This window comes from Mobula birostris, chromosome 27 (assembly GCF_030028105.1).
Source record: "Mobula birostris isolate sMobBir1 chromosome 27, sMobBir1.hap1, whole genome shotgun sequence".
Classification (NCBI taxonomy): domain Eukaryota; kingdom Metazoa; phylum Chordata; class Chondrichthyes; order Myliobatiformes; family Myliobatidae; genus Mobula; species Mobula birostris.
In genome coordinates this window covers 15,045,397-15,476,521 of record NC_092396.1, presented here as the reverse complement: position 1 = coordinate 15,476,521, position 431,125 = coordinate 15,045,397, and the positions used below count along the sequence as shown (strand labels likewise).

General features: G+C 42.6%; 3 protein-coding genes and 1 long non-coding RNA gene across 13 annotated transcripts; 3 read left to right on the top strand and 1 right to left on the bottom strand.

The window, feature by feature from the left end:
- Nucleotides 1-17,302: 17,302 nt before the first annotated feature.
- On the top strand, nucleotides 17,303-37,506 carry pex10 (peroxisomal biogenesis factor 10). 4 transcript variants are annotated; one of them, XM_072245110.1, is made up of 7 exons: nucleotides 17,303-17,692; nucleotides 19,446-19,565; nucleotides 20,906-20,986; nucleotides 22,813-23,210; nucleotides 26,251-26,426; nucleotides 29,062-29,194; nucleotides 36,567-37,506. In XM_072245110.1, the coding sequence occupies exons 2-7, from the start codon at nucleotides 19,454-19,456 to the stop codon at nucleotides 36,633-36,635; spliced, it is 969 nt and encodes a 322-aa protein (XP_072101211.1). In that variant the 5' UTR covers nucleotides 17,303-17,692; nucleotides 19,446-19,453; the 3' UTR covers nucleotides 36,636-37,506. The 4 variants fall into 4 exon arrangements, with proteins under 4 accessions (XP_072101211.1, XP_072101210.1, XP_072101209.1 ...); XM_072245109.1 differs by having other exon boundaries at nucleotides 17,303-17,873; XM_072245108.1 differs by lacking the exons at nucleotides 17,303-17,692; nucleotides 36,567-37,506 and adding exons at nucleotides 17,886-18,262; nucleotides 30,269-30,359.
- A 796-nt stretch (nucleotides 37,507-38,302) lies between these two features.
- rer1 (retention in endoplasmic reticulum sorting receptor 1) lies at nucleotides 38,303-86,745 on the bottom strand. Its single transcript, XM_072245111.1, has 7 exons — nucleotides 86,651-86,745; nucleotides 61,209-61,290; nucleotides 59,759-59,863; nucleotides 54,165-54,264; nucleotides 48,318-48,396; nucleotides 41,545-41,680; nucleotides 38,303-40,501 (listed from the first exon to the last, which is right to left on the bottom strand). Exons 2-7 carry the CDS (start codon nucleotides 61,287-61,289, stop codon nucleotides 40,412-40,414), a joined length of 591 nt encoding a protein of 196 aa, XP_072101212.1. The 5' UTR covers nucleotide 61,290; nucleotides 86,651-86,745; the 3' UTR covers nucleotides 38,303-40,411.
- Nucleotides 86,746-104,439: 17,694 nt separating this feature from the next.
- LOC140188639 (MORN repeat-containing protein 1-like) lies at nucleotides 104,440-347,439 on the top strand. 7 transcript variants are annotated; one of them, XM_072245099.1, is made up of 16 exons: nucleotides 104,440-104,739; nucleotides 105,545-105,657; nucleotides 108,253-108,324; nucleotides 109,070-109,168; nucleotides 114,320-114,430; nucleotides 114,575-114,665; nucleotides 132,275-132,362; nucleotides 148,486-148,582; nucleotides 150,019-150,129; nucleotides 155,221-155,344; nucleotides 160,247-160,422; nucleotides 204,807-204,875; nucleotides 290,078-290,229; nucleotides 298,584-298,660; nucleotides 336,651-336,727; nucleotides 341,738-344,640. In XM_072245099.1, the coding sequence occupies exons 1-16, from the start codon at nucleotides 104,675-104,677 to the stop codon at nucleotides 341,884-341,886; spliced, it is 1,671 nt and encodes a 556-aa protein (XP_072101200.1). In that variant the 5' UTR covers nucleotides 104,440-104,674; the 3' UTR covers nucleotides 341,887-344,640. The 7 variants fall into 7 exon arrangements, with proteins under 7 accessions (XP_072101200.1, XP_072101201.1, XP_072101206.1 ...); XM_072245100.1 differs by lacking the exon at nucleotides 109,070-109,168; XM_072245102.1 differs by lacking the exons at nucleotides 336,651-336,727; nucleotides 341,738-344,640 and adding an exon at nucleotides 347,020-347,439 and having other exon boundaries at nucleotides 104,442-104,739.
- Nucleotides 347,440-406,883: 59,444 nt separating this feature from the next.
- Nucleotides 406,884-412,470, top strand: LOC140188583 (uncharacterized). Its single transcript, XR_011883331.1, has 3 exons — nucleotides 406,884-407,147; nucleotides 410,442-410,561; nucleotides 410,646-412,470. It is a non-coding gene; the product is annotated as an uncharacterized lncRNA (long non-coding RNA).
- Nucleotides 412,471-431,125: the final 18,655 nt, after the last annotated feature.

Genomic DNA, 431,125 nt, shown 5'->3' with positions numbered 1-431,125 from the left:
AATACTGGTTTGGCAGGATGAGAGCAGTTAAGCAGAAACCTCGGACTCTCACTGTGCATTTTCATGGTGTTTTTGCCTTCAGTCTTTCCTCCATCTCTCTCCATTCCACAAGCCTCCACTATTGCTTTCTAGGTCTTTCCTTCCTCTGCAGTTGGTACAAAGGGCACTTTGGTTAATAATTGCTCACGGTATGTGTGAAGCTGACACGTCTTTTATACTTTTGACTTCTTTAAAAAAGGAATATCAGATGAGCTTTTAGAAAGACGGAGCAGAGCAGGAAATCAAAGGGAGACTTATGTTTCTAGCACCTCAGGATATTCAAGTACAGCCAATGTGATTTTGAATTGTTCCGATTATAACGTGTGTGCAGGAAGCTTCCGTGGGCAGCACTGTGATAGTGACCAGCAGATGTGCTTGAAAATAAAAACGGAAAATGCTGGACAAACTCTGCAGGTTAAAGAGTCAACCATATAACGCTACTGACTCTTCATTATGTGATGAGATCTGGGCGGTGGCAGGGAATCCAGTGGTCTTACAGGCCGGGAAATGAAGCTGTTTCCCATCCTGGTGGTTTTTGTCCTGATGCTATGGCAGCTCTGCCTGATGGCAGGGGGTCAAAGAGATAGTTGGGCAGACGGGAGGGTTCACTGACGATGCTAAGGGCGCTGGAATGTAGGGTTCCCAATAAATATCTCTGATGGGTGGAAGAGAATCCACAATAATCCGCTCAGTCCTTTGTAGGGACTTGTGGTCAGATGCCTTGCAATTCTCGTACCAGACAGTGATGCAGCTGGTCAGCACACTCTGTAAAAATTGGTTAGAATTGGGGGTTGGGGCGGGAGGAGCCTCACTCACCTCGACCTCCTCAGGAAGTGGCGATGCTGCTGTGCTTTCTTGACCAAAGAGGAGTTGTTGAGGGACCAGGTGAGATCATCTGTTATATGCACTCCCAGAAACTTTCTCCGCGGAGGAACACTTCATGTGCAGTGGGGAGTAGTCAGCCTGCTCCGTCCTAAAGTCCACAGTCATCTCGTTGGTCTTGTCCTCTTTGAGACTCGGGTACCCGTGCTCGCACCATTCTACCAGCCGCCCTACCTCCTCTCTGTGTGGAGTCTTGTCGTCATTGTTGATGAGGCCAACCACTGTTGTGTCATCAGCAAACTTGGATAGTTCAGTTTGAGCTGGATGTAGCAGTGCAGTTATACAGCATGAACAGAAGCAGGCTGAGTCTGCAGCCTGGGGGGAGAGTGGGGGGGGGGTGACGGTGCTCAACATGATGGAGCTAGAGATGTTTCCATCAACACAGACTGAAGAAGTTCAACACAGTCAGAGAGAATTCCTGGAAAAGGAAATGTGAGCCCAGGTTCAGACCCGGCAGCCTCCGTTTCACTGACTCGAAACTCAACATCCTGTCTTAAAAATCAGTGCCCCAATATCCAAGGATGCCTCATCATTCCTCTCGACAACACAAGGATAGCAAGGAGGAAGCAATGGGAGAATATGTCCAGAGAGGTTAACGCAAACAGCAAAACCAGTGACAAAGGATCTTGATAACTGTACTGTTAATCCATGTCAATATAAGCAGTAACAAAGCTTATTTGTCAACAAATGCACCTCCGCACTCACACACTGGTGCATACAGCTCATCTACTTAACTCAGCTTCCCCCAGCAATCAGTACTCCTACCTAATGCCTTTATGCCTGAACACACATAAACATGCAACTTACATAACATTGCAATTATTGAACCAGGGTAGGCACTGCAGCACACTCATTAACACTACATGGTACACCTTAAGGTTTCTCCTGCTGTTGGGACTAATATCCTAGCGGTAATGTTTGTTAGTGCTGCACGGGGGTGGGGGGGGGGGGAGGGATGTGTGTAGGGGGTGGTGGTTAAACCAGAGTTGCGAGGGGGATGGGAACCAGAGTGCCAGGACAAATAGTGGAGAGATTGTGGAGACAGATGTTGGTGAGACCTCAGGCAAAGTCAGGAATCAAAAGGTTGAGCATAGTGCGACTACTGTCCTGAGCTGCTTACATTTCAATGCAAGAAGTATCTTAGGAAAGGCAGATGAGCTCAGGGCATGGATCAACACATGGAATCATGATATTGTAGCCTTCAGTGAGACTTGGTTGCAAGAGGGGCAGGACTAGCAGCTCAGTTGTGAGTTGTTGCATTTCGGTAGAACGAGCCAGGGTAGGATAACACCAACCATTATGAAATGCTTTCTGCAGCTGGAGTGCATTAAAGCCCTACTCCCAGCTACATTGGATCCTTTCTAGTTTGCTTATCGCTCAAATCGATCCACTGACAATGCAGTAGCTTTCTGACCTCCACTCTGTTCAGCTCCACCTCAAAAAATGGGGTCACATATGCCAAGTTGCTGTTTATAGACTTCAGCTTGGTGTTTATCACCATAATTCCCCACAGAATGGTGGGGAAAATGTCCTCGCTGGCTCTCAACACCTCCCTCTGCAAATGGACCCAGGACTTCTTAACAGAAAGGCCACAGTCAATCCTTGTGGGCAGCAACGTTTCGTCCCATCATGCTGAGAACTGGTGCTCCCCCAGGCTGCGCATGCGCCGGTCGTGCATGCAGCCTGTTACAGCCGTTCCGATTGGATTCTTACTTTTTTCTTCTTTTTAACTTACGTTATTTTTTGTATTTTTTTTCACAGTAACACGTCGAAGCTGCACCCTCTCTAACATGCTGGTACAGAGAATTTTATTTGGGTTTTTAGCGCTGGAAACACGGGACAGAAGCATGGTCGCATTGTTCATTCCAGGGACCAGCTGCTTGTGCTAATGCCGGCCGGTTTAGCGAGCAGAGTGGTGGACACCCCTGCTGAAATCTGGAGGAAAACACACAGAGGATGCAGAGGGGGATCACAAAGTCGAGGAAAGAGGACCAGGTCGAGACAACAGAGGCTTATGGAGAAAAGGAGTTCGGTGGGTAATAAAATGGACGAGTTCACGACGCTAGCCAGGCGTCAGAGAACATTTCGGGAGTGCAGTGTTATGTGTTTCACTGGAACGGGGCTGCACGAGGACATACCCAATCAAAACTTCTCCATGGACAGCTTCCAGATGGTTCCGGCTGACTGGAAGTGCACTGAGAGCGGTAAGCGTAAAGGAGTTGGGTGCTTACTGTTCTGGTTAACAACAGATGGTGCAATCCAGGTCATATTACGATCGAGGAACGTGTTTGTAGACTGGATATTGAACTTTTTACTGCTGGACTTCAGCCACATTCCACCGAGATTCAACACTAGGCGGCACGGGAGGTCGTTCCTGCCTGTGGCCATCGAACTTGCAGCTCCTCCCGTGGAGGGTCAGACACCCTGAGCCAGTAGACTGGTCCTGGACTTTTTTTCCATCTGGCATAGTTCGCATTTTGTTGTTTGATTGTTTGTGGTTTTTGTATTGCTATATTTATGCTCTATTCTTGGTTGGTGTGGCTGTAACGAAACCCAATTTCCCTCAGGATCAATAAAGTATATCTAACTATCTATCTATCTATCTGTGTGCTCAGCCCGCTGCTGTTCACACTGCTGACGCATGACTGTGTCGCAGGATCCAGCTCAAACCGTGTCATCAAGTTCGCAGATGACACAACAGTGGTTAGCCTCATCAACAATGACGGGTTTGAGTCCAGAGAGAGGGAGAGGAGCGGCTGGTGGACTAGTGTGAGATAAACGTGGATGAGACCAAGGAAATCATTGTGGACTTCAGGAAGGTGCAGACGAACCATCTGCCTCTGCGCATACCTGGCTCCTACATAGAAAGTTAAGTGCACCGAGTTCCTGCGAGTTCACATCATGGACGACATCACCTGACCCCTTAATATCACCTCCCTGAACAAGCAGATGCAGCAGCACCTCCACTTCCCAAGGAGATTGAGGCGAGCGAGCTCCTCCACCCCTATTCTTAACTGGATTTTATAGGAGCGCCATTGAGAGCGTCCTGACAAGCTGCATCTCCAGCTAGTTTGGGAGCTGCCGAGCATCGGACAGGAGTCCTTACAAAGGTCTGTGAGAACAGCTGAGAGGATCATAGGGGTCGCTCTACCATTCATCGGGGACATTTATCAGGAGCGCTGCTTACGCCGGGCCCTTAGTAATATCAACGAACCCACCCATCCATCCAGCATCCTCCTTGACTTGCTACCATCAGGCAGGAGACTCTGATGCATTAAAACAAGAACGGTCAGGATGGCAAACAATTTCTTCCCTAAGGCCATTAAGCTTCTGAACTCCCTGCCACATCTCCATCAAAGTGTCACCGGTCAATCAGTTCTGTACCTTACAATATTAATTGATGCACTTTTACTTTGTTTATGCGTGAGCATCTGTAGATTTTATCTGGAGATACATTATCTCGTTTGATGGTATACATGAATACAGTTAAATGACAATAAACTTGACTTACACAGTAAGTAAGTAAGACTTACACAGTAGGGCACTGAGGAGTGCGATAGAACAGAGGAATCTGGAAATAAAGCCATAATTCATTGAAAGTGGCAGCACAGGTAGATAGGGTCGTAAAGAAAACTTTTGACACTATCGCCTTTATAAGTCAAGGTATTGAATACAGGAGTGGGGATGCTATATTGAAGTTGTACAAGATGTTGGTGAGGTCTAATTTGGAGTATTGAGTGCAGATTTGATCACCTACCTACAGGAAAGATGTAAATAAGGTTGAAAAAGTACAGAGAAAATTAACTAGGGTGTTGCCGAGTCTGGAGGACCCGAGTTATAAGGAAAGATTGAATAGGTTAGGATTTTATTCCTCGGAACGTAGAAGATTGAGGGAAGATGTGATAGAGGTCTACAAAATTGTAAGGGGTATAGACAGGGTAAATGCAAGCAGACTTTTTCCACTGAGTTTGGATGGGACTACAAGTAAAGGTCATGTATTAAGGGTGAAAGGTGAAAAGTTTAAGGGGAACATGAGGGGAAAGCTCTTCGCTCGGAGGGCTGTGAGAGTGTGGAATGAGCTGCCAGCACAACTAGTGCATGTAAGCTCGATTTCAATGTTTTAGAGAAGTTTGGGTAGGTACTATACTTGGATGATAGGGGTATGGAGGGCTATGGTACAGGTTAATGGGAGTGGGCAGTTTAAATGATTTGGCATGGACTAGATGTGGCAAAGAGCCTGTTTCTGTGCTGGATTTTTATACGAGTCGATGACTCTAATGTTTAATGAGCTGTTGTATCTATTTATTCCTGAGGCACACTGCAGGCATTGTGCTGATGTTGAACTGCAGTGAAAGCTCAAGATTATTAAAGGGCTGGCAATGCAGGAGGACTGCTTTGTGTTGAATGAAGTAAAAATACTCATCAGCTTTTGGACCTCCATTCAGGGAGACAAGTGGAGGGATTCTTCGCTAGGCTTAGAAATAAAGAACTCGCCCCAGAAACTGACTTTGAGATGGTGCCGAGGATTCACAAATATAAGACCTGAATTCTCTGAAGTGTAGATACAGCCGCAATGATCATGCCCTAGTCCAAATCTCCAAAAAGGTGCTGATGTAATCATGGACAATGATAATGATGTCAAGCAGGCTGCCATTCTGATAGGAGGAACTTGTCAATTATCACTTACAATGTAACCATTGCCAAAGTCTTGATATATTTAGGCACAGAAGGCCTCTCTAATTTAGCTAAACCCTCTTATAACATCAAGATTATTGAGGAGCCACTCAAGAGTGGTGCTCCCACAACATAGCCTTCTTTCTCCTTCACCTCCTGTCTCCGCCCTTCCCCCCGCTGTACAGTAGACAAGGTGACTATGGTGGGACTGTAGAGGATACAGCAAGTGACAACAAGGGGGGGGGGGTGTTAGAATGTCTTTCAAGATCTTTCCCAAGTAGTCTAAAGAACAGAACTGGATCTTGAGAAGCCCAGCGACAGCCTCCAGTAAACTTCTCATGGTTCTGTGCTGGGTTATGATTGGGTTTGCCACTCTGGGCTGGAGTGAGAAGCCATGGATCAAGGAGAATATTCTTTGACCCCTCCCCAAAGGATTGATTTGTCTGGCATGATGTCTGAAAGGCAGTGAGCACACAGCAGTCTGCACAGGGGGTTAGAGGCAAATTTCTGGAGCACAACAATGACCATAAGCAGGAAGCTGCAGTGGTGGTATGTGATCTACACATCCTGGAAATTATGGATTTTGATCCATAAGAAGCATAGCGTCCAGAACATCACAAGCATGCACTCAATTACTCCCTGAATCCTCAGGAAGCCCTGCATTATGGAAATCTCCTGATCTGCTGATACACATTGTAAATCCAGTGGTACTACTTGAGATCTCCCATATGCACAAGGACAGTATTCGTTCAAGAATCAGACTGAAATTTATTTATCACGGACAGATTGAAACATATGCTGCATTCACAACCAACACACCTGAGGGTGTGCTGGGGGCAGCCCACAAGTGTCGTAAAGCTCATTCTGGCACCAACACAGCATGCCCACAAACCTTGGCAGAACAGCAAAGAACACAGCAAGCAACAACAGCAAAACAACCCCTCCTTCTCTCACGACCACCAGTTCTGCGGCAATCAGCGAGATTGCCGTGAGATTAGGACTGGCAGTGTGATTAGGCTTTTCAACAACTGTCACCTGGAGTGATCCAGAGGACTGGGAGGTTCTGGGCAGCAGCAGTGTGGTTAAACATCGTCCACAGAATATGGTAGGTCTTGGTGACAGCTGCCTCTTCATATGGAGGAAGCATTGCAGGAAAGTCAAGTCTATTGTCACTTACAGTACTGTGCAAAAGTCTTGGGTATATATATGCAAAGGATGTTGGGAACGGCGAGGGTGGAGAGCTGTGGGAGGAGTGAGGGGACAGGTGCCAGAGGAGTGCCAAGGAGTGGTGTAGGTGCACACACACCCAGCCTGAGACACCAGCCAAGGTCATTTGATTCCAAACAAATGGCTTATTGATCATTACATAATGTCTCTCTGATGCTTCCTGCTCCCTCCCCTCTCCTTTCACCTTTTCCCAACCATGATACCCCTCTCCCTGCCCCCTTCCCACTCTCAGTCCACAATAGTGACTCATATCCGAATCAGGTGTATCATCACTCACATGTTTTTTTTTGCAGCAGCAGTACAGTGCAATACATAAAATTACTACAGTACTGTGCAAAAGTCTTAAGCGCACTAGCTACAGTACGTGTGCCTAAAAACTTTTGCAGAGTACAGTACATGAGTGTGTTCCTCCTGACCAGAGTCATTCTGCTCTTTCTACTCCTGGCTCCTTTACAGAGGAGATCTTTCCTGTGACCATACGCCTTGAGAGCCAGCGGGACCATATTAAACTGTTCTTGAAAGTAGAAGCACTCAGTGGGTCAAATGGTCCAATTCTGCTCCCATGCCTTCATCCAAAGGACACAGCTGCAGGGCTCGTTCCTACTGTTCAAACGTTATTCAGTCTGGGGCCCATTACTGTGCATCTGTGACTCAATTTGACAGGATAACCTTCAAATATGCATCAGGCAAGGCGTGCCCCTACGTGCTGCGTGCATGTGTGCACAAGCTACTAAAGAAAACATAACTAAATCTTTCAATGTGTATCAGGATCACTGCTGTCATTCACAATTGATTTTATATAGATTCAGTCCCATGTGACATAAAACTATTTGCTGCAGGGTTGAGTTTCTTTCCCAGCTTTTAAGCAATGGTCGAAGGTTACATTTCCAGGAATCCAGGGAGAACTCCCCTGCTCGTCTACAACACACTGATCCTGGGATTATTTCACATCCACTGGGAGTGTGGGTGGGACCTCAGTCGACACCAACAGCATAGCTGCCTCCCTGTAGCACACTGTGTGTGTCAGTCCCCACCATGTGCTCAGGCCTATCAGGTGTATGCATTCATGGTCTGTAGAGGTGAGAGAAGGTTATTCACTGAGTACTAAAGCAAACACTCGTTTGAATGTAGAGCCATAACTAACACATTATCATAAGACATTCTTATGCCCTGACAGTATTTACTCCTGTCATCTCTGGAATGCAATGGACAGAGGGGTTTGGTCTTCAGTCATCAGTCTGCACTGGGTACAGGTGGAAATGGGAGACAAAGTTGGCCTGTTTTTACCCCAAGCGTTATCCATGGAGCCTCTCTCTCTTCTGCACACATGCATTGCATCCAGCTGAAATTTGTACAAAGGTTCATTTATTATCAAAGTATGTATTCATATACAACTGTGAGATTCATCTCCTCCAGATAGTCATGAAACAAAAAAGGACATGAAAGTTGTTCAGAGAGAAAGATCAAACCCCTCCCATCGCACAGAAAAGAATGGTATTCTGATCATCAATCCCCAAACCTCCCTCCCCCGCACAAAACAAAACAAGAACACTGACACCCAAACGCCTCCCCACTGCACAGAAAAGAACGGTATTCTGATCATCAACCCCCATCCCCCTCCCCTGCACAAAATGGAACAAGAATATTGACATCCAAACCCCTACCCTCACACAACAAAATGGAAAGAAATGGGCGAAAAACACAAAATATAAAAATGATAAGTCTGAGAAAGTCCACAGTCCAAAAACACAATAGTCCAATCCATAACACAGAACCATGGTAACATCTTCCTTCATCTACAAAGAGACACACCACATAAGTGCAGAGGCCTACCCACCTGCAACAGCGAGCCACACGGCGAATAGACCGTTCACAGACTCCTTGGCAGTGACCAAGAGGAAGGCTTTTTTGTGTGCTTGTAAATCTCAGCTGAGATTGAAAAGTCCTGAAAAAGGGTCTCGGCCCGAAACGTCGACTATCTATTCATTTCCATAGATACTGCCTGATCTGCTGAGTTCCTCCAGCATTTTCCCTATGTTCCTTTAATGTTGAGTTGGACTCAGTTTTGAAATTCTCATCGGAGTGTTTGGATTTCTCAATGCTTCCTATATTTGTCCCTCTTCCACCCCTAAATTCAACCATGATGTCTACATTTCATCATGTAGACATGCCTATTATTCATCCCCAAATTTTACTTGCTCTCCACTGTGCCATCATCCCTCCAGCTGACTAGACCTCAGGATATTTGATTCCCTCCCTACACCACACAACATCTGTTCCTTCCTTTGAGTTTTTCACTAAGGCCTATTTCTATCCTGTTATCCCTTTACTTATTATTCTGAGGTGCCTTCAGAGGATTTTACTTAGTTGTTGTTGTTCTGAGCTGAAAACTGATTGAGGTCTGTGGTCATGGCAACCAAACTCTCTCACAAGGATCAATACCACTGAGCGTTAGTCCTGATGCAGGGTTTCAACCTGAAACATCAACAGTTCCTTTCTTCCCACAGATTCTGCTTGACCAGCTGAGCTCCTCCAGTAGATTGTGTGCTGATCAACACAACTAGTGGATTCCTGTGCTGTTCCTTAGGCCTGCGGTTAGGCCTGTGGAGGGGAGCACACTGGTCACATATTTGACTGTGTTTTGTATTTAATATTTCAGTAATATTTGAGCATATTGTTTGATCAAGCATTCTTTGCTGTTTACATAATTCATTATGGGTTTTATGTAATTATGCCACCACGTCATATGTGCACACCTCGCTAAATTAAAATGAAATAGTCACATTTTCCCAGCTCTCGTGTTTTTCTTTTGATTAGTTTTTGGAGTTAAAAAATATAACACTGGTGATGAGGAAGTTTTAAAAAGCACCCAAGACAGCTGCAGAGAAAAATTACACACAGCTTGACAGAGAGGCCCTGAGTCTGGTTTGGGGTATAAAACATTTCAACCAGTACTTGTATGGGATAGAGTTTACCCTCATTACTGATCATCAACCACGAAGGGTCTTGGCCCAAACCGTCAACTGTACCTCTTCCTAGAGATGCTGCCTGGCCTGCTGCGTTCACCAGCAACTTTTATGTGTGTTGCTTGAAATTCCAGCATCTGCAGATTTCCTTGCGTCAACCACTAGTGTTCATTTTCAATCCACAGAAAGGTATTCCACTAACAGCAGCAACACAAATGCAGAGATGGGCTCAGTTTCTTGAATGACACAATTATAAGGTCAAATACAAGAGAACGACTAAACATGGGAATGCTGGTGGATTATTCCATTTACCCTTGGAAAAGGAAATACTTGAAAATTACAAAAGAGAAGGCTCCTCTGGACACATTCTCCCTAATGTAAATCAGCAGAGATAATCCAAAGAGAAACCAGAAAAGACACCAAACTGTCTCGGGTCTACATGGCCACCCAAAATGGCCGGAATGTGCAGCAGAAATTCCAGTTTCCCCCATTTTTACCAGCGCTAGGATAAACTTCCCCTTGATAGGGATTGAGAGTTGTTGTACCATATAAGCTGAGAGCTCAAGTGTTGGAGGAACTACATGCCAGCCATCTTGGCATGGTCAAAATGAAAGCATCTGCTTGAAGCTTTGTCTACTGGCCTGGGAGCAGATTGCCAAGCATTGTTTGGGATGTCAACACATCCAGATGTTAAGAGCAGCGCCTCTCCATCTCTAGGAATAGCCCGCATTGCCCTGGCAGAGGATTCAAGTGGATTTTGCCGGATCATTCATGGGCACGGACAACAACCCACCAGTCATGCTATTCCTGGGTCATCCCTTGCACTCATGTTTGGATCTCCTCAAATCCAATCTCGGATAAACAGCTGACACAAATTGAGAGCTCCCCCAACAAGGTGGTTTGTGTCTCACTCCTGGACAAGCTGTCCTGGGGAGAGACTTCAGAGATGATCAAAAATGGGCACATGGAAAAAATTAAGGACAGAATGAGACCACTCTCCTGCATTGTGAAGATTGTTTCTGATGTCATCAGGAGGAGGCACATCAATTGGTTGAGGAGAGTAGAGTCAATTGTTAGAGAAGAAAAGTGTCCAGAGTTGTCAGAATCACTTCCTGCAGTGCCAGAGTCAACTTCCACAACCACCACGGAGAACCTGAGATTGTTTCACAGTCACAAGTCTCACCTGTCAAGCAGTGACCCCCTTTGTCAGGAAAAACATTATCCTGTAAGAGTAAGAAATCCTCCACAGAGACTAAAGTTTTAGGCCTGTGATATATGTTATTACAGATTGAGATGCATTCTACGTTGAGTTGGAGTTTATAGCTCAAAGTTCAAATTAAATTTGTTATCAAAGTCCATATATTCTATATACAACCCTGTGATTCATTTTCTTGCAGGCATACTCAACAAGTCCAATAACCATAATAGAATCAATGAAAGACCGCACTCAACAGGGTGGACAACCAGTCCAACACAACTGTGCAAAAATGCAGGAAAAACAAGAAATAATAAACAAACAAACAAATAAATAAACAAATAAGCAATAAATATCAAGAACATGAGATGAAGAATCCTTGAAAATGAGTACTTAGGTTATGGGAACAGTTCAGTGATGGGGCAAGTGAAGTTGAGAGAACTTCTAATTTAAGAGCCTGATGGTTGAGGGTAATAACTGTTCTTGAATCTAGTGGTGTGAATCCTGAGGATCTTGTACTTTCTTCCTGGTGGCAGCAACGACAAGAGAGCATAGCCTGGGTGGTGGGTAGCTAAGCAGGGAGGAGTGTTGTGTACTTAATATTTCAGTAATATTGTAAATATACTGTTTGATTAAGCATTCTTTGTTGTATCCATTGTTGTAATTCATTATGGGTTATACGTAAATGTACTTGAATGTCATATGTCACTATGCCACCACATCATACTGTATATGCACGCCTCATTAAAGTAAAATGAAGTAGAATATTTTACCAGCTCTCAAGCTTTTCTTTAGATTAGCTTTTGGAGTAACAAAACATAACAGACTGCTTCTTCTGGATGGACTGTTGCTTCCGTAGCCAGGGGTTATGTGAAGCTGTGTACTGATGCCTTAAAAAGAGCATGCTCATTTTGTCTCTCATTTAAAATCTTACTCATTTCTCTACTCGACATGTTAGCAATGTACAATGCTGCCATTGTAAACAGCTCATTTTCATGGCATTTATATTCTGTGAATGAATGCCAATGACAATAAATTTGAACTTAAACTTGACCCCATTAAGTCCGATTCTAAAGCCATGGTGCCACACTGCATTTCTTCAACTTACCGTCATGCAAGGGTTTGAGCAGCTATTTCTGGAGACACTCCAGAGAAAGTTGACTTGTCCTCTTCTCGTGGCTGACACTATCTGGAAGAATGGTGAGGAGGTTTCCCTGCTGACCCGGCCAACACTATTGAAGGAGATTATCAAATTATTCTGACATCGCTTCTTGTGGGAGTTTGCAGCCACATTTCTCTACGTGACAGCAGTGACTACACTTCAAAATAACTTCACTGGTATCCTAATGAAAGGTGTTATTCCATCTTTCTTTACAGTACTGCATCCCAATCCATTTGTCTCACCACATACCCCCAGGCAACAGACCGGTGCTGAGATTACACAGAATTCAAAGTTCAAAGTAAATTTATTATCAAAATGTGTATATGTCACCACATACTACTTTGACATTCATTCCATTTTACTTGCTGGCATTTACAGGAAAATAGAATTGATGAAAAATGATATCAAACAGAGACTGAAGAAATAACTAATGATAATGACAACACAGTTCCAATGTGGAACAGCAATTGAAACAAAACATTCAAGAGGGAATGTGCTGATAGAAGAAGGTAGGACAGGCAGAATGACAGGTGAACCAGAGGCCACATGGAACACAATTGTTATAAGGCAGTAAGTGAATTATAGGTACACACTTTGCACCAATAAACCTACAATCCCATGGTTATTTTTCACTTTTGGCCGTGCTAATTGATGTGCGTAATGACTCAACCGTCATTGGCACCAGCTTAGTGCCTATCTAACCAACCCGAACCTAATGGGCCATGATTGTATGTGTTGTCTTCCAGCTGGGTCAGGTAGCAAAATATTTATAAATCCTCGAGTTCCAGTTTGGATTGGCTGACTGGAGGCAGGGTCGGATGTATTAAAAGCAATCTACTCCATATACTTTTAAAAACACAAACACGAGGAGTCGGCTGGGGTGACATACTACATCCGGTGCTCCCGATGTGGCCTTCTATATATTGGCAAGGCCCCACGCAGACTGGGAGACCATTTTGCTGAACATCTACGCCCTGTCCGCCAGAGAAAGCAGGATCTCCCAGTGGCCACACATTTTAATTCCACGTCCCATTCCCATTCTGACATGTCTATCCACGGCCTCCTCTACTGTAAAGATGAAGCCACACTCAGGTCGGAGGAACAACACCTTATATTCCGTCTGGGTAGACTCCAACCTGATGGCATGAACATTGACTACTCTAACTTCCATTAATGCCCCACCTCCCCCTCGTACCCCATCTGTTATTTATATATATTCTTTTTCTCTCTCTCCTTTTTCTTCTGTCCCTCTCACTATACTCCTTGCCCATCCTCTGGGCTTCCCCCCTCCTCCTTTCTTTCTCGCTAGGCCTCCTGTCCCATGATCCTCTCATATCCCTTTTGCCAATCAACTGTCCAGCTCTTGGCTCCATCCCTCCCCCTCCTGTCTTCTTTTATCATTTTGGATCTCCCCCTCCCCCTCCCACTTTCAAATCTCTTACTAGCTCTTCTTTCAATTAGTCCTGATGAAGGGTCTTGGCCCGAAACGTCGACTGTACCACTTCCTAGAGATGCTGCTTGGCCTGCTGCGTTCACCAGCAACTTTTATGTGTGTTGCTCCATATACTTTCCCTAATTTCTGCTATTTTCTTCCTGCTTTGACTTTGCTGGAGCAGAAGTCAAATGGCAGTCAGTTCCTAGAAATCACCTTACATTCTCTTAATATTTAACAAAATGCCACTGACTCAAGCAATTCCCTCAAACCCATGCAATCCCAGATCTACTTGTTGATTCACAATATCCTCATTCAAGCCACTCATGATACAGAGCATCTTTCATAAGTCCGATTCCAGAGACTTGTACTCAACATGTGTCAATCTGATACAGTACTGGGGGTTGTTGTATTATCAGAGAGGCTATCTTACAGAAGAAGTATAAAACTGAGGTCCTGTCTACCCGCTTGAGCTGAGAAAAGATGTGCCATTATCATTCTGATATTGTTAGGGAGTTAGGGTATATCACAAATAATTAAGTTCAACAGCAGCCATTCTTCAGACATGAACATGAATTGTAAATTAAATTTAAAATGCAGCCCTGAACAACAGGTTTTTTTTGGAGCTATGGACACTCGTTAATTGAAAACCAGGCAAAGCTGATTAACATTCATTTTGGGTGTCTGGAGTGTGGGTGCAAAGAAGATGTGTGAAAATTATAAGTAACTCAAAGGAAGCATTGTAGATACATAGTAACTATAGAATTGTCCTGCTGATACCTTTGACCTCTAACATATAAAATGTCATGTAATATTGGGCCTAACAGGCCTCTTCCTCCAGAAGTGTCTCATTTTGTTGCATTAAACACTTCTATGTCCACTAGCTTCAGTGTCTCTCCAGTGATTTTGTTCATGTTACAACTATATCATAGCCAATACTTACTATGCAAAACCATAAAGTAGTTGAACTAGTCATTCATGTGGCTGTGTGTATGGTCACTTGCTCCGCACATTTTGAGCGCTCTGCTTTAAAGCAACAATTCTACAAATTATGTATGTATAAGCATAAAAAAATAGGAGAATGACATTTGCCCCCTCCAGTCTGCTTTGCCATTTGACAAGAACATGGCTGAACTTCTCCCTCAACACAATTTTTCTGCTCTGACCGCTCCCCCAGATGTAAATATTCAGAAATCTATTGATCTCTGTATTGGAAACAATCAAAGAAAATGCATCAACACTTCTCCAGGCTTGAGAATACCAAATGAGTTTGTTTCTGCACTTTCTGCATTTGTTCCTATATGATCGAAGTCCTTAGTCAGTCCCGCGAGAATGGAGAGGAAGAAGTAGAAGATAGCTTTACTCATACTTAAATTAGATTATGAAGACACACAGTCCTCTTTTATTGTCATTTAGTAATGCATGCATTAAGAAATGATACAATATTTCCTCCAGTGTGATATCACAAAACACAGGACAAACCAAGACTGAAAAAAACTAACAAAACCACATAATTATAACATATAGTTACAACAGTGCAACAATACCATAACTTGATGAAGAAGTCCATGAGCACAGTAAAGTTCAAAGTCTCTCAAATGTCCCACATCTCACGCAGACCGGAGAAGGGAGAAAAACTCTCCCTGCCATACCCGACCACGGTCCGACTCTGAGTCATCCGAAAACTTCGAGCTCTGATCAGCTGTCCAACACCGAGTACTGAACGCCATCTCTATCCAAACTATTCGACCTCCTTCTGGGTCGCCAACAGCAGGCAAAGCGGGGATTTTGAGGCCTTCCCTCCGAAAGATTCTCGACCGCGCAGTAACGACAGCAGCGAACGGGCGTTTCAGAAATTCTTCCAGATGTTCCTCTGTACTTTCACGTCCGTCTCCATCAAATCAGAATTGTCCACGGCCCCTACGTAATGGAAACGATATCATTTTTCACTGGAGGGCTGCGCACGCACGGCACGCTGCTATCGCCTCCTCCCGTCCATCAAGCAATGAATGGCAACATACCCTTTCTCTTTGTGATTATTTTTGCACCTACATATTAACTTTCAGTGACCTGTGTACAAAGAACCCAGGTCCATTTGAACATTTCTCAGTCTCACACTATTTTAAAAAATAACCTGCATTTCCTTTTTTCCACCAAAGAAAATAATCTGTTTTTCACAACTAGTAATGTTATTGCCCACTCAGTTAGCTTACCTATACCCCATAAAGCTGTTTTCATCCTCATCACCAGTTACTTGGTCTCATGACATCAAAAAAATTAGAAATATTACACTTGCTCTCCTCAACCAGATATAAATTGTGAATAGTTGGGGCCCAGCGACCATTCCCTGTGGTGGGCTCAGGAAACATTCCTAAATCTGGAAGATGATAACCAGAGCATTCAGAATCAACACGGTGACTGCTTTCAAAATTTCCGATGCAGTTAATCAGGTCTTCTGAATTTATCTAATTCCAGATCCCTTAACTCAGCTAGCAGCATTTATTTTCTCTTTTTTTTAACTTCCTCACTTGCATGAGACTTTAGGTTTTCTAGAACTTTTGGGAGATTTTTTAAATCTCCTTCAGTAAAGACAGAAAAAAATGTTTAATTCCACTGGCATTCCATAAATTTTATTATAAATTCTTCTCTTTGCCCTCACCAGTATTTCCCTTTAGAAGCTTTTACATTCATTTTTGTTATTGCATGCTGCATTTCTATTATATTTTCCTTTTCTTTAGCAATTCTTTGATGAATTCAAAAACACTCCTTGCTCACTGCAAGTAACTTTATAAGCAAGCCTTTCCCTTGGATTTAACGCTAACTTTAATTTCTTCTGCAGTCCATAGGTAGTCCACTTCTCGTGGTTTTATGCACAAGAATGTTTTGGAATTGTTATTCCTGAAATGCACATGAATATGTCATAAAGTCATACAGCACAGTTACAGGCCCCAACCATCAGGTATTTAAATACAATAACTCCAGTGACGAGTGCCCTTCTATCGCCAGGTACACTCACATATCCACAACAGGTGCTAAATAGACTCAAGTGAGAGTCACGGCGTAGAGGCACGGGCCATTCAGCCCACCTCATCCATGCTATCAAATACCTATCTCTATTACTGCTATTTACCAGCATTTGACCTTAAACCTTCTATGCTTTGGCGATTCAAGTGTGTAGATGTTTTATGTTGTGAGAGTACCTGCTTCCTCCGTGCACTCAGGACAATGCATTCCAGATCCCAACCACCATCCTCAGAATTTACCAAACCCCCTCACCCTAAACCTATGTCCTCTACTTCTAGAATACTCTGCTCTGGAGAGAAAAGTCCAATCTGTGCCTCTAATAATTCCGTGATTTTTTTTTGAAACAGATTTCCCCCTCCTCCTTCCTAGCTTACTTCTTCCTTTATTTCCACATCCTGATCTTCGGAGAACCGCCAAAACAACCGCGCTGCTTCAGTTTTTTTTTGCGCTGTTTGATTGGTTGGATTCCGCGCTGATTGATCGGTGGGTTTTCGCTTCAATTGGTTAGTTGAGTTCCACGTTGATTGGCCAGTTGGTTTCCGCTCTGGTTGGTTGGTTGGATCGCAAGAGCTTATTTACATACTGATTGGTTGTTTTTTTTTGAAGGGCTAATTTATTGGTTGGTTGGTGCGCAGGTGCTCATTTACGGACCGATTGGTTGTTTATTTTTTTCCGAGGTAATTGATTGGTTGGTTGGGATTGTACGGGAAGGACGCGGTGTTGGAACTCGGCGCTGAGACGAAGCTCTGGGGAAGCGGGACCGGGAGTCTGCTGTTGCGGCCCGGCCGGTGTTGAGCAGATCGGGGTGTTCGTTGTAGCGGCCCGGCCGGTGTTCGGCAGATCCGGGTGCCTGCTGTTGGGGCCGGACTTTCAGCAGATCCGGGTGCTTGGCGTTCAGTAGATCCGGGAGGCTGCTCCCCTGATGTAGGGCCAGGCTGGGAGTTCCTCAGTTCAGGAGGCTGGGGGACATTGTAGTTACAGCCATTGGCACCGGTGAGGCAGAAGGGGTCATTAGTATACCAGCTCCCGAGAAGACATCCCTTCAACATCCCACTCCCCTCATCCACCACCCTTGATGGAAGAGCCCTGAGGTAGGAGGTTCAATGGAGCCGAAGTCTCGCAGAAGCCTTGTCAGAGTATAAGTTAGACAAAATTTGACACTGAGTCCTCTGAAAGCTTAGCCAAACAATCTCCAAGAAGGAAAGTTTAAAAAGAAAGATCTCTGGCTTGGGTCCCACAGCTGAGAGTTCACCGCTAGTGTCTGAGCAACAGGTGAGGAGTTCATGAAATATTGTTTGCATATTTAGGAACAGTGAGGTTGCACAGCCCCTAGAGTTCATTCTATTTTTCATCGAACATCCTGATGGATCTCAGGCTTTCCCATGTCACCTCCGTAGTCTTTGACTCCCTTTGGGTTCTAAATGGCTGGAATGATGAAGCATCCATAGCGTGTTGGGGCAGTTAAAGTGCTTAAAATCAGGGGTCAAAGTAGGCGATGGGTGTACTTGGAGATGCAAGGAAGACTACAGATACTGGAAATATGCAAGACACTGCCACTCCTGATGGGAGCTTGGGGATGGTGCTGCTGCCTCACAGTTCCAGTGACCCAGGCTCAATCATGATGTCTGGTGCTGTCAGGATAAAGATTGCACATTCCCTGGGTAATCCATTTTCCTCCCACATCCAAAATCCGTTGCTAATTGGTCAGGAGAGTGTTGGTGTGGTGGGTGGTAGAAGAATCAGGATGGAGTTATGTTTAAGAGAACAGGCAATGGAATGGAGCAACACACATCAAAGTTGCTGGTGAACACAGGAGGCCAGGCAGCATCTCTAGGAAGAGGTACAGTCAACGTATCGGGCCGAGACCCTTCGTCAGGACTAACTGAAAGAAGAGCTAGTAAGAGATTTGAAAGTGGGAGGGGGAGGGGGAGATTCAAAATGATAGGAGAAGACAGGAGGGGGAGGGATGGAGCCAAGAGCTGGACAGTTGATTGGCAAAAGGGATATGAGAGGATCATGGGACAGGAGGCCTAGGGAGAAAGAAAAGGGGGAGGGGGGAAGCCCAGAGGATGGGCAAGGGGTATAGTGAGAGGGACAGAGGGAGAAAAAGGAGAGAGAGAGAGAGAAAGAATGTGTGTATATAAATAAATAATGGATGGGGTATGAGGGGAAGGGATAGCTTTGAGAGCCAGTATAGGCTCAGTGGGCCAAATGGTCTCCAATATTGTAAGAGAACATGATGAAAGAAAATTCACAACCTTAAAGAAAGTTTTCTTCATTTCTCACCTAGCTTTAAACTGCAGGCAATTTTTTAGTTTTGTACTCTGCAACTAGAGAAAATGGTTTCAGCAGGCGTCGATGCTTCTTGGAATCTTTCTTATCCCATTGTGGTCAACTCATGTTCATCTAAACTGCAGTCATAATACTTCACATGGCAACAATCTCATACTAAGGTTATTAGAAGGCTTGATAAGATTCGAGTGAAGATCATGGAAGGATTGTAAAATTGATAACTGGGTGCCACTGGAGAATAAGCACAGAGATGTTGGGTGGACAGATCTTCTGTGATTTAGGATATGGGTAACAAAGTTTGTGGAAGTAGTATGGGGGAGGTCATCCAAGAGGAAACTAGAATGGTCAAGTCTGGAGAGAATAAGGATGTGTATGAAGGTGTGAACAGTGAATAATGTAGGCTGAGAGATGGAGGCAAGCAGTGATGAATGTGGAAAAAGGTGATCTTAGCTGTGACTTGAAGCTCTGCACAGAATTAAACCAAAGCCCTGGCTTGTGTGTAGCCTGGTTCATTTTCAGGGTGATGCATGTTTGTAATGTTCTTTTCTGTAGGGTCTGGGATGCCTGTGCTGCCAGTGAACCAGCCGCATTTCATTCGTTCCAACCAGAAGGATGAGTACTACCTAAGCTCACTGCGGAGCTGTGCCAATGATGTTTTCCAGATCTTTGCTGGTGAGGTCACCTGTGGGGGCTGGGGCCAAGCGTTGGGGGAGGTGAAGAAGAAAACATAACCCACTGAAGCTCATTGCTTTAGATATGTGCAAGAACAAATTTGGGGAGATTCATTTTTTCCAACTAATTCTTTCACTTTCAGTATCCTGATTCAAGGTTGACCAACAATAAGGTCAGGCTTTTGCAATGATTTTGATTGGGTAGCCTGGGTACAGGGACAGATTGCAAAGTGAACCCCAAACTTGACAATGGTGGGAGAGGAAAAAAAAAACTATCCTGATTGGGCTGGTCTCAGATTCTGGAGCTTTTCAATGATTTGTCTAACTTTTAATTTTGCGAGTCTCCTGATTTATTTTGAGATGGTGTTGAGGCAGGATGCTTCTCATTCCAACATGGCTCTTCTCCACCACATTCAGAAAATGCTGAGAAGCAGGCTTCCTCCAGCATTTTCTGATTGTGGCCTCATTGTGGCATTTTGTGTGTGTTGCTTTGGATTTCCAGCATCTGCAGTTTTTCTTGTGTTTGTGAGGCCACGTTCAGGTTGTCCTCTCCTTAAAGAAAAAATTTCCTTCTTCAGCCTTTCTACTCTTTCATCTATCACCTCCCACCTTCGTACTTCATCCCTCCTCCACCACACACCTTCCCCCTGCCCTCACTTGGGTTCACCTATCACCTGCCAGCTTGTACTCCTTCCCTTCCCCTCCCCTCCCCTCCCCGTTTATTCTGGCTTCTGCCCTCTTCCTTTCTAGTCCTGATGAAGGCCCTGTGCCCAAAACATCAATTTATTCCCCTCCATAGATGCTGACTGACTGAGTTCCTCCAGCACTTTGTGTGTGTGTAGCTCAAGATTCCCAGCATCTCTAAAATCTCTTGTGTGCAATGGATAGTCTTTTTTTTCTCCCACCACTGTTAAAGTTAGGGTTCACTTTGCTTTGTCTTGTTGCTTGGAACTGAGCATCTCTTCTCCTCACAGCACTTTTAATTAAAATAACTGTTGGTGCCACAAATAATTCCCAACCCTGATGTATTTCGATGTGTGCACCAATAGCCAACTCCGATTCAATTCCCTTCTTTTTCTGCAATCTAATCCTGTTCCCACCTCATGTTCTGTTACATCACAATCTCATTGGTTTCCCTTTTGTTTTGGACATTATATCCAAATTTTTGAAGAACTTGTCCACACCCTGCATTTGAATGTGCTGCCCCACTCTTGAACCCAAGAATAATCAATTCCTGCACCCAGGAGTATGTGTCTTGCTCGCTGTGTATATTTTACCAACATGTCCTGTGTGCTTCAGATCAAGAAATTTGCGGTTAACTTTGCTGATTCCTTTGTACAGGTGCCAGGCGATGGTTGGAATGGAGAAAGGAGATAGAATTGCTGGCAGAGTTGACGTACTTTTCTCTAACAACATTAGCAGGTCAGTTTCAGTTACTGCTGGATATTGCTTGGAGTTTTGTTTTGAATTGACGTCTGGTGCATCATTGTTTCTGCTTAAAATAAAAATCACATGGACCTTTCTACTAAACAGGTGTATCTGCTCCTTATAATGCTCTTTTAAACCTTTTGATTTGCTGTCCCTTTTGTTTCCATGCTAGTGCGTTAATGTTAACTTGCATAGTTTTCCATGACTCCCGGATTTCAGCCGTGTGTCCATGTATGTTGTAGGCGCACTGCTTCATCTGGGTCATGCGGTCTTTTCACTGCCACTGGTGGGGAGGGGGTGTAGAAGGCTGAAGTCCCTCACTATCAGGTTCAAGAACAACTGCTTTCTTACACCTGTCAGCTTTGTGAATGGACCTCCACCACCCTAATCCTACCTCAGGATAGCAACACTACGAACCACCTCTTGCACTTGTAAAGGCCTTTGCCCCACTGACTCCCGTTGCCTAGGGTGAATAGCCGTCGACCCCGCCAAACAGTGCAAATGCTTTGGTGCGGATACGGTGTGAGTTGCCCAATGATCAGCCAGGACACAAATATGAAACAATATACAAAGTGCGAGTAAAGAATTGTACTTTATAGCAAATTTTTGGTAATGGGTTAGTAGCAACAACTAATAGAAAAGGCTCTACATAGGTAACTCAAACAACAGGAATTCTGCAGCTGCTGGAAATTCAAGCAACACACATAAAAGTTGCTGGTGAACGCAGCAGGCCAATCAGTCCTGACGAAGGGTCTCGGCCTGAAATGTCGACTGCACCTCTTCCTAGAGTTGCTGCCTGGCCTGCTGCGTTCACCAGCAACTTTTATGTGTGTTACATTGGTAACTTATCAGTCTCGTGCACATAATATTTTAATATGTTGGAGCTCACGCTTCCGATTCCATCCTCAACGTCCTTCCGAGACTCCGGCCGCCCTCTGAACCCCCGAGGTCCGGTATCCGCCATCCTGGAACCGCTGTCCGTTCCTCACACGTCCGTCCTCTCTGCTTGCCTCCCGAGAAAGCCCGCGCTCCTCAACTCAGCACACGTATACAAGATAACAGAACATGACTTCCATTGGCTAACAAATGAATACAGTTTCCATTATCACATTTGTATAACCCAAACATTGCTGTTACAGAGAACCCTTTGCTCAGCAGTTAACAGTACAAGAGGCCATTTTAATATAACACCTCAGGGAAGCCATTTTGGTAATAAGCGATTAACAGTTAATAGTCCGTCTAGTATTACTGAGAGCCCTACACACTCATCACTGAATGGTTTTTTTCTTGCACTATCTTGTTTTGCAGAGTTTTTCTTTCCTCTGTTCACTGTCAGGTATAATTTGTTTATAATTTTTATTTTGTGTGTTGTCTGTATCTATGTGCCCGTGATGCTGCTGCACACAAGTTATACACTGTACCTGTTCCTCGCTGTACTTGTGCACATGACAATAAACTTGCTGTGCCCAGCTCGGTGGCGAACTCTACTTAAAATCTGAAATGCATCTGGACCCTGCCAGTCCCCGTACCCTGGAGTTTAGGGTTGTCCTTCATGGCCTTGACAGCTGCTGATGTGGATCATTTTGCCCCCTCAGGTTTGATCTGTCATTCAGTTGCTGACAGTTGGTGGATTAAATACAACCCCATTTTGTTGGCTTGTGTGATTATAAAACATGGTGGTGTATGATTTTGGGTGTGTTTGGGTTTAACCTTTGAAATATCTTGCAATGTCTTTGTACATTTCAGATGCTATACAAATGCAAGTATTTGGTGTTGGTGATTACAAGTTTGTAGTTAATTGTTGTGCCCCCTCTGTACAGGTTATCAGACACTGGGTGAGGAGTATGTGAACATCATCCAGGTGGACTCCAGTGGGCGGCGGGTGCCTTCCCGAGTCAGACGGGCAGTTCTCATCATCCTTCACACCTGTGTTCCTTACCTGCTGGACCGGGGGCTAAACCGCCTGGAGTTGGACCTGCAAGCTGAGAGCGAGGGCGTACGCGCGCTGGAGAGCAGATGGGTGCTGGTACAGCCCAGGGTCTCGCAGTGGCTTCAGAGTAAAGTCGGTGCCCTGTCCGAGCAGCAGAGGAAAGTGCTGCTGCAGGCAATCTACGTTCTGCGACAGGTGATCTCCGTGCTGCACCGCTTGCACCTGGGCATCTTCTACCTCAATGGTGCTTTCTACCACATCGCCAAAAGACTTACCAACATCACCTATGTAAGTCGTTTCTGTGTCGGTCCACTAAGATCAGTAGGCAATATACCAGAAGGTGTAGAAAGTTCCAGTCACCTCATCACAGGAAGGATGTGGGAAGCTTTAGAGAAGGTGCAGAGGAGATTTATCAGGATGTTGCCTGGATTGAACACCATGCGTTATGAGGAAAGCTATGGTTTTACTCTTTGGAGCTTAGGAGGACGAAAGAAGACCATAATAGTGGTTGGTATACAAGATGATAAGAGGCATAGACTGAGAAAACTTTTCTCTATGGAAATACTATTTTTTTCAAGATACATATGCAGAACAGGTTCTTCCAGCCCAAGGAGCCACACCACCCAGCAACCCACCCGTTTAGCACCAGCCTAGTCACGAGACTGTTTACAATGACCAGTTAACCTAGTAACCAATCTGTCTTTGGACTATGGGGAGAACATACAAACGCCTTACAGAATTGAACTCCAAATTCCGGATGCCCCAAGCTGTAATAGCATCGCGCTGACTGCTGCACGGCCGTTGCTAAATGGCTAATACCAGGTGCCATGATTTTGAGGTGTTTACAGCAAAATGTAGGTGGGAATGTCAGAGGTAGCTTTCTACCGAGTGGTAAGTGTGTGGAACACACTGCCAGAGTTGGTAGAATAGGCAAATACATTAGCGACATTTGAGACTTGGATAGGCACGTGGATGAAAGAAAATTGTTGGGCTATGTAGGAGGGAAGCGTTAGATTGATCTTGGAGTAGGTTAAATGATAGGCACAACATCATGGGCCGAAGGGCCCGTACTGTGCTGTACTGTTCTGTGTTTTATGGCCCTACATTGTAGACAAGAAGGGTTCTTCTTCAAATTAAGTATTGCTTTTATTGGGGAGGTTCTGAGAATCATAGGCAAGGCCACTGTTTATTGCCATCCCTAACTGTGCAGGAGAAGGTGCTGATGAGCTATCTCAAACTTCAGCTGCTCTGGTGAATGTCTCCCCACAGTTCTGAAGGTCTGAAAATAAAGATGGACTGTGACTTGCAAGGGAAGCATACGGGTAGTGGTGCACCTGCTACCATTGTTCTTGGAGGAAGAGATTGCAGGTTTGGGAGGTGATGTCTTGGTAGCCTGAGTGAACTGCGGTGCGTTTGGTACCATTTCCCGGATGGTAGCAGTTGGAACACTTTATGCTTGGGGTGACTCGGGTCCCCAATAATCCTTCGGGCCCTTTTTATGCACCTGTCTGTGTAAATACCCTGAATCATGGAAAATTCACATCTACAGATGCACTGGGCTGTCCGCACCACTCTCTGCAGAGTCCTGCAATTGAGGGACCCATACCAGGCAGCGATACACCAGTCAGGATTGTGCCCCTGTAGAAAGCCCTTGGGATTTGGGGACTCGTACGAAATTTCTGTCTGAGGTGAAAGAGGCACTACTGTGCTTTTCTCACCACACAGCCGGTGTGTACAGTCCATGTGAGATCCTTGGTGATGTGGATGCCGAGGAACTTAAAGCTGTTCACCCTCTCAACCCCAGGTCCATTGATGTCAATAGGGGTTAGCCTGTCTGCATTTCTTCTGTAGTCCACAACCAGCTCCTTTGTTCTTGCAACGTTGAGGGATGGGTTGTTTTCTTGACACCACTATGTCAGGGTGATGACCGCTTCTCTGTAGACTGCCTCGTTATTATTTGAGATAAGGCTAATCAATGTAGTATCATCAGCAAATTTAATTAGCAGATTGGAGCTGTGGGTGGCGACGCAGTCATGGGTATACAGAGAGTAAAAGAGGGGCTTAATACACAACCCTGAAGGGCACCTGTGTTGAGAGTCAGAGGGACAGAGGTGAGGGAGCCCACTCTTACCTCCTACTGTCAAGGATCCAACTGCACAAGACAGGGTGAAGAGGTCTGAGCTTCTTGCAAAGCCTGGAGGGCGTTATGGTATTGAATGCTGAACTGTAGTCCAAGTAGGTGGTCCAGTGTGGGTGCAGCATGCTGCAGATGTTGTCCATGATCAGCTTCTCATTATCGTTGAGGTGACTGCGACAAGGCGCCAGTCGTTCAGACATGTTACCTTGGTCTTCTTAGGTACAGGGACAATGGTGGATGTTTTGAAGCAGAAGAGCACTCTACACTGGGAGAGGGAGAGATTAAAAATGTCTGTAAACACTCCTGCCAGTTGTGCTGTGCACATCCTGAGTACTCACCCTGGGATGCTGTCCGGTCCCGCAGCCTTGCGACTGTCCACTCGTTGGAAACACCTGCGTACTTCAGCCTCACAGATGACCAAGGTGCTGGTCGCTTCGGCAGCAGGGGCTCAGTGCTGCCGATATCGAACTGAGCGTAAAAAAAAGATTTAGCTCATCTGGGAGAGAGGCAGCGATGTTGGCAGCACCACTGCGCTTATCTTTGAAGTTTGCAATGGTGTGCAGGCCTTGCTTGTGTTGTTGGTGGAGAGTTGTGTCTGGATCTTGTCGCTGTATTGTCATTTTGTTGCCTTGATGACTTTGCTGGTGAGAGGGCTTTGGTGAGTTTCTGACAGATTGAATCATTTGCTACGGGATAACCAAACTCGAACTGCTGTTGTACCCCAGCACAAAGGGTCTTCAACCTGAAGCGTTAACTGATTCTCTTTCCACGGCTGTTGCTTGACCTGGGTGTTTCCATCAGTTTCGTTTTTATTTGTAATTTCTATAATGGTTTCTGTGATGGGAGGGATCTCGAGGATGTCTGAACATAGTTAAGAATTCTTCAGGCTTTTCTTCAGCACTCGCATACTAGTCCTGTCATTGTTGAGGATGAAAATGTTATTTTATCTCTGCCTCCTGTTAGCTGCTTAATTGCCCACCTCCTCTCAGTCCTATCACATGTAGTTATGAATTCTGATCTTTGGTTGTTAAATGTGCACTTGATGTGGCTGGGCATTCTTTACAGCTAAAGTGTGGTCCTGTATGTGTCTAATGGAATGTGTACACATAGTACCTGCAAGTGGCAATGACGTGCGGTTTGTTTATTTTAATTCTGCCACTTTACTGAAGAATTTCCATTGGTGTTTCGTAGCTGTGTGTGCGTGGTCTGTTCCGTGACAGTGTTGGAATCCGGTGGAGTTACGAGTTGCTCGGGAAGATCTCTTTGCTGCAGTTGGCCCTAATGGTTGTCATGCAGGTTAACAGCCACAGGCAGAGGCAGCGTGCCCGGCAAGAGTGGAAACTTCATCGCAATCTTCCATGCTCAAGGTATGGCCACGACTTCTCATTTCACTGCCGAGTAGTCAACGCTGTTCCAATCAATGCAATTATGCCAATTGCTGAGCGGCTGTGAGCAATTTTACTTTAAAATTAATGCCATATTCAAATATTCTGCTAGATATATACTGAGCATTGCCTCCAGACTACCCATATTTAACTTGTGTTTAGCACACTGTTATCTTGTTCAACAAAAGAAAATACTTGCATACAAGCAGCACCTGTAATGATCTCTGTTCTTTCCAAAGTGGTTTATAACCATAGAGATAATTTGAAGTATCACTGTTATAAGAAATTCAGAAGCCAATCGATTGTGACTGGTAACTGCCCGGATAATCAGGGTGGAACGCACACAACGCTGGAGGAACTCAGCAGGTCAGGCAGCATCTATGGAGGGGAATAAACAGTTGCCGTTTCAGGCTGAGACCCTTCATCAGGGCTAGCAAGGAAGAGGGCAAAAGCTGGAATAAGAAGGTGGGGGAGGGTAAGGAGTACAAGCTGGCAGGTGATAGGTGAGACCATTGGGGAGGAGGGGAGATAAAGTAGGGAGCTGGGAATGGATAGGTGGAAGGGGATAAAGGGCTGAAGAAGAAATCCCGTAAAAGAGGACAATTGACCGTGGGAAAAAGGGAAGGAGGAAGGCAGGTGAGGAGATGAAAAGGGATGAGTGGGTGACCGGAATGGGGAATGGAAGAAGAGAGAAGGGGGAGAGGGGAGAAGTTATTGTAAGTTATGGAATGTTCATACCATCGGGATTGGGCTATTCAGATGAAATATGAGGTGTTACTCCTTGAACCTCAGTTTGGCCTCATCATGGCAGTAGAGGAGGCCATGGACAGACATGTCAGAATGGGAATTCAAATTGAAATGGGTATCCATTGGGAATTCCTGCCTTTCATGTTAGACAGTGAAAGCAGCCAGGCATCCTGCCTTTTGGATTGGTTATGCAATAAATATTAATCACCACCTCAGGCAAGAGTTCCCTGCTTTATTTTATAGTCATGCAAAAGAATATTTTAAAGAGTTTTTGTTCAACACCTCATCTTTAATAGTGGAGGGATCCCTTCATACAACAGTGGAATCCAACCCAGTCCATGTGATCACCGAGTCTTGAAGTCACTACCTTTTCTTTTAGACACTGGTTTGCTTTCTCCCTGCCTGTCTTGCATGGTAGTTGTGCTTGAGAGTTCAGGGACAATGATGAGATATAGTGGAGAGTTGGGTGTTGCTGTGGAAGTTCAGCCATTCGTGTAAACTTGACGAGGTCGCTCTGTTAATAGAGGTGAAGTTCAAAAGTCAAGCGGTTAGGTTGCAATGTTATAAAGCTGTGGTTAGGCCACATCTGGAGTACTGCTTACAGTTCTAGTTGCCCTACTATAGGAAGGATGTTGAGACTTTGGGAAGGGTGCAGGAGAGGTTTACCAGGATGCTGCCTGGTTTAGAGAGCATGGTTCATGAGAGGCTGGATAAACTTGGATTGTTTTCTCTGAAGTGACAGGGGCTGAGGGGAAATCTGAAAGAGTTTTATAAGGTTGTAAGAGGCATATATAGAGTAGATAGGAAGCATCTTTTCCCCAGGGTAGAAATTTCTACTACCAGAGAGTAGAAATGTCTAATACCAAAGGGCATGCATTGAAAGTGAGAAGCGGTAGGATGTGAGAGGTAAGTTTTTTTTAGTCAAGAGTCATAGATGCCTGGAATGCGCTGTCTGATTTGGTGGTAGAGGTAAATGTATTAGCTTTTAAGAAATGTTTGGATGGGCACGTGGATGTAAGGAAGATGGAGGGGATATGGACATGGTGTAGTTAAGAGGGATTAGTATTTGGGTATTTGATTTCCTTTTTAGCTGGTTCAGCATGACATTGCGGGCTGAATGGCCTTTTCCTATGCTGTATTGTTCTAAGTATACACGTGAGAGATGATCCAAGCTTACAAAAGTCTATTTGGGTGGAGTTAAAACAAACAAAAATAAATAGGAGTAATCTATAAGCTGCCAGTCAGCAGCCATAGAGTAGCAGAGAGTATCAGACAAGCAATGAAGGCTCATAAAAAGAGTCATGCACTCATCATGGGTAATAGTAGTCTTCACGTAGATTGAGAGAAGCATATAAAGTGGATTCTTAATCAGTGAGATAATCAAGGGTAATGGATGTAGCTGGGAAAACTTAAATCAGATGTGATCGTAATGAATAGTGGAGTGGGCTCAGGAGGCAAAATGACCTACTACTCACTACTTCGTGTCCTACTCTCACATCCAGCCACGCACGAATCCTGCCAGTAAACCCAGTAATAGCTCATTTGGTAACTAACTCTTAATTGGACTGGAATTGAAGAAATTCACTGGAGATTTTTTGGACTACAAGTAAAAGTAGTCTTGCTTTGATATCAAACATTGGAAGTACTTTTAAAATATCAGTTCCTGTCTTTCAAAATTCAGCAACGTTTCCGGTAATGGAGCAGCACAGTGTATTTAATTTTATTGGGTATTATAAATGTGGAAATATAATTATATTGTAGAACAGAGAGGATGTAGTTTTATAAGTGCAGTTATTTTTAAGTTTTGAATGTTTTTTATTAACTGATGGAAGCTTTGCTTTGCCAAGAGGTTTACTACTTTCTCTTACAGAAATCCCTCCCAGGACCTCCCAGTCCGCAGTTCCCGGTGCATTCTGTGTTTGGAAGAACGAAGGCACTCGACAGCTACTCCATGTGGCCACCTCTTCTGCTGGGAGTGCATCACGGAATGGTGCAATACCAAGGTGGGCAGATACAGCAAACATTTGTATTTGCATAACGCCTTTAACTCATTAAAGCCCTAAGGTATGAGACACACAAGGAACATTTTAACAGTAGGTCAATGTAAACCATGGTATCCAGATACCACGTGAGGCGACAGTTCATCTGTGAGTCGGCTGGGGTGATGTACTGCATCCGGTGCTCCTGGTGCAGCCTTCTATATATTGATGAGAGCTGACACAGGCTGGGAGACCGTTTCGCTTAACACCTACGCTCTGTCCGCCAGAGAAAGGAGGATCTCCCAGTGGTCACACATTTTAATTCCATATCCCATTCCCATTCTGATATGTCTATCCACGGCATCCCCTACTGTCAAGATGAAGCCACACTCAGGTTGGAGGAACACCACCTTCTATTCCGTCTGGGTAGCCTCCAACCCGATGCCATGAACATTGACTTCTCTAACTTCCGTTAATGCCCCTTCTCCCATTCTTACCCTATCCCTTATTTATTTATTTATTTATTACTTTCCCCTTTTTTCTCTCTCTCTGTCCCTCTCACAATAACTCCTTGCCTGCTCTCCATCTTCCTCTGGTGCTCCTCTCCCCCGTCCCCCTTTCTTTCTCCCCAGGCCTCCCGTCCTATGATCCTCTCCCTTCTCCAGCCTTGCATCCCTTTTGCCAATCAACTTCCCAGCTCTTGGCTCCATCCCTCCCCCTCCTGTCTCCTCCTATCATTTTGGACCTCCTCCTCCCCCTCCCACTTTCAAATCTCTTACTAACTCTTCCTTCAGTTAGTCCTGACGAAGGGTCTCGGCCCGAAACGTCGACTGTACCTCTTCCTAGAGATGCTGCCTGGCCTGCTGCGTTCCACCAGCATTTTGTGTGTGCTGCTGAAATGTTCCAAGAACGGTTTCCTTCCCCCCCACTGTTAGATTTCTGAACAGTCCATGAACTCTCCGTCACTATTTTGCTCTCTTATTGCACTATTTATTTACGTTTTATATTTCTAATTGTAACAAAGTATTTTTATATTGCTTCTATAAAACAACAAATTTCATTTAGCAAACCTGATTCTGATTCTCCTGAATTCCAAAGATCTGTTAATCTCGGCCTTGTATCTGCATACCGACTGAACATCTACAGCCCTCTGGGATGGAGAATTTCCAAAAGTTAAGTTTTTTTTAGATGAGTACCCTTGTCTCAGTTCTAAATGTCCAATGAGGCCGAAGTGGCAATCACAGCCTCTTCCATAAATAGGATGGGATATAGAGGGGATGCAATATTGGATCTCCTGTTAGGTAACGAATTAGGGCAGGTGACAGAAGTCTGTGTAGGGAACCACTTTGGATCCAGTGATCATAACACCATTAGTTTAAATTTGATCATGGACAAGGATAGATCTGGTCCTAGGGTTGAGGTTCTGAACTGGAAGAAGGCCAAATTTGAAGAAATGAGAAAGGATTTGGGACAGGTTGTTCTCTGGCAAAGATGTGATTGGTAGGTGGGAAGCCTTCAAAGGGGAAATTTTGAGAGTGCAGAGTTTGTATGTTCCTGGCAGGATTAAAGGCAAATTGAATAGGAATAAGGAACCTTGGTTCTCAAGGGATATTGCAACTCTGATAAAGAAGAAGAGGGAGTTGTATGAAATGTATAGGAAACGGGGTAAATCAGGTGCTTGAGGAGTATAAGAAGTGCAAGAAAATACTTAAGAAAGAAATCAGGAGGGCTAAAAGAAGACATGAGGTTGTCTTGGCAGTCAAAGTGAAGGATAATCCAAAGAGCTTTTACAAGTATATTAAGAGCAAAAGGATTGTAAGGGATAAAATTGGTCCTCTTGAAGATCAGAGTGGTCGGCTTTGTGTGGAACCAAAAGAAATGGGGGAGATCTTAAATAGGTTTTTTGCGTCTGTATTTACTAAGGAAGCTGGCATGAAATCTATGGAATTGAGGGAATCAAGTAGTGAGATCATGGAAACTGTACAGATTGAAAAGGAGGAGGTACTTACTGTCTTGAGGAAAATTAAAGTGGATAAATCCCCGGGACCTGACAGAGTGTTCCCTCGGACCTTGAAGGAGACTAGTGTTGAAATTGCGGGGGCCCTAGCAGAAATACTTAAAATGTCGCTGTCTACGGGTGACGTGCCGGAGGATTGGAGAGTGGCTCATGTTGTTCCATTGTTTAAAAAAGGATCGAAAAGTAATCCGGGAAATTATAGGCCGGTGAGTTTAACGTCAGTAGTAGGTAAGTTATTGGAGGGAGTACCAAGAGACAGAATCTACAAGCATTTGGATAGACAGGGACTTATTAGGGAGAGTCAACATGGCTTTGTGCGTGGTAGGTCATGTTTGACCAATCTGTTGGAGTTTTTCGAGGAGGTTACCAGGAAATTGGATGAAGGGAAGGCAGTGGATACTGTCTACATGGACTTCAGTAAGGCCTTTGACAAGGTCCCGCATGGGAGGTTAGTTAGGAAAATTCAGTTGCTATGTATACATGGAGAGGTGGTAAATTGGATTAGACATTGGCTCAATGGAAGAAGCCAGAGAGTGGTGGTAGAGAATTACTTCTCTGAGTGGAGGCCTGTGACTAGTGGGGTGCCACAGGGATCAGTGCTGGGTCCATTGTTATTTGTCATCTATATCAATGATCTGGATGATAATGTGGTAAATTGGATCAGCAAGTTTGCTGATGATACAAAGATTGGAGGTGTAGTAGACAGTGAGGAAGGTTTTCAGAGCCTGCAGAGGGACTTGGACCATCTGGAAAAATGGGCTGAAAAATGGCAGATGGAGTTTAATACTGACAAGTGTGAGGTATTGCACGTTGGAAGGACAAACCAACATAGAACATACAGGGTTAATGGTAAGGCACTGAGGAGTGCAGTGGAACAGAGGGATCTGGGAATACAGATACAAAATTCCCTAAAAGTGTTGTCACAGGTAGATAGGGTCATAAAGAGAGCTTTTGGTACATTGGCCTTTATTAATCGAAATATTGAGTATAAGAGCTGGAGTGTTATGATGAGGTTGTATAAGGCATTGGTGAGGCCGAATCTGGAGTATTGTGTTCAGTTTTGGTCACCAAATTACAGGAAGGATATAAATAAGGTTGAAAGAGTGCAGAGAAGGTCTACAAGGATGTTGCCGGGACTTGAGAAACTCAGTTACAGAGAAAGGTTGAGTAGGTTAGGACTTTATTCCCTGGAGCGTAGAAGATTGAGGGGAGATTTGATAGAGGTATATAAAATTATGATGGGTATAGATAGAGTGAATGCAAGCAGGCTTTTTCCACTGAGGCAAGGGGAGAAAAAAACCAGAGGACATGGGTTAAGGGTGAGGGGGGAAAAGTTTAAAGGGAACATTAGGGGGGGCTTCTTCACACAGAGAGTGGTGGGAGTATGGAATGAGCTGCCAGACGAGGTGGTAAATGCGGGTTCTTTTTTAACATTTAAGAATAAATTGGACAGATACATGGATGGGAGGTGTATGGAGGGATATGGTCCGTGTGCAGGTCAGTGGGACTAGGCAGAAAATGGTTCGGCACAGCCAAGAAGGGCCAAAGGGCCTGTTTCTGTGCTGTAGTTTCTATGGTTCTATGGTATAATTTATGAAGAGGTCCACGTCTCTGCTGCTTCTGTGAACCACTGATGCAAGCCACTAAATATCATCCCTTCCTTCTCGACTTTGATCATGGGCCAGTAATTCTGAAAGTCAATGGGAATGTTAGATTTTTTTTTCAAGGAATTCATTTATGCTGATTGAAATAGCGAAGCTTTCAGCTCTAATCACTGAGCCACCCTGTTCCTTCTGCTTTTGTTCAATAACTGATCCTACATTCATACTTAAATTTGGTATCAAAGTTAGCTCTTGTGAGACTATTTTTGTACCTGGCACTTTATGTAATGCAGTTTGAAAATGCATGTATATTTTATTCACATTCTTTTATCCACTGCAAGATAATCCTCAAAACAACTCTATAAATGTATCAAGGTCAATTCACTTCCACGAAACCTTGTGACCTCACATTATACTTCTCTAAGTGCTCTTTTATCACTTCTTTAGTAATGAATTCCAGGATTTTCCTGACAGTAATTGTTGGAGTCACTGGCTGGTTGTCCCCTATGTTCACCATCCTTCCTTTTGTGAACAGAGCTGCTGCATTTGATGGCTCTGGTTCTCTGTTCACTGGAACCCAGAAGAGCGGTGACCTCATTGAAACCTATCGAATGTTAAAAGGTTCTTGATAGAGTGGATGTGGAGAGGCTGTTTCCTATGTTGGGGGAGTTTAAGACCAAAGGGAACAGCCTCAGAATAGAGTGACATCCATTTAGAATGAAAATGGGGAGGAATTTCTTTAGCCAGAGAGTGGTGAACCTGTGAAATTCATTGCCACAGGCAGTTGTGGTGGCCTCGTCATTGGGTATATTTAAGGCAGAGATTGACAGAATCTTGATTAGTCAGGGTATGAATGGAAAAAGGGAGAAGGCAAGAGATTGGGGCTGAGGGAAAATGGATCAGCCATGATGAAATGGCGGAGCAGACTCGATGGGCCAAATGGTTTAATTCCACTCCTCTATCTTATGGTCTTATTTGACTGTTGGTTCCAGAGTCTAGGAAATTTTAATAGATCACAACCAGATCACCTCTACGGGCATCTCTTTCAGCATGGGTTGTACAGTAAGTTATCAGGCTAGGGCATTTGTCACCTTTTAGAGCCATTAGATTTTCTTTGCTAGTATTAATAACTAATTATTAAGAGCTCCTTGGTTCACCAGTGAATCAGTGTTTTTGTGCCCACTCTTATGAAGCCAGATGGATTTAAAATCAGCCTTTTCATATTCCTTGTTATAATTTTTTTCTTAGAGCCTCTAAACAAATCTATCCCTACCCCCAATTTGCTTCATTACATTTATATTTATATGCTTGCATATTTTTCAGTCCAGTTTAGTTCTTATTAGTGTATGTAACTTTTCCATTTCTGACCTTTTTAAATAATTTTTATAATTTGCTGTTTTTGAAAGAGTCCATAATCCATGCAATATTTATATCTTCTATTACTGTCCTGATGAAAAGTTGTCGACCTTAAATGCTCATTATTGTTTCTCTCTCTTCACGCTGACTGACCTGTTAGGCATTTCTAGCATTTTCTGTGTTTATAGATTTCTAGCATCAGCTCTTTTTTTTCCAGCTATCCTTTACTTCCTTGGGTAATAAAGATGAAACACTTTTAGTTTATTTATTTTATTGAGATACAGCGTGGAATATGCCCTTCGAGCCACATATACCCCAATTTAATCTTGGCCTAATCACGGGACAGTTTACAATGTCCAATTAACCCACCAACTGGTATGTCTTTGGATTGTGGGAGGAAACCAAAGCACCCAGGGGAAACCCACAAGGTCACGGGGAGAAAAGGCAGCAGTTCTACTTCTCAGTGGAATGTGACCTGTTAAGAATTTTCAAATTTATTTAAATACATATCTGCCACTTTATTTTCCTGATCCACTTTGAAGATTGGCTCTCATGCCTTTGTAATTCTTCAGTCAAACTCATCACCCCTACTGGGGCACAGGCCGCCATCAGCAGCTCAAAGAGTACTCTGTCTTGTGGACCAGTCTTTCAGGTTGTCCCCAGAAGTAGCCCGTCTTTGAAGACCCTCCATCTCCCAGGGCTGTGATCTTTGGGACTTCTGCAGCTCTGGGTTTTTATGGGATGAGGTGGCTAGCCCTATGCCTAACTCTTCCCCTCCTTTCACAGCTGGGCTTGGGACTGTCCATGGCAGAGTTCCTTTGTAATCAGCCTTATTTAAAATTCTAGTTTTAGATTTAAGAATGTGGCTATCAAACTCTATTCTGTCATATTGAGTTATGATAATTTCCCCCAAAGATCTTTTGTTGTGTGATTACTAGTTAACTCTTGTATAAGATCTAAAATTGTCTCTACTCTGGCTCATTCCCCTACATACTGTTCTAGGAAGCTGTCTTAAATCCATTTTATAAACTCATTTCCAAGATTACGCTTGTCAACTTGATCTGTCCAATTTATATGAAAATTAAAGTCCTATCACAGTTATTGCATTGTCTTTTCCCTTGTCGTTTATTATCTCCTAATCCTCTAGGAGTAGATCATTCCTATGCTCCACATGATCCTTTACTACAGGGCTACTCCAGTCATTTTCCATACTCTTAAATGATATGTGGGAGTTCATAGTTCCCATCCTTGGAGGGGTCATTTTACTGTATTGGCAACTGACTTGACCATATATTTCCATTAACGCCGCATGTCTAAATTGCATTTAAATGGTTTGACCACTTTTTTGTTTGTTTTCATACTGTTAAACATTCGGTCCTTAAATATGAAAATCCCATACCCCATGTCTCTGCATTCTTCTGTTGCCTCATTCTAGTATTTTGAATTCATAATTATCCCCACAACTCTACAACCCTCCCCTCAATGTCCAGGTTACGTGCTGCATATCAATACACAGATTACAGCCCAGTTTAAGTAGGTCCTGTCCCAATATATCAATTACTTTTGCTAATATTGGTGCCAATGTCCCAAGAATCACCAATCCCTATCCTCTATACCACCGAGCCACATATTTAACTTGTAGAACTGACTATCCTCATGTAAATTTGCACATGGCTTCATTTTAAGCTCTTCCACCATCCCTCTCCCCCCCCCACCCCTTTCTCCATCCCCAATGAATAGATTTGTACGATGATCTGGTTGCGTATCCTGCTGTTTGTTCCTGATTTTATATCTTGTACTTGCTGAAGATCAATACTAATGACCTGCAACTTCTATGGATTTATTGAGTGTGCTTGCAAGAAAATGAATCTCGGGGTTGTATATGGTGACATATATGTACTTCGATAATAAATTCACTTTGAACACACGCTAGCCCCTATTGCTATGGACTCTCAGGCATGCCCTCCAATGGACCAAACCTAAAGGATTACCACTAACTTTGGTCACCCACAGTAGGAATCAAACAACACTGACTCTCCCTCTCCCGGCTCCACATATTGTTTTGTCTCCTGACTCAGGGTCTCAACCTGAAATATTGACTATCCTTTTCCCTCAGATGCTGAGTTCTTCCAGCAGTTTTTGCTCCATCTTTCGTCTCTTGTGTGCCAGCACTTAGTTTCCTATTGGATCCAAGTTCACCTCAGACTCCAGCTCAATCATTGAGCCACAATTTTAAGATGTCTCAGGGTTTAAAGCACAGACGTGGGAAAAAAGCATTGTATATTATTTATAGCCTATGATTTGTAATGTGTATTATTTTAGTCTGGTTTGTATCCCTATTATCCAATAATTCCTTCATCTGTCATTATTACAAAGTAACATTATTTTATGGTCATTTTAACAGTTTGCTTTTAATTTACAGGCAGAATGTCCTCTCTGCCGGGAGATATTCCAGCCGCACAAACTAATCTACTTGCGTCATTACATTTAGGAGGAAAGAACCTGCATTTATATGGCAATTGATGGAGGAAGTAGCTATTATTTTCCAGTCATGGAATTTCCATAACAAGATGTTTTCTGTCAGCACTTCAATTGAAGTGATGCTGATTCTCTTTATGACATTTTACCTGAATAGAATTAGTCTGGGCAATATCCACTCAAATCACATGAAATTGTAAATCCACTTGAACAAACGGACCTAATAATTATATTTCTTGGTAGCCATACCAAGAACACTGTAGTTCATGGCTGACATTGTCTTGGACAAAGAATATCATTTGTAAATGAGTTAATGCACCTTTTATTCCCTTATCTGTAACCTAGGAGGTTATTTGTTTCTCAGGAAGCAATGGGGGAAAGGGGCCATGTATTTGAAATTGCACTATTCAGTCTCTCATTGAGTGCAGCATTACCCTCATCTGCTTTAGGTCTAAGAACTGATGCGTATTTGGGTGTGTGCAAACTGACTTTTGTGATCTAGTAGGTTATGGGAATGGATGAAAAAAATATTTTTAAATGTTCACCATATTTCCTATTCCTTTAGGAAAATGCATAGTGATGTAAATAAATAAACACAGTTAAGTTATCAGGCCAGTTCTTTTATTTAATTAATTTAATTTTCACTTGTTTTCCCGGCATGAAGAGGGCTGAAGAAACAGCATTACAAATAAAAACAAATGTAACATTAATGTGTGATGCTAAATCATGAGTTTGTAAACCCTAACACAAGGTGCCGCTTTAATTGAAGAAAGGCATTTCTCCATGAATGGTGCTCAGGATCAATGCTAACAAGTTTGATGGAATGCAGCAAGTGTCCTACTTGCACAATGTCTGGTGATTTGGTTTCATATAAAATTGTACAAATGCACCATTGACTCCTTTCTCTTAATTTTAAAGCATTAACCTCACCTAGATCATCATGTAGGGATTACATCACTACAGGAATAAGCACCTCAATACATTTCCTATACATTTTTGGATTTGTAACCACCGCATAATCGATGTGAGTCCAAAGTTCAAACAGTGTTCAGAAACTTTACTGAAAAAACAGCAACCAAGACTCAAGTCTAACTAAAATGCTTCAGGGTCTTGTTACTGAAATAGAAGAAAATGGGCATTTTGTGTGATGCAGCAAGTAACCTGTACCAAAAGTGAATCTCAATTCCAGTTCCTGTTCAGCATAGTTGAAGCTGCTTCATCATGAAGGAATGCAAGGTGTTTCCAAGCACACTTACACAGCAATGCTGAGCTTATTCTTTCATTCGGAGTCTTATTTCAAGTTCTGAAGTTTGTGCAGTTTGAATACATATGGGACATAACAAATGGTTACTGGCATGGCACAGGGTAAAAAAAAGTTCAAGGACAACATTTCTGATACTGGTTACCTGTCGCCCATAGGTGGTTCAATCTTCTCGCTGTAGTGGGATATTAGAGATGGAGGAGGATACAATGTCCTGAAACAGCTCTTAGCAGAAATGCTTGACCACATTCCTCATCCATTAATTTCTGGCACACTTTCAAGCTTTAAAAAATACATAAGTGAATTCCAGGGGAATAATAAATAACTTGTTCAAAACAGGACTGTCTTTCTCCAAACTTTAAAGCACCAAATCCTAAAATGTGAGGTGTGGAGGTGAGAAAAGGAATGCCAGGCAAAAATGAGAATGTGGAAAAATTTAATGGTGGGATTTTAAATCTCCCAAAAGATTGTTGTCCTTTAAATACAACAAAAACACAACATTAAAACAATCCAAATCCATTGGTGACAAACGAGATTTGACATTTTAATAAGAAGTCAAGTTTAATAGTAACTTTGCAACTTCTGTATAAACACTCTGGGCACATTGTATTATTTTGCTCTCTCAACTTTGCAGTACACCCTTTAGACTAGCACATCTTAGACATGTGCAACATGCTGAACCTTCCTTCAACTATGGTAAATAAAATCTGAAAATATTAGGTTGTGGGTGACTTTGACATGTTTCACAGGTGCTAAGCAAGGTTCAACATGCACATTTTATATAGTTCACATAGACAATGAGAATTCTGAAAGGGTATGGGTTGAACTGTTTCTCATACTTTTAAATATAAACTCTAGAAATATTCTGCGATCTTAACCCTGCTTTAAATCAAATTATACACACTGAGGAGGGAATAACATGCATATCACCCTACACATACATAGACACACAAACCTATTTGTTCAGCAAGGTATAAATCAGGAAAACTCATCGATCCTGGGTCATGAGCTCAAGAATCATACAAGGTGATGGAACAATCAGCTGCGTTTTAAACTCTGATTTTCCTGAATGTGTTGAACTGAAGATGTTGGTCTACTAGATCACCAATGATCAAATGGATCAACTCAAGTTGCCAGGCATTACACACATGCCTCAACTGGCCATTTGGCCAAAAACAGCGCAAACTCGTGGGTACGTACTTCCCATCCAGCAATCACCAGAGTACAGGAGGCATCTCTGGCTGTTGTGTAGACCAGGAGCACCCCCTAGTGCTTCTTCAACCAACAGTGCAGCAACAGACTCCCAAAGAGAGCTGGAGTTTAATTTCAAATGCTTAATCCAATAATGGTCCTGACTTGCTGCTCATTCACAACCTATTTATATGTACTTATTGCCCTATTCCACCATCTTACTCAACTACTACCTCAGAGTCCCAGTGATTAGGCCAATTAAATGCCAAAGCTCAGGAACATTGATAGTTTGTTATTGCAGTCTTCTAACCCCTTAGGAGCATGTATTCAATGTTCTGCAATCCACTTGTCTCCTCATTTCCTGACAGCAAGCTTGTGAGTTGTTGTAAGCACAGCTGTCTCCAAGTATAATATTGGAACTTTGATGAAGCTTAAACCACCTCCTGCTGGTATATGTGAAAACTGATAGCTTTAGTAGCTTAAAGAACAGAACAAAGCCACATTCCAGGCACAAGGATCTTGCGAGTTGTTACAGATCCTAGTTCAAAGCTCAGAACCTTGAGTGCATATCATAAAACTTTAATAACATTTGATTTATTCTCAATCACTAATATCTGGCCTGATAGATTTAAAGTTCAATGATAGTATCTGGATGTCAATTTCTTTAAAATTGATTCTTGGATTTAAAATAGTAGGAGAAAGGGATCTTATATTGCTTGATTCCTACAATACAGCTTTCAAAGGCTGTGAGGTTTACTTCACCCATCTTGTAACTCGGATACTTAAAATCTCTGATTCACCAATGCCATCACCCTCTCTTCCAAACCCCACACCTCAATAATGAAAGCTTTCAATACCTTGTTAGGACCTGTAAATGAAGCAGAGAGCTGTGCCTTATCCAACTATTCAACATTGTATCATAATACTGCAACAGTATCTTGCCAAAAGCTTCTATAATTTGGGCAATCATATTTTTGAAATAAAATCTATTTTAGTAAAGAGCAGGGGGGTTGATATTTTAATTTTTTTCCCCAAATGACACAAGTGAAAGTACATTTGAAGCAACTGGCATATACAGTATACAATCAAAAGAGAGATTTCAATGAAGTCACCTATAAATTAAATCAAAATGGTCAGGAAAAAGTGTTTGTATTTTATAAAGACAAAGTCTCAGCGCCAAAAGATAATCTCAAAACTAAATCACCTTCTAAAATGTACCCTTCCGAGAGGTTGGACCAAACATGATAATAATAGTCACGTGACTTGCGATTATTGTCCAATATTTATATGTAAAGAGGCGGGAGAAAATAATCCTGGAGTGCCAAGTAGCATGTTCTCTAACTGGCAAATGCTTTTGAGGATTCCTCCTTCCCCTTGTATATCCTTTTCCCATGCGTGAATGGTAGATATCTGTACTTGATCATGTGCTGTTTAAAAGGGCAGAAGAGAAAATAAAACAAGACTGGCATCTCAGAACAATTTCCCACACAGAACCCCTTCCATTCCAGAGACTATGATCACATGATTATCAAATACCATTCAAAACCTCTTCAGACCAGTCCCTTCTAATGTTATCGAAGGTCAATTTTGTGACTTTCACAAAGCTTTTCAAAGACAAGCTAGTGAAGACTGAAAATCTACTTTGAAGATGCATCACACCTGAATCATTTTCTCCCTGTAGATGATATGTAATCTTCTGAAAAATTCCAGAATTTGTCATGCCATGTGCACATTTTCATTATCAGTCCCAGTGCAATACTCCCAAATGGTTGTTTTCATTTTTGATTTCCAACCTCCTCCACACAAAAGTCTCTATACCAGAGGCCCAGACTGTAGAATCAGCTTTGCACAGACAGAGGCTGTGACCAATGGGACTGAGCTGACATCCCCCATCTAATCCAACATTGTGGCTTGGTCCCAGTTGACCCAAGTTGGCAGTTTTAAGTTGCCAACACAGACGTACAGATGCTGTTAGTATCTGCACAGCTGTCAGGTTGTCGGATCATTTGATGAGGTGGAATTGAAACCAATCTCTTTGTGAAGAAACTGGCTCTTAATTCTCTACAAGTCACAAAGCACTAAAACATACAACTTGCAGAAAAGCAATTTTTTTTAGGCAGAATGTTCTAACAAGTCCAGTGCTACCTTGACAAATTGTTCTGCTAGAACTTGTTTATTGTCTTACAGCTGTAGTTTAGGACTCCTGTACATGAAATTTTTAATTGCCCCTGACGCAGATATATGACACATATCCCTGCAGGCTACACTACTAAGCAGCAAGTTTGTTCCCAGAACTAACCCCACACTATAAGTGTGAAGGTATGCAGTCAAAGCCACTGAGAATCTCCACAAAATAAAGATCTCACCCTTAGTCCCACAGGACTGAGTAAACAGCAGAGACTTTGTTGCAAGCTTGGTTCTGGAGGTATGCAATGTGTTTATAATGATGAATTAGAAATAAATGATTTACCTTAATTTGCCTCTTCATGGTAATACAGAAGAGCATAATGAAGTACATGACCAGAATTGGCCAGAAAACGGGCACATTGAAGGCATCAAAGAATGTGCAAACCATGGCTACTATAATTCCTTTTGTAGCAGAGTGCCTGAAAACAAAAACAAAATACCAGGATTTATCAGATGAATCTAAATGGCTGCAGCCTAGCTCATGTGAGGTAGGTTTTCAGGAGGAAGCTGACAGAGGTTGACAGGATTGCAGAGCTTTGATTTGTTGACAGTGATATTGCTTTGTTCCGCCTATCGCATTCTGTTTAACACATACGTACCCCTGTGTTGTAGCTTCACAACATTGGCACTTTAAGTTTCAGATATTCAGTTTATGATGGAATATGCTTCTGTTGCAGCTGATGGTGCACAGTGCCACACAGATGCCCAGTTAGAGCTGCCAGATCTGTTGCATTTAGCACAATGGCAGTACCACACTGTGTATGGAGGTTTCTCCCAGGTATGAAGATAAGACTTTGTCTCCACAAGACACATCTTTGGTTCATTTGCCAAAGGTAGACGAGAATGACATCCACTTGATTTATGCTGACTCATTTAGAATCTGTGCAGACCTAATCGTACAGCTGTATCCTTCAGAAACTGGGCAGCTCAATCAACAATAATGCTACCAAGCCACTGGAGTATGGAAACTGGAATCCCCAATCAAACTACTTCTGTTCTTATAAGTGCTTCATCCAAGTTTTATAGGAAGTGGAGATGTACTACTCATTAGCTGAGGGAAAATGACCTGATGCCATGAGACCTTGGGGTTTTGGAGTTGAAGGCTTTCTGAACTACACCTCCTGACCTGTATACTATTGTACCTCTTGTAAGTGGGTCTGTCTTATCAGTGGGGCAGGACATACCAATGATTATGATCAAGGAATACAAGTCACACTCACCCATGTCAGGCAGGCGTTCAACTTGTTAGAGAGCACTCCTAAATTTGTCATTACACAGATGTCTGTGAGGAGGATGTTACAACATTAACTGGGCTGACAGCAACTGTGCTGCGTCAGATATCAGCCAAATGGTGGGTGGTCTGTCCAGTTTTATCCTTTGACTGAATGGTTTCTACAAGGCAGTTAAAATGGGTTTACAGTCACATATCAACCTGACTAGGTAGGTCAACCTCCAAAAGGAATACGTGGACCAGATGTGTTTTTATAACACTTAGTATTGTGACCAGTACTGCTGAAACCGGTTTTTAAATTCCAAATTTATTAAAGAGTTTAAATTCCATAACTGCTATTGCAGCAGTTTCATGCAAAAATAGCATGCAAAATTATATCACAGGACTGTCTAAAACAGCAAACAACAGACAGAACAAGATGACCAATTCAATTGATCAAATGAAGTTCTGTCACATACAGTTGTGAATGGTAGTGGGTATCGATGGCAAAATAGTACAAAATACAAGGCTTAAACATTCAATTTCAGCCCACAAAAACAAATGCAGGAACCCAATCTCATCAAATTACTACCCGATAGTCTATTCACAATCAATAGTTACTCGATGGTTGGCGTCATTAATAATGCTGTAATGCCCATAAAAAGTATTCCCCCCTGGTTTTAAGTTTTCATGTTTTATTGTTTTACAACATTGAATCACAGTGGATTTAATTTGGCCTTTTTTGACACTGATCAACAGAAAAAAAGACTTCTTTGTGTCAAAGTGAAAACATATCTCTACAGAGTGACCTAAATTAATTACAAATATAAAGCACAAAATAATTGTGCATAAGTATTCACGCCCTTCAAGTCAGTATTTATATGCACTGTTGGCAGAAATTACAGCTTTAAGTCTGTGTGGATAGGTTTCTATCAGCTTTGTACATCTGGACACTGCAAATTATTCTTTACGAAACCACTCAAGCTCTGTCAGATTGCATGAGGATTGTGAGTGAACAGTCCTTTTCAAGTCCAACCACAAATTCTCAGTTGGATTAAGGTCTAGACTCTGACTTGGCCACTCCAGGACATTGACTTTGTTGGTTTTAGGCCATTCCTGTGTAGCTTTGGCTTTATGCTTGGGGTCATTGTCTTGCTGGGAAACAAATCTTCTCCCAAATTTTCCCTTGCGGACTGCATCAGGATTCCCCTGTATTTTGCTGCATTCATTTTACCCTTTACCTTCACAAGCCTGTCAGGGTCTGCTGCAGTGAAGCATCCCTACAGCATGATGCAGCCACCACCATGCTCCACAGTAGGGATAGTGTGTTTTTGATGATGTGGAGTGTTATTTAGTCTGATGACCAAAAAACCTCAATTTTGGTTTCATCAGACCATAGAACCTTCTTCCAGCTGACTTCAGAGTCTCCCACATGCCTTCTGGAAAAACCTAGCAGAGATTTCATGCGAGTTTTTTTCAACAGTGGCTCTCTCTTTACCACTCTCCCATAAAGCTGCGACTGGTAAAGCACCTGGGCAACAGTTGCTGTGTGTACAGTCCCATCTCAGCCACTGAAGCTTGTAATTCCTCCAGAATTGTCATAGGTTTCTTGGTGGCCTCCGTCACTAGACCCCTTCTTGCATAGTCACTCAGTTTTTGAGACTGGCCTGCTCTAGGCAGATTTACAGCGGTGCCATATTCTTTACATTTCTTGATAATTGACTTAACTGTACTCCAAGGGTATTCAGTGACTTGGAAATTTTCTTGCATCCGTCTCCTGACTTGTACCTTTCAATAACCTTTTCATGGATTTGCTTGGAATGTTCTTTTGTCTTCATGGTGTAGTTTTTGCCAGGATACTGACTCACCAACAGTTGGACCTTCCAGATACAGGCGTATTTTTACTATAATCAATAGATACACCTTGACTACACATGGTGATCTCCACTTAACTAATCACATGACTTCTAAAACCAATTGGCTGCACCAGTGATGATTTGGTGTGTCGTATTAAAAGGGGTGAATACTAATGCAATCAATTACTTTGTGTTTTATATTTGTAATTAATTTAGATCACTTTGTAGGGACCTATTTTCACACTGGCATGAAAGAGTATTTTTCTGTTGATCAGTATAAAAAAAAGATAAATCTACTGTGATTCAACATTGTAAAGCAATAAAACATGAAAACTTCCAAGAGGGGTGAATACTTCTTATAGGCACTGTATCATCCATCATACTAACCAATAATCTTCTCATTAATTCTTACTTTGTTTCATTTAGGCCACTCATTCAGATCTCAAATTCATAGTTCAAACATACAAAATAGTAAGAGCAATCTCCCTTGATATGAGAGCAGAATTTGACCAAACCTTGGTAAAGCTAAAGTCAGTGGAATCAACAGGATAGCCTCCATTGGTTACCATCACTCACACAATGGTGGACACAGTTGATGGAGGATAGCCATTTCTGCCCAGGATTTATCACAATAATTTTCCAAGCAGTGTCCTTGCCCCAACTACTTTCTTAATGACCTTCATTTCACAAGCTTAAACGAGTGGTTATTCACTGAATGTTCAACATTTAAATTTCATTGTACCTCCTTAGAAAATTAAGCATTTCCTCTCAATGTGTCAAACCCACCACGTTCAACATTCCGCAGCTCACTTCCGGCCAACCATGTAAAATGCAGTTAAGGACAAGAGCATGTTAGAGTCAGGTATTTCACACTAACTGACTGAAACGCTGAATTCCCCAAGTTTATTTAGCAACCACAGACCTTGAATCAGGGCAGTGATGGAATACTTTCCACTTGCCCAAGTACATGCAGCTTCAATATGAACCAAGAAAGTTGGTAACAGAGCAAAGCTGCTTGCTTTATCAGTAATTAAAATATTCCTTCCCTCCATAACTGGTGCATGATGCCTGAAGAACCATTCACAAAATGCACTGCAATTACTTTCCAAAGGTTACTTTGATAGCACCTTACAAACTCGTGACCTTCAGCTATGAGGAAAGATCAAGTAGGCTAGGATACTTTTTTTGGAACAAAGGAAGGAAGATATTTACTTGAAGGGGTGGTATTTACTTGGAGGGGAGGTATTGAACAGTATAGCATTATGAGGAGCTTAGAAAGAGTGAACAGGAAGAACCCATATCCCTTAGAGTCAGTAGAACAAATAGCACAAATTTAAAGTAACTGGTAAAAGGATTAGAAGAGAGAAAAGGACCCAAACAACTAAACAACTACAGGGATCTGGAACTCTTGGAAGGGTTATAGTGACAGAAACAATTACATTTAAACAGTACTTGGATGAGTAATTATATGAAGAGCCATGACCTGTTGGGCTAAATACCTCTATTAGAAGGCAAAATTATATCAGGCAGTTGTTCCTTCATAAACTGGAAAAGAATGTTTGGGGTGAAGATCTCTCGTGCATAAATTTAATGATCCAAATCATACCCTGAGTAATAAAATTCTCCTTGGCAATTTATTTACTTTTCCTACATTTTTATTTTACAGGATGTAAGCTTAACCAAGGTCAGCCTATTATTGCTGATTCCTATTAACTACTAAAGAAGCTGATCTTGAACAATTGCAGACCTTCTTGTGAAAGTACCACCCACAGAGGTGATGGGTAAATGAGGTCCAATGCTCAGATGATAAAAGAATGACAATATTTTTCCACATCAAGATATCCGACCTGGAAGAGAGCGTGTATGTGAAAGATTTCCCTCGTGTACTTCTACTTCCTGTCCTTATCTTTTCCATCCCTGCATTCCTGGCAACATCATCACAGGTCATATCTTTTCAATAATGTGGTAAGCTGTAGCCCAAAAGGAGTTGCATATAGTTCTGGTATAACGTCCCTGCCCTTGTGCTCTATGAGATGATTATTAAAGGATAGTATCATTTTGCCTTCTGGAGCTTATTACAAAACTGCACTGACACTTTTAAGGGTCTGTGCACACACACAGCTTAAACTCATTCTTCTTTCTGCATCATTCAACATCCTTCCATTTATTGTCCATTACTTCACACTTCACTGCAATGAATTCTATTTGCCACATTTCTAACCAATTAACAAACCAGACCACCCACACCTTCTAGCAATTTAAAGCCTTCCTCCTTATCAATCCCAGAGCCAATTTACACATTATTTACACATTTTTTTATAATATCCCCAATATTTAGATCTAAATCATTAATAGACATTACAACAATTGGGATATGATGTACTCGTTCCACGGAACCCAACTGCCTTGTCTCCAAAGCACGCAGCAACCATTACCTATTACGTCCACCAAATCAATCTGGGATCCAATTCGCCACTGTCCTTTGGTTCCTCTGAACCTTTCGTCCTTATTCCAATGTGTAATCTGTAGTGCTCAAGGCAAATAGCTTGGATGCCGCACGCAGGAAAAATTAAATAAGCACATGGAGAGATAGATATCCAGGAACTCACCCTTTTCACTGCCGACCTGAAGAGGACTGGTATATGTTCACCCAACTTCCCCTTCCTGAGGTTCACAATCAATTCCTTGGTCTTTCAAGAGTTCAGTACGAAGTTGTGGTTGCAACACCATTCAACCAACCAATCTATCTCACTCCTGTACACCTCCTCGTTGCCATCTCATATCTTACCAACAAGTGATATTTTGGACCAATGCCCTGTTCCAAGTTGCAAAGTGTATCCACTGACCTGCCCTACTGCTGGTAATTATTTTAATCTGCAAGGTACTATTTTTTCGCTGTCCAAAGTTATCACAATGCTTTTCCTGAAATATGGAAATGTCCCAGCACTTTTTCCTTCCTTGCCAATATCAACTCAGAAGCAGTTTAATACATTAATAACCTTAACTCACAATGCAAAGTATCTAACCTAGACTAACTTGACTACCAGATCCACTTCAGCTCTAGAAGTCCTCAATTATTTTGTTCCTCTATTCTCCTAGTAGATCAGGGGTCCACAACCTTTTTTGCACCACTGACCAGCTTAATATTGACAATATTCTTGCGGACCGACTGGGGGGTGGGGGGAGTGTTCAAGTAGGGTTAAGCTCACCTCAACATGTCTTTTACAGTTAGGGTTGCCAACTTTCTCACTCCCAAATCAGGGACAAAAGTAGCAGTCAAATCCTGGGGCACTTAACCCCAGGAAAGACTACCATGACCATGAAGCCTTGTGCGGGCACCTGTGTGCGCATGCGTGACGTGCGCATGTGATGTGCGCATGCGTGCACGTGCCGATTTTGTTTCCCCACAAATCGGTTTTTGCTTAATCTTCCCGACTATACTGTACATACACGATTTCTACTTTATATAGGCCGTGTATTTATCATATCATTCCTGCTTTTATTATATGTTAGTGTTATTTATTTTCAGTTTTATGTGTTATTTGGTATGATTTGTTAGGTTATTTTTTATATGGATCTGGGAACACTCAAAAATTTTTCCCATATCAATTAATGGTAATTGCTTCTTCGCTTCACGCCATTTCGGCACAAAAGGTTTCATAGGAACGCTCTACCTTAGCGGGGGAATAGCGGAAAAACCAATTTAGCCCAATATATGGTATGTCCCGGCAAACACTGGACAGTTGGCAACCCTATGTTCAAGTTCAACAGTGCGTGACAGGGAATGAGGAAAGGTGCAGCTGATTCATATCGTCTCCTTGTGGCCCGGTAGCACATGCTCTGCGGCCCGGTGGTTGGGGACCGCTGTACTAGATCACAGGAAGAGATAATCCAGATTACAGATAGCATGAAGCAGGGAAAAGCAATTACTTAGGTTTGGTACTGATGTCACTGTAGAGGAACACTTATTTTTGCCTACAAATCACTTACCAGAATTTGAATTCTGGTAGCCTTCTTATAAAAGGTCTAAACTCCTCATTCTGCTTCGTCGGTAGTGCAGGTCCATCATCTGGAGAGGGAAGAGAAAGTAAAGATATATTTATAGCAGCTGTGAAGCTAGAACTTCAAAATAAAATAAACCAATGTGAACATAAAGCCTTCCATGACTTCATTGCATCACAAAACCCTTAACAGCATGGGTTCCCAACCTGGGGTCCACTGACCCCTTCGTTAATGGTAGGGGTCCATGGCATAAAAGTGGTTGGGAACCTCTGCTTTACAGCAACTAGGTACTTTTGAATGGTAATGCATTCAGGAATCTCAACATCAAAATGCACACAGCAAGGTCCAGTAAAAAGCGTAATGACAACGACCAGAACATCAGCCTTCATTGGGCCGAGTCATGCTGCATGTGGACAACAGGTCTTAAGGAAACAACCCATGTTCCACTAGTTTTAGGAAAGAAAGTCCCAAATTTATGCAGGTGATCTGCAAAGTCAGGCCACTCTGACTGATAGATTTTGGCACACCACACACAAAATGCTGGGGCAACTCATCAGGTCAGGCAGCATCTATGGAAATGAATAAACAGTCAACGTTTTGGGTTGAGACCCTTCTTCAGGACTGAAAAGGAAGGTAGAAGAGCTAGAATAGAAAGGTAGGGGGAGGGGAAGGAGAATAACTTGAAGGTGATAGGTGAAGCCAGGTAGGTTGGATTTCCTCCAACATTTTGTGTGTGTTGCTTTGGGCTTCCAGCATCTGCAGACTTTCACGTTTAGATTTTGGCACATCACAAGAATCCAGACACTTTGGGGTCCCTCAGATAGTCAAGTGTGCCTTGACAATCTGGACCTTGCAGACAATTGCATTCCACATACATTTGACTGCATATCAGAGCTTGGTGCAGAGGATAAAAATAGTAAGGCATTTAAAAAAAATAATTTAAATAAAGAACTCCAGCGACATTTTAAAACTATTCGAAAGACTTTGTAAAAGACAAAACTCCTCCTTGACATTATCCTCTGTCAAAGGCTGTGATATTCTAAAGATCACATGAAGTACCCTTGCTGCTAATACTGAGATAGATAGCTGAAATAAGTCATCCTGACCAGGTAAGTGGCAAGGATTACAATGGCTGGCCAAATATGCTCACTGTGTTTTTGCTGATAAATAATTACTGGTCAGGACACTAGGATATACAATTCTTCCTTGTGCTTCTCAGTGTAGCACCATGGAATACTACATCCACCTGAAGCAACAGAAGGGACCCTGGTAACAACACTTTTATGAACACACACAAAGCGCTGGTGAAATGCAGCAGGCCAGGCAGTATCTATAGGAAGAAGTACAGTCGACGTTTCAGGCCAAGACCCTTCGTCAGGACTAACTGAAAGAAGAGATAGTAAGAGATTTGAAAATGGGACGGGGAGGGGGAGATCCGAAATCATAGGAGAAGACAGGAGGGGGAGGGAAGAAGCCAAGAGCTGGAAAATTGATTAGCAAAAGGGATACAGAGTTGGAGAAGGGGGAGGATCATGGGACAGGAGGCCTAGGGAGAAAAAAAGGGGGAGGGAAGCCCAGAGGAAGATGGAGAGCAGGCAAGGAGTGTTTGTGAGAGAGACAGAGAGAGAAGAAAAAAAAGGGGGGGAATACAAATAAATAAGGGATGGGGTAAGAAGGGCCCCTATAGATGCTACTTGGCCTGCTGCGTTCCACCAGCATTTTGCGTGTTGCTTGAATTTCCAGCATCTGCAGATTTTCTCGTGTTTACACTGTTACCAACTATATCCTTGTGACACTCCTGTTCTGCATAAATTTATAGTTGACAGTGTAGTGCTGTCTTATAACCAGTAGTTTTATCCTGGCTTATTTTCTTTTTAAATATTTAGTTACATACCCTTCTGGCCCAACAAGCCCATGCCACCTAATTAAACCCATATGGCATACTTATTGGTATGTGTCTCGGAATGTGGGAGAAAACCAGAGCACCTGGAGGAAACCTGTGGGGTCACAGAAAGGTGGTACAAACCTCGTACAGAGAACAGCAGAACTGAACCGCTACACTAACCACTATGCTACTGTGTCTTTTTGCAAGAGAAAACTCTGTTGTGGGTTTTATATTCTGAAATCACTGTAACCACTATTTTAGATATGCTAAGCACAATATCTTTTGAGATCAAATGTTTTCAAAACTACTTTAGGAATATCAGGTGGTTTAAAAGCAACCCTGAAACCAGCCCTGTGAAATCATGAGTGATGTTTATCAAATCAAACTGTAGGAGATATTCTTTTTAGAATCCTCAACAAATTTTCCCTTTCAATGATAATCTGATAGTTTTGTAGTTTCTACGATACAAGAAAAAAAATCCAATGTAAACAACATTTTATTCTCACTTGCATGCCTACTCATGACAGTTGTCTTCAAGTGGCAACTGTTCAATGAATAAAGTCTCCAGCTGACGTTATTGATGAATCTATCATCAGAGACAGGGACTGAGCATTTGCACTAGACTGAGCTAATCAAAGACAGCATGTATTTGCAATGGTAGGTTGCATATGACTGAGCAGATTTTTTGATAGCACGAGTGTCCATTTATCACTATCCTGTAGCCGGTGCTGAATGGAATTCAATGGTACAAGATGAGTCTTTGGCAAGGCTGTAATCAGTGATCACTTCTTGTGAATGCTGCTGCAGTAGGTCTTTCCATTGCACTTGTGCGTGTTTGACAATAACCTCAACTTAGTATTTTTATTTCTGAAAACAGATATTTCCTCCATTTTTCTAAGGCAGATGGACTGGCCACATCTCTTCAGTTCATTAAACCTGTTCTGTTGACTCATTTAATGAAACTCACCAATCTTTGTAATCCTCTCCTGAGAAATGCACTATGAAGACATTAGAATCTGTCTTTTTAAAAGTCAAAGAACTCTCCACCATACTGACCAATTTTCGTGTCTTGGACATTCCTTTCCTTAATACTTATCTATGGATAAGACATCTCAGGTATGTCACCTCTCCATTTAGTTTTAAAACTTCTACTCTAATTTTGCTATTTTTTAAAGAACATCTATTATCCTGTTGCTGTATCTATGGCAGGTGTAGCTTGATCCCTTGCTTAGATACACCCAAAAGCAACACTGCAGATAAATTTGTAATGCTGGTGATTGAAAGAACCCAGAACACTACTGAACAACACAATATGCTAGCATTGTGCCTGAGCAATATGACTTGAACACAATACAAAAGGTATGCAAAAAATTGTCCAGCATGAGGGACTTTCTCTGAAATACTTCCAATCTTCAAATTACTCAGGTTTATTACTTTTGTTTACTACTCCTACAATCACCAGGTTCTTGAACGAACCTGCAAAAACCTGTGCCTTCCTCAGCAAAGGTGCAACTCTATCATTGACTAGTCTCTGACTTTTCGTGCACTTAAATCCTTGTAATAGACACAGTCTTTTGTTTCCCTTTACCGTCTTGTATCACTTATATTGTGTTTTGCCTGTGATGCTGCTGCTCCATGTTTTACCATTGTACAGTTGCAAGAAAAAGTTTGAGAACCCTTTGCAATTACCTGATTTTCTGCATTAATTACTCATAAAATGTGGTCTGATCTTCATCTAAGTCACAATAATAGACAAACACAATCTGCCGAAACTAATTGCACATTATTGTACTTCTTCTCATCAATACTGAGTACACCATTTAAACAATTACAGACTAGCTTCAAACAAGTATGTGAACCTCTGAGATAATGCCTTCGACAAAAGCTATTTGGTGTCAGGTGTTCCAATCAATGAGATAAGATTGGAGGTATGGGTTGTAGAGATGGCCTGCCCTATAAAAAAAAGACACAAAGTCAGAGCCTGCTCTTCTCAAGAAAGATTTGTTTATGTGCACCATGACTCGATCAAAACAGCTTTCAGAGAACCTTAGAAGAATTATAGAGATGCATAAGGGTGGAAAAGGCCACAAAAGCATTTCTAAAGACCCGAGTGTTCATCATAGCAAGAGAAATTGTCTACAAATGGAGGAAATTCAGTACTGTTGCTACTCTCCTTAGGAGTGGGTGTATTGCAAAGATCACACCAACAGCACAATGTGCAATGCTGAAGGAGGAGAAAAAGAACCCAAGGGTAATAGTAAAAGACCTGCAGAAATCTCTAGTTGTGTCCACTACAAGAAAAACACTGAACAAGAATGGTGTTCATGGAAGGACACCATGGAGGAAATACTACTCTCCAAAACAAAAACATTACCGCACATTTGAAGTTTGCAAAAGACCACTTGGATGTTCCACTCCGCTTCTGGGCCAATGTCCCGTGGACAGATAAGACAAAAGTTGAACTTCTTGGCAGAAATGCACACCGCTTTGTTTGGAGGAGAAAGGGCACTGCACACCAACACCTCATCCCAACTGTGAAGCACGGTGGAAGAAGCATCACGGTTTGGACTGCTTTGCTGCCTCAGGACAGCTTGCAATCATTGAGGGAACAATGAATTCAAAATTGTATCAAGACATTTTACAGGAGAATGTCGGGATAGAGGTCCATCACTGGATGCTTAATAGAAGTTGGATGATGCAACAAGGCAATGATCCAAAATACAAGAGTAAATCAAAAGCAGAATGGTTTAAAAAGAAAATTTGTGTTTTGAAATGGCCAAGTCAGAGTCCATCCCTTAACCCAATTGAGATGCTGTGGCATGACCTGGAAGGTGGCTGGCTGGTATCCCAGAAATATTGATGGAATGAACATTTGTATGAAGGAATGGTCTAAAATTCAGCCTTGCCATTGTGCAAGTCTCATCAGCAGCTACAGGAAATGTTTGGTGGAGGTTATTGCTGCTAAAGGAGGTTCTACCAGTTATTAAATACAAGGGTTCACGTACTTTGTCCAGCCTGGACTGGAATGATTAAATGTGTTCAATAAAGACAGGAAAAGTATAATTGTTTGTGTATTATTGGTGTTGGCGCATGGCCAAGTGGTTAAGGTGTTCGTCTAGTGATTCGACGGTCGCTAGTTCGAGCCTTGGCTGAGGCAGCGTGTGTGTCCTTGAGCAAGGCACTTAACCACACATTGCTCTGCGATGACACCAGTGCCAAGCTGTATGAGTCCTAATGCCCTTCCCTTGGACAACATCGGTGCCGTGGAGGGGGAGACTTGCAGCATGGGCAACTGCTGGTCTTCCATACAACCTTGCCCAGGCCTGCACCCCGGAAACTTTCCAAGGTGCAAATCCATGGTCTCATGAGACTAATGAGTGCCTATTAGCTATTGTTAGTTTAAGCAGATTGTGTTTTATTATTGTGACTTAGATGAAGATAAGACATTTTATGACTAATTAATGCAGAAAACAAGGTAAATGCAAAAGAGTTCACCAACATTTTCTTGCAACAGTACCTGTACTTCACCATACTTGTGCAAATGACAAACTAAACTAATCATTGTCCACATAATAAATGCAATGAAAACTCACCTGGCACAAAGCATCATAGGAGCAGCATTCATATGAAAAACAAATTAAACACAAATTGTACACATTTTAAAAGAAAGAATGCAACTTGAACAAAAAACAACTCTTAAAGGAAGCCAGTGAAATACTTTGCACTCCAGTAAGAAATAGGACACTGGTTGGAGTGCACATGGAGCACTGTGTACAGTCTTGGCAATCAACTTACTAAAAGCTTGGAGACTCCAAAAGTCTATCATGTAATATATATTATTGCCTTTCTTTCCACAAAGTAAACTTGTTTTTACATGAGCATGCCATTCCAAAAATTACTGATAGATATATTCAATCCTCACTCTTATAAATCCACTAATGTCTCAGTACCTGAATCTTCCATTAGGGAAGGGTCAACCTTCGGAGACAGGAAAGCAATGAAGAGGTTCAGGTGGTAAATCCCCAATGCATATGTCACAATGTACCATCCCTGAACAAGAAAAATATCACATTAGTATCCCAAGAGACTTAGGCTTGCAAGTGCAAATGTCAGTGAACGTTACGAAAAGGTACATGAAATTGTCCATAGCCATTGGAATACTGGGTTTATATCTAAATCACAAGAGTCCAGACTTTATATTTTAGGGTAATGTAATTGCTGGAAACGTACATAATTCAACACTGAGTTGGCATTCAACATTGAGGCTGGCCTGATGTGATGATGTAATTATGTAAAGTGTGTTTTACCACAGTTTGTTTTCAGGTTTTGGAGTACAATAAATGAGCTGCTACAGTTGTTCTTAAAAATAAAACACCTCCACTGTTTTTATTTCTAGGTGTGGGTAAGCATATCCGACGAGGGTCACCAGTTGGAAAAAAAAAGATGGTACCTGCAATAGCACGTTAGTGTAATGGGTTGTATTTAGTGACAAGTGGAAAAAAAGCAAAAGTTGCCCAAAAGTTGTGAAGAAAAGAAGTACTTACAAATACACAAATGAAAACAAACATGTACAAAAATTTACAAATATTCAGAGGCTTTCTCCACGACACACTTTGTCATTAACCTTCCTATATAACTATTCACCAGCCATCAAATCCAAGCTCCACATCTCTCAGCAAAGCCGAACTGAAGGTTTAAAACTGCCTGCGTAGGGTGTAGTGTGCCTGCTCCCACTAACCCAGGCATTATTTTAGGATGCCCCAAACTGTCCCTCGGGTCTTTTGGGGCCGTTTTGCTGTCTAAAAACTGATGTAATGGTGTGAGTGAAAATAAATGAAACTGTTTGGAATACCTGTGTCTAGAATCCTTATTGTTACGAGTTATAAACCAGTGGAGCATGTTAGCTGAAGGGATTGTTTTGATTAGCCAAGCTAGTGATTGTTTTACTGTTGGGGTGTGTGAATGGTGAACTCCCAAGAATTGTACAACGGGAAGTCAAAGTGTGTGAACTACTGGGAAACTAGACTAGGGACAGAACGAGGAGGAGTGACTAACCAGGAAAGGGACTAGGTTAGCAGGGGAATTAGCATTGCCAACTTGTTCTGTCACACCTACAATATTACAGGTGCAAAGTCCTAGTGAACCAATACCTTGTATGTTCCTTCTAGGCAAACCTTGGGAAGGATACACTGACATTAATTTAAAGGGAGATTACACAAATTGTATTCTCTAGAACTTAAAAGGTTCAAATGGTAAATTAATCAATGTTTGACACTGTAAAGAGAACAAACTAAAATTTCTAGGTGTCTAGTAAAAGGAGACAATTCTTCAAAATCAGAAACTCATCTTTTAGGGGTGAAGTCACGAGAGTATTCTACACAGAAAATTGGAAAAACAAACCTGAAATTGTTGCTAGGTATATTAATTTTACATTTATTTTGACTGACTTATTAAAATTGGATATTAAGATCATGAGGCAAAGGCAGATGCTGAAAATCCAGAGTAACACACACAAAACTTTGGAGGAACTCAGCAGATCAGGCAGCATCCATGGAGAGGAATAAACAATTGACATTTAAGAGAGAGATCCTTCATAAGAACTGGAAAGGAAGTGGAAAGAAGCCAGAATAAAAAGATGGAGGGAGGGGAAGGAGTACAAGTTGGAAAGTGATAGAAGAAGCCAGATGAGGAGGAAGATAGGTGAATGGGGTAGGGAGGGTAAAATGAGAAGCTTGGAGGTGATAGGTGGGAAAGGTAAAGGGCTGCAGAAGTAGGAATCTGATAGGAGAGGAGACTGGACCATGGGAGAAGGGGAAGGAAGGGCACACAAAGAGGGATGGTTGGCAGGTGGGAAGGAGCAAGAGGGAAGCAGAATGGGGAATGGAAAAGGAGAGAAGGAGGAGGAAGGAGAAACCACCAGAAATTGGAGAAATCGATGTTCATACTGTCAATTTGGAGGCTACTCAAACTGAATATGAGGTGTTGCTCCTCTAAACTGCAAGTGTCAATGGCTTAAGTACTAAACAGGATGAAGATGGTCAATAGCCTTCTCATGATCTGATCCAATCCTGATACAGATATTAACTCAAGAGGTAGGCTGTCCATTGTTGTTGCATCCTATGGTGACCATCAGGATGCAACATGTTGACCACGAGGATTGGTGAAAATCAAATACAGAAGTTTTGATGTTGAACACTATCCACAGACGGTTTGCTACAGATGGGCTTCAAGTGAGTTTCACCATGGCACTACTGGTAGTAACTGTTTGCAGGCTTGTGAAATGTGACACTCAGAAAGGGTCTAAAATACAATTTATTAGGGACTCCACGTAGGAAGGGAAGGAGCAATCAGAATACATGCCAGCCACATAATTAGCTTCCACCTCCATTACTTTCACAACTTTTATTTAACATTTAAGAACTTACTGACCTTATTTAACCTTGTTGCACAGCTGCAGGTTAAAAGATATGACATTGTGGCCATCACCGAGTCATGGCTAAATGATGGATGTGATTGGGAGCTGAATATCCAAGGATACACAGTGTATAGGAAAGTTAGGAAGGTAGGTAAAGGGGGTGGTGTGGCCCTGATGGTAAGTAATGATATCAAATCAATAGAAAGAAGGGACATAGGATCAGAAGAGGTAGAATCCTTATGGGTAGAATTAAGAAATGGCAAGGGTAAAAAGACACTAATAGCAGTTATATACAGGCCTCCAAACAGCAGCCGAGATGTGGACTACAAGTTGCAGCTGGAAATTGAAAAGACGTGTCAGAAGGAAAATGTCAAGATAATTACGGGGGATTTTAATATGAAAGTGGATTGGGAAAGTCAGGAAGGTAATGGATCTCAGGAGAGGGAGTTTGTAGAATGCCTACAGGATGGCTTTTTGGAGCAGCTTGTCCAGAAGCCCACCAGGGGACCGGCTGTTTTGGATCGGGTGCTGTGTAACGAACCTGAGTCGATTAGGGAGCTGGAGGTAAAGGAACCCCTTGGAAGTCGTGATCATTCAGTTTTCAAATTTGAAAAGGAGAAGCTGTTATCAGGTGTATCGATATTTCAGTGGAACAGGGGAAATTACAGTGGTATGAGAGAGGAATGGGCCCAAGTCGATTGGAAAAGTAAGCTAGATGGAGGGACGGCAGAGCAGAATTGGATGAAATTCCTACAAGAAATAAGGAAAATGCAGGAAAAATATATTCCCAGAAAAAAGAAAATCATGAATGGAAAAATGGCACAAATGTGGCTAACAAGAGAGGTTAAGGCAAAAATAAAAGCAAAAGAAACGGCGTACAAGGAAGCAAAAATTAGTGGGAAAAATGAGGACTAGAAGACTTTTAAAAACTTACAGAAGGAAACTAAGAAAGTCATTAGGAAAGAAAAGATGCATTATGAAAGGAAGTTGGCGATTAACATAAAAAAGGATACTAAGAGTTTTTTTTAAATATATGAAGAGTAAAAGAGTGACAAGGGTAGATACAGGACCGACTGAAAATGCTGCTGGAGAAATTATAATGGATAACAAAGAGATGGCGGAGGAACTGAATGAGTATTTTGCATCAGTCTTCACAGTGGAAGACATTAGCAATATACCTGATAGCCAGAGGTATTAGGGAATAGAATTAGGTACAGTCAAGATTACTAGAGAGAAAGTACTTGGGAAGCTAAGTGGACTAAGAATAGATAAGTCTCCCGGTCCGGATGAGGTGCACCCAAGGGTTCTGAAGGAGGTGGTTTTGGAGATTGTGGAAGCATTGGAAATGATCTTCCAGGAATTAATAGACTCTAGCGTGGTTCCGGAGGACTGGAAGGTTGCAAGTGTAGTTCCGCTACTTAAGAAAGGAAGGAGGCAGCAAAAAGAAAATTACAGACCTATTAGTCTGACATTGGTAGTTGGAAAGATATTGCAGTCAATCCTCAAGGACGAGGTTATGAAATACCTCGAGGTGCATGAAAAGATAGGCTGAAGCCAGCAAGGTTTCATGAAGGGAAGATCCTGCCTCACCAACCCATTGGAATTTTTTGAGGTAATCTCGAATAAGATTGACAAGGGAGAGGCTGTGGATGTTGTGTATTTGGACTTTCAAAAGGCCTTCGATAAGGTGCCGAATATGAGGCTGCTTAATAAGATGAGAGCCTATGGAATTATAGGAAAGATATTGAAATGGGTGGAGCATTGGCTGATAGGCAGAAAGCAAAGGGTGGGAATAAAGGGATCCTATTCTGATTGGTTGCCGGTTACTAGTGGTGTTCCGCAGGGGTTGGTGTTGGGGCCGCTTCTTTTTACGATATACATCGATGATTTGGATTATGGATTAAATGGTTTTGTGGCTAAATTTGCGGATGATACCAAGATCGGTGGAGGAGCAGGAAATGTTGGAAGAAACAGAAAGGTTGCAGAGAGACTTAGTCAGTTTAGGAGAGTGGGCAAAGAAATGGCAGATGAGATACAACGTTGACAAATGTACGGTTGTACATTTTGGAAGAAGAAATAATCCGGCAGATTATTATTTAGATGGGGAGAAAATTCAAAAATCAGAACTGCAAAGGGGCTTGAGGGTCCTCGTGCAGGATACCCTAAAGGTTAACTACCAAGTTGGATCAGCGGTAAGGAAAGCGAATGCTACGTTGGCATTCATTTCAAGAGGAATAGTGTATAAGAGTAAGGAGGTGTTGATGAGGCTCTATGGGGCATTAGTGAGACCTCATTTGGAATACTGTGTGCAGTTTTGGGCCCCCTATCTTAGAAAGGATGTACTGATGTTGGAGACAGTTCAGAGAAGATTTACGAGGATGATTCCTGGAATGCAGGGGCTAACATATGAGGAGCGTTTGTCGGCTCTTGGACTATATTCATTAGAGTATAGAAGAATGAGAGGGGATCTCACAGAAACATTTTGAATGTTGAAAGGGTTGGACAGAGTAGATGTGGAAAGGTTGTTTCCGTTGGTGGGTGAGTCCAGGACAAGAGGCCATAGTCTTAGAATTAGAGGGTACCCAGTTAAAACAGAGATGAGGAGAAATTTTTTTAGCCAGAGGATCGTGGATTTGTGGAATTCGTTGCCACATACAGCTGTGGAGGCCCGATCATTGAGGGTGTTTAAGGAGGAGATTGACAGGTATCTAATTAGTCAGGATATCAAGAGATATGGGGAAAAAGCCGGAAGTTGGAACTAGATGGGTGAATAGTTTAGCTCATGGGGGAGCTGCGGAGCAGACTCGATGGGCTGAATGGCCTACTTCTGGTCCTTTGTCTTGTGATCTTGTGAACTCAGAGCCCTCTATTAAAATAGCAAGAGTAAATGGTTGGTTTCCAATGGCTCTCCCACCATTGCTTCTGTTAATGATGCACTCAGTTCAACAAATGTATGTACTGTATAGCAGACTGTGGAAATTTATCCCATCAAATCTGGCAAGTACTTGAATTCAGGTCACAGGGTGAAGAACTATATCCAACACACTATTCCACAGCATTCATACTTTTACAATGGGACTAATGGGTGTCAATGCACTGATACAGAATACACAAAATAAAAGAACTTACCTGCAAGATATAAACTCTAATCATGTAGATTGCACCAAAGACAAATGTTACAATCCACCGCATAATGCTATATGGCGTAGACTTGTCTAAAAGGGACTGGTAGATCTAAAAAGAAGATATTTAAGATTTAAGTATTATTTGCAAGTTGTTCTTTCCTTTAACAGTTTGGGTCATCCTCAAATTAATGTACTACCCCTTCGGGGAGAAATTTAAATCAAGAAGATCTGGCATTATTTGATCTCAACTAAGAGCTGCTCCTGACATGTTTCAACTGATTGGTGGATTGCTGAATTAACTGCAGCAAGCACAATGCACTGTGAATACACTCAGACCCCGCTTAACGCTGAGGATGCATTCCTCAGATGTGAAGCGCTATGTAAATCACCGCCATCCAGGGTCATTATAACATTACATAAATGGACATGTGTGCCTGATTTAAAAAAAAAACTCGAGACATATTATTTTATGTATACATAGTAATTCATGGAGTAACAAACATGCAAATAGGCCTAACTTGTACATCAGTGGAGCAGCAGTGGAGGGAAGCAGCTGTTGGTTACGTCTTAGAGGAAGGACCAGACTGTGGGCCCTCATCCAACTTTGGCTTCTTCTTCTAAGTAGGGGTCGAGATTTGACTGCCTCCTCTCATGAGCCAGGGAACACCTCTCTTTGCCTTATTACTTCTAGTCAGGGTCATTACCGATGAACATTGCAAACTTCAAAGAGCTGCCAGCATCAACCTGATGCTCACCAGCTTCCAAACACTGTATCATTTGCAGTTTCACATCCATGCTAATGCTTTTCCCAGACATTTTAGATATACTACCTTCACTGGAAGTTGCAGGCCGTTTTCCAGACATTATGGGTGAAAAAAATGGTATTAATTTGCGATGAAGCAAGATCGTTTACACATGCAGCAGAGGCAGAGTGTGAACTAATACATGATTGGCTGTGAGTGGCTCAGAGCGTATATAAAGTACTCCCATTGGCTGATGGAATGTTTGCAGTAATGGCGGCCACTCTTCAGCAGTTTTAAGTGTTGTTTAGAATGAATTTTTGTCATTATTAAAAATTTCAATGAAGAATTGAACAACTGCATTGTAACGAATCAGTGCTATGTAGGGTAGTGTTATGTGGGGTCTGAGTGTGTTACTCTGGATGTGCTGCTGCAAGCTGCCTACTTGGGATGTCATGTCAAGATTGGTGTTTTCTTTTAAGTCACTATTCACTTCTCCTCGACAATGTAAAATATCTGCAAACATAAGCACTATGGGCACAGCCTAGAAACTATAAACGTGATTTTCCCTCAACTGATAATCAACTATGATTTCCCAAAATAAATAGCAATAAAACAAACAAATAAAATTTTTGAGCTTAAATGAACTTTGACAACTCTAGTTGGTGGTGGGGATAGGAGGGAGGAATAAGGATATGTATAACATTCTCTTACCTGTCCAACCTGTGTGAAGAAACGGCTGACTGCTGATGGTTTCCCATGAATGGCATCTCCACTGCTGTCCCCTTCTGACATACTGTTTTTAAGCAGAAAGATATTTCTAGAGAGTCTGGACACAGCTTTTCATGAGCAGATTAGACAACATACTTTCAATCTCTCCTGGATCTTTACAATTTCCTCTGGTTACCCTTCCCTCCCTAGAATCTCCCATCAAGGATGAAATCTACATCTATTATTTCTTTAGCGTTAAAATCCTTCTCCAAAGTTACTCATGTTACGTTTATCCTCCACGTTCAACTACCTCCTTAAAGCCCTCATATAAGCAATGTTTTCAATTTCCCTGCCTTCCAATCTTATTATCGGAAAGCTTCACATCCTGTGTAACTGCACTATATGGTTAACAAAATCTAATTAAATGTCTTTTTCTAGTCACTGCGAAGAACCAGAAGTGACATGAGATAAGTGCAATAGACATTATAAATACATGACACGAAAGATGGACCACAGGGAGGTGAGAATTAAATACAGTAACTGAGGATCAGAATTAAATACTCCAGGAGTGAGAGAAAAACTAAAAACAGAAACTGAAATAATTATGACCACGTGACAAACAAAGTGGCACCAAAAAGCAGATTAGGTTCTGCATTAGCACTCAACCAAGAATACAGAACAATATCCAGAAGGTGAAGAGTAGAGAATGGAAGACGACCACTCGGCAAGAAACAAACATCAGCCTGTTCCCACCTAATGAGAAGGATTTAGTAAAGTAGTAGGACTGTATGGGAGGAAAAGAGAAGCAAGGAATAAAGTGAAGAGGGCGCAAAGAAACAAGAAAGGAGAAAACATATGCAAGTACATAATATTTTTAAAGCATGTAAGTAATATTTAGTTACTTCAGAATTAAATTTCTGCACATAACTTGAGCAAGGAAGACAGGGAACATTATCAGTAAATGGGAAACTATAGAAAAGGTATGCTAAAATAACAGCTACGATTCTGACTGAATAACTTTGGGTAAGTCTTAGATAATTAAAAAAAAATGTATCTATCAGAGCAACACAGCAGATGGAATACTCAACTCTGAAAACCTGAGAGTCAGATTTTACCCAAGCTGCTAAATTAACTGTGATTAAAAAACATTTTGCATAGAATTATTGCCAACATTGGCAATATTTTTACAAAGCTCATCCAAATCACAGCATAATATCTGCAAGTAAACTGCATTATGCATCCTCAGACTCACTGACACCAGTTATAGGGGTTAAGTTGTAATTATGCATTCCCAACAATAAAAAAATTAGGCATCTTACACTTAGGGGTACTTTATTAGGTACACCTGTTCATTAATGCAAATATCTAATCAGCCAATCATATGGCAACAACTCAATGCATAAAAGCATGCAGACATGGTCAAGAGGTTCAGTAGTTGTTCAGACTAAACAATTGAATGGGAAAGAAGCATGAACAAAGTGACCTTGACTGTGGAATGTTTGTTGGTACCCGATGAGGTGGTTTGAGTGTCTCAGAAACTCAAAGGTTCAAAGATCCAATTTAATATCAGAGAAATGTATGCAATATACATCCTGAAATGCTTTTTCTTCAGAAACTGCTGATCTCCTGGGATTTTCATGCACAACAGTCTCTGGAGTTTACAGAGAAAGATGCCAAAAACAAAGATCTGGGAATACAGGTCCATAATTCATTGAAAGTGGCATCACAGGTCGATAGCGTCATAAAGAAAGCACTTGGCACATTGGCCTTCATAAATCAAAGTACTGAGTACAGCAGGTGGGACGTTATGTTGAAGTTGTACAAGACATTGGTGAGACCCAATTTGGAGTATTTGTGCAGTTTTGGTCACCTGCCTACAGGAAGGAGTACAGAGAAATTTACAAGGATGTGGCCGGTTCTGGAGGGCCCAGTTATATAGAAAGATTGAGAGGAGATTTGATAGAGGCACACAAAACTATGAGGGGTCTAGGTAGGGTAAATGCTTTTTTCACTGAGGTTAGGTTGGACTACAACTAGAGGTCATGGGTTAAGGGTGAAAAGTTTAAGGGGGACATGAGGGGGAAACTTCTTCACTCAGAGGTTCGTGAAACTGTGGAATGAGCTGCCAGGGCAAGTGGTCCTTGCAAGCTCGATTTCAACATTTAAGCTCAGTGTGGATAGGTACATGGATGGTAGGGATATGGAGAACTATGGTCCCAGTGCAAGCTGAGGAGTGTAGGCAAATTACACAGGTCGAAGGCCCTGTTTTTGTGCTATACTTTTCTATGACTCTAACCAAATCAAAGCATCCAGTGAGCCGAAGTTCTGTGAGCAAAACCTCTTTGTTAATGAGAGGTCAGAGGAGAATGGCCAAACTGGGTCAAACTGACAGGAAGGTGACAGTAGCTCAAATAACCAAGCATTACAACAGTGGTGTGCAGAAGAACATCTCAGAACACAGAACAGATCTGTTGAAGTGGATGGGCTAAACATCAGAAGACCACACACACACACTGAATGTCCACTTTATTAGGTACAAGACTAAAATGATTTAGCAGGGTAGATGAAGATTAGTTATATAATCGGTCATTCAGGAAGAGATCAGGAGCATTTTTTGCACAATGGGAAGCAAAGCTTTGGACCCCACCCCCCAGAAAACCAAAACCACTTGAGAGGAGGAAGTGAAAATTGATACCTTGATGAAGATTTTTTAAAGTCAGGGCCAAGGTGAGTAAAGTTAATTCATAGATCAGTCATGATCTAAATGCATGGAGGAACAGGCCAATAAAGAAATGACAAAGGAAAAATACTTAAATGGTGATGTGTAGATGGCTGTAAGATACAGTCCATCCATTTAAACTCACATTACAATCACATTAAGAAAGCAAAGGAAGATAACTAGTGATTTCTTTTAATAAAACTAGAGACTAAAAAAATCTGTAAAGCATAAAAGACATTTTTTGATGTACATCCTTCACCAGGAAGATTTTTATTGAATGAGAAAGAAACTGAAACCAGTAGCATTCAAGTTACAAGTACAAAAGGCATTGAATACAGGAACGCAGGAAAAATAAAATACAAATGGCGTGGCTGAAAATTCTACAAAAGAAAAAAGCTTAAAGAATTTATTCTACAGACTCCATCTCATCAAACATTCCCATTGTGTGCACTAGGGAAATAGTTGCTAAATAACAAATTGATCTTTAAATATGTGGAAGGGAACGAAGATAATAAATATATGTGCACCATTTGACTGTCCTGGGAAGCATCACATTTGGAGCATTAAACTTTAAATTTGACAACTCACTTGCCTTTATTTGTCCCGCTAATATCCATGCTCTTCTTTTGATGCCTCTGTTACTGAGCTACAGTTACACTTGCATTTTACCTCCTGTCAACTCTCTGAACAACCATTCTTCAACTACAAATCTAAACAGTTAATACTGTTCAGTTATTTGCAATGCAAGGAACTACAGCCACAAAAGATCAAAATGTTAGCAGGGAAAGAAACTTTTATGCAGAGATTAGTGTCTAAGTCATCAAGATCACAAATTCTTTTCCACCTTCTAAGTGGATGAGCAGATGAACTGAAGACATGAAGCACCACCACTGAAATTAGCAGGGGCTGACCCCAAAAGTTCCTCACAGTTTTCTTCAGAAACACAAAAATTCTTTCAGTAACAAATCTCAGTAAGATGTAGAAGCTTCAATGCAAACTTTGACCATCTGTAAACCATGGTCACCATAAATAGCTTCAACACAAGATTATAAAAGTGAGGAATGTTGAATTTCTGTAACTGGCTTTTATCAATTGAAGTAATATACATTCTGGTACCAGTAAAGTTTCAAAGTTATGGAAGGAGGGAAGAATCACAAAAATAACAGCAGTAAAGAGTTATACATTAAGTCATCCTTGTAAAATTGAGCTTTCTTCATTGAAATTAATGAAGGTAGCAAAGAGAGCATCAAAATCAAAGTTTTCAAAAGTGCAAAAGAATTTAACCAGTGAACAACCTCATTTGACAACATAATTAAAAATGGACCCTTTTGTTATTGCAAAGTTTAATGCTCTCCCACAAAGGGAAAGAAACATAGCAGAGCTTGGTGATAATCAGATAAAATCCTGGGTAACCGCCAGAAAACTAATATAAAGAGCTACAGAACTGCCAGGAAAGTAGAATTAGAGAGCCTGTACTAAATCAACACACATAAAATGCTGGAGGAACTCATCAGGTCAGGCAGCATCCATGGAAATGGATGAGGCCCTTCTTCAGGACTAGCTAAATACTAGTGTGCCAGGGTAGAGAAAAGTGTCTACCTAAGGCTACGTCCACACTACGCCGGATAATTTTGCAAATGCCAGTTTCGAGTAAAAACGACAGGCGTCCACACTAAGTGTTTTTCAAAATATCTCTGTCCACATTAGACGGCTACTTGGGCGAATCTCCTCCTATTGGGCATGTGCAGGACATAGAGAAAATAAGCGAAGAGGAAACGGTATACTTGGTGCATGTTTGTCCAGTTACAGAATAGAAAAACTTAAAAGGAATTGCTCTTGGCTCTCGCGCAGGAGGACTTAAAACTAAAAAAAAAAAAAAAAAACAAAGATTGAAGCGTATGGAGGCAACCGACAGGGAATTCACGGACAATATGACCCGGTTGACGACGAACATTGAAAAACTGACTAACTCTGTTGCATTAATAAAGCACCTTGTTAAATGTATAAAACATAACTGCGTCAGTGTTATTTTGTACTTCCATACAACTTTACATTAGGCTGTTACACATCTATTGTCAGAGAAGTACTTGCATAAATAGGTAAACCTTCTTGGTTCTTGATCCTCCAAAATATTCCACATGGAATTTAAACTGGAGGTGGCGGAGGGTATTTTCTGTCCTTACCTTCATACAAGCAAGGACAGAAAACAGGGCAAAGTGAGTATACTTATTTATTCAGTAAGCTATGGGTCAAAGTATTTGGTGAGTACATTTCTAACTCTTATGGCTTCAGTCTCATTGCCGTCTGTTCTGAAGTTGTTAGGTTCTGCGAAGCGCAGAATCAAATATCGCTGTGATGATTGTACACTCTAAACAATAAAGTAGTAATAATAAGGATAAGAATAATAATAAGAAAACAATGAAATGCCGCGCTGCCGCCATCTGTTCCGGCACATCATGACAGCAGTTTTAAAAAGCTCAGGTTACCCTGTTTACACTGCAACGGATATTAGGCGTCTTCAGATTTATTCACGCTGGAGACTGTTTCTGAAAATCTCTGTTTTCGGGGGCTAAAAACGCCAGTTCAGTGTGGACGGAGGGTCAAAATGAAGAGAAAAAGCTTCGTTTTCAAAATTATCCTGCGTAGTGTGGACGTAGCCTAAGAAGGTGTAAGGTGCTCCTTCCCTCCACTAGACTGCAGGTCACCCTTGGGCAAGATGGAACACTAATTTAGCAACCCCCCCTCCCCCACCAAACCTCCAGTCAGGGTCATGTGAAGCCATGGAAGCAGCTGGTGCGTATCACAGGTCCTGGTTATGCGACCACTGAAGAGTATTGATAATGGCTAGAGTCACCCATCTTGTAAAGACACTGCCCAGAAAGCGGCAATGGCAAACCACTCTGAGAAAAATATACCAAGAACGTGAAAGACCATGATCACTCGTCATACGTCACAGCACATTACAAATAAATGGAATACACCTGTACATAAAGAGTAGTTTCAAAGGGTTCCTTTATGCCATAATTTCTGAGATTCTCTTTTCTAAATGCTACACTAGTGAAAAGGATCTGGTTCATGACACCAAATGTTTTCCTTCCAAATGATTGTAAACCCTTAATAGACATGCAAAAATATACCAGAATTAATTAGTTATATTTTAAAATGTTTCTGAAAGGTTTTTCAACAATGAGTTTCAATTCTGGACCTTCAAATTCCTGTTAATTATTCAGGCACTCTCAGATACCAGAGGTAATGCTGCATAGTGAAGTTTCACCACAACAGCAAGCTCAGCGCATAAAGTTACAAATTCTAAAACTAGGAGCTTTTCAAGTATAACCTTGGATAATTTAACGCATCTATAAAGTTGGTAAATATTTTGGTACAGTTTCAAGAAGTTAACAAGCCAAGCAATGCTAGTTTCCCCCACTAAAAGTTGTTAATTTAATATTTCACTTTCCTGGCATAATATACCCAACATCCTTCCCCTCTCCTCAGTCTACTAATCACCTATTCGCTCGTCTCATCCCTCCCACTCTCCTTTTAATAATGACCGCCTTCCATCTCCACACTCAGTACTGATGCAGGGTTTCGACCCAAATGTATTTCATCCCCACAGATGCTGCTCAACCCAGTTCCTCCATCAGATTATCTGTTTCTGTCCAATCATATTTGGGAAAAGGATCTAAATAAACGAAAATTCCACTCTTACTTTTCTGATCAAAATAAATAAGTCCCTGGCAAGAATCAGTTGTAATCCAACAAGATGTCTTGTTTTACTTCAAATAAACCCTCCTTACGGTAAGGAACTGTAGATTTCTACTGCAGTGATACAAATAGTGGGAAGCTTAAGTATAATACTGAATGAATGCTATTTTAATTTAGGAATCGTAAGCCATTCAACCCCTCAAGCCGAACTGACTGAGGTAAATGATCTGTTCCTGTTGAATACACAAATAATGATGTGCACTTTTTGTTAAATGGTCAGCTATTTTCAAAATTGTGCCCCTCAATCACATTTTCCAAGGGAATTCTAAAACATACGTAGAAAGTAGAACAATACAGCACAAACCCTTCGGCCCATGATGTTGTGCCGACCTTTTAACCTACTTTAAGATCAATCTAATCCTTCCCTTCTAACAGCCTTCTACTTTTGTATCGTCCTTGTGCTTGTATGTCCCTAATGTACCTGCCTATACCCCCAACCTTGGCAGGGCGTTCCACCCATTCACAAATCTGTGTAAGAAAGATACCTTTGACATCCTCTCTATATTTTCCTCTAATCACATTAAAATTATGCCCCCTTATATTATCCATTTCTGCCATGGGAAAAAGTCTCTGGCTGTTCACTCGATCTATGTTTTTTGTCATCTTGTACACCTTTATCAAGTCACATGTCATCTGTTGTGTATTTAATATTTCATTAATATCTGAGTAATCTTGTAAATATATTATTGAAACATAGAAAACCTACAGCACGATACCGGCCCTTCGGCCCACAAAGCTGTGCCAAACATGCCCTTACCTTAGAAATTACCTAGGGTTACCCACAGCCCTCTATTTTTCTGAGCTCTAGGTACCTGTCCAGGAGTCTCTTAAAAGACCCTATCGTATCCGCCTCCACCACCGTCGCCAGCAGCCCATTCCAAGCACTCACCACTCTCTGCATAAAAACCTACACCTGACATCTCCTCTGTACCTACTTCCAAGCACCTTAAAACTGTGCCCTCTTGTGCTAGCCATTTCAGCTCTGGGAAAAGCCTTCTCATCATCATTAGATTAAGCATTCTTTGTTGTTTATATAATTTAATATGGCTATATGTAAAAATATGTGAATTGTATACATCATGACATTACCATGCGATACAGGTACGCATCGCTTAAAGTAAAAAAAACACAAAATTATACCCATTTTCTTGGGTTCCCGTCTTTTTCTTCCTTTTTCAATCTTTTTATTAGTTTCATAATAATAAACATAACATAGTAATGGTACAAAGTTATTGGGAATACATTGTTATAATTGGCATAGTTAATTATAAAGCCAGTTGACTCTTAAATGATAAAACTCCCAATCATACAGGATACAGATGAACAATATAAAACAAAGAAAAATATCTAAAAGAAAATCATGAAAAAGGGAAAAAAATGAAACTACAACCCCCCCCAAAAAAAACTAATTAGATTTATTTAAAGCTAATTTTTTACCTTTAATTGATCAGATTAAACTTTTGTTTACTAAATGGTCACCAATGTCTTTGTCAGTGATCAGTCGGATCAATGCTATCAAGATGATTATTTTGCCTAAATTTTTTTATATGTATTTCAAACAGTACCAATTTTTATTCCAAAATCCTCTTTTGATAATGTCGATTCAAAAATTTCCTCATATATATGGCAGAACAAAAACCCTAGGTTAAGTAAAAGACATTTACGGAAATCTGAAAAAGAGCTGGGGTTAGCTCTCACGAATCTTAGATTTTACTATTGGGCAATTAACAGCCGATATTTAAAATTTTGGTTATCGGACTTGGATGTGATTTCAAGTCCACATTGGGTAAATCTTGAATGTAATTCTTTACGAGGGTTTTCACTGGGTTCTATTTTAGGGACTTCGCCTCCTTTTACTCTTTCTAAGTTATATAAACAAATGAAAAACCCCATAGTTAAACATACTTTACATATATGGTTTCAATTTCCAAAATTTTTTGGGTTGAACCAATTTATTTTAGCAAGTCCTATTACATCTAATTTCTTTTTTCAACCCTCCACTATGGATCAAGCATATTTAGATTGGAAAATCAAAGGTATAGTACAATTTTGTGATTTATTTTCAGATAATTGTTTTATGTCCTTTGAACAACTATCTAATAAATATGATCTGCCTAGATCTCACTTTTTTTTTAAAGATATTTACAGGTTAGAAATTTTTTAAATACTGTCTCTCCTAACTTCCCAAATTTACATTCAATGGATATTTCAGAAAAAATTTTAGATTAAAATCCTTTTCAGAAAGGTGTTATAGCAATTATTTATAATACAATTATGAATATATGCCCTGATGTATCTAATAAAATTAAGACTGATTGGGAAAAAGAACTTAAGATCACTGTACCAATTGAAAAATGGGAAAAAATTCTTCAATTAGTTAATTCATCGTCTATATGTGCTAAACATGCGTTGATACAGTTTAAAGTAGTGCACAGGGCTCATATGTCTAAAGATAAATTATCTCGTTATTACTCTTATATAAATCCTATATGTGATAGGTGTCATTCCGAGATAGCTTCTTTAACTCATATGTTTTGGTCATGTCCTTTGTTGAAAAAATATTGGAAAGATATTTTTCATATTATCTCAACTGTTTTGAATATTGACTTACAACTTCACCCAATTACTGCTATTTTTGGGTTACCAATGATAGAATCAAGTTTAACCTCTCCAGCTCGTCGGATGATTGCATTTCTTACATTAATGGCTAGAAGATCCATTTTGCTGAATTGGAAAGAGATTAATCCTCCTACCACATTTCACTGATTCTCTCAAACTATACTGTGTTTAAATTTGGAAAAAAATTAGAAGTGTTGTTTATGATCCCTCTATTAAATTCAAAAAGACCTGGAGGCCATTTATTCAACATTTTCATATGACGTAATTTGACCTTTTCCAAACTTATTTTATTTCATTGTAATATTGGTTGAGAGGAACGGAGTCGTTGACACTAAGGTTTCCTTTCTTTTCAATGGTGTTACATAACAGCCCATGTCTTTTTTTTTTAAGTTTAGTTGGTTCCTGTCTTTTTAATACAATTTTTTTTTATATTTTGAAGTTACAAAACATAACAATGTCAACAAGGTATTTTTAAAATGAACCCGAGATGACTCAGGTTCATTTTAAAAATATCTTGTTGACATTGAATGTCTTGCTGGTTGAAGTGCAGCAAGACATTCAAGTTTTAAAAAGCCAGTAAGAAACAGTTGAGTAAAAAAAAACAGTGCAGTACGTGCTCAAGTTAAAAAGAAAGACAGAAAACAGAAGAATTCACAGGTTCATACAGTGATTACTGAAAGATAATAATCATAAAAAAGCAGAAATAGCTGGCTACATCAGAAGGATTGATGCATTTGATTATACAGCAGATAACTGGATTGTGTATATGGAACAGATTGAGCAGTATTTTACAGCAAATGGAATAGCCAATAAGAAACAAGTACCAATTTTGCTGAGTGCATTGGATTTAAAGGTATACAGTTTGCTTTGAAGTTCAACTGCTCCAAACAAACCAGCCGAAATGAGCTTTGCTGATATTGTGAAAGTGAAACTGTAATATTTAGAACTGAAATCATTGTTGATTTTGGAACACTTTAGGTTTCATAAGTGGAATCAAAAGGAAGGGGAGTCCATTTCAGTATACACGCTGAATTGATGAATTTGTCTGAGCATTGTCAGTTCGGTAATAGGCTTAATGATGAGATCATTTAGTTTGTGGAATCTTACAAGAAAGCATTCAAAAATGGCTCCTAACTGAACCACAGCTTACATTTAAAAGAGCAGTTGAAATGCTGTTTCAATGGAGTCGCAATTGAGTTGCAGTCAGGAATGAAAGTGAGTACAGTCGGCCCTCCTTATCCGTGAGTTCCGCATGCACGAGTTCAACCAACCGCAAATCGAGAAAACCCGGAAGTGCTCTTCCAGCACTTGTTGTTCGAACATGTACAGACTTTTTTCCTTGTCATTATTCCCTAAACAATGCAGTATTACGACTATTTTACATAGCATTTACATTGTATTAGGTATTATAAGTAACCTAGAGATGATTTAAAGTATACGGGAGGATGTGCGTAGGTTATCATGGATCGGGATCGAAAAAAACCCGAAGTTCTCTTATTAAGTAAGTGAGAACAGGTACATCCTATATTACTTAGTGTCAGTTAGTCAAATGTTTGTCTTAGTATATAGTATATATTTTACCTTTCTATGCATATAAAATACTTAAGAAACATATGTTTCAGCACTGAGCTCAGGAATGGAAGTTCCCGAGTTTGCTCCCTTTGTTTTTCAATCTTTTTATTAGTTTCATAATAATAAACATAGCATAGTATTGATACAAAGTTATTGGGAATACATTGTTGTAATTGACATAGTTAAATACAAGCCCAGTTGACACTTAAATGTTAAATCTCCCAATCATACAGGATACAGATGAACAATATAAAACAAAGAAAAATATCTAAAAAAAAATCATGAAAGAGGAAAAAAAATATATAAAAATATAACCCCCCCCCCCAAAAAAAACTAACCTAAACAGTGTTAATCAACTAAACTAAAAAAGACATGGGCTGTTATGTAACATCATAAAAAAAAACCATTAGTGTCAACGACTCCGTTCCTCTCAACCAATATTACAATGAAATAAGTTTGGAAAAGGTCAAATTACATCATACTTATGTTGAATAAATGGCCAAGTCTTCTTGAATTTAATAGAGGGATCATAAACAACACTTCTAATTTTTTCCAAATTTAAACACAGCATAGTTTGAGAGAACCAATGAAATGTGGTGGGAGGATTAATCTCTTTCCAATTCAGCAAAATGAATCTTCTAGCCATTAATGTAAGAAATGCAATCATCCGACGAGCTGCAGAGGTTAAACTTGATTCTATCATTGGTAACCCAAAAATAGCAGTAATTGGGTGAAGTTGTAAGTCAATATTCAAAACAGTTGAGATAATATGAAAAATATCTTTCCACTATTTTTTCAAAGGACATGACCAAAACATATGAGTTAAAGCTATTTCAGAGGGACATCTATCACATATAGGATTTATATAAGAATAACGAGATAATTTATCTTTAGACATATGAACCCTGCGTGCTACTTTAAACTGTATCAACGCATGTTTAGCACATATAGAGGATGAATTAACTAATAGAACTTTTTTCCCATTTTTCAATCAGTACAGTGATCTTAAGTTCTCTTTCCCAATCAGTCTTAATTTTATTAGACACGACAGGACATATTTTCATTATGGTATTATAAATAATTGCTATAACACCTTTCTGAAAAGGATTTAAATCTAATTTTTTTTCCAAAATATCCATTGAATATAAATTCGGAAAGTTAGGAGAAACAGTATTTAAAAAATTTCTAACCTGTAAATATCTAAAAAAGTGAGATCTAGGCGGATTATATTTATTAGATAGTTGTTCAAAGGACATAAAACAATTATCCGAAAATAATCACAAAATCGTACGATACCTTTAATTTTCCAATCCAAATATGCTTGATCCATCGTAGAGGGTTGAAAAAAAATTAGATACAATAGGATTTGCTAAAATAAATTGATTCAACCCAAAAAATTTTTGAAATTGAAACCATATACGTAAAGTATGTTTAACTATTGGGTTATCCATTTGTTTGTACAATTTATAAAGAGTAAAGGGAAGCGAAGTCCCTAAAATAAAACCCTTGTAAAATGAAAACCCTTGTAAAATGAAAACCCTTGTAAAGAACTACATTCAAGATTTACCCAATGTGGACTTGAAGTTACGTCCAAGTCCCATAACCAAAATTTTAAATATCGATTGTTAACTGCCCAATAGTAAAATCTAAAATTCGGCAGAGCTAAACCCCCCTCCTTTTTAGATTTCTTTAAATGTCTTTTACCTAACCTAGGACTTTTATTCTGCCATATATATGAGGAAATTTTGGAATCAACATTATCAAAAAAGGATTTTGGAATAAAAATTGGCACCGTTTGAAATACATATAAAAATTTAGAAAAAATAATCATCCTGATAGCGTTGATCCGACCGATCAATGACAGAGACATTGGTGACCATTTAGTAAACAAAAGTTTAATCTGATCAATTAAAGGTAAAAAATTAGCTTTGAATAAACCTTTATGCTTTTCGTGATTTTAACTCCTAAATATGTAAAAGAATCAGTAACCAATTTAAAAGGTGAGCATCCATAAATAGGAACCTGCATATTTAGGGGAAACAGTTCACGCTTAAGGTTCAATTTATAACCAGAAAACTTACTAAATTGAGCCAGCAAAGACAAAATAACAGGAATCGATTTCCCTGGATTAGAGATATATAATAACAAATCATCTGCATATAATAATAATTTATGTATTTCATTTCCACAGGTAATACCAAAAATGTTAGGTGAGTCTCGGATGGCAATTGCTAAAGGTTCAAGGGCAATATCAAATAATGATGGACTAAGAGGGCATCCCTGCCTAGTACCCCGAGCTAAACAAAAAAAGGGAGATTTTTGATTATTAGTACAAATCGAAGCTACAGGGGTATGATATATCAATTTAACCCAAGATATAAATATCAGACTAAAATTAAATTTCTCGAACACACTAAATAAATATGGCCATTCAACTCTGTCGAAAGCTTTCTCAGCATCTAATGAAATAGTATATTCCGGAGTGCTAAGTGAAGGAGTATAAACAATATTCATTAACCTCCTGATATTAAAAGATGAATAACGGTTTTTAATAAATCCTGTTTGGTCCACAGAGATAATTTGAGGTAGTACCTCTTCTAACCTAGTTGCTAATATTTTAGAAAAAATTTTTGAATCTACATTCAAAAGAGATATTGGTCCGTATGATGCACAATCAGTAGGATCTTTATTGTTTTTAAGAATTAAAGAAATAGAAGCTCCATAAAACGATTGTGGTAATTTACCTAATCTGATTGCTTCTTTAAATATTCTAGACAACCAAGGAAAGAGAATAGAGGAAAAAGACTTTAAAAAAATTCCACTGTAAAACCATCAGGACCAGGTGCTTTGCTGGAATTCATTGAGAAAATAACAGCTGTTATTTCTTCATCCGTAATAGGAGTTTCTAATGTTAAACATTCTTCGGGTGATAATTTCAGAAAGTTCAATTTCCTTAAAAAGTCAAGCATGATGTTAGAATCATGAGGAGAATCAGAATGGTATAAAGGGGTATAAAATTCTTGAAAAGTTTTGTTTATCTCGTCATGATCAACTGTCAAAGTATCATGTTTACAAATCTAGATAATTTGATGTTTAACCAAAGTAATTTTCAGTTGATTAGCTAATAATTTACCCGATTTATCACTATGGATGTAGAACTCACTTCTAGTTTTCATTAATTGATTTTCAATCAAGGATGTTAATAATAAACTGTGTTCCATTTGAAGTTCAACTCTCTATTTATAAAGCTCCTTACTAGGAGCAATAGAATATTTCTTATCAATTTCTTTAATTTTGTCAACCAAAAAAAGTATTTCATTCGTAATACATTTTTTCAAACCAACTGAATAAGGAATAATCTGTCCACGGATATAAGCTTTAAAAGAGTCCCATACTGTCCCGTTGGAAATTTCTTCTGCGATTAATTGAAAAGAAGAAATCAATCTGTTCCTTCATAAACTTAACAAAGTCCGGGTCTTGAAGCAAATTAGAATTAAATCGCCATTGCCTATTAGTAGAAGAAGTACCATTAAAATGATAGAAAATTTCATTGGAGCATGGTCCGAAATGGCGATAATGTCATAATTGCAGTCAATTACAGATGGAATTAAACAAGAGTCAATAAAAAAGTAGTCAATTCGAGAGTCAATCATAAAAGAATTAATAAGACTTATTCGGTAAAGCCAGACTAGATATGGATCTATCCAACATGGGATTTAAACAGCAGTTAAAATCATCCCCCATTATCAACATATACTCGTTTAAATTAAGGAAGGAAGTGACTAAGTGCTTAAAAATTACAGGATAATCCACATTTGGAGCATAAACATTAACCATAGCAACTTTTTTATTAAAAAATAACCCAGTAATTAACAAAAATCTACCGCTAGGATCTGAAATAATGTCTTGATGAGTAAATATAATTGAGGGATCTATAAAAATTGAAACTCCTTTCACTTTGGCTTAGGAGTTCGAGTGGTACTGTTGTGCTATCTAAAACCTAAAGAAACATTGATTATCCTCTTTCCTCACATGAGTTTCTTGTGCAAAAATGTGAGTATTCAGCCTTTGGAATACTTCAAAAATCTTTCTCCATTTTATTGGATAGTTTAAACCATTTGTATTCCAAGAGACAAAATTAATAATGTGAGCCATAACTTAATGTTAACCCTTTGGTATATAAAGAGTTAACCATAATGTAAACTCATGAGATCAGGAGAGGAATAAATATTCAGAGTGGAACCAGAAATCATGACACTGCAGGACAGATCGCTCCCAAGTGCGCTGTCCACCCCTGCCGGGTTGATGTGAAGGATCAAAAACCCAAAACCCAATAATTAAACCACTGCGTTGCTGCGTAATAATTGTTGCTTTAATCGGGCAGGGCCTTCTCATTTTATCCTTTAAAATTGTTCCGATTGTTGACCGACTGTAGCCTAACGCTTTTCCAATGACCGATGGCACTTCATCTCTTTCTGATCACTTTATTATTTCCACTTTATTTTAAATCGCAATCGTGATTATTTTCGTGAACAGAAACACTGCGGATTCAGAGCTCCGCCGCCGGGTCCAAATGCCCACCGCACTGAGACAGGTTAAATAAGGTCCAGGGTTCTGCTGGGTCCTAAGGTCCACCGCATTGAGACAGGTTGAAAAAGGAATTTGAGCATCTGCGTTTTTTGGTATCAGCGAGGGGTCCCGGAACCAATCCCTCGCGGATAAGGAGGGCCAACTGTATAAACAAAATGACAATGTCTAAAGAGAAACTGGCCTGACCGAACAAACTGTGTTACTTTTGTAGCAGTGGCTCACAAAAACCAGGCCAATGCAGGTTTAAAGATGAAACTTGCAGAAAATGCAACAAAGTAGGACACATACAAATAGCATGTTGATCAGACAGAAGTAAATGGTCTGCAGAGGAAAGAGAAAAAGATAAAAAGTCATGTTACACTTTCAAGAAGAGCACTAATCTGCATGCTGTTGATGAAAAATCTGATAATGATGAATGACAGAAGTGGCTTGCCTTGAGATTTACAATATGAAAACTAATAATAGCTAAGCAATATGGCTTACATCAAAAGTGAACAGAAAATTAATTAAAATGGAATTGGACACTGGCTCGGCTGTTTCAGTCATTCCACAAAATGAGTTTGAATGGCATTTCAAAGATACTGAACTAAAGCCCGCAAATATCCAACTAAGAACTTATACTGGAGAAAAGATAACTCTTGTGGGAATGATATTCGTAACAGTGAAATACAACAACCAACAAGCCTCATTGTGTTATTACCACATACTGTTGTAAAAACAGGAGGGGCAGTATTGTGGGAACGCAAGTGGCTGAGACAACTTGACTGGAGATCCATCCATCATTTGCATGCCACATCCCCTGCAAAAGAGTCAACTGAAAGCAAATTAAGAAAAGTTCTGGATGATGCTACAACCATTTCCACGCTATACATCATGAACCATCACCCATCAGAAGGCAAATAGGTATTGGTACCAATCTTTGTGCCTCTGGTCGGAAAGCCAAGAAGGACCATGCTGCTCAGAGAAATTGTGAAAGTGACAAAAGCAGTAGTCTGACTACAATAGTTTTTGTAGGCAACATATCTGAGAAAGCCTCTGATATTTTAATCATGCAGTTACTTGTGAAATGTGGCTTGGTTTTGAGTTGGCTCAAGAGCTGCAGAAAACTTGCAAGCATTTGGGTTTTGTGAGTATAAAGAACCAGAATCTACTCTACGTGCATTAAGGATATTGCATCAACTTCAAGTGGGAGTCAAAAAGTGGCTTGTAAAAGTAGATGCAAAGTCCAAAGCCCAGCTGGATAAATAGAAGGCCAAAAAGAAAGGAATCAATGGAGATACGAACAGAGAGGATTCATCAGATGATGCGGTGGATGAGGAAACCAAGAGGAGCGATCAGATCATGAAGGGAGCAATAGAAGGATCAATAAGAGAATACTTCAATTAACTAAATGCACCTTCTCAAGATCAAGATGCACATCCTAGAAAGAAGAGAAAGAAAAGGAGCAGGATAAAGAGAGAGAAAGAAACCGGGACTGGGAGAGAAAAAGATCAAAGTTGATGACAGAAAATCCGAGAAAAGGAGAAGAAAGGAGTCCAGAGCACTCAGAACCACTTCCTATGGTGTCAAGAGTCAACTCCTCCAACAACCACAAAGGAGGCCCCAGAACCCTGAGATTGTTTCACCTGCCAAGCAGAGTGATCTCCTGGTCAGGAAAAACATTATCTCATAAGAAAGCCTGCAGAATCATTAAATTTTTAGATCTGAACAGGACCATTTAAAAATTTCCTATGCTGTAGATGTCTTCTAGTAGTTGTATTATATACCTACATTGCTAATGAGTTGAAATACATTCTTTATTGAGTTGGGAGTTTATAGCCAAGGAGGGAGGAGTGTTGTACATTTGATATTTCTGTAATATTTGAATAATCTTGTAAATATATTGTTTGATTAAACATTCTTTGTTATTTATATCTATCTATATACTACTAAAACTCTCATGCTCTGTCTGTCTGTTTGTGACCTAGAATTAGCGCAAACGGTGCATTACAGTGGCACTTTTTTTGGCTAAATCGAATTAAAATGCGCCAACTTACAGAACGCGGGCCAGGTTCAGTGTTATATATTCATATAAAATTGCTCATTCGCCAAAATAAACAGGCTCCCTTTTAACCCGAGACCCGATCAGCCATCATGGAAATCGGGACGCGACAGCCCAACGCATGCGCACGGCCAGTCTTAGCAGCGACACCTACCAGAGCAAAAGGGCAGGGCAGCTCTATTTCGAGGGGTCACGTTCTGCTAATTTCAACGTGTGCAGGATTGGGACAGATCTAACTGCCACCCATCAATAAGAGATAATTAAATCTTGTTGTAATGACATACGTTGAGACACCCATAAAACCCTTTGCTGCGGTCAAAAGACAGCGGTGACTATATCACGTCCGTTTAGGAGAGCGCCAACCACATCATCAAGAATAATCAGCGTTCTTAGGTGTTACTGCTTCGCATCTTCTAGCCAGCATTAGAGTAAAAAAAATGGTCAGCCTAATTATGCCGCATGGAAAGGGAAGGGGGACATTATGGTCAAGAGATGACACCAAACGTTGTTGGGAAGCGGCAAGGAGAGGGAGAGAACAAGAATCCGATGAGGCCAGGGCTGCAAGACTCCAGGATTAAAGAGACAGGACAAAAAAAGGTGAGAGAAGGAGAGGTATGCACATCTCCAGGATCAGACAAACAACAAACAGCAGAAGAACTGAAGAGATGGGGGATGAAAGGACTGCACGTCTCCAGAATGACAACGAGAGGCACAAGGGTGGCAGATAAACCAGAAATGATGCCATCAAAAGTGTCCTTCGTTAATTGAGGTGCAGCTATATTTGCTTTGCTATGCGTTGTTCTTCTTTAATAAACTGAGGTTTTCTCCTTCCGTTTCCAAAGCGATACCAATAGCATTCAGGAAAATTTAATGTTCATTCTGGTCACATCAGACTGCACTACCCTTCTCTCAAAGGGTGCCCCAACGGGTCACCCCGTGGTCTAGTAATTTATTATGATTATATATATAAAAATACTTGAACTGTATATGTCATTACACTACCATGTGATATGTGCATGCCTCGCTTAAGGTAAAAACCACAAAGTTAGACCAGTTCTCTTGGACTCCTAATATTTATTGCAATGAGTTATTACATCCTCCTTATGCCAGAGAAAAGCTCTAGCTCACTCAACCTATCATTATAACACATCCTTTCTAATCCAGACAGCATCTGTATTTGTTCAAGATAATTCTGTTCAATTTAAGAACTAGCCTCAGCGTGAGAAAGTTGATACTGGGGCAACATAGTCAAACTCCATGTTTAGGATACTACTTAGAAGGCAGGCCTTTTGACTTTGACCAACATCACTGACAACAAATGGATTGTGAATTCCACATTTATTCATAGTACTCTTCACACTTTCCTGCTAACCAGTTAAATACAGAGCACTGACCAATCTATTAGATTTCTTGACTTCAAGAAATCACAAATTATAGTACTTCAGATCTTTCTCACTATCCCTCCCTTTTTCCCTTTGCTTGTTACTGTCCCTTTCTGATCCAAAATGATTAGCTCTCAGCTTCGTGCCTCCATGTCCTCATCTCTGGAATCTAAGTTCGTCATGACAATGAACTTTTCTTTCACAAACTCCGGTTCTGTAGTAAGGATTCTTCAATCCCACACTGAAGACTCTTTCTCTTATACAGACAGTTTCCAATCCACCTAGATCTCACTACATCTCTACATCTATTCAATGAAAACTGTTCATTTGCTAAGGATAAATCTCAATGTTGTCATCAAGTCTGCAGAAAGAGTGACAGCACTATTAGTGCGTAAACTGATCTCTAGTTGGAAAGTCAGTTTTCTGACACTTCGTCAGTCACTCAGCACAATGAACTAACATATTAACATCAGTCCTTTGTGTCACAGAAAATTACTGACCCAACTTCCTCAGCAGATCTTCCTACAATAGCATCCTCATCTCAATTTCCCAACCAAACACACCCCTGCTTCTACCTCAACTTTTTATACCTTTGTCCAGTCTCATCCACTTACATCCTTGACACCATTGTTATCCACTGCAATTTTAATAGTTTCTTCAATCAATTAATTCCCCCCCAACTTTTCTTCAATAATTATTCCTTTAAATCCACTCATTTCCTTAAAATCAAAGACGTAGAAATGGAAACAGGCATGGGTATATGCTGTACGGGTCCTTTTGTGTGATACAAGGAAGAACCCTTCTTCCAGTCCTGGGCAGGTCCCCACCTTCAGCTCTTTCCAATTATTGATACACCTTCCTGTTCACATACAGAAATTTAGTTTTCAGCTCCTTTACTGCCAATTTCCCCCCTTATCTGCTGGATATTTTCAGCACTTTCTTTTGAAGTACCTTGGAGGCTAATAGATGCCAAGAAAATGAGAGCAACTTTGTGAGACAAAATAACAACCTGGACAATGAAAACAGCTATTTAGATCCTGCTGAGATCCACCCATCCCAAAAAGAGGAATATTTGACAAGCATCTTTACCAAGATGACTTATAATCAACCTCATTGCTAATTATTCCTTTAAAATCTGTTAGAAACTTTGCAAGACATGCTGAAATGTTTTGGTATATGCAAACTACTAATTAAAAGAAAAATAAACATGTTTCTGTATTGATATGTAACTTCTCACAACAAAAAGAATATACTCCTATGGAATCAATAAACTATGACATTGCCCGCTGTAATACAAAAATCTAACAATCTTATGTACAAGATACTGTTCCCTTCACAATTCCTGGACCGCTTTTCCTCCCTTATCAGCAAATCATTTTTACAGCATTTCCTGCACTGTTTCTTTTACCTCCTCCTTCCCATCATCAAGATACCCTAACAGTTGTTCCCAGTGAAGAAGCCATTTACAAATGTATTTGCACTTATCCCGATCGCTGCTGTCTTCTATGCCAGAGACACTTGGGTGACCTATCTGCGAAGCACTCGCATACAATCTGCACGTGCTATTTGTAGCTCCCTGTTGCCTGAAATTTTAATTCTCCATCCTACTCCCACCCATCTGCTTGTGGCCTCCTGCGGTGTTATAACAAGGCCAAGCACTTTACAGCCACCTGGATTTTATATCAAATTCTACAACTTCATGCAACTTATTTTCTTTCTGAGTCATTCATTTTTATTTAATTTTATATAGAGACACAGTATAACAGGCCCTTCCGGACCCATGCTGCCCAACCATACCCATGTGACCAAATAACCTACTGACTCATACATCTTTGGATGTAGGAAAATCTGGAGCACTCAGAGGAAACCCATGTAGTCACATGGAGAATGTACAAGCAGCTGTGGAATTTAACACAGGTTGCTGGCACTGCGGGAGCAGTGCGCTAACTGCTACGATACTGTGCCGTCCCAATATCATCTTTGATATTGGGTTTGTGTTTCTCACTCTTTTGTGATCTCACTGTCAAAGCTTTGAATTGTTTTCTCACTCGGTTTCCATTAATCTGTGACCAGATCATCTCTACAGCAACCTTGACTTCTTAATCAGAAATATTACCTTTGTCCTCAACTTCTCTGCAACTTTAAATGAACATGTTTTCTCTCTGTCATGCAGTAATGTTTCAGATTTTCACTTAATGCACAATCGTGTCTCGCAAATAGTAATGAGGTAAATAACCAGATAACCTAATACAATATTGGTTGCGAGGGACACCAGGAGGAACTCCCTGCCAGGATACCAGCACACTGATTGAGCAGGTGTCCTTTCTATAACACAAGTACAATGGGTGCACACCTGGGAGTGTCAGACTCCAAGACCAAAAACTGTTAACCAATCAGCAGTCTGTTGGGTTGTCCCAAGTGGAGTACCACTGTAGTTTCAAGGGTGTGGCTTCCTCAACATCCCAGCAACACTCTGTGCCAGCCAGGCAATACCAATGGAACACCACAAGTCGAAGACCTTTCCCTCTCTACATCTAAATATACAGGTATAGGCGGGATTCTAGTAGAGGTGCAAACAACAGGAATTCTGCAGACGCTAGAAATTCAAGCAACACACATCAAAGTTGCTGGTGAACGCAGCAGGCCAGGCAGCATCTCTAGGAAGAGGTACAGTCGACGTTTCAGGCCGAGACCCTTCGTCCTGCCTGGCCTGCTGCGTTCACCAGCAACTTTGATGTGTGTTGCTTCTAGTAGAGGTGGTCTGAATCAAGATCTGACCCACTATATCGGCATACTTTAAAGATTCAAGCCATCTTGTCTTCTGCCTCCTTGGCTTCAAATAAACTCATTCAACCGTGAAGCTGACTGTGGAACCCACCCTCCCATTTCTTATTCACGTTCAAGTCCGGTTTGTGTTATCATTTAATGAGATTTTGACCACTGGTGTCTCCTAGCACTACTGGAAAATCATACAGATCCATTCAATTATTCAGGATTTACTCTATCAATAACATAAAACAATATTTCACACGAAAACAGGGAAAACATGTTATATAAAACTTATTCTGTTTGTAGCCTATGTATTATGTAGTAAGGAGATATCTCAACTGAGAATGGTTCGCCAACTGAGTACGTACTGCAATTTCAAAGGCTAAAAGGGCCCATTCTGCGCTGTATCTCAATAAATAAATAAATGAGCTCTAGCTGAAAGATCATCGTTATTTACTATTGTAAAAAGGATCATTCAAGGCCATTACAGTAATGTCTTCTCATCAGTCCCATTCCTTGTTTTCACCTAGCTATGCAGCTCTCTCATTTTCATCAGCTCTCCATGGATACTTCTAGCACTTACCCACTCTAAGGGGCAATTTACAGTGGCCAATTAACCCATCAGTCCACCTTCAAAGTGTGGAAAGAAACTGTTAAACTCAGCAGAACCTTATGCAGTTCACAGGAATAATGTACAACTTCCACATGGACAGCACCAAGGTCAGGGGTACCTGGAACAATGAGGCAGCAATACTGACTTTTGAATCACTGTGCTGTCCATTAGCCCCAGGTCTCCAAGCAGGAGAACAGTGACCAACCTTGAGGCTACATATGGGAAAGAGGCTTGTAGAACCTCATGCGATGACACACTTGATCCACAAACTAGGCTAAATCACCACTGGACAATTGGAAGATGGCTGTGAAAGAGAAGGACAGTACTGCCATCAATTCTGATCTGTCATTCATAATTGATCTGTACATTAATATTGCCCAACGATCATGTCAGCGAATTATTAAAAGATGACAACAAATCCCTTTCTAATGAGCACAATGCAGCAAGGAGCACTCTCTCACACAGTCCAACAACGTTCTAACCTTACTGACATATTTCACCCACATAACACTGAGTTCAGACAAAAAGACCAAGTAAAATTTAAGGCAACTAGAAATTACCCATAATCAGCATTCAGCACCTCTCCCGACAAACTCCTTACCCAGGATAATTCTGTACTAGCCACTGAAGTTTTGATTGCCTGTCAGTGATAGTTTCCACCCAAGATACCTCTGGTACTGCCAGTTCAATCTTGATGGCAAATATTTTCCTTTTAGCAGATTAGAGTAAAGTACAAAATTAATCCTCACATGAACTATTATAATATTCTCACACTTTTCAATACAGAAACTCAGAAACACAATCTCAATAGCTGCAGCAATTGATTTATGCACAATGATCCAAAAAGGAGCAAATGGCATGTGACCAGTTGGTCTGTTACAGGTGTATTTCACCAGGCACAACACCAGGAAAATTTCCTTCCCTTCTTCTAATTCCACCACTGGATGTTTAAATAAAATTGACACCTCCACTGCAAAAAGTTTAGAAAATCTTTAGAATTTAAAAACAGAGTAGCAAAACATTATATACATTGACTCTCATGTTTCTGCAGAATACATTAGTGATAATGGCAAACATTATATTAACATTTAACAGATGAATAGCAAGATAGCAGAAGATTAAGAGACAAGGGCAATGGGAAAAGAACAGGTACTTAAGATTAGAAGTGCTGTTCATATGGAGGATAAAAGCCAACAGAGGCCGGATAGGGCAAATATTGTCTGTTTTCATGTTATTTCTTATATAATTACATATAATCATATTCTGTTCCAGATTCCTTCAACATAAGTAATTGTAATTAAAGAGAAAAAAATCAGAATGAAAGATATAATTTAGCTGTAATAATTTAGTCAGTGGACAAGAAAATGAAATTCCCTTTGAAACATCTTAAATTAAGTAAAATGCGTAATGCAGCAAGACAAGATATTTCTAATGGCCCAGGATTCCACCGCAAAACCCCACTGCATCCAAGATATGACAATGATCTCACAGTTTTCTGCACTGAACCATACACTTTAAATGTCAGTTCTGTCAGCTACCCAGATTGCTCCTACTTGCTTACCACTCAGAGCTGTTAAGAGACCACAAAAAGACCAACTAGGAGTTCAACACTGTCAAAGGGGTAAAGAATTTAGAAATTCCTTAGTACAAATTTAAGCCATACATGTATTTTTTAAAAATTGACCCCACTTTGCTGAAGGTACTGGCTCTTGCTTGTGAACGATTCCAACATAAAACAATGGATTATAACTCAAAGCTACATAAGCCATCCATCTCAGGCTTAAGTAGTTTTAATCTTCAAGAAGCTGCAGACTGCCAGAAATTCCTTACATCACACTGAATGCCCTAGATAGAATGGACATGGAAAGGATATTGCCAATAGTGGGGGAGTCAATGACTGGTAAGCTTGTTCACAGAATAGAAAGGTGCCCCTTTAGAACAAGGTGGAATTTCTTTAGCCAGAAGCTGGTGAGTTTGTAGAATTCATTGCCACAGATGGCTATGGATGCCAAGTCATGAGGTATCATTTAAAGTAGAGATTGATTAGTAAATGTGTCAAAGGTTACAGGAAAAAGGCAGGAGAATGGGATTGAGAGGGAAAACAAATCAGCCAAGATCAACTGGCGGAGCAGGTTTGATGGGCCAAATGGCCTATTTCTGCTCCTAGGACTTATAATCTTATAGTCACCAACAGATGTGCTCTGTCCATGCACAACAGTTTCACACCAAAGAAAAGACAAACGACTGCAACACACAATCAAGCATTCACAGACGACAGGAAACAAAGTGTTTAAACATTAACAGTATATATAAGTAAAACATCAGTTATTTAAAATGTTTTCAGGACAAATTTATATTTCTATTGAAGTTAAATTAACTAACAAAATTATGAACATATTAATCCTAAACATTACTACAGAATAATTGTCACATAAGCTAAGTTAACTGAAACTATTTTGATATCAAAAGAACGGGGTTTACACCTCATTGTCAAGTTTTCCATTATGTTGAGGAATTAGTAATAAGTGTACCTTCTCTCATAAAGTGGGGTAGTTAAGAGACAATGTTGTTTCAAAATTATGAGGTTTTACACTTAAATACCACATTGCAACAGACGTGGCTTTCTCCGATACTGAAACCCAAGAGTCATTACACCGCGAAAGGAAACACCTGCCATTTGCAAATATATCGCATAGTCCTATGGTTTTTATCTCCTAAGATGAAAGTTTATTGAGATAAATGTATACTGAGATACCCACTGGAAGTGATGTGGTTCGACTGACAGCCTTCGGAAGACAGGTAAGTGAAAAACCCATCCACGGCTCGCGGCGCATTGTGGTAATTGTAGTCTTCACAACATTACTTTAAATAAGTATTTCTACACACAGGAACTACAACACCACAATGCACCGTTCAAGAATTTACCCTCACTTTCCTTTAATTCCTATCGGTACTTAAAACCGATAAAACGATGCCTAAATCTGAAGAACTGGTACAAAGCTGCAACACGAAAACTCAACTTTTCATTCCTTGATATTGGCAAGCTAATGTTGGAGGTAATTTATCTGATCGTCCTGCAGGCACTCCAAAGCATACTGGGACTTGGTGTTCCACTGGACGTCAGCACCTACAGTGCCGATAGACAGCGGCCCAATTGAACTACACCTACCAGTATGCATTGCTCACGCCGGCAGTTTCCGATCTTTCGATCCGTCAAAGGCCATGGTCTTTCTCAGAGGCAAAAAAAAAACGCGCGGCGAGAGGACGAAGGGGAAAGAGACCAAGCTCTCTCAAAAGAGTGACCTGTTTTTCAATCACGTTCTCTGACTGCGATAACCTATCCCATTCTGCGCCCACATCCCCAGCCACTCTTACCTGAGTTACGGCTCGCTCGCCACGGCCTCCACTCCCCAACTGAACACGTCACTACGGCCTCGTTCCCGCTGCCGACCAGACTGACCCAGCTGCTGCCGGCAAACGTCGATCGATATATCCATCGTGCGAGGCTCCGACTTCTTCTCTTGCCAACCTCCTCCTCCGGCTGTTGCTACTCGGGAGTCGGGGCAGGGGGAGCGTGGTTCCAGTCCGGCCCGACGGTGAATCCAGAAGCCTACTGAAGGCAACATGTGTAGTACAAGGATGGGCCCCATTCATGACAAAATAAGAGCATGTATATGGGCTTTGTATTAACTGAAAAAGGCTTTCAGCAAGTCGTTGTGAAGGAAATTTATAGAGGAGACACGTTAGAAAGGTTGGCTGAAGTTCCAGTAGGCAAGTCATCATAAGTGGCTTTATGCATCTTACGATTTTGCAGACGATTGGGGGGATATCGTGGGGAGGAGGGGGTACTGACCATAGCTTTTGGTATTCTGTCAGAAGTCCCAGAGCACCGGAGAGTGGCCAGCAAGGCTCCCTTGTTTCAAAAAGAGAAGCTAACAACTACAGTTTAGTCCCATTGGTGAGGAAAATGTTTTTAAAAATTGATCTCTTTATGGATCTAGAGGCAAAGGAATCCATTTAGTTAGCCTCCATACAATTTTTTGAACATCTGTATTAATAATCTAAATTTGGGGTGCATTCCACAATCTGTACAGTTCTGGATGGCAAAAATCTTCATAGTATTGTGAACTGTTAAGAGAATAGCGATGGATTGTGGCAAGATATTAACCAGACTCTTGGAATGTGAGGGTGCATTGTTGATGAAGTTAATGCAGAGAAGTTTGAGGTGGTACATTTTGGGCAGGAGGAGTGAGAGATTGCAGAGGAGTAAAGGAGTTTTTAGAAAAAAGGGGTATGGGAGCAAGGTGTGCATAAATCATTGCTATCAGAATCAGGTTTAATATCATACATAGTGAAATTTGTTAACTTTGCAGCAGCAGTACAATACAATATATAAAAAAATTAGAGTAAGTAAATATGTAGATTAAATTGTTAAATTAAGATAAGTAATGTAAAAAAACAGAAATTGAAAAATGAAAACAACAGGAATTCTGCTGATGCTGGAAATTCAAGCAACACACATCAAAGTTGCTGGTGAACGCAGCAGGCCAGGCAGCATCTCTAGGAAGAGGTACAGTCGACGTTTCAGGCCGAGACCCTTCGTCAGGACTAACTGAAGGAAGAGAGTTAGTAAGAGATTTGAAAATTGAAAAATGAAGTAGTGCGGTAGTGTACATAGGTTCAATGTCCATTTAGAAATCGGACATTGGGAAGAAGCTGTTCCTGAGTTGCTGAGTGTGTGTCTTCAGACTTCTGTACCTCCTTCCTGATGGTAATAATGAGAAGAAGGCACGTCCTGGGTGGTGGGGGTCCTTAATGATGGAAAACGCTTTTCTGAGGCACAGCTTCTTGAAGATGTCTTGGATACTACAGAGGCTACTGCCCATGATGGAGCTGACTAATTTTACAACACTCTGCAGCTTTCTACGATCCTGTGCAGTAACCCCACCACCACACCAAACAGTGATGCAGCCAGTCAGAATGCTCTCCACGGTACATTTGTGAGAATGACAAATTGTAGCTTTTGGAATCTGGAGAACAAGAAGGAGTTCAGTGGGTCCACATTTACTGAAAATGGCAGAGCAGGTTTAGAAAGCAGTTAATAAGGCAATCAAAATTTTTGACTTTATCAATGGAAGAATTGAATAGAAAAGCAGGAAAGTAATGCTGAATCCTTATAAAATACTGGTCCAGCTTCAACTACAGTATTTTTTGGTTACTTCATTGTAGGAAAGATGTGAAGGCATGAGAGAAGATTCAGAAAAGAAGAGGAAGAGCAGTTACAAAAATAGATTGTGGGGGCAGGGGGGACTCTATTTTAAACAGAAAGCTGAGAGCCAGTCTGAAAGAAGTAAATAAAATGACGAGTGATCTCAACAGAGTGGATAGAAATTCAAGAAATAGTCACAGATATAAAATTTGGAAAAAAAAATGTTTCTGCAGTGTGAGTTTGAAATCTGGAATGCACGCCAGGGGAATTGATGGAGCAGATATCATTACAGCCTTTAAGGGGAATGTGAATTAATACTTGAAATTTGTAAGGCAGTGGAAAAGGGGCTGGTGGGTGGAACTAAAGAATTACTATGGTAGGGAGCCAACCCAGACACAAGGAGACAGAGGAGGTCCTTAATAAATGCTTTGCTCCATTGTTCTCCAGTGTGAAGGATCTGGATGTGAGGTCAGCATTGAACAGGCTAATTGGAGCACGTTGAGGTTAAGAAAGAGTCCATTTTAGAGCTTACAACAAACATTAGGATGGATAAGTCCCCGCAAACAGATGAAATATACCCCAGGTTAATATGGGAAGCGAAGAGGGAGATTGCTGGAGCATTGACGATGACCTTTGCATCTCCCTGGCCACACCACAGGAGAAGTGCCCAGAGCATTGGAGGATGGTAAACATTTCATTGCTTGAGAAAAGTGATGGGGGTAATCCTGGGAATTTTAGACCAGTGAGTTATGTCAACAGTGGGCAAAGTAATGGAAAGGATTCTTAGTGAGAGGATTTATGGGCATTTGGAGAAGCATATTGGGGATAGTCAGCATGGCTTTGTGAAGGGCAGGTTGTGCTTCACAAGCCTGGTGGAGTTTTTCAAGGAAGTGACAAAACAAGTAGATTAAGGTAGAGTGGTGTATATGGATTTTAATAAGGTGTTTGGTAAGGTTCCCACGGTAGGCTCATCCAAAAAGTCATGAATCCTGGGATCCAGAGAAACGTGGTTGAATGGGTTCAGACAGAGGATGGGAGTCGATGGAGTGTGTTTTGTCTGGAGGTCAGTGTCTAGTGGTGCTCCTCAGGGGTCTGTTCTGGGACCTCTGCTTTTTCTGATCTTTAGAAATGACTTGGATGAGGTGGGTTAGTACGTGTGCTAACAACACAGAGGTTGATGGTGGTGTGGATCATGTAGAAGATTTTTGCAGGTTACTTCGGGACATTTTTCTGAAAAGAATTATGGTAAATATCACCGCGAAGGTATGGTTGAGTCAAAGGTTGAGGTGTGCCTGTGCGGGGCAAAGTTGAGGCATATTTGAGATGGAGTCGGGGCAAGCACAGTAAGTTGGAGCAAAGGTAGTTTTGGGGCACATGCACCTAAACCGCGAGCGAGGTTTGATGGATCTAAGTGCCAGGCCGAAATGTGGTGGCAGGGTCCAGGCACAGAGCATATCGAAGCGACAGGGCCTGGGACTCAGAGCGAGGAACGACCGAACATTTGGACGATTTAAACGTCGGACCCAATGGATTGAAAAGGCAGGATGTCAGGACAAGGAGAGAAGTCCAGGCTGGTTCTGCGACGTTTACTCCACTCTTTGCCGTGCTGACGCTGTGGGCCTGCTCTGGGCTTTGTGTGTGAGGGCTCACTCTCATTCTAAATGCTATTTGCTTATTTCCATTGCTTGCATGATTTTGTTTTTCTCTCTGCACATTGGGTGTTAGTTGGTCTTTTCTTAAGTTTTTTTTTGTGGGGGGTGATTCTCATTTCGTGGCTGCCCGTTGTATAATGTATACATGGTTTGATAATAAATGTACTTTGAACATTGATAGGATGTAGAGCTGGACAGAGAAATGGCAAATGGCGTTCAGTCTGGAAAAGTGTGAAGTTTTATACTTTGGAAGATTAAACATGAAGACAAGGTAAAGCGTATTGACAGGATGCCTGGCATTGTGGAGGAACAGAGCATTCTTGAGGTTCAAGTCCATAGATCCCTCAAAGTTGCCGTGCAAGTTGATAGATTGGTTCAGGGGATTGAGTTCCAGAGCTGAAAACTAATGTTGCAGCTCTGTAAAGCTCTGGTTAGATAACACTTGAAATATTCTGTTCATTTCTAGTTACCTCATTACAGGAAGAAGCCGGCTGGTGGCGTAGTGGCATCAGCACCGGACTTCAGAGCGAAGACCCCTGAGTTCGAATCCAGCTGGCTCCCCTGGCAGGCTTTCCATCCGTGCTGGGTTGAGCGTCGAGCTAGCGATTTGACCTCGTAAAAAAGAAATTGCCTGCCACAGAGACATCAACAGCAAAAAGTTGATGGCCTATGCTCTTGTGAGTTTAAAAGGCAATTTCCTTTTTTTCCATTATAGGAAGGGTATAGAAGCTTTAGAGAGGGTCCAGAGGAGATTTGCCAGGATTAGAGAACGTGTCATATGAAGAAGGGTTGAGTGAACTAGGCCTTTTCTCTTTGGAGCAACTGAGGATGAAAGGCAACTCGATAAAGGTATATAAGATTATTTGGGGCATAAAACGTCGACAGCGCCTTTTTTCGAAGGCATCAATGATCAATACCTGAGGATAACCATTTGAGCTGAGTGGAGGAAAGTTTAGATGTCAGAGTTAGGTTTTTCTACCCAGTGGTGGGTTGCTGGAATACCCTGCCAGGGATGGTGGTAGAGAGTGATACAATAGGGGCATTTAAGAGATTCTTAGATCGGTACATAGATGTAAGAAAAATAGAGGGCTATGTGAGAGGGAAGAGTTGGATTGATCGTGGAGTAGCTTTATATAGGTTGGGACAACAGCATGGGGATTGCTGGTCTGTGGCTGCCTGTCATGGCTCAGCACTGCCCCCTACCTGCTCGGAAGGCACACCACATGCCAGTCAACATTTCACCCCTCCCAACTAATCAATGCACACTTAACCATTGGCCACCTTAATTGGATTAACCCATCTAGCACCAAGCCTTTGGCCCCCCGGTGAATCACCTGGGCTGGACCCTCTAGCCCCCTGACCTATAAAGGGTGCTACATGTGCTTGGCTCGCTGTCTTTTTTGCTATGTCCAAGGGACCACCCTGCTTCACTCCAGGCTGAAGATTGCAGAGCAGCGCTGGGGACACGTGGTGAGCTGTGCATTGATTAGGGTTTTGGGAGCGTTTATTGTTGTCCCTGTAGCAGGGAGCCATGCCTGCCCATAGTCAAGGGAGGCAGGTATCGTAGTTACTTTTCCTTTGCTTGTATATGTACCTGTACTCTGTCCCCACACTTTTCCCGTGTATTGTACTGCTGACCCAACTTTCCCACGCTCGTCTAAGCGCGTTTGTGCAAATATTGTAGCCACCTGTGTTGTCCCCAAGCTCTTCTCCCCTTGTAAATAAACTCCTTATTGTTAAAACTGTGTCCAGAATCCTTGCCTTGAGACCTGAAGAATCTGTCTCATTTCCATCACAACACTGTCCAAAGCAGAGAAGGAGCTGTTGGGAAGACACTGAGAACCTTGTCCATTTCAGTTGGCGAAGTCTTGACGTGATAGGATTTTCAGTAACAAGTGAGACAAGTTCAGTGAAAATGTAAAATCCTCCCCATACCCCTCTCTTTAGATATGCGTAGATTGGAAATGAAGTGTGATAGGGTGAAATCTGGAGGGGGAGGGATGAAGCAAAGGGCTAGAAAGTTGATTGGTGAAAGAGACAGAAGGCCTTGGAAGAAAGAATAGGGGGGAGGAGAACCAGAGGGAGGCGACAGGCAGGCGAGGAGATAAGGTGAGAGAGGGAAAAGGGAACGGGAAATGGTGAAGGAGAGAGGGTTAGGGATTCTTTCCCCAATTACTAACCTATTCTGTCCTATGCATCTATATCTACTCAATCATCCCTAACTGGTTATCTACAGGACAAAGCAGAGATGGCAATAAAACATTCCAGAAATTTGATCATATCCTCTTCTTGGATACTTTTGTCTGTTCAATGTCAACCAGTCTTCAAAATGCAGCTTTATCGTTCATGTGCTTGTTGCCTCCTTCCTTGCTAGCCCATTGCAGTTTACATACCCTTGTCTACGCCCCTTCAATGCCTGATAATTAAAACTCAGCAGTGGTTGGTGGTAGTTGCTGTGTGGCTATGGGCACAGCAAGGTAACTTTGTTTCAGGTTCACAGGCAGCAGTTCACATTCCATGCCATGACAGTGGATTGTCAGAATAATCTGACAGCAAGTCTTTGTCCCTTTGATTGATCTGCAGGTCTTTATTGGAGTGGCTGCAAGGGCTGTCCTTTTGGTCGCTGGCCCAGCCACTGAAAGAGCCCAGCTCATTTGTATCCACTCCCATTCCAGGCTAGCATGGCTGCCTTCAGATGCTGTGTGCAATTTCTTTCTCAGTCTGCCTTGCCATCAAAGTTGTGGAACTTGATGTCCCTGCTGTAACTCTGATCCCTTCGCATCTATTTTCCCAATATTCTATTCTGATCTACCTTGCAGAACCAGCCTTCATCACAAAGAACCATTACCGTTATAGTTTAACACTTTATTCACGGCTTGCTGACACGCTGTCTTGTGTCTTCTGCATTCGTGTTTCTGTTCTCTTTCATCCACGTGTCTGCTTTCATTAGGAGTGTCCAGATCTGAAGCAACAAGCTAGTGTTCACCACGTAATTCTCTGCAGTGACACGGTTACAAGGTGGACTTCATCCCTTGTTCTGTCTGTGAGGGCAGCAAGCGTCTGAGTCCAGTGTTGCTACTGACTGCCTTGCCAGGTCTGTGCACAAACACAGGTTACATTTGCCCAGAGCAACACCTGTGGTCCTATCCACCTGGGAGTGAACCCTGCCTTTTCAGGCTGATCCCTTACCATAACCTGGTCACTTGAGAGGATTATCTTCTCTCCCTCTGGCTCTCTCTGATCAGCAGTGTGTTGCTGTTGTTTTGCTCTGTCCCTCAGTGTGTTACCTTGGTTACAATCATATCTCCATATAATCATACTAAATTGCTATTTGTAGTTTCTTTCTGTACACTTTAAATTTATGTCATCTCATGTTCCTTTTCTGATCTGTACCCTCATCCACCTCGCTCTCCCCTTTCTAGTGTGTCTTTAATTGCTGCTACCTCTGCAGGCAGCTGCACTGCCTCTTACAGGTCTTGACTATGTTTGGCCCCGACCCTTGGGACTTGCTGACATGAATCATGATCATTGTCCTGTCTTCCCTTCGAGCTTGGGCCTGCTGACTCTCTGTGGACCATATTAGCTGCTCTGCGGGTCCCACATGTTCACTGCCCCTGTTTTGTCCACGTTATTTCTCCTTTTCCTGAATCTATAATGACCTGCCTTACTCAGTGTGTCTCTCCCCAGGACAGGCTCTCATGGTTTAGGCGTATGCAAAAATCCACAGGAAGGTGTACTTCCTCAATCCTGAGGCTCACTTTTCTTTGCCCTCATTGTTTCCCCTCCTGCACTGGTAATATAAATCACCTCAGCAAAACACCCAAAATGCAGGAGGAACTCAGCAGGCCTGGCAGCATCTATTGAAACGAATAAACGGTTAATATTTCGTGTCCAGACCCATTATCGGGGCCGAAGGAAAAAAAATTGAGGTGGTGGGGAGGGGAGGAGAGGAAGGCAGTGGGTGATAGGTGAAACCAGGAGAGGGAGAGGGGTGAAGTAAAGAGCTGGGGTTGATTGGTGAAAAACATAAAGGGCTGGAGAAGGGGAAATCTGATAGAAGGCCATGGAAGAAAGGGAAGGAGATGATGAGAGGGAGGTGATGGGCAGGTAAGGAGATAAGATGAGAGAGGGAAATGGGAATGGGGAATAATGAATGGGGGGGGCGTTACCAGAAGTTAGAGAAGTCAATGTTCATGCCATCAGGTTGGAGGCTACCCAGACGGAATATAATGTGTTGTTCCTTCAACCCGAGTGTAGCCTCATCGCGACAGTCGAGGAGGCCATGGACTGACATATGGGAATGGGAAGCGGAATTAAAATGGGAGGCCACTGGGAAATCCCACTTTTTCTGGTGGATGGTACGTAGGTGCTCAATGAAGCAATCTCACAATCTGCATTGGGTCTCCCGGATATATAGGAAGCCGCACCAAGAGCACAGATACAGTATGACCCTAACAGATTCCCATGTGAAACGTCACTTCATCTGGAAGGACTGTTTGGAGCCCTGAATGGTAGTGAGGGAGGAGGTGTAGCTCTTGTTCTGCTTGCAAGGATAAGTGCCAGGTGGGAGATTGGTGGGAGGGACAAATAGAGAAGGGAGTTGCATAGGGAACGATCCTTGCAGAAAGTGGGGTGGGAAAGCACCAAGTTGAACCAGTGTCTGAGACAACAAACTACAAATACAAAAAGGAAAGAAATAATAAATGAATATTGAGAACATGAAAGGAAGAGTTTTTGAAAGTGAGTCCATAGGTTGTGGGGACATTTTAATGATGGGCGAGTGAAATTGAGTGAAGTTATCCCCTTTGGTTCAAGAGCCTGATGGTTATAACCTTTGCTGAACGTGGTGGTGTGAGTCCTGAGGCTCCTGTACCTTCTTCCTGATGGCAGCAGCGAGAAGTGAGCATGACCTGGGTGGTGGGTCCGATGATGGGTGCTGTTTTCCTGCCACAGTGCTTTGTGTAGATGTGCTGAATGGTGGGGGAAGCTGTACACGTGGTGGACAGGGCAGTATCCACTACTTTTTGTAGGATTTTCTGTTCAAGGGCATTGGTGTCTGTGATGCAACCAGTCAATATACTCCCCACCAGACATCTGTAGAAGTTTGTCACAGTTTGAGATGCCATGTTCTATCTTTGCAAACTCGTAAGGAATTTTAAGTTTTAGATGCCATGCTTTCTTCATAATTGCACTTTCATGCTGGGCGCAGGACAGATCCTCTGAAATGATAACACCAAGGAATTTAAAGCTGCTGATCCTCTCCACTGCTGATTCTCCAAAGACGACTGGTTCACGGATCTGTGGTTTTCTTCTGGTCAATAATCATTTCCTTGGTCTTGCTGACGCTGGGTAAGAGGTTGTTGCTGTGGCACCACCCTGCCTGATGTTCAATCTCCCTCCTATGCTCTTCATCACCACCTTTGATTCAGCCTGTGACACAGTTGTCACCAGCAAACTTGAATATGGCATTGGAACTGTGCGTAGCCACATAGACATGGGTAAAGCAAGTAGAGCAGGGGGCTAAGCACACGGCCTTGAGGTGCACCTGTGCCGATGGAGATTGTGGAGGAGAAGTTGTTGCCAATCCAAACTGACTGGGTCTGCAAGCCAATTAACTCAACCCCATTGTAGTAATGTTTGGCTGATGCATATGAAATCTCATAGTCTGTGGACCAGCCTGTGCTTTTAGCTTCAATTTACTGCTTGCAGTTTACAATAAAAACTGAAGATTAGTTCTTGCTTGAATTAATATTTGCTCTATTCATATGATTCTCAAATATTCCCGAACACCTCCTTACCTGCCCATCACCTCCCTCTGATGCTTCTCCTCCTTCCCTTTCTCCCATGGCCTTCTGTCCTCTCCTGTTTGGACTTTGGATTTGATGGAGATCCATCAAAAGCGGAACTTCCCCATAGCCAAACATTTTAATTCCCATTCCCATTCCCGTTCCAACATGTCGGTTCATGGCCTCACCTTGTGCCACGATGAGGCCGCTCTCAGGGTGGAAGAGCAACACCTTATGTTCTGTTTGGGTAGCCTCCAACCTGATGGCACGAAGAGTGACTTCTCATTCCAGTAGAAAAAGTTTCCATCCCCCTCTGCCCTTCCCTTCTATTCCCCATTCTGGCATCTTACCTTTTCTCACCTGCCCCTGTCCCCCCCTCCTTCCTTTCTTCTATGACCCACTCTTCCCTCCCAACAGATTCCTTCCTCTCCTTCCCTTTACCGTTCCTACCCACCTTTTTCTAGTGTCGTTTTCCCCTTCCCTTTCCAGTCCTGAAGAAAAGTCTCACCCCAAAACATGGACTGTTTATTCATTTCTATGAATGCTGCCTGACCTGCTGAGTTCCTCCAGCATTTTGTGTGTGTTGCTGTGGATTTCCAGCATCTGCAGATTTTCTTGTGTTTATAACACCTCCTTAGTTCAGATAATACCTGCCCTTTATAATTATACCCATGCTGACTCTTCATCGTTATATTGTCTCTGTCTAACTGAAATTTATAGTGTTCCTTAGAATGGATTCCAGTAATTTGCTCACTAGTGAAACTAAGTAAACTGGTCTGTAATTAATTATTTTATCCCTTCCTCTTTTTTCAAACAATGGAAGAATGTTAGCATTTCTCCATTCCTTTGGCACCAATCCTGGTACCGGAGAGGATTGAAAATTGATCCTCAGAGCCTCTACAACTTCCTCCTGCTCTGTGAACCTCACAATTAAGGATCAAGATCTTTATGGTGTTTGCACTGGCAGCCATACAGTATTTTAATAGTTTAAACTTGCAGCTCTCAAACTACCATGAATGCATATCATTAAAGTTTAACCATTTTAAAGCGGCTGTGCTTAAAAGGCAACCAGGGATGGGGAATGCTCGCTGACCGTTCTGATACTGCTACTGTCCCAGGAATAATTTCTGTGCAGAGTGGTGTGGACTCAGATTTGTGTTCAGTTGCTTGATCTCTATATGACTTGTGCATGGCTGCCTGTTATTCAGTGAGATAGTGAAATGTACCTGAATATGCTCCTCGAGGTGTTATCGCACAAACTCCAATGACCTCTCCCCTTGTAGCGAAAGGTACTTTGTGACTAGCGAAATGCCTTGCAGTGCCGGTGATCAGAAGGTTAGAGTTTAGTTCCTGCTGCTGTCTATGAGGAGTTTCTACGTTCCCCCCGTGACTGCGCGAGCTTCCTCCACGTGCTCCGATTTCCTGCAGCATTCCAGCGGCACGCAGGCAGGGTTTAGTAAGTCATGGGTATATTATGTTGGTGCTGGGAGCATGGCGACACTTGCGGGCTGCCCCCCAGCGCATATTCGAACTGTGTTGGTCGTTGACGCAAACCACTGCATGTTTTGATGTACGCTTGATAAATAAGGTGAATTTTAAAACCTTGCAGACCCGCCACCAGTCCGCAGTCATTTCCACCTTAAAAGACAAGCAGATCTATTAAGCTGACAGTAGATCAGACAATCTTTCCCATCTCAATTCTTCTTTAGTTATGAACTTTTTCCCATCCTCCTCTTGCAGCTGTGTCTTGGAGATTAATTTCTGATGACTTTAGTGCAATTTGGGAAGATTGGGAATTCAAGGTTCCAAGCAGAATGCTCATTTACAAAAAGACAAGGACATCAGAGGCTGTTTGCCTTAACACTTGTGTTGCCTGTCCATAGTTAGACAGGTTTTTGGTGTCACATGACTTGTTTACCTCTCAACTATGAACCTTCATCTAACCAGGGTTTGAATGCATTATTTACCAGTTCCATGGGTTACTAGTGGCTGCTCAGACTTTTGTTTTAATTTCTAAAGTTTCAGAGGTTGTCAGTTTGGTTAATTATTGTAATGACCCCAACATGCTTATATGTGATTAGGAAGGGTAAAGGGAAACTCCTTTTTATCAGTCACATATAATTTTATTTTAAAAAATACAGTGCTTTATTCATAAAAATATTGTATATCCTGGCGTACATGACAATCAATACATACCTCTCTTTCAATTCATTGTGCCCTGAAATCAATGTGACTTACTTACAGTTCATCAATTTGGGAAGCACAGTAGCATAGTGTAACATAATAGCAGCAGCAACCCTGGTTCAATTCCCACTGCCATTTGTGAGGAGGTTGTACATTCTTCTGATCATGTACGTTTCTGCTGGGTGCTCTGGTTTCCTCCTAGGTTCCAACGATATATGTGTTAGTAGGTTAATTGCTCATGTGGGTATAATTGGGCCATGTGGGCTCGTTAGGTAGGAAAGACCTGTTATCGTGCTGTATCTCTTTAAAAAAAAATAAAATAAATACCACACTCATTTCCTCTTTAAGCAGTACACGCCACAAGGTGTTTGGTCACCATCACCAGCAATAGAACCCCAAAGCAAACTTAAGAAATATCACAAACCAACTTACAATAACAAGGTATAAAAGCAACTGCACATTCTATTTGGGAAACTCAGAGCATATCTTGCCTGTTTTTTTTAAACAGAAACTCAGTGGAAACATCCTGGCTGCCTAAGAGGAAGAAAGAGTGGAATTTCTCAGGAAACAAGAACTTCTTGCTTTAACTGACCACAAGATGGCCTCCTTCCCAAAGTGAGGGGCGAGGAGCAGGGAGAGAAGGCACCACACTGGAATGAAAGGTTTCTGCTCCAGCTGCTGGAGAGCAAGCAGCCCACGGCCTGCTTAAAATGATGGAGGAACCCTCTTTAAAAGAAACAGTGAAATGCGTATCAAGCAAAGTATATGGTTTCATTTTTCATTGGTGTGCACAAACATAATTTAATTGGCCTGGTTCACGCAGGAAAATTAAAAAAAATACAAGTCTATTATGTGCTTATCTGTAACATAGCGCACCGTAGAGCGGGTATACTTTGTACTCTTGGTCACTGACAGCAGCATTCAGGATTTAACCTGAGCTATGAGCAACAGAGTGAGTTCCCAGTCACGCCCCAGACCTGGTGGGACCTTTAGCTGGCTGACTGCCAACCTACTCTGCTGCACTGATCCTAATGAGTATAGTGAGTAACACGCTCAGTCTTTTTTCTTTAAAGATACAGCTCGGTAACAAGTCCGCATCGCCCAGTTACATTGAAGTAAGCAATTAAAGTACTAACCCTTATGTCGTTGAAATCCTGGAGGAAACTAGAAGACGTGGAGGAAACCTACATGATCATGGGGAGAACGTACAAACTCCTTACAGGCAGTGGTGGGATTTGAACCCCAGTCACTGGTCCTGTAATAGCATGGTCCTGCACTACCATGCCTCCCAAAGACACAGTACTATGTCTTCCTCTGGGACCTGGACTACTGTTTTCCTTTCAGACACACCTCTGCTCCCAGAGCCGCTGACTCTTGCCATTCCACAACCACCTGCGGTCTTAAAACATCTATATTCTTTCAGTAAATTTATTACCAAAGTACATAAATATTACCAAAGGGTTAAAAAAAATCATGAAAACGTATATATTAACCAAGATTGACAAATATTCAATATGCAAAAGAAAATAAATTATGCAAATAAAAATAAACAATACCGACAACGAGTTGTAGAGTCTTTGAAAGTGAATCTGTAGGTCGTGGAATCAGTTCAGAGATGCGGTGAGTGAAGTTATCCACACCAGTTCAGGAGCATGATGGTTGAAGGGTAATAATTGTTCATGAACCTGGTGGTGAGGTACCTAAGGCTTTTGTACCTCTTGCCTGAAGGAAGTAGTGAGAAGAGAGCTTGGCTTGGATGTTGGGGGTCCTTGATGATGGATGCTGCTTTCTTGTGGCAGCACTCCCTGTAGATAAACTCGAAGGTGAGGAGGTTCAAAGGTTCACTTTATTGCCAACGTATGCATGTACAATACAACTCTGATATTTGTCTTCTCCAGATAGCCATCTTGACTGAGCTTTATCCATGATGTGCCCACCACTTACTGTAGACATTTTCATTCCTGGGCATTGGTGTTTCCATATTAGGCTGTGATGTAGCCAGTCAGGATACTCTCCACTGTGGATCAATAGAAGTTTAAGAAAGTTTTAGATAACATGCCAAAACTACACAAAAGTCGAGGAAAGTAGAGGCACTGTCATGCTGTCTTTGTGATGGCACTTGTGTGCAGGTCCCAGAACAAGTTCTCGGATATGATAAGGTATTGCACTATCTTCTAGTTTGTGCTCATCCCTGTGTTTATTGTGCTTGATTACCGGGTATAATATTCACTCTGTGAGCTTCACACAATCAAGATATATATGATCATAAACTAATCTGAATCTGAAAATCTCCCAGGGCTGACGTTAGAACAGAAATAAAAAAACAGGTTGAAGATTTTTCATCAGAACTAGTAATGTTGGAAAACAGGCTTGCATTAAACTGCAGTGAAGAGGGAAAGGGAGGAATGGAAAGGGAATGTCGGAAATGGGATGGAGGCCAAGAGGGACTGAGTGCCATGAAATGTGGTGTGGCTGGCCGAGCCAGGCTGCTGAAAGCCTGTTAGTTGCAGCTGAGCTGCCTGGAGGAGATGTAAACAGAACATGATGAATGAGGAGAGATTAACCAAATGCTGGAACTGAACGGCAACACCGCAGCGGCTGGAAATTGCAAATAAAACAGATTGCTGGAGGTACTCAGCATGCCAAGCAGCAGCTGTAAAGAGAGAAAACCCAAGCTAACATTACAGGTCGATATCTTACTGTTAAACAAGAGATCCTGTTGATGCTGAAAATCTTGGGCAACCCACACAAAATACTGAAGGACCCTCAGCAAGTCAGACAGCACCTATGAAAGGGAATAAACAGTCAATGTTTTGGGCTGAGACCCTTCATAAGTTTATTCCCTTCCATAGATGTTGCCTGACCTGCTAAGTTCCTCTGGCATCCTGTTTGTCTTACTCAATACAAAGGTAAATTGTCCCAAATGCTGTTATTTGCGCAGAGTGGATGTGAGGTCCTTTTCTTCAGGTTTATGATTCATCTCTGTGAAACAGTGTAAGAGAAATTGGAACTATTGTTATGGGTATCGAAATAAGTGAAAGTCTTGTCTTGCATACTGTTCAATTCATAGATAGTGCATTGAGCTAGAACAAAGTAAACAACAACAGATTGCAGAATAAAGTGTAACAGAGAAAGTGCAATGCAGGTAGGCAATAAGATAGATTGTGAGGTCAACAGTCCTCTTTACCATACTAGGGGACACTTTAATAGTCTAATCACAAACAAGAGAAAATCTGCAGCTGCTGCATACCCAAACAGCACAACACAAAATGCTGGAGGAACTCAGCAGGCCTGGCAGCATCGATGGAAAAGAGTACAGTTGATGTTTCGGGCCAAGACCCTTTGGCAGGACCGCAGGAAAGATGAGGGGTCAGAATAAGCAAGTGGGGGAAGAGGAGGAAGAACCACAAGGTGGTAGGTGAATCTAGGAGGGGGAGAGGTGTGAGGTAAAGAACTGGGAAGTTGATTGGTGAAAGAGATACAGGGCTGGAGAAGGGGGAATCTGACAGGAGAGGACAGAAGGCAGTGGAAGAAAGAAAAGGAGGAGCACCAGAGCGAGGTGATGGGCAGGCAAGGAGATAAGGTGAGAAAGGGAAATGGGAATGGGGAATGGTGAAGGGGAGGTGCCATTAGTGGAAGTTCAGGAAATCGATGTTCATGCCATCAGGTTGGAGGCTACCCAGATGGAATATAAGGTGTTGCTCCTCTATCCTGACTGTGGCCTCATCGTGACAGTAGAGGAGGCCATGGACTGACATGTCGGAATGGGAATGGGAAGTGGAATTAAAATGGGTGGCCACTGAGAGATCCAGCCTTTACCGAAAGTTCGAGAATTGATGTTCATGCCATCAGGTTGGAGTACCTACACTCCATCTGTCAGAAAATGCAATTGTGCACTTTTGCATAGATGCTGCCTGGCCTGCTGAGTCCCTCCAGCATGTTGTGTGTGTTACTTTAATAGTCTTATAACAGCAGGGGAGAAGCTGTCCTTGAGCCTGATGGCATGTGCTTTCAGGCTTTTGTATCTTCTGGATGGGAGAGGGGAGACGAGAGGATGTCCGGGGTGAGTGGGATCTTTGATTATGCTGGCTGATCTACTGAGGCAGAGAGAAGTACAGATAAAGTTCTTACAGGGGAGGCTGTTTCCATGCTGTGTTGAGCTGCGTCCACAACTCGCTGCAGTTTCTGTGGTCACGTGCAAAGTACTTGCTGTCATGTTGTGCGCTGGCAATATCAGAACCCGAGTGCAGAGGGAAGGCAGACTTTGATATAGCGATGGCGACCAGAGTTTATTCATTATAATTCTAAAAGAACTTCAGTGGCTTGGCCAAGCGACACCATTCTCAAAACTAGGACCTCACAATCAGTGCTAATCAGGAGTCCGTTTAGGAAACACAAGTACACGGAATCCCTGAGCCTATGAAAATAAACTTAACAAGCTTAAACAGAAAGCACCAGGACAGTGCATCACAAAAAGCAAACTGCTTGAGGAAAAACTTTAGTTAAACACCAATTAGCCAGTTCAGGTGCTGTGAAAACCCAAAGGGCTCATTACAATTGTCATACCAAGCCGTTATGCATCAAGACAGGATGCTTTCTATGGTGCTTGGATAAAGATTGGTAAGAATCGATGGGACATGCTACATTTATTTAGCCTCCTGAGGAAGTAGAGACGCTAGTATGCTTTCTTGTCCATGGTATCTACATAATATAATAACATATAGTTTATACAAAAATCAAAACACTGTAAGTGGTGGGAATCTGAAATAAAAATCAAAATGCTGGAAATACTCAGCAGGCCAGGCAGCACCTGTGATTTCAGGTCAGAAGTGCCTCATTGGAGCCGGGAGGGAAAAAGGGAAACAAGTTGTTAAGTTGCAGAGAGAGTGGGAGAGGGATAAACGGGACAAAAGGAATGTCTTGGAGATCGCGCTCATCCAGTCAACAGATCAATGAGAACACTGGGCTGGCACAGTAGCACACAACGTTTTACCCGGGCTCCACTCCCGACACCGGCTGTAAGGAGTTTGTACGTTCGCCGTGACCGCAAGGGTTTCATCCGGGTGCTCTGGTTTCCTCCCACAGTCCAAAGTCATACCGGTTGTTAAGATAATTGGTCATTGTAAATTGTCCTGTGACTAGGATAGGGCTAAATCAGTGCTGGGCAGCACAGCTGGAGAGTCCGGAAGGGCCTATTCCATGCTGTATCTCAATAAATAAATAACATGAACAAAGGGACATTAAAGTTGCAAACTGCAAGGCTGTGCAGATAGAGAGTTTATCTGGTTGTTTATCACACATTGGTTTGGATACTTTATGTAAAATGCCTACAATGCTTCCTATAATCCAACAGTGAGTACACCTCAGAGTACATTATTGGTTGAAAGCGCTACAGAGATCCGAGGCTTTCTTTAGTGTGTAATACGGAGAAAGGTTCAAATTCTAACGATCAATACATCAAGAACAGTCAAAAGTTCCATCTTAAAAATACAAATTCAAACTAAGTTCCCATCTTCTCTTTAAGACTGTACGTCACAGGAGCAGAATTAGGCCATTTCGCCCATCAAGTCTACACTGCTATTCAAAGATGGCTGATTTATTATCCCTCACAACCCCATTCTCTTCCCTCCTTCCCATAATCTTTGACACACTTACTAATAAGATCTATCAACCTCCACTTCAAATGTACCCAATGACTTGGCCTCCACAGCCATCAAGAAATGCCAGGGCATTATTTTGAGGGGGAAAAAAATTACAGCCCTCCACTAAATCTTGAAGAATGTGAATCTTGATGTTCTGCCCCTCTCTGGTGAGGTGTCTTCCCCCCTTTGCTTTCTTTGCCCTCTCTGCTTTCTGTTTCCCTTCTTGCCTGTGAAAAGGTGGTTGATCAAAAAATGCTTCCACAGACACTCCTTTTTCCTTAGCAAATCCCACACTTCTAATTCTGGATTTACCCAGGAAAATGGGTGTGTTCAAACAACCCGGTGTTTGTAGGGACAGTGTTGTTATCACATCCTGAGAACCAGGCTTAGTGTCCGGAGTCAGCAGCAGCTACAGCACCGATTCATTCTGTCTGAAAGCTGCCGTGATCATCAGTTCCACTTGTACTTCATGTATTCCAGATGGCAACAGAAGATGCCTCATTCTCCTTCGTGTCTAAGTCCTTTCTTTAATGTCAGTTCTACGTCTTTATAACTATTTGCCAAGTTTTAGTGTTATTACTATTGTTAGTAACATATTATGATTCCTTGTATTTTTATTAATTCCAAATTTATTTTATTACTTGAATCTAAATTCTACAGCTGCTCCAGGGACCATTCCAGGGTAATTTAAACATCATTCTCCAGTAAGCCAAATTAACGTTACTAGATATTTCCTACTCAGTCAGACAAAATGATGTCATCCTCATTTCCAGTATTTTAATAAATAATAACATTATTTATCGAAACTGAAGGAGAATTTTCTCCTGAATCTCTCCAGTATCCAAGAATACAACAGAGGAGCTCTTTCAGTAATAGACTAAGACAACTGGCTGCTCCAAAGAGTGCTATTCTTGCGCTCAACCTTTATGCTCTACAATGAGTCAACCTATAGCTGGAGTAGTGATGACCCTCTCCTGTTAGACTGTTTGAGGTAACTTTTTTTTTATTCTTTCTTACTTCTCTTCTATTATTTGTATATTTGTATATCTGTGCACTTGTAATGCTACTGTGACTCTGTAATTGCCTTTTGGATCAATGAAGTATCTACCCTATCTATTTACTGTTCCATTCCCGGATAATCTGGGGCCAGCTGGGAACCTTGCTTCCGTGGTCCAATTACATTGCCATAGAGATAGATATTCAAAACTGTCAGAAGACAATACATCTGAGGTGGACGGAGGCTTTTTACCAACAGTAAAGACGGTTATACTTATTTGTTGACACGCTCACTTATTTCTGACTCACATGTTTGTGGGTTTAAGTCCTATTCCAGAAAGCTAGGATAGTTTTACAAAGATGTGCTGAGAGAATGCCTGTCTTTTGGATGAGACTTTAAGGGAGGGCCTCTCTACCCTCTCAGTAGCCCATGACAGCCTCTGGATGAGAAGCAGCTGAAGTCATCCCTGTATCCTGGGCAGGTATTCATTCCCAAATCACCTGCATTAAAAGAGATTGCCTAGTCAAAATCAATTGCTTTTTGTGGGAGCTCACAGTGCATACTCTGGTTGCTGTGTTTGCAATAGAACAGGAAACACAAACATACATCTTTGGGGGCAAATGATGATTCAGGCGACCTGATTTTTGACAGGCATTATATAATTGCAATTAAAACCTGAGGAAAAGCCCAACTGTATCCTCGCTGAACATTTCCAGAATTGTGTGTGTCTTTCAGAATGTCAGCATCTGCGTTTTTACTGATGTTTATATACCACAGAAAGGCTCGCCTTTCGTTTTAGGACCACTGTGACCGCTGGGTGGCGCCGAATACTGGAGGAAGGAACTGAGACCATCGTGACCTCGCATCTCGCTCGCTGTCGTTTGTACCAGCGGAAAATACGAACTGCGGTTGGTGAGTTCGCCTTAGCAACGGTCATTCCACTCTGTCCAATGAGTGATAGCGTTGTTGATGCCAGGGCCTCAAAGTGATGGCGGCACCGGCTGCCACTGGCTGTTACATTGGGGAGGTGAAGCATCAACTGCGGGATGGTGAGAAAGAGGTGTGGGTGAGAGGGAGGGAGGGAAAGGGGAGATGGGAGTGTGGGGGAGAAAGAGGGCGGGGTGAGGGAGTGGAGGTAGAGGAAGGGGGAGTGGGGAGGGGAGGATGGGGCGTAGGCAGAAGGGGGAGGGGCTGGTGGTGGGTAGGGGAGGGGGATGGGGAAGGGATGATAGTGGGGATGGGGAAGGGAGGGTGGGTTGGGGAGGGGGAGGTAAGGGAGAGGTTGGTGGGAGGAGGAGTGGGAGTTTGGGGGGAGGCTTGAGTTTGCGAGAGGGAGAGGGAGGGGAGGGAGGGGTTTGTGGGGATAGGAGAGAGTGGGAGTGCAGGAGAGTGGAAAAAGGGAAAGAGAAGTGCAAATGTGTGACTATGGAGAGAGTAGAGGGAGGGGTATACGTGGAGGGATGGGAGGTGGATGTGAAGGTTGGAAGCCGTGGGGTGCAGGAGGGAGGTCGATGTAGAAGAAGTCTTTGTGGTGTGGGAGCGGACATGGAGGTGGTGGTAGTGTGGGCTGATCCACTAGTTCTAAGAAATCCACCTTCATAAAGTTCTTTGTGTGTAACTTGCAAACGTAGCAATCGGTCTGATTGCCCTCAGATGCCACAAACCAGGAATGAACTCAACATCCTGTTTGATTTGCTGTCAGTGGGTTTTGTTATGACTGGGTGGCTAGGTGGTTGGAATGACTATTTAAGTTGGAGTCTCTAAATCACTCTTCTAAAATTTAGCTATTTAAACAGATAAGATTGCAAAGGCTTAACGCAGTAGATATTGAATCCTGAGAGTAAAATGTTGCAGCAATAGGTTGAATATTTAGGATGAAGATAGAGAAATTTCTTTGCTTGGATTTCCCAGTCAATGCAATTCTCTGGTGCAGAGGCCTGTGGATACCTAGAAATGGACTGATATTAGGACAGAGAAATGGGAGCAGAAATGTGATACTCAATAAAGTCATGGTTGATCTGAATTTAGCCTCGGCCCCACTTTCCCTAATGTCCTCAATCATAAACTTCTTTTGTATCAGCTCTGAACATATCAATCCAGCAGCCAGAGCTGTTGGAATCTAAACTAAGGAAGTTCCTTTTCAACTCAGCCTTAAATCAGTCCCCTTTTATCCTGAGACCTGTTTGATATAGTACTGGACACTAAGGAAATTAAGGATCTGGGGGTAGATTGGTGAGGTGGAGTTAAAGGCAAGAGATCAGTTACAATATTAAATGATAAATAAGGTCAACAGTTCTCATGCCTTATTTAAGTCAATTCACAGTACTGTGTAAAAGTCAGGGACATATATAGCTGGGTGCCTAATGTGGATCGGAGAGCGAGTTTGTAAATCTGGCGGGAGCAAAGGATGCTGGGAATGATGTGGGTGGAGTGCTGTGGGAGAGGTGTGGGACAGGTCGCAGAAAAGGAGTGTCGGGGCAGGGGTTGGCTTGCATACAGACACAACCAGCCCAGAGACACCAGGCAAGGTCATTTGATTCCAAACAGTTGGTTTATTGATCATTACAGAACGTCTCTCTGGTGTTTCCTGCTCCCTTTTCACTCTCAGTCCACAATGGAGACCGGTATTAGAATCAGGTTTATCATCAATCACGTATGTCATGATTTTTTTGCTGTAGCAATACAGTGCAATACATAAAATTCCTACAGTACTGTGCAAAGATCCTGGACACCTATCTATATATATGTGCCTCAGACTTTTGCACAGTACTGTAACATCTGCCTGACTTTATTAGGACTTCAAATGAGACATTTTACTACATTTTCCAATTATTTGGATCATGGATGGTTTGCTTGTTATTGGCATTGTACCATCTTTCTCAGAGGAGGAAGCTGGCACTTAGGACATCTTTGCTGTCTTTTTAGAGTTGTGGTGGGAAAACCTTCATCAGAGAGATGGCAGGAGTTGTCTCTCTCTTTTGAACCTCATAATTGAGATCTTGCAGCCACTTCTGCAGGCAGGCAGGCAATGGTAGCAGGTCCATGTGAGTAAATCTAACTATCTTGATTGGTTCCAGCAAAAGACAATAGCAGTGAACAAGTTTGTTATAAATTTAAAGGAATTAAACATCTGGAGCAGATGTAGTGGTCTGATGCCCCCCAACAGGTGTAGATTAAGATTGTGAAGTGGAAGTGTAGCCTGTTCCTGTGTTAGATGTGGAGCTGCAGCCTCTCTCCATCTTCTGTTGTCATAGATCTTGATTTGTCTTCTCAAAGTTGCTATTTCATACCCCCAGGGTTTCTGGGTAAATTCACATTGCACCTTTGTAAAGATCAGGAAATTGCTTATACATTTCAAGCTGCAGCTTGAGTCTTTACTCTCAGATTGTTTCACATTTGTATTAAATTTGACAGACACAGACAGAGAGCAAAAGCTGTGAGTGTGCACACCTAGTAACTACAGAGGTTACTGCAGCTAATCAGGACATTTCGATTTTATTTCTCCAGGCTTTGGTCGATATGTTTATCCAAACAGTTTCTTTCAATATGAAGGAGAGTGGAAAGATGGGAAAAAGCATGGTAAGATTTCCATGTGTTGCTTACTTAGGTTTAGCATGTTTTGAAGGACTTGCATTCAAAGCTGTAAAATAAATAAATAATTTCATGTGTTCCAAGAGAGCATCCCATGTGTGCACAGCAAGATCCCACAACATATTACCTGATATTGACACACTGTCTATGTGGGTTGGGAGATAAATATCGATCAGGAAGAACATCCCCACACAATGCTTTGCCATCTTTAATGTCCATTTGAAACAGTATAATGCCTATTACGAAAGGCTGCACTTCCAACACTGCACACTCTTTGGTATTGCACTGTCATTTTGTCAGCTTAGATTCTTTTGGTCATCTCCATCTTGAGTCGTGTTTGAAATCATCACTGTCTGATTCCGAAATGAAGGTGCTACCACAAAGCTCCACCCAATAACCAGAAGTATTTTTAAATGACTTTCATCTTGCATACCTATTTTTTGATAGGTCTAATGAATGAATGTATATGCCCAACTCTCTTTCCAGTTGCTCTTTGAAAGAGATTACAATTTCTGTCTTTATATCTCACCTGGTTAACATTTGTTTCTAAAAAAAACTTTCACAAACAAAGCAGTTAAGTTTTGCTATTGCTTTCTGGCAACGTTTTGTAATTTATCCTCAACCTATGTAGGTCAAATTTGATCTGGCTTTGTAAGACACACAAGGTTGTAATTCTTTGTAGTTTTATTGAATATTGATATTGTGAATGTACTTGTACACTTGCCCACGTCAGGTCACGGGAAGTTTCTAATGAAGGATGGCAGCTACTACGAGGGAGAGTTTGTGAATGGAGAAATAGAAGGGAATGGGATCTGGTATTGGGCCTCCTCAGGTATAGTAACTCCGACACCAATACCTGTTATAACTAAACAAGAGTTTTCATATAGAAATGTGGAGCCTAGTAAACAAGAAAGGGGTCTGGGAAAGTCTGAGCAAAAGAGCTAACTTTGAGCTTTTTATACCTCAGTGATATTACACTATTAAGTTGTTTTGTATGGGCAGCAGAAAGTAAAGTTTGACTTTGTTCTTTAATCTTGGGCCTTTATTTGCTAATCCTATAATGTCCATTGTCTATTAAAAATGGGTGGTTATAAATTAATCTGGTTGATGAATCACAACATACCTTTGAATACCAATTTTAATATGACAATACATCCTGAGGCACTTTATGACCCTATATTGTGTAGATTTGACTGAGCTAATACATAAGATTTGAGACTGAGCTAATACTGTAGATGCTCTTATAATGAGGCCCTGCGTTGGTCAGGGTGAGCCGAGAATATTGCTTCCCAGCTGTCTACCTGATACACAAGCCAGGGCAGTACAATATGGAGAGCAAGCTATTGTCTTTGCAGCAGGGTCCCCCTCTCCCACACATCTGATAAATCCAAAGGAACAGTAGAGACCGACATAGTTTGGCACCAGTAGCATTGCAGGGGTTGCCAGTCAGCATTGAACTCAATGTAGGACTTCCTTAGGGACTCCAGCTCCTCGGGGTTTACTACCAAAGTCTTCCCCATGAGTGGATATAACTGCAAGGCAGTGGAGGTTTGAGATCAGTGTTTTCCTTCTAGATGGAGCTGTCAATTATGCTGACGAACCCCATCTGCTTGAAGTGACTGGTTCTAAAACACCAGTAACCTACGTTTGACCCTTCTGTCAGTAGTAACTGTTCCACCAGGCTTAGTAGCTAAGCCACATGTGAAGACCAGAAGTTGGACTTGGTTGTCAGAGGCCATTTGAGACATATGCCATTGGGAGCATCTAATAAGTAGTGTGAACTTATCCCCACTACCATCCCTGGCTGTAACAATCTTAAGGAACCTGGTATTAGATATAATATTATAAGAGCATCTTGTAACTAGTTGTGAGTATTCTAAGGGACCAGATATGTAAGTATTCGAGTTGATGGACTTATTTGGAATAATCAACATAGCTTTTTGCGTGGTAGGTTGTTTCTAACCAAATTTATGGAGATTTTTGAGGAAGTTACCCAGAAAGTTGATGAAGGAAAGGAAGTGGATGTTGTCTATGTGGACTTTAGCAGGACCTTTGATAAGATCCTGCTCCGGAGGTTTGTCAGGAAGGTTCAGTAGCTTGGCATTCAGGGTGAGGTAGTAAATTGGATTAGACATTGGGTTTGCGGGAGAAGCCTGAGACTGGTAGTAGATGGTTGCCTCTGAGACTGGAGGCCTGTGACTAGGGGTGTGATGCAGGGATTAGTGCTGGGTCTGTTGTTTGTCATCTACATGATTGGGGTGTAGTGGACAGCAAGGAAGGCTATCAAAGCTTGCAGTGGGATCTGGACTAGCAGAAAAATGGGTTAGAAAAACGGCAGATGGAATTTAATGTAGACAATTGTGATGTGTTGCACTTTGGGAGGACAAACCAGGGTCAGAAATGCATGGTGAGCGGTAGGACACAGTGGAGTATGGTAGAACAGAGGTATCTGGGATTACAGATACATAATTCCTTGAAAGTGGTGTCACAGGTAGATGGGGTCGTAAAGAGAGTTTTGACATATTCATCTTTATAAATCAATGTATTGAATACAAGTGTTTGGATGTTTTGTTTGAGGTTCTATAAGATGTAGGTAAAGCCTAATTTGGAGTATTGTGGCAGTTCTGGTCACCTACCTACAGGAAAGATATCAATAAGATTGAAAGAGTGCAGAGAAAATTTACAAGGATGTTGCCAGAACTTAAGGACCTGTGTTATAGGGAAAGATTGAATAAATTAGGACTTTATTCCCTGGAGCATAGAAGAATGAGGGGAGATTTGATAGAGATATACAAAATTATAAGGGTATAGATAGGATAAATGCAAGCAGGATTTTTCCACTGGGTTGGGTGAGATGAACTAGCGGTTAAGGGTGAAAGGGGAGCTTCTTCACTCAGGGTGGTGAGTGTGTGGAATGAAATGACAGCACAAGTGGTTGTGGGTTCGATTGCAACATTTAAGAGAAATTTAGATGGGTACAGGGATGAGAGGAGCGTGGACGGCTATGTTCTGGGTACAGGTCGATGGGACGATGTTCTGGGTGCAGATGGGGCTATGTTCTGGGTGCAGGTCGATGGGACTATGCAGAATAATAATTGACTAGATGGGCTGAAGGGACTGTTCCTGTGCTATAATTTTTTTAATACGCTATGACTCTATCTTAATGTAGAGAGTGGTTTATGGTGTGATTTCCAGAGCAACTGAGGGCATACCCAGTAACGGAGGGGTGATTAAAACTGGACTTGTACAGAAGGCCAGATCTGATGGAACTTGGAGATCTTGGAGGGTTGAAGGAATTTGTGAGGGCAGAGAGGGGTGCCTGGTAGAAGAGTATGAAAACAAGAACAAGACAATCATTTGTAAATAGAATGATTTAAGTTTTTGTTTGTGGAAGGTGAGAAGTGGAAGGCAACCAGCAATAGTTGGGGTTGAAGATAGTAAAAGTGCGGTTGGAGGTTTTAATGGTCGGGGGAGTGATGGTTGTGTAGAATAGATAATGTGAAATAATAGGGAGGTGAAAGTGGATTTTGTGTGTGGTCCAGTGGGCCTTGAAGTGAGTACCTGTATGTAAATGTGGTGACAGACCACAATGTCCAACATATTTGGTTTATTTTCTTATTGAAGCATAAATTGTAGTAGCGTGGTGAAGTACTGGGATAGTTGCAGGCGAAGACAGTTCATCACCAGAGCCCTTTGAAACATTTTATTGCAAAGTTCCAACATACTGAGGGAGCATCAGACTTGTAAATTGAACAGAATAGTGCATGAGGTCATTCATTCTATCAAATCAGTACTTGAGCTTTCACCAGCTCTTTTTTTTATGTGGTTCGACAAGTCCCTGACGCTTTCTCCAGTTCCCTGCCATATTTTAATGGATGAGAGATGAAGGATGAAGTTGAACTGCCCAGAATAGTTTTCTCACACACATAGTTGATGAGATTTCCCAGAGGGAGTGCAATCCAGATCTGATTCGATCCCTTACAGTGAGGCCTGTGCTTCAACTGGGTCTTCTGAAATGTGATAGGATCAAATGGGGTGGGGCATATGTGCTCAAGTTCCACCTACTTAAAATGCGGAAAATATCATAAGACATAGGAGCATAATTAGGCCATCTGGCCCATCGAGTCTGCTCCGCCGTTCAATCATGGCTGATCCTTTTTCTTCTCCTCCTCAACCTCAGTTCCTGGCCTTCTCCCCATAATGTTTGATGCCATGTCCAATCAAGAACCAATCAATCTCTGCCTTAAAAACACCAATGACCTGGCCCCCACAGCTGCATGTGGCAACAAATTCCACAAATCCACCACCCTTTGGCTAAAGAAATTTCTCCGCATCTCCGTTTTGAAAGGGCGCCCCTCTATCCTGAGGCTGTGCCCTCTTGTCCTAGATTCTCCCACCATGGGAAACATCCTTTCCACATCTACTCTGTCTAGGCCTTTCAACATTCAAAAGGTTTTGATAAGATCCCCCTCATCCTTCTGAATTCCAGCGAGTACAGACCCAGAGCCATCAAATGTTCCTCGTATGATAACCCTTTCATTCCTGGAATCATCCTTGTGAACTTCCTCTGGACCGTCTCCAATGCCAGCCATCTTTTCTAAGATGAGGGGCCCAAAACTGTTCACGATATTCAAAGTAAGCCCTCACCAGTGCCTTATAAAGCCTCAGCATCATATCACATCCTTGCTCTTGTATTCTAGACCTCTTGAAATGAATGCTAACATGGCATTTGCCTTCCTCACCACTGACTCGACCTGAAAGTCAACCTTTAGGATGTTCTGCACAGGGCTCCTAAGTCCCTTTACATCTCAAATTTTTGGATTTTCTCCCCATTTAGAAAATAGTTTGCACATTTATTTTGACTGCCAAAGTGCATGACCTTGCATTTTCCAACATTGTATTTCATTTGCCACTTTCTTGCCCATTCTCCAAATCTATCTGTCCTTCTGCATCCTACCCATTTCCTCAACACCACCTGCCCTTCCACCAATCTTTGTATCGTTTGCAAACTTGGCAACAAAGCCATCTATTCCATCATCTAAATCATTTATATACAGCATAAAAAGAAGTGGTCCCAACACCGACCCCTGCGGACCACCACTGGTCACTGGCAGCCAACCAGAAAATGATACTTTTATTCCCAATCGCTGTCCTCTATCAATCAGTCAATGCTCTAACTATCTTAGTAACTTTGCTGTAATACCATGGGCTCTTAGCAGCCTCATCTGTGGCACCTTGTCAAAGGCCTTCTGAAAGTCCAACAATACAACATCCACTGCATCCCCTTAATCTATCCTACTTGTAATCTCCTCAAAGTATTCCAACAGGTTCATCAGGCAGGATTTTCCCTGAAGGAAGCCATGCTGACTTTGTCCTATCTTGTCCTGTGTCACCAAGTACTCCATCACTTCTTCCTTAACAATTGACTCTAACATCTTCCCAACTACTGAGGTCAGGCTAACTGGTCTATAATTTCCTTTCTGCTGCCTTACCTCCTTTCTTAAAGAGTGGAGTGACGTTTGCAATTTTCCAATCCTCTGACACCATGCCAGAGTCCAATGCTTTTTGAAAGATCATTTCTAATGCCACCACAATCTCTAACGCTACCTCTTTCAGAGCCCTCGGGCGCAGTTCACTTGGTCCAGGTGACTTATGTACTTTTAGGTCTTTCAGCTTCTTTCTTGTAATAGTAACTGCACCCACTTCTCTTCCTTCACACACTACAACATCAGGCATACTGCTAGAGACTTCTAGAGTGCAGACTAATGGAAAATACTCATTTAGTTCATCAGCCAACTCCTTGTTTCCCATTATAATTTCTCCTGCCTCATTTTGTAGTGGTCTTATATCTACTCTCAACTATATCTATATCGGTCCCATATCTTTGCGAGCTGACTGAGCCATGTGCCTCAACTTAGTTTGAACGGTGAAAACTATAAAGTTTAGAAAAAGAATAAGAGAGGATACTTTTACATTTTTACAGGAAATGAATATTGTGGGCAGTTCAGCCAGGGAGAGATCCACGGACATGGAGTAATGAAGTACTCTGATGGTGCCCTGTATGAGGGTGAATTCTATTATGGTTTCCGAGCAGGTGAATAATTTTTGTTTGTCTGATTTTTGATTCCAATCTGCAGCTTAACTTTGTAGATTAGTATATTACTTTCTAATATAATTAAAAGATTAATCTCTGCTTATTGCTAGTAGAAATATAACTTGACTTTATTCCTCTATCTAGGACATGGAGTACTGACCGATAAGGAGGGTCAGATCTATCAAGGTTCCTTCCATAACCATATGAAACATGGAGAAGGAGAGATGTTCTACAAGTAAGTGAAGAGCAGTTGTGAGGTGCTCTAGTTTGTATAAGGAGCTCATCATACACATGCACACAGACATAGATATGTAATTGACATAAATGCAGGTAGATGCACACAAAAAAAAATCCAAAGGAGTTCGGGTACATACATGTACAAATACACATATACCATGTGCTACACGTGTGACATGTCTTCTGTTGCTGACAAACAGAATTCACTGAATGGTTACAGTATGATAGGACATTTGGCCCATCTAATCCATACCTGGTCTACATAAGAGCAATCCAGTTAGTGTCATTTCCCTACCCCGATCCCATAGACCTGCAGATTCTTTCTTTCCAGATACTTAACCAGCTTCGTTCAGTCAGAACCTCTTGGAACTTTTTCTGTCACAAGAAGAACCTCTGCTTTTTCAGTTTATCGAGTCCTACATTCTCAGAGACATTCTAATACACTCTTCTTCAATTTACATCTTTTTTTTTACTGAACAGAACACCATAGCCCAATTGTAGCCAAAGTAGTGTTTTTAGAATGTTTGTGTTATTTCTTTGCTCTTGTTCTCTAGGCTTTGCTAAGCTCAGGATCCTTTTTTGACCACTTTCTTGACCAGTCCTGGCATTCTCGATGAATGATGCACATGTCAGAAGAACACAGGCACACAAACATAAATACAGGTGAAATGGTGCTGTAGAGTTAGATGCACATCCCTGTTATCAGCCGGATTTTCATAAAGCCTTTTCCATGTCTACTTTTGTCTACTTTGCCCTTTTCCAATCTTAGAATACAGAGCCCTTCATCTGATAAATGAGACAAGGGAATTTGATTGTTATTGTTAAAGGGAATTCTCCCCACACCTCTAGTCTGTAGATCAATCTAACCTGAATCATGGCATTTGGGCATGATAGGTTTTATGAACCAAAGTTTCTGTGTGTCTTCAGAAAAAGACTGAAGGGAACTGAACTGTCAGAGAATAAATATTGCTTGAATATATAGTCCCTGCTCCCATTTTTTGCACAATATACGGAACAGAGCATGCTATAGACAATGAACTTTTTAAAGCGATTATGGATGAAAATGACTTTATCAGCTAGAACCAATGATTTCAATATTGCTGGTTTATGAAGTCTTTGTTGCTCCATCAATACAAATTCTAACTTGTAGAATCTGGAGTGTATTCTTCAGTGAAGAATTTTTTTAAAATATAGTTACTCATTTGCACATAGGCACATTTTAGTGATCTTGTGTCATTGCATTCCCTAAAGCCATTGCCTATCTGCTCTCAAGCAGCGTTCTCATAATTTTTCTCATATTTCTCTATTTCTATTTTTTCTGGTATTGATTATCTGACTTTGTTCTTATAATGATCTTCATTTGACAATGTTTGCTGACTTGGCTTAAGGAGGCTGGGAAACTAGTCCAGAGAGAAATAAATCAACTAGAGTTTCTACTCCATTCTTTCCAATATTGTGTTTGCAGATATTAGGTGAGGAAAGCAATAAGCTGAATTGAGACGCCCTCTACAGTTAAATCAATTGCAGCCATTCATTGGTTGGGTTTTCTTGCTGCAGAGATCAATTTGTTTTTACAGATTACAAAGGGATCTTGACAAGAACAGATGAATCTCAAGGTTGTATGTAGTATACATACAGTGATAATAGAATGTATTTTGAACTTCAAAGTAATGGGGTGAAGCAATAAAATATAGATTATATTGAGAGAATAGAAAGACTTGACCCTATCTCTAACTGCTTTATTTTACTTTATTCATGGAATATGAGCATCGCTGGCAAAGAAAGCATTTATCATTCATTACTAATTTTTCTTGAAATATTTGCAGTGATTATGAGCTTCAGTAATCTATATTATTAAGTTACTCCACCATACTATTTGATTGCAACAGCATTTGTGGGATTTTGATTTAGTGGATAAGGAGCCAATGTTTCTGACTGTTGCAGAGTCTAGAACTAGGGGTCACCTTTTAAGAATTGCCTATTTTAGGCAGAACTGAGGCAAAATATGTACGAGCTCTAAGAACACTCTTTGAAAGCCAGTGGAAACAAAGACTTTGAAAACTCTTACAGTAGAAGTAGGAAGATTTTGATATGCAAAGGAGTGAAAGATTACTACACATAGAGAAGAACATGGAGTTAAGGTTGCAACCAGAAATTATTAAATGTTAGACCAAGCTCTGGGAGATGTACTTCTGATGCTAATTTGTATGTTTATATGTTCATAAAGGGTTCTGGGGTTTTGATCCAGCAATGAGAATAAATACCATCTTTTTATGATAGGCTGTCACCTACTTTGCAGGGGAACTGAGATGGTTTGAAGTATTTGCCTTTGTTCTTTTGAATGATGAAGGTTGTGGGTTGTAGTTGCTCTTGAAACCTCTGCAGTTTGCTGCAATATATTTTGTAGATGGTGCCTGTTGGATCTATAGTATGCCTGTGTGGAGTGAATTAAGTGACTGATAGGTTGATGATCAACCAGGCTGCTTTGTCCTTGATGGTGTTAAGTTTTTTCAACATTGTCGGAATGCAAGGTATCTCCAACTGTAACATATTCCATAGCACTCCTTTAGTAATATTGAACAGGATTGGTGAGTTGGGTTTTGAGTCATTAGCTATAGCAGTGGTCCCCACTGGGTTCCGGCTACTGCTGCACCGCTGCATTCTTCGCGGCAATGCATCGGTCCGCGGGCCGGAGGTTGGGGACCACTGAGCTATAGGGTTCCCAATCTTTGACCACTTGCAGCCACTGTATTAATTTTACAGGTCTGCTTAAATATTTGGTCATATTAAGAATAGCTTTATTTGTCATATTTGGAACATACAGTGAAATACATAGTTTACATCAAGTCAAATCAGTGAAGATTGTGCACAATTGTTCCCATGCATCCAGAGCCAACATAGCAAGTCATAACTCACTAACTCTTACAATAATACTTTGGAATCTGGAGGAAGCTGGAGTGCCCACAGGAAGCCCACACAGTCATGGGAAGAAAGTACAAACTCCTTACAGATAATGGTGAGAATCGAACCTGGATTTGACAGCTGGAGCTCGAAAGTGTTGTGCTAACTGCTGTGTCACACGCAACCCCCATTAGTAACTCACAGAATGTTGACAGTAGTTCTCCACATCACATATTTTCTCCAGACACAGCAAAAGGTATAGAATATAAGAGCAGGGAAGTGATGTTGATGCTTTATAAGGCACTCGTGACACCACACGGAGTATTGTGTGCAGTTTTGGGTTCCTTATTTTAGAAAGGACGTGCTGACATTGGAGAGGGTTCAGAGAAGATTCACGAGAATGATTCCAGGAATGAAAGGGTTACTGTATGAGGAACGTCTGGCAGCTCTTGGGCTGTATTCCCTGGAGTTCAGGAGAATGAAGGGGGATCTCAAAGAAACGTTCCGAATGTTAAAAGGCCTGAACAGATTAGATATGGCAAAGTTATTTCCCATGGTAGGGCAGTCTAGAACAAGGGGGCACAACTTCAGGATTGAAGGACGTCCATTTAGAACAGAGATGCGAAGAAATTACTTTAAGTCAGAGGGTGGTAAATCTGTGGAATTTGTTGCCACAAGTGGCTGTAGAGACCAAGACATTGGGTGTATTTAAGGCAGAGATAGATAGGTTCTTGATTAGCCAGGGCAGCAAAAGGTATGGGGAGAAGACAGGAGAGTGGGGATGACTGGAATAATTGGATCAGCCATGAATGAATGGTAGAGCAGATTCGATGGGCCGAATAGCCTACTTCTGCTCCTATATCTTATGGTCTTAAAATCCTCTTGTCATTCTTTGTCATGCCATCACATCCCCTCCCTAACAGAACATAGTCTGTATTTGTGATTTATGCAGTTTTAGGATGACCTCCTGATATTTGTGCAAATAAAGAGAAATATCTTTGACATGCCTTTGATCATCTCTCTTCTCCACATCATGGTATAAATGTGGATTACATTACAATACTATTCCCTATTAGCATTTTCCAGGTCTTCCTCCATGCTGATGTGGAGTGCTTGTCATCAGGAAAATGTAGAACTGAACACTGCAACAATCAGCCAACATCCTCACTTCTGACCTTAGGTTGGAGGAGCTAAGTTTGATAAAGTAACAAAGGAGGACTGAGCCTAGGACACTGCCCTGCATTTATGTCCTGAATCTGAGATGATTGGTTTACAACAAGTTTAACCATCATCTTGGGTGGTAGATATGACTCCAATATTAGAGAGATTTACCTACATTCTGTTTGACCAGTTTTACTAGCACAGTTCTCTTTAAGCTACACACATTCGCAGCCAGGCAGTAAGTGAAATGCTCCCATGCGCATACTTTTTGTTGCTGTGCAGCTGGAATTTTCTTTTATAAAAAGTTTTATTAAAGTGCTGCGTAGTTTTCAGGCCATATAAAAATTTCTGCTCAGAACAATAGTTGGTCTGCGCAGCTGTGGAAAAAAAATAGGGGAATGTTGTTTACCAGGCTCCTTGAAGCCGCAGTTAATCAAATGTTGTCTTAATAAGAACATAACATAAACAACATGGAGTTTTGGCCCTTTATCTTCTGAGACTGTCCTGGTGTTTTTGATGTGTTTTACTTCAATTCCACCTTCCAGTGCTATCCCCATAGTCCTTCATTTGTTTGGTGTCCAAAGAGCTCTCGATCTCTATCTTAAATTTAACTGGTTCCAGCCTTCTTGGGTAGAGAATTCCACAAATTTTCATTCCTTTGAACAATATTTTTATTATTCCTATCCTAATTAGATAATATTCTAACTCAGGATTTGTTTTGGAAGATTTTAACCAGGTCAGTCTGAAAAAAATCACTAAGCAATTACCATCAACAGATCACTTGCAATACTAGAGAAAACAACCCACTGGACCATTGCTACACCACCATCAAGAATGCCTACCGTGCTATTCCATGCCCTCACTTTGGGAAGTCTGATCACCTGGCTGTACTTCTACTCCTGAGTGTAGGCAGAGACTGAAGACTGCAGCACTAGTAGTGAGGAGGTATGGGCAAAGGAAGTACAGGAGCTGTACAGGACTGCTTTGAATCAGTGGACTCGACTGTATTCAGGAATTCATCTTCAAACCTGGATGAGTATGCTGCAGTTGTTACTGACTTCATTAAAACCTGTGTGGATGAGTGTGTGCCTACAAAGACTTACCAAACCAAAAGCTGTGGATGAACCAGCAGGTACGTCATCTGCTGAAGGCTAGATCTGTGGCATTCAAGTCTGGTGACCCAGGCCTGTACCAGAAAACCAGATATGATTTGCGGAGGGCTATTTCAAGGGCAAAAAGACAATTTTGAATGAGGCTGGAGGCGACATCGGGTACACAACAACTCTGGCAGGGTTTGTAAGACATTACTTGAAACCCAATAGCATGAATGGCAGCAATGCTTCACTACCAGATGAACGCAACACCTTCTATGCCTGCTTTGAAAGGGAGAACACAACTACAGCTGTGAAGATCCCTGCTGCACCTGATGACCCTGTGATCTCTGTCTCGGAGGCTGATGTCAGGTTGTCTTTCAGGAGGGTGAACCCTTACAAGGCGGAAGGTCTCGATGGAGTACCGGGTAAGGCTCTGAAAACCTGTGCCAACCAACTGGCGGGAGTATTCAAGGACACTTTCAACCTTCACTGCTATGGGTGGAAGTTCCCACTTGCTTCAAAAAGGTAACAATTATACCAGTGTCTAAGAAGAATAATGTGAGCTGCCTTAATGACTATCACGCGGTAGCACTCACATCTACAGTGATGAAATGCTTTGAGTGTTTGGTAATGACTAGACTGAACTCCTGCCTCAGCAAGGACCTGGACCCACTGCAATTTGCCTATCGCCACAATAGGTCAACGGCAGACACAATCTCAATGGCTCTCCGCACGGCTTTAGACCACCGGGATAACACAAACACCTATATCAGGATGCTGCTCATAGACTATAGCTTAGCATTTAATACCATCATTCCCACAATCCTGATTGAGAAGTTGCAGAATCTGGGCCTCTGTACCTCCTTCTGCAATTGGATCCTCAACTTCCTAACCGGAAGACCACAATCTGTGCGGATTGGTGATTTCAGGATGTATATTGTATTCATTTCTCTGACATTAAATTGTATCTTTGAAACCTTTCAAACATCTCCTTCTTGCTGACAATCAACACTGGTGCACCTCACCTTTGCCCACAGCTCTATTCTCTATATACCCATGTCTGTGTGGCTAGGCATAGCTCAAATACCATCTATAAATTTGCTGACGATACAACCATTGTTGGTAGGATCTCGGGTGGTGACAAGAGGGCGTAGAGGAGTGAGATATGCCAACTAGTGGAGTGGTGCCGCAGCAACAATCTGGCACTCAACGTCAGTAAGACGAAAGAGCTGATAGTGGACTTTTGGAAGGGTAAGATGACGGAACACATTCCAATCCTCATAGAGGGGTCAGAAGTGGAGAGAGTGAGCAGTTACAAGTTCCTGGATGTCAAGATCTCAGAGGATCTAACCTGGTCCCAACATAACGATGCAGCTGTAAAGAAGGCAAGATAGCGGTTATACTTTATTAGGAGTTTGAAGAGATTTGGCATGTCAACAAATACACTCAAAAACTTCTATTGTTGACCGTGGAGAGCATTCTGCTAGGCTGCATCACTGTCTGGTATGGTGGGATTACTGCCACAGGACCGAAAGAAGCTGCAGAGGGTTGTAAATTTAGTCAACTCCATCTTGGGTACTAGCCTACAAAGTACCCAGAATATCTTCAAGGAGCAATGTCTCAGAAAGGCAGCGTCCATTATTAAGGACCTCCAGCACCCAGGGCATGCCCTTTTCTCACTGTTACCATCAGGGAGGAGATGCAGAAGCCTGAAGGCACACGCTCAGAGGTACAGGAACAGCTTCGTCTCCTCTGCCATCCGATTCCTAAATGACATTGAACCCTTGGACACAACCTCACTTTTTAAAATATGTAGTATTTCTGTTTTTTGCACAATTTTTAATCTATTCAATATACGTATACTGTAATTTATTTATTATTATTATTGTTTTTCTATATTATGTATTGCATTGAACTGCTGCTGCTAAGTTAACAAATTTCACATCACATGCCGGTGATAATAAACCTGATTCTGATTCCTTCCCATCCTAATTCTAGGTAATTTATCTATGGGAAACATTCTTCTAGTACAGGTTTCCCCCGCTGCCCGAAGGTAGAGCGTTCCTATGAAACAGTTTGTAAGCCGGAATGTCGTAAAGTGAATAAGCAATTACCACTTACTAATATGGGAAAAATTTTTGAGCATTCCCAGACTCAAAAAAACCTACAAAATCATGCCAAGTAACACATAAAACCTAAAATAATAGTAACATATAGTAAAAGCAGGAATGATATGATAAATACACAGCCTATATAAAGTAGAAATACTTTTCTTCAGCACTGTCTAGCGCAGCAAAAATCTCGCAGAAGCACTCTCGGCAGAAACACTCTGTCCAGTAACCTTTAAGCTATGAAGCTGGCAAATCATACCAAATAACACGTAAAAATACACAGCCTATATAAAATAGAAATAATGTATGTACAGTGTAGTTTCACTTACCGGAATCGGGAAGACTCCAATAAATTGCAGTTTCGTCAAGTTAAACACTTGCTTATACAAAAAACCACCTGACACAATCGGCATTGGCCTCTGATCTGGGCCGACATTTACGTGCCAGGCGGCACCTAATTAATTAGCTTGCTTATTTCGCTTTTTTCTTAAAGATGTACTGGGTGTGTTCTGACTACTGCTGCACCACAGCATTCTTCGCGGCAATGTATTGGTCCACAGCCCGGAGGTTAAGGACCACTGCTTAAACTATGAAGCTGCCCTTTAAATTCCACTTTCGCAACACTTCCATCACCATCATCCAGTACTTTCTGTTTCAGCTTATTAAAAAGACTGACTGATTTCTCCTTAAGTATAAGAAAACTTAACGGAGCACCACGCTTTGTACACCCATCAATCCACTCAAGCAATAGACTCTCCATTTTATCCATTATTGGATGCCGACTAAGAGACACCACTTTGCTACAAGCAGAACCAACAGTAACATCGGCAGCTTTCAAAATTCTTTCTCTCTGCGTATAAATAGTGCGAATGGTGGACGCAGGCAAGTTCAACGCATGGACAATGTCCTTCCTTCGTTCACCACCATCGAAACGCTTAATTATGTCTAGTTTTACGCTAAGTGTAATACCCTTACGAGCTCTTTTAGGCTTTTCTGATATGTTAGAACTCATCTTGCTAACGGATGCACAAAATAAATCGAGATAAAGCATGTGTTTAAGCAATGTCAGCTAGAATGCAGTTCCTGGGGAGGAGCTTGGCTGTTCGGGCACGCGCTGCCTTTTTTCGTAACAATGAAAACACCTGTTAGCGAAAACAGGTAACTAATGTAGGTCTTTCGTAACAGCGAAGTGTCGTAAAGTGAACATTTGGAAAACGGGGACCACCTGTACTTGAATTGACTATGAGAAGCAGGCATTGTCCACTGAGCCTCTTCCCACAATCACTTAATGGGCCTTGTTGTGATGTCTCTCAGGCAACTACATCTTCCTTTCGTTAAAGAGACCAAAATCATGTTTAGATAAACATTTGTAATGCCTTAGCAATGAAGGATATGGCTGAGAGCTAGAAAATAGGATTAGTAAAGATGGGCACTCAGTGATTAACTCTAACATAGTGGGCTGAAAGGCCTATGGTAACATTGTGTGACTCTTAAGATTTCAGAGCTAGATATGATTTCAAGTAAACTTTAATTATTGTTGACTCACTTTTAGAATTTAACGCTTTATAGTTAAGGCAGAACTGAATAGAACTACGAAAACAGCATTAGTGAGCAGATAGATGGTGTGTATTTTGTATCTCCACTTAGTAGGTTCTGACTCTCTCTTTGTACAATTTTCTGAAGGCATCAATTAATCCTGCAGCACATTTATAAAGGTAATAATAGAAGAGAGATTTTGTTCCAAAGATTGCATAATGCAGGAATATGATTAGTAACGCAGAAGTGCAGTTCTACAGACACAAGAATACTGAATACCGTAATACAGGGTGCAATCGTATAGACATTGACTAAGACAAGGTAAGGGTCCTATAGGCCCAGAATCGTGCAGGGCTACAGTTCTAAAGGCACAGTGATGGGGAACAAATCAACAGGCGTAAAGTAATGCAGGAATATAGATCAGTCAGTGGAGAATAAGGCATGGGTACATTTTTCTGTGTTTCACCCAGCTGCTCTGTTTGTGTGTTTTGGCAAGTTGATCAGCTAGGCTTCAACTGAAGAGTCAAAGATTTTCAGTGGGCGTCTGGAAATTCTGAAAATGTAAATCTGCTGCCAAAAGTCTTCTGTTTATAAAGAAGTTTACTTTCACTGAAATATAAGAGCATTATTTATTGTACATTGTTAGAGTTGTCAATAATCGTAATTATCATTATTTAACACTTACTCTTACTTGTCTCCAGGTTTGAACTTGGCTAAATGTGGGTAGCTGATGTTAAACCTGGTAAACCACAGTGGAAGCTGGTCTTGGCCACTCCTTGTGCCCACATGCTTACACTTTCCAACTAAGAGCACAGTATGGTGTTTAGGAACAAGAATTCCATTTGGTTTCTTCATCTCCCACTTTTTATAACCCAGGCATTAAGGCCAATTATTGAATTTTCCTCTTATTGCCAAGCAACATATCAATCCTGCCACTAACCAGTGATTAAGCAAGTTCTCACCTCAATGTAGGTTTGCTGCAATGGCCATTACCTCTAAGTAAGCAGCATTAGAGTTGCCAAGATCAATTCAACATCAATGATTTGGAGATAATATATTTGTCTCAGACAATACATTTTTTAGTTTTGAATGTCTTTGGTAGGTGAAATAAGTTGAAATACTAAGAGGAACATGAGGGGGAATTTCTTCACTTAGAGGATGGTGCGAGTGTGGAACAACCTTCTAGCAGAAGAGGTAGATATGGGTTCAATTTGAACGTTTAAGAGAAATGTGGATATTGTACATGGATGGGAGGGGTATGGAGGACTGTGGTTTAGGTGCAGGTCAAAGGGAGTGGGCAGAATCGGACTAGATGGGCCGATGGGCCTATTTCTGTGCTGCAGTGTTCTATGACTCTAAGGTGTATTGTCTGGATCATTTTAATAATACAATGCTGTGTAAAAGTCTCAGGCACCCTAGATTTTTTACATACATTTTGTTTTAATTTTTCTCATCTTCTGCATTAGTGTGTCTATAGAGAAGAGCAAATTTTAGGTTTCCAAGCATTCATTTTCCAAAAAATTAAATGTCGGAGATTTTTGTGTTCTGTTAAAGCAAGTAACATATTAAGTAATAGCAACACACACAAAATGCTGGAGGATCTCAGCAGGCCAAGCAGCATCTATGGAAAAGAGTACAGTCGATATTTCAGGCCAAGACCCTTCGGCAGGACTGGAGAAAAAAAGCTGAGGAGTTGTCCTCCTCCTTCAAAGAAAGGGGCTTCCCTTCCTCCACTATTAACGCTACTCTCAACAGCATGTCTTCCATTTCATGCACGTCTGCTATTGTCCCATCCTCCACCACCCTACCAGGGATAGGGTTCCTCTTGTCCTCGCCTACCACCCCTTCGCGTCTGGCACATAATTCTTCCGCCATCTCTAATGGGATCCCACCACCAAATACATCATTCCCTTCCCCCAACTTTCTGCTTTCTGCAGGAATCGCTCCCTACGCAACTCCCTGATCACCCTCCTGGCACTTACCCTTGCAAGTGGAACAAGTGCTATACCTGCCCCTGCACTTCCTCCCTTACTACCATTCAGGGCCCCAAACAGTGAGGTGACACTTCACCTGTGAGTCTGTTGGTGTCATGTACTATGTCCGGGGCTCCTGGTGTGGCCCCCTGTATATCGGTGAGACCAGACTGGGCGACTGCTTCGCCAAGCACCTATGCTCTGTCTGCCAGAAAAAGTGGAATTTCCCAGGGCCACCTATTTTAATTCCACTTCCCATTCCCATTCCAATATATCTATCTGTGGTCTCCTCCACCGACATGATGAGGCTACAAGTGGGTTGGAGGAACAACACCTTGTATTCTGTCTGGGTAGCCTCCAACCTGATGGCATGAACATCGATTTCTCAAACTTCAGGTAATAACCACCCCCCCCACACTTCACCATTCCTCATCCCATCCCCTTTTCCCTCTCTCACCTTATCTCCTTGCCTGCCTACAGCCTCCCTCTGGTGCCCTTCTTCCCTTTTCTTTCTTCCATGGCTTTCTGTCCTCTTCTATCAGACTCCTCCTTCTCCAGCCCAGTATCTCTTTCACCAATCAACTTCCCAGCTCTTTACTTCATCCATTCCCCTTCAGGTTTCACCCATCACCTTGTGTTTCTCTGTCCCCTCCCCCCACCTTTTAAATCTATTCCTCAGCTTCTTTTCTCCAGTTGTGCTGAAGGGTCTTGGCCTAAAACATTGACTGTACTATTTTCCACAGATGCTGCCTGGCCTGCTGAGTTCCTCCAGCATTTTGTGTGTGTGATACTTGGATTTCAAATCTGCCAGTTTTCTCTTGTTTGTGATTGGATATTAAGTAATAGACCACTTTTCAAATATAAACGTGATTAATTTGTAGGTATATGGCCCAGTGCACGATTAAGCAAAGAAGAACTGTGGCAACTTCTCTAAGATACTTGGAACAACCTACCAGCTGATTTTCTTATAAAACTGCATGACAGTGTACCTAAGAGAATTGACGCATTTAAAGGCAAATGGTGGTCACACAAAGTACTGATTTGATTTAGTTTTTTTACTGTTTACTGCTCATAGTAATATTTTTGATATTTCAAACCATTTCATTATTTTGAAAGCATCTTTGCTTTACAGAATTTTTTTACATGTGCCTAAGACTTTTGCAATGTATTGCATAATAATTAAGAACTAGAATAATGACTTCTACAATGGTAAGCCAATGAGAGTTCTGTGTGCCTCTGTCAAGTAATAAAAAGGGATAGATTCTACATTCAGTGACAAAGGCAGAGTTTATATTTACCACTAATGTCATTTAGTATACCCATAGTTTTGTGGGCTCTCCAGCCCTAGCTGTGTGTCCATCAAACTAGCTGTGGAGCCAATCAAAAGTAACAATTTGCATTTATTTAGAGCCTTTCACATCCATTTAAAGATACTCCTAAGTGTTTTATACAGTCTTCAATGATCTATATTTGACTTTAGAGGTTTTGTCATTGTTATTGTGAAGAATGTCATATTGAAGCGCTTGAGGGCCAGCAAATCAGAAAGTTAAAAGGTCTATTTGTTTCAAATTTTATTATGCATGTTACAATGAGTAAAGATCCAGAGTACAAGTGTATCGAGGTAGATGCTAAAATATCATAAATAAGATTTTAAAATTAAAAATAATTCATTTTTTAGAATTTTTTTTCCAGAGAACCTCATAGGATAAAAAATTTCTTTCTGGGTCCAGTGGTTTGGTTAAACAATAGTTATGACTTAATACAATGCTTGAAAACTTAGTTCCTTAATTCATCAAAGTACTATATTTTCAGTGCCTGAAGCAGCAAGAATATTTAGCCAAAGGAACCTGGAAGAGGCCTGACCAGCCTTGCATTTAGAGATGTGGATTTTGATGCAGAGATACAAGCAGACTTCCACTACAGCAGCGAGGGAGTTTAAAATTGATCTGGATTATAAAGCTAACTTTAGTAAAACTACAGGATTGTTGTAAAAATCCATCAGGTTTTCTATTACAGGGTGAGCTACCAAACAATACGAAATACCCTTGCCTCCTTCCCCTTGTATCCAGCTCAGTTCAGGGGCAATTAATGTTAGACAATAAATATTTGCATTGTCAGTAATACGCACATCTTGTGAAAGGATTAAAAAATGTTCTCTTCAATTTATTGATTCTGTGTTTGATTGCTCTAGAATATTGAATAGTACAGCACAGGAACAGACCCTTTGCCCCACAATGTTGCAAATTAAATTTGCTGACGATACTACATTGATTGGCCTTGTCTTAAATAATAATGAGGCAGCCTACAGAGAGGAAGTCATCACCCTGACACAGTGGTGTCAAGAGAACAACCTCTCCCTCAATGTCGTAAAAACGAAGGAGCTGGTTGTGGATTACAGGAGGAATGGAGACAGGCTAACCCCTATTGACATCAATGGATCTGGGATTGAGAGGGTGAACAGATTTAAGTTCCTCGGCATACATATCACTGGCGATCTCGCGTGATCTGTACATACTAGCTGTGGTGGTGACAAAAGCACAACAGTACCTCTTTCACCTCAGACGGTTGAAGAAGTTTGGCATGAATCCCAAGATCCTTACGACTTTCCACAGGGGCCCAACTGAGAGCGTCCTGACTGGCTGCATCACTGCCTGGTATGGGAACTGTACTTCCCTCAATCGCAGGACTCTGAAGAGAGTGGTGTGGACAGCCCAGCGCATCTGTAGGTGAGAACTTCTCACTATCCAGGACATTTACAGAGACGGGTGCATAAAAAGACCCCAAGAGGATCACTGGGGAGCCGAGTCACCCCAACCACAAATTGTTCCAGCTGCTACCATCTGGGAAATGGTATTGCAGGATTAAAGCCAGGACCAACAGGCTCCGGGACAGCTTCTTCCACCAGGCCATCAGACTGATTAATTCACGCTGATACAATTGTATTTCTATGCTATATTGACTGTCCTATTGTACATACTATTCATTGCAACTTACTATAAGTTGCACTTTGCTCATTTAGATGGAGATGTAAAGATTTTTACTACTCATATGTGAAGGATGTAAGAAATAAAGTTAATTGAATTCAATTCAAACTAATTAAATTAGTAATCAAATGCTTAACTAAACTGATCTGTTCTGCCTACACAATGTACATATACTTCAGTTTGTTGCCCATTTAGGTGCTTTTCTAATCTTCAGTTCAGTTGTAACATTCAAGTTGATTGTTGATACTTTCAAATTCTTTGTGGTTCGTAACTTGAAGTAGTGAAATCATTTCATTTCCACAGCAGTTGGTTTTAGCAGAGCTCCTTTTCATGTTATGTGTCAGTGATTTGGATGACAGAATTGATGGCTTTGTGGCCAAGTTTGCAGACAATGTGAACATAGGTGGAGGGCAGGTAATGTTGGAGGAAGCAGGCAGACCGCATAAGGGCTTAGACAAATTGGGATAATAGGCAAAAAAGTGGCAGATGGAATATAATGTAGGGAAGTGTATGGTTATGCATTTTGGTAGAAGGAATAAAAGCATAGATTATTTTCTAAATGGGGAGAAAATTCAAAAGCAGAAGTGCAAAGCGACTTGGGAGTCCTTGTGCAGGATTCTCTAAAGGTAAACTTGGAGTTTGATTGGGTAGTAAGGAAGGCAAGATGACTAAAATATACAATACTGTGCAAAAGTTTGAGGCACAAATAGGATGTCTAAGACCTTTGTGCAGTTCTATAGTAATTTTGTGTAATGCACTGAACTACTGCCGCAAAAAAATTCACCAAATTTCATGATGTGAATGATGATAAACCTGATTCTGATATGGATCTCTATTGTGGACTGCGAGTGGGAAGAGGGCAGGGAAAGGGGAATCACGGCTGGGCATATGGGAAGGGAGAAGGGAGGAAGTGGGAAGTACCAGAGACACGTTTCAATAAACCATTTTTTTGGAATCAAATGACCTTACCTGGTGTCTTAGAACAGGTGTGTCTGCAACTGCTCCAGACCCCTGCCCCTAACACTCCTCCTCTGCCACCTGTCCCACACTTCTCCCAGGGCACTCCACCCATCACCCTTTGCTCCTACCATATTTACAAACTTGCTTTCCATTCCACATGGACAAATACAGTACCGTGCAAAAGTCTTAGGCACTCCAGCTACAAGGGGTGATTGATAAGTTTGTGGCCTAAGGTAGAAGGAGTCAATTTTAGAAAACCTAGCACATTTATTTTTCAACATAGTTTCCTCCTACATGTACACACTTAGTCCAGCAGTCATGGAGCATACGGATCCCTTCTTGGTAGAAGTGGTCCACAGCAGGGGTGATTGATAAGTTTATGGCCTAAGGGAGAAGGAGATGAGTTATTAACTTCAAACCTTCTGCATTATCACTCAAAGAGTTGAACTGCACTTGCATATAACGAGAGCGTCTTAGACCTCCAGGTGGTCCACAGCAGGGGCGATTGATAAGTTCGTGGCCTAAGGTAGAAGGAGATGAGTTATACTGCTCTCGTTACATGCACATGCAGTTCAACTCTGAGTGAAAATGCAGAAAGTTTGAAGTTAAATCATTTCCTTCTACCTTAGGCCACGAACTTATCAATCACCCCTGCTGTGGACCACTTTCTGGAGGTCCAAGACTCCAACTTCTACAAAGAAGGGATCCGTATGCTCCACGACCGCTGGACTAAGTGTGTAAATGTAGGAAAAATAAATGTGCTAGGTTTTCTAAAATTGACTCCTTCTACCTTAGGCCACAAACTTATCAATCACCCCTCGTATATATTTGTGCTGAAGATTTTTGCACAGTACTATAAAAGCAAGGATGTAATGCTGCAGCCTTATAAGGCATTGGTCAGACTGCACTTGGAATATTGTGGGTAGTTTTGAGCCCCCTGCCTAAGAAAAGATGTGCTGGCATTGGAGAGGAATCCAGAGGAGGTTCATGATAATGATTCCAGGAATGAAAAGGTTAACGTATGAGGAGTGTTTGATGGTTCTACCCTGTACTCAATGGAGTTTAGAAGAATGGGGAGAGAAATCTTATTGAAACCTATCAAATATTGATAGGCCTAGATAGACTGAATGTGGAGAGGATGTTTCCTATAGTCTCGAACTAGAGGGCCTCAGAATAGAGGGATGCCCATTTAGAACAAATGATGAAGAATTTATTTAGCCAGAGGGTAGTGAATGTGTGGAATTCATTTCTACAGACAGCAAATCATTGGCATATTTAAAGTGGAGGTTGATAAGTTCTTAATTAGTCAGGACATCAACGGTTATGGGGAGAAGACAGGAGAATGAGATTGAGAGGGATAGTAAATCAACCATGATGGAATGGTGTAGCAGACTCAATAGCCTACTTCTGCTCCTATGTCTTATTATGGTCTTACGTGTTGGAGTATTGTATTATCTTGAATGATGTTTTATAATTAAAAGTTCCTTTTTGGTGTTTTTTTATTAACTTATTTGGAATTTGTTTAGTGTTTTTAGATATAAAACAGAAATTTCTTTAAATGCTCAGGTCAAGTAGCATCAGTGTCGAGAGTAGCAGAGTTAACATTTCAGAAACTACAGGGTAATTCAGCTAAACAGTGAACAAGGCAAAGCTGAGCTGCTGCCATCTTAGATTTGTTTACCAGAAGTATTGGACATCACAGTTTCTCCAAAACCTTTGCTTATTGGTGACCAATGACTATTCTCTGATTCCCTGAACAGAATAAAAATATATTTGTGAAAATTTAATGGAATGATTTTAAGCAATATCTTTGAATAATTGCTATTTAAAAAGAACTTTTAAAACTGAGTTTTTAAACAAGAAATTTGTACCTGGCAGTAAAGTGTGGCTTTTGCAGTGCTTGTAGATTTAAGCATGAAGTTGTGGCTGTTCACTAGATCTTATGGTACTTCCTCTGTCTCGCTTCACTTCAGGAAACTCCAGTAGACCGTCTGGAGCCTGGAGAGAGCAGATTTATTTATTTTTCTGGAGCTTGAGCATACCAACAACAGCAACAGCAGAAAACTTTCCAATAGTAAATTGGCAGCATTGCTGCAGAAGCAGAATTGATGTACTCTATCCTGTGCCTGCCCCTAGTACTTAGGCAGCAGTTTCATTGCCCTTTCTATTTTTTTAAAGGTTGCTGACTCATGCAGATTTGAGGTTCTATGGGCACTGCAACTCTCTGGTGTCCTGCCCAAGGAGAAATAAAGTATATTAGCTGGCTTGTCCATCACGGAGGAATTGCAGCAAAATTCAGTCTTCTCTTTATCCAGTGTAATTTTTTCAACAGTTGTCACTATGCAGTGACTGGGAGCAAAAGACCATGCTGCCTTTATTCTGCCTATTACTATCTCTCAACTTCCCCAATCTCTCCATCATTAAGATTCTTCATATGCTCTCCTCTCATTCCTCCCATTGGGGGGAGGTACTGTTTTAGGAACAGCTTCTTCCTCTTCGCTATCAGATTTCTTAAGACTATGAACGCTACCTCACTATTTGCTCTCTTTTTGCACTATTTTTATTTCTTAATGTAACTTGTAGTAATTATTTTCAGTATTGCTGTCACGAAACAAATTTTACAAAATGTCAGTGATGATAAACCCTCTTCTGATTCACTAGTCCAAGATTTCCAAGGTTAATTGTAAAAAAAAAATACCTTTCTTACTATTTCTCTTGAGGTCAGCCAGACCTAGTGCCAACAAAAAAGATCTTTGTACAGCTGAGTTACAAACTGTTTAGTGCTCTTGCATCTGTTTGGAGAGGTGTTTGTTAATTCAGTGTGTTGAGGGGAATCATTTATGATCTTTTTGCAATTTAAAACCTATGTTTTTTGCTTGTTGTACAGGAATGGTGATCATTACCAGGGGGATTGGGTCCTGGACCAGCATCAAGGCCATGGCGTGATGCAGTATGCAGATGGTTCGCTATATGAGGTATTCCCATTTGCCAGTAGATGTCAGCATGAGCATATTCTTCATCCAAAAGGCACCACTGAGGTTTAACACAAGTTTCCAGAGAATGAAACAATCTGAAACTGCTATGTTATTTCATAAAGTTTAGGGAAACACAAAAGGCATCTTGTAAGGTGTTCTCAGGATTTTTCTTTCTTTTCCTCCACACACTGATTATCATTTTGTTCTTGATTGACCGTGCTGACACTGTTCATCTTACCAGCAATATTATCAGATTTCTATATCTCAAGCAAGTGGGCATTCTTCATGTGAGAGCTATACAGTGAGCAGCAATGACCTGACCCTGATCTGGGGCTCAACCAAAACTTGGCATGTTGCTTCCACAAAAAATTGGAAAAAATGTTTCCAATAATTCCTAACAAATCTCAAGTTGCCTATGCTGTCAGACCTTTGGGAATCCAACTAATCAAATTTCTACCAATAAAACCACAGCCAGATAATGCCACGGCTGTGTAGCCGTTAGTGTGATGCTATATACAGCTTGGGGCATCAGGATTCAGAGTTCAATTCCAACGTCATCTGTAAGGAGTCTGTATGTCCTCCCTGTGGAATGCGTGGGCTTTCTCCAGCTGCTCCCATTTCCATTGACAGTCCAAAAATGTACCAATTAGCAGGTTAATTGCTCATTGTAAATTGTCTCATGATAGGTTAGGGTTAATCGGGGGTTGCTGGGTGGCGGGGTTTGAAGGGCTTATTCCAGGCTGTATCTCAATAAATAATAGATCTCAAACATTCATGCCCAGCACATTCAAATTCTTGAGGTGGATGTGCCCTTCCAGACGAGGTGTCAGGACATATTGTGAGACTAATGCTGTGTCTGCTGGGGATTGGTGATGACAGCTTCAGTGCCAGAGTATGACCCATTTCCCTCATTTATCTCTTTTGATCAGCGATGTGACACTCTTGATTAAAGCTCTTTCTAACAAGAACATAGCACAGTATAGCACATTACAGGCCCTATGGCCCATGATGCTGTGCTGACATTTTAACCTACTCTAAGCTCAATCCAACCCTTCCCTCTCACATAGCCCTCCATTTTTCTGGCATTCCTGTGCCTATCTAAAAGTCTCTTAAATGTCCCTGTTTTGTCTGCCTCTACCATCCGTTCCTGGCAATGCGTTCCAAGCACCTGCCACTATGTGTATATATAAAAAAAACTTACTTTTGACACCCCCCATATACTTTCCTCCCAAAACCTTAAAGTTATGCCCCTTTGTATTAGCCATTTCCAACCTGGGGAAAAGGTCTTTGCTGTCCACTCAATCTCCTATCTTGAACACCACCATCAAGTCAACTCTCTTCCTCAACAAGGAAGAAGTACTATGTTTCAAGCTAAAGTACAAATTTAGTAATAGACTTATTTAAAATGTTTAGACATTTGATTGCATGATGACTTTAATCCTGTGAGAACACAGGATGAGAATCCTGAGACAGATCAAGTTTAGCATGGGGAGGTTGTTGTGCAGTGATAAATGGGAAAGGGCTTGTGCTGTTGGAGTGTGGTACATAGTGAGTTTATATGCTGTGGTGCAATGATATAGAGTGGTAACTGAGGACAATCATGCTGCTTTGGAGTGGTAAGAAGGGTGGGGCTGTTGTGTTATATGGATGTAAATGGAGTCATTGCACTCCTGTAGAGAAGTAAATATGGAAGCACTGTGACCATGAGGTTATCCTACTACATAGCTATGAACAGGTAAGTTGGACTGCTGTGGTGATAAATGGAGAGGCAGGTTATGGGGCAGTAAAATGGTGGAGGGAACACTGCTGTTATAGAGTGGTAAATAGTGGGTGAATTATTTAGTGGGGAGGGAGGTGCATAGGGAAATATGTAGTTATGTTGTGGGGAAGAGATTTATCCTTTGTGATTATTCATGGGAGTAATGTGAAATCCCACAGAATGATGTGTAGAGTGAATTCTTCAGACTAAACTGTAATTGCCGGGAAAAGTCAGAGCTGGATTGTTCTATTAGGGTACTTCAGCTGGATTAGCAAGTGGCCAGCTCACAGTCTTAAAAAGGTGTTTTAGTTGAAAAAGTGCAGCCTTTAAATAAGGAGTCTTATAGAAATATGATTTTTCTCTTCCTTTTTTTGTTACCTATCTTTCATTTTAGCTTTATTTTTAGTTTTAGGTGTAAAATAGTTTTTAAAAGAATAGTAGCTGGAATCATCACATAGATGATGTTCTGTGGTGGAAAGAGTCAGTAATTCAAAACACCTGGCAGAAATTAGAACTTTGGCAGATAAATAGTTAAATCCTGTAGGACTGTGGATGCCTTTTGGCGTCATTGCCCACTGCAGGCTCCAGGCTCCCCAGACGTCAGTAGTGCAGCTGTGTAGAGTGCATGCAGGCAGGAACACGTTACCTCACCATGGCTCTGTGTATTCAATGAATGAATTCAGATTCAATGCCTGATAATATCACTTTCCCATAATGTAATCACTTTCTTTTCCCACCCTTCATCAGAACTGTGTGTTTGGGTGTATGTCTGCTTATGTGGTGTGGATGGTGTTGATAGTATGGAGCAGGGTGTGAAGTATTAGTTTTGCAAATCTTTGAATGTTCTGCATTTATGGAATGCTGATGAATTGAAACTTGTCTAGGGCCATAATGTGTGATAGCATAATATACTCCTATTTTTTTGTTGAGCCTTTCCTTTTCTCTGCTGTCTAATGTGTTCCTCCTGTTCACATACTTGTCCTCCATTCCATATCTGCTAATCCTTCAGCTTTGTGGGCATTACTTTCCAGTGCTTTTTGCTAATTCCCTGTTCTTTACTATTTCTCTTCCACATTTTAAAATGCTTTGTCTGTGCCTTCAGTATCATCTCCTAACTCCTGTATAGGTTAGGCATAGATCTGCTTGTGCCCTCTCAAATAAAAGGATTCTCCATTAGTTGTAAAAGTAGATCTACCTATAGGTTATAACTGTCATATCTCTACCCCATTTGTAACAATCCTATGAGGAAAGGAAGTTCAGGAGGAGAAAGGACTGTGGGGGCCAACTTCACGCTGGTATTTCATCTCTCCTCTTACTCTAAATCAGGTGTTACCCAACCTTTTTTATGCCATGGACCAATACCATTAAGCAATGAATCAGTGAACCCCAGGCTGGGAACCTCTGGTCTAGGTGAACCCTGAAATTTCTTAGCACTTTGAACAGAATGATTCCACCATTATTCTTCCCCAGCACCCTGCCGTAGTCCTCTCTATTCACCCTGTTATTATTTATATGTAGCCTGAGTACTTCTCTTCCAATTTTTTCAAAACTTGCAGTAAGTACAATTTCTTGCAGACAATCTTCCCCAGAGACTAATAATTAAAATATATGTAGGGTGATAGTTTATCTTGACAGGATCAACAATGAAAATTTTACTGTTAAATCACTGAATATCTGCATCATTCCATCATTTTTAAAGTCCTAGGACAAAGTCAGCATTGCACTGTTGGCCTAATGTTGTCTGCACTAATGTACTGGCGACTTCTAGTAGAACTGTGAAGATCTACCTTCATAACTGTATGGAAGTTTGGTCCCCTTACAAATGTAGAAGCATCAGTCTTCCATATAGCTGATCACTGGTGATTTACTGTTGAGGTCCGATGCAGTACTCCTGATAGAGTCTAGTGGAGGAGTACAAATTCACACCGATTTCTCTGCTATTACACTGGGTAATCGGACCATTGAATTTAGACCCTATTAGACTGTGCAAGATGAGTCAGACCTTCATTTGAATAGAGAAGAGAAGGTGTAGGAGAAAGATAATTACAGTGTAATATACAGTTGCAGGAAAGCCAGTAAATCAAGACCAAATACTAAAGCTAATTGGTGAAATAATGAAAGTGAGGAAAATATATGTCAATAGACACAAAATGTTGGAGGAACTCAGCAAATCAGACAGATCTATGGAGCGGAATAAACAGTTGAAGGCTGAGACCCTTCATCAGGATTGGAAAGGAATGTTTTTCTGGTTTTTACCTCTTTCCTTTATAGTTCTTGACGAAGGGTCTCAGTCCAAAACATTGACTGTTTGCACTCCTCCATGGAAACTGTCTGACTTTCTGAGTTTCTCCAGCATTCTGTGTGTGTGTTGCTCAAGATTTCCAGCATCTACAGAATCTCTTGTTTTTATGTTGTTGAAAATATTTTATGCATATTTTAATCTAAAAAGGGTGGTGAAAGTAGATTTAATAATCACTTTCAAAATGGAACCAAATAAGTATTTAAAAACAAAATAGTTGTGTGTTTTGGAGGAAAGATTGGTAGAGTGGGACCAATCTGATAACTTTCCCTAAGAACCCTTAAATCTGTTGTAGCTCCTTACCATTTCAATTCATTGAAATCCACTAAGTTGGCAGAGAATATGGAGCAAGTCTGTGACCTTGCTGATCTGTAAGGCACAGCTTAGAGGTGGAACTTGGCTTCCTATGTTCTAAATCACACAGAGTCTCAGTGATCCCACAGACCCAGTGCTTGCTAATTCACATAGGTGCTCAGAAAATTAGTGGCTCATATTTAACATTCTCAAACAAATCTTTCTATTCGCTTCTGTGTACCCTGTACTATTGTAATCTCTTTCAGCTTCTCAACACCAACAAATCAGTGTTCTTCCAATTGTGCTTTCATGCATTTTGATACTCTCATCCCTAAATAAAGGCACCTGTAAAATTTTGTATTGGCTTGCTCATTAGGGAGTTGTGTAGCCTGACAATGGAAGAGAACTGAATAAGCATTAGGAATTCAAAGTCAATTAGGCCATGTGCTTCAGTGACTGTGTCATTTCAACAGTGTGTGTGTGACTTTCAGCTGCTTTGCACTGTAATATGTAGCAACTCCTCCCAGCCAATTCCCTTGATAGTTTAGTCAGTGGAAAAATATTCAAACAAATCAGCAAAAAAGGAGACATTGAGGAAAGAGCACACAAATCCTATATCTGGTCTTACTTTACATCTCTTTACTTTAAGATGATAGGCTTGTCTACATTGCTGACTGTGGGCTTTGGAATTTTTTTTTGCAAAGCACTTAACAAAACAATTCTGTAATAATCCGACGACTGTGTAATGAATCATCCCGAATACTAACGGCTGGTGCTGTGAAGTTTTGCATAGGGAATTGCTATCCGCCTATGAGAATGAATGCTTGGATTTGCTGCAAATATGTCTCTGTGTTGGTTGCCGAAGACTAGTGCAAACAGCACTTAATCATTTGGAAACTCTTGGCTGCACTATGACAAATGTATGAGTGCAATGCAAATTTATGCTGATAGTTGGCCTCAGGTTTTTAGCAATAATTTCTGCTTTTTTCACACCTCCCTCTGAAGGTCAAAGAGATGGGGATTGATCTACATCTCTTGCCATTTATGCAAGCATAACTGACATTCTTGCCATGATTTTAATATTTGAACTAACTTCATATTCCTCCTCTCTATAACCATCGGCTTCCTGACAAAACTGAAAGTGTTGATATCTATCCCAGGTCTCCAGAGATTAACAGGCCAAGAACAATCAGAGAATATGAATCGTTGATGAGATATTTGGCCACTCTTAATCTCAATCATTGGATGTGAAACTTTTTGCAAGGTTGTGAAGGTGCAATGAAGTATAAACTTCTTCCATTCACAATTTTAGAACGGGCTATTGTTGATTTTAGTTGGGCTATTTCACCAAGGAAAGAATAAATTTTTTTGGAGAAAAACTTGGAAAATTCTATTGCTTAAAAATTGGAATTGACCTAGATTTGGTGCACTAAAAATTGCTAAATTCAGTCACACTTGAAATTTTGTGAAACTTATCAAAAGCAGGTTTGAAGCAGCTTTTAGAATAGTTCGCAACCTAAATGAAGCTTTAAAATGGAACTTGAGAGGCTTTCAGTAGGATCATTGAAACCTATATTGAAAAGCCTAGACAGAATAGACATTGAGAGGATGTTTCCAGTAATGTGGGATTCTAGGACTAGAGGACACAACCACAGGATACAAGGATTTCCCTTTAATACTTCTGGTAAGATGGTGGCACATTCAGACACAGTCAGGAGCCAACTAAAGGTGTTTTTGTCTTTTTAAACATCTTTCTTACGATCACAGGACAGTGCTGGACATTAAGAACTTCAGGTACTGCAGGTCTACCCCATCAATGAGCTGCTTTTGTGGAGGATTAAGACTTGGTACAGACCATGTTACTGCCTGCTACAGGAAGGCATCGGAGTCGGTGCATGAAGGCGGTGTGCAGTCTAACTACAAGTGATTATCTTGAATGTTTCTCTTGTGATTGCAAGACCCTGGTGGATATTGATAATGTAAAATGCTGCAAGCCTGTTTCCCTTGTTTAGTGGCAATGGAGGAGCTGTGTGGCCTTGGTTATAGCAATGGCTGGAACTCTAGTTGTGGGCTTACCTATTGCAGCAGTCCTGAAGAAGAGATGCTACAGACAGTGAAGCACGGTGACCATGTTGAGTTGGGGCTGGCCCCTCCTGTTGGTGTGCAGTCACTGTGGAGGCTGAGTCACTGGGTATATTTAAGATGGAGGTTGATGTGTTCTTGATTAGTAAGGGTATAAAGTTGTGGGTATAGTGTATTTAGTTCAGTAATATTGTAAATATATTGTTTAATTAAGCATTCTTTGTTTACATAATTCATTGTGGGTTATATGTAAAAGTATGTGAATGGCATACGTCATTACACCGCAATGTCATATGTGCACACCTCATTAAAAGTAAAACATTAAGTACACAGGTATTCCCGGGCTTCTGTGTTTTTCTTTAGATAGGTTTCTTGAGTTACAAAATATAACAATGGCGACAAAGATGTTTTAAAACAAGCCTGAGATGACTACCTACCCGTTGAAGTGCAACATATTTTTCTTCGGGAATGGGAGGAGGATATTTGAGGTCTTTTTTTAAAAAAAAGTGCAACATGTGTTTCTTCCAAAGAGGAGAGTTTAAGAAAAACAAGGTGGAAAATGGACAAAGTTCACAGGTTCATAAACAGTGACTACTGGGTGATAATAAATTATTAAAAAAGCAGAAATAGCTGGCTACATCAGAAAGGTAGACAAGTTCGATTGCACAACATATAATGGATAATGTATACTGAGTGAATTGAGCAGTATTTCAAAGCAAATTAAATGGCCAATGAAAAGCGAGTGCCAGCTTTGCTGAGTGTAACAGCTGTGAAAAGCATATATAAACCAGCTGAAATGAGCTTTGCTGGTATCATAATGTAATGCAAAAACATTTAGAACCAAAGCTATTTTTGATTGCAAAGTGCTTCAGACTTCATAAGTAGAATTAAAAGGAAGCGGAGTCCTTTTCAGTTTACATGGCTGAATTGAAGAAATTGTCCGAGCATTGTCAGTTCATTGATGGGCTCACTGATGAACTGCAAGGTTGTTTAGTTTGTGGAATTTTACCAGAAAGCTTTCAAAAACAGCTCCTAACTGAAGCACAACTCACATTTAAAAGAGCAGTTGAAATTGCTGGATCAATGGAAACAGCAGCTAGAGATGCAACTGATTTGCAGTCAGGAATGAAAGTGAGCAAGAATAAAATTGCAATGTCTAAGCAGAAACCTGTCTGGCTGAACAAATTGTGTTACTGTTGTGGCGGGGGCTCACGTACACCCATTCATTACAGGTTTAAAGGCAAAACTTGCAGAAAATGCAACAAAGTAGGCCACATACAAATAGCATGTTGGGCAGACAAAAATAAATGGACTGCACAGAAGAGAGAAGAAGGTAAAAACTCAAGATGCAGTTTCAAAAAGAGTGCTAATCTGCATGCTGTTGATGAAAAATCCGATAACAATCAGAGTGATACAGGACTGGGTAGCCTTGAGATTTACTTGTAAAAACTAACAATAGACAAGCAATATGGTTTACACCAGAAGTGAATGAAAAATTAATTAAATGAAATTGGACACTGGCTGAGCTGTTTCAGTCATTCCATAAAAAGAGTTTGAACAGCATTTCATAGATACTGAACTTAAGTCTGAAGATATCCAACAAAGAACTTGTACTGAAGAAAAAATAACTTCTGTGGGAATAATATCCGTAACAGTGAAATACAACAGCCAACAAGCATCATTGGGCTTGTATGTGGTTAAAAAACCAGGAGGGCCAGCATTGTGGGGATGTGATTGGCTAAGACATCTATACCTGAATTGGATATCCATCTACTATTTGCTTGCCACAAGCGAATTCAGAAAGGTACTGGATGATGCCACGGCAGTGTTCAAGGATGGCATTGGAAAACTCATCTATATCAAGGATACAACATATCAACTGTGAAAGGAAAACTTGTCTGCTTCCTTCTACCGTCCATGGTAAAGTAGCCAGTAAGCTAGATTGCATGGAAGCTGAAGTTATTCTTTCCAAGGTTAAATGGAGCCCAGGGGCAATGCCAATGGTCCCAGTAAACAAGAAGGATGAGTCTGTCAGGATCTATAATTTTAATGTCACCGTCAACCCAGTACTGAAAGTAGATCAATGCCCTCTGCCCAGGATAGAGGATATCTTTGCAAAACTTTCTGGAGGAAAGCACATCAAAGTGGACTTAGCAGAGGTCAACCTATAGATGGAGATGGAAGAAGAGTCCAAAGTGTTTCTCACTATAAACACTCATATTTATTGCTATAATAGGTTTATCTTTGGAGTAGCATCTGCACCTGCACACTCGCAGAAAGCTATGCACCAAGTGCTGCTAGGGTACCCAGGCACTCAGTGTTACCTGGATGACATTGTTATCTGTGAGGATGACAAGGAACATCTCCAAAATCTCAACACTATGTTAAAACGATTGGAAGACTATGGGCTCAGAGCATAATGTAACATGCATCACTTACTGTGGTTACACCATTGATGTACAAGATTTTACAATGGTGTGCCGAGAAAATTCAAGCATTTTTGAAGTCCCAGGGCCAAAGGACATGTCACAGTTGTATCCTTTTCAGGATTTATAAATTGTTATAACAGGTTCTTGCCAAACCTGGCTCCACCCCTTGAACTCATTATTACAGATGGGGAAGGAATAGCAATGGACAAAGCATTGGCTTCCCTAAAGACAAAAGAGGTGGTGACATCAGACACTGTGCTCACATCGTCCAGTAAAGCTTGCCTCACCTTATGGTATACATAGGTGCAGTTATGTCACATCTTATAAATGATGGTAGTAAATGCCTTTGCATAACATTCCCTTATCGCAGCACAGAAAATTTACGTACAGATTGATGGGCCTTGAGTCTGCTTTGAGATGTAAAACATTTCATCCAGTACTTGAATTGGGTTAAAGTTTATCCTCATTATTGATCACCATCTATTAATATCCATTTTCAATCCACACAAGGGTGTTCCACTAACAGCAGCAACACAAATGCAGAGATGGGCTCTGTTTCTTGGAGGGCACAATTACAAGATTGAATTCAAGAGGACAATGAATTGTGGAAATTCTGATGAATTGTCCTAGTTACCTTTGGAAAATGAAATATCTGAAAACTTTGCAAAAAGGACATTCCTCTTGACATGTTCTCTGTAATACAAATCAAAATGTAAGAGCTGATCCAAGAGGAAAATATAAAAGACTCCACATCGTCTCAGGCCTGCATGGCCACCCAAAAGGCTGGAATATGCAGCAGAAATTTCAGTTTCCCCATTTTTACCAGTGCCAGGATGAACTTGCCCTTTACAGGGGTTGCCTTATATGATGTTTGAGAGTTAAGTTCCATCCAAGCTGAGAGATAAAAGTGTTGGAGGAGCTACATGCCAATCATCTAGGTGTGGTCAAAATGGAAGTGTTGGCTTGAATCTTTGATGGTCTGGGATAGATCAGCAGGTCATGCACTGTTCGGGATGCCACCACATCCAGAAGGTGCTGTTCCTGAGTCATCCCTGTGGTTACGCTTGGATTTCGTCAAAACCCCATCTCAGGAGGAATATGCAGGCAAACAACTGAGACAAATTGAGAGCTCCTCAAACAAGGAGGTTCAATGTTTCACAACTGGATAAGCAGTCCTGGCAAGGGATGACAGAGGCTAAAAAATGAGGGAGATGGCATGGGGAGATGAAATATTGATGTTCATTCTCTATGATCCCCTGTGATGTTAGGGATTGAATGCTGCAAGAATCAGGTTGGAGAATGATGATCAGAAGTCTGGAGTTCAGAGTGAGAGGAGAAGGAGTTAATGGATGCTGCCATAAAACAAGACGTTCACAATCAAGAAATCCTACTTATGATTGACAACCAGCTGTACAGTGAGGGGAACCCTTTCTATTGATGAAAAAGCTTGGTTTATTGATGGAACCTTTCAGAAGAGAGCAGTCAATGCTGCTTGCACTTACTGGAAACCTGTGGGTCTGGTAAATCCCAGTGCTTAAGATGCATCTTCCCCTCTCTGAAGTCAAAGTAGATGAAGTCATACAGAGCGAGCCCAGGTAACTTCTCTGATTCTGTACTGAACAGAAAATTGTAGAATAGACAAGATCTGGTGCTGTCACCTGGAATGACCCAGGATACTGAGAGTCACTGTAATATTGACCGTCGTGGAGCAAGCAGTCCAGATTTGAGAGTGCCAAATTTCACCCAACAGGAGACACACAACCCTGCAGTGAATGGCTTAGAAAGTATGAGTGTCCAATTGCATTATGCATCACATACATTCAGGTAGGATGTGGTGGTTCTGAAGACTCACAAGGTCTCCCACCCTCCCTGAATACCCTGCTTCACCTATCCTGAAGTATTCAGTAACAGAGTCCTGCCATTACTGAAGCACTCGTTCAAGGAGCAACTCAACAGCTAAATGATGGAAACAAAAAAACAATTGTTTAAAATGCACTTTGTGGACTTCAGGGCAGTCAGCTGTGAAACTATCCAGTCAGGTCTCCTGATGAACAATGAGAACAAAGCACCTAATGAACAACGAGAAAGGCAAGGAATCAGTGCAATGTTCTTCAAGTCTGCTGTGCCAATTCCACAACAATCATTGTATGGAGCTCAGCCCTTCAATTGGTGAAATTGTGTATTTCACAAAATACAATGCTAATAGATTTGCACCTAATGCCAGAAAACAGTCAGGAGCACTAATATGGAGTGCAACCAGATGTTCCTAGTCTATTTCATGATTGGCACGAATTAGTTTTGGATCGCATAGTGTTTATAATGCCATTGTTATTTAATCAGATGTCCAAACATAATCTCCAAACTTATAATAAACCCTAGAGATTCTCCAGATATTGGAAATCCAGAGTAACACACACAAAATGTGTCTAATCTTATAGTAACACACACAAAATAGTGTTATGAGCTAGCTTCCTGTTCTACAGACTCAGATTAATTGAGTGAATGTGTTCCCTGTAATGCATGTGCATCCAACATAAATTAATTGCAACTGGTATCTTAGGGCAACCCATCTGAGAATTCTGTGATGAGGGGGCTATAAGAATGATTGAGAGGGATGGTCTGCTCGGACATCAAATAATATGTAGATAAAGCAGTGCATATAATTCTACATCTAACCTTTCTTATGTCCAACCTGGATGCTTGCATTCACACTGTGGAAAAAAGTTGTCCATTCTATCACACTCCCATCCCTAACTTTATCTGTTTGTATATTAGTACCTGAAGATAAGCATTCATTTTAATTGCTCTGTGAATAAGTTGGAGGTTTAGTGATCAAATCTGAGATATAATATATCACAGAATATCACTCAACTCAGACACGCAATTTTTGGATTTCTTATTAAGAGATGGCAAGGCCCACATTTAGTAACATTAACATTTCTCGTGGGCAATTATCTTAATTGCCCATGCGAACATGATGGCAAACTGCCTTCTTGAACTACTGCAGTCCATCTGGTATATCCAAAGCATCAAAGTCCCTGAATTTAAACCCAGAAATGATGTAGGAACAGCAAAATACTTTTTAAATCAGAATACTGTCCCAGAGGGGAGCCTACATTGGATTTTCTATGTGCTTGTTGCTCTTGTCTCAAGCAATAGAGGTTACAGATTTGGGAGTTACTGAAAAAACTTAGCAAGCAATTGTGTATTTTGCAGGTACATTTACTGCTCATAATGTACTTGTAGTGGTGGAGATGTTTGTTTAGAGTAATGTGCAAAAGTATCTTTATTAGTACTAGCACTCAACTGGATCTATCTACACCCATTAGTCTGAACTTTTCTTGAACTTTTTATATTCTTTTAAAATAATTATCCAGTTTCCCTTTAAATAATCTTAGTCTTCATCTCATAGCTGCTTGTGGCAAAGCATTCCATGTTCTAATAACCATCTGTGTGGGGAAAAGAAAACATTCTTCAAGCTTTCCTCTTCATTCTTCTAAAATTTTGGAGTGGATTCCTTTCAAAGCATTCGCTCTCAGACATCTGTTTCCTTGCATTTATGTTATTACAAATATTCCTGGGAGTGCATTTGCTTTGCTTAGTGTGCTGTTCCATGGACACAAGGGAATTTTAATATGTAGCAGAGAATGGAGAGAATATTGAAATATCGCTGTACTGATAGCTCAGTTTCTAAGTGTACTATTCATATATTGTATTCACTTTCCCTGCTTACAAGAGTTAAATGGTATCCAGTCTGTCTCACACCCAGTGTTAAGAAACCCTGCAGTACAGTATGTAACTAAAATCCTGACATCTCACTCTTAACGATTCCCAGTGTAGAGGTTTGGGATTGCAACTTGAACTCCAACCTCCAATCGTCTTTTGTCACTTGTTAAGTGGACTTTATCCGCATCTCCCTTTGGTGGAAATATCACTTTGCTTGTCTTCATCCTGTCTCCTTGTCCCTTCTCACAACTCTCACTGACTGCCTCCCCTATCCCTAAGAGATCCAGAGACTACATAATTCATTGTGTAACTTTCTCAGTGGCAAAGCTAATGAAGAAAGTGCATTTGTGCATAATAAGTATGAAATTCCCATCCTGTCAAACAGAAGTTGGGCTTCACTATCAACACAGATGAGTTGCTGAAGAGCCACAGTGGGTCTCCTGTGTATAGTTTTAAGAGATGTGCAGTTTTGTGCTCTAGATGTCTTGCTAAATTTATGTTGTAGGACTTTGGTGGACTACAACCTGGACCTTCAGTCAAAATAAACTTACTGAACAATATATTTGTCTTGGGAGTGTACTACCTAGTTTTAGTTGGAATTTCAAAGCAGACATTTTGTTGCTTGTTCCAAATGTTTGGAATATGGAGGGTTTTAAGATTGCTTGTGTTCTGCTATTTTTCCCAGAGGAGCCTTGCTTTTGTCTGCACCTAGGTAGTCAGCTGTGGCAGTGTAGTGCAGATGAAGAATGTTTGGGTCCTCTCACCTGTGAATTTTAGGGAATTAATTGGAAGAAAATGTGTTCTATATACATTCCAGTCTCTCTGAAGAAGTACATTTATTTCATCTTGCTAGATCCTTATTCCCACAATATAATTGAGAATCAGCCTAGTGTTATTTACAGGCTGAATCATGACTGTACATAAACATCCTGCATGTGTTGAAAGAAACACAAACAGCTGCCGGCCACATACCATTCATTACCAGAGTTGCTTTGGAAACCTCCAGTACTTCTGTTGTGCATGGGGGCCAGGTGGCACAATATATTCCAGTACTGCTCTTTCACTCCTGGGCAATGAATTTAAGGCTAACAAGGTAAGATGAAGCATGACCAGTGAAACACATCAATTTCTAGCAATAAGTGAACAGTCTATTTGCCTTCGAGAGGGTATTATTGGCTACGATTTTAAAGCAGGCATTTGATGTCTTGTTTCAAATGTTTGGAATTTAATGGTTTCTGCACTCAGTGGACACCTTATTAGGTACTTCCCGAGTATACGTTGGTGGTCTTCTACTGTTGTAGCCCATCTATTTCAATGTTCAATATATGCATTCGGAGATGCTCTTCTGCACACCACTGTTGTAACGTGTGGTTATTTGAGTTACCATCATCTTCCAGAAGCTTGAACCAGTCTGGTCATTTTCCTCTGGCCTCTTACAAGGTATTTTTGCTCACAGAACTGCTGCTTACTGCATGTTTTTTTTTTGTTTCTCGCACCATTCTTTGTAAACTCTAGAGAGTGTTGTGTATGAAAATTCCAGGGGATCAGCAGTTTTTGAAATACTCAAACCACCTCATCTGATGCTAACAATCATTCCACAGTCAAAGTCACTTAGATTAGATTTCTTCCACATTCTGATGTTTAGTCTGAACAACAACTGAAACCTCTTGACCATGTCTGCATGCTTTTATGCATTGACTTGCTGCCACATGATTGGCTGATTAGATATTTGCATTAAAAAGCAGGTGTACCTAATAAAGTGGCCACTGAGTGCAGGTTGCTTGCGTTCTGTCTAGATGGATAAATCACCAAGGTAGTGAAAATCGAAGGAGGGACTAATTAGATCAAATGGTTTTAGAACAGTAAAGGGGCCTGTGTATTATTGAAGCAGCACAAGGAATTGCTTATACCCTTTACAGTACTCTAACAGTCTTTGCATGGAGTAATCTCCACAGTCATTTAGTCTCACGTGAAGATTAGGTAGTTTGAACACAGTGGCAAATGCAGTGTAAGACTACTGGCACCCAGGGAGATACACATCAGGAGGAACCAATTTCCTTCAAAGAGGAGAAAGGGTGATAAAGGAGGGATAAGCCTGAACTATTGCAGATTTGTTAGCTAGAAGTTTTACAAGAATTTTTTGTGCAGTTTGTAAGTTTCTAACTTTGTCAAATCTGTATCCATTAATATGAGGGAATTGAATGAGAATTTTGTGTTTAGCAGTGCCAATCACGGTGCAAAGTTGTCATATTGTACAGAATTTTTGTATTCTGTATTAATAAAGGTTTATGGTACTGGGTAGGATATAATGTGTTTAATGTGCTGCATCAGAGATACTGTCAGGTATATTGTTTTAGAAATTCTAGTGCAGCCATGCTATGAGCAATAGATGGTTATAACTGAAGTGTGCCAACAATCAAGGCCCCAAAGTTCAGCAGTAAGGTTACTGTATTGTCCCAAGGTCATGGGAGGAGTTGTGGGAGAAAGTCCACTGATTGTGGTCTGAGGTTGAGGACATGAGCATAATCAGTTCAGAGTGAGGGTTAGGCTTGTGGTTTGCTGGAAAGCAGGGTCAAGGTTAGGAGTAGTTAGGAGGAGCATGTGGGGTGTAGCAAATGTTTTGGGTGCATGGAATCAGTATTGGGGAATGGTTGGAGATGGAGTTTGAGGCTTTCATTGTGCCTTTTGGATTATTGAGGACTGAGGATAAGATTGAAAGAGTGAAGCTGAGATTGAAAGAGTGAAGCTGAGATAAATGGAACAAGAGGGAGATCAGTGGGCTAGAGCCAGGATCTAAGTATGGGTTTGGGAGGAAGATCATTTTGTTTAGGAGCTACAGGAGTCCAAAGGATTAGTTAGAAGAATGGAGCTTATGTCAGTGGAGTTCTAGTTCAACATTGCTTTGTGAAGACTCGTACTCTTGGCGTAACAGAATGGTGAAAGGAGCATCATTGAATGATTGACATTATTCTCCACATTCTGACTCAGTCATCACATCAGGTGCACAAGGATATTTCATGGCCTGAGTGCCTTGATGAATTTTTGATATGATGAGGTCTAAACTGAATGATTGTCATTGTGTTCCACTCCAGAAGAAAATACAATTTTAGCTGCATAATGCTGAAGCAAAAGATGTTACCATACCTCCAAATTTTCAGTCCATGTATTTAAGATGGAAGAAATTGTGTTATAGTGACACAAATTGTGTTTCCGTAGATGTGGTTTTGTAATAGATGCAAGCTGTTGGTAATTGTGGAATATGCTTCTGTGGCAGGTGTGGTCATTTATTAGCAGATGTGATTCTCTGTATGGTTCCATAGTGGAGGATTTGGTTGGAGAATGGCTGTTATTTTGTAGTGGCAACTATAGTTCTTTGAAGACTAGGTTCAGGTGGTTATTGCACTATAAAGGACATGGACATGTATAGGTGTATTGTGATTCTGTGGGGGGAAATACAGTTTAGTCATAGGGCAAATGAGGTAAAGCAGCTGATAATGGACAACATAAAATAGTGATTAAATATTTCAATTTCAGGGGCAGTGGAGAAATGGCCTGTTTAATGGGCAAGGTTCCATAATTCACTGCAGCGGCATGGTTTATGATGGAATGTGGATCAATGGACATCCCGCTGGTGCGTAAGTTTTAGATTCCAGTGGCAGTTGCACATGTTATGTGAACAATGATTAAGAATCATTGTGAATGTAATGATAACTACAGAGATTTACATTTGGGTGGCAATGTAAAAGGATTGGCCTGTTTGTATATTTTTCTTTTTTTTTTACTGTTGCCTTTAATCATTATTTAAACCCATTTTCCCCTTTTATTATTTACGTATGAAATTCTTTGCAAATATCCCACGCTGCAATGTTTATATTTCAATAATAGGGAAAGTTCCTCTTTTTTTTAACCTTTCAATATTAGCTTTCCTCACAATGTGTTTGGGCATGGCAAGGTCTCAATTATTACCTGCACGTGATATGGCCAGATTGTCTTGCCAGGCCAGTCCAGGAAGCGTTATGGTAAATTGTAGCATCCACAGCTGCTGTCATATTAAGGCACTAGGCTGACTTCTGTGATATTACCAACAAGCTACCAGATTTATTAAATTCATAAGTTGCCATGTTGAGATGTGCACACAAGCTTGCATGTTTAGCCCGATAATCCACACCTTCATGTGTATACATGTACTTGATATCAACTCTGAATAGGCTACTGAATGTTTGTGAGACATTCTGCAGGATGACTTTCAGTTTTATGAAGGGAGGGAAATCATCCTATTCCTGATTATTTACCATAGAAGTAAGTGCAGGAATATAGACAAAATGTTTGATTGTTTTCAACCAATTTCTGCTGCATTCTGTGATAGAAAATTTAATTAGTGTATATGATCAATAGTTATAAATACAAAATGACAACTGAGCAGGTTCCTTTAGAGCCAATATGTTAGTAAAAGTGAGTGCCTTAATGGGAGAAGATGATAAACATGCCACTAAAACATGCTGCCCAGACTAGTTGCAGATAAGACACCTAGAAAGAGGCTTTGCTTCCCTCAATCTGGTCTGAATTTAAACCGGGGACCCTCAGGGTACTAATTTACTGATTTATCCATATTCCCAAATGATATGAACTAATCTAGTTTCCTGTTAATATCACCCAGGGGAAAGACTTTTATTTATAATGAATCCAATGATAAGGTTAACATTTTTCATCTGATGCTGCAGCCTGCTGTTTCTTCTCCGACCATCTCATTTATATCTCCATTACCAAAAGTGGATGTGGTATCCCAAGTAGGGTTTAATGAGATCACTTCTTTATTTAACCTTAACATTATTGTTCAGTATTTTTTTGCTTTGTTGATTGGTATTCTGTGCGGATGGAATGAATTCATTAGTAGTCCTAGACCCAACTGCTATATCCTAAAGACTTTTGTATCCATATATCTTCCAATACACAAGACTTGTTATAGTTTTGCCTTTATGTGGTTTTCAATGTAAGCATGTGTGTTGCGTATTTGACACTGAGTGCCAAATATCATCTTCTAAGTCAAATATTTTGTCTTGGGAAAAGGTGAAGCCACTAAGCTGGTGATTCTTGGTGAGCCAGTACAAGAACTGGTGCAAGGATCATCTTTTACCATTGAAGTTCAATTGCAGAATAATGAAGGAGAGGTGATGGAAGGTAAGACAGCTATTATAAAATTTTCCTCAAAAATAAATTACAAGACATGCAGACTTTGGAATTAAATTTTGTATTACATCTGTAGGAACTTGGAGGTTCTGGAAAGTTTTGGGTTTGATCCCTGGCCAGTTCTGGTTAGTTAATCCAATTATGTACTAATGCATTTGGGTGTAGTATTGCTGACCATTTGGATGCTTTCAGAAAAAAAGGAGAATCAACATGCTCAGAAACGTCAAGCTGTGATGCCCCTTGACTTTTCTGCCACCAGCCCCCAAATCAGTAGACTACAGTCGCTCACTACCTGAACTAATATGAAGAATAGCTCATTGAGTGAGGTATCGGGAGCTTGCTCAATCCATGGAGCTAAACCATAGGAGATTGAGCATCCTCAGTAAAAAGTTTGAGGAAAAACACTGGGGTAACCAAGGTAGTTTAAAAGGAACTAGATTATTTGGTGGATTAATACAGGAAGTTCTGTGGTTTAAAGGAAATAAAAGCCACTTTCTTGGGTGTGGACATCCTATGTTCAACTTATCTGGATGCTATAAACCTATACAGCTCAGGATAAAGTGCAGGAGAGGAGCAGGAAAATGTGTGGTTTAGAAGGGATGGTATTTTTGAGCACAACTTATAGCGGGCCTCAGAAAAAGTATTATTATTTAGTAAACTGGAACCAAAGATATCATTTTATATTTTGCTTAGGCTGTATTCAATCTTTAATAGTATATGATCAATCTTTAATAGAATGCAGCAACATACTTAAACCATGCAGGAACATTCTTCAGGAAAAGGCTAGTCAAGCTGAGAAGTGTGAATGAAACAGCTGCCATGGCCCATTATTGGGCTCTGCATAGTTGGATGTCATACATAGCACCCTACAGCAGATGACCCAATTTCACATCTTTTAAATGCACAAGAAGTACCTGAATAAGCAAGATTCCAATTTAATTTATTTCACAGACAGCAAATGTTTGCTAATGGCTAGGACCTGTCAGTAACAACATTGGTTTCCCACTAGCAAAACTGATCCAAACCAAACCCAAACTGACAGGCTGGCTGGCTGGCTGGCAACAAAAAGACCAATTTTTGGTAGGAACAAACTGTCAAACTATGTGAAAATTTCCCGCAAATGCTTGCTTTCATGAGCTCTGGAAGGACTTGATCCTGATTGGGCTTCATGTTACTGCACCAGTACCTTATTTATAATTGGTGTTCAATTTGGCACAGTAGTGAAGACCACAGATCAGGCAAATATGAGAAGATAAATTAGACAAGCAATGCACTAATGCACAGACTGGTGCAGAGTAAGAAAACATGGCTCCTTCTCCATCTAGCATGGTGTGTGTTTCTTGATAAATTCTTGGTGGTGCTCCAATATGCCAGTTTTGTTGAATTCATGTTCCCACAACCTTGGACACCTAATGGTCAAATGTAGTCCATGCTCTTTGCCTGGGGAGTCCTCCTCCATAATCCTGATCGCAGTTCAGTTACCACCAACAGCCAACTATAATCAAGCGCTCGAGACACTGCATTGTATATGGTGATATTTATGTACTTTGGTAATAAAATTATTTTGAACTTTGAACTGGACCCTACAGACCTGACACTCAAACTTGATCGTACCTAAAGGAAATAGTACAGAGGTGTGTCCTTGCATGTGTCAAATATGGTGACAGTTCAGCAATAATAAACACGACAAAGTCTGCAGATGCAGGAAATCTGAGCAACACACACAAAATGCTGGAGGAACTCAGAGAGGCCAGGCAGCATCTGCGGAAATGAATAGACAGTCCACGTTTCAGGCTGAGGCCCTTCTTCAGGACTGGAAAGGAAGGGGGAAGAGGACAGAATAAGATGGTGTGGGGAGGGAAGGAGGATGGCTAGAAGTTGAAAGCTGAAGCCAAGTGGGAAGGATAGGCAAAGGAATGGAAAGGAAGGAATCTGATCGGAGAGGAGAGTGGACCATAGGAGAAAGGGAAGGAGGAGGGCCTGTTTTTTTATATAGAATTTCTAACTAAAAATTTCTGTTGCCATTGAAGAGGGAATAAATTGGGGTAACGAATAAATAGCACTTAATAGCCAATCAATGTGAGCAAAGAACACGATAAGGTGCAGTGATTTTATTGGTAAATTGATCCCCAAAATCAACAGATTAGAGCTAAGATATTTGTACTAGAGCTACCAACTTGTAAAGACTAGAAAGAGACATCCAGCAAAAGGGAAAAATAAGAATCCAAAGAAAGTTAAAAGAGAGAAGCAGATAAAGATGGAATGTGAGACAGTAAATTTAAAATTGAGAGAAAAATCAAAAACAATGCATTATAATAGATTAGGCAAAACTCAAAATCTAGGGCGAAAATGTGAAGGTAGGGAGTGAGGCTTAAGAGTTTAAAAAATTGCAGAGAGAGCATATGTGGGATTGTCAGAGTCAGGCTGCTGTAGACTGGTGCTTGTTCAGCTTTATTATAGAGATGAGACAATAAACTGGGCCTGCAGAGACAGTGCTTACTATAGACTGGCAGTTATCCAGCTTGTTAGAGAAAGAGCTTGCAAATGGAACCTGCAGAGACAGATCTCCCTATGGGCTGATTGTAGTCTGCTTTGTTTATAGATGGAGAAGAAGAAAATAGGGCCTTCTCGAAGTAGGTTCATTGCAGCCTTTTGCTCATCCAGTTGTAATAAAGGGAAATAATGCTCGCATTTAGTTTAGTTTTACTGTTGATTTAAACAAGAAAATAATACTTTGTAATAAAGGTGTGCTAGGGAGTGTCATCTCCAAAGATATTTTCCACATGCAAAACTGACTTGAGCAATGTGGGGTGAAGTGATGAAAGGCTGTCCTTGAGGCATGAAGCTGTATGATTGACTACAACCAGCAGAACTAAATATTTATTTAAAATAAGAGGAACTAATTTTTATTATTTGGCATTGATTCTGTAGTGAAGTTGCTCTCACTTCTTTAAATGTAATTTACTTTCAATTCTCCCCTCCTATCACCAGAGTCCTCCATGTATTCAGAGAATCCCGCCTGCAATTAATAATTATGCAAATTAGTATACATTGGAGAATTGAGTGTTATTAGCCTTTGACCTAGCAGGTGGGATTTGCATCATCTCTAATTCATTTAGAACGACTTAGCCTGAAGATAAAAATGGGCCCCAGCAGCCAGGACAGGAGAAGCATAAATAGGCCTCAATGACCCAGGAAGGAAATAGCAGAATGAAAATTGTAAGCTTTGGGATATTGAGCAATAATCTGCTGGTGCTGTCTGTCCTGATTTTGGAAATGATGCCATGTGGCTATTTAGTGAGACCAGGTCTTGGCTTATCCTGTTCACATTTTCTGTGGTAATTTGTCATGTCAATCTGACATATAAAGGTAAGTTGGCAGGTGTTGGCACAATGAGTTGTCAAGGGTTGACACTTTTAGAAGTGGGAGAAGAGTAAATGAAGTGCAAAGAATCAAATTTAACAAATTCTTCATGATTTATTTGATGCCTCAGTAATGTGGCTTACTTCCAGGTGCTGGGCAACATTCCAGCTTCAATGATGTGCGTTAGCAGCTTTGAATCAGGTTGGGTAGTTTGGGTGAAACGTTTCTGTAGCATTCAGTTGGGTAACCAGAAAGTTACTCAAAAGTGCAGTAAAATCTCCCTCCAGTGATCTCCTTTTGCCAAAATATTTGGAAGTGGCTCAAGCTATATTCCCCTCACAGCTATCTTTGGGAAGAAGAGAGGCAGCCAGGTTTTCTTGTATTTCCTTTTGGCAGGCACAAGTCTCTGATGTTATAACATTCACCGTGGAAGTTATAAAATGCCTAGTTAATCAGCTCACGATCAGGTGACCAACCCATCTGTTGCCCATATAATAGCAGCAATAACTTGAGACTATTGTTGTGACAACAGATACCTGGAAACACTTTACTGATGGCTTCAAACTGAAAAATCCCCAAGAATCTTGCAAGTTCGCAGATGTTATATTCCAGCTGTGCATAATAATTTATTGCTTTCTTGTTGCTATGCCAACGAAAATATCTATAAGAAAAATACTTGATTTCTTTGTTTTCTGGCTAATGTACTGTATGTCTCTCAGACACGTTTTCATGCTGCTGAAGCTTTTTAACCTCACCCATCCCCTGCTAAAGCTTGCTCAAAATCCATTCTCAAAAGCTTGCTGGATACATTGTGGCCACTGAGCCCACCAGATATGGAAAGAGTCACAGTGCAGTCGTGTCCCTGCACTAAGTTGGTTGTTCTTAGGTGGAGGCGGTGGTAGGGTTGTTACAGTGGCCTTTGTGGCTCAGGTCTGGGGAGGTAAATATCAGAGATTCTACTTGTGGCCAATATTGGGAAGTTAATACATGTTTGCTTACTTGACTATGAAACAAAGCTGAGCTGCAAACCTTCTAACCTGATCTACATTCCCACCTACCTCCAGCAACTAACGGCCTGTTAAAACACTTGACAGACTTATGAAATTAGAGGTGAAGAGAGGTAAGAAATATCTGAGATTTCACAATTACAATGTATAGGCATAAGTAATTTCTTATAATGATCAGATGCTAAGTATTGCAGTGATTGTTGGAACAGGTGAGAGAGTCATTATTAGGGTCGGGTGATGGAGTTGTATACAGAGAAGAGATGGGTAAATTTTTTTGTTGTAATATATTTTAAAAATGTGGCTCATTGTATCTGAACTGATTTTGAATACTGAAATTGCTTCTTGGAAGGAGATATTAAATGGCCTTGTAAAGCTCTCTGAGATTGTAATGTGATTCAGATGTTTGGATGACCTCATAAACGAGGAGCGTCCAAACTTTTTGTCTTTAGTGCATGGAGCCTTGGGGCCCATGTATCAGGTTTAAATCAATGTCCCTATTAATTCCCAGATTCCTAGATATTACTTATACTTCAGAACCTGCTTTTCTCGTCAGGGTTTTATCCAGAAGTGAGACAACAAGCCTCCATTTTCACAAAATTCAATCTGATCAAGAAGTCAAATTAAAGCAGATTTGGCATTTGCCCGTACAATGAAGAGGACTGGAAAGGAATATAGTATCTTTAAAGTTGATGAGATTTTTGTCTCCTTTTAGCTGAAAATGGACGACTTTTGCAGATTTGGGCAGGAGTGAAGCACATTCAACTCTCCCCAACTCTGAGCACCACTTCACTGCAGCTCCCAGAGGATCTGGAAGAACCACTCGTTGAAACACCATAGTAAGTGTTCTCTGGGTAACGATATTATTCAAAAATGCCTCACTCTAACTCAGTTACAGTGGATTTTCGATTACTTTCCTCTTGTCATGAAAGTACCAATCCTCAATGAGTTACGGCAAAGTTGCAGTTTGTTCCATCCCTTAGCCCAGAGTCTTCGTGGGTCTGAGGTCTATAGACTTCTGCCCTGGTCTATATTAGTTAACGAAGTCTATTTACCCAATAAGCCATCTGGAGAGCCTTTAACTTGAAGTACTGCCACTTCTAATTCAATATTTAATAGCATTTTTCCCTGAACAAAAAAATTGCATGAAATGTCTCCTGTACAAGACAGGTGAGGTTACTGTGTGCATGTGTGTATTTTTAAAAATGAAATCGATTCTGATCTTTGGATGATGAACCAGTATTGATTGACTGCTAATCCCAGCAGTGATGAGGCCCTCATGAATTTGAGTCCCTCATTTAAATTTGATAGTCAGGTTTATTATCAGGCCTGCACAGGCAGGCACCTTCCAGTCTCCACCCGGCTAACAGGAGCCACATGCCATTTGTTTCCAACTGATCACCTGCAGCCCATTTAAATCCATCTTTCATCCACAACCCTTGTTCACTCATTCAAACCAGCCACCTTCAACCAGTCGCTCCTAGGCTTCAGTTACCTTCAAGAGAAAATCCGCAGATGCTGGTGAATCTCAGATACCTCCTGTTAGTTGCCCCTTGAACAGGACCCTACATAGGAGCACCAGACCATGGTCATCCGCATCATCATTGACCTTATTAACTCTCGGGATCTCCCATCCACCGTCACCAACCTCATAGTTTCCTTACAACGCACCTCCCTCCTTACCTCCTTCCCAAGATCCATAAACCTGCCTCTCCAGGTAGACCCATTGTTTCTGCTTGTTCCTGCTCTTGATAGTTCCAGTGACCTCAAGTTCCCTGGCCCTGGTCATCTCATTTTACTGTGGATGTCCAGTCTCTGTACACCTCTATCCCCCATCAGTAAGGGCTCAAAGCCCTCTGTTTCTTTCTGGACACCAGACTCAACCAGTTCCCCTCCACCACCACTCTCCTTCGTCTGGCGGAACTGGTCCTCACTCTCAATAATTTCTCCTTTGACTCCTCCCACTTCCTTCAAACAAAAGGTTTAGCCATGGGCACTTGCATGGGTCCCAGCCCTGCCTGCCTTTTTGTTGGCTATGTGGAACAGTCTATGTTCCAAGCCTACACCAGTCACCCCCTTGATTTTCCCATCCTACATTGACAACTGCATTGGTGCTGCTCCCTGCACCCATGCCACGACTTCATCAACTTTGCCTCCAACTTCCACCCTGCCCTCAAATTTGCCTGGTCCATTTCCGACACTTCCCTCCTCTTTCTTGATCTCTCTGTCTGTATCTCTGGAGATGGTTTATCCACAGATATCTTTTTTGAACCCACTGATTCTCACACCCACCTGGATTATAACTCTTCTCACCCTGTCACTTGTAAACATGCCATCCCCTTCTCTCAATTCCTGTGTCTCTGCCACATCTGCTCTCAGGATGAGGCTTTTCATTCCAGAACTAATGAAATGTTCCCATTCTTCACAGGAAGGGGCTTCCCTTCCTCTACCATCAACACTTCCCTCACCTGCATCTCTTCCATTTCACGCACATCTGCTGTCACCCCATCAACCTGCCACCGCACTAGGGATAGGGTTCCTCTTGACCTCACGTATCACCGCATCAGCCTCAAGCCACATTCAGGTTGAAAGAACAACACCTGTATTCTGTCTGGGTAGCCTTCAACTTGATGTCATGAACATCGATTTCTTGAACTTCCAGTAATTGCCAGAATGTCAGTTTCGTTTCCAGAACTATTTCAGTCTACAGTGTCCTCATCATGAATGCCTTTAGAACCTATACAAGTAGGGAGAGCTCCCTTAACCCCCAAGAGCTTGAGTATTGATGGAGAAATAACTTGTGTGCTTACTGTGGAGCTGCCAATCACCCATGCACTAAATTCCCAGTGCGTCCAGGAAAACGACGGCACCAGGTAGAGGTGAGGAGCCTTCTATCTGGTAAGCTCCCCCAGTCCTCTCATTCCAGTCCATTACCTGATTCATTCTCTCTGCCCTCCTCCACACCTTGACGGCTCTGTATGCACAGGAGGCACTGGTGGATTTCGGTGCAGCAGGCAACTTTCTGGTCCAGACTCTGCAGCTTGGACTCCCTGCCAAGCCTATCTCTCGCCCTTTCTGCATCATGATCATTGACGGATGTCCTTTGGGGTCTGGGATGGTTAGAGCGTGCACACAGCTTGTGTACATGAGCATCGGGGAGTAATGCGAGTCTATCCCATTCCTCCTTATCAACTCACCCAGCACTGCTCTCATCTGGGGTTATTTCTGCATCTCCACTTACGACCCTCACTTCGCCTGATCATCAGGTTCACTTCTGAGTTGAGGGCCCATCTGCCTATAGCCTTAGCTGACTTCACCCTGTAAGTCTGTGGAGATAGGGGGAGCTCTTGATTTCACTGAACTCTTGACTTGGCCGTCACCTTCAGTAAAAGGGAAACCAACACCCTGCTGCCTCACAGACCACACGACGGCACGAACAACCTGCTCCCTGATACTACCCCTCCCTAAGGTCATCTGTTCTTCCTCTCCTGAGACCTGAACCATAAATGACTACGTCGTCAAAGTGCTACAGCATGGCTTCATTCAACTATCCCAGTCCTCGGCTGGTGCAGGATTCTTCTTAGTCAAAAAGAAAGATGGGGTCTCCATTGCTGTAATGACTACAGTAGACCCAATAAAATCTCCATCAAGAACTGCTATTTGCTCCCTTTGATGGTAGCTCATTTGAAGCGCACTGCAGGACCCACACCTTCACCAAACTGAATCTACGGAGCACATTGAACCTGATCCAGATCTGCCAGGAGAATGTGAGGAAGACAGCGTTCATATCACCCACTAGTCACAACAAATATCTGGTGATGCCTTCAGACTTTCTAACAGTCCAGCTGTTGTCCAAGCCTTCATCAATGAGATCTTCTGAGACATGCTACATAGATATGTGTTTGTCTACCTCGACGACATCCTCATCCTTTCCAAGGACCCCTGAGACCTCCATCTGTCGCATCCATTCATTCCTTCAGCATCTCCTTGAAAACCAACTCTACTGCATGTTAGAGTAATGCTATTGCTGCGCCCCAGCCATTTCCTTCCTGGGTGGGTTACATCCTTTCACCCCAAGGCATGACCATGGACCCAGAGAAAGTGTATGTTGTTGTTGAATGACCCTGACTGTGCTCAAACAGCTACAGCAACTTCTGCTGCCAGTTCATCAGGAACTACAGCCAAGTCGCTGCTGTTCTCACCTCCCTCACCAAATCAACTACATCACAAGTAACCTGGTATGCTGCCACAGACCACACTTTGGAGGAGCTCAAGAAGCACTTCACCACCGCTCCCATTCTCCACCATTTGAACCTTTCTGGGCTTTTTGGGGTAGAGGTGGATGCACCTGATGTGGGCACCAGGCCATCCATCTTCTGCCATCGATGGCAGCCTTCTCACACAGTTTCTACTCTGCATATTGCCATTATGGAGTAGACAGAGAACTACTTGCCATCAAATGGGCCTTGGATTAATGGAGACATCGGCTGATGGGAAGCACCAAGCCCTTCTTGATCGGGACTGACCACCAGAACCTTATATCCATTCAACACACCCTCCAACTCAACTCACATCAGGCTCGCCGTGCCCTCTTCTTTGAGCAATTCAACTTCACCATCTCCAACCAACTGGCTTCAAGAATACTAAGGTGGACGCCTTGTCACGGCAGTTTGTAACACCTAAAACTTTAACAAACTTCTATATATGTCTGGTGGAGAGTATATTGACTGGTAGCATCACAGCCTGGTATGGAAACACCAATGTCTTTGAATGGAAAATCCTACAAAAAGTAGTGGATACGGCCTAAACCAACACGGGTAAAGCTCTCCCTGCCATTAAGCACATGTCACAGGAAAGCAGCATCCATCACCACGGTCAAGATCATGCTCTCTTCTCACTGTGACCTTCAGAAAGAAGGAGGAGCCTCTGGACCCACACCACCAGGTTCTGGAACAGTTATTACCATTTAACCATGAGGCTCTTGAACCACTGGGGGATAACTTCACTGGCTGCAATACTGAATGGTTCCCACACCAAGGACTCTTCATCTGATGTTCTTGATATTTATTGCTTATTTATTTATCATTATTACTATTTCATTTATCTTTTGTATTTGCACGGTTTGTCTTTTGCACAGTATTTGCTTGTCCACCTTATTGGGTGCTGTCTTTCATTGATTCTATTATGATTCTTGGATTTATTGATAATGCCCACAAGAAAATCAAGTTTAGTGTTATATATGGTGACAGATATTTACTTTGATAGAAAATTTACTTTGAATTTTGAACTTCCTTGAACTCTGGAACTAACTAAATGGACCCACTTTTCCTTTCTTTACCCTTGTACCTATCTTGTGTTCCTAAGACCAAACTTCACTAATCTTGCAACAACAATGAGGAGGGCATTCAGTAGGAATTTCACACTGGCTCATTTTAACATGCTTTCTGATCAATGTCCAAAAGCTGGATTAAATATAAGCTTCACTTGCCTTTGCTCTTGATAATACTTGCAAAAGTATCTGGATACTCAGTTACTTTTGCAACCTCAGTGGAAGATTATCTGTTGTATTACTGAATAGGTGATAGAAAGCAGAGAACAGCTTATTTTTATTTTCTACTCAGCCACATCCACACTCAGTCTGAGAATTGCTGCCACATTAGCGTGGTAGAATTCATAAAGTGGGATTCACCTTGGAATTGGTTGTGACTAAAACTTCAAACTTTTGTTCTTTGTTTATGCAGTGGTTACAATGCTGTCACCTATCCCCTGGTGGAATATATGCTGGACTCTAATGCTATTGCTTCAACTGAATCTGAAATTACTCCTGCCAGTTCGTGGAATGTTAAAGATAGCGAAGTGAACAGGTCAAAACAGGACTTCCTTGCAGAACCTGGAGGCCCTCATTGCTCATTGGATGGTAAGAGCTGAAATTACATAGCTCATTGCACAGTAAAAGCTGATCTAACAATTACCAGGTCTTTGTTGGAGGCCCTTGTTGTGGTGTGCAATTATCTACTCTGAGGTCTGTACTGGACTATGTGAGAACTCTTGTCAGGCACCCACTTCTGGGGCTAGGACCATTGCTGAACTCGAACACAATTGTGGTAAGGCAATCTCAACTACTGCTCACATAGAGCTGTAGCAGACCTAACTTGGCTCTGGCAGGGACCCATACTGTCTGAGGCTTGTCCCTTCATTATATTCAGCAAATAACAACTGATCAGGTGTGATTCCAGAGAATGTCTGCTGTAATTCAGCATTACCCTTGAGCTACAGTGTACTGTGTACTGTTTTTGGTTAGAGCTCTGGTGAGTATCCCTCGATAGTAGAGAGATGGATGGATAAACCCACTGTGAAGAGCAACCAAGATATCATGTGCCACCTTAATTCACCATCACCAGGAGTCAAATCTTGCATGTTAATCTTCTGTTTGATTCTGGAGGAGCTTTATTTATTCTACATCTGTCTGTATGTAAATAAATACCACACTCAGTGATCAAAAGCTAGCAATGATTTGTGCTGTCTCTGCTCTCCCATCCTTAATTTTGAATAGCTTTCTTTAACTTTCAGCTGTAAGTTTTGCATTGCTAGGGTTACTGATAGTGTGCTTGGTACTTTTTACTTCAATCTTGATACATATCGATTAAAATATATGTAAACATAGATAAATGATACTCCATCCTATTGGGGTTTTGGAATGTTGCTGTGTGCAAAATACCCCATAATAAGTCATTGTACCTAAACTTTTTAAATCACTTCAAGATGTTCTGTTGTGATACAGTGTTAGAGATTTACATATGTAATTTTTTACTTGTTAAATAGTGTTCAAAGTATTTTCAAATTGGCCTTTTTTAGATCTTTTTGAAGTCTGATTTAAAACTATTTGATTTGGATGCACCAGTTGCTGCGTTAAGTTTTGACTTTAGCATTGATTGCATCTCTGAAGTACAGATGTTTCACTTATTTTTCTATATCCCATTATGCCAGTATCCAACAACAAAGGGGCAATTTTTCCAATAGCAGTTACAAAATGAGCTCTCCATCTGCCTGGCTCATTGTGTTGATGCTGTGAATTTCTGGCTATTGCTGCCACAGGTAAATAAAACAATAACATCCATCACAGTTTTACCAAATAAGTCAAAGATTAAAATGTGCATGCTTGGTTTTCTTTCCTGACTGGGTGCAATTGAAAGATCAGTGATTTGTTTAGTTTTCTTCATTTTGCTTAAATTCTTCCATAATCATGTTATTCCTGTTGGCCATAACCACTTACAGGTTTTCACGTATGCATGCTTAGCCCACTGCACTACTCCCTCTAAGCTCATAACTGTGTGACTAAGCAAGCTCAAATGCCATTTGTAGTTGGTAAGTTCTCAGGGAACAATGAGGGAGACATGGTGTCACAACAACAACTTCACATTCAACCTCAATGAGACCAAGGAATTGATTGTGGACTTCATGAAGGTGAAATTGGGACAACTCACTACAGTTCTCATTGAGATCAGTAGAGGAAATGATGAGTAGCTTTAAGTTCGTGGGTGTCAACATCTCCAAGGATCTCTTCTGGACCCGTCACATTCGATGCAGTCACGAAGGAAGCATGCCAGTGGCTCTATTGTGATAGGAATTTGAGGAGATTTGTTATGTCACCAAAGACTTGGATATTTCCATATATATATGGAGGAGAGCATTCTCACTGATTGTATCACAGTCTGGTATTGACGATCACAGGCTGCAGAGACTTATAGACTCAACCATCTCCATCACAGGCACAACCCTCCCCACCATCTAGGACATCTTGAAGAGGTGGTGCCTTGGAGGCAACATCCATTATTGAGCACCCTCACCATTCTGGACTTACCCTCTTATCATTACGACCCTCAGAGGCCTAAGCACCCACACTCAGTGATATAGGAAACAACTTCTTTCCTTCTGTCATCAGATTTCTGAACAGTACATGAACACACTACTTCTTTATTACTTTTATTTTTGCACTTATCTATTTTGCAATTGTAATTTATCTTTACAGTACTGCAAAACAACAAATTTCACATCATATGAAACAGCGACAATAAACCCGATTCTGATTTCCCTGCAATCCTTCAATTCTGACCTTTTTCACAGTTCTGATTTTCATTGTTCCACTGTGATGCCTTGAGATTTCTTAACCCTAAACCCTAAAATTCCTTCTGTACATCTCTGTCATACTGCTTCTTGCTGCACCTTTATTAAAGTTCAAAGTAAAATTTGTTATTAGAGTACATACATGCCACCACATACAACCCTGAGATTATTTTTATGCAGGCATACTTAGCAAATCTATAGAACAGCCACTGTAAGCAGAAGCTGTAAACAAACTGTACCAATGCAGATAATAAATAGCAGTAAATAATGAGCATGAAATAACAAGATAAAAGTGTCCTTAAATGAGTGTAATTATCCCCTTTTGTTCAAGACCTTGATGATTGAGGGGTAGTAACTGTTCTTGAACCTGGTGGTGTGAGTCTTGAGGCTCTTGTACCTCCTACCCGATGGCAGCAGCAAGAAAAGAGCATGGGCTGGGTGGTGAGGATCTTTGATGATGGGTGCTGCTTTTCTATGGCAATGTTTCATGTAGATGTGCTCATAGTTTGGGAGGGTTTACCTTCCATTACCTTTTGTAGGATTTTCCACTCAAAGGTATTAGTGTTCCCATACCAGGCCATAATGCAGCTTGTCAGCACACTTTCCACCACACAGCTATAGAAGTTTGCCGAAGTTTTTGATGATATGTTGAATCTCTGGCAGACTCCTGAGGAAGTAGAGGTGCTGTTGTGCTTTCTTTGCAATTTTATTTATATAATAGGTCCAGGACAGGTCCTCTGAGATAGTGACACACAGGAATTTGAAGTTACTGACCCTCTCCACCTCCGATGATCAGTGGCTCATGGACCTCTGATTTCCCTCTTGTGAAGTCTACAATCAGTTCCTTGGTCTTATTGACACTGAGTGAGAGGTTGTTGTTATTACACCACTCAGCCAAATTTTCAATCTCCCTCCTGTATGCTAATTCATCACCACCTTTGATATGCCCCACAACAGTGGTGTCATCAGCAAATTTAAAATGTGCTTTATCATGCTACTTAAAACATATCCCTTTGACCAAACATTGGGTCTACAGCTCTAATATCTCATTTTGATACCTGATACCTTGTACTACATTAGAATAGTATTTGTAAACAAATAATTGTTAACCAAAGGACCTGGTCTTGAAATTATTGCATTAATTTCCAAACTCTGCTTTGAAATTTGGTTGCAAAGATAAAGGTTCTCTAGTTAATGCTCTCCTATCATTAGCATCTAATTTAAACATGCCAGACTAAATCTGGGTAGAAGTATTCTGTGTTTACCATCTCTTGTGGGTAATCCTGTGAGGAAGGAGTGAGTACAGAATGTGCATCCAGCACAGTGGATGGACCATGCCATCCACCCCAACTACCTACAGCTATCTGAAACTGGATGATAGGAAAACTGAATGCAAGCCTTTGGCATACTGTGTCTGTCCATTATACCCTGTGCATCTGTGACTTCAGCCACATACTTTCCTCACCACGTGTTTATTTAAAATTGCTATCCACTGGTCTCAGGATTCATATTGAGCTTACTCCCAGATGATTGTTAATTACTTAGAGCAGAAGTCCTTAGAGGAACTTAATCTTGTACCTCAATAAGAAAAAAGTAAAAACATGTATCAAAGTGGTTTATTGATGATTATGGCTATAAATGCTAGATTTAGTGTAATGCTATGTACATGCACACTTGCACCTGAAATGAACACACAAGACGTGGTTTTCTCTGCTGACAGAACAACAGCATTTAGTCCACACATCTACAGAACCATTTAAACTAAATGCACCTTTGAAAAATTTATCCTGCTACTTTCAATTTCGTGACCAGAGTAAGAGCAACTAATAGAGGGGAATACTCCAACTTCCTGACCAAATAGTTTAAATGCAGTTGGAAGAACAAATCAACCCTAACCAGGCTTCAGTGGCTGAATGGTTCTGTTCTGAAGTTCCTATTTTTCATTATTCACTTGTGTATATCTACCTCATGGAGATTTACGAACTATGAAGCTCAGTGGTCTGAACAGGTAGAACGCTGTGGCTGGAATGTGTTTAGAAATTGTGTATGTTTGCATCATCTAGGATTACTTGGGGTCTGTGTGTCTGGCCTTCTGGAGATTTGGTGAGAGGAGAGGTTGAGATCAAATGTATTTGGGTTTGTCTCAAGTTCATTTTGTTTCAACATCATGGCACCATGACTTACCCTGTGCCCACATGAAAGGGCAAAAGAGCCACATATAAAATAGAAAGAATTTGCAAATGCGTAACACCTTTCATATTCTTGGGATGAATGGGTCTTTGAACTGGTTAGTCACTGTTGTATTATACGAACATATCTTGCAGTCTAAAATATTTTGCTGAAGATTTTCATACAATGTTCCCCATAGCAGGATTATTTAATTCCAGAGGGTTTTTATGAGCTGGCTAATTAACAGTTACCATTTGAGCTGCCATAATGGTGCTATAATAGCTTACCTGATTCTGCCCTACCTTTGCTCCCTCCGGGCTCCTTCCACAACAGCCCCAGTCCTCTGTTGTGAGAACCAAGAGGATTTTTAATAGGAAACTGAATGTGAAACGTGGCACTGAACATGTCCCAGCATATGCCAGAGTGTAGGGATGTTTAGCATCACAGCGGTGAGTGAGAAAAATAATTGGTAATTAGCCCTGTTGAAGGCTGGAGTCATTTTTTTTTCACTACACCATCCTTTAAAACAAACAAAGCCAGAGTGTAATTAAATAAAAAAATTTGTGGACACATATTGTTCCATTTTCCCTCGGCGAGAAACGTACAATCAGCAACTGCACATGCATAGCCACACTTTATTTTTCCACACTTGTTTATGCTACACCAGCTTTCTGGGACCTTTGCCACGTGCACGGGTGAAGTAGCAGCTTGCTACCATCTCAGCAATAAGCAAGTGCCACAAACTAAAGTGTGACCAGTTCCATTCGTACTTTCTCCAGCTCAATTCTGAAGTATTCTGAGGGTTGTAATTAGACCTGGGGAAGGTAGAGGGCAGTACACACACAGAGCAGGCTGTGCCACTCCACAGCAATGAAAGTGGCAAAGTCTATTTTTATCCAAGGTGATTCAGAAACAGCGCAAGGTGGTGTGGGGCTGGGTGGGTGGTATGAGATGTGACAGTGTTCCAGCACTAGATCTGTGCACTTTGTCTGAGAACATATAATTTTCATTACAGATATGTACAGTTCTTGACCTTTGTCAGGAGTCACAAACATGTTTAATAAAAGACAGTGAAAGGAGCATTATTTACCTTTTGACTTTGATATTGACTCGTGCATCCACCTGGCACTTTACGTATCTTCATGACACTGATTGTCATGATAAGTCAGATGACACCAAAGAGATAGAGCCAAAACAGAGAACGTTTCTGTGAGGATCGAACAGTATATATTTCTGTCCCTTGAGCACCCTCCACTCATACAAGTTATTTTGCGTCTTTGTCTTTGTAACCTGTTCCAGTCTGACAACCCTTTGGGATCTCTATACTTCAATTCTCCTCCAATGTACATCTCTGCTTTTTATCACTCCCCTGTGGTGTTTATACTGTACCTTTAGCTGCCTGAGCCTATATTTAAGGGCTTTTTGAGATATCCTGAGATTGCCTAAAGCACTACAAATAATAGCCTTTGACAGGTAAGTCAGGACTTTGTTGACCTCTCCTCCTTTAAGGCACTTCTTAAAACCTAACACTCTGACCAAATGTTACAACTCCCCTCGTTCTTCTAATGGATGTGATATTAAATTTTATCCGATAATACTGTGAATACTTTATGGTGCTAAAGGTGTCATATAATACTATTTTATTTATATGATATTTTATGCATCTGCCCCACCCCCATCATTGTGCAAGGTGATGACTACAGACACTAGCAATTCACTTGTGATCATAGATTTAACATTGGCAGGATATTTGACAGTTGTACACAGCTGTTTCTTTCCACAACTTCCTTATCCTTCTCTCTGTGCAAATGTTAGCAGTAGTAACAATTTTATGGGAGATCATGTGGGAGAGGGAATGCCTCCCTTCCAGACTCCTCTTTCTTCCCCATTCTTATCTCACTCCTTGTTTTGATATCCTATACTGTATGTCTCCAAGGAGCCATAGCGTTATACAGAGGGAAAAGTGCCCTTTGATCCAACCTACCCATGTCAAACAAGCTGTTTTCCTTAGCTGGCACCATTTGCCTTTGGCCCAGAACCCTCTAAAGACTCCTTGCTTAATGGTATCAATCCATGGCTTTAAAAGGTTGGGAACCCCTGCTCTAAATCTTTCCTATTCATGTACCTGTCCAAGTGGCTTCTAAACTTTGTAATTGCATCTGTCGCTATCACCCTCTGGCAGCTTCTTCCATATACCCACCACCCTCTGTGTGTGGGGGAAATTTCCATTCCAGGGAAAACAGCCCCTCCCAATTCAGTCACCCCTTATAATTAAGGCCTCCCATCCCAACAACATCTTTGTAAATCTTTTCTGCACCCTCTAGCTTAATCTCATCCTTCTTATAATATGCTGATCAAAACTGCACATGATTTTCCAGGTATAGTCTCCTGAGAGGGGGGTTGGAGAATGAGAGACTCAACAGGACAGTCATACCGGCAACAGCCTGGACAGGAAACACAACTACGAGGAAGCTAAAGCAAACAACACTGACCAGAGAGGAATTCACGGTAAGGTGTCATTGCGGGAAAGTCTGCAAAATCATCAGAGGGCTCAAGACACACCAGAGCAAGTCTAGATGTGGCTCGATGGTGACCCAAGTGCAGCGCATGGACTTAGTGTCCGGTGAGACGAAGGAGAATTCCAGCCAGGAAGCACCCCACAGAGTTGAAGATCTCTCCACACTTGAGTTGCCTCAGCACCAAACAACAGACCTAGTGAGTTCCTCTTCGGCTACCCCAATCCATTCGTCAAGGAAAGATAGGATCAAATGGCCTAGATCGTCAGACAACGTCGCCTGGATGCAGTTCGATGATGATCTAGACGGCATCCTGGAAGTTGCCTTAGCAGGTCCAGTACACAGAAAGATCGACTCTCTCACAGCCAGCGTACAATCTAGCTAAGGAACGATTTGGCCCAATGGAGCGGAAAAGCCAGCCGGAGTTACCGCGGCAACCAAATAGGAGGGAAACGGAGATTTGTCGCTTGAGAGGCGAATTAAAGGTGCTCAACAAGAGGTTTAAAACCAGCTCACCGGCCGAAAAAGAAGGTATCAAGGACTTAACCAGTATGCTGTGGGAAAAGCTGTGCAAACTCCGGAGGGCGGAACATCTGCGACAGCAAAGAAGGAAGAAAGAGAAAAGGCGAGCATAGTTTGTGAGAGATCCATTCAGCTTCACCAGGACTCTTCTCGGCCAACAAAAATCTGGTATACTATCCAGCTCGAAGCCAGAGGTAGAGAAGTTCCTGCGGGAGGCACACAGCGACCCATGGAGTGGTCAGGGACTAGGAACCAATCAGGCTGTGCGTAGACCGGAAAATCCATCAATTGAGCTGAATGTGAAGGAGCCTACATGGCAGGAAAACCAGGACATCATCCGGAAAACTAAAGCATCAGCTGCCCCAGGCCCAAGCGGCATACCTTATAAGGTGTATAAGAAATGCCCAAAGCTTCTTCGGAGGCTGTGGAAGGTCATGAGAAAGATCTGGGCCAAAGGTCATGAGAAAGATCTGGGCCAAAGATCTATTCCATCAAGTTGGAAATTGGCAGAGGGATGCTTTATTCCAAAGGAAGAGGTTTCTTCCACAATTGCCCAGTTTAGGACAATTTCTCTCCTGGACGTGGAATGTAAGATTTTCTTTTCTGTGCTCGCAAGAAAGCTGACTTCTTACATGACGCAGAACTGCTATATCAACACATCCATCCAGAAAGGTGGTATTCCAGGCTTTTCGGGGTGTCTGGAGCACACCTCAATGATTAGCCATTTGATTCGTGAGGCCAAGCAGAAAAAAGGCGACCTAACAGTTGTCTGGTTAGACCTCGTGAACGCCTACGGGTCTACTCCACATGACCTCATCCTAGAAGGACTCGACCATTACTACATCCCAGTGGCTATTGGAGACATGATCACCAGCTACCTAGCAGGAATCAAACTCAGATTTACATCAGCCCATTTCACAACTAGTTGGCAGGACCTCCAGAAGGGGATTCCAACAGGGCGCACCATCTCCCCCACCCTACTTATTATGGGAATGAACCACCTATAATCAGCAGCAGAACATGTAACCCGCGGCCTGACTCTGGAGTCAGGCATTGTTCAGCCGGCTCTATGAGGGTTCATGGACGACATCACTATAACAACTGTGTCACATGTCCAAGCAAGATGGGTATTGGAAACCCTGGGTAATGTAGCCACTTGGGCGAGGATGTCCTTCAAGGCTAGGAAGTCCAGGTGCATGGTGATCAGAAAAGGCAAAGTTACTAGCAAGTTTAGCCTCCAGGTTCAGGGTGAGGTCATCCCTTCCATTGAAGATAACCCGATAAAATGCTTGGGGAAGTGGTTTAATGTGTCACCGACAGATGGGGCCAATGTCACCAATGCTGTGAAGCAGACAGAGGAATGGCTGAAGAAGATCGACGGATCTGGACTTCCAGGTAAATTCAAGACCTGGCTGTACCAATACGGCATTCTGCTCAGACTTCTCTGGCTCTTCACACTTTATGAGTTCCCCTTGACCGTCGTAGAGGGCATCGAGAGGAAAACCAACAAACACCTGCGGAGATGGTTGGGAGTTCCCCCAAGCTTCTCTTCAGTGGGCTGCTACATTTGTTCTGGGCAACTGCAGCTTCCCCTGTCATCTGTTGTGGAGGAATTCAAGGTGGCAATATGAAGAGCTTTATTAAACTTGAGAGATTCCAATGACGTCTTGGTAAAGCAAGCAGGCGTTACAACCAGATCTGGGCGCAAGTGGGCAGCCAACGCAGCCGTGGAGGAGGCAGTGTGTTCTCTGAAGCTGCGAGATATCATCGGCAACCCCTGTGTCAGGCGGCAAGGCCTCGGCTCAGTTCACTTCCAAAAATGGGGAAACGCAAGCATAAGGAACAGGCGAGACATGATACAGGCAGAAGTACGGATCCGTGAGGAAGAGAAGCAGATTTCAAAGGCAGTGGAACAAGGGTCCCAGGGTGCCTGGACAAAATGGGATCTGCCTAAGTGCAAGATCTCATGGGCAGAGTTATGGAGACTGGAGCCCTTCCGTATTTCCTTCCTCTTGCGATCCATGTATGACATCCTTCCTTCACCATTACATCTGTACACATGAGGGATGAGAGAGGACCCGAACTGTAAGTTCTGTGGTCAGAAGGGGACACTGGCTCATATACTGTCCAGGTGTAAAACAGCTCTAACTCAAGGATGGTATAGGTGGCGCCATGATAAGGTGCTTCTGGCTCTTGCTGACACACGAGAGCGGGAGAGATGCAAGAAGAGGACGGCTGGCACAGATTTGAGGAAGGCCATCACCTTCATCAAAGAGGGAGATAGGCCTTTCATAACCAAACAACCAAAGCCCAATCTGCTGCTAATGGCCAATGTGGGAAGGAGGTTGCAGTTCCCGGATGTGGTGCACACAACCCTATGCCGGGACATTGTACTGTGGTCAACCGAAGACAAGAAAATAATTCTGGTTGAGTTGACTGTGCCGTGGGAGGAGGGATGGGAAGAGGCCCACGAGAGAAAGGCCTTGAAGTACCAGCCCTTACTGCAGGAGTGTAAAGACAAGGGATGGGAGATGTGGTTGTTCCCTGTGGAGATCGGCTGCAGAGGTTTCCCAGCCAAATCAGCATGGCGGTTGTTGTCAGATCTGGGCCTGGACGAAAGGAGCAAAAAACAAGCAGTTCGTAGGATGGGGGAAGAGGCAGAACGAGCCTCTTGTTGGATTTGGAGTAGGCGAGAGGAGGGAAGCTGGAAGCCAGGAGCAGATGGGCAGTGATTTGACCACCACCTCCGGCCCACCAACTAGAGAGTGTTGTGGTTAAGGGTCGAAACACTTGGTGAAGGTTGGGAACCACCTGATGACATCTGCTCCTGGCTGAAGGCTACGGTTACCTTATAAGGTAACTGGAGAATGCACCCTAACAGGTGTATGTGACAAGTTGCCAAGGTTTCGTGCAGCTGTAACATAATGTTCCAATTCATTGCCCCTAATGATGAAGACAATTGTGCCATATCCCTTTTTTGTCACCTTGCCACTTACAAGGAGCTATTAATTGTTTCCCCGGGTCTTTCTGTTGTGCAACACTCCTAGGTCCCTATCATTCACTATGTATATCCTGCAGAGCCCCTTTATTGCACTGGGAGTACTACACAGCACTAAACCATTTACACACCATTTAGAACAGACATGAGAAGGAACTTCTTAAGCCATTGGGTGGTGAATCTGTAGAATTCATTGCCACAGATATCTATGAAGTCCAAGTCATTGAGTGTATTTAAAGCAAAGGATGATAGGTTCTTAGTTAGTCAAGTCATCAAAGGTTTCAGGAAGAAGACAGGAGAATGGGGTTAAGAGGGATAATAAGTTAGCCATGATGGAATGGTAGAGCAGAGTCAATGGGACGAGTGGCCTAATTCTGCTCCTAAGTCTTATGGTGTCATGATCTAAAACACTGTGCCAGTTAGATTCCCACATAACAACATTAACCACACTTTACAATAAAGTGTTTAATTGTTTTGTCTTTTGTTGTGTAACATTATAAATGCAAGTGTATTGTTTCTTTTTAAGTCAAATACAGATGAACTGTAGAATATAGCCTCTTAAGATCTGGTGCTTGTGTTATGCACTGAATCCATCTACCAACAACAAATAACTTGATGACATTATCAAACCCTTCAAATTCTCCCCTAGACAATTATAGGAAGCCTCAGCCAAATAACAATTAGGGGGTAGGATTTTAATCTTTGTTACTCCTTTCCCCTTGTGACATGAAGCTAATTCTGGAGTCTTCTCTGCTGAGCCCAGTTTGATCAATTATCTCTGCAGAGTAGCGATCAGATCCACTACAATCACATGCACACTAAAGACAAGATCAAGGAAAGCATACCCTTGCCCCTCATGAAACCAAAATCTGAAAAGTTATGACTGACTGTTTATAAATAGTTTTACACCATAAGACTCAGGAGCGTAGTTGAGTCATTCAGACCACTTAGTCACTCTACCATTTGATCATGGCTGATTTTGTTCCCCCTCTCAACTCAATTCTCCTGCCTTCTCCCTGTAAACTTTGACACACTTTACCAATTAAGTACCTGTAAACCTCTGCTTTATATATACACAATGACTTAGCCGGCACAGTAAATGTTTCCTCTGTTTTTTTCATATACAGCTATCGGACCAACCATTACTCTGAGCAGGAAATTTTTACACGTCTAGAAAACTGTGCGGCACTTTAAATTATTTTTTTGTACTATACATACTATGAATATTTAAAATAAAAATTGAAAAATCACATTCTTTTGATCTTATTGAAGATTGTAATGAAATACAGTACAACAAAGAAAATCTTTCACATTTCGTAAACGTTTTCTCATATGTCTTTATTCTAGCTGTGCAGCACCAAAGGCTATGTCTGTGGGAGCACTTCAGTTACTGTACAGCCACACATTCACGCGGCTTAAAGGGAAAGTGTGTCACAACTATCTGTGGCAATGAATTCCACAGATTCACCACCCTATGGCCAAAGAAATTCCCCCATGTTCTAAAGGGACATCCTTGTATTCTTGAGTCTATGCTCTCTGGTCTTAGACTTTCCCACTACTGGAAACATCTGCAGATCCACTCCAAGTCTTTCAATAGTCAGTAGGTTTCAATGAGATCCCTCATTCTTCTCAACTCCAGTGAGTACAAGCCTAGAGCCATCAAACTCTCCTTGTACATTAACCCTTTTATTTCTGTAAACCTTCTCTAGACCCTCTCCAATGCTAGCACATCCTTTCTTGGATATGGAGGCCAAAACTACTCACAATACTCCTAATGCTGCCCGACTAATGCTTTATAAAGAAAGTCTTAGCATTACATCCTTGCTTTTAATGCATTGCATTTGCCTTTCTTACCACTGACTTAATTTCAAGTTAACCTTTAGGAAATCCTGCACTAGGACTCCCTTTGCACCTCAACACTACCTTCCCCTGCACCTGTTTTTGTATCATCCATAAACTTGGCCATAAAGCCATCAAATCCATCAATCCAAGCCATTAACATAAAATATGAAAAGCAACACACAAAATGCTGGAGGAACGCAGATGGTCAGGCAGCATCTATGGAAATGAATAAATAGTTGACATTTCAGGCTGAGAGCCTTCTTCAGGACTGAGAAGGAAGGGGAAGATTCCAGAATAAAAAGGTGGGGGGGAGGGGCAGGAGGCTAGCTGGAAGGTGATAGGTGAAGGCAGATGGGTGGGAAAGATAAAGGGCTGTAGAGGAAGGACTCAAATAAGACATAAAGGGTTCAAAACTGCTCACAATACTCCAAGTGCAGTCTGACCAATGTCTTATAAAGCCTCAGCATTACTTATAGTCTAGTCCTCTGAAAATGAATGCCAACATTAAATTTGCCTTCTTTACTTAACTTCAAGTTAACCTTTAGGAATCCTGCACAAGGACTCCTGAGTACCTTTGCACCTCCGATTTCTGTATTTTCTCCTTACTTAGAAAATAGTTTACGCTTTTATTCCTTCTACTGAAGTGTATGACCATACACTTCCTAACACTATATTCCATCTGCCACTTTGCCCATTCTTCTAATATGACGAAGCCCTTCTACAGACTCCCTGCTTCCTCAACAATACTTGGCCCTCCATCTATCTTTGTATCATCTGTAAACTTAGCTACAAAGCCATCAAACCTGCCATCCAAATCATTGGCATTTAACGTGAAAAGAAGCAATCCCAACACTGACCCCTGTAGAACTTTGCTAGTAACCGCAACCAACCGGAAAAGGCTGACTTTATTCACACACTTTGTCTCCTGCCACTCAGCCAATCTTCAATCTGCACAACACACAAAATGCTGGAGGAACTCAGCAGGTCAGGCAACATCTACAGAAATGAATAAACAGTCAATGTTTCGGGCTGAGACCCTTCTTCAGAATCTTTCTTCCATCATTTTCTGCGTGTTGCTTTGGAGTTCCAGCATCTACAGACTTTCTTGTGTTTATGATTTGTTTCTGTCTATGCAAGTATATTTTCAGTAATACCATGGGCTCTTGTTTAGCAGCCTCATGTGTGACACCTTGTCAAAGGCCTTCTGAAAATCCAAGTAAACAACATCCACTGACTCTTCTTTGTCTATCCTGCCTGCTACTTCCTCAAGTATTCCAACAGCTTTGTCAGGCAAGATTCTCCTTTACAGAAACCATGCTGACTTTGGCCTATTTTATCATGCGCCTCCAAGTATCCCGAAACCTCACTGACTGCAACATCTTCCCAACCACTGAGGTTAGGCTAACTGGCCTATAATTTACTTTTCTTCTGCTTCACTCCCTTTTTAAAGAGTGGAGTGACATTTGCAAATTTCCAGTCCTCCGGAATCTAGTGATTCTTGAAAGACCACTACTAATGCCCCCACAATCTCTTCAGCTACCTCTTTCAGAGCCCAGGGGTGTAGTCCATCTGACCCAGGTGACTTACCTACTTTCAGACTTTCCAGCTTGTCAAACACCTTTTCCTTAGTAATAGTAACTACGCTCACTTCTGCCCACTGATACTCCTGAATTTCTGGCATACTTCTGGTGTCTTGCACAGTGAAGACTGATGCAAAATACTTATTCAGTTCATCTGCTATTTCTTTATTCCCCCATTACTACCTCTCCAATGTTATGTTCCAGTGGTCCAATATTCACTCTTGCTCTTTTTCACTCTTAATATCTGAAAGAACTTTTGGTATCCTCTTTGATATTATTGGTTAGCTTAACTTCATATTTTATCTTTTTTCTCTTTATTGCTATTTATTCACCTCTGTTGGTCTTTAAAAGCTTTCCAGTCTCACTTCTTACTAATTTTTGTCTTCTTTTCCTTTTGTGCTGTCTTTGTTTTCCCTTGCTAGCCACAGTTGCTTTATCCTCCCATTAGAATATTTCTTCAACACAAAATAATCTGCAGATGCTGTTGTCAAAGGAACACTCACAATGCACTGGAGGAACTCAGCAGGTCAGTCAGCATCAGTTGAAAAGATTAGTCGACGTTTCGGGCCGAAACCCTTCGTCAGGACTGAAGGAAGAACTTTGGGGAGGGTTTGAAGAATGCTGGTAGTTGAAAAAAACAGTAATTTGAAAGACAAAGGAGTGGGGGAGGGGAAGCAGGGAGGTGATTGGCAGGAGAACAATGCGCAGTATAGAACGAGCCGGAACTATGAGGGAGATGCTGTGAAATACGGATAGAGGAAGGGAGGGGGAGGGAATTACCAGAAGTTGGAGAATTCTATGTTCATACCAAGGGGCTGGAGACTACCTAGATGGTATATGAGGTGTTGCTCCTCCAACCCAAGTTTAGCCTCATCATGGCAGTAGAGGAGGCCATGTATGGATATATCTGAATGGGAATGGGAAGCAGAGTTAAAGTGGATGGCTACCGGGAGATCCTGTCTGTTGCGGCGGATGGAGTGGAGGTGCTCGATGAAGCGGTCCCCTAATCTGCGTCGGGTTTCACCGATGTAGAGGAGGCCGCACCGGGAGCACCGTATGCAATAGATGACCCCAACAGATTCGCAAGTGAAGTGTTGCCTCACCTGGAAGGACTGTTTGGGGCCCTGAATGATGGCATTATTTCATCTTTGGGATGTACTGTATCTCTAGTACACCTTCCAAATTGCTTCCAGAAACTCCTGCCATTGCTGTTCTGCCATCTTCCCTACTGAGATCTATCCAATCAACTTTGTCCAGTTCCTCTCTCACGCCTCTGCAATTCCCATTATTCCACTGTAATACTGATACATCTGATGTTAGCTTCTCCCTCTCAAGCTGGAGGGTGAATTCTATTATATTGTGATCACTGCCTCCGAGGGGTTCGTTTACCTTAAGTTCCCTAATCAAATCTGGTTCATTACACAAATCCAATACAAAATTGCCTTTTCCCCTGTGAGTTCAACCACAAACTGTTCTAAAAAGCCATCTCATAGGCATTCTACAAATTCTCTCTCTTGAGATCCAGCGCCTACCTGATTTTCCCACTACTGTATACCTGCATATTGTAATTCCCTATGACTATCATAACATTGTCTTTTTTACATGCCTTTTCTATCTCCCATTGTAATTTGTATCCCATATCCTGGCTACTGTATTAACTCCCATCAGGGTCTTTTTACCCTTGCAGTTTCTGAACTCTACCCACAATGATTCATTCTACTTCTTTTTGTTCCTGTGTCACCTCTTTCTAAGGATCTGATTTCAATTTTTACCAACAGAGCCACCTCACCCCCACTGCCTACCTGCCTAACCTTTTGATACAAAATGTATCCTTGGATGTGCAGTTCCCAACTGTGATCTTTCAGCCACAACTCAGTAATTTCCACTAAGTCATAGCTGCCAATCTCTAACTGTGCTATAAGTTCATCGACCTTATTCTGTGTATTGTGTGCATTCAAATATAACACCTTCAGTCCTGATTTCATCACCCTTTTTGATTTTGCCTCCATGTTACACTTGAACTCATACGAAGGACTGCAATTTTGCCCTATCATCTGCCTGTCCTTCCTCACAGTCTCACTACACACTGCATCGACTTGTACACCATTTGGCCCATTTTCAGCCCTATCACCTTGGTTGTCATTCCCTTGTCAAATTAGTTTAAAGCTTCCCCAACGGCTCTAGAAAACATATCCACAAGGTTGGCCCCCCTCAGATTCAGGTGTAACCTGACCTTTTTGTACAGATCATACCTTCCCCAGAAATGATCCAGAAATCTGAAACCTTCCCCGCTGCACCATTTCACCATTCGTCTGCCAAATCCTCCTATGCTTAACATCACTGGCATCTAGGTCAGTGTGACTTTGCCTGTAAATCTTGCAAAACTGATTTTATTTCCTTCATTTTACCAAAGGAAGATCTTTTTTCTGCTTCAATCTTTAGGTTGGTGGTGCCCACCCAATGGTATTGGGTGAGTAATTTCAGGATATTACAGTTTTGACTATTTTATGTCCATTTTGATGGTTGACTTGGAAGTGTGTTTAGAATTCTTGGTGTTCTTGGAGGGAGGAGAAGATGGCGGCGCAACGCAGCGTGTGTGGCCTCTCCGGTGAATGATATCGTATTTGTAAGTAGGGTGCTGTGCACAATTCTGATTTGATGGAGACAGACGTGAGAAGCACGGAGGAACATCTGGAGAAACTTCTGAAATGCCTGGTTCGCTGCTGCTGCTACTGTGCGATCGAGAATCTCTGGAGGGGAAGGCCCCAAATCCTTGGCTTTGCCTGTTGCTTTCGGCCAGGGCTGGGATCGAAGCGCTTGGCAGAGATGGTGCTCGGTGCTCGGTGTCAGAGGGCTGGTCGGAGGCTCGAGGTTTTCGGACGGACTCAGAGTCGGACTGTGGTCGGGTGCTTCCAAGATACTGCATCAACAAGTTTGCGGCGCTGGAAGCTCATGGCAGGGAGAGTTTTCTTCCTTCTACCGTCTGCGTGAGATGTTGGGACTTTCGAGAGACTTTGACACTTTTTTTCTACCATGCCCATGGTCTGTTCTTCCTCAAATTACAGTATTGCTTGCACTGTTGTAACTATATGTTATAATTATGTGGTTTTTGTCAATTTTTCAGTCTTGGTCTGTCTTGTGTTTCCGTGATATCACACTGGAGGAACATTGTATCATTTCTTAATGCATGCATTACTAAATGACAATAAAAGAGGACTGCGTGTCCTCATAATCTAACCTAATCTAATTTGTGCTTTTTTTTGCCCTTGTTCTTTAATGGTAAAGAGTGGATGGCAAGATGAAGGGAACTTCATGTATGCCAAATTAGTTGGATCCTCAAATTCAGATTTATTTATCACATGTATCTCAAAAACATACGTACCCTGAAATTCATCGTTTGCGCTAACTAACACACCCAAGGAAGTGTTGGGCATAGCCCACAACTGTCATCACACGTTTCCTCACCAACATAGCATGCCAACCACGCTTGGCAGACCAACAGAAAATACAACAAGCGACAAAACAACAACCAAACAAGACCTAATCCGCCCCCCCCCCACACCCATACACGCGTGCACATGCACAGCCCTCTGACCCCAGGGCAGACCGTCTTTGGCATCCAACTTCCCAGTGGATTTGCAGACTGGGGTCTCTGGCCATCAGTCTTGACTTTTGAATTCAGATCAATCTTAAGATTGTAGTCCTTTGTATTGACCCAGGACTTGTCAATGATGACAATGAGAACTCTGGATGATTTGCATACCTGATGATATGTCTACACATAATAAAAGGCAGGACCAAGAACCTGGAATATTTATGTCATATTTTTCCCTTCCCTAACTCAAAAGATTGAATTACCAATCAGGTCACTAAATTTGGCCATAACTGAGAACCAATATCTGAACATAAAATACAGATGGTTTATGGATCTCTCTTTGTCTGTATGCGTCATTTTATAAATTGTCTTATTTATTAACCTGCTTTGCCCACGCTGAATCATAGACCATTTTTCCCCTTGGCAGTAAACTTAGAAGTACTGTACCTGTTCATCCTTTGTTTGTATTCTACAAATATGGACTATATAAAGATGTCATTCACTCAACCATGAAAACAAGGGTAGATTTTTTGTCCATTATCTGTGACCAAGTGAAAAATTAAGACCTTTGAAATACTATACTGAACACCACTTAATTATATTCTCTCCTGACATCCCTCACCTTTTGAACTTTCCTTCCTTCCTTCCATCTCCCTGTATTTTACCTATTTTCAGATTTAGCATCATGTTATTTGCTTCCTCGCATTTTCTCCTAGGCTTTTTTCACTCATCACAGTGTCCTGTATCACAACCTTAGTGGTTCACCTATGATTTCAAGCTTAATTATTAACAGTAATGCAAAACTTTTCATGGACATTAGCCACCCTGAAAAATTCTGATAAAAATGATTAGGCCAGCTTGACTTTGCAGAATTCTACAGGTTACCATTAATGGAGGGCAGGCTGACCCAGAGAGAAACAGGTTGACTCAAGCAATGAGGGAAGTCAAATTGAAGAAACCCTGGGTAAAAACTAATTCTACTTGGTTTGGACTCAAAGTTGCTTTACTTATATAATTTTATTTTTACTTTGCCCACATGGGTATCTCATGTCTGTTTCTTCCACTTTTGTGCAAGTGGAATTAAACTAATTGGAATGATTTGAGCTGGTTGCCCAACTATCATTAATTTCAAATCCTCATTGCTTCATTTTAGGGACATGTGGGACTATGTACTTTGGTAGGAAGAATAAAGTGTAAACAGTTTCCTAAATGTTGAGAGAATTCAGAAATTAGAGGTGCAAGGGGATGAGAATCCCAGTTCAGGATTCCTTTAGGGTTGACTTCAGCTTGAGTCAGTAGTAAAGAAGGCAAATGCAATACAGTATTAGCATTCATTTTGAGAGGATTTGAACATAAGAGCTAGGGTGTACTGCTGAAGTTTCATGAGGCATTGGTTGAACTGCATTTGGAATACTGAGAGCAATTTTGGGCCCCATATGTAAGGAAAGATATGTTAGTCCTGGTAAGGACAGAGGACATTTACAAAATGATCCCAGGAATGAAAGGCTTGAGATATCAGGAGCATTTGATGTCTGTAGGCTTGTACTTGGAGTCCAGAAGGATAAAGAGGGATCTCATTGAAATATGCCAAATACTGATAACCTGGTTAGAATAGACATAGAGAGATGTTTCCTTAAATAGGACAGACTAGGAACCAAGGGCCAGCACCAAAATAAAGGGATAAAATGAGGAATTCCTTCAGCCAAAGGATGGTGAATCTGTAGGATTTGTTGCCTCAGAGGACAGGACGCCCAGTTATTGGGTGTATTTAAGGCAGAAGATTGATAGGTTCTTGTTTGGTAAGTGGGTTAAAGGTTACATGAAGCTGGGAGAATGAGATTGAAAAAAATCAGCCATAATCAAATGACGAAGCAGGCACAAAGAGCTAAATGGTGCAATTCTGTCCCTATTTCTTCTGATCTTTTTTTCCCACCACCCTTTCACAGAGGAAGTATTTTAAAGAATTTCATGTTGGCTCTTTCTGAAAATAGAGTTTCTGCAGGCCTGAACTGCCAGTGGAAGGACCTCATTGACGATCAGCCAAGGGCTCACCAGGTTGGGTCAAGAGTTGTGCTAATAATAAGATTGTTATACACAGCCTCTGTATGGATGGCACAGACTTTGAGTTGAAAAATTTTTATTCTCACTTTGAGCCAATATTTTTAAAACTAATTTTGTCCCAAAACAAACTCTTAATGCATAGGCACTGCCATTAGTAAACAATTGGTGTTGTGGTCCTATAATGTGAAATGAGAGTGGCATTGCCTGGTGTAATATCAAGCAGTAAAGACCAAAATGATGCAAGTTTGGTTCTTGATCTCTCTTCTCCCTATAGCTTTGCATGAAGAGCAGCTGTATGAGTAAGGCACCTGAGATATTCAAAAAGTACATTTATTATCAAAGAAGGTATAAATTATCCAACCTTGAGATTTATCTGCTTACAGGCAGCCATGAAGCAAGAAACCAAAAAGAACCCAATTAAAAAAAAGACCAACCCCAATGCGCAGAGAAAGAGGAAAAAAAACACATATCATGCAAACGATAGAAGCAAGCATCAACAACAGCATTCTGAACCAAACTGAGTCCTTAGATCCAAATCCCTGGAGCAGCCCAGAGTAAGCCCAAAGCCTTGGTAGCAGTACATAATATTAACAGAGTAAATCGCCACAAAGCACACAGACACAAGGCACAGAATCCAGGTGCAGGGTCACAGCCTCAGTGTCACAGAGACAGAAGTGAACATTGTGGGAGAGTGAGCGAAATCAGCCTGACTCTCGACTCCTTGCCTTTCCAGTCTATTTGGGCCAGTGTTTAAGTTGTCTAAACGGCGGATCGTACCTCACATTAGGACCCAGGCTCTGCCGTGCCAAATCACTCTACAAGATGCTGCCCAGTTATTTGTTTGGGGTGTAGATTTCGCTGCCAAAGAAGCAGCTCTTGACCTCTCCAAATCAGCTTGGCACTTAAAGTGATTCCATCCTCCCACTCTGGTTAGTTGGACAGGCATCGAAACTCCTCAGCCTCGATATCTCCTCTCCAAATCGTTCACACCAACTCAATCTGCAGCGATTTTGCAGCACACCAGCATGGGTCATCTCTCAAATTCACTTTGCCTTTGCTCGCGTCTTCATTGTTTGCAGTGATAGTTTACCAGAATTTACTTTTAAAAATGTTATTAGTAATGTTTTTGGTCAAATTTCTTGCCCTCAAACTACCAGTAAGCTGTCGCACGTTTTCGGTAGCACCATCTTAAACCATAGTTTAATAAGCTCGCATCCCAAGGAATGTGCATCAGCCTTGGTTGGTGCCTTCAGGAAAGTTGTGCCAAACCATAGTTCTTGAAAAAGTTAGGGCAAATTAGAATTGCAGTTCAATATGTGGCACATGATCAGCAATCAGTGATCACCTCCCATTTTCTCCCAAGATTCTGCAACAATCATTTTAAGTTTAGCTCATTGAATTTCATGAAGACGTAAATCTCACAATTAGTTATCAGAAATCTGTGAGGAAGCTGCAACTTTAAAAGGCTTTCCAAAGGATCTTCCACAACATTCTAATTGTTCTAGATTTGAAGTGAATAAATAGACAACTTTTTAAAAAAATTATTCAGCAACTTGACCAGACAAAATAGATAGTACTATTATATATTGCGGCCTTAATGCTCCTCCAGTATTGATTTGTGCACTTATGGAACTGCACTTGATGTATTAACCACGCTGAAGAGCACCAGAAATAGAAGTGGAAGCGCATGTGAATAATGCATTCGGATGGGAGACCCATCTCTCTGAGACACAGCAAGCATGCATTGTAAACAGAGCATCTCTTTATGAGCCTGTAGAAAGCAGCTGCACTTATAAAGGAAAATAAAATCACACTATTGTGAACTATCCTGGGAGAGCTTGCAATGTAAAACATTGTTCACAGGCACTGGGAAAAATAATAATCGTGTCAGCCAGTTCCACGCAGAATTTATGTTCAAAGTACGAGTTCTTCGTATTGCAGTTAATTTCTCAGTACTTGGACTGCTCTTTATTTTGTAAATTCCTCAGTGGCTAAGAAATCCTTTGAGAATTGCAATGAGATTTTGTATTTTTCCAGCAAGTTTATTTCTTCCTGTGTACTACTTTTTTTATCCTGTTTTAGTTGTCCTGCTTGCTAAGGACAGGCTAAAAGTCATTCCCTATTGTTGAGCGACCAGCTCTATAGGCTCTGTATGCAGCCTGTACTGGCTATAATTCAGTGTTAAGTTTCTCATTTGTCTCAACAAGGTTAAGAGCTCAAATTCCATATCCAAGACTCGAGCACAATTCCAGGCTGACTCTCTGATATTTTCAGTGGGAGTGCTGTACTTTCAAAGTGGGTGGGACATTAAATCGAGGCTTTACCTGCCTTCTCAGGGGGATGTGAGGAAGTTTCCAAGTTCAAATTTATTATAATTCAACTATACACGTGTATACCACCAAACGAAACAATGTTCCTCCGTACCAAAGTGCATGACACAGTACATATAACTCACACACATAACACATAGAGTAATATTAGCACTAGAAAATCTGCAGATGCCAGAAATCCAGGGCAAAACAAATAATAAAGTGCATTTATGACACAAGGTTAAAAGTAAGTAGTATACTTACACTCACCTTATTCTCAGGAAGTGGTGATGCTTTCTTGACCAAAGAGGTGGTGTTGAGGGACCAGGTGAGATTGCCCATTATGTTCACACACAGAAACTTGATGCTCCTGACTCTCTCTACGAAAGAACTGTGTATGTGCAGTGAGGAGTGGTCAGCCTACACTGTCCTAAGTCCATAGTCATCTCTTTGGTCTTGTACACAGTAAGACTCAAGTTGTTGTGCTTTCACACCATTCTACCAGCCACTCCACTTCCTCTCTGCACACCATCTTGTCATCGTTGATGAGGCCAATCACTGTTGTGTCAACAGTGAACTTGATGATTCGGCTTCAACTGGATCCAGCAGACAGTTATGCATCAGTGGCGGGCTGAGCACAGCCCAGGGGAGCGCTAGTACTTGTATGATCCTTCTTCCTGCTGTCCTTTATCCTGGAGTCAGTTACTAAAACAATATCCTAATGTTGTTTTTGGGACCCTGCTGTGCACAATTAACAACTAATTTCCCACAATATATTAGCTGCAATGTTTCACAACAGATTTTCTAAAGCTTTGTTGGATTCTGAGGTCATAAAATGTCCTATATAAATTTAAGTATTTTACTTTATTTTTTTCCTGAAGCATTTCTATCGCTTGGAGCCACATGGAGCAAAAGACAGCTGATTTGAATTCTGGTCTGGACTGATGTGGAGGCTCTTAATTAGGGTGGTCATTGTGCTTGACTGCAACAGACTTTATTGCTGAATAACTGGATGCTACTCACCGCCTAGATTCAGTCAGAATGGTCACTCAGGAGGGAATATTAGAGGGTTGGCAGTGATAGTGGGCTGCTTTGGAGGAGGAGAGAAATTAGACTCTGCCCCTCAGTGACAGCATTTCAGGAGGAAAGATCTAGGACCTCATAGCTATTTACATCTGTACCACTGGCAGGTTCTTTCACAAGAGCCTATGTCCTTAATAACTTCTGTTTTGGACGATTAACATATTTCAGGATCTTTGAATCTGGTCTGAATTTTGTTTGTATGTTTGGCCTCAATGAACTGGAAGACCATAATCTGTGCAGATTAGTGATAATATCTCCTCGTTGCTGATGGTCAACACTGGTGCACCTCAGGGGTGTGTGCTTAGCCCACTGCTCTACTCCCTCTATATCCATGACTATGTGGCTAGGTATAGCTCAAGTACCATCTATAAATTTGCTGATGATACAACCATAATTGGTAGAATCTCAGATGGAGATGAGAGTGCGTACAGGATCAAGATATACCAGCTAGTTGATTGGTCTTGCAGCAACAACCTTGCACAATCTCAGTAAGATGAAAGAGTTGATTGTGGACTTCAGGAAGGGTAAGACAGAGGAACACGACCAATCCTCAGAATAGAGAGTGGGCAATATCAAGTTCCTGGGTGTCAAGATCTCTGAGGATCTAACCTGGTTCCAACATATACATAGCTGGTCCCAGCTACAAAGAAGGCAAGATGATGGCTATATTTCATTAGGAGTTTGAAGAGATTCAGATTGTCATCTAAAACACTTGAAAACTCCTTTAGCTGTACTGTGGAGTGCATTCTGACAGGCTGCATTACTGTCTGGTATTGCAGTGCATGGGGTGGATGCTATTGCACAGGACTGAAAGAAGCTAGAGGGAGTTGTAAAATTAGTCACCTCCATTTAGGATACTAGCCTCTACAGTATCCAAGTCATCTTCAAGGAATAGTGCCCCAGAAAATTGACGTCCATTATTAAGGACCTCCATCACCCAGGGCACACCCCTTTCTCATTGTTCACCGTCAGAATGGAGGTACAAAAGCCTGAAATCACACTCAGTGATTCAGGGACAGCTTCTTACCCTCTGCTGTACGATTCCTAAATGGACATTGAACCCTTGAACACTGTTAGATGCAGACCACTTTATTTACCACGGGAATTCACCACTGTCCTTATGGTCAGTGTCTACATTCCCCCCAGCTCTAATGCTAAGGAGGCACTCTGTGAACTGTATGGGGCTATTAGCGAACTGCAGAACGCACACCCTGATGGACTGTTTATTGTCGCCGGAGTTTTTCTTTTTCTTTATTAATCTTTTTATTGATTTAAAAGGAGCATAAATACAATGAAGAGGAGAATTATCTGAAATATATATATCAGTAGCAATATAAACCAAGATTAAGATAGACATTGTCAAAATCATAGATATTGTTGACCTAGTATAAAATATATAATAAAAAAATGAAAATAGCAATTCTTCTCTTATCAGTTTATGAAGAGAAAAGAAAAAACATTGGGTTTTAAAAGAAAAGGAAAAAAAAAATCCACTACACTATAGAAAAAAAATTTTTTTTAAACCAAAAAAAAAGGGACTGGGCAGTCCATTTTGAGGTTACAACCAAAAAAAAAGGAAGACTTTCTGATCAAATCTAAAACTTCAGGGATAAAAATTGAAAGAGTAATAAATCAAATTAAATGAAAATATTGGATAAAAGGTCGCCAGATTTGCTCAAACTTAAAGGATGTATCAAATGTCCGACTTCTTATTTTCTCTAAGCTTAAACAGGACATAACGGAAGAAGCCAATAAAAGACCGTAGGTTGATTAGAATCCTTCCACTTCAATAAAATGGCTCTCCTAGCCAGTAAGGTGGAAAAGGTTATCATACGTTGAGTGGAAACAGGAATATTTCCTGCTTCCGATGGGATAATCCCAAAAATTGCTGTAAGCAAAAGAGATTTTTGGAATTAATAAAAATAGATACCCCTCTTATTTTATTTACTGATAAAGAATGAAATAAGGGTCCCTTCCAAAATTTAAAAAAGCGATTTTCATCCTGTCCACGGATGTGAGTCTCCTGCGCAAAAATAATATCTGCATGAAGTTTTTTTAATTTCTTGAATATCTTTCTGCGCTTAATAGGTTGGTTCATACCATTTAAATTCCAAGATATTATATTGATTTTATTAAGATCCATATTTAAAATTCAATTTTAAAATTTTATAAAGTAATCTAATGCGCGGGCGCAGCCTAAATCGGAAGAAAGGGTGAAGCTTGACTCGATCAGAGAGAAAAGCAAGATGATTGACAAAGAAAGACCCCTCAGGACTGCCCAGTTGAAAAAAGATTAACCTAACAGACCCACCCACCTCCCCTAGAAACCGTCCAATAGGCAAGCGGCATGCTAATCTAGTAACCTTTAACCCCAGTCTCCAGCTAGCAGCTCCTACTTACAAGGTAAAAATTTACCACGACCAAAAAGACATAACAAAGAATACATTAAGTAAACAGATTCCAAATATTTTCATATTATGTCTAACAGTAAAGACCGAATTAACGACGGCCATCTTAAATCTATTTAATATTCGCAGCCATGTATTCAAAAAAAAGGATAAATCCAATCAACTAATATATACGACAACTAATATTCAAGACTTACAAATCAAAGAAAAAATACGTAAGTATATATGTGTTAAGTTCAGAACTACATTAACTGTTAAAGCAAACAACAACAGATCTAAGTGAGTTAACCAAGTCTGTGTCTGAACATTGATAAAACGACGAGCGGACTTTCATCAACAGTGTTACAAGCCACTCCCAGCTAAGGATCAACTTTTCAAATTGCTTACGAAGTGGACTTAAACTCTTTTATAAATTTCCAACCATCTTCTGGAGAGTCAATCTGTTTTGGACGAGCATTGGGTGAAGTAATCATCAGACGAGCCGGGTAACACAGCGACGGGCGACAGTTAATTTTAAAAAGGTTCTGCCATCACTTCCCAGTCACCAAAGTTTTTAACCACATGAACCTTAAGTCAGTGCTCCCCAGATTCCATCAGAACGTGGACTTTACAACGAGAGGGGAGAACGCATTGGACTTTGTTTACACAAACGTTCCTGACGCGTACCGGGCGGATCCTTGCCCCCACCTCGGTTACTCAGACCACACCTCTGTTGTGCTAATCCCAGCGTACAGGCCGCTCGTCAGGTGCTCCAGACTAGTTCAGAAGCAGGTGAAAACCGGGCCAGCAGGAGCCATCTCTGCTCTTCAAGACTGCTTTGACCACACTAACTGGTACATGTTCAGGGAGGCTGCAACCGATGCCGACTCTACCAACTTAGAGGAGTACACGGCATCAGTGACTAGCTACATCAGCAAGTGCATCGATGACATCATTATGGCCGAGACCATCACTACATGTGCTAACCAGAAGCCGCAGATGACCGCGGAGGTGTGTGCACTGCTGAGGACCCGTGACTCCGCCTTCAGAGCAGGTGACAAGGCAGCCCTAACAACAGCGAGGGCCAAACTGTCCCAGGCCTCTAGGGGTGCAAAGCATACACACGCCCAGCGAATCCACAGCCACTTCCAGGTCAGTGGCGACACGCGGCGCATATGGAAGGGCATTCAGGACATCACCAACTACAAGACAACACCACCTGCCTGTACTGGTGATGCCTCCTTCCCAGATGCGTTGAGCAACCTCTACGCTTGTTTTGAGGCAGAAAATGATATGGCGGCGAGGAAGACCACCCCTCCTCCAAATGACCAGGTGCTGTGTCTTACCGTGGCCAACGAGAGGAGAACCCTGTGCAGGGTCAACCCACGGATGGCTGCTGGACCAGACAATATTCCTGGCAGAGTGCTTAGAGGATGTGCAGACCAGCTAGCAGAGATTCTCACTGACATCTTCAACATCTCCCTGAGCAACACCATCATTCCTACATGCTTCAAGGCTGCCACCATCAACCCCATGCCGAAGAAGTCTTCAGTGTCCTGCCTCAACGACTACCATCCTGTTGCATTCACATCCATCATCATGAAGTGTTTCGAGAAGCTCATCATGAGACACATCATGACCCTGCTGCCCTCCTCACTGGACCCCCTGCAGTTCACGTACTGTCCCAACCGTTCAACAGACGACGCCATTGCCATCACCCTCCACCTGGACAAAAAAGAGACGTATGTTTGAATGCTGTTCATAGACTTCAGTTCAGCATTCAACACAATCATTCCTCAGAAGCTGATTGGAAAGCTAAGTTAACTGGGCCTAAACACCTCCTTCAAAACTGGATCCTAGACTTCCTGACTGGGAGACCTCAGTCAGTCCGGATTGGAAGGAGCATCTCCAACACCATCACACTGAGCACGGGGGCCCCCCAGGGCTGTTCACACTGCTGACCCACGACTGTGCAGCAGCACACAGCTCGAACCACATCATCAAGTTTGCCGATGACGCGACCGTGGTGGGTCTCATCAGCAAGAACGATGAGTCAGCATACAGAGAGGAGGTGCAGCAGCTAACGGATTAGTGCAGAGCCAACAACCTGTCTCTGAATGTGAACAAAACAAAAGAGATGGTTGTTGACTTCAGGAGGACACGGAGCGACCACTCTCCACTGAACATCGACGACTCCTCTGTAGAGATCATTAACAGCACCAAATTTCTTGGTGTTCGGCTGGCGGAAAATCTCACCTGGTCCCTCAACACCAGCTCCATAGCAAAGAAAGCCCAGCAGCATCCCTACTTTCTGCGAAGGCTAAGAAAAATCCATCTCCCACCTCCTGTCCTCACCACATTCTACAGAGGTTGTACTGAGAGCATCCTGAGCAGCTGCATCACTGCCTGGTTCGGAATTTGCACCATCTCGGATCGCAAGACCCTGCAGTGGATAGTGAAGTCAGCTGAGGAGATCATCGAGGTCTCTCTTCCCGCCATTACAGACATTTACACCACACGCTGCATCCGTAAAACAACAGCATTATGAAGGACCCCACACACCCCTCATACAAACTCTTCTCCCTCCTGCCATCTGGCAAAAGGCACTGAAGTATTCGGGCTGTCACGACCAGACTAAGTAACAGTTTCTTCCCCCAAGCCATCAGACTCCTCAATACCCAGAGCCTGGACTGACACCAACCTACTGCCCTCTACTGTACCTATTGTCTTGTTTATTATTTATTGTGATGCCTGCACTGTTTTGTGCACTTTATGCAGTCCTGGGTATGTCTGTAGACTAGTGTAGTTTTTGTGTTGTTTTACGTAGTTCAGTGTACTTTTTGTATTGTTTCATGGAGCAGCACAGTCCTGAAAAATGCTGTCTTGTTTTTACTATGTTCTGTACCAGCAGTTATGGTCGAAATGACAATAAAAAGTCACTTGACTTGACTACCTCACTTTTTTTTTAATATGTATTATTTCTGTTCTTGCTCAATTTTTAATCTATTCAATGTACATATATACTTACTGTAATTGATTTACTTGGTTATTTATTTATTTTTCTATATTATCATGTATTGCACTGAACTTCTGCTGCTAAGTTAACAAATTTCATGACACATGCTGGTGATAATAAACCTGATTCTGGTTCTGAAATATGAAGAATTTCAAATGGCTTTTGATGAACGCTGCTCTGCTGATGAGGAGAGTTTAAACAAAATTACACACGATAAGAGTTTAAGCAAGAAAACTGAAGGCAGTACTTCTGTCTCCAGACAGCAGAAGCTCACAGACAGTGGCCACTGACACCCTCACAAGGAGACAAGAGATGCTGACTGTGTCACCAGTCTGCCATAACATACCTTATCGATCTTTTATGCTGGCACAAAGCTGTACTTGGATCTATAACGTAAGGCTGATTCATAAATATTTTATGTAAGTTAAAATAATGGAGCTCTTTAAATGGTGATGTGACTGTTTCAGGAGCCAACACAGTCAAGGGAGCTGCAAGCAATTCCTGCCACGGTGACAACAAGGTTACGCAGCACAATAGCTTCGATGCAAATGGCTCACTGCTTTGCTCAGTGGATAACACACTGATCTAAATATTGGTAGATAGCTGAAGTACTATTCCTAAACCCTGAGCACATAATCTAGACTGACAATCCAGTGCAATATTGACAGCATCTACATTGGAAGGGGGAGATGTTGAGTTGAATCTTATTCTGTCTTCTCAGATGAATAGTGAAGATCAAGAGGTGTTAATCAGTGAAATATTGGTATTTTTTTCAACGTACTAGCTATTTATCTATTGTGGATAAAATGACTCTCAGGTTGTCACACAAAAAAACAGTCGCTGCACTTGAAAATAATGTAGCACATGCACGGTGTGTTAAGCTGGTTTTGAGAAATTATTATATTGAACACTATTTCAAAGTTCAAAGTAAATTTATTATTACATATATTTCACTATATACCTCCCTGATATTCATTTTCTTGTGGGTATTCACAGTAAATACAAAGAAACACAAAAAAAATCAATGAAAAATTGTATATAACAAGATGGACAAACAACCGATGTGCAAAAGGCTGTATAAGTGCTAAAAGAGAAAAAAAATAATAATTATTATAAATAAACAAGCAATAAATATCAAGAACATAAGATGAAGAATCCTTGTAAGTGAGTCCATAGGTTGTGGGAACAGTTCAGTGTTGCGCTCCAGTTCAGAAGACAAAGGTACAAGGCTTTGTGTCCAATAAACAAAGAAAAGCAGGATGTCAAACTTGGACTTCAACTTTAACGGTAAACAGAATGAAGAAAGATTTTTAAAGTACTTATCATGAGTTCAAAGTACCTTTTACCTGTATTTGACTTTATAAAGCAATACACATAATCATCAAATTAGGTGGAACATAGTGACAGAAATCACATCAATGATAGTTAAGGTTTTGGTGATTTAATTGAACAGTTAAATGTTGGCAAGGCACTGGGAAGAATTCACCTGCTCCTCTTCAAAATACTTATATCATCTGAAAGGGCAGGTAATGTTTCAGTTTAGTGTTGACTTCAAAAGACGGCAGCTGCAGCACTGAACTGTCAGCCTAAGAGTGAAATTGCTACTAGTGTACTGTGACTGACTCCCATGAAGAACACTAGGCTGAGAGAGTTCTGTGATTTTTACAATAGCTGTGACAATGGCAGAAATTAGGAAGATCTAGTTATATAGGAGGATCTCGGCACTACCTGCAAGTAGTTTGTACTTTCTCCCTGTAACCCCGTGGGTTTTCTCTGGGTGCTCCAGTTTCCTCCCACATTCCAAAGATGTACCAGTTGGTAGGTTAATTGGTCATTGTAAATTGTTCCATAATTAGGCTAGGGTTAAATCGGGGGTTGTTGGGTGGCGTAGCTTGAAGGGCATATTCAGAACTGTATCTCACTAAATAAATAAATGTATTCAACAGCTCCTGAAATAAGGTGTGGAGACTGCATTGAAGAGTTAATCTGAACTAAATCAATTTCAAGTAGCTTGCTAATTAATGTAATTGCTTGAGTGGTTTGTCATTTCGGCAGGAGCCCAAAGCGGTGAAACACTGGGTCCACTTCAAACTAGCCATATTTTCATTCTGTTCACATAGGGGATCACAACCAAACCCAGCATTTATTCCTGACTGAGAAGATGGTGGTGAGTTGCCTTCTTGAATTACTTCAGTCATCCTGCTGCAGTCTTTCATAACTTTGTTGAGACGGGAACTTCAGGATTTATACCCAGCAATGGTGAGATGTGCCCAAGAATGGATGATGGGTGATGTTGAAGGGAGCTGGACTTGCTGCCAAGGCTTCCTGCAAAGTAAATATTGTAGATGTGGGAAGTGTTGTCAAAGAAATTTGAGTAAGATGCTGTGATGCACCTTGCAGATGGTATATGTTGTAACCACTGAGAGAGTAAGTCAAACAGGCTGGTTTATTCTAAATAATAATGTAATTGTTTATTGCATTGTTAGGCCTGTACTGAACTTGGGAACCAAACAGTATTCTCTCCATTGATACCCAGTCTTTCACCTTCCATACATGGAAAGTAGCATCCATCATCAAGGACCCCCACCATCCAGGCCATGCACTGTTCTCACTGCTGGCATCAGGAAGAAGGTACAGGAACCTCAGCACCCACACTACCAGGTTCAGGAACAGTTATTACCCCTCAACCACCAGCCTTTTGAACCAAGATTCAAGATTGTTTAGTGTTATTTCCAGTACACAAATGTAAAGAAGAACAAAACAATTGTTACTCCATATGATATGCAGCACAACAAAAAAACACATTAGGATGAAGAACACAATAATAAAAAGAAATGCAATAAATATAAATACATAAGCTACCTTATGTGTAGATTGATTGTATGTCAATAAAGTGATGCTAGGCAGAGGAGTGTCTACATAAAGTGTACATATAGTCCTGATGAAGGGTCTCGGCCCAAAATGTCGACTGTTTACTCTTTGCCATAGAGGCTGCCTGGCCTGCTGAGTTCCTCCAGCATTTTGTGTGTGTTGCTTGGATTTCCAGCATCTGCAGATTTTCTCTTGTTTGTGTACATAAAGTGACTGACGTCGTCGTCGTTAGGTGGCATCTCTGGAATTTCCAGTTGGCGGATGATTTCCCTCCACGCCGCTCTGACATGTTGGGAAATCATGTACGTGGCATGTTACAGCAGTGGTTTGCCTTTGCCTTCTGCCGGGTGAGTTTAAAGAGATCACCACCTCTTGCAGTGGATGACCAGGACGTCTAAGTGCCTTGTCGTGCTCTTAGTGGTCTACAGCGCCTGCTGGCCTGCCTTCTTGACCGTTGGACCATTAATCGGTCTCCTCCACTCAATCTGCCAGGACCAGACTTCACACGCTGGGACAGGCAAATCCCCTACCTCACCGAGGGTCAAAGACCCATCGGCTACCCATAAGACCATAAGATTTGGGAGCAGAGTTAGGCCATTTGGTCCATTGAGTCTGCTCCGCCATTTCATCATGGCTGATCCATTTTCCCTCTCAGTCCCAATCTCCTGCCTTCTCCCCATATCCCTTCATGCCTCGACCAATCAAGAATCTGTCAACCTCTGCTTTAAATATACATACAGACTTGGCCTTCACAGCTGCCTGTGGCAACAAATTCCACAGGTTCACCGATCTCTAGCTAAAGAAATTCATCTTCATCTCCATTCTAAAAGGACGTCCTTCTATTCTGAGGCTGTATCCTCCAGTCCTAGACTCTCCCACCAGAGGAATCATCCTCTCCACATTTAGTCTATCAAGACCTTTCACCATTCGATAAGTTTCAATGAGATCACTCCTCATTCTTCTGAATTCCAGTGAATACAGGCCCAGAGCCATCACATACTCTTCATATGACAAGTGAATCAATTCTGGAATCATTTTCATGAACCTCCTTTGAACCCTCTCCAGTTTCAGTACATTCTTTCTAGGAAAAGGGGCCCAGAACTACTCACAATATTCCAAGTGAGGTCTCAGCAGTGTTTTATAAAGCCTCAACATTACATCCTTGTTTTTATATTCTGGTCTTCTTGAAATGAATGCCAGCATCACATTTGCCTTCCTCACCACAGATTCAACCTGTAAATTAACCTTTAGGGAAACCTGCACAAGGACTCCCAAGTCCCTTTGCGCCTCAGATTTTTGAATTTTCTCTCCATTTAGAAAATAATCTACCCTTTTACTTCTACCAAAGTGTATGGCCATACACTTCCCAACACTGTATTCCATCTATCACTTCTTTGCCCATTCTCCCAATCTGTCTAAGTCCTTTTGTAGCCTCTCTACTTCCTTCAGTCTACCTGCCCCTCCACCTATCTACATACCATCTGCTAACTTTGCAACAAAGCCATCAATTCCATCATCCAAATCATTGACATATAATGTTAAAAGAATCAGTTCCAACACAGACCCCTGTGGAACAGCACTAGTCACTGGCAGCCAACCAGAAAAGGCTCCCTTTATTCCCACTCTTTGCCTCCTGCCAATCAGCCACTGCTTTAATGTACTGCTTTATAATACATTGAGGTAATGAAAAGAGTATTCAAATGCAAAAAACAGTTCTTGAGAAAGTGCAGTGAAGATGGTCAAATAAAATGCAAAGGCCAGGACAAGATAGTACTCTCACCTGTTTTGGCCCATCTGCCGAGACGGCTTACCAGGGTGTGGGCACTGCACGTGTTACAGCTACTTGGAGCCACAGGTGAGAGCTAAGCGCCAGGTGGGGACCAAAGGTGGACGAGCTGCCCTGAAAAGGGCACGGCAGGCCCCCTCACCAGAGGTGCTACCCCTCCCTAGACACCCCATACACCCCTAAAAAAAAGATGACTGACAGGAAATAATAAAGTAGTGGTGGTTGGGATGTTGAGGGGTGGTTAGTAGCTGAAGGTATTGATCAGCCTTACTGCTTGGGGAAAGTAGCTGTTTTGAGTCTGGTGGACCTGGTGTGGATACTACATAGCTTCCTCCCTAATGGGAGAGGGACAAGCAGTCCATGAGCAGGGTGTGAAGGATCATTCATAATGTTACTGGCTCTTTACCAGCACCTTTCTGTATATATATCCTTGATGGCGGGTAAGCTAGTGCAAGTGATTCATTGGCAGTTTTGACTACCCAACTCATTGTCAAGCCTGCCCGTTTAACACAATGCAGTTTCCATACCATGCAGTGATGCAACATTTTAGCATGGTCTCTACAACGCACCTATGGAATGACGTGAGTATGGATGGGCATAGTCCAATTCTCTTCAGGCTCTTCGGAAAACAGGCATTGGTGAACTTTCCTCATTGTGCAGGATATGTTTTGTGACCATGAGACATTTTGCGAGATGTGCACTCTCAAGAGTTTGAAACTGCTCACACTTTACACTGCTGTGCGGCCGATGTAAAGAGGAATGTGGGTGGTGCGAGTTCTTCTAAAGTCTATAACCATCTCCTTCGTTCCTTTGTCTTATTGACATTGAGGAAGAGGTTATTTTCCTGCCACCAGGCCTCGAGCTCTTCCATCTCCTCTCTATAGGCCATCTCATCATAGTGATGAGCACCACCATTGTCAAGTCATCAGCAAATTTGACAATGTGATTACTCGGGGTTTGGCCGTGGAATTGTGTGAGTAGGGTACACAGCAATGGACTCTGCACACAACCCTGAAGGCCACCCACATTGAGGATGATGGGGAGGGAGGAGCAGTTGTGCATCCTGACTACCTGAGGTCTGTGGTTAGGAAGTCCAACGCCCAGTTACACAGTGGTGTAGTTAGACCGAGGACGAAGATCTGTGGTCTTAGTTTGTGGGATAATAATGCCGAATGCCAAACTAAAATCCAGAAACAGCGTTCTGACATATGTGTCCTTGTTTTCTAGGTGTGTCAGGGCCAGGTGCATGAGAGATGCTTTGGCATCTGTCATGGAGCAGTTCTGTCGGTACGTATATTGATGAGTGACCGATGTGGCAGAAGTGGAGTTTTGATATGTGCCTTTACCAGCCATTCAAAGCACTTCATGATGATTGGTGTCAGTGCTATCGGGAGTTAATCTAGTACCGGCGGTAACCAGAGGAGATAATTTCACTCACCCCAACTGTGAACTATTCCCACAACTTATGGACTCACTTTCAAGGACTCTTCATTTTATGTTCTTGATATATATTGCTCATTTGTTTTTTTCTTATTATTTTTTCCCTCTTTGTATTTGCAGAGTTTGTTGCCTTTTGTTGTTTGTCCGTCTTGTATGCAACTTTCATTGATTCTATTGTGTTTCTTTGTATTTACTGAGAATGCCTGCAAAAAAAATGAATCTCGGGTTGTATATGGTGACATACATGTACTTTGATTACAGATTTACTATGAACTTTGAACTTCACCCTGTAGCCACAGTAATTAAGTGGCAGGTTCAATAATTGTCTTGTTACAGGCACAGATAAATTTGGTGATGATAAAGCCACTGAATGTGAAGGGAAGATGATTATGCTTATACCTGACTCTTGGATTGCCCAAGCTTGAATACTGTGCAGATCTTGTTGACTGCTAATGGTTTGTTATCTGAAAAAGTTGCAAATAGATCTGAATTCTGCAAACATTATCTTACTTTCTCATTTATGATGGCAGTAAGAAAAAAAAACAGCTAAAGTTTGTTGAGCCAGGCAGTCGTGTAAAGCTACTAGAGAGCATCAAACATTTCAGCAACCAGAAGAAATCCATCAGCAATTAACCTCAAAAGTAACTTTCAGTTGTCAAATGGAGCACTGTGCTGCTGGATGCATATGCAACTCTATATGTTGGCACTGAGTTCTAAAATGAGAATACTGGTGTCAAATCAGTATTGCATGCTGATTGATTGGTATTACAACCTGCCGGTTCTGCATATTTGTGTTGGGCTTTAGCTGTCCATGCAGTAATGCTCTCAGCAGTCTGGCATTTCTTTCATAACAATTGTGCATTTATACATTAGATGCCATTCAGAACCAATAGCAACTTAACTAATAATAGGTTGGGAGTAAGTCTGGTGTAAGCAAAACCATGAGCATTGAGGTAGCTCTCAAATACTGTGAGTCCAGACCTGCAAACTGCCTTCAAGGATTTCTTGGAGTTCAGAATTGGAACAGTATTAGAGTGCATAAATCACCATCTGCATGGGTACAATTACCACTGCTTTGGTACCAAAGTGATTTTCTACATATAAAAAGTGCAACCACCAACCACACACAGCCAGCTGGAGTCTATATCAGACAGCAGCAATGCAGCTGTAGAATTTCGTTATGTGTACAGGTCCGAGAGTGGACTTTAAGCCACAATCTTCTTACTCAAAGAATGACGACCAGAGCCATGCTAGCACTGTGGGAAAACTTTCAGCAACAATCAAATGGTTATTAGTTGGTGTGCTACCATCAGTCTTATAGAACATAGAACAGGACAGCACAGGAGCAGGCCCTTTGGTTCACAATATCTGTGCCTAACACAATGCCAGATTAAACTGATCTTTGGACCTTGTACTCTAATGTCACTTAACCAAAAAAAAACAAGAACTGCTTAACTTCATTACCCATTAATCTGATTTTAGATTGCCCTGAGCAACGCACACAGAATGCTGGAGGAACTCAGCAGGCCAGGCAGCATCTATGGAAAAAAGTAAACAGTCGACATTTTGGGCTGAGACCTTTCATCAGGTCTTCTGTCCTCTCCTATCAGGTTTCCCTTCTCCAGCCCTTTATCTCTTTCAACAATCAACTCCCCAGCTCTTTACCCCGTCCCCTCTCACCTGATTTCACCTATCACCTACCACCTTATAGTTCTTCCTCCTCTTCACCCCACCTTCTTACTCTGACTTCTTCCTTTCCAGTCTTGATGAAGTGTCTCAGCCTGAAACAACAACTGTTTACTCTTTTCCATAGATGCTGTCTGGCCTGCTGAGTTCCTCCTGCACTTCGTGTGTGTGCTTTGGATTTCCAGCATCTGTAGATTTTCTCGTATTTTAGATTGTCCTGAGGTCACTCTCAGTTGCATTTTTCTCAAATTGGCAGACTATATGGACCATCTTGCTTGACTAACTTGATATGCTTTCTTCTTTAAATAAATAGATTTGTCCACAAGTAAATAGATTTGACTGTTAGTGACTCACATTCAGCTTATCCATAGCAGATCTATGCAGCTGTTGAAGTTTGCGGGGGATGGTGCTTGTGGAAGGAATTCTGCTTGAAACCCAGTACCATTTCCCAAAAGAGAAAATCTGGTGCCTTTGCTCTGACATCATGAATGTTCACAGATTGATCGTGCAAGCCAGGAGAGAAGAGGCAAAGAGATGAAAGGCAAAATCAGTCTTTCTCTGGTCGTTCTCAGTGATATCCATGGACTGGCCCTTAGGCAAAGTGAGCTTCAGAGAGCTCATTCATAAATATCCTTGCCTGGGCGATGAGCCACAAGAGACAACTTCTGTTCTAATCAACTTCAAAGGGGCACCCTAAAGATATGCTATTTTGATGTGTAACATTTATTACAAAATCTTTGACATTTTTGTTCATTGAAATGGAGAATTGTTTAATTATAACTGCTGCTAAATGGGTCCTTATAAATTACGTATATATGCGCACTTGCATGTGAATGAGACACTGTCATATTTAAAGATCAGTATGTTTTATGAAAGGCGATGACAAGCTGAAAGATCTAAATTGATCATTGTCTTTTTAACTTTAGCCATTTTCTCATTGCTGAGAATCTTGGCAACAAACTAACCTTCTGAATTGTTAATTTCCCATCCATCCCATACCTGAGTATGGGTACATACTCAGTCATAGACTATTCCAGAAGTCTTGACTTACATTCTTTGAATGAACTGTTTAACATAAGATCTACTTAGTTTGGCTAGGATATACAAACTAGAACAGGTCTAACGATGAGCAGGCTTTTAAGTAAATAGATTCAATAGAATTGCCTTTGGAGCTAAAGATCACATCTTTGGGAACTGATGTCTCTGAATGAGCCAGATGGTGTGGAAGAATAATGACATAATTAACTGTTCACAGTTTAGAGGTGCTTACATTCAAATCCAATTTATTTGCCACAAATGTGGGCACTTCCAATAGAAATTATTTTGCCAGACATCACGCCTTCCATCAATGGAATTTATCTTTAAAACATTTGCATAAAATTTAATCTAATCACTCCTGATGGCTCAGTTGGCATCAACCTCCAATCAGTGCTGGGTCAGCTGATGCCAGCTGTATAATTGGCCTCAGCTCCCCTCAATGGGAATGGGGAAAACATAGCAATATTGTAGTAGCTACTTCTGATCACTATTCAGTAGCTTTAACCAGAAAGCATGAATGAATGTTGACAATGGCAGATCAGACTCACTTGTGATGCCCTTCTCTGTAAATTACACCATTGAAACTCATTGCCCAGGTTCATTCAGAATCACTAGCATGTGTGGTGAAATTTATTAACTTAGCAGCAGCAGTACAATGCAATACATAATAATATAGAAAGAAGAAAAATAAATAAGTCTATTACAGTAAGTATATATGTATGTTGAATAGACTAAAAATAGTGCAAAAACAGAAATAATATATATTAAAAAAAGTGAAGGAGTGTAAAGTGAGAAATTGTATGGCAGAGGGAAAGAAGCTGTTCCTGAATCGCTGAGTGTGTGCCTTCAGGCTTCTGTACCTCCTTCCTGACAGTAATAATGAGAAGAGGGCATGCCCTGGGTGATGGGTATCCTTAATAATGGACGTTGCCTTTCTGAGACACTGCTCCTTGAAGATTAGATTAGATTATGAGGACCCACAGTCCTCTTTTATCGTCATTTAGTAATGCATGCATTAAGAAATGATACAATGTTCCTCCAGTGTGATATCACAGAAACACAAGACAGACCAAGACTGAAAAACTGACAAAAACCACATAATTATAACATATAGTTACAATAGTGCAAGCAATACTGTAATTTGATGAAGAACAGACCATGGACACGGTGAAAAAAAAAGTCTCAAAGTCTCTCGAAAGTCTCATCATCTCACGCAGATGGTAGAAGGAAGAAAACTCTCCCTGCCATGAGGTTCCAGCGCCGCAAACATGCCGATGCAGCATCCTGGAAGCACCCGACCACAGTCCGACTCTGAGTCCGTCCGAAAACTTAGAGCCTCCGACACCGAGCACCATCTCCGCCGAGCGCTTCGACTCCAGCCCCAGCAACAGGCAAGGCCGAGGATTCAGGGCCTTCCCCTCCAGAGATCCTCGATCGCACAGTAGCAGCGGCAGCGAACTGGGCATTTCAGAAGTTTCTCCAGATGTTCCTCCGTGCTTCTCACGTCTGTCTCCATCAAATCAGAATTGTGCACAGCATACTACTTACAAAAACGATATCATTCACCGGAGAGGCTACGCGCGCTGCGTCGCGCCGCCATCTTTTCCTCCCTCCAGGGAGGAGGTGTCTAGGATTCTACAGAGGTTAGTACCCAAGATGGAGTTAACTAATTTTACAATTTTCTGTAGCTTCTGTGCAGTAGCCACCACCCTCCACCCCCCGATACCAGGCAGTGATGTAGCCTGTCAGAATACTCTCCCCGGTTCATCCATTGAAGTTTTCAAGTGTTTTAGGTGACAAAACACCTCAAACTCCTAATGAAATATAGCCACTGTCTTGCTTTCTTTATAGCTGCATCAATATGTTGGGACCAGGTTAGGTCCTCAGAGATCTTGATACCCAGGAACTTGAAATTGCTCACTCTCTCCACTTCTGATCTCTCTATGAGGACTGGTTCATGTTCCCTCGTCTTACCCCTCCTGAAGTCCACAATCAGCTCTAAGTACAAGGTTGTTGCTGCATCAGCACTCAACTAACTGGAATATCTCGCTCCAGTACGCACTCTCATCTCCATCTGAGTTTCTACCAACAATGGTTATATCATCAGCAAATTTAGAGATGGCATTTGAGCTATAGCTAGCCACATAGTTATGGATATAGAGGGAGTAGAGCAGTGGGCTAAGTACACACTGCTGAGGTGCACCAGTGTTGATTGTCAGCGAGGAAGAGATTCTCAGCAGTCCACACAGGTTGTGGTCTTCTGGTCGGGAAGTCGAGGATCCAATTGCAGAGGGAGGTACAGAAGCCCAGGTTCTGTAGCTTATCGATCAGGACTGTAGGAATGAAGGTGCTAGACACTGAGCTATAGTCAACGAATAGCATCCTGACATAAGTGTTTGTATTGTCCAGATGATCTAAGGCCGTGTGAAAGCCATTGAGATTGCATCTGCTGTAGACCTATTGTATCAATAGGCAAAATGCAGGGGGTCCAGGTGTTTGCTGAGGCAGAAGTTCATTCTAGCCATGACCAACCTCTCAAAGTATTTCATCACTGTAGATGTGAGTGCTACTGGACAATAGTCATTAAGGCAGCTCACAGTACTATTCTTAGGCACTGGTGTAATTGTTGCCTTTTTGAAGCAGGTGGGAACTTCCAACTGCAGCAGTGAGAGGTTAAAAATGTCCTTGAATATTCCCGCCAGTTGGTTGGCACAAGTTTTCGGAGCCTTACCAGGTACTCCATTGGGGCCTGCTGCCTTGCATGGGTTCAATCTCCTTAAATACAGCCTAACATCTGAGGCAGAGATCACAGGGTCACCAGGTTCAGCAGGGATCTTCACAGCTGTAGTTATATTCTCCTTTTCAAAGTGGGCATAGAAGGTATTGAGCTCATCTTGTAGTGAAGCATCGCTGCCATTCATGCTATTGGGTTTCACTTTGTAGGAAGCAATGTCTCGCCAACCCTGCCAAAGTTGACCTGCATCCAATGTTGCCTCCAACCTCGCTTGGAATTGTCTCCTCACTCTTGAAATAGCCCTCCGCAAATCATAACTGTATTTTTTGTACAGACCTGGGTCACCAGACTTAAATGTCACAGATTTGGCCCTCAGAAGATGCCGTACCTTCTGGTTCATCCACGGTTTTTTGGGTTGGGAATGTGCAGTAAGTTTTTGTAGGCACACACTCATCTCATCTTACACAGGTTTTAATGAAGTTGGTAACAACTGTAGATCTAGATTCAAAGATGAATCCTTGAATACAGTACAGTCGACCAATTCAAAGCAGTCCTGTAGGCGCTCCCGTGCTTCCTTTGTCCATACCTTCTTGGTTCTCACTGCTGGTGCTGCCATCTTTAGTCTCTGCCTATACTCAGGGAGTAGAAGTACAGCCAGGTGATCAGAATTTTCGAAGTGAGGGCGTGGAATAGCACAGTAGGATAGTGGTGTAACAGTGGTCCAGTGTGTTGTTTCCTCTGGTGCTACAAGTAATTTGTTGATGGTAATCATTTAATAAATTTTTCAGGCTGTCATGGTTAAAATCCCCCAAAATGATGGTGAAGATGTCAGGGTGTGCTATTTTGTGCATGTTGATCCCACCATATTGATACGTTATGTGTCCTCAGGTGTCACTAATGCTAGGACAGAGAGTTTGGACACAGCCGGGGAGGAGTGAAATATATGATGATTTATTTCTTTATAATTTATATTAATTTGAAATGATTGGAGGGCCGCCTTACTAGCCTGTTGAATTTCTTTTAAACAAAGAAATGGAGATAGAGTTTGAGTGCTGAAGGACTCGAAGGAGTCCAAGGTGAGGTTTGAGCACCTTTGCCTTTAAAGGAGTTTAAGTGTGTGCTGGAAATGGCCTGCCTGAGGGTTGTTAAAGGTCTGATCACCATTAACTTTGCTGCAAGCTCTCAACATAAAGTTCAAAGTAAATTTATTATCAAAGAACATATATGTCACCATATACAACTCTGAGATTCATTTTCTTGTAGGCATATACAGTAAATCCAAGAAACACAATAGAATCAATGAAAGCCCACACCCAACAGAACAGACAAACAAACAATGTGCAAAAGACAACAAACTGTGCAACTACAAAAGAATATAAAAATATAATAATAATAATAATAATACCTAAATATGCAATTATTATCAAGAATATGAGATAATGAGCCCTTGAAAGCGAGTCCATAAATTGTGGGAACAATTCTGTAATGGGGTGAGTGAAGTTATCCCCTCTGGTTCAAGGGCCTGATGATTGAGGGGTAATAAGTGTTCTTGAACCTGGTGGTGTAGGATCTGAGGTTCCTGTATCATTTTTATGATAGCAGCAGTGAGAAGAGAGCATGGCCTGGAAGGTGGGGTTCCTTGATGATGGATGCTCCTTTCCTGTGACAGTGCTCTATGTAAATGTGCTCAGAAGTGGGGAGGGCTTTACCTGTGATGGACTCAGCAGTATCCACTACTTTTTGTAGTATTTTCAGTGCAAGGGCATGACTTTTTATACCAGGCCATGATACAACTGATCGATATGTGCTCCACCACACCTCTACAGGTTTGTCATAGTTTTAGATGTCAGGCTGAATCTTTGTAAACTTCTAAGGAAGTAGGGGTGCTGCTCTCTTCAGAATGGCATTTTGTGCTGGACAGATCCTCTGAAATGATAACACTGAAGAATTCAAAGTTGCTAACCCACTCTACCTTTGATCTTCTGATGAGGACTGGCTCATGTGCCTCTGATTTCCTCCTACTGAAGTCAATAATCAGTTCCTTGGTCTTGCTTTAGTTGGGTGAGAGGTTGCTGTTTTGTGGCACCTCTCAGCCAGATTTTCAATCTCCCTCTTATATACTGATTCGTCACCACCTTTGCAAGCTCTCAGCAGAAAGACTCTATGCCATTTTGCTGACGAAATCTTCAATTAATGACCATCTGAACACTGAGTAAAAGCCATTGTTGAAGAATTTCTACATTACTTTAAGATGCCATGCTCACCTTTCACTCTTCATGTGCTGATACAAGTGAGGAGACTTTCTGGAATATTGTACTTTTGTCCTGGAAATTGTCTGAAGATGTCACTCAAAGAGTATGGCATTGTGCTACCTTATTGAACATTTTGCAAGAACCAACAGGAGAAAGGGGGTGCTTGATGGCAAAGCTAAAATAAAAATCTTCAACTTTTCTAATAATTGTATGGAATGTTTTAACTTTGTGTCTCCTATATTTCAACAGATCTGCTAAGTCACCTGTATCCATTCAATGTATTTAGGCCCCTAATTAATTTCATATACTTCAGTTATATTTCTATCAACCTTCTCTGCACTATGGAATTCAACCTCAGTGTATCTTATTGCTAAAAGTTGTCCAGTTTTCACAATACCCTGATAAATTTCCTGTGTGTTAATATACAGTTTCACAAAAACAGCCTGTGTAAATATACAGTAGTCCTTAAATATAACTGTGAAAATGAGTAGTTACAGTGAAACACAGACGCATTATTACTTAAACTGCAGACATACTCAGCCTTTAATCACTTTCATCATGCTGAAAAAAATATCCAAAGCACTGGTGTTCTTAAAACAAATTAACTTAAAAATTACCAAGGATGTGACTGGTGAACCTATGGGTCTAAAAAATATGAGCTTATCAAAAACTGTCTGAGCGGATGTTCCATTCAGCAATCACACTCATGGTCTTCAAACTGCTAAGGCCAAAAACTTTGGAACTTACTTCTAAAGCTTCTATCCGTTCCTACTGTCTTTTCTCTTTTAAAATATTCCTCAACAGATTAAATCAAGCTTTGACACAGAACTATTGGAAATATGGCCAAAGCTTTTTGAAATACTGTTTTGGCCTCTTCTGTAGTTCCAAATTCTATAGTTCCTTGTGGTTTGTTTATAGTTATTGTAAGTGTGAGAATGAAAGTGTTTGCATGGATTTTAGTAAATCAAAATAAGTGAGTTAAAGCCATCAATTAAACTACTTACGGAAGGCAAAAGTACATGTTCAGCATTTGTTCTCTATTATTACCAACATCAGTTAAAGCATGTGGTGCTCTTTTGAACTGTTGAAAGTTTTGCTTTGCACTAACATCCACAGCCTTTGGGGACAGAGATTCAGATTTCCATTGTCCTTTGTGTGAAAAACCATTTCCTGATTTCACTCCCGAAAAACCAGGCTCTAATTTTAAGATTATGTCCCATGTACTGCATGCTCTGAGCAGAGGAAATAGTTTCTCAGTATTGAGATTATTGGATCTCTTTATCATTGGAAACATCTCGATTAGATCAACTTTCAACCTTCCATGCTCAAGGGAATACAAGCCAGGTTTATGAATGCTGTCTTTTTAATTTAACCCTTTAAACCCTGGAGTCATTCTGGTTAACCTACACAGTTCCTCCTTTAAGGGCAATATATCCTTCTTGAGGTTCATGAGGCTCAAATGGATGTCTGACCAAGCCTTAGAGGAGCAGAACTGTATGCTCCACATACAGTCCAGCTTCCTTCAGGAAATAGACAATATTCCACATGCTTTTATGACTACGAGCATTGTGCAATAACTTAACACCTGTGCATGGACTGAGTTCCTTTTCTTCTACACAGCAAATCGTTTGGAAAATATTCGCGCCCTGATTTTCCCTGTTGTGTGGAACTCCCCGAATTACTATTTTCACCTTAAAGAGCATCCTGGAAATTCCACCTCTCTCCAGACAGCCTTTGATCACTCTCTTCACTCTTTCCCTTGGGGATCAGTGCCTGTCCTCTTTCTCCTTTGCAACACACACAGAATGCTGGAGGAGCTCAGCAGGCCAGGCAGCATCTATGGGAAAAAAAAAGTACAGTCAACGTTTCAGCCTGAAACGTTGACTATACTTTTTTTCCATAAATGCCGCCTGGCCTGCTGAGCTCCTCCAGCATTTTGTGTGTTTTGCTCAGATTTCCAGCATCTGCAGATTTTCTCTTGTTTGTGATTTGATCTCTTCCTCCCTCGAGTTGGACTGGTTTACACCCTGTGCTAGAAACTAATTTAAAAGAAACTGCAAATTCTAATCAATAGATATTTGATTTGAAATATTATCAACAAGTTTTCCTCATTTCTGCTTCATTCCTTCTCACATAAGCATGTCACTTCTACTTATCCCTACGAAGACTAAGTGGTTAATCTAAGTAAATCCATTTGGTTTTGACAAATACAGACCCTCAAACTGCTTGTGTAGAGTACACGGCACTGACAGAAATGAAACCATTAAATGAAAGCTCTTTATTTCTCCCCAGGTACACCAGACCCCTCATCTGACAATGAAGGTAAAGGGATAAAACATCAGGAGGAAGGAGCTCTCTACGGTAATTGCACCTCGTTATATCCTATTGGCAGAGTCCATGTCCTGCACCTGCTTTCTTTGTTATTTGGAGGCCTGGGGTCCTTTCTGCAAAATGGTCACACCCAGCCTGGGCAATGAGCCAGTTCGGTCTGCAACAGGAGAATCTAATTATTTTTAGGAAGACAAGAAAAGTGCAGTAAAACTGATGGGCAGGACACTTTGTCATTAATAAACTCTCCTTCATTCCTATCTTACAAAGGGATTCAAAACCATAAGTGTAAGTAATCCTCAAGGTATATACTATGAAGCCTAACTATAAACTTATGAGTCTATATTTTCATTAATTTCCAGGTGTTTAATTGATCTTCATCTTCTGATTTAAAATATTTCTATCAACAGCACCCAGAAAACTACTTTCCCTACTCTTACAATATTCAAAAGGCAAAGTAGAAATAAAACTATTAGTATCAGTAAAGCTGGTTAGGGCCTCTCACATGACTTGTGGTGCAGACACCCCTGTTTCTTTCCAGAAATGCATTTAAATGCTTGTGAATCCTTGTGTATTCTTCACTGTAATGACTTTCCCTAATGATTTGCTCGGCAGATCTATTTGCTTTGGATTAGAAATTCCTCCTTGTTTCCAACTTCCCACTTTGCCCGACATCAGCCAATAGAGCAGGGTAGGTTACAAAATCAGGTCTGCTCACATCAAACAATAGAAAGTTCTGGTGAAACAAAATGATTTTATCTGTGGCACGGCAGAGAGTTGTTCAGGCATTATCTATGTCTGAATAATCTACTGTCATGCCAGGAGTTTAATAACCGTGAAAGAGTTAATATAGACGACACTTATAAGACACAAATACATGTCACACATCTGTGGTTTCGGTGTGGATAAAGATGGAGTATCCATGTGCACTGCTGTCCCTGGGGCAGTGCATGTTTCACAGCTTGTTGCTTTTCTATAGTTACTTGCCTCTCAACAGCTGGTGCCTCCCTTAGTCTTCATGTCGACAATGTGGATGTGGAAGATTTCCATTGGTCGGGTCCCATAGCTGTATGTGTAGTTGGATTAGAAGTACTGTCAGGCTATTTTTTTATATAGCAATAGCACAAGTAAGCCTGTTCATATCATCACATGACATCTATATATGTCTTTCAAAAGGGCTTACTTGAGAGTAGTCTTGAATAAAAGTGTGGGGGAGCTTTAATCTGCTTCACCATCCCGTCCCTCTCCAGCCATGTGCAACCACCCACAGTGGCCATGGCTGCAGTAAAGTATCCGTCGATGCAAGAATCAAATTAGGTCCCTGTCTGGTCTAAATGACACAATGTTACAGTGGGAATCTAGTGGCACTTCAAGAAAGAAGCCGCCTAGGAAGCTGCCAATAACTCCTTTATTGATTAAGTAGATGGGATATTTTTGATGATTTATGAAAAATAATCTTTTGCCTCTTCCTCTCAGCCTTTTATATTGAAGTTAAATAATAGTACATTGTCAATAGGATTCTGCTGAAACTTCTCAGCTCTCACACTAATACACAATGCTGCAATTTGCCAAATATGTTTAATTTGCTAGCACAGATTGAATGGCACGGGGCACAATGGTTTACAGATTGGCTATAGGACTAGGCAGGTTACACAGCACAAAACCTGGTATTAGTTGTGACAGAAATTGATAGCATTTCAACCCAATGTTTATCAGAACATAGAAGATTAACTGTACTGCTGAAATCCCTTTCTTTAATCCTATGCAGATCATATTTTATGTTGTCCTGTTTACAGTTCACCGAAGCAATGGGTTAGCTTGACATGTTCCAGACAGAGCTCTTACATAATCAAGTTGTTGGGCATGTTGTTCCGAAGGTGGGTGAAGGTACAAAAACAAGCTCTGGGTAGCTTCTTGTGCCTCTGCTCTCTGTTTGGATGTTAGGCTATGGTACTCATCATCATGGCAGTGACAAGTGTTGCACCTAATCTTTTCAAAAAAAAATTAATCTTTCTATTAATACCATCAGCCCTCCTGCTTCAATATATTCCTCTTTTTGCTCTTCTGCTTCTTAAAATTGAGGCTTTTGGAGAAGGGACTTCACCTGAAACTCCATTCTTATATGAGTCTAAATTAAGAAATGAAGAAAATTATAAAATTATAGAATTATTATGGAAGAGTTTGAGGCCATTCAAACACCAGTTTCTAGCAGAGAAACTGTTAGCCCCAGTAAGAGAAGGAAAAAGAATTTTCTTTTATGTTGTATATTTCATGATCCTAATCTGCCTCAATGTTTAATAAAGCTTTGTACTATATTGTTGATGCGTAGCCAATTTTATACTTTAGGAAATACTGGGTCTTATTTCTGCATATCAGGTTTCCACAAATATTATTATGGTAATATAGTGCTGTGGGTTTAAGGGGAAAATAAAGGGAAGATGTTTCCTGCTCTTCTTCAGAATGGGTCCCTCAACGTCCACCCGATAAGGCAACTCAGTTTAATATTTCATCCCCTTGACTGAATAGAATTCCATCTCTACTGCACTAGAGTGCCAGGGGAATTTTGTGATCAAGCCCCTGTAATGGTTAACCAACCTATAACCTTGGAGGTAATATTTTTACAACAGAGGCCAGATTGTTAGATTTGTTCATAATGATTAAGCCTGACCCCATTCTCTCGGTGCGTGCAGACCTTCCTTAAACTGGATATTTAAATAATGACCTGGAGTTGAAGCCTTCATAATCCCTGCCGCATCTTCTCCCACCCTCATATGTTTCAAAGGTTTCAAAGGTACATTTAATGTCAGAGAGATATACATCCTGAAATTCTTTTTCTTCAGAACCATCCACTAAAACAGAGGAGTGCCCCAAAGAATGAATGACAGTTAAATGTTAGAACCCCAAAGCCCATCCTAGCTCCCCCTTCCCACGTGTAAGCAGCAGCAAAGCAATGATCCCCCCTCCCCCACCAATAAAAAAATTATCAGCGCCCCCCCACCCCCACCAAGCTCTCAAGCGTGTAGCAAAGCAACAATAAAGACACAGACTTGCAGTACCCCAAAGAATACTTGTTCACCCGGTAATTTGACATACCACAGGCTCTCTCTCTCCCAAATAAGGGAAAAAGGGGTGTCCCCATTTCACAGCAAGAGGGGAAACACAACAAACAACTCACTGATTTTCGATATTTAAGGTCTGTTGCATCACTTTTTCCGAGCTCTGTGCCCAAAGAACTCGGGTCTCTGGGCACACAGCCAGCAGCCAGCTAGCTGCTTTCAATCTTCCGTGTACTTCCACCACACACTGGGCAGTGGCACTGACCTCGAGTCTGCCCACCTCCAGAGCCACAAAATCCCGAAACCTTCTAGGCCGCGACCTTGGTTTATCAGTGTGTGAACACTGAGTTCACAGAACACAGCACATGAAATAGTACACCACAAGCTTTTTGGTCCACAACATTGTCCAGACCTTTTAGCCTACTCTAAGATCAATCTAACCCTTCCGTCCACATAGCCCTCCATTTTTCTTACATCTCCGTGCCTACTTAAGAGCCTCTTAAATGTCCCGAGTATATCTGCCTCTACCACAGCCCCATGGACTTGCCACTCTGTGTTAAACAACAACTACTTCTGACATTTCACCCCAGTAATTTCCTCCAATCATATTAAAAGTAACAATTCCAGTTACACCTAGCCCCTTCCTGTTACAGTCATTCAATTTACAATGGAGCAGGGATCCAGCCTAAAACCTTCTGGTGTTCATTGCTCTGTTCTATTGTGTACAACATGAAGCTTCTACCCATAATAGGTCCATCTGCATGATTCAGCATGGTTCACAGTTAAACTGTTAACCGATTAATAGCCATAAGTAACATCCACCTCTTTCTCATGCTTTATGTTCATTTTAATGGAGAAGTTATATTGCTTTAGAACTTGTGGCTGTAGTTTTTTTCTTTCTTTGCTTGGTCCACTATGTAGGTGCTCCAAAAGTCAACAGGCAGTTTTGCTGGAAACCATTGAAATCCATCTGTGTGCTACTTACTGGCTTGTTCAGGCCTTCCTTTAACTATTTCTTCAGCTTTGACTTCTTCAATGTAGTCACAAACACCTTTAGTTTCACACCTTTTTCTGTCCAGGTTTTGACTCCGGCCTTTCTCACTAGATCATCACTGTGTTGCCACTGACCAGCACATCCCACAATCAAATGATATGTATAGTCATGAAGTGTACATTTTGAAAACCATGTTGGGTATTCTTAAAGCCAAATAGTTGGTAGCATACTGTAAATTCTGCACGATTTATTGCCTGTACAGAATTTTATTGACAGAAGGGAAATTTCTTTTCAAGAGGGGCTTTGGGGATTTTTTTCTTACGTTTCATTGGTTAAAACTGAAATTTCCATAATGCTTACAAGAACAAACAGAGCAAGTGGAAGCAATAAAGAATAAAAAGGGAAAAATCATTTGATTAGTTTGACAGAATAATGAACAATGGAGAGTAAATTGCACTATTAATGTAATAGAGAAATAAGGTCATGAATGTCAGCTCAGGTTTGAGATTGAAGAAAAGCTTTTCTTTCATACTCATTCTTTATTTTAACAAAAAAGTTATAAACCATTCTAATGTATATCAATAATTCTGCATCCACTCTATTATGATTATTATACATGTGTAGCATTCGATAGCAAATCTGATATCAAGGAGAATTGGGTAGATAACGACTAGATTAAATAAAGCTATTGTGGGACATATATTTCAATATGTGTGTGTGGAAAGAATGTAGTTTAGCATTTTCCTCATAGCCTAGAATAGGAGTGTGTAAACTTCATTTCTGCACACTTCTCTACCTGACATCTACAGGCTAACATTTTCTGGTTAGAGCAGGTGGGAATTGGAAAAAGAAACTTGATTGGTTTTACTTTGACAAATGCATGAAACTGTATTATTCTGTTTCAAACAGTGTAGAATCGTGCACCATATTTTCCATCTTTACCTGTTCAGTTATCGCTAGATCCTTTCAAATGATGGCTTCTTTTCTCAATCCTGAACTGCTCCCATAGAAATCCTTAAGGATTCATCATTGACCCTCTCTTTTCCCCAATCTAAGAGCTCCTCTTGGCAACATCTTTTGCAGATGTTGGCTCACCTTTGCACCTTTGTCATCTCCCCTTCACCTCTCTCGACTCCTCCAATAACTTTGTTATCAGACTATTTGTTTAACTTCTGGGAATATATGAACTGCAGTTTCCTCCAGTAAAACATTCAGAAGACTGAGGCCATAGTTTTTTGGGCAAAGGTAAAACCAGTCAGCTAATTATCCAGTGATCTCTATAGTACTGCCAGGACACCCTATCAAGCCTGACTAAAAAGCTGTTCATGATGAAGTGTTAAGAAAGACTACTTGATGCATTTAAAATTAACCCAGTGGCCACTTTATTAGGTACACCTGTACACCTCATTCAAAGTAAATTTATTATCAAAGTACACATATATCACCATATACAACCCTGAGATTCATTTTCTTGCAGGCATTCACAATAAATACGAGAAACACAATAGAACCAGTGAAAGACTGCATCCAACAGGACAAACAACCTATGTGCAAAAGACAGCAAACTGTGCAAATACAAAAATTAAAAATAAATAACAATAAATATATAAATAAACACATAATAAATACTGACACCATGAGATGAAGTGTCCTTGAAAGTAAGTGAATATATCCCCTATAGTTCAAGAGCCTGATGGTTGAGGGTAATAACTGTTCCTGAACCTGGTGATGTGAGTCCTGAGGTTCTTGTACCTTCTTCCTGATGTTAACAGTGAGAAGACAGCATGGCCTTGGATGGCCATGGTGACCGATGTTGCTTTACTGCAATGGTGCTCCATGTAGATCTGCTCAATGGTGGGGTAGGCTTTTTCTGTGATGGACTGGACCATATCCAGTACTTTTTGTTGGCTTTTCCATTCAAGGGCATTGATGTTTCCATACCAGGCTGTGATGCAGTCAGTCAATATACTCTCCACCACATAATCTATAGAAGTTTGTCATAGTTTTAAATATGATGCTTACTCTTCGCAAACTTTTAAGAAATTACAGGGGTATGGCCATTTTTTCATTGTAATACCACTTAAGTGCTGCACTCAGGACAGATCCACTGAAATGATAACAATGACGATTTTTAAATTGCCAACCCTCTTCTCTGATTCTCCTTCAGGTTTCCTCTTCCTGAAGTCAATAATCAGCTCCTTACTCTTAATAATAATAATAATAAGAAGAAGAACTTTATTGATCCTGAATGGGAAATTCTTTTGTTATAGCAGCAACATTTAAAAAACACACTTAGCAGTGTGCAGACTTAACTAATAATAATGTACAAAATAATGTACCAAAGTACAATGATGTGCAAGAATGCATGAAATAATAAAGCAAGGACTATTGTACTATGATGTGTGTTCTCCTGTCACGCAGAGATGAACTGTTGTATATGCTTATCGAATTTGGTAGGAAATATTTCCTGTAACGATCCTTATGACAGTGGCGCTGAATGAGTCTGTTCGAAAGGTGCTCTGCTGCTTATTCAGTAGGTCATGGAGAGGATGTGCCAGATTGTCTGTAATAGATAACAGTTTGTTTAGTGACCTCCTCTCCACCACTAACTCAAAAGAGTCCGGATTGCAGCCAAGGACAGATTCAGCCTTTTTGATGAGTTTATTTAGTCTTGCTGACATTGAGTGAGAGGGTGTTGTTGTGACACCACTCAGCCAGGTTTTTAATCTCTGTCCTATATGCTGATTCGTCACCACCTTTGATTCAGCCAATAACAATGGTGTCATCAGCAAACTAAATAAAGGTTTTGGAGCTGTGCTTAGCCTCACAGTCATAAATATAAAGCTAACAGAGCAGGGTTATTGCTGTGGCACCACTCAGCCAGAATTTCAATCTGCAAATATCTAATTAGCCAATCATGTGGCAGCAGCTCACTGCACAAAAGCATGCAGACGTGGTCAAGAAGTTCAGTTGTTGTTCAGACCCAACATCAGAATGGGGAAGAAATGTGATAAAGTGACTTTCATCATGCAATGATTGTTGGGGCCAGAAAGGATCTCAGAAACAGCTGACCTCCTGGGTTTTCATCCGCAACAGTCCCGAGAGTTTACAGAGAATGGTGCAAAAAACAAAACAAAAATCCAGTGAGTGAGTAGTAATTCTGTGGGCAAATACAAGGAACAGAATCAGAAACAGATTTAATATCAGTGGCATATGTCATGAAACTTGTTAATATTACGGCAGCAGTACAATGAAATACATGATAAATAGAGAGAATAAAACTGAGTTACTTTAAGTATGTATCAGTCTATTAAATAGTTTAGTTAAAATAAGTAGTGCAAAAAAAACAAGTTAAAAAGTGGCGAGGTAGTGTTCATGGGTTCAGTATCCATTTAGAAATTGGATGGCAGAGGGGAAAAGGCTGTTCCTGAATGCCTTCAGGCTTCTGTGTCTCAGTCCCAAAGGTAACAGTGTGAAGAGGGCTTGTCCTGGGTGGTAGGGATCCTTAATGATGGACTCTGCCTTCCTAAAGCACCACGCCTTGAAGATGTCTTGGATATTACAGAGGCTAGTACCCATGATGGAACTGACTAATTTTACAAGTTTCTGTAACCTATTTTGATCTTGTGCAGTAGACCCCTCCATACCAGACGGCGATGCAGCCAGTCAGAATGCTCTCCTTGGTACACTTATAGAAGTTTTCAAGTGTTTTAGTTGACAAATCAAATCTCCTTAAACTCCAAATGAAATACAGCCACTGTCTTGCCTTCTTTATAGCTGCATCAATATGTTGCATCTAGGTTAGGTCCTCAGAGATATTGACACCCAGGAACTTGAAATAGCTCACTCTCTCCTCTTCTGATCCTTCAGTTCTTTGGTCTTGCTGATGTTCAATACAAGATTGTTGCTGTAACGTCACTCAACTAACTGGTATATCTCGCTCATGTATGCCCTTTCATCACCATCTGAAATACTGCCAGTAATGGTTGTATCATCAGCAAATTTATAGATGGCATTTGAGCTATGCCTAGCCACACAGTCATGGGTGTAGAGAGAGTAGAACAGTGGGCTAAGCACACATCCTTGTGGTGTGTCAGTGTTGATTGTCAGCAAGACGGAGGTGTTATTTCCAATTCGCACAGACTGTTACCTTACGGTTAGGAAGTCATGGATCCAGTTGGAGAGGGAGGTACAGAGGCCTAGGTTCTGTAGCTTTTTATCAGGACTATAGGAATGATGGTGTTAAATGCTGAGCTATAGTCGATGAACAGCCATGTTAATGAGAGAGGTCAGAGGAGAATGGCCGAACTGGTTCAAGCTGACAGGAAGGTGACAGTAACTCAAATAACCATGTGTTACAACAATGATGTACAGATCAGCATCTCTGAATGCGCAAGACGTTGAACCTTGACGTCGATGGGCTACAGAAGCAGAAGACATTCAGTGGCCAGTTTATTAGGTACAGGAGGAGAACAGCACTACAAACTAGAAAAGGTATTATACTACAAAGCCTGGTTAGTGCCTGTTCTTTGTCAGTACCCATTTGTTAATCTGAACTGCCAAATGACTCATTAGCAGATATTTTACAAAAAATAAAATAAAATCTGCACAGATCACATTGTGCTTACCTACGGTTGCTTGTTTTTGTCCACCTTCCCCCAGAAGAGAGATGTTAGACTGACATGTTCCAGACAGTAATTCTAGAATTAGATTGAATGTCAGGCTGCCCTTGCGTGTGTAACAAAGTGGGAAAACAATATTGGTTCTGGGTATTTTTCCTGGTCTCCAGGTTCTTTCCAGTTCTATGTTTCCAAGGTTTTTATTTCTTTCTCTAGTTGTCATGACACATTCTTTTCATACAATATAGTTAAAGCAGAATTTTTAAAATAAATTATATTTATACCTTATTTTAGCAGAGACTACTGTATTGTGTTTCTGCTGGTTGCTTTAATTCTACCCATCTCAGTGTAGTGTTTTAACACAATTAGTTTCTATTGGTGAAATTTTAGTTGTTAACTTTACTTTTGCATTGTTTTCTGCTGTGACTAAACCACAGCTGTAGAACATTACCACCCAAGTAGAAAATCACCAATTAAACCAATAATTAAGGGGCGGAATAGAGTAAAATAAGCCCAGTAGCTATTTGACGTCACTGTATTTGTGCACATAACATGTGTCATTAACTCTTAAACCTCTCAGAATGCCAGGAAATTTTTCAGTCTTCCTTCCAAGCTACATTTTCTGTTCAAGTATCAAAACAGACACTAATATTGCGAGCTATACCCAATATATGATTATCATTATCATGTAAGCACCCGTATTTCAGATAGTGTGATACTCTCTCTGTCTCCATCTTGTTTGAGTTGAGATCTGCTAGCAACACACCAGGAAGCTGAACTTCCGAGCTTCAGAGCAGTATCACATAGTTAAAGGGTTGCCTCTACTGGTCAGCCCTCTGGAGATCCTTTTCCTTTGGCCGGAGGATCTGCAGGTAGATATCATCATCTCAGGCTGAGAGCATGGCTATTTACAAATGAGATGAGAAGACATTTCTTCATTCAGAGGGCTGTGGATATTTGGAATTCTCAACCCCCAGTATATTTTTGGGCACTGAGAGGTTCGTGAGATGTAGAATAGTAGAGAATGTCTGAAAAATTGTATTGCTTATTCCTGTTCAACCTTTGTTAAATAGTGTCATATACAGGTTCATCCCAACCTTTGATGGGACTTTTTATATTAAAAAAATAAATCAGTTACCTTAGCAGTGTCATAGTTGGCATAATCCTTTCCCAGTGGATAACAGCAATCTTGCTATTTAAAGAAGGGTTTACCACCCTCTTTCTTTTTATAAATAGTATTTAGATACAAATCCTCTACATTATTCTTTGTATCTTATTGCAGTAATGTGCTGATCCATTAATTCTTGATTCTTGCTGATGCAGTACCCCCTTGAGTGTATCTTAATCTCATATCAGTTGTAAGCTCTGAATCCCAATGAATGTGATAGTTTCTCTGCAGAATGCAGTTAGAATTGTCTATATCATGGACAACTAATCTATAATAGGGAGAGGAGAGGGAATGTCATGAAGGCAAAGGTTGTAGAGAATTAATATTATGGAGAAGACAGCTGTGGCTGCAGTCAGGATTTGAAACATGTCTTTCTGGTGTCAGGTCAATAATGTCACTGAACAACTGCAGAATGTTTTGAGTGGTGAGGGAAGCTATGATCTATATGGTGTCATTGACATACTGTAGCTAGAAAGAGGGATTGGGTTCAGAAAAAAGATTAAGAAGTGAGTATTACAGGTGCCATGCATTAATACATGCAGATCTAAGAAGATAGAGCAGATTGATGCATGGGGGAAAATTTAGCACTCCACAGAAGATTCCAAGGATTTGGACTAGTTGTGGGAAAAGAGAAGCCTGTATGAAATGGATAGGTTAATAGAGCCAGGATCAGTAACATCGCATGATGCTAGGAGGTAGGTGGAAGAGAATAGAGAGAGGGTGTAATTAGGCAGTGGAGGAGCAAGAGGGTTATAAGAAGAAACAAGGTGCACAAAAGACGCAGAGAGCTTTGAAGGGATGGATAGCATTAAAGTATGAAGTAGTAGAGCATTAGTTAGAGTTAGATTAAGAAGAGTTACCATAATTTGGTACTACATGTACATAATAAATGTGACAAATAACTTTGGTTATCTGTAAGCTCAAATGCTCACAAGAGAAAATGGTCTTGTGACATTAAGGAAGACGTGGCTCAAAAAAGGGACATCGGTTATGAAATATTGCAGGAAGCGAGTTGTTTGGGAAAGAATAAAGAAAGATGGTATTGATAATGGAGAAGATAACAATGCTGGATACAGAGGATGTTCCTTATGAGTCAAGAATTCAATCCTCCGGTTAAGTCACAGTGGAGGTGCCATTACACTATCATGAGTATATTGTCGGCCACCAACTAACGTGTGTGAAGGAAAACATTTGCAGGGCAATTATAGGTAAGTGTATGAACAACTGAGAAAGGAAATTAGGAGATTTCAAGTATCTTATAAACTAGTTTAATAAGAGTTAAAAGAACAATGAAGAAAGGTGGATTCCTAATGAAAGCAAACATGAAAATCCACCAGAAATATCAAAGAACCAAGAGTTCAACAAGATTACGTAACTGAGGGAAATTAATAAAAGCATTGTACTGGGGAGGTTGGTGAGACTGATAAATCACAAGGGCCCAATGATGTACAAAAGTGACAGTGCATACATTGATCATACTTTTTTAGAATTCCGTAGGTCCTGGAATGGTCTCTGCAGATAGGATGGCAGAAAATGTGATCCCACTGTAAGGAGGGAGAGAAAAACAGGGAACTACCCAAAATGTTGATTGCTCATTTTCTTCTACAGATGCTGCCCGAACCCCTGAGTTCCTCCAGCATCTTGTGGGTTACTCCGGATTCCAGCATCCACATCTATTGTGTCTCCAGCTACTGACCTGTTAGCTTAGTCTCAGTAGTAAGGAAAATGCTGAAGTCTATAATTAAGGATGTAGTAATGGAACAACTGGAAGAGTATAATAAGATTGAACAAAGTCGGCATGGATTTTTGAGAGGAATATCATATTTCACTAATTTACTGAAGTTATTTGAGAATATCACTAATGCAACGGACAAGAGAGATCAATGGATGTGACTTCTTTAGATTTTTAAAAGGTCCTCCCAAGGAGGTTGGACTTTAAGGTCAGGGCACATGGAACTGGGGCTAATGTACTGGCATGGACTGAGAATTAGTTAACAGGCATTGAGCAGAAGTAAATCACAAACACAAGAAAGACTGCAGATGCTGGAAATCCAAAGCAAAGCACAAAACACTGGAGGAATACAGCAGGTCAGGCAACATCTAAGGAAAAGAGATTTTAAGTGGACATAAACATGCTAAGTGAGTGAGCAAGGCCAAAGCAGCTAGAATATGGGGCAGAGTAATGAGAGGTCATCCATTTAGGTTCATAAACAGAAGAACTTTTAATGGTGAAATAATGGGAAATGTTAATGTACAATGGATTTGGATGTACCTGCCTGCAAATCAATCAAAGCTAGCATGCAGATGCAGCAAGCAGTTATGAAGGTAAATATGTTGACCTTAACTGCAAGAGAATTTGACTATTGATACGGTTTTACAATGATAATATAGTGCCTTAATGAGATTGCATCTAGAATTTAGTGTACAGTTGTGATTTCCTTATCCAAAACATAAATTTATTTGGCATAGTGGAATACAGTAAAGATTCACTCGACTGGTTCCTCGTCTTTACTCAAAGGATGGTACATCTTTGGAATCTTCTACCCTGGAGCACTGTAGAGCCATTTTCATTCAAAACAAAGATGCATCAGTCACAAGATATTAAGAAGAACAAGGATAGAAAATCAGCCCCATAATCTTGATGAAAGATGAATGTCCTACTCTGCCTGTGAGGAAATAGTTCAGGTGCAGTCTAGGCATGTTCTCACAAGGAGTAAAGGTCCACGTGACCTAAGCCAGAAGCACCACATAAAGCATATAAAATTATGCATATGAAGTGAGTGTTTGACAGTGGAAAATACAAGTAAGATCTATGCTGCGAATTGAAAGATTAGAGAGGAAGTGAAAAAGGAAATAGAAGGGTCAAGCAGAGAGCATGAGAGTGGATTCACTGCGAACATAAATAGAATCCAAAGGTCTTCATTTGGCACATAAATAGTAAATGAATAGCAAGAAGAAGGGTGGGGCTGCTTAGAAACCAAAGAGGAGATGTATGTTCAAGTTTATTATTGTCATGGGCCTACAGATACAGGGTAAAATGCCATGAAATTTAGCTTTTCACAGCAGTAGCACAATACGTTGTAAAATGAAGATAAACATAAGTTAAAGTAAACTTTTGAGGCTCTCCGCTGGTCGGGGTTGACCATGGGTGTTCGTGCCAGCTATCTACATGATACACAAACGAGGGCAGTATGAGATGGAGAGCAAGTTGTTGCCCATGTCGTAGCCCCACACCCCCACCCCCCGTCACGCTGTTGATGAATCCAAAGGAACAGCAGAGACTGATACAGTTTGGCACCAGCGGCATTGCAGAAGTTGCCAGTCAGTATTGAACTCAATGTAGGATTGCTTTAGGGACTCCAGCTCTGGCAAGGCAGAAGTTCGATGTGAGCATTTTGTATCTACCGGTGCTAGAAAAATATCTTGCTAGAAAAGGGTTTCAGCAACAACACTTTAAGGGAATCCAAAGGTGCTCAGCAGCTAAAAAAATTGTACAAAAGTATACAAAGTTATGAGGGTAAATGCAAGCAAGCTTTTTTCCACTGAGGTTGGGTGAGACTCAAACTGGTCATGTTAAGAGTGAAAGATAAAATGCTTAAGGGGATCATGACGGTGAACTTCACTCAGAGCGTGGTAAGAGTGTGGAACGAACTGCCAGTGAAAGTGGTGGATATGGGTTTGATTTCAGCATTTCAGAGAAATTTGGGTAAGTACGTTGATGGGAGGGATATGGAGGGCTATGGTCTCGGTGCAGGTCAATGGGACCAGCCAGAATAATAGTTTGGCACAGACTAGATGGGCCAAGGGGCATGTTTCTGTACTGTGGTGTTCTATGACTCTATGATAAGGAATGTCACTTCTTGATTGTGACTCTGTACAGATGTTCATGTTTGTCAGTGCCAAATGCTCATGCAAGTAATCGTAAATCAGTCTTATTGCTATAGTTCCCTCCACCACTTCCGTCAAGTCACTTAGCCAGACCAAACTGTGGCTACTAGAATAAAAACCATTGGGCTCCATTTTTCATTTTAAAAGCTGCGCACAAGAGGAGAATGTTCACGCGGAGGAGCCAGTTTGCCATCCAAAACCTAATTAAGCAGCCCACTCATGTTCTGAAGCAACTCTTCTGTGTCCTGGAATGGCTTACAGGATCCTTGTTCTACGTTGCAAAGTGAGGCCTGAAACTATGGTCGCCAGCTATCAGTACTGCTCAGCCCTTTCAGCAGCTGAGCAGCTGGAGGAGGAAGTGGAAGTGAAGGAGGAATCTCCTCTGGCCGATCACTCAGATAAAACGTTCTCTGTATCCTGTAATTTGGGTAAATGATGTACTTGTCATGGTTGAAAACCTGGCAATGTAAAAAGTATTTGAAATGTAGTGGAAACTATGAGGGAGTCTGATTTGTATATAAGATCCCAAACATGATTAACATTGTTGGTAAATGGATGACAAGGATGTATTCTGTTGAAAAGTGCGCGAGGCTAATGGTTCAAAATTTGACAATATTTTATTTATTTATTTAGAGATACCTCATGGTAACAAGCATTTCCAGCCCAGTAAGCCCATACCATCCAATTCCACCAGTTAGTAAGTGGCCAGTTAATCTACTAACCTGTCTGTATGTCTTTCGAATGTGGGAAGAAACTGGAGCATCCCTCGGAAATCTATGCGGTCATGTTGCGAATATGCAAACTCCTTGCAGACAGCGGTAGGAATTGAACCCAGGTTGCCGACACTGTAAAAGCAGTGTGCTAACCATTACGTTATAGTGCCACTCCAAGGTGAGTAATATATTCACTCACCTTGCCTGTGTGTGTTAGGTTATTAAACCTTTTAGAGATACTGCTACCACGCCTTGCATTCACTTCATCTGCAATTCTACAGCTTTAATCTGAGCTTGGAGAATTTCCTGGACCTGTAACTAGAGGACCTCTCTCCCTCCCTCAATTTCATCCACCAAGGCAATGGAGACAGTTGGAAGATCAGGATGCCCACTCTCACTGTGTTCTCCCATCTCAATAAATGGTTTCAGATCTGCAGGCTACCCTCTATTATTGCCAATTAGTGAGTTGATGCCAGTGGCTAAGAAAGTTGGGCCCCATGTTTCTGTATTAAAGGAATAAACTCTGTATGATTTGTGCTGATATCATATTAGTAAGGAATTAGGAGGTATGAATCTTGTTGTATTATCTTTCCACTCTCACCAATAGCTGTCTGGTTCTTTATCCAGGCATGAATTCTTGATAATGATCCCATGTAGTGCTTTGGGATATTTACTAAGATAAAAGCACTGTATCATCTGCTATCATTCCCTGTCACCAATGGGTTCAAGCAGGTCTGTGTATTGGCCCCAATGCTCTTCGGTTCTCTGCTATGTTTACTGATTTTGCTTTGAATTTTATGATTATGACACCTGGATTAACATCAGATATTATATTGATGACAGACTTCTCAGTCTGAAGACAAGACTAAAGTTAAGGGAAGTGACTATTCATGATTTTGTTTATTGATGTCTATTCATTAAACCCCATTTCTGAGTCTGACATTTTGGTATCATCATAATTGACACAAGGCTAAAGTGTGAAGCAGCCTGCAGCACAAAAGCATTAATAACCAAACTCTCTGAGCAGTGAGCAGGATTATCTGTCTCATCTGTTCACTATTCTATACTGTTCATATCAGGGAGAAATCAACACTTGAATCGACAAAGCAAATATGGCCTTTGGCAGACTATGTGCAAGTATGTGGGAGCCCAAGGGCATCAGTCAACTAACAAATCTGAAGGTCTGCAAAGCCCTTGTGTTGTCAACCCTGAAGTATGCACATGAAACCAAAACGGTGTACAAGCAATGTGCTGTGAAAGTGAACTATTTTGGCTGTCTAAGGAAACTGATTAAGATAAGGTCTCAGAAATGTGGTCAACCAACATAAACTTCAACTTACCTTTCATTTCATTTCATGTGTCAGCCAAGTGCAGACTATTCATCCATCCTTGCAGACACAAGACTTTCAAATGCACAAGGACTCCAAACATCCATGTATTACTGTTTGGATCATAAATGATACAGTCAGGCATATCATTAGGATGTCATTTAATAGATGTCAAAGAAAATCTTCTAAAGAGTGTTCAGAGGGAGAAAACACTCTCAGGAAGTTCAGAAGAAACAGTTCAACTATTTCTTCAAGTTATCCTTGAAAAATATCAAACTTTGATTTGGAGTTTTGGGCAAATATTACTGGAGATTTTTCCATCTTATGAAGACAAAAGCAACACTATGAATGGGGAAAAACTGCTGAGATGGCGCAGAAGGAAAGCAGCATGAAGCTCACATCAGTGCTATATCTTTCACTAACGATCTCCGATTGGGCTTCAATTCTCACCATTATCTGTAAGGAGTTTGTACATTCACCCCGTGACTGTGTGGGTTTCCTCTAGATGCTCCAGTTTCCTCCCACATTTCAAAGACTAACGGTTAGGATTAGTAAGTTGTGGGCATGCTATTTTGGTGCCAGAAATGTGGTGGCACTTGCAGGCTGCCCCAGCACATCCTCAGACTGTGTTGGTCATTGACACAGGAACATGATGTATTTCACTGTATGCTTCAATGTTTCGATGTACATGTAGCAAATAAGCAAATCCCTTATCTCTTACCTCTTATCTCTTACCTCAATCCAGAGTGATATCTTCTGTTTAGTGTTCCACAGAGATTTAAAACATACATTGAGCTGATTCATGTCAATGCTGAAACCAAAGCAACCAGTGATGGGCATCTCCAAACTAGAAAGACAAACAAAAACACCCAAACAATTGTGCGTGTTAGAACGAATTGGTTACAGGGAGCTGAGTGAGAGAATGGAACCAATGGGAATTCTATCAGAGGCTCAATGGGCTGAATAGCCTCCTACGTCATAATAAAAAATTAACTTAAATCAGCTATTTGGCAATAGGTAGCATCAGGTGTACACCAAGGGTGGTTGAACAGCAACCTGAGGAGGGATTGCTAGCAATTGTAATGTCCCAACGTTCAGGAATCAAATCTGGGACACACAAGATGAGAAAGCTAGGTATCATACTGTGCAATATATCTTTTCTTCATGACATTGTGACCTATAAATCCTATTTCATGGCTGGTCATTATTTCAGGTTGAAGAATCTGCAGCAGATGCAGAAGTGGTGTCAAAGTTAGCAACTCTTCCCATGGCTCACAATTTACTGCTGATCTATGTACTTTGAATGGTCTCTGTCAATGTACCGTCTTTCTCCTTTCCCTTTTGTGTTCACTATTTGGGCAGTAATTTGTCTGACAGAAAAGATTATCTCCCAGATTTTCTATTCCGGCAATTTTTTTTAAAGACTCTTAGCTCCAATCTTAGAGCCATAAAGAATGAAAAATGAGAAGAAAATCCCTTTGCAGACGTTAAGTGATTAACAGTTTCCCTGCTGTATCTAGTCCTATGATCTGACCTTATAATCCGATAGCCTCCCACTAAGGGTACTAAAGGAGATTCAGCAAGTCTGCTGCAGTGTGTGAATAACAGAATTTAATGAGCCATTACTTCACAATTATAATTTAACGTCGCTTACTTCCACTGCCCTCTCTGTCTCATCCTCCTCTTGATCATTACTGCTGACTTCAATTCTCTTCATTTCACTTAATTGGTGCCAGTTAAGGGGGTCTGTGACAAGTCTGTGTGTTTTTTTACCCCAGCATGCTGTAGTCAAGGTGCTGATAATTGCACAATTGTTATGTGCAAGGCAAGACCAGTTTTATGCATCCGGGCAATCTGACTCTGCTAATTGGATTTCAGATTATTAGAATGCTGCAGTGTCACCCACCAAATGAGAAGGTTAGATAATCTCAACGTACCTTTTTATTATTAAGGACAAAAGGAGGCAATAATTGAAATGGCATTGTAGTTTATAATTAATGGCTTGTGTTTCCCAGCAGCAATAAAGGTCAATTTTCCACAAGATGGTTTTAAGTGTTGGCAGTACAATTTCAGTGAGAGACCTACAGGAAATGGAATCATTTTAATTGTGGGCTGCAGACATAGATTTTTTGGGGGGAGAGTGTGAATTGTTGGAAGTGCATGAGGGGTTGGTTCAATATTGTATTCTCACTGTGATCTAACTTTTTTCCACACGCTTCAGAGGTGTAGCTTGAAAGATAACAACTGCCCTGTCCAGATAATTTATTATAGTTTTCATTAAATTATCTTCAAAATTGAAGCTATTACAACAATGGAATATTGAAAGTTATTAGGTAATGTATTTGAGATGATTAAAATGTTAAAGGAGTTGATAGGGTAGATAGAAAAGATGGATTTCCCATAATGAGGAAGTCTGGAATGAGAAGGTAAACCCTTAAAATCAGACCTAGGTTATTGATGGATAATGTCTGGAAGTACTTAGTCATGAAAAAGGTGTTGGAAATGGACCGTTTTGCCCTAAAAAGCTGACAAGGCAGTGGGCAACTGAAAATTTCAACTCAGTTTCATAGATCTTTGTGAGGCAGGAATATAGAGCCAGGGCAGTTAGCTGAAACCAATGCACAGACCAACCTTGACCTAACTGCACGGTAGAAAAGGCTCAAGAAGCGAATGGCCAAAGCCTGTGCTATATTATTTACTATACCAGCAATTTCATTCATATATTATCACAGACATAACAAAAATTACAAGGCACTTTACTGCTGGATTATCAGGCAACATTTGGCACAATAGTTGGTTGATACTGCTTTCCTGTTGTAGTGCTCTTGAGCACATCTGCAAGGAACGCTGCCACAAGAAAGCAGCATCCATCATCAAGGACCCCCATCATGCTCTCTTCTCACTTCTGTTATTTGAAAGGAGGTACAGGAGCTTTAGGTCCCATACCACCAGGTTCAGGAACAGTTATTACCCTTCAACCATCAGGCTCCTGAACCAGCGTGGATAACTTCACTCATCACAGCAGTGAATTGATTCCATAACCTATGGACTCACTTTGAAGAACTCTGCAATTCATGTTCTCAGTATTATTTATTATTTAGTTTTATATTTGCACATTAGTTTATTGTCTGTCTTTGTGTGTAGTTGTTCATTGATCCTATTGTATTTCTTTGTTTTACTGCAAGAAAATGAATCTCATAGTAGCATATGGTGACTAAGACTTATAGATACTTTGATAATAATTTTACTTTGAACTTGAACTTTGGGAAGATATCAGGTGAATTGACCAAAGTGGAAGGTTACATGGAACATTATGATGAAATAATTATATTTAACAAAATACAGATAACATACAAGTATAAAAATGTTAGAGGGTCTCAACAGGTCAGGCAGCACCTGTGAAGAGAGAATCAGAATTAATGTTTCAGGTCAAAGGAAAAGCGAGAAAAATGTGTGTTTTAAGTTGCAAGAACGGAGAGGGGCGGAGGTAGCCAAGGGAATGTCTGTGATCAGGTGGAAACCAAGTTTGTCCAAATGACAGGAATGGTGCCATCTAACTGGACTGATGAATCCTTCTAAATCATAGCTGATCTGTCTTGAGTAATCAGATTCAGGTTTGTTTTCATATGTTTGAAAATTGTTGTTTTGCAGCAGCAGTACAGAGTATTACATTTAAAAAAACTCAAGTTCCAATAAGAAGGAAAGAAAATAAACAAATAAATAAATAAGAGAATATCTGCAGATGGTGGAAATCCAGGCAACGCATACAAAATGCTGGAGAACTCAGCAGGCCAGTCAGCATCTATGGAAAAGAGTACAGTCGACATTTTGGGCTGAGACCCTTCAACAGGACTGGAGGAAAAAGATGAGGAGTAGATTTAAAAGGTGGGGGGAGGGGAGAGAAAGGAGAAACACAAGGTGGTAGGTGACACTGGGAGGAGGAGGGGTGAAGTGAAGAGCTGACAAGTAGATTGATGAAAGAGATACAGGGCTGGAGAAGGGCGAATATAATAGGAGAGGACAAAAGGCCACGGAAGAAAGAAAAAGGGGGAGGATCAACAGAGGGAGGTGATGGGCAGGCAAAGAGATAAGGTGAGGGAGGGAAAAGGGGATGAGGAATGGTAAAGGTGGGGGAGGTCATTACTGGAAGTTTGAGAAATCGATATTCATGCCATTAAGTTGGAGGCTACCCGGCCGGAATACAAGGTGTTGTTCCTCCAACCCAAGTATGGCTTCATCATGATAGTAGTGGCCACTCATTTTAATTCCATTTTCCATTCCCATTCTGATATGTCTATCCATGGTCTGCTCTACTGTACTCCACAGCCGGAAATGCTGACTGTACTCTTTTCCATAAATAAATAAATAGTACAAAAGGAAGCAAAGTAGTGAGGTAGAGATCTGAATCTGGAGGGGAATAAGCTGTTCCTAAATATTGAGTGTGTCTTCAGGCTCCTGTACCTCCTCCCTGACTGGTAGAAATGAGAAGAGACCATGTCCTGTGTGATTCTTATCTCCTAAATGATGAATGCCCCATCTTCTTGAGGCATTGCCTTTTGAAGATGTCTTCCAACACCATCTTATCACCTGTAGAACCAGAGGAATCAACAGAATTGATCACTGTTATACCACCATCAAGAACACTTACTGCACCACACCACAACCACACTTTGGAAAGTCTGATCATCTGGCTGTACTTCTACTCAGAATGTGTATAGGCAGAGACTAAAGATCGGACCTCTGTTCCTCCCTCTGCAAATGGATTCTTGACTTCCTCACTGGGAAACTGCAGTCTGTATGGATAACAAATAACATCTCCACCTCATTGACAATCAACATTGGCACACTACAAAGATTAACTCTTAGCCCACTGCTCTACTTTCTCTACACCCACGATTGTTTAGCTAGCCTTGGCTCAAACACCATTTATAAGTTTGCCGACAACTCAACGATTGTTGGCAGAATTTCAGAAAGTGATGAGAAGGCATACAGGAGTGACATATATCACGGTTGAATGGTGTTACAGCAAGAACCTGGCACTCAACATTCGTAAGACCAAGGAATTGATTGTGAACTTCAGGAAGGGGAAGTCAAGGGAACATTCATCGCGGGATCAGAAGTGAGCATTTTCAAATTCCTGGGTGTCAACATTTCTGAGAATCTACCCTGGTTCCAACATATTGATGCAATTACAGCAGCTATATTTCATTAGGATTTTGAGGAGAATTGGTATATCACTATAGACATGCACAAATTTCTACAGATGTATCGTAGGGACATTCTAACTGGTTGTATCACTATCTGGTATGGAGGGGCCACTACTCAGGATTGTAAGAAGCTGCAGAAAGTTGTAAATTCAGTCAGCTCTGTCATGGGCACTGGCCTCCCCAGCATCCAGGACACCTTCGAAAGGTGATGTCTCACAAAAGTGGCATCCATCATTTAGCGTCCCCATCTCTCAGGACATACCTCTTCTCATTGCTACCATCAAGGAGGAGGTACAGGAGCCTGAAGACACACACTCAACGTTTCATGAACAGCTTCTTCCCCTCCACCATCACATTTCTGAATGGACAATGAACCCATGAACACCACCTTAGTCTTTTTCCCTCTCTTTTGGCACTACTTATTTAATTTAATGTTTATATACATATATACTTATTGTAATTTATAGTTTTTATTATTATGTATTGCAATATACCGCTGCCACAAAACAACAAATTTAATGACATCTGCCAGTAGTATTAAACCTGATTCTGATTCTGATGGAGTTGGCTCAGTATACAACCTCCTGCAGCTTTTTCCGATCATCCGTTCCAGACAGTGATGCAACCAGGCAGAACGCTCTCCATAGTACATCTGTAAAAATTTGCTAGAGTCTTTGGTGACATACTAAATCTCCTTACATTTTTAATGAAATATAGCTGCTGGCATGCCTTCTTCATAGTTGCATCAATATATTGGGCCCAGGATGGATCTTCAGAAATGTTGGTATCCAAGAAATTAAAACTGATTTCCCTTTCCACTGCAGACCCCTTGATGAGTACTGATGTGCTTCTTCTGACTTCCCTCTCCTGAAGTCCACAATCAATTCCTTGGTCTTACTGACATTAAATGCAAGGTTGCAACACCACTCGACTAGTCAATCTATTTCATTCCTAAACAGAAGGAGATGAATACAGGAAACAGAGAGGAAAAAAACATTACTGAAACTGCAAGATGCAAAACTGCTGTTGCTGTATATATAGCATAAATGAGAACGCTGGAAACACTCAGCAGGCCTGGCAGCAGCTGTGGAGAGTGACAAATGGAAGAAAAGTGAGTGCTGACGCACGTTTATTCATCTGATGAATCACCTTGCATCAGAGTTAACCTGTTCTAACAGAGACAGGAAGAACAGATTTTCTAAATTCTTTAAGTGCACTACTGAGTCCTAAACATTACCATGTACCTAGTCAGAAGCTGAGGTGATGTTCCTGGACCTTTAGTTTCATTGAGGCTAAAAACAGAGAAGTCAGAGTAGGAATGGGATGAAGAATTAAAGCAAGAGGCAACTGGAACTCAGGAACATCCCTGAGGACTAAATGCATGTATTCTGCAAAGCAGTCAGCCAGTTTACGTTTAGTTTCTCAAAAGGAGAAGTTTTCATATTGTGATCTCTAAATACGATTCACAAATTTGGAAAGTTCAGCTGAATTGCTGTTTCATTTGGGAGGAGTGTTTGCATCCTGCATGGTGGGGAGTAAAAAAGACAATTGTTACATATCTTCTGCTCACAAGGAAAGGTGTTGTGAGAAGGGGAATGTTTACTGGAGGTGGAAGAGAGAACAGGAAGTCAGCGGGAACAGTTACTTTGTCAGCTGGGAGGAGAAGGGAATAAATAGTTGGAGGTGATGCAAAGTGATCTGTTGAAAGTGGAGGCTGGGGGGGATGAAAGTGAGGATAAGGGAAATAGAATTGAGGGGAAATTTCTTTAGTCAAAGGGTGGTGAATGTGTGTAATTCATTGCCACAGATGCACTGTAGAGGCCAAGTCATTGGGTATATTTAAAGCAGGGGTTGACTGGTTCTTGATTAGTAAGGGCTTTAAAGGTTATGGGGAGAAGACAGGAGAATGGGTTGAGAGGGATAGTAAGTCAGCCATGATTTAATGGTGGAGCAGACTCGATGGGTCAATTTTGCTCCTATATCTTATGGTTGAAACCCTACATTTGCTTTGGTTCAGTGAGGGTAGTAATGTGGGAAAGAGAGGAACTGCCATTGACAACCCTGCTAACTATGCCAAAGGGAAAGTTACAGTAAAGGAAAGCATCCAAGGAGCACTAGTTTAGAAAGTTTTGTCATCATGACAGAAAAAATGGTGCCAGAGCAACTGGAAAACTGGAATGAAAACTGGGCAGGAGGTGTTATAGAATCATGCAATACAAAAACAGGACATTTGATCCACCAGATCTATGATAACCTTTTTGTGCATCCACACTAATCCCAATTGTACACATTAGGACCATATAGTCAAAATAGCTGCAGCACCTTTTGGGCTTGTAATGGATATTGGTAGTAACTATTCCTGAAATGGAGATAGAGAAGTCAAGAGTGGAAAGGGAAGAGTCAGATAAGATTCAATTGGAAGTAAAAGCAGGGAGGAAATTTGTGAAAGATTTGTAATCTTTGAATTAACCTATCACAGATTTTTGCTCTGTCTGTCCCTTCACCCCACTTCTTAGCGCTTATTTGTCTTCTCATTTGTGGAAGAAAAAATGACTTTAGGGACCAAACTTCAAGTGGTGATACCTTTATTCAGCATAATATCATGGAGAGCATGCAGGCGAGTGCAAGGCTCTGAGTTACAGAACAATTTTGGCATATATTCATACTTCTAAACAGGCAAATATACATGATTATTGGCGTGCATATGATTCTGTTACACAAGCTGATAAATGTAACCAGGAACAAATAAGTACATCCTTAGGACAAGTTATTTTTAATCATAAAAGAGACATTGACTAAATCATAAGAGTGCTTGTTCCTCTTTTTGGCCATCTGCACTCAGTACTGCATCCTGATTATGAAAGACTGTCTGCTGTCTGCAGGTCTTAGCTTGGAACATTGGGTTACAAGGTTCAAAGAGAAAAATGCAAGTTAGCTACTTAGTTCATTAACCCTTCTGCTGACCCTTCTTCCACAATTTCTTTTCACTTCTAATGAAAGGTCATTGACATAGCATATAGAATAGTACAGCATTAAACATAAAACATTATCTCTGCTTCTCATCTCCACAGATGCTGTGACCTGCCGGGTATCGCTGGCATTTTCTGTTTTTATTTCAGATTTCCAAAATCTGTAGTTTTTCTTTTGCTTTACAATTCCAATTTGCATATATCATTGTCAAATTGATATTGCCAAAATGTAAATTCAGCATCCTTTTTAACCAATTTCTAGACAGAGAATTTAATCTATACAGAATGTCTTTTTAATTAGCTAACTGTTATTACAACAAAACCTATTTTCAGTTTTTGTTATGTAGATAGAAACATAGAAAACCTACAGCATAATACTGGCCCTTTGGCCCACAGAGTTGTGCCGAACATGTCCCTACCTTAGAAATTACTAGGCTTACCTATAGCCCTCTATTTTACTAAGCTCCATGTGCCTATCTAATAGTCTCTTAAAAGACCCTATTGTATCTGCCTCCAACACCGTTGCCAGCAGCTCGTTCCACACACTCACCACTCTCTGAGTAAAAAACTTACCCCTGACATCCCCTCTGTACCTACTCCCCAGCACCTTCAACCTGTGTCCTCTTGTGGCAACCACTTCAGCCCTGGGAAAAAGCCTCTGACTATCCACATGATCAATGCCTCTCATCATCTTATACACCTCTATCAGGTCATCTCTCATCCTCCATCACTCCAAGGAGAAAAGGCCGAGTTCACGCAACCTATTCTCATAAGACATGTTCCCCAATTCAGGCAACATCCTTGTAAATCTCCTCTGCACCCTTTCTATGACTTCCACGTCCTTCCTGTAGTGAGGCGACCAGAACTGAGCACAGTACTCCAAGCGTGGTCCGACCAGGGTCCTATATAGCTGCAACATTACCTCTCGGCTCCTAAATTCAATTCCACGATTGATGAAGGCCAATACACTGTACGCCGCCTTAACCACAGGATCAACCTGTGCAGCTGCTTTGAGTGTCCTATGGACTCAGACCCCAAGATCCTTGACTACAGCTCTGCCTTTAATACCATCATTCCAAATAAACTGATTCCTAGGCTCCGGAACCTGGGCCTTAGCACTCAGATCTGCAGCTGGATCTTCAACTTCCTCAGAGACAGGACCCAAGCTGTAAAAATAGGGGACATGCTCTCCTCTACAATCACTCTGAGCACCGGTGCCCCACAAGGCTGTGTACTCAGCCCCCTGCTGTACTCACTGTACACCCATGATTGTGTAGCCAAGTTTCCATCAAGCCCAATATATAAGTTTGCTGATGACACAACAATTGTAGGCCGTATCTCGGGTAATGATGAGTTTGAGTACAGAGAGGAAATTAAGAACCTGGTGGCATGGTGCGAAGACAATAACCTATCCCTCAACGTCAGCAAGACGAAGGAATTGGTTGTTGACTTCTGAAGGAGTAGTGGACCGCACAACCCAATTTACATTGGTGGTGCACAAGTGGAACAGGTCAAAAGCTTTAAGTTCCTCGGGGTCAATATCACAAATGACCTGACTTGGTCCAACCAAGCAGAGTTCACTGCCAAGGAGGCCCACCAGCGCCTTTACTTCCTGAGAAAACTAAAGAAGTTTGACCTGTCCCCTAAAACCCTCACTAATTTTTATAGATGCACAGTAGAAAGCATTCTTCTAGGGTGCATCACAACCTGCTATGGAAGTTGTCCTATCCAAAACCGAAAGAAGCTGCAGAAGATCGTGAACATGGCGCAGCACATCACACAAACCAATCTTCCATCCGTGGACTCACTTTACACTGCACGTTGTCGGAGAAGTGCTGCCAGGATAATCAAGGACACGACCCACCCAGCCAACAGACTTTTCGTCCCTCTTCCCTCCTGGAGAAGGTTCAGGAGCTTGAAGACTCGTACGGCCAGATTTGGGAACAGCTTCTTTCCAACTGTGATAAGAATGCTGAACGGATCCTGACCCGGATCTGGGCCGTACCCTCCAAATATCTGGACCTGTCTCTCGGTTTTTTTGCACTCCCCATTTTTCTATTTTCTATTTATGATTTATAATTTAAATTTTTAATATTTACTAATTTTAACTATTTTTAATATTTAATATTTGTAATCCAGGGAGTGTGAAGCACAGATTCAAATATCGCTGTGATGATTCTACGTTCTAGTACTAATTGTTTGGCGACAATAAAGTATAAAATATCCCTCTGATCCTCCACAATACTAAGAGTCTTACCATTAATACTATATTCTGTCATCATATTTGACCTACCAAAATGAACCACTTCACACTTATCTGGGTTGAACTCTATCTGCCACTTCTCAGCCCAGATTTGCATCCTATCAATGTCCTGCTGTAACCTCTGATAGCCCTCCGCACTATCCACAACACCTCCAACCTTTGTGTCATCAGCAAACTTAGTAACCCATCCCTCCACTTCCTTGTCCAGGTCATTTATAAAAATCATGAAGAGTAGGGGTCCCTGAACAAATCCCTGAGGCACTCCACTGGTGAATGACCTCCACGCGACTATGACCGGTCTACAACCTCTCTTTGCCTTCTGTGGCAAGCCAGTTCTGGATCCACAAAGCAATGTCCCCTTGGATCCCATGCCTCCTTACTTTCTCAATAAGCCTTGCATGGGGTGTCTTATCAAATGCCTTGCTGAAATCCATATACACTATATCTACTGCTCTTCCTTCATCAATGTATTTAGTCACATCCTTAAAAAATTCAAACAGGCTCATAAGGCATGACCTGCCCTTGACAAAGCCATGCTGACTACTCCTAATCATATTATACCTCTCCAAATGTTCATAAAATCCTGCCTCTCAGGATCTTCTCCATCAACTTACCAACCACTGAGGTAAGACTCACTGGTCTATAATTTCCTGGGCTATCTCTACTCCCTTTCTTGAATAAAGGAACAACATCCTCAACCCTCCAATCCTCCAGAACCTCTCCTGTCCCCATTGCTGATTCAAAGATCATCGCCAGAGGCTCAGCAATCTCCTCCCTCACCTCCCACGGTAGCCTGGGGTACATCTCATCCGGTCCTGGCGACTTATCCAACTTGATACTTTCCATGTTAAACTAGATGTTAAAATTTTATAGTTGCCTTTCTCAGATCAACTCAAATCATGCCTTGCACAGCTTTCTGATTAACAGGGACTGCAATAGCCTGTTTCCCAAACAAGTTAAATTTTACTTTGTACATACATTTAATTCAAGGTTTTACTAAGATTGACAATATGTAAGTCTGTTTGGTGAGAGATGGAAGAATTTTCATGTATAGTTTTGCAAGTTTTCAAAAGGCTTTTGACAAGGTCCCACACAGGAGATTAGTGTGCAAACTTAAAGCACACGGTATTGGGGTAAGGTATTGATGTGGATAGAGAATTGGTTAGCAGACAGGAAGCAAAGAGTGGGAATAAACGGGACCATTTCAGAACGGCAGGCAGTGACTAGTGGGGTACCGCAAGGCTCAGTGCTGGGACCCCAGTTTACAATATATATTAATGACTTGGATGAGGGAATTAAATGCAGCATCTCCAAGTTTGCGGATGACACGAAGCTGGGCGGCAGTGTTAGCTGTGAGGAAGATGCTAAGAGGATGCAGGGTGACTTGGATAGGTTGGGTGAGTGGGCAAATTCATGGCAGATGCAAGTTAATGTGGATAAATGTGAAGTTATCCACTTTGGTGGCAAAAATAGGAAAACAGATTATTATCTGAATGGTGGCCAATTAGGAAAAGGGGAGGTGCAACGAGATCTGGGTGTCATTATACACCAGTCATTGAAAGTGGGCATGCGGGTACAGCAGGTGGTGAAAAAGGCAAATGGTATGCTGGCATTTATAGCGAGAGGATTCGAGTACAGGAGAAGGAAGGAACTACTGCAGTTGTACAAGGCCTTGGTGAGACCACACCTGAAGTATTGTGTGCAGTTTTGGTCCACTAATCTGAGGAAAGACATCCTTGCCATAGAGGGAGTACAAAGAAGGTTCACCAGATTGATTCCTGGGATGGCAGGACTTTCATATGAAGAAAGACTGGATGAACTAGGCTTGTACTCGTTGGAATTTAGAAGATTGAGGGGGGATCTGATTGAAACGTATAAAATCCTAAAGGGATTGGACAGGCTAGATGCAGGAAGATTGTTCCCGATGTTGGGGAAGTCCAGAACAAGGGATCACAGTTTGAGGATAAGGGGGAAGCCTTTTAGGACTGAGATTAGGAAAAACTTCTTCACACAGAGAGTGGTGAATCTGTGGAATTCTCTGCCACAGGAAACAGTTGAGGCCAGTTCATTGGCTATACTTAAGAGGGAGTTAGATATGGCCCTTGTGGCTACGGGGATCAGGGGATATGGAGGGAAGGCTGGTGCAGGGTTCTGAGTTGGATGATCAGCCATGATCATAATTAATGGCGGTGCGGGCTTGAAGGGCCGAATGGCCTACTCCTGCACCTATTTTTCTATGTTTTTCTAAGTTAATTATTTAAACTTTTGTCCAAATTAGTTCTTTACGTCACAGGTTAACCCTACTAATAAGATCAATTTAGCCATTTGATACTTAATTTACAGGAAGCATTTGAACATCACAATCAAGGAAGCAAACATTCAAACATTAATATAAATTGTTGGCAGAATATACTGGTGCAAGAAGATAAAGTGCTGTGAATTCATTTAACATTGTGGTTCAGAAATTTGGAGTCCCACGAGTGAATTTTATTTATAACTCAGTTGTGCACACACTTCCCCAAATTTGGCAAGGATCTTCTACACCTTCGACACAAAACACAGGTAGGCCTCCAGGGACAGATAGTTATGTCAGACAAAATATGCAGCACAAAATCTATTTGCATATTTGAGTCCTTGACTGGCATGTGCCAGTGACTCTGAAGTAGGCCTAACTGGAGTATTGAGGCACCAACTGTAACAGTAGAGTCCAGGATGCTGATAGCCTTATAGGCATGTCCTCAATGAAGTACTTATCTGGTGTTTTCTCCCAGCAACTATCTCTGTTCTACCCGTGCCACTGCGTCCAATTGTGTAGTAAATTCACACCACATGTACAATTCTCCCATTTCCCAAATGCCCCTTTCTCTTGACACCCTTTTGCCCTACCCCCTTATGTCCCTGCCACAGGAGTCTATAGTGCAATGTATTGGCAAACCAGTAGTGAAAACAACTCTCTGTGTAGGGGCTTAGGCACAAATGATTTTTTCTGCTCACATCCCCTGCATAGCATCACATTAACACGCCTTTTTATCCTCTGTGAAGGTATTTTTGGACCATTAATTAAAAGTCCCTGCATCATAATTACCTTATTTATCTCTCTCTCTCTCTCTCTCTCTCTCTCTCTCTCTCTCTCTCTCTCTCTTGCTCTGTCTCTTATTATATACACCCAAAGTATATAGGGTAAATGCACTGAAGGAGGTTACTGATAGAAGAGTCACTTACATCTTATCTTACTTCCCAGCCGTGTCTCAATTCACCTACTACTGCACAGCTGTACGACGAGTCTGATTTAGGGCATGAAGAGCTGAGAAAGGCAAAGGGGTAAAATCAGAACTGAGAAAGTGAGGGCTCTGATGGCTCAGACCTGAAACATAAACTATTTCTCTTTCTATACATGTTGCCTGACTTGCTAAGTTTTTGCAGCATTTACATTTTACAAAGGAGTGGTGTCAGAGAACATCTTAACATGCATAGATTTAACTCTGCCCTTAGCTAAGTCTGTTTGGATGGCCTTACCTTGTTTGCACCTCCAACATGAAGAATGGGTAAACGTATTAAATTAGGCAGACATCAACATTGAATTAAGTATTCCCTTTTACTAAAAATGGTTTAAGTTGATTCATGCCAAACACTAAGAGGAGTGGACAATTACCTTTAGGTAATGTAATGTGATGTCACTGATCTTTCTTGTACCGTGTAAGACAACAGGAGGTCTGAGCAAGTAGGTTGCTTTGCACAAGTGTTAGCTGAGGTCTCTGAAAGGATGGAGACTATAGTGACTCCTGTAAAACTTTCCTTAAGCAAGAATGTGGAAAATGCCCCATAAAATAACCAAAAGAATATATAATAATAGCTGAATCTAATCAAAGCTACCCAGGTGACATAACTCAAATCCATGTACCCGGATGTTAGCTTTTCAGTTATTCATGGTCACCACAATCTGATGTTATTCAGAACATTTTAAAATTCTGATGGTTTTGCATCAGAGCTCCTGCATCTAAAACCTCCGGATATCTTTGACTGTTGCTCTTGCTTTGGGTTATCCGTGCTGTCTAGAGCCCTTTGTGACTTGACCCCTCAAAACCTTAAACCACAAGTAGCTCTGTCTCCCTTTTCCAGAGCTTTCCAGTCCCTCAAGCCTAGCATCATCACTCTGAACATTTCTGAAATGCATTTATTCTATTTCTTTGCCTCTCTTTCAACTCTTAAGACCTGCTTAAAAACCCACCTAGTTCACTTAGCTTTTTGGTCACCATTCCTAATAACTTCTTTGTCCATTTTCAACTCATCAACACTTCATGAAGCATCTAGGATATATTACCAAGTTAAGGGCACTGTGTGTATCCAAGCCCTTGTGGTGAATGAAACACTCATCTTTCATCCTCAATTCTACTGAATTATTGATGAAGGAAGCCAGGTTTGTCTCAGTCCCCTGTAGATTACTAAAGTAAGAAAACAGCTGAGAGTAGCATAAACTAAACTAAAGATATGCCTTGCACCACAGGGATATGGAGTCGGAGAGTCATCGTTAACAGGATAGGAAATGCGTTTGCATACCAGGAATTATGGGAATGTTACATTGCAGTAAGATTAAGGTTTTAGTTTTCAGATTTATTAATCATATGTACATCAAAACGTACAGTGAAATACATCGTTTGGGGCAGCCTGCAAGTGCTAGCAGTGCATGCCACAATGTTCAGCAGAGCAACACAACAGCAACAACAAGAGAACAAGCAAGATAACAAGAAGATAAGCCCCGTCCCCATCCTACCACTCACCCATCCCCTCACACACACAGACAGGCCTCCAACCCCAGGACAAACTGCCTCCGGGCCTTCAAGTCTTTGATCCCTGATTCTCAGACTCACAGACATTAGTCCTTCAACCTCCAGTCCTTGGCCCAAATTCGCAGACTTGTCCTTCCTGGCCTTTACCTCCAAACTTGCTGACTTCAGTCTTCGACTCTTGGGCGTTCTACTTCCAGACCCACCAAGCTCTGGACTTCGAGCCTTTACCCTCCAGAGTTCATCAACCTCGGGTTATTGACCCCCTACCTACCGATCATGGATTCGACCTTCTGGCCTCAACATCCAGACTCACACGGACCTCTGAGCTCGGTGACCAGAGGGGTCACTGGTTCTCATGACTCCCACCATACAGACCTGTTACTCAGGATTTTCTGATCTTGGGATCACTGGTCTCCCTGGCACCTGCTGACACGACCTCCGTGATCACTGACCTTCAAATGTCGGTCCACAATGAATGCCCCGACTCGGACTTTGAACATCAATCCCTACTCCTTGACTCTTCATTCTCCCTCATTCCTGTCTCTAACCCTAACATGGCCCCTAATTTTCCGCATGGTCCCAAAAACCATCCCTACAAACCTGAAAAGAAACGCCTAATTCTGAGCTAAGACACTGATGTACATCATAGTTTGGTGCTACCTTGACCCAAGGAGGAAAGAAATTGTGGAACAGGAGCATAATGAATGTAAATATGAATAAGGATATGGACAATGCCTAATCTTGGGTAATGAGTACACTACAAAAGAGTTGACCAGCAGGACGAGATTGACTAGGAATTAGATTAGATTAGATTAGATTATGAGGACGCGCAGTCCTCTTTTATTGTCATTTAGTAATGCATACATTAAGAAATGATACAATATTCCTCTGATGTGATATCACAGAAACACAGGACAGACCAAGACTGAAAAACTGACAAAAACCACATAACTATAACATATAATTACAACAGTGCAAGCAACACCGTAACTTGATGAAGAGGCCGTGAGCACGGTAAAAAGTTCAAAGTCTCTCGAAAGTTCCACATCTCACGCAGGTGGGTGAAGGAAGAAAACTCTCCCTGCCATGCCCGACCACAGTCTGACTCTGAGTCATCCGAAAACTTCGAGCTCCAACCAGCCCTCCAACACCAAGCACCAAGCACCATCTCTGCTGAATGCTTCGACCCCAGCCCCGGTCGCCAGCAGCAGGCAAAGCCGAGGATTTTGGGGCCTTCCCTCCGGAGATTCTCGATCGCACAGCAGCAGCGGCAGCGAACTGGGCATTTCAGAAGTTACTCCAGATGTTCCTCCGTGCTTCTTACGTCCGCCTCCATCAAATCAGAATTGTGCACGGCCCCTATTTAACAGATCTGATATCATCTCACCGGAGAGGCTACGTGTGCTGTGTCGCGCCGCCATCTTCTCCTCCCTCTTTAAAACCACAACCTCTTTAAGGAGACTGTGTCTCAAATACAGAATGGCTGCTCATTTCAATACTTCTTGAATGTTGTGAGGGCTCACCAGTCCTCAGGCAGTGTGTTCCAGCTTTCATAGAACATAGAACATAGAACAGTACAGCACAGTACAGGCCCTTTGGCCCACAATGTTGTGCCAACCCTCAAACCCTGCCTCCCATATAAGCCCCCACCTTAGATTCCTCCATATACCTGTCATGCCCACCCTGGGTGAAAAAAATTCCTGCTCAAATTCCCCACTAAATCTTATGTCCTTTATTTTGAAACTATGCCATGGTCGACTGCACCTTGCCAATTAAAGCGTCGAGCAAGATTGAAATCGACAAGGATGAGAGCAGAAGACAAGTGGGTGTTCAGCGCCGTCTGCCTGCATTTGACTGGACTCTCTCTGGCTGCTGCCAGAGGAGGATGCAGGTTTGATCAACCTCAGCACATGGCTCAAGGTTGTGGAACTCTTTTTCGGGAGACTTCACAGTCTGATGTTTAATGTCCTCAGCACTGAACCTACTCCGCATTTGGACTTGTTTTTGGGGGATTCTGCTGTTAATGTTCCATATATTCCTGGTTATTCTTTTCTGCTATCTGCGTGATTTGATCGAGGCGATTTGGCGTGGAACCAGCTCTGTGGCCGAAGCCGGCAATTGCTGACGCAGCATTAAACTGAACTGCCTCAATGACTGTCACTCTGGGACCATTTCAGGAGCTCTGCAGTTTGATGTTTAATATTCTCTGTGTTATTTGCTTACTTCGTGCTGTTTGTGTGATCTGGTTTTTTTTGGGTGTTGGGTCTTTGATGTTTCTTTAATTGGGTTCCATGGTGTTTCTTTCTTTCGTGGCTGCTTGTGGGAGGGTGAATCTCAGAGCTGTATACTGTATACGTACTTTGATAATAAGTGTAGGTTGAACTTTAAACTTTGCCCTTTGGTTGTAGCCACCTCTGTTATGGGAAAAAGTTTCCTCACCATTTATCCTATTTGTGCCTTTATAATTCTGTATACGTCCATAAATTCCCTTCTCCACTGCAAGAAAAACAAATCTAGGCTGAGATTCTCTGAATCAAACTGTCACCCATACCATCTTGTGGATTGCGACTTGGTAGAAGAATGAAGGCAATGCTTTCTAGTCTGCTTATTAAGGTGAACCGACACCGCTAAAGTTTACAGGATGGTCCAAATATCCCCTAGCCCACTACAGGTTGTGGTTTGAGACCTCCTGTCTATAGGGTTGGTACAAAACCAAATGCATCCTGTTTGTTTTTTTTTTCTTCACCTAGCATCTGAACAAAGAGAATATGAGACTTTGGAAACGTGAACACTTACAAGACACTCTCTTAACCTGCCACTTCACCCTGCCACTTTGTTTTTGGCCCACATTGTCATCATCTCGGTTCCTGACTTGCCTTTATTGGGATCTTCCTCCTCTTTAACCTCCATTCTGGAGTTTTTTTTAGATTATGAAGACACGTAGTCCTCTTTTATTGTCATTTAGTAATGCATGCATTAAGAAATGATACGTTATTTCCTCCAGTGTGATAACACAAAACTCAGGACAAACCAAGACTAAAAAAACTGACAAAACCACATAATTATAACATATAGTTACAACACTGCACAATACCAACTTGATGAAGAAGTCCGTGAACACAGTAAAGTTCAAAGTTTCTCAAATGTCCCACATCTCATGCAGACGAGAGAAGGCAGAACTCTCCCTACCATACCGACCACAATCCGACTCTGAGTCATCTGAAAACTTCGAGCTCTGATCAGCTCTCCGACACCGAGTACTGAGCGCCATATCTGTCCAAATGACCTGACCTCTTTCTCGGTCGCCAAAAGCAGGCAAGGCCGGGGATTTTGAGGCGTACCCTCCAAAAGATTCCCGACCGTGCAGTAACGACAGCAGCGAACGAGCGTTTCAGAAATTTCTCCAGATGTTCCTCTGTGCTTTCACGTCCATTCTCCATCAAATCAGAATTGCCCATGGCTCCTATTTAACAGATACAACATCATTTTTCACCGGAGAGCTGCGCACACGCTGCGTGCCGCCATCTTCTCCTCCCGCCAGTTTAATTTAACATATAACATATGAAGTCAAACATATAAGGATGAAAATAATTTTCAAAGGAGCTGTTTAGCAGTGCTTCCCAAGACACTTCCAGGGTGCCTCTGGCCTGGAAGACAGGCTTCCATTTTATGTCGTTAACAGAAAGTAGATTCAAAACTAAAATAGGTTTAACACTGAGACTTGTCTCAAAGTTGCAAAGAATGGACCACAGCTGGTAACAACCTCACCACTGATCAAAAGATTGTGTTCTCAAGAATGACCTTGTCCTGAGGGCGTGTAAGATGCTGCATTAATTCCACTTTAATTGATTTGAATGTAAATTACACATTACATTCCAGGCCAGCCTTGCTTTAAGAAATTAAATCTGCAGAATTAAATTAGACAGATAAATGCAGGCCTCAGTTTAGGTGGTTTTATTAAAAGTGGTAGTTACAGCTTTCTTTTTAACTGCTAATGACTATAAATTCATTTGCAGAGGTAGGGGAGGGGTAACATAGACTGATTCAGGAGTAACAGATTTCCCATGGAATTGCTCACTCTTCTGAAAAAAATCCCTGTAGATATCTCAGAGATTTCCATTTTCATTGACCCTGTCCATGGGTTATCTGCAGAAAATGTGTTCCATTTGCCTCGTGGGTGTGAGGCACAAAGGGAAAAAGAATGCTGTATCCTTCACTAATGCCAGCAAGTATCAACTTTGAGCATCTTTTACAAAAGCTCAGGCCTGAAAGCTGCTCTGCCCTTGAAAATGCATCTGGCAGTTCTGCACGCTGCACACAGGATACCAGCTTTGCTGACTTACGCAGAAATATGTTTGAAATGTCCTTTTAAGAGCCTAAAGCCTTGCATTAACTGAAGGCATAGGTTCAGAGAATATAATGCAGCTGTTTGTGCTAGGGAAGAAGTAGGTTCTGCTGCTCCTGCATTAAGCAGCCACTCACCCTTCCCCATTGGAGCCTCACCCTACCCTTGTATACAGAAAGAATCCCATTCGCTTCAATTATTGGATTTTTCACTTCTTGAGCCTAAAGGCTGCACAGCAGATTTGAACACAAAAATTCAGGCTGGTATTAGAACATAGAACAGGACAGGCAACACACACAAGATGCTGGAGGAACTCAGCAGGCCAGGCAGCATCTGTGGAGAAAGTACAGTCGACGTTACGGAACAGTACAGCATAGTACAGGGTGTTCAGCCCACGATATCGTGCTGATCTTTTAATCAACACCAGGATCAACCTAACCCCTCCCTCTGACATAACAATTCATTTTTCTTTCATCCATGTGCCTATCTAAGGATCTCTTAAATGTCTGGACTGGTTCTTTTAAATGTCCCTAATATATTCAACTGGTTCTCTTAAATGTCCCTAATATATTTGACTGTATCACCACCCTTGGCGGTGCATTTCATGCACCTACCATTCTCTTTATAAAAAGCTTTCCTCCAAACACCTTAAAATAATGCCCTCTTGTATTAGCAATTTCCACACTGTGCTGGCTGTCCACTCTCTCTAAGCCGCTCATCATCTTACTTACCACTATAAAGTCACCTTTTATCCTCTTTTGCTCCAAAGAGAAAAGCCAAAGCTCACTCAACCTGTCCTCATAAGATGTCCTCTCTGATCTGGACAACATTCTGCAAAATCTCCTCTGCACTCTCTAAAGCTTCCAACCCTTCCTATAACATGGTGACCAGAACTGAACATAATATGCACCGGAATGTGTGGTGACACCTGTGAACTGCTGCCAGCACATCCTTGGGTGTGTTGGCTGTTAAAATAAATGTTACATCTTACTGTGTGTTTCAATGTACATGTGATAAATACATCTGAATCTGAATCCAATACTCCATGCGTGGAGTATTTTATAAAGCTTCAACATTATCTTGTGGCTCTTGAACTCAATCCCCCAACTAAAGAAGGCCAACACGCCATACGCTGGTATTCTGATGCAGGCTGACAAAGCATCAGAAGCGACAGCTTTAGGATCCCTGCTTGCTGTCTCAGGCGGTTGCAGAAGATGGCACACTTTCAAGAAAGAGCAGAAATCCTGCGCAACGCTTATCTCTGTCTTCACTGCTAAAAACAAAATGATCTTTAATGCTCTTCTGTTTGTGGAATTTTGATAAACATACATAGGCTGTTGCTTTTCCTGCACTGCATCATGTCTACCCTATAGAAAGATACTTTGTTGCCTGAAAGACACTCTGGTACAGTATTGAGATTGTGAAAGATGCTATTGGAATGAAAGCTTTTCCTTCATGTTTTCATTGCAGAGTTCTTTTCTAGCATCTAAACCATATACCGTGCACACAGGGATGATTTTACAAAAACCGTCTTGGTGCACAATAGAAATAAGTAGCTTGCAGTTAACTTAGCATAAAATGAGCGGGTAGAACTCAGCAGGTCAGGCAGCATCTGTGAACAGAAATGGTCAGTCCAAGTTTCAGGGTGAGACCCTTCATCTGGATTGAGCGAGTATAGGAGATAGCCATGGGAAGAGACAAGAGAATAGGTGGGGCTAGAGTTGGCGAGCAAAGGGTGGGTCCAGGTGAGGTGGAGTTAGATTGGCAGATGGAGTCAGGTAGGGAAAGGAAGGATAGAGGTAATCACGGAGGCTGAGAGATGTTGTGGAGACAACAAAGACCTGCAGATAATGGACTCTGGCAAGAGAGAATGGAACCAAATAAGGAAGGGAAGATGGACCTAGAGGAAGAGTGGACCAAGAGATAGGGGACCCATTGGTAAAAGAGTGTGGATGATGGTGTAAGTGGAGGAGGGGAAAGGAACAGGATAATAGAGAGCTGGGGCAGGGGGTTGGAAAGAAGGGAGTGTGTGAAAGAAAGGCACAGTGGGAAAGCAGGTTACCTGAAAATAAAGACTTCAGTGGTAATAGCATTGGTTGTAGACTATTCAGATGAAATGTGAGGTCCTGTTCCTCTAGTTTGCACTTGGCCTCACTCTGGCTTTGGGGGAGGCCAAGGACAGACAGGTTGGTGCAGGGATGGGAAGGAGAATTAAAATAGCTTCCGACCAGAAGCTCCAGAGAGCCATTGCAGACAGAGTGCATGTGCTTGGCAAAGAGGTTGCTTAATCTGCATTTACATAATTCATTTCATGTCTCTAGAATCTCTGAATGTCTTTTACAGCCATTGAAAACTTAGGAAACAAAAAAACAAGTTGGTGAAAGAACCCACTAAGTCAAACACCATCTGTGAAAGCAAAGGAATGGTTGACATTTCAGGTCAAGACCCTGCATTAGGACTGAGAATATAGAGAGAATATAGCCAGTGGGTGTATAAAAGTGAGAGGAAGGGATGAGACAGAGGCTGCTACACCAGGTGAGGGAGAGTGAGGGGCAACTGGAAACAGAGTGGGACAAGATGGTGGCAAGTACATGTACTGAGGTATACTGAAGTCTGTGACGAGGAGTCTTGGTGAACACGTTGTTGAAGAACAGAAGAACAGGAAAAACAAGAGAAGGAGAACAGTGAGAGAATGATTCGCAGAATTGCATCAAAGGGAGAAATAGAACTTCTTCAGTGGGCAAGCTTTGAAGAGCATTGTAGTAAAGTAGTAGAATGGAGACACAAAATGCTGGAATCTGGAACAAACACTTCCAGCAGTTTGCTTTTTGCTCCCAGTTCCAGCATCTGCAGTCTCTTGTCTCTCCAAATACTTCTGACGTGAGGACACTTTTTTTGGGAAACGACATATGCCCATCAAGATTCCTCAAATAACTGAGGTAAGTAACTGGGTCATCAATTTTTGGGAACTCTTTTCAAACAGGAATGTTACCCAGGATGCCCAGCTGACTTTGCCTTGTTTTGGGATCTTCATTGTCCAACTATGCAGGAAGGCGAGGTGTCAGTTTAACATTTCATTTAACAGATGGTGCCTCTAAGGTATTGAACTTGAACTCTGTGCTGAAGTATCAGCCCAGATTAGATGCTTAGGTCCCAGAGAAAGGCTTGAAGGCACTATCTCTGACATAGTGATGAATGCTAGGAACTGAATGAAATCACAAATAACTATGGTAATAATTTAATTCCCTTTTTAATGGTTATTTTAAAGATAAAAGCATTCTCCTAATATGTAGTCTCAATAATGTAAGTAAATTGTTACGTTGGTGTATTATTGTCTCATCTACCAAGGTACAGTGAAAACGTGCCTTGCATACCATTTATATAAATTATTTCATTACAAGAGTACATTGAGGTCGTACAAGGTAAAACAATATGAGAATGCAGAATACTGTAGTTACATTTAGAAAGAAAGTGCAGTGCAAATAGACAATAAGTTGCAATGTCATAACGAGGTAGATTGTGAGGTCACAAGATTATCTTATTTTACTAGGGATCTGTTCAGTAATCTTATAACAGTGGGATAGAAATCGCCCTTGAGCCTGGTGGCACATGTTTTCAGTCATTTGCATCTTCTGCCTGGGAGAGGGAAGAGAAGAGAATGCCAAAGTGGATTAGGTCTCTGATTATGTTGGCTGCTTTACAGGCAGTGTAGACAAAGTTCATGAAGAAAAGGCTGGCTTCTGTGAAGTGCTGAGCTGTGTCCATAACTCCCTGCGGTTTCTTGTGGTCATGGGCAGGCTGCGGTGGTGCATTCAGATGGGATGCTTTCTGTGATGTGTCAATAAAAATAGTGAGGGTTAAAGGGAATATGCTATATTTCTTTAGCCTCCTGAGGAAGTTGGGGTGCTGGTGAGATTTCTTAATCATGACATTTGCATTGTTGGACTAGGGCAGGCTATGGGTGAAGTTAACTCTGAGGAACTTGAAGTTTCCAACCCTCCTGATCTCAGCACTGTAGATATAAAGAGAAGCATGTACACAGCACCTTCTTCCTGAAGTCAATGACCAGTCTTTTGTTTTGCTGACATTGAGGGAAAGGTTATTGTTATGACATCATGTCACTAAGTTCTCATCTCCTTCCTGGTTCTCCAACTCATCATTATTTGAGATATGACCCACTACATTGGTATCATCTGCAAAATTATAGATGCAGTTAGAGTAGAATTTGGGCACATGGTCATGAGTGTGTAGGGAGTAGAGAGGTTTCAACAGGTACCTTTAATGTCAGAGAAATATATACAATATACATCCTGAAAATCTTTTTCTACACAAAAGAGGATGCTAAGCATGAGAATGGGGGACTGAGGTGAATGTTCAGTCCCATGCTTGAGTTATTTGATCTTGACTGGGTGGTAGTTAGGAGGCCTATTGGCCTTAGTTTTATTGGAATTAAGTCAGGAAAATTAGTCAGGACCCTTTCCCCAAAATTGAACTTTATACGCACTGATGGAATTACAGAATTATTGTGGCACAGAAGGTCAACACAGTTGTAATGTTGGAGCTGCCGCAGCCAAATCTCCAATGGCGTGGTTGCATAAATAGCTATGTGATATTTATTTATATTTTACTTAGAAATGCAGTACGGAACAGGCCCTTCTGGCCTAATGAGCCGCACTATCAGCAACCAACCCATTTAATATGAGCCTAATCACAGGACAATTTTACAATGACCAATTAACCTACTAACTGGTACATCTCTGGACGGTGGAAGTAAACCAGGGCACCCAGAGGAGACACACCTGTTCACGGGGAGAAGATACAAGCTTTTTACAGAAAGTACTGGAATTGAACTCCAAACTCCAGGATGCTCCGAGCTGCCATTGAGTTGCACTAACCACTGTGCTACCATGGTGCCTTATAATGACCAAATAATCTGTTTTGGTGATATGCTGGAAAAATAAATGATAGCATGGAGATCTCTCTGTTTTTATTGGAAATAATTCCATGGAATCTTTTCCATTCACCTCTGAAGTCAGGTAGGTAAAGGTCTGATTCGTAAGACGGGCACCCTCCAGCTGTCATCAATCTTGCAATGAATTATCAGGCTAAATGCTTTGTATAAATATTTAGAGTAGGCCTCGAACCCACATCCTTCTGACTCAGAGTCAGGAGATTTGGCAAAGCAATAGATGTTTATTCTGAATAGCTACATGTGTCCTTCTCTAAAGGGATATGGGCCCATGGCATACCGCCTTGGCGAAGTAGCGAAGCCTTTGAAAAGGGGAGAGAAAAAACAGAAGAAATAACTGGGATGGTGATGCCAACCTTTACAATTGGAAGGATGCTTATTTTCAGGCATTATCAGATAGAAAACGCGACTGAAAAAAGCAGCAGGGGATAATGTTCAAGCAACATTTCCAATGCAGAAATAGTCAAATAAGCAGTACTCTGGGTTTCTAATATTCCCTATGTGAAACAGACCAGGATTTACAATTTCCTACTGAGGTAATGGGATGTGTGCCTTTAAAAAAAGGAAAATGAATTATGAAACACAGGGCTCCGTCACACAGTCAGTCACCCTCTAGAGCAGTATAATAAATTCCCCAGAGAGAGAGAGAGACTGCCATCTGTTAGCCTGTCATTTTCCATAACGCCATGTGGCAGTTTTCCAGACAGTCTCACGCAATGTTCTCGTCTGCCTTCTCTGACCTGGCACAGTAGGGCCACAGGAGAGAAAGAGCTTGCAGCAAAATGACTGACTAATCATTTCCTGCTGCTCCCACCAGGAGTGCAGGATTAGAGGTAGGAAAGCTTGCCGTGTCGGCAGTGTACCATTGCAGGTGGCAAAAAGCAAAAATTTTCATAGCAAGTTTATTATATTCACATACATACACTTACACACTTGGATAAATGTGTGTGAATTATACTCAGTATATTGAGTCCATTTGCTACATGACTTAGGCCATGTCATTACATGGCTCAATAGTATAGTGGAGCAAAGCCCTAAAGGACCATTAATTAGCAACAGAAAGTTGCACTTACATAAAATAAAATAAATGCCACAAACTATTTTCAGAAGAGGGATCTAACACTAGCGTAGTTTCTGCTGGGAAAAAGAAAGTTTTCCGGAGATTTTTTTGTATGTCTAGAGACGCAACACAATGGAATAGATTGTTAAAATGTATTCCTGAACTATAGGCACCACTGACAAGGTGAAAATTTACTGCTCAGCCTTAGTTGCTCCTGGGCTGCTGGTGGCAGTGGCTGTGGTTTAGTACAACTAGCTGGGCAACTTCAATGAGTCAGTAATTTACTTAGGTCTATATTGGACAAGACCATCAGATTTCCCTTACTTATTGAACCATCTGGGGTTTTAACAACCACAATGTAAAACTTCATAATCATTAATACTGACACCAGTATCTGATTTGATTTCAGACCACAAGTTGTGCTTGTGTTTCTTTCTCTTGAAATCTCTGGGTCATTAGCCTAGATCTCTGGATTGCTGATCTAGTAACATGACACAAATCTGGAAATTTAAGTAGTTCCTTGACCCTGAAACCTTTCAGTCTGAGACACTACATGTTATATTCACAGCCTAGGACATTGGGGACTGGGGACAAGAAAATGGAGCAGAGAGCGGTAATACTTACAGGCCTTTTGGCTTGCAGACCATAGTAATTTTCATGGATGGACTCTGGCTCAGACCTGGAGAGTGCCTTAGTCACAACACCACCAAAATGGAGTGCTGGACTGTGATATCTATAGACTTTGCCATCAGTGATGAAATGGAAGATAAGGGAATATAGCAAATCAGTGCTGGTGGGGTAGAGAACTTTGGGTATAGGACCAGCAAAGGGTCGAAAGATATGTTCACAAATTGTTAAATTGTTTGTTCCCACTGTAGATCTTTCTTTTTTTAAATTGAATTTTAATTAATAATTGTCAGCATGGTGCCACATATAAATCCAGGCAACATCAATCAAGTTTCTAGTTTGAATGCATCCGCAATACAAAATTGCCTGTAATTCAGCATTAATTGGAACAGAAATGCCAAGAAAAGAGAGGCTTATAGGGGGTGGATTCTGTTGGATCAATAAAAGAAAGTCACACTATTGAAGCTGGGGGAGAACAGAAACCTCTTTCTTCTGTAATGTGTGAGTGATGTGTGAGTGTCTGATGCTGATGTACATTATAACAATATCACACACTGTTGCACATATGACACACAAAAACCTAACCCAAAAACAGAAAATGCTGGAAATACTCAGCAGGTTGAAAATATTTTTTTTTAAAGTTGGCATCTTGCCTGTAGCTAATTTACATAACAGTAGTTTCTCTGTGGCAGATTGACTAGAATTGCAGTTCCTTGATATAGTGAACATGTATAGCCCATGCTTCAGCAGCAGATATACTGTAGCACTGAGTATGATAAATCTAGCAAATGTCAACTCAAAGGACACAGGAATTGTATACCATGTCATGCTCAATGTATTATTTCACTGATAAGGTAGAACAGGAGATTAAATTCATCCATGGTCATCTGCACTAAATACACATGTGAGTGTTGAGAGCCAGTTGTACTCACTCTGTACATTTGGTTCCATTGAAATCAGATTGAAAATAGAGAAATTTAACAAGCATCTCAATTTCTTTCATATATTTAACATCAAAGCTGCAATTATAAGTAAGAAACTAAACATCAAGTCAATTGGGATTGGAATATGTAATGGTAATTCTGCAGTTAGCTTGAATCATCAGCGGTCAGCAAATATGATTACTGAGTTTATGTGTTTAAGACAATGGAAACATTTTGAATCTTGCTTTAATAATAGAATATTCTAACCGGCTTGCTTGTTGGGAGGAATAAGAAGAGGCTGAAAGGCAAGCTTTCCCCAAATCAGCAGCACAATATTGCCTCAAATAGATTAGCCTGTAATAAAGTATGACTGAAATATCAGCAGGTGAATGAAGTTTTGTGCAAGAGACATGTGCATATTTCTTTGTTATTCATGGGATTAGATATTTAATTCAGCAGAACAAGGCCCTGGTTTGTGGGGTCTGAAGTAAGTTATTTTGTTCATTCTCTCAGTTCATCAAGTTCAGAACTTCAAATGGTTCTCATTACCACTTAGTCAGTTCCAAAATACTTCGATTATATTTGGATTGTCTTTTTTCAATATTAAGATATGCACAAGAATAATAATATTCAGGAAAATCCTTCTGATGCTTACCTGAATTATCAAAACTAAGTTGACCATAATATGTGAATTATTAGTAAATTTGATATCAATGCCCAAAAATAGTAAAACAGTGACACTCAAGTGTCTTCTGTATCATCAGTTCCTAATTTTACTAAGGGAATACCTCCCAGTACTGGAGTTCCTAACAAGCAAGAAGAAAGAAATTAGCACATATGAATAGATGCACAGAACTACATTGACTTTGAGCAGGTCATCACCTCATCCTGTCTACTGAGGGTGGTAATAGTCCTTGAGAGAAAAAATCCACTGAAGAATAAAAGGATTAATGCAGTCATTTGAAAATGAGAAAATGTATCGTAATTTATTGGCCTCGTAAATGTAATTATTTAAAAATCTCTGCCTTGTCACTTGACCTTATTCATTTCCAGCATTCCTTTCCCTGAGGGTGTTTTATAGGCTGTAGCCCATAACCAATTCAGCGACACCATATCCTGTTTGGATTCCTGTAATTATTTAATTCCAATCGTTTCCGTTTTAAGAGTGATTTAAATTTTATTGCTGCACTATGGAGCTGACTGCTCCTGTTTCTTAAGCAGATCAGGTATACAGAAATTGCTGGCTGTCAGATTTCTGACTATATACAGAGCTGCCAACCTCAGCATATTACCAGGAATGGGTTTTTATGAAGAGCTTGGAGCATTACTAAATCAATCTCAAAACAACACATGATGAAGAAAAACATATACAGTATTACCAAAAATATTGATTCTGATTCCCAAATCTGCCAGGTCAGATATAGTTGGTGCCTCCCAAGAGCAGGTGAGCAGTGTACCCTGGTCTCAAGAGAACCATGGATTTCTTGAAACCAAGACCCAAATAGTCTACTAACCTACTCATCAAAGTCTCACTGCAACATTCAGACAAAAACCTTGCCAATAGTATGCATCTCATTTAATAGGGCAAACTATGTAAGAGCTTCATATCAGATATAGTCTAGATTTCATGAGGCATTGGTCATGGTAAGCAGAGATATGGTAAACTGCAGCCTCTAAAGTATGTTAGTACATTGCTTATTAAAAATTATTTTATAATCAGGCACGTTGTCCAGATCTGTGCCATGACTGAAGACAGCCTGCAATAATTACTGTTTTCATCTATAAAGTTCAGTAATTTATATTTCTACTGCCATTGATCAAACCTGACATGAGCACAAATTTCTATTTACTTACTGCTTTTATTAAGATGTTCTATAAAGTGCAGTTTGCTTTTATTTTTGCAGAACTGTTGGAAAAGTTAGCATTCTAGTTGAAACTAAGTCAGCATCCAGCAAGGACAAGACTTGCTATTGACATAAACAAAGATCACAGAGTTCAATCTCCCTGAATATTCAAGTTGCGTATTTTACCTTAGCCACTTTATATGAAGGGTAACCTTCTTCGAAAGAATGATTACTGCATCTAAAGGTGATTAATCTCCCTTTTTGCTGCATAACACTTATATATGCTATCAGTGAACCAAGCTGCCTTTTCAGTCTGAGTCTACTGTTTGATGCTCTGTCTACCCGTATGGTTTATGTAAGTGCTAGCTCTGTAACTAACCGCAGCAGTCCTTATTGTAGACCAGATTCTGACAGAACCTGACTATCTATGTCTGGTTCAGACATCAAAAAGATTATCAGTCTTCAGACCAGATTCTTTATAGATATTGGACTAGTTATCAATATTATAGAACATAGAGCAGTGCTTCACAGTACAGGCATTTGACCCATGATGTTGCGCCGACCTTTTCACCTACTTCAAGATCAACCTAGCCTTTCCTTCCCACATAGCCTTTCATTTTTCTTTCAACCATATGCCTATCTACAAGTTTCTTAATTGTCTCTAATGTATCTGCCTCTACCTCCATACCCGGCAGTGTGTTTCATGCACTTATCGCTGTGTAGAAACCTACCTCCAACATCCCCTCTATACTTCCCTCCAATTACCTTAAAGTACATTTTTCTCATTTTAGATATTGCCACCCTGGGAACGGGGCACTAGTATCTACTTATGTCTCTTAATTGAAGAGTGTATAGTGGTTGACAGCCTTCAGATAAACAGGAGAGGTCAGATAGCACAAGGAGGCAGTTTATTATTCAAAGTATAAATTTAATGTGGAGTTTCACTAAATGACCCAAGCTCAATGGGACCAAACCCTGCATGTAAGGTTTGGGTTTGCATGGATACCAAATCAATTGTAAATCCTTGGGCTTGGTTTGGGCTCAGATTGGTCATGGTCATTTTGGATTTTAATCTTATTCCAATACAGAATCTAAATTATTGGCTGAATCACCCTGTGCGCTATGTCAAACGTGTTATCTTTGTGGCAGTGCCAAGACATAAAATTACTGTAAATTACAAGAATAAATAACTAGTGCAAAAAAAGGAAAACCATTCATGGGTTCATGAACTGTACAGAAATCTGATGGCAGAGGGGAGGAAGGTATCTTGGAAGTGTTGAGTGTGGGTCATCAGGCTCCTGTACCTGCTCCCTGATGGTAGTAATGAGAAGAGGGTCCCTGATGGTGAAGGTCTTCTGCGATGGATATCAGCTTCATGAGGCACGGCCTCTCGAAGATGTTCTTGATGGCATAGAGTGTTGTGCCCATAATGGAACATGTTAACTCTACAATCCTTTGCAGCCTCTTTCGATCCTTTACGTTGGAGCATCCATACCAGGCTGTGATACAGCCATTCAGAATGTTCTCCAATGTACAGTATATCTGTAGACATTTGAAAGTCTTTGGTGACATCAGAGAATGATACGAGAACAGGCAAGTAGCTAGTACAAGCATTGTTTGGGCTCCCTTAGCTTCCTTACAGTACTGATGTGTTTCGTAAAATGAAAGAAAGCAGTTAGAAAATGAATCATGAAAGAGTTACTTCCATCACAGCAGAGTACTTGATCATTCTTCAGGAACTGTACCTTGTTTAAAGTAGGTTATTACTGTGAAAAACTGTCTGCCTTTTTTTTAGTGTTTCAAAAGAATTTCAAAGATCCCATGGCACTATTCAAGGGAAACCTGGGAGTTCATGAGCCAAAATTTGTTTTCAGCCCGTACCATTTAAAAAGATTATCCGGAATGAGAATCCATCACAAGTGTTTGCTGCACTCACGTTGACTGTCTTCTATCTTATTGAATGCTGGCTTATTGTCAGAAAATAGTTGTTCTCTGTGCATTTTTGACATTCCAGGAGACATTACTAGACCTGATGTAGATGCAGTGTCTTTATTGTGCTATTGCCATTCTTCCAAGTTCCTTATAAATAAGAAACTTAAAACTGACAATGTTTGTTTAATTTTGTAAAATGTGCCAAGGCACTTCTCAGGATTGTTATTGAACACAAACTGTCAGCAAATTATGTTACAAAATACTAGGGTAAGTAATCAAAAACTGGCATAAGGAGGTTTTTTTTTAGAAAGGAGGTATAAATAAAGGTGTCAAGGGTAAGGAAGGGAGTTCTTGACTTCAGCATCTAAAAGGGCTGATCACTTGGCTGCCTTGAGCTGTTTAAAGGAAGTGGGGAATTCACAAAGAGTGCAGAATTGGAGGAAGATAGAGCTGTCAGTGCAGTATAGGGCTGTAGTAACCTCACCAGATGAAATGTCTGTGTTAGTACCAGAAATCTATTAGAGCTGAAAGTGTGAGTAATACTGTACAAAAGTGAATGCTGGAAGTATTCAGAAGCTTTTGTTAAGTGACAATGGGATGTTAATGGATAATTAATGAGAAATATCACAGGACAAGGAAATGCAAGGTCATATCATATCACCACCTACCTTTAGCTTGGATTGTAGGTAGAGTAGAAGTGAGTTTATAAAGGAGTGCTTTCCTCTTATTAGTGTTTTGTATCAATACATTACAGACAAGAAAGTCTGAAAATGTAACAAAAATGTGATCGAGCTGCTTCATAAGTAAACTAACCAGTGCTGCATGCACTGGTTCAAAACAGACACAAAGATCTTTAGGCAAGGGATGCCAAACCTGGCCTCACTATACTTTTTCTGAGCTACCTAACCCGAAAGCTACTTCTTACTTTGGTGGTTAGTGCCCTTGGATCCTGGTGTGCAAGCCTAAGGTTTATTTTGAAATATAAAACGAATGCGCAAGCTGCAGCCCCAGCCCAACCATATTTAATTCGCTCCTCAAAGTCAGGAAGTCAGAAGATCCAGTTTCCAGTAGAAGTCTTCCTGACGGCCAGCCTGAGTTTTAGTTTATTCCACTGGTTTCACCATTTCAAAGATATTTGAGGGCCCTATCTGTGCTCTATTAGCAAAGTAAAATAATGCAGGCTCTGGAGGTATTCAGCAGGTCAGGCAGTATCAGAGGAGAAATTGAACTAATGTTTCAAGTCAATAACCTTCGGAAGTATCAAATGATCCAATGAGCTGTGGATGGAGGCAGCACCATGTGGATGTTGACCTCCACTTTCAGTTTCCACTGAACCACCTTTCCTGATCTCCCCCTTCTGAACCCCTAAGTCTCCTGCTCATCCTTGCCATACTCCTTCAGACCCCTCCATTCCTGCTGCTCTGTTTTCACATTTAGCAGGCACTGCTCCCTGATTCCCTCCCCTGCCTGGCTCCCTCTGCCAATCATCTTGCTACTCACCTGGCTTAACCTATCACCCGTTAGCCCCTGCCACTCCCCTCCCTCTAATCTTTATACTAGCTGTCTCTCTTCTTCACCCCAAAATATCATCCATCTTTTCGCCCCCACAGATGCCACTTGACTCTCAGAGTTCTCAAACAGTTAATTTTTTGCTCTGTCATTGTGATGGTCTATGTGAGAAACAATGACATAGATAGGGTCCAAGAAAAATGCTTTACCGAGGGGAATATGAGCAGCTCAACAGAACCACGAAGGTTACTATCACTTGATTAATACCTGAGTTTGTGGAAATGGGCATTGGGAAAATAAGATCAGAAAATTTAATGCATAGCTAAAAGATTGGTATGAGAGGAAACACGTTGTAAAAGCTTCTATAGATAAGAAAATAGAAAAAGATTAACTTAATGTGGCTCCCTTGTAGACATAGACAAGGGAAATTTGTTTAAGAAATAAGGAAACCGCAGAGAAATTAAACAAATATTTTCTGTCTCTCTTCATGGGAGAAGACAAGGAATATCTGCCAGAAATCACAGAGAAGTACAGTTCTTAAGTGAAATTGGCATAAATAAAAAAACAGTATTGGAGAATTTAATGGAACTGGGCCGCAATAAATCACCAAGGCCTTTTGACCCACACCCTGTGTTCTGAGAGAAGCGATGGAGATTGTGAATGTACTTGTTATCATTTTCTAGAATTCCATAGCTTCCAAAATGGTTCCCACAAATAAGAAGGTTTCAAATGTAACCTCACTATTTAAAGAAAGAGTGAAAAACAAGTAACAATAGATCACTAGAGGGTGAAGAATGCTGGAATCTATTAATAAGCAAGTGATAAAAGACACTGAGAAAATAATAATTGGAATGGGCAGAGAGAACATGGGTTTATGAAAGGGAAATCATGTTTGACGAATGTTAGAGGTTTTCATGGTTGAAACTAGCACAACGTATAGGAGCAAACCAGTTCTCTGTAGATGTAAAACAGGGCATAAATAAAAGTCATTTTCAGAGGCTGTGATTAGTTTGTGCTGCAGGTCCCAGATGTTCACAATTCATATCAGTGATTTAGGCAAAGGTGTCAAATGCATTATGCTGTAGTAGTGATATAAGACCATAAGACCATAAGATATAGGAGCAGAATTAGCCAATTTGGCCTATCGAATCTGCTTCACCATTTCATAATGGCTGATCCATGTTTCCTCTCAGCCCCAATCTCCCGCCTTCTCCCCTGTATCCCTTCATGCCCTGACCAATCAAGAATCTATCAGCCTCTGCCTTAAATATACATACAGACTTGGCCTCCACAGCCGCCTGTGGCAACCAATTCTACAGATTCACCACTCTGGCTAAAGAAATTCCTCGTCATCTCCATTCTGAAAGGATGCCCCTCTATTTTGAGGCAGTGTTCTCTGGTCTCAGACTCTCCCACCTTAGGAAACATCCTCTCCACATCCACTCTATCACAGCTTATCATCATTTGATAGGTTTCAATTAGGTCACCCCTCATTCTTCTAAACTCCAGTGAATACAGGCCCAGAGTCATCAAATGTTCTTCATATGATTAGCTGTTTAATCCTGGAGTAATTTTTGTGAATGTCCTTTGAACCCACTCCAAGTTCCAGCACATGGTTTCTAAGATAAGGGGGCCAAAACTGCTCACATTACTCCAAGTGAGGCCTCGCCAGTGCTTAACATTACATCCTTGCTTTTATATTCTTGCTCTCTTGAAATGAATGCTAATATCGCATTTGCCTTCCTCACCACAGACTCAACCTGCAAATCAACGTTTAGGGCATCCTGCACAGGGGCTCCCAAATCCCTATTAGCTACTGGAAGAACACAAGGAGGTTTCAGTGTTATAGATATTTAGTGATTTAGGCAAGGACAAAGTAGACAGAGTATAACATGGAAGAATATGAGGTCATCTATTCTGGTTGAAGAAATTGCAAGAAAGATGCCATCCGAAATATATTGGTGCTTAAAGGAACCAGTGTATCAATATACATCAATCACCAAAAGTTAATCAGTAGGTACTGCAGGCAGTTAAGAAGACAAATGGTATATTGGCCTTTATTGCAAAATTTGAATATAAGAGTAGAGAAGTCTAATACAAATTACACAAAACCTTGATGATACTGCATCTGTAATATTGTGTACAGGTGTACCTAGGGATTTGGTCTCCCTAGGGGAAGATATACTTGCAGTTGAAGGAGTGCAGCAAAGGCTCAAAAGAGTAATTCTAGGATGGCAGCTTTGTCACAGGAGGAGAGGTTAAGTAGAATGGACCTACACCATCAGGTTTAGAAGCACAAGCTATGATTTCACTGAGAAACAGAAGACTTAATAGGATAGTTTCAGGGATGATGCTTTCCTTGTCTGGGTTAGTTAGAAGGAGGAGCCTTGGTCTCAAAATAAGGGCTGGGCTATTCAAGGCGGAGATAAGTAGAACTACAAGAGACAGTGAATCTTTCGTATTTTCTACCCCGAAGGGTTGCCAAAACTAAATCAATGAGTAGAACAAAGATTATTATTTATATGTTAACAGAATCAAGGGCATGGGATAATGCAGGAAAATGGAATTGGGGTAAATGATTTGACATGATCTCATCAAAGAGCTGAAAGTTCTGCTCCTCCTTCTGTTTCTTATGTTCTTTCACTCCTATCCCTATCTCTATCTCCCTTTCTCTTTTCATCCCTCTCCAATTTCCCTTTTCCCTCTCTCTCTTACTCCTTCCTCATCTTGTCTTTCTCATCCTCTTTTCCCTATATCCAACTCTCTCTCTTTCTCTGCAGGTTCGCCCAGCAGAATGAGTAGATATCCCTTCACTTACACTCATTCTCTCTCTTCTCTACGTTTTCTATCTTCCAATTTTCCAAGAAGATAAATTATAGACCTTTACTCACACACCTGATGTTGAGGCAATGGAATCCAAAGCAAGGGTGGGGCAGGTCAGTTTTTCTATAGCCAGTCGTTTGAGGATCTAACTCCTGAGGCTATATGGCAGGTCAAATGTGGACAGTGGAACATGCACTGATGTTATGATCCCATCTGGGGTTGCAACCTCCCCAGTTTGGAAAGCCAAAACTTCAATTTATTGAAGGAAGTGAGTACTTGGAGTGGCTGAGATAAATTCTAGAGCATTTTTATTAGACTTTTGAATAGTTATTTGATAAAGAATATCAATATCACTCAAGCCAGATGTGAGTAGAGATAAGAAATTGATTGAAAAATATAAACAGGTATTGAAAGAACTTTGTAATGTCGAGGCAGAAAAAATGTTTTCACTTGAGGAAACAGCCAAAATGAGAGGACAGAGATAATATAAATGGAAGATCAGAAACATGATAGTGTCAAATAGAATCAGGAGAGAGTTCAAAAGGATAAGTCAGGGGCTGGTTGCAACAGGAACCAGAAAAGTTTCTTTAACAGTTTGCCAAGAATACTAAATACCTTCCATCAATGACACTATGGCTGTAATAAGAAGTTGAATGAAGGGTTAAGGAGTCATAAAGTCCCGCACTGCTATGTGCACTCAACTCTCCTCTAAGACCGACCTCCTTGACTTGCAGTCCCTCCACTCCATCGTTTAGCCTACATTCTCTTTCCCTCCAGATCTCTTCTCATAAATTCTGTCATGTTTACCACCCTCCTTTAAAAAAATATCAAAGCTGCTTCTGCAGCTTTGGGTTTATGTTCCTACTCGAAAGCCTGCACAGATTTATCATTAATATTTTCTCCTATTTCCTCTCATTCCTTATCATCCCACATGTGACCAACACTGTGGAATGGCAAGTAAACTGTGCTTGAGGCAAATTGATGAGCCAGATCCAAAAAAAAAGGAATGGGAGTGCTCACAGAATATGAGTGCTCTTTTTATTCCAACCACTGTCCCTGACAAACCAAAACCAAAGAATTATGTTAATACTCCCTTGCAAAGGCATTGATACATTTCCTGAATGGGTTGGTGAAGCAAAGAATTCTCAGACCTTCAATCTTCCAGCAGCTGAATCCTTGGGACAGTAGTATTCTGATAACGCCTTCAGGAGTTTATTGTATGCAGGCAATTTAGAATTATTTTAACATTTCTTTTTCTACAATTGATTTTCTGCCTCTTGTCCACTAGTTGCTGACTATGCAGAAGTACACAGATGACCTTGCTGCCAAGCCCATAGATGCCGATCACTGTAGCATGGTTCTTCTGTTTACCTTCCTTTCCTCATCACTCCCTGCAGGTGCCAACTACTTGTTGGATACAGTTTTATAACTGCTGCACACTTCCTCACTCCTTGATATCTCTTTGCAGGCTGCAACTTCTCCACTTTTCCTCTGAAGGTGATAATGCTTTACCCTGGGTGTTCTCTCACAAGATGCTCAGTGACACTATTGGTCTCCTCAGCAGTTTAGCAAGGTGGAATCAAAAACAGAGGAGTTTCTGCCAATGCTAGAAATCTACAGCAACACACACAAACGCTGCAGGAACTCAGCAGGTCAGGCAGCATGTGGTCTTACTTCCTTCTTCGACCCTTTAGCTCTTCCACCTATCACCTCCCAACTTCTTACTTCATCCCCTCCCCCAACCACCCACCCACCTTCCCTATCGCCCACTAACTTGTACTCCTTTCCCTCTCCCCCTCCACCAACTTCTTATTTTGGCTTCTTACCCCCTTCCTTTCCAGTCCCGAAGAAGGGTCTTGGCTCGAAACATCGACTGTTTATTCGTTTCCATAGATGCTGCCTGACCTACTGAGTACCTCTAGCATTTTGTGTGTGTTGCTTTGGATTTCCAGCATCTGCAGAATTTCTTGTGTTTATGATTTGCTACATGACCTGCTGATTTCCTCCAGCATTTTGTGTGTGTAGCAAGGTGGAATGTTTTAAGCAATGAAGATCTGCAGGTTAGTGCAGTGGTTCCACAGAAAGTGTTGATCTTTACAATTGCCTGTCCTTTCTCCTCAGTTGGTAGATTAACCTCAACAACAGATTGTAGCTATAGATTTTGTGACTTGAAGTGCTTCGTAGCTAATGAAATACAGTTGCTGTTGTGATGTAGGAAACAGCCACTTTGTGCATAGCAAGCTCACACAAATCCCAGCATGTGCCCAGTCAAGCTGTTTAGCTGGAAGACAAATGTTCTGTAAGTCACTAGGGAGAACTTCCATGCTCTTCTTCAAAATATTTCCATGGGATCTTTACTATCCGATAAAGTAAAAAAGCTGAGAGCTTCACTTTAACGTCTCATCTGAAAGACCAAACTTTGTATTTGGTAATCAGGTACAGTGGCTTTGATGGTAGTGATTATAATCTGGAAAAGTAGATTCAATGCATGTTTGTTCTGTTTCCTCTCTGGTGCTCATTGCCAACAAGTAGTTGATGGCAAAGTGATTCCATTCATCTGAGGTTACCCTAAGGTCAATTCCCATCATTGAGAAGAACTAGCGTAAACCCATATGAGAACATTATTTGCCAATCCTGGCACCACAGGACTGAAAATGAAGTTACATATAATTTACTGCGATCAAACAAGATCTACTAGTAATTGCCTTTGGCTGAGAGAAAGACTCACAATTTGTATTGTGGGAACATATTGGGCCTTAGACAAAGGATGTGCTCCAAATGGAAAAATATAGAATTTCCTGGAAACAGAAATATTATGCTCCAGTCAGTATGATGTACATCAGAAAAAGACAGGAAAAGCTTTTGCCCGTTTGGTTCTTTAACAGCTGCCGGATATGTAGTTCCTCAGAATCAAAACTAGAATCAGGTTTATTATCACTGACATAAGTTGTGAAATTTATTGTGTTGCAGCAGTAGTACAGTGCAAGACATAAAAATTACTAAAGTCACAGCAACACATAAACAGTGTAAAAGAGGAATAACAAGATAGTGTTCATGGGTTCATGGACCATTCAGAAATGTGACAGCAGAGGGGAAGAAGCTGTTCCTAAAACGCAGAGTGTGGGTCATCAGGCTCCTGTATCTTGATGGTAGTAATAAGAAGAGGGGTTGTCCCAGATAGTGAGGGTCCTGAAAGGTCCGGGGGTGACATGCCCTCTTCTCGTTACTGCCATTGGGAAGGAAAGACAGCAGCCACCTTTATGGTATCATAGCTTGTCAAAGTGGTTAGGATCTCAGATGCCGTTATAATTGGGCCCTACAGTAACTAATTTCATTATCATGATGGCTTAGCAATTCGCAAGATTCCCTGGTGGAATTGCAGCATGTCCTCATTGAAATAATAATTATTTAACATGGGAACGTACTTTTCTCACACTGTTGATTAGGATACCAGAGAGTGTTAGAACTCATGAGAGGAAGGAGAAATTCTAACTTGGCATCAGTGGAACTAATTCAGACTTATTCAGTCCAATCTTTGCAGGCTGTCAGCTTCTAGATTTGGCTTATAATGCAAGCAGATAGACTATCAGTTTGATTTAGCGTATGGCCTTCTTATCCCCTATGTTAGGAATTTGTGAATTCAAGCCCATTCCAGGACATCAGTATTGATGCTGCATTGTTTCAAAGTCAAAAGTCATAATAAATTTATTGTCAAACTACGTGTATGTCACCATGTACAGCCTTGAGAGTCACTTCCTTTATGACATTTTCAGGGAAAAAATACAGTAGAACATATGAAAAACTGTACATAAATAAACCTCCAAGAGGGCCAGAATCTTGTGCCTTTCAGGCTTGCACGCCTCAATGACCTGGAGAACTATACCGGCTGGAGTCAGGGCTTTATTCTTTGGCTCTTAATATAGTTACCTATCCCAAAAAGATCAAAGTGTAGACGCCGGACTACGAATGGTTCCCCAGTCCTGCAGGTTCAGGGGTTCAGTTCAGGACTAACAACCCTGACTGGTCAAACAAAACTGTTAAGGAAACAGTAATGAAGAATCCTTCCGTATCTGTGTGCAACAGTGGACAGACAGAGATGGTGCTCCTTCATTGCTGCCCTAAATGCCAGCAACCATTACAGACAGTAAGTAAGTAAATAGCACATAAGTAAAGATTGACAAACAACCAATGGACAAAAGAAGGCAAATTGTGCAAATAAAAAAATTACTGAGAACATGAGTTGTAGAGATCTTAAAAATGAGTAGTGGAATCAGTTCAGTGTTGAGGTGAGCGAAGTTACTCACACTGGCATATGAGCCTGATGGTTGTAGGATAATAATAGTTCTTGAACATGACAGTGTGAGACGTAAGGCTTCTGTACTTCCTGTCCGATTGCAGTAGTGATTAGAGAGCATGGCTTGGATGGTGGGGGTCCTTGATGATGGATGGTGCTTTCTTGTAGCGGCACTCCTTGTAAATGGGCTCATTGGTGGGAAAGGTTTTGCATGTGATGGCCTGGGCTGTATCCACCACTTTCTGTAGACTTTTCTGTTCCTGAGCATTGGTATTTCCGTACCAGGCTATGATGTTTGGGTACAAGAGAGATAAATAAAGTGAACAATTCTGTATCTGGTAGCAAAGTGACATTTACTTGGTGGCATGAGCTGTGTAAGGTGAAATCTGCTAATCCAATGGTGGAAAAGTCCTTATAATGATAACTAATAAAGTTCAGGAAGCCCTCCATTTCTGGCCAACTTTCTTCCCTCTGCTGACCCTGAAGAAAGCTCTTTAATCATCTCTTTACTGCTATGAGATTTTGCTGTGTTAATTACAAAGTAATGCTAAATGTTTTTGGACAAAGATTCAAAAACAATCCAGTAACTTCCTACCCTAAATGTGACAAGATGATATAATAGTTCTTTCCTATTTATCTCATTGGCTGTATGCATCTTTAGGGAATTAGACCAGCAGATGCCCCAGTCTATATTGCCTGAGACTCCAAGAAATGTGCTATTTCAGATTGTGAATTTGCAGATGATAAGTGTTTTAGTAGAGAGCAATTTGTAGAAAACATTTAACTACAGCCCTGAACTCAAAAACTACGTCTTAGATAAGGTGCAATGGGAGGTTAATGGTGTCCTACCTTCCAGTTCTTCAGGGAACTCACATACCCTAGCCTTGTTTTAATGACCTCTATTATCTAGTTCAGCTGCTTTCTCTTTTATTATTCAGTCCTGTTTCTTCAAAAAATCCACAGGAGACCCAATCTCACCAGTGCATGTCATCTTCCCATCTGCGGCCCTCAATCCATGCAGGAGAGGGATTAGAGTTTGAACTGTGCGAACACTGGAATTCATAGGCAGCTTTCTCAGTTTAAAGTGAAGGTGTCCAGTCCTTCAGGGGAGCACTCAGAAAGAGTACTAAGAAAAACCTGAATTTAAAAAGTGTAAAGGTTATTTGGAAGTGGTAAAAAGTGAAAGAAGGGCAATTGCTTAATCTATATCAACAATGATGTGCATATAGAAAATTTCCTACCTCCAGATCAGTATGAGGTCACAAGTATTGTGAGCCCCTCTGAGAACAATATCTTAGGGTGTATTGTGGGTGAGGCTTCCTCCCAAGTCGCATCAAGTTTACTGTCGTGTGCACAAGTACTGTGACATACAGGTACAATGACAAACTCACTTGCAGTAGCATCACAGGCACGTAAGTTCAAGTACACAAAACACAAATTATACAAGACAGTGAGGAGGAGAATAAGACTGTAAAACATATCATTAGTGCATAAAAAGCACAATCAGAGAGAAGAATGCTATAGTGTAAGAGGTGATTCTGTAGATATTTAGTGTAGACTATACCGGCTGCATCACATCCTGGTATGAAAACAGCAATGCTCTTGAATGGAAAATCTTACAAAAATATAGTAGATACAGCTCAGTCCATCACGGATGAAGCCCTTCCCACAATTGAGCACACGCTGTTGCAGGAAAGCAGCATCCATCATCCGGGACCCCACCCAGTACATTTTCTCTTCTCAATAGAAGAAGGTACAGGAGCCTCAGGACTCACAACACCAGGTTCAGGAACAGTTATTACCCTCATCTATCAGGTTCTTGGACCAAAGGGAATAACCTCATTCAACCTCACTTGCCCCATCATTGAACTGTTCTCCCAATCTATGCACTCACTTTCAAAGATTCTTCATCTCATATTCTTGATATTTATTGCTTATTTATTTATTATTTCTTTTTGTATTTGCACAGTTTGTTGTCTTTTGCACTCTGGTTGAAAGCCCAAGCACAGTCTTTCATTGATTCTGTTGTAGTTATTATCCTATAGATTTATTGAGTAAATCTGCAAGAAAATGAATCTCAGGGTTGCATATGGTGACATTAATGTAGTTAAATAAATTTACACTGTTCCATTGCAGAAGTAGAATTAACGTTGTGCAGACAAGTTCAGGAAACTTATGGTTGTAGGAAATTAGCTATATAGGAATTAGTGGTGTGGGATGTCAGACTTCTGTATCTTCTGCCTGATAGTAGCAGCAAGAAGAGGGCATGACCTAGATGGTGGAGATCCCGGGTAATAGACCCTTGATGGAATGACTGGATCTGTGTGAACAGTATGCAAGACAAGCTGTTCGCTGTATCTCGATACATGTGATAATAACCAATTCCAATTCCAATGCTTCTTGAGGCAGCACCTCAAGGAATCTGATAGGAGAAGAGAGTGGACCACGGAGATGATGTTGATGGTGGGAAGGGCTGTGCCTGTGATGGACTGGCCTCTGTTCAATTCTCACTGCAGCCTCATCTATTCCTGTTGGAATTGCTGTAGTGGAACCAGTCAGGATACCTTCAAACAGTGCATCTGCAGAAGTTTGTTGGAGAATTTGGTGTCATTCCAAATCTCCTTAAACTTCTAAGAGGCACCAGCGCTCCTTCTTCACGATTGTGTATGTGCAGTAGGCCCAGGACAGCTCAAAGATGTTAACGTGTAGACATTTAAAGCTGCTTACTCTCTCCACCTCTGATCTATCAAAGAGAACTGGTACATAGTCATCCGACTTCCCCTTTCTGAAGTCAATGTTTAGCAGCTGCTACTTCACCACACATTGAGTAAGTTGGTGGTTTACTCAGAAGTGCTGACCCTTTGCAAGAAAGATCTGACCATCATAACATCAGTTGTTCTGAGAGTGGTCAAGAACCTCCCCTCTACCAGACAGAATAAAGGCAATGACTGGGTATGGCACATCTGATTAAAGCTCTACAATGTGTGATGAAGTAGTAGCTTTCTTATTTAGGGCTGAAAGTCCCTGTAGGCAGCAATGAGTGGATCAGCAGTACTGAATGCTGTATAGCTTTCTTTTGGGCTATTTTATCCCCACTCTCCCAAGGTTGCCCATTGTTTGCTGGGTATTATTTCCTTCCCTTTCTCCCATGGTCCACTGTTCTCTCCTAACAGATTCCTTCTTCTTCAGCTCTTCATCTTCTCCACCTATCGTGTTCCAGTTTTTCACTTTGTCTCCCATCCTCACTTACCTATCTTCCCCTTCACCTGGCTTCATCTATCACCTGCCAACTTGGACCCCTTCCCTTCCTCCCACCTTCTTATTCTGGATTCTCCCCTCTTCCTTTCCAGTCCTGATGAAAGTTCTCAGCCCGAAACATCGACTGCTTATTCCCTCTGTAGATGCTGCCTGACCTACTGAGTTCTTCCAACATTTTCTATGTATTACTCTGGATTTCCAGTATCTGAAGAATCTCTTGTGTTTATTATTATATCTGAGCTTCATTCATGTCTATTCTGTTTATGAGCCTTAAGAAAGGAATCAACTAAAGATAACCACAGCTGAAAGTGATGCAGTCCCTATGTATCTTTTGCCACTTACATTTGGCAGTTTTATTCCCCTGTTCTGCTGGACGGCCATTGGCCTGAACCTAACTCTTTCTTTCTCTCTACCCGGAGACTGGCTGACTTGAGTGACAAATACTTTCCACGTTACTTTCTGTTTGCCAACATCTGCAGTGCTTTCTGCTTTAATTTCATCCCCAGCACCTCAACTGTTTCCATCACTCCCCTCACCACCTTCCTACCCAAAAACCTGCAACTTCTGGGCACTGCTGGGAAGTGGAACTGAAACCACAATTTGGTGTGTCTGCTGTAGCATTAGTGTGATCACTCAAACTGAGTGTGATGTTCTCCTAAGGGGTTAGTGGGTCTTCAGGTTGCTGTAGAGGCTGATCCGGGATCCACATATTCTGGTGCAGTGTGGGCAAGGGTAACCACCTCTCTCCTTCAGTCGCCCTTTGTAAACTCAACCCCAAGGATCTTAAGCTCTTCCAGACTTCACAGCCTTGTCCACTTTGCCACTTGCTGATCGTCATGGGACTTAATCTGCAATGTTAGAGTTGAATTCCCTTAAAGGAGAATGCCTGTGCATGATTTTGTTTAACCTGGGGAGGCTAGTGCATGGGAAGCCACCAGAAGGTCCTTGACAGATCAGCATCTCGGTCCAATGGCATGGGATGCAAGATGACTGGGAACCCTTCACTCCTACAGCCTTACTTTACCTTCACCGCCATTGTGATGTGTGATCATCTTCTGCCAGCTGCACTGTTGATGTCTTGGATGGATCACTTTGTCTGGAACATCCCTCTTGACCTTACTATCATAAGATCATAAGACACAGAAGCTGCCTTCTTCCCTTAACCTTTCACACCCTGACTAATCAAGAACCAATCAATCTTCACCTTAAATATACCCAATGACCTGGCCTCCACAGTCGCCTGTGGTAACGAGTTTCACAGATTCACCACCCTTTGGCTCAAGAATTTCCTCCTCATCTCCATTCTAAATGGATGTCCCTCTTTTCTGAGGCTATGCCCTCTGGTCCTAGACTTCCTCACTATAGCAAACATAATCTCTACGTCCACTCAATCTAGGCCTTTCAACATTTAATAGGTTTCAATGAGATCCCCCCCCCCCACCATTCTTCTAAATTCGAGTGAGTACAGGCCCAGAACCAACAAATCCCCCTCATATGATAACCCTTTTGTTCCCAGAATCATTCTTATGAACCTCCTCTGAACCCTCTCCAACGTCCTTCCTTAGATAAGGAGCTTAAAACTTCTCACAGTACTCCAAGTGAGGCCTCACCAGTGCCTTATAAAGCGTCAACATTACATTCTTGTTTTTATATTCTAGTCTCTCAAGATGAATGCTAACATTACATTTGCCTTTCTCACCACCATCTTAACCTGCAAGTTAACTTTTAGGGAATCCTGCAAGAGGACTCTCAAGTCCCTTTGCACATTAGGTTTTTGAATTTCTCCCCTTTCAGAAAATAGTCTACTCTTTTATTTCTTCCAAGGTGCATAACCGTACACTTTCCGACACTGTATTCCATCTGTCATTTCTTTATCCATTCTCCAAATCTGTCTTCATCCTTCTGCGGCCTCCCTGCTTCCTCAACACTTTCCGCCCCTCCACCTATCTTTTTAGCATCTGAAAACTTGGCCACAAAACCATCAATAGCATACAATGTAAAAAGAAGTGGTCCCAACACCGACCCCTGCGGCAGCCAATCAAAAACGGCTCCCTTTATTCCCACTCTTTGCCTCCTGCCAATCAGCCTGTGCTCTATCCGCTGATATCTGTCCTGTAGTACCATGGGCTCTCATCTTGCTAAGCAGCCTCATGTGCGGCACCTTGTCAAAGGCCTTCTGAAAATCCAAGTACACAACATCCACTGTTTCTCCTTTGTCTATCCTGCTTGTTATTTCCTCAACCAATTCCAACAGATTTGTCAGGCAAGATTTCCCCTTAAGGAAGCCAGGCTGACTTCGGCCTGTTTTATCATGTGCTTCCAAGTACCCCAAAACCTCATCCTTAACAATTAACTGCAACACCTTCCCAGTCACTGAGGTTAGGCTAACTGGTCTATCACTTACTTTGCCTCCCTCCCTTCTTGAAGAGTGGAGTGACATCTGCAATTTTTCAGTCCTCCAGAACTGTGCCAGAATCTATTGATTGTTGAATGGCTCCACAATCTCTTCAGCTACCTCTTTCAGAACCCTGAGGTGTAGTCCATCTGATCCAAGTGACTTATCTACCTTCAGACCTTTCAGCTTCCCAAGCAATTTCACCCTAGTAATGGCAACTGCACTCACCTTTGCCCCTGACACTCTCAAACCTCTAACATACTGCTAGTGTTTTCCACTGTGAAGACAGATGCAAAATACTTATTTAGTTCATCCGCCATTTTCTTGTCTCCCATTACTACCCCTGCAGTGTTATTTTCTCGTAGTCTAATATCTACTCTCACCACTCTTTTACTTTTTATATATCTGAAAAAAAATATTTTGGTATCCCTTTTTGGTATTTTTAGCAAGCTTACCCTCATATTTCGACTTTTCCTCCATATGGATTTTTTAGTTGCCTTGTGTTGTTTTTTAAAAGCTTCCCAGTCCTCCAACTTTCCACTAATTTTTGCTCCATTATATGCCCTTTCTTTTGCTTTTACATTGGTTTTGACTTCTTGTGTCATCCTGTATTTGAATACTTCTTCTTCTTCTTCTTTGGGATGTATCTTTGCTGCGCCTTCCAAATTGCTCTCAGAAACTCCAGCCATTACTGCTCTGCCATCATCCCAGCTTGTGTCGACTTCCAATCAACTTTTGCCAGCTCCTATCTCATTCCTCTGTAATTCCCTTTACTCCACAATAATACTGATACATCTGACTTTAGCTTCTCCCTCTCAAATTGCAGGGTGAATTCTAACATATTACGATCACTGTCACCTAAGGGTTCCTTTACCTTAAGATCTCTAATCAATCCAGTTCATTACACAACACCCTATGTAGAGCAGCTAGTGGGCTCACCACAAGCTGCATAAAAAAAGCCATCTTGTAGGCATTCTACAAATTCTTTCTTTTGAGATCCAGCACCAACCCAATTTTCCCAATCTACCCGCATATTGAAATCCCCATGACTATAGTAACATTGCCCTTTTGATACGCCTTTTCTATCTCCCATTGTAACTTGTAGCCTACATCCTGGCTACTGTTCAGAGGACTGTATATAACTCCCATCAGAGTCTTGTTACCGACGCAGTTTCCTAACTTTACCCACAAGGATTCTACATCCTCTAATCCTATGTCACCTCTTTCTAAGGATTTGATTCTAATTTTTTTTTACCAACAGAGCCACACCACCTTCTCTGCCTACCTCCTGTCCTCTCGATACTAAGTTTATCCTTTGAAGTTAAACTCCTAACAATAATCTTCTTTGAGCTATGGTTCAGTGATGCCCACATCATACCTGCCAATCTCTAACTGCACTACATGATCATCTACTTTATTCCATGTACTCTGTGCATTCAAATATAACAATTTCAGTACAATATTCATCGCTGTTTTTGATTTTGTCCCCCTGTTACCATGCAACTCATCCCATTGACTGCAATTTTGCCCCATCATTTGCCTATCCTTCCTGACAGTCTCACTGCACATTGCCTCTGCTTACTTACCAACTGCCACATCTTCAGTTCTATCCCTCTGGTTCCCATCCTCCTGTCAAGTTAGTTAAACCCTTCCCAACAGTTCTGGCAAATCTCTGCGCAATGATATTGGTCCCTTTGGGTTCAGGTGTAACTCATCCCTTTTGTACAGGTCATGCTTTCCTCAGAGGAGATCCCAATGATCTAGAAATCTGAAACCCTGCCCCTGCACCAGTTCCTCAGCCATGCATTCACGTGCTAGATCATTCTATTCTTACCTTCGCTAGCGTGTGGCACAGGCAGCAATCCAGTTCCTTAAATCATTCCTTGAGGAGCTGCAGTTTGGTGTTCCTGGTGCAGATGTGGTTATCCAGGAGGCTAGAGGTCTCTCAGAATTCCCACATCTCACACAAAGATTACAGCACAGTCCCTAGAGCCATTCTCACTGCTCTAACTATACATTTACAGATAAAGAATGACGAAGAAGAAACTTGACAGATACTTACATCCAAAGCCTGTTGAGCCTAAACCTCCACACTCTAACACTGGTCCACTCATTCAATGGCCGCTCTGCTTGTCTCTATCTTATTTTGGATGACCCTACCAAGAGCTAAGCATCAAATGGCTAAACTCCAGATGTTATCACTCTCTAGATCTCAGGAACTTACAAGTCTTTTCCCCCATAATGAGGTTATAATCCTTGGATATGTTCTGTAGTGTAAATACATAGAGAAAGTACTGCTCACCTTTAATTATCTGATTATTCTGTATTTTTTATCCCTCACCTTACTGTTCTTTATTGTGACAAAACTATCCTGGTAAAGAGATGGGAAATATGGCAGGAGTATGGATTAGGTCATAAACAATCTATAACTATTTATGCCCTATTATTAAACATCACATCTGTGAATTTTATGGTAATTGTCACACCGTACTCACTAGCCAGGGACTTCCTGATGATTTAGTGCCATTTTCAGATATCCTGTTCAGATTATCAGCGTGTAATAATTGAGAGGGTAGTAAAAGTATAATTAATTGACATTTTGCTCCTGGAGAGGTCAGTTCCCTTGTCCTCATCCCCGCTGTCTGAGTCGCGTCCCCTCACCTATTTGAGAAAGGTGGGTGACTGACCTTGGCCAGCAGCTTTAGTTACGAGTGTGTTAATTAAAAGAGACACATGGGGAGTTGCTTGCTGCTGCTTCTCTCTGTGACCTAGGCTTTAACTTTATACTACAAAGGAAAAAAAATCTGCATTATTCACTTGATCAGTGTGATGTGTTGTGCATTTCATTAACCCTGGGTCAGAGCAGGGCGAGGGAAATTTCTATCAGCTGAATACAGATTGTCACCAACACAATAGAGAAGAGGAAAACAAAATGCTCCTAACGTTTCTATTTCTCTCTTTTTAATGCCTTGCAATCAGGTTAAAATTATAAGCATTTGGTGCTTCACTTGTTCAACTAATTCATATCTAGAAAGGGCAGCAGGGTTAAATATTGGTGTATTGATTCCAGTTGAATTACTCACCACATTTACTGCCATAATTAACCAGGGTTATTGTAAGTTATACATGATTTCACTTTGTGTATGTCAATGAGAGGACCTGAATATTTGTGGATTTCAGTTGCCCTCAGTCAGTACTGGGCTTTCTTGGGTCAAATTAAAGAAGCCTCATGCAGTTCCCAGCCCCATGGACATGGGTGAAGGTTGTTGGCAACAGTGAGCATTTAGACCTGGGTACATAATTGCTTAATGTCTTAGCCATGTAATATCTCTGTGCAAAAAAAAATTGTCAATCAGACCCAGCTCCAAATTCAGAAACAAGAAGCCAGAATGAATAAACAGGGAAAACTCCTACATCTCGTGCCTCAGAAAATATCCACCCTTGCTCCATGTAACAGTTCCCTACCTGACATCTTGCCAACTTTAAGCACTCCTTGTTGGAGGTTGCCAGTTTAGTAAGAGTTTAGCAATGAAAACAAATGGAAACAAGTGACAACCATCCCTTCAATCAGTTGGACTTTATCGGTCAATTATTCAAAGCTGGAGTCACCAGGCTGAGTCCACCATGGGATCACTTGAATCTGGGTTCACTAGTAGATTACTCAAGCCTGGGTTCGCCAGTCGATCTCTCAACCCTGAGTTCATTTGTCAATCAGTCGAGCCTGGGTTCAACAAATGACCACCAAAGCTCATTTCCTCAGTTGTTCACTTGAAGCTCAGTTCATCAGCTGCCTGCTTAAAGCTGGGTTCGTCAGTCAATTGTTCGAAGCCTGATTTCTCAGTTGATCTTTCTAACTGGGTTCAACAGTCAATTATATTAGGCAGGTCTCAGGTGGGCTGTGAAGCAGACTAGACAATTCACTAAGTTAGCATTCTATACTACTTCTGAACCAATCTGTGGACACAGCTGGTGTGGGAAATGGATACTACAGCACTTTAATAAGGCTAGAAGAGTCTGAGAAGACAACATATATTTGCACAGCAATGATGTAGCCACTGTAAGGTAGAATAGTCAGGACCTGCACCAAAAGAGTGCTGCTCACTGCTCAGCTTTACACTGAGCTGGAATCTGCTTGAAGCACCTCTCAATCTTCCTCTTTACTGAGCTGTTTGGAGTTGGGTGACAGGCAGCCTATTGATTACTTGGTTCTTCCGCAGTTTGTGTTTGCAGTGTGGCTTGATGCTCATACAGTGACCAGAAATGATGTTTGAAAATTCCTGGGAGTGAGCATATGCCTAACACTGAAAGATGCAGCTGGGTATTAGGGAGTAAATCATTAACTTTTTTAAAAATGCAATAGATCAGTTTGAAGTTATGTATTTTTATTGTCTCACAATTCATCCTGATAGACTAGCTGACAAAGTCTTGCACAGAGAAGCTGGATCTGGTTGCTTGGAGGGGCATAAGCTAATATGACTGTAAAATATGGAGCACAAAGGTGCAAACCACAGGAAACTAATGTACACTATCAGAATCAGGTTTATTATCACCGGCATGTGTTGTGAAATTTGTTAACTTAGCAGCAGCAATACAATGCAATACAGAATAATATAGAAAGAAAAATAAATCAGTTACGGTAAGTATATATGTATATTAAATAGTTAGATTAAAATAATGCAGAACAGAAATAATATATATTAAGAAAGTGAGGTAGTGTCCAAGGGTTCAATGTCCATTTAGGAATCTGATGGCAGAGGGGAAGAAGCTGTTCCTGAATCACTGACGGTGTGCCTTCAGGCTTCTGTACCTCCTACCTAATAGTAACAGTGAGAAAGGGGCATGTCCTGGGCTCCTTAACAATGGACGCCATCTTTCTGAGGCGCCGCTCCTTGACGATGACTTGGACACTACAGAGGCTAGTACCCAAGATGGAGCTGACTAATTTTACAACTTTCTGTAGCTTCTTTCAGTCCAGTGCAGTAGTCCCCCACCCCACCCCCATACCAGACAGTGATGCAGCCTGTCAGACTGCTCTCCTCAGTACATCTATAGAAGTTTTCAAGTGTTTTAGGTGACAAACCAAATCTCTTCAAACTCCTAATGAAATATAGCCACTGTCTTGCCTTCTTTATAGCTGCATCAGTAAGTCGGGACCAGGTTTTTAAGGTAAAGGTTTCCAATGGGAAAGTTCAACTTTATAATCCAATTGTCACTGGTGCCTACACTGCGCTGCAACCCAGCACCCTGCGAATGTGGCCATTGTTTACACATGAACCTGGTGAAGTTGGCAAGCCTTTGGTTTATAAAGGACATTTTCCTTATGCTACCCTAAGACAACAGCAGGAAATGAAACTGTTCTCTCCCTAATTCTCCAGCACAGAGTCCCTAATGCTGACTACAACACTCCTGAATGAGTTAATGCTGATGGGTCCTCATGGCTGTTTCTACTCTGAATGATCAGAGCTCAAATCAGCTAGTAAAGCAAGAGTACTTTCGTGACCATCTGGGCTAATATCTTCAAAATTATGAAATGCTGGAAACCTGCTGCAAGTTAGGAAGCATTTTTGGAAAGAGAAACAGTTAATGTTTCAGGTTGACGACCCATAATCAGTTTTCCAGCATCTGCCATTTTTGGATTTTCGCTTTTCAAATTCGGGCCTGGGATCTTTTACAACTACCTGAGGGAGAGGATGTTTCAGTCATTATTTCTCAGGATCTCGTTTTTCTTTAGAAAGATAAGAGATGACTGTTATGTAATGAGGAAGTTTCTGGCACAGTTGTAGAGATTGGGTTAAATTTGAGTTGAGTGAGGTGACATTGCCAGCATGCTACTTTCTGACCTCCCCCAAAGGTAAAATAATGAATTGTCAAATAGAACTTATTACCCACTCAAAATTAATTAATTCATTCAGCTGTTATATTAACGCATCTAATAGTTAGTGGTTTTGCATTGACTCTGAAGAGTTCACACTGATTTGGTACATTGTCTAAGTGCTGAATGTGATGAGGGTAACAATTCTGCAATATATTTATCAAAGAAAGCAAATATGTAGCCAAGAGAGACATTTTTATTAACATATTTTTCTTCAGAAAGTATTGGATTAGAAATTTTATTGTTTATCTCAAAATTTATGTGAACTTCACAATAGAATAGATTTTTTCAGTAAAATGATCAGATGCTTAGAGCATTATTTACAAAGCTAGCAAAATTACTTTTGGGCCCTCTGCACATGTGATATTACAGCACATAGAGGTGCCTAGACCTGTGGAGTGGCATCCAGCAATATGCGATGCACTCTCTGTTGCAACCTCCAGATACACATTTGGGAATCCTGGGCCAAGATAGTGTAGATAACTTCTGGAGAAAGATAAAGGAACACGATACTGGGTAGTACATGGCTATTGTGTATGGTTCATCGATCCCACAAAATGTATGTCACCTTTCAGTTTTCTGTTCACCTTTGATCCCACAACACCTTGCTGTTGTCTGTTTGCACCCCTCATCATCTCAATCCCCACCCCCCACCTGATCACAAACCGGAACATCAGTCACCAACATCACCTTGAAAGGTCTGCTCTATTGTGCATAACACCCTTTCCCCCACCATACATAATTGGTTTAATAAACCTTTCTGAGGCTACTAACTCTTATTGAGTACAGTACCACAGGGAGAAACATGCTGTTAGTGCCTCTCTCATTAGGGAGTTTGGACTAACTATGTAACTAAGTGAGCTAAATAAAATGATTATATTTTCTCTCAACTAACTCGTGCTATCTACTCTATATGGTATTGTCCAATACCAAGTGTTTCATTTTCCTACTGACAATCTGCAAAATTTGCTGAGTTTATCATTTCCTCTCTTCAAGCCTTTAAATGAAACATCATGTACATAGGTGATGGGCTTGTAGCCAGACTCCAAAAGTTAAGAAGGCTTAAAGAGTAATTCCCCGATCCTACACCCTCTGTACTATGAATGTAAGTCAGAGAATTTTGATGGTTGTACTTTATTATGTCACATGAGAACATGGCTAGAATCAAAGAATAGTCTCACCCGAGAGATCTGTGTCTCTTCTGAAGGAGCTTTTTGAAAGTTGTTCGGAAATGAGTTGTAGATTCATAATGGTCCTCAGCTCGATTTCCCAGTCTGCATTGAGTTATCTGGATTATAAAACCTTAGCTCACTGGTCCCTTTGCCTAAGGCTTTGGGCTCAATCCATATAATTTATACTGGCACTCTTAATGAAGTACCGAGGGAATGCTGCACCAGCAGCTTGCTGTCATTTGAATGCAACTTTAAACTGAGTTCCTGTCTGCTCTCTTAGGCATAAGATCCCTCTACACTACTTCAAGAACAAAGCAGAGTGATTCACTTCAGTTTCCTGGCTAACATTTATCTCTCAACTATTTTTAAAAGTAGGTATTTCATCATTATCACAACGTTGGTGGTTGCTAATAAGTTGTTACAGCAGTGACTGATTCAAAAGTACTTCATTGGCTGTAATGTCTTTTAAGACAATTTGAGGTCATGAAAGGACCAAACGATGCAAATCATAAACACAAGGCATTCTGCAGATGCTGGAAATCTAGAGTCACAGTCCTGATGAATGGTCGCGGCCCAAAATGTCAATTATTTATTCCTCTCTGTAGATGCTGCCTGACCCGCTGAGTTCCTCCAGCATTTTGTGTGTGTTACTCTAAACAAATAAAAATTTATTTTAGCTGCACTCCTCATCCTAAATGCTAGTGACCTAGTGTCTGTGGACAATAATCTGTGTTTATGTCAAGTGATCTTGGAGAACAGTGGTAATGGTGCCGCAGCTATGTTCCAGACAGGTAAGCCAATGGCCTGGCTGAACAATCCACCATGGCTGCTTGTGATGTTTAAATTCAGTTTAATAACCTGAAGTATTTAAGTAAAAAACAAACAAATCATTCGTTGCAATAAGGACCAAGAAATCTATCTGATTTACTGCTACCCTCAGAGGAGGAAATCTGCCAGCCTTGCTTAGTCTGGTTGCCCTGTGATTCCAGATCCATTGAACTTGCAAGCCATTCTGTTGCACGATAAGCACTTGGCTGAAACCAAAAAAAAAACAGGATGGAATTCCTGGCATTGACCTCGGCATGAAGTTCAGATCATCCTAGTCCAGTATAGTCCTTCTCAAAAACAGCTGATGAGTGACTGTGCTTCAGAAGTACTTCATTGGCTGTAAAGCTTCAAGACATACTAAGGCCATGAAAGGACCTCAGGGATGCATGTTTATCTTAGTTGCACTCCTCACTCCAAGTTGTCTGTGGCCTGGTCCATATGGATAATGATCTGTGTGTGTGTAATCAGTGATCTTTGAGAATGATGGTAACAGTACCATGGTTAAGTTTCAGTCCGATAAAGTATCGGGTTTCTGAACTGAGGTGTCTAATTTAGATAGCTCAGACGAGTCAAGACTAATCAAGCAACGGCCTGATGACTTTCTCCCTGCAAAGAACATGCCAGGTTGCTCCATCATGGTGCCTAGATATGTCCTGCTGCAATTGCAGCCTGACCCACCAGTGGGTTAGAACGGTTAAGCACAATGATGAATAGAGTCATACAGCATAGAAACCAGCCCTTCAACCTGTCTGGTCCAAGCTTACCGAGGTGCCCCAAGCAGGTTGGTCCCATTTGCCAGTGTTTGGCCCATAACCTCTGAACCTTTCCAATCCATGTACCCATCCAATTGTTTTTGCACCTGCCTCAACCATTTCTCCTTGCAGATGATTTCACATGCAAAGCACCACACTCAAAATGCTGGAGGAACTCAGCAAGTCAGGCAGCATCTATGGAAATGAATAGATGGTCAACGTTTCGGGCCAAGACCTTTCTTCAGGACCGATAAAGAAGCGGAAGATGCCAGAATAAAAAGAAGTGGGGGGGGTGGCGAAGACGCTAGCTGGAAGGTAATAGGTGAAGCAAGGTGGATGGGAAAGATCAAGGGCTAGAGAAGAAGGAATCTGATAGAAGAGGAGAGTGGACCATAGGAGAAAGAAAAGGAGGAGCCACCACTTTCCTCTATTCCCCACTCTGACTTTTTACTTCTTCTCACCTGCCTATTACTTCCCCCAGGTCCCCTCCTCCTTCCCTTTCTCCTATCGTATAGTTTTAAGGTGAGAGGAAGGAATCTTGAAAAAGATTTGAATGGAAAACTTTTTACTGAGTGTTTATGGAACTCACTGTCAGAGATGGTGGTAGGGTATAATGAATATGAAACATAAGTATCTGGTGTAACAACAAGCAAAGAAAATAGATCATATACGACAAAGGAAAACATTCAACAGTATTTACTTCAAGGCTTAAGAAAGTTTGCCAAACAGAGCTCTATAGTAAAAATATAACAAAGGCAATAAACACTTTTGCTACACCAATATTAACATACACTTTTGGCATAATGTCTTGGTCCAAAACCGATCTGGAACATTTCCAAAGAAAAGTAAGAACTGAAATGGCACATTTTAGAAAACACTGTGTACACTCAAACCCACTTAGATTAACACTACCTAGGACAGAAAGAGGAAGTGGAATAACAGATAAAAAATTTACACAACAGTCAGATGAAACTTCTAAGGATATATTTTCATCAACGAAAAAAGAATTTGCGAACATACACAATTCTGATAAGAAGAACACACCACTAAATTTAAATGACAACCCAGAAAATTGTATTTTTTTATTTATTTATGGATATACAGCATGGAATAGGCCCTTCTGGCCCTTCATGGGAAAATTTACAATGACCAATTAACCAACTAACTTGTAGGTCTTTGGTGGGAGGAAACCAGAGCATCTGGAGGAAACCCACACGGTCACAGGGAGAATATACAAACTCCTTACAGGCAGCGGTGGGAATTGAACCCAGATTGCCTGTACTGTAAAGCATTGTGCCAACCACTGCTCTGCTGTACCACTACCTGAAATTATAACGACAGAAGAAAAAGTTAACCAATGGAAGAGCATGATCCTCCATGGAAGATATCCCCAAGATCTGAGCAGACTAGATGTTGACAAGGAAGCGTCAAATGCCTGGCTAAAAGTTGGAAAACTCTTCCCAGAAACAGAGGGCTTCCTTGTGGCAGTACAAGACCAGGTGGCTAACGCAAAAAATCACAAAAGTACATGATAAACAGCCAACAAATTCAAGACAATAAATGCAGAAAATGCCAAGAGAAACCAGAAACAATCCAACACATTACAGGATCCTGCAGCAGTTTAACTCAATCTGATTACTTACACAGGCATAAACAAGTGGCAAATGTCATTTACCAAAATCTTGCTTTAAAATACAAACCCATAAAAGATACCGTACCTTACTACATACCTGATACAATTTTAGAGTCAGGGTCCTGCAAATTATGTTACAACCAATCCATTAGTACAGATAGGGCAATCCAATAACTGTCCAGATACGTTACAGGATAACCAAGTAAGAGCAAGTTACTTCATAGATGTAGCTATTCCAACCACATGTAACATACAGAAATCAATAAGTGAAAAAAATCCAGATATATGCTGAATTAAAAGAGTAAATTGAAAGATTGTGGAACGTGAACATGCTATTCATTGTCCCAATAGTAAAATCTACAGTTGAATTTAGAAGTTTACATACACCTTAGCCAAATACATTTAAACTCAGTTTTTCACAATTCCTGACATTTAATCCTAGAAAACATTCCCTGTCTTAGGTCTGTTAGGATCACTACTTTATTTTAAAAATGTGAAATGTCAGAATAACAGTAGAGAGAATGATTTATTTCAGCTTGTATTTTTTTCATCACTTTCCCAGTGGGTCAGAAGTTTACATACACTTTGTTAGTATTTGGTAACATTGCCTTTAAATTGCTTAACTTGGTTCAAACGTTTTGGGTAGACTTCCACAAGCTTCTCACAGTAAGTTGCTGGAATTTTGTTCCATTCCTCCAGACAGAACTGGTGTAACTGAGTCAGGTTTGTAGGCTTCCTTGCTCGCACACGCTTTTTCAGTTCTGCCCACAAATTTTCTATCAGATGAAAGTCAGAAAATGATGTCAAGTCTGGTTCATCCTTGGGAGCAATTTCCAAACGCCTGAAGGTACCACGTTCATCTGTACAAACAATAGTATGCCAGTATAAACACCATGGGACCACGCAGCCGTCATACCGCCCAGGAAGGAGACGCATTCAGTCTCCTAGGGATGAATGTACTTTGGCGCGAAAAGTGCAAATCAATCCCAGAACAACAGCAAAGGACCTTGTGAAGATGCTGGAGGAAACAGGTAAACAAGTATATATATCCACAGTAAAACGAGTCCTATATCGACATAAACTGAAAGGCTGCTCAGCAAGGAAGAAGCCACTGCTCCAAAACCGCCATAAAAAAGCCAGACTACAGTTTGCTATTGCACATGGGGACAAAGATCTTACTTTCTGGAGAAATGTCCTCTGGTCTGATGAAACAAATTTGAACTGTTTGGCCATAATGACCATCGTTATGTTTGGAAGGAAAAAGGGTGAGGCTTGCAAGCTGAAGAACACCATCCCAACTGTGAGGCATGGGGATGGCAGCATTATGTTGTGGGGGTGCTTTGCTGTAGGAGGGACTGGTGCACTTCACAAAATAGATGGCATCATGAGGAAGGAAAATTATGTGGATATATTGAAGCAACATCTCAAGACATCAGCCAGGAAGTTAAAGCTCGGTCGCAAATGGGTCTTCCAAATGGACAATGACCCCAAGCATACCTCCAAAGTTGTGGCAAAATTGCTTAAGGACAACAAAGTCAAGGTATTGGAGTGGCCATCACAAAACCCTGACCTCAATCCGATAGAAAATTTATGGGCAGAACTGAAAAAGCATGTGCAAGCAAGGAGGCCTACAAACCTGACTCAGTTACACCAGCTCTGTCTGGAGAAATGGAACAAAATTCCAGCAACTTAATGTGAGAAGCTTGTGAAAGGCTACCGAAAACAATGTAACAGCAATGCTCCCAAATACTAACGAAGTGTATGTAAACTTCTGACTCACTGGGAAAGTGATGAAAGAAATAAAAGCTGAAACAAATCATTCTCTCTACTATTATTCTGACATCTCACATTCTTAAAATAAAGTAGTGATCCTAACACAAGGAATGTTTTCTAGGATTAAATATCAGGAATTGTGTAAAACTGAGTTTAAATGTATTTGGCTAAGGTGTATGTAAACTTCTGACTTTAACTGTACAACTGGTATCCTAAAGTCACTACACAACAGCAAAAAACAATCAGGTATTCACAGCAACATTTATGTAAATCCCCAGAAGCCATAATACTAAACACCACTAGAATAGTCTGAAAGTTCCAAGGAATCGAGAAACAAGTGTGTTTAGCTATGCCTGTACCTCAGGATTTACCAGCTTGAGCTGAGAAAATAAAAAATTACAATACTAATGATAGCTAATTAATAAGCAATAAATATTGGGCACATGAGATGAAGAGCCGTTGCAAGTGAAGTTCAGTGAAGTTATCTCCTCTGGTTCAAGAGCTTGATGGCTGAGGGTAATAGCTGTTCCTGAACCTGGTGGTGTGGGTCCTGATGCAGAGAGAAGAGAGCATGGCCTGAGTGTTGGGGTTTCTTGATGATGAATGCTGCTTTCCTGCGACAACACTCTGTGTAGATGTGCTCAATGTTGGGAGGGCCTTACTCATGATGGACTGGGCCGTATCCACTATGTTTTGTAGGATATTCCATTCAAGGGTGTTTCCAATCCAGGCCACGATGCAACCAGTCAATAAATTCTCCACCACACGTCTACAGAATTGTGTCAAAGTTTTAGATGTCATGGTGAATTTTCACAAACTTCCAAGGAAGTGGAGGTGCTGCCATGATTTCTTTATAATTGCACTCCGTGCTGGGCTCAGGACAGGTCCTCTGAAATAATAACACCGAGGAATTTAAAGTTTCTCCCCTCTCATCCCCTGATGAGGACTGGCTCATGGGCCTCTGGTTTCCTCCTCCTGAAGTCAATAATCAGCTCCTTGGTCATGCTGACATTAAATGAGAGGTTGCTACTGTGGCACCATTCAGCCAGATTTTCACTCTCCCTCCTGTGTGCTGGCTCGTTATCACCTTTGATTCGGTCAACAACAGTGGTGTTGTCAACACACTTAAATATGGCATTGGAGTTGTGCTTAGCCTCACAGTCATAAGTATAAAGCAAGTCGAGCAGGGGGCTAAGCACACAGCCTTGCGGTGCACCTGTGTTGATGGAGGTTGTGGAGAAGATGTTGTTACCCAGCTGAACTGACTGGGATCTGCAAGTGAGGAAATCAAGGATCCAATTGCACAATGAGATATTTTGGCCAAGGTCTTGAAGCTTAATGATTAGTATTGAGAGGATGATAGTATTGAATGCTGAGCTGTAGTCGATAAAGCATCCTGACGTATGCATTCATGCTGTTCAGCTGTTCCAGGGTTGAGTGAAGAGCCAATGAAATCGTATCTGCTGCGGACCTGTTGTGCCGGTAGGCAAATTGGAGTGGATCCAAGTCGCTCCTCAGGCAGGAGTTGATACGTTTCATCACAGCAGATGTAAGTGTTACTGGTGATAGTCATTGAGGCAGGTCACCACATTCTTCTTAGGCAGCAGTATAATTGAAGTCTGCTTGAAGCAGGTGGGTACCTCAGGCTGCTAAAGCAAGAGATTTTTTCCCGGTTAAGATGGAGCTAGCAAATAATGCTTCCTCAGTGACATCTTCCAGATAGTCCACGAAACTGTCTACCTTACTTCTTCTGCATCTTCTTTTTATCTTAAGTGTCTTTCTGGAACTGTTAAAGTCTACAATTTACAATTTGGAAAATGACTGAATGATCTAGTGCTTTGTGTCTCCGAGAAAATTCCAGAAGGCATGTGACTTCGAGGCAAAGAAGCTTGGAGACATGATTGACTCCATTTCTCGCCGGTTAACATATTGAGGAAGCTTGAAACATCAAGGTGAATGCAGAAGGTGAGCAAGTGTTCAGCATTGATTATCTGCCTCTTGCTTGCTGCTGTAACACATCTCTAACTCGCTGCTCCCGAGGGATGGCCTCTGCATTTGAGTGGATTCTCTCTCTCCCTTGATGCTGCCAGAGGATGCTACCGAAGTTCTGCAATTTATGGATTGGCCTGTTGCCGGTGGTTCATATTAGGCTCTTTCAGATTTATTTTTCTGTGCGGGGGGGGGGGGGGGTTTGATGTTTATCTCTGAGTAACTTCCATGGTTTTCTTTGCTTCGTGGCTCACACAACTCTCAGAGTTGTATACTTCATACCTACATTGATAATAAATGAACCTTTGAACCTTAAAGATATTGGTGAACTGTCCAGGCAGCTGATCAGCCCAGGTCTTTCATACTCGGCCAGGAACGCTATCTGAGCTGGATACTTTCCATGGGATCACTCTCCTGGAGGATGTTCTCACGCTGGACTCAGAGACTGAAATCACAGTGTCATCAGGGGACTGAAGGAGTTTGTGAAAGTTCCTCCATGTTTTGATGGTCAAAGTGAGCATAGAAGGCATTGTACTCATCTGGAAGCAAAGCCTTGTTCTACATTGTTCCAGCCTTCCTACAGTTGGTCATTTGGTTTCACTTTGTATGTTGTAATATCATTCAAGCCCCCCCACAGCTGTCAAGCATCTCTTAAGGCTGATTTACACTTGTGCGTCAACTCAACGCCATAACCTACGCAAGTGGCCTACGTGCGTTGTGAGCATTTATACTTGTGCGTTGGTGTGTCTGCATCGCTCTGCAATTCGGGCACATAGCACATGAGCACACACCTGCCTGCGCAAGGCTTCATGGTCATGGTAGTCTTTCTCAGGGTAAACAGGTTTAAAGCGAGCGTCTTTTTTCGTAAAAGCGAAATGTGTCTTCCATAATTTCAGAGGTCCGTGAAGCTTTATGGAAAGCATTGCAGCCAGAGTTCCTTCCCTGCCCTTCAGTCGGCCAATGGGAAGCTATTGCAGCGTAGGAGGAAATAGGATGCTACCAGGCGGACCAATCACAGTTGTTGCAGTCTGCGTTGCTGTGACGCGTAGTTACATTTTGGGAGAGGTGCGTGTTAGGCTATGGTGTAGGGATCTGCGTAGGGTTCGTGGTGACACCGTACATATGGCATCAAGTTGATGCACAAGTATAAATCAACCTTGAGTGACTCACATTTGGTCTGGATTTGCCATTTTGCATGTGAGATGGCTTTCCGGAGATTGTACCTGGACTTTTTGTATCTTACTTGGCTGTCAGACCTAAATGCCACCGACCTGTCCCTCAGCAGATTGTGAATCTCATGATTCATCCAGGGGTTCTGGTTGGGGAAGACTCTGAATGACTTTGTGGGATCACATTCATACACAACTGTTTTTAATTATCCATGACAATCATGGTGTATTCATTCAGATCCATTGGTAAGTCCTTGAACATGGCCCAGTCTACTGACTGGAAGCAATTCTGTAGCTGTTCCTCTGCCTCCCAATCTACCTCTTTGTTGTCCTTATCTCTGGAGCATTGCTCTTTATTCTCTGCCTGCATGCAGGTGGGAGAAGGACAGTCGAGTGATCAGACTTCCTGAAATATGTCCTAGGCATGGAATGGTAGACATTCCTGGTCACGGTATAGCAGTGGTCTAGTGCATGGGTTCCAAGATTGTCAAGCCGAGGAGTGGTAGTGGGGACAAGCTCCCACTACCTAAGAGGGCTCCTCATGGCATGTGCCTCAAATAGCCTCTGACAACCAAGTCCAACTCCTGACCTTCTCGTGTGGCTTAGTCTCTAAGTCCCGCAGAACTGTTTCTACTGACGGGAGAAGGGGCGAAGGTGGGTCCTGGCGCCTTAAAACCAGTGCTTCAGGTAGATGGAGCTCGTCAGCCTGGGAAGGCAGTCCATCGAAGAGAGGGAAAACTCTGATTCCAAACCTCCGCTGCCTTGCGGACATACCCACTCATGGGAAAGGCCTCAGGAGTAAACCCTGAGGACAAATCCGAAGCTGGAGTCCCTAAGGCAGTCCGATGTTGCCTTCAATCTCGTTCTGGCAACTCTTGCGATGACACCGGTGCCAAGCTGTATCGGCCCTTGCCCTTCCCTTGGACAACATCGGTGTCGTGGAGAGGGGAGACTTGCTGCATGGGCAACTGCCGGTCTTCCATACAACCTTGCCCAGGCCTGCGCCCTGGAGAGGACACTCCAGCGTCGCCTCACCGCGACGGCACAACACGGAAAAGACTTTCCAGGCGCAGATCCATGGTCTCGCGAGACTAATGGATGCCACCACCACCAGTGCATGGAACCCCTGGTTCTGCAAGTTATATGCTAATGATAACTAGTCAGAGATTTCTTCAAACAAGTCTGATTGAAGTCCCTGACTAGGATTTGAAATGAGTCAGAGTGGGCATTTTCTTGTTTGATGATGGCAGTATTCAATATCTCAAATGCCTGATTAATGTCAGCTTCTGTCAGTATTTAAACTGCAGTCAGGATCACTGAGGAAAACTCTCTTGGTAAGTAGAACAGTCACCACTTAATTATTAGATGTTCCAGGTCAGAGGAGCAAGAGTGCAATAAGACCAAGTGTGCTGTGTCCGAGCACCACTGAGAGTTTATTATGAAATGCAGAGCCCCACTTTTCTAGACAATGATTTTAATTCAGACAACTATCCTCGTCAGTGATTATTGTATGTGTAGTCAGTAATCCTTGCACCTAATCTGGGATCCAAGTGTGTGTCAATGATCCTGGTTTGTGATTTTTGTGTGCACTGTGATATACAGGAGGCTTAAGTCCTACACAACTAGGTTTGGGAATGGTTAATGCCCCTCAGCCATCAGGCTCTTGAACCAAAAGGGATAACTTCACTCAACTTAACTTTCGCCATCACTGAACTGTTCCCACAACCTATAGACTCACTTTCTAGGATTCTACAACTCATGATCTCAATATTATTTATTATTATTATTATTTTGCTTTTCTTTTTGTATTTGCACAATTTGTTGTCTTTTGCACATTAGTTGTTTGTCTATGTTTGTGTGTAGTTTTTCAATGATTCTATTGTGTTTCTTTGTATATAGACCATAAGACAAAGGAGCAGAAGCTGGCCATTTGGCCCATCGAGTCTGCTCCGCCATTTTATCATGAGCTGCGAATACTGTGAATTTCCGCAAGAAAATGAATCTCAGGGCTGTATATAGTGATGTATACATATTTTGATAATAAATTTACTTTGTACTTTATGTATGTAGTCCTCAATTCTTGAGTGTACAGTCACTGATCCTTGTGATTGTACTCAATGACAGTCAGTATCCATAGTTTGTGATCCTTGTGTCAGCAATTTGATATGAAGTGAAACTAATTTCTTGTTATCAATAAGTAGTCGGTAGTGAGTGATTCTTGTGTGTGTAGACAGTGATCCAATTTTCTGCAGTCAGTAATTTTTGTGTATCCCATCAGTGAAGTCTGTGTACTGTATGTAGTCAGTGATCTTAGTAGTAAATAGTCTTTGTATGAGTGGTCAGTGATCTTCGTGTCTGTATCTAATTATCCTAAGGCTTTTTAGTTATCCTTTTACATGTGCAATAATTCCTCTGTGTGTATTCAGTGCCGTTATGATGGAATTGGTGATCCTTGTCTGCACTCAGAAAGCTTTAACTGTTTAATTGGTATATTTGTGTGTAGTAATCCTAGTGTGCTGTTAATAATCCTAATATACATAGTCACTGAGTTTTGTGTGTCCAGTGTGGGACATTTGTGTGTAGTGCTTCTTATGTGTACAGTCAGTGTTTTTTTGTATGTAACCAGTTATCATTCTGAGTAAAGTCAGTGATTCTTGTGTGCATAGCCGCTGCTTGTTGAATGTTGTTTTCCAATTTAACATAGCCAACCCATGCCTCATGCCTTCATTGTTTGTTTTATTCATATTTGATCCTAATTTCATATTCAATATTTCATTCTTTAAAGAAAAATAATCATATTATGACCACTGTTCCCTAAATGCTCCTAACCACCATATATCATCAGTTAATTCTTTCTTATCAAACATTACCAGATCTAAAATAACCTGCTCTCTCAACATCCTGATTTAGAAAGCTATTGCCTAGACACTATGCTGCTAATTTAGTTGGCTCAATCTACATGTAGCTTAATGTCCCCCATGATTTCTGTATTATCCTTGTTATATGCATCTCTAATTTTCTGATTTATCCAATGCCCTACAATGCTATTTGGGGGACTTTATACACTCCTCATGGCTCATTGCTGTTTTTTAGCGTAATCCAGACTTACTCTACTTCAGTCAGTGATCCTGTGAACATAGTCAGTGATCCAACTATGTATTCATTGTTCCTTGTTTGTGCAATCAATGCATGACTGCACTAAGTGATCCTTGTTTGAGTAGGAGATGTCTGATTCTTGTGTCTGTAGCCAATGCAGTTTTGCTCAATGGTTATGGACAGGATCAGTTCAGGAGTGATGTTATCTCCCACTGAATATAGATAGGACATCCTGACCACTCCAACTCCAATGCAACAAGTTTCCTTCTAGGCATTTCAATGATTTTACAGGTCTACTGATATAGTTAAATTATGGGACTCACTCTTATAAAAAATGTAAGTCGCATATACTGACCTTTTTTTGGTTTAATATAGCAATGCTCTATCTGCTCTGCACACAGTTCCCATGTGACTAGTTTTCAACACATCTTTTGAACTACCATTCTTTGTGCCTATGGAACCACAGAGCAATTACAAGTTATTTCATCTGCCAAGCAGATTGAGAAAAACTGAGAACAGAGTTTACGTAAAAAGTTCAAAATTGGAGAAAATGTTGAGCATAAAGTGAAAATACCTAAGACAGTGGTGAGAAAACAGACATGTTTGACAAATAGTGGGAGGAGAGACAGAGAACTTGGAAAACTTCTCCATTCCACGTGATATTCCTCTTGACGCCAAACCTCCTGCACTTTATAACTTGACTCCCTTGGTCATCTCTCCCTTTTCTCCAGAATCTGATTTTTACTCTTCTAACAACAAACCACTTTCTGGAGGAGCTCAGCAGGTCAAGCAGCATCCAAGGAGGGAAAGGAATTGTGGACATTTTGAGCGAAAACCCTGCATCAGGACTAGCCACTGTACTCTTCTATGTTTACTTCAAACACCCAACAGAAATAGAGCCTTGCATGTGGTCATTACAAATCGGGGTTACATTGATCATAAAGTCAATAAAATCATAGATTGTAAAATTCTAGTCAGTAAAATGGACAAAATGACACTTTTTTGCTATTTAGGGAAATACATTATTATCAGCATTGAATTTAGCTCCATAGATCACCTCTTGAGCTTACCTAGAACTTAGCCTTGTGTCTCTCATCTTCTCATCATTTTATCAGTTATCTTTGGCAGTGCTGTGCACTCAAGCATCAGTAAAACCACTTCTCTAGATCTCTCCAGTATGCAAACATGACCCGTCTTCAATATAGCTTTACATCAAGGGATTAAAGATCAAGAAAGCCAAGGCTGTCATTCATGGCCATCATGGCAAACTGGGCACTCACACTCAACTTCTAGCTACGGCCTCATCCTTTTCTCACCTTGGAACTAGCATTTTATACTGCATGACAATATTTCCTCTCAGATCTGTTTTGATTCATTGATTCCTTTGTTTAGAGGAGGCATCTTTCTATTCTGCAATAATTAATCATTATATTTGTTAAAAGGTGAAAGTTCTATTCAAAACCAATATAAGACCTTCCTAGTTCAAGGATAACAACTGTCACAAGCTGAATCTTACTTTTTATTTCATCTGTCTAGTGAAGAGAAAGGTTTCCCTACTGTGTTTAGTGCCATATTGTAATAACTGCTTCTTGATTTGTGGGTTGCATATAGCCAGTGCAGAGTTTTACTGAAGGTGCTGAGACCAGTATTTGGGACGATCCATTCCTTGGAACCCAGCATAAAAGCTGCTTAACTCCTAATTTCATCTCCTGCATGGTTTACTGTTTTCCACTCCAATTGTTCCTATTGCCTCCTAGAAAATTTAATGCAAACAGGCTGAAGAATATCCCTTTTTTTTTGCTCCAGATTCTTCCCAGGCTTGTCTAGTGCAAAAGCCTATAAAGCAGCTGATAAACAGTGAGTGAAATCAGCACAGATAATGCTGGAAGGGAGAGGGGTGAAGGAACAGCTGACGCAAAGCAAAAAGAGCCTCAGAGCAGAGCAAAAGAAGCCATCCCATTTCTCTGGGTCAGATTCCAACTGAAGCCCTAGAGGTGACAATCTGCTTAAACACTGCACAACTCTCTGCTCTGCATATTTCATATACACATAAGGCATTTTCTTTTAAAGAAGAATTTGGGACAATCAGTGATTATGATTATGAGCGACAAGGCCTTATTTGTTAATTAGCCCTGCTGTTCCTCGACATTGGCCGGTCTCCTGTGGTGTTGTAAGTCAACCATTCAGGAGACAGAGGAAGGAGTACAGCATGGAGAGATTACATAAGCAGTCGCCATTGGAAATGGACATCAAAATTTGTTAAACAAAAATACACTACTTATTGAAGAAACACGGTTAGATGTAAAATAGTAGAGGGATATTTAGGGTACGTACTGCGAAGACAGAACCCATTTTTATCACACATTCCTTTGAGCAAGCTTACTAGACAATGTGCCATGTACCGTTTTGCTGATGAACGTTTTAGACCTGCGAGTTATTGGGTCCAGCTTGAATGGAGGAGATATTACCATGTACACTAAAGGCTGGGAGTGTGAGATACCTAACCACTTCCAAGTTACCTCCACAGATAAATGTCTTAATACAAATATCAGGTGAATGCTGGATTTATCACTACCATAGCCAAATGGAATCCTAACACTGGCTTTCTACACTAAGGTCCAAAATATTGATTACATACTTACGGAATTGTAATCCTATAATGGTGGCTAAAGCAGCCGGGGAGAACTTTCATGAAAGAAAGGCATGTTTGCTATTAACAAATTACTTTTAGAATTTGGAGTCACATTATTTATAACAAAGGTGACCACCCCTCACAATTTATTTGTCTAATTCACATTTGATAAACTCCCTTTACTCATGTATGAAATTAACAGTTAACACTGCCAGGGGCAACAAGGGACATGTCTCATGCATCTGATCCCAATGACCCACTAGCCAGTGAAAATTGCCTCCAGAATGAGGCCACACTGAAATTCTGATTGTAATACTTGCCTTTTAAATAAATGAAGTATAGAAGCTGGGGCGAAGAGGAAAAGTTCTTCGGTTATAAGCACAGACACCAGCAGTTTCCAGTACAATGCTACTAGGGTTATCACCAAAACTGCTGCAGATGATTCTTTCATCCTTGGTATTTGCTGCTAAGCCCTTCATTTGCACTGAGGAGTTAATTGTGTGTATGTTTTTTTAATAATCTTAAAGAAATAAAAATTTGAACAGATGGGAAAGGATTAGGTGATTGACTCTGAGTGTCAGACAGCATGGAAGTGAGCTGTTTGCTAACACAAACAGATTTATCTCCCTGTACTTTTGGCACATTCAATGGTTTCCACTGTGCTTGGCATTGTGACTGAAGTCAGTGAATATCATGGTGATACTGCTGCTCAGGAACCAGAAGTGCACAGGTAATGCTACCCACAAGGCATTATGCACACTCCCATGCTCCATTATCTCACCAAAGCCCATTCACCAATAGTTCCTCAAGTATTCTTTGCTGGGGAGAGCACAGCTGAAGATGACATGGAAGCCCGAAATCTAACTGAGAGTAGGCAGATAAGCCAAAACCAGAAGATTACGGAGGGTTTGGCAAGTTAGAAAATGAAAGTTTTTCACTCCTATGGTAGACCAAAATCAACGGCAATTAATAAAAGATGATCACCTGTACATGTACTGAGAGCTCAGGAGAAACTTAACTCACACTTCAGCAATAAATTGGAACTCTGATCAAATGGAGGTGTTGATGCTGGAAAAACACATCTAGGAGAAAGGTAGAGGAGCATTCGGAGCAGAAGATCCAGTTTAAACCAGGTTGAATGGCTGTTTACTCCCACATGTGCAGAAAACAACAACAAAAAAATCACTTTTGTTGCAATTCACTTTGAGTGGAATCTAGGACAAGACTTCAGATTGAATGCCAGCTTGCCCAGTTAGACATGGTCCTACTTCATGGAACATAAGTGTCCAAAGGGGATTTATTTCAAGGACTCTTGATTCTATTTGAATTTAGAAGGATGACAGGGGATCTGATTGAAACATATAAGATTATTAAGGGATTGGACACTCTAGGGCAGGAAACATGTTCCCAATGTTGGGGGAGTCCAGAACCAGAGGCCACAGTTTAAGAATAAGTGGTAGACCATTTAGAACAAAGTTGAGGAAAAACTTTTTCACGCAGAGGGTTGTGGTGCTGTGGAATGCTCTGCCTCAGAAGGCAGTGGAGGCCAATTCTCTGGATTCTTTCAAGAACGAGTTAGATAGCGGAGTGAAGGGATATGGGGAGAAGGCAGGAAAAGGGGACTGATTGTGAATGATCAGCCATGATCACAGTGAATGGTGGTGCTGGCTCGAAGGGCTGAATGGCCTACTCCTGCACCTATTGTCTATTGTCTATTTAAGAGGACCAAAAATCAAAAGTTACCTAGGTTATTTCAACAAAGCAACTGAGAAATATACCATCAAGTTGTCTCTTGAATGACACAGACAACAGAAGTTCAATGTCTGATCCACGTTGGGTTAGCTGATCCGAAACCAGAAAAATGCAGAAAATCTCTGTTTATTTCTGACCTAAGGAACTGAAGAGGTCGAAATCAGTCAGGATATTTTTGCTGATAACTATATTTTTCTCTATTCCCACAAACACTCAAACATATACATTTAAACATATGGGAAGGAAGGCGAGACCAAAATGATATTTACACCTCTCTTATTGAAAGACATTCAGAAAGTCCTCATTCAATCTATCCCAGAAGGCTGGATACTGCAAGAGAGGAGCGGGGACTTTTAAAGGACCTGTTAATCCCCCAATCAGAATTCATAACAGTTACTTCGAACTCACTAGTTCTAGGTCAAAACACAAGTTGTTTAATGATGTTTAAGACTTTATGGTTTATCTAACTGGCACCCCTGCCACTAAGACACATACACATCCTTCCCATCATCAGTCAATTGCAGTTGTTTGCAACAATTTTACCTTCTATTCAACATCGCTGGGGATGTAAATAACAGCAAAGTAATAGGGAAATCCACCTCTTCACTCAGCACTCTCTTCCTTGGATGAATTTCATTCTTCCATCACTCAATACCACTGTGTCAAAATCTTGACATTCCTTAGAATGACAACGTTGTGAGAGCTTTATCAGTACTGGATCAGCAACAGTGCAAGGAGAAATGAGCTCACCATTGGTAAAACAGGGTGACTGGGGAAACAGGCAATAACTAGCAGTAGTTTTATCAACATCTATCTCCTCAGGGCAAATAAAAGGTGAAAGTCTCATTTCACTCTAAGCTTGTGGTGAAATTATTGCTGATAAATAGAATCTCCATTGTGATGTGGTGGTTCATTTTCCAGTTTTTTAATATGCAGTTTAAAAGATGATCTGATAATTGAGGTTTCTTTAAAAAATCTGATCAGATGGAAAATGTGGGATTCCTCCAGACTCCTCCATACGGCGTTCAAGTGCCTCAAAATCTTTTCATTGGATCCAAACAAAATCCAAAAGAAATTCATCAAAGTGGTCCTGGAAATGTGAATCATATTATGCCAAAAGGAAATTGTTGTAGTCAAGTGTGATTTTTAAATGCAAGCTAAGATACTTAATTTGGAAGTAAGACCCCTACACACTACACCCTAACTTCCTCCACCCCTATAATCCATCAAGATCTCTACATTACTCCACCTTTAGCCTGCTCTGCCGCCATGATTTTCAACTATCTGTCATTGGAATTCCCTTCCTAAAGAGCTCCACGTCAGCTTTTCTCTCTGCCATTAAGTCAGTCTTTTAATCCTGCCTCTAAAGCCGAGCTTTTCATCGTTTATTCCTCATACCTTTTGATAGTAAACCTTGACTGTGTGAAACAACTTGTAATTCTTTACTGTATTGAAGGTAACGTTTAAATGCAAGTTCAATAGGCACTGCTGCATTGGATAGGAATAAGAGGCTTGATAGGTTGGGTGGCCTGATTTGTGTTCTTAATGGAAAAGATAACAGTGTGAATGTACTTATTTACTGTCAAATTTCTGCAGGTTTCCAGGACTTTTCAGCAGAAGATAAAGGCTCCACTCCCATGGTCGCTAACAAAAGAGTAGAAAGAGGTTATGCAGCCTTTCAGAATATTGCACTTGCTGCTCCCCCAGCCTGCTATCATCCATTCATGATCCTAGATGAACTAGAGAAGGTACAGTCTTCAAAACCAATACATTTCTCAAAGCTTGCTTGAAGCAGGGTATCTTTAATGAAGCAACCCATTTGACTTTGATCCTTCGTGTTATCTGATGAAGCTGATTGACAAATTGGGACACAAGAAAGGCAGAAATAGGAGATTGTAATATAGACAGAAGTCTTCCACGGTTGTGTTAGCAAAGAAAGGGAGGCAACTTCAGATGAAGAGAAAATTCATATTTTATAACTGATTCCCTCGTCCTCTCCTCAGCCACTTCCTTAGTCTGCAGGGCAGGTGGAATATTTCAGCCTACCAACATTTATAGAAAGCTTCAGAGCTTTTCTTGGCCTGCTTATAGCAGAGGGGGTTCTCCCTTGCTGTTAATCTTTCCTGCCTCACCAGTGAGACTTAAACTAAATTTAAGAGGATTAATTCATTCAATTTCACGTTTTCAAAATTGCTCTCAGGGTCAGCGCTGCAGATTCCACCACATGTTCTGTGTAAGACTTACCCCAACTGGGCTCCTTGACACTCAGAACTTGGTCCGTCCTTCCTTTCAGGAAGCATCTTTATCAAGCAGTCAGCTCACCACATGGTGACTCCCTGGGGTTTTCTACACTCCACGCACAGGAGAGGCATGTGGCCTGCAATGTCTGCACTCCTAATGACTATTAAGACTAACTATCCCTGTTGATTCTGAAGTTCTCACTGAGTCATTAAATGGAGCAGCTCATTGTGGTAATAAGAGCACGAGTTGAAAGGCATGAATTTATCCAGAGCTTTTCTAGACCACAGGATGTCTCCAAGCACTTTATTGCTAATGAAATACTGTTTGAAATACCTTCAGTGCAGTAGTGTAGATAGTCTTAGCAGTCAATTTGCATACTGCAAAATCCCACAGGCAACGTTGTGATTGCAATATACGTATGGGTTCTTATTCTATTCACATGTAGTGCAAGAAATATGTTGAATCTGCAAGATACATGAAGTCCTTCTAAAACACACTACCTCCATTCACAATGTACCTATGTGTTGTTCATGCCTACAGCATACATTTATATATATATATATATATATATATATATATATATAACATTGATTTTTGCCTTTTTTGGGAAAGAAAGTGATTCACATATTCACAAGGATTTAACCTCTTTACAAATTTCCCAGGTATCTTTGAACTTGCCAAAGGGCCTTGTATCTTTGGCATTGTGTGCCCTTCACCTTAGAAGTCATCACATCTTGATACATTTCGGTGGAATCTCCTGTCATTTCTATCATACTCCCAGTCAGATCAAAACACTCATAATCTAATAATTCTTTGAACTCATTTGTATAGCTCTTGCAGAAATTTACTTCTATATACACTCAGTGGCCATTTTATTAGTTCCACCTGTACAACTGCTAATGCAAAGCATCCAATCATGTGGCAGCAACTCAGTGTATGTACGCATGGTCAAGAGGTTCAGATATTGTTCAGACCAATTATTAGAATAGGGAAGAAATGTGATCTAAGTGACTTTGACCATGGAATGACAAATGAGAGAAAACCTGCAGAAGTTGGAAATCCGAGCAACACACACAGAATGCTGGAGGAACTCAGCAGGCCAGGCAGCATCTATGGAAAAGAATGCAGTCGCTATTTTGGCCCAGACCCTTCATTCCAGTCCTGATGAAGGGTCTGAGCCCGAAACATCGACTGTACTCTGTTCCATAGATGCTGCCTGGCCTGCTGAGTTCCTCCAGCATTCTGTGTGTGTTGACTGTGGAATGGTTGTTGGTGCCAGACGAGGTGGTTTGAGTATCTCAGAAACTGCTGATCTCCTGAGGTTTTCATACACAACAGCCTCTAGAGTTTACAGAGAATGGCGTGAGAACCAAAAAACATCCCGTGAGCTGCAGTTCTGTAGGTGAAAGGCTTGTTCGAGAGGTCAGAGGAGAATGGTCATATTAGTTCAAGCTGACAGGAAGGCAACTGTAACTCAAATAAACAGGTGTTACAACAGTGGTGTGCAGAAGAGCATCTATGAATGCACAACACATCAAATTTTGAAGCGGATGGGCTAAGTAGCCAAAGACCACGAACGTACAGGAGGTACTTAATAAAGTGGCCACTGAGTGTAGATTTGTAATTCTGTCTCCTAGTTTCACAAGGTATCTAATTTGTCTTCTTTCTTCAACTATCACTCTAACATCAAGTTTCCAATAAACTCTTCTTGGGCTTCCAGCTGGCTATAGGTATCGATTATAACCGATGTTTCGATGACAAACTCTGCCGTCTTCTTCAAGGATGAACAAGATAGCAGAGTTTGTCATTGAAACATCAGTTATAATCAATACCTGTACCCGGGAAAACACTAGATCCTTTTTCATCACATTTCCAAATATCCTATTTTGGTGGTGTTAACAAATCATTTCTATCACTTTGTTAAAAATTGTCTGTCTATGGTTTGATTCATGAATTTATTTTTGTTCTGACTGCTTCTCTTCCATTTTCCCCAAAAGATTTATGAATTAATATCAATTGTGTTCTGCCTTTTCTATGCTTTAGTAACTGTAGGAGTATAGCCTTCTGAGGAGTGTGGCATTGTTCTCTAGTTTTTAAAACAAGTTGCTAATTAGTATCTTGGTTCATCTTGAGCACCGGTCTAGTACTTGCTTCTCCTCTGCTTTGACAGTCCCCACTCCTATCCCCCACTGTATTGTTTGCTACTTTCTTCCAGGCTTTTTCATATAAATATTTGAGCAGGATATTCTTCTTGTGTCTTCTCTGCTTCTCCATTGCTGTAACCAGACAATCATTTTCTATTATTTCCAAAATGAAGAGCATACTGTCACTCGTTGTATCTGAATTCTCATATGGTATCCTTGGCAACATGTCTGCATTCACTTATTGTTTTGAAGTTCTTTATTCAATTGTGTTATCTCATAACCTTTGCATCCTCAATGCCACTATTGTTGGTATTGGTTATCAAGGCCAAAAATTACTAACAAGGGTTATTAATTTATTCTTTCATTCATGAGAAGCAGGCATCACTAGCGACACATATTTATTGTCCATCAGTAACTGCCCCAAACTAAGGAGGGGTAAGTGCCAATCATATAGATGTGTCTATTTTCACTAGCGGCGGTACTTGGTAAAGAACTCCTAAGGGACATTAGTGAACCAGATGGGTAATAATTCAGTGGTCTTGTGATACAGTTACTAATTACCAATGATCTGTAACCAAAGTAAAAGGTTTGCCAAACTGAGTCATGCTCTCTGTCCCACTCCGTCAATGCCGACCTTCGAACACCCATTTACACAGATCCAGTCCCACACTCCATTCAACTCATTCCAGATTCTCCTACACTGCACCACTCATTTCCATGCCAGGGACAACGTACAGTTGCAAATTTACCTTACCAAACAGCACTTATATGGGAAAAGAAATGGATCACCCTAGGGATTCCCGTGTGGTCACAGGGAGATTGCAAACTCCACATAGACAGTACACCAGAAGTCAGATTTGAATCTGGGTTTGCTGGAGCTTTGAGGTAGCAGGTGTACTAGCTGTTCCACTGTAACACACCTAACTTGTTGAATTTACAAGTTGTTGAAGTTGCGTATCCTTGCCCATGACTGCCATGTTGATATGCTAACTGTTTGATCACTATTTTGTCCTAAAGTTAAATTGCTTTTTGACATTTCTGCTAGTTGTGTAGATTATAAGTCAGTTCCACTTCCTATTGGCTTCAATACTGTACACCACCAGAGTTGTTGAATATTGTACATTCAGGATATGTATCCCTTTTAAAAAGAAGTTTAGAAGTGTTTCCAGCTTGAATCAATGTACATATGGTGTATGACTTGGGTTACATTTGTAACAGCAGTTCATGGTTGTCTCACCCACGATCTTTCAATTCTTTTTTGGCACTATAACCTCTTCCATGACTCTATCTTTGTAAACTGCGAACATAATTTACTTTGCATTGAACGCAATTCTGTAGCACTCTTCTATGCCACATCCATTGATGTTAAATTTCACTTGTGAATTAAACTACAGATAATGTTGACAAGCAGCAGATAGTTTAAGAAAATGCCAAAGTTGTGATACTGAGATAGGTCCTTCAATGAGATAATGTAATCACTGACAATAGAACATAGAATATAGAAAAGTTCAACATAGGAAAAGGTTTTGTGGTCTTTCGTATCTGCGCAAAGCACCATGCCAAAGAACCAGGACTTCTTTAGATTGTGGGAAGAAACTGGAGCATCTGGAGGAAACCCACGCATTCCATCAGTTGGCCATATAGACTCCTTCCAGATGATGTCAGAACTGAACTCCAAACTCCAACACCCCAAGCTGTAACAGCACCACGATGATCGCTATGCTACCATGCGCATTTCTGAGGCCTTTGGGTTTAAAAGATGCTTTGCACCACTTTGCTAAACCTTGTCTTTGTTTATGGCCTTGAAAGATTTGCTAACAAACCAAATGTATCCAAACTCACCTGAGTGAGCAGTATAGTTTTGTTACACTCCTGTAAAGTACTGTATTGTTTTGTGCAAGTGCATTACCATCAAGATATTTTCTTTGAGAAACATTTCCAAATGTTTTTATATAAACTGAAAGGATCAGACTTATGATTGTATATGCTAAGTCTGCCAATATGACCAGCTTGAGTCTGAGCAGCCATTTTCGCCTTCTGATACTTTTCTGCCAAGACTGATGATGTCAAAACAGAATGTGTAAAGTTTTCCTACAGTTCCAGTATTAGTTCAATTTAAAGACCACACCCTCTGATTCATTAAATTAACTGCAATGCCCTATTCAACTTGATTACGGCGTTGCTAGGCACATCATGTACTCTCTACCCTGATGCTAACATGCACAGTTGCTTTGCTAGCCATACCTTATCTATTTTCTATAGGAATTTGGAGTCCTCACCTAAGTGACTCTGGAGCCTTGACATGCCCCACCTTGTGCAATCTTGGCACAGTGTTCTCTGTCATGTCCACGCTTGTTGGCTTTCAGTCAGTGCTGGCCACCAATGTGTTCGGCAACCTTGCCAGCAACTCAGAGTGTTCTTGGTTCACAGGGAAGTCTTCATGCATGTCTGTGGTTTTACTTCACATGAGGTCATTCTTGTTTTCTCCCCACAAGGTCCATTCTTTACATCTTCATCATGAAATGTGTTAGGTAAATGTGGTTTTTTATTCTAACTGCAGCTATTTTCTCTGCCAGCAGAAATTTCTAAGAGGAATGGAGATTTGTGAAAGCCCATGATCTTGTATACTCCACTCTCCCTATTTACACTAACTCAAATGTTATATATATCATATATTTATACAAACCACAGGGATAATGATTTATAGATTTTTAAAAGACACAACAAGGACAGCTTCTATTAATAAAGCATCCTTAATGTCACAAAAATGTTCCTATCTGTTTTACGGAAAGAACACAAAACATATTTAGCACCGAGTCACATAGAGGCATTAGAGCTGATGTCCCAGAAGCTTGGTGAAAGGGATGGGTATAAAGGCTGGTGTTTGTGGTTGAGAGGTGAGTGTGAGGCAGAAATTAAATCAAGGTGGATGCAGGGTCAGAGAGAGAAGATCAGCATGAGGCTAAAAAAGTGGCGGATGAGGGAGACTGCACTTTTAATGGGGTTACAGACCTACCATTATCCATGTATCACTTGCTGAGACTGGCATGTGTTCCACAGGTGTTTGGAGAGAGAGTTAGAGCAGTTACTGGTGTCCAGATCATTCTGCTCCAGGATAAAGAAGTTAAAAACCAAGAGACCTTCATCTGCACATAATGTTCTGTTCTCAGATGTATACTTCAAACACATCTGGAGCCGAGGCAAATCCAGGTTGAAATAAACTCTACTGATGCCTCCAGAACTATCTGACCTACAAAAGCAGTTCAGTGCTTCACTGTCAGTTTCTCTCTGAAAACCTCTTTATTCATAATCATAACCTGCTGTACTTCACAGCCACTGAATTCATCTCAAAATTAGATGCTGTCATTATGAAACCAGGTGTAGCAGCAACTGGATTCTGCAAAACAAGGTTGCTGCAACAAAAACAGACCAGATCGCCCCTTGTTGCTCATTGGTTTGAGGGAGGGTTCCTAGCCCCCTTGCAAAATAACAGCATAGTCCTAGTCATACTTTATTAATCCCGGGGGAAATTGGTTTTCGTTACAGTTGCACCACAAATAATAAATAGTAATAAAACCATAAATAGTTAAATAGTAATATGTAAATTATGCCAGGAAATTATGAAATAAGTCCAGGACCAGCCTATTGGCTCAGGATGTCTGACCCTCCAAGGGAGGAGTTGTAAAGTTTGAGGGCCACAGGCAGGAATGACTTCCTATGACGCTCTGTGTTGCATCTCGGTGGAATGAGTCTCTGGCTGAATGTACTCCTGTGCCCACCCAGTACATTATGTAGTGGATGGGAGACATTGTCCAAGATGGCATGCAACTTGGACAGCATCCTCTTTTCAGACACCACTGTCAGAGAGTCCAGTTCCATCCCCACAACATCACTGGCCTTACGAATGAGTTTGTTGATTCTGTTGGTGTCTGCTACGCTCAGCCTGCTGCCCCAGCACACAACAGCAAACATGATAGCACTGGCCACCAAAGACTCGTAGAACATCCTCAGCATCTTCCAGCAGATGTTAAAGGACCTCAGTCTCCTCAGGAAATAGAGACGGCTCTGACCCTTCTTGTAGACAGCCTCAGTGTTCTTTGACCAGTCCAGTTTATTGTCAATTCGTATCCCCAGGTATTTGTAATCCTCCACCATCCTCCACCTCCAGCATCAGTGCGCCTTGGCTGCAAGCAGTGGTTCACTCTTCTTGGCATTCATTACTCGAATGTGACGTCATTATGAATGACCATCATTAAGGCTGGCATCTATTGCCTTGCTGATGATGTGAACTGTTAGGGAAATAAAGGTGCCATCTTTAACTCCCCTGGCCTTTATGTCATTCCGTCAAATTCGGCCTATTGGAGAAAAGAGTCAGCGTTTGTTACGTTTTCATCAATGCCCTAAAGATAGCCTTACTAGGCTACTGAGGGTATATTTGATGGAGGATTGGAATTATAAATAGGCCCCCAAGTTTGCATTTTTATAGAAACCCAATCCTAATTATTTCTCCAATTGAAACATCTTAACCAACTGCTTTTAACCTTTTCTCAGTGACTGGCTGTGCCCCTCCTCTGTATAACACCCACTGGAGTACACAAAAAGTGTACTTTTGTGTACTTTGGTCAGAACATCACAAATGCTCGGACACCCACAAAGGGCTTGGTTGTTAAATGCGTTGCCTAATTTAGAACTAAGCTATAAATTCAAGGGCAAATCAAACGTCAAAACTTTGATCAAGGACTTAATGGCTCATATTGCCTGTGATCCCTCAGGGGCATAAAAATGACATGAATACCCACTGCAATGCTTAAAAAGATCAAGATTAGCTTTATTTGTCACATGTATTTTGAAATATGCAGTGAAATGCATCGTTTGCATCAACAACCAACGCAGTTCGAGGTTGTGCCAGCGAGTGTCCTGCAAGTGTTGCCACGCTTCTGACGCTAACATAGAATTCCCACAACTTACTAACCCCTATGCCTTTGGAACCTGGGAGGATACCAGAGCACCTGGAGGAAACCCACATTGTCATGGGAAGAACATGCAAACTTCTTACAGACAACAATGAGAATTGCACCCCGATCACTGGCACTGTAAAGCATGATGCTAGCCACTACGTTACCGTGACACCCTAGGATGGGATTTTGGTCAGTGTCCAGGAATGTCATCTGTGAAATGTAGCTTTCATACCACCAAGATTAGCTTTACCAAATATTTGTCTAATGTGCTGGCTCAAAATTGAGCCCCAGTGTCACTTGGGGAAAATTGCATCCAACAGATTCCATTGTGTCTCAAAGTAAATTTGCTGGAGTCAATCCACCTTTTTGGATAAAAGGTTTAAATTCTTATTGAGTTTTCCAAAGCAATCCTGGAGTAATCTGCCCTGGGTATTATATGTTATCTCCAGAGACCTGGCCTGGTATTTTGAATGAGCATTGATGGTGCTATCACAATCAATCAGTGGAACAATGGTTCCATACTTAAGCATGAAGCAACACATTCGAGAGAGAAAGGGATGGATAAAAAATTTCGTAAGGTATCAGCAATCTATTTGTGTTGATGGATAACCAATTTTCAAAGGATATTTAGCTGCAATAAAGCAAACAGGGATGGAATGAGACTACAGACCATGGCATGATTAGCTTCTGAGTTAAGCCAGGTGTATATTGTACACTGTGCTGTAAAAAAAAATGACTGTCATATTATTTCAAATGCAGAAAGCAAGCAAGAAATCAAGCAGCAGAACTCAAAGTGACAAAGGAACAATCTCACAGGAGAAGATATCTGAGAGCAGGTGGGTATGAGATGCAGCTCAGCCACTTCTGTGTAACACTTAACGCAATGGATCTTGCCTGGGGAAAAGCAACAAGCAGTTGTTAGCTCATTCTGCTCAAACTCCTCAGATGAGGTTGCTGCAGTAACAAGCTGCTGGTCTAGGAGAAAATACTGCCAAGCTGCTGAGGTGACAATATCTTGATGGGCCACTTTCATACAGTCTATTACAGAAGCTCTCAGAGACCTTTAAGTCTAGTGCCCCACAGAGCACTAACATCATAAAAATAATTGCACACATCAGTGTAGTTAACAAAAATAATTCTGAAAGGTCACAGTAAATGCTAGAAGTACGCAGGAGGCCTGCCAGCAGCTGTAAAGATAAGTAATGGGTTAAAGCTTAGACAAGATTGCTACCTAGCCCCTTTTTTACTGTTGTTTTAGTGACACATTAATGTGTCACAGCTAATTGGTGCAACAAGTCAGCTTGTCGGGCTTGCTAAACGTAATGTTTGGGATTCTGTTTGGTTTCTGACAGGATGCATTTGAGGTTTCCAGCATCTATCTACAGATGTGGATGGTTCTATTGTGTAAGCCCAGCATCATCCGTAATTTTAAAAAACTGCTTATGATGAAACCTACAGACTCATCTTCACAGCTAACACAGTACATTGTCCTTTCACCTCTGGCTCAAACCTGGCCCACCAAGATAGGAGTACAGTCACGACTGACCACAGGCATCCAACACGAACTGGTTTTATTCTGTTGAATGATATTTACAAAATAATACTGACAGCAGACGGGGAGCAGGCACTGGAAAATCGCCAGCACATGAACATGAGGCTTTGCCAGGACAAAGTGTTCATAAGCAGCCCCGATACAGGGAGCTCTAGGTGTAATCTCAGCTACTAAGTGGTAGCAATGATCCACAAAATCGTTGCTCTAAAATAAGTAATGGGTTAAAGCTTGATCTAAAATGTGAATATCAATTTAGAGGTGTATAGTGGTGTAAAAACGGTGAGCTGGCACTTGCTGTCCACCATTGTCTGTTCTGCTTTTTAAGTTCTGGAATTTTCTCTCCATCCTATCCTCATTTAAACTCTCTTAAGATGTACTTCTTTTCCATGCCTTGGTTACACGATCTAATATAATCATAAGGTTCTGCCTAAATTTAGAGTACAGTCCTGGAAAGTACCTTGTGTTGTTTAATTATGTCCAATTTATACATAGAACGATTTTTTGTTTTATTGTTTATACAGACAAAGAATTCTAGGGAATGTTAAGATGAGAAAATGGTGTAAAAGCTGAAAGAAATTCTACTCATAACATGAAGGATCCTTGAGAAAGATGAATGTACAACATTTTGGAAACCATAACTTAAAACCTTTTAATTTGGCTATTTGTAAATATTCAACCTGCTAAAAGATAAACCAGCACATTCAAAGACGTGTGGGTTGGTAGCCACTGTAAGTTGCCCCTTATGTGTGGGAGGCCAATATGGGGGGGTGTTATAAATGGGATATGGGGAGAATAAAATTGGACTAATGTAAATGAGTGTTTGATGTTTGGCATGGACCTGTTTCCATGCTGTACTCCACATCTTTCTTTGACTTAAGGTAAGTTAGCACTAATTGAAGACATGAAACACATTCTTGCCTACTCTCCCCTGATGCTGAGTGTGAATTCCAGCCTTTGCTGTTTTGGTTTCAGATTTTCAGCCTCAGCAGGGTTTTGCTTTTCCATTATTTGTCAAAAGGGACAGCAGCATGCTGAGTTTATCAAATGTGGACTTGCACATAAACATATATGTGAAGAGGAGCTAGCACATGTACCCACATAGGCGTGCAAGCAGAAACATTTTGCACTACCTTACTTCCCATTTTTCTATTTTCTATTTATGATTTATAATTTAATTTTTTAATATTTACTAATTTTAACTATTTTTAATATTTTTAGTATTTGTAATCCAGGGAGTGTGAAGCACAGAAACAAATATCACTGTGATGATTGTACGTTCTAGTACCAATTGTTTGGCGACAATGAAGTATAAAGTATAACATTTTCATACTACCAGCAGCTGGTATTTAATGCTATTCCACACATACTGGAACTCTTTCATACTACTGTCATGTGTCCCTTCCTCATGAGTGGGACTGGGTGATGAATGCAAGTCAGCAATTTGACTCAGGAAATTATAACAAAGAAGGATAGAATATTAAACAAACTTACAGTAAATATAACAGCAAATGTTAGATAACTTAAATGGTTCACAGATTTTAATGTGCAGTCTAGAAACTAGATAGGGATATGGTTGCCGCTATGATTTTCCAAGCCTACACAGTGGAGTTGTAAAGGTGTTCTGCAGTAGATCTGTTGCAGTTGATTCAAACTGGGAGGCATGTTGTGGCAACAGTGCACTTAGCACCTTGTGTAGCAATACTGTCTGGCAGACAGGCCACAGCAGATGACTGTGTGACATCACCTCGTCTCGCAGCAGAGAGAACCAGCAGAGTTCTGGGATGGTAAAGTACTAAATGCAAATAAATGTGACCCAAGAACCCTGAGGTAGTATAAAGCTAAAACTAAATTCTAGAGGTTTTTATTACAGGTACATAAACAGACTTGAAGAATTTCATTGCTTTTGGTGACTAAGTAAATAATCTGTACTCTATAAAATCCCAGCAGTGCTGTTTATATATTTTCTTCTCATGAGGATTTAAGGTCCAGTGTTTTCCATTTTATCTCAGGTGTAAAGCTGTATTGCTGCAATGCTAAAAACACCAGACACCAATTAGTGTGACAAATTGGAACCATTGATCTTCACTGGCATGGCAATTTATATATACTCTTTTCTCAGAGCAATAACTTACTGCTATTTCCATTCATGTCCTATCTGCCATCCCTGAATCTGAATCAGAATCAGGTTTAATATCACTGGCGTATGTCATGAAATTTGTTGTTTTGCAGCAGTAGTACATTGCAATACATAATAAAACAAACTATAAATTACAATTAAAATTATATATATATAAAAATAACTAATGCATAAGGAGAGGAGGAAAAAACTAATAGTGAGGTAGTGCTCATGGGTTCATTGTCCATTCAGAAATCTGATGGGGAGGGGAAGAAGCTGTTCCTGTTACTCTTTGGAGAGAAGGAGGATGAGAGGAGACATGATAGAGATGTACAAGATACTAAGAGGAATAGATAGAGTGGACAGCCAGCGCCTCTTCCCCAGGGCACCACTGCTCAATACAAGAGGACATGGCTTTAAGGTAAGGGGTGGGAAGTTCAAGGGGGATATTAGAGGAAGGTTTTTTACTCAGAGAGTGGTTGGTGTGTGGAATGCACTGCCTGAGTCAGTGGTGGAGGCAGATACACTAGTGAAGTTTAAGAGACTACTAGACAGGTATATGGAGGAATTTAAGGTGGGGGCTTATATGAGAGGCAGGGTTTGAGGGTCGGCACAACATTGTGGGCCGAAGGGCCTGTACTGTGCTGTACTATTCTATGTTCTATGAAATATTGCGTGTGTGTCTTCAGGTTCCTGTACCTTCTCCTTGATGATAGAAGTGAGATGAGGGCATGTCCTGGCTGAAGATGGCATGACCTTAATGATGGTTCGCCCTTATCGAGGCATCACCTTTTGAAGCTGTCCTTGATGCAGGGAAGGCTAGAGCCCATGATGGAGCTGGCTGAACTGGCAATTTTCTGCAGCTTTTTCCAATCCTGTGCAGTGGTCCCTCCATACTAGATGGTGATGCAACCAGTTAAATGCTCTCCACAGTATATCTATATAAATTTGCCAGTGTCTTTGGTGACATACCAAGTCTCCTCAAACTCCTAATGAAATATAGCTGCTGTCGTACCTTCTTTGTAATTGCATCAATATGTTGGACCCAGGATAGATCTTCAGAGATGTTGACACCCATTGAAACTGGCTATCCTTTCCTCTGCTGATTCCTCGATGAGGTTGGTGTGTGTTCCCTTGACTTCTTCTTCCTGAAGTCCACCATCATTTCTTTGATCTTACTAGTGTTGAGTAAAAGATTGTTGTTGTGAAACCACACAACCAGTTCATCGATCTCAATCCTGCACGCCTCCTCATCACCATCTGAAATTCTGCCAACAATAGTTGTGCCATTGGCAAATTTATAGATGACATTCACAGAGTTGTGGGTGTAGAGAGAGTAGAGCAGTGAGATAAGCACACATCCTTGATTGTAAGCAAGGAGGAGATGCTATTTCCAATCCAATTCCCATCCAACCATCAAAACAATTCATCCAGAAAAAAGCTGTACAGGAGGAGCTGAACTGAAGTAACTTTCCCAAGCAATCACATATTGTCCACAGTCTAATGCTGAATATCATTAGGCATCTCATCTGTGGAAGGGGAGGGAATGAGTTAGCACAGTGGATCTGGCCATTTCCTACACAAATGCACTGCTTGTAAATTAACCGTCACTGTGTTCCGTCATTTTGCTGGGCAAATCAGGCAACTCTCCACAGCAAGGAAAAGAATATAAGGGAGTTAATTCTTCTTATAATACAAGTTAATGGCCATGATGAACTGTCAAAACCTGATACATTGTATAGCAAAAACATTCATAGGTCATGCTGTCAGCCTAGATTATGTTTTCAAGAATTCATTCTGAGGATATGGGTATCACTGGTAAAGCCATCCATTCTGGTTCTCCATGAAAGGCTGGTGTGAAGCTTTCTTCATGAACTATTGATGTACATGTGGCTTGGCACAGTAGCATAGTAGTTAGCATAATGCTATTACAGTGCCAGTGACCCTGGTTCAATTCCTGCTGCTATCTATAAGGAGTTTGTACATTCTCCCCATTACCGTGTTGATTTCCTCCCGGTACTCCGGTTTCCTCCGACCTCCCAAAGACCAGGGTTTGTGAAAGAGGTTGCTGAAGAGATTGTGGAGGACTTGGTGATGATCAATAGGTTCTGGTATGGTTCCAGAGGACTGGAAAATTGCAAATGTCACTCCACCTTAAGAAGGGAGGGAGACAGAAAAAAGGAAGTTATAGGCCAAGTTAGCCTGACCTCAGTGGTTGAGAAGATGTTGCAGTTGATTGATAAGGATGAGGTTTCGGGGTACTTGGAAGCACATGATAAAATAGGCCAAAGTCAGCATAGTTCCCTTAAGGGAAAATTTTGCTTGACATATCTATTTGAATTCTTTGAGGAAATAACAAGTAGGATAGACTGTCACAACCACAGATTCGGCAGCACAGTAGATACGGCAATTGTGCTTGTTAATATGCACATTTCATCTAATTGTTATTTAGTCATGATAGTATTTAACTCCACACTTGTTGTTGTAGTGCTTGTCGAGACTGGGACAGAGCACAGCAACGTTTCGCTGCCTGTTTGCATTCGGCCTTCCCTGAGAAATTGGACTGTCAAATCAACTGACTCTGAAGACTAGCGGTATTCGTTCAATGTTTAGATGTTCTTTTCAACCGCAGTGTAGGCTTCATTTTCCATTTGAGAGTTTTAGTTAGTGGCCCTGTTTGGCCCAGCGTTTATTGTTTTATTTTCCCTTTAACAATGTTTGCATTAAAATCTGTGAACTATCGATCTGCTTCAGTATCTCTCACTCCGCACTTGGGCCATATCTGAACCTGGTAACATAGACAAAGGAAAACCGGCAGATATTGTATACTTGGATTTTCAGAAGGCCTTTGACAAGGTGCTGCTATGAGGCTGCTTAGCTAGATAAGAGCCCATGGTATTACAGGAAAGATACTAGCATTGATAGAACATTGGGTGATTGGCAGGTGGCAAAGAGTGGAAATAAAAGGAGCCTTTTCTGATTGGCTACCAGTAACTGTGGTGTTCCACAGGGGTCAGTGTAGGGACTGCTTCTTTTTACATTGTATGTCAGTGATTTGGATGATAGAATTGATGGCTTTGTGGCCAAGTTTGCGGATGATACAAAGATAGGTGGAGGGGCAGGTAGTGTTGAGGAAGCAGGGTTGCAGAAGGACTTAGACAGATTAAGAGAATGGGTAAAAGAAGTGACAGATGGAATACAGTGTTGGGAAGTGCATGGTCATGCATGTTGGTAGAAGGAAGAAAAGTGTAAACTATTTTCTAAATTTCAAAAATTCAAGGTGCAAGGAAACTTGGGAGTCCTAGTGCAGGATTCCCTAAAGGTTAACTTGCAGGTTGAGTTGATGGTGAGGTAGGCAAATGCAGTGTTAGCATTCATTTTGAGATGACTGGAATATAAAAACAAGACTTGCTGAGGCTTTATCAGGCACTGGTGAGGCTTCACTTGGAATATTATGAGCAGTTTTGAGCCACTTATCTAAAAAAAGAATTGCTGACATTGGAGAGCGTTCAAAAGGAGGTGCACAAAAACTATTCTGGGAATGAAGGGCTTATCATATAAGGAACATTTGATGGCTTTGAGCCTGTACTCGCTGGAATTTAGAAGAATGTTGGAGGGATCTCATTGAAACCGATCGAATATTGAAAGACCAAGATAGACTGGATGTGGAGAGGATATTTCCTGTGTGAGGGAGTCTAGGACCAGAGGCCATAACCTCAGAATATAGGGATGTCCATGTAGAATGGAGATGAGGAGGCATTTCTTTTGACAGTGGGTGGTGAATCTGTGGAATTCATTGCCATATATGCTTGTGGAGGCCTAGTCATTGGGTGTACTTAAGGTGGAATTTGATAGATTCTTCATAAGTCAGAACGTGAAAAGTTACAGGGAGAAGACAGGAGAATGGAGCTGAGAGGGAAAGCAGAGCAGAGTCAATGGGTTGAATGGCCTAATTCTGCTCCTATATCTTATAGTCTTATTGTCTGAAATGCTGGAAGTACTCAGCAGTTCAGTTTGCATTTGTGCCAAGAGAAGCAAGGTTAGTACTTCAGACTGATGATCTTTCATCATACTTACATGATCACTGTCTGCAGGGAAATCGTATGATTGGACAATACACTAAAGAGATTAGGATAAAAATAAATCAATTAAAATTATCCAGGTGGGTACTACTTGAACTGTACTTTAAAGACTCATCTCTGCCCATCGTCTATTAATACAGCAGAGCTGAACCTGAATCCGCCTTCAGGCACCTTCAGTGAAAGAGGATCTACTGATTGACTTTGCTAAGCTTTGCAATGTATGCACTTTGCAATTTCTATAGTCCAGGTCATTTAAGACCCTATTGATCCCTTATTAATCTTTTGCCTCAAATTTACATTGTTTATTCCTAACCCATTCTTTACATTATTGTACTGAATTAAAAGGTCATGGGTTCAAATCTCACTACTGTTCCTTAAAGACTTAAGGCACATTACCCAGATTGACACCAAGAGAATACTACATTGTCAGAATTGTTTGGATTGGATTGGATGCTAGGCCAAGACCTGGTCAGCCTCTCAGTTAGGTATACACTGTATACTATACAGGCTCTGTTGTGACAATGACCAATGAAGCTCCCTCTGGTACTTTGGTCGAACATTCTCCTTAAACAATGTTACCAAGCTAAGTTACCTGAGCATTCCAAATGCACTTTGAAATCTTGCCTTTGCAAAACCTACACTCACTTCCAACATTTCTAAAGTACACTACTTAATTGTCTCTTGTGTTTTGGAGATGCCCGAGGTCATTAAAGGGGCTACTCAATTATTGCTTTTACTAAGCAGTTATCATCTGCTGCCAGGTCTTTGGTTGCACAGCCCTTATCACTTTAGTCCTAGATGCTGTGTAAGCCAAAATGGTTAATACCAAATCTGCAGGGAAATTGCCATTGTATTTGATTCTGTCCTTGCCCAAGGTCTACACACATACAAACACACACACACACACACAGTATGCTTTGCACCAGGATCCAATTGCCAGCAACCAGAGGAGATAATAATTTCCTTTCTCCCCCTTCCAGGGCCAGTCTCAAAGGCTTGCTTACCTCTACAGATAGATCTGCTAACCCGGCACAAGCAGTGAACGGACCTTTATAGGTCTCCCGGCACAGCTCGTTTCAGGGCTATGCATGAACCAGCAGAGTCAAAACTGATTAAAATCTCAGCCAATAACTTGTGTTTTTAATTCAATTAGCAAAAATAACCCTTGTCCCACATGATGATGGTTAAATTACTCTGGGCAAATGAATCACATTTAAATGCTGACAAGGACATGAAGTACTGAACAAGCTGATCATTCAATATCAACTATTCTGATGGAGATTCTATCTGGAAAAAATACCTAAAATAATACTTAAGCTTATGCTTTATATTCCTTGAAGGTCCTGAAATGTTTCCTGCACAATCGACTTTAGGATTTGAGTGTCTGTAATTTATAAAATAAGTTGTATAAAAGCTGAGACGCAGATCTTAAAGGATGCTACTGCTCCAAGATGCCTTTCCTTTTATTTCCAATTGTTTCCTTAGTTCTGAAGGTGGTATTTTGTACTGACATTGGGTCCTGTTTCAACCCGCTAGGATATGGCTCCTGCCTCATAAGTGTCCACATGTTAACCTCTGTCCTGGTGTAATACGGGTCATCGTGTCACTGACTCACTCTTCGATTCATTTCCTCCAGTGAAGTGACTGTCCTGCTGTTATAGGGATCCACTGGCAGCCTGTAATACTGTAGATGGGATATGGCTCCACATGCCAGGGTCATTCTCACTGGAATGTCATTCCATTTATCCCAGTGTCCCTCTGGATGAGATGTGCTTCCAAGCCTGTTATGCTCTGGTAGAGATGTTTCTCTGACAGAGACACCCCTTGGATATGATTCCATTTTTTTATATAAGATTAGCTTTATTTGTCACATTTACATGGAAACATACAGTGAAATGCATTGTTTACTTCAAATCAAATCAGTGAGGATTGTGCTGGGCAGCCCACAAGTGCCACCAACACAGCATGCCCACAACTCATTAAGTCTAACCATGGAATGTGGGAGGAGACTGGAGCACAGGGAGAATATATACAGTGGTCTGCTTACAGTTAGCGACGAGAATCAGATCCCATTCTTACAGCTGGCACTGCACTACCGTGCCACCCATGATCCAGTGGAACTCCTCCAGTGACTGTCCTGTCACAATGAGCCACAAGCCAGAGATTTTCCCACTGGATGTGATTTCACTTCTCTCAGCAATGTTCTTGATCCAGTACCATTTAAATGGGATCTGTTCCACATGCCAGTGGCATTCCAACTGGGAACAAGAAAAGATCTGCAGATGGTGGAAATCCAAGCAACAGACACAAAATGCGGGAGGAACCCAGCAGGCCACCTATCACCTTGTGTTTCTCTCTCCCCTTGCCCTTTAAATTTACCCCTGAGCACTTTTTTTTTCCAGTTATTACAATCCAACTGAGATGTAGTTCCACTTTTGCCTGGGCACTAGATGTTTCCACTGGTGCCAATAGTGCCTCTGTAAGATGTTTTTACACTTGTAGCAGAAAGAGTCCTGCTGGGATGTGATGAATTATATTGAGACTACACCACAGAAAAAATCCAAGTTAATCACCTGATTCTTGCTGTAGTTTACCTTCTACAAGCCAGTATGCTGGCCCTGATCTTGCCAAGATATAATGGCACCTGTGTGATTCACTCTCCAGAATATCACTGTTCTAGCTATTTATTCTTGTTCCTTTTCTCTGCGTCAATGTGTGAACTAGAGTAGTAGGTGTAGATTGCCCATTTGACTCCAGAAGCCAGCATATGTGGGTCTAATGCTATTGTTGCTTGACAGCCACATTTGCAGTTTTCTTTCAGGAGTTAGTGAGTTAGTTTAGAAAACAGCATTCAATATTCCCATTTGCACTAACATGGATCATTTCTACATAAAGTATGTATCTTATGACCTGCAGGAACATTCGGTAACAAGGCCAGTTTGCCTCCAGCCACTCAAGAACCTCTCTCCTGCTTTTCCAGCCAATGTATCTATTTGTTTTCCTGTATTTTTCCTATTTTATTACCATTTTTCTCCATAAATAATAGAAAGTGCTGGGCATACTCTGCATGCCAGGAAGTAACTGAGAAGGGATTAGATAAAGAATTAGCATTTCAGCCATTGATGGAATTAATGAAATGTCCACCTTCACAGGTGCTAAGGAGAGAAGTAGTATCATTGCACTCATCCTCATACATAAATACCCACCCAGATTCATCAGGGCACAGAAGGAAGCATTTGGCCCATCAAGTCTGGGACAGCTCCTCATGTAGCAATTTAGTCAGTTCCATTCCCCTGCTCTTCCCTGTAGCTCTGAAGATGTCTACTCTTTTCCCTTTTGAATTCTATTTTCACCACTTCAGATCCACCACACTTGCATGCTCAGACATATGTATATGGTCAGGAATTAAATCACCAGTCCTTCTGAACCCAGGGCTCTTCAGATCATGCCCATTCTGGGATCAGATACTGCAATTAAATGCAATCCTGATGAAGGGTCTCAGCCCAAAATGCCAACTGTTTATTCCTCTCCATAGATGCTGTCTGACCTGCTGAGATCCTCCAGCATTTTGTGTGTAGCACAGAGCTCAATGAAGCTTTCCATCACACCCGATGAGGCTTTCCTCTATGAGTCCATGGAGCTGAGCCACTTACTGCATATTTTATATTAACAGATCAATAAAAGATTGACAAAGTAGCTGCTCAGTGTGGAACTAGTTTGTATTGACCAGGGATGTCCCAGGTCTATTGTGAGTAAGTATCCAGACCTTAGGGAAGTAAGTGAGAGTCCTTATGCATTTGAACTGATTAAGAAAAGAGAGCGTAGAGATGGGAGAATAGATAACTAAATTAACCCTAATAGAGTGAGTACATGTACCCGTGTCAGATCACTGAAGGTAGTGGGGCAGGTGCATAACCTGATTAAGAAGGTGTGCCTTTATTTACCATGGCTTACAATACCAGAGTGGAGAGGTTGTGCTGATACAGTATAAAACATTAGTAAGTCTACAACTAGATTGCGCACAGTTCTGCAAGGATGGGGTAGCATGACAGAGGGAACAGATGGGATTAATGAGTGTTGCCAGAGCTGCAAAATAAATGGTTATGAGAAGAGACAGAACGGATGAGGGTTGCTTTCTTTGGACTAAGCAAACTGGTGGAGAAACTCAGCCGGTCAGTCAGTATCTGTGGAGGCAAAGGAACTGGCAACATCTCAGTTGAGAACCCTGCTTCAGGACACAATGTTTTACTTTTCCACTGGTGCCAGAGATGGGTGTACTGATGCTGTTCTCCTTGTAGTCTTGTAGCAGAAAGACTCCTGATGAGATGTATCCTGCGAGGGTACAGACCCATTTCTCTGAAGATGCTGGCTCGTGCAGGGATGTAATTCCTGATGGAGGGTCTCGATGGTTCCCTTGTTTCCCTCCACCACCAATGTTGTCTGACTGCTGAGTTCCTCCAGCACTTGTTTTTTTGCTCCAAGTGGCAGCATCTGTTGTCTCTTGTGTCTCCTATTAGTCTCAGCTGAGATTTAATTAGGATGTATAAAGTTAGGAGTGGCTTGGATGGAGTGAACAGTTTGGTTTTATTTCTCTTAGAAGAGAGAAAGTTAGTGAGGTTTGCAGATTTTTCAATTGAGAGAAGGATTAGAGGGGAGTTTTTCACTCACTTCACTCATCCAAAGTGGACAAACCCACTACCTGAAAGTATGATGATGGCAGAGGGCCTCAGCATATTTAGATATTTAGATGGATGTCCAGTCCCAATACACCTACAACCCCAACAGGAGGGTCTTAAAGCTCTTCATTTCTTTCTAGACAACAGACCCAACCTGTTCCCCTCCACTGCCACTCTCCTCCATCTGGTGAACTGGTCCTCACTCTCAATAATTTCTCCTTCAGTTCCTCACACTTCCTTCAAACCAAAGGCGTAGCCATGGGCACTCGCAGGGGTCCAGCTGTGCTTGCCATTTCATGGCTACATGGAACAATCTATGTTCTAAGTCTACACCGACATCAATCCCCAACTTTTCTTATATTACATTGACGACTGCATTGGTGCTGCTTCCTACACCCATGCTGAGCTCATCAACTTCATCAGCTTTGCTTCCAACATCTACCCTGCCCTCAAATTTCCCCGGTCCATTTCCGACTCCTCCCTCCCCTTACCCAATCTCTCTCTACCACTGGAGACAATTGATCTACTGATATCTTTTATAAACCACAGATTCTTACAGCTACTTGGGCTATATCTCTTTCCCATCCTGTCACTTATAAAAATGCCATCCCCTTCTCTCTGTTCCTCTGTCTCCATTGCATCTGTTTTTCTTCATCTTCAGCGGATGAGGCTTTTCATTCCAGAACTAATGAGATGTCCTCCTTCTTCAAAGAAATGGGCTTTCATTCCTCCACTATCAATACTGCCCTTACTCATATCACTTGCATTTCACACACATCTGCCATCACACCATCCTCCGACCACCGCACGAGGAATAGGTTCCTCTTGTCCTTACCTAGCTCACCACTGGCCCCTGTAACTTCCATCATCTCCAGTGGGATCCTACCACCAAGTACGTCTTTCCATCCCACCCCCACTTTCCACTTTCCACAGGAATCGATCCCTACGTGACTTCCTTCTCCATTCGTCCCTCCCCACTGATCTCCCTCATGGTACTTACCCTTGTAAGCAGAACAAGTGCCACATCTGCCCCTACATCTCCTCCCTCACTACCATTCAGGGCCCAAACAGTCCTACCAGGCGACACCTCATCTGTGAGTCTTTTGGAGTTATCTGCTCTATCCAGTGCTCCCGGTGTGGCCTCCTGTATATCAATGAGACCCAACGTAGATTGGGAGATCACTTCCCCAAGTACGTACACTTTGTCTGCAAGAAAAAGTGGGATCTCCCGGTGGCTACCCATTTCAATTATACTTCACATTCCGCCATGTCAGTGTGTGGCCTCCTCTACTGTTGCGATAAGGCCACACTCAGGTTGGAGGAGCAACACCTTATATTCCGTCTGAGTAGCCTCCAACCTGATGGCGTGAACATTGATTTTTTAAACTTTTGGCAATTGCTCCCTTCCCCCCCCTTCACCATTCCCATTTCCCTCTCTCACCTCATCTCCTAACCTGCCTCTGGTGCTCCTCCCCCTTCCTGTTCATAGTCTTTTACCCTCCCCCACACCACTTCCATTTCACGCATGTTTGCAGCCCTTTATCTCTTTTACCAATCAGCTCTTTACTTCACCCCTCCCCCTCTCCTGGTTTCACCTATCACCTGCCACCTTGTACTTCTTCCTCCCCTCGCCCCACCTTCTTACTCTGACTCCTGACCTTTCTTTCCAGTCCTGATGAAGCGTCTCAGCCCAAAACATTGACTGTTTACTCTTTTCCATAGATGCTGGGTTCCTCCAGCATTTTGTGTGTGTTACTTGGGTTTCCAACATCTGCAGGTTTTCTGGTGTTTGTGATAATATCTGAATGACTTATAACCCAACAAGCAATGGACCAAGAGCAACAAAATGGTGTCAATATAAATAGATCATTTGTGGTTGGTATAAACACAATGAAATAAATTTGTTATTAATACCTTTACTGCATTACGGCCTGGAACCCCTGTGGTTGGAAAATCCCACAAAAGGTTCTGGATTCGGCCCAGTACATCACAGGTAAAACCCTCTCAACCATTGGGCATGTCTACATGAAATGATGTCGTAGAAATGCAGCATCCATCATCAAAGATCCTCACTGCCCACGACATGTTCTTTTCTTGCTGCTGCCATCAGGTAGAAGGTACAAGAGCCTCAGGACTCGCACCACCAGGTTCAAGAACAGTTACTAACCCTCAACCACTGGGCTCTTGAACAAAAGGAGATAACTGCACTCAATCTATTTCTGGTGATCTCAATTTAAGAACTCTTTATCTCGTTATTTCATGCTCTCGTTATTTATAGCTATTTATATTTGCATTTGCACAGTTTGTTGTTCATTGACAAAACAAGAAAAATCTGCAGATGCTGGAAATCCGAGCAACACACACAAAATGCTGGAGGGATTCAGCAGGCTAGGCAGCATTGAGAAAAAGAAAACAGTTGATGTTTCAGGCCGTGACCCCTTGGCAGGACTGGAGAAAAAAAGCTGAAGAGTAGATTTAAAAGGTGGGGAGAAGGGAGAGAGAAAAACACAAGGTGATAAGTGAAACCTGAAGAGGGAGGGATGAAGTAAAGAGCTGGGAAGTAAATCAGTGAGAGAGACAGAAGGCCTTCGAAGAAAGAAAAGGGGGGAGGAGCACAAGAGGGAGACGCTGGGTGGGCAAGGCTTTTTATTCTAGAACAAAGGAGAGGTCCTCCTTTTTCAAAGAAAGGGGTTTCCTTTCTTCCACCATCTACACTGCCCTCAACCGCACCTCTTCCATTTCCGTAAGACCATAAGATACAGGTGCAGATGTAGGCCATTCGGCCCATCGAGTCTGCTCCACCATTCAATCAAGGGCTGATCCAATTCTTCTAGTCATCTCCACTCCCCTGCTTTCGTCCCATACCCTTTGATGCCCTGGCTAATCAGGAACCTATTTATCTCTGCCTTAAATACACCCAATGACTTGGCCTCCACAGCCGCTCGTGGTAACAAATTCCACAGATTTACCACCCTCTGACCAAAGTAATTTCTCCGCATCTCTGTTCTAAATGGACGTCCTTCAATCCTGAAGTCGTGCTCTCTTGTCCTAGAATCCCCTACCATGGGAAATAACTTTGCCATATCTAATCCGTTCAGGCCTTTTAACATTTGAAATGTTTCTTTGAGATCCCCCCTCATTCTCCTGAACTCCAGGGAATACAGCACAAGAGCTGCCAGACATTCTTCATATGGTAACATTTTCATTACTGGAATCATTCTCATGAATCTTCTTTGAACCCTCTCCAATGTCAGTATATTCTTTCTAAAACAAGGAGCCCAAAACTGCACACAATGCTCCATGTGGTCTCACGAGTGCCTTATAGAGCCTCAACGTCACATCCCTGCTCTTATATTCTATACCTCTAGAAATGAATGCCAACATTGCATTTGCCTTCTTCACAATGGACTCAACCTGGAAGTTAACCTTTAGGGTATCTTGCACAAGGACTCCCAAGTCCCTTTGCATCTCTGCATTTTGAATTCTCTCCCCATCTAAATAACAGTCTGCCCGTTTATTTCTTCCACCAAAGTGCATGACCATACACTTTCCAACATTGTATTTCATTTGCCACTTCCTTGCCCATTCCCCTAAACTATCTAAGTCTCTCTGCAGGCTCTCTGTTTCCACAAAACTACCCGCTCCTCCACCTAGCTTTGTATCATCAGCAAATTTAGCGACAAATCCTTTAATATCGTAGTCCAAATCATTGACATACATCATAAAAAGCAGCGGTCCCAACACCAACCCGTGTGGAACTCCACTGGTAACTGGCAGCCAGCCAGTATAGGATCCCTTTATTCCCTCCCACTCTCCGTTTTCTGCCAACCAGGCAATGTTCCACCCACGCTAGTAACTTCCCTGTAATTCTATGGGCTGTTATCTTGCTAAGCAGCATCATGTGCGGCATCTTGTCAAAGGCCTTCTGAAAATCCAGGTACACCACGTCTACTGCATCTCCTTTGTCTACCCAGCTTGAAATTTCCTCAAAGAATTGCAGTAGGTTTGTCAGGCAGGATTTTCCTTTCAGGAAACCATGCTGGCTTTGGCTTATCTTGTCATGTGCCTCCAGGTACTCCATAACTTCATCCCTACCATCGATTCCAACAACTTCCCAACCACTGCTGTCAGGCTAACAGGTCTATAATTTCCTTTCTGCTGCCTCCCACCCTTCTTAGATTGTGGAGTAACATTTGCAATTTTCCAGTCATCCGGTACAATGCCAGAATCTATCGATTCTTGAAAGATCATTGTTAATGCCTCCGCAATCTCTCCAGCTACTTCCTTCAGAACCCAAGGGTGCATTCCATCAGGTCCAGGAGATTTATCCACTCTAAGACCATTAAGCTTTCTTAGCACCCTCTCAGTCGTAATTTTCACTGCACAAGCTTCACTTCCCTGACACTCTTGAATGTTTGGAATACTGCAGACGTCTTCCACTGTGAAAACTGATGCAAAATACGCATTTAGTTCCTCTGCCATCTCTGCATCTTTCATTACAATATCTCCAGCATCATTTTGTATTGGTCCTATATCTACCCTCGACTCTCTTTTACCCTTTATATACTTAAAAAAGCTTTTAGTATCTTCTTTGATATTAGTCACCAGCTTCCTCTCATAATTTATCTTTTCCTTCTGAATGACCACCTTAGTTTCCTTCTGCAAGTTTTTTAAAGCTCCCCAATCCTCTATCTTCCCACTAGCTCTGGCTTCCTTGTATGCCCTCTCTTTTGCTTTTACTTTGGCTCTGACTTCACATGTCAGCCACGGTAGTGTCCTCCTTCCCTTTGAAAATTTCCTCCTATTTGGAATATATCTGTCTTGCACTTCCCTCATTTTTCACAGAAATTCCAGCCATTGCTGGTCTACTGTCTTTCCTGTAAATGTCCCTTTCAAGTCAACTTTAGCCAGTTCCCCTCTCATGCTATTGTAATTTCCTTTATTCCACTGAAATACTGACACATTGTATTTTATTTTTTCCCTCTCAAATTTCAATGTGAACTTGATCATATTGTGATCACTGTTCCGTAAGTTTCCTTAACCTTAAGCTCTCATATCATCTCAGGATCATTGCACAACACCCAATCCAGCACAGCTGATCTCCTAGCAGGCTCAGCAACAAGCTGTTCTAAAAAACCATCCCTTGGACATTCTACAAATTCTCTCTCTTGAGGTCTAGTATTAACCTGGTTTTCCCAATCACTTTCATGTTAAAATCCCCAATGATTATCATGACATTGCCTTTCTGACATGCCTTTCCTATCTCCTGCTGTAATTTGTAATCCACATCCTGGCTGCTGTTTGGAGGCCTGTATACAACTGCCATTGGGGTCCTTTCACCCTTGCCATTTCTTAAATCAACTCATAGAGACCCTACGCCTTCCAATCCTATGTCATCTCCTTCCAAAGATTTAATATTATTTCTTACACACAGAGCCACAACGCCCCCCCGCCTGCTAACCTATCTTTCCGATATACCGTATATCCTTGGATGTTCAGCTCCCAATTTCACGTACGTATGCTCTTACCCCATCCTCCCGTCTCCCTACCAGGGATAGGCTTCCTTTTGACCTCACATACCACCCCACCGGCCTCCGCATCCAGCATGTAATTCTCTGAAACTTCCGCCATCTCCAGTGGGATCCCACCAGCAAGCACATCTTTCCCTACCCCCCCCTTTCTGTTTTCCGCAGGGATTGCAACTCCCTTGTCCATTCGTCTCTTCCCACTGATCTCCCTCTCGGCACTTAGCCTTGCAAGTGAAACAAGTGCTACACCTGCCCCTACACCTCCTCCCTCACTACCATTCAGGACCCCAAACAGTCCTTCCAGATGAGGCGACACTTCACCTGTGAGTCTGTTGTGGTCATATACTGTGTCCAGTGCTCTCGGTGTGGCCTCCTGTATATTAGTGAGACCTGACGTAGATTGGAAGACTGCTTCGCCAAGCACCTACACTCTGTACGCCAGAAAAAGCAGGATCTCCCAGTGGCCACCCATTTTAAGTCCACTTCCCATTCCCATTCCCATATGTCTATCCATGGCCTCCTCCACTGTTGTGATGAGGCCACAGTTAGGTTGAGGAACAACACCTTTTATTCTGTTTGGGTAGCTTTCAACCTGATAGCATTGGACATAGACTTCTCAAAATTCCGGTAATGCCCCCCACACCCCCTTCACCATCTCCCATCCCCTTTTCCCTCTCTCACATCTCTTTGTCCATCCTTCACCTCCCTCTGGTGCTCCCCCCCCCTTTTCTTTCTTCCAAGGCCTTCTGTCTCTTTCATCAATTTACTTCCCAGATCGTTACTTCATCCCTCCCCCTTCAGGTTTCACCTATCATCTTGTCTTTCTCTCTCCCCTCCCCCCGCCACTTTTTAAATCTACTCCTCACCTTTTTTTCTCCAGTCCTGCCAAAGGGTCTTGGCCTGAAACATCGGCTGTATTCTTTTCCATAGATGCTGCCTGGCCTGCTGAGTTCCTCCAGCATTTTGCGTGTGTTGTTGTTCATTGATCCTGTTTACAGTTACTGTTCTATAGATTTGCTGAGTATGCCCACAGAAAAAAGAATCTCGGGGTTGTACAGTGTGTGGTAGTGTGTGTGTGTGTGTACTCTGATAATAAATTTTACTTTGAACTTTAATTTTATGCGGCAGAATGGATTGAATAGCTCACTAGAATTTACTAGATCCACAACTGAATACTTACTCATGAGGCAGCTGGCATCTGTTCAACTATGCACCATTATTAGCAACACCACCGAGGGTAGGAGGAAGTGAATGAATAGGGGGGCATATCTTCTGCCATCACCCTATCTCCCGATACTAAGACCTGTATATAAACCCTTCTGCGCATGGACATTGTAGGCTCCCCCCATCAAGGATCAGTAATTACTGCGATGAAGCTGTTCCCGTTCTGCAGAAACCTTTCTCCCAGATGTGGCATAAAGTTGTAAATGGGGAGTGTAATGAGAGCCTGGGGAATAATTGCTGGTTGCCAGTGAATCGCGGAACAGCAATTCAATCAACTGCTTCTGATTGTATCCCAAGCCCCAAGAGCAAAACCCAAAATTGAAATAGCTTTAAACACACTGCCAGCTGCTTGTTAATCTTTATTTCCTCTGCCATTTTCTCCCTTCCTTTCGTGATTTATGCCCGGGTTCATTCCATGGCTGATGCTGTCCCCATGAGACATCACTTAAGAGGGTATAAGCTTAGGTAAGGATTATGGACATTGGCTCTCACAACCAAGCCCTGCTCTGCTCTGTCCTTTCTCCAGGGTAAATGAAGGACAGTAAAACGGATTCAGTAGCAACTCGCAAAACTGGGCAAATCATTGAAAGGGGAAAATTTGTACTATCAGGCTTAAAAGAGTAAGGAGTGAGACTAACTAGATAGTATTTTTATAGCTGGTCCAAGTCTGGTGGAGCAAATATCTTCTTCCTGGGCTTACGTTGCTGTATTCTGCATCAATAACCGACCTACAGCTTTGACAGACTTCTATAGATGGTGGAGGATGTATGGGTTGGTTGCATCATGGTCTGCCATGGAGACACCAAAGCCCTTGAACGGAAAAGTCTAAAAAAGTAGTGGATACAGCCTGGTCCATCACAGCCGAATCCCTCCCCACTGTTGAGCATGTCAGCAGGGGTCGGTGATGTGCGGTGCAGCGTGCATAATCCCGACCCCCACCCCCCACTGTCTGGGCTATGCTCTCTTCTCGCTGCTGCCGTTAGGAAGGAGATACAAGAGCCCCAGGGTTCACACCACCAGATTCAGAAATAATTATTATTCCTCAGTGATCAGGCTGTTGAGCAAGAGGGGATAACTTCACTCAACTTCATTTGTCTCGACGCCGAACTATTTCCAAGCTTTTGGACTTGCTTTCGGGAATTCTCATGTTTTTGATATTTATTGGGTTTTTTTTGTATTTGCAGTTTGTTATCTTTTGCACATAACTTGTCCATCTTGTATGCAGTTTTCATTGATTCTGTGGTGTTTCTTTGTATCTACTGTGAATGCCAGCAAGAAAATGAAACACAGAGTTGAATATGGTGACATACATAGTGTCTAAAAGAAGTATTCACCCCCCTGAAGTTTTCATGTTTTATCGTTTTACAACATTGAATCACAGTGGATTTAATTTGGCATATTTTAACACTGATCAACAGAAAAATACTCCTTTGTGTCAAAGTGTAATCAGGTCTCTACAAAGTGATCTAAATTAATTACAAATATAAAACACAAAATAATTGATTGCATAAGTATTCACCCCCTTCAAGTCAGTATTTAGTAGATGCACCTTTGGCAGGAATTACAGCCTGAGTGGGTGGATAGTTCGCTATCTGCTTTGCACATGGACACACCAGTTTTTCCCCATTCTTCTTCACAGAACTGCTCAAGCTCCGTCAGATTGCGTGACGACTGTGAGTGAACAGCCCTTTTCAAGTCCAGCCACAAATGCTCAAATGGACTCTGATTTGGCCAGTCCAGGACAGTAACTTTATTGTTTTTAAGCCATTCCTGTGTAGTTTTGGCTTTATCCTTGGGGTCATTGTCTTGGTAGAAAATAAATCCTCTCCCAAGTTGCAGTTCTCTCATAGACCACACCAGGTTTTCCTCCAGGATTTCCCTGTATTTTGCTGCATTCATTTTACCCTCTACACAAGCCTTCCAGGGCCTGTTGCAGTAAAGTATCCCTACAGCAAGATGCAGCCACCATCATGACTATGACTATGCTTCATGGTAGGGATGATGTGCAGAGTCTCCCACATGCCTTCTGGCAAACATCTGCTTATCAAAGGGATTGAAACATCTAGTCCTATGGGCCTGAACTTTTCAACAGTGGCTTTCTCCTTGCCACTCTCCCGTAAAGCTGCAACTGGTGAAGCACCTGGGCAACAATTGCTGTATGTGCAATCTCTCCCATCTCAGCCACTGAAGCTTGTAACTCCTCTAGAGTTGTCGTAGTTCTCTTGGTGGCTCCCTCACTAGTCCCCTTCTTGCACGGCCACTCATTTTTTGAGGATGACCTGCTCTAGACAGATTTACAGCTGTGCCATATTCTGTCCATTTTTTTGATGATTACTTAACCGTCAGTCAGTCAGTGGGTGCCATCCCGAATCTGGGGTTGGCGGCTATGCACCTCCATCTTCTTCGATCTTGCGCTCTTTTTCTGGCCTCAGCATAACTCAACCCAGTCCATTGCCTCACATTATTGTACCAAGTGGTTTGCTGCCTTCCTCCATCCCTCTTTCCTTCTATCATCCCTTTCAATAACAATTTCTGCAGTCCACCACCTCTTAACAAGTGCCCGGCATATTCCAGCTTCCTTTTCTGCACATTCTTCAGTGACTCCTTTTCTCTCCTCGCTCTCTTCAACACCTCCATATTACTGACCTTCATCACCCGTCTAATTTCCTGCATTCTCCTTAAACACCACATTTCAAATGCCTCCAGTCATCGTTGCGCTTCCTTGCATAAGGTCCATGATTCGACTCCATACAACAGACTGCTCCAGACACAGCATTTCCAAATTCTACAACGCAGCCCAAAGTCACACAGCACGTCACTCGGGCTCCAGTACGTTGATCTTGCAATCTCAATTCTTCATCTAATTTCTGTATCACATTTCCCATCCTCTGTGACCATCTGTCCCAAGTACACAAACTTCTTGACTTGCTCTATGCCTACACTGTTAATTTTGATACTGATTTTGGAGACTTCTTTCTTCCATGATACTACCGTCATCTTCATTCTCCTTCAGCATTTATCTTATCTACTATTCTGAGTAACTCATCCTCAGTCTCGGCTAACAACACTGAATCATTTGCATACCTCAAGTTGTTCACCGTCACTCCACCAATTTGGACACCAGCTTCAGCATTCAACACCCTGAAGATTATCTGTGAGTAAATGATAAATAATAAAGGGGAGATAATGCAGCCCTGGCGAACCCCTTTTTGGATCTCAACTTCTGGTGAATTCCCACCACTAGTTCTTATTACTGCCTTCTGATGCCAGTACAGACTCGCAATCAGTCGAACGTCTTTCCCATCCAGCCCCAATGAGTTCAGGCAATTGACCAGCTGTTCACGATTGACTCGGTCAAAAGCTTTTTCATAATCCAGGAAGCACATGTAAATGTCTTTTTTTTCCTAGACCTCGTTCCACAATCATTCACAAATTGGAAATCCCTTCACGGGTACCCTTTCCCGGTATAAATCCGCTCTGGCACTCATTAATTTCACTAAGAACTGTTCTTTTTATTCTGCTTAGAAATATTAATAACAAGATCTTGGAGGCATGATTTATAAGACTTAACTGTACTCCAAGGGATATTCAATGACTTCGAAATTTTCTTGCATCCATCTCCTGACTTGTGCTTTTCAAAAACCTTTTTGCAGAGTTGCTTGGAATGTTCTTTTGTCTTCATGGTGTAGTTTTTGCCAGGATACTGACTCACCAGTAGCTGGACCTTCCAGATACAGGTGCATTTTTAGATCTTAATTGCACACAGGTGATCTCCTTTCCACTAATTATGTGACTTCTAAAACCAATTGGCTGCACTAGTGATTATTTGGTGTGTCATATTAAAGGGGTGAATACTTGTGCAATCAATTATTTTGTTTTATGTTTGTATATTTGGAGGGAGGAGAAGATGGCGGCGCAATGCAGCTCGCAGCGGCCGCTCCGGTGGTGATGTCTGTTATCAGTCAAGTAGGGTGCCGTGCACAATCCTGATTTGATGGAGACGGATGTGAGAGCACGGAGGAACATCTGGTGAAACTTCTGAAATGCCTGCTTCGCTGCTGCTGCTTCTGTGTGGTCCAGAATCTCCGGAGGGGAAGGCCACAAGTCCTCGGCTTTGCTTGTTGCTTGGTGGCCGGGGTGGGGTCAAAGCACTTGGCGGAGGATGGTGCTCAGAGAGGCTGTGTCGGAGGGGCTGGTCGGAGGCTCGAAGTTTTCAGATGGACTCAGAGTCGGCTGCAGTCGGGTGCTTCCAATGGTGCTGCATCGGCAAGTTGGCGGCGCTTGGAGGTTCATGGCAGGGAGAGTTTCTCCCTTCTGCCGCCTGCGTGAGATAATGAGGCTATCGGGACTTTGAGACTTTTTTTTACCGTGTCGATGGTCTGCTCTTCATCAAATTATGGTATTGCTTTGCACTGTTGTAACTATATGTTATAATTATGTGGTTTTGTCAGTTTTAGTCTTGGTTTGTAATGCGTTTTCTTGTGATATCATTCTGGAGGAACGTTGTATCATTTTTTAATGCATGCATTTCTAAATGACAATAAATGAGGACTGAGTGTCCTGATAATCTAATCTAATCTAATTTAGGTTACTTTGTGGAGATCTGTTTTCACTATGACAGGAAAGTGTCTTTTTCTGTTGATCGGTGTCAGAAAAGGCCAAATTAAATCCACTGTGATTCGATGTTATAAAACAATAAAACATGATAACTTCCAAGGGGGGGGGTGAATACTTTTTATAAGCACCACAGGTATTTTGATAATAAATTTACTTTGAACAGCTTCCAGTAGAGGTTCACTATATGAGAGACCAGGAGCCTCATGTTTATACCATTGAAACCCAGGACATACCTCTAGGCTAATGAAACCTACTGCTGAAGTTACTGGTCAAACCTAGCCTCTTCCTGTTCTGCAGAGCCCTGTGCCGCACTGGAATGGAGGCACTAGGAAGCCAACTTCTTCATCTTAAGGTTACCAACCCTTCAGGATTATTCAGGGGTTAACAATTATTAATGTCCAGAAGAGCATTGCAAGTAGTCCAAAAGAATTCATTGGGGACATTAGCAGTATCTGCAGTGGGGATGGTGAAAGAGGCTATTTGAATGAGAGTCAAGAATTATTCAAACTCGTCCATCTGTCTTTGATCTGAATAGTTGGTTTATTGTTCAACTGGTGTGGCTCGGCAGGGGACAGGAATGGACCAGAGGAGACAGAATGATTTCAAGCAGGACATCATACAAGTACACTCCCAGGAATACATTATGCCAAACTTGATGATCCTACTATACAATTGTTAAATGAATCCTCAGAGATTCAACAATTTATTCCATTTCCTGTGTCTCGCTGCCCGTGGTTCCAATGAGATTTTTGCCTCTGATGCAGGCGGAGTGAGATCAGATGCACAGATAATCTGAGAGCTCTGGATGCCTCTGTGTGGTGTCATTTTTGAACTGATTCCCTGTGCAATAATCTTCAGCTTGCCCTTCAGCAAACATTTTAAAAATGTTTAACTCCCTGTCAATTTCTCTGAAATACTGGCTCTCCCAGGTATACAATATCCCATAAATCCCTGACTGTTGAGTACCCTGCACTACTTAATGCCACCCTTTTTGTGTGTAAGCCAAGCTGAAGATGGGAGAGAAGAGTCAATACAGCTGGACCCAATCAGGGTCTCCTAGCCAGAGCTATTGGAGCGGGAACCCTGGCTGATTCTCCTTGGTTTTTGGATGAACGAAGCCTTATTACCGCCAATTGACAGCAAAGGCCAAGGTTTGAACCTGGGGGCCCACCCGACAAAACTGTCTTTTTATTGAAAGAGCCACGGTCAAAAATAAAGAGAAGAATTTTTACTTGAGGAAAGTTGAATTATTTTCTCATCTCACCATGAGCCTCAAAGGTTGCCTGTCTCTAAATGGATGGCCTGTCTCTTCATGGTGCAAATAACAGAGTAAAGCAGGTGTAAGGCCTGAACACAGACCAGCTGGATCTGACGGATGTAATTTGGTTGCTGTGGGTTTAAATGTTAAATCCCTGCTGCTCGGGATGAATGCTTCTCCTCTGACGCAATGCTGGAATAAGAATGTAGCACACTATATGGAACGGATGCAGCCGCTGAGGTAATGGGAATGCCAGCTGTTTTAACCCCTTCCCCAACTACATGTTGCCAGGTCAAGCTAGTACCAAGCTGAGTCGAATTTGAACATTCAGCCAAGCAATGAGAAACAATGAGTGCAATACATTTTGCCTTGTTTTTAAGATGGAACAGGCAGACACTGTGAAGTGGGATTGTTTGACATTTCACACGAGAAAATGTGCATGGAATGTCACCAAAGCCTTGACAAGCCTCTACATTCCCTCTCCCTGTTCACTCTCAGCTCTGAGGTATGTCAGGATCAATCAAGTGCCTGAATAATTTTTAGCTCCCATATTAACTGTCGTTCTTGCCAAAACCAGTTGACACACACTGAATAAGGCTTTAGCACTGGCTAGCCCGGAGCACTGTTTACCCACTGACACTGAGTATGAACTTTTCCATTGCTTCCAGCTGATTACAATTTGGCCATTGACTCTGGGTACAATTTTAACATTGCCTTGTACTCAGTACGGTTCCATCACTGCCTCTCGCTCTGTGGTCTCAGCTTTGCCTTGGGTTGTGTATAGGTTTTCTGCTGGTTCTCACTGAATGTGATTTCGCTGTGGGTGCTCTGAGTAGTTTCACCATAGGCTCCCACTGAGTACAATTTCACTGGAGATATAAAGAGACTGCAGATGCTGGAATCCAAACAACAAACAACATGCTGGAGGAACTTAGCCGGTCAGGCAGCATCGGCGGGAAGAAAGAAATGGTTGATGTTTCAGACTGAAACCCTGCATCAGATCTGAGAGCAGAGAGGAGATGGCCAGCCTGGAGAGCTCTGACACTCACCGCGTCTTCTTTTCACTGCCGGTCTTACTGAGTAAGATCTCACTGTTGGTCCTTGCTCAGTGCAGTTCCATCATTGATGCTCGCAAGGGGACGCAGTAGCATAGGAGTGAGCACAACACTTTACAGTACCAGCGACCCTGGTTCAATTCCCGCTGCTGTCTGTACGGAGTCTGTACATTCTCCCCATGATCGCGTGGGTTTCCTCCGGATGCATTGGTTTCCTCCCATAGTCCAAAGACATGCGGTTGGTAGGTTAACTGATCGTTGTAAAATGTCCCATGGTTGGGTGAGTGTTAAATTGGGGGATGCTGGGTGGTGCGGCTCAAAGAGCCAGAAGGGCCTAGTCCATGCTGTATCTCAATAAATAAATAAATAAATAAATAGTTTTGCATCTGGCTTTAACAGAGTGCAGAATTTTCAGCAGTTACTCAGAGCCAGGTCTAGTGTTAGCTCTCACTGATGAAGGCTTTGCCATGGACCCTAACAGTACAATTTCATCATTGATTGTAAATGAGCACAATTTCACGATTAGCTGTCACTGAGAACAGTTTCACTGTTGGCAGTTGCTGAATACATCACTTCCTGTGCAAGGCATTTGACAAGCTCATACAAGGTAGGCTGGTCTAAAAGGTTAAGACGCATAGATCCATAGTCAGCTGGTTAATTGGATTTAAAGTTGGCTTGGTGATAGTGATAAGAGGCGCAAGGTTGTGGCCAGTGGGATTGGTGCTGGGACTCTAGTTGTTTTGGATATTTGCAAATTAGAGGTGAATATAGAAGGTATGATTAGTAAGTCTGTGGAAGTTGCAAAGTTTGCTGGTGTTGTGCATCACGAGGAAGGTTGTCTAAGGCTGAAGTAGGATGTAGACCAACTGGAACATGGGATGGAGTTTTGGCTGATGGAATTTAATCCAAAAAAGTGTGAGATGATGCACTTTGAAAGTCAATTATGTGTAGAACCTGTGCAATGAGTGGCGCCCCACACAGACTTCCAATCTGCGCCTTGTAAGGCATGAAAATGCCCAACGCAGGCCTCTCATGGTCTGAATCGACGTTCCCTCCTCCTACGTGTAGAACATATATAGACAGTTGTAGGGCACTAATGACTGTTGATTAAAAGGGTACCTTTTTCCCCTTTCCACAGGAGGTTTATTTAGTGATTACAGCATCACATTATCGCAGTACCACAGTATTCCACAGTTCATACTATTTACACTTTCAAATGATGACACAATTATTTTTATCCAGAATGTATTTGAGCTCCTGTGGTGCCCACTGTTTCCAGAAGTCTGCCATTGTATCCGAGTGATTTGGGGCCATGAGTCAGAACACTAACTCTGGCTGAGCAAGGGTTAGCCCACTGGGGATCCCTCCACGTTCATGAAGCCTATGACATCCACTGTGACAGAATGTGGTCTGGATGCTTTCATAGCTAAAACACCACTCCCTGCTAGCACTCAAATTGGAGTCCCACACTCTTAATTGAATTGAATTGACTTTATTACTTACATCCGTCAAATACATGAAGAGTAAAAATCTTTATGTTACATTCCCATTCAAATGTGCAATGTGCAATTATAGTAATTTATAATAAATATTGTTGTTGTTCGTCCATCGTAGACGTCGATGAGGACCTCGACACCATTATGATGGTGTCGAGACTAGCGTGTGATTTGGATTTAAGTGAGGGAGAGTTGCGCAACGTCAGCCTCATTCTCTCTTCCCAGTTTCCATCTGGATCCAGTGGCAAGATAGAGTCTAGACGGCTGGAGATGGGACTAGGTGCATTGGATGACCAGGACGTCTTCTGTGTCTTGTCCTGCTCTACACATCCACGACGCTTGCAGAGACCGCCTTCTTGACCGTTGGACCTTCCATTGGTCTCGTCCGCTCAATCCGCCGGAGTCTGTCTTCACATGCTGGGATAGACAACTCCCTATCTCACCGAGGGTTTGAGGCCCATTGGCTACCCTCACCTGGTTTAGCCGGCTTGTCGAAGCCGTTGCCTGGGGTGTGGCCACTGTCGCATGCAAACAGCTACGGGGAGCCACAGGTGAGAGCTGAGTGCCAGGTGGGGACCAAAGGTGGACTAACCGCCCTGAAAAGGACACGACATGTTCCCCCACCAGAGGTGCTACCCCTCCCTGACACCCCATACACCCCATATACCAAAAAAAAAAAATTTTAATAAATATTATGTACAACAGGATAGTCAATATAACATAGAAATAGAGTAGCGTCAGCATGAATTAATCAGTCTGATGGCCTGGTGGAAGAAGCTGTCCTGGAGCCTGTTGGTCCTGGCTTTTATGCTGCGGTACCATTTCCCGGATGGTAGCAGCTGGAACAATTTGTGGTTGTGTTGACTCGGGTCTCCAATGATCTTTTGGGCCCTTTTTACACTCTTGTCTTTGTAAATGTCCTGAATAATGGGAAGTTCACATCTACAGATGTGCTGGGCTGTCCGCACCACTCTCTGCAGAGTCCTACGATTGAAGGAAGTACAGTTCCCATACCAGGCAGTGATGCAGCCAGTCAGGATGCTCTCAATTGTGCCCCTATATAAAGTTCATAAAATTTGGGGGCCAAGCCAAACTTCTTCAACCCTCTTAGGTGAAAGAGGCGCTGTTGTGCCTTTTTCACCACACAGCCGGTATGTACAGACCACGCGAGATCCTCGGTGATGTTTATGCCGAGGAACTTAAAGCTGTTCACCCTCTCAACCCCAGATTCATTGATGTCAATAGAGGTTAGCCTGTCTCCATTCCTCCTGTAGTCCACAACCAGCTCCTTTGTTTTTACAACGTTGAGGAGGAGGTTGTTTTCTTGACACCACTGTGTCAGTGTGCTGACTTCCTCTCTGTAAGCTGCTTCATTATGATTTGAGATTAGGCCAATCAGTGTAGCATCAGCAAATTTAATTAGCAGATTGGAACTGTGTGTGGCTACACCGTCATGGGTATACAGAGAGTAAAAAAGGGGCTTAATACACAACCCTGAAGGGCACCTGTGTTGAGGGTCAGAGGGGCAAAGGTGAGGGAGCCCACTCTTACCACCTAACGGCAATCTGACAGGAAGTCCAGAATCCAGCTGCACAAGGCAGGGTGAAGGCCGAGGTCTCTGAGCTTCTTGTTGAGCCTGTAGAGAATTGTGGTGTTGAATGGCTGAACTGTAGTCCAAGAACAGCATTCTCACATAAGCATCCCTCTTCTCCAGATGTGTAAGGACGGTGTGTAGAGCTGTGGTTATTGCATCTTCTGTCGATCGGTTGTGTTGGTAGGCGAATTGTAGGGGGTCCAGTGTGGGTGGCAGCAAGCTGCAGATGTAGTCCTTGACCGGCCTCGGTTGGTCAAGCTTTTGCTTATTATTGAGGTGAGTGCGAAAGGACGCCAGTTGTTCTTTTTAGGTACAGGGACAATGGTGGAGGATAAGAAGCAGGAGGGCACTCTACACTGGGAGAGGGAGAGATTAAAAATTGCTCAAGATAAAAGCTGGCCAGCTCCCATGGAGGGAGATGTGTGTCCTCCTATAGGCAATATCCTCGGTGGGAAAAAGTACAGCCCAATCATGACTGATTTATTTTCCCTCTCAACCCCATTCTCCTGCTTTCTTCCTGGTAACCTTTAACAAGTACCTATCAACTTCCACTTTAAATATACCCAATCACGGCCTCCACAGCCATTTGTGGCAATGAATTCCACAGATTCACCACCCTCTGGTTAAAGAAACCCCTCCTCATCTCTGTTCTTAAGAGATGTCTTTGTATTCTGAGGCAGTGCTCTCTGGCCCTAGACTCAACATGGGGGCCACCTTTTTATCTATGACCAGTGCTCTGTCCTGGTAAGGACTCACTCTGAGTAGTTAGCACCAGCGCCCTAACCAGGGAGTGACCTTTGTCTCTAAGTACAGTTTGCCACCAGGTTTCCTTAATGAAACTCAGGTAGACACCCAGATAGAGGAGATGCACTGTGTTCCATGTAAATGACCTCCTCCGCACGAGTCCACCTGCCACTGACCCACCAAGAGACCAGAACACTTCTCCCAATTGATCCTGGCAGAAGAGGCAGCTGAGAAGACCTGCTGGCACTCACGCGCATCCTCTGCAGGTCTTCAGGGTCAGTAGTCATGAGGAAGACGTCATCAACATAAGCCCACCCCCATGATCAGCTCACTCAAAACTAAACCCACCATCTTCTTCGGAAGAAGGCACAGTTATTGCTCCATGCAGACAGGATATAGCTGCCCAGACATAGGACACCCCTAATGCACCATCACCCCGTCCCCCAAAGTGAAAGGGCATTGTCAAAGAACATTGACTTTCAGCAGGCAACAAAGAGACCTTGGGGTTGAAGTCCATTGTTCCGTGTAAATGATAACATAGATGTCATTGGGTGATGGAAATAAAAGCATGTGGCATGCTTGCCTTTATAGTTCAGTGCAAAGAGTATAAAAGATGTGACATTGTGTTGCCACTTTGCAAAGTACAGTTTAGGCTGCCCCACTATAGAAAGAATGTAGCTGCAGTGGAAAAGGTGCAGAAAAGATTCACCAGGATGTTGCCTGTATTGGATGACATAGAGACTGGATTAGCCTAGCTTGATTGCATATGTAGGCTAGATAGTAGGTGTATTAAAACAAGTAAGCATAAGCTTAATGAGGAAGAGTTTTAAAGGAGCTTTGAAGGGTAAGTTTGTTACACAGAGAGTGGTAGATATCTGGCAGTTGTTGCCAGAGGAGGTAGTGGAATCAGATACAATCATTGTGGTTAAGAGATATTTAGACAGACATTTGAAAAGGTAGGCATGGAAGGATGCAGGCCTATTGTGGGTAAATGGGATTGGATGTAGATGGACAAATGGTGGGTTGAAGGACTCATTTTTATGCTGTACAATTCTATGACAGTATAACCATGGTTCCTACTATGTAATGCACGATTTCACTATTGATCCTTGCTGAATACAGTTTCACTTTTCATACCCACTGAATTTGATTTCACTGTTGTCCCTCGATGTGTCTGCTTCACTATTGCTTCACATTGACTGTGATTTCACTTGCTGGACATAGTCCCATTGAACATTTTGAAAGCTCTGCTATGCTATCCACTCATTAGTTAATAAACTGTCTGGCAGGTAACTGTTGTCAGGTCATTTGACCCTGATGGCTTAGCAAAGTCCAGTTCTGGGCTGCCCTCCATTGTTCTACACTTTATCACGGCTGGATAATGACTGTATGATGGCACCTCAGAAAACTGGGTGTGAAGAGTGCAAAGGCATTGAGGATGAGTTACATACCAGTGACGAGTAACACAATGAAATTTAAGGAACAATACAACATTTTTCATCTGTACAAATACAAATTCAGCGAGCATTTCTTTTTCTGAGGATAATATCCCTTTAAACACTTCTGTCTACTGCACCCCTCGTATACCTGCTTTCCACACGCAGCTTGCTGAGGGTTAAATCTTTGCCTCCTTCCTATGTATTTGTCTGATGGTTGAGAAAGAACAAAATAAAATATTTATATGTTGACATAGCTACCTATCTGCTTGTGTGATTTTAAGACCATCTTAGAGACAGAGAGAGTAGGAATTCATATGCACCTTGAAGTAGAAAGCAGTTGAAGAATTTGGTTTTCAGTAGAGCCGAGTCAACACCTAATGGGCTGCATCCAGGGGGCCAGTGAAGATTACTTTGATCTTTGCTGCACTATTGAACTATCTGACGGCTGGATATAGAGGTATGAATTTTTGAATGATACTGAAAATGCTGACAGCCAGTATTGCTGACAGTGCAATGCAGGAGGCTCAGATCTCTCTTCTACTGCTACCTCTGCATTGAATCAAAATGTTTGTAGTGTGCTTTGGTGAAAAAATGGCAGACTAGAAGGACTTTAACGCCACAAACACTGAGACTTGTTCAGGTACCTGTCACCTTGGTTATGACATTACTCTAGCCAATGGATAAATACTACAGGGTTCTATTTTCAAAGTTCAAAGTAAACTTATTATCACAGTACAAATTTGCCACCATGTACAATCCTGGAATTCATTTTCTTGTGGGCATACTCTATAAATCTATAATAGAATAATTAGATTAGATTATGAGGACACGCAGTCCTCTTTTATTGTCATTTAGTAATGCATGCATTAAGAAATGATACAATGTTTTTCCAGAATGATATCACAGAGACAGATGACAAACCAAGACTGAAAAACTGACAAAAACCACATAATTATAACATATAGTTACAACAGTGAAAAGCAATACCGTAATTTGATAAGAACAGACCACGGGCACGGTAAAATCACAGAGTCTCTCGAAAGTCCCATCATCTGTCGCAGACGGTAAACGTCCAGCGCCGCAAACTTGCCGATGCAGCATCCTGGAAGCATCCGACCACAGCCTGACTCCGAGTCCGTCAGAAAACTCCAAGCCTCCGACCAGCTCCCTGACACCAATGCACCGAGCACCATCTCTGCCGAGCGTTTCGACCCCAGCCCCAGCAACAGGGGATACGCAAGGCCGAGGATTTGGGGCCTTCCCTCTGGAGATTCTCTATCGCGCAGTAGCAGCGGCAACGAAGCAAGTATTTTAGAAGTTACCCCAGATGTTCCTCTGTGCTTCTTCACATCTGTCTCCATCAAATCAGTATTGTGCACGGCGTCCTACTTCACACATACAATATCAATTCGGAATGGCTGCACACGCTGCGTCGCACCGCCATCTTCTCCTCCCTCGCTCCATTACTCCATCACACTTAAAAGAGAATAAATAATAACCATAATAGAATCAATAAAAGGCCACACCAGTTGGGCATTCAACCACTGTGCAAGAGACAACAAACTCTGCAAATGCAAAAAGAGAGAAATATAAGAAGAAGAAGAAGAAATAAGAAATAAATAGCAAGAACATGAGAATAGGATTCCTCAAAATTGAGTCCATAGGTTGTGGAAACATTTCAGTAATGGGGAAAGTTAAGCTGAGTGAAGTTATGCCCTTTGTTTCAAGAGCCTGATGTTTGAGGGATAATAGGTGTTCCTGAACCTGGTGATGTGAGTACTGAGGCTCCTGTACCTTCTTCCTGACGGCAGCAGCGAGAAGAGAGTATGACCTGGGTTGTGGGGGTCTCTGATGATGGATGCTGCTTTCCTATGACAGCATTTCAAGTAGATGTGCTCAATGGTGTGGAGGGCTTTACCCGTGATGGACTGGGCCATATCCACTACTTTTCATAGGATTTCCCATTTGAGAGCATTGGGGCTTCCCTACCAGGCTGTGATGCTGCTTAGTCAATATACTCTCTCAGTCAGTCAGCCAGTCAGTCAGTGGGTGCCGTCCCGTATCCAAGGTTGGCAGCTATGCACTTCCATCTTCTTCAATCTTGCAACAGCACTGAGTACAGCCTCTCCTCCAGTTCGTTCTCGCTGGCCATACTCTCTACCACACATCTATAGAAATCTGTCAAAGTTTTAGACGTCATGTTGAAACTTGCAAACTCCTGAGAAAGTAGAGACACTGCCGCGCTTTCTTCACAATTGCACTTATATGCTGGCCCTGAACAGGTTCTCTGAAATGAGAATAAAGAAGAAACTTGCAATTGTACAGCACTCTGATAAAACCAAAGGAGATGACATAGAACATAGAACATTACAGCATAGAACAGACTCTTCGGCCCATGATGTTATACTGAACTTTTAACCTACTCTACGATCAATCTAACCTTACCCTCCGACATAGCCCTCCATTTTTCAATCATCCATGTGCCTTCCTAAGAGTTTCTTAATTGTCCTTAATGTATCTGCCTCTACCACCAGCCCTGGCAGAGCATTCTATGCATGCACCACCCTCTGTGTAAAAAAACTCACCTCTGACATCCCCTATTGTTTACACAATGCGTGGGTATAGAATGGGCTTCATTTTTACTTCCAATGACATCTGTTCTGCTTTTTCAAATAGGTGTAATATCTTTCCCAAACTTTTAAGCACAACAGAATTTTAAATAATATTTCTGATGTTTTAACTGTTACTTTGAGTGTTCCCTCCCATACCTTTTAGGACATAGGAATGAGTTACAAAATTTGAACATATGAACATAATGAGGAGCCATTGAGACTCTAAAGCCTGTCCTCCCATTTAGTAGATCAGGCTGCCCCAAGCCTCATCACTTGTGTGCCAGTTCCCAATGGCCCTCAGTTCTCTTCCTCCTCTGAAAAGCTCTCATTTTCAGTGTCTCAGTCCAAAATGTCAGCTGTTAATTCACCTCCATAAATGCTGCCCGACTTGGTGAGTTCCTCCAGCATTTCATGTGCATGTTGCTCAAGATCTCCAGCATACTATAAAATCTCTTGTGTTTTGCATTTTCTTCAGTGTGTTGTGCTGGATATGATACACAATGGTTTGATGGTTTAAAACTTACATTTGCACACTTAAAGGAGAATGAATAATATAGTTAGGCATCTTTATTGGGTATGTACTTTTTGCTATCACTTCATATTCCTGTGTATGCTAATGAGTTCAGCAGGAGATTTCAGCATTGATTGCCACTGGCAAAACAGGTGTGAATTGTGTCTGCAGTTTTGGTGAAACCTGTCAGTTACTCAACCAATAGAAAATACTAGGCAGCATTTTTTGTGTTACTTTTTGTCGACACCTGGAGTTAAATAAAAGACCTGTAAAATACATTGGATTTTCCTCAGCTCAATACTTATCTGATAAATTTACTTTCGACTTTTTGGAAGACTGAAGTAAAATCCTTTGTAGAAACAAGATGCCTTCAACCTAATAGTGTTTCATAACAAGAGTTTCCTTTTCATGGGAAACAAAAGGCATACCTGGATAACAAGAAGGAGGTAAGAGGATTAGGGGTCTCTGTGAGAATGGCCCAAGGAATGAGCAGAAATTCCAGGGAAACTGGTTATAAAAGGAGTGAAGGAATACACTCCAGTTACAAGACAATCAATATATACTGTATTAGGCAGTTTTTCTAAACACGATTAAAAAAAAAGAGTTCTGTTTGAAAAGCCTGGAGATCTAAGCTTGTCTGAATGCCATTGTGCTTTAACTCTACATTGCCATTGTGTTTTGATTTAATTGGTACCACCCAGAGGCCCATCTGATTAGCTCGCAGGTAGGGAGGTTTCAGTTGAGGCCACAACTTGCTTATTGGCAGAGAAGTGCTGGATATTAAGTGGCAATTGTGTTGGGATGGAGAGAAGCTCCAGGTTGAGACTGTGGTCAAAGAAAGGGTAAAATAAATGTAAATGGTTAATAAAGGGATCTGATACCTAAATATGGTTGGAGGAGGGGTGGTTGTTTCCATCGAAACAGCTGAAGAAAGATAAATGGGTTAATTTTGTATAATGTCTGGGATAAAATCTGCTGCTACTCTTCTCTCAGTAGTGATGCAGAAAACCACTTGCCTGTCTTGCCTCTCTTCAGCAAGTAGGCCTCCTGGACCCCAGGAGACCAGATCAACAGGAAACAAAGCTAACTGGGAGCTCAAATCTGAGGCATGCTGCCCACCTTTTATTTATTTCTTTACATATATTTCTCTATACATGTGTAAAAAAAATCTAATGTTCAGATCACCTAACCTAGATATTTAAGCAGCCTGGGTAACAGTTTAGGGGTTTGTGACCCAGTATGTTCCTACTGAGTCCATGTTCGAACAGGAGTAAGTTTAAATTACACTGAAGTCTCAAAGAGAGTGCCATCACAGGATTGAATTTGCTAACTTGCAGGAAAGCTTCTAAGCCCTGTAGAATCAAGAGTCACAGACTTCATTTTCCCAAGCATCATGTCAACAGTAAATGATAAAAATGCACAGATTACCATCACGGGATATGATGGGGAAACTGATTAGAGTATCTGCAAGAGAGGAGGGGTGAAACTTCCATTTTAAATTAGACAGTAAAAAATGCCAGTACCATATTTTTCAAAGGTATCAGTGCCCAGCAATATGTCTCAATGTACACTTTCCTTTCTTGGTTCACTACGTCATTAGAATTCTGTGATTGAATTATTCCCTTGTACCTCAGAGCGGCCAAACATCACCATGTACTTATTGATTGTTCTTTCCTTAATAGATTAAATCAATTGCCTACTTCAAATCATGCCCCTAGCCATGTAACAATAATCCTTTACAGAACAACCCACCACATGACGTTCACAATGCTGCAAGCAGTCTGATATGATCTCTGAAAAATGTAATGGCATTTTCATGCTGGTTAAACTGCACATTTGTTGAAGTTGGACCAAATTAATCCTCACCTACAAATTGTTCAGGTCTAGTATCAGTTAATGGAGTGACCCACAGAAAGAGTACTAGAGATGAAATAGCTGGAGTTGCAATGATATGGATACGCAGACTGAGGATATCCAGCCTTATTCTGGATGAAAACGTTTAATAAGCTCCAACACTTATCATTGCACTGTGGCATCTTTGATGAGAACCAACTGTCTGTAGACTAGATGCAGGGACCACTTTGAACATTAAGTGACAAGAGAGTTCACACTTGTCTTGAACATTAAGGTGGGTAAGTCCCCAGGATCTAATGGGATCTATTCCAGGATACTGAAGGAGGCAGGACAGGAGATCGCTGGGACCTTAACAGAGACCTTTGTATCTTCTATATCCATGTGTAAGGTGCCAGAAGACAGGACAATAGCCAATGTTGTCCCTTTATTTACGAAGGGCAACAGGAACAAATCAGGAAATCATAGGCCTTCAGTTCTGCAGAAAATTTTGGAAAAGATTCTTAGGAACAAGATTTCTACTTGCCATTGGATAAGCACAGACTTATTAGGGACAGTCAGCATGGCTTTGTGCTTGGGAGATCCTGTCTCACAGATTTGATTGAGTTTTTTGAGGAAGCAACAAAGATGGTTGATGAGGACAAGACAGTGGATACTGGATACATAGACTTTAGGAAAGTATTTAACAAGGTCCCTTGTTGTACGCTGCTCAATTAAGTCACATGGTGTCAACAGCAAATTGGTAAATTGGATCCAAAGTTGACTTAGTAGTAAAAGACAAAGGGTGTGGTAGAGAGTTTTTTTCTGTCGGTAGTTTTATCCAGGGATTTTGGAGAGGTCAAATGTAAGAGGAAAGTATTGATTGATTGTTCAGACAGATTGATTCATCTACTTTAGATTAGATTAGATTATGAGGACACGCAGTCCTCTTTTATTGTCATTTAGTAATGCATGCATTAAGAAATGATACAATATTCCTCCGGTGTGATATCACAGAAACACAGGACAGAGCAAGACTGAAAAACTAACAAAAACCACATAATTATAACATATAGTTACAACAGTGCAACGATACCATAACTTGATGAAGAACAGGCCATGGCACAGTAAAAAAGTTCAAAGTCTCTCAAATGTCCCACATCTGACGCAGACGGGAGAAGGAAGAAAACTCTCCCTGCCATGCCCGATCAGCCTCAGTTGCCAGCAGCAGGCAAAGCCGGGGATTTTGGGGCCTTCCCTCCGGAAGATTCTCGATCGCGCAGTAACAGCGGCAGCGAACCGACATTTCAGAAATTTCTCCAGATGTTCCTCTGTGCTTTCATGTCTGTCTCCATCAAATCTGGATTGTCCACGGCCCCTATTTAACAGATACGAGAATGCAGACATGCGTTTGGTTGTTGTTCAGACCAAACATCAGAATGGGGAAGAAATGTGATCTACAGCAGCACAAGACAATGAACATACGCTTAGCGGCCACTTTATTAGGTACCTCTTATACAAGAGGTACCTAATAAAGTGGCCACAAAGTGTATATAAAATTGTAAAAGTTATAGATAGGGTAGACAGGCAGAGTCTTTTCCAGAGTAGAAATATCGAATACTAGAGGGCATATGCCTAAGGCAAGGGGGGGGACATTTAAATCAGATTTCTATGGCAAAAATTTTTACAGAGTGTGGTAGGTGTCAGGGCAGATATGATAACAATGTTTAAAAGGAGTTTAGAAAGTCATATGAACGGGCAGGAAATAGATGGATTGCAATCGTGTGCAAACAGATGGTATTAGTTTAGGGTGGTATTGTGGTCAGTGCAGACATGGTTGGCTGCAGGGCCCTTTCCTGCACTGGATTTTTTTTTATTTTAGAGATTCGACATGGTAACAGGCCCCTGTGCCACCTAATTATGTGACTATTCAATTTAGCAACCCGCATGTCTTTCGAACAAGGAAGAAACTGGAGCACCCAAAGGAAATCCACACAGTCACAGGGAGAATGTACAAACTCCTTCCAGACAGTAGCGGAAATGAACCTGGGTCACTGGCACTTTATTATCATGCATTATGTTAACCATTACGATGCTGTGTTGTACACTTCTATATTCTATGTTCTATCTTCTCCCTTCCTTCACTCTCCCGCTGTGCATGTGCCTTTTCCACTGGCTACCCTTGTAGTTGAGTATGCCCTATCCAATGCAATTTGCACTATGCCTTATACACAATAAGAATGGTCCCTTGGCCAGGAATCCTTAAGTTATAGCCCAAGCTGAACATCTAGAAGTTGGGAGGATAATAATAAATATGAAAAGTCTGCAGATGCTGGGAATCCAAAGCAACACACACAAGACGCTGGAGCAATTCAGCAGGTCAGGCAGCATCAATGGAAATGAATAGATGGTCAATATTTCGTGTTGAGAAACTGTTTTGCAATAGAGATGAAACTATGCCGACTAGTTACTCAATTCTTTTCTCTTTACAGATCTGACGTTAGTATCAAATTAGGTGGAAAATTGAAGAAGGCACAGAGTGGCACAGACCTGCAGTCTGTGAGATTAGGTAAGGTAGGAGTCTCGACCTGTTTAGGACTTGAATGGCAAGTGTGAACCATTTAATGCTGCCAAACAAGGAGTGAGACTATTCCTAAAACCAGTTCATCCTGTACCGGGTGTCCCACCCTTATAAGGAATAGGATGAGCTGTCCCATACTTAGAACAACATAAAGATTTAAATCAAAATGATAACAAAAAGTGATCAATCGAAATGAAAATACAGTGAGAGAAGTCACACATATCAAAAGCGTAGTCATTATTACGCATAAAGGCTTTAGTTAGACCTTCCTTTTTGCTGGCCGTGTGAAGTAGTCCTTGTTTTAAACCTACTCTGGCATCCCGCCCCAAGTCTTCCGCAATTGCATGGTGCTGCTTTCTGCACTTGTGCAAGATTCATTGATTTCAGCACATCTGCCACCAATTTCCATCCTGCCCCAAGTTTGCCTGAACCATCCCTGATACTTCTTTTCCTCATCTAGAACTCTCTCTCTTACCACCTCAGTGGGTAATCTAATCAGAATCAGGTTTAATATCACTGGCACATGTCGTGAAATTTGTTGTTTTGCAACAGCCATACATTGCAATACATAATAATTTAAAAACTATTAATTACAATAAGCATATATAAAAAATTTAATTAAATAAGCAGGGCAAAAGAGAGCAAAACATAGTGAGGTAGTGTTCATGGGTTCATGTCTAATCAGAAATCTCATGGCAGAGGCTGATACTAGCCACCAATATCTACATAAACCTACCAACTCCCATAGCTAGTTTGACTCCACCTCCTCCCATCCGGCCTTCTGTAAGGACACTATCCCATTTTCTCACTTTCTTGCTCTCTGCTGCATCTTTGCTGAAGCTTTCTGTTTAGGTCTGCTGAAATGTCCACCTCCCTCTAGGGATCCCCTCTCCTATAGTCAGTGGAACATTTCCTCCATTTCCTAGATGTCTGCTTTCACCCCACCTCTCCCCAGACAGAACAGATACAAAGTTCCCCTGATTCTCACTTTACATCCACCAAGTCATCCTTTGCCACTTCCACCTGGTCCAGCACAACCCACCACCAGCCACAGCATCCCCTCTCTTCACCTTTCTGTTCCCTGGAAAGAATCTCTCTTTTTATGGCTCCCTGATTCACTCATCCCTCCCCACCACCCTCCCTGTCTCCTGACACTTTTCTCCTACAACCATAGGAGGTGCAACACTTGTCCCTATACCTCTTCCCTCACCACCATCCAGGGACCTGAACAATATTTCCCAGTGAGGCAGAGATTCAAGTTTATCTCCTCCAACCAAGCTTTTTGCATTCGGTGCTTGCAAGGTGGCCCCCTTTACTTTGGCAAGACTGAGATTTTGTTAGGTGACTAAACTGCAGAGCACCTGAGCTCTGTCTGCAATTGCGGATTGAGCTCCCAGTTCCATTTCCCCTTCTCATTCCCACACTGACCTTCTCAGCCTTCTCGACTAACACAGCAAGGCCAAACACAAGCTGGTAGAATAGCAACTCATATTGCTCTTCTGGCCTCTCCTTCCCCAGTTTTCTATGTTCTGCCATCTTTCCTTTTATCCCCAGATGCAGGGTTTCAAACTAAAACATCACCAGATCTCTTTTCCTCCACAGATGCTGCTTGATCCACTAAGTTTTTCCAGCAGTTTATTGTTTGCTCCAGATTCCAGCCTCTTTAGTCTCCTGTTTCTCCACAATACATTACCTCAAGTGTAACAAACAAATACTTGCATTTATATTTGTGCCTGTCACGACCTCAGGAAGCCTCACAAACTAATCTCATTAGAAAACAGATTATCTGATCATTAACCCATTGGTGATATTTGGGAACCTGCTGGTGCAAATTGACTACTTTGTTTCACCAAATTTCTACAAAGACCACGTAAGAAAAGTGTTTCATTTCTGTGAAGTAGTCGGGACATTCAGAGCCGACAACATGACACTGTTGTAACAGAGGACATTGTTGTTCAGTTTGTACTTTTTTGAGCGTTGATTAATAGTGAACATGACACTTTAATATTTCTAATCCAGTATGTGTGGCACACTTTGAGCTGGCACTGGACAGGGGTGATTAGTTTTACAGAACATAAAACGCTGTCTTGGATGTCAACATGAAACTGTGAATATAATCACAGTGAACAGCAAAACCTAATCTGTGGTCAAGTTTGAGCATGTCAGCATCCCGATTCTAAAGCCTTGCATAGCTTCCTTGTTATCGTAACAGTAAAACAACCCCTGTGGTTTAGGGTTATTAAATAACCTCTTCTTTTTCAAACCACACCGGCCCACCTGTTGTGTAGTATAATGTCAATCTCAGTGTTAAATGTCATTAAAATCTCCGAGGACTTTGGGCTCAGTGCACAGTACAAAGCAAGTCCCATTTCCCAACTCTATATCCTGCACTTCTGAGCATTCAGCACAGGTTGTAAAGATGAAAACAAGTTTGTGGGTTCAGATTAAAACCTCATCACTGTCAGTTCTCTGACAGTTCATGCATGTTGTCTGTTCAAGTCCCACCCAGAGACTTTGGGTGAATGCTGTACCTATACTGTCAGACATGCCATCATCCCAATGAGACCCTTGTCCAAGCTCCAGACCAGCTGCTCCTTCAGGAGTTGAAGTTCCCACAACACTGAGTTGAAGAGCAGGGTTACTATTCCTGGTATCCTGTTCCTCAACTATCATCACATTAAACAGAAACGCAAGATAAATGCATATACTGGAAATTCAGAGCAACACGCTCAAAATGCTGGGGGAACTCAGAAGGTCATACAGCACCTATAGAGAAGGATAACCAGTCAAGTTTTGGGCCGAGACCCTTCATCAGGACTGGAAAGTAAGGGGAAAGAAGTCAGAATAAGAAGGTGGGGGAGGGGAAGGAGAACCAGCTGGAGGGAGATAGGTGAGACCAGGTGAGGAGGAAGATGAGTGGGGGAGGGGGGAATGAAGTGAGAAGCTGGGCAGTGATAGGGATGACAGGCTGAAGAAGGAACCTGATAGGAGAGGACAGTAGACCATGATAGAAAGGTAAGGAGGAGGGTCTCCAGTGGGAGGTAATGGGCAGGCGAGAAGAAGAAAAGGGGTGAGAAGGTAACCAGAGAAAAGAATGGAAAAAGAGAGAAAGGAGAGGGAGAAATCGATGTTCATGCCTTCAGGTTGGAGGCGACTCAGAAAGAATACGAGTTGAGGCTCCTCTAACCTGAGAGTAGCCTGATTGTAACCTTAGAGGAGGCCGTGGACGGACATGTTGGAATGGGAACCTGAAATAGAATTAAAATGGGTAGTCCCTGGGAAATCCTTTTGTGATGGACAGAGCCAAGGTGCTCTACGAAACAGTCTCCCAATCTACACTGGGTTATACCAACGTAGAGGAAGCTGCACCAGGAGCACAAGGTATAGTAGATGACCCTGACGGATTCACAGGAAGTGTCTGCTCACCTGGAAGGACTGTTTGGGGCCTTGAATAGTGGTGAGGCAGGTGTGCCACTCATCCCTCTTGCAGGGATAAGCACCAGGAGGGAGATCAGTGAGGAGGGACAAGTGGACAAGGGTGTCATGTAAATCCCTGATCCCGGCAGAAAGTGGAGAGTGGGGGAGGGTTGGGTTAGAGGGAAAGGTGTGTTTAGTGGCAGGATCCTATTCATTCCTTAGCTGTTTGTGGGAGCTTATTCCTTACAAATTTGCCTTCTTACAACAGGGACGTCGGCTGTAAAGCATCTTGGGGTGTCATGAGGTCATGAAAAATGCTACAGAAATGCATGATGCTTCCAGCTTAATGCTGAACTGCTATTTACTTATAATCTCCGTTTTCCTCCCCCTCTGTATATTGTGTCCAAAGACAAAGATAACACAACCTTCCACAATTTTGATTCAGCTGTAAAAATATTTTTACTACACAGGAACACACACACACTGTGATTTGTCTGATTCATCCCAAGATTAATATTATGCTTCATTTGGAGACATTCCTCCTCCCCCAGAATCTGTCAACTCCTGCTGGATAAAGGAACATTGGGAACTTCAACATTTTACTGACCCACCCACTTACTCATACCTCAAACTGTGCTCATAAGGTACAATTTCTTTGTTTAGAGCTGCAACAGATACCGAGTGAAGGTGAGATGTGAATTAATTGAGCGGAGGAGTGAGGCTGCAGGGGTGAAAGCCCTCCTCTTTCATTGGAAAGGCCGTTTATGGTTCAAGCTGATCCCTGTCCTGCCCATGTTCCAACATGAGAGAACAGTTTTGCATTAGCATCAGAGAGATAAGCATTTGACTGATGGTTGATATTTTACTGTTGCTCAGGGGTACTGTAGCAACCCTGATGACATCATGGCGGGCAGGAAAATGATGCTAGAATCTGTGTGGCCCAATATTGAACATGGTAACTCATTTACCTGCCCAGCCACCAAGACGGTGTGTTTGCTGTGGGATTCGTAAAAGCCCTCTTGTGCAGAAGTTCTGAGATGTACAATTTGCTTCCAAGACTTTTTTACTAGGGTCAGGAATTGGCATTAAAATATGTGTCTTCTTGAGTAAGACCACACAAGGATATGTATGGTTAAAGATTGAATTAACTTTTTGTCATGTGTAGAGCAGTTAAACCTGACATTTTGTGTCAGCAACCAACTGTGCTGAGGGCAGGCCGCCATGCTTCCGGCACCAACATGGCATTGCCCACAACTTAATAACCCCAAAAGCACATCTTCAGAATGTGGGAGGAAACCGGAGCACCCACAGGAAACCCAAGTGGTCAGAAGGAGAACGTACAAACTCCTTATAGACAGCGGTGGGAATTGAATCCCGATCAGAGATCGCTGGCACTGTAAAGCGATTGCACTAACCAATACGCCACCGTGCCACCCTCTGGCTGGGGCATGGCCTGTAAATACCTACGGAACACGAGGCCAGCCGTTCTCAGTGCTTCAGTTCAGGGGAAGGGGTGGGGGTGGGGAGAATTAAGTTAGAATTTCAAAATAACGTCTGAAAATGATGCAACTCTGATTTCAGGTGAATATGTTATCATGGTGAAGGATGTGACAAGTCCTCCCTTCCTGGCTCGCACTCTTCCGCCTGCTTTCATGCTGCTGAAAGTTATAGCACAGAAACCGAGCAAAAAGGAGGCCAGAAAGGAGCCGTACAAAGTGCCTAGCAAATAATCAAGTTGTCGAAGAACCGTAATGTCTTTGTGGAAGCTTTAGTAGTAACACCACTGTATTATTTCAACCCCGCACCCCTTTGATCTCCCAGAAGGATCCCACATCTTGAGTCCTTTCCCTTTCCACACCTCTCCTTCCAGTGACAGCCTAAAATATTGTTTCATATTGGACTCTCACAGACAGAGGTTCTCAATCCATTTCGTCTGAGTCAGGGTTGAGTCCAGTTCTGAGAAGTGAAAGGGAATGTGCTAAACCACTGTAAACACCCTGTCCCAAAATAGTCTAGCCTATAAATGGGGCCAGCAATACCAGAGACAGAAAAGTCCCTATTGTAAGCAGAGATGTCTCTTCAGGGTAGAATTGTACCAGAATGGAAGGCAAGTTTCATTAATATTCTGTAGTGTGCAATCTTTGTGTTATTTTTTTTTCGAATCTCTATTTGATAAACCACACCTTTGAATATTTTCACTTCCCATATAGCCTCAAAAGCCCCAAGTACTTTAACCGCAGCTGGTGCTGAGAAAGACACCCTGTCTCGTCGAGGGTTTGGTGTTTGTGAGTCAAAACAGGATGGAAGAAAGATAGCAATTATTTTTTTTCTCTGTCAAAGAGGTTAAATAATCTATTTAAAGTAGGCTGTTACTATCGTGATGTTCTGCCTCCCTAGAGGTTCAATGGTCTTGTACAGCAGGTTCAGTCCCTAGATTAAGCTAAGGGAACACTTTCAGCTGGACTGCATACAGGGAACTTTCATTTGTCTCATTGGCCCATGGAAGGATAAACAAAGTCATGCTGCTTCCGACCAGAACAAAAGGACAGAAGGAATCTTGACTATGATTCCCTTAGAAGTAGATACTCTACATGCAATACTGGATCTAGTCCTTTACTAGACAGAAGGGCAGAGTTAAAGGGGAGAGAGTAGGTGATTGACATTGATTGAGAAAACACTTACAAAATGTTTGCACAAACATTGTGATTGAATCATGTTCTGTGTTGTATTATTATACAAGGTGAAGATAATTAGGGAGAATTTCACCAATGATCAGCATGCAGCATTTATGGTAATGGATTTATGGAATAGGCCCATGTGTCAGGCCTGGTGAAATCTGGGGTGTTTCTGGTATGCCTTTCTGGATGACCTGCTTTCTTCAAATGAATTCAGTACTTGCCACAAGACCATAAGGTATAGGAGAAGAATTCGGTTATTTGGCTTATCAACTCTGCCCACCATTTGTTTTTCAACATCATTCTCCCACCTTCTTCCCTTAACCCCTTGCCCAGTCAAGAACAATCAATCTTTGTCTTAAATACTCCACAGCCCTCCATGACAATGAATTCTATAAATTACCACCACCTGGCTGAAGAAATTCCTCCCCATCTCAGTTTTAAAATTATGTCCCTTTATTCTGAGGCTGTGTCCTTGGATCCTAGGCTTTCGTACAAATGGGAACATCATCCCCACATTCACTCCATCCAGGCCTTTCAGTATTTGGTAGGCTTCTATGAGATTCCTCCTCATCCTTCTGAACTCTAGCGAGTGCAAACCCACAGCCATCAAACACAAGTTCACCAACTTAGAAAAGTTTCCTCTCTAAGTACGAGGCCTCTGTGGATGTTAGCAGGGCTCCGACTGGTCTTTGAAAGCAGCACGTGGCTTCTGACTTTCTCCCTCGATGGTGACAACCCTGTTACTGCTGCCTATCAATCACCCTGAACCCAGACACGAGGACATTGGCAGCAATAGGATACAGGTAGGGTCAGGGGTCAGATTCTAATGTTGGCTTCACTGATGGTGAAAAGAACTTGGAAACTTAAAATCTTCACATCATGATACTTACAGACAAACTTTCTTTACACTTTAACTGTTTACAGATGAGCTCATTTTCCTGTTGCCACCACTAATCCCAAGGCCTCTGTTGGTGTTGTATCCGAGATATCCACTGGAAGGCACACATGAGCTGCATGGGCATTGGCTTCCCTCAATGGCATGCACAACAGCAAGTGCTCACTGAGCAACAGCACTGCCACACGGTGCAAGCGTTCACCCTGCCCCTCACTGGGGTAGCGAGAAGGTCAAAGCACACTATGACCCAGCAGCACAGAAGAGGTGTTCTTATTGATGGAAGTTCATCTACTTATCTTTATTTTATCTCCTCAGACACTATGCGATTCTAACAACCTGCATTTTCTATTCGAAGGTTGTAGGTTTAATCCACGTTGGGTGGGTTTCACGGATATCAGTCAGGATGCTGGCATACCACCATGGGTGCCTCAACCAACATCCCACAGTAGTTTAAAGTCCCTGAAGTAGTCACTGTGCTGAGAATGAAAGCTCAAATGACAGGCTGAAACCTGGGATGACATTTAAATTCATGGCAAGATGGGAATCCACCGAGCCAAGGCGAACACCTCAAGTGGAGAGGGATTTCTAGAGCCTACTGTTATCTGATGCCCCTCCTCCCAAAAGGGAAGGCTGTTTGATGGCCAATGGTTGATAATAGTTGATAATGTCAACTAGCCTGCCAACATTTGATGTGCTGAGCCACACACACTGGCAGTGGGGGTCAGAGACTTAAAAGAAGAGTGAGTCACAATATGCAAAAGGAGAAAATTATAGACGGGGCCGCAATGATGCTAACTCCACCTTCACTGCTGTTGGCTTCGGATCACCAGGTCTAGCTGGCACAACATCAGATATTCCTGCTTCACTTGGTACATCCCAGGCTTTACAAAAGCTTTGTCTTTGACCAGCTGTAGACACTGAAGGTGGGTGGTGGGGGAGGGGGGGGATGTTATCATTTGACCAATCCACAGTAACCAAGTCTTCAGAACTGGAAGCAACTAGGAATTAAAGGCTTACTGTTCTGAGTAAACCAGGAGGAAAATCACAGGTAGCACACACAAAACGCTGGAGGAACTCGTCCAGCATCTATGGAGAGGAACAAATAGGACCCAAAATGTCGACTGTTTATTCCCATCCATAGATGGTGCCTGACTTGTTGAGTTCCACCAGCACTTGTGTGTGTTGCTGCAGAATCCCTTGTGTTTAGAAAAAAAATCACAGCCGTGCGAAAATCCTGTAAGCTTCGACTTGCAGCTCTAAACATACTGACTGGTAGTGGAAGATGGTGCTGGGCAGCTGGAAGCTGGGAAATCAACTGGTGAAGCCTGCAGAGCCAGTGACCCCGAGGCAGGCCCTCCACACGTGCCGTAGAAGTCGCTTGAGTGAAGCGGGGCTGTTTTATGAGAGGTTTACTAAAAGTCAGTGAGTCGCCCAAGTCTGAGTTTTAAAGGTAAACAATGTGTTGGACTGCAGAGGGCAGCAGTTTTTCGCAAGTGCCACTTTATTGGGGGATCATGTGATCGTCCAGCCCTCAGTCCCCCACCCCGCGGCCTCCCCTTGCCTCCCCGAAGCAAGTAACCAGAAGAGGGACTGCACACGGCTCCATTTGTAGCCACCCCCAGCCACAAAATACAATCTTTACTTCATCGTGGAGTTGTAATTGTTCAAACTCTTGCCAGCTGGGGCTCGTATTTTCTTGCAGATGTGAAATGGGTTTGTGGTTTGCCCTTTCAGCACAATGAATGCTCTGTTAATCAGCTAACATTCAGCATAGTCTGGTGTGGGTTTGGAAAGCTGCCAGCCTCAATCCATCAGGCAGTGGATTGTTCATTCCATTCAGAGCAAGCAGAATGCCGGTTGGCTCTGGAACGATCACTCTGCATAGACAGCTCTCTGACTCTCACAGGAAGGGACCATCAGAGTAAGGAGAGGAGGAAAACTAAAGCAGCCATATGAATAATTTATAGCTGTTTGGATCTGCTGACATCAGCTGCTTTTGCTGCAAACAAGCAGCCATAGCTTTGCCTTGGCCACCTCTATGGCTTAATGGGCAGAGTCACCCCCTGGTGCAGTGCCTGGGCACTTGATGGGCAGCTTCCATCTTCAAAAACCCTGATCAGTCAGCTCACTCTAGTTAGAAACATGTGCCCTGGCATCTATGAGGCCGCGAGTAACAGCAGAACCCCGCATTTATATGGCACCTTTAATGTTGTGAACTGTCAGAAGGCACTTCATGGGATCATGAAAGATAAAATTTGACATCAAGCCACACTGGAATGCATTGGGGCAGAGTTTTCTTAAAGAGAGGGCTTTAAGATTGGAAGAAAGTGATGGTGAGGGTAGGGGAAAGCCCCAGAGCCTGGGGTCAAAATACCATAGACTGAGAGACCAGAGGTATTGGAGAACTGTTGTTAGAGTGGGGAGTGTTGAGGGCATGGAAAGTTCTGAGTGCAAAGGGGAATGTTATATCTGAGATTTTGCCAGACTCTTTCAACCATTGTAGGTCCATAGGGTGTAAGGATGATGGATGAAATTATCTCGGTATGCATTAGGGTACAGACAGAAGGGACTTCATTGCAGATTTCTGTGGGACAGAAATCCGGCCAGTGTAATCGGATCTGGAGGGGACAAGTGCATGACTGGGGGTCTCAAAGAACTGAAGCAAAAGGGAGAAATACACTCGGAGGCCACTTTATTGGGTACCTCCTGTACATAAGAGACTTTTGGATAGGTACATGGAGCTTAGAAAAATAGAGGGCTATGGGGAAGCCTACTAATTTCTAAGGTAGGGACATGTTCAGCACATCTTTGTGGGCCAAAGGCCTGTATTGTGCTGTAGGTTTTCTGTTTCTATAATAAAGTGGCCTCTCTCTCTCTCTCTCTCTCTCTCTCTCTCTCTCTCTCTCTATATATATATATATATATATATACACACACACACACATATATATATATATATAGAGAGAGAGAGAGAGAGAGAGTTTTTGTTTCTCGCCCCACTCTCTGTAAACTCTAGTGACTGCTGTGTGTGAAAAATCTAGGAGATCCACAGTTTCTGAGATACTCAAACTACCCTACCCTGTCAGGCACCAATAATCATTCCACGAACGAAGTCACTTAAATCACTTTTCTTCCCTATTCTGATGTTTAGTCTGAACAACTTTACTGCTTAACCATGTCTTAAATTGGTGACATATAACTAGCTGATTAGATATTTGCATTAATGAGTAGGTGTACTGGTGAACCTAATAAAGTAGCCACTCAAGTTCCTTCTCCTAATGTTTATCTAGTGATCCTGATCCAGGAAGAGGATCTGTATTTATTGCCTGAAGACATCACTGGGCTGGACTTTAATATACAGTGAATAATGTTGAACAGCAAACCAAAGTCTAGGCTCCCATATGAGCAGTGGATACTGGGGAACTGAACTCTACAAAAAGAAGTTATGAACATGGAGCGTCAACTGTACTTCCTCGACATAGAGTCGGAGCCAGTGAGGATCAGCAAAGCTCTTTGCAGCAATGGTCTGTGACTGGCTAAAGGAGAATGCTTGTTATGTTTTGTTCTTGATTCCAATGTTCATAAGGCCTGCATTTGTTTCCCATCTCTAATTATTCCAGAGCCAGCACAAATCAACATTGCTGTGGGTCTGGAGTCTGAAAGTGGCCAGCCAGAATAAAGCAGCCAAATTTCCTCCCATAAAGAATGTTAATCAATCATTGGGGGTTTCGCAAGTTTGTGGTCATCCCTCCATGGGATTTGAACTTGCAACCTTTTTGCATTGTTGGTTTGCTACAGTTCAACCGATGCAATTTTACTGTGACCCAGTCATAAGAAATACTCAGCTCTTCACCCTCCTCATCTCAGTGGCTGAGTAGTAAGTCCAACTTCAGAAGCCCGTAGCCCTTGAGCTGGAATGTAGCAACCAACATGTTCCATTTGCTTATTCAATATCCATCTCCAGTGGTGCTGAATGTGCAAAGCTCAGTGGCATTTCCAATCACCTGAAATCACATGGTTTGGTCGCCTCTACCTCTTATCCCATTTCCTCAGTGGCAGCATAGGTTCTTGATTAGTCAGGGCATGAAGGGATACGGAAGGAAGACAGGAAATTGAGAGAGGAAAATTGGATCAGCCTTGATGAAATAGTGAGCAGACTTGATGGGCCAAATGGCCTAATTCTTCTCCTATATCTTATGATCTTATATTAACACTGGATTAACTGGAAAATTAGATTGAAATGGAAGTTCAAGACATCATTTAAGGGTAGCAGAAATACTACCCTAACAGCAATATGTTTAGCTGTCTACTGAATTGATGTGTAGAACAGAGAACGGGAGGACTGCTTCACACATGGCTGTGAGGCTGTAGAACTCACTTCCAGGGTTGCTGGCTGCAGCAAAGACCACGTCAGTGTTTGAGATTAGATTGGTTTAGTGATGTCGGAGGAAGCAACGGAAGCCCGTGGAAACTGGGCAGGGAGGAGACAGCAACCTGCTAGGCTGAACAGCCATTTCATTGTATGAAAGGGAACTACTGAGGGTGGGGAAAGGGGAAGCTGCAAGGAACAGAGAGAAAACAGATAAGACAGTCCACGAGAATGGGTTTTAAAACCACCTATCCAAGTCAACTAGTGAAATTTGCAGGAAAAAGAGAAAAAGTTGTCACATCAGGGACTGTAACAGCATGATGAATGGTGAGAACAACCAGTAACAGTAAAACCATGCTCCTGAGAGTGAGGTACAAGACAAAAGGTGGAGGGGAGAATTTGGAGATGTTAACCTAATGGTAAGCTATTAGCCTGATAGGTGATCCAAATGAATACAAATCCTATTACAAAAGTCTGAGACCTTTTTTTGTAATTTATTTTTTATTAGTTTAAAAAACATAAATCCGGGATGAGAAACTATACATATTATAAATAAATTAATTACGTAAAAATAGATAGATAGTAAATATGTAGATTTATAATTTTCACATGTACCAATATTTGGTGAAGAACCTGTTTTCCAGAAAGATCTATTCATTTCGGTATATTAAACCATATTTCATAGGAGCAGAATTATGACATTTGGCCCTTTGAGTCTGTTCCACCATTCCATTATGGCTGATTTATTATCCCTCTCTACTACATTCTGTATTTTGAACAATTTCTCTTCTTCGGTATTCACCAAGGAGAAGGATATTGAATTGTGTAAGGTAAGGGAAACAGGTAGGGAAGTTATGGAAACTATGATGATTAAAGAAGAGGAAGTACTGGTGCTTTTAAGGAATATAAAAGTGGATAAGTCTCTGGGTCTTGACAGGATATTCCCTAGGATCTTGAGGGAAATTAGTGTAGAAATAGCAGGGGCTCTGACGCAAATATTTCAAATGTCATTAGAAACGGGGATGGTGCCGGAGGATTGGTGTATTGCTTATGTTGTTCCAATGTTTTAAAAGGGTTCTAAGAGTAAACCTAGCAATTATTGGCCTATGAGTTTGACGTCAGTGGTGGGTAAGTTGATGGAAAGTATTCTTAGAGATGATATATATAATCATCTGGATAGACAGGGTCTGATTAGGAACAGTCAACATGGATTTGTGTGTGGAAGATCATGTTTGACGAATCTTACTGAATTTTTTGAAGAGGTTACTAGGAAAGTTGACGAGGGTAAAGCGGTGGATGTTATCTATATGGACTTCAGTAAGGCCTTTGACAAGGTTCCACACGGAAGGTTAGTTAAGAAAGTTCAATCATTAGGTATTAATATTGAAGTAGTAAAATGGATTCAGCAGTGGCTGGATGGAAGACACCAGAGAGTAGTGGTGGATAACTGTTTGTCAGATTGGAGGCCAGTGACTAGTGCTGTGCCTCAGGGATTTGTACTGGGTCCGATGTTATTTGTCATATACATTAATGATCTGGATGATGGGGTGGTAAATTGGATGAGTAAGTATGCAGATGATACTAAGATAGGTGGAGTTGTGGATAATGAAGTAGGTTTTCAAAGCTTGCAGAGAGATTTAGGCCAGTTAGAAGAGTGGGCTGAAAGATGGCAGATGGAGTTTAATGCTGATAAATGTGAGGTGCTACGTTTTGGTAGGACTAATCAAAATAGGACATACATGGTAAATGGTAGGGCATTGTAGAATGCAGTAGAACAGAGGGATCTAGGAATAATGGTGCATAGTTCCCTGAAGGTGGAATCTCATGTGGATAGGGTGGTGAAGAAAGCTTTTGGTATGCTGGCCTTTATAAATCAGGGCATTGAGTATAGGAGTTGGGATGTAATGTTAAAATTGTACAAGGCATTGGTAAGGACAAATTTGGAGTATTATGTACAGTTCTGGTCACCGAATTATAGGAAAGATGTCAACAAAATAGAGAGAGTACAGAGAAGATTTACTAGAATGTTACCCGGGTTTCATCTCCTAAGTTACAGAGAAAGGTTGAACAAATTGGGTCTTTATTCTTTGGAGCATAGAAGGTTGAGGGGGGACTTAATAGAGGTATTTAAAATTATGAGGGGGATAGATAGAGTTGACGTGGATAGGCTTTTTCCATTGAGAGTAGGGGAGATTCGAACAAGAGGACATGAGTTGAGAGTTAAAGGGCAAAAGTTTAGGGGTAACATGAGGGGGAACTTCTTTACTCAGAGAGTGGTAGCCGTGTGGAACGAGCTTCCAGGAGAAGTGGTAGAGGCAGGTTCGATGTTGTCATTTAAAGTTAAATTGGATATATATATGGACAGGAAAGGAATGGAGGGTTATGGGCTGAGTGCAGGTCAGTGGGACTAGGTGAGAGTAAGCGCTCGGCACGGACTAGAAGGGCCGAGATGGCCTGTTTCCGTGCTGTAATTGTTATATGGTTATATTCTCCTGCCCTCTCTCCATAACCTTTGAAGCCCTGATTAATCAAGAACCTATCAACCACAACCTTAAATATACCCATTCACTTGACCTGCACAGCCATACGTGGCAATGAACTCCATAGGTTCAACACCTTTTGGCTAAAGACATTTTTCCTCATCTCTGTTCTAAATGGAGTCCTTCTGTTCTGAGGCTGTGTCCTCCATTCTAAACTCTCCTACTATAGGAAACATCCTCTATTTAGTCCTTTCTAGGCCTTTTAATGAGATTTCCCTTTCATTCTTCTAAACTCCAGGTACATGCCCAAAGCCATCAAACCCTCCTCATACATTAACCCTTTCATTCCTGAGATCATTCTCAAGAACCTCCTCTGGACCCTCTCCAATGTCAACACTTCTTTTCTTAGATAAGGTGCCCAAAACACCCAAATACAGTCTGACCAATGCCTTATAAAGCCTCCACATTACTTCATTGGTTTTGTATTCTAGTCCTCAAAATGAATGGTAACATTGCATTTGCCTTCCTCACCACTGACCTGACCTACAAATTAACCTTTAAGAAATCCTGTAAAGGATTCCTGTCCCTCTGTACCGCTGATTCTTTATAAATTTTCTCTCCATTTAGAAAATAGTCCATACCCTTATGACCATGCATTTCCCTACACTGCACTCCATCTGCCACCTCTTTGCCCATTCTCTCAATCTAAGTCCTCCCGCAGACATCCTCCTTCATCAACGCTACCTGCCCCTCCATCTATCTTCACATTGTCCGCAAACTTGGCCACAAACCCATAAATTCTGTCATCCAAATCATTGACATATAACATAAAAAGAAATGGTCCCTACACAGATTTCTGCAAAACCCTAGTCACTGGCAACCAGCCAGAAAAGGTCCCCTTTATTCCCACTCTTTGCCTCCTGCCAGTCAACCAATCCGCTATCCATGCTAGTATCTCTCCTGTTATACCATGGGCTCTAATCTTGTTAAGTAGCCTCATGTGCAGCATCTTGTCAAAGGCCTTCTGAAAATCCAAGTAAACAACATCCACTGCTTTGTCTATCCTGCCTGTTATTTCCTCAGAGAATCCCAATAGATTTGTCAGGCAAAATCTCCCGTTAAGGAAACCATGCTGACTTTGATCTAGTTTGTTATGTGTCTCCAAGTACCCTGAAACCTCATCCTTAATAACAGACTCCAACCACTGAAATCAAGCTAACTGGACTATAATTTCCTTTCTTCTGCCTCCCTCTCTTTTTAAAGAATGGAGTGACATTTGCAATTTTCCAGTCCTCCAGAACCATTCCAGAATCTGCTGATCCTTGAAAGATCATTAGTAATGCCTCCCCAGTCTCTTCAGCTATTAGTATTAGCAACAACATTCACTTCTGCCTGCTGACACTCTCGCATTTCTGGCATTCTGCTAGTGTATTCCACCATGAAGACTGATAGAAAATACTTATTAAGTTCACCTGCCACTTCCTTGTCCCCAGTACTGCCTCTCCAGCATCATTTTCTAACAGTCCAATATCCACTCTCATCTCTCTTTTACTCATTATATATCTGTAAAAACTTGTAATGTCCTCTTTCATATCATTGGCTATTATTATATTATCCAAGTAGTAAAAGGGAAAAACAATAACAATGCAGAATAAAGTGTTATAGTTACAGATTGTGGGCTGACAGTAAGGTGCAAGACCATAACCAAGTAGACTGAGAAGTCAAAAGTCCATCTTATCAGAGAAGGGGACTATTCAATGGTCTTGTGAAAGCTGTCCTTCAACAATGGTGATATATTCATCAGGCTTTTGTATCTTCTGCATAATGGGAAGCAGGAAAAGGGAAAATATCAAGGACGGATAGGGTCTTTGATTATGCTGGCTAATCTACCAAGGCAGTGAGAAGTATAGACTCCATAGAGAGGAGACTGGGTTATGTCCTGTGCTGAGCTGTGCCCACAACTCACTACAGTTTCTTGCAGTCACGGGCAGAGCAGTTGCCATACCAAAATGTGATACACCCAGTTGGGATGCTTTCTATGGTACATTTATAACATTCGGTGAGGGTCAACGGAGATGTACTGAATTCTTTAGCCTCCTAAGGAAGTAGAGGCACTGGTGCACTTTCTTGGCCATGGCATCCATCTGGTTAGAACGGAACAGACTGTTGATGTTCACATCTAGGAATTTGAAGTCCTCTCCTCTATTGACCTCCGCACTCTTGAGGAAATTGGGAGTCTGTGCACCATCTCTTTTGTTTTGCTGACATTGAGGGAAAGGTTGTTGTCACGACTGTATGCCGTTAGACTCTCTATCGCAAAGACCCACCAATGGTAAGTGAAACCTGCTGTAAGTGACCCATCTGTATGTGGCCCAATGTGAGTGATTCTTCTCTACACTCTGAAGTGGCCTAGCTAGCCACTCAGTCGTATTGCATTCTCCGGAAGAAGTGACAGAAGTGCAGAGAAACTGAACAGATGCGGGCATCAGCACAAGACTCATTGAAGGCGCACCCATTCCAGTTGAGTCAGAGTTGAACTCCTCGAAGTCTGGATTGAGATTAGTCAAGCAACAAAGTGGTACAGTCATCTGAACAATCAACATCTTTTCCTCTGCTTTCACCATACTAAACCTGCCTAGACATATAAGTCTCTGACCCTCCCTGGTGCCTACTGGCTTCAGTTAAAAGTACAGGCAGATTGTATGACTATGAAAATGAACTAAATCTGTGAATCTCAGTTCCAACTGCTAATGCATCATTACCGGTGATGCACTCTTGATTTCTCTCCCTTTTGTATGGGAGGTACATCACGCAACATAAGGAATCCTTGGATTTTTTTCAAGGAGAGTTTAGGTGAGTCATTTTTTGACTTTCCACTTCAAGCAGGAGGCCTCAGCAGCAGCACTACATCGGAAGTTTGGGTGTAGCCTGAGCATCACTTTCCGATGAGGTCAGAATACTTTCCCCATGTATCATGTTCAGCATCTGAAAGTGATAGAAAACCAGCTAGGTGGCTGCTAGTTTATAGGAAGCATGGGCTGGTCTTAAAACTGAGGAAGAAATTCAATATTCAAATAGTCTCCCGTCTGTGACAACACTGCAGAATGAACATTACCCGTCTCAAGTGTCGACTGTCAAAATGGATCAGAGACAGATGAGTCCATCAGTGTGTGAGCTCATCATTACTCCTGCTCTCCTGGGTTTTAAACAACAGGAAAGAAATCTCATAGACCCATCTTCTCTCGTCTGCTCTGGCACATTTCACATGCCAACAAAGTGAGGGTGGACGCTCTTTTAACCCTTGTACGGCCAAGTATGGATACTTTAAGTGGTCCCCGCAATAGCTTCACTGAATGAAGGCAAACAACAGGAATTCTGCAGATGCTGGAAATTCAAGCAACACACATCAAAGTTGCTGGTGAACGCAGCAGGCCAGGCAGCATCTCTAGGAAGAGGTACAGTCGATGTTTCAGGCTGAGACCCTTCGTCAGGACTAACTGAAGGAAGAGTTACTCTTCCTTCAGTTAGTCCTGACGAAGGGTCTCAGCCTGAAACATCGACTGTACCTCTTCCTAGAGATGCTGCCTGGCCTGCTGCGTTCACCAGCAACTGAATGAAGGCAGCCTCGTTTCAGACCAGCATTTCTGCTCATTGCACCAAGTTAGCTCTCTCCCCACTTGGGCTCCGTATCAATCTCTTCACATCTGATTCCAGTTGTGAAGCCCCTTGGGATGTATCTGAACGTTGAAGATAAGTTGCTGGGTTGTTATGGTTCAAATGAGAATAGAAAGGAGAAACATGTTTTCACACGATGTCTCACCAGGATGTCAAATGTTTAACTTCAATAAATTGTGCCCACCACATAATAGTTGTAAGAATTCTCAAACATGAACCATTAAAACTGACTCCATGCAAGAGTATATTTTGATGGAGTTGCCAGAGCTTGCTACCAGTAGAATGCAACTCAAAGGAGACACCAGACCAGTTAACCATACCTGCTGCTAGTGTGTCTGGCTGTGTTACCATGGTGTTCTTTTTTACAATATTTACAGCTGCAGCCATGGAGACAGTGAAAATTTGGCAGTGCTAGTATTTTCAAGGGCTGCCATTACAGTGCCATAGGAGGTGTGAGCACTGACGACCATCTGTTCTGACAGAGGTTGCTTCACTCTGTGCCCCATTATTGTTGCCCTTGTATCATGCTGGAGGGGGTTTAGTCAGGTCTGGTGAACGTTACTGCCCATTGGAGCAATATTCTTGATTTTGGCTTCTAAACCTGAGGTGATTGTCACATTTAGTAATGAAGTATTTTGACAGGCAAAGACAAAGGGAAATAGGAAGAGCCAATAAGAAGGAGAAATCGTACTCAGTTCCCACCGTTCCCACACAAAGTTAGACACGCACCTCTGTGAATACACACCTTTGGGTGCACTGGGACTGTCACTGGGAAACTTCACCCAGTTCTATCGCTCATTGCCGGTAGCAACTTCCACGGAATTTCAACAGTGTACAGACTTGCACAGACACAGCAGCAATGCTTCCAGATTTGGCAGTGACTGTGGGAAATGTGTGAAGACACAATAGCAAGCAAAAATAAACTGAACCAAAGTAACAGAGTCATTAACTGGTGCTTCGCATTCCAAACCCAAATGCACATAAACATACACAAAGACAGGCACACGCATCCAAACTCATGTGCATAGACATCCATATACCCAGAGAGACAAAAAAAAACACAAAAGCACTCACTTTACACTTAATTTAAAACATACTGATAATCAGATAGATGTATACAGTACACAGACACACAAATACACTTAAAGACAAACATACCTACTCATAAACATGCACAAGCCACCAACTGTCTGAGAGTTGAGTATTGAAGGAACAGTAAGTTAGGCAGAGGTTGTGGAGCTGAGAAGGTTAGAGTTAGGGAGGGGCAAGAGCATGGAGGAATTTAAACATGGGAAAAATACTTTTAAGATGGAGAGGTTGGAGAAAAACATCCCAAGAAATGTCAGCAAACACTAAAGTGATGTGAGTGTGGAACAAGCTGCCAGTGGAAGTGGTTGATGTGGCTTCATTGCAACATTTAACAGAAGTTTGGATAGTTACGTGGATGGGAGGGCTATGGTCCCCGTGTGGATCGATGGAACGAGGCAGAATAACTGCCATGGACTAGATGGGCTGAAGGGCTCATTTCTGTCCTGTAGTGTTCTATGAATCTCTGACTCTGTGTCTGAGTGGAACTTGGTACAGGCAAGAATTCTGACAACCCAGCTTTGGTTGAGCTAGAACTTGTGGAGGGAGGAAGATGGAAGGGACTGCATTAGGTGACTCTAGCAGAGATGTTGTTGTTCGTCCTTCGTAGATGAAGATGACCATGGCTTCAAAGTCAAATGGGAGATTGGTGGCTGTGGGTCCGGAGGTGACTGATGAGGCCAATCCGGGCCCTGAAGGCTCGCCCGCATGTGGGACACAAGTGGGTGGGTGCTGTCGTGGCAGTGCTCGGGCCTTGCGCACAGCACGCTTTCGTTGCGCCTCGATGATGCGCCTGACTTCAGCTGCACAGGCTCCTGTGGTGATCTTGCTGCGTCAAGCTGGACGGTCGAGGGCAAGCATCTCCCACATGTTGATGTCGACACCCAGGCCTTTGAGGGATGCTTTCAGGCAGTCTTTGTAACGTTTCTTCTGCCCCCCGACTGAGCGCTTGCCCTGACACAGTTCTCGGTACAGCAGCTGCTTAGGCAATCGGCTGTCTGGCATTCTGACCACATGTCCGGCCCACCTGGCTTGGGCTTTCAGCAGGAGGGTGTAGCCGCTGCAGAGCCCAGCTCGTTCCAGGATTTCCGTGTCGGGGACTTTGTCCTACCACCTGATGTGGAAGCGTCTGCAGAGACAGCTCAGGTGAAAGTGGTTGAGCTGTTTGGCGTGTCTGCTGTAGACAGTCCAGGTCTCGCTGGCGTAAAGGAGGGTGGTAAGGACCACTGCACAGTAGACCGTCAGCTTGGTGATAAGGCTGAGTCCTCTCCGCTCCCAGACGTTCTCATGGAGTCTCCCAAAGATGACGCTGGCTTTGGCAATCCTGTTGTTGACCTCAGCGTCTATGTTCACTGCGCGAAAGAGTATGCTGCCCAGGTAGGTGAAGTTGTCGACCGCCTGGAGGTTCTGGCCCTTCACCGTGATGCGCGGCTCCTGGTATGGCTTTCCTGGGGGCAGGTTGGTACATAACTTCGGTCTTTTTGGTGCTGATAGTGAGACCGAAGTTGTCACAGGCTTGTGAGAAGCAGTCTATTTCACGCTGCATCTCCTGCTCTGTGCTGGCGTTGAGTGCGCAGTCATCAGCAAACAAGAAGTCTCTGATGTCTAGCAGAGATAATGATACAAACACCCCTATGTTTACTGGCCTGCACTTGCTCCAAGTTCGCACATTCTCATCTCTGTGTTCAAATCCTTCCTTAGCTTCTTACAGTCAGCCTCTCTCCCCTTGCCACACCCTAAATATCCTTAGAGCTACTCCTCATCTTTTTTTCTCCAGTCCTGTGAAGGGTCCTGGCCCGAAATGTCAACTATACTCTTTTCCAAAGATGCTGCCTGGCCTGCAGAACTCTCTCTCACCTTATCACCTTGCCTACCCATCTCTGGTGCTCCTCCCCACTTTTCTTTCTTCCATGGCCTTCTGCTCTCTCCTATTAGATCCCACCCCCCCCCCCTTCTCCAGCCCTGTATTTCTTTCACCAATCAGCTTCCCAGCTCTTTACTTCACCCCTCCCCCTCCTGGTTTCACCCATCACCTTGTGTTTCTCCCTCCCCTCCCCTCCATCCACCTTTTAACTCTACTCCTCATCTTTTTTTCTCCAGTCCTGCTGAAACGTCAACTGTACCTCTTCCTCCAGATGCTGCCTGGCCTGCTGCGTTCACCAGCATTTTTTGTGTGTATTGCTTGAATTTCCAACGTCTGCAGATTTCCTCGTGTTTCCACTCTTGTTTTATTGTCTGTCTACCAAACCCTTCTCAAGTTCACCGAACTCATTTTAACTAAAAATGTACGCAGCAAAGGCAAGCAAATAATGTTATTTTTCAAATCATGTTACAGATCGTCCAAAATCTAGTTCTAATAGTGCGGTGTGTTGAAAGGCCTGTGTAACAGATCTAGCAGGGTGAAAGGCCTCATCTTTGCATCAGCTGGAAGGGCTCTTTGGACTGTTCCACCGCTTCAGCCCATACTCAGAACCCTCTAATTTAGCTCTCTTTCTCCTTTACAAATATCCTACTTTATTCCCTCTGTCTCTCCCTCGCTGATTTGCCAGATTTCCTTCACACTCCATTTTTACTCTTCTTTTACAGGGAATCACAAGCCAGCCGCACAATGACTGGCTTTCTTAGAGCTGGCTGTGCTCTGCAGACTGGAGCCAAAGAGAGCTGTGGGCTGCATAAAAGCAATTGTTAAGCTTAGCATGCCCCAAGGCTGACCTACATATAGAATAGGACACCCTTCCTTCAGACGCCCTATTTATTAACCAGCGATAGGTATGAATCATTTCCCTCAAAATGTATTTGCTTAGAAATTGGATCCCCAGCACCAATTTTTCATTCCCAACTCAAAACAGTTTAACCTAGAGTAGATCACTCTGGTAACCATCTCTGCGTAAAGTCACCCTCAATGGAAACTGCCCATCTGGGTACATTTCACCTTCAAAGATGCAGTGATATTCTGGTAAAAACTGCATATTTAGTTGTCTCCCAAATCGTGCTCCTCTCTCATAAGTAGAGACTGTTCTTTGCCTGAGACCTCTGTTGAAAAGTCACAAAAAAAATCAGAGTCGGACTCGGTCACCCTTGAGCCCACTTTGTCCATTTCAACTAAATTGGATAGATTAGATTACGTTTATTTGTCACAAATACATCAAAACATACAGTAAAAAGCATCATTAGCGTCAAGTGAAATCAACAAGGATTCTGCAGGGCAGCCAGTAAGTGCCATCATACTTCCAGCACCAACATAGCGTGCCCACAACTCACTAACCCCAACCCATATGTCTTTGGGATGTGGTAGGAAAGTGGAACCCCCAGAGAAGACCCACGTGATAGTGGGAAGAACATACAAATTCCTTATAGGCACCCCGACCGGGTCACACTGGCGTTGTAAAGTGATGTGCTAACTGCTACTCTACTGTACCACCCAAGTTCTCTACTTGAGCTGTCGGCTTGGGGTCGCTCTCCCCAGGTTTAGCCCATATCCCTCCAAACCTTTCCTAATCATGTACAAGTGTCTCTAAAATCTTGTAATTGTACCTGCCTTTACCACTTCCTCTGGCAGCTGGCTGTGTGAAAAACTTGTCCCTCAGGTCTCTATTAAATCTTTCGCCTCTCTCCTTAAACCTATGCCCTTAATGTTCAGACTTCCCTACCCTGGGGAAATACAGCACATCAACTGGAATCAGCAACGAGCTAAGTATTAAAAGGTTTCCATTCTGACACAAGCAACACACACAAAATGCTGGAGGAACCAGCAGGCCAGGCAGCATCTGTGGAAAAGCGTAGAGTCAACATTTCGGGCCGAGACATAGTGTCTGGCAGCCAATGCTGAAGACTCATCCCTGATTACAGCTGTTTTATATAAACAGAGCCTCAGTACTGCAGTCTATGCCTCACTGATCCACATTTCACTCCTGTCATGGAGTCACTGACAGATTGGGACTCGGCTCAAGCAGAGATTGTGTGTGGGGTCACTCACATTCACAGCAGACCACCTTGTTCCCTCACCTACCACCCCACCAGCCTCCGGGTCCAACATGTAATTCTCCGTAACTTCCGTCACCTCCAACGGGATCCCACCACCAAGCACATCTTTCCCTCCCCCCCTCTGCTTTCCGCAGGGATCACTCCCTAAGCGACTCCTTTGTCCATTCGTCCCCTCCATCCCTTCCCACTGATCTCCCTCCCAGCACTTATCCTTGTAAGCGGAACAAGTGCTACACATGCCCTTACACTTCCTCCCTCACCACCATTCAGGGCCCCAGACAGTCCTTCCAGGTGAGGCAACACTTCACCTGTGAGTCGGCTGGTGTGATATACTGCGTCCGGTGCTCCCGGTGCAGCCTATATATTGGCAAGACCCGCTGAACACCTATGCTCTGTCCGCCAGAGAAAGCAGGATCTCCCAGTGGCCACACATTTTAATTCCACGTCCCATTCCCATTCTGACATGTCTATCCACGGCCTCCTCTACTGTCAAGATGAAGGCACACTCAGGTTGGAGGAACAATACCTTATATTTCGTCTGGGTAGCCTCCAACCTGATGGCATGAACATTGACTTCTCCAACTTCCGTTAATGCCCCTTCTCCCCTTCTTACCCCATCCCTTATTTATTTATTTTTATTTTTTCCCCTTTCTTTCTCTCTCTCTTTTTTCTCACTCTGTCCCTCTTGCTATAACTCCTTGCCTGCTCTCCACCTTCCTCTGGTGCTCCTCTCCCCCCTCCCCCTTTCTTTCTCCCTAGGCCTCCCATCCCATGATCCTCTCCCTTCTCCAGCCTTGCATTCCTTTTGCCAATCAACTTTCCAGCTGTTAGCTAAATCCCTCCCCCTCCTGTCTTCTCCTATCATTTTGGATCTCCCCCTCCCCTTCCCACTTTCAAATCTCTTACCATCTCTTCTTTCAGTTAGTCCTGACAAAGGGTCTCAGCCCAAAATATCGACTGTACTCCTTCCTATAGATGCTGCCTGGCTTGCTGCGTTCCACCAGCATTTTGTGTGTGTTGCTTGTTCCCTTACCCTTTTGTTTCCCCTTAGCATCTTGGCAGCCATGTCTGCAGCTGTTCTATGACTACCATGGCAAGAGAGCCTTTAAGATGCCCAGTAATCAGTGAGCAAGCAGTTTCCAGATAGAGCTGCAAGCATTTTGCTTAAGCTGAATGCTGGACATAAACCACTGGTTTCAAGTTATTTTTGGCTGATTTCACAATTTTTGCACAGGAGATAACTGAATATAGAACATGCAGCAGTACAAGCCCTCCAGTCCACAATGTTGTGCCGACCTTTTAACCAACTCCGACATCAATCTAACACTTCCCTCCCACAGCCCTCCATTTTTTTTCATCCATGTGCCTATCTAAGAGTGTCTTAAATGTCCCTGATGTATCTGCCTCTGCCACTAGAATATCTAGATGTTCAAGGTTTCACTAGTTGTATAACATGGTAGTTAAGTTGGCGAATTCATAGCCAGAAGCCTGATCTATTAATTCAGGCTGGATTACCACCAAGCAGCAGCGGAATTTAAATGCAAGCAATTAGATTCATCTGGAATTTTTAAAAATGGGTGCAGATAACGGTGACGATAAACTTATCATGAAAACTCACCTGGTTGTCTAATGCTCTTCAAGGGAAGAAATAAGATTATAAGATATAGGAGCAAGATGAGGCCAATTGGCCCATCAAGTCTGTTCCACCATTCCAAACTGACTGATTTATTATCCCCCTCCTGCTTTCTCCCTGAAGTCTCTGACACCCTTATTCATCAAGAACCTATCAACCTCCTCTTTAAATATACCCAATGACTTGGCCTCGTTGTCAATGAATTCCACAGATTCACCACCTTCTGTCTGAAGGACTTTCTCCTTATTTCTGTTCTAGAGGGACATCTTTCTATTCTGAAATTGTGCCCTCAGTTCCTAGACTCACCCACTATTGGAAACATCCTCGCAGCATCCACTCTACCCAGGCCTTTCAATAATCAGTAGGTTTCAGTGAGATCCACCCCTCATTGTTCTAAACTCCAACGGGTAAAGCCCAGAGCCATCAAGTGCTCCTCGTATGTTAACCCCTTCACTTTTGAGATCATTCTTGTAAACCTTCTCTATAATGTCTCCAACGCCTGCACATTTTTTCTTAGATTTGGGATCCAAAACTGCTCATAATAATTGAAGTACAATCTGACTAATCTACCATCCATATCTGCTCTGGCAGGCATGTGATTCCAAGCCCACCAATACGGTTGACGTTAACTCTCCTTGCTCCCCCCCACCCTGCCCTGAGTACCCTGAGCAGTCGTAGATGGACAATAAATAAGTCCACATCCCATACCCAAATAAAAAACAGCCTGGTTTTTAATCAGTGCCCATTTCCATCTCCAGGCATGTGATCACTGAAGTAAGGTCATTTCCACTAGTCTTGGTATCCAGTGGCCATGCAGGAAGAGTAACAGACTTCACATTCATACACAGAACAGTCAGTCAGAATACAATACCTTTTGTTCCTTCAATCTTGTCTGCATGTTTACAGATGTAACTATTGCCAGAACTTGAAGATTGCTCCCTGAACATTTTAAATCAAGTTGTTACCAATCAATAAAATGCAACGAATGTAAGTACTGTACACGGCTTGAAGCCAAATCTGACTGGCAATGTGTCATCTGTTTCATTCAGTACTTTCAGTATCTAACTTGTAACCAACAGTAAGTAGCAGATAGTTCTGCTTATAAGGAAATCATGTCTTATCTTTTCTAGTAAACTTTGCTCCAGCCCCACGCATCTAATCACACTGTAAGGATTTGTGACTTCAAATCCTCAAACTTTCCTCACTCTACCTCCGAATCAGATGCATCTCATCACTACCCCAGACTCTGGAACTCGCCAGATACACCTCAGACCATCCAGCTCTCTCCAACTCCTCAAACTTCCCCCCACTTCTCCCTTGTCTTCAGCTACTCAGCAGTTCCAAGGCAACATTGTGCTATGTCAAAAGTCCCAAGAGAAAATTCATAGCGACATCAAACAATGATGGTTTGTTTTCAGCTGCTTCAGCACTTTTGTTTTCTTAGAATAGTATCTGACATTGAGAAACAGGTTGCTTAACTCACTGTCATTCAGTGAGATAACTGAAGAGATGCCATTCTCAGTGAAGGGAGATGGAGCACTAAAGATTAAAGTTGAGCTTTATTTGTCAAACGCACATCAAAACATTGGAACAAGCGGTGAAATATGTCACGCCAACTACTAACACAGTCTAAGGATGTGCTGGCGGCAGCCCGTGAGTGTCGCCATGCTTCTGGTGCCAACATAGCATGCCCACAACTTGCCGACCCTAACTCGCACGTCTTTGAAACGTGGGAGGAAACCGGAGCACCCAAAGGAATCCCACACAGTTACAGGGAGAGTGTGCAAGTTCCTTGCACGCAGTGGTGGGAATCAGACCTAGATCCTAAATGGACTGATCTCTCGGCAACCCGCCACAGGAGCTGATCCCGGGTGGTAGTGTAGGATATCACCCCCAACCAGCACTGCCAATTGTATTGCCTTGCCATCCCAATCCCACCCACTTACAGCTTTGCAATAGTTGATTATGCATCAAGTTGATCTGCTTCTGCAGATGCATATCAACAAGTATCATGTTGGGAGTCCAGTCCACCACTCACCAGCTCCTGGCACCCACCTCAATAAGACCAAACCACAGACTATCCACTGATGAAATGAGGAAGATTTCAGGTTCACCTCGCACGTCGCAGGGAGTAGCTATAAATTACCCAGTAGTATAGGTAAGAGCCAGAAAGAATCAAGGGGAAATTGATGAGCATGTGAGACAGAGAATGAGGTGAAGTGTTACGGGAGAGGGGAGTGAGACTGATGGGGGTTTTTTTTTGGAATGGACCGAATTAGTCAAATGGTGGCATGGTAGCATGGCAGTTAATGTATTACAGTGTCTGTAATCACCTATCAAAGTTCAATTCCTGCCTATCTGTAAGGAGTTTGTACGTTCTCCCCATGACATGTGGGTTTCCTCCTGGTGATCAGGTTTCCTCCTACATTCCAAAGAAGTACTGATAGTGAGATGTGGACATGCTATGTTGGCACTAGAAACGCGGCAATGCATGCAGGCTGCCCAGCACAGCGCTTGCTGATTTGATCTAATGCATCGACTCATTTCACTGTATGTTTTGATGTACACATGACAAATAAAGCTAATCTCAAAATGGCCTCCCTCTATATATATATAAAGTCAGTAACGCTGATGAGTTGGGAGATGTAGAACTTAAACCCAGGGGTAATGAAGGAAAGACAATACATTTCCACATCAGAATGCTGTGCATTAGAAGGAAACCTGGCTGGTGGTGATGGTGCTCCCATGCACTGTGGCCCTCTTGGTGGTGTAGATTATAGGTTCAGAAAGTGATGTGACAACAACTGGCAACTATGCTGGGAGGTGGAGGAGGAGGAAATGAATACTTAGGGTGTTGAATTGAGTGCCTGACAAGCTGACTATTCTGGACAGTGTGGGGGAGTATTTCTGAGTGATAAAGGAACTCATCCTCACAAGCAAAGACTATTCACTGATTTATGCCCGTTAGAGAGTGGAAAGGCTTTGCTTTGTTGTGGTGGAGCTGGACTGCTATTCCAGAGACTCGGATTAACATCGGTGAGGGTATGAGCTGTGTCTCACTGCACGGTTTCAGATTACTAACCCTTCTTCAGCTTCAGCTAGTAACTCTAGTTGGCACATGCACACCCCCAATATCAGAGGCTTATACCAGGACGCTCCCGTGCGAAGGGCCAGGATTTGGGTGTGACCACAGACTGGGCTGGGCAACAAATAATTGTGTGGTAATGTTCACCAATTACCAAACTTAATGAGCATTCGCAGGCGTAACCTCCTTCCCCTACCAACCACCTACCTACCAACCTGGCAAAACAGTCTTTTTCTTCTGCATCTTCATTCTTTTCACATCAAGCAAAAGATGTTCAAACACATTTTTGCCAAAATACAAGTTATCTGAAGGCGCTCTCCTTCCTCCCCACCATTAGTTTGTTTTAAGTCTTTTTTGTGGAAATTGATGTTTAATTTCTAGAGAGCTAGGGGAAGTGGCGCTATTACTGAGGGGGTGGAGGACGATGGGGTTTGGTGGGGGCATGTCATTTCAGAGCTTTCTAGCTGCTCCTCATTGTTTACCTCCCCAACAACACCGCGTTCTTGCTTTCCCTTTCAACAGGCCCAGTTTCAGTGACTGCGCCGGGTTGTTATTTTATTTGCCTCAAAGCCAAATCTGTGAAGCTGCCCTCCCACGCCTCACTTTACTCTTCCTGTGTCATCTTTACTCTCCTCTGGGCTGGATTGCCGGAGCAACCCAAGGGCTGTGAGAGCAGGACCCTAACCCCAGCAATCACACATCAGGACAGGCAGAGAAGAGAAGAGACTGACTGATATTTTGTTTGCTCCCCCACCCCCATCACCTTTCCCCAAATTATCCTCTTCCTTTCTCCGTCCTCTGCCAATTCTCTCCCCTCCCTTGCTGAACAGGCTAAGCCTTTAGGAGAGGAGGAACCAAAAGGCTGCCTGGCGCCAGTGAGGAATCAACAACTTCAGAAGGGGCGGAGGAAAGAGTTGGCTGGAATTTTTACATATGGACAAAAACGAGAAGAGAGAAAAATGTGGGGCGGCAGCCAGAGTGGAGTGGGTTAAAGCACTGGATAAGCTGCACAGCTGCAACAGGATGTCTGTATAAAACAATGGCCTATTCTGATACCGCATCAACAAATCTACTTGAAAGATGATTTATGTAGCTCCGTGACAAAAAAATGAGATGCTGTCATTTCCTTTCAGTAATTCACCTAGGGTGAAATGTATCCAGCTCACTCTCCAAGACAACTAGTCCAGCCCTTCCCCTGCTGTTGGCATTTGCTCAGATCCAGTCTGCAGTTTGCATTAACTCCAACCTCCCTGCGCTGCTGTAGCAGAGAAACGTTCCTCCCCACCACCTCTAAACTCTCCCGTAGGCTTCACACCTGCACAGTTAGCTCACAATTGGCACCAACCCAAATAAAGGAAATGTTAGGACCAATGAAGAAAATACTAGAAACACACAGCAGGTCCTACAGGGAGCTGAAAGGTCTCAACCTGTAAATGTCAACACTGCTCCGCAGATGCTGACTGAATTGACACGTGTTTCCAACATTTTCTGGCTTTCTTTCAGAACTGCATGTTTATGATTTTCATTTCCTGTCGAAGTAATATTTATTTATTTATGAGATACAGTGCAGAATAGGCCCTCCCAGCCCTTCTAGGCTAATCGCGGGGACAAGTTACAATGACCAATTAACCTACCAACCAGTAGGTCTTAGGACTGAGGGAGGAAACCGGAGGAGCTGGAGGAAACCCACGTGGTTACGGGGAGAAGGCACAAACTACTTACAGGCAGTAGCAGGTACTGAACCTGGGTCACCTGTACTGTAAAGCATTGTGCGAACCACTACACTACCCTGCCGCTCCACTGACGGGTGAAACATGGCCTTGGGTCAGAGAGAGGGGCTGAAGGGAAGGAATTGCAGATTTTAGGACCAAGGCAACAGGGAATTGTGCAGCGATTCTAAAACATAGAACACTACAGCACAGTACAGTCCCTTCGGCCCACAATGGTGTGCCTAACTCTATGATCAATCTAACCCTTCCCTTTTACATAGCCCTCCAATTTTCTATCTAAGAGGTTCTTAAATGCCCCAAATGTATCTGCCTCTGCCACCTCCACTATCAGGGCATTCTATGCACTCACCACTCTCTGTATAAAGACTTCTGACTTCTCTCCAGCTGGCTTAAAATTATGCCCCCTTCTATTATCCATTACCACTCTGGGACAAAGTCTCTGGCAATCCACTCAATCTGCGTTCCTTATCAACTTGTACACTTTTATCATCACCTCTCATTGTCCTTTGCTCCAAAGAGAAAAGCCCTAGCTCACCCAACCTATCCTCATAATACATGCTCTCTAATCCAGACAGCATCCTTGTAAGTATATGCACCTTCTCTAAAACTTCTATACCTTTCCTATAATGAGGCAACTAGAACGTAACATAATATTCAAGTGTGGTTTAACCAGGATTTTATAGAGCTGCAACGTTACCTCCTAGTTATTCAGCTTTCTACTCAGAGATGCAGAGCAGCCCCATACTGGAGAAGTGTTGATAGATCGGAGGGTTGTAGGACTAGGAAAGGTTGCAAGCAGGCCAGGGAGAGGTGGGGGGAATGGCACAGTGGCTGTGCACTACACAGAAGTGAAAAAACAGACCTTTCTATAACACCCTGTCTCTCTGGTTTGCATCCTAAACACAGGAAATGCCGGAGAAACGTTCACCCGCTACACTTTCTGCCATAACAATTTCATGAAGGCAGCGATAATGGAATTTTTGACCAAATGGATCAAAACATGCGAGGCAAAGAATAAACTGTTGGAGGAACTCAGTGGGTCAGGCAGCATCTGTGGTGGGAAATGGATGCTTGAAGTTTTGGGAGGTTCTACAGATGCTGGAAATCCTGAGCAACACACACAAAATGTTGGAGGAGCTCAGCAAGACAGGCAGCTTCTATGGAGGGGAATAAACAGTCAACTTTTCGGGCAGAGACCCTTCATCAGGACTGGAAAGGAAGGGGGCAGAAGCCAGAATACAAAGGTGGAGGAGGGAACAGCCCCCTTCCTTTCCAGTCCTGATGAAGGGTCATAGCCCGAAATGTCACTATTTTATTCCGCTCCATAGACGCTCCCCGACTTACTGAGTTCCTCCAGGATTTTGAATGCATTCTCCTCCACACTCTGCCCGACACACCAAGTTCTTCCAGCAATTTTTTTTTTGTTCTGCAATCCAGCATCTTCCAAAATATGTGGGGAATGCCTCCCTGCTGGAAAGCTCAGGGAACCATTGTTGCAAAGATGCTTATTCCTTGCAAACACCCTACACTCGCTAGTTACCATGAGCGCTCATATACCAGATTCCAAAATAAACTGAATGTTGACATCCCCACCTACAACTCACTCTGCATATTTGAATCTAGTTATAGAGAGTAAACAGGCTACGCAACTGTATTGACCCTGGTGTTGGCCCTTGGAGGGTGAGAGGAGAGGCAGTTCCAGGCAAAGACTTAGTATCAAATAACAAACAAAATGGTCCAATTAAATAGAGTGGATTCAACATATATTAAGTCATGCAACAGTACAGTCACTATGGTAACTGTCCATGGTAATCTGGCAAATGCAGCCGGCTAGGAAGCAACAACTGCCAAACATGGAGTCTATTTTATTCACTCGCAGTGTGAAGTTCACCAAGAACCGACCGTTCAGAACAAATATCCCCACACAGTACCAGACCCGGACGAACCGGAGCCCACCAGCTTGATGGAGGCAGTAAATGCCTGTCCTGCCAGCTTTGCCCAAAAGACTGCGGATGAATTTTTCATCAAAAACTGATACGACACCACTCACAGAACGCGGTGTCTCCACTTTCCTCAGCCATGTGTTCTCTCCACACACAGGCATATTGGGTTTCATCTGCCAGAGTCTACCGTTGTTTGCTAATTCCCAGTGTGTAACAGATAGTTCATTAACACCATGCACTCCCTGGATTTGTTTTAACTAAAACTCTGGTGATTTTTTTTTGGAAACCATGATGGGTTTATTGGAACAGGAGGATTTTTTTTTAAAAACAGGAACAGAAGATTGTTACAGAGAACCGCCAGCTGGAGAGGGAAGTAATTAATAGAGTTAACACTTGGTGCTCACTTGCTAGCCTATCCGTGAACAGACGGGGCGAAGGTGGAGTTCAGTGTACCGCAGGAAGCAGAGAAGAAGCTCCACAAATCTAGGCACCACACCCAAGGATAACCGAGACTTGGAGGGTGCAGGTTTACCAGAAATAGTTGTGTGCTCCAGGGTTGAAGTACAAGGAGAGATTGCACAAACTAGGGCTGCATTCCCTGGAATTCAGAAGATTAAGTAGCAGACCAAAGTTCTCAAGATGTTAAAGATAAGTGATAGAGCAGATATGGAGATACGGGGCGATAGACATAAACATGCTCTGCTGGCTAGAGAAACAATGATTAGGGAGATGGTCCAGGAGAGGGGGGATGGGGATGGTCCAGTAAGGTGGGGTGTGGGGTGTGGCAGGAGATGGTTCCAGTAAGTGGGGGGTGGGTGGGAGATGGTCCCGGAAAGGGGGGTGGTGATCTAGGAAAGGGAGGGGCAGGTCTAGAAAATTGGGAGGGAGTCTAGGAAATGGGGGAGGGAGTGTCTAGGAAATGGGGGAGGGAGGGATGGGACTGCAATTGTGTTTGCCTAGGTCACAGATCAGCCATGATTTGATTGGATAGTGGAACAGGCTGTACGCCTTCTGGTTCCTGGAACAGATCTCAGCTGAGTCGGCGGAAGGAGAGCTCTGGGGCCCAGGAGGCAAAGTGGCAACATTACAATTGGTTTCATGCCTCTTGAAGAAAATTCACGCAAGGTTCCTACATCTGGCAACTGGGCTCAGAAACTCACCCAAACCTACCAGCAGAAGTGCCCTCCACTACTCATTAACCTTGTTCCTGGTACATGCTAGAGCACAGTGTGTCAATAAACATGGGAAATATAAAAGTAAGCAGTTTTAATAGTTAGGATTTGGCTTTAGAGCTTTACTTAACATCCTCCTCCAACATACACACACACACTCACACACTCACACACACACACACTCAAACACATCCTAGCACACACACACACATACCCACCCACACAACACACATGCATTCTCCCTCTCCCTATGTCTCATATTCTAAATGAGAATTGTAGGAACAATAAAAGACCTTGCCTCTCTATAAAATGTTTCCAGTGACCTCAGGATGGCTTAAAAGACTCTATAGCCTCTGAACTACAACTATTGTATGGAACATCCTTTGACTTATTCTGTTCTTAATGAGCAGTAGAACTGAATGTTCTCCCTGCGATACATGATGATACGGATGCAGTTGGACAAGTGCTGAGTTCACTGCTAATCCAGGACATCCTTATCCCACAGAACTCCATTTTATGTACTCCACAGTGTAGCATTCTCTCCCAAAATACAGCTCCTTATAGTGCCCCCCATCAAATCATCTCAGCTTGATGAAAAGCTTTTCCAAGTTCAAGATTAATTGTCATTCAACCATACATGAATACAGCCAAACAATATAGCTCTACCCTGGGACCATACACAACACAAGGCACATATATATAGAACATACAAGATAAAAGTAAACACACAGTTACTTCAAAAAAATACATGTCCAGACCCTGAGTCCATGAATGTTGAATCAGTCTGCAGTCACACACAATACAGCTTGTCTTTCACTGAGCAAACACTGGAGGGCAGCACTGACACCAGCCTGGATGCCACGCCACACAGCCTCTGCGACAGACTCTCCTGGACGGCTGCAAACAGGCGGCACCGCAGCTTGAGGTCTAGTCCTCACTACGACTGAGGCCACGCAGCTCCCACACCGTCTGTCTCACCAATAAAACCAGTGGCCTGCAGCATTCCATATTACCAATGTCCAACAGGGTCCTGCGATCACAATAAAACCGACTAAGACAATCACTTTCTGTTAGACTGCACACCATCTTCACGCACTGATGCCCCTCTGTTGCAGGCAGCAGCACTGTCAGTCCATCAGCACCAAGTCTAGCTCCTTCAGTTTCTACGCCAATGAATAACTTGCCAATGGGGGTAGGCCTGCGGTACTTTAAGTTCTTAATGTCCAGCAAGGTCTTGCGATCATAAAAAATATGCTTAAGAAAGACAATAACACCTTTGATTAGCCCCGTAGAAGCCGTTGTATCTGAGCGTACTAGCATCTTATTGGAAGTTTGACCTGAAACATGAAATCTGTTCCCTTCCTATGGGAGCAGCCTGACCTGTTAAGTAATGCCAGCATTTTCAGGTCTATTTAAGTTACAGAGCTTCATTCCATGGATTTATATCATATCCAGCCATGAATTCCCTTTCACAAACTAACTACAATGCTAACATCTCCAACCTCATAAACAAGAGATTCCGAAAATCCAGAGTTACACATACTCGAAAAGCTGGAGGAACCCAGCAGGTCAGGCAGCATCTATGAAAATGAATAAGTTAATCGACATTTCATACCGAGACCCTTCACCAGGACTAGAAAGGAAGGGGGTGGGCACCAGAATGAAAAAATGGGGGAGGGAGAGGGGCACATGCTAGAAGGTGATAGGTGAAGCCATGTGGGTGGGGAAGGTAGAGGGCTGGAGATGGAGGAACTTGACAGGAGAGGAGAGTGGACCATGAGAGTGTGGAATAGAAGAAGCGGGAATGGGGAGGGGTAAAGAAAAAAAAATTACCGGAGGGAGAAGTCGATGTTCATGCCATCTGGTGGAGATTACGTAGGCAGAATATGAGATGTTGCTCCTCCAACCTGAGAATAGCCTCATCGTGGCAAAAGAGAAGCCCATGGACTGACATGTCAGATCATGAGTGGGGAGAGGAATCAAAGCGGTTGGTCACCGGGAAATTCCGATTATGGCGGATGGAGCAGAGGTGCTCGACAAAGTGGTCCCCCAATTTACGTCGGGTCTCACCAATGTAATGGAGGCCCATCAGGAGCACCGGATACATTAGACGATCCTAACAGATTCAAAGGTGAAGCGTTTCCTTACCTGGAAGGACTGTTTGAGGCCCTGGATGGAGGTGACGGAAGAAGTGAGTGAGCAGGTGTAGCATTTATCTTGCTTGCAGGAATGTGTGCCGGAACTGGGCTCCAACCTCAGGCCACTTCTCACTAAATTTGACTTCTGTAGAGAGTGGGACTATAGTCCAGCCCACTGTGATTAACTTTTACCCAGTGCCCTGCGAGGGTGGACCAGTGCCCAGTGTCCAATATGGATGGACCTGTACCCAATCAGGTACCAGCTACGTGTGGACTATCCTGTGCCTGGTGCCAATGTGGATAGACCTATGCCCAATGCCCAGTATGGGTAAATCTGTACCCAGTCAGGACTACCCAATGTGGATGGATCTGCACCCAGTGCCTTGATGGATAAACCTGTACTCGGGTAGTTGAACCCTACCCATTCAGCTACTAGCTGTGGAGGGACTTGTACTCCAGGTAGACTGAGGTCTGGGCTCTGGTGCACATGAACCAATATGCTACCCCGTGTCTGTACCACGTGCGGGACCCACCTGCAGTCTGGCATCTGCTGTGTGTGTGTGAGAGTCTGTATCCTGCCTGGCATCTGGTGTGACTGCAGCTAAAACCAGCTGTCGCCTGGTACAGACCCTTCCTTGGTCTGTTGTTCCTTACACAGGAAGTTCACTCACAGGAAACAAGCCATGGTGTTGCATTTCGAAAAAGTAATAATTTGTATGAAATGTGAGGTCAGCAGGTTTTGGTATCTGTTTGTATCTGAGGAAAGGAAGCAAAATACCAGAGAGGCAGTTTCAATTCACACGTTATCTTTATCCTTTACAGAGGAAGTGGCTCAGTACAAGCTGTACTGATGTCTCAAGGGGCAGGGCAGGGCAGAGCCTGTGTGGCACTGAGGCTCACTGGCAGGATACCTTCATCTCCGTACCTCCAACTGCCCTTGGCAAGTAACCAGGCCCAGTCAGAGAGATGGGAGAAATCAGAGTCCCCCACAGTGAAACATCCTCTCTCCCCTTCCATCATTAAGGACTCCATAGGACCATAGGAGCAGAATTAGGCCACTTGGCCCATCAAGTCTGCACCATCATTTAATCACGACTGATTTATTTTCTCTCTCAACTTTATTCTCATGCCTTCTCCCCATAACTTTTGACATTCTTGCTAATCAAGAACCTATTAATCTCTGCTTTAAATATACCCAATAACTTGGCCCCCACAGCCACCTATAGCGATGAATTCCACAGATTCACCTTCCTCTGGCTAAAAATAATTTCTCATCTGTTCTAAAGGAACACCCTTCTATTCTGATGCTGTACCTTCTGGTCCTAGACTCTCCCACTATTGGAAACATCCTCTGCACGTCTACTCTAGACCTTTCAATACTTGGTAGGATTCAATGAGATCTCCCCTCATTCTTCTAAACCCCACTGAGTATAGGGCCAGAGCCATTAAACAATCAACATCCATTAACCTTTTCATTCCCAGGATAATTCTCGTAAACCTCCTCTGCACCGTCTCCAATGCCACCACATCCTTTCTTAGATATGGGACTCCCACAATGGGACCATGCCCTTGGGCAGAAAATACCAGAGCCCAAAAACCCACAGCTCCAGGTTCAAGAACAGTTTCACCCCACCGCCATCAGGTTCTTGAAACAAACCCTAACTCTATCTTTGACTCAATTCACCATACTGTTATTATAAACATGAAGGTCTGCAGATGCTGGAAATCCAAAGTAACACACAGACACAAAACACTGGAGGAACTCAGCAGGTCAGGCAGCATTTATGGAAATTAATAAACAGTCACCATTTCAGGCCTAGACCCTTCAACAGGACTGGAAAAGGAAGGGGAAGACACCAGAAGAAACAGGATGGGGAGGAGATTGAAAACAAGCTAGAAAGTGATAATTAAAGCCAGGTGGGCGGGCAAGGTAAAGGGGTGATAGGAGAGGAGAGTGGACCATGGGAGAAAGGGAAGGAGGAGGGTCACCAGGTGGAGATGATGGGTAGGTGAGGAGTAGAGGTAAGAGGACAGAGGGGGAAATAGAAAAAGAGGGAAGGGGAAAGGGAAAAGAACAAAAGAGGAAAAAAATTACTGGAGGGAGAAATTAATGTTCATGCCATCAGGTTGGAGGCTACCTAGAGGTGCTGCTCCTCCACCCTGACAGTGGCCTCATCATGGCAAAAGACGAGGCCGTGTCGGAACAGGAATGGGGATAGGGATTAAAATGGTTGGCCACCGGGAAATTCTGCTTTTGGCTAATGGAGCAGAGGTGCTCAACAAAGCGGTCCCCCAATTTGCAAAAGGTCTCACCAATGTAGAGGAGGCCGCTTCGGGAGCACCAGACACAATAGACAACCCCAGCAGGTTCACAGGGGAAGTGTTGCGTCACCTGAAAAGACTGTTCGGGACCCTGAATAGAGGTGAGGGAGGAGGTGAATGGGCAGGAGTAGCATTTCTCTCGCTCGCAGGGAGAAGTGCCAGGAGGGAGATTAGTGGGGAGGGACAAACGGACAAGGGAATCACAGAGGGAGTGATCCCTGCAGAAAGTGGAGAGTGGGGGGAAGTAGCAATGTGGAAGAAAGTCGGGGGGGGGGGGGGCGGAGAGCCAAAGGAGAAATTGTTAAGGATGAGAACCAGTTCTGCCAGACAGAGGAGGATGGAAGTGAGGTTAACTGGTTGGGTCTTTTGCTGAGAAAGATGCAGAACCCTTTGTAGCCTTCTTTATGAGGGACAGAAGTGTATAGTGACCAGACATCCATGGTGAAAAAAGGCAGTAGGATCCCATTGAAGATGTGGAAGTCGTGGAGAATGATGGGTTAGATGAAAAGGCTCATAGGGTGGTAGGTCAGAACAAGAGGAACTCTATCACTATCAGGCAAGATAGGGTGATTGCAGCTGTCCGGGAAATGGAGAAGATGCAAGTGAGGACAGCATCCAATGATGGAGGAAGGGAAACTCCGTTCTTTGAAGGAGAACGACATCTCTGATGCCCTGGAAAGGAAAACCTTATCCTGGAAACAGATGTGGCAGAGACAGAGGATCTGAGAAAAGGGAATAGCATTTTGTTTTTTTAGCAGGAGATGGGGTGGGAAGAGATATAGACAAGATAGCCATAGGAATCGGTAGGTTTATAAAAGATATATGCAGACAGTTTGTCCCCAGGGATGGAAACAGAGATTGAGAAAGGGAAGAGATGTGTCAGAAATCAACCAAGTGAATTTAAGGGCAGGATGGAAGTTGGAGGCAAAGTTGATGAAATTGACAAGCTCAGTATGGGTGCATGAAGCAGTGCCAGTGCAATCGTCAATATAGTGCAGAAAGAGTTGGGGAACATTACCAGGGAAGACTTGGAACATGGGTTATTTTATGTAGCCAACGAAAAGGCAGGCATAACTGGGGCCCTTGCAGGTGCCCGTGGCAACCCTGAGGAGAAAGTAGGAGGAGCTGAAGGAGAAATTGTCGAGGGTGAGAAAGTTCTGCCATACGGAGGAGGGGAACTGATTGGGTCTTCTGTTGCAAAAAAAAGTCAGCTTTGAGGCTGTTGATGGGAGATAGACGTGCATAGGGACTGGACATCTATGGTGAAAATGAGCCGGTCAGGCCAAGGGAATTGAAAGTTATTGAGGAGATTGCGAGCATGTGAAATGTTGTGGGTGTAAGTGGGAAGGGACGAAACCACTGGGGATAGAATGGAGTTGAGGTATGAGGACATGAGTTCAGTGGGGCAGGAGCAGGCAGAGACAATAAGCCCACCTGGACAGTTAGGTTTGTGGATCTTGGGTAGGAGTGCAGGGTAAGGGAACTATGAGTTTGGTGACAATGGATAGGAGATCTCCAGACTTGATGAAGTTAGTGATGGTGTGGGAGGCAGTGGGAGATGGTCTGGAGTGGGGTCTTTTGCAAGGGGTAAATAAGAGGATGGGGTGTCTGAGTGTTGCTGCCCGGCCTCTGCAAGGTACAGGTCAGTCCGCCAGACTACAATAGCACACCATTTGTCTGCAGCTTTGATGGCAAGGTTGGGACTGGTGCAGAGAGAGTGGAGGGCAGTGTGTTCAGAGGGGGTAATGTTCGAGGAAGCGAGAGGAGTACTCAGCTCAAGCTGGTTGATGCATCATTGGCAATTCCAGATAAAAAGTTCCACGGGAAAAGGGGTCATCAGTGCGGATGGGGGAGGGGGGAATCTTTCCAAAGAAGTGTGCTCGGAGACAGAGGCAACAGAAGAGCTTGGCGTTGTGACGGATGCAGAACTCACTGTGGTGCAGGTGAAAGGGGAAAAAGGTAGAGCCCTCTCTGGAGACAGAACGTTCTGCCTCAGAGAGAAGGTCAGAGGGAATGGTGAGGACATGGCTGGGATTAGAGTTGGGATCAGAGGGGGGAGGACAATTGGTGGTGTCAGAGGAGGGGGGAGTGTTGGGGTGTTCAGGGAATATAGGATGGGAGGAAGGTGAAGGCTCTAAGAACCCAAGAGGTGACAGGAAAGCCCGAGGGACCTATGGTTAAGAGCAATAGCAGTGGAAGGGGAACCCGGGGGCCCAGCAGCCGAGGTCTGGGCTGGAGATGGAGCTAGGGGCCATGTAATCCAGGATTGTTGGAACTGTAGTTGGCGACAGTGGTATCCATGGTGTAGAAGCATCCGGGGCCATTGGAACCAGAGTTGTAGACAGCGGGATCTGCAGTCTGGGGGGATCTGATCGAATCAAGGTCCAAGCGAGAGGCAGCAGGGACTGCAGTCCAGAAGCATCAATGACCATTGGAACTGAAGTTGGAGACAACGCGATCCGCGGCCTGGAGACGGGCGATCTTCCTGGATGCGAGAAAGGCGAAGAACTGGCAGTTGAAGGTGTGGATCCGGCAGAGGATGAAATGTCAGAGAGACCCGTGGCAAGCAGAGGAGAGAGAGGGGCCCGGAGCTGTGGCAGAGACCTGCAGGTATCTTCACATAGCAGAGAGGGAAATGCATGGAATTCGAAGGGAGAAGCAGTCAATCAAACGCAAGCGTCTGGAATCCTCAATGGGTCCAAACTTGGATGCCTGGAAGTGGCGCTGGAAACCCATGCAACAAGAAGGTGATGAAGACAAGGTCCCAGGATGTTATTATGTTTATTTTTGATTATTTTATCATGTACGTTAGGTATTGTTTATGCTCACTTAAGCTTATGTAATTTATGTTTGTCGTACCATGCTGCTGCTGCTCAAAAAGCTCACTTTCATGGCGTTTCTACCCTGGATTTGTCTGCCTGTGGAAATAAACTTGAACTTAAACTCCTTCCATGAAGACCTCTCTTAGGCCACAAGCCAGGTCCAGGGAAGATAGTTAAACGACTCTTATTGGCGTTATTGCACCTCCTAGACCACCTTTTGCATCTGATTGGTGACAGTTTGAAGCCGGTGCCTGGGGCTGAGTCACTCAGACATTAACAAAGTAGCCAGTGAAACTTCTATTCAGCCTGGTCATAAGAACATAGGAAATAGGAGCAGGAGAGGCCACCCGGCCCATCAAGCTGCTCTGCCGTTCAATAAGATCATGGCTGATCTGAGCGTGGACTCATCTCCACCTACCTGCCTTTTCCCCACAACCCGTAATTCCCCTACTATGCAAAAATCCATCCACCGTTGTCTTAAATATATTTACTGAAGTAGCTTCCACTGCTTTATTGGGCAGAGAATTCCACAGATTCCTCACTCTTTGGGAAAAGTAGTTCCTCCTCATCTCCATCCTAAATCTACTCCCCCGAATCTTGAGGCTATGTCCCCTAGTTCTAGACTCACCTACCAGTGGAAACAACTTTCCTGCCTCTATCTTATCTATCCCTTTCATAATTTTATCAGATATTTTCCATAAGATCTCCTCTCATTCTTCTGAATTCCAGCGAGTACAGTCCCAGGCGACTCAATCTCTCCTCATAGTGATGATCCCCTCATCTCTGGAATCAACCTGGTGAACCTCCTCTGCACTGCCTCCAAAGCCATGCCAGCTGTAGCTGTTCCTGCGTCCTCTTCAGGTCAGTTGCTCAGCTTGTACCTGCCTGGCATTTATAATGCCTGGCTGTCCTTGTGCAGACAAGTGGCATACACAGGGAGAGGGCACTCCCCCTCCTCACTCATTGTTGGCATTCCTGGGATTCACTGCAGACTCCTGGTTGTCTATGAGAAGGCGACTGTGGTTCCCCAACCCAAACTTCTCTGGTTCAGCTTGGTAATGCCACATGTATGTATAACCCACCTCGAAGGAGAGATAAAAGCCAATCCTCATGTCGATGCAGGAGTGGAGTCACACAGAGGTTTGACAAAAGAAATACTTCGGTCCTTACAGGAAGTTAGAGGACCAAGGAGGGGTTGTAATTGTCAAAGTTTGTTGCCCTTGTCTGAGTTCCTTTGGGGTATCAAGAAGTTATTGTCATAGAGTCAAAGGATGCCACAGCCATTCTGCCATCTAGTTCATGCCCAACTGTGATTCTGCATTGGCCCTTTGACCTGCACATGGACCACAACCCACCATACCATCCCACTCCTGTCTATGCAAGTACCTAATCTTCTCTTAAATGTTGCAATTGACCCTGCATCCACTACCTCCACTGGCAGCTCGTTCCACATTCACACCACCCTCTGTTTCCCCTGAAATATTTCACCTTTCACCCTTAACTGATGACCTCTGGTTCTCATCTCACCACCCTCAGTGCGAAAAGCCTGCTTGCGTTTACTCTCTTTCCTTATAATTTTCCATACCTCTAGCAAATCTTCCTGCATTCTCCCCGACTCCAGGAAATAAAGTGCTAACCTATTCAACCTTTCTCTACAACTCAGGTTCCCAAGTCCTGGCAACAGCCTTGTAAATCTCCTCTGTACTCTTTCAATCCTATTGGAGAGTGATGGAGGGAGTGTGAGTGTAAGAGAGATAAGAGACAGAGTTCATATATTCATCAAAATCAGAAGTTGTGTATTCAAGGATATTTTAATCCAGTTGGCCATTCAGTCAGGACTGGCTGGGTATATTTGGTCATTGTTGAAAGGTTCTTGATTAGTTAAGGGGAGAAGTCAGGAGGGAAAATAAATCAGCCATGACTGATTGTCAGAGCAGGCTTGATAAGCCAAATGGCCTAATTCTGCTCCTATGTCTTATGATCCAAGAGGACACTTGATTCTCAGCCAGGTGAATACATTGAAGCTATGTTCATCACAATCACAGGCAGTGGAAAGGTCAGCAAGGTGTGAGTGTGATAGTGAGCAGTGTGTGAGATGTGAGTCAGTGAGATCGTGAGCAACGTGTGGGATACCAGTGAGTGTGATCGCGATTGGTGTGTGGGACACCAGTGAGTGTGATTGCAATCGATGTGTGGGATACCAGTGAGTGTGATTGCAATCGATGTGTGGGATACCAGTGAGTGTGATCGCGATTGGTGTGTGGGACACCAGTGAGTGTGATTGCAATCGATGTGTGGGATACCAGTGAGTGTGATCGCGATTGGTGTGTGGGATACCAGTGAGTGTGATCGTGAGTGGTATGTGGGACACTAGGGACTGTGATAGTGAGCAGTGTGTGGGAAGTGAGTGAGTATGACAGTGTGAAGTGTGTGGGATACCAGTGAGTGTGATCGTGAGTAGTATGTGGGACACTAGGGACTGTGATAGTGAGCAGTGTGTGGGAAGTGAGTGAGTATGACAGTGTGAAGCATGTGGGATGTGAGTGAGTGTGATTTTGAGCGGTGTGTGGGATACCAGTGAGTGTGATAGTGAGCTGTGTGTGGGTTACCACTAAGTGTGATAGTGCGCAATGTGTGTAATATTGGCGTGTATGATTCGTTATTGGCCAGGAAGAGAATGAGTTGGGTGTGGAATACCAGCAAGTGTAATAGTGAGCTATTGGTGGGTGTAACAGGGAACAGTGCATGGGATATTGGTGGATGTGATACGTGGGATATTATTGAGTTTGACAATGAATAGTGACGTATCAGTGAGTGTAACATTAAGCAGAGTTGTGCGTGTGACAATGAAAAGTGTTACAATAAGTAGGGTACCTGTGCCATTTACAAACATCTCAATGAACTATATGTCTTATGGTCTTGTGTCTTACTGAAGAGAACCACCTAGCTCGTCAATAGAACAGGAATATTTCAGGCACACAGTATGTAGATTCCCTTCACTACCAGAAATTCAGGGCAAAAGGAACTGGGTAGTTGTTCCCCACTGACTTCCTCCCCATTCCCGGATCCGAGACCACCCTGCCCTACCCCTTCTTTGGGGCATTTCTCTTTGGCAGGAGGTGACACACCAAGGGAAACTGTTTCAGCTCGTGGTCGGCTGGCCCTCACCACATGAGCCACCCATCCGTTCAAGGATGCTGCCTGACCTGCTGAATTCCTCCAGCTTGTCGTGAGTGTTGCATCTGTGCAAGAACTCCGCTCCCTCCCGGGAACAAGAACACCTCCCGACGCCTTCGTTTGCCCTGACTTGGTCGGTTTATAATTCTGACCACCTGATGTATTGTTTGGAAGTACGCAGGGCACATCTTTCTCAGCCTTCATTATCCAACCGAAGAGTCTCCTCCCCGCCCAACCGGAAAACCCTGGTAAGTACAGACCCGTGGACCTAATGTCCGTGGCAGAGAGGATACCGGAAAGAAATTTGAGAGGATCATTTGGAACTGGAAAAACCGGGATTAGGGATAGTCAACCTGGCTTTGTCAGGGGCAGATCCTATCTGGCCGATCTCAATTAATGAGAACATGGAACACAACAGCACAGTGCAGACACTTGTGCCCACGATGTGGTGCCGCCTTTTTTAACCTAGTCCGAGATCCATTATTGGAAGACGGAAGGGCTCGGAGATTTATGGGCCAAATCTGAGCAACCGGGATTAGGAAGGAGGATGCTGTAGTCAGCACAGACCAGTTGGCCCAAAGATCCTATCTCTGTACTTTATGGAATCGCACTCAAGCCGTTCCCTCTCTATTACAAGGCAGCAGATACCTTGGGACTAGAATCACTTGAGCGTCCAATCAGGCCTCCAAAGGGCTGAGAGGCCTTTGGCGTCTTTTTCCCAGCTCCGCTTCATTGCCGGAAGTTTGTTCATCAAGTCCCATTGTAGCACCAAGTCTAGGATGGCACTCCTAGCGCTTTAATGAAGAAGAGCGGCCTGATTTTCATCAGTGTACATGGGCGTTATTTATCACGGCCTGATCATCTGGCCGTGTTTTCAGAAGCTGGCTGCTCCCCCACCTCACCTTGCGCCGAGAATACTCCCTGGTCTCTGAGGTACGTTGGCACGGCCTGCGATCACACAGAATACAAGTTCCCTGCTTTATCCTGGCGTTCCTTTTAATTGACTGTATCCTTTGAAATTTCACTAACATGCAGTTTTCCGCTGCCAGTATCGTGTTTCCTGCAGCCAACCGAATCAGCACCTGGCACTGGGAATAATTATGCAAATCGGGGACCCCGGGAGAATTGAACGCTATTAGCACATCATCATTCTGGTGAGATTTACACCAGTTCATAACCATTTACAACAAATTAAAATTTGTAGCAATTATACGTCTGCCCTCACAGGTGGGCACAAAAGATCCCACAGCATCATTTCCAAGAGGACCAGGGGAGTTCTCCGGGCCAGCGTTTATACCGCAACTAACATCACTAAAAACTGATTATCTGGTCATTATCACATTGTGGGGCAAATTAGCTGCCACAGATCCTACCCTCCAATAGTCACCACACTCCCAAACATTTAATTATACCGACAGCTCCGATTTCATTGACTTTGCCCGGTGCGTTGATTGGCTGCGTTTTTCAGGCAAGCTCGGGTAAGTGAGAGACTTTGGCTTTTCACCTCGAAGCAGCTGCGTTCAAACCTGAGTGAAAACGTTTGCTGGCCGCGCAGAGCCATCTATTCTCAATTTCATCCGGATTTGCAATGTTTTGTCAAATGCCCCGTGGCTAATAATCAACACTCTGCACTAGGGGGTGCTCTTGTGTGGTTGGGGGCCAAGACACGAACGGGGCAGGGCAGACAGACCTACACATCTGCTTTACGCTAGGCTTAGGAGTTTACATTGAGAAAAAATGTTCCTTTCCCTGCACTAAACACCCCTTCCCTTCCAGATCTCGAAACAAAGAATTGAATATCTCTGCTCTGTAATTAAGGCGTGTGTTTACACTGACCGAAGCGCAGGGAAAAGCTCAAACTTTGTGCTGGGGGCGATGTCAGGTATGAGAATAATTAAAAACAACCTTTCCCACCCCACCTCACATCTCTTTTGAAACCATAGTCCCACAGATAGAGTCATCAAGTCAAATGGTACAGGACCAGGCCATTCAAGCCATCTAGTCCGGACGGGCCATCAGACACAAACTCCCCACATTCACAACATCTACCCCCCCCCCACAGATTCTCCCTCTCACCTACACATGAGGGGCAATCTAAAACAATTAAGTAACACGCCTGTGTGGGAGAGAACCACAGCGCCCAGAAGAAGCCTCCGTGGTCACGGGGGAGCATGCAAACTCCACACGGAGAGCACCCAACATCAGGATTGAACCTGGGTCCCTGGAGCAGCACGAACCACCGTGCCAATATTAGCAGTCCTCCGGTTTCTCAGCTGAGAGGATGTCCTCCGTGTTTGCTCCTCAGCAGAAAATGCCCACAGCCTACTCAACCTTGGGGGGCATCACTCCTGCCCCAGTAGGCATTAGGTGCTGGTGCACTGGGTGGTATTGTGGACATGGTACCCAGCATGCACGTTCTTGGGCTGTGTTGCTCGGTACAGCCCAGACCCTCAAGGGCACCGGGGCATATAAACAGGCGCAGATACTGCAATGTGGAGTAGCAAGTTGCTGGAGGAACGCCCTGGCTCAGGCATCATCTGTGGAAGGAAATGGACAGCTGAGGTTTCAGATCAACTGTCCACATCCCTCCACACATGCTGCCTGGCCCACTGCGTTCCTCCAGCAATTTGTTAGTTTTTAAATTAGATATGCTCTTCTGTCACACACAGTGGTTTATGGAAGACTTCAAACTTCGACAGCAGAAATGAAGCTGGAGCAATGCTGGGGGGGGGGAATGGAAGGGTTAAAACGCGTGGGCCTTGACCAAGGGAGTGCAGGAGAGGCCTGTGTGCAGCGAGGCCCCGCTGTTGGCTGCAGCCCAGCACTGGGAGGGCATTGCATTCCAGCCCAGCTTCCTGTCTCATGAGAGGCTTCTTTCAGCTCCACATTCTTAACAGCCGTATCTGAAAACCCACAGCACTTCCTCCCACCCTGACCTGTCCTCTCTGTGCCAGCAGCCCCTCCCTCCAGGACTACCTCCACCGCTACATCCTCTCCCCCTCCAGGACATCCCCACATCTCCCCTCCTCCTCCAGGACAGCCCCTATGTCTTAGCCTCCAGGGCACTCCCCCATGTCCTCTCCCTTCTACCAGACAACCCCACATCCTTTCCCTCTCCAAGACACCCCTTGCGCCCTCTCCCTCTCCGTTATCACCAACAGCTCGATGCCTAGACGCACTCTCACCCCAGCTTCTCTGAGTATGAGGTCACTGTTATTCCCTCCCTGTTTGTTGGTGATCTTGGATCTGCTTATCTTTACTGAGAACCGGCAGCAAAGAAAGGAAACTTTCCAAACTGAGATGTCAGGCTGGAGAGTGAACCCACCCCACTTCACCACAGCCCTTATACATAACTGTCCCGTACCAGACCCCATGTACGGCAAGCCCGTGCATTACACTGGAGGCCTCCTAATCCCAGACGCCACACTCCTCCTGGCTTCATCCTTGGATGCTGCCTTTCAAGATAAACCCCTAGCGAACTCAGTTTTTACCCTTTGTCCTGGCAGCATAAATGCTTTGATTATCTTTTGATGCGGCAGTTCTCTCCCCTACTTCCATCTTCCTGCACCCCCCTTCCAGCTCCTTGTCCCTTTACAACTCCCTGTCCCTCTCCAACTGCCTGCTCCTTGTCCCTTTCCTGCCCCGCCCCCTCCAACTACCTACCTCCTCCAACTCCCTGCCCCTCTCCAACTCTGTCCCTCTCCAACTACCAGTCCCTTGTCCTTTTCCAGCACCCTACCCCTTATTCCTTTCCAAATCCTTGTCCCCTCCAACTCTCTGTTCCTTGTCAACTACCAGTCCCCCTCCAGCCCCTTGTCCCTCTTCTGTCTCTGTACCCCTCCAACTCCCTATCCCTTTCCAGTGCCCTGCCCCTCTCCTGCTTCCTGAACCCTCCAATTCCCTGCCTCTCTTTATCTTAATGTCCTCTCCAGCTCCCCGACTCTCCAGCCCCTGTAGCTCTCTGTCTTCCTGGCCCCTCCAGCCCCTGTAGCTCCCCAGCTCTGTCCACTCCAGATGGAGAGCCCTTTAGCTCTCCATCTTCCTGCACCCTCTAACTTCCCGTCCTCTCCAAGTCACTGCTCACCTTCAGCTCCCTGTCCCCTAAGAACTCCCTGCCGCCAGCTCCCCAGAGCAAAAATCAAGCTGCTGAAGGAATTCAGTGGGTCAGGGTGTCCTGGAGGGGTGGGGAATGGACAGTGGGCACTTGAGGTCAAAACATTTCATCTGGTCGGTCTCATGTGTCTGCCCTTAAAACATCATCTGTCAACATTTTCATCAACTCTGTCACCATGTTCTCTTCGAGTGCACCTTGTGATGTAGTTGCCCAAACAGAGATGTTTGGGCATCTTCTCCGTTGATCAAGGTTTGACCACATGCACAGGTTAATGAAATTATTTAACTACTTTCGACTAACTGCACTCTGCTGGGAAACACATCTGACTCTTCTCAGCAACACACTCAAAATGCTGGAGGAACGCAGCAGATCAGACAGCATCAGAGGAGGGAAATAAACAGTTGGCATCTCAGGACTGACACAAAATGTTGGATTATTCCTCTCCATAGGTGCTGCCTGACCAGCTGACTTCCTCAGCATTTTGTGTGTTGCTCAAGATTTCCAGCATCCTACAGAATCTGTTGTTTATGATTTTTCTTTGGAAATGTTGCTGATTCAATAAAAATAAATCAAACATAGGAAGATTAGAGAGGAATTGAAAATAGATCTTTTCAGTCAGAGAGTGACCGGGGGTAGAACTCACTGTCTGAAAGGGTGCTGAAAGGCAGAAGCCCTCACCACATGTAAACAGTAGCTGGATGGGCACTTTCAGGGCTGTAGCCCAAAGAGTTGTGGTCTGAGAGCAGGCAGTGGAATCAGGCCGTAAGCCTCTTCCTTGCAGGTGTGATCACTATCGTCCAAACTGCCTCGTTTCTGCTGTAAATTCCCATGATTCCATGGGCCTTGTTCTCTCTGGCGACTCTGTCCCTGGGATAAAGGAGGCCGTGAGGTGATCTGACAAGGGTGTTTAGAGACATGGATAGGACGGGTGACCAGATTCCACTTCCCAAAGCGGTAGTGTTGAAAACTTGAGGGCGTAGGTTCAGGGTGTGAGGGAGGACAGCTACATCCTTCACACCAATAGTAGTTGATATCCAGAAAGAGCTGCCAGAGGAGGAGGTGGGACCAGGAACAGTAACTGCATCTAAAGTTATGTGTGCATGTACTTTATTGAGCAAGGCATGGGGTTTTATTAATGCAGATTGATGGTTGACATAAAGCCTGTTTCTATACTCCACAACTCTCTAACTCTATGACTTTCTGAGTTTGTGGCTCTATGTCAGTCCTGTCCCATAGCCTACTCACTATCTGATATAATGGTTTTGACTGCCTTGAAAGTTCCTCCTCCAGAGTGTGCTGACAGAGCTGGAGGTGCCATGGAAGGGCAACAGTGCCAGTGTAGGTCAGTGAGGACAGGGAAGGGTCAGTCGACCTACCAGTGACACTGACTGGTAAAATACCACAGCTCTACAAGAGGCCACTTGCCCTCTGTGCTTTTGCCAGCTTCATGCCAGTCCCACATTACAACTCCTTCTCCAGAGCCAGATAGAACTTCCCCTTCAAGTTTCGCCTGCACATTGCACGAGCTGAGTGGCCTCATTCCGTGCTGTAATCTCTCTCTCCTTTATTCATTGCTCATGTAATGACTAGCCTGCAGAATTCATTTTAGTAAACCCCAGAAGAAGAAGAAAAATAAAATGCTCCTCAGCTTCCTCTTTGGTTACTTTGCCAATGCCTTGAATCCGGGTGCTTAGGTTACTGGGTCTCCCACCAATACAACCAGTTGCCCTCTATTTATTAACTGGAGAGGGTCCAGAGGAGGTTTATAAGAATTATCTCAGGCATGAAAGGGTTAACATGTGAAGAGCATTTGAAAAATATCTCTGGATTTTAGAAGAATAAAGGGGCTCTCAATGAAACCTATTGAATACTGAAAGGCCTGGATAAAGTGGACGTGGAGAGGCTATTTCCAATTGTGGGAGAGCCTAGGACCAGAGGACACAGCCTTGGAATAGAAGGACGTCCCTTTAGAACAGAGACGAGGAGGAATTTCTTCAGCTAGAGGGTGGTGAATCTCTGAAATTCATTGCCACAGACAGCTGTAATGGCCAAGTCATTGGGTGTATTTGAAGTGGAGATTGATAAGTTTTTGATTAGTAAGGGCTTCAAAGGTTACAGAGAGAAGGCAGGAAAATGGGGTTGAGAAGGAAAATAAATCAGCCATGAGCAGACTCAGGTGGGCCAAATGGCCTAATTCTGCTTCTATACCTTTTATTCCTACAGTCTTATGGTCTATTTTACTGAACCCCTCATAATTTTCACCGACTATTAAATTTTCTTTCGCCCTCAGATGGGAGAACCCGCAGATTGTAACCTCGCCGATCTAAATTTCTGCACTCTCTCCAAGGCCTTGAATCATTCCTGTCGTGCCCAGAATTAGACACAATTCTCCAGCTGAGGTCTAACCAGTGATTTGTAAAGGTTAGCATAACTTCCTTCACATGGTCATATGAGCTGTCATCACCCTGTCTGTTCAGAGGGGCGAAGGCAACCTTTGAGTTCTCTGTTTCCAAGGAATGTCATTTTCTGTGTCAGGATTCTGGAGCTGGACCCGGGGAATTCTTCTCCTATATCTAACTAGTGAGAGGTGTTGAGTTCCCAATGAGAAAACTGAGATAAAGGCTATACCATGCCACAAGACTCCCTCAGTACTAATGGCTCTGAATTGAACTTTTAATGGTGTCGAGGGGTTGAGAAGGCAGGGACTGTGGGAACGGTCTTTCAGGACTTTGTGTATACTCTTGCTTGCTTCATTACAGGGAGCAGCTGTTGACCGCTGATAAATTTTCAACGCCTTCCCTTGACGCTTTTACAGGGTGAATTTAAGTGCTGGGAGAGATAAGCCAGTTGTCATTACACCCTCTTTTAAAAATTTTCTGGCAGATTGTGGCCTAGGCAGTCGGTTCGTCTCAGTCTCAGCTGCAGCCTGGTGGAACAGGCTTGCCCCGAGGCAGGAGCTCCTGAGTTCCAGTCTCACCCCAGAGACTCACACCCAAGGTCTTGTTCAAAATGGCCCTGCCATATAAAGGTTGTAAATTTTGTCTTTACAATTGGGCGGCGTGATAGTGTAGCAGTTAATGTAACACTTCAATTCCCAGCACTGTCTGTAAGTTCTTATGTTCTCCCCATGACTGCATGGATTTCCCCCAGGTGCTCCAGTTTCCTCCCATATTTTAGTCGTATAGTGAGTTGTGGGCATTGCTACGTTGGTGCTGGAAGCATGGTGACATCTGCAAGTCTTGCACACCCTGAATGCAAACGATACACTTCACTGTATGTTCCGATGTACATACGACAAATATAGCCAATCTGAATCTTTAAAAAAGAGGTGTTAAACCAAAGCCCTTCCAGTTGGACGAAAATGATCCGATGAATTGATTCAGAGATGTGGGGAAGCAATGATGTGAACTGCTCTGCTCCAACCTCTCCCATTTTCTCTCGTCTGTGGAATGTGGGCCAAAGAGTATCCCTCTGTGCGAAACGATTCCACCATCCCCCCCCCCCCCCCCAGCACCTCACTCAGCTACCGCAGCAAATAAACCGACAGAGGCAGCACCTGTAGGTGGAAATGGGCAGCCAACATTTTGAGTCAAGACCCTTCACCTGGATTGGTCTTGACCCCAAACATTGACTGTCCATTTCCCTCTGCAGATGTGGCCTGACTCGCTGCGTTCCTTCTGCATCTTATTTGTTGTCCTAGACTCCCAGCACCTTTCATCCCCAACTAGTTTTGACTGTTGGATTGTTGTGTTCAATTCTGTGATTCTCACAATATATTGTTAGATTTTCCTTTTAAAACCATTTTGTATTTCCTAGTGTGGACTGTGTCACATTCTAAACACACCCTGAGTTTAGGGTGTGGAAATAAAGATAGCAGCTATTACACCCTTTCACAAAAACAGCATTACAGCTGTTTGTAGTCGTTGAACCAAGTGGCCATGAGTTCAAGTCCCTGCTCGAAAAACTTTTATTTCTGTTTTTATTCTAGAGATACAACGCAATAACAGGGCCTTCCGGCCCAACAAACCCACGCTGCCATGTGACCATTTAACTTACTAGCCCATATGTCTCTGGAATATGGGAGAGAGCTGGAGCATCTGGAGAAAGCCCAGACGGTCACGGGGAGGGGGAACGTACAAACTCCTTACAGACAGCAGCGGGAATTGAACCCGGGTTGCTGACACCTACTAACCTTTAAGCTGGCTCAACTCTGACAGGTATCATGGTTCGGATGAGACAATGAACCATGCCTAATCAGCCACGTGTAAAAGAGTCCACCACGCTACACTGAAGGTTAGCGGGTGAGTTTGCAGACGTTCATCCCTCACCCACTCCCCAATGTCACATTAAGTGGGAGCCCAGCCTACAGGACACGAAACAGGAGCTCACCACAGCGTCAGCAGGACCGCTGGAAACTAGGTGCGAGAACAGCTAAGTTCCACTGGCACAGCTAGACCTTGAGGAGTGTCCAGCTTTTCATTTTAGATCAGTGGTGATGTGCTATTCCTGACTCAGTTGTCAATTAGAAGCCTTTCAACTTCTTTATTTCTGCTCACTCTGTCCCATACCATAGAAAGGGTGCAGAGGAGATTTACAAGGATGTTGCCTGGATTGGGGAGCAGGCCTTACGAGAATAGGTTGAGTGAACTCAGCCTTTTCTCCTTGGAGCGACGGAGAATGAGAGGTGACCTGATAGAGGTGTATAAGATGATGAGAGGCATTGATCGTGTGGATAGCCAGAGGCTTTTACCCAGGGCTGAAATGGCTAGCACAAGGGGGCATAGTTTTAAGGTGCTTGGAGGTAGGTACAGAGGAGATGTCAGGGGTTAAGTTTTTTACGCAGAGAGTGGTGAATGTGTGGAATGGGCTGCCGGCAACAGTGGTGGAGGTGGAAACGATAGGGTCTTTTAAGAGACTCCTGGATGGCTACATGGAGCTTAGAAAAATAGAGGGCTATGAGTAAAGCCTAGGTAGTTCTAAGGTAGGGACATGTTCGGCACAGCTTTGTGGGCCAAAGGGCCTGTATTGTGCTGCAGGGTTTCTGTGTTTCTATGAACATTTTCAAGATTGGAGATTGTTTAGTGCATTTCCAGTACACAAGTGTAAAGGAGAACAAAATACCTGTTACTCCAGATCCAATGCAGCACAAAAAAACACAATAAGGAACACAATAATAAAAAAGCACAATGAATATAAATGCATAAGGATAGCTTCTGTACACAGATTGATTTTATGTCCATAAAGTGATGCTGGGTACAGGGGTGTCTGAACATAAGGTGACTCTGACAGGAAATAGTAACGTAGTGGAGGGTTGGGTTAGTGGGTGGAGGTGTTGATCAGCCTTACTGCTTGGGGAAAGTAACTATTTTGAGTCTGGTGGTCCTGGTGTAGATGCTACGTAGCCTCCTCCTTGATGGGAGTGGGACAAACAGTCCATGAGCAGGGTGGGTGGGACCCTTCATGATATTACTGGCCTTCTCTGGGATATTCACTCTGGATAACCATTCTTTATGCTGCAAAGGCGAGCAGATAATTGGCTGCTGAGAAATCCTTTGGGAATGGGAAAGATTGAAAGGGGTTGGCCCATAATATCCACCCCTTCCCGTTTCAAAAATCAGCATTGTTTCACACTTCAGCCAGGGCAGCATCCTCATAAATCTCTTCTGCGCTCTCGAGGATGTCTTTCCTATGGCCAAAACCATACGAGTGCAGCCCCACCAAATATTTATATAACTTCTAATTCACTGTCCCGGCTGACAGGCCAGCATGTAAATGCTATCTTCACCACCCTGTCCACTTTCAATGAACTGTGTTCCGAGGTCACTCTGTTTTACAAAACCCATCGATGCCCTGTCATTCACCGTACAGGTCCTATCCTGGTTTGAATACCCAAAAAAAACATCATCCCACACTTAGCTAAGCTGAAACCCATCCGCCATTCCTCTGCCCTTCTCCCTAACCTATCAAGATCTCTGTAATTCATCGTAACCTACATCACTATCAACAAAACCTCTAAATTAGTATCACCAGCAAACTTCTATGTCACCTAGAGCTACAGGGAATAGGGGGTCATTACAGAGTTGAACTCCTATGTTACAAAGGCCCTGATGTCATCCCGGGGGGGGTGGGGGTCCTGATTTGAACACTGGGTGCAGCAGTGGCACGGTCAGTATGTCTGCTGCTTCGTGGCTCCAGAGGTCGGAGGTCCAGTCCTGACCTGTCTGCATGAAGTTACACGTTTTCCCTGTGACCACGTAGGTTTCCTCCAGGTCCACCGGCTTCTTCCCACCTCACCAAAGAGGAGGCGATCAGTAGGCCACTTGACCGAGTGTGTAGGCGTGTGATAGAATCTGGGATGTCAGGGGTTAACACAAGTGGTCTCGGTTGGCCTGAAGGACCCGTTTCCTGCAGTATCTCTGTGTGACTCTGTGACTCCAGCAGGTGAAGCCAGACTCCGCGAGTCTGATTATCCCAGATCGACAAAATCGTTGCAACCCAAGATGGTGCAGAGCGGGCCTTGTCCACGCCGTTCAGGACAAATCAGCCTGACAAATACTTGGTACCAGCACTCTCTAGGCTACAGCCCGCTGTGTCGCTGGTGTTTCGGGCAGCAATGAAAGTCCTCCATCTCCGGCCTTGTTTAGGGCTTCCTTCATCCTGTCAGTAGCTCAGTTTTCACTGCTGTCAGTCATGCAAGTTCGGGGTGGAGGCTCAGGAATACTGTCACACTCAGATGTAGGAAGATCCTCATTGCTGTTTCCATAACTGTTTTGTTTGACCAGTCAGGGTTGTTTAGCTCTGAGCTGAACTCCCGAACCTGGAGGACTGGTGGACCACTCTTAGTCTGTCCTCCACTTGTTTGGCATGGGTGACCCTACCAAGAGCCAAAGCATAAACCCCTGACCCCAGCCAACGTGGCTCTCTGGGTCATTGAGGCACGCAAGCCTCCAAACCACAGCAAGATTGTGAGGTCCAGCAGCTCTGGATTGGAAAAAATCGCCAGAACTGATCGTTCCTGTTCATGATTCATTGTCCCCTGTCTAAAGGAGTAAACCTGGGGGTGAAAGTACACCAACCTGAAGGGAGGTCATTGTCCTGAAGCACGGACTGCTTCTCCCTCCACGGAGGCTGCCTGACCTGCCGAACACTCGAGCATTTGCAGTTTTTATTTATGCGCGAGTTGACTGCGAACTGCGTGTGAGCTGGCTGGGATTTCTGAGCTATTTGCTTGTTACTTCTGTGCGAATTGGCTGACATTTTTCTGAGTTGGCTGAGGCTTAAGCACCAGTTGGCTGAGACTCTTGTGTCAGTTAGCTCGCTGTTATGAAATTTGTGTGTGATTTAGGCCACCTTATTAAATGGTGTACCTGGTGACTGTGGAATCCCAGAACAAGGCTTTGCAATCCTACCACAGTTGTGAATGAGAATGAATTAAATAACTAGCTGATCGAGCGACTGCAAGAACGTTCCCCACCAGGTAATGATGGAGACCAGCGCATCAGCCAAAGGTAAGGCTGAAGCACTTGCAACCACCTTCAGCCAGAACTACATAGGCACGTACTTTTGATAAAGTTTTTGACAAAGTCCCACAGGGCGGGCTGATCTGGAAAGTTATGCCACATTAGATTCAGGGGGAGCCAGCGGGGTGGATTCAGAATTGACTTGAAGGTGATGGTGGAGGGTAGATTGTGGCTAGCGGGGTGCCCCAGGGATTGGCATTCGGACCTGTTTCACTCAATATAACATGCATACTGTGGCTGCAGTGGCTTTATTACTGAGTGGGGACGCTGCAGTAAAGTGACTGACCTCCGCAGTCCTTTCCCAATTTGTGATCCATAGTCAGGTGAGAGGATATCCCCCCCCCCACCCCTCTTTGCATGGAAGACGGAAGCTCTGGCAGTACCATACTCTGGAAGTTTGACGCCATCCAGGGTAAAACAGCCCAGTTGCCTGGCAAAACCCCATGAGTCTCACTGACCGTTCACTCTCTCTCAGTGTAAAGTGGCTCCAAGGAATACTATCTAAAAGGTGCATTGCAGCCCCCTCCCTCGGCTATTCCATCAGTAGCCCTATCACCAAAAATAAGTATCGGCAGCAAGCATGTGAGAAGGCCGCCATATATCAGCCTGACCTGAAAATCTATCACTTCTCCTTCACTGCTTGTTGGAAGACCCCCTGCCCCACAATACCGCAGGATACCTTCACCAGAAGAGGAGTAGCAGGTTAAGAAGGGGATCTGAAACGACCCGCTCACAGGCGTGTTGTGGATGGGCAATCACTGCTGGCCTTGACAGCGATGCCTGCAACCTGCAAATGAATGATACGTCACAGCCCAACGAGGAATCGGTAACACCTGAGAGAGAAGTCAGTGAGAAGGAAGTCCCCACTGTATCGCGGAAAGATTAAGCTGGGCAGGGATTGGTGATTAGCAGTGTGATTAATCCTGCCCGCTTTGTGCAACTGCCCTGTTAATGAAGAAATCGGTTTATGATTTCACAGCCGGCAGGTTGCAAAGGGAGGTTGCTCCGAGATGTGCAAACCACAGCCTTGTGTTGTTGTATTCAAGATCGTTAACTGTCACTCTTCAGTACATGAGTGTAAAGGAGAATAAAGTGATCATCACTCCGGATCCAATATGGTATAAAAAGAAACAGAATAAAATTAGCTTTACTCCTCTATTGTAAAGATGAAGCCACACTCAGGTTGGAGGAACAACACCTTATATTCCGTCTGGGTGGCCTCCAACCTGATGGCATGAACATTCACTTCTCTAACTGCCGCTAATGCCCCACCTCCCCCTTGTACCCCATCCGTTATTTATTTATATACACACATTATTTCTTTCTCTCTCTCTCCATTTTCTCCCTCTGTCCCTCTGACTATACCCCTTGCCCATCCTCTGGGCTTTCCCCCCCTCCCCCTTTTCCTTCTCCCTGGGCCTCCTGTCCCATGATCCTCTCATATCCCCTTTGCCAATCACCTGTCCAGCTCTTGGCTCCATCCCTCCCCCTCCTGTCTTCTCCTATCATTTTGGATCTCCCCGTCCCCTTCCCACTTTCAAATCTCTTACTAGCTCTTCCTTCAGTTAGTTCTGACGAAGGGTCCCGGTCTGAAACGGCGACTGTGCCTCTTCCTAGAGATACTGCCTGGCCTGCTGTGTTCACCAGCAACTTTGATGTGCGTTGCTTGAATTCCAGCATCTGCAGAATTCCTCGTGCTTAAGCTTACGCACATGGGCTGATGGGTGGACACAAGGCACAGGGGTATTTGTACATAAGGTGGCTCTCACAAGAAGGTGGTGTGGTTGTGATGGGGTGGGTTAACGAGTGGGGACGTTGATCAGCGTGACGGCTTGGGGCAAGTAACTTTCTGAGCCTGTTAGTCCTGCACAGCCTGATGGAAGTGGGACAAGCAGACCATGATCAAGGCAGGTGGGATCCTTCATGATATTGCTGGCCTTTCTCCGGCACCCTTCTGCATCTATGCCCTTGATGGCGGGTAGGCTGGTGCCAGTGTTGGGCAGAGCTGTCCTATCAGCCAGAGTGCAGTTTCCACACCACACAGCAATGCAGCCAAGTTAGGATGCTCCTCAGCACAGCATCACTAGAAGGTCACAAGAATTGATGTGGATAATCCAGCTGTCTTCAGCCTCCTCAGAAGGCAGAGGCACTGGTGAGTTGTCTTGACTGTGGAGGGTGTGTTCAGGGGCCATGAGATGTTGTGAGATATGTGCACTCCCAGTAGGTGAGGTATCACTTCCACTAAGCTTCCACATTGGAAATGCTCCAAATAGAGATGCTGGATTCTTCCAGATTACCTCTGTCATCAATCCTCTCGTAGGAAGCAATATGCATTTATTTCACACCTCTGATGCAGAAGTTGCCCCAAGACACTTCATTATGGAGGCCACCAATGGAGTTCTTTCTGTTCCAGGGTCCTGAGTTTTTGGAAATCTCCTCCGCAAAGGGCTGTGGGAGCACAGGACTGAGGTAGACAAAAGGGCGGAAGATTACCTGGGCTAAATGGTAAGGTGGAGCTGAGGTTTCAGTGAGTTTACACATTAGTGAATGGCAGTACAAGCTCGAGGGACCACGCTAGCAAACAAGGTGTGGCACTGGGCCACAGAAGGAGATGAAGGCACAGGTAATCATCCAAAGGCTTGGTCAAAGAGGTCAGCTTTTTAATGGTGTTAAATGAAAAACGAGAGGATGAGGTTCATGGAGAATGATCCAGATGTAAGAGCCAAGGTGGCGAATGGCTTCCGCCAGTGGTCAGAGCATTAGGGCTACAAGAACCGCAGATTGTGTGGGATGGAGAAGTCAGCTTGTGGTGGGCACCTAGCCTGAGGACCAGAAGCATGATGTTCGGTGGCTGGGAGTCCAGCTCTATGGTGAGTGTTACTGCAGATCTGTTACCTGTTACAGTCGGATCATAACTGGAGCACCACTCTGTGGTAGCAGACCGTGCTAGGTTGCTTTCACCCCTGAATGTAGGTCAACGAGAACGGGCGCAGCAGGTCAGTGGTTAGAATATGCAAAGCAGAGTGCAGAAACAGCTCCTGTTTCCTGGGCTGATTTTCTTTCTCTCTCTCTCCGCTCCTTGTGCAGCCTCATCACTGAACACAATGACCTTCTTCTCAGGTCAATTCTCACCCACACAATGCCGCAGACAGGTTACAATCCAGCTGTCACCTCCAGGTCCCACTGCTATACCTGCTGCCTTGTAAACATCTATTGCTCTGTCTTCCTGTGTCACACACCGAGGGGGAGGCTTAATTTCCTTGTAGTTGGCGGTGCGTGACTTTTCAATAGTACTAGCCATCACCCTGTCCTGGTGCAATAGGCCCTTTCAAATATGATCCTATTACTAAGCAAAGGTCTCTTCTTTCTTGGCCCTGCATATTCAACTACAGAGCCACTCAAACCCAAGTGGAGCCAGATTTGCTCCTAGTCTGTGACGAGTTACTTGGAATTACAATCAACTCACCACACTAAATGTTCAATGCTCCCTGCCAGTGAATAACCACAAAACAAACTTCCTGCCTTTCTTTGATAGCATCAGCTTCTTTTCTTGCCTCCTTTACACCTTTATCCGGACTTCCATTAACAACGGCTTTTATCTTTCCTGCAGCCACTCCCTCTGAGAACACCTTCCACATTCTCGCATTATTGTAAGTGAGGAAGTTTCTCTCAAATTTCGTGTTGGACTTGGTGATTTTAAAAGAATCGTTTATTGAGATGGAGCTTGGAATAGGCCCTCCGGTCCTTCGATCCATGCCTCCCCGTAATCCCCCGATTTAACCCAAGCCTAACCACTTCCAATTTGCGCCTTGTAAGGCATGAAAATGCCCGACGCAGGCCTCTCATGGTCTGAGTCGACGTTTCCCCCCCCAACCACGGGACAATTTACAACGACCAGTTAATCTACCAACTGGTACTCTTTGGACTGTGAGAGGAAACCAGAGCACCCGGAGGAAACCCACGCGGTCACGGGGAGAACGTACAAACTCCTTACAGGCAGAGCAGGAATTGAACCCAGGCCGCTGGTAATGTAAAGCATTCTGCTAAACCTTGTGCCACCCCTTATATTTACAGCCTGTGCTTATTTTTGAAAACCTTGGTCAAGTCTTACCCCTTCCTTCTCCATTTTCGACTAAAGTCTACTCATTCCTTCCCAATAGGGTGTAACCTTTCAGTGTTCATTCTGTGCTGGGGATGTCAGAGGCAAGTTTTTTTACGCAGAGAGTGGTGAGTACATTGAACGCCTGCCAGGAATGGTGGCAGAGACAGATACATCAGGGGCATTTAAGCAAGTCTTAGATAGGCACATGGATGATAGAAAAAAGGAGGGACATGTAGGAGGGAAGAGTTTTAATAAATTTTAGAGTAGCTTAAAAGGTAGTTATTGTGAGTTGAATGGCCTGTACTGTGCTGTAGTGTTCTATGTGGTATGTTCTACGTTGTAAAACTTTTTCTACCTTTGCTTGTGTATCCATGTCCTTTTCATAATAAGATGAAGTTGTGCGATAATGGCTACAGTAAGTTTGCTAAGTAAGAACACTTAAGTAATGATTAAGATATAAAAGTTAAAAGAAAAAGGTTAGCTTTACTTGACGCATGTACATCAAAGCATACCATAAGACATGGGAGTAGAATTCGGCCATTTGGCCCATCGAATCTGCTCTACCATTTCCTTTTTTTCTCTCCTCAGCCCCACTCCCCGGCCTTCTCCCTGTAACCTTTGATGCCGTGCCCAACCAAAAACCTATCAAGCTCTGCTTTAAATAAACCCAATGACCTGGCCTCCACAGCCGTCTGTGATAATAAACTCCACGAATTTATCACTCTCTGGAGAAAGAAATTCCTCCGCATCTCTGTTTTAAATGGAAAACCCCTCTATCCTGAGGCTGTGCCCTCTTGTCCTAGACTCCCCCATCATGGGAAACATCCTTTCCACATCCACTCTGACTAGGCCTTTCAACATTACAGTGAAATGTGTCCTTTGTGTCAAATTAAACCAGGGAGGAATGTGCTGGAGACAGCCTGCCAGTGTTGCCAGGTTTCTGGCCCCAACACAGCATGCCAATAACTTACGCACCCAAAGGAAATCCATCCAGACACGGAGAGCATGCCAACAATTTACGAACCCAAAGGAAATCCATCCAGACACGGAGAGAATGTACAAGCTCTGTACGGACAGCAGTGGGAATTGAACCCTGATTTGTGATCGCTGCCGCTGTGTACTACCAGGCCATGCTAAATTGCCCAGAGATGGGAATGTAGCTATTTGTAGTGTGCTAGAACAGACTACCCTTTCGCACCATAACAATGCACACAGTTGGCCAAAATCCAGTGTGAGACAAGTGGGTCATGGGCCCTGTGTTATTCCTGGAGGGACATGGTGTTCCTGACATGTTACAGCACAGCATTTGGTGTTATTCTTTGACAGCACACTTCCCAGTTGAGGCTACACAGCAGGAGTAAGGGGACAGAGAGCGACAGATCCCATATTCTCTCAAAGGGGCATCAAGAGCATGACAGTGAGAGAAGAGCCAGGAAGGTCACCTGCCCGAACCACAATTTCAAAGATCCTGGCAGGAGATGGATATGGACATCCCATCCAGGACTGAAAAAGCAGAACATGGTCAGGGTGATCTGCTCACAATCCAGGGTGGGGGAAGGTGATCTTTAGGGAAGGAATCTCTCATCAGAAAATACACAAGATCATAAGAAGCCACTTAAGTAATTTGAGCGGAGATTCATTCAATTTTGTGTTATAATTAGTGCATGTAATGCAGTTACTGTCACCTTCCCGTCAGCTTGAAACAATCTGGCCATTCTCCTCTGACCTCTCTCATTAATACTGCTTTTTCACCTACAGAACCGCTGCTGACTGAATGTTTTTTTTTTGTTTTTCACACCATTCTCTGTAAACTCTAGAGACAGTTGTGTGTGAAAATCCCAGGATATCAGCAGTTTTTGAGATACTCAAACCATGCCATCTGGCACCAACAATCATTCTGCGGTCAAAGCCATTTAGATCACATTTCCTGACAATTCTGATCGGTCTAAACAACAAATGAACCTCTTGAGCATGTCTGCATGCTTTTATATATTGGGTTGTTGCCACATGATTGGCTGTTTAGATACTTGCACTATCGAGCAGGTGTACTTAATAACTTGACGACAGAGTATAAAACTCATCCTGAATTCCTGTTCCTCCACATTCCTGAGATTCACGGATCCTTCACTTGTTTGCACTCAGCTGTTATGGTTGGACAGAGGTGAGGAGACATGGATGTAGAGGCATAGCCCTTTCCCCAAGGATACAGGCCCTCAGAGACTAAGGCTGAAATCATCACTGGTGCCTCCTGGAAACGTGGCATTTACCATCAGGGAATTTTTCTCGTGATCCACAATAAGGTGTGTGTCAACCACTTCTGCTCATAAGAGGATAGGGTTATTAAGATCCTGAGGCTGGGAAATTGAGAACCAGCAAGACATTGAACTTGACACAGAGCTATCCAGGCACGAGAGTGTGGTCTTGCTACGGAAGGTCTCCATAACCCAGGCTTGTGAGAGATCAGCTCAATAGAGACATTCTTCATTAAAGAGACCTAGACACAGTTCGGTGACTCAGCAGGAGTTAAATCTCCACTGTCAGGCATTTCTTTCTCTCCTGTCCTGAGGTTCTTATGCAAGTCTGAAGGACAATGGTGTCGCCACTGCGGAAGTAAACGCTCCCTGCCAGTTTGATACGGAGGGTGAGTGGGCGGCCTGTACCATGTTCTGAGGTTGTCCAGTCAGATTTCCTGGTGTCAGCAGGGTGTTCCTCTACCTCACAAGGAAGGGTGTAGAGTAGCACAATGCACTGCTGATATGACTGAGGCTGCCTCACTGAATCAAGGAATCATCTAGCAAGAAAGCAGGCCCTTCTACCCACTAATTCATGCTGACCATCAGCCACCCATTTTGCAATGGATCAGAATCAGGGTTAACATCACTGGCGTACATTGTGAAATTTGTTAACTTTGCGACAGCAGTACAATGCAATACATAATAATATAGGGGGGAAAAGCTGCAAACTACAGTAAGTATATGTATATTAAGTAAGCGGTGCAAAAACAGAAATTAGAGTAGCCAGGTAGTGTCATGGATTCAATGTGCATTTAAAATTCAGATGGCAGAGGGAAAGAAGCTGTTCCTGAAATGCTGAGTGTGTGCCTTCAGGCTCCTGTACCTCCTTCCTGATGAGAAAAGGTCATGATCTGGGTGATGGGGGTCCTTAATAATGGACGCCACCTTTTTGAGGCATTGCTCCTTGAAGATGTCTTGGACACTATGGAAGCTGGTGCCCGTGATGGAGCTGACTGAGTGCACAACTCCTTGCAGCTTACCACAATCCTTTGCAGTAGCCACCACCCCACCACCCCACCACCCCACACCACCACCATACCAGGTGGTGATGCAGCCAGTTAGAGTCCATTTTATTCTCCCCACAGTCCCCGATTTGGCTTCCCGTACTTGCCAGGGATTGTTTACGGGGCTCAGTTAACCTACTGACACACATACACATCATTGGGATGTGGGTGGTAACTGGAACACTGGGGAAAACCCATGTAGTCACAGAGAGGTTATGCAAATTCTGTGTAAGCACATTGCACCAGACATCAGGATTGAAAGTGTCATCCGAGCTGCGAAATGGCAAATACAATAATTAGGTAGATACGTGCATTGTTTGCATAGAGGTCATCAGGTGCATGCCTGACAATTCAGTGCTAAACTGCAGAGGCCATGGAAGTGCCTGGACCCAGTTTAAAGTTTGGTCGCCTTCACCTCGATACGATTGCTAGCACAATTTACTTAAGGCAAAGTCAAATTTTGTGGGGAGAGAGCTTAAAATAGGTGCTAACATTTTACAATTTCTAGACATGTAAGTCTTGCCAAAGATTAATATGTATTAATATGCATGAATAATTTGCAGAAAAAAACAAAATGAGATCAGTGCAGATGGGTGCTTGGTGGTCTGCAGGGACCCACTCCAGTGGAGTAAAGGGAACTACAGAGGCATGAACAAAGAGCTGGCCAGAGTTGATTGGAAGGGAACACTAGCAGGGATGATGGCAGAACAACAATGGCTGGAATTTCTTGGAGCAATTTGGAAGGCACAGGATAGATACATCCCAGAGAAGAAAAAGTATTCTAAAGAAAGGATGAGGCAACCATAGCTGACAAGGGAAGTCAAAGACAGCATAAAAGAAAAAGAAAGGGAATGTAATAGAGCAAATATTAGTGGAAAACTAGAGGACTGGGAAGCTTTTAGAAACCAACAGAAGGCAACTAAAAAGCAATAAGAAAATTGAAGATGAAATATGAAGTTAAGCTATCCAATAAGATAAAAGAGGATAGCAAAATTTTTGAGAAATATAAAGAGTAAAAGAGAGGCAAGAATGGATATCCAGCCACTGGGAAATTATGCTGGAGAGTTAGTAATGGGGAGCAAAGAAATGGGGGACAAACTCAGTAAGTATTTTGTGGAAGACATGAGCAGAAAGCCAGAGATTTGCAAAACGCCGGGGGACAGAAGCGAATGTAGTTACTGCACAAAGGAGCAGATGCTTGGGAGGCTGAAAGATCTTAAGGTAGATAAGTCACCTGGACCAGAAGGACTACTCTTCAGGGTTCTGTAAGAGGTGGCTGAAGAGATTGTGGAGGCAATAGTAATGATCTTTCACGAATCCCTAGATTCTGGAATGGCTCCGGAGGACCCGTAAATTGCAAATGTCACTTCTCTCTTTCAGAAAGGAGGGAGGCAAAACACAGGAATTTATAGGCCAGTTAGTCTGACTTCAGTGATTGGTAAAAAGTTGAGGTCTATTGTTAAGAATGAGGTTTTGGGGTATTTGGAGGCACATGATAAAATAGGCCAAAGTCAGCATGGATTCCTTAAGGGAAAATCGTGCCTGACAAATCTGTTGGAATTCTTTGTGAAATTAACAGGCAGGACAGACAAAGGAGTCAATGGATGTTGTTACTTGGGATTTTCAGAAGGTTTTTGACAAGGTGCCCCATATGAGGCTGCTAAACAAGATAAAAGTGTGGACAGAAGATTGGCTGACTAGCAGGAGGCAAAGAGTGAGAATAAAGGGAGACTTTTCTGATTGGCTGCCGGTAACAAGTGGTGTTCTGCCAGAGTCAGTATTGGGATCATTTCTTTTTGCACCATATGTTAACGATTTGGATGACAGACTTGATGTCTTTATGGCAGAATGTGCAGGCAATACAAAGATAGGTGGAGGAGCAGGTAGCGTTGAGGAAGCAGGGTCTGCATTTTGGTAGAAGGAATAAACGTGTAGACTATTTTATATAATGGGTGCAAATCCAGAAATCAGACATGCAAGGGACTTGGGAGTCCCTGTGCAGGATTCGCTAAAGGTTACCTTGCAAGTTGATTTGGTGGTAAGGAAAGCAAATGCATTCATCTCAAGAGGACTAGAATATAAAAACAAGGACGTAATGCTGAGGCCTTATAAGGCATTGGTCAGACTGCATTTGGAGTAGAGTATTGTGAGTAGTTTTGGGCCAGAAAAGATGTGCTGGCATTGGACGGGGTCTTGAGGAGGTTCACAAGAATGATCCCAGGAATTAATGTGTTAACATATGAGGAGCATTTAATGGCTTTGGACTTGTATTTGCTGGAGTTTAGAAGAATTGGTGGGTGGGGGGGGAGTGAGGAAGGAATCTCATTGAAACCTATCAAATATTTAGATATTTAGATATCTAGGTAGAGTGAAGGGTCTCAGCCTGAAACATTGACTGTACTCTTTTCCCTGGCCGTGGCCTGGCCTGGCCTGGCCTGCTGAGTTCCTCCAGCACTTACTGTGTGTTGCTTCGATTTCCAGCATTTGCAGCTTTTCTCTTGTTTGTGATTGAACATAGAGAAGATGTTTTCTATAGTGTGGGACTGTAGAATCAGAGGCCAGAGCCTCAGAATACAAAGACACCCCTTTAGAACAGCGATAGGGAGGAATTTCTTTAGCCAGTTGGTGGTGAATCCGTGGAATTCATTGCCACAGATGGCTGTGAAGGCCAAATCATTGGGTATATTTAAAGCAGATAGGTTCGTGGTTAGTAACGGTGTCAAAGATTATGGGAGGGCAAGAGAATGGGATTGAAAGGGATAAAAAAAATCAGCCATGATGGAATGACAGAGCAGATTCAATGGGCCAAATGGCCTAACTTTGCTCCTACGTCATATGGTCTTATGGTCAATGGGCCAAAGGGCTTGTTTATGAGTTTGTGACTCTGAATGAAAGTCCCTTCTGTCTTGCAAAAATTGGATTTAATTCATGTAGAAAAGGGTTAAACACTTACTTTCTGTTTGAATCACTGGCTAGTCAAAACTATTTGAACTTTCCTAAGGAAATGAATCCCAAAGGAAAGGGTTAGTCAGAGTGGTTTGGATAGTTACAACAAACCGCAGCCGATCAGATGAGGAATGAAGGATCTGAGAGGAACAATGAAGGAGCAGGGACAGGGACATCAGAAACCTCACACTGTCCTGCCTCCATCTACAACAAAAGATTAATCGCCAGGACAACACAATAAACAAAAAGCTAGGAGGATCAAAGGGCTGTTAAGGTATAACGTCAGATGTTATTTTCTCTGAATATTTTGGTAAATACAGTAGTTCTAAATATATCTCACGTGGGTGAAAAAGGGCGTTTTGAAAGCAATTAATATTAAACCATTCTACTTACGAAGTAGAATAAAATTCCAGCTTCCTCCTTACTCGAATGCAATCCAAAGCTCACTTTGCCCGGGCCAACCAATGCACCCGTTTGGCAAACTCGCTCAGTAAATGCCAATTGCAACTCTAAGCCACCATTCCCATCCCCGGCCTGAAAAAACCTCCCTCAGATTTAATCTTCTCTGCTGATCCCCGGCAGATCACATTGATGTCATGGCCAGGACACCCCACTGTCACCTCTACTTCCTCAGGAGCCTAAAAACATTGGCATGGCCCCGTCAGCCCTTACCCATCTTTCTCAGCGCACCGTAGAAATGATCCTGTCTGGATGCATAAAGGCTTGGTACGGCAACTGCTCTGCACACAACCTCAAGAAGTTGCAGGGAGCTGTAGACACAGCTCAGAACATCACCGTTCAAATTTAATATCAAAGTACAGATATGTCACCAAATACTACTCTGTGATTTATCTTCTTGCAGGCATTCACAGTAGAAGAGCAATAGAATCAATGAAAAACTACACACAAGCAAAGGCTGACAAATTGCACACATACAAAAAGAAATAAGTAATAATAGGAATAAATAACTAATATTGAGAACATTAGTTGTAGAGTCCTTGAAAGAGAGTCCATAGGTTGTGTTCAGTGTTGTGGTGAGTGAAGATGTCCACGCTGGTTCGGGAGCTTGATGGTTGAAGGGTCGTAACATTTCCTGACCTGGTGGCGTGGGTCCGAAAGGCTGCTCTACCTCCTTCCTGGTGGCAGCGGCCAAAAGAGAGCATAGCCTGGAAGGCAAGGTGGTCCTTGATGATGGATGCTGTCTCCTTGTGGCAGAGCTCTTTGTAGATATGCTCAGTGGTGGGGACTGGGATTTTTCCTGTGATCCACCACTTTTGGTAGGCTTTTCCATTCTTGGGCAGTGGTGTTTCCATAAGAGACCATGATGCAACCAGTCAGGATACTCTCCATTGTGCATCTATAGAGGTTTGTCAAAGATTCAGATGACATACCAAATCTCCGCAAACTTCTGAGAAAGCAGAGGCACCGCCATACTTTCCTTGAAATGGCATTAACTTGCCGGAGCCAGGACAGATAATCTGAAATGATCATGCCAAGGAATTTAAAGTTACTGACTCTCTCCACCTCTGATCCTCTGATGAGGACTGGCTCATGGACTCCAATTTTTTTCCTCCTGAAGTCAATAATCAGCTCCTTGGTCTTGCTGACGTTGTTGTGGCTCCACTCAGCCAGATTTTCAGTCTCTCTCCTCTATGCAGATTTGTCACGACCTTTGGTTCAGCCCACAACAATGGCGTCGTCAGCAAACTTAAATATGGCATTGGAGCTGTACTGGGTCTCATAGTCATTAGTATATAGTGAGCAAAGCAGGGGGCTAAGCACCCAGCCTTGTGGTAAACCTGTAATGATGGAGATCATGGAGGAAATGTCGTTACTGACTGGGATCTGCAAGTGAGGAAAGTGAGGATCCAATTACACAAGGAGGTATTGAGGCCAGGGTCTTGGACCATATTGATTAGTTTTGAGGGGATGAAAATGTTAAATGCTGAGGTGTAGTCAACGAAGAACGTCCTGATGTATGCATCTTCACTGTCCAGATGTTCCAGGGTTGATTGAAGAGCCAATGAAATGACATTTCACGTTGACCTGTCATGACGGTCGGCAAATTGGAGCAGATACAAGTCACTCCTCAGGCAGGAGTTGATATGTTTCATGACTGACTTCCCAAAGCCCTTCATCACAGTAGATGTAAGTGCTACTGGATGATAGTCATTGAAACAGGTTACTAGATTATCACAGGAGCCAGCCTATGGTTCCTGCCTATAGTTCTCACTGCACCAGTAAAGCAGCCTGCATAATCAAAGACCTCACCTGTCAGATACTGTGCACTCAATGGCTACTTTATTAGATATGTACTGTACTTAATAAAGTGGCCACTGAATGTACATTTGTGGTCTTCTGCTGGTGTAGCCCATCCATTTCAAGGTTTGACATGTTGTGCATTCAGGGATGCTTTTCTGCACACCACTGTTGTAACACTTGGTTATTTGAGTTACTGTCGCCTTCCTGTCAGCTTGAACCAGTCTGGTTGTTCTACTCTGACCTCTGTCATCAACAAGGTCTTTTCATCCACAGAACTGCTATTCACTGAATGTTTTTCTTGGTTTTTCATCCCATTTTCTGTAAACTCTACAGACTTGTGCGTGAAAATCCCAGGAGATCTGAAGTTTCTGAGATACTCAAACCACCCTGTCTGACACCAACAATCACGGTCAAAGTCACTTAGATCACATTTCTTCCCCATTCTGATGTTTGGACTGATCATGTCTGCATTCTTTTATGCATTGAGTTGCTGCAACCGGATTGGCTGATATTTGCATTAATGAGCAGGTGTACAGGTGGACCCAATAAAGTGGCCACTGAGTGTATCTCTGGCTATGCCCCAGTACTGGATTATCATACTGCTCACACTACCTGCAAGTTTAGTGAGCTGAAGGAGGAGATTGATCGTTGATCTGGCAAGAAGTTGGAAGATTGCCCTAAATTTGTAAAGTCTGGAGATGCAATCACTGTTCACATGATGCCAACTAAGCTCATGTGTGTCAAAAGCTTTTCTGAATATCCACGTCTTGGTCAATTTGCTCTCCATGATATGAAACAGATGGTGGCTATTCGTGTGAACAAGTCAGATACTAAGAAAAAAAATTTCTACAAAAGTCGCCAAGGCTACCAGTAAAGTGTTAAACAAGAAGTGAACATCACCACTGGCCACCAAATTTGACAAACCTGAGACTGACACCTCAGATATACTTTATTCTTCCCTCTTTTACCGGGCAGTAAAAACAAAAGACTGAAAGCTCGTCCCACCAGGCTCAAGGATACCTTCTATCCCACTGTAATCAGACTTTTGCACAGACCTCATGTACAATAAGATGGACTTTTGGTCTCACAATCGTTTACCTGCTCTGCACTCCTTCAGTAACTTTTACACTTTATTCTGTGTTGGTATTGTTCTCCTCTATTCCGGCTCAATGTAAAAACAATATGCAAGACAAGTGTTTCATGTATCAAGATGAAACACATGTGACAATAATAATTCAATACTAATGCACTCTATCAACCCTCAACTTCCCAATTCCTGCCTTACCTTGATTTCATCACATCCTTCACACTCTGGACATCTCCCCCCCCCCCCCCCCCGAGAACCCCTGCCTGAGCTGGTTCTGGCCGCCACATTCCGGTCGCCCTTCACGCATGCCGCACTGGCAGAGGCCATGAAGGAAAGACCTGCTATCATTCAAGGCTGATTCAATCATTCGTGCGATTGTGGACCAGCCAACAGGGATGGGGGTCTACGAGTTAAACAGTCATGGACATGCTGCCTAGTAACTGGCTAACACTGACTGATTTCTAAGCAAAGATTCCTCTCCCTGCTTGTTCTGGACTGTGTTCAGCACTGATTTTTGGGCACATGAGAGAGCCAAACCGGATGGGTTAGATAGACTAGGAAGTGAATTAGTCCTCTGGAATTCTATTGAGCACAATATGATTTGGTCCATTGCAATTCTACTGAATGGGATGTGATTTAGTCCATTGGAACTTTGACCATAGTTATGGTTGGATGAGCTTCTGAGGTGTCTCCAGTCTACAGTACAAAGGAATGTTAATATTTCTCTAATGTGCTAGTGTGTGAGCTAAAGGCATTCACAGAGAGAGAATGCAAGCACCACATGTTGCAAATATACAGTTTTATTCTTGATAAACAGATAGCCCGATTGCCAAGAAATATTCAACTCTGATGAGACAATGGTTTAAAAATGTGACACTTGGAAGCAGTTTATGCTTAAGTCAGGATTTATTGTAGATCTCCTCTGAAAATAAAATTGATTAGTTATATCACAACTTATTTAACTATTCATTGTGCATCCAAGTCTCACTGAGGATACTCTAAAAAACTCAGGATGAGGCTTTACATGCTACAACATCCGAGCTGTCCTCATTTTTCAAAGAAAGCTTTCCTTGGTGCTGCCCTCCCCCGCATCTCCTGCATTTCCCACACATCTGCCCTCACCTCAGCCTCCTGCTGTCATAACAGGGAGTGAGTCCCTCGTGTCCTTACCTTCCATCCCACGAGCCTCCATATCGAGCACGTCATTCTCAATAACTTCTGCCATCTCCAATGGGACCCCACCACTAAACATACCTTCCCCTCTCCACCACTCCCCACTTTCCATAGGGACCACTCTCCTCGTGAGCCCCTTTCCCACTTGTTCCTCCCCACTGATCTCCCTATTGGCACTGATCTCTGCAAGTGGGACAAGTGCTACACCGGCTCCTAAGACTTCTCCCTCACCATCATATAGGGCCCGAAACAGTCCTCCCAGTGAGGCAACACTTCACCTGCGAGTCTGTCCAGCTCATTTATGTAACAAATGCTCCCAGAACAGCCTCCTCTACATTGGTGGGACCCAATGTAGATTGAGAGACCTCTCGGTTGAGCTCAAAAGTGTACGAGCACATAATTATTAACCTGAAGTTCAGTTTCTCTCTCCACAGATACTGCATGGGCTGAGAGGCATTTCCAGCATATTGTGTTTAATCTACACTTCAAGCAGCAGCAGTATTTTATGTCTGCCCAGATACAGAAATTACACTAAAGATGTCCCCTTGACCCAATTCATCGCTTTGTGTTCAGTTCAAATTCCTTGTGAGAAGGTCACCAACGCAATTAGGGAGGATCCGCTGTGTTATCAGGGATGCCCGAACACACACACACACACACACACACACACACACGCACACTCACACTCACTCTCACACAAATGTAACCCGATGCTTTATCCACCTGCTGTTTGGGGGACTTTGTTCTTGCTGGGCTGGTAGGTTTGCCAGCCTAACAACAGTGGCCGCACTTCAAAGCAACTTGTGTTAAGTGTGCTGCTTAGAGTTGCCATGATGTGCTGTGCAAATGTATAGACTTTCTTTAAGGTGCTCGGAAGAAGACTGACATCCTGTGGAATGTAAGCACAATTCCAGCCGGAATTCCGGGTTGGGGGAGTTGTCGGTGGAGAAGTATCTGGTGTCATCTAAAAGAGGTCAACTGTGGCACATTGAAATCTTATGTTCACCAGAACAGGGCCTGAATGTGGAGTGAACTGTGTCACTAATTAAATATAATGCAATACTATATTTGGCTTTTGTTCAAAATTCAATCAGCAGCTCGCCAACTACTTCCTGCAGCAGAGATTTGTATTCAAAAGGGAGAGCCATTTTATGTTGTCAGAAAGAAAATGCACTCATCTGGATTGAACACAGCACTCCATCTTGCTGCAGACAAGAAGTTCTCCATGTGTTTTTGACAAGTTTTTCACCGGGGAAATGTTCCTGTTGCAATGCCCTAGTTCGTGATACACAGGGGAAAGGTAAGCTGAGTGTTGTAGTCCAGAGACTCCAATGGCTCCACAATGGTCAAAGTCAAAGTACTTATATGTAACCATATACAACCCTGAGATTCATTTTCTTGTAGGCATTTACAGGGAAAAAAGAAATACAATAGAATTTATTTTATTTATCATTAATCATAAATAAACAGATAGATAAATTAATTAAATAGATACTGTTAGAGCATTTTTGGGGTTAGGACATATAGCAAATAACTTCAGCAGCTAACTTCAATGACCAATCTTCAGATCTGAATATAGTGTAGGTTAAGTTTAAAATGCAGCTCCAAACAATGGTTAATAAAAGCCGTGAATCACAGTTAATGGGAAGACCAGATAACACTGATTAAAATGCACTTAGGTATCTGTGGCATGGGCACGATGCAGGAGGTGTGAAGTTTGTGTGTAGTTCAAAGGAACCATTGTGGATGTATTATAAATATGGAATTGTCCTTTGAGATCTTTAGCACATAAAATGTTCTGTAGTGTCGGGTTCAGCAAAACTCTTCCTTCGAAAGGGTCTCCATAGTGGGTGTAGTGTATATGGATTTCAGTAAGGCATTTGATAACATTCCCCCTTGCAAGCCTCCTTCAGAAAGTAAGGAGGCATGGGATCCAAGGAGACTTTGCTTTGTGGATCCAGAATTGGCTTGCCCACTGAAGGCAAAGGGTGGTTGTAGATGGTTTGTATTCTGCATGGAGGTTGGTGACCAGTGGTGTTCCACAGGAATCTGTTCTGGGACCCCTCCTCTTTGTGATTTTTATAAATGACCTGGATGAAGAAGTAGAAGAGTGGGTTAGTAAGTTTGCTGATGGCACAAAGGTTGGGGCTGTTGTGGATAGTCTGGAGGATTGTCAGAGGTTACAGCGGGCCATTGATAAGATGTAGAACTGGGCTGAGAAGTGCCAGATAGATTTCAATGCAGATAAGTGTGAAGTGGTTAATTTTGGTAGCGTCAATTTGAAGACAGGATATAATATTAATGTAGTGCTCTTGGCAGTGTGGAGGATCTGGAAAATGTTTGGGGTCCGGGTCCATAGGACACTCAAAACTGCTGTGCAGGTTGACAATGTTGTTAAGAAGGCGTATGGTGTGTTAGCATTCATCAACCATGGGATTGAGTTCAAGAGCCATGAGGTAATGTTACAGCTATATAAGACGTTGGTCAGACTCAACCTAGAGTACCATGTTCGGTTCTGCTCACCTCACTACAGGAAGGATGTGGATACTATACAGAGAGCGCAGAGGAGACTTACAAGGATGTTGCCTGGATTGGAGGGCGTACCTTATGAGAATCTGTTGTGTGAACTTGGCCTTTTCTCCTTGGAGCAACAGAGGATGAGAGGTGACCTGATAGAGGTGTATAAGATGATGAGGGGCATTGATCGTGTGGATAGCCAGAGGCTTTTTCCCAGGGCTGAAATGGCTAACACGAGAGGGCATAGTTTTAAGGTGCTTGGAAATAGGTGCCGAGGAGATGTCAGAGGTAAGATTTTCACTACAGAGTGGTGGGTGCGTGGAATGGGCTGCCGGCGGTGGTGGTAAAAGCCGATACATTAGGGTCTTTTAAGAGCCTCTTGGATAGGTACATGGAGTTTAGAAAAATAGAGGGCTGTGCGCTAGGGAAATTCTAGGCAGTTTCTAGAGTAGGTTACATGGTCAGCACAACATTGTGGGCCGAAGGGCCTGTAATGTGCTGTAGATTTCTATGTTCTGTGTTCTCCGGAGTGTTCCCTCCACAACTGCCAGCTTCACACTTTGCACTTCGCCAGCCCTGCTCCTTCCCACAGCAGTGTGATGTATCAACTACCCATTTACCTCAGTCCTTCTCACCATCCAGGAACCGAAAAGGTCTGAATGTCGATAGGTCCGGGGACCCAAGGGGTCCTTTCAGGCGAGGCAGCAACTTTCCCAAAGTAGTGCATTACATTCATTACTCACAAGGTGGTCCGCATGAAGAGTCTTGGCCCGATACATCGACAGTTTGTTCTCCTCCATAGATGGTGCCCAAACTGCTGAGTTCCTCCAGCTCGTGTGTGTGCGTTTCTCACTCTGTAGTCTCCTTTACTGAATACGTTTAAAGCAGAGGTTGATAGCTACTTGATTAGTTAGGATGTCGGAGGTTACGGGAGGAAGGCAGGAGCACGGAGATGAAAGGGAAAAATAAATCAGCCGTGATTGAATGGCAGAGCAGACTTAATGGGCCGAATGGCCCAATTCTACTACATTATACAATTAGTGACATCTTGAATATCTGGTGGTAGGGGCAGGTAGATCAGGGACATTTAGAACACTCTTAGATAGGCACATGGATGAAAGATAAATACAGGACTGTGTGGGAGGGAAAGGTCAGACTGATCATGGAATAGGTTAAAAGGTCAGCACAACATGGTGGGCTGAAGAGTGTGCATTGCTCCGTATTGTTTTACATTCTATGATTCTCTCACTCACCTACACGCAGGGACAATTTTTATACTGACAAATAACCTAGCAACCTGATTGTCCGTGGGATATGGGAGAAAGATGGAGAGCCTGGAGGGAGTGCCACTCCGATGGGGTCTGTAGTCAGGACTGAACCCACGTTTCCGGTGCCACGAGTCATGGGCTCTACTGGCAGTTTTGGCACCATCTGTGGAGGGGAATAAAATGTGGACGCTCCAGGCCAAGGCTCTTTGTGAAGACCACCTCGCGAGTACTGAATGTAATGCGCTACCATCCATGAAGCCCATCTTGATGGAGATGGAGGTGAAAGCACAGAGGAACATCTGGAGAAATCTCTGAAATGCCCAGTTTGCTGCCACTGCTACTGTCCGATCGAGAATCTCCGGAGGGAAGGCCCCAAAATCCCCGGCTTTGCCAGCTGCTGGCGAGCGAGGCTGAGGTCGAAGCATTCGGATAGAGGTGGTGCTTGGTACTTGGTGTCGGAGGGCTGATCAGAGCTCGAAGTTTTCGGACGACTCAGAGTCGGACTGTGGTCGGGCATGGCAGGAAGAGTTCTCTTCCTTCTCCCGTCTGCGTGAGATGTGGGACTTCCGAGAGACTTTGAACTTTTTTACTGTGCCATGGCCTGTTCTTCATCAAGTTATGGTATTGTTGCACTGTTGTAACCATATGTTATAATTATGTGGTTTTTGTTAGTTCTTCAGTCTTGGTCTGTTTCTGTGATATCACACCAGAGGAATATTGTATCATTTCTTAATGCATGCATTACTAAATGACAATAAAAGAGGACTGGGTGTCCTCATAATCTAATAATCTAATCTGATCTCCTCCAGGTCATTTTGAGGACTCAGTTGACTGAACCTGCGTATCTTTGGGGTATGGGAGGAAACTGGAGCACCAGAGGAAGCTCACGCATGCACCAGGAGAGCATGCAAACTCCACGCAGACAGCAGGTACTTCAGTATCTCAGAGTGCATCGTATATCCCACTTTTACCCAAGCGTCTACAACCATAAACCTGTTGCTTTGCTCCCACAGGATGCATCATGAGCCCCGATGGAGGGCCTTGGCCCGAAAGGTCAACTGTTTATTCATTGACATAGATGACGCCTGACCTGCTGAGGAATCCAGTGTTCCATGTGGGATGCATTTGTACTGAACTGAAAAAATCTATGCTCCAATGATAAATTCTGTACTATTGTGATAAAATTAAATTTAAAACACCACTGGTGTCAGGTAACCAAACGACTCAGGGAGTCTGATGCTGAATCAGCCCATCCAACATCTGCAGGAAGTGTGCGGGAACTCTAGCGCTGTCCTTACTTACACCTCTCCTGGCCACTTTCCCAAAATGTCTGTGACTTATGGAGAGTTGGTTGATATCTGATCAGAGCTGTCTTGATGAGTTTCACATCTGGACACTGTGAGTGTTGTTGAGAGGTACCTCGAGGGCCCAGGGGTACAGTCTGAGGTGGGTCGGTTGTCGGTCAACATCTCTCTGCACTTCATTCACACAGTTTCTCCAAAGGTCATCGCATTGACGGGCAGTAAATAATGACCAGATTGACCAGACACGGTACCGCTAGACTCCAGCATGGCCAGTTCCTGTAGTACTGTACCCCAGGTCAGTTCCTGTAGTACTGTACCACAGGACAGTGCCTTTAGTACAGTACCTCAGTTGAGTTCCTGTAGTACTGTATACCAGATAATTTCCTGTAGTACTGTACCCAGGTCAGTGTCTGTAATGCTGTGGCCCTGTTCATTTCCAGTGGTACTGTACCCCACATCAGTGCCTGTGGAACGATTTGCCTGTTAGGGGTCAGGACGGTGGGATGAGTTGTTGTAATTAAAGTTGAACATTCAATGGTTCAACAAAATCCTAAAGTTGGAAGTCACAGAGACTTAGAGAAAGGATATCTCACAGTGGTAAATAACTATAGCAAACTTTAAACATTGCGTGCCTGGGGAAAATGGTTTTATTTTGTTTGAAATTGTAAGAATGTGAAAAGCCTGTCAGAGAATCCAAACAAAAGAAATACCAGACTCAGTGTGAGACACGGATCTGCACATCTGCAAAAGGTTTACAATCTCTCCCAGGGAGTGGCTGGGCATTTTATGATTTGGCAGGGGACTGGTTGCAATTTATAGCAATCATTACACACACCAACCTTCCCGTCAGCCCTACACCCGGGAGAACTGCCTCACTGCGCACTGGTTACGAGACAAACGATGACCAGATGTGCTGGGGAAAGGAAAGGACTCGGAGTGGGACAGTGGCCATGGGGAAGTGTGGGGGAAGGGGAGGAGAGGACAGCACAGGCCAACACATTGATAGGGTTACTCTGACTTTTATCCCACATGTGTGCTCTTGGCAAGAACGCAGCAAATTTGCTTACTACATGCAAGATTTTCTCCCCTTTTCCGATATCATCTGTTGGGGAGGGGGGGGATGAGGGTATCATAATTCCAGCAAAATGTATCTCTCCTCTCGTCTCAGCTTCCCTCCCGAACACTCATCTGTGCCCTCAATATTGCGCTGCTAAAGGAAAGATGTCATTATGCTGGAACACACACAGAAGTTTTGTGGGCTATTGGAACCACTGGGATTAAGTTATCAGGATAGGCTGGGGCATTTTTCCTCTAGGGCACAGGAGGCTGGGGGGTGACCTTACTATTTTTATTGAGATACGGTGCAGAATAGGCCCTTCTGGCCCTTTGAGCCACGCCACGCAGCTATCCCCAATTTAACCCTTGCCTAATCACAGGACAATTTACACTGACCAGTTAACCTCCCAACCAGTATGTCTTTGGACTGTGGAAGGTAACTGGGCACGGGGTGAACGTACAAACTCTTTACAGGCATGAGGGCCATAAACATTTTTAATATCAAAATAAACTTTATTCATAATAAAAAGTTACTTACAAGTGCAATGCCTTGTCATTTTTACATTCATAGACAAGGCGTAGTGTTCTATTACATTTCTTAAAACCAAGAGGACTCTTGCCTCTCAGGTGGCCTCCTGGGGGTGGTAATCTAATGCAAGAACTAAGGGGCTTCCTCAGCCAACCTGCCCCCTCCCTGCCCAGTCGCAGGAAGAACCCTGTACTGTGGTCCCTCCCCACCGAGCCTTTAAGGTGGCCGCATCAAGTTTCGGTGCGTTCTCCAGCGACACGTAAGGTTGTAATATCGGAACACTGAGTTGCTGGTCTCTCGTTCTCGTTGCTACGGGAGAGACCTCTCTCTCCCTCGATGGAGAGAGACAGTCTCTCTGAGACACCAAAGTGCTGGGATATGGACTACAGTTTCTGATGGGACTCTACATCAAGTTCTCTTTGGGGGGGCTTTTGCTATTGCTTGCTAGGTGGTGGTGGGGGCGGGTGCTTCTACTAGTGCAAGTGGGGGTTCAATGCTCCTGTTGCGTGTGAGCGGAGGGGGGGTAGAGTTTAGGGTTCTGATGTTTTTATCATTCATTCTATGGGTTTTTTTGTTTCGTGGATGTCTGTGAAGAGTAAGAATTTCAGGCTGTGTACTGTACACATTCTCCAGCATTAAATGGAACCGTGCGAACGTACTCCTACAGCGTGGAATGCACCAATCGGCAGCATTCTTCCACGGACATCTCGATGTGCCGGCAGGGCAACAAGCTGCACACAGACCAAAGGGTGTCTCTTGCCGAGCCGATGATCTCCCGGCCGCGCTCCATGTCCGTCTCTGGGATCAGCCTGTAGATCAGAGAGTCCTCTGTTGCCGTGGCACAGGCCACTTACAACTTCCTCTTTACAAACCCACAGCCTGTAAAGAGGTGAGCCACTTTCTCATCCCGTGGGCAATGCGCGGAGGGAGTGGTGCTCTGGGCAACTTACCCTTCCCGAAGTCCACAATCAATTTCTTGGTCTCACTGATGTTGAGGGCGAGGTTGTTGCCGCCACCCTCCAGAACTGTGGCTCATAGCGGTGCTGCCACTGTGATCTCGATTCACTGATGACGAAGGGAGGGCGACTCAGTGGGGAAGGTGCCGGTGGAGGGTTTCCCGTGTGCTCGTCGCTCCGGTCCTCTGGGCTGCAGATCTTCAGAGCTGTCGGGGTTGGGTGGGTGAGTAACTGCTGGGAGAGAGCCAACAGGCAAGGGAAGGGTGAGTGTGCTGCTCTGTCCCGGAACATTGTTGAACCCTCCTGAGTCTTGGTATAACAAACAAATGCAGAATATTCCACTACCCTCCTGGAGTGCGCCTCAAAGGCTGGGAAAACATTGGGAGGCAGGAAGTGGGTGAAGAGACCAAACATTTTACAGCCACAGTACTTGTGGGATATCAAAGGCAGGTACCTGGACTCTCTCTGGCAGGATAAACCCCGTAAGAGGCATGAATAGTACTTGCCACCAACCAGCCCTGTTGAGTCCTAATGCATTTGCAATCCAGAAGTCAACAATGAGGCGTAAAACTTACTGCTTACGATAGTTTTATTAAGAGTTACAAGAGCGAAGAAGAGTAAAGGAGAAGAGGCTGAGCGAGAGGCATAGGGAAGAGAGCGGGGAAAGGCAAAGGGAAGAACAGGAATGAGAAAGACTCTTCTCTACACATGACAGGAATTCCATTGATAACGTTAACCAATAAAATAGCTGTGCTGAGGTAATGTGACACCCACCAAGAAGTTTCCAGAAAAATACAGAGGCAACTGTAAGTGATGAAAAACACAATGAACAATTACATGTACACAGGTGATTATATATAGTATTGTGCAAAAGTCTTAGGCACATATACGTATATAGCTAGGGTGCCTAAAACGTTTAGACTTTTGCACAGTACTGTGTTTGTCGACGTGGAGTGGAGAGCAAGTTTGTAAATCTGGCAGGTGCAAAGGATGTTGGGAGTGGCGAGGGTGGAACACCGCGCGGGGGCAGGTGTGGGACAGGTGGCAGAGAGGGAGTGTCGGGGCAGGGGATGACAAAGGTGCAGACACACCCAGCCCTGGAACACCAGGTAGGGTTGTTTGCAGCCTACATGCCAAGGACAGTTGTTCTCACCATACCTCTGCACCTCATCCTGTTTGCCCATGTTTGGCTCAACGTTGAAGTTACCGGGGAGTGTTATTGTGTTCAGTTCTGGTCACCTCATTATAGGAAGGATGTTGAGGCAGAGGAGATTTACCAGGATGCTGCCTGGATTAGAGAGCAGGTCCTATGAGAAAAAGTCGAGTGAGCTAGGGCTTCTCTCTCTGGAGTGAAGGAGGAGGCGAAGCGACTTGATAGAGGTGTATATGTTGATAATTAAGGCATTGACTGAGTGGACAGTCAGCGCCTTTTTCCCAGGGTGGAAATGGCTTATATGAGGGGGCATACAATCAAAGTGATTGGAAGGAGGTATGGGGGGTGTCAGAGGTAGGTTTACACAGAGAGTGGTGGGTGCGTGGAATGCACTGCCAGGGTGGTGGTCGAGGCAGATACATTTAGGAGACTCTTAGATAAGTACATAGATGATAGAAAAATGGAGGGCTATGTGGGAGGGAAGCATTAGAATGATCTTGGAGTAGGTTAAAAGGCCAGCACAACTTTGTGGGCTGAAGGGCCTGCACTGTGCTGTTCTATGATCACCGCATTAGGATGTTGCCAGGTCCCGGAGACTTGAGCACCCACTGCTCTCAGTTGCTCCTTCATACCGCGTAAATATGTTGGCTGATGTCTAGGCTCTGGATGTAGCCGAGATGGACCGTCCAGCTGGCACTTCTTGTTGACTCTCTCTTTGTTAATGGCCAGGTTATCCATGGAGCCTGCTCCTGCCCTTCAACTGGGTAAGTGTCCGTCCCCATTTGTCACTGGATGTTTCTGGACCGATGTCTGTGGGAGCATTTGATTCTGACTCCAGGATACTGCTTCCATGATTTAGCTTAGAACAATGAACATAGACCCATACAACACAGGTCCTTTGACCCATTGTGACTGTGCCAACAATGATGCCAAATTAAACTACTCCCACCTACTGAGACGTGATCGATACCCCTCCATTCCCTGCCTGTCCAAAAGCCTCTTAAACATTGCTATTGTATCTCCTTCCACCACATGCCCTGGCACCACCTCCCCAGGCACCCTACCACTCTCTGTGTAAAAACACTTGACTCGCAGATCTTCAATCATCTTTCCCCCTCTCACCTTAAACCTACGCCCTCCAGTGTTTGACAATTCCACCCACCCTGCGATAAAGACTCTTGACTACCTATCCTATCTATTCCTCTCGTAGTGTGAGAAACTTCTATCAGGTGTCCCCTCAGCCTCCAGATAAAACAGCCCAAGTTTGTCCAACTTCTCTTAAAGCTAATGCTCTCAAATCCAGGGAACACCCCGGCGAATCGTTTATTTAATTTTATTTCTTTAGAGGTCCAGCACGGAACAGGACCTTCAGGCCCAGTAAGCCACACTGCCTATCAGTCTATCTATTTAACCCGAGCCTAATCTCAGGACATTTTGCAATCAACACATCTTTGGACTCTGGGAGGAAGCTGGAGCACCTGGAGGAAACCCACGCAGTTTACGGAAAGAACGTACAACCTCCTCAAAGGTGGCGTTGGAATTGAACTCTGAACGCTGAAGCGCGCTGAGCTGTAATGGCTACACACTGTGGCGTCCATTATGACATGGTGTCTCGTTTTTCCGGTACACCTGATGCCGCCCCTGGTACCTAGTTAAACCAGTTACAGAAACAAGCCATTCAGATGAGCACAAGCCATGTCTGTGTTCCAGGCAAGCTCCTCTCACCCTTCAGGTTAAACATCATCAGCAGATCCTTCCATTCCTTTCTCCCTCGTTGGCTTATCTGGCTTCCCCTTCAGTGCCAGGAACAATTCATGCAGAAGTGAGTTCCACTTTCTCATTATTTCATGGTTACAGTTCCTGCTACATTCCTGTCATCTAACCACAGCCCGTAGTTCCGGTCTCGCCCACAAGTGAACGAGAGCAGCCAGTGGATTCACTATTAAACAATTTCATAATTACAGCAGTTTCTGTCAGCCCACCCATCCTTTCCTGAGGAACGTGCCTCAGCCCCTTTGGTCTTCTGCAGGGAGCAGCCTCGCTGTGTTGGTATTAATGTAGTGCGTTCCAGCATCTGTCAAGTGATTCCACATCCTTTCTATAATATGGAGACAATAAGCTGTTCAGTATGGTCAGACTGGGGATAAATGCAACAGGAACATGACTTCACCACTTTTAAAATACATACCTTGAGAAATAAATTCCCCAGCCCCACACTTTGAATTGTTTTGCTGGCCCGCGATGCTGCTTTTAAAGGCTTGTTCTCCCTGCACCCACCCCCCACCCCCCACTGCCGCCAGTTCACTTTGCTCTTGTAGCCTGTTCAGCTTTTCATCTGCTGAGGAGTTGCTGATGCTTCTCTCTTCCCTGCCGGAGTGCATCAGCTCGCATTTATCCATGTTAAACTGCTGGAGGAGTTCCAGTTGTCCGTGCCTCCGGGGAAGGAAATTCACTGGAAACTCGCATTGGCAGGGCCTCTCGTCCTCTCCTCGGGTCCATTCAGCAAATACCTTTGTAGCACAGTCACCGTTGCCTTACAGGCAGAGGGAGCAGTTGGGGGTGTGCACAGCAAGATCCCACGTACAGTAACTGAGATGCATCATCAGTTCAAGTTGTTTTCTGAAGAAATATTCATGAAGAAGGAAAAAGATGCTGGAAAGAAGCAAAACAGAAAAAATGCCCGGAACAGTCAGCTTGTTAAGCAGCATCGGGGAGATAGAAACAGGGTGAGTGTTTCATTACTCCTCCAAGAGGAGCACAACCTTGTGGTAGGGTTTGGAGGCTTGCGTGCCTCAATGACCCAGAGAGCTATGCTGGCTGGAGTCAGGGCTTTATGCTTTGGCTCTTGAAAGGGTCACCCATGCCAAACAGGTCAAAGGGTAGAGGCCAGACTAACAGTGGTCCACCGGTCCTCCAGGTTCAAGGGTTCAGCTCAGGGATAACAATCCTGATTGGTAAAACAAAACTGTTACGGAAGCAGCAACGAGGAATCCTTCTACATCGGAGGACGACGGTATTCCTGAGTCTCCGCCTGGGTCTTGCATGACTGACAGTAGTGGAAGCCAAGAGGAAGCTACTGACATGATGAAGGAAGCCCTCAGAGATGAAGAACCTACATTGCTGCCCTAAACCCCAGCAGTGTAACAGGCAATACGATAATTATTTCTCTCCAGGGTCAATCTCTCCAGAAATCTCTTGTGGTAGTACAGAGTCAGGGAGGTGATGGTATGGAAGCTAGTTTGTGTGTATGACACTGAGAGTGACCATCCGAACACTCTGACTGTTTGGTATGAAACCAAGTAATAGTAGGAGGAGGCCATTTGGCCCCTCAAACTCTACTCTCCCATTCAGCAATATTGAGTTATTCTGATTAGAGCCCTCAACTCCACTTTCCTGCCTGGTTCTTGTTTAATCCACTGGAAAATTACCTCCCCACCCAGGACTCTTATCCATCTGGAATTGGCTTTTACTCATGACCCCGAGCATATTTTACGGTTTTTAAAAAATATATTCATTCATGCAGTGTGAGTGTCAACAGCAATGTAGATCCCTGCATACCCATCAAGAAGATGTGATTGAGCTGCATTTTTGAACCACCGTGGTCAGTGGAATTGGAGTTGCATTATTATTGTCACATGTGATGAGAGGCATTGATCGCGTGGATAGTCAGAGGCTTTTTCCCAGGGCTGAAATGGCTAGCACGAGAGGATACAGTTTAAAGGAGCTTGGAAGTAGGTACAGAGGTGATGTCAGGGGTAAGTTTTTTTTACGCAGAGGGTGGTGTGTGCGTGGAATGGGCTGCCGGCGACGGTGGTGGAGGCAGATACAATGGGGCCTTTTAAGAGACTCCTGCATAGGTACGTGGAGCTTAGAAAAATAGAGGGCTATGGGTAACCCTAGGTAATTTCTAAGGTAAGGACATGTTCGGCACAGCTTTGTGGGCTGAAGGGCCTGTATTGTGCTGTAGGTTTTCTATGTTTCTATGTACCAAGATATAGAGAAAATCTTGTTCATATAGATCAGATTCTTACACAGTGTGCAAGGTGAAATAGTAACGATGCTATAGGAGGAGTTCAGGTAACCAATAAGGTGCAATATTACAATGAGGTAGATTGCGAGGTCGACAGTCTACCTTATACTAAAATTGATTTTGATTAAAGTCTGTCACGAGCCTTATGCTTATGCCAGTTTCCACCTTATACTAAGGAACCATTCAATAGTTTTAAAACAGTTGGAAAGAAGCCTTTGACCTGGTGGTACGTGCTTTCAGGCTTTTATATCTTCTGCCCAACAGAAGAAGGGAGAAAGGGGAAATGTTTGGTTTGATTTCGCTGGCTGCTTCACTGAGGCAACAAGAAGTATAGACAAGAGTCCATGGAGGTGTTCAGGATTTTGACCTGGAACAGCCAAAGCTTTGAAGTGGTCGAGGTGGCAGTCTTGGGAGCAGTATTGACAGTGAATAGTGTTGGAGGGAGTGAAATCAAGAACGAACTGGTGATCGGAAGTGTTATATAGATGGAACAATTACATCCTTCACGTCCAGTCCAATTTCCAGCAATGCTTGAAGATCAGCTACCGCTGTGGTGTGGGAAAGACAACCGCTACATTAAACACTGTTGAGGGACAACCATTGCCCAGGACATCAGGAAAGCTCCCTGCCTTTCTTGCTGAGGAATCTTGCACATCTATCTGAGGTGGCAGACTAGGGCTCAGCCTTACTCAGAAGGTAGCACCTCCAGCACAGCAGATCTCGCTCCGTACGAAAAGGGAGCACAACATGCAATGAGTTCAGGTGCCTGTTTGGAACTTGTTACACATGGGCGCGGAGGTACTGAACCACACCAGGAGATCTGTTGTTTTTATTGCGGGTAACTTTATACCCTCCTGAAACACACACATTTTAACAATGATAGATTGGCAAGGCCAACCACACCCAAACAGCTTGACCTCAGGATAGACGGGGAGGGGAACGCCATTATCAGAAGATTCCATCTTGAAGTGGGATGGCAGTCCCTATAACTTTCACCCATCCCAGCCGTCATGTACAATTAGTGGGACAACTACTTGAACCGACATCTATTGTTTCTGATGTGTGTGTGTGTGTGTGGGGGGGGGGCGTTCCTTTCCTCCAATTGACCCCTTGCACCACCCCACCCCACCCCTATCTTGCGACGGAGCTTTGTGGCAAAGAAGAAACTACATGGTACGTCCCACACAGGCTGGGTTAGGTAATGCCCCCAGCTTTAATCTTGAGTCTGCAGAGGAGTGTCTCGGACCGGACCTGGTTCCCAGAGATAAGAAGCAGACAAGGTTCCTATGCTTATCGAGACGACATGGGGCTTGGAGAGGAGATTCAAATCTCATGACTTGTTTACTTTGTGTGGTGCAATCTCACCCCTGAGCAGCACATTTCTTATATCTAATCTTATTTCTGTGCCCAGCTGACATTGTATGATTAGTTCCCTACTTCAATTCACGCCCTTAAACGTAAGAATCTTTAAGGATCGAACTTGCGGGCTAGTGATCACCTCTTGGTCAAAGAGGCTCCCATAGACCAGGCATGGTGGGTTCCATCAGGACCTGTCCTGGGAGAGAAAATGGATCAAGATCAGGCCCAGGAGACAAAATTGCCTTTCTAAAAAGAAAATCCCCTGAGGACTGAAATGATGGAAGAGAAGATTAATGGCAGAGAATGCAGTTAACAAGTTGGTGCTTAGCCACTTTAATTAAAGTGTTAGATCTTTAAGAACGTTGCCCAGGGTCCTTTTGGAAAGCTGTGGAAAGCATTTTGAAGAGTTGGTACAGTGCATTTTAAACAATACGGCCCATGTAACAGGGAAACTAGCAGTAATTTAAATCACCTTATAGCAATGATCAGATTTAAAGGAATGTCTCGCACATTAGTTCACTTATAGATCCCCCCCTTGATACCTTGGTGGATGAGCTGACTGCCCAGCTATGACCCTGAGCCACACTCCCCTGTTTATCTGTCCTGAGGTCACAACTGGTTCCTCAGAGAAGAAAATTGGCTCTAGTTCCTATACTGATCTGTACCCAGTCATTACAGTGACTAGGAAATGGGGTAACAGTGACTGGGGAATGGGGGGAAAAGGAGTAACATTGACTGGGGAATGGGGTAATGGAGTAACCGTGACTGGGGAATGGGGTAACATGGAGTAACAGTGCCTGGGGAATGGGGTAACATGGAGTAACAGTGACTGGGGAATGAAGGAATATGGAGTAACAGTGGCTGGGGAATGGGGTAACATGGAGTAACAGTGACTGGGGAATGGGGTAACATGGAGTTACAGTGACTGGGAAATAGGGTAACGTTGAATGGGGAATGGGGTAACATGGAGTAACAGTGCCTGGGGAATGGGGTAACATGGAGTAACAGTGACTGGGGAATGGAGGAACATGGAGTAACAGTGACTGGGGAATGGGGTAACATGGAGTAACAGTGCCTGGGGAATGGAGTGACAAGGACTAACAGTAACTGCTACCACGTGGAGTATTATGAAGCAGATTCGTCACAGTGCCTTAGTGAATGGTGTCATTCACTTCGTGGTGTTGTTTACCCTGCACACACACACACACACACACACACACACACACACACACACAAACACACGCACGCAAACACATGGAGGTTTACGCGAATACGCAAACACACAATTACTTGTGCACACACCTGCGCGCGCACACACACACAGTTACTTATGCGTGTGTACACACATATTCACACATGCGCGCGCACACTCATACACACACATGCGTGCACTCACACTCACACATGCGCAAGCAGACACAAGCACACACACATGCACAGACACATACATACACACCCATGTGCATGCATACGCACGCACACATGTATATACACACACCCCTACACAGGCACACATACATGTGCGCACACACAGACACAAACATATATGCGCTCACGCACACACATACGCTGACTCACATACATGCATGCACACACACATATGCACTCACACACACAAGCCTGCACACACACACAAACACACACACATGCATGTGTGTACACACGCTAGCACACACGTGTGAGCACACATGCATACACCCACAGATACGTGTGCCCAAACACATATACAGTGCAGACACACACACATCCACACAAACACGTGTGCACACACACACACACACACACACACACACACGCATTCATACACGTACACAGACAGAAATACACACATAAGCACACACACGCGCATGAATGCACACAGACTACAACTCACATTTTGTAACCTGCTTGGATATTTGCTGTTTCGCAATCAAATATCCTTCCTGCCACCCTCATCTCCAGCATTTCTATGAGTAAAGCTTTCAAAGAGATGGTGAATAAAACACTTATTGACAACACTATTAGTCTGTGAGTCTGAGGTGAGCCGGAGAGTACGACAGCAAATAAAGTCAATTTGCTCTGAAAACCATTAACTTGAAGAGCCAAGGAAATAGGAAGTGTAGCAACTTGTCCCAATAAAAACTGAGTTATTTCTCCGGGAAAAAAATGCAGTAAGTGGAGAGGAGATGCATTTACATTTTATTTAAAAAGAACAACCTCAGTCGCTTACAACAGGCTTGACTGACAGAAGAATTACCAGTCATTCTACTCTAACTAACCACAACGTTATCATTATATCCAGACCTAATGAATTTTCCACTGGGTTATTGCTGTCCTAGAGATTAGTCTTCACATCCTGTTGACCAGGTCAAATCTGAAATCCCAGCTGGGTGCAGCCCAGACATATTGTCCCGATTCCTCAGGAAGGTATCCTGTAAGAGGGGGTCTTACCCATCACACATTACAAATACATCCACAGGCCGTCTGATGCTTGGTCTTGGCTAGCCCCTAACCAGGTCATGACCTCGGGAGTTTGCTGCTCGGGAGTCCAGGTAAAAAGGAGGAGGCTCTATTCCGCTGGTTTCCGTGTCTCGTGAAAGCGGAGCCTCTCGCTACGGTCCAGTGGGTTTGGACCTGCTGTGTGCTCACTGAACAATCTGCACCTAGCGGCAGAGGGGTCAGTGACAGATTGGGTTTCAACATTGGCGATGGGACTGTGCTGTGACACACTGTGTGACACCAGCCACAATGCAGAGGGAAGGCCATCATCCCATCTGTTAGAACTGGACTTGATCCCAGGGCCCAGAAATCAGAGGAAGCATAGTCTTCCACAGACTGGCGCACAATCTTCCATACAACAGGCAGCCATAAGCCTTTGTCCATTGACTGTGACTCATTCCTTTCAGTTTAAAATGTCACCAACCCTTACATCTGCCTTAAACAGCCCTTGCTGGACCTTTTGTCTTTCTCTAAACTGAACTGAACATTCTAGATCCAAAACAGAAACGTTCAGATTTAGATTTATGTATCAATCACGTGTACATTGAAGCACACAGTGAAATACACTGTTTGCGTTAACAACCAACGCAACCTAAGGGTAGGCAGGGGGGAGCCTGCAAGTGTGGCCACGACTTCCAACGCCAACGCAGCACGCCCACAACGCTCAGCAGGACAGCGCAGAACACAACAAGCAACAAAATAACAAGCCCCTTTCTCCCCTCTCACCCACCCACCCCTGGTTCTCTGACTGGCTTCCTAATGCAAGGAGAAGCACTCTAGAAAGATCTGGCGCAACCACATAAATGATGCTGGAGGAAGTCGCCTGTTGAGAGTGAGGTGGGAAAAGTACAGTCGGTGATTTTCCTCAGATGTACGGTGGAGAGCGTTCTAACTGGCTGCATCACCATCTGGTATGGAGGGGACACTGCACAGGATCGAAATCAGCTGCAGAGAGCTGTAAACTTAGTTAGCTCCATCTTGGGCACCAGCCTCCATAGTGTCCAAGACACCTTCAAGGAGCGATACCTCAAAAAGACAGCGTCCATCATTAAGGACCCCCATCACCTGGGTCATGCCCTCTTCTCATTGCTACCATTGGGAAGGAGGTACAGCAGCCTGAAGACTCACACTCAGCGATTCGGAAACAGCTTCTTCCCCTCTGCCATCTGATTCCGAAATGGACATTGAACCCATGAACACAACCTCACTACTTTTTTATTTCTATTTTGCACAACTTATTTAATTTAATTTATATACATATGTATTTAGTGTAATTCATGTGTTTTTCTATTATTATGTATTGTAATGTACTGCTGCTGCAAACATAACAAATGTCACCACATATGCCGGTGATATTAAACCTGATTCTAATTCTGATGCTTTGGGCCAAGACACTTTTGTCAAGTCTCTTCTCCTTCAACCAGGAATGGGTGAGTAGACGGAGGCTGTTCAGCCCACCTAGCTGTCACCATGTTTAATGAGAGCACGGCTGTGCTATACCCGGCCTCTGTCCACCATGTCCAACAAATATCTATCGAGTTTGGTTTTGAAATAACAATTCTCCGCCAGTCTCCATAGCACAGAGATCCAAGTTTCCACACTGATACTTGAATGAAGAAGTACTACCCAACCTCCCCTTAACCCACCCACCTGTGATTTTAAAAAGACAGAGAATAACCTTTTAAGGAGACATACCCTGGTTCTGTCTCCTCAACTCCAGTGAAAGTAGTTTCTCTCTGCCACCATCTCAATCTTCTAATCATTTTAACCAATGGGTACATAAGGTGAGCCTCAAAGCAGAAGGACATCCTTTTAAAACAGAAATGTGGATTTTTTTTTTTAGCCAGAGTGGTGAATCTGTGGACATCACTGCCACAGGCGGCTGTGGGGGCCAAGTCATTGGGTATATTTAAAACAGAGGTCGATAGGTTCTTGATTAGCGAAGGCATCAAAGGTTACAGAGAGAAGGCAGGAAAGTGATCATGAAACAACCATAATGGAATGGCAGAGCAGACTCGATGGGCTGAATGGCTTAATTCTGCTTCTACGTCTTATGGTCTTATGGTAATGTAATCCTTTCCAGCTTGTATCCAGAATGTAAGACATTTCAGGTACCAGGTAACTCCTTCAGAAGTTGTGAATACCAGGGCACTCTGATGCCTTGGCCTTGGGCAGCCAGGAGAGAGCAGATAAACTCCAGCATCAACTCTGTGTCCCTAATGAAAGAACAACCTGTTGTGCTTCCACTGAGAGGACAGTCCCTCTCTCATGCTTCCTCACTTCTCTCCTGCCTGTGGAGCACATCTCAGCAGGCTGAGTGGCCACAACTGTGTTGATTCTTTCCACCCGGAGTTGTACGCCAACTCCCAATTCTTCACCCAAGCAGCCATGAACCAAATGCAAAGTCCAGGAAGAATTTCCAGCTGCCAGGACACTCACAAAATGCTGGAGGAACTCAACAGGACTGGCAGCATCCATGGAGGGAAACAAAGATCCGACATTTCAGACCAAGGTCCTGACTACCTGCAGCATTTTGTTTCTGTTGCTCAAGATTTTCAGCATCTCTAGGGAGACAGACCAAAATATCCGGCCTTCTACAGGATCAAAGCTCTGTGGAAGGAGTTTTTCAGGTGAGACGTTGAACTGTGGCCCCACCTGTTCTTTCAGGGTGATTTCAAAAAGAAAACAAAATATTTCCTTGCTGTCTCACTCAATATTTAACCCTGAAAATTAATGTCACTGGAATAGATTACCTTCTGAGAATTTGCTGTGCTCAAATCGGCTACCCATCCTCCATACCATTACAACACTAAATACACATCAAATATATTTAACCAGGATGTCGTAGATTATGGAACATCTTTTTAAAAATCCATAATTATCCCACTCCCCAGTGGGATAAATCTGGACTGATCCTAATAGCTGAAACTACGCTCAGCCATCAAGTTCTTGAATAAAGACCCTAAGACCATAAGGTATAAGAGCAGAATTAGGCCATTTGGCCCATCAAGTCTGCTCCACCATTTCATCATGGCTGATCCAATTTTCCTCTCAACCCCAATCTCCTGCCTTCTCCCCATATCCCTGCATGCCTTGACTAATCAAGAATCTATCAACCTCTCTCTTAAATATACATAAAGACTTGGCCTCCACAGCTGCCTGTGGTAAAGAATTCCACAGATTCACCACTCAATGGCTAAAGAAATTCCTCCTCATCTCCCTTTTAAAAGGGCACCCCTCTATTCTGAGGCTGTGTCCTCTGGTCCTAGCCTCTCCCAATATCCTCACTACATCCACTCTATCAAGGCCTTTCACCCTTTGATAGGTTTCAATTAGGTCGCCCCTCATTCTTTAGAATTCTAGTGAATACAGGCCTGGAGCCATCAAATGTTCTCCATATAACAAGCCATTCAATCCTGGAATCATTTTCGTGAACCTCCTTTCAACCCTCTTCAGTTTCAGCACATCCTTTCTCAGAAAAAGGACCCAAAACTGCTCACAAAACTCCAAGTGAGGCCTCACAGTGCTTTATAAAGTCTCAACATTACATCCTTGCTTTAATATTCTGGCCCCCTTGAAATGAATGCTAACATTGCATCTGCCTTCCTCACCACAGCCTCAAGCTGCAAATTAACCTTTAGGGAATCCTGCATAAGGACTCCCAAGTTCCTTCGCACCTCATTTTCTTGTATTTTCTCTCCACTGGAAAAATAGTCAACCCTTTCATTTCTTCTACCAAAGTGCATGACCATACACTTCCCGACACTGTATTATATCTGCCATTTTGTGCTCATTTTCCTAATCTCAGTCCTTCTGTTGCCTCTCTACTTCTTCAAAACTACCTGCCCCTCCGCCTGTCCTCGTATCGTATGAAAACTTGCAACAAATAATGGGACGACCACACTGAATGTCACTTGCCGTTCCCACAATCACTTTAAGGACTCCTTATCTCATGTTCTCGTTATTTATTGTTATTTATTTATATTTGCATTTGCACGGTTGTTTCTCTTCTACACTTTGGTTGATCTCTCATTGATCCTGTTATAGTTACTACTTTGTAGATTTGCTGAGTATGCCCGCGAGGAAATTAATCTATGTACTTTGATAATAAAATTTACTTTGAACTTTGAACTTCACTCTGTAACCCTCTTTGCCTTTCCACCCTCTTGCCTCCATTCAAACCACTTAAATCCTTTCTCAGAATAATTTATTAATCACTAGTTCTTTATGTGAGATGGTGTCAAATTATAGTCTGGTTATACACCCTCGATGTGCATTGGGAACGTAAGACTGGATCCAAGGGGCTATTGGAAAGTAGCTAATTGTTTTTGCTGGTGTCTGACCAGAATCGGCAGGCAGTGGAGAAGTGTATTCTAATATGGAAACATGGGCCACTGCTTCTCTTTCACCTGGAGATACTGAGGTCAGTGAGAACCGATGATCAAACCCCAGGTCAGCAAAGCCGAAGGTCAAAGTCCAGAGGCCGGAGGTAGGGAACTGGAAAGGTTGAAGACCGAAGTCGGCAAGTCCAGATTTAGAGGCCCGAAGCTCAAGTGTGTAAGTCCAGGGCAGCGACTGGAGTCTGAGAGTCCAGGGCCAAGGACTGGAGGCTCAAGGAGTGGCCTACCCTGGGGCTGGAGGACCATCTGTGAGTGGGAGGGTAGACTTCGATGTGTGTGTGATAAATAAGTATCTGCATCTGAGCTCACTCGGTAGAACACAAACAGCTCGTCCACAAGGAGCAACATGTGGGGCCAGTACCGCGAACGCACCGAATCGATTCACTGCCAGTGCCGTGAGCGCACCAAAATGGTTCACTGCCAGTACCGTGAGCGCACTGAATCAGTTCAGGGCCAGTACCGCGAGTGCACCGAATCAGTTCACTGCCAGTACCGCGAGTGCACCGAATTGGCTCGCTGCTAGTACCGCGAGCGCACCGAATCGGCTCGCTGTCAGTACCGCGAGCGCACCAAATCGGTTCACTGCTAGTACCGTGAGTGCACCGAATCAGTTCACTGCCAGTACCGCGAGCGCACCAAATCGGTTCACTGCCAGTACCGCAAGCGCACTGAATCGGTTCACTGCTAGTACCGCGAGCGCACCGAATCAGTTCACTGCCAGTACCGCGAGCGCACTGAATTGGCTCGCTGCCAGTACCGCGAGCGCACCGAATCGGTTCAGGGCCAGTACCGCGAGCGCACCGAATCAGTTCACTGCTAGTACCGCGAGCGCACTGAATCGGTTCAGGGCCAAGCAAAGAGAGCAGCAACTGCATTTTGATAGCGCCTCTCTGGGGAGCTGTGCCACAGCCACCGGAGTTTGGAGAATGTAAGGCAAGCAGCGATTGGCGCAGGTGTATTCCTCATCCCGAAAGGTGCTCATATCGTTTGCTGCCAGGTTTGTCGCCTGTGTGAAACTTGCTGTCAGATTTACTCCGAACCCACCCCCAGGCTGTCTCAGGAATACGCCTAATAACAAGGTGTGCCTCTCAGTTTTTGGCTTGCGCCCAGGTGGTTTGGCCAGTGAGCCTTTCTGTGAACAGACTGTAGCCAAGACAACAGTGCCAGGCAACTCATTGATACCAACATGAGACTAGAGCTCAGGCAAAAAGCCCAGAATATCAGCACCACAGAGTTAGTGGCTGTGTCGATACAGTACCTGTATTGTTCCCTACCACAGTCGTGGGCATCCCAATCTCACCCACTCCCCCGCCCCCCCCACACACACACACACACACACTAAGACTGGTTAATATGCCTTATACAACTCATTGTGATATTTGTCCTTAGTCCACACCCCAGCAGTGCAATATTTGTTAATGTCTCACACCTGACTTACTGTAATATTTGTCAATATCCCACACCCCATTCACCGTAGCACTGATAATGTCTCACACCTTGTTCACTTATCAATTGCCCACATTGAGCTGCCTTGTAAATGTCCCACACACCCTCCTCAACCTAACACTCATCAAAATCACACGCCCAGTACGTTGTTTGTATTACAGCCACGTACAGTAGGCACCTGAAAGCCCTGGAACAACGCCACTGCAGATTCTTGCGGAAGCTTTTGAGGGTCAGCTGTCAGAACAGACGCACTATCACCAGCGTGCCGGGGGGAGGCCAACTCGAGCACGATGAAGCAACACCAACTCCGACGGGTAGGCCATGCCATTCGGACGCCCAGCTCACATCTCCCCAGACAGATCATCTACTCCCAGTCGAAGGGAGGTCCGCAGTCCCCTGGTGGGCAAAGGAAACACTTCAAACATCACATCAAAATCAGCCTGAGGAAATTCTACATTACATCTAAAGGCTGGGAAGACATTGCACTCGGTAGAAACAACTGCAGGAAATCTGTTCAAGAGGGAGCTGCACTACCTGAGAGGTCTCCACAGTGCCACAGAGGGCGAGCGGCAGCAGCGACAGGAAAGACTGAACAGACAAGAGACCCGACCACTAACAGCAGCCATCATTTACTCTTGTCCACACTTCTCCAGAACATGTGAATCCTAGAACGGCCTCTACAGCCACGTGAGGATCTATCCCACACACTGTGCACTATCACACTCACTCACATCCGACACTGTTCACTATCACACTCACATCCGGCACACCGTTCACGATCATGCTCACTCACATCCCACACACTGTTCACTATCACACTCACTCACATCCGGCACACCATTCACTATCATGCTCACTCACATCCCACACTGTTCACTATCACACTCACTCACATCCGGCACACCATTCACTATCACACTCACTCACATCCCACACTGTTCATTATCACACTCACTCACATTCCACACTTATTCACATCCCACACACTGTTCACTATCACACTTACATCCTACACACCGTTCACGATCATGCTCACTCACATCCCACACACCGTTCACTATCACACTCACATCCCGCACACCATTCACGATCATGCTCACTCACATCCCACGCACTGTTCACTATCACACTCACTCATGTCCTACATGTTGTTCATTATCACACTCACTGGTATCCCACACACTGTTCACTATCACACTCACTGGTATCTCACACAGTTCACTATCACACTCACTGATATCCCACACTGTTCACTATCACACTTACTGATATCTTACACACTGTTCACTATCACACTCACTGATATCCCATGCACTGTTCACTATCACTCTCACTGGTATCTCACACAGTTCACTATCACACTCACTGATATCCCACACACTGTTCACTATCACACTCACTGACATCCTACACACTGTTCACTATCACACTCACTGATATCCCACACACTGTTCACTATCACTCTCACTGGTATCTCACATACTATTCACTATCACTCTCACTGATATCCCACACACTGTTCACTATCACACTCACTGATATCCCACACACTGTTCACTATCACTCTCACTGGTATCTCACACCTCCCTTACCTTTCCACAGTCTGTGATGTAATGAGCACATTTTCACTGTATTAACCTGGCTGAGAATCAAGCTTCCTATTAGGCCATAGGACATAGGAGCAGAATTAAGCCTTTTGGCCCAACAAGTCTTTCCTTCCATTCCATCATGATTGATTATTATCCTTCTCAACCCCATCGTCCAGCATTCTCCACATAACCTTCGACCAATTAGCTGATCAATATACCCAATGACTTGGCCTCCATAGCCGTCTGTGGCAGTGAATTCCACAGATTCACCACCTGCAGGCTAAAGAAATTCCTCCTCATCCCTTTCCTAAAGGGACATCCTTTAGCCTGAGGGTAGTGAATCTGTGGAATTCATTGCTGCAGACAGCTGTGGAGGCCGGGTCATTGGGTATATTTAAGCAGAGGTTGATAAGTTCCTGATTAGTAAAGGTCAAAGGTTACATGGAGAAGGCAAGAGAGTGGGGTTGAAGGGTTAATAAATCAGCTATGATCGAGGGTTAGAGCAGACTTGATGGGCCAAATGGCCTAAATCTGTTCCCACCCATGTCATATAATCTAAATTCTGCTTTCAATATACCCACTGACCTAGCAAGGAGAACGAACACAGGAGCTATCCAAAATATAGTTATGGCGTCAGATTAGTAAGGAAATCAGAAGCCTGTGCAAGGCAGATTTCAGGCGGTGTCAGATCTAAAGGATTTAAATATACATGCGTGTATGTACACAAATTTTAGAAGTTGGTTACATCCGCAGATTAGGTTGAGATTTATTTATTTATTTATTTATCACATATACATGGAAACATACAGTGAAATGTGCTGTTTGCATCAACAACCAACTCAACCTAGGGATGAGCCGGTGGTCAGCCCACAGGTGTTGCCACACATTCCGGCAGGAAAACAGCACGCCCACGACACTCAGCGTTTCAACGCGGAACACAGCACCACAAGCAATAAGGCAGCAAGGGAACAACAGGTCCCTTCCCTCGCTCACGCACACAGACAGTGCTCCAAGGCCAGGACAGGCTTCTGTGCCTCCAGCCTCCCGTGGGCTCGCGGAATCACAGGCAAACAGGCCTCCGGCTTCTCCAATGAACTCCCAGACGCCAGGTCTCAAACTCCGGACTTACGACCTGCATACCTAGGGCGTCTTCGGCCCTCGTGCCTCCTGCTCGCTCAGACCTCTGATCCCGG

Excerpts from the sequence above, each read along its gene's own strand:
- pex10 (XM_072245107.1), top strand. The coding sequence starts at position 18,097 with ATGGGTGTACTTGGAGATGCAAGGAAGACTACAGATACTGGAAATATG. Across the intron at positions 20,987-22,812 it reads TTCTCTAACAACATTAGCAG|GTTATCAGACACTGGGTGAG; the intron begins GTCAGTTTCAGT and ends CCCTCTGTACAG. Across the intron at positions 29,195-36,566 it reads CGGAATGGTGCAATACCAAG|GCAGAATGTCCTCTCTGCCG; the intron begins GTGGGCAGATAC and ends TTTAATTTACAG.
- LOC140188639 (XM_072245099.1), top strand. The coding sequence starts at position 104,675 with ATGCTCTACAATGAGTCAACCTATAGCTGGAGTAGTGATGACCCTCTC. Across the intron at positions 105,658-108,252 it reads GAAAATACGAACTGCGGTTG|GCTTTGGTCGATATGTTTAT; the intron begins GTGAGTTCGCCT and ends TTATTTCTCCAG. Across the intron at positions 155,345-160,246 it reads CCACTCGTTGAAACACCATA|TGGTTACAATGCTGTCACCT; the intron begins GTAAGTGTTCTC and ends TTGTTTATGCAG.
- rer1 (XM_072245111.1), bottom strand. The coding sequence starts at position 61,289 with ATGTCAGAAGGGGACAGCAGTGGAGATGCCATTCATGGGAAACCATCA. Across the intron at positions 59,864-61,208 it reads TCTTCACACAGGTTGGACAG|ATCTACCAGTCCCTTTTAGA; the intron begins GTAAGAGAATGT and ends TCTTCTTTTTAG. Across the intron at positions 48,397-54,164 it reads TTCCCTAATGGAAGATTCAG|ATGATGGACCTGCACTACCG; the intron begins GTACTGAGACAT and ends TTCCCTCTCCAG.